Below are 568401 nucleotides of genomic sequence, written 5' to 3'. Positions count from 1 at the left end.
GCAGAGCTGCCCTCGCCTTTATCAGCGGCAGGGAGTTTTATTGCTGCAATTACGCGGCTGTTAATTGCACCAAGACCAATTCTAGTGACGGCGAGCAGCCCCCGGCGCAGGAGGACACCTTCACCCCCTTGTTTGCCGGGAGCTTCTCCCTTCTTCCCAACCCCGGCTGGCTCGGACCCCACCCCAGCAGGTCCCTTAACAAGGACACATCTCAGACACCTCCGAGGCCTCAGAGGTGACCCCGGGTGGGTTTGTACTTGGCTGTCCCGCTGTGGGTGGGACTTGAGCCCCGCTGCAAGGGACATCCCGAGCCGCCCCCTCCCGAGCACCCACAGCGATCGGCTTTCCCGGTGAGCCGGCTGAGATGGAAACAGATCCTTGTCCAGGGTCATTGGGAGTGAAAGGAAAACTCCACTGACTGCTCCTCGTGTCGGTGAGAGAGAAATAAACATTTCCCGGGCTGGAAGCTTTATCCTGCAATGCGCTCCCGTGTTCAGGGGTTGCAGGAATTCAGCAGGTCCTGGAGGCGGTGAGGGATTGGGAACAGCCCGTCCTGGGCGCTCTGCAGGTGCAGCAACCGCCTCTGCTGCTGAGAGGTCGGATTTTACACTGTGGCAATGACTTCATGGAAAAGCCAAGGGGATCCTCCCCACAGGCACCAAATCCAGGAGGATCAGTCGAGGGGGCAGGAGGGCAGAGAGCTGAGCACAAAGAGCCTGGCAGGCTTGGTTGGACTGCAGTGAGCATAAAAAATATCCCAAATAATCAACTTTTTTTATTAAAAATACTTCCTCATGGCCATGGATTGGGGCATCAGGATCATCCAGGAGATGTTCTGGGTCCCTGGGAGGGTGAAGGACAGATGTGGAGCACTTTGCTCACCATGATGGGCTAGTGTACCACCCCCAGGCATTGAGGGCTTTACCAATTTGGGAACTGTCTCAGCTCACTGCTGCCATCACCACCGTCCCAGGAGCTGCCTGAAACCACGAGAGTCTTTATTCTCCTTGGCTCTATTCAGAGGGAAATCCTGCATTTGGAAGCTGGGAAATTCGGGCAGCTCCAGGCAGATAAGCATGATTTCCATATGTTCAGTGAGATGTAATGAGATGGGATGATTAGACTTTATCACGCTGCAGTTCTGTACAGCTCTGATGCTGCACAGCCTCTGACAGGAGGGATGACTGTGCTGGTCCCTCACAGCCCTGGCACGTGGGGCAGGGGGTGATAAACCCATTTGAGCACCACTTGTGGTGCAGGAGCTGCTGGTTTGTTTTCCCTCTGCTCAGGGCTCCTGAACCGGGTGGCACTGCCTGGAACCTTTGCAGAGGGATGCAGGGAAGGGGAACAGGGATCTGCCTGAGTTGGTGGGCAAGTGCTGCTGCCTGTCCCTGAGCCAAAAGATTGAGCCTGCAAAGAGGGATGGATTTAAAAGCATCCTCAGGGAGGATGGAGCCAGGAGAGCAGCAGGGGGATGTGTCTGCACCCCTTGTCCTGCCACAGCAGACGGGCTCAGTGCTTGAGCAGGGCCAGGCTGGGCTTTGCTCCCAAAAACTGGCAGCAGGAGAGGAAGGACGAAGCATTCCCATCCACATCACCTCCATTGGGACAGCAGGGATGAGGGAAACACACACCAGGACCGTGTCAGGGACAATCCCCTCTGCATGTGACCACATGGGAATACACGAAAATGTGCTCAACCTCTGAGCTTTGAGCCTCCAAACCATGACAAAACCCTTCAGACAACTGCTTTATTCCCCCTTCCCAAGCTTTATGACACCAAGCTGGGGGAGTGTTGATCTACTGGAAGGCAGGAGGGCTCTTCAGAGGGACCTGGACAAGCTGGAGAGTTGGGCTGATTCCAGTGGGATGAGGTTCAACCAGGCCAGGTCCTGCACTGTGGCCACAACAACCCCCTGCAGCACCATGAGCTGGGACAGAGTGGGGGGACAGGACCAGGCAGGAAGGGACCTGGGGGCTCTGACTGACAGCAGCTGAACATGAGCCAGGGGGGCCCAGGTGGCCAAGAGGGCCAATGGATCCTGGCCTGGCTCAGGAACAGTGTGGCAGCAGGAGCAGGGAGGGGATTCTGCCCCTGTGAGGCCACCCCTGGAGTGCTGTGCCCAGCTCTGGCCCCTCAGCTCAGGAAGGACATGGAGGGGCTGGAGCAGGTCCAGAGAAGGGCAACGAGGCTGGGGAAGGGTCTGGAGCACAAGTGGTGTGAGGAGAGGCTGAGGGAGCTGGGGGGGCTCAGCCTGGACAGGAGGAGGCTCAGGGGAGACCTTCTCACTCTCTGCAACTCCCTGCCAGGAGGGGGGAGCCGGGGGGGGTCGGGCTCTGCTGCCAGGAACCAGCAGCAGGACAAGAGGGCAGAGCCTTGAGCTGCCCCAGGGCAGGTTTAGGTTGGCCATTGGGCAGAAGTTGTTTGCAGAGAGAGGGATCAGCCCTTGGAATGGGCTGCCCAGGGAGGGGGTGGAGTCCCCGTCCCTGGAGGGGTTTGAGCAGAGCCTGGATGTGGCATCAGTGCCATGGTCTGGGTGACAAGGTGGGGTTGGGTCACGGGTTGGACTCGATGACCTCGGAGGTCTTTTCCAACCCAGTTAATTCTAGGATTCAATGATTTAGCAGCTGAGCCTGTCTCTGCCACCAGCCAGTGTGTGCCAAAAATTCAGCTCTGCGTCACCACTTGGCACCGACTGACAGTGCCAGGACATCGTGCTCATCTTCAGGTGGTTTTGGGAGCCCCCAAAACAGCCTCTGTGTCTGTGGTACAGCCTCCAGTCTCTGTTGACACGCTATTTCTGCCCGCCACAAACAAACCCTTCCTGTTTGCAAATCAACAATATCAATGCTGGCTATTTTTTACCTTTTAATTAAGGTTTTATTTTGTTATTTATTTAACAAACACATCAGTGGGTAAAAGAGGCAGGTAATGACTCAGTGTGTAGTGCTCCAGTGCTTACGTGGATTGATTTTTCAAAAATAAGGCTTTTATACCACTTACTTGGTCTATTTAGCAGGACTGTGTGTGCACTGCCTAAATAATACTCCGTATATTGCTTTTTTTAAAGGGATGGAGCTTGCTTTCTAATAATGAAGTAATTTGCACGGGTAGATGTTCACATTTATTTTCAATTTGAAGGGGGTGGATGCATTTTCACCACCTTTCAAATACCATCACCCCACTAAGGCAGACTTTCAAATGAATTCAGAGCCAGACTCCTCGGGGATCAGTGTGGGGGAAAGTGTTTAAAAGCCTCCAGTGGAACAATTTTCCATTGGAAATGAGATTTCACTGTAGATAAATTTCCCAGGAGAATCCCTTGATTTCAACACCATTTTGGCCAGAGAAACAAACTGCAAACAAGCGCTCTGCCAAGGGGAAAACCTTCTTATGGGGCATCACGGAGAGGAAAAGGGAAATATTTCAGCTTTGGAGTTATTTTCCCTTTGAAATGACTTGCAGGGGTGCTAAGATGGAAAAGGCTGATGCACTGAGGGCATTCCTGGGGGGAGAGCCCAGCCCAGGGGGGATCCCAGCCCCATCCACCCTGGCTGCTGTGGGTGCTGGGACAGATGCAGGTGTGGCACCTGGATGCCAGTTGATGTTCTTTGGCCTCGTGTGGAGTGTTTGTCTTCAGCAGAGCTTGGTTTGGCACGGCAGCACCCACACCCCTGCCCCAACAGGAGGATGCTGGGCCCCTAAGCCAGGGGGGCAGGACCCCCTGGTGTCCCCCCCGGGTGTGCCAGGCTGGGGGTGGCCCCGTTTCAGGGTGGCAGCAGGCAGGGAGAGGCATTTCCAGCCTCCTGCCCCCTCCCCATCGCCAGCCGGCCAAGCAGAGCTATTTCAGGAGGATAAACAGGATGCCTCGCTCCGGGCTGGCCACCTCCATTCCTCCCTCCCACAGCCCTCCAGTAAACAGGCCAGCCCAGGAAAAGCCTCCCGGCACAACCCCAGAGCCCAGAGCGAGCCAAGCAACCTGGCCACAGCTCAGCCGAGCTTTGCCCAGCCCAAGCTTCCAGTGGTCTGGAAGCATCCAGGGAAAGCAGAGCGATCCCTAAGCACGGATCCACCTCGGCAGCGACTCCCTGGAGCCGCCCCGCAGCTGGGAACCGCTTGAACTTTCTGGTCACACCACCACGTCCTCCTCCTTCCTCCTCCTCCTCTTCCTCCCTCGGTCACACCCCGGCTGCTCGCTGTGCCCGGGGTCTGGGAATGACACCGGCCAGGCCTTTCCTTCAGCGGGATCGTGCCCAGGCAGCGCCGGAGAATCCTGCGAGGGCTGTTTCCGCCTGTTGCTCTTGGGAAAGGAGCTGCAGCAACAGCGGGAGGAAGGTGGAGCTTTTCCACCGCTTCCTCCAGCTCCGCAGCTCCGGCTGCTTCCTGCCTCGGTTCGGTGTGTCCAAGGAGACTTTGCTGGATCGGTGATCCTGGGGAGATGCCAGCCCCCATCCCGGCACAGCGGAGCCAAACAGCTCTTGGTCCTAAATCTGTGGCCGGGGAGGGTTTTAAGTCAACTTGAGTTCTTCCATCCCATTTTCCCCCAGGCTGGGGAGGGAGAGGGGCCCCGCGCCGGCTCCCACGGCTGCTTTTCCACCTTGGCACTGCAGGAGCAAGGTCAGGGCAGGAGGCCCGGGGTGTGGGCACAGGTAGGACAGAGCCCGGGTGTTGCAATGCCGGGAGTGGAGGATCCCGGTGCCAACACGGAGCCGGTTTTCCCGGCGGCAGCGCCCGCCGTGGGACCCGCCGTGGGACCCGCGGGTGTGCGGAGGGACACGCGGGGCTGTGCGGGTCCGGGGGAGAGGACACGACGCATCCCCCCCTTCCAACCTCCCCATCCCCCAGCGAGCAATTAGAGCGGCTAATTACCCGGCGGGGGGACCCCCGAGCCCCCCCCAGCGCCGGTGCCGGGGGCGGCGGGCGGGACGCGGGGCGGTGCGGGGGGAGTGGCCGGGGGGGCCGTGGGGCGCCGCGCTGCCGGGCCGCCCCGGGCGCTGCCTTCCTCCTCCTCCTCCTCCTCCTCCTCCTCCTCCCTCTTCCCTCTTCCCTCCTCCTCCTGCCGCTCCTCCCGCCGCCCGGCCCGGCCCGGCTCCGCTCGCCATGGGAGATGTGGTCTCCACGCACCTGGACGAGGGTCGCCGCCAGCACATCGCGGGTGAGCCCCGGCCGCGCCCCCGCTCCCCTTTTATCCCCGCCGCGCTCTCCCCATCCCTCCCTCAATCCCTTTGGGAACCCCCCCCGAACAATATTCCCGGGACCCCCCCTCCTGCTCGTCCCCTCTCTCTCTCTTCAAACTTCTTTATTTTCCCCGTTTCCGCGTGGTTTTGCCCGGGCACAGCCCGGGGGGCTCAGCGACAGTGCCCGAGGTACCCGCCGGGCTCCCAAGTGAAGGGCTGGGCTGTGCCGGGGGTGTTTGTGTTCGCTCTGGGGGCCATGTCTGTGCGCGAAGCCCCCCCGGGATGCGGGGAGGGAAGAGGGGAGCTCTTCGGGGGATGCTGGAAGCCGAATCCGGTCGGGAACATTGCTGTCAGCACGGCGACTGCTGGGGCTGGGTGGCAACTGAGTCTTCTCCGCCTTTACAGTGCTGGGAGATCCTTAGGGAAGCCCCCCCGCCAAAGGTTCTGGGGTGGAGGGAAGGACTGGTTGCCCTCAGCCTTCCCGGCACAGGCAGGACACAGCAGTGCCCCCGCCACGGCCGTGGGACGGGGCAGGGTGACAATGTGGTTATTGAGAGCCCGTCTGTCCCGGGGCGGCAGCGCCTCGCCCCTGGCACGGGATGTCTGGCCAGAGCCGCCTGGGAACCGCGGGACGTGGGATTAGGGCTCTGCACAGGCAGGGGTTGTTCGAAGCAACGGCTGGGGAGGGGGGGTCAGAGATGCTAATTGGGGCCTGCGGGGACTCGCTTGACCCCTGTAAGTGGGGTCACCCCTCCGTCGCGGAGCCGGGCTCCCCCGAGCCATCTCGCGTCACTGGCGGTGCGGGCGCTCGGCTCCCCGGAGCTCCCGAGCGGGCAGGACGTGACCTCCGAGCCATTTCATACTCCGGCTTTGCTTTCAGCTCCCCGGGCTAGAAAACCCCCTCATGTGCAGTGGGCGAAGCCACCCGCCCACCCCGCAGAGCCACACCTGAGGCGGGTGCCAGCACCGAGTGTGGCTCCGTGCTGGACCTTGTGCGTCTCGCCGGGAGCTCAAAGCCTCGGGAGCGCCGGTGTTTTGGAGGTGGCTCCACCGTATCATTGCTCTGTCTCGGCCATAAAGCCACGGGAGTGGCTCTGGAGTCCTTTTGTCCCCAAAGGCTGTGGGGGAAAAGCTGCTGCTGCTGCTGCTGCTGGAGCAGAGTGGCGGAGCTGCCGCGGGACTGGCACAGTGTCTCTCGGAGAGGAGCCCCTCGGCCCTGCCAGCCCCCGCCGTTCCTGGCAGGAATGCTTACGTGGTATGCGGCTCAGCAGGACGCCAGCAGGTTTTTGAGCTTTGAAGGAGAGCTTGGAACTCGCTCTGGGGTTTTCTCCTTGCATTAGTTAAAGCTCAAAACACGGCTTGTCCGTGAGGCTGCACCAGGCCAGGGCTGCCCACGGCAGCAACGTGTTTGGATCCAAAGCACATCCCGAGTTTCCCTTTAACTTGCCAGTTCTCTGTGCAGAGATAGCTCCCTGTGCGAGCCCTGCGATCCTAATCCTGAAGAATAACAAGGAAAAGCCCCGTCTGGGTTTTCTGTGCAGGAATCTGACTCTGCTGGGTCAGGAATTGGGTGTTTGCAAGGCCAGGCTGGATGGTTGAACCCTGGCGGGGACTGAGCTGTTGCTTCAGGGGGGGGGGGTTTCAGCCCATGGGCAGGGGGGCTGAAAAGTGGAAAAAGTGGGAAAAAGGTTTAATGGGAAAGAGATTTAATGGGAGAAAGATTGCTGTGGAATAGGATGCTGGAGATTGGGCTGGGACGTGTCCTGGGCCACGCTGCAGCCCTGAAGGTTTGGAGTGAGCAAGGGGGACACGCACCTGTACTGGGACACCTCCCTGGGAGAGACTGGAGCAAACTGGGTTCCTGGAGCACCTCTCAGCTCTCTGGGTGAAGAGCCCCTGGAGCTGGGAGGGGCCATAACCCAACAGGCAAGGCACGACTTGCTGTCAGGCATGCAAAGCAACGTGGCGGGGAAAACTCCGGGTTTTCCTGCCTAGATCAGCCTGTTCTCCACTGCTGCAGCTCCAGCTGGCGCCCAGGGAGCGATCCAACCCCTCTCCAAGCAACTTTTCCCAATTGCCCTCCCAACTTTGGGGACTTTGGATGTGCTGCCTGGGCTGCCATGGCCCCTGATTGCTGGAGGGAGCTCTCTGGGGTTGGTGGTGCTTCCCAAGGTTGGAGCCCCCGGAATTTCTGTGGAGAACCTGGGCCAGACCTTTCTCCCTGCTGGGAATGGAGCTCTGAGCACTGCAGCTGGATTAAAGGCAGGAGGGAGATGGGAAAAGCCCTCCCATCAGATCCAAGCTGGGAAGGTGCCATGCCCTGTCCCAGCCCCTGTGCTGGTGGCTGATGCCAATGTCTCCCAGGAGCCGTGGGCCACACGTGTGTCACTGGTGTGTTGGTGGCTCAGGACCAGGGTCTTTCCTCCCACTGCTGGGACTGGATCTCTCCAAGCAGGCGTGGAGGCAGCAGGGATGCTGCTCTGTGCCGGGGCTGTTGGGGCAGCTGGGTGTGATCTCCACCTGGATGGTTCTGGCAGAGCTGCCTGCAGCTCCTGCTTCCCGTTCTCCAAGGTCTCTCTATGACCAGTGTTTCCTTCTCCCTCCCTGCTTTGGATATCTTCCCAGCCTGAGTCGTCCAGTCTGTTTGTCAACACCCTTCAGCTGCCCTCCTCCTCCTCCTCCTCCTCTTCCTCCCAAATGGGGGCTGGGAGTCACTTCCAACCTGCTGTGTGGGCTGGAGCAGGGAATGGCTCTGCATCTGGGGACATCACCTGGCATGCACAGGGTGTCCTGCCAGGATTCCTGGGAAAGCTGAGATGTCACGGGGTGACCTGGATTCTTGCACAGTGTCCCCTCCTGTCCAGGGAAGAGACAGTGCTCCCTCCTCCCAGTACTCTCGGCATGAAACTGGATGAAGCTGGAATAATTCCATCCCTAGGGCATCCCAGCCCCACGGACCCCTTCTCCAGGGGGATGAGGTGAAGCAGGACTGGCAGGACCCGGGTGGCTCCGTCCTGGGCACCTGGTGGGTGTGAGAGCCCAGGGATGCAGCAGGAGCTGCCGGATGTCTCCGTGGCCAGAGGGATGTGGGGGTGGGTGGCAGCACAGGGAGGGTCCCTGGGAGCTCACACCTTGTTCTGGCATCTCCGGGGAGTCGCCAGCCCGTTAATTACAGAGTAAAGCAGCTGTTAATTTTTGGGGTGGGACTTCCACAGCCAGCAGCCCACGCGGTGGTGGCAGAGGTGACACTGAGCCTCGTCCCCGGGGCCGGACCTGCGGCATTTCCGCTCCAGCGAGCCTTGTCAGGCATCGGTGGCTGCACATCCCTGATCCCACCCAGGAGCACCCTCCTGCTGCCTGGGTGCTGCTGGGATGGGCCGCGGGATCAGATCCAGAGGTGCCCGGCAAATGCCAGGAGGTGCCGAGCTGTGGTGTGCCACAGGGATGGAGGCTGCTGGCAGCGGGGAGAGGTTTGCTGTGGCTTCCCTGAGCGTGCCACTCATTTCCCGGCCTTGGCCACAGCTCCAGCCGGCGTGGGAGGCGGAGGCTGCCGGCGCTGGGCTCTGGGGTGGGTCTGGAGGCTGAAACCTCGCCCTGCCCCCGGGGAGGTGGTGCAGGGAGGCTCCGAGGGATCGCGCCGGAGACCTGGAGTGGTTTCTCTTAACGAAATGTGTGTCTTCTTTCATGGTGAAATAAAGAACTCCCCTGGCATGTCAGGGCTCCCTGCCAGCGGGAGGGGCTGGTTCTGGCAAGCCGAGGCTTTACCTGCAGCCGTCGTGTCGGGGCACGGGGCTCTCTCAGAGCCAGCGTGTTGGGGCAAGGGGACATTGTTCTGGTGGCCTCCCCACGTGTGCAGGCAATAGGAGCCCTCCCTGCCCTGCCCGTGCTCAGCCCCGGGGGCAGAGCCTACCTTCCCTCTGGGAGGGCTTTCCCTGCCTCCCCCAGCGAGGGTTTATCCAGAGGCCTTGCCTCGGGCAAGCTGGGGCAGGCATGGAGGGTATCCCTGCTCTGCCTGGGACAGGAGGAGCAGAGCTGGCACTGCAGCTGAGAGCTCTTTTTGGGCTCCTGGCTCAGCCCAGGGAGAGAGAAGCACCCACAGACCAGGAGAACCCCACGGCAGTATCAGACACCCCTAAACCCACTGCAGGGACACAGGAAGGGAAGCACAACCAGGAGCTGGGATTTCCCAAGCCTTTACCTCCTTGCTTCCCTCAAATCACTGCAGAAGCTGGCTCAGCTCAGAGGGGCTCGGTACCTCTTGGCACAGCCCTTGCCAGCTCTGTCCCACCCTCCTTGGATGGGCAGGCTCCTGTGTCTCCAAGCTTTCCAGCAGGAAGAACAACTGGAGGGACCCAAGGATGCTGATCCACAGGCAGTTGCTGTGATGTGAAGAGAGGTGAGGACCAGCTCTCCACGACAAGGCTGAGCACCCTCTCTGCCCCTGCAGCACCCAGGTCTGACCCCACCACCCAGTTTGTAGGAGGTGTCACCTCACCCTGGGGCTGCAGCTCCTGGAACCCAGCTGGTGCCTGGCAGTGAGGTCCCCAGGCAGGAGCTGCGTCCCCTCCCCAGCCCCTGGCTGGCCCTGGAACCTTGTCCAGTGCCTGGATGTGCTGCACTGGCTCCATGGAGAGCCCAGTGCCGGGGGCCAGGAGGGGAGGAAGGGGCAGAGCAGAACTTCCTCCCAGTCTCTTGGACTGGAGAGGGAGGAAGGAGCAAAACTCCACCTTTTCCCCTTTTTCAAAGGGAAAGGGCAGCGACATTTGACACAGGTCCCAGCTCTGGCTGGTAGAGCACAGTGCCTTTCTCTGTGCCCTCCTGCCCTTCTCTGTGCCCTCCTGCCCTTCCCTGGCAGGGATCTGTCCCTGCCTGCAGCCTGGCTCCCAGCTCTGCTCTGGGGAACTCAGACCCTTCACTACAGGAGTCCTGGAATGGGACATTCCCCCACAGTAGGATGGATGGGATGCTCTGCCCTGGAGCTGGCAGGGGACCTAAGGCAGGATTTTCCCCCTCTCCTGCTATGCTGGTGGCTCCTGGGGCACAGGAGGCTTGTCCTGTCTTCCCCTCTTCCTCTCCCAGCTCTGCTCAGCCCCGTGGGGGGTTTCCCTGGATGAAGGGATGTGCCCAAAGCTGGGGTGACCTCGATGCCACCATGTGGGGCAGGAGAGCGAGGCTGCCAGCAACCAGGTACCCAGAGTGGTGGTGGCTGAGCCATGGGAAGCATCCTGAGTCCCTTCCTCTCATCCCAACACATGCAAGGCATCACCTGAGACCGGGACAGAGCCTTGCCTTGGACACATCCCTGCCTTGGGATCATCCCTGCCTTGCCTGGGAGCCTCTTTGCCAGCTGCTGCCCACCCTCCTGCAGCAAGGACAGGCTCTGTGCTGCCGGGCTCTGGCTGCCAGCCCCACAGCACAGGTGCCCACCATGCCAGAATGCCCATGGTTTACCAGGCTCTGCAGTGCCTCTGGAGCATCCTTGGCCCTGGGAGGCACTGATCCCTTGGCCACCCTCAGCTGGAGTATCACCCTCCATGGGGAGGAGGGAGCAGGGATTGGGGGAGTGTGGGGCAGAGGAACCAGGCACAGGACCCTCTCCAGGGTCAAGGGCTGCAGCAGAGCCCGGGACAGCCTCAGGGCTGTTTTGTTCAAATGCCTCTTGATGGCCTTTTTTTTTTGGATTGTACATAAAAGTCTTTGTTTGGGTCCCCTCCCGTGGGGCTGGATTGGGTTTCCCGCTGGCACCGTCCAGCTGGGCAGAGGGAGAGTGTGCCAGGTTCAGCTCCTCTCCCTGGGGCTGGGCCCGGGGGGACATGAGGGGACTGGCTTTTGCCCTCTGCCGAGCCAGAACCATTTGCTGGGACATCTTGGAGCAAGAATCACCCACCCCCGGCTGCCCCCAGCACGCGAGAGACCTGGAGATGTCCGAGTTTGCTCTGGCCCCTTTGCCGTGGGGACTCCCCCGCTGCCACAGCTCCCGGGGGCCGGGGGTGCCCGGAGGCTGCCGGTGCTGGTGCACACCCTGCCCGGTGTGGTGGGATTACGCCATTGCAATGCTGCCCGGCCGGTGCCGGTGGATGAGCCGGACCTTATCTGGGGAGGGGTGATGCCGGTCCCACCCTGCTGCGGGGAGAACCCGCTCCGGGGTGAGCACCCAACGCTTGGAAGCTCTTCCCCAGCCTGGTGGGACCTCGGGGGACAAGGGATATGTGGGGTGATGTGACTCCAGCCAGGATGAGGGTTTGGGGGGTGGTGTCCAGCTTGAGCCGAGCTGCTCCACGGGGATGTTTCATCTCCCCACAGATTCCCCCAGCCCGTGGGACATATCCTGACAGTCCTGTGAGTGCAGTCACCTCTGGGACATATCCTGACAGTCCTGTGAGTGCAGTCACCTCTGCTGGTGCTCTGGAACCCAATCCCTGTGCCCACCGGGCAGGTGGCACTCTGGGCTGGGCTGGATTTTCCTTGTCACCTGTTCCCCAAAGCTTTGGAGCATTACCCCCAAAGGCAAGGCTGCTCCAAGAGGAAGGGACAGGAGAGGGGGTCCTGCCTGGAGCAGGCAGGTGGGATGGGCAGCAGGGGATCTCCTCCTGCCCCCATCCCTCGGAGGCTGTTTGGGCAGGGAGGTTCAGGGCAGGCATCTGGCTCTGGGCTCAGTCCAGCCCTGACCAGCTTCTCGAGGCGTTCAAAGGCCCCGAACGCTGTTTGTTATTCACATGCACATTCCTCGCACGCAGCTCCGCAGCAGCCTTGTTCCCAGGAAGCAGCGGGACACCGGCATCCACGCCACGGGAAAACACCCGCCGGCACGTAGCCGACCACTAATCCCGCTCCTGCCGGGCTGGATGTGACCCGGAGCAGCGGGAGGGGCTGGAGCAGGGGGCTGAGTGCGGCTCGAGGGGGACGGGGGAGCAGGAGCTGTGGGTGAAGGTGTCTGGCGAGAGCACCTTCAGGGTTTTTGGGCTGTTCTGAGGCTGCGGAGCTGCTGCTGAATGCGCTGCTCCCTTCTCAGCCCCGTGGATGCCGCGATCGGCCCCAGACCCTCGCAGGTCCGTTTCGGCAAGTTGGATTGTCCCGGCTGGGAGAGGAGCGGGGTTGTGCAACCACCGCTCCTGGGCGAGGTGCTGGGAGGTGGGGTGGGCGCTCCACGGTGGGCACAGACCCCTGGGAGCATCCCTGGGATACTCCCGGGGACACACGGGATGGGGGAATGCCACAGGGCGCCGGCGAAGGGTGCACCTTGCAGGGAGCCGTGTCCCCGACGGGTGCCCCAGCCCTGAGCTGGCACTGAGGGCACTTCTGACTCATCCGGGGGCAGAGCCGTGTGTGGCAAAGGCAGGGCGAGAGAGGATGAACCGGTTCAGGCCTGGCCCCATCTGGTTTCTCCTCCGAGGCTCCGCTGCCTCATCCCTTCCTGCCGCTGAGCCCCGTCCTGCCCACCCTTCCCCACCGCGGCTGAGTCAGAGGGCGGGTGAGGGGCCGCTCCAGCCCGGGGGAGGCAGGATGTGCTCCCTTTCCACCCAGGCCGTGCTTCTGAGCTGATTTCTGGCTGAAAATATTCCCGCTGGATTTTGGAGTGCCGCTGGATCCCTGGTGCTGAGCTGTACCCGGGTGCAGGCATCAGAGCAGCCTCCACTCCCGGCTTGTCCCAGACAAGCTCAGTCTAAATCCTGACAGCAGCCTGGAGCAGGAACCCCCCGGGGTGGTTTTGGGGGGGTTTGTGTGAAAGGTGCGTTTTGGTGCAGAGGGGAAACTGTCCCCACCTTTTACTCTCCCTCTCCAGTTTGTTTTTTCCCTGTTCCAGCCTCTCCTGGTCTGCGTGAGAGGGGGAAATACAAAGCACTGCTGGGTCAGCCCCTGGGTTTTGCTGCCATCAGGAACAAGCCCTCCTGCAGCCCCTTTTTTACCCCGTGTCCCCCGGGTGTGGAGCTCGTGCCTGACTCCCCCCAGCCTTGGCATCTCCTCTGGAGCCAATGCTGGAAACCCCCCCCCCGGGGGATGCTCAGCTGGGCTGAGTCAGGACCACGAAGGAGTTTGTGTTTCTGGGTGGAAATGAGCTCACACTCAAATTCCCGAAACCCTGAACTGCCGGCTGGGGTTTAACCCTTTGTGTGCCCCCCTTGGCTCTGCACGGTGCTTGTGCCCCGCCCACAGTGGCATCTCTGTCACTGTCCCCTGTGCCGGCTGTCACTGCGCCGCTGGTGCTCTGCCTGCCCAGAGCCATCTGCTGTCACTCTGCCATTCCCAAACTCCTGCTGGGATGAGCCTGTGCTGCAGTGGGGTGAGGTGGGACCTGTGTGCACGGGTCCTCATGTCCAGGTGCTGTTGAGGGCTCGTGGGGTGCTGCTGGTTTGAGGTCTGGCTCAGCACCCCATCCCTGGTGTGCTGGGCACCCCATCCATGGCATCCTGTGCACCCCATCCATGCTGCGTGCCTGCTGGAGAATGCCCAGACACACTGTCTGCATAATGCCAGGATTTGGGGCACAGGAGGGTGGCCAAGGGACAATGGGCACACCCCTGAGTGTGCTTGGAGCAGGCAGCAGGGAGGGCTGGCTGGAGCAGCCCTGCTCAGAGGGATGACCTGGGACAACTGGTGGCATCAGCCTCCCTTGCAGTGGCCTTGTCCTTGGTGTGCCTTGACGGCAGAGCCACCTGGGCCACCACTGTCCCCTGGCAGTGTCACTGTGTGCCAGCCCATGGGTGTCCCTGTCAGTGCCAGCCCCATGGTGGATGTCCCTCTCAATGCCACCGTGGTGGTTGTCCCTGTCAGTGTCCCAGGTTCTGGGAGCCTGCAGTGCCCTCAGTAACCCACCCCTGCTCACTAATCATTTACTGGCCAAATCAGTGATTAACTCCTTCCCCTTGGCAAGCCTGGCCAGGCCAGCACACGCTGCCCACGGGTCCCCTGCCACAGGGATGTCCCACCATGCCACGGCCCCCCCAGCCCAGGGGTTGTGCTTCAATGAACTGTTTTGTCCTTCTTTGTTTTTCTTAATTTTTTCTGGACCAGAAGGAAAATTCCCTGCCTGGGGTGAGGCATCCCTGTGGCATCCACAGGGGCTTGGGCACCCTGCTCCCAGCTCCTTCTCCCACTTCACTCTGCTGGTGGAAGGTGTCCCTGCCCATGGCAGGGGGGTGGAAGGAGATGAGCTTTAAGCTCCCTTCCAACCCAAACCATCTTGTGATTCCATGATTTCATGATTCTACATCATCCCAGGGGGTTCTGGGGAGGGCTGGGATTCCAAAGACACCTCACCCCCTGGGCAGATGTAAAGGGCTGTGGGTGCCAAAGGGGATGTGGGCTGGAGGGAGGATGGAATGAGTGTTCCCACAGGGATTTGTCAGCTGCTGGCCTCCAGCCTGCCCTGGGTGTGAGCACACGTGTGTGGGTGTGCAGGGGGATGTGTGTGTTTGTTCATGTGTGTTCATGGGGGGGGTGCATGTTGGAGAAGAGAAGGTTGTGTGGAGACCTCACAGAATCTGAAGGGGCTACAAGGAAACCAGAGAGGGACTGTTCATCAGGAACTGGAGTGACAGGACAAGGGGGAGTGGCTTCAAAATGACAGAGGGAAAATTTAGGTTAGATATACGGAAGAAATTCTTGGCTGTGAGGATGGGGAGGCCCTGGCCCAGGTTGCCCAGAGAAACTGTGGCTGCCCCATCCCTGGAGGTGTCCAAGACCAGCTTGGACAGGGCTTGGAGCAACCTGGGCTAGTGGAAGGTGTCCCTGCCCATGGCAGGGGGTTGGAAGAAGATGAACTTTAAGGTCCCTTCCAACCCAAACCATCCTGTGGTTCTATGTGTGGGGCTGCTGATGGTGCTGGGGATGCTCCCAAGGGCAGGACACAGCCAGTCCAGGCTGCTGGACCAGTTTGCCGTGGCCTCTGGAATCCTGAGGGCGAGATCCACCTCCTGCCCTGGCTCAGAGGGACCAACATTGGGCCGGGGCTGCTCTGGCCGGGCCGTGACCTCTCAGCACCCAGGGCTGCCCATGCCCTTGGGCTTCCAGCTGCCCCAGGGCTGTGTCATGGCCATGGCACTGCCCTGGGCTCGGTGACAGCAGTGGTGGCACAACCGGTTGGGGGGGTGGCAGGAGCAGAGCCTCCTGTCCAGGCTGGTTTCACCCAGACAAGCCTCAGGGACTCATCTGGGACAAGGACAAACCTGTGCTGCTACCGTGTCCCTGTGTGGGGTGTCCTACAGGGCTGCCTGCCCTGCTGTGCCCCCTGGGTGATGCCAGGAGGGTGTGGGGGTCCCTGGGGATCCGGCAGGGAGCTGGTGTGGCATGGCTCTACTCTATCCTTGGTGCCAGCCTCCTGCCCAGCCCTGCACCCAGCCTACCTCGGGGTTTGCCTCTCTCTGCCCTCCCCAGCTCTGGAGCCCCTTTATCTCCGCCTGCAGCCACCACGTGCAGCTTAGTCATGGGGATGCTGTGGAGGCAGGAGGGGCTGGGGACAGAGGAGCTCTGTGACCAGAGGTGCTGGCACAGGGGATCCTGCTGAGCCAGGCCTCAGTTCTGTTGGCACCCCACAAAGCCCTGTTTTCTCCCTGCCTTTGCCAGGAGCCAGAGGGATGTGCTGGAGCCTGTGCCAGCCCAGCCTGTGCCAGCCCAGCCACCCCGGCTGCTCGGGGACCGGTGCCTCTGCACGGCTGGGTGTGACAGGGACGGGGTGGTGGCACTGGGAGGGGGTGTGTGGTGGAGCACAGCAGTCCCAGAGCAAACACCAGGATTGGGAAAGCGCCGGCAGTGGGTGGCTGGGGACACCCGTCCCTGGGAGGTCCCTGTGTGTGCTCCCTCTTGCCAAAGGACTTTGCTGTGGGTGTCTGAGCCTGCACCCAGGATGGAGGGTGGCTGGGTGGGAGGCAGCCAAGCCAAACCAAGCCCCTTCTCTCCATAGCCATGGTGGTGAGGGGACAGAGGACACGGTTGCCTGGACTGTCACCTGCCCCCAGACCCCTCCAGCTCTTGGTGGGATGTGCAGACAAAGCTGCTCATGGAGGGACAGCACTCATGGGTGGCTTTGGCTGTGGATCCTGGGGGGAAATGCTCTCTGTTATAGCCCCCAGTGCTCACTGTATGGCCAGAGGATGCTCCCCAGAGACCCCAGTACTGCTGGGAGGAAGGAGCCAGTGGGTGACTGAGCTGGTTCCCACATGGAACACGTCAGCCCCACACAGGGTGCTATGGATTTTGGGGTCAGGGCAACCACTGGCATCATCAGTGTGGGCTCCCCATCCCCTGCTCAAGCAAAGCCTGGCTGTACCACCACTAGCAGCCCACACCTTGCCAAGTCTGGTGTCACCTTGTCACGTGGGTGTCTGTCCCTCTTGCTTCCCCTGGGGTGGCCACCAGGGCTACTGGTCAGAGGCCATCAGTGGCCCAAATCACCCTCTCCACAACCTGCAGGGGTTTGCTGAGCCTGGAGGGGGTTTAGTCACCTCAAATATTTCACTGCAAGTCTTGTTTCAACCTCTGCAAATAATTGACTTTTGCTTTTCCGTTGACTCCGAACCTCCTAATTGGCCCCGCCGTTAATCAGGGAGGAATGAGTGACTAAGCCCGTCTCGCCTGCCCGGGGACCGGGGGCTTGCTTTTTCCCATGAACTGAAAGGAAACGAAACCTCAAAATGTCCTTTTCAATCTCAGCTGCCTGCATGGCTGCCCCGCTCCCCGGCCAAAATCACACAGCTCGGGAGCCGGGAATTCCAGCAGAGGTGCTGCAGGGACGCCAGCGCGGCCCGGCTGCGCCTTCCCGGGGGGAAAGGCCCAAAATCCGGGCTGAGGAACTCCTCTGGCGGGATGAGCCACCCTCTCATCCTTTGCTGTGAAGAACTGTGTTAAATTGAAAGCCATTTAAAGTGATTTTCAGCCCTGGCACAACCATGCCGCGCCGTAGTTGCTCCCATTGCCGGCAGCGCCGGCGTCTCCTCGGGGATGGGTTTATCTCCCCCCCGCCGATGTCCTCGGGCAGCGTTTTCCTCTGGAGCTGCTCATCCCAGAGGGATTTGCAGCACCCTGCAGCAAGCTGCTCCTTGTGCTGCCTTGGCTGCCAGCACGGCTCGGGGGCGGCTGCTGGCTGGAGATTTTGGCTGCTGCCAAGCTGTGCCGAGCCGGCTCGGGGGGCTGTTTTGTCTGGGTTCATGCCCCCAGCATCGTGCTGGCTCCGGCACTGGGATGCAGAGCCAGCATCCTTCCTCCCGTTGCCAGTGCTCTGGCAGGGCCTGAGCTGTCAGAAATACTTGGAGGAGACTCAAATTCTTCCTTTTTCGCAGGCTCTGGGGCAAAGTTGAGAGGGAAATTCAAAGTCGAGGCGCCCTGTGCCAAAGGCGGCTCTGGGGGAGGTTTTCCCGCAGCTCTGGGGGAGGTTTTCCCACAGCTCTGGGATGCCTCGTTCCAGGATTTTGGTGTGGGAGCCCCATGTGGGGTCTGGAGCTGGGGTGGGGAGGGTGCTGGGTGGGTCAGGGTGCCCGTGGGACAGGAGTGCTGGTAAAGGTTGGGGGGACAGCCCCACTCCTCTGCTGTGGCTGATGGCCCAGGAGGAACAAGGGGTTCCTGTGACTGCCCCCCTGGGGCTGGGAAGGCCCTGTCCCCGCTGCTGGGGGGTGGGTTTGCAGCATCTCCTGCTCTATGCATTGAGGGGTAGGAAGCTGCTGGGGAAGGGATGGAGGGGATCTCCTCCAGTGTGGGGTGCACGGGAGCACCTGGCAGCTCAGGCTCTCCCAGCACCTTGGTCTCATCCCAGTCCGAAGTTTGGGGTCCTGGTGGGGTGCCTGTCTCACCTGGGGGTGCCATGGAGAGTGGGGGGGGTGCCAGGCTGTCCTTTCCCCTCTGAGTCTTTGCAGTGTATCACCAGCTGCAGGGCCTGGATCCCAGCCTGGGATGGCCCTTCTGGGGGCACAGCAGGGTCGGGGGGCTGTGAGGGACGTTTGGGGATGGGGAATGGAGGGTTGCCCCAATCTCAGCAGGCCGAGCTGGTGGGAGCAGGGCCGGGAGCTGCACAAGGCACGGGAAGCCGGAATCAGCTTAATGTCAGGAATTTCCTGCCGGGGAGAGGAATCCATGAAATAATGTGAAAGGCCAAAAAAAGAGATCGTCCTGACCCCAAATCAGTGCCTGGGCTGGATGGGGAGGGCAGAAAGCAGCAGGTTCCTCTGTGCTGCCTGCACCAGAGTGTGCCCTGGCAGCAGGAGGGCGATGGGAGGTGGGTGGGGAGGGCACCTGAGGTGACCCAGGCGGGTTTGCAGCAAGGAGCCCCCCAAACCCAGCCCTTTGCCTGACATGTCTCTGCTCTCCCTTTGCAGAGAAGACAGGGAAGGTGCTGGGGGAGTTCTGCAGGTGCTACAAGGAGCAGTACGGGGTAGCTCTGTTCAACAGCGTCCGCTATGAGATCGAGGGCAACGGGGGCCCGCAGGCACAGCTGCTGCACCGCAAGGTAAGACGGGCTCTGATGTCCCCCCCAAAGCCCAGGCACGGCCCTGCTCCACCCTGCCAGGTGGAATGTAGCCCATGTCACTGGTCCAGCCCATCCCTGGGGAGTTGTGCAGCACGTGGGGTGGTTTCCTTTCCCACCCCGCGGAAGGAGCACAGGCAGCAAGCGAGGACAAGGCTGGCTCTGGGATGCAGCCCCGTCGATGTCTGTGTGCCTGGCAGGAGCTCAGGGACCCCCTGGTGCCCCGTGAGGCCCTCAGCAGATGTGCCAGGCTGTTTGTCTCCTGCTCCTGAGTGCGAGTGATGCTCCAGCCCGGGCAAATTCCCAGGGAGGAGTAGGAAACACCTGGCAGATGTCCCTGACCCTGTGGGGGAAGCGGAGCTGGCTCCAAGTCTCATCTCCAGCAGCCACGTGTCTCCTGCCTGGGCTAAAGGTCTCCCTTGGAGATGGAGCTTGTGGCTCTGGCACCCGTGGGGGGGAGATCCTGCCCTTTCCTCTCACCTCCAAAGGCAGATGCAAACGGAAAGGGGGTGCTCATCAGACAGGGCTTGGGATCCTCCGTGGAGCCACTGTCCCCTGGGTGCTCCTTGAAAGCAGGAGGAGATGTGATTGCACATGGAGAGAGGCTTCTGCTCTTGTCTGGGGCTTAAAGGGGGTGCTTTTGTTAGAAATCTCAAAAATACCTCGGTGAGATCACGCTCAAGCCCTGGGTGCTCACAGCAGTTGTGTCCCTGACCCACCTCCTCTGGGTGCTGGGTTTGTTAGGAAAAATAAAGGAGGGGAGGTTCCTGTGGAGGAACCAGGCACCCAGTGTCCTCAGCACCGTGTCCCTTGGCTTCCTTGGAATTCAGCAGATGCCTTTAGCTCCTACTCCCCGGGAGGTACCTCCATCCCCAGGTTGTTGCTTCGAGCAGCCCAGGAATGTCTGAGCAACAGCAGCAAGGTCGGGAGGTCAGGGACACCGTGCAAGGCTTGGAAAACACCCGTGTATAAATAGGACATTCCTCTTGCTCAGTGTCCTGTCTGCTGCCCCTCCCCTCCCAGGATCCCAGCAGTGCCACTGGGATGTCCCAGTGCTCCAGACACTGTAGGGACCAGTCTGTGGGGTGGCTCTGCGAGGAGCTGGGTGATCATCTCCTCCAGATGGACCCTCTGCTCCCCAGACGTGCCCAGAAAGTTGTGGATGTCTAGAGATGGAGGGTGGCATCCTGCCTGTCCTCAGGCAGGTCCAGCTGGGATGTGGCACTTGGGATTTTTAAATGTTAGTTATTTATTGGCCTTTTTTTGTGGTCTCTGTGGGGATGCAGTGCAATGAGACCTGATGGCCCTACTGGGCAGAGGGGGACAGCAGGGCTGTGATCATCTGAAACACCAGCAAGACTCAAGAGCAATGAGAATATGGAATAAATATCTCTGCCTCTGGTCTCTCCAACAACCCATGTGTCCCCATCCAGAGCCTCTGGAAAACCATCCCTGACACCCTCTGCTCCCATGGCAGCCCCAAAGCTGCCATTCCCCAGCCCCATGACAGGGATGTGGGCAGCCCAGGGGCTCCCTCCTTGCCCATCCCCACAATTTGGCACATACCTACCTGTCCCAAATACCTGCTGGAGTTGGGAGGTGCCACCTTGGTGCCTCCCTGGGGCGAGGAGGGTGTGTCAGGAGGGGATGGCTGTGCTGGGGCTCCCAGGGTGCTGCTGGCCCTGAGCTGAGGGTCCCCTGGAGCCATGGCAGGGCTCAGCCTGGGTTTTAGTCCACCAGCAGCTGCTCTACCTGGCTCAGTGTGCCCTGGGCAGTGGTTTCAGAGCCAGTTTGGGGGGGCTCATTCTCCTTGGATGTGCCACCCTGGGGAGACACTGATGGAGGCTCCCAGAGCTGGCAGCTCCTTTCTGTCCCCATCCTGCTGGTGGCCTTGGGACTCAGATTCTCCTGCCTCCTGCAGTCCCTCAGCCCTGCAGGGCTTAGTTTGGGCTTCTCCTCCCTCTTCCAAGGGCTTTGGAAAGCCCTAAGGAGCAGTGAGGTGCTGTCAGCCAAGCTGCTGTCAGACCTCCCCCAGCCCAAGGTGGGTGTGTGGTCGGGGGGGAGTGCAGGGCTTGGGGAAGGCAGTGAGTGAGGTTCCTGGGAACCAGGAGATGGGAAGCAGAGAGAAGAGTGGGAAAAGTTCCTCCAGGAGGGTCCAGGTTCTGTGTCATGGTCCCTCCTGATGGCCACCGTGGTGGATGGTGGGTGGCCACGGCAGCAGAGGCGGCCGCCAGACACTCGAGCCCTCACGAGAGCTCTCGGCTCTTGTTTATGTTCCTGGGATCATAAAAATTCCTGGGACAGATTCTTGGCTCCCCCAGGCAGGCTGTGTTTGGGATGGTGTCAACGCTGCGGCCTGGGGGCCAAGAGGGGCTGGAGACACAGGGAGGGGCTGCTCTGGGGGGGGGAGAGGGGAGGAGGGATGTCCTTGGCCTGTTCCTGTCATAGAATCGTACTGTGGAATGATGGAATGGTTTGGGTTGGAAGGGACCTTGAAGCTCATCCGGTTCCACCCCCTGCCATGGGCAGGGACACCTCCCATGAGACTTTCCACCATCCAGCCTGGCCTTGGACACTTCCACGGATCCAGGGGCAGCCACAGCTTCTCTGGGCAACCCGTACCAGGGCCTCCCCACCCTCCCAGAGAGGAATTCCTTCCCCATATCCCATCTAAATCTCTCCTCATTTAGAGCTGTTGCTGGTCCTCCATGATGTCCAGAACATCTAAACACCAGCTGATGCTGAGCCCTATGGGGTGGCTTCTTACTTTTCCTCTTTTCTGTCCCATCTGGAGACCCAGCAGAGCAGGGCTGGGTTCCTGCCATCTGCAGATGCCTCTGGCAGGACCTTCCTGCTGATGCCCACTCGCCAGCAGTGCCACAGACGGTCCCCACTGCCCCAAGCCATGGAAACTGCAGGAGCTGGGGCTGGGAATTGCTGCTGGAGGGCTCTTCTCCAACCTGCCACTCAGCCAGGGGAGCTCAGGTTGCTCAGCTGAGCTTGGTGTGTCCCCCAGGATGGAGATGGAGGGGCAGGGCTGTGACCAGAGCGTGGTGAACGCCACCACGTGTGACTCCAGTGGTGACATGAGCAGCCTCTCTGGGGTTTTCTGGTGACTCAAAGCTGTCACCCAGGCACACCTATTCAGGCACTCAAATTTTCGGTGCTGCAGGACATGATCCAGTGGTGAACTTGGAGACCCTCAGCACAGCCCTAGTGCAGCAACACCCACCCAACCACCACAAACGGACCTGGCTGAGCTCCCCGAGCCAGAGCTGCCCCTCACCGACCCCCCTGTGCCTCCCACCTCTCTGTCTGCTCCCCCAGGTCCCTCTGGAGGACCATGTCATCTACTCGGGCAACATCTTCCAGTACATCGAGGAGAACAAGAAGTGGCGGAACCGGTTCTGCGTCGTCCCGCACAACTACGGCCTGGTCCTCTACGAGAACAAACTGGTGAGGAGAACCCCCCCTTCTGCCCATCTCCAGTGGGGACAGCTCCTGAGGGGACCCCCAGACGTGGTGGGGTGGCCGTGGATGCTCCCCCTCATCCGTGACCACCTCCTCCTCCCGCCCAGGCCTACGAGCGGGAGCTGCCGCCCCGTGTGCTGGTCAACAGCGCCGGCTACAAGGTGCTCACCTCCGTGGAGCAGTACCTGGAGCTGGTGAACAACAGCCTGCCTGGTGAGCCCCCTGCACCCCCTGACGCTGCTGGGCACCCCCTGGGCACCTGTGGGAAGGAGGGGGGGGTTTGGGGTGCGTGATGCCTTCTGGAAAGGGTGGTGTTGGGATGTGGGCATCCCTGAGGACTTTCAGAAAAGGGTGGTTGTGGTGTGTAGGATCCTGGAAGACCTTCAGGAAGGGGTGGTTTTGGGGTGTAGCATCCCTGAGGACCTTCAGGAAAGGGTGGTTTTGAGGTGTAGCATCCCTGAGGACCTTCAGGAAAGGGTGGTTTTGGTGTGTAGATCCTGGAAGACCTTCAGGAAGGTGTAGTTTTGGGGTGTAGCATCCCTGGGAACCTTCTGTAAGGGGTCATTTTAGGGTGTAGAATCCCTGAGGGCCTCCTGGAAAAGGTGAGTTGGGGGTATAACATCCCTTGGGACCTTTGAAAAGGGAGGTTTTGGGGTGTAGCATCCCTGAGGATGTTTGGGAAGGGGTGAGGTAGTTTTTTGGGGTGTAACATCCCTGTAAACCTTCTAGAAGGGGTTGTTTTAGGGTGTAGAATCCCTTAGGACCTTCTGGAAAGGGTGGTTTTGGTGTGTAGGATCCTAGAAGACCTTCAGGAAGGTGCAGTTTTGGGATGTAGAACCCCTGAGGACCTTCTGTAAGGGGTCATTTTAGGGTGTAGAATCCCTGAGGGTCTTCTGGAAAAGGTGGGTTTGGGATGTAGCATCCTTGAGGACTTTCAGAAAAGGGTGATTGGGTGATTTTGGGGTGTAGCATCCGTGGGGACCTTTTGGAAAGGTTTGTTTTGGGGTGTAGCATCCCTGGAGACCTTCAGGAAGGGGTTGTTTTGGGGTGTAGAATCCCAGAGGACCTTCAGAAAGGGGTGGTTTTGGGGTGCAGCATCCTTGAAGACCTTCAGGAAGGGATCATTTTAGGGTGTAGAATCCCTGAGGGTCTTCTGGAAAAGGTGGTTTTGGGGTGTAGCATCCATAAGGACCTTCTGTAAAGGGCGGTTTTAGGGTGGAGCATCCTTGGGGACCTTTGGGAAGGAGTACTTTTGGGATGTGGGGGTGCAGGGAAGGAGAACAGCCCCATTCCCCCCAGTGGGATGTGAACACTCTGCCGCTCAGCTCCTGCCACAGCCACCAGGGAAAGAAGGAAAACAGGTCCGTGGCTCCATGAAAACCATGGAGATCTTAATGACTTTTAATTCCATTTCTCACTTTTCACTCCTAATATCCTTTTTGGAAGAGCAAGGCTCTTTTTCCACTTTTTTCTTTCTGTCACAATTCCCAGCAACGACGCTGTGGGAAGGAGATGGACACCCCCACCCCTATCCCGCCCCACCTCCTCCTCAGAGCGTCCTCCCCTCTCTGCAGGTGTGACACCCAAATCAGGGCACTCCCCCATCCTGAAGTGCCCCACGGATTTCCCCCTCATCCTCTGGCACCCCTATGCCAGGCACTACTATTTCTGTGTGATGACGGGCAAGGAGCAGGACAAGTGGCGAGCGGTGTTCCAGGACTGCGTCCGGCACTGCAACAACGGTGAGCGGGGCTGGGGGGTGTGATGACGGGCAAGGAGCAGGACAAGTGGCGAGCGGTGTTCCAGGACTGCGTCCGGCACTGCAACAACGGTGAGCGGGGCTGGGGGGGACACGGGGTGGGGACAGCATTGTCCCCCTGCTCTGGGTTGGCTGGCTAGGGTTGGGTTTTGGGGCCAAAGATGATGATTTGGAGGTCAAGAGGAGGAGTCGGGTGGGAGCTGCTGGGCAAGGAAATGCTCCGGGGAGGTCTTAGAGCATCTCACAGTGACTGAAGGGGCTCCAGGAGAGATGGAAAGGGCTGGGGGGAAAGGACAAGGGGATTGGTTTCCCACTGCCAGAGGGCAGGATTGGAAGGGATATTGGGTAGAAATTCTTCCCTGTGAGGGTGGGGAGGCCATGGCACAGGTTGCCCAGAGCAGCTGTGGCTGCCCCTGGATCCCTGGAAGTGTCCACGACCAGGTTGGCCGGGGCTTGGAGCAACCTGGGCTAGTGGAAGGTGTCCCTGCCCATGGCAGAGGGGTTGGAACAAGATGATCTTTAATGTTCTTTCCAACCCAAACCATTCCACGATTCTGTGGTTGAGCCCTTTATCTGCCCCTTGGAGCGTGGGCAGAGCAGGAACATCCAGCTGCTGGAGCATCCCTGTGCCCAGCTCCGTCCCCCTGCCCCTGGGGATACCTGCCCAGGGCTGCAAGCATTTGCAGAGCCAGCACAGAGGCTGACTCAAGAGCTGCCCTCATGCCTATTTTCCACCCTGAGGTAGAAAATACTTAGTAAGACAGTCATCAAACCCCAAATCCCAAACCCCACCGAGGGCAGCCAGGGCTGTGGGCAGAGGGGCGGGGGCTGCGTGGCCGGGGAGGAGGCAGGACCTGCCTCCCACGTCAGCAATACTCTGGCAGGAAAACACGATTTTCCTGCTTGGCTGTGGCCTGGGAGCTCCTGGGCTGAGCCCCAGGTCCTGGCCCTGCCTGGGATGGGGAGAAGTTTCCTGGGGAGGGAGGTGCCAGAGCTGAAACCTGCTCAAAATCGGGTCTTTTAGTGGGCAAAGAGCAATGCTGCCTATTTTGTAAGTGCTTTTTGCAGTCCTGGGAGCTCTGTATAGCCTGAATTTTGCCTTGATTTTGCCAGAGCTGCTGTTTAGGGAGCAGAGTAAAGGGGTGGGATCCGGTGCCTGGGTTTCAGTGGGAGTTTCCATCCTCCCATGATAGATTAAATCTCCTGAAATCTATTTTGCTTTTTTATTTTCTTGTGCTGGGAGTGTCCAGTCTCGTTGGGCTGAGTGTGCCCCCTCAGCCCACCCAGGACCTGGCTCCTTTGGGGGGGGTGGATGCAGTGACCCCTCCATCCCTCTTGGGATTGTGCCTGAGCATCATTTCTGGATGCAACTCAGCACCCCAGGACCCACAACACCAGGGCACTGTGAGCCAAACCAGCTCTGGGTAAAAGAGGAATTAATCTCCTGCTAACAAAACCCCAATTTATGATCTTTAACTCCCTCCCAGCACCCAAAGTGCTGCTGTGAGAGACAGGGGAGGTGTGAGCTCCTCCACCACCCCTGCTCCTTGCCAGAGCTGTGCCAATAAATCCTCTCCTCCCTCTCCTTCTCCTCAGCATGTGATGGAAAAACCTTCCTGGGGTGGGCAGTGGGCAGGGAGGGCTCAGTGCTGGGGAACTTCTGCATTCCTACAGCCCTGATTTCTCTGTGAGATTGTTCTTCCTGCCCCTCACTGCTCCTGAGCTCTGGGATACTGTTTCATATTCCATGAAAGCTCTTTTGTTGTTGTTGTTGAGCACTTTTCATTTTTTTTTATCCCTAAATTAGAGGCTCTGTTTCTGCCTCTGGTTGTGAGCCTTGTGGGAATTTTCACCTCCCCTTCTCAGGCTGTATTTCTGTAACACCAGCTCTGCTGGAAGGACTGGGGATGTGCAACACTGTTCCTCACACACACAGTGCCCAGCCTCGTGTCCCTGGAGCCCTTGGCTGCTCCAAAAGTGTCCCTTGCCCTGTTTGGTGTCACATGGGGCTGGGGCAGTGCCTACCCTGAGGGTCTTGCCCCTTGTTAAGGATGGTTTGAGTGGGAAGGGACCTTAAAGATCATCTTGTTTCCACCCCCTGCCACGGGCAGGGACATCTCCCACTAGCCCAGGTTGCTCCAACCTGGCCTTGGACACTTCCAGGGATGGGGCAGCCACAGCTTCTCTGGGCAACCTGTGCCAGGGCCTCCCCACCCTCACAGGGAACAATTTCATCCCAATATCCCACCTAACCTGTCCTCTGGCAGTGGGAAGCCATTCCCCCTTGTCCTGTCACTCCATGCCCTAAAACACATATTAATGAAGCAAACTCATTAAATTTGCCCCATGAAGTGGCACAGGGGCTTCTCTCAGCCCTGCTTGTCCCTGGACAGGGCACAGGGCTTGGGACAGACTCAGGGACGTCCCCAGGCTTGGCCTGGGGTGAGTGACTCTGGGGGGGGGGGGCAGATCCAGGAGGCTTTTTGTGGGGTGAATCCTGCCCCACTCTCTGCAGGATTTGGAGGATGATCTGTAGCAGCTCTGGCTGGGGACTGAAGCTCGTGCCAAGCTGTCCCAGCTGGGAGGGGATGCTGAGCTGCTGGGATCTATGGATGGAGGAGCTCAGCCTGGCTCTGGCTCCCCCTGAGCCCTGAGAAGGGACAGATTTGACTTTCTCAGTGTTTTTCCCCCCCGTATATTAAGCTGCCCCTTAGGAAAAGCTGCTTAGGCTTGGAGTTAATTGTAATCATCTTACAAAAGTCTGTGTGCAGTGGGAAAGATCCGCTCCCTGCCCCGGGCTGTCCCTCCTGGGAAGGGAAAGCCCATCCCTGGGTGTCCTGGGTGGTGCAGGGATGTGCTGTGACCCTCTGCTCTCATCACTGCAGGGATGCTCTCCCAGAGCCTCTGCTGGGGGACAGGTCACCCTGACAGGGCTCACATCCATCCTGCTTCCCTCCTGCCAGGGGTCTGGGCATGGGGAGGGCAGTTGGGTGCTGGGGGTTCATCCCAGGGGTGTTTCTCTGGCTGTGAGGCACCTCCACAGCCTGGGCAGGCTGGGACAAGGCAGGGACGTGTGTGGGACATGTGGGACAGCTCTTGGGCTGTCCTGCCTGCACACTGTCCCCATCTCTTCCTCCTCCTCCTCCACATGGGATGTGACCACGGGCTCCCAGCACCCTGCCCCTCCTCCTGATGGGTGCTGGGGGAGGGTGGGGGTGACGTCTGAGCCCCCTCGTGCTGGTGACCCCGTGAGCTGTGCTGCAGTGACTCACCTCGGGGTCAGCCCAGCTGCCTGGGGACGGGGCCCTGACTCATTCCTGATGCCTCTTGACCACTTTCCTCTTCCTCCTGAGCTGTTCTGCTCCCTTCAGGGCCCCCCCTTTACTCCAGTCCCCCCAGCTGCCCTGTCCGTGGTGCTGGGGGGCTCACTGGTCCCCAAGCAGTGTGAGGGGTCACTCAGCCCCCCATCCTGCTGACCCCCTGCTCCTGCTGTGCCTTTGGAGCTCACCGAGCCCCCAGGGTTTCATGTACCATTAGGGATCACTGAGCCCCCCATCCTGCCGAGCCCCTACTCCTGCTGTGCCTTCAGGGCTCACCAAGCCCTCGGGTCCTCACATCATTGGGGGTCCCTGTGCCCCAAGGTCCCCGGGCACCATTGGGGGTCACTGAGCCCCCCATCCTACCAAACCCCTGCTCCTGGGTGCCTCCCTGCCCTCAGTCTGGCTCTGGAGGGGTTAATCTGGACAGAATAGGAGACCTCCAACCACTGCTGCCCCCTCAGTCAGAGACAGTGTCCTGGGGACCCCCAGTCCTGGTGACATCCCCGAGCTCCTCGCACAGCTCCGAGGGCATGGGGGACTGCAGGGATGCCCTGCCAAGGTGTACTGGGGTGCTGCAAACTCCCTGGGGGTGCCAGGCTGCCCACTCATGCCCCCCCCTGCCCTCTCCAGGGATCTCTGAGGACTCCAGGGTGGAGGCTCCAGCCTTCACGGACGCCGTGCGCATGTACCGCCAGGCCAAGGAGCAGTTCGGCACCTGGGACATGCTGTGCGGCAACGAGACCCAGGTGAGCTCCTCTGTCCCACCCCGGGCTCTGGGGGCACGTGGGGGCCGAGCAGGGCCCCCAAAACCTCCTGCCTTGCAGGTCCTGAGCAACCTGGTGATGGAGGAGCTGCTGCCCGAGCTCAGGAGCACCATCGGCCCCCGGCTGAAGGGGAAGGCTCCGGAGCGCCAGCGGACCTGGATCCAGGTGTGGGGCTGGGATTGCTGGGGGAGGGTATCACCACTGCTGTCCCTGCCCCTGCCTGCAGTCCCAGCTTTGGGGGCTGCAGTGCTTCCTTCCTCCCCTCCCTGCCGGGCCCGCTGCCCACCAGCTTTCCTGCCCCCTCTCCCGGCCCCCTCCAAAGAATCCGTCCTTTCTCCACAGTGGCTTTTTAAAGCTGTGCCCCTGCCCAGCCCTGCCCAGCCCTGCCTGCTCTGCCTCGTCCCCGGGGCCAGGGAAGCAAACAGGAGGAAGCCCAGCCCCGGAGCAAAGCTTGTCCTGGCTATTTTTAGTGAGCCATTTTTAGAGCAGCGCAGGCTAAATCCAGCCCAGACCCTTGCGAAACACTGAGGGCTCTTCAAAACTGCCTGGTAAAACCTTAAAACCCGGCACATAATTACCACCAGGCTGGTAATGGGCCACTGGAGCAGCCTGAAAACACATAAACACTGCTTTCTCAGTAGCTGTGGTCTTAACTGCAAAGCTGGGAAGCCCAAGGGAGGGAGAAGGGGATGGCTCTGCTTCCTGCCAGCCCCAAAATCCCGGCATTTGGCTGCAAAGTGAGTGTGAGACTTCAGCGAGTGGCTCCATCCTGCACGTGGGGTTGGCTCCTGAGAGCCCAGGCAGGCTGAGCAGGCAGTGCACAGCTTTCCAATGGGCTCAGGGGCTCTCCTGCCTGGACCACCAGTATCCCTGGACCAACAGCATCTCCAGCCCTGCAGCATCCCTGGACATGGAGCAGCCCTGGGCCACCATCATCCCCAGCCCTGCAGCCCTCCAGACATGCAGCATCCCCAAATCTGCAGCATCCCTGGACATGCAGCCTCCCCAGACCCGCCTGGGGCAGGTTTTCTGCTCGAGGCTCAACTCTGTGCCCCTCCAGCACCACTTTGAAGCAGCTTCTGCACCACAGGAGCTTCATCTCACCCAGCTTGGGGGGGTCCATGCACGGCAACCTACTGCCAGGCTGCGAGGCAGAGTCCTGTCAGGGCAGGGGGAGAGGCTGGGCTGGTCCTGCAGGGGATGGCTGGGGGGGCAGCTGGAGGTGGAGGGGGCAGGCGGGTGACCAGCCCAGCTGTCCATGTCCCCCCAGATCTCAGATGCCGTGTACAGGATGGTCTATGAGCAGACCCAGGCCCAGTACGACGCTGCCAGGGCGCGGTGTGAGCAGGAGCGGCCCCGGCTGGAGAGCACCATCCGCACCGACATGGACCAGATCATCACCTCCAAGGAGCACCTGGCCAGCAAGATCCGAGGTGCAGCCCCGCAGGGATGTGCATGGATGTGTCCACGGCCAGCTCCTGGGGTGGCATTCCCCCTGTTCCACCAGGGTGTGGCTGTTCCCGGGTGCAGCTCTTGGAACCCTTGGGGAGGTGCCACCAGGCACAGTTTTGGGGTGCATGTCCTTCACTGGCGTTGTCCCAGGAGGTGGGGACAAGGTGGGAAGTCACCCCTTCAAGTATGGTAGGAATGGGTTCAGTACAGACCAGGGGCCCTCTCCAAGAAGGGTTGTCCTGCCAGTGGGAGCCTTCTGGGTCCTTCTCCATGGGGTGGGTTTAGGACCTGATGTGAGGAGCTGGCAGGGCAGAGAGGAGCCTCACCATGCTTCTCCCTGCTCCCTCCAGCCTTCGTGCTGCCCAAAGCAGAGGTCTGTGTGAGAAACCACGTCCAGCCCTACATCTCCTCCATCCTGGAGGCCCTGATGACCCCCACGAGCCAGGGCTTTGCCGAGGTGAGGGAGGTGTTCTTCAAGGAGGTGACGGACATGAACATGAACGTCGTCAACGAGGGTGGCCTGGAGAAGCTGGTGGAGGTGAGACCCGGCAGTGCTCCTTGCTGGCTGGTGGGCTCAGGGGTGACAGGGCCACTCCTGCTGCCCTCCCCAGTGTGGGCAGCGCTGGGGGACCCCAGGCTGGGAAAATACGGGGGAATTTTTTCCCGTGAGTACGTGGAGAGGCTGTCCCACCCTGCTGAGCCTGGCTTTGTCCCCAGTACATGGAGAAGCTGTCCCACCTGGCCTTCCACCCCGTGAAGATGCAGTCGTGCTATGAGAAGATGGACCAGCTGAAGCTGGAGGGTCTCCAGCAGCGATTCGATGTCTCCAGCACGTCTGTCTTCAAGCAGAGGGCCCAGATCCACATGAGACAGGTGGGATGGGGACTGGGCTCCTCCCGTGCCCCCCTGGGCTGGGCACAGAGGGCCGGGGAGCCCAGGCAGGGTTTGGCTGGGATGTCTGTCCTGTCTCAGGCACACAGCTAAGGGTGGATCAATCCTGAGGGTGGGCAGCTCCCAGGCTTGGGCATCACACCACAGCTGCCCCTCTGCCACTGAGCCCACCGGCACCAACAAGGCCAGGAGCCCAGTTCTGGGATCTGATCCAGCCAAACTGGAGTGGGGTGTAGGAAGATGAGCTTTGAGCACCCTCTTCCTCCAACACCCTTGGTCCTTGTGATGGAGGCTGTGGATGCCACGCTGGGCTGTCAGGGACCCTCCCAGAGTGAAGGATATTTGCCTGTTGGATATTAAAAATAAATTCTTCCCTGTGAGGGTGGGGAGGCCCTGGCACAGGTTGCCCAGAAAAGCTGTGGCTGCCCCATCCCTGGAAGCATCCAAGGCCAGGTTGGACAGGGCTTGGAGCAACCTGGGATAGTAGAGGGTGGTACAAGATAATCTTTAAGGTCCTTCCAACCCAAACCAGTCTGGGATTCTGTGATAAGGCTCATTTTGGGGTGTCACTGCCCCCAGAGCCCCCTGCCCATCCCTGTAGCTGGTCCCTTTGGTTCCCCCCCCACGCTGACCCCATTCCTCTGCTCCCAGCAAATGGATGATGCCGTGCACACCTTCGAGACGCTGCTGCACCAGGAGCTGGGGAAGCTGCAGGGCAAGGACGACCTGTGCAAGTCCATCCAGCGCATCCTCGAGAGGGTGCTCAAGGTGAGGCCTTTGGTGGCCTGCAGTGGCCTTGTCCCAGGGCCAGGGAAGATGCCAGGAGTGATGGTATCCGCTTCAACAAAAGTCTTCTGGGGAAATACTTCTCTATATTGAGGTTTTCATGGAGAGGGGGAAATCCCCTGGAGGAGCCAGGTCCCTGTCACTGTAAAAGCCACCCAGGGTTCAGATTGGCCCCCAAACCTTCCTTCAGGCAGCCACGGAGGAGTTGGCTTCTCCCCAGGCTCAGGCACCCTGGGAAGCAGCTGGGAAAGAGGGATGTGAGGGCAGAGGAGTCTGTTCACTCCTCTACAAATGGGGGGCGGGGAGGAGGCAAAACTTGGGGGTTTGTCCCTGAGCTCAGGGGGCTGCCAGCCCTCAGCCCTCTGTGCCCTGGGGCACCCTCTCACTCACCCTGCAGAAATTCGACTACGACAGCAGCACGGTGAGGAAGAAGTTCTTCAGGGAGGCCCTGCTGCAGATCACCATCCCCTTCCTGCTGAAGAAGCTGGCACCCACCTGCAAGGGGGTAAGAGGGCAAAGTCTGGGGTGTGGGGAGGGACCACCTCTCCCTGCAGAGGGGCTGGAGTGTCCCTCCCACCCGGGCTGAGCCGCCCGTTCTCCCGGCAGGAACTGGCCAAGTTTCAGGAGCTGATCTTTGAGGACTTTGCCAGCTTCATCCTGGTGGAGAACACCTACGAGGAGGTGGTGCTGCAGTCAGTCATGAAGGACATCATGCAAGGTAGGGTCCCTGGCACCTGTGTGAGGAGGGGTGACCCCGTGCTGGGGGCTGTGTGAGGAGGGGGTGACCCCCTCTGCAGGGTGCTGTACAAGAAGGGGGAGACCCCAAACAGGGTGCTGGAGGTTGGATGAAGAGGGGGTGACCCCCGTGCAGGGTGCTGGGTTCTGTACAAGGGGAGGTGACCTAGTGAAGGGTACTGGGAGCTCTATGAGGAGGGGGTGACCCTGTGCAGGGTGCTGGGGGCTGCACAAGGAGGGATGACCCTGTAGAGGGTGCAGGGGGCTCTGTGAGGAGGGGGTGACCCTATTCAGGGTGCTGGGGGCTGCACAAGAAGGGGTGACCCTGTTCAGGGTGCTGGGGGCTTACAAGAAGGGGTGACCCTGTACAGGGTCTCAGGGGCTGCACAAGGAGGGGTGACCCTGTGCAGGGTCCTGGGGGCTGCACAAGGAGGGGTGACCCTGTAGAGGGTGCTGGGGGCTCTGTGAGGAGAGGGTGACCCTGTTCAGGATGCTGGGGGCTGCACAAGGAAGGGTGACCCTGTTCAGGGTACTGGGGCTGCCCCAGCATCAGCTTTGAGCAGTGGGTGGGACGCTGAACCCCCTTGCCCAGCTCCAGACCCCACTCCCTGTCCCCACGGGGAGGACTGGCAGAGGTGCCCCAGGCTGGCGAGTGCCCGCAGCCCCCCTGACCCCGCTCTGCTCCCCCCCAGCCGTGAAGGAGGCGGCGGTGCAGCGCAAGCACAACCTGTACCGGGACAGCATGGTCCTACACAACAGCGACCCCAACCTGCACCTGCTGGGCGAGGGCATCCCCATCGACTGGGGCGAGGAGTACCCGGGGCAGCCCGAGCCCGAGCCGGCCGGGCAGGGCGACCGGCGCCGCAGGGCCAGGCAGGTGGTGTCGGTGATCCAGGACGACGAGGGGACCCTGCCCTACGAGATGGGCACCGAGCCGCGGGAGCTGCAGGATCCCGGAGTGCCACCCAGCTCCCCGGGTGGGGTGAAGGAGATCCGGGAGGCGCTGGCACAGGAGAGCCCCGGGGACGGTGCCGGGGAGGAGGAGGAGGAGGAGCAGCTGACGAACGGCACCGATGCCACGCGGGAGGGCGGCGCCGGCGAGGAGGGGGTGACAGGGTCTGTGCCGGGGGGTGTCACCCCCCGAGGTCCTGCCAGTGAAGGGGATGAGCTGCACCGCCCCACACCGGCATCGCCTGGAGCCGAGGCCCCGTCCGGGGCTGGGATGAGACGTGTTGCACCAGCGCCGCCTGTGCCCAGAGCTGAGGGCCCAGCAGGGGCTGGGGGGCAACGTGCCACACCAGCATCTCCTGTCCCTGGAGCTGAGATCCCGTCAGGGCCTGGGGAACAACGTCCTGCACCAGCATCTCCTGTGCCCGGAGCTGAGATCCCATCAGGGGCTGGGGAACAACATCCTGCACCAGCATCTCCTGTCCCCGGAGCAAAACGTCCTGCACCAGCATCCCCTGTCTCTGGAGCTGAGATCCCATCAGGGGCTGGGGAACAACGTCCTGCACCAGCATCCCCTGTCTCTGGAGCTGAGATCCCATCAGGGGCTGGGGAACAACGTCCTGCACCAGCATCTCCTGTGCCCGGAGCTGAGATCCCATCAGGGGCTGGGGAAAAACGTCCTGCACCAGCATCTCCTGTCCCTGGAGCTGATGTCCCATCAGGGGCTGTTGTGCCACAGGCCACACCAAGATCATCCTTGCTGGCATCACCTGTGCCCAGAGCCGATGTCCCCTCAGGGGCTGAGGTGCCACACGCCACACCAAGATCATCCGTGCTGGCATCACCTGGAGCCAACGTCCCAGCAGAGCCCAGCCTGCCCCACGCTGCACCAGCATCCCCCAAAGCCGATGTGCCAGCAGAGGTGCCCCACGTCACACCAGCATCGTCCCCTGCCCCCGGAGCCCAGAGTGCCGGGACAGAACGTCACCGGCCCAGCGACCAGGAGACGGGCGAGGATGTGACCCCTCCGGGCCCCCCGCAGCCCACGGGCACCACAGAGAGCGGTGAGGGGATGCAGACTGAGTTCTAGCCCAGCCCCCCCCGCTGTGGACTGGCCCCGGGGACGCTGGGGGTTGGGGAGGGGGAATAGGACCCCTGCCGGGGATGGAGAGCAGCGCCGCGGGAGAGGGAGGGGATGGGAACACCGAGACCTTACTGCCTTGCCGGGGGTCCCCGCTGCCGTGGGGGGCTGGCCACAGCCACCGGGTCGGACTAGGGGTGGCCCCAGCCCGGCACAGGGCACCCCCTGCACTCTGCTCTGTCCTTCTTCTGCCTTATTTCCTTTTCTACTGAAGAGATGCTTTACTGAAGAGATGCTTTATCTGCCCCCCAGCACAAGTGCCTGGGGCTGCTGGGGGGGGCTGGCACTCGCCCCACTTGGGGTGGGGGTGTGGGATACTCCTGGCTGCCCCGGGGTCATCCCCTGCCCCAATCCCAGGGGTTTCCCGGGAGCTTGCTCACCACCACCCCACCCGGCCGGCTCCGGGAGTGCCAGTGGGAGTGGGGGCTGCAGGGGATCGTGGAAAACGCGAGGACAAGCAGGGGCACGGCAGGGATACAGCCATGCTGGGGAGTGCTGCTGAGGGGGTGAGAGCTGGGGCAAGCACGGGCTCGTGGTACCCAAGCTGGGCTCACAGCATCCAGGCCAGGCTTATGGCACCCAGGCTGGGCTTGTGGTACCCGGGCTGGGTTCATGTTGTCCAGGCTGGGCTCACAGCACCCAAGCTGGGCTCACACACCCAGAGTGGGCTTGTGGTACCCAGGCTAGGCTCATGCACACAGGCTTGGCTCATGGCACCCAAGCTGGGCTCACAGGTCACCCTCACCCCGGGGTCTTCTAGCAGCTATTTAAGTTCAGAGTGACATCTCTGGGGGAAGGTGGCACTCGCGCCGTGTCCCCAGCCGTGCCTGGCAGGACTGGGCTGTCTCCAGGCTCAGCTTGCTGTGCAGTGGAGGGATCCCAGCCCTTGCCCTCTGGAGCTGCCCATTTCCGTGCTCGGATCGTTTCTCCAGCTCTCAGGCTTGGCGGGTTTTGGCACCTGCAGTGAGGGTCGAGCAAAGAGTTGTGGTTTGCTGACCCCCCCCAGCAGCCCTGCCCACTGTGGGGAGGGGGATGGGACGGCTGCAGCCCCCCCACAGGGATGCCAAAAGCCCTGGGGCTGGGGGGGGTCTGCAGGACTCGGGGAGGGGGGTGAGACACGTGCACGTGTGTGCACCGAGCAGGGCCCAGCACCCGACACTCACCTGTGCTTCAGGTGCCAGTTCCTGCCCCATGGGGGGGTGCCCAGCCTAACCCACTCGGGGAGGCCCCCCAAAAAAGTGCCTTGCTTTGGGAAACTTAAAATCTGTCTCTTCCAGGATATTTTATTAAGAAAGATATACAAATGTTTAAAGATATGCTTATAATAATTAATAAAACGGGAAAGCTTTATTTAAAGCCAGAGGAGGCTGTCCTTATTCCTGAACCTCCCTCCTGGGGAGTAGGGCTGGGGACCCCAATTCCTACTGTGACCAGGGGGTGTCACATCCTGAGAGCACCCAGCAGTGACACGAAGCAGGAGCAGAGTGACTGAGATGATTTTATTAAAAGGGGTGTCCTGAGGAAGCAGCAAGAGGCACCTGGAGCAGCACTGTCCCCCTGGCTTGGGGGCTGCTCCGACCCCATCCCTGAAGCACTGGCAGGAGGGGGGTGGGTGAGGGGCAGCAGGACCCCCCCAGCATCCCCAGAAGGCACTGTGTGAAGAGGGGCTTGGTGCAGGGCAGCTCTGGGGCAGGAGGACAGGGGGCCCTGTCCCCAGCGTGTCCCCTTCCTCAGCAAGTCACCGGACCATTCCCGTTCCAGCCAGGATGAACCTCCTCGAAAAGTGGGGAGGGGAAGGAAATGCCCAGCACCCCCTCGCTGTCACCTCCCGGCCAGAGGTCCCTGAGAGCCAGGGGACAGCCACCAGCGTGGCAGTGCTGGCCGTGGGGCTCCCTGTCCCCAGCACTGCCCCCTCACAGCGGGGCCAGCACCGAGAGCCCCACAGCAAGTCCCTGGGGCTCTGCGTCCCACCCGGCACAGGGGACAGGGACAGAGCCAGCAGAAGTGACAGCAGCTATTCCAGACAGAGCAGCAGGAGGTGGGGGCCCGTGTCCCACCGCCCCAGGGGGGTCTAACCCCGGCCGAGCAGGGGGTACACCACAAAATAGCCCAGCGTGGAGCCCACGATGGCCCCCAGGAAGATCCAGGCGTTGTAGGACATCACAGCCAGCATTACCAGGTAGCCCAGCACCACCTGCAGCACGTGGAACAGCGTCTGCCCGACGTGGTACCGGAACCACCTGTGGGACAAGATGGGAAACCCCATCACTGAGGGGCTGGGACAGCCCACGTCCCCCTCCTGGCCAGGATCCCGGAGCAGCCAGGCTTGGGGAGCAGGGAGAGGGATGGGGGCTGCAAACAGCACCACAGGGGGAAATCCTGTCCCAAAGGGGATTTTATTACGAAAAATAGGATGTTATAGGGGAGGACACTATTAAGAGGTTGGCAGTTAAGAGCAGCCTCAGGGATTAAACATGAGAGGAAAAACCCAGGGCTCCAAAGGAAGGAATCGCTGGGAATCTGCTGCTTGTGCCCATCCCTGAACCATGAAGACCCTCCTGCACCCGCAATGGCTCTTGGGGGAAAAAATGAGCTTTTAGACGGTCTCCCAGAGTGCCAGAAGGGACTGGGATGCCCCTGGAGCCACTTCCCCAGGCTGTACAAACAGCCCTTTCCTGGGGGAAAGCAGTTCCCTGGAACTCCTCAGCTGCCTCCTTAGAGCCCTTCTCCCCTCCTGCACTGGCCAAGGGGGGACAGACCCCTCCCTGAGCCCCCCACTGCCCACCAGAGGGTGCAAAGGGGGGTCTCTGAGGTACCTGCCCTGCGCAGGGTCGGTGTCCCCCTCCTGTGGCTCCGTCAGGGCCTCCTGGCTGAGGCTGCGGGGCAGTGCCAGCAGCGCCCGCCGCAGCAGCACGGCCTTGCCCATCTTCAGGGCCTCGTAGAGCACAGACAGCAGCAGGATCACCAGCACAGACAGCACCATCCCTGCAGCACAGGGCTCGTGTTGGCCAGGCTGGGCTCAAGGAACCCAGGCTGGGCTCACACACCCAGGCTGGGCTCACAACACTCAGGCTGGGCTCACACACTCAGGCTGGGCTCACACATCCAGGCTGGGCTCAAGGAACCCAGGCTGGGCTCACACACTCAGGCTGGGCTCACACATCCAGGCTGGGCTCACACACCCAGGCTGGGCTCACACATCCAGACTGGGCTCACACATCCAGGCTGGGCTCACACACTCAGGCTGGGCTCACACATCCAGGCTGGGCTCACAACATCCAGGCTGGGCTCACACACTCAGGCTGGGCTCACACACTCAGGCTGGGCTCACAACATCCAGGCTGGGCTCAAGGAACCCAGGCTGGGCTCACACACCCAGGCTGGGCTCACACACCCAGGCTGGGCTCACACATCCAGGCTGGGCTCATGGTACCCAGGCTGGGCTCGTGGAACTCAGGCTGGGTTTGTGGCACTGCAGGAGAGACACCCCAACACTGCCCATCACCAGGGAGGGGCTGTTGGGGCTGGGGGGGTGTCCCAACATGCTTGGGATCCATGGGATCCTTCCTTATCCACGGGATAAGGGGGAGCTGGGCAGCAGGTTTGAGAAGTGGTAGAAGATTTATTTAGCCCAATCCTCCCCCCTGAAATTCCTAGGGAGGATTTTTTGGAGGGGGTTGCTCTGAAAAAAATATACAACTTTGCCTCGACTCCACAAAAACGTGGGAGTTACAACACGATGCTGGGAGAATAATTTAATGAGGGAAAAAAAACAGCATAAAAGGAACTGGGAAGCTGAGACATCACTGAGTGACCTGGGAGGGTTGGCAGGCTGAGATGGGGTGCTTCCCACACTTCCCTGTTTCCTGCTCTTGGCATGGGAAGGTGCCCTCCAAGCCCCGGGAGGGATGGATGGATGGATGGATGGATGGATGGATGGGTGTCCCAGGGCCTACCTGTGGGGCTGTGGACATTCCAGAAGTCAAAGAGCAGCACTGCCGTGTCCGAGAAATAGAAGGTCATCTGGAAAAGAGACCAAGGAAAGGGCAGCACGAGGAACCCCTCGGGATCCACTCACCCACCAGCCCAGAGGGCTGAGCTGATGCTCATCTGGGGCTTTACCACATGGTGCAATCTTTTTTCCCCAGTTCCTGAAACAGGAAGAGGAACTTGCACTGACAATCCCAGTCACGCTGACTGGATTAAACTCTTCCCTTGACCTCCAGCAGGACAGGTCTCACCTCCAGCAGCAGCTCCTGTGCGTGTCTGGGCTGTGAGAAAAAGCCAGTTTAGCCCTGTGGCAAAGAGAGACCAGTTCAGGACTCCACCAGCCCAGAGTTGAGAAGGGAAGGTCTGTGGGGACAGGTAGAGGCTGGTGGACACCACCCACAGCCTGATGAGAAACCTCCCAGGACAGAGAAAGCTCTTGCATTGCTGGGACACCCAAAATCTCAATCCCCAGGGCACCCAGAGCCATTGTGACCAGCCAATAATGTGTCTCCCTGGCAGAGGAGCATTGTCTGTCTGTCCAAACTGGGGCTGCCAGGACCTACAAAGGCACCATCCCCCTCCTTCATCAGGCTGAAACAGGAGGAACAAGAACTGCTCTTGTGTAACAAACCCAGCTGCAGAGCTCACACCCAGCTGCCAAGTAATTGAATCACAGAATCAACAGGGTTGGAAAAGACCTCCGAGATCATCGAGTCCAACCCTTGACCAAACCCCACCCTGTCACCCAGACCATGGCACTGATGCCACATCCAGGCTCTGCTCAAACCCCTCCAGGGACGGGGACTCCACCCCCTCCCTGGGCAGCCCATTCCAAGGGCTGATCCCTCTCTCTGCAAACAACTTCTGCCCAATGGCCAACCTAAACCTGCCCTGGGGCAGCTCAAGGCTGTGCCCTCTTGTCCCACTGCTGGTTCCTGGCAGCAGAGCCCGACCCCCCCCGGCTCCCCCCTCCTGTCAGGGAGTTGCAGAGAGTGAGAAGGTCTCCCCTGAGCCTCCTCCTGTCCAGGCTGAGCCCCCCCAGCTCCCTCAGCCTCTCCTCACAGCACTTGTGCTCCAGACCCTTCCCCAGCCTCGCTGCCCTTCTCTGGACCTGCTCCAGCCCCTCCATGTCCTTCCTGAGCTGAGGGGCCACAACTGGGCACAGCACTCCAGGGGTGGCCTCCCCAGTGCCCAGCACAGGGGTAGAATCCCCTCCCTGCTCCTGCTGCCACACTGTTCCTGAGCCAGGCCAGGATCCACTGGCCTTCTGGGCCACCTGGGCACACTCTGGCTCACGTTCAGCTTCCTGTCAATAGGTAAAAGTCTTGCTCATTTCACCACAAAAAGTGGAATTTTGTTGGGATTTTTATCCTGCCGTTGGTGAATCTCTCTAGGAAGTGTTCCTGGAGCTCCTCTGCCACACTGATACGGCTCTGGCAGAGTGTCCCCACCGTTACTGACACCAGCAGATGTGACTGACTGGCCTGGCCTGAGCCAGAAATACCCTCCAATAACTGAGAGTCATTAGAGACCAGCTCTAATTACACCCTTCGGCCTCTCTCTACCCAGAGCACATTAGCACATGTAATTGGCTCACCCTTTTAAGCTTCCTTTTGGCCATGGATTAATGGTAATTAGCCTTTAAATGAAGCTATTTCTCCTTTACAGGTTTCACCCACAGCTCTGCAGAGTGGTGAAAGGAGGAGGTGACTGTTTTAGGGGCAAGGGAACAGAATCATAGAGTCATTAAGGTTGGAAAAGCCCTCCAAAATCATCGAGTCCAAACACCACTAAACCACATCCTCAAGTGCCATATCCATGTATTTTGAACATTTCCAGGGACGGTGATTCCACCACTTCCCTGGGCAGCCTGTTCCAAAGATCCAGGAGATCCCCTTCGCTGTGCCAGGTCTCCCAGCCTGGGCTGAGGCCACGTGCCTTTAGGTGCCCAGCATGGGCCAACAGCCCCTCAGCCCAGTGGGATTTCTCCGGAGATGGCACATGGCTGGGGGAGGTGTGGTGGGCAAAGGTCCGGGGGGCAAGTCCTAAAAATCCCTGCCCTGTTTCCAACAGGGAAGAGTCCTCACTGCCAGGGCGATGGGACAGGCCCAGGGATGCCGGATGGAGGGATGAGCTCCTGCCCTCACCCACCTGCCCACGCAGCAGGCACTGAGCAGTTGCCCGGGTGAGGCTGCACCCGGTCACTCCTCCGCACCTCGCAGGAATTTCACAAGGAAACACAGCTGCTGGAAAACACCCCGTGCTGCCTCTGCTCCTGTGCATTTAGTGGCTGAATCCACTGCAGTTTTGGGGTTATCCTGAGAGAAACCAGCGGTGCCTGCACGGAGCAGGGTCAGGCATCCCGACCTGCTGCTCCGGTCCGACCGGGACACCTGGTCCTGCCCATCGGGACAAACCTGCCTCCCTGCAGCACCCGACCCCCGCTGAGCAGCACATCATCCCAGCCAGGAATGCTGCAGCACCCTGCCGGGGTCTGGGGAGGGGTCCCCAAACTGGGATTCCCCTGGGGGATGGTGTCAGCCACCCTCTGGGCCTCGCAGGGATGATGCTGCCAGGAAATCGGGGGGATCTGGGAGCCTTAAACACCAAATAGAATCACTAAATAGTTTGGGTTGGAAGGGACTTTAAAGCTCATCCTCATCCAGGATTTCAAGGCCACGGGCAGGGACACCTTCCACTAGCCCAGGTTGCTCCAAGCCCCGTCCAGCCTGGCCTTGGACACTTCCAGGGATGGGGCACCTAAAATCCACATCCGAGCTGGGAGCACAAAGCAAAACTGCTGCAGGGGGAGGCAGCTCAGGGCCTGAGCTGTGCCTTGAGCTCCTGCTGCAAGAGCCTGGTGGTGCTCCCAGCACAGCCCTTCCCTGCGGTGGGAGAGCAGGACACGGGAGAGAGGGACACGGGAGAGAGGGACACGGGGGAGAGGGACACGGGGGAGAGGGACACGGGGGAGAGGGACACGGGGAGAGGGAGGGACACGGGGGAGGACACGGGGGAGGGGACACGGGAGGGAGAGAGAGGGACACGGGAGAGAGGGACACGGGGGAGAGGGACACGGGAGAGAGGGACACGGGGGAGAGGGACACGGGGGAGAGGGACACGGGGGAGAGGGACACGGGAGAGAGGGACACGGGGGAGAGGGACACACGAGAGAGAGACACGGGGGAGTGGGACACGGGGGAGTGGGACGCGGGAGAGAGGGGCACGGGAGAGAGGGACACGGGGGAGAGGGACACGGGGGAGAGGGACACGGGGGAGAGGGACACGGGGGAGCCTTCGGGTGAGAATGTGCTGGCATAGGGGTGCGAGGAGCAGACAGACAGACGGACTGACAGACTGACCGACATCCCCCCCCGTGCGCAGGCTGGTGCAGGGGCCGAGAGGGGACCGGGGCTCGGGGGAAACCGAGGCAGGCGGCGGTACCCGGAGGGGGGGACACACCGGCGATACCTCAGCCCGCAGGAAGGTTCCAGCGGGATTTAAGGCGCCCGCAGGGGGATTCGCGAGGTCTCCGGGGGGATTTACAGGGGGATTTACAGGGGGATTCACGGCACCATCCGCGCCCGGGGCGCGCACCCGCGGGCTCCCCTTGTCCCCCTCCCCGGGCTCACCTGCATGGCGGCGGTCGGGCCCCGGCCGTGCCAGCCGGGGCAGTCTCGGGGCTGTGTCGGGGCTGTGTCGGGGCAGTCTCGGGGCTGTGTCGGGGCAGTCTCGGGGCTGTCGCTGTCGCTGTCGCGGAGGGTGACGCGCGCGCGGGGTTCCCCGGGAGCTGTAGTGCCGCGGGAGCGCGCGTGGGGCGGGGCCGGGCCGGTCCCTCCCGCATCCCGGCGGGGCTCGGCATCCCCTGGGAAAGCGGGTCCTCGCCCCTCCGCCGTCCCCTCTCGCTTCCCCTTTCCTGCTGGCTCCGTTCCCAGCTCCCGATCCCAGCGCCCACGGGTTTTTCTGCTGGTTCCCCTTCCCCTCCTCCTTCCCCCTCCCGTCCTGCTGCCGCCCCGGGTTTGGACGGAAGGGATTTTAGGGCGGTTCACTCTCCCGGAGAGGAGAATTTTCCAGGGAAATCTCAAAGTTTCTAGTGCCTAAAGAGGCTCCAGGAGAGCCGGAGAGGGACCTGGGACAAGGGCGTGGAGGGACAGGACAAGGGGGAATGGCTTCCCACTGCCAGAGGGCAGGGAGAGATGGGATGTTGGGAAGGAATTCTGCCCTGAGAGGGTGGGGAGGCCCTGGCACAGGTTGCCCAGAAAAGCTGTGTCTGCCCATCCTCGGGAGTGTCCAAGGCCAGGTTGGACGGGGCTTGGAGCAACCTGGGCTAGTGGGAGGTGTCCCTGCCCAAGGCAGGGGGTGGGATGAGAGGGTCTTTAAAGTCCTTTCCAGCCCAAACCACTCTGGGTTTCTATGGCAGGAAAGACCAAAGGGAAGACCAAACTTTCCCTCCAGCTGTGGTTTTCTGGAGGGAACAGGGAGTGCTGAGCTGCCCCTGCCTCAGTTTCCCCAAGTGCCAGCAGGTGCTGATGCCCACAAAGGTACCCAGTGCCTGCCAGGGGATTTGTGTATCTATCCCAGTTTGGGAAGGAAATAGGAGCTTACAGGCAAAACACTGCTTTGGGTAGTGAGTGAATTTTTCCTTACAGGTGGAACCAGAGTTATTCAAGGTGTGTTTGCTGCTCAAAGTGAGAAAAAACACTGGATAAACCTACAAACATGCTACTTCTCTTTTAAATATTTCAAAAGTTTCCATGGAAAATAAACACATTCTTTGGCAGCCACAGCTCCTGTGGGTTTTGGCCTGCATGGCTGGTGAGATGGGGAGTGTGCATGTGCAAAAACACAGGGGAAAATGCTGCAAAAATGAGCAATTTGTGCAAAAAATATAATAATTAAAAAAAAAGTTGTGTTTTTTGGCGTGTTCTGCTGGTTGCCATTCTCTGCCCAGGATCTAACGTGTCCCTGGAGTTGGAATTGAATTTTCCTTTTGCAGTCTCCTGCACAAGGTCTGTCTGCAGCAACCAGAGAAGTGCCAGCCCCTTGGCACTGCCTGACCTCTGCCCACACCACAGGCAGTGCCCACCCCCCGGGCACAACCAGCTCCTCTTCCCCTTCCAGCTCCCTGTGGAAAGGGAGTCTCTCCATGGCAGGGAGAGGGGGTTTGGCTGCACCTCTGACTCTGTGTGCCCATGGCTGGCTGCGGGTGAAGGGGCAGTGCCAGGGGGTTCTTTCAGGGGTGGGAGCAGCTCCAGGGGGGAGAAAAGCCCCACGGGCAGGGCCAGAGGGGCTTTACAGGGCAGTGCCCCACACGACACCCAGCATGTTAGAAATCCACCCAGGGAGCAGAAATTCAATGCCAGAGTGGAAAATCCCTTTTCAAAGTGCTCAGACCCCTGGAAGTGGCCACCCCGTGTCCCCCTGGGCCAGCAAGGTGGTGACAGAGCAGGGAGTGCTCCTGCACCCCAAAAAAGATGCTACACCAGGGATGGAGGTAGTAAAGAGCAGCACAGCCACACACACGAGTGGGCATTGCTTAAATCACTCCCGAGGGACTGTGCCCCCCTAAAAGCTCCCTTTGCTGCTCTCCTTGAGCCCCAGTGCAGAGTCTGGCCTGGCTGCCACACTGCTCTGCTGGCACTGGCAGCAATGCCCAAGCTCACCTGGGCACAGGTGAGTCAGGGCATCGGAGCCTGGGCACTGATGGGTGCCGAGAAAACCAGGGGTGCAGCACAAAGCCAGCTGAGGGCTGGGGGGTCTGGGGGCTGTGTCCACAGAAATAGGGGTGCTGGGAATCCAACCACGGCTCAGGTGCCACTTGCAGAACCCTCTGCCCTCAGGGCTTGGCCTGGGCCACACAGCCCGGTGAGAGTGGGGTTGTTAGAGGGAAATGGTGCTGGGAATAACAAAAACGAGGTGATAAGGAGAGATGCTGCAGCACTGGGGGCAAAGGGCTGCAATTCCTGCTCCAGAGACACTACTGGGCAGCTCAGTGTTGCTCAACATCACTAAAACCCCTCTCTGGCCCTCCCTGGGAGTTCCAGACCCAAAACAGAGGCAAGATTTGGGGGGATGTGCATTTTTCACCCCTTTGCAGCCCCTGCTGTCTGGCTGGGCTGGAGCTGCTGGAGCAGCCACTGGCAGCACCACATGGACCTGGCTGGGCTCTCCCAGGTTGACTGGGCTTCTCAGGCAGGTCCTGGGGAAATGAGGCTCCAACTGTTTGTGCATTTGACCCTGGCAAAGAAAATTCCCTTTCCTGCCCCTCCTCCCAAGCTGGCTGTAGGTCTGCTCCTTGTCTTTCTTTTTTCTTTAGCAGACAGTTCCCAGTGCTTATAATTACATAAACCTCCCCCAAGCAGTCATTAAATCAGCACCTTCTCATATATAATATATACATATATAATATATATATATATATATAATTTATAGAGAAACGACTTCTGTAAACAGTATTCTTCTACTCCAGAAGGAAGTGTAGTCTGTGGCATAATGCAGCTACAAACATGGATCTCGGAGAGAACCTGCAGCTCCGGGGAGGGGGTGGGAGCCCCGTGCCACCCTCAGCCCCCACAGGATGGCTCTTGGGCGGGGAGGGAACCGGCTGGCTCGGTTTGGGTGGCACCAGTTTCAGCTGAAGCAAACTGGTCCGACTGTGAAACCAAACTGGTGCGAGGCGTCGCCGTTGTGAAACACCGCCAGGTCCCGCAGGGGCAGCAGCGACAGCTCCTCCGTGCTGAACTGGAAGATGGTGTCGGTGATGGAGGACTCGTTGTCCAGCTGAAAGGAGCACAAAGGGGCACCTGAGAGGCACAAAAATCCGCAAGGATCCCCTCAGAGCGCCTGCTGTCCCCTTGCTGGCTCCCGGTGGATGCAAAGTCTCCATCCTCAGCCCTTCCTGGCTTTTCCAGGGAGTGACCTCCCCCGCGCCCACCTCACCCCCTGCCACATCCCAGCCCGCTCCCCAAAGCCACGGCAGCTCCTTGGCCGCAGGGATGCTCTCCGTGCCCATCCCACCGGGTGAAGCCTCACCCACCAGCTCCATCCCAAACGTCGGGGGTGCAAACACACGCCGAGGGGCTCTGCGAATGTCGGGGGGCTCTCTTGCGGGCACAGCCGAGGTGTGCCAGGGCCGGGCTTACCAGGCAGCCCTGCAGGCTGGCCGCATAGCTCTGCTCCCGGGAGTCGGCCAGGAAGCGGATTTCCTTGGCGGGCTGGGGGTGGCCCCGCTCGGGGGCCGGTCTGCAGGAGTAGGACACCTTCTGGGTGGCCAGGCTGCTGTGCAGCCGCAGGAAACGGAGCTGCACCGGGCTGGCCCCCCTGTATTCCAGCTGCAGGGACAACGGGAGAGAAAAACGGGAAGCGGGGGAAGCTTGGAGCGGGCTGTGCTCCTCCCCGTCCCAAACCGGGCAGGATTCAGTGCCGAGGCACTGCTTTGGAGTTCCTTGCAGGAGGAGCTGTCACATCCCGCCGTGCACAGCCAGGGTGACCTGGGTGCTGCCCAGCACAGCGGGATGGGCATCAGGAGACCCCTGACCCCATGAGAGGGGCTCCATGTCCCCCCGGGCTGTTCCAGCTGGGCACTCACCAGGAAGCCCCCGGGCAGGGTGCTGAACCACTCAAAGGTGTCCTCGGAGGTGTAGGTGCTCAGCCAAGCCTTGATGGGGACCTGTGGGAAGCAGGGACCGTGCCATGCTGTCCCAGCAGGTGCCAGTGGCACTGCCAGGACAAGGAGCCAGCATACAACCCTGTCCCTGCAGCCTGGGCACATGCCGTGACCAGGATCCTCCCTCCAAACTTTTCCACCATGGCAGGGGTCACCATGGCAAGGGACTGGGCACACAGTCTCTCTCCAGCCCCACCAACCCTCACCCTCACCCACCCCAAGGGGTCACAGGGGGCTGAAGCTGCCCCCCCAAAGCCCCCATACCTGGTTGTGGACGGGGGCTATGCAGGTCTCCCCCCCTGCTGTGAAGTTGCAGAAGGCCACCAGTGCGTCCTGGGGGCTGCCCTGGTTGGGGTCAATGTAGTACTGCCCTGCAGGGAGGCAGAGGGGAGCTCCTGGCACCCGGGTTTTGGCACAGGGAGGGTGCCACACAATGCCACCCACCCCAGCTGGTGGCACATCCCTGGCTGCCACCTCCATCCAGCCTGGCCGCCAGCCCCTTTCTCCAGGGATGCCCATGAAACTCAACTGGCCTCATCCCCCAAATCCTTGTTCCCTCTTAATTGCAAAGAGCTGCCTGTCCCTGCACAGGCTCTGGAGAGCTGGACCGACCCAGAGCCCATGGTGGGCACCCCACATGCCCCCTGGTACCATCGGGCAGGCTGGGGTGTGCCAGCAGCAGCTCCTTGCAGGTGGTTGCTGGGTTGGTTTTGGTGCCATTGGGATGCTCAACAAGGGCTTGGAGCTCCTGGTTCAGGGTGTCCAGCAGAGCCCAGACTGCAGTGTAGTTCAGGTGGTTGGAGGAATAAATGAGGTGCTAAGAGAAAAAGGGGGGGGATATATCCAAGGTGATCTTAGCCCCCCTCTCTTATTTTGGCCAGGAGCATCCTCAGGGGCTGAGGGAAGGGATGGGACATGCAGGGGACAAGGACAGGCGTGGTGGGAGAGGGATTAACAACATCTGCTTGGTCCTTGTGCACAGGGGACCTCAGAAGCGGCAGGACATGGGACAGATGCCCTGTCAGCCCCTTCCCTCCCTGGGTGGCACCCACCCAAAGGGGATGGGGAGCCCCTCACCTGCAGCTCCTCCTGGGACAGCACCAGTGAGGGCCCGCTGGGACCGGGGGGGCCGGCCAGACCCTGGGGGACAGTGACAGTGCTGTGACATTGGCTGCTCCTCTGACACTCTGACACTGCCAGCAGGATGGCATGGCATGGCAGGACCTCGCTGCCAAATCTGGGGGAGCGAGGGCCCCAAATTTTGGTGACAGTGGCTCCACTTACCGGCATTCCCGGTGTGCCCCTGGGGCCTGGCAGTCCCGGGAAACCCCTCAGCCCCTGCCAAAGCACGAGGTGGAAGAGGGAAGGAAAGCAAGGGGTGGAGATGCTGCTGTGTTGAGCTGCACCCCGGGGTCCCCACGGGCACCCTGCACCCCAGGAGCAGGAAGGAGGGCAGGGTTCCCTGTGCCAGGGCTGATCCCGGCTCCAGCCACTCGCCACTACTTACTTTGGGTCCAGACAAGCCCTGGAAGGAAAGGACAAGGCCCAGCTAAGTGGGAGGGAGGTGGGATCGAAGGTCCATCCCAATGTAAACCCTGTGGGGCCAGGAGTGAACCCAAAACTGCCGGGAGGGTGAAGGACTCACCGGTGTCCCGGGAATTCCAGGGTGTCCCTGTGGGCCAGGGGGGCCAGTGTCACCCTGCAAAGACACCAGAGGTGGTCAGGGCACTGCAAGGGGCATCCTTCTAAAACCCCATCCCTTCCCCACAGATTTTGCATGGAAAAACGAGGAATTCACCCCAAACACTCATGTTAATCCCTGACATCCCTCTCCATCCTTCTCTCACCTGTTTTCCCTTGGGTCCCGGCCTCCCAGGGATGCCATGGGGTCCTGGCTTGCCCTAGGAGACGTGGCAGGATGTCACACAGGGTGACAAGAGACCAAAGGGAGGAAGGAAAAGAGGAAAAACCATCTCCCACCTTGAAGCCATCGTCCCCTTGCTGGCCCAGGTCACCCACACTGCCCTTCTCGCCCTAAAAGAGAGTCAGGGAGAGCTCTGGGGACAAAGAGAAGGGCAGAACACCCCCAGGACAGCAGCCTGGGTGGGGGGCTCTGCCCTGCAAGGTGGGTTTTGGGCCCCCTGCTGTGGTTACCCATCAGTGGTGAGCAGTGGAGGGTTTGCTGCCTGAACCTTGGCAGGAGGTACCAGCCTGGGGATATCTCCCAAAGCCAAACACCTCCTGGCCTCCAGCAAGTGGCTGGAAATGGGAAGCTCCCCGTTATGGGAATGCAAAATTTCCCAATGCTGGTTGCAAAATTTCTGCCAAAAGAACCCCCCAAACAAACCCCCAAACCCTCATCCTTTGGGTTCAGGATTGGCTGCACCCACACTGTTGGGAAGGCAGGCAGGGGGACGGATGATGCTCAGCTCCCAAAATGAAAGCCTGTTATTCCAGACTAAAATACCTTTCAGGAAAAGCTCAGAATTTCCCAGGAAACACCTTCAGGAGATAAAGAAATGTGCTGAAATGTGGTGGAGCAGGGGACAAACCCCAGCCCAGGCTGCCACAGCCTCCCCTCTGCCTGTGCCTCAGGCACTGCCCTTCAGCTCCTGCTGCTGCCACTGAGCTCCCAGGGAATTCCAGCTCTATTGATTCCCAGGGTTTCATTTGCCTGAAGGATGTGAGCAGCTCCCCAGCACCAGGGACTGCTTGTCACTCTTATTTATGGCTGTGGGGCTGAGGGATGGGATGGTGAGGACGTGCTTGGCTTCCTGAGCCAAGGGTGGATCCATCAGTTCCTCGGGAATGGCACAGAGGAGGTTTGTGCTGCATCAGCATCACTGCTGAGAGCAGGGGATTAAAAGACTGATTTAAAAGGCTGTTGCTGCTCTTGCAACTTCAGAAGGATGGAGAGGTTGGAAAAAGGCCTGGTTTGGGAGCAAATCTAAAGGTTCCATGTCCCATCACCAGGGGACATGACGGTCACCCCCAGAGAAGGATCTTGTAGCCATCAGGATTCCACAAGAGGGGAATAAATAAATGATGCCATCCAGCAAATGAAACACTACCCAGGGTTCCCACTGTGCCCAGGACATGTCACCCACCTTGTGGCCTTTGGGTCCAGGGTCTCCTTTCATGCCCTTCAGCCCTGGGATGCCCTGAGAGAGAAACGTGGGATGAGATGTGGGACCACATCACCCTGTGGCTGAGCTGCTCCCTGGCAAGGAGGGACCTCACCACAACCCAGGCTGCTGCCAGCATCTTAAGAATTTCAGGCATTTTTAGGAAATTTGAGGCATTTTTCTCATTTTTTAGAAACTTTGAGGCATTTTTCTCATCCTGTCTTTGATTTTTGCTTGCGGGAGGATCCCCCAGCAAACCCCGTTAAAAATGCAGTTCAGGTGCCTTGGCTTGCTGGGAACATCCCGGATTTCTTTGGTGGAGTTGCCAAAGTTGGGATTTTTTATTTTTAAACGGAGAAAAAAAGGATTTCTAGGAATTAAAAGAAATATTTGAGGGTTTTTCTGTTGTTGTTGTTGGCCAGTGCTGGTCACAGCTGGTCCCTCCAGCCATGGGAAGGTGGGCACAAGTGCTCAGCACTGCTTGGCATCAGAAACTGCCCTGCAAGGGAAGGATTTGGCCTCCAGAGCCACATATTGGAACTGATGGGATTTGCCTGACTGCACACACCCTGCTGGGAGGTTCATTTGGGAGGAGAAGACAAGAGGAGATGGATGAACCACCTAAAAACTCCCCCTGTTTTAAATGGGTCTGTAATGTGGGTGCCCACAGAGCTGGGTCACACAGTGGTGTCAAAGAGGGAGCAGCAGCACCCCAAACCCCCCATGCTGATACTCACATAGGGGCCCTGGGGGCCCTGGGGTCCTGGAAGCCCTTTGGCACCTGGGGAGCCCTGAAATGCAAAAGTGAAAGGCCCTGGCTGGTGTGCCCAGAGGTGTGGGGTGATGCTCCAGTGCCCCACGAGGGCTGGGGGTGTGGGAGACCCCCTCCCAGGGCTGGGAGGAACGGGGGACACAGAGCCCTCCAGCTGCATTTGTCCTCTTCTAATCCAGGGGCTCAGGTGGGAGCACCCCTGGCTTGGTAGCACCCCCAAAGTGCCAGGTTGCCAAGGCAGCTCTCACCCTGGGGGGGCAAAGCCAACCTACCTTGTGCCCCCGGGGACCCCGTGGGGGCTGGTGGCCCATCTTGCCTCGCTTGCCCTGGGAACAACAGATCAAAGACTCGGGAACAATTCCAAAATAATCCGGCCACCCCTGGGCCCTTGGGATCTGAACCCCCAGCAAACCAGGGCCCCTCTGGAAAACCTCCCCAAAAAGCTCCCTGCCTCCTGCCACCCTCCCCGGGGACAGCAGTGCCACTCACCCTCCTGCCAGCTTCTCCAGGGACCCCTTCCTGCCCTTCCTGCCCCACGTCGCCCTGGGGGAAGAAGAGATGGGAGATGGGAGCCTCCAGCAGCTCGGCCACTTCCCAGCCCAGGGGTGGGGAAGAGGAGCTGTGCCTGCATGGAAGTGGGGACAGAGCTCACCAGGCACTGGGGGAAGGACACCAAGGTCCCCTGTGCCCCCCCCAGGGGCACCTGAGCCACGGGGGAGGCAGCTCCAGGGGCTGAGCTGGGGAGATCTGCCAGCCCCTCACCCAAAAACCGGCCAAGGTAGCCCCAGGGCATCCTGTGTTTGCCAGGCAGGGACAAACAGGTCCCTGCAGGTTCCCTCTGGATTCTCTCCATGATCCACAACGGGATTGACCAGCTCAGGCTCAGCCACCCCCTGCCAGCCCCCCAGGAGGATTTTGGGGGTACCTTTTCTCCTTTGCGACCTTTCCATCCTTTAGGACCAGCTTGTCCTGGAGAGCCCTAAAATCCCAAAGGAGAAGGAAAGCCCTCTGTGAGGACACTGTGCCAGGGATGCCCCTCAGCCTCCCTGCCCACCAGCCAGCCCAGGAGGATGCTCCAAGCTGGAATCTTCCATCTGGCATTTTTGCAGGAGGAAGGTGGGCAGAATGGGGCTGTGGGGGGAGAGGCCACCCACGTGGGACCTCAGCACAGCCAGGAGATCCCAGCATCCCACTGTGCCAGGGAGCACCAGCACGGCTCCATCCCACTCCTCACCATTTGTCCTGGTTTCCCTGGCTTGCCTGGCTCCCCTTTTGCACCCACCAGGCCCTAAGAAAGAAAATAAAATCGAACTCAAATCCAAAGAATAAGTTCTAAGGTTATTCATGCGAATCCAGGGCAGGTTTGGGCACAGCTAGAGAGGTGAGAAAAGCTGGAGCAGGGAATGGGGCAGCAGAGGAGCCCACTCACCTCAGTGCCACTCAGCCCCGTGGCTCCAGCTTCGCCCGGGGGCCCAAGAGAACCCTGGGACCATTTGGGGACAAAACACAAGGCTGGCACCAGGGGAGGGCAGGGGGGACAGGGCACAGCCCCTGCCTCGCCCTGGGAGCTGGGCTGGGGTTGTTCTCCCCTCTCTGGTGCTGGAGCTGTGCCAGGGAATGTCCCCCCGTGGGAATGTCCCCGTGGCACAGGGAGGAGTTACCTGCCGGCCTGGCTTTCCCTTGGTGCCCGTCACTCCTCTGGCTCCTTCGTGCCCGGTGTATCCCCGGAGCCCGGGGGCACCTGCCAGCCCCTGAGCCCCTGCTGAGCCCTGGGGGGCACAGAAATGGGGGCACTGCTCACCCAAACCCTCCCGAGCAGGGTCTGAGCAGCTGCTTCTTGAGGAGCTTCAGCTACACCCGGCTTTGCAAACCCCCCTGGAGCTCATCCCACATCCCAGCCTCTCCCAGCAAAGCCAGCCCCCTGAGTTCAGGGAGTTCACTTCATTAATGTGTGGTTTAGGGCATAGAGTGACAGGACAAGGGGGAAGGGCTTCCCACTGCCAGAGGGCAGAGTTAGATGGGATATTGGGAGGGAATTCCTCCCTGTGAGGGTGGGGAGGCCCTGGCACAGGTTGCCCAGAGAAGCTGTGGCTGCCCCATCCCTGGAAGTGTCCAAGGCCAGGTTGGACAGGGCTTGGAGCAACCTGGGCTAGTGGGAGGTGTCCCTGCCCATGGTAGGGGGTGGGATGAGATGAGCTTTAAGGTCCCTTCCAACCCAAGTCAGTCTGGGATTCTGGGATTCCACGATAAGGGCACATCTTGCCTGGGCAGAGCAGCGCTGCAAGATGGGGAAAACTGGGATGCAAATGGGATTTATCCTTCAGCTGAGCTCAGGGCATTGATAACACACCTGTGGCTCTGTGTGTGTCACCACCATGAGCAGAACACCCATCCTGGGGCAGCACAAGTGTTCCTGGGCACTGGGAGGCTCCTGGAGCCCCCCAACCTTATGGACACTGGGAGATATGCTCCAGGGAAGGGGAAAAAAAGAGTCCTGGACCTGCCCCAGGCAGACTGACAGGCAAGTGTCACCTGCACAATGGCCACAGCACTTTGGCATGGTTTTAACTGCTGTGTTAAAATTCCTTTAGGGAGATTTGGCTCCAGGGAACCCAAGGAAACGTTGGCTCAGTTACAAAACCACTGCAGGGCTGGAGTCAGAAACCATGGCTGGCACTTGGGCTGGCAGAGACACGGCCCCAGTCCCAGGCTCTGCTGCTCCATCCCAAAATGCCACCAAACCTCTGTCCCAGGGAAGTTTGGCTGGTTCTCACCACTGGACCAGGTTTGCCACCATCTCCCTTCACTCCGTCATCTCCAGCGAGTCCCTGTGGGAGTGTTGGGGGTTTAGGACAAGCCCATCACCACCATGTCCTTCACCTCTCAGGGCACTTTGAGCATCCTCCCCCCTCACACCACGCTCAGCTGGCCAAGGAAGCAGCAGGCACATGTGGGAGGGAACAGATTCCATAGCAGGAATGGGTCTTCCATGAGGCACCCTGGGTGACAGACTGAAAGGGTCTTGTGTCTCCACCCCAAACATCAAAGCACCTCCTGGGAGCCCATGCCAAGGCTTAAAAACCCCTCCTAGCCCAGGCAGGGAAGGGACAATAAATCCTTTGGCTTTGGTTTGTATTGGAAATGGTGGAGCACTGGGAAAGCCTTTGGCAGCTCCCCAGCTCTACAGCATCCCAAACATCAGTACCTCTAATCCTGCAGCACCAGCAGGTCCATCCGTGCCTCGTGGTCCTGGATCTCCCTGGGGAAGAAAGGGAGATCTTGGAACAGCTCTATCCTTGGAAAACTCCTTCCCTGCCTTGCTGACTTTGGATCTCAGGCAACAAGGCAGGAGTGTCCCCTGGCAGGTCCCCCCAGCCCAGTCACCAGCCTGCCCAGGCCTGACCCAGCTCCTCCAGCCAGTCCCACCACACCCAGCCCCAGCAGAGCTTGGGAAAAGGCCAGGAAAGGGCATTTCACCCTGAGATGGAAGGTTGGAACCATCAATCCCACTGTACCTTCTCTCCCTCGGGACCGTCGAGCCCAGGAGGACCTCGGAGTCCTGTCCCACCCTGTTCAGGGCACAAAGAAGCCCCATTGATTGAGTCCTGTCCAGTGCCCCCAGTCACACACATCCCCCAACAGGTCCATGATGGAGGTGGGGGTATTCCCAGTGCTCCCAGTCACATACAGGCCCCTCCAGGTCCATGATGGAGGTGGGGGTATTCCCAGTGCTCCCAGTCACACACAGGTCCCTGATGGATTTGGAGCCCTTCCCAGTGCTCCCAGTAACACCCATGTCCCCACACCAGGTAGGTGATGGGTTGAAGGGGAGAAGGGCCATGATCTGACTTACAAACCATCCTCTGGCTCCAGCAGGTCCTGCAGCTCCAGTGACCCCGACCTGGCCCTGGGACACAGGGAGATGTTCTCAGCAGGGTCCCAGCCCGGCAGGGGCTGGAATTTGGCTGGAGGCAGCATTATCCCGGAATCCTGGACAGCCCCACGAGCCCAAACCATCCTTTTGTGCCAACATGATCCCATTTTGGGGTCATGCCCATGAGGCAAAACTCCCCAATTACGGAGATTTGCCAGTTCCTAGGATTTTGTGTGGCTCCTGGAGCCCAAGGTTTCCCACTGGGGATGAGCCCCCTCCAGGGCACCCAGCACCCCTCCTGTGGGGACACTGGGTGAGGCAGCCCAGCCCCCCTCTGTACTTGCCATCAAACCTTCTCGGCCCTTCTCTCCTTTCTGGCCTTTTCCTCCGATTTCCCCCGTGGCAGCTCCTGGACCAGCCACTCCAGGGAGGCCCCTGGGACCAGCATCACCCTGCTCAGGGATGGACACAGAGGGGTCACCACAAAGGTGGAAAAGGAACAGCAATGAAATGAGAGTCATCTCTGCGTGGAGACGATGTGTGTCACCCCCTTAGTGGGTGCCACGGGCAGCAGGTCACCCTGGGGTGCTCAGGAAAGGCATTTCCAGGGATCCTCAGCCATGGGGACACCCCTGTCCTGCTCTGTCCCCACTCTGGCACATGGATCAGCAGAGGGTGAGCAGGTTGTGGGTGTTCCCAGGTGCTGGAAGGAGGGACAGAGTTGGGGACACTCCTCACCTTCCGTCCCCGTGGTCCTGGCTCTCCTGGGTCTCCAACGTCACCGGTGTCACCCTGCCCACAGGGAAACACCTACATCAGATACAGTGGCTGATGTGGTCGTGCACATGAGATATGAAACCCTAATTAAGGAGATTTGACAATTCCTAGGGTTTTCTGCAGCTCCCAGAGCCCAAGGTTTTCCTCAGCACCCGACCTGTGGGGACACTGGGTGCCCGGTGGCTGAGGCAGCAAACCTTCTTGGCCCTTCTCTCTTTTGTGGCCCCATCCCAGGGCAGGCTAAAATCTGAGCTCTGACTTCCATGGCCTTCTCCACCCTCCCTGGCCAGGATTTTGGTGCTGGGTAAGGTGTGGCCTCACAGCTTTGCCTGGAGGTCACTCCAGTTGTGACCCACAGGAGCCCAAAACGTGAGGGCGAAATGCTGAGCACAACCAGCAGCACTTTGCCAGCACAGGGGCCCCAAAGCATCATCCCCCTCCTTCCATGGGAGCTTCCCAGCCTGCCTGTGGCAAAGCCATCCCATGAGGGGTTGCCCAGAACCAGAGCACTGGGTGGCACCTTTCCTGTCCCCATCAGCCTGGAGAAGAGGACACTGAGGGGACACCTCATCACAGTCCACAATTTCCTCTTGAGGAGAAGAGGGGCAGGCACTGATCTCTGCTCTGGGGGGACCAGGGACAGCACCCAGGGAATGGCTGGAGCTGTGCCAGGGCAGGGTCAGGTTGGATCTCAGGAAAAGGTTCTTCCCCCAGAGGGTGGTTGGCACTGACCAGGCTCCCCAGGGCAGTGGGCACAGCACCAAGGCTGCCAGAGCTCCAGGAGGGTTTGGACAACACTCTGAGGGCCAGGGTGGGATTGTTGGGGTGTCTGTGCAGGGCCAGGAGTTGGACTGGATGATCCTTATGGGTCTGTTCCAGCTCAGGATAGCCTGTGGTTATGTGATGCCCTGGCAGGGGACCCCAGCAGGGATCAGTGACCCCTGTGGGGACAGTCCCACACTTACCTCCTTCCCCTGCTTCCCAGGCCGCCCTGGAGGCCCCTCTGGTCCATCATCCCCTGGCTCCCCAGGGCTCCCTCTGACACCTGGAGCTCCTCGGGTTCCTGCCTCTCCCTGCACAGGATGAAGACAACCAGGATTATTCTTGGCTGCCTTTTCCAGCCAAGCCTGGCCCTGCCCTCCGTCATTTTGCACCACACTGGGAAAAACCCCAGTTTTCCTTGTTCCAGGTACCAAGCTTTGGAGGGGACCCCCCTCCCAGCCATTCCCAGAAACATCGATCTCCAGGCATGAGGAATCTGGGGGGGATTTCAAACAGCCCCCCATGGATTCAGGTGCATCAGCAGGGCCAGGGGAGCCCAGCACCACCCCAGTACCACCCCAGCATCACCCCCAGCACCTTGGGAACCCACCTGCTCGCCCTTGGGCCCAGGCTGACCCTCCATTCCCAGCAGTCCTGGTGGTCCCTGGGGAGGAAAGACACAGCCCAGCCCTGGCACAGCTCATTTACCCCTCACCAACACAGACCCAGCTTTAAACTTTGGGCTTAGCTGAGGATCAGCAGCCTCCTCCCATCACTTCCCACCCTTGGAGTAGGAAGGTAGGGGTTGGAGCAGCCCAGCGAGGGGAGGACACGGTTCTCCAGCTGATGTACCTGCTCACCATCCAGCCCACGGACACCAGCTTCCCCAGGGTCTCCCACATCGCCCTGGAGAGGACACAGACACCAGGAGAGCTGTGGAGGTCTCCACAAGGCTCTTCTCCCACCTTGCACCAGGGATGTAAAGCCCCATCCCACTGGGCAAAGCCAGGGGCCAAATTGGGAGGGGTGCCCTGGGGAGGTCAGCAGAACAAGCCCAAGGCTCTCCTGGGGCCAGCAAAGGGAACCAACCCCCTCCTCTGTCCTCACCTTCTCTCCTCTCATCCCTGAAGGCCCTTCGCGTCCATTTGGACCTTCCCGGCCCTGCAAACGAACAACCCACATCAGCAGCAATTTGCCCCAACTCAGGAGGCCTTTCCAGCTCCTGAGCTGGCTCTGGGATGCCCTGGCACACAGCACGTGCCCACGGGAAGAGAAGCCACACACCAGCTCCTCAAACCCCTTTCACCACCTTCCCTTTTCCTTCCCTTCCTGTGGGTGCTTTAGGGAGCTCCCCAAAAGTGCTGCACCAGCACAGTCCCTGAACCCCGTTGTGAGCCAGGGGTTGGGTTGGGTGTGGATGGGGAGCCCTGGTTGCACTCACCGGGTACCCAGGCGGGCCAGCAGCACCAGCTGCTCCAGGAGCCCCGGGTTCTCCAGCCAAGCCAGGCTTCCCGGGAATGCCATCCAGCCCCCGCATGCCAGGAACACCCTGCAAGGCCAAAAGGCCACTCAGGCAGCCTGAAAAGCAGCTCTGGCTGCAGCTCCAGGGAGGACAAAGCCGGCAGGAGCCCCGTGGCTGATGCAGTTGGGCCACCACAGGGTCTGCAAGGTACCACCTGCTCCAGGGGGGTCCTGGTGCCTCTCACCTTCATGGTCTGGGGTCCAACCAGGCCAAGGGCCGGGCCCTGCACTGTGGCCACAACAACCCCCTGCAGCACCATGAGCTGGGACAGAGTGGGGGGACAGGACCAGGCAGGAAGGGACCTGGGGGCTCTGACTGACAGCAGCTGAACAGGAGCCAGGGGGGCCCAGGTGGCCAAGAGGGCCAATGGATCCTGGCCTGGCTCAGGAACAGTGTGGCAGCAGGAGCAGGGAGGGGATTCTGCCCCTGTGCTGGGCACTGGGGAGGCCACCCCTGGAGTGCTGTGCCCAGTTGTGGCCCCTCAGCTCAGGAAGGACATGGAGGGGCTGGAGCAGGTCCAGAGAAGGGCAACCAGGCTGGGGAAGGGTGTGGAGCACAAGTGCTGTGAGGAGAGGCTGAGGGAGCTGGGGGGGCTCAGCCTGGACAGGAGGAGGCTCAGGGGAGACCTTCTCACTCTCTACAACTCCCTGCCAGGAGGGGGGAGCCCGGGGGGGTCGGGCTCTGCTGCCAGGAACCAGCAGCAGGACAAGAGGGCACAGCCTTGAGCTGCCCCAGGGCAGGTTTAGGTTGGCCATTGGGCAGAAGTTGTTTGCAGAGAGAGGGATCAGCCCTTGGAATGGGCTGCCCAGGGAGGGGGTGGAGTCCCCGTCCCTGGAGGGGTTTGAGCAGAGCCTGGATGTGGCATCAGTGCCATGGTCTGGGTGACAAGGTGGGGTTGGGTCAAAGTTGGACTCCATGATCTCAGAGGTCTTTTCCAACCCTGTTGATTCTGTGGTTCTGTGATTACTGTAGTTGTAGGAGGGCACTGCTGTCTCTGTGCCCAACTTGTCACCAGCCAGCCACCCACGCTGGGTTTGGGTTGTTCTCTGCCCCACAACCCGCCCAGAGATGAAAATGTTCCCACAGTGGGCACCCATCTTTCATCCCGTTGGACACCACCTCCTCCCAGGACAGCTCTCCACTTACAGGTAGCCCTGGGAGCCCTCGAGGACCTGGGTCACCAGTTCTGCCCTGAAACAAGAAGGATGCTCAGCAAGGGGGACTCAGATGTGACTCACATGGGACTCCCATGTGCTGGGACCACTCCAACGGTGTCCGTGCAGCACCAGGACAGGACCCAGCCAGCAAGGAATGGCAGCAGGTCCTGCCTGCTCCCAGAGAGGGGGCTGGGGTGGATCCATGCTGCTGACACACCCTCCAGGCAGCACATGGGATGTGCTGCAGGGTCACAGGGACCACACAGAGGACGTGGAGCAGCCCCACGGGGAGCATGGGGAGCCCTACCTGGGAGCCAGGAGCACCACGTGGACCAGGGGGACCTGGTAGGGCCTGGGGGACAAGAACATCATCAAAGAATATCTGAGCCCCTCTCCCCAGTTCAGCCCCTTGGTGCTGTGAGACTGGCAAAAATTTCCCACAGTAAAGAGTTCCCATTTTCCCCATTCCCAGCCTGGCACAGGTGACTTGCTGGGTGCTTCTCCAGGGGGCTGGAGCTGCCCAAAAGAGCAGCAAACTCACCTTGGCACCAGCTTTTCCTGGAAATCCTGGGGCACCTTGGGCTCCCCTTTCTCCCTGTTAGGAGGCAAGAAAGATTTCCTTTCCTCTGTGTGTTTTAATGCAATAACCTCTTAAAAAATCCCAACAAAACAAATAAAAACCCCAGCTCTTAGAACAATCCACAGCAGTTTGGGCAGATGGAGAACCCACCCAATGTGGGAGCCACCTCCAGCTGTTCTCCTGCCACAGATGGAGACTGGGGACACCACCCAGGCCCAGCCATTGGGTTCAACAGCCCAAAAATGCTTCCAAAGCCTGGATTCCCACCCCACTGCATCCCCCCAGTGCTTTGCTGGGTGTCCCAGCCCTACCTTGTCTCCCCTGCGCCCTGGCCTTCCACGGTCACCAGCAGGTCCTGGATAGCCCTGGGGAGAGCAGGGTGTTAGGAGGCATCCAGGGCCACCAGGCACCTCCATAGGTTTGGGAGAAGGTGGCTGGATGGTGAGTGTCCAGCTGGAGGCTGCTCCAGCCTCCCCCCAGTGCAGCCACCCCCTCCCCAGGCAGGTCTCTCCCTTACGTAGGTGCCCACAGGTCCTTGTGGCCCCTCCAAGCCAGGCTTCCCAGGCAGCCCCTGCCAGGCAAAACGAGGGAATTAGTGAACCCCCACTGCCAGGATGCAGTCAGGCATCCTCCCCTCCCTGGTGAGCCCATGGGACCTGGGCAGCCCTTGGTGTGAGCCCGTGGGTTCACTCTGGGTATCCCCCTGGCAGCCAAGAGCCTCTCAGGGCTGTTCACCCCCATGGCTGCTCCAACCAGCCCCCAACACACTCAGGGTCCCCCCAGAGCCCCAGATCTCACCTTTGGGCCCAGGGAACCCGGGTCTCCATCAGGTCCAGGCTTTCCTGGAGAGCCCTTTGGAATTATTCAGGGAGGAGATGTCAGTCAAAACGCTGAGAGGAGACAAACCCCCCCAGTGCTGTCCCCGTGCTCACGGTCAGGCGTCACCTGGTGCCAACAGGGACACTGGGGACAAACTCAGCCCCTGTGGCCCACCCTGGTGGCTCCTGCACAGCAGCCCCCCCCTGGCTGGCAGGGCTGTCACCAGGGAAGGTGACAATACTCCTCTCAAGGTCACTCCCAAGCCCAGCTGAGCACAAGCTCTCAGGGAGAAGCTCTTCCAGCTGCAGGAGCTGCTCTGGGTCTCCGTCCCAGATCATCAAATCATCATCACAGAATATCCCGAGCTGGAAGGGATCCACAAGCACCATCCAAGTCCAGCTCCTGGCCCTGCACAGACACCCCAACAATCCCACCCTGGCCCTCAGAGCGTTGTCCAAACCCTCCTGGAGCTCTGGCAGCCTTGGGGCTGTGCCCACTGCCCTGGGGAGCCTGGGCAGTGCCAACCACCCTCTCCCTGAACCTGCACCACCCAATTCCACTGGGATCTCCTCCCAGGACCCAGGACCAGCTGCTGTTTAGCCACCCAGGGCTGGAGGGTTTCCACGAGCTGCCAGGCTTGAGGGAGCTGCACAACCCCTGGAGGAGACTAATTCCTGGGGGGAAATGATTCTCCTTTTCCCTGGTCACAGCTTTCCTGCAACGGAGGCTTTTTAATGTCTTTGAACAGGAAGGTAAGATCAGGTCCTACAGGTGCCCTGAGCTGCTGCTGATTCCCAAGGGAAGTCCCATATCCCCCACCAGCAGAAAACACAGAATTCATGCAAGAGGAACATTTTTTTCCCTTACTATCGATCCAGGAGGTCCAAGGTGCCCACGGCCTCCTGGCAAACCAGCAAATCCCTGGAGGAAAGGGCAGCAGGTGAGCAGTGGAGGGAAGGCAGGAGCAGGAGGATGGAGAGACCCTGCCCTGGGTCTGAGCCCAACCCAAAGCACAGAAGGGCTTGGCCTGGTGAAGGCAGCACTGAGGCTTTGCCCTAAAATCCAGCTCCTGGATTCCCCCTGGAAGCCCCCCAGCTGTGTGTGGACACACACAACACCCCCACATGCACCCAGACATGCTGTGTGGTGCTCAGGGGGCCTCTCTGACCCGGGGTAAGCCAGTTTTCATCTTCTGCTTTGAGGCCAGTGCCAGATGTTTAATTTTTTTTATTATTTTTGAATTTCAGAGCAAAGATAAATAGGTGACATCCTGCAGGAGGGAAAATTTGCCACCAGCCTAGGTCTTGCTGCTGGATCTGCTCAGTGCCAGGGATGGGAAATCACAGTGCCCTGTTCCCAATCCTTCCCCCTTCAGCAGGATTCTCCAAGGAGCACCCCCTGGCTGGTATCACTCCAGCCAGCACCTGCCCCCCATTCCATGGACGTGCTTTTGGGGGACATTCCCAAGGGGAGAGAGCTGAGCAGGAGGGAGGAAGGACAGAAAGTAGCTCTACTCACCAGGGATCCCCTCCTGCCCGGGCTGCCCACGATCCCAGGGTGACCCTGCAGGACAGGGCAGGTGAGGATGAGGGTGGGGAGGCAGGAACAGCCTCTCCCAGTCCCACACCATGGCAAAGTCCAACATGGGGCCGAGGCCACGACCCACGTGGCCATGGGGATTGGGGGGTTGGGAAGTTCCACTTTGCTGGGCTCAGCTCCCCCTCTGGACCCAAGCCACCACCCCAACCCTCTCCCAGAGCCAAGTACAGAGTGTAGGATGGGAACCTGTGTACCAGGCTTTCCTTCTGCTCCTTCTGCTCCCGGGACACCCCGCGAGCCCTGCAAGGAGAGTCTCGTCTCAGGGGAGCAGAGCCTGGTGCCAGGGTGAGCCCACCAAGGGCTCCTCCAGCCCCAGAGCCTCCCTCCAGAGTTAAGAGGTGGAAAACCAGCAGTGCCACAGTCTGGTGTGTGTATTGAGCTCATCCCAAGCAGCTCCTGCAGCTCCTCCCTGCTCCATCCCCACCTTTGGAAATAACGCCAGTGTGGGAGGAAACCTGTTCCCGCCGGGAACACCTCGGCTGTGTTATTTTCCCCCTCCTGCCCCAGCTATTTCTTCCTGGCTCCTTCCCCAAACACGACTCTGACTAACACAGCTTTCTCAAAAAGTTGTTATTTCCTGGAATTTTCTGTGCTCAGCGTTGAGGGAGGTGGCGCTGGGGGGCAGGTGGTTTGTTAAAACACTTTGTGCAACGTGCAAAAGCCTGAGCTGCTCATCCCCAACTTATCCTGTGCAAATTCCCAAGCAGAGCCCGACCCTCCGATCTGGTCACATCCCAGGAAGCTGCTCTCCCTGCCAGCTCAGGAATGTGGGAGATCTCCTACTCACAGGCAGTCCAGGGACTCCGACCAGCCCACGCTGACCCACACGGCCCTGGAAAACATCAGGCATGACAAAAACATCCCTCTGGCAGAAGTAAAGCTGCATTTTCAGAGGCAAATCTGGTGCCTGGTGGTGGCTCAGCCCCAGCACATCCCAAGCCAAGCAAAGGGTCTCCAGGGTTGTTCCAACCTCCCACAACCAAAGGTGCTCCAAGATCCAGCCCCAAGTACCAACACCCCGTTAGTTACCCGGGCTCCCCGTGGTCCTGGGCTTCCCTTGGGGCCATCAGGTCCTTGGCTTCCCTAAAATCCACACAAATGGAAGCACAGGCATTGTAGGCACCTCTGCAGGTCTCCCCCCCCCAGCCACTCCACCCCGAGGGGGCTCATCCAGCCTCTGCCTTGGTGGCAAGTCAGTGGGATGGGGGTCAGGAGGCTGGGGACCCTCCCAGGGGGGCACTGGGACGGTGCTCCAGGTGCTGGATCCCTTGCAGGGCATCCCTGTTCTCCAGGCAAGGCTGGGGGCAGCCCGTGAGAAAGCAGGAGCAAACCCTGGGGCTCACCTTGGGTCCCTCGCTGCTGTTCAGCCCTGCTGGGCCTATCTGGCCTTCCTGCCCCTGCCAGGAGAGACAGGAGAGGAGTCAGCCAGGGCAAAGACAGCCTCTGGTCCTGCTGGCTCCCCCAGCCACCATCCTGCTGCTGGGGCAGGGTGAAAACACAGGCAGTGGGCTCAGAGGTGGCATCAAGGAGTGGCAATGGGAGCTGGGGCACCAGGCAAGCTCCGGGGTGGGAATGGGGACCTCCCCCGTTCTCCAGGTTGTAACACTGGGCAGAAAGAAAAAGCCCAATAGTTTGACTAGCACAGTGGAATAATTTTGTTTCCTGCTTATCCAATTTAAGGGGATTCAAGGGACTGATTGCCAAGTTCCTGCTCCATCCAAACCCAGCTCCAGACCGACACCATGTGCTGGCAGTGCTGCCTGGGTGGGTGGACAAGGCAGGGGATGAGTCCTGCTGAGTCTGCAGCTCTTGGAGAGGTGGGAGGATTCACTTCTCATCCTGGAGAGCAAATGTGAGAGCAGATCCAGGCAGGCATCATCCCAAAATCCCCACATGGGATGGGGGAGGGCATCACCCACAGGGGGATGCTGCAGACTGGAAAGATGGGTGGCAAAATATAATCCCCCTTCTCCTCCTCCTGAGAAGCTGGAAACCACTAGAGACAACCTGCCAGCCTGGCCTCACTTCCCAGGTAGGAATATTGATCTGGAGATGGGTTCATCCACCCTGACAGCTCCCTCAGAGCACAGACTGCAGGAAAAAGCATTCCAAAGGCCTTTTGGAGCTGCCAGCACAGGCTCCAGGAGGCAGAGCCTGGCAGGAGTCAAAGAGGAGCATCAAGTGAGCAACCTGTGAGCCTTCTGCTCCCAAAATAGCTGGGAAGGTGCTGACCTGGAGCGGGGACTCGGAGGGATCCCTGCAGAGCTGCTCGGGCAGAGGCAGCTCCAGAGGGCTGGGAATCCCCTGCCTAAAGCTGCCCTCACATCGCTGAACCCACCAGTGAATTTTGGGATGGGGGCCCAGCCAAAGGGGTCTGGAGCAGCCCTGTTTGGGTGCTGGGGGCACCTGCAGCCCCAAGGGTTCTGGGCAAAGCTGCCCGTGGCCGAGCAGGGGCTGGCAGTGCCTGAGCAGTGCCAGGGGGGTGATGCCATTGGAGGGGTCCCTCTGGAGGGACCCTGTAAACCTCCTGTGCCAGCAGCACTGCCACGCGTGGCACTGCCTCAGGGCTGCCCCCTGCCCCCTGTGTGGCACTGGGCACACACATCTCCCACCCCACAACGCCCCAGCCAGCCCTGGCACTCACGTCTGGGCCCTGCGGCCCCGCCGCCCCTCGGGGGCCGGGGAAGCCCTGCAAGCCCCCCTGGCCCCGGGTCCCCGGGGGGCCTTTTGCTCCTTGTGCTCCACGTGGACCCTCGGAAGAACAAAACACAGTGTCACAGCAGCAGGGACAGCCAGTGGCCCAGGGCTCCCAGCAGGAATTCCCCTGGAGAGCCCATCCCCTGGCTCTCCAAACCCAGCCTTGGGCACGGGGCTGCTCCGGGTGAGCACCCCACGACCCTCCCTCCACGAGCGTTCCCAGGGCACCAACAGTGGGGAAATGCAACGTTTTTAAACAGCCCAAGTGAGGCAGAGCAGGGCAGGATGGAGCAGAGGCAGCAGCGTGGTGGGATCAAGCACAGGATGAGCTGCCCAGCTCTCATGGTCCCTGTTGGGTCCCCTGGGTCTTCAGACATCCCACCAGCTGAGATACAGCACATCTGAAGAACCAAAGAGGAAGCAACTGGAGGTACCAGAAGCTTGGGAATGTGGTACCTTGTCTCCTTTGGCTCCCAGGTCTCCCTTGGCTCCACCTGGACCTCGGCAGCCCTGCAAGAGCAGCAGCAGTGGAGGGTGCACTGAGAAAACCCTGCTGTGCCCCTCCTTGCAACCAAAGCAAGCTGTGATCTGATTTTGGCAGCAAATAAAGGGAGTTTTGCCCCTTTTTCAACCAGGATTTTTCTCCTGATGGGCCTTTCAGAGCTGGGAGCAGGTACCTGCTCCTTGTGGCAGGGATGCTCCAGGGTTTTTGGGTTCGATCCCCCCCGAAGCAGCCCTTAGTGCACCCAGCAGTCCCCTGGCAGGCAGGACACCTGCAGCAGCTGGTGGTGCCATCCCTGATGCCAGCACAGTGCCTTGTCCTCATTGCTGTGCTCCTTATCCAGGCTAAAGCATTCCCTCTTCCCTTGTGCCTCCCCAGGTGATATCTTAGGTGGTGCCTGAAAGCTCCTCTTGTCAAGCAAGGTAAACCCGAGGGCAGCTCTGCCTTCCCAAACAGCTGCAGCTGCCACCTGTTTGAGCCCCAAGCTGGTGCTCTGGGCTGCTCTGAGCCAGCTCTGCTGCCTCCCAAGCAGGGATTTCATGGATGCCATCACTCACCCGCTCTCCTTGGGCACCTCTTGGACCTGGCAGGCCAATAAACCCCTTCAGAGCAAGACACAAAATGCAAGTGAAAAAAAACCCCAAAACACAAGGGGAGGTATCACTTTACTCATGGAGGAGACCTTCCCACAGCACAGGGATGATGATAAATGGGAGGCACCAGTTTAGCTGCTGATGCCGTGGTGGGATTTGCTCCCCACAGGTTCCAGAGGGTGCACAAACCCTCCTAGTAGGAGGATGAAGCCCTTGTTGGCCTCTAAAACACACCAATCACATCCCACATCCTTTTCACAAGCCCCAGTTTCCAGCTCTGTGAGTTGGGATCTCGGGACATGAGGAACAGGGACACTGTGGGCCAGGCAGGGGGAGGTCAGGCCACCTCAAAATCCTCATCCTTTGGAAAGGGCAGCTCAGCACCCAAACCCTTGGAAAAGGAGTGCACAAGGGAAGGGCTGGGCAGGGCTGGGCTGTCTCTGCTGATAAATCCATAGGGGAAAAAAGTTAAAAATCGAGGTCCCTGCGAGCAGCAGAGGCAGAGGAATGTTGGCAGTGGCAGAGGGATGTGGCTGTCACCTCCACCAGCCCTGGTGCCACAAACACTGGGGGAAGCTGGGGGAAACAGGGCATTCCCTGCAGGGTTTTGGGGGGCTGTGAGGGGGAGGATGAGAGCACCCCACATCCATGGACTTACCCCAGGGCCCTCCAGGCCTGGCTGTCCCCTCCCCCCAGGGGCACCATCTGCTCCCTGCAAGAAGAATCCTGGAATCACAGAATATCCTGAGCTGGAGGGACTCCCAAGGACTATCCAGTCCAACCCCTGGCCCTGCACAGACACCCCAACAATCCCACCCTGTCCCTCAGAGCCTTGTCCAAACCCTCCTGGAGCTCTGGCAGCCTTGGGGCTGTGCCCACTGCCCTGGGGAGCCTGGTCAGTGCCAACCACCCTCTGGGGGAAGAACCTTTTCCCAAAATCCAGCCTAACCCTGCCCTGACACGGCTCCAGCCGTTCCCTGGGTGCTGTCCCTGCTCACCAGAGAGAAGAAGGCTGACATCCCCCTGTGCCTCTGGGCAGGGAGCATCCAGTCCCACTACAACCCTGCCCAGGGTGAGCAGGGACCTCCAGATGGCACTTGGAAGCTCTGCTGGAAGTGTTGCCCCTCTCCCCTCCAAAAGCAGGAGCAGGGACCCCTCCCTCCATCCCCCAGGTCCCTCTGGGGAAAGCTCTCAAACCTGGGCTTCCCCCCCCCCAAGGTCAAAGGGGGCAGCAAGAAGCTCTTACGGTGTCTCCTTTGGGACCACTGGATCCCTCCATCCCAGCTGGACCCTGGGGAAGAGCAAAGGCAGCGGGATGTCTGGGAGAAGAGGGATGCTGCTCCCTGCCCTGCTCTGGGGACGAGACCCCAGCCCACAGGACCCCTGTCCAGCTCCCCCCAGGAGACCCTTCACCCCCTCTGCCCACACATCCTGCCCGTGGCACACAGCCCTTGCCACCCTCCCACCCCCGGGGGGCCGTGAGGACCCCCAGGATCAAGGGTTTCATGTCCATTTGCAAAGGACACGGGGGACAAACCCCAGCAGCTCCTTCATCCCTCAGCAGGAGCACGGGGAGGGGGGATCCCCCACGCCAGGATCACCCACTCACTCACCTGGGAGCCCCTGGGGCCGGGGGGGCCACGTCTGCCCTGCAGTCCCTGCGGTCCCTGAAAGGCAGTGAAGGATGTGGTAGAACCACAGCCCTGCAGGCACCAGGGTGGGAAACCTCTCCCGGGAATTCCCAGCTGCTGAGGAGCTCCAGCGCCAGCCAGCACAGCCGTGCCAAGGGGGACAGAAAGGATTCCCACCTGTGCCCCAGCCTCTCTGTGGGGTTTTGAGGGGTTTGGGATCACAGCCCAGCTGGAGGAGACCACCCTCAGAGCACCCTCCCATCCTGGGACACCCCGTCCCCCCGAGGTGCCCTCACCCCTGGGTGCACCCACCTTGGGGCCCCGCGGGCCGGGCAGGCCAGGAGGGCCCATGTCCCCCTGTGGAGAGAGCAGGGAAGGGATGGGGTGAGCACAGGGAGCGGGAAATCCCAAATGGCAAAGGGTGGGAGCTGGGGCAGACCCACCTGAGAGCCATTGATGCCTCTGCAGCCCACGGATCCCGGCTGGCCCTGCTCCCCCTGCGAGGACAGACCCTGCTCAGCCCTCTCACCACGCAGGAGGGGATGGCACGGGGACCCCCGGGCATCTCCCCTGGCAGCAGGGGCAGCCCTGGGCTCGTGGGGATACTGGGGGGCTTTACTGGGGTCCTTTTGTAATTCCTCCCCACGCTACCAGGGGGATTTTAATGAAGTTCATCGTTTTTAGATTAAAACTCAGCACAAGGGATGAGCTGGGCAGGACACGGTGGTCCCACCTGCCCATGGTGGTCTTGCCCAGTTCCACCACCTGTGCTTTGGCCACGGTTTGTACCCAAAATCTGTGACTTACCACAGGGCCAGCAGGGCCTGGGGGACCCACTGAGCCACCTTCTCCCTGGAACAGCAGAGAGGAGATGCCATTTTTGCTCTGATTCTCTCCTTCATCCCAAATTCCCCCTTTCCTTCACATCAAGTATCAGCTACCTGATGCCCCCGCAACCAGGCCCACTCCCTTCCTGTTGGAAGGTGCTTCCATTCACCACCAAACCACTTCAATTTGCCTTTGAAATCTTCTGCAAGCCCAGTCCTGGCTGGGATGCTCCCAAAGACACGGCTGGGAGCAGCATGGAAAACCCAGGCACTGCCAGCCTGGGATTCACCTCAGCTGAAGGTGGTCACCTCCAGTGAACCACTAAAATAAACCTACAATAAACCACTAAAAGAAACCTACAATAAACCACTAAAAGAAACCTACAATAAACCACTAAAAGAAACTCTGCAAAGGCTCATTTCACTTCACCCCCAGCCAGGGGAGAACAGGAGAACAGGCTGGGATTCAAACATCCTGGTGGGAGAGGACAGTCGGGAGGGGAGGCAAATCCCAAGGTCCTCCCTCCTCAGAGCCATCTTTCCAGTGGGATCACCAGGCTCCTGCACTTCTTTGGGGACAGAGAGGAACTAAAACCACTCACCTCTGGCCCTGCAGGGCCCTGGAAGCCCATCACACCCTTCAGACCCGACAGCCCCTGGGAGAGAAGCCAGGAGGGAGTGTCAGGGAAGTGCCCACCCTGAGGTGGCAGCTGCCTCTGTCCCATCCCTTGCAGGAGGGTCAGGAAAACACAGGGAACACGAGGGCTTTGCTTAAAGCCATGGGCTGGAGCCAGGGATGGAGCTTAGGGACATCACAGAGAGGTAAAGGGGGCAAATCAGGAAAGGGGATGGAGGGCAGGAGGAATCCTGGCACAGCAGGGAGCGAGACACCCTCTGTTCACTCACCTGGAGCCCAACAGGACCTGGCAGGCCATTTTCTCCCTTCACCCCCTGGAAAAGGCAAGAGCAGCCTGAGCAATGGAGGAGAGCATGACCTGGGGCTGCAGGGAAGGAGGAACCCCCTCCCTGCCCAACCCAGAGCACAGACAGACCCCCTCACCTTCACTCCCTTCTCTCCTTTCTCCCCAGCAGGCCCAGGGTCACCCAAGAAACCCTGGAAAGGGAAGAACAAGGATGTGTGAGCTCCAGCTGGACCATCAGGAGCTTAAGGACACAGTTGGTGGGGTTCAGGGGGATGGGGACCTCCCACATGCTATAAAAAGAGTCCCCACAGGAGCAAACCCTGGATGCTGGTCCCTCATCCTATGTCCCAAGCCACATCCCCCACAGCAGTGACACAGAGGTGTCCCAGCACCCACAGGGCTCTCCACGGGCAGGAGGGTACAAAGGATGGGCCAGAAAAGATATAGGATAACATGATAATATATCAAATTATAGAGATATGATCTCATACATAAGATATCACATATGATAAACCACGTGGGGTTGCTGTTTCAAAAAGAAGAAATCAGGTTTCCAAAGCCCTGGCATGATCAGACCTCAGAGGAGCCCAAAAATCTCCCTGGGGCAGCTCTAAAAATTTTACCTTTAAAAAGACTAAGTGGGAGGGAAAAGGGATTAAAAAATAAAATAAAAAAAAATAAAGGGTGACAAACCATTAGCATTCCCCTTTTTATGGACATTTTACATCCTGGCTGACAAATCCCCTGGAGAGGAGCTGCAGCAACGTGCACTGGCAGCTCCTGCTGCTGGTGTGGTACCAGTGAAACCAGTGATGAAAGCTCTGAGTGCTTGGCACGTGCTGGGGCTGGAGTTGGCACTGCACCGTGCCCACAGCACCACAAGAGCCCACTTACCTCCTCTCCCTTCTCTCCAGCCACCCCACGGTCACCCTGGAAGCCCTGCAGCCCCTGGGGAGAGGGAGGAAGGAGCAGAGCAGGCACTGAGGGGCTGCCCAGCACCTCCCACCCGTGTCCCACCCCCTCCTCAGTGCCCCAAACCCCTCAGCATTGTCCTCCAAAACCCCCCTGAGGAAGCTCCCAAGCCCTGGTGTGCTGTATTCCCCAGGGATTGGTGCCCAGGGTCTGGAAAAGGGCAGGGACCATCCCAGCCCCAAGGAACCAGCTCCCTGAACTGAATGTCATCCAGGCAGCCCACAACTGCTCTCATTTCTATCTCCACCTCCAAGTTTTGAGCCCTCAAGGGCTCAGACCCACTTGGGACAGCGGAAGGTGTCCCTGCCCATGGCAGGGGGGTGGAGGGAGATGATTTTTAAGGTCCTTTCCAACCCAAACCATTCCATGATTCCAAGTTCCAGCCCTCGTGCCTGCACCCACCCCAATCCAGGAGCTGCAGCACTCCAGTTATCCCAGCACCTGAATGCACATCTGGGATGTTCCACAGCCCTTTTTCCTGGGAAACATGAGCCTGAACCCTGATCCAGGACTGCCTGGATTGCGGGCTTAGGAGGAATATTCTAAAGGAGGTAAGAGAACACAAGGAGCAGCATCAGGAGTTTCTGGGCTCTCTGGCCCTGCCCTGCCCATCCTCACCTGCTCTCCTGGCAGCCCCCACGGCCCAGGTTTGCCATCCAGGCCAGGGGTGCCATCTGAGCCAGGGTAACCCACCCGTCCTGGCAAGCCCTGGAGCCCGGGTTCACCCTGGGGAGAAAAAAAGCCATGCACAGAAAGTTAAAATATCCACATTATTGTGATACCAACGAACGAAACCCTGAGCTCTGCCTGCCTCTGGATTTTGCAGCAATTCCTGGCCAGGACATGGGCAGGGCTGGCAGGGAAAAGCTTCAGGAATCCAGGTGCTGCAAGTGTCTGGCACATGGATCTGCCCAGGTTCTCCACCAAAACAGTGGGATAGTCCCAACCAGTGACTGTACAACATGGAAGTAAGAGAAGGTCAAGTGAAAACCTTCTGCATCAGCTTCTTGGTTCCAAGCCATGGCCATTCCTGATGCTTTCCCACGTGCAGGATCCTCTGGACTGGGCATCATCAGCTAAAGCTTAGGGGCAGCTTTTACTTTAGCCCTTAGCTCCCTGAAAATCCTGAATTCAGGCAAGTTAAAGAGCAGTCTGGACCCAAGAGAGGACATTTCCCTTCAACTTGCTGTGATTGTTTGGTTTTCTCAAAAATTCTGGGACATTTTTGTCAAGTCCAAAATCTGGGCTTGGTTTTAGTTTAAAAGTCAGAGTTTGAAGGAAGGGCAGAACGATGCAGCTGCCTCAGCTCCTGCTCAAGTGAAGAATCTGGTTGCAAAAACATCCAAGCTGTTTTGGGGAGATTTGTTTTTCCACCTCCCACCCTGAAGGGCCCCATCACCCCCTGTGCTCACGCCTGGCCACACAGCCCAAAACCCAGCACTGTCACCCCATCCCACTTCTAATCCAAACTTTAAGGAGTATTTATTGCTCTTTGAAGTTTTGCAAGAAGCCCAAGCACCCCTGGCTCTGCTGGGCTCCAGCAGATGGGCCAAATGTAAATCAGAGCAGGGACAAACCCAACCCAACCGTTCCCAAACTGGCCCCAAACCCGTTATGTTCTCCCTCACCCAGGGCTGATCCACGAGGGGCAGGGTCCCCAAAGATCCCAGGACATTCCCAAGCACACACTCAACCCCTCCAAACTGGGCTCTCCCCCCAGGAAGCCCCCCACCCCCCCAGCCCTCACCGTGTACCCCCGCTGGCCTTTCTCCCCCGGCTCTCCTGGGGCTCCACAGGGTCCCTGTGGACAAACAGGGATGGAATCAAGCACCGTGTCCCTCTATTCCCACCCTTCCTGCCCCGTGCCAAGGGCTGCCCAAGCCCCCAAAAGGGGAGGCAAAGCCCTGAGTTGGCCTTGGGAAGGGCAGAGAGGGAGGACTCACATCCCCCTGCCCACATTCATTGGGGCTGTGCGCAGGGCAGGTCTGGGGTTGGCACCAGATCCTGTTCCCTGGCTCCTGATGCCTCCCTGGTGCCTGATGGGGGACGAGGACAGAGGGTTTTGCCCTCAATTCCTTTGCCCCATGGCACTGCCCTGCTCACAGAGGGCTGGGATGTTGGGCATGGATGGGCCTGCAGACCCCCCAGCACAGGGTTGGCCCCACACCGACCCTACCCCAGCCCTCCTCTGCCTCTGGGAGGGATCCACATGGTCCCTACCCAAAACCAGGGGCAGGAACCTGATGCCCTGGGGCAAGGAAGCCAGCACTGCTCAGCTGGCACAGACAGAGGGGCTGGGGCTGCCAGCAAAACCCAGGGAGCTGGATATCAAACATGCCAGGGAGCTGGATATCAAACATGCCAGGGAGCTGGATATCAAACACCCCAGGGAGCTGGATATCAAACATCCCAGGGAACTGGATATTAAACATGCCAGGGAGCTGGATATCAAACACCCCAGGGAGCTGGATATCAAACATCCCAGGGAGCTGGATTTCAAACATCCCAGGGAACTGGATATCAAATATCCCCAGCATCCAGCAGGAAGCAGACAAGGAAACCATTGGGCTGCTTTGAAACCCAATGCCAAAGCCCTTAATTACAGCCCAGGGCTGTGCAAGTGCTTGGGGACATTGACCCTACAAGTGTCCCCAGCCCAGCCGGGGTGGCAGAGGGGCCAAGCAGCTCCCAGCCACTGAGATTTCTCACTTACAGGTGCTCCTGTTTTCCCTGGATGCCCTGGGGGTCCAGGGGCTCCGGGTTTTCTCTGGATTGAAAAGAAAACAAAAAAACATTGGTAAGACAGATCAAGGAAAACTCAGCAGCCAAGCCAAGGAAAAACCCCACCACAAAAAGTCACCAGTGATACTCACGGGCCAGCCTGCGTGCAGAAGTTGGTAAAATGATGATTGCTGAAAGGAAAATGGAGGGAAAAAGGGAATATGGGGGAAAAAAAGCAAAATGTTAACAAAAAAAATCCCAAATCCCTTTTTTTTGTTGCCTTTGAAGTCTTTTCCCTTGCCTTGGGAAGACACAGCAATGAACCACTCCTCTAATTCTCTTATTTATTTCATCCCATGTGCACACAAGTCACGGGAGAAGGTTTAATCTGAGGGTAACGTGTAGGAAATAAGGAATTACTGCCTTCATTAGGAAATTCAGACAGAGAGCCCACTTCTTCTGGGGTTTGGGGACATTCAGCTTCCCCGTGGATGCCCTGCAGCCTTGGGGCACCACAAATGTTTGGCAAGTGGGAAGGTCAGAAAGATGTTGGTGAGCACAGGTCATGTTTAGCCCAGGTTGGACCAAACCAGCTGTTCTGACACTGCAGTTTGCCCCAGGTGAGGAATCTCCTCCATCCTCGTGGAAAACCTAGAGGAGGTTTTCCCAGGTAGTTTTGTCGGGCAGGTTTGCCCCTCACTGCTCCCAGCAGCCAAATCTTTCCTGCACCTCCAATTCCTTAGGAGACCAGATGACCACAAAGAAGAAAAAAAGTCCCCCAAGAGCCCCAGGGTGGATTAATCCCATCCCAACCACAGCTGATCCCATCCTATCTCAAAGGCCCTAAAGCCTCACGGTGCAGCCTCCTCCTCTCTGGACACTTCCAAGCTGGTTTTCCCAAGTTTTGGGGCATGGCCAGGAAATTAAATGTCTCTCTCCAGTTACCAGCCATCCTCCTCCCTCCCAGCAGCACTCAGGAGGCAAAATCCCACCTTTCCTCCTCCTCCTCCTTCCCATGGTGAGCCCAGACCCGTGGTCCAGGCAGCTCCTCCAAATCCTGACTGGCACCAAAGGTTAGGAAAAGCCTCTCCTTGTCCATCACCCCAATCCCAGGCAGCAGGAGGGGCAGGGTCCCTACGTGCTTCCCAGCACCTGGAAACCCCCTCCTGCCCCCTGCTCCAAAGATCTTTCCTCCGACACCGGAGGAGAGAGAAGGGGAAAAGCCAAGAAACTCATTAAGCAAAATAAACACAGACCTTTCAACATATGGAAATATTTCCAAGCAATGAGCAGGGCTCTCAGGGACAGATGATGGATGGATGCATTTATCCAGCTCTAACACCACTCCAGGCATCCCTGCTCCTTTTAAGTTGATCCCAAATTGATTAGAGTGCAGTCCCTGCCAGGCCTCCATGCTCCTCCTGTCCAGCCACTTCTCATTTCCCTCAAAAGCTGCTCACATAAAAACTTTCTGGAGGAGGAGGAGGAGGTTGGAGCCCAGCCAATGCTTTTGCCTTGTCTCAGGAATCAGTGAACTCAGGTTCACTCAGGACAGGATATTATTTCATTAGGCTTCCAAAAAAAAAAATAAAAAATAATCCAACCTTTAGAAAGGGAGGGGGAAAAAAAAAACTCCCACGTGAGACGTGAACTCGGATTTCAGGAACGCCAGATGCCAAGGAGAGGGGAGAGAAATTAATTGGCTTCTGGAATGTCAGCAGGAAACAGTGAGTGCTTTGCTCGCTGCAGGATGGGGCAGGGGGAGCGCTGGGAAGGGAGAGGATGGAGGATGGGGATCCACAGATCCACGTGGGATCTGTGCTCCTGGAAAACTCCAGCCTGGGAACAGGGCCTGCAGCCTTGTAGGGAGCAGCTTTGGATACCCACCTTGTGTCACCCTCCCCAGTCCACCACCCCATGGCCACCCCATCCTGGGACACCCTCTACAGTCACCCCATGACCACCACCCTGTGATACACCCCACCCCATGTCACCCTCCCCAGCCCCTCCCTGACCCCCCCACCCTGTGTCACCCTCCCAGCCCCTCCCTGACCCCCCCACCCTGTGTCACCCTCCCCAGCCCCTCCCTGACCCCCCCACCCTGTGTCACCCTCCCCACCCCCCCACCCCACCATGACCCCCCACCCTGTGTCACCCTCCTTAACCTCTCCATGGCCACCCTACCCTATGTCACCCTTCCCACCCCACCCCATGACCCCCCCCCCTGTGTCACCCTCCCCATGGCAGCTGCTGGCCCCACAGAAGCAGCACATCCCTAAAATTCCCCTCCTTTTCACATGGAGCAATATTTTCCTTCACTCCGAGTTCCCCAGTCCCCATTTCCCAGCCTGTCCTCCTGCTGTTAAAGGGATTGGGATGGATAAAAAGAAAGGATTCTGGCACTGCAGATTAGGCTCCCCAATAACTCTGGAAGCTCCAGTTCTCCTTCCTCCTTCCCTGGGGGCCTTGGGAACTCCACTCCTACCAAAGTCAGTGCTGACAGAACAAACCAGGAGCAGTTCCTGCCCCTCCAGTTACACCAGGAATTCTTGGCAAACCCGAACTCCATCAATGCATTGTGAACAAAAACACAGGGCAGGGGTTTGGGGTGGAATCACAGCGGCCTTGAGCCGGTTTTCCTTAATTCCCATGAACAGCAAAGGGTTTTTTTCTACTGAAAAAGAGCAGGAGGGGTTGCTGAGCACCACAACAACCACAAATGCTCTGGGACAGTCCCCATGTCCCTCTCTTTTCCTGCACTATATCCCTGACTCGGAGAGGCAGCTCCTCTGACCTGCATTCCCGGAGCCTGATCCAACAACAGATCCCAGGACACCCCCTCTGGCTCCCAAACCACGACAGCAGCGCTGCCCCAAGCCCCCGCATTGTGCAGGGCTGCAGACAGACAGACAGACAGACAGACAGACAGACAGACAGACAGACAGACGGCTCCCCCGCCCCCGGCCTTTCCCCCCCGCGCTGTCTCAGCGGGGATTAGCAGAGCCCAGCCCGCGGCTTTGCGCTCCCGTTTCCTGCCGCCGGGCAAAGCGCCGCGGGGTCACTCGGCCACCGACACAATGGCCCTGCGGGGCTTTGCGGTGGCCCGGGTCACCCCCGCCAGACACTGCCTTCCCCTCCAGGTCGGCACCGGGCCAGCAGAGCCGGGAAAACGCCGGGAGAGCCCCCGGGCCGGGACCCGCAGCGCTCCAGCTCCCGCTTGCCGAGCTCCCTCCGGCATCCCCGCGGCCGCAGGAGCTGGGACAGCACCGAAATCACGGCAACAGCCACAGGCACGGACGGTTCTCCAGCAGAAGAATAAAGCCTGAGGTGTCTTTCCAAATACAGGCAGGGAAGAAAACAACAACAACAACAACAAAGGAATTCTGACTGAGCGGCGGCAGCTCCGCGGAGCGCTGTGAGCGTGCCCTGCCAGCAGGGATGGATGCTGCAAGCGTCCAACCTGGGAGGAAGGGATCACCCCGGCGGGGAGATGCTCTCCGGCACGGCAGGATTCCTCCAGCCGGCACCTCCGGCCCTCTCCCCCCATCCCTGTTCGTCCCTGCATGTTCTGTGAGCCCGCAGTGGGGTTTGGGAGCGTTGGCACCAGCGCAGCACCTGCTCTGGAGCGGCAGGAGGGCAGGACAATGTGCAGGTTCTCCAGTGTCTCCCAATGATCAGCTCTGCTGTGCTTCCCAGGAGGAATCTCATCTCCTGATCTCCTCTGCTTTGATCCAATCCAACACAAAACCACAAAAGGGCTTCTGCTGGGTGAATCCCAGCTCAGAGCCAGACCAGCACAGAGCCATCCTCCTCCTGCCTCGGGGTGTGCTGTGCTGGCAGAGCAGAGATCCCCCCCACTGCATCCTCTCCCCGGAATTCCAGGCATTTGCCCTGGAGCAGAGGATGCAATGATAGCTCTTCAGCAATGAATGAGCTGTAGAGAAGGCAAAAGTCCTGCCCAAGGTCACAGAAGAGTTCAGAGAGCTGGAGATGGAGCCTGAGCTCTCACCAGCCCATTGCTCTGCCCCTTGCACTGCCCTGCCACTGATACTGTTCTGCCAGGCTGCAGTTCCAGAGGGCCATTACAGGCACACAACACACAGAGCATTCCCACCCCAGGGAGCTCCAGCCCAGGTTGGAAAAGTGCCTGAGGCAGTTAGAAACCCAATGCCTTCAGCTCTTGCCCTGCCTGGATCAGGCCAGGCTCCACAGGGAGTTTGAAATGAAGCCTAATCCCAGTGTGCTGTCAGGAGCTGGGGATCCTAAGTGATGCTGCCTGGGTTGTTGCAGTGAGTTTTGGAGTCATCCCATGGAGTTCTGCATCCAACCATGCAGTGGCTGAGGCACTGCTGCCTCCCCACAGGTCCCATCCTGCTCCTGTGCTCCCCACAGGTCCCATCCTGCTCCTGTGGTCTCTACAGGTCCCATCCTGCTCCTGTGCTCTCTACAGGTCCCATCCTGCTCCTGTGCTCCCCACAGGTCCCATCCTGCTCCTGTGCTCCCCACAGGTCCCATCCTGTTCCTGTGCTCCCCACAGGTCCCATCCTGCTCCTGTGCTCCCCACAGCAGCAGGGATCAGGTGAGGAAATGTCTCAGCAAGAAGCTTGATGGGCACAAACCCTGGGGAGCAGCAGGATGCTGGGAGAGGTTGTGATTTGTAACACAGAGCAGGAGAAGGGCTGTTTTCTGCATGGCTTGGGTCTGCCTTGGGCCCTGTCCTGCAGAGAGAGGTAGGGCATGAACCATCCCAGGGAGGGGATGGATGAGTGTGGACCATGGGGAGCCAAGATTGCCTGGTCAGTCCCAGGGGACAGAGGGACAGCACTGCTGGGAACAGAGGACATGCTGATCCCACGGACAGCTGTCCATGGAGCTGCACCTCCTTCCTTGGCACCTTCCCTCTGCCCTCACCTCCCACCCAACACACAAGGAATCTCAAACTGGGGGATCCCTTGCTCCCAGCAGAGCAGAGGAAGCTGCTGGGGAGGTGTGAGTGGAGCTCCCTGAGCCCACCACGGCTGTAACTCACCGTGAAGGTCTGCCAGTCCTCCCTGGAGTTCCTCCAGAGGACGATGGTGGGCACACCAGGGATGCCCACAGGGCCTGGGTCACCTGGGGGGCCTGTCCTGCCCACAGCTCCAGGGTATCCCTGGGGAGACAAGGGACACCTTAGAAATACCTTGAAACCAGCCAGAGGTTTAACAGTCAGCACAGGTTCTGACCCGGGTCAGAGTGGGGCACGTTCTGGGCTTCAAACCAGCTCTTGGGATCTAAATAACCCCGGAAAGGGGGAAAGCAAAATGAGCTTTCCACACATGTTCCTGTGCCTGGGCCCATCTAAACCCCACCAGTACAGAAGCTGTTGGTGACAGACATTGGGTGGGGCAACGAGTTTGCCCCTCCACAGCTTGGGGAAGATGGGAAGTGCTGTGCAGAGGTGGGCAGGAGGCTGCTGGTGGGGACACTGGGGCACCACCCTCAATGCAGACCATCCCCAAGCATCTCCCAGTGCAGTAGGAGACCAGGCTGAGCCATGTGGCTGCTGCACAGAGGGTTTCTGGAGGAGGAAGGGCAGTCCTGGGTCTCACCAAGGCAGGGTTGGAGGACAGATGTCCCTCTGAGATGATTCCATGGATATAACAGGGGGCTTTTCATCCTTTCTCCGGGGGATCTGAGCTAAAGCTGCTCCATCTCCTGGCTCTGCTGCCTCTGCAGAGCCATTAAGTGGCTCAGAGGAGAGACAGTAGCTTGTCCTGAGCTCAGTCCTGAGCCTGGGCTTAAAGCACCCACTAAAACCAGTTCCTTCCTCTTCCAAATGCACAGGAAGGGCCACCACCCTGCAGCTTCAGAAGCTGCCACTGCTGTCTTGATGAAAAACACCCAAACCAACCCAAACCATGCATGATATTTGTCCTGGACCCTAAACCCCACACCCCACATTCCCCTAATTTTCTGGATACTCACTTTGTCTCCTTTGGGCCCCACCAGTCCCCGTCTGCCAGGACAGCCCTGAAAGGCAAAGGGGAAGAGCTGTGTCACCCCAAAGGGGGATCCCACAGGGACTGGGTGAGCAGTGCCACAGCTCCAGGGAAGCAGGAACTGAAATAGCTGGTTCAGAGCAAACCAGCAGCACCAAGTCACCAGGAAACACCCCAAAAACCAGCGGGGTTGAAAGTGTCCCCTGGTTTATGCCGCTCCTGCCCTGGCACCAGCAGCCAGCTCTGCTTGGGTGGCTGAGCAGCACAATCCTGAGGCACCCACTCCAGAAATGCTCTGCACCACATGGCCAGGGAGCAGGAGCACATCTCCTGACACCTGGTGAGGAAAGGCAGCGTGCTAGGAAAAAAAAAATCCCATAAAGTTGGATCAGGGCCATCACCCAAACAGTAGTTTGGACGAGGACACAAAGACCTGCTGCTGTAACTGGAGCTCTGAGCTGGCCCAGCTCGAGGCAAAAATGCACATTTTGGTCAAGAGAGGACCCCACTTGAGGGCTTATCAAAGCATGTCTGGGCAGAACAGCCAGGTGGGAGATCCTGGCTGTTCTGGAGAACAGGAATCCCCTTGGAAGACTTCGGCAGGGACTGCCAACCCACCGGGCTGTGGCACAGCACCCACCCCTCTGTGCTGCAGAGCTGAGCCTTTGACAGCTTCAGTTACAGCCCCCAGACTTGGTCTGAGCTTGCAGACAGCCTGGGCTGAGCCTGGAGCAAGGCTGGGAATCCACAGGGAATGAGTAACCCCCAGCACAGCCCTTGTGCCGACAGGATGGGCAGGAGCAGCTTTGGCACGAAGAGATGCTTCACCAAAGGGACTCTCATCACCTGAAGTGCCCAAATCTAAAGCCCAGTTCCCCTTTTATGGGCCCCCAGAGCCCACCTGTCCTCAGCCTGGGGAGCAGCAACCCAACATCAGGGAAGGTTGCCAGGCTTGGTTCATATTTTAGCCAAAATTATGGCTCATGCCTGGCATGTGCCACCACAGAGCTTCAGTCCTACACAGAATCCCACACTGGGGTGGCTGGGAAGGGACATTAAAGATCATTTAGTTCTACCCCTGCCATTGGCAGGGACACCTTCCACTAGACCAGGTTGCTCCAAGCTCCATCCAACCCGGCCTTGGACACTTCCAGGGATGGGGCAACCTGTTCCAAAATGGAAGAAATGAAAGAAGCAGGACAGAGGGACACAACAGGACAGAAAGATATGTCAGGACAGAGGGACACAACAGGCCAGAAGGACGTGTCAGGATGGAAGGACACATCAGCCCCTCCCCCTGTGGCCACAAGTGTCTTTGTCTCCTCAGCTTGGCCACGGTGACTGTGCAGAAGCTGCAGTGGCTCCAGGGCAAGGAGAGCCAGGCTTGGCTGTGCTGGGTTGGATTTCTTCTCCCTGATTTCCTCTCCCCTCTTCTCCCTGCCCCTGGTGCCTGGAGGGGGCAGGGACACCTGAGGTGCCAGGATGGCTCTCTGGGTGGCTGCAGGGTGTTGGAACCCGGGGTGCTCAGCAGCCTGACCCCCAGCAAACCAAATCCCAGGACCGTGGGACGACCCAGGTTGGGAGGACCCTCAGGAGATCATCTGGTCCAAGCTCTGTGGGGGAGGGAGCCCAGAGGAGATGGTGCAGCACCCTGTCCACTGTGTCCTGAACACCTCCAGCCACGGGGAGTCCACCCCGTCCCTGGGGAGGTTCTGAGACTGATTGTTCTCCCCAAAAGAATTCCTTCTTGCCCAGGTTGCTCCAAGCCCCATCCAACCTGGCCTTGGACACTTCCAGGGATGGGGCAGCCACAGCTTCTCTGGGCAACCTGTGCCAGGGCCTCCCCACCCTCACAGGGAAGAATTTCTTCCTAGTATCCCATCTAAACCCACTCTCTGTCAGTCTGAAGCCATTCCCCCTTGTCCTTTCTCTCCATGCCCTTGTAAAAACTCCCTCTCCATCTTCCTCCCTTACTCCTAATGCTGGGATAGAGCTGCTGGTACCTGTGTTTCCACCCAGGATACTCGGGATTGAGGGAAAAAAAAACCTCAACAAGCTTTCTACAGGCGAGAAAAGCAATTCCCCTCCTGGCTGGGTGTCCCCTGCCTGCTGACAGCAGGGCTGTCAAATGTTGTGACATTCCCTCTGCTCCTGGGATTTTTTTCATCCTTCAGCATCTGTTCCTTTTGCCACTTCCCTCTATTTTTGCAGGCAGTAGCTGCAGCAGCGAGGAGATGGTTTGGGGGGGAAGCTAACAATCCTAAATGGAACTGTTATCCCGTGAAGCCTGGCTCATGGATGAAGGATTTAGTGCTGGGTCCCTCGAACACAGCCATAAACCCAGCCATGGGTGGAGACCTGCCCTGCAGGACCCCCCTGAACCCCAGGGCAGCCACGAGACTTCCACGTGGGTGTCAGCCCCGGGGGGAGGAGAAGGTGCCCATGGTCACCCCTGGCAGTGGCACTGGGGGAAGGAAATACAATTTTCTAGAGGAATTATTAAGCAAATGGAACCAAATCACAGAATGATTTTGGCAGAAGGAACAAACATGGGAAAACAGGTAAAACACTTCTCAGCTACTTCTCAACGAAGACTCAGGACTTCTCTAAAGAATTATCTATTCTAAGTTTCTCTTTTTCTTTTTAATTCCCCTTTTTTCATCCCCTACAGTGGATGAATGAAGTGAAAAATAATTGAAACTTTTTTCAAGAGAAATTCAATGCTCTGCTTTGCACCAGCACCAATTTTGGGGTGTTGCAGTGGTAGAGAAGCAAAGGACAGTGATGCCAGCGGGAACTGGGGCTGGAAGAGATGGTCTGACCCCCTCTGAGACTCTCAGCTTGACTTTGGGCAGGACCAGGGTGAAATGAAAACCGACAACGTGGTTAATTTTAATGGCTTGAGATCATCTCTAGGGAGAAGGAATAAGGGAATCATCTCCTCTACAGTTCCTTCAGGGACATCAAAACACCTTTGCCAGGGCCACAGCCCCACACTGCCTGCACAGAGGGGGTTTCCCATCGTGGAGAAGATTCCTTTGCCCAGAGAAGGTGGGCAAAGCTTCTCCCCGTGAGCTGATGGCACCGCTGGCACCGCAGCTCAGCAGGCTGTGCCCACCACCCACCGTGCAGGGGGAAATGCTCCCCCCCCCCCCTCCCCTCCCTCAGCCATCACCACCAGCACTCACCGGCAGCCCTGGGGGTCCTGGCAGCCCTGGGGGTCCTGGTCTCACATGACCCTGCTGCCCACGTGCCACCACAGGGACGGAGTGTCCTGCGCGGGCAGCGCCGTCCCCGAGCCCCGGCACAGCGGGTCTGGCTGCTACCAGAGGAAGCTCTGCTGTCCTCACAGGACCTCTGGGCACGTGTCCTTTGGGAGCAGCCGCCTGACGTGCTGCCAGGACCTTGGGGAAGGTGTGGGGCAGCAGGTTGGGGATGGCATGGCCGGGTTTGCCAGGCGGGAGCTGCTGCCGAGTGCCCGCGTTCCCTGCCAGCTTCTCCGTGGTGATGTTCTCCTCCTGAAGGTCCTTCTTGGCTGCTCTGTGTGTCTTCATGGAGGCTCCTGGGTGGATAAAAGCCACATCATAACATGTAGTAATAATAATAATAATAACAGGTATCCCTAATAAAGGTTAAAAGAACCACCAGGTTCCCAGGAATCTCCACGGAGAAAGGGAGCAAACCTTGACCATGGACCCACGTGCTGCTCCTGCCCAGCCCTGGCCTGCCAGGGCCTGTGATTTTATTATAGGTGGAGTTGAGCAGCTCAAAGCCTTCATCCTCAATAGAAAGGCTGCCCTCCTCCTCCTCCTCAGCTGATGGCATCTCGTGAGCAGAGAGTGAAGCCAGGGCGCTCCCATCAGGCTGGAGGTTGAGGGTCTCCTGGGGGTCCTCCCACGTCCAAGGTGGCCCCAGGGTCAAATCTGAACTGGTGAGTCTGGAATCCTGGAAAGGAAGACAGAAAAAAAAAATGAAGTTTGAAGATTTCACTTGTTTTTCTCCCTTTCCTGCCCAACACATGGAGCGGGCGGTGAAGTCACCATCCCTGGGAGTGTTCAAGAAATCCCTGGAAATGGAATTTAGTGCTATGGTTTAGTTGACATGGTGGTGGTTGGCCAAAGGCTGGACTCAGTGATCCTGGAGGTGCTTTCCAACCTTAATGACTCTGTGATCCTTAATTTCCCACGTGCACAAACACCGCTGGGAGGGATAAGACAGGGCACGGCTTGTGAGCCCCAGGCAGGACCCCCCGAGCTCTGGGGCAGCTCATCCTCCCCAGGCAGGGCAGTTCAGGCCCTACAAACCCAAACTCCACAAGGGACATGAGCCAAGTGTCAGCCTGGGCCACCCCAACATGGAGCTCCTTCTCCCAGCCCCCCTGCAGGGATCCCCCACCCTGAGTGTCTCTGCAGGAGGGGCACTGAGAGAACAATCCCAGAACAGTTTGGGTAAAAGGCACCTTGAAGATCACATTGTTCCAACCACCCTTGCCATGGGCAGGGACACCTTCCACTAGCCCAGGTTGCTCCAAGCCCCGTCCAGCCTGGCCTTGGACACTTCCAGGGATCCAGGGGCAGCCACAGCTTCTCTGGGCAACCTGTGCCAGGGCCTCCCCACCCTCACAGGGAGGAATTCCTTCCCAACATCCCATCTAAAACTACTCTCTTTCAGTTTGATCCCATTCCCCTTGTCCTGTTACTCCATTCCCATATCCAAAGTCCCTCTCCAGCTCTCTTGGAGCCCCTTTAGGCACCAGAAGGGGCTCTGAGATCTCCTAATGACAGAAATCCAAGCTCGAGAGCAACTACTGAAACAACTGCAGCAAATGCACAGAGTGACACGAGGGATCAATCTGTCCCTTCAGCCTTTCAGTTTGCTGCTTCTGCATTTTCCAAGGCTCCTGGTGGTCTCAGGGGAACGGTGCAGGCAGATGGGAGGGGAGCTCAGAGCTCCCACCACACATCTTCCCAATCCATCAGCTCCCAGGCTCGGGAAGGAGTGACAGACACAAGCCCAAGTGGAGCCTCCCGGAGGCTGGCAGCTAATTAATTTAAGGCAGTGGCTTGCAAGGGGCTCATTCTGTCTTCAGCTGCCACATTAAATGGTCCCTGCAGGTCTCAAGGGGCTCCTTCAGCCCTAAAACCACCAGCAGAGCGCAGGGATGGAGAACTGCAGTGTTGGTAGAAATATCTACACTCAAGACTAAAGAACTGACTGTGAAAAGGGAGATTTGAAAATCCCACCGGTTTTACCCCCAGCCCCGGTGCCGGTGCCTCAGCCGGGGTTTGCACACTCACTGACCGTGGCTTGAGGGGTGGGTGGCTGTGAAGGTCCCTCAGCTCTGCTGGAGCAGCTGGCAGCGTTTCCATCAGCCCCACATGCCCACTACCCCCTCCTGGAGCTCGTTCCACGCTCCAGCTGAGCTCCAGAGGGCACCGACATCCCGGACAAGGCACCGGGAGGAGCGGGTGGGACCCAGCCCCGGCCGGGGGCTCCTCGGGGCCGGGGCCACGGAGCCGAGGAGGAACAGGCTGAGAGGAGTCACTAGAGGGAGATGCAGGCCCACACTTGCCTTGCAGGGCCGAGAAGGGGAGCAGAGTGGTACAAGGAGAGCGTTCCCATCGTCCTTCCCGTCTCCCGTCGGTTGAACCCATTCCCCGGCCCCGGTCCTGCTCCGCGCCACGGGCACAAGAGCTCGGGAGCACCAGGGTGGGTTTGCACGAAGAGTAAGTAGAAAAGCCACCAATTTCACTGCCAGAACTGGTCGTTCTTCAGGTGAGCACCCAGTGGTACTGCTGGGTCAGGGGAGCTGGCTCTGGCCAAGCCCCACTCGGGAGGACCAAAGGCAGCAGGAGCTGCTGGAGCTCTTCCTTTGCTGCCAGATGCCAAACCATCAGCTTGGAGGTTTCCAAACTCTTCCCCCATCCCAAACAGAGAGGAAAAGTGAAAATTTTAATTTTTCCAAGTTCAAAAATCAAGTTTGAAGAGTTTCCTTCACAAACAGCTGAAGTGCTTTGCTCTCTGTTACGAAAGATTCTGGGGGGAGGGTCCTGTCTTTGTTTGTTACATTTAATTTGTTGGTGATTTAGAAAAAGAAAAGAACAATCCTAAAGCATCAAAAGCAGTGTGGGCAGCAGGACAGGGGGGATTGTGCCCCTCTGCCCCTCAGGTGAGACCCCCCTGCAGAGCTGCTCCAGCCCTGGGGAACAGCACAGTGAGGACATGGAGCTGCTGGGGAGAGTCCAGAGGAGGCACCAGGATGATCAGAGGGCTGGAGCAGCTCTGCTGGGAGGAAAGGCTGGGAGAGCTGGGATTGTTCAGCCTGGAGAAGATTTTGGGGTCACCTAATTGTGGCCTTCCAGTGCCTGAAGGAGCTACAAGAAACATGGAGACTGTTTGCAGTGGCCTGGAGTGACAGGACAAGGGGGAATGGCTTCAAACTGCCAGAGGGCAGGGATAGATGGGATATTGGGAAGAAATTCTTCCCTGTGAGGGTGGGGAGGCCCTGGCACAGGTTGCCCAGAGAAGCTGTGGCTGCCCCTGGATCCCTGGAAGTGTCCAAGGCCAGGTTGGACGGGGCTTGGAGCAACCTGGGCTGGTGGAAGGTGTCCCTGCCCATGGCAGGGGGTGGAACTGGGTGATCTTTCAGGTCCCTTCCAACCCAAACCATTCCATGTTTCTATGATCTCCAGCCAGCTCCCTTCACCCATCAGATGCTCTCAGATACTCCCTTGGACACCCACAGTTCACTCTCCAGGTGGGCTCGTGACCCTCACAGCCCTCAGGAGCAAAGGAAGGTAAAGGTTGTGTTTCCTGACAGTGTCCAGGTAAAATCCAAGGAAATTGAGGAAAGCAAATGGCAAAAGCTCTGCACAGAGCCATGGGAGCAAAGAGCCTGGAGAGGACAGGCTGCCATGGAGCTGTTTTCATCCAGAGAAATGCTGGTGCAGAATGAACGAGCCTGCAGAGCTCGGAACAAATTAGCACATGTTGCCAATTAAATCACAGCGGTTTTGCTGCCTTCGAGGAGGAGGGAAATCAGGCTTCAAGTGGTGAGAGCAGGGAAGAGCCAGGACTGCTCCTCCTGCATGGGCAGCTGGACATGGAGCACAGAATCCAAGGATCACAAAAGAATTTAGGTTGGAGAAGCCTTCCAAAATCATTGAGTTCAGTTGTTAATCCAGCACTGCCAAGGCCACCAGTAAACCACGTCCCCAAGTGCCACATCTGCACAGCTTTTAAATCCCTCCAGGGGTGGGGACTCCACCACTGCCCTGGGCAGCTGTGCCACTGCCTGACCATCCTTTCCAGGAAGAAATTATCTCTGATGTCCAACCTGAGCCTCCCCTGGCACAGCTGGAGGCCGTTCCCTCTCCTCCTGTCCCTTGTTCCCTGGGAGCAGAGCCCGACCCCCCCCGGCTCCCCCCTCCTGTCAGGGGGTTGCAGAGCCAGAAGGTCCCCCCTGAGCCTCCTTTTCTCCAGGCTGAGCCCCCCCGGCTCCCTCAGCTGCTCCTGCTGCTCCAGCCCCTTCCCCAGCTCCGTTCCCTTCCCTGGACACGCTCCAGCCCCTCAATGTCTTTCTTGTAGAGAAGGGCCCAAAACTGACCCCAGGATTTGTGGTGTGGCCTCAGCAGTGCCCAGCACAGGAGGAATTTGTTGGAATAGGGGTTGATTGAAGCCATGTAGCCTCTTTATGGTTGGGCTCAATGACCTTAGAGGTCTTTTCCAACCTAAATGATTCCACTGTCCACCCAGGTGAGCCCCTGCATGGCCACACATGGCCCAGCCAGGCAGAGAGCAGCAGCACCCCGACTTAAATCACTTCCCAAATACACCAGAATCAATGGATATTCTATATGTTATATTCTATAACATATCAGCCAGACCTCAAACCCAGTCAGGAGCCACCTTGTCATTAACTTCAACTGACTTGGTTTGTGCTCCTGGTTCTGTTTAAGCAGGATGGCTGGAGCTGGTGGTGGGCAGTGAAGAGCTGTAACACACAGCCTCTAAAATAACACCTTTTAATTTATTTTTTTTTTAAACTAATAGAGTTTAAAAACCCTCCCGTAGCTTATTTTATAAAGTCCTTTTGGGCAAGAAATCAAATGGCTGCAGGAAAAGCACTCTGGCTAAAACTCAGCTCCATCATTTGGACCTCTTAAAACGGGTTCAGCTGGTAATGATGAGAACCACATTCTCCACAAGGTCACCTTCCCAGGAGGAGCCAAAGGAGGGACCTGCAGGCAGCTGGGGCTCCCCCTCAGCCCAGCCCAGCACTGGGCTCTGGCCCAAAACCCCTCAACAACTCAACAAAGCTCATGCTCGGCCAGATCCCACAGCTGCTCACCTCCCCAGCACCTGTGCCACGTCCAGAAGACATTTTTGGGAAGATTGAACCCCCAAATGGGACACACAACCCCAGCTGAACCAGGTGAGTGCCCACCAACCCCTGGGGTTGAGGGAGACCCACTGGGCTCCCACCTGGAGCTGCCTTCCAGCCAAGACCCTGCTAATAATCAACAGTCACAGAAACAGCAACACCCACCAGAGCCACAAAAGAGAGGATTTGGGCACTGGATCAGTGCTCTGGGGAAGGGGCAGAGGGCAGGAGCTGCTCAAGGCTTTGCTGCTGCAGGGATTCACCAGCTTCATGAAGGACAAGGACAGACAAGTCCAGGGCACAGCTACAGCAAGAGGAAAACCCCGCTGGGTGACCCCACACTCCCTCTCACACACACGGGAGGTCACACACATCCATCTCCAACAGGAGCACCAGGGCACCGTGCCCAGGTGTTCCCTGCCCCAGGGGGGCACAGTGCCCTGCCCTGGACCCCGTGTCCCACCATCCAGGAGGTGCTGGAGGGTTTTCAGGACCTGTTCTCCTCCTCCATGGAGACTGGTGTCCATGGGCTGCCATGGGAATGCCTGGAGCAAGCAAGCTCTTCAAATCAATGGGCTGTTACATGTTTGACTCTTATTTATTATTTTTTTAAATTATTATTTTGCTGTTAAAATGCTAAAAAAGGGATCATTTGTCTCAGGTAAAGGCACCCATTAAATCCATTAAAATACACTGGTGGGGGCATCTCTCCACACAGAAAACCAGAGGGGAGGTTTCCAAACACCTTCCCTCCACCCCACCACCCCCCAGCTTCACACTGTCCCCCCAGAAATGTCAGAACCTGCCTGAAGAGATGATAAACTGGGTCCCTGATGCCACCAAGCCCAGCAGGACATCCCCTGCCATCCCCCCCAGCCAGGCCTCCACCCCAGCCCAGCCTCCCTGAGCTGGAAGGAGGGTTTGTTCCAGGTTTGGAACACGGTCCATGCTTTCTCCATGGTCCTCCCTGGTGTGACCTGCTGCCAAGATCTTCCACAGTGCCCAAGGAGCACCTTAGGAGAGAACCTGGAAAGCCTCATTCCTCATTTATACCCCCCAGACAAGCTCCTAAGAAGGGCACAAATGCCAGCAGAGATGCAAAGCCACCCGGGTGACTGTCACCACAGGACAGCAGCTCCCCTGAGGGGAACACAGGGAATATTTGTTCTCTTAGCAGCAGGCCCTGGGGGGATAAAACCCACAGCCATTTATTTCTGAGTTGAAATAAAGAATTTATTTTTTCCTTTCAAAAACTGAATTGTGAAGTCGCACGGTTTCGATGACATATTTTTGTTGCTTTGGGAGGTTTTCTGAGTAAAAACAGTCTTGAAATGCAGCCCTAATGGTGAAAAAAAATAATCAAAGTACTCCAGCTTTCCACCTTGATCTGTATTTCTCCCTCCAACCTATTTTGCCAGTTTTGATCCAAAGTGCTCATTTCCTTCGAAGGTTTGGGAAGGGAAGGTTTGGGAAGGGAAGGTTTGGGAAGGTTTTGGAAGGTTTGGGAAGGGAAGGTTTGGGAAGGGAAGGTTTGGGAAGGGAAGGTTTGGGAAGGGAAGGTTTGGGAAGGGAAGGTTTGGGAAGGCAAGGCAAGGCAAGGCTTTGGGGTGACCTAACTGTGGCCTTCCAGTCCCTGAAGGAGCTACAAGAAACATGGAGACAGTTTGCAGTGGCCTGGAGGGACAGGACAAGGGGGAATGGCTTCCCACTGCCAGAGGACAGGTTAGATTGGATATTGGGAAGAAATTCTTCCCTGTGAGGGTGGAGAGGCCCTGGCACAGAGAAGCTGCTCAGAGAAGCTGTGGCTGCCCCATCCCCATCCCTGCAAGTGTCCAAGGCCAGGTTGAAGCAATCTGGTCCAGTGGAAGGTGTCCCTGCCCATGGCAGGGGGTGGAACTGGGTGATCTTTCAGGTCCCTTCCAACCCAAACCATTCCATGATTCCATGAAGCTGGTGCAGAACAGACCCCCAGGATGTGCCAGCCAGGAGATGCCAGTGGGAAGCTGGATCAAGCCCTGGCAGCTGCCACTAGCACAGCCTGGAATTCCTGCCCACTGCAGCCACGAGCTTTTTAATTCAGCTTCAGTGCTTGACATGGGAAAGGTCTCCCCTGGAAACTCCCATCTGGGGAAGCTCAGGGGAGATGAGTCCCTGAGCTAAAAGTTACTGGTCTCTGAGGCACAAGCTGAATTATATTGGTTCTGTGTAAACAGCACTAACAGCCAAAATCAATACCATCCAGGCTTGCTCCTTCAAACAGGCCAAATTTAGAGAGGAACCAGCTGAGAGGGACAAATTGGGAACAGCTCTGAAGTTGCCCAAAAGCGTGAGAGTTGAGGCTGAAGGCATGTGGGTTTGAACTCCCAGAAAATTCCAGCTGGGAAGTGGGGAATGAGCCCAAATTGAAAGCAGCCATTAGGGAACGATAAAACAGAATGAAAAAGGGGCTGGCACGTGATAAGCAATGCCATGATTTGCAGAAAATCAAGTTAAACAAGGAAAATGAAGGCAGGAGGAGGCTCTGCCCCAGCCAGGCCTTGGTGCATCCCCTCTGGGACCCTCTGCCACGTGGCAGGGACTGAACCAGCAGCAGCAACAGAGCTGGAGAATCCCCCCTTCTGTTCAGAAAGGCCAGATGACACAACCAAATGACAACAAACCACTTTCCATTCCAGAAGTGACAAGGAGGGGGGTTTTCTCAATCCTGCCCCCACGATCCAATCCAAAAAGCATTCAAATCACAGGCTCTCCCCACCACGAGCTCTGAGTTTTCAGTTTGGCTCAGGAAGCTGGGGAAGCTCCAGGGGACTGGGAAAAGGCTTTATGTTGTGCCAATATGAAAGAGGAAAATAAAAAAAAGAGGGGGAAAAAAAAAGGCAAACGGGAAGCCTTGAATAGTTACAGAGCTCTTCCCTCAAGCTGAGCCCAAGCAAAATAACAGAACAACCAACATGGGGCTCATTAATAAAGAAACCAGAGATAATGTAATTAATGCCATGGGTTTAGAAAGAGTTGCTGTGTAACTAACTTGGCTTCTTGCCTGAGGAGACCAAGAGTGTTTTATTGGCCAAGAGAACAGTGTTGGGGCAGTGATGCTGGACTTCTGCAGGGCTTTTCAGTTGATGCCACAACCCAAAAACTCAACTAAATAGCAAATGGGTTAAAACCCAGCCTGGAGCATCCCTGTCTCCAGGAGCCCAGACAGCCAGAGTCACATTCTGCCCTGGTGTTCAGCCAGGTCAGGCTGGGTAAAACCCAGTTCAGAGCTCAGTGTCTTCTCTGAGGAAGCACATTTTTGTGAGTAGGAGCCTCTTCCATCCACAGCCAAAGGTACAATATGATCCACAAGCTCAGGATCAGAGAAAGGCAATTATAAATTATTCCTTCCAGCACGTTGTAGCATCGGGCTCCTGGAAGAGGCTCCACCACAGGAGGACTGAAAATCAAGGCTGGACTGATTGAAAAAAGGAAAAATTGCCAGGAAATCCTGTGTCCAGCAGCAGATCAGGGCAGGCAGTTATACCTGTGGGTCTGCAGCAGGAGTGTGGGGAGGAGAAACCCCTCCTGGTGCTCAGCAGAGCCTCCCCCTGCTCTGCCCTTGCAGCCCTGAGGTGTCACTTGGCCCTTCTCCTGTTGTTTCAGGCCACAGGGGCAGGAGCCAATTCCTCAGTGCCAGAAATGTTTCCTCACAGGTTCCATATGTGGCACCCGGGTGCTGGACTGGGGAAGTGAATCCATTGTAAGATTGAAAAAACAGACAGACCAAAGAAATGATTCCCAGTACCTAAATGGGCTACGAGGAAGATGGAGAGGGGCTTTGGACAAAGGCACAAAGCGAAAGGACAAGGAAGAATGGTTTTTAAAACCAAAAGAAGAGAGATTTAGATTGGATATTAGGAAGGAATTTTTCCCTGGGAGGGTGGGGAGGCCCTGGCACAGGTTGCCCAGAGAAGCTGTGGCTGCCCCTGGATCCCTGGAAGTGTCCAAGGCCAGGTTGGACGGGGCTTGGAGCAACCTGGGCTGGTGGAAGGTAGCACCATCACAGGGAAGAATTTCTTCCCAACATCCAATCTAAATCTCTGCTCTTTTAGTTTAAAACCCTTATTCCTTGTCCTGTCACTTCATGCCTTTGTCCAAAGTCCCTCTCCAGCTCTCTTGGAGCCCCTTTAGCTACTGGAAAGGTACCTAAAGATACTGGAAGGTGCCCCTGCCCATGGCAGGGGGTTGGAATGAGATGGTCTTTATTTGGAGGTCCCTATATTTTGCCCTGTGTTTTGGAGGTCCCTGTGAGATGCCTCAGGAATGCCCTATTTCCCCAGGGGTGTATTCAGGGTTCCCTGGTGTCCTACCCAGGCACCCAAAATCCTAAACACCCCTGCAAGCTCCACATCCAGGGGCCACATTCAGGCTGCAAAGCCTCCCAAGGGCTCCCTGTGCTCCTGCCCAGCACAAAGGCAGCACAAAGGCCTCACCTCTGCAGAGCAAAAGCAGAGCAAACCCCATTTCTAAGTGGTCCTGAGCACAGAAGAGCCCTGCTGGGCTTGCACACAGGGGATGGGGGTGCCCTGAGCACAGAGACAGACCTGCAGCAGGACACGAGGTGCTGGTGGGACCACAGTGGTCTGGGAAGCTGCTCGAGTAGGAGCAGAGACGACACTGGCCAAGCCAAGCCAAGCCCTTCCTGCAACACTTCTGGCTTAGGACAAGTCACAAAAGCCAACAGGGGCACAAAAGCTGAGCCCAGGCAGAAGTTCAGAGGGTCAAAGGTTGAAGAGCAGCTGGAATTGCCACCGGAGGGTGTCTCGTGGTGAGGCTGGAGGGAAGAGCACTTCATTCCTTCCACGTGGTTTGGGGATTAAAAACCACTGTGGTGCACAGGAACACACTCCTTTCATTGCATTGATCTCACAGTGGGTTTGAGGGGCAACAAATGATCCACAGATCTTATCCTGCCTGAGAAACTGGTTTCAGAGCTCTGCAGGTGGCTGAGATATCTGAGCTCTCAGGACAACCATCTCAAGATAAGAGAGTGGGGGAGATGGTGCTGGGCTCCAGCTGTCAGTCACTTCCCCACACCCCGACAGGGATATTTGGTGTTAGCTCAGCTTATCCAAGGAACCAGCAGCCCCAGAGTTCCAGGGAAACAGAGGGGTGGAGGACTGACAGTTCCCACCTGAGGGCTGGTCTTTATTAGTTGGGATGACCAGGTACGAGCCTTTTGGGTATTTGAAAGATGAGCATCAGCTTCAGGCTGCTCTGATTTTAAAGGAAGGCTGGACCTGTTACTACCCAGCAGTTTTAGGACTGAATGAGACTGAACAAGTGATTCCAACACTAATTCTGCTCAATAACAAATCTGAAGATGAAAGAACAGGCACACTGTGACCAAACCGAGCGTTTCCACGGAGCCTTCACGGCAGCTTTAAATCGAGAAGGGATTTCCAAAGGAGTTTGAGCTGCCCAGATAATTAAACCTGTGAAGTTTTCTCCCTCTGGAAATCAGTGGAATTTAAGCTTTATTTGACTGTTTGCTGAATGGCTTTAGGATCCCAGATTAAATTGCTTTGGAAAAAGCCATTCAGTTTAGCTCAGCCCTCCTGCTCACCCTGAGCACAGTCAAAGAGAAGACAAAAGGCAGGAAAAGTCTCTCAACACCATCCATGTCCCAAAGATTGCTCAGAAATGGCAATTTACCCCTCAGAAAAAAATTCCCAACAGGAATAGGCTGCAATCCAGGCTGTGTCATGCTTTGTGTCATGTCACTCTTGCCTTCACCCACTTATATCTTCCTCCACCATCACCCTGAGTCTGCATAATTATTTAGCTCTAATTAGCAATTAAGGAATTCACTAATCTACCAATTTACTTCTAAAAGAACAAAGGCAGGGAGAGCACAACTACAAAGCAGAGCTGTGGCCCAGCCCTGCTCTGCTCTCCATTATTTCCAAACTGTAATGCATTAGTAGCACTTTTTTTTTTCCATTTAATAAATCCAAACGCCAAAGATTCCGAGGCATCTCTGGTCCTCATTAAAAGCTCGAAAAATAAACTTGTCCCAAATCCAGAATATCATTAGTTTTCCCCTGCAGGCCCACGAATTTCACCACTTTTCTCATTATTGGTGACATCTCACCAGGCGCAGGGAGAGCCCGCTGGCAAAGGAGCATTGGATGATGGGGATCAAATCCCAGTCAGGAGCCATCAGGACTGATTGCAGGGAGGCAGAGCCCACCTTTCTGAGTGGTTTTGCCACCTCAGCTCATGCCAAACGCAACCATCATCACCCCAAATCTGCAGCACATTCACCTGTGAGGTGTCAAGATCAAAGCCTGGGGCAGAGGGGATGAACCTGCCCTAAAAGTCACTTTTGCACCACACAAGAGGTTTGCACAAAGGAGTTATCGAGGTGTAACCAGACAGTTAAAGCCAGGAGTGAGAAGAGAAACCCTCCCCAAAGAGTTAATAGCGAGGGTGAGGGGAGTGAAGGACTCTGGGAGGGTGAGGGGAGTGAAGGAACCGAACTGCTCAGTCACACACACACACACAAAAATCTCAATTTCCATTTGCTGGCAGGTTTCCCCCTCAGGATGTCTGTTTGCATGAACTTGAACAACAAATCTTGGCTGGAAATCCCAAACAAAGCAGGAGCATCAGGGACTTGCAGCCAGCCTCACTCTGCTCACTCACTCATCCCCCCGGCACACGCGGGAGAGCTGGAACGCGCTCCAAGCTCCAGCTGGGGGAGAGCAGATGGGACAATCAACCCCCAACCCCAGTGCCATGACCACCAGAGCAGCCAAGGTGCCCTGCCCTGGCAGGGGGATGCTTTCTAAACCCCCAGAACCACAGCTGCCTCCTCCCACTGCAGAGTTCCAGCCCTTCCCACCTCTGGCATCACATCCCACACGTGGGCAGCAGCAGTGGATGTCCAACCTCTGCCTTCTCCTGCCACCCTGCTGACCTTCAGTGCCTTCCCTCCAAGCTAATCCCGCTGCACAAGGACTCCCAAACACCTCTGTGCAGGTGGTGACCTGATCCATCTCATCTCCACCTCCATCCCCATCCCTCTGGGGCTCACTGGAGCTCAGGAAGGTCACCTGAACACTCACCTTGGCCTCCACCAGCTCCAAGACACGCCAAGTTACATCCAAATCATTAAAGAGAAATATTGCAGTAAAGAAAATAACAACCAATAGCCAAGAAAATAGTGATTAGTAGCCTTGTTCGGGGAACTTTGGGGTTTACCTTGTTGCTCATAAGAGAAGCTCATGTCCCCAGGAGATGCTCTGGGGGTGGGACAGCAGAGGGACATGGAGAGGGGAGATGCAGGAGAGTCTTACCTGAGCAGAGGAATCCTGGATTTCATTGGTTTCCTTTAGCACCTGGAGAGATGGAGGGAGAAAGAGGGAAAATATCACTGCTCAAGGACCAGCACTGACTTAACCATGTGCTTATTGTTGGCCCCAGGATGGAACTGCCTCTGAGGGCACAGGAAGAATCCAGGGAATGCACACTGGGAGCCAATCCTTCAGAGGAACAGGAGGGAATAGCTTTGGATTAAACCCCTCAAGTGTTTGGGTGGGTTTTGCAGTTTCTCTTCATTTGGAAGCTCATCAGTCCTTGGGAAGGGCCAGCAAGGGGTGGGAACTGGTGGGATGTGGGGCAGAATTGTCCCACCTGCACTCAACGTACTGATGCTTCAAGTAAAACTTTCCCCTTGCTGGGTGAGACACCAGAGCCACCCAAAGCTCCAGGCCTCCAGAACTCGGGATGGGTGTCACCTGGGTGGGTGTCACCGCTCTCTCTTTGCTGCCAGGACATGTTAAAATGAGCCCATCACCTCCCAGGCTCAGAGGACACATCTTGGAGCTTTTAAATGAGAGATCTGTCCTTATCTCTTGGCTCTAAGGAGTGAGTTCAACTTATCCCAGAGCCACAGCCACGCCCTCCAAGGGCTGTCAGTGTGAGAAATGCATTTTGGGATGGCCAGGGGTTACCCCACTGTCCCTCAGAGCAGCAGAGAGCCAGTGTGACCTGCCCTGTGTCACACACTCAGCCTCCTCCGCATTTACTCCCTGGCAAAGCTACTCCTACTTAATCCCTCCTGATCAGGGCTTTCCCTGAAATCCTCCTCTTAAAATAATAAACACACAAACTGCTGCAGCCCGTGGTGGGAGTGGGGCAGACACCAAAGGGCTGTCCCGGGTGGGTGTCACCTGGGTGGGTGTCACTTGGGTGGGTGTCACTTGGGTGGGTGTCACCTGGATGGGTGTCACCTGGATGGGTGTCACTTGGGTGGGTGTCACCTGGGTGGGTGTCACCACTCTCTCTTTGCTGCCAGGATGTGCTGGCACCAGCACCCCAAAGGAAACCTTGGGCAGGCCCCAGAGAGGGCAGATGCCCCATCCCACACCCAGTTCCCTCCCCTGACACTGCCCTTTCCTGGCAGCTGTCCCAGCTCCTCACCAGACCACCAGAAGTGGGAGGTTTGTGCCAAATCCTGACATTCCACAGTTGCCTCTCCCCAGCCTTTTCCAGGCTCCTTTCTAATATCCCTGCCCTAAGAGATGAGGCATCTCCCTGGGCCAACTGCAGCTCTCGAGGAAAGCCTGGGTGTTTCATGTCTTTTGGGGGATTTATTGAGTCATTTGGGCTTTTTGGCACAGAAAAATGTCTTGATGATTTACTTAACACTGGAATAAAAGCAAAATCCCCCGAACTTCCACTTTCCAGCGATGCTGGCAAGAACAGAGGGACAACCTTTGGCAGGATGATGCACCAAAGGGTGTACAGTCCTGCTGGGAGCGAGCAAGAATTCCAAAGTGGTGTACAATTCCCCAGGACAGCTGTCACCCCCTCCCAAAAGCCCAGCTCCAGCTGCAGCATTACTCAACAGCTCCTCAAAGCTTCCCTGTGTTCCACACCGAGCACACACAGTCCCACACACCCACCCAGGCTTTCCTTGGCTCAGAAACCCGCCCCTTAACTCATCCTCCTTCGCACCAAACCCATCTGTGACTCGCAGGGGGGGTTTGGGTGGTGAAGGAACCACCCACCATCACCTCCTGGCATGGAGAGCTGAGCTCTGCCAGGCTGCACTAACACTTGGAGCGGGGTTAAACCAAAGAGGAGCCTGGCCCAGCGCTCCCAAAATTTGTCATCTGCCCTCAGCCACACCTCTGGCCAGGCTGTGGAGGGCTCCCAGGAGGAGGTGAGGTGGCTGAGGCTGAAGGAGCCCGTGCAGCTGGAGTTGTAGCTGTGGCAGTGCTCGGCGGCGGCTGAGGGGTCTCCCATCACGAAGGTCAGCTGCTGGAGAGCTCCCTGGGGAGGAAGGGACACACAAACCATCGTTTATCCTCCTGCTTCTTCCTCCAGAGGACAGAGAAAGGTCTGGAAGGGGCTGTGGGAGCAGGTTGTCTCCAGCTCCTATAGCCAGGGGATGGTTTGGGCAATCAACATTCCCTTTCCATCTTCAAGGGCTGGATGCAAAGATGCCCTTGGCAGGGACACCTTCCAAGACCAAGAACAGGTTGCTCCAAACCCCATCCAACCTGGCCTAGAACACTTCCAGGGATGGGCAACCTGTGCCAGGGCCTCCCCACCCTCCCAGGGAAGGATTTCTTCCCAATATCCCATCTAACCCTGCCCTGTGTGAAGCCACGGGACATGCTCCCAAACCAGATGTTCTGCACACACAGCAACACCTGTACGTGGTACAAGCCATGGCCAACAGGAGAGGATGGAAGTCAAACCCAGGGGTCCCCACTGCTGACCTGACTGCTGGCACTTGTGCTGCCCCGAGCCAAAAACAAGCCCCTGGCACAATTCCAAGCTCACCCTGCCCAAGCGTGAACACACACGGTGTGTTTTAGGAAGAGAAGGCAAAGGACCCCTTCGGAGGGAGATGGAGCAGACCATGCCCTCCCAGCCCTGCCAGACAGCCCTGCCCTCACTCACCTTAAAGGGGATCTCAAAGGACTCGATGAGGCCTCCAATGATGATGAGCCCCTCAGTGTTCACTCCCATCCCGAAATAGTTGGCCCAGCTCACTCTGTCCACCAGCCGACAGTCCACGTGCAATTCCAGCCTCTCCAGGGAGATGCTGAGGGCAACCTGGTGCCAGTGCCCATCGCCAAGGAAGGAAACTGGGAACCTGTGTGTTCCAGGGGGGAAAGGAAGGGACACAGCACAAAACTTTGGTCCCACAGCTTTTGCAGGATGAGGCTTCACCCTCATCAGCTCCGAGGGTCCCTCAGTGCAGACACAAAGGACAGCACTAGAATTGTCACAAGTAGCACCATCACTTGTCTTCCAGCACAGGAATGCTGTTTCCCAATGGATCTGGGGATTCCACAACCACATGAGGTGTCTGAGGAATTCTTGGTATCTCTGTCTTTCCCCGTTTGATTCATCCCCAGGTATTTCAACCTTTTTGTTCTTTGCTCTGCTTTCCAGATCTGCATCGTTTTGACAGAGTGGAGTTTGGCAGTGACAACCTGCACAGTCACAGCAACAGGTCTGAGGGACCTTCAGGGGCCATGGGACGTGATGGGCACTGCTCAAAGCCCACCAGAGCAGGAAACCTCAACTGTGGCCTTGGGAGGGGAAAAGGAAGCAGGAAAAGGCAGAATAACAACCCCCCGAGCTGGAACTTACTCGTAGTGTCTCCTCCTCGTGGTGACAAAGACCAGGGCGTAGGGGCTGATCCTGATCTGGAAGAGCACGTGGCTCCTGTGGCTGAGGATGGTCACCAGGCTGGTGTCCTCCTTCAGGGAGTACCTGAGCTTCATCAGCACGCTCAGCTCATCTGCAAACCTGGCAGGAACAGGGGACACGTGGCATCTGCTGTGCCACCAGGGGCTGACCCCTCGGGGCACAACAAACGAGTCACAGCACAAACGAACCCCAGGGAGAAGGAAAGATAAAAACAAACAAGAGCAAAAAAACCATCATTGCAGTGGTAAAGTCAGGCAGTCAAAAAGAAGCAGCCAGGCCAAAATTAGCACTGCCCATATAAACTCATAACCTTATATAACCATATCACCCATACATATTATATATATAAAACACCCATTCAACCACAGAACCTCAGCACACCCCTCTCAGGAGCAGTCTCAGCACACACTTATGTGGTTGGGCACAGTTTTCCATGGGAATCCACTGTGGGGATGGATGGGAACCCTGCTACAAGCAGCTTTTTATGCCTTCTCTCTTCATGTCCCACATCCTTGTCCTCAGCAGCCTTGTACCAAGCATGGCAAAGGTCCCACCTGGTCTGTGCCCCCACAGAGCTTGGCATCAAGCAATGCTGATGGATATGGCTGTGCTGCCTTTCTTGTCCTTTCCACTCAAGTGCTGGAGCAGAGAGGCCTCCCAGATGGGAACACCAAGGAAACACATCCCTGGAAGTGCTGAGCCAAGAGCTGTGCACCCCACCCAGAAAGATCAAAAAATCATGGAATGGTTTGGGTGGGAAGGGACCTTTAGGACCATCTCATTCCACCCCCTGCCACGGGCAGGGACACCTTCCATTAGACCAGGCTGCTCAGAGCTCCATCCAACATGGCCTTGGACACTTCCAGGGATGGAGCAGCCTGTTCCAAAACGTTCCTGAGATCACAGAGTGGATGTGTTATCTCCTTGTTATTATGGAATGGGGTCTGAAAGTAACTCCTCGAGCCAACAAGCACACACTGGACGATTTTTGGGCACCACCAGCCCAGCCCCACCCCCTGAAGGCACCTACCTGTCCCCAAAGGCCTCCCTGGTGGGGATGTTGAGGGTGGCATACTGCCCCACCTCCAGGATCCTGCAGTTGGCTTCATCATAGGCAAAGGAAATATTGCTGAGGTCCTGTGCGTAGAGAGTGATTTTGTCCAGCAAGTTCACTTCATCTGCTTTGGGGGAGAAGAAAGAGATGCTCAGTGGCTGAGAAACCTCCACTACAGGGCTCTGCTCTGCTCATTCTTCAACAAAAGAATAGATAACTCAAACAGACAAACCCCCCAGGAAGAAGAGTATACATTTGGAAAGATTAAAGTAATTCACAAATTCGTTAAACCCAGACCAAAAAGAGAACTTCAGAGGCAGCCAGGAGAGAATTTTGAAGCAGGACATGTGTTTCGAGGCCAGTGTCCCAAAAACATGAAGGGCCATTCCTTCCCCAGCAGTGGTGGGACCTTTGCAACCACACAGTTGGGATGCTCGGGGCTGGAAAGCAGAGCCTGGGACACAAATGTCCTAAATCACAAGTCCTGGCTCAGCTGGGCACAGAAAATCCTGCTCAGTCCTTTCCCAAACATCCTTGTGGGTGTTTGCCCAGTTTCAATAAAAATTGGACTAAGGAAAGGGATGAAGTTACTGTCCCTCCTCTGTCCTGACCAGAGCACAGGGACAGTCCTCTCTGCCCAAACGGGGTTCATCACTGTCAGAAGGTCAGGAGCTCCAGCAGGATCAATCCCTTTCCCAGAAGGGGAAGGGCCCACCTTCAGAACTCTGCTGGGAACAGCAGGATGGTTTGAACAGGGTGGGAGCTCCAGGCTGGGCTGTTTGGCAGCACCATCCCTTCAGCCTCAGGAGGAGCTTTTAACTCCCACAGTGAACACAGACTTTCCCTTTCCAAGTTCATCCTTGAACTAGAGAATCTTTCAACTACACAAACACCTGAGGAAAAATTTGTTTAAAGCCCTGAGGTTTCTCGTTCCTCTCCATTCGCAGACAGACTCTCAGACCTCTGGCTCTACCCAGACATGGTGTTTTACCTCCCAGACATCCACAACCAGGTCGCTCCAGTGTGGCAACAACCCTGTCACCTGCAAGGGATGGGGACAAGGGACAGACCCAGGGCAGCACTCCCTGGCCCAGCCTTGTAGGATCACTCCAGACCCACAGCCCCTTCACTGGGAGAGTCTGGACAATCCCACCTGATGATTTGTCAGTGGGAATTCTGCCAGCACCATCTGCACCAGCATCTGTTGCAGCTTGGGAGGCATCCAGCCCCTGCATTCACTCTAATTCCTGCTGTGCGTGAGGTGAGAGATTTATCTGAGGGCAGACAAACAGCCTGGGGTGTGCTGCACCCAGACAGGAGCCATCCACACCCAGAGAGGGAAAATAACCAGTCAATGGAGCAGAAACTGCTTTGATCCACTTCAGACACAAATGTATCAGCCCTGACATCACCTCCGTGGAAGACTGCGAGGGAAAGAGCCCTTGTGCTGGGAAGGAGGGGAGGGAACAGAGTCCTGCAGGAGATGCTGCTGTTTGTGAGGAGCTGGGAAATCACAGAATCATAGAATCAGACAGGTTGGAAAGGACTTCTGAGATCATCAAGTCCAACCCTTGACCCAACCCCACCTTGTCACCCAGACCATGGCACTGATGCCACATCCAGGCTCTGCTCAAACCCCTCCAGGGACGGGGACTCCCCCCCCTCCCTGGGCAGCCCATTCCAAGGGCTGATCCCTCTCTCTGCAAACAACTTCTGCCCAATGGCCAACCTAAACCTGCCCTGGGGCAGCTCAAGGCTCTGCCCTCTTGTCCTGCTGCTGGTTCCTGGCAGCAGAGCCCGACCCCCCCCGGCTCCCCCCTCCTGGCAGGGAGTTGCAGAGAGTGAGAAGGTCTCCCCTGAGCCTCCTCCTGTCCAGGCTGAGCCCCCCCAGCTCCCTCAGCCTCTCCTCACAGCACTTGTGCTCCACACCCTTCCCCAGCCTCGTTGCCCTTCTCTGGACCTGCTCCAGCCCCTCCATGTCCTTCCTGAGCTGAGGGGCCACAACTGGACACAGCACTCCAGGGGTGGTCTCCCCAGTGCCCAGGGCAGGGACAGAATCCCCTCCCTGCTCCTGCTGCCACACTGTTCCTGAGCCAGGCCAGGATCCATTGGCCATCTTGGCCACCTGGGCACACTCTGGCTCATGTTCAGCTTCCTGTCAATCCCTGGTGAAATCCCAGCTCCCCACATGGACACAGCATGGATGTGTTTCCAGGCCACCCTCAGCTCAGCAACACGAATGTGCAACATGTTTAGGCAGCAAAACCGCGGCAAAACTGGTACCAGGGCAGAGCCTGCGGGGCTGAGCCCCCCCGGGGCCCCCCAGTCTGTCAGCATTGCAAGGGATGTGCAGCACCGTGTGGGGAACGGATGAGACCAAGCCCAGATGACAGAGGGGACAAAATATCAGGAATGGTTGTCCCTTCTCAATCCCAAGTGTTTCTGGGAGGTGGTTTCCCAGCTGCTTTCCAGGACCTGCACGCTCCTTCTCCAGGGGCTGCAGCCACAACCAGGGATCAGCTTGGCTGGTGCTCAAAGGCAGGAAAATAAGTGTGGGTTCAGTGGCTCCTGTCAGGGAAGAGCAGCTGGGACTCAGCACTAGGAACAACACACTTACGTGGGAGTTTTCCCAGGCAAGGCCAAACCTTCCCGTGCCCTGTTGAAGCTCTGGTGGCAGGGAACAAGGACAAGGGGGGTGGTTTGGAACTAAAAGGAGATTCGGAGATAAGGAAGAAGTTCTTTGCAGTGAGGCTGCTAAACATTGGCACAGGTTGCCCAGAGAAGCTGGGGCTGCCCCATCCCTGCAAGTGTCCAAGGCCAGGCTGGAGCAATCTGGGCTAGTGGAAGGTGTCCCTGCCCGTGGCAGGGGGTGGGATGAGATGTTCCCTCTGGAATGGCCCACCAACTTGAGGCTGCTTCAAAAACTTAATAATCCATTCCTATTTATGCATACTGTAACACCACAGGTTATAAATCACTAATGTCAGGCATTCTCAGGAGGGCTTTGGAGATATGGTGGTGTGATATGAGAGGGCTTCTTAGCTCCAAATAGGAAGATAAATTCATATTTTTCTGTAAGCTTACAGTGCTGCCTTAATTGTTTTCCCGCTTCTTTTCCCCTCAAAGTTTTCCAATACACTGATAGTTCAGGTTGGCAGTGTGGCCACTAAAGTGGTGTGTGGGGTTTTAGTGGAGCAGGGACTCAGTTATTTCCAAAAGAACCCACAGAAAACAAGCATTTTGTTAAAGGTTTGGGTTTTTTATATGTTCAGTAGTATAAAGGGTGAACAAATATATTTGTTTAGATAAGAATTTAGGCTCAGTGCAGGCTTATATGGACTTATATATTTGTATTTCAGATGCTATTTAAATAATTTTATATTAAATCTAATCTTTACTTATAAATTTATCGTAGAAGCACAGAATATGCTGAGCTGGAAGGGACCCATCAGGATCCAGTCCTACTCCTGGCTCTACACAGGACACCCCAACCCAAACTGTAATAGGATTCCAGTTGCTGCAGCTCATTGCCCCAAACTCTCATTTTGGGGCAGAAATGAGGTTGTTTGACACTGGATTTAGTGTTTAAACAGCCTCAACACCAAAGCTTTTCCTCGCAGCTTCTCCCCAGCACTAACCCAGGGCCAGCTCTCCACCCTGACACAGCTGAATTTCTGGTTACTACAAGAACCTCACGGATTTGCTTTGAGTTTCAAAGCAGGTTTATTTTCTCTCCTTGCCTGGGAGCAGACACGCTGCTCCTCAAGGACAGGGATTACCTGGGAAGTGATTCTCAGGGCAGGGTCTGAGTCACCAGCAGTGAGAGAGCGGGGTCATAGCCTTCCTGGGAGCAGATTAATCCCAGGCAGGGGGAAGCTGAGGGTGCTGGGAGGGCAGTCCCTGCGGCAGCCAGTCAGGGGAAGGACAGACTGTCAGTCTGGTACCGTAATTCTGTGTTTCCTTTACAAAAAAATCACACTTTCTGCTGAGTTTTCAGCTTTCCCAGGGCTCAGGTGCCTTGTTCCACAGCCAGGCTTCCCCATCTCCTTCCAGTGGCCACTGGTGAGCAGCTCTGCTCCCAAACACTCCCTCTGCCACTGCTGAACCACCAGCACACTTCTGCCTCCTCCCTGGAGGTGACACTGTCCCCGACCCCCAGGGCAGGGGGTCACACCCCAGCTGGCTTTGCCTTGGGCTCCCCCTTGTCCATCCAACCACCCACAGAGCACACTCAGCACACCCAACTGACAATTTGCTATCCCAACTCAGCCCAAAAACATGAAGAATGGCTGTTTCCAGCCTGGAAAGGAGATTTCTGGAGTTCAACAGCGCTGCCAAATTCAACTGGCTCCTAAAAGCAGCACAGGAATCTTCCCAAGGCAGTCCAGTGCCAGGGAAACTTGTGCCAGGGCCAACCTCAGCAAGGACAAGCAGTGGCCAGCGGAGCCAGAGAGTAGGACATGGCATTCCAAGGTGAAGCTCATCCCAAAGCAAAGCTCCCCCACCCCCATCAGGGTGCCAAGTGTGTTCTGGGAGAAGTGTTCCCAAGGCTGGGGAGCAGAGCAGTCAGTGCCAGGGGGGACACCTGTGAGAGACACAACATGGAGCTGCAGAACGACCCCTCAGACACCTACTGAGGTGCTTGAGGTTGGGTCAGGAAGTCTCTGCTCAGAGAGCCCAGAAACCACACCCAGAGAAGAGCCAGGCTGACCTTGGGCTTTAGTGCAAATGCCCCAGCAATCCTAAACTCGGACCAGAGCAGCAAACCAGAGCTCAGCAAGAGAAGATGCACTGTCCCATTATCTCCATCCAAGAGACAGAGATGAGACAAGGCACAAAAGTGCCAGGAGATAAAGCACATCCACCCTAAATCCATGGTCCACCCGGGAGGCACAGCCAGAGGCAGGGCTGGAGGCAAAGGCTCTGCAGCTCAGCTCAGGAGAAGGCTGAAGGCACAGGGCTGAGCTTCAGTGGGGCTCCCAGGATGAGGGGCTGGGTGGGGGTCCTGGTGAGGCTGAGCAGGGTCATTAAGGCCCATCAGTGCTCTCAGGGATCAGCAGTGGTCCTCCACCATCCCATTCCACCCCATTCCTGGGGCTGCATTCCAGAGGAAGGTGTTCCTTGGGGGGCACCCCCAGTTGCAGCCCCATAAAAGTGACCATCCCTGCTTTCCTCTGGCTTGTTCACACATGTGAAGCTCATGCTCAGCTTTCCATCCTCCCCAGAGGAGGGAAATGAGGGAAAAGGGAATGACATAAACAATGGAAAACCCAGTTGGAGCCCTGGGAGAGGGTCTGTCAGGCTGAGTCATTTCCCCTGGATGCAGCACCACTGGTTGAGACCTCAAATAACAGGGCTGGACAACCCCAGGGGACAGCCCTGGTGTTTGCTGCCTGGGGCATGGAGCAGATGACCTAATGGGTCTTTCCTCCCTCTAATTCCTGAGTGCCTTGTGCCAGTGTCCTGCCAGGAGTCTGCTCAGGATCACAGCCCGTGCTCTTCAAACTCTGAACTGGAGAGGCTGCTCCATCCCAGCTGGAATCTCATCACGAAGGCTCTCTGCATTAAGGGATGGAAAAGCAGGGCTTTATCCTGGGACAGGGGTTTGCTGGCACCTCACACCACTGACACCACCACAGGCATTCAAAACCAGACTGATGCTCCTCCACTCCCCCCCTGGCATCTCCCATTCCACCATCCTTTGCCCCTTAAAGGACATTTTCAGCCTTGGAGGTTGTGCCTGACCCTCTCTGCACCCAGGGCACCCACGGTGGCAACTCCATGTTTGTTTGGACTCTGCATATTGGCTGGGCAAGGTCAAGGACACCCTCACACAGCACGTTGTGTTTGCAGGACATCAACCCCCCAGCAGCTCTTCCTTCTTCTCCTTCTATCCCACAATATCCAGAATCCCAGGGCAGCCACCCGTGTCCCCTCCTGTGCCACGTTTGCTCCCTGCTGTTCCCATTTCCCTCCTCTCCCCAATAATTCCTTTTTAAGGGCACCTCCAGAAGCCACACGAGGTGAGGTTTGAGCCAGAGCAGAGCTCCCAGTGCCGATTATGCAACAGGATTTCCACCTCGGCCTCCCTGCTCCGGAGAGCAGAGACAATTTGGGTTGGACCCAGCGAGTGGAAGGGGACAGAGCCAAAGCAGGAAGAAAAAGGCACATTTCTCACACAGAGGACCTTGTACCTATTAGAGGGAGAGAGTGAATGCAACCACCCACCCACAGAGGGGACAGAAAATTCCAGGGAAGCGAGACCTTTTCAGAAGAAAGGGCTTAAGCTGGACACGCTGTTTCCGCAGGAAAAACGGGAGCACAGGTTTCCCTGGAGCTCATTAGGCAGAGCTGCAGTTGTGCTGCCACTCCTTTGTGCCTGCCCAGCAGGGTGGGTGAGGCTTTTGGGGACAAAGCCCGGGGAGGAGGAAGGGCTGCTGGAAGGCGAGGATGACCCCGGGTAAGGATACAGGGAAAATAGGGCAAGTGGCAGGAAAAGAGTGTTTGGGAGGGGAGAAATGGGAGCAGGAAAGCAAAGAGTTTAAGGGCTGCTAAACCACAATGGGGGTGATGAAACCAGAGTGGCCACAGGAGTGGGGAAGGGGCACCTCAGCCTTCAGCTCCACCATCCTCATCTCTGCAAATCCCAACTGCCTGAGCCGGGAGCCAGCATAAAACCCTCACCCCATTAACTGGGAGAGAACGTTCACTGAGAGGCTGTTTCCTGCCCTTGTGAGGACACAGGAGGGGGGTGCAAATGTGGAGCAAATCAATATCCTGAAAGCTGAGAAAGGGGAGTCCAAAGACCCTTGTGAAGGAGCACTGGGAAGGGCTGGGAGGGGAGCTCACAAGGGTGGACTGCTCTGTAGGGTTTGGTGGCCTGGCTTGGTTTGGTTTGGGGCTGGGATTTTTTAATAAGAAATCAGAAAAGAAGCCATTTCTAAACTTCCCAAGACGTGTACTGAGAGATCACAGAACCATGAAATAGTTTTGGGTTGGAAGGGACCTTTAAAAGTCACCCAGTCCAACCTCACAGATCCCTCAGAGCTTCTCAACCATCTCCTTCCTGAGCAACCAGGAGAGTTAACCCACACCTCGAGCTCTTGGGCCTTAGGAAATGCTCTGGGGAGCTACAAGTCACTCCAGCCTTGCTCATCCCTCACCCCCAGGCCACACACACACGTGGGTGCATCTCCTATTCCCTCTTCTCCACACATCCCCCCCAGATCCTCCTTCCTCTGCTCTGGGCATTCACCTCCTGTCCCCTCCTGGACCACGGACAGCAAATGCTTTTGGGTTGAGCTCAAACCTTCACTCACTCAAGCCAAACATCGTGGCAGTGATGTTTTATCTATATTCAGGCATTAATGGGTTTAGCTGGAGGGATATTTTTAACTGGTTTTCATTGAAACCTGTGCAAGTCCCCACACAGCCACTCCTCAACCTGTTCAAGTCAGTCTTGCAGCAATTAATTATTGAGTTCCAGTGAATCAGCACAAACCAGATTTGGATTGCTCTGCAGTGTCTGACCAGTGGATTCATTTAAAAACAACTCAAAAGCATACCAGTAAAACTTGTGTGACTCTGAGTGGAGACAAGTCCCATAAACATTGGCCCTCAGTGTCAGTAACAAATAAGCTCCTCTTTGTTGTTCCATTGTCAAAGTAAATTAATAGCAAATTCTACAAATTATCACACTCCAGGGGCTTGTTTCCAGCACCAGCTTTCCAAGAGCCTCCCCCTCTGTGGTTTTGTTTTATAGAGTTGGAAGACACAAAAATAAATACACACAAAAGCCATGAAGGGCTGATCCTGGAAACCTCCTCTGGGTGGGAGGGACAGCCCACAGCACAGCTGGGCTTTGTGTCCCTGATTTTCCACATCCTCTTGTGCTGATCCCGGGATCATTTGGGTTGGAAAAGATCTCCAAGATCATCGAGTCCAAGCTGTGCCCAATGCTCACCTTGTCCCCCAGCCCAGAGCACTGAGTGCCACATCCAGTCCTTCCCTGGACACCTCCAGGGGTGGGGGACTCCACCACCTCCCTGGGCAGCCCATCCCAATGTTTAACAACCCTTTCCATGAGGAAATTCCTCCTGATGTCCAACCTGAACCTCTCCTGGCACAGCTTGAGGTTGTTTCCTCTCTTCCTGGAGAGCACACTCACGTTGGTGTGCACAACCCCCTTCCCCAAAACTTCCAAGAATTGTCTGGGTTTGACAGACTTGAAGGTCAGGACCACAGGGAGGTCCCTCCAGCCCCCATCCCTGGCTCCAGCAGGGGAGGAAAGGGCAGGAACAGAGTGAGTCTTTCCTGCTGTGTCCTCCCAGCTCCCTGCAGCTCAAGGATTTGCTGATCCAAAGGCAGTTCCACACTCACAGGGACTTGACCTCAAGTCTCTCCTGTCTTGGGGAGCACTGGAGGATATTCCTGCCCAGCTGCCCAAGAGATCCCTGGGCACACTGAGCTTTCATCCCCATCCTTTTGAGCTTTCAGGATGTTTTGTGGAGTCTTAAACCCCTCCCAAGGCAGGATGGGATGTGTTGGTAAAGCCTCAGGAACACGGTGAGGAGTAGGATAATGAGCTGTAGCCCCTCTGCAAGGCTCACCCATCACGGGAAGGGCAGGAGTTGGAAGGGTTTGATTTACCTCCAAACTCCCCTTTCTTCACCAAAAGGCAGGAGGATCAGCAAAACAAACACCAGAAGCAGCAAAACTGAAAAAGCAGAGGTGAGAGAGGCAGAAAGATCTCTGACAAGAGGAAATGCAGTCTCAGGGTTCTGGAACAAAGCCAGAGTTTGATGGGAAATAAGTATTTTTTAAGAATACCTTGGTCCCCTTCTTCTCCATTCCAAGTTGATCTTCACAAATGTTTCTCCAGCTTAACCTCCCATTGTCTCAGAGAAGTTATTTTAAAGTCTGGCAGAGGCTCAGTCTGAGCTATTATTTCAGCAATGTTGAAAGTGTCTTGAGTGAGAAGGGAAGCAGTGGGGTCAGTGTTATCTGCTGCCGCAGACACACACATCTGGGACAGATTACAGCCCCAGAAAATCCAAATAAATACATCCAGGGCGCCCATCCTGGGAATTCCTCTCATTTCAGCAAATGCAGACTCGATGCACCCCAAAACCAAACCATCCCTCCAAACTCCCCCCGCTCCTGCTCCTTCCACCAGTGATGAATTCATTTGGTTTAGTCTGACAGGGATTTTAAACTGCACATGGAACGAGGCTGGAAAACTGAGCCTTAAACCTGATATCACTGGCAACGTGCAAGGCGAGGCAGCTCGGAGCTGATCCACCCAGATGTTAGTCAGGGCTGAAAGGCAACCAGAGAGGGTCTGATCGTGTGCCAGCAGCCATCTGTCACCCCCAGAACAAGCTCAGGCTGGCTCAGGATCTCTGAGCCTCCTGTTTGCCAAGTTATCATCAAAGTCTCCCAAAACCTGCAGGAAAGAGGCAGCAGGGGAGCAGTGAAAGGTCCTTTGTGCCTTCGGTCCCAGGGGGGCTTGTTTTCAAACACTGGAGCTGCCCCTGAGGGTCAGATATTGCACCTGCAAGGGCAGCCCCACTCTGGGCACAGCTGGAGGGAACCAGAGCAAATCTGGTGTAGAAAGGAGGCTCAGGTGAAGTGCAACCTGTGCTCATGAACATCCCACACATCCCAGTGGGAGCAGGGCCTGTGCTGTCCCAGCTGCACTCACGGATCACAGACTGTGCTGACCTGGAAGGGACCCACAAGGATCATCCAGTTCAACCCTCAGCCCTGCACAGGGTCACCCCCTGTGCCCCAGAGGATCATCCAAACCCTCCTGGAGCTCTGGCAGCCTTGGGGCTGTGCCCACTGCCCTGGGGAGCCTGGGCAGTGCCAACCACCCTCTGGGGGAAGAACCTTTGCCTGAGATCCGACCTGACCCTGCCCTGACACAGCTCCAGCCATTCCCTGGGTGCTGTCCCTGGTCCCCCCAGAGCAGATCTCAGTCCCTGCCCCTCCTCTGCCCCTGCCCAGGAAGTTGGAACTGCCCTGAGCTCTGCCCTCAGTCTCCTCTTCTCCAGCTGAACACCCCAAGTGCCCTCAGTGTCCTCCCCCGGCTTCAAATCAAGGCCCTTCCCCATCTTCATTGTCTCCTTTGGACACTCTCTAATGGCTCAATATCTTCCTTATATTGCAGTGTCCCAAAGTGCCCCAATATTGCAGGTGAGGCCACCCCAGGGCAGAGCAGAGCATCCCCTCCCTCACCCAGTGATGATGGGCTTGATGCCCCCAAGGACAGGGTTGTCCCTCCTGCCAACTGTCCCCAGGGGAAATGACAACTGAACACACTTTATTTCCCTAAGATCCAAACAGATGCTGCCTCCCAGCCTGCTGTGCTCAGTCAGCTCTGCCATGGAGTGGCTCACCCTGGGAATTCAGGGGTTGCCCAGGTTTCCATCTCCATTTCTGCAGGATCTCCATATCTGCAGGGTAAACTAATTGTGCCAAACAGGGATTTATCACACCCGGATGATGAATCAGTGCTGCAGCTTGTAACTCCAGCAACCCCACGAGCCAGGCTTTGCACTGCCCAAATTTGGGCAATTTGGGCCCCTCACTTCAAGAAAGACCTTGAGGGGCTGGAGCGTGTCCAGGGAAGGGAACAGAGCTGGGGAAGGGGCTGGAGCAGCAGGAGAGGCTGAGGGAGCTGGGGGGGGCTCAGCCTGGAGAAAAGGAGGCTCAGGGGGGACCTTCTGGCTCTGCAACCCCCTGACAGGAGGGGGAAACTGGGGAGGGTCGGGCTCTGCTCCCAGGGAACAAGGGACAGGAGGAGAGGACACAGCCACAAGCTGCACCAAGGGAGGCTCAGGTTGGACATCGGGAGGAATTTCTTCCTGGAAAGAGTGGTCAGGCCTTGGAAGGAGCTGCCCAGGGAGGTGGTGGAGTCCCCACCCCTGGAGGTGTCCATGGAATGACAGGATGTGGCATCAGTGCTCTGGGCTGGGGGACAAGGTGGGCACCAGGCACAGGTTGGACTCAATGGTCTTGGAGGTCTTTTCCAACCAAACCTCTGTGATTCTAAACTGGTTGCTATTTTATTCCTTGCAGCCACAAAACCAGAGTGTGTTTTCCCTAATCTGGCTGATTTTCCCTCTCAGACTCTGCTGCCAGAGGACCTGACTGGCAGGAACCCTCAGCAGGGCCAGGGAGGCTCAGGGCAACCTCCAGAGGAGCCAGAGACATTCCAAAAGCATCTTCCCAAAGCTTTCTGTGCTCAGAGCTCTGCCTGCTCTGCTCCTGCCATCCAGCCCTGGCAATCACAACCCTCTCTCTCTCTGCTGGGTCTCAGTGTGTTCATGACAAACATGTTTTATCAACCTCCCTGCAGTGGCCCAGAAGACAAATAGCCTGGGGGAAGGCGAGGGAGTCAGACAGCTTCATTTTCCAAGCTTGATAAGAACCAATGACTTCACCCAGGCAGAAATCACACAACACACTGGGAAGGTCTGGCTCAGGTCACCCCCACCTCGCTGCCTGAGGAAACACCGTGTTATCACATCCAGGAGAAGCTGGAACATGGAAAAAAATCCTACCCAGAATTTACTGTGCCCTTGGCCTCGTGCCCTCCAGCCCCAGCACACGCAGAGCTGCCAAATTCCCCCTTTTGACTCGTACAGATCCACATTCAGGGGTGACAAGAGGCTGGAGAAGCAAACTGAAGGGATTTAACAAGGGATTTAACTTCGTGGGAGCTTGTGGCAGACTCCAGGTCCCAACTTTGCAGCGAGCAGGACTCCTGTGTCTGGAATGGTAGATCCTGCTGCAGCCAAAAACCCCTCTGGGAGCGGGGTGGGAGCTGCTTTCACATTTAAAGTTGTGTTTCTGCAGAGAAAACCTGAAAAACATCACCCTGGAGTAACCAGCGGTCCCAAAAGCAGAGGGCAAACATGAGAGCTGCATCCCCAAAGCTGGGTGAACACCAGTGCCCAGCCCTGAGCTGGCACTGAGCCTGAGGGCAAGAGGCAGGGGACACTCAGGGGACACGGGGCTGGATGTGCTCCTGTGCTCTGTGCCAAGCACAGAGGGCACAGAGCCAGTGCCCAGCCACGTCTGGGCTCCCAGGCACGGTCTGCTGCCTGCCAGGCTCCTCCAGCCTCCTGCCTGGCAGGGATGGCACTGGGAATGCTTCATGGGAGCTTGTGGGAGGCTCGAGGTTCCGGCTGCTGGCAGGGAAAGGACACTCCTGCCTGCTTTTCTCAAGAGCAGGGGGTCTGCTGCAGGAGAGTCCCTATGGCACAGCTGTCCCACCTCTGTCCAAACCCATCCTGACCCAGGGAAACCCTTCACTGTGCCATCATCCAGGGAAGCGAATTTTCCCTTTAAAGAATGGCTACGTGGTTGACTTTTGCTAAAATACAGCCCCTTCTGCTGCAATGAACCACCTTGGAGATCCTGGAATTCCCTGCAGAGCAACAGGGTCCTGTCCTGAGGGAGAGGAGACAGAGCTGCTCCCATGAACCTACATCTGCCCTGGGCTGGGGGAGCTGGACCTGCCCCAGCTGAGCTCTGCCAGCACCTACAAGTGCCCTGAGCAGCCCCTGTATGATTAAAGCCAAAATTAGTAGCAGTGAACTCCATCAGAGGGCAAGTTTTCCCCCGCAGGGGAGCAAAGTGGCCGGTGCCTCGCAGGGATCCTGCTCTGCTTCCTCCTTTTCCAGAGCTGCTGTTCCCAGCTCAGCGCTCAGGCTCTGCCCCGGTGTTAAAATTCCTGTGATCAGGGTCAATGCCCCGGAGGTTCTATCTGGCTTCCAGGCACCACCTGCCCTGGGGGATGGGCAGGAAAGGAGCAGGAATGAGAGGGAGGGAGAAGCACCGGAGCCTCTTGTGCCAACAGCAGCACAGCCCCGGGGCAGGAGCGGCAGCCCCGACCTTCCCCTCGTGCTGCCTTCAACGCAGCTCCCGAGAATAAAGCAAGAATTAAAAATGAGCGTTTCCCAGACTAACAAGCTGACATTTCACAGCCAAAAAGCGCTCGGATTTTCACCTCAGGCCAAACATGTGCACATTTGTGATTCATTCCGCCCTCGCGGCTGCCAATTCTCTGCACAAACTATTGAGTTGTTGCGGTTTCAACCCTCACTCGACTCCCAAGTGCTCCTCCAAGTTCGTCCTGCAGAGCTCCTCGCCTCCCACCTCTCCCCCTCCGCTGGTGTTTTTACACCCAAATTCTCTCTGGGTGCCTGGGAGCCTTCGAGTTCCACAAAAAGCTGCTCCGTGCCGGGAGCTGCTCCTTTTCCAGGTGGACCATGAGACCCCCCCAGCCAAAAGATCTCTCTTTCTAAAGCCTCATTTCACCATAATGCTGCAACCACAGCTCAGAAGGCTCCAGGTGAATAAACACAAACCAGGATTTTTTTTTTCACGTGGAGAGAAGTTGCCAAACCCCAAACTGTGCTGGAGGCACCACGTTCCCACTCCTCAGGAGGGACTGATCCTCTCGGAGCTCCCTCAGCAGATGTTCATCCCCCACGGCTCCCCCATGGCCCAGGGATGAGCTCTGGCTCGCTGGGACCAGATCCTGGGCTGAGGAGGCTCCACAGGTGGAAATCTTGGATGAGGATGGGCATGGATGCTCCACTGGGGCTGAAGGAGCCACCAGCAACTTCATTTATGGAGGAGGATCCAAGGAGGACACGCTCAGCACGTGGGCTTGGGTCACCCTCTGCAACGTTCAGCCTTTATGCAGAAGCTGGATGGGAACATCTCCAGCCCTGTTTTCTCCACAGGGTTCAAAATCCTCTTCCTCCTGCTGAAAACCCTCCTGCCCACTCCTGTATCTTCTCCTTCTAAGGCTGCACTGGAGCATCCAACCCTCCCAAAATCGTTTCCCAGCTCAAATCAAGTTTTCCTTTCTCTCCATACCTTTACTAACCCAGAGAATTTCCCAGAGTCTCTTATGCAGAAGAAACCCAGAGGGAAAATCTCTCTTTTCCCACCAAACCCCAGTTTTTAAGCCTTTATTATTCATCACAAGTAAAGCTGAGAAGGGCCAAGGTCAGACACGCTCACGGTGCCTCTGCACAGAGAACTGTGGGGTTGGGGAGAGCCCCAGAAACAGAGATGACAAGTCTTGGTTTAACAGCAGGGATGGCTCTGCCTTGCAAAAAAAAAAAATAAAAATATGTGTTCTTCCTTCCTCCTTCTGCCTTTGAGTGGGGGAAAACACATTTCAGTGCTGCAGCACTTCTCTGAACAGACACGACTGAGAAAACACTGCATTTGGGATGGGGGGGAACTCTCAGGGTTAAAGGGAATTGCTGGGAAGGAATCAGTGCCAAACAGAAAACTTTCCCAATACCTGAATAAAATAGAAAAAGAAAAAAAAAAAAAGGAAAATGAGTCATCAACCCAGAAAGGAAGGGTTTCACCTCTGCCTGCGGATGAGTTCCCTCTTTCTTGTTTTCTTGTATTCAGTGCAAGTTAACTTCAATTAACTGAAACACAGACAGCTGTTCAAAAACTCAATTTTATTTTTAAACCCCTGAGACTACAGGACATTTCCGCTCCCTGCAATAAAAGACCTTTTTATGCAAACCCCAGGAAGCCCAACTGTTTTAACGGCTTGGAATCTCACTCCCACTTCCTGATTTGAAGTGATTCACCTGAGCAGACCCCGATTCACAAGCTCTGCTCCATCCACCCCACACACCAAGTCACCAAGGGGAACCTCTCTACTGATAGCTCAGCTTCGGGCTCCACCAAGTCCATCAGAGCAGATTCCTGAGCTCACCCTCCCTCAGCTTCACTGTTCCCACCTTCCCTCAACTTCACTTTTCCTCTGCTGGAAGCAACCAACCTGAGGAACAGCCCCAGGTCTTCCTCTGTGCAGCCACAGCTGTTCGAGTGCCTCAGCACCACCTCTGAGAACCTCTGCAGCAAAGATTTGGCTGCATCTCTGCTCCACCTCACTTGCAAACCACCTCCAGCACAAGGTGAAGAGGACCACTGGAATTCCCACTTTATGGACACCCCTGCAGTGCCACGGGCTGGGGGCAGAGTGGGGGGACAGGGCCAGGCAGGAAGGACCTGGGGGCTCTGACTGACAGCAGCTGAACAGGAGCCAGAATGTGCCCAGGAGGCCAAGAGGGCCAATGGATCCTGGCCTGGCTCAGGATCAGGGTGGCAGCAGGAGCAGGGAGGGGATTCTGCCCCTGTGAGGCCACCCCTGGAGTGCTGTGTCCACTTCTGACCCCTCAGCTCAGGAAGGACATGGAGGGGCTGGAGCAGGTCCAGAGAAGGGCAACGAGGCTGGGGAAGGGTCTGGAGCACAAGTGGTGTGAGGAGAGGCTGAGGGAGCTGGGGGGGCTCAGCCTGGACAGGAGGAGGCTCAGGGGAGACCTTCTCACTCTCTGCAACTCCCTGCCAGGAGGGGGGAGCCAGGGGGGGGTCGGGCTCTGCTGCCAGGAACCAGCAGCAGGACAAGAGGGCAGAGCCTTGAGCTGCCCCAGGGCAGGTTTAGGTTGGCCATTGGGCAGAAGTTGTTTGCAGAGAGAGGGATCAGCCCTTGGAATGGGCTGCCCAGGGAGGGGGGGGAGTCCCCGTCCCTGGAGGGGTTTGAGCAGAGCCTGGATGTGGCATCAGTGCCATGGTCTGGGTGACAAGGTGGGGTTGGGTCACAGGTTGGACTCCATGATCTCAGAGGCCTTTTCCAACCCAGTGATTACTTTTAACTCACCCTGGTTCCCTGAAGTCAGCAGGGCATTCCACCACTGCCCCACCACTGGATAATGATTAAAAAGAGGAAGAAAAGCTAAATCCATGAACTAATTATCCAGACTGAGAGAGAAGGATTTCCTAAGCTAAAACAATGCATCACATTGTCCTCCAAAAGCGCCAGGAATGATTTTTTAAGCCATATCCTGGATCCAGTATCACGGTGGGAGAAATCCTTCTGGGGGAAGGTTTCAAGGTTTCTCTTTCCGAGACATTAAAACATTCCCAGCTTGTGTAAAACAATCCCTGCCACCTGGCTTTGCCTCTCAGTGCCAGTAAGAAGGAGAGTCACAACAAATGGCAGCTTAGGGGGGATTTTAGAGGGATCCTTCAAAGGGTCTGGGATTTTCAAGCTGCTGAGATGCCCATCCCTGGCAGCTGTGGAGGTCAAAGTCTTGGCCAATATGGACCAGCCTCTGAGGGAAAACTGGGAGCAGAGTGAGGAAGGTACCATAGAAACAGGATATCCTGAGCTGGAAGGATCACAAGGATCCAGCTCCTGGCCCTGCACAGACACCCCAACAATCCCACCCTGTCCCTCAGAGCATTGTCCAAATCCTCCTGGAGCTCTGGCAGCCTTGGGGCTGTGCCCACTGCCCTGGGGAGCCTGGGCAGTGCCAACCACCCTCTGGGGGAAGAACCTTTCCCTGAGATCCAACCTGACCCTGCCCTGGCACAGCTCCAGCCATTCCCTGGGTGCTGTCACTGGTCACAGAGGTAGGGAGGGAATGGGGGTGGTCAGGGCATTCTGCTGCCCCCCTGGACACTGGCACATCCCTCCAGCACTGTGTGGAGGAGCTGGGGTGGAGGACACCTCCAGGCACCCCTGAGGGACCAGCAAACCCCTGTGCCAGGGAGGGTCAGTGTCAACATCCAGCATCCACAGCTGACTTGGGAAAGGCACCCCCTGCTTCCCAACCCTGCTCTCCACCCTTTTCCTTCCCAGGCACGTGCCAGGGAAGCCCAGCTCTGCCCACCACAGATGTGCAGCACGAGCAGCCAAGGCATCCAAAACGGGGCCTTTGCAGCGAGCACGGCCCCAGGGGAGCAGAGGATTGAAGAATCTGGGAACCCACCAGACCTAAATCCCCAAAAACCTTCTGCACATCCCACTTGGGAGCTCCACAGACACGGACAACCCCCTGCTATGGCACAGCTCTCCCAGAAATACCCCAAATAAGGAGCAACCCTACAGAGCTCCCCCACTCTCCGTGTGCTGCAGACTCTGAGGGATGGCTGCTCCCCACACCTGCATCTCCTGAGGGCACAGAACATTGTTTTCCTGTCTAATTCCAGCAATTCCAGCTAGATTTATTCCTCAGCAGCCTGCAGCCTGCAGAGCTCTCACAGGGCTCCTCCAAACCCACCGGGGTGAGTTTGTTTTCCACTCATCAGATTAAATGTCCCCGAGATTGCTGCACAGCCTCTCCCGCTGGGCTGGAGCAGTGTTTCCAGCCTTTGCAGCACACTCCAGTGCTCCAGGAGCAGCAGGAATACATGAAGAAGTGATTTTCCTTCTTTTTTTTTTTTCCCCCTCTAGTTTGGAAGTGAAGCAAACAAAAAACCAATCAGGTAAAAAGCGGTTTTGGCTGGAAGTGCTGCACCATTCCCATCGAACCTCCAGCAAAATAAATACTCCAAGGAATCAGCTCAACCCTAAACACTTCATTATATTAGTTCACTATAAAATGTTATATTAATTCACTATAAAATCTGAAAAACTGATGGTCAAATCACAGATTTACAAAGCCATGGAGGTGTTCCCTCCCCGCCACAGCCCAGGGACCAGGACTCTGCCTTAAGGTCAAACACCTCTTCTCCTTAAAATATTTGATTCCTGTAGTTCAAGAGCTTGCCCAAACGTCATGTCATCACTGCCTTGAGGGACTGTGAGACAGAATATTCGCCTGCAGCTCCATGGGGGGATGGATTTGGTGCCTACAAGGGCTGGGATGTCACTGGAGAAGGGATTGGCCAGTGCTGGGCAGCTCCGTGGATGCCAATCCCTCCTGGAGAATCATGGAAACATTTAGGTTGGAAAAGACTTCTAAGATCATCAAGTTCAACCATTCCCCAGCACTGCCAAGGCCAGCACTGACCCATGTCCCCAAGTGCCACATCTACATGGCTTTTAAATCCCCCTGGGCATGGTGAGTCCACCACTGCCCTCGGCAGCTGTGCCAGTGCCTGACCACCCCTTCAGTGAGGAAATCTTTCCTAATATCCAACCTGAACCTCCCCTGCTGCAACCTGAGGCCATTCCCTCTTGTCCTACCAAGAGGGAGCCACAAGCAGTTCCTTTTCTGCAGGAAACGAGGGGAAGGAGACGGGATTTCCAGTCCTGATCGAGGTCTAGATGGTGTTTGACAGCAAACCCTCAATCATGCTAAAGAGAAACTCCAGCTGGGTCTGAGGAGCTACAGAGGAGGCTTTGCTCTGCTTGGCTGCAGAAGGAGCTACAAAGACAAGAAATTCAGGGCATCCCTGTATTTCACAACATCAACCACGAGCCAGAGGTGTCAGTGATGCCCTGATCACTGTGCTTCGAGCCTGCAGCTCTGGGGCTGCCTTTGATATGGCAACTGTTGATGTTCCAGGCTTCAGAAACAAGGCAACTTCTCTCCTACAAGCTTAACCCACTTTTAGGTTTGAGCTAAGCAGGAAAATCTCCTCATTTATCCAGTCAGAGCAACGCGCATCCCTTTATGCTGCGGGAAACATTGATCCCTGTCCCTTCCTATAGGGGCAGGCCTGGAAACCTGCAGTAAACATGGAATCATGGAATTATTCAGGTTGGAAAAGCCCTCTGAAGTCACAGGGTCCAACCATTCCCTCAGCACTGCCAAGGCCACCACTAACCCACGTCCCCAAGTGCCACTTCCACAGGGCTTTTAAATCCTTCCAGGGATGGGGAATCCACCACTGCCCTGGGCTGGAAAACCCTTTCCATGCAGAAATTTTCCTGAATATCCCATTTAAACCTCTCCTGATGTAACTTGAGGCCGTTTCCTCTCCTCCTGTCCCTTGTTCCCTGGGAGCAGAGCCCAATCCAACCCCGGCTCCTCCCTCCCGTCAGGCAGAGCTCTGAGCACAGGAAGCTTTGGGAAGATGCTCTTGGAATGTCTCTGGCTCCTCTGGAGGTTGCCCTGAGTCTCCCTGGCCCTGCTGAGGGTTCCTGCCTGTTAGGCCCTCTGGCAGCAGAGAGGGAAAATCAGCCAGATTAGGGAAAACACACTCTGGTTTTGTGGCTGCAAGGAATAAAATAGTAACCAGTTTAGAATCACAGAGGTTTGGTTGGAAAAGACCTCCAAGACCATCGAGTCCAACCTGTGCCTGGTGCCCACCTTGTCCCCCAGCCCAGAGCACTGATGCCACATCCTGTCATTCCATGGACACCTCCAGGGGTGGGGACTCCACCACCTCCCTGGGCAGCTCCTTCCAAGGCCTGACCACCCTTTCCAGGAAGAAATTATCCCTGATGTCCAACCTGAGCCTCCCTTGGTGCAGCTTGTGGCTGTGTCCTCTCCTCCTGTCCCTTGTTCCCTGGGAGCAGAGCCCGACCCCCCCCAGCTCCCCCCTCCTGTCAGGGGGTTGCAGAGCCAGAAGGTCCCCCCTGAGCCTCCTTTTCTCCAGGCTGAGCCCCCCCAGCTCCCTCAGCCTCTCCTGCTGCTCCAGGCCTGTTGTCCTTAACAGGAGTGGGTCATTCCTGGCTGGCTCCAGCCCCACCTGAGCAGGGACAAGGGGCTGAGGACAGTCCCACACTGGCTCTGCCTCTTTTATCAGCCCGTTTATCTCGGCTCCTTCCAGCCCTTACTCTGTTTCCAACCAGCATCCCCCTACCCTGAACCCCACAGGAATTCCACTAAAAGCCCGGGAGGAATATAAAAATGAAGCAAAAATACATTCAGGGAGATTAAAGCTGGGAAAAGGCAACTGTGGGCTGTGAAAAGGAGCAGGGTCCATGTTCTCACACCTTGCTGGGTGCAGAGAGCCCGGGGGAGGCTGAGCCTGGGGAAGGGGCACCCCAGGGCCAGGATGGTGCTGCTGCAGCCAGGATTGAGGGAAGGGGTTATCCCACCACTCAGGGAGCTCTGTGTGTGCCTTAAAACACCAGGAAGAACCCTCTAACACAAGTTTTCTTTAGGCTCAGGAAGTCATTCAGGAGGAACATCCCAACCATCACACTCACTATGCAGTTTTTACTCTGCAGAGCAGTCCTGGGCTGCACAAAAGGGCACCTCTGTTTTGGGGACAAGCCAAAGGAAGTTCTCTGGAGGGCATTTGATGTCCTCCAACATGGACAGTGTCCTGTGCACTGAACATCCAGGACCAGTCCAAGGTAAAAACCACAGAGCCCATTGAGAGTCTTGGACCTGCTGCTTTCAAGATCTGCTTTTGCAGACAAAGACTTAATGCTCCAGCTGCTGGACTCATTAACAGCCTGAACCTCCCCTTAATTAAACTTCCTGAGCCTCACAGCTACAGAGAAAAGCTTGGGAAACCTGATTGCTCATGGTCCAAGCACAAAAAGCTGAATGCAAAGGCTCAGAGGTGATTTTTAGTCAGCCTTTCAAAACTTCATTATTTTTTTCCCCTTTTTTTTTCAAGCCAGGAGTTTATTATCCCATCCAGAAAACCATCCAGCCCATCTCCAGGCTCAGGATTGTCCATCCACCACATCCCAGGCCTGATGGAAGCTTCCATTTAACCAGAACTTTAAGACCAGGTTGGTCTGGACAACCCACAGCAATGCCTGTCCTGGTTTCCACTCCTGCCCAGCCCTAAACCTGCTCTGATGGCAGCACCAACTCATGGTTGGCCCTGGAGATGCAAGACCAGGGCAACCACATCTGCAGTGAACCACCCTAGAGAGAAACACATCTCCTCCCTCCACAGGGACACCTCCAGAGAGAGGTTCTGGTGAGGAACAGCCCCGGGGAGACCCCCCCAGCTGGCAGGAATTGCTGAGATCCTGATCCAACCTTCCCAAAGCTCCCACCTGCCCCTTGTCCTTGGCCACGGGAAACATCTCAGGGACCTCCTGGCTCTCTGGATGGCTGAGACAGCCCCAAAACAACCCACAGAAGAGGGGGAACCTCTTTTCCCCTTCCCCCTGCACTGGGAGGAGAGGAGCACACCCTGGCCAGGGAATGAGACATCTGGGTGCCTTCGTGTTGGTCTGAAGCTCATCCCACGTGACATCACGGCTGCTGGAGGCCTCAGGAAGGGATTAACCAGAACTAGATGGTTTCCTCTTCAAATTGGCCCCTAAAAAGCGCTCCCGTTGAGCTCCTGGGCTGGAAGCCAGGAGTGCACAGGAACCAGGAGGAGATCCTGCCCACTCTTCCCAGGTTGGAGTCATCCCAGATCACTCCTTGCCCTGCGACGGCCGAACTTCCAACCCCCGAACCCTTTCCCTGGAGGAAACGTTCCCTGAGCAGTGGGAAAGGAGGAGGGATGCTGGGGTCACCCCTCTGGTTGGGGATCACTTTTAGAGGCAGGGTCTGCCCACCTGCAGCCACCACACCGGGGGCAATCACGTCCCACAGGGGCGAGGGTGGGACACTGGATCCTGGAGTCACCCCTGCAGCTCCAGCAGCACGTGCCTGCCAGATGCTCCAGGTTTTGGGAGGAGGGGAGGAGAAGTTCAGAGGTCAAGGTCACCAGTGATGCCTGGCTCTGTGCTTGGAGCAGGGGCCGTGCAGGGGGAGAGGGGGGTTGAGGAAATACCAGCCCGTGAGTGTAAAACCATCCCGGGTGGATTCCCGGTCACGTCCGCACGTGTTTGGCTCAGGAGAGGCAGGAAGCTGCAAGGCACGGGGGTCTTTGGGCTGGAAGGAAGGGCTGGGGGAAGGCAGAGCAGCCCCCCATGCTGGGACAGCCTGGGATTCTCCTTCCTGCATCACTTTAAAGCCTTGGAGAGCTGCAGCTGCCCAGCTCAGGATCAGCGTTCCCCCTTTCCTCCTTCCCTCCTCTGTGAGAACGAAATGCTGGGTGGGGAGTTGCAGTTCCCACACTGACAAGGCTTGGAGCTCCCTCCCTGCCCTGGGACCTCCTGGAGTGTGTCAGCCTTGTCTCCTTTGCCAGTCTGAGTATCAGTTGGCTCCTCTGTCCTTGACAGGGGAAAGCTGCAGCCTCTGACGTAAGCCCAGACACTCCTGCCCAAGGCTCGAGACCAAGTTAAACAAAACCAGACTGCACAAACCAGAAACAAGAGCCCAGACACAAAGGAACAGCTTTGGAAGTGCCCCTCCTGCTTCCACAAACAGTCACCCTGAGCTGCCATCTCCAGGTGGCCCTTTCATAGGCCTGGATCAGGATGGACCTTCTGCAGAAGTCTCTTCCGAGGTGAATTATCCTGTGACAATCTCTCTGACACACCTCCTGCACCTCCTGACACACCTCCTGCCAGTGCAGGGGATGTTGAACAGACCTGCAGTATCTCAACAGTCAGAAAATCTGATTTCTCAGCAGCCCAGCTCCTCCAGAGAGCAGTGAGGAACCACACCAGTAACACCAGTTAGTGCTCCTGGAGCACAGCCACGCCCTACCTGCCAAGAACCACGACCACCTTGTGTATTTTAGAGAGAAAAAATACAAAATCTAAATCATTAAACAACAAGAACCAAAAATATGACATCCAAGCCCTGCCTCCTATAAGCAAGTGTGCCTGGGACAAAGAGTGAGGCACAGCATTGCTGCTGCTTTCAGTTAATTTTGGGTCACTTTTGCTCAATCATTATTCAAAAAAAGGTAACAAACTGGTCACTGGGTGTGGGATCTGCTCCTTTTTATGCATTTTCAAGCCAGAAAAAACCCTCTCTGTGATCTGGCACAGGTTGCCCAGAGAAGCTGTGGCTGCCCCTGGATCCCTGGAAGTGTCCAAGGCCAGGTTGGACGGGGCTTGGAGCAACCTGGGCTAGTGGAAGGTGTCCCTGCCCGTGGCAGGGGGTGGGACTGGATGAGTTTTAAGGTCTCTTCCAACCAAACCAGTCTGGATTCTATGATTCTGTGGTCTGGTGTCCTACAGGGAATATGCCAAAGAAGATCTCCAGCTTAATCCCTACTTTAAGACCAACAGTTGTGGCTGAATTTGGAAAAACATCTTTCCCTTTAGGGAAAACACCTCATCTGGATTTTGAGTCTTCCCAGCCACTGAAACTCAAAAAATATCCATACAACCAACATCTGGGGGGGTAGAGCTCATGGGGGAGCCTCCAGGGAAAACCAGCAGAGCTGGGGAAGAAAATTAACAACACTTCCACTGCAGAAGGTGTGGGCTTCCCAAAAGTCCACTCGTTGGGAGGGGAAAAGCAGGAGCCAGGCATTCCTAAATGAGCTTATTAATATGGATTCAGAGAAGTGCCTCCCCTGAGCTCTGCTTCACAAGGAGCCACTAAAGAGGATTTTGCTCAAAGTGAGTTTAGAAGCTTAAAGGGCTTAACCTGTGAGAGGGGGGAGCAGCACAGGTGCTGCCAGGGGAGGGGAGGGGAGGGGAGGGGAGGTTTGGGAAGGGAAGGTTGGGAAGGGAAGGGAAGGTCTGGGAAGGGGGAAGGTTTGGGAAGGGAAGGGAAGGGAAGGGAAGGGAAGGGAAGGGAAGGTTTGGGAAGGGAAGGGAAGGGAAGGGAAGGTTTGGGAAGGAACGTTTTTGGGAAGGTTTGGGAATGGAAGGGAAGGGAGGGAAGGTTTGGGAAGGGAAGGGAAGGGAAGGGAAGGTTTGGGAAGGGAAGGTTTGGGAAGGGAAGGGAAGGGAAGGGAAGGGAAGCAAGCCCAGGAGTTGTTTAACAATCTGCTCACACAAAACTCGCTGCCAGAAAGCGAGCGCTGCCTTCCAAACCCCCGCGCATCGCTAATGACCTTTTAATGGCTCTCATTACAGAACATCTCACTCAGCCCCGCGACATCCCCCCCCTGCCAAAACAAAGCCCAGCATTTCCACAGGCAAACCCCAGCTGCTTAATTGATCCATTCAAGGACTTCAAAAAACCATTAATAACGCAGCTCTGTCAAAGGAAAGGTTTCACTCCCGGGCACAGATGCCTTTGTTGGATGGCAACTCGTTTAACCTGCCTCTTTAATCAAGCATTTCCCACTCCCAGAGGAAGCTGCCATGGAAAATGTGGCTTAGGAACAAAGGCTCAGCAGCAGGAAAGCAGGAAAAATAATAATAAAATGTATGTCTTTCACTCTGAACAGCCACAACCTGTCACATGTACTCGTAATGCTCAATATAAACACACTTTATTGATAATAGAGGGATAGAAATCATGGAATGACAGACTGGTTTGGGTTGGAAGGGGCCTTAAAGATCATCCAGCTCCACCCCCTGCCATGGGCAGGGACACCTTCCACCAGCCCAGGTTGCTCCAAGCCCCGTCCAACCTGGCCTTGGACACTCCCAGGGATCCAGGGGCAGCCACAGCTTCTCTGGGCAACCTGGGCCAGTGTTTTATCACCCTCCTAATAAAAAGCTTCTTCCCAGTATCCCATCTAACCCTGCCCTCTGGCAGTGGGAAGCCATTCCACTCGTCCTGTCCTTCCATTCCTTGTCCAAAGTCCCTCTCCAGCTCTCCTGGAGCCCCTGTGGGCACTGGAAGGGGCTCCAAGGTCTCCCCAAAGCCTTCCCTTCTCCAGGTGAACCCCCCCAGCTCTCCCATGCCCCCAGACACATCAGCTCTGAGTCCCACAGAGAGAATATCCCAATAAATTCTCCTTACTCCTCTCCGATTTTCACACCTGAGATTTCTTCCATCTCTTCTGATTTACACCTTCCAGGGACAAGTCCTGTCCCCCTCAGCTCCTGACCTGCAGCCCAGCAGTTTTCCACAGCTGGTGGGATCTGCTCCAAGCCCTCCACCTCCTGCAGTTCTCCCCTGGACTCCAGAGCTCCCTGCTCAAACTGCAGTGGCACAAACCTGGCAGTGCCAGGGCTGGGAGAGAGGGAATGCTGAAGTGTAAGACAGAGCAAGCTGGCAAAATATCAGCCCTTCTTTCAAACATCATGTCTAGCAGGCTAAAAAATGTAAAAAAAAAAAAACAAACCAGAAAGAGAGGAGCTGGTGGAACAGAACTGACTGCCTGGCTGTGTTTTGTCTTGCAGAGATCCCAGCTCAGATCCCAGCTCGGATCCCTGCAGGAGGAGGGAAGGTGTCTGCCTGGCATCCACCCCTGGAAACCACGGGCAGAGAAACAACCAAAAAACCCCAGGGCCAAAAATCGGGGAGTCACAGCCCTGCTCTGTGCCACAGCCACCCCATCCCACTGCTGCCCAGCTTGGTCCCAGCTGCAGAGGGACACTTGGAAGGGATGTTCCAGGTCCCAGGAATCGCCCACACGAGGTTGGCTGTTGCACTGACATTTATGGAGCCCCTCAAAGGGAAGAGCTCTGCTGGTCCTTGGCTCGTCCCCAGCCATGGGATCACAGAATCCCAGCATGGTTTGGGTTGGAAGGAACCCTAAACATGGTTTGGGTTGGAAGGAACCCTAAACATGGTTTTGATTGGAAGGAACCTTAAAGATCATCCCATTCCAACCCCATTCCATCCTCTCTCCAAGCCAGGCCTTTGGGTATCCAGCAACCAGACCTTTCCCCATCCCCAAAAAATGAAATAACCAGGGATGCTGGGCTTATCCCATCCAAACCATCCAGTGTGGAAGATCCCAGGCCCTTCCCTGCTTTCCCCCCACCCTCTCCAGGTTTTCCCTGCCAGCTCTGGGGAGGAGCATCAGCTGCATCCTCCTCCCTGCAGAGCAGCAGAAGGGATTATCCCTGCACATGGATGAGTTTGGGACTGAAGTGCTTTAAGATGCCTCTGCCATCTATTACCTCCCTCCTTCTCCTATTTCTCCAAGTGCCCATGGAAATATTTTATGCCTTATCTCAACGTCTCCACTTTAGGATACATCTGGGAGTGGGGAGGTGGATCTCTGGTAGTGCCAGTCAGGAGGGCAGGCAGCTTCCAACACATAAAAGTTAATCACCTTCCTACACTTTCCCCCCCCCCCCCCCCCTTTAAGAAAATAGAAACTGCTATTTGGATGATTTAAAAAGACCAAAAATAATTTTTAAAAAATGACTTCATTCAGACTGGTGAAAGCAACAAAAATCAAGTGCTTTTCCTTGGGCTAAATCTGTTTGAGCTGTGCCCAATTTCCCTGCAGCAGGTTCAGAAGGGCATGAACTGAGGTCCCATCCCTAGTGCTGGGTTCCCACTGCCAAACAGAGCTCTCAAGAGAACATAAATGCAGATTATGGGGCTCCTTAGAGAAGGAAAAAAGGCTACATGGACACAGAGATTCCCACCACCCTGGGAATGGGCTGATCCTCCATGGGAATGGGATTCAGCCTCACCCCATGACTCTGCTCTTGGCAGCAGCAGCTCCTGCCAACCCTTTTTATGGTGGCAGGAATGTTCCTGTGCCATTGAGGGAAAATGTCCAGGCTCTGGGAAAAGCACCCACAGGAACTCCCCAAAGTGGGGCCAGGAAGCTGTGGGAGCTACACGAGCTACAGGAGGTTTGGCCCTTCCCTACAGGGGATGTGTTGCCCACCCTCATCAAGGGGATGAGTTTAGATGGGATATTGGGAAGGAATTCTTCCCTGGGAGGGTGGGGAGGCCCTGGCACAGGTTGCCCAGAGAAGCTGTGGCTGCCCCTGGATCCCTGGAAGTGTCCAAGGCCAGGCTGGATGGGGCTTGGAGCAACCTGGGCCAGTGATGCAAGCAGGAATTCTTTTGGGGAGAACAATCAGTCTCAGAACCTCCCCAGGGACGGGGTGGACTCCCCGTGGCTGGAGGTGTTCAGGACACAGTGGACAGGGTGCTGCACCATCTCCTCTGGGCTCCCTCCCCCACAGAGCTTGGACCAGATGATCTCCTGAGGGTCCTCCCAACCTGGGTCGTCCCACGGTCCTGGGATTTGGTTTGCTGGGGGTCAGGCTGCTGAGCACCCCGGGTTCCAACACCCTGCAGCCACCCAGAGAGCCATCCTGGCACCTCAGGTGTCCCTGCCCCCTCCAGGCACCAGGGGCAGGGAGAAGAGGGGAGAGGAAATCAGGGAGAAGAAATCCAACCCAGCACAGCCAAGCCTGGCTCTCCTTGCCCTGGAGCCACTGCAGCTTCTGCACAGTCACCGTGGCCAAGCTGAGGAGACAAAGACACTTGTGGCCACAGGGGGAGGGGCTGATGTGTCCTTCCATCCTGACACGTCCTTCTGGCCTGTTGTGTCCCTCTGTCCTGACGTATCTTTCTGTCCTGTTGTGTCCCTCTGTCCCACTGCATCCCTTTGTCCCACTGCGTCCCTCCATCCTGGCATGTCCTTCCAGCCCGTTGTGTCCTTCCATCCTGACAAGTCCTTCTGGTCTGTTGTGTCCCTCTGTCCTGTTGTGTCCCTCTGTCCTGCTGTGTCCCTCCATCTTGACATGTCCCTCTGTCCTGCTGCATCCCTCCATCCCAGCCTGTCCCTCCCCCCTGCCACCCACCTCCCATCACCCCCCCAGCACCCACAGCCGGGTCCCAGGGCACCCTGGTCCCCAGCAGCAGCAGGATCAGCTGGCTGTGACCTGAGGTGCCCTTTAACCCCCGCAGGAATTCCCCTGCCGGGAGGGACCCGGGCAGAGGCAAAGCTCCACGTGGGCAATTAGTGCTGCACTAATTACCGTCATCGTGGGCAGAGACCCGCCGTCAAGGTTGATGTGCCCTAAACAGAAGCTGATTTTTGTCACTTTGTTGCTCTCCCGAGTTCTTGGAGCGGGGAAAGGCAGGGGAGGAGGGCGCTTAAGTCTTCAAGAGGTTTTTTTTTTTCTTAATTGACGACCAGAAGAGAGCAAAGCTTTTCAGCGTCACAGGTTGAACGAAGCCCGTGCACAATGAAGGAACAGTGGGGCAAGGAATCCCTCTGCCACCAGCTGGCAATCAGGAAGCACTTCCCTCTGCCAGAATCCCTGACTTATCCCAAAGGAAAGCAGAGCCCAGGGTAGCACCGGGTCCCACCCTGCTGCTCCACCCCACGGAGCAGCCCCAGGGCCAGGGATGCTGAGCTTCCCCCTGAGCTCTCCCACACTCAGAGTGATGGCAAGGAAGGGGACAGAGCCAGCCTGGCCAGCCTGGTTTGGCTAAAAATAGGGAGAAAAGCACAAAAAAAAATAAAAATCTTTCTATGGGAGGTAGGTTGGGTGAACATCCATCTGCTCTCTTTTTAGGGGAAGGAAATGAATTTTTAGGGGAAGGAATTTCTGTGTCTGCATCTGTCCCCCAACACGCTGCCAGGGCTGGCAGGCAGGAGCAGGGAGAGCCCCTTTGCCCCTTTGCCCACCTGCCTGGGCAAGAGCTGCAACAGCAGCAAACCCTCCCCATGCCAGAGCATCCCTGTGGAGGAGGGATCCTCCCTCCCTCCCTGTGGAGCCCAGCCCTGAGCCTGCACCCAGCCAGGGCCACCAGGGCTGAGCCCAGCACCCAAAAATCCATTGATATCCACCAAGGGCTCCCAACCTTTCCTTCCCAAACAAGCCCCAAACCAACCCCCTGAGGAGCAAATGACCCCATACACCACAGTGTCCAGGAATGGGCTCCTCTCCTCGGAGCTGAGCCATTCCCAGCTCCTGCCAGTGCTCCCATAGCCAGCACCCCTTGCCCACACAGGCAGTGCCACCCCCCTGGCCCTGCACTGACTGCAGGGCTGGGAGAGCCAAGATTCCTGGCATATATATATATATATGTATATTTATATATATCTCTCACACTCTGAACATACACAGCGAGCTCCAGCTTCCTCAGCCGAGGGTGGAACGACGTTACGTCAGCCCCCACGGCCAGGACCTCAACCAGGAGCAGATGGTGGCTCCTCCTGCAAGAAATTAGGAGCTTTTTGGGAGCCTGCCCAAGGAAGGGGGTGTGGGCAGCCACTCTGAGCTGCTTCTCCCACCAAACCCTCTGTCTGCCCCTGGAATCTTTCACCTTGCTGGAGGCAAACCTAAAACAAGCCTGGCTTAGCTTGGGCTTGAGTGCTGGGAGCTGGAGGGTCCTGTCAGTGCTTCAGCAAGGGCAGGCTCTGCTTTAGGTCTAAGAGCACATGCTCAGGGTGTCCATTTTTCCATGGGAATGATGCTTGTATCCGCTGGCTCAGCTCCTGGTAAGCTGATCTGATCACAAACCTGCAGCATGTGGCTTATCCATTATGCTTCTCCTCTAGAAAATCTCCCCCTAAGGAACAGCACTTACTCACCCTTGAAAACCTTTCCCAGAATTTAAATGGGATGATTCCCACCTACTAACACAGAAAAAAATAGAGTGGAAGCAGCACTAGCATCCTTTTGTGCTCCGTGGTGGCACAAAAGGGGATACGGGCTGGGAATGCTGGAGCTGCCTCAGGGCAGGATCCACACCTGGATCCAGAGGGAGAGGGAGGTTTTAGGAAATGAGGCCTGTGGAAAAGTTTAGAATTTTATAACTTGCTGAAAAAAAGGCATAAGACTTTATAACTTGGTCTAATCTGGAAGGGTCTTGCTGAAAAAAGTGTAAGATTTTACAACTCGGTCTAATCTGGAAGGGTCTCGTGGGGATGCTGCCAAAGTTCAGCTTCCAGAAATACCAATCCGTGCTGAAGACAAGGATCCTGGGAATGGCTGGGGATCCTGGGAATGGCTGGGGATCCTGGGAATGGCTGGGCAGTTTGGGCTGGAAGTTTTCAAATAATTCAGCATGGGACAGACGTGTAACAGAGAGACTGTTCAAGCCAAACAGCTCGAGTTTGGCAAAGTTAAGCAGCACAGCAGAAGGCAGCTGGACATGGCACCCTGGAGTGGTGCCAGCTCTGGGTATGAACCAGTCCCACCAGTGTCCCTGTTCCCCAGTGCCCCCGTTACCCAGTGTCCCCATGTCCCCATCCCTCATGGCTTTACCATAAGTGTCAGGTGTCTCCCATCACCTTGGGAAGGAAATGAAAATGTCCCCCTCGTGCCACTCCTGAAGGCAGTGTCACCTCAGGGGCAGGGCCTTCTCCTCCACAGGAAACTGGAGCCACTTCCAGGTTGGGTTCCCAAAGCACCCAAGCCAGAGGCACCCCCTGCCCCCAGTTCAGTGCAAGGGGGGAACAACCAAACAACCCCAAATTATCAAGTGTTTTCGTGCCTTTGTCTGAGGGAAAGCAGCAATGATTCCTGGACAAAAGGACTGGAGGATTCTAGGGTGGAAAAGGGCTCTTTTTCATCCAGCAGGTAACCCTGGAAATGGATTCTCAGGAAATTCAGGTTTCAGATAAAGGGGTTCTTCAAATGGAGTCGAAGAACAGCCCAGGTGGGCTCTTCCCTCCACCCTCTGGTGCACAAATCCTTGGAGAGGAGCCCACAGAGGACCCTGGGGATAAAAGCTGCACTGTCAAAATACCCTCGTGGGGTCTGTCTGGGGTTCTCACAACTCCTGAGAGCCCCAAAAGTTCAGTCCCTCCTGCTCTGCCCTCCCAGGGCAGGTCACAGATGCTCTGGGTGATGGGGGTAGAGGCAGCGACCCCTGCATTTGTGCCTCTTTAAATGCACAATTTAGGGTCTTGTCAGGGGGAAAAAATTAATAATCCCATATAACTGCCTACTTGAGGACTCCACGACCCTCCAGAGGGGAAGGTCACATGGAGGTGACATGAGGAATCCATTCCTGGTATTTCTGGAGTTTTAAGAACCATGACTTGAAACTGGTTAAGGTTATCATCCTTTTGTGAAGCTTTACATAGGCACAGACACAAACAAGATATATAAAAATATATATTTCTCTCTATATAAAAATACATATTTTTATATAATATATATCATATATACTGTATACAATATATATTTATACATATATATAATAGATATATATTTATATATATAATTTGTATATATTTATACATATAATAATCTAATACTATAATAGAATAGAATATATAGAATTATATAAAATATAATATATACTATAATATAAAATAATATATATATATAAATATATATATTTATTTATATGTAAGTATATAATTTATATATATAAGTATATATCAAACACATGCAACCAGACACCCACACACAGCACAAACACATCACAATTCACATCTGATTTTCCATGTTTGCAGGAGATTCAGTGTAATTTTACCAGGTCCATGTAAACATCCTCGACACAAGCACATGGATCCCAAACATCCCAGATTTGAGGGGCTTGGCTGCACAGCTCTGGCTCCCACATTTCAGAGCACCAGGCCTCCAGCAGGATCATTTCCTGAAAGACTATTTTCACCCACCCCCAAGCAAGAAGTGCCCATCTGCAGGAGCCAAGTGGTTCGTTTTCAGATGCGCCCCTTAATTAAGCAGATCCTAATTGGACGACTCTGAGCTTTAATTAACGGCAAATTGTTCGTGTGCTTTCATTTCTGGGTCCCGTTCCCAGGCAGGATTTTCCTGGGGTGGTTTGGGGAAGTTCTGTGTTTCGCAGGGCAGGGTTGCAATTTTTATTTATGGCACTTCAGGAGGGAAAAGCAGCTCCCAGAGCCACCGGACTGAGGAGTTTTCCCACTTTCTCCTCCTCCCCAAACGCAGCATCTCTGAGTGGGGGGGTGAGCTCAGCAAAGCCCTGCACACCCTCACGTTGTGCCCGCTGGTGTTGGCACGTCTGGGCACTGAGGGCTTAGAGGGGGATGCTCAGAGGCAGCCCCAGAACATCCCAAATCCAGCAAAGATCTGCCAATGCCACCTTTCCCTCCCCATCACGGACCCACAGCACTGCAGGGGCCTCACTCAGGAACTGTTGCAGCTCCCAGAATAAAAAGAACAAGAGGAGACCACAAAGATGCTCCAAGGGCTGGAGCCCCTCTGCTCTGGAGCCAGGCTGGGAGAGCTGGGAGTGCTCACCTGGAGAAGGGAAGGATCCAGGGAGACCTGAGAGCCCCTTCCAGTGCCCAAAGGGGCTCCAGGAGAGCTGGAGAGGGACTGGGGACAAGGGATGGAGGGACAGGACACAGGGAATGGCTTCCCACTGCCAGAGGGCAGGGTTAGATGGGATACTGGGAAGGAATTCTTGGCTGTGAGGGTGGTGAGGCCCTGGCACAGGTTACCCAGAGAAGCTGTGGCTGCCCCTGGATCCCTGGGAGTGTCCAAGGCCAGGTTGGACGGGGCTTGGAGCAACCTGGGCTGGTGGAAGGTGTCCCTGCCCATGGCAGGGGGTGGGACTGGATGGGCTTTAAGGTCCCTTTCAACCCAAACCATTCTGGGATCCTAGAAAATCACAAAAAAGAGGTGCAAGAATTGCTCCCTTGAAAATCAACCTCTCCACCATCCCCAGGCCGACCTGCTGCTCCAGGTAACGTGGGTTAGAGCTCAAGGGATAGATTTGATCCAGTGCAAGCACTGTTTCCTCAAAGAGCATAGCTGTGCTCCTGGGGAACAGTGCTCCCAGGGGACAGGACACCAGGCATCCCCATTCCCAGCACACTGGAGTCTCTTCCCACCCATTTCTGGCACCCTGAGCCCTCCTGAGCCCCTCAGGGAGTGTCCTTTTGGTGATGGCTACAAACACAACAAATGGCCTCAGCCCAGTTTCTCTCCCAGATGGATTAAACTCCTTCTTTTACAGCCCAAAGCCCCAGCTGGGCTCAGGTACTCAGACTCTGACCTCTCCCAAGGACCATCCATGCAAACCACCCTTCCACCTGGACTCCAGGGAGGGGATGGTGCCACCTCCATGACAGGGATGCTTCAGGAATACCGAGTGCTGGCTGCCCCAACCCAAGCAGAGAACCAAGAGGCATCAAGAAATATCCGTATCCTGCCTGAGCTGGAGTGAGGAAAGACAGGGATCCTTATTTCCTAATGAATCCATCTAAGAAATGGATCCTAATTTCCTCCCAACCCTAAAGTGTCACAGCTGCCAGAGGCCGTGTCCCCTTTGCGTGGAGTGAAGGGAATGTGGAACCTCAGCAAGGTCTCACCAGCTTTGAACATCAAGTCCCAGCTCCAGTGAGGAGCTGCTCTGCTCTGGCACTCCCTCCACACCTCAGTATTCCCCACTGGACTCGGGATCAGTGCACAAAGCCCCCAGCCAGCCCTGGGAGGGCCGCAGGTCCCTGCTCTGGCTCAGGAAGCCAATCCCAGCTCCGAGGTCAGGAAGGCCAGCCAAGCTCTGCAGTGGCTGCCCCTCGCTCCCCGTCGAGGTCCTCGAGGATATTTCTTGGATCTATGCTACACAAGCTTTCCTTGGAGCAGAACTGCTCCATCAGTAGGGATTGGCTGGAGAGCAGGAGCCTCAGCACCAAAGAAGTGTCTTGTTTTAGGCCAAAGCCTGAGAAACCCGAACTTTTGGAGGGCTCTGCCCCACGCACCAGTTGGATCTATGATAAAACCTGAAAACATTCCTGAGCTCAGGATCTTCCCCAGCCAGAGCAGCAGTGACCAAAGAGTAAATCCACACCCCTGGATGATGTTCAGTCAAATGTGAGGGTGGGGAGGCCCTGGCACAGGTTGCCCAGAGAAGCTGTGGCTGCCCCTGGATCCCTGGAAGTGTCCAAGGCCAGGTTGGACGGGGCTTGGAGCAACCTGGGCTGGTGGAAGGTGTCCCTGCCCATGGCAGGGGGCGAGACTGGATGAGCTTTAAGATCCCTTCCAATTCAAACCATTCCATGATTCCATGATTTTAGGCATCCAAGAAGCCACACACAAATCCCAGCAATCCCGGCACCCGCAGGGAGAGGGACCCAGCCCCGCTCCAGGGATGGCTGTGCCAGCGGGACCCTCGTGCCACAGTGACACCCCCAAAGACAGTCCTACCCTTCCTACCCCCCCAGCACCCCCAGTACCCCCCAGCAGCCCCTCGCACTGGGGGAAGCCTTTCTGCCCCCAGGGCAGATGTGGGGTGGAGACCAGGGAAACTCCCTTTTGGGGTGTCCGTCTGCAAACACCTCCCACCGCGACGGTGGCGAGGCTGGGGAGGGCGCTGCCACGGTGCGAGGGCTGGGCAGGACCTGGGCTGGGTCACGTTTACCCCACGGAATCTCAGGAAAGCCGGGAATCCCAGAGCACGGCCCGGATGCACCCCCAGCACCCCCATCCCCGGGAACCGCATCCCTGCAGAGCCGCGGCCACCGCCGAGGGGTCCCGGCCGCTCACCCCCCTCTCCCCGCTCCCGGTGCCCGGGCTCTCGGTGCATCCCAGCGGGGATGGGATGTCCCCCCGGCCCGGGACGCCCCCGCAGCTCCCCGGACTCCCCCATCCCGCCCCGCCGCCGCTCGTACCTGTGTCCAGCCCGGAGCCCGTCTCGGGGGGCTCCAGCCCCGCCGGGCACAGGGGCAGGGCACAGAGCAGCGCCAGCGCCAGCGCCCCGCCGAGCATCGTGCCCGGCCCCGGCCCCGCCGCATCCCCGCCCGGCTCCGCCGCCGCCGCCGGGGCAGGACGGCCCTGGCCCCCGCCCCCGCCCCCGCCCCGGCCCGCCCGCACCCCCCTCCTGCGGGGGGGACACGGGGGAACCCGGCCCACGACCCCCGGCACTCCGCCCCTGCCCCGCACGCAGCGCGGCACGGGGGGGACAGCCGGTCCTGCGCCCCCCGGAGCTCAGGGGTTAATGCCCCCCATCACCCACCCCCCGGAGTCAGATGGGCTTCCAAGGCCCCCCGGCGCTGCAGGGGTTAATGGCCCCCATCACCAAGCCCTAAAATCAGACGCGGTTCCACCTCCCCTCCCCCGGCGCTTCGGCAGTTAATGCCCCCCATCATCTCCCCCCCCAAAAGCAGACGCGTTTCCAAGGCCCCCCCGGCACTGCAGGGGTTAATGCCCCCCATCATCTCCCCCCCCAAAAGGAGACGTGCTTCCAGGGCCCCCCGGCGCTCAGGGGTTAATGTCCAGTATCATTCTCCTCACACCTCAAAAACAGACGTGCTTCCAACACCCCCTGGCACTCAGGGGTTAATGCCCCCCACCATCCCCCCATCATCCCCCCCACCCCAAAATCAGACGTGCTTCCAGCGCCCCCCGGGCGTTCAGAGCCTGGGGATGGGGCTACACAGACAGACAGACAGACAGACAGGCAGACACAGCCCCCACACACACACCGGATTGTGCGTCCCACGGGTGCTGCAGGGGTTGGTGACACCCCCCAGTCTGCCCTCTATAGCTAAAGGGGACATCCTGCACCCTCCCCAGGTAAAACTTGCTGTGAATGTTTCTCAGGGGGTCTCACCCCCCCCAAACTGTGCCCCAACCCTGCTCCTGCAGGGGGACAGGACACAGCAGCTTCCCACTGGGGCATTTCGGGGTGAGTGAGACGACCCCAGTTCTCCAGTGAGAGCTGTACTGGGTATAACCCCCCCTTTCTGCAGAGTCTGGGCCAGTTCACCCCCTTCCTGGGATTACTGGGGTACACCTGACCCAGCCCAGGTCCTGCCCAACCCTCACACCATGGCAGGGTCCCCCCCAGCCATGCCACCATGGCAGACTGGCACCCCTGAAGTGAGTTTCCCTGCTCTCCACCCCACACCTGCACTGTGCCCTGCAGTGCCCCACTGCAGCCCCCGCTCTGTGCCCCACACTCAGCTCTCCAGTGCCACCAGTATCACTCCTGAGGCCACACTGCCTCCCACGTGTGACAAACCCCAGTGCCACAAAGCCACAGATGCCCTGTGGGGATTTTGGCTCAGGCCCAAGGAAGAGCCAGGCTCACTCCCAACCCTCTCTGCACCATCACCCAGAGACCCCCAAAATATGGGAACCTTCAGCAAGGGGCAGCTGGACACCCCTGCCTTCGGGTGGGCATCCCTGGCAGAGAGCAGGAGATGCTCAGGTGCCCAGTGTGTCACCTGGGTGTCACTTTGATGACAGGCACTGGGAAATGAGGATTCTGTGAGATCCTCCCCTTAAATCCCGATTGCTGCTTAAGGCAGGAGCCAATTCAGGAGCAAAATGTGCTGCACTCACCCCTCTCTCCCCACTTCCAGGCCCTTCCCCTGTCACACACTGACTCAGCTTGTCAAGGAAATGAAGGTCAGAGACACTCCTGGAGTCTTTTGCTTTGCCATGGACTTTATTTGTCAAGAACATGTGACACGGGTTTGCCTTTCCTTTCTGAATCCCATTGATTCCCAAGCTGTGACCATCTGTCCCAGCAGCACATCCCCCATCCCATCCCTTGGCATCTCTGCTGTGGCACCTGGGGGCTCTGCCCTCAGCTCCGGGCACATCCCACCACCCCACTGCAGGAGGAGGTTGGTTGGGTGGATCACCTGCAGAACCAGGTCTTTTTTAGGATCACGGGTAAAATGCAGCCATTTAAATGCTCTCCAATCCTCGAGGAGGAAAAAAACCTTGCAAAATTCACAGAATTATTCTGCCACAGTCCTGTTGCTCAGCTCAGCATCCTTTTTTTGTACACACCATCATTTGCTGTATCCAGAAACACAACCACATCCACTCCCCTCCTCAGCCTTCTGTGAGAAAATTCGGGGTTACATCCCTGTGGGTATGTCAGACTTTTGTGCAGGAGTAGCTGGACAAGGACCTGCCTCCTCCTCCTCCTCCTCCTCCTCCTCCTCCTCTGTTTGTGCCATGCTGGGCAGAGAAAAGGCTGCCACAGAGAGAGAAATAATAAAAACAGACACAGACAAAGCCAGTGCTGGGATATTCTGTTTCAGAGCAATGACAGAAAGTGGAGATGAGGATAAAATGAATAAACTACGGTTATTGATACTGTTTGCTTTGAATTAACACAGCTCTGCTCCATCAGCATGTCCCAGGTGGGTGGAGGGGCTCTGTTCTGGTATTTCCATCCCCTCACTGGGGGTTGGTTTGCTCAGACCTTCCTTTTCAAACACCCTCAGCAGTTCCCTCACCCACCCCAGGACTTCAGCCCCACAAATACTTGAGACCCCTCAGGGTCACCACAGAGCTCCTCACCCCTGTCACCATCACCAGCACTTCTCTCACTGCTCCCTTGAATTGCCCTTCCCTTTGAATTCCCCCCAGTCAACCAACACATCTCCCAGGGAGATGCCCAATTCCCAGTGACAGCTCACTGGGATCCCACTACAAACCTGTGGATGCACCAGTGATCTGAAACACGGAGACACAAAGGAGGCAGAGCAACCCCAACCTTGTCCTTGCCGAGCGACCCTGGGCAATTCAGTCCCCTCCAAGTATCTCAGTTTATTCTTTTTTATCACATAAAAATGCAAAACTCGCCTCTTCTGCAAAAATATTTTGGAATGTGCCGAGGGACAGCGTTGAGTTGAGGCTCCTTATTGTGATCAGGCACTTTCTGCAAACGGTGTTTTCACAGCCCGGAAAATATCAGGTGATCTACTTAGAATTGATAAAGAGGGATGAGATACTCTGGGAGAAATAATTCATCACCTTGGAGGGCAGGCAGGAATCTGCAGGCACCGTCTGCAGACGTGGCTGGAATGGGAAATCAGCTCCAGGGAATACAAAAGGCCAAATTACCTGAGCACCTTGGACTCGGTGCCTCACCCTGAGTTTTCTGCATCCTAAGACAAATATTTCAGGGAACGACCCTCAAAGAGTGGCAAGATGAATCAGGCTTTTTCCCTTTATGTTCTTGTTTCCCTAGAAAGTAGGAAAAGCCTGAAAATGCTACCCCCTAATGGCACAACCGGGTGTGGGGTGCCGGCCTGGGAAACGCTGATCCGGATTTTATCCACAGGGCTGGGAGTGGAGATACAGGGAATGGAAACCCGGGGAATGGAAATACAGCAGTCTCTGCTGGCAAGATGTGCCCCTGGGGGGAAGAGAACTTGTGCAAACCCCCTGACAGCAGCGGTGCATGGAGTTATAGCAGGAATGGTGTAAAAACAGAGCCATTTTGTGGAATTCAGCTGAAATCAAACTGGAGCAAAACAAACCCGGGGGTCTCACATCCAGTGTCTGGGATGTGGGAGGTGCTTTGAGTGTGGCAGGGGGGATCCTGCCTGCTCCAGCTCCTTCAGGACTCAGGCAGTCCCTGGAGAAGTTGATGGTGCATTGATGCCTCAGACCAAAAGGATACAACTGAAATCAGGAGGGGGAAAGAAAAAAAAAAAAAAGAAATAAAAAATACTCTAAAAGCGCAGAAAGTCACCAAAAGGCTTTTAGGGTTTTAAAACATATATAGGGTTGTAAACTGGTTGTGGAGGTTCTCTGTGACACACATCTGGAGGAGAAAGGGGGTTCATCCAGTCCTCCAGGCAGGTTCCAGCTCCCCTCTGGTGGGTGTGGTGGAGCAAATCCGTGGGGGCCCCCTCTGAGGTGGGGGTGCACATTGATCCTGCTCCTCAAATCTTGTGCAAACCTTTGCAAACCTTCCCTTGGACACTGCTCAGAAACCTCCACTTCATCTTTCTTTGGGATATCTCAAAAGTAATGCTCTTAAAAGTAATAAAAATCCTACTCTTCTCCCCTCTGCTCCACTGTTGTCCTGCCCAGGAACCCCAAGCCCCGCACAGACCAGATCACAAGACAAGATCTTCTGCTCCAAACTCCACTAATCATGTCCTGTGTGACCCCTTTTCTTCCAAAGCTACAGCCTGACCTGGTCAGCAGGGATTTCAGGACCTTTTCCTTTCATTCCACACCGAATCTCAGGTGGCACCTTGGGTGGTCTCATCACAGAAACGATGCAACAAGAGAGAAGAAGAGTCAAACATTAAAACAGACCTTGTGCTCTGAAAAGTGCGAAAATGCAACGGTCCTGCTGCTATTCATTGTCCTGGAGAATTTTTGGAGAGTCCTTGGCATTGTCAGAAGTGTGACACCAGCAGAGCCTGAGGAAGGAGAAACACAGTGGATTTCTCCCCCGGTAGGGAATGAGGGTGGTTCTGCAGTTATCCAAAGGAATGAGAAGTTCCTTCCCTGTGTACCAAGAGCCCTCGGGTTTTTCTTCTCCTCAGTGCAAGTCTTGGGAGAAGGAACTTCAAGGTGAACTCCACAAGTATTATTATTGTTATTATTATTATTATTATTAATTCTTTTTTGTACAAGTGCTACAGCACGGCCTGGACACGTGACAGGCTCCTGACACCAATCCATGATTTTATGGCTACCTGAGGTAGCACCAAGAACATCTGCTGGGAGTGGGCTTAGGGTTCAATCAGGGTTAAAGCCAAAGGGAGCCACGTTTTTGCACACAGAACAGTTTGGGGTGGAAGGGATCTTTAAAGGCCATCCAGTCCAACCCTTTTGGGGTGAGCAGGGACATCTTCCCCTAGATCAGGCTGCTCAGAGCCCCATCCAACCTGACCTGGAATGTCTCCAGGGATGGGCAACCTGTGAGAGTGTTCTACAAGATAAAATCCCTCTGCCGAAAGCCTGGGAGGAATCAATCACTGCTGGGGTGATTAAGCTTAAATCCTACACTTTTGCTGCCTGTTGGACTCCAGGAACCTCCAACTGGATCCACACTGGGAAGGCAAATTTGCAAAGAGCTCCCTACTCAAACCGAGCCTCTGTGAAGCCTCTACGGAAACAAACCCCAAAAGTGGCCAATTCCTTGACAACATCCCAATTTGGGCAGAACTGAGCCCAGTTTCACACTGGCTGTCCCAGGCTGTCCCTCCACGGCTCTCCCCGCTCACCAGGCACACTGCACACACCAGCTGGGAATTTGTCAGGTTTTTGGTTTTTGTTTTGTTTTTTTTTTGCTAAGTTTTTATTTTTAATTCAAGGACTTTGCTTCATACAAAATGTTAATTGTAGAAACAACTGCAGAATTCAAAGTTTGGCTGATAAATATTAAAGTTTTTTGTTTTTTTTTTTTTTTTTTTTTTTTTTTTTTTTTGGTTCCCTCCTTTTTATTTTTTTGGGTAAAGCTCCGCTTGTGTTGCATGGTCGGAACTTCGCTCATTTTTAACACTGTTTTTTTGAAATATAAACTTTTTGCAACAAACCCCCAATTTATATCAAATATAATTAAAAATTAACAACTGATGAATACATTGTATCAAAAAAGTACGAAGATAAACATTTTTTTTTCCATGCACATACTTTTTTTTTTTTTTTCTCGTTTCCTTTTATATATATGTATATATGTATATATTTTACATGCAAACATTACTTAATTCAAAGTACAGCCACTACGAGACTGGTTCTGGATGCAGAAAACTGATCGGTGCAATTCAAGTTTGGCAACTCACTATGAGGAATCTCGGAAATATTATGGGTGCGTTGAAGAGACAGCAGAGAGGCTGCAAAAAAAGGTCAGGGGAGGGTTATGAACAGTTGTGGTCAGGCTTGGCTGTCACTGCCATCGACCCCTGCGAGGCGGGGGGAGGATTTAGACAACTTAAAATGCTTCTTCATGTTCTGCCTAAGAACTGGGGGTGACCCAAGGCTGTGTTTTAGTGCAGGGCTGGGGGTTTTGGGGGGTCTAAAACGGGAGAGGAAGGGGGAAAAGACAGAATTATTCCGTACAGAAAGACATCTCTTTTGCTTCCCATTTTTTTTTTTACAACGTTTGCATGCACGGGCAGAGAGATTGTGTTTCCCCTCCCCTTCAACCTCCTGGAGTAAAAGAGGAACGTTTTCTTTAAAACTTTTCGAACAAAGTGTTTGTGCCTTCGTTTAAGGGAGGAGAAAAAAAAAAAAATAAACGTATCAAACATTTGGTCACAATCACGCTGAAGCCTGAAACAGGAAAATCCAGCAGATAAAGCTACGGGATGGATGAAGGTCTTTCTGACTGTGGGTGGTTTGGATGTGTGTCCGAACGTGTCATCTTGTTGCATAGCCCTCCTTTTGGGAATCCCAGCCCGGCCCACGGGGAGCTCCGGCTGCCACACTGCCGTGATTGGAAGTGCACAGAAAAAATACAGAGACAGGGATACAGACAGGAGTTCTCCTTCAGCAGAATCCAGGGATGAGATCGGCCAGAGGTTGTTCTTAACGGAACAAAAGGAAAAAAAAAAAAAACAACACGGAAGGAAACGGAAAAAAACCCCAACAAACCAAAACCAGGTTGAATTTCCTCAACGGAAGAGCTACAGGAGATGTGAAGAACCACCCTACAGCAAACTGCTCCCTGCCTGAGGCTGAAAGGCTTTTGCTGAGAGCACGAGAGACCTCCTGAGCATTTTGGTAGCATCCAATACCTTCCAACCTCCCCAGTGCCAAACGGGATCACCGGGATCCAGCGGGATCTCTCCCCGTCCCAAGCAACCACTTCATCTGGAGAAGCTTCACAGTTCTGGGGCTTGGGAGATCCTCTGAAAAAATTCCTCTGTGCAACCCTCTCCTCCTTCCTAACAGGGTTTTTAGGGATGTGCTTGTCTGACACCTCCCACCCTTCTTCCTTCCACCTTTATTCCTGGTGTCCTCTGGCCACCCTGTGCCCCAAAGCAGCCCTACAACAGCTCAGCAGAGCCAGGGATGGGAGGTCCTGCCCAAGCTTTGCTTCCAGCCTCCCTCCCCGCCAGCACAGCGCGTTTGCCCCTTTGCCAGGCTCACAGTGCAGAAATCCACAGGGGCACAGAAGAAAGAAATCATCCAACGCAAGAGTCGTTGCAAGAACACAGAAATCTCATCCCTGAGAATCAGAGTTAGAGGTTTTGATTATTATTATTATTATTATTATTATTCTTTTGACCTTCTCTTAACAGGCAATAAAACCAAGGCTCACTCCAACTGCCCTCCACAAGGATGATGCCCCACGGAGCACGGCCAGAGCTCTCACAGTCCGGGTGAGACGCTGCTCCTCCTGCAAGAGCATCCCTGCAGATGCTGGACTCTTCCACCTGCATCCCTCCCTCAGAGCTAGTCAATGAGAAAAGGCCGGGTTTGTTTGCTGCAATCACTCCCCTCCCACCGATAAAACCAAACCAAATCAAATCAAATCAAATAATAATAATAAAGAAAAAGGCCAACAAAACCCAAACCAACCCCAAAGCGTGTTTGCCTTCCCCGCTGGAAGCTTCCAACCTGGCACTCGAGTGCACTGTGGGGGCGGTGGGAGCCCCGTGGACCCTCCAGGGCGAGGGGCTCTCCGGGCTCTGCCCTCCCTCCTGCCCCTCCTGCCCTCCCCACGCTCGCCCAAGGTCTGATGCATCGAAGCAAAGAGGTTGCATCGTCACTGTGAAAGATTTCAAAGGTTAGGCACTTAGTAGTGAACAACTGGAGCATTCGGTAGAAACGGTGGGACCTGGAATGACAATTGGACTAATTCTCTACATAAAGAGTAAATTTTTTTTTTCTCTTTTTTTTTTCTTTTTTTTTTTTTTTACTGTACAATTTACAAAAATGCACACAATGAAAAGTTAAAGTTCTATCTAATAGCTTGATATAAAACCAATAACATTTCTTCTTCTCACCCCTACGCTTTTTCCTCTTTTTTTTTGTTTTGGTTTTTTTTTTCCCTTTTTTTCCCTTCAGGATAATTTTTTTTTTTTTAAGTTGTGGGGGTTTTTTTGTGTTTTTTTTTTTTTGCTAAATCAAGCTTATATTGTAAACAAGACAAAACAGTGAGAGGCGTGTTGCAGAGAGGGGCGGAATGGAAAGTCTCAGCAGCAAGGAAAACAGTCCTTACAAAGTAGCTCTCTTGTGGCTTTGTGGTGTGTCAGTGTGAAGGACCCGATGCGGTGGGTGGGGTAAGAGGGACCCCCACGGCAGCGCTGTCACAGCAGGGTCCCGGCTGCCGGGGTCACCTCTGGGGTGGGGGTGGCACCAGCTCTGCCAAAAAGGAATTCCTGTGGCTGAACATCAAGTCCCAATGGACTGTCCTTTGTTCCGGGCTGTGTTCCTCCTCTCCCAGGGTACATCTCTCCCTTCGGAGCGGCCGACAAGGCCGAGCGCGGGTGTGATCCTTGTCCCCGTGTGTCCTTTGCGACCCCCGACTCCCACCCTGACCGGGGAGGGGAAAAAATGATGCTGATAAATTAACTGAGAAATGGCCCAACAAAAACTGTGCTGATCTCGGGAAGGACGGACAGTTGCTCTTCCACCACCGAAGGTGAGGATCCCTCTTCTCTCGGCTTCTCGCCTCTGTCGCCAATTTGGCATCTGGTGCGTGTCTGTGACTAGACAGGGCAGTGGGGAGGCGGGCCAGGGGGGACAGAGAGATGTGCTGCCTTCCCCCAAAAGGAGGGAGCCTTCTTCCTCCATTTGTCTAGTGCAAAAAAAAAAAAAAAAAAGAAAAAGAAAAAAGAAAAAAAATAAAAATAAATAAAGAACAAAGAGAGGAGAGAGGCTGCAGGAGCGTCTCCGGCCCCGGGGGCGCAGAGCAGTTCTCGTGGCAGGGGCTGCCCCGCCGGCCTTCCAGATGATAAAACTCATCATAATTAAACCCGCCCGCCGCGGAGGGCTCTGCCAGGCCGCTAGCACCAGTCGTCCTCGTCGGCTTCGTGGTAGTAGCTACGTCCTCTGGTGCCGGCGCCGGGGCCCGTGTTGAGCCCCAGCGTGTAGTGGTAGCCGTTGGGCACGCGGCGGATTTGGTGCGACTGGGAGGTCAGGGAGGAGACGTAGGAAGTCCTTGAGGAGCGCCCCGAGTTGGTGGCCACGGCCTCCTCGAAGGTGAGCGTGTCCTCGGGCGCGGCGCGCGAGGGGCTGTCGGCGTCGTCGCGGGGCCCCAGGTAGGGGTCGGAGCCGGTGCGGGCCACGGGCGGCGGGGGCGGTTGGTGCTCCCCGCGGAGCAGCGCGTTGTGCTCCGACAGACCGCGGCTCAGGCGTCCCGGGGAGAAGGTGGGGAGGCCGGGTTGGATACTGGTGAAGTGCACGGGCGAGGAGTTAGCGGTCTTGTAAGTGATGCTGGGGCGTGGGGTCAGTGGAGTCTGTGGGAGCTGCCTCCGACCCCGGCATGGGGTACTAGCACCAGATGTCGACAGCAAGGGGCTCCCATTAACTGAACCACTGCCCTACATAAAAATTGGAACAAAGCAAATCAAAAAATAAAAAAGGGGGAAACACCGGACAAACACAAAGGCAGGCAGGTGTAAAACAGAAGGAGAAGCAACAGAAGGGAGAGACAAGTCACAAGAGGGAAGAGAAGCAAAAAAGAGAGAGTTTAGACAAGCACGGTCAGGGGGAGGAGGTTCTCCAGAAATAATTCAACACGAGATGTAAAAGAGCTGGAGAGTTCAAAGTTCTGCGAGCGGTGAGTAAGGACAGGGAGGGGCAGAGCATCGGTAGGACGCAAACTGGGACACGGCTCCGACAGGAGGGGACACTGCCCGGGGGGAAGGACCCACAGCATACACAGGCTCCACATGCGCCTTACCTGGACTGGGCAGGAGCAGCTCAAAAACCCGCTTCGTTCGGGGCATTTTAGACAAAACCAAATCTGCTCTGGGGTGGATTTGTGCAGAACTGCACCCAAGGGTCGGGCTGGTCTAGCGGGAGGGGTCCCTGCTCGTGGCAGGGGGATGGAGCGAGATGAGCTTTAAGCTCCAACCCAAACCGTTTTGGGATTCTGGGATGCTGTTTCTGAGGTCAGAACTGGATGATGTGGGAGGAGGATCCGGGGGACTGGGTTTTTTTGTACATTGGAAATTACATGTATTTTGATTAAATAGCCATTTTCTGAAAAAATAATAACAAAAGGCTTTTTGGGCAGGCTTGAACTAACAATTTCCTTTAACAGAAATGTGTCACCTTCTCCTCTTCTATACTACACATTTGATTTTTGAGTGGTAGAACAGCCTGACAGCTTTCCTGGGTTACTAATAACGACACATGAGAGTGACCTAAGCTGCAGTAATTTAAAAAAATGCCACGAGTGAGAGGAACAGGCCCTTGTTTTGGCATTTGAGTTTACATTCTCCCAGGGCAGTACATGACCAGCCCTGTGAGAGTGTTTTAAAAATCCCTCAGCCTTTTGTGACCTAACATTTTGAGACCAGACCTTTAATTTTTAAAGAGCAGTTTTCCTTCCTATCAAACAATCGGGTTGTTGCTTGTCGGGCTGTCAATCAGGGCTTGTTCTGCTCTGCCTGGGTTTTTTCCCCATGTGGTTTTCCTGGCAAATCCAGCAGTGCTGGAGGCTGCCTGGAGAAAAGGAGGCTCAGGGGGAACCTTCTGGCTCTGCAACTCCCTGACAGGAGGGGGGAGTCGGGGGGGGGTGTCAGGCTCTGCTGCCAGGGAACAAGGGACAGCAGAAGGAACACCCTCAAGTCGTGCCAGGGGAGGTTCAGTTTGAACATCAAGAGGAATTTCCTCATGGAAAGGGTTGTTAAGCGCTGGAAGGGGCTGCCCAGGGAGGTTTGGAGTCCCCATCCCTGGAGGTGTCCAAGGAAGGACTGGATGTGGCATCAGTGCCCTGGGCTGGGGGACAAGGTGGGCATCGGCCACAGCTTGGACTTGATGGTCTGGGAGGGCTTTTCCAACCTTAATGTGATTCCACATTGTTTTGATAAGTACTGAGCTGCCTAAATTCTTTTTAAGGCATTTTCAAACTTTTTTTTAATCCAGGAAATGGTCTCGATAGTAAAAAAATGGCGAGGTCTTTGTTCAAAACGTCCAAGAAACCACTTCCTGCTGAAACATTCTGAACTTCCAAGACAAGAGCTGCCACTTGTGGGGTCCCCCAGGCTGCTGTGTTGTGTTAGCAAGGATGCCCTTGGCAGTGGGGCCTTGGGCACACGGTGTGACTCTTGGCGATGGTCCAGTGCAGGGCCAGGAGTAGGACTCGATGATATTTTGGGTCCTTTCCACCTCAGCACATTCTGTGATTCTGTCTCTGAGAAGCCTCGAGTCCCTCACTCTGTGTTCAAAAGCCATCACGTGACACTTCCATGCCTGTTTTAGGTGTGAAGCACCAAGCAGGACCCCAATGGAGACCCCAGTCCACCCCTGCCTGGCCTTCCCTCCCCGTTCCATCTCCGTTCATTTGAGCAAAACACGGAAAAGGTGCACAAACAAGCCCCTGGGAGACCTCAGGGCTGCTGTCCCACCCTGCCTCTCCTCACCTGTCTGTGTGGACCTTGCTCTGGGCCCCCGTTGGGGGAGGTGGGTCTGCTCTGCTCAGCAGACTTGGTCTGGGAGCGCTCCCGGCTGCCGTAGCGGTCGCAGGAGTAGAAGCGCTGCTTCTCGGAGGAGGAGGAGGAGTGCTGCTTCCTCTCCTGGGACCGCCCACGCTCCTTCTTGTCCTTGCCAGAAGACTCACCGGCCTGGGCTACTGAAAGAAGAACGTTGGTCAGGGGTCACCAGCGTGAGGGGCTCCTGGGTGTGTGCAGGGAGGTCCTTGAGTTCAGGCAGGACCCCCAGTCCCACCCGCCGGCCGGTGCAGGGAGGAGGACAAGTGGCCCCTCACTGTGTTGGTATTAAATTACACCGAGGAGCTTCGTGTTAGTAGAGGAGCTGGAAAGTTTGTCAGAGGCACAACGGTGGGGTGGGGGAGCCCAGCACAGCTTTCAGTTTGGAACAGTAAGATCCTGAGCTGGAAGAGATCCATAAAGATCGCCCCATCCAACTCTTGGCCCCGCACAGTTCACCCCAACAATCCCCCCCTGTCCCTGGGGAGCCTGGGCAGTGCCAACCACCCTCTGGGGGAAGAACCTTTTCCTGAGATCCAACCTGACCCTGCCCTGACGCAGCTCCAGCCATTCCCTGGGTCCTGTCCCTGCTCACAGGGAGAAGAGATCAGAGCTGCCCCTGCTGAGGAAGCTGCAGACCCCGGTGAGGTCTGACCTCAGGCACTGGTGCATCCCTGGGGGCTGCACCAGCTCCATCAACAGGACCCTGTTGTGCTGCTTTTGTCACCTCCTGTGGCCTTCACTGTGCGGGCATTAAACTATACTGAGGAGCTCCATGTGTGTCCTGCTGAGCCCGAAGCTGGAGGAAGGCAGGGAGTTCTGCAGACTGGATGGGCAAAAAAAGTGTCAAGTCCTTCCCACTAAATACACTTCTCCAGACTTCTAAAATCCATATAGGAGCTGCCAGGAGGAAGGTAACAGAAAATGCCCAACAAGGCAGCCGAACTGGTGACAAATGAACATTTCTCTTTGGGTTAATTGATGAAAAATGAACATTTCTCTTTGGGTTAATTGATGAAAAATGAACACTTCTCTTTGGGTTTGATCATCTTTCTGCCTTATTCCAGGGACAGAAGTCCCCACTGACACCAAGGGAAGTGGCAAAGCAACCAATCCCCTTTCCATAAATCCTGGCAATGCCCTCCTTAGGGTAACAGGGCACGCACAGGCTCCCAAAAAACCTCGGGAGACTACACTGAGAGTCACTAAGTGCTTCTTCATTACCAAACCCATTGGTTTCACTCCCTAAATTCCCGTGCAATGAGGCCCGTGGGATCACTCACAAAGCCAGGAGACACTCACCAGCCTGTCCATCGGCCAAGTGATGGGCGGCCCTGTCCAGGGACTTCTGCTTCTTCTCTTTCCTCCGGTGGCAGCGGTGGTGGTGGTGGTGGTGCCCCTGCTCCGGGGGCATCCTCTCCAGGGAGTACTCGTAGAGGTGCATGGCATGAGGGCGCTGCGGGGTCAGCGTGGACACGGAGCGTTTCATGGGACTCGTGTCCGGGATGGGCTGCAAGGCAGAGGGAGGCACACGGAGCAGGGTGAGGGCAGGGCTGCCCCTGCCCCACTGCCTGGCACCCACCGTGGGCAGGGTCAGCGAGAGAAAGGGGCGAGGAGAAAAATGGTTAATTGGATACGACAGGAACAGCAGGCAGGAGGACTCGCTGGATGGGGGATCGAGCGCTGAATCGAGGGGCAGGTGTGAGCTCAGATGGCTGAGATGGGCTTTACTTCAGCACAGTGCCAACCCACGGGTACCATGAGCCACAGGCAGCACTTCACAGCACACACAGCGGCACAGGGTCACCAGGAGGGCAGCGGGGACACGGGAGGGCAGCAGGGACACGGGGACAGCGCAGTAGCCAAGCGCCTCACAGAGAGAATCCTCCAAGACTAGTTTCACCCAAAGCTGCTTCAGGGCCTTTGTGGCCATCCCAAAGCATGAAAGCACTGCTGAGCATCACGTGGAGAGGGAGAAAGATCAGGGATAAGTGGGCAAGGGACAGGCCAAGCCACCGAGAAATTAATTCTGCCTCCCTGCAGGTAAGACAATCCCATCCAACATTTCAACCTCTCTTGTCCCACCATCACTCCTTGTGGCTGGGACAAGCAGGTTAGCATGCATGTCCTGCAATTCTACCGGGACAACTCCAGAAATGAATACTGGGGTTTGGCATTCCCGTTTTCCAATCATTTGTGGCCCAACATCTGGACACCGAGTGCAGTAACCTGCCTTCCATGGCACTGCTGGACCCCCTCCCTGTGCCAGGGCAGCTCCAGACTCTGCTCCCTTCCCTGTGGGTTCAAAGCCTTACAAAGATGCTCTGCAGAACCCAAGACAATTTGGCAGGACAGGTATTCCCACAGCCTTCCCCACTGCCCAGCCACCAGGTAGAAAGCTCAGAAAAAGAGGAGCATTCCCACGCCTCCTTCTCTGCTGGCTCTGGGTGGAGACAGTGCTTCATCCACCCTCTGGAGGCTTCCCTGGCTCTGAGGAGAGACCCCAGAGCACGGTGGTCCAGTCTGAGAGGGAAGGAGTTCAGGATGTTCTCTGCTTCCTCAGCCTCACACTTGTTTGAATTCACAGTCCAATAAGTGCCTCCAACAACACTCCTCGCAGAACATTTACTTTGCTCACTGTAACCTTTTCCAAAGAGCCCTGTATTATTTTTCCTGTCTGTTCTGTTTTGTTTGCTTACCCTGAAACTCAGCTCTCTGAATATCCTGTGATATTTACCCAGTGCCAAGCCAGTTGTTTCACAGCTCTGCTCCTTATTTTGAGTGGAAAGAGCCACCCTCCCTCCCATCACAGGCAGATTATCCTGGCTCTGAAGGTGCAATATGGGCAGTCACCCAAATTTTGGTGCTTCCCACTGAAGGGCAGTTGATTTTGTCACCTCTTGTGGCCTTCAGTGTGTGGGCATTAAATTATACTGAGGAGCTTCATGTTTGTCCTGCTGAACCTGAAGCTGGAGGAAGGCAGGGAGTTCTGTAAACTGGATGGTCTGATGGGCAAAAAAAGGGACAAGTGGAAGTCCCTCCCACTAAATACACTTCTCCAGATTTTCAAAATTCAAAATCCACACAGGAGCTGCCAGGAGGAAGGTACCAGAAAATTCCCAACAACAAAGCAGCCAAACTGATGACAAATGAAAATTTCTCTTTGGTTTGGTCCTGTTTCTGTGCTTCTGCCAGGGAATCTGGAATTCTGTGCTTATTCCAGGGACAGAAGTCCCCACTGACACCACGGGAAGTGGCAAAGCAACCAATCCCCTTTCCATAAATCCTGGCAATGCCCTTGTTAGAGTAACAGGGCACTCACAGGCTCCCAAAAAACCTCAGGAGGCTACACTGAGAGTCACTAATTGCTTCTTCATTACCAAACCCATTGGTTTCACTCCTTAAATTCCCGTGCAACGAGGCATATGGAATCAAACAAGAAGCAGAACAAACAAATAAAATAAACAAAACAAATAAAATAAATAAAACAACCAAATAACCCTTCCCCCCCAGCTACCAGAGCGTGCGACGTGCAACCGTGGATCGAGGGAACAGCAAAGTGGGAAGAGGGAGCGGCTGCATTGGGCTCCAGATGAGAAGGGGGGGGGGGGGGAAGTAGAGGGTTCAAAGGCAGGTTAATAATTTCTTAGCGTGAATTTAAGAGGATATACAACTTAGTGCAAACTACATACTGCCAGGTAACTCCCAGGCGACCGTGCTTTGCTCCTCTGCAAACAATTCGGACAAGATGAGAGACATTATTGGAAGCAGCCCCACAGTACAGCCATTGTCAGACATCACGGCAGATGGGCAGCAGACACCATGACGACCAGGGAGGGAGGGGATGGGGGCAGGACGGCAGACGGGGAGGTTGAAAACACGGGGAAGGTATAGTTTTTTTTAAAAAGTGGAACGTAAAAAAGACAGAGGAAGGGCGGGCGAACAGAAAGGGAGACAGCCAGAAACAGAAAGCGTCGCAAAGGAGAGTTAGAAAGAACTCAAAAGTTTGGGGAGGGGCAGAGCAGCACGTGAGAGGGAGGGGGGAGGGAGGAGACACACACAGAAAGTCCGTCAGTTATTCACCCAAAGCCACGACCAGTATTATTTACACGTGTACTGTTAAATGAGGTTAGATCTGCTCGGGGATTCCCGGCCTGATTCACAACCAGATGAGGCACTTCCACGAGGGGCAGCGACGCCCTGGGGGACACAAACCACACACTTCTGCCAGGGACACCCCCTTCTGCAAAAGCTGAGTGCCACGGAGAGGAGTTTGCCAAGGAAAGGCTCCCGCTGCTGGCCTTGCTGCTGCCAACCGCATCCCCCTGCACGGGAAGATGCTACCGGTGCTGCAGGATAAAGGATAACTTTGCTCTGGCAGGGAGGATGGGTTTGCTTTGGGGTCTGGTGCTTTTATTAAGCATGTTGAGGAGCGCTCCTGATAACGCAGCGAATCCCAGCTCACACAAAGGCTGCACCTTCTGAAGCCAGCTGGGAAATTCGCTGCTGAGGGGCAGCCTGTGCCAGCCCTGGCACGGTGGCACAAAGATTGCATGTGCTGGAGCTGCTGCCGTGTGTGCAGAGCACAAGCTTTGAGTTTTAGGGTGCAGCAGCTCTTTCATGCTGCATTCTTCCATATCTCTCCACAGAGAGCAATGGGAACAGCCCCCAAACCCAGGCTGCTCCCTCCTGATCAGGAATCAGGCCCTTGGAATGAGACAGGAGATGTTCTGACACACAGGAGGCAGGACAGTGGCTGGAGAGTGTTTGGGACAGTCAGCAATGAACATGTGGAATGGCCAGAAATGGTCTCTGACATCCTACACACACAAGCTGCTGTAAAAGCCAACTCTCTGATGAGATTTCTTTAGGAAAAGCTACCCAAGGGAAATCCTCAACACCATTTCACTGGCCAAACTCACAGTTTGAGTTGAGTATGAGCTGAGTATGGTGGGAAAAGGGAAAACCAGGAGGATGCTCAGTGTCCCAAAGCAGCATTCCAGGCACAGGCTCCCTGCTGGGAGCACAAAGATTCCATGGGCTGGAGCTGCTGCTGTGTGTGCAGAGCACAGGCTTTGAGTTTTAGGGTGCAGCAGCTCTTTCATGTTCTGCTTCCCACAGAGAGCAATGGGAACAGCCCCCAAACCCAGGCTGCTCCCTCCTGATCAGGAATCAGGCCCTTGGAATGAGACATGACATGAGTGGGGAGATGTTCTGACACACAGGAAGCAGGACAGTGGCTGGAGAGTGTTTGGGACAAACAGTCAGCAATGAACATGTGGAATGGCCAGAAATGGTCTCTGACATCCTACACACTAAGCAGTGTCCACGAATTACTGGAGAAGTAACTCTACGATGGGATTTCTTTAGGAAAAGCTCCCCAAGGGATCTCCTGGACACCATTTCACTGGACAAGAACAGTACAGCACGTGCTCAGTGTGGTGGGAAGAGGAAAAACCAGGAGGATGCTCAGTGTCCCAAAGCAGCATTCCAGGCACAGGCTCCCTACTGTTCTCTCCTATATTCATCTGAGACAGTCACAGCACATCTCCTGATGTTTTCAAGGCCAAGGCACGTGAGCATGTCCTGCTGGGCTGTCTGATGATGACCCACAGCTGGCAATGGGAAATACATGTCTTTCTCTGGCAAGTGGCATTGCCCCCAGTCAGTGAGGACACCCTTGGGTGGGCAGCCCTCAGCCCCAGCCACAGGGATCCCTCTGGGCTGCTTTTTGCTGCAACCAGGGGTGAGTAAAACCGGGGACAGCGCTGTGACTACACACCAATACCTGCTGGAATAAAGGTCTCCTGTCTCCAGATCAGCAAACACCTCCTAAAACAAACATCCACAAGCAACACAACAAGCAGAGAGAGCAGCCCCTGAGTTCCTGGCCCCCTCCAGCAGTGAGGACTCCCCCGCTCACCTTGGTTTCGGCAGCCAGGCGTGGCATGGAGGCCGCCCGGCCCTGGCTCTCCAGGCCTGGCTGGGGCTCTCCATTGGCAACTGTGGGGCTGATTTCCCTCATTTCTACCACCTGATGGAAACATGACATGTTTTCAGTAGCAAGAACATGAACATCAGCTTTGAAGCCATCACCTGAGCTTTGAAGCCGTCACCTGAGCATGCTTTGCTAGGCTGGATGTCGTCGTGAGGAGATGGTGGGATGGGACAGAGAGTAAATGAAGAGCTGTGGAGAAGGTTACTCTCTGTCTGCTGGGCTTTCTGCAGCAAGGACAGCACTGGGCCGGGCTCTTCCAGCAGCCACGAGCCCCAGGTGTGACCTCTGAAACCCCTCACCCGAGCTGGGACACTGATGGCACTGGGGCTGAGATAATGGGAAGGGATAACCTTAGGTAGCCTATTGCAGCAAGACAGAATTCCATGGAAAGGGTGTCCCCATCACAGCTATCAGGCTGTGGCAGTTGTTGGGATTTGGTCTTCCCTCATAAGCAAATTTGGGGTTGTAAGAGCAACACTTGCCTCACGGGGCAGCTCGACCATTTCATGCGTGTCACCCTCTCTTCACCTGGTTTCCTGAACATTTTCTAAAGTCCTACCACAGTTGTGGAATCTCCTGCCCCTCACCATGCCCTGCCCTCCCAGTGCTCACCCGTTCGATGGGGATCTCCTCGGAGTGGCCTCGCTCAAAAGCCGGGGTCCTGGTTTCATAAAACACGTCCTGGGTGCGCTGGGTCCCCCAGGAGCTGGACTCTTTGATCCCCCCCTCTGGGGCTGGGCTGCCAGGAGGAAAAGAGGGAAGGAAAAACAGTCACTCCTTCACAAAGATGATTTTGCTGAACTCGCAGTGTGGCAAACTTGGGAAACCAGAGCTGCTGGTGAAACTATGAGATCCCCTGGGTTTTTCCGGGATCACATCCTACAGAGCCTGAAGATCCCACGAGAACGAGGAAATCACAACAGCCATATTTTTATTTTTTTTTTTCAGTAACTGAGAAAAGCAATTTCTGTGACTTAATTCCTGATGAAGAAGAACGAAGAATTTTGGAGCTCAGGCCAGTTCTGTGAGCAGGACAAGCTGGACAGTGGTCAAACACCAAAACTAAAGGACATTCACTCAAGGTCCAGTGGCACCCACAGGTTTCACTGCTGAGCCACTGGTGGCTTCCAAAATGCCCCCATCAGGGTTGTTTGGGATGTTTAAACCTCAGATGTCTATCCCTAAAAATCCACAGCAGTTGTGTGACCCACACAAGTCACCTGGAGAGCAGAAAATGGAGAATTCCTTAGGGAATTCTGTTCCTAGAACTGTTTGGAAAGCTCTCTGGGGAGGGATTATTTTGCCCAAAGAGACACATTCTGTCGTGGCAAGTCTAAAGAAGCTCTTGCTGTTACCAGGTGCCCTGAGCTCCAGGGATGACCTTGTTCCCAAGGACCCCCCGGACTCCCAGGAACTCCTTGGTGGATTGGGGTTTGTTTGGTTGTTTTGCAACGATCCCAAATTCCCACGAGGAAACTCCCACTCACAACCACCCACAATGGAAAGCTCTGCCATGAAGATTCAAGGGAGGAAACACAAAGGTCTGGAGACCCCAGTGTCCCACCCCAGGCAGCAGTGGGAAGCAGAGACACAGGGAGGCATTTTGGAAGCCACCAACGGGAATCGTCCCCGCCACGGTTTGACAGGACTGGGGTGTTCCCACTTCCAGAGCCACTGAACCCAGTGCACACACCCAGTGAGGGCTTTGGGGGGGGTCAGGGGATACTCACAGAGCACCCCCGTTGTTGAGAGAGGCCGAGCTCTTCTGGCGCAGGAAAGCCTTGGCGTTGTTGAACGCTGTGGGCTGGGTCTGCTCCAGGGTGGCCTTCAAGGGGTGGAACAGGGACACTGGGCCAGGCTGCCAAGCACAAGGGAAGGGTGTCAGAGACACAGCTGGCGTGGGCTGAAGGGCTTTTAACAAAAGTCCACTTTGCCGGGCTGGGAGATGAGCCCAGCACAAAGCCCAGCCCAGCACAAAGCCCAGCCCGGCCCAACCCCGGCGGGGAGAGGCTCTGAAGGACCTGCTGCCCTCAGCTTTGTACAAGTCAAGTCGTTGCACTGCAATCCCCCATCCCTCTAAGTGTTCTCCCAGACTGGGATTTCCCTCAGGGATGGGATTTCCCTCAGGTTGTGAGACGGGCTCTGCTGCAGCCACCCACGAGCAGGACAGATCTCCGTGCCCTGCTGGAGCTCAGCTGGATGATCACCCTAAAAACAACAGCTGTTTGTCCTACTGGAAACCACTGGGGTTTCAGTCCAAAGCCATTTGTGTGGAAATATCACAGAATATTCAGAGTTGGAAGGGAACCCCAGGGATGACCGAGTCCAACTCTTAAATAAATGGTCCATGATCTTGGCATGACCAGCACCAAGTTTTAACCAACTGAGCTAAACTCAGGGTGGAAATACTTTCAAGAAATACTTCCAAGAAATGGCAAAAAAACTTAAAATCTATTAGAGCCAAAATGTTTTTGAATAATTCCCATTAGAGCCCAAAAAATTTTCAATAATTCCCATTTTCAAAAGTAACTCACAGCATTTTACAGTCAAACTACCCTCAGCTTTCACTAATTCTTTGATGCCCCCAAAGAAATCTTCTGGTGTTCCCCAGTCCCTGGGCCACTTCTGAAAATAGGATTTAGACTGTCAAACATCAGCTGCCATTTTTTGGAAAAAGTCTTTCTGCATCTCCCGGAAAAGGTGACTGGAACAATTTTTTTAAAATAGTTTTTCAGAGAGACTTTCAGGAGGGGTTTTGATTTTTGAGACAGCATTTCCCAACCCTGCCTGGAGAAGAATGCAGAGCTTCTGGATGAAACTTGCTGGTGAGAGCTGCTCAATGCTGGAAAAGGGGCTGCCCAAGAGGGAGGATGGAGTAAAACACCTTTTTGGTGGGTACCTGGCAGAGGCCTCCGGGGGGTTGGACTTGTTCCCTGCTGTTCTTATTCTGCTTGTAGAAGTCAAATATCATCAGTGCTGCGTAGACCTTCCCCACAGTCATTTCATCAGCTGCCAGAGGAGGGTGAGACATTGAAACATGAAAACATTCCAAGGATGAGAAGCGCAGGGTGAGTCAAAAAGCACAAAAAATAACAGCAAACGGGTACAAAAAACAAGGAGAGGGGAGAAGAAACATCAGAATAAGGAGGCAAAACAGACACAGAAAAGTAGGGGAAAGAAAATAATGATGAGGAAAAGGTTACAACAGACTTCTTCAGCTCTTTGCCTGTTGCTGCCTCTCCCATCTGAGATCAAACACAGAGATCACGCAGCAAAAACCAGGCAGGAAACCTCTGTGGCATTGTAAGCACTGCTGAGAGAACTGCTAAATTCATGCCAGATCCACAGCCAGCTTGTTATCAAGAAAAAAAAGCCTTATTCCTCTTTGTTTGAATTACAGTCAACCTGGGCATAAGGGGCTAAATAAACATTTAAAGAGCATTTCATTTTTCCAGATGTCTTTTTCCACCCTCAGAGAGCCAGAACCAGCCCTTCCCAACACAGCACTGGAGCACTCACCATGGAGCAGGGAGTTGGGGCAGTGGATACAGAGGGCAGGGAAAGACTAAAGCAGTCACTGCCCACTGATTGGCACCTCCTCAGCAACCTCATTTCTCTTAATTAACAGTGCCCTTATTGCTCTGCACTGCTCCTCATTAATCAGGAACCCAGAAGCCTTGGCTGGGCAAACTTTCCATTTTCTCAGCACATTCTCCCAGGGCATCATCAACCCAAGGGCCTTCAGTACCCAAAAGACCTCACTTCTGATTCCCTGAGTTCTCAGCAAACTGCAGTTTTCTTCTCCTGGTTTTCAGGAGCTCAGATGGGAGAAACTGCTCTCCCATCCTGCAAGGCACAGGCTGGAGGCTGACAAAGCCATGGAAAAGCCCTGGAAAAGGCCACACTCTTGGCCTTCTTGCCACTGTTTTGGGGTTCTTTTCCCCTGTGTACAGAAAATCTCCTGTAGCATCCTGAAGTCCACGCCTAGACGTGACCTCAGCTTCCCTGATCCCTTTGTGCCCATGGCATGGCAGCACAGAGGATGCCAAGAAGCTGATTCCACATGACTGTGTGCCCAGATGGGGCTTGGGACAGCTCAGGCAAGGAGGGGGAAACCTTTCCTGGGCTTCTTGAGTGGCTGGGCTGGATCCAGTGCTTGCTGCTGAACCACTTACGTTTGTGAGGAGGCACCAGCAAATCCAGAGTCTTCTGGGAGAGGTTGGGCCAAACCAGGGAGATCTCCTTTCTCAGCTCAGCATCACACTGGTGCTGTTTAACTCCACCTGCAGAGAGGGAGGGGAGAGGGAGAGGCACAGGAAGGAGAGTGAAAACCCTTGTCCTGGCAGCACATCCCAGCATTTGCATCCTCATCCTCCCATTCCTTGAGAAGGGGGAGCCAGCAGAGCTGCAGCAGATGTGGAGAAGGGAACTGGTGGCTCCCTCCATGAAAACAGTGTGTGAATCCAGCAGGACCATCATCACCTCAACCTGCTGACCCTCTGCTCTTACCTGGGGCTTAAACTTAAGCTCAGACTTGCTCCACCTGACTGCAGGTGCCTCCTGCTTTAGGGCACTGGGAAGCACCCCCAGGAAGCAGCAGCACCTCCCAGGTGGGATGCAAAGGAGGTGTTGCACATGAATCATGGAATGATTTGGGTCAGAAAGCACCTTAAAGATCCTCCAGTTCCTTGGGCAGGGACACCTTCCACTGAGCAATGCCATGAGGGGTGATAAACCCCCTCTGCCACCAACTCTACCCAAAATCTTTGGCAGTGAGACACTGCAGGTTGTTCTGTACCAGCAGCTCCATCTCAAGGTAAAACAGAGCTGAGCTGTTCAAAGGGGCACAGCGAGGCCTTAATGCAGCAGTGGGAAGTGATTAAAGGCTGGGTGAGCCAACAGGGCAGCTCCCAGCTGAATGCTCTGCACAGGAGCCAATTAACTAGTTCATCTGAATGACAGAGATTATTTTTCTAAGAGAAAAGTACTGGGAGGAGGCTCTGGGTACTCTGTTACACGGTGGTTTGAACTCCCACACAGCAGCTCATTAGGGAGGCTTTATTAAGGGCCTGTTAGTCCTACTAAAGACTCAATTAAATGTAGCACATGAAACCCATTCAAACGAGCTCATAACAACACAACAGGTCAAAACCTCACACCCCACAGCAGAGAGAAAGCAGAGAAAGAATCCAGTGCTACCAGCTGAGCTCTCTTCTCTGGTTCCTTCCAGGGTAGAGCCAAAAAAAAAGGGGGGGAAGGGGGGAGCCTTTTCCAGTTAAAAAGGCTGTTTGTGTTACCATTGAGTTACCAGGTAACTAGAAGCTGCAAATAACACAAACTCTCAGCATCCTCATCTAGACATTATCCCTGAAATAAGGTGCTGACCCTTAAAGTCCCAGGAAATCCTAAAGGCATCCTTAGGAACGAGTGTCTGATGCTCAGCATCACTCCCCGAGCTTCATTCCCTTAGGGAGCCCCAGTGACCTCCAGAGTTTGTCTCCTTCCAGCAGTGCCAACCCAAAGCATCCGAGTTCCAGCAACACGTGAGGGGGGTGATTAACACAGGGAGGTTGCAGTGCTGGCCTAAAACTGCTTAGGAAAGCACAAACCCCAACCCTGCCTTGCCCTGTGCTCATAGGAGCGTTGTTACCTCCTGTTAACTTTTAAATTAGGCATAAAAGTGCTGGGGCCAGGCATGCCTTGATTGTGACCCCAGCCAGGCTGATTAAATGCTGTAGTGACCCAGAGAAAAGGCCAGTGTGTTTTATTACATTACAAAGTTTAATTGGGAAGTCAAGTAAACGCCTGATTAAACACTTAAATAATTTTATCTCAAGGCAGAATGTGGTTCAGGGCACTTGGAGTCAGTGCCTGGCTGCCAGCAGAGAGCAATTGGGAAGGAAGGGCTGGTTTTCCCCCATGGTGGAATAGTTAAGGGGTGTGGAAATTCTCATTTCTGTTGAACAGCAATGAGCACACACCAGGATTCTTCTCCTTTGAGAGCTCTCCACTGGGATGGCCAAAGATCTCCAGGGATGTAGCCACCCTAAAGGCAGAGGGATGCTCAGGATCCCTCTGTCCCTGCCCCAAAGCTCCCTTGCCCTCGGGTGCTGGCAATAGGAAAAGAGGATTTCCACCAGGAGCAGAATTCCTGTGGTTTTGAGAGGACACCAAGCCAGCAGATGAGCTGGGGGCTGAGCCACGTGTGCTCTCAGCAAACTGTCTTCTCCTGGTTTTCCAGAGCTCAGATGATGAAAATTGCTCTCATCCTGAAAGCACAGGCTGGAGGCTGACAAAGCCATGGAAAAGCTCTGGAAGAGGCTACCCAGGGCACTGGGTTTGGTTGGGTTTTCTATGTACAAGAAATCTGCTGTACCATAATGAAGTCCAAGCCCAGATGTGGCTCCAGCTTCCCTGATCCCTGTGTGACCATGGCATGGCACAGAGGGTGCCAAGGAGCTGAACTGCCCTTGTTTCCTTTGCTGTGCCCTCCAGATGACTGTGCCATCCCCTCAGACATCCCCTTCTCCTCACCTGAGGCCAGTTTGATCTCCAGGGATGCCATGCAGCAGGGATGCTCAGGACCCCTCTGTGCCAGCCCCCAAGGCTCCCTTTGCCCTCAGGTGTTGGCAGATGCCAGGCTGGCAATAGGAAAACAGGATTTCCCCCCATGGTTTCAGGAGGACACCAAGCCAGCAGATGAGCTGGGGGCTGAGCCACGTGTGCTCTCAGCAAACTGGAATTGTCTTCTCCTGGTTTTCCAGAGCTCAGATGATGAAAATTGCTCTCATCCTGAAAGCACAGGCTGGAGGCTGACAAAGCCACAGAAAAGCTCTGGAAGAGGCTACCCAGGGCACTGGGTTTGGTTGGGTTTTTCTATGTACAAGAAATCTGCTGTACCATAATGAAGTCCAAGCCCAGATGTGGCTCCAGCTTCCCTGATCCCTGTGTGACCATGGCATGGCACAGAGGGTGCCAAGGAGCTGCACTGCCCTTGTTTCCTTTGCTGTGCCCTCCAGATGACTGTGCCATCCCCTCCCTCTCACCTGAGGCCAGTTTGATCTCCAGGGCAGTTCTGATCAGGGCCATCAGCGTGGATGTGAAGTGCACGGTCAGGTCCTCGGGGGAGATGGGCATGTTCATCCTCACCAGGCGCTGGGGAGGGAAACACTCGCCGTGAGGGTGGCTCAGGATTCCTCCCCCCACCCCGCCCTCCCCTCTGCCAGCCCTTCAAGCACCCAGACTGAGACATGGGGGAACATTTTGTGTGCTGAAATGCAGCTCCTGGATCTCAGCTCCTGTCCAGGAGCAGGGCTGAGACACCACAGTGGCTCCGGTGGTTAAACGAGGGGGTTGCCAGCACTGCACCGCCATCCTACAAGGAGTTCTGCCAAAAGCAGCCAGTTGGGATGCTCCTCTGAACCCATTTCCCAGCCTGCTGCCCTGCTCCTGACAGTCTCCAGTGATGCTGCAGCTCCAGACGTGTGGCTGGTACCCAAAGCAGCGATAAACCACAACTCCACCTCCTCCACCCTTTCCTACACCTAAATTTTGGTTTTACAACAGGAGAAACAGCAACAAATGGGAGCTGGCAGCGCTGAAGGAGGGAAGCTGAAGGAGAGTTTGCTTCTGCAGCTCCATCCTGAACGTGGCTGTGCCCCTTCCAGCTGTGCAGGCGGCCTGGCTGGGGAGTGGGACGTGAGGGAGGCACTTCCAGTGACAAGGAGGGCTTTGTCCAGGAGATGTGCAGTCCCTGAGTGGGCCCATGGTGGGACCACCTCGGAAACAAGGCTGCTGAGCCCTGTGATGTGGCTCAAGCACCTGGGGCAGCTTGGGACTGGCTGCTAGAAGGTGAAGGTGTCCACATCTTCCCACTGGAGACCCCTGGGTTCTGGCTCTTCCCTCCTTGCCCTGTGGGGCATCCTTGTCTCCTCCTTCCCTCCCAGTCAATGAGCTACACAGCCCCATCCAGACCTTCCCCATGGATTAACACGAGCAGAACTGTGATTGCCACCATGTTCTTTCAATCCAAACGTGGAACAGTCCCTCAGGATCAGCATCTTCCAAGATTTTCAGACCTGGCAGCTACTCCTTCCCCCATCATCATCCAGGGCCACCTCTGACAGGGCAAACTCATCATTCTGGTAAGCAAGGAATTGCTTTGGAAAGCTGGGGCTCCCCTGAACCCCTCTGGCAGCAGAACATGGACGTGCTGACAGGGGAAAAGACTCTCCAAGCCTTGCTGATAACCTGAGCCACACATTTAAAGGATGGGTTTCTTCCCCTGATGATTTATCAGCTCCTCAGCTCTCACCAGCTCTTTGGAAACGTCCTTGTCCAGAGCCATATCAGCCAAACCTGGAGCCATATCAGCCAAACCTCAGTGTTTCCACTCTCCAAGGGAATGTGGAGCCTGAGGAGGTCACTGGGGGTTGAGCTGCCTGAGCTGGAACCCCCAGGGGCAGCTTGGCCAGGGCCCCTTGCTGGGAGGGAACTTCATCCCCATCTGAGAGCTCCTTAAGCTGATTTTTTTTCTGATCTCTGTCTCTGCACAGAAACCCTGTCTGTGTTTCCCAGCAGCCCCAAGTGCTGTCAGAGAGCTGTCAGTGGGCTGCAGCCCCTCCCTTGGCTCTGGGCACAGGGCTGGCAGTGTTTTCCAGAGCTGCAGCTGCTGGTGCAGCCCCGCTCACCCTCCTGGCTGGCACAGGGAGAACGTGTGGCAGGAGCACCTCTGCTCGTGGGCACATTTTGGGTGAAGGGAAACAGGTTGTAGGTGAGAGCAGGGACCTGCTGGAGCCTCAGGTGAGGTGAGAGGCAGAGTGGTCCCTGTGAGCCCTGATTCTTGCTCCTGTGCTTCACCCAACCCAAACCAAGCCTTGCTCACCCTTTCCATCCCTGGTTTAGCCTCCCTGCTCGGAGCAATCTCTGACACAACCTCCCAGAGGTCTGACCTGAGCTGCCTCAGAATCACAGCCTGCTCTGGCTTGGAAGGGACCTTTAAAGTCATTTTATTCTCATGTCTGAGACGAACCTTAAAGGTCATCTTCTTCCAAGCCCCTGCCACAGGCAGGGACACCTTCCACTAGCCCAGGTTGCTCCAAGCCCTGTCCAACCTGGCCTTGGACACTTCCATTATTTATCTTTTCACACATCTCTCTCATTCCATGCTGGAGAGACAAGAGACCGGTGTAACAACCTCTGCCATCTCCTAAACTCTGAGACAAACCCTGGAATCTCCAGGATCTTCCTTCCAGCATGCCCAAGGTCATTTTCCATGTCTGTCCAGCCTCAGAGACAGGGAAATCAAAGCCAAGACTTCCCTCCCTTTATAATTCATGGACAGTATCAAATGCTGGCAACACCACAGGTTTGGGTTTCTGTTCACTCATGTCAATGAGACAGGATTTCAATTGAGATTTTTGCCCTCAGCACACAAAAAGTTGCAAAAAATCCATCAATGAGAGTCCACAGTTACCACTTGGAGAGTCCCACTGAGTCCCACTTCAGTGGGAGAGTTAAGGGATGGAGAGAGAGAGAGAGAGAGAAGATGCATGGAAGTGAAGAACAAGCAGATGAGAAATAATTCCCCACAGGAGAGCTCTATCCTCACAAAAACTAGCCCAAAAACTGGCACTGACACATCCCAGGTCCCCTCAGCTGATTTTCCAGCCTGAATTCCCAAAGGACATGGAGGCAGAACAGAGGGCACATCACACCCCTGCTGTACAAAGGCTTTTCCTCCTAAATTTTAACCAGGAGCATTTAGGGAAAGGTTTTCCAGGGCAAATTATTTCTACATGCTGAGCCAAACCCACGGAGAAATTCCAGGCAGAGGTGCCGTGAACAGGCACCTGGGAGAGGCTCTTCCCAAAAAGCACCTCCTTTCCCTCCTCTCCCTGCCATTCCCTCCACACACTTCCTGGTCTCCAGCAGCATTTTTTCCATCCCAAGTGTGCAAACTGGTCCAACTGGTCCACTCAGAGACCTTCTGGTCGCTGTGATTTCCAACCTGACAACCAGAACTGAGCAGAAAAAGTGGCTTTGTGCTGCTCCTCAGGCATCTCCCAGCCCCCCAGGCAGGGATGGGATGTCTCCCTCTCTCCATCAGGGTGGAAAACTGGGATCCATCTCCCCATCCTTCCCTGACAACCAGTCGAGGAGAACTCGCTCAAGGCCAGCTGCAAGTTGCACCTCCCAGGGCAGAGCAGCTGCTCATTTTTTATCCCCAAAAGAGCCCCTAAAATGAGCCAGAAGCGCCTAAAACCTGCTGCAGCCAAGCCCTCCGGGCCTCAGCCACAAAATCCTTCCCAAAACCAGGGAACTCCGCTTCCTTGGAAGCCTCTGAGTCGAGAAAATAACGTTGCTTAAATAAATATATGGCATTTCTGGGAGATGAAGGAGTTGGGGGAAAGGAGTTGATTCATCCTGGATTCAAAATAGCTTTGCCACCAGGATGGGTGGGAGGGGAGGGAGGAGGTTGGTGAGACCTGAGCCCAAACCCAAACCCCTCTGGGCACCCAGGGGTGCCAAGGAATCAGCCAGACACTGGCACAGCCCCCCCTGAGGAGGGACTGGATCCCTGAACATCCCTGACCATTCCCTGGGGTGTTTTCCTCATTCCAGAAATGCAGCTGAAAGGCTGAAACAAGATGATATCTTCATTTTTTTCCTCTATTATTACGAAACAACCCCATACATAAAAATATCTCCTTGTGCAGAGCAGAAAATTCCAATCCTTTCCAAACCACTTGCTAATTTTACCTGTATTTTAATTCCCTACAGGACCCATAAAGGAACTGGAATCCAACTGAAAAGTGGGGAAATTTCTCAAATATTTTGCTTGACCCAAAATTTTCTCTTTGGAAAATTCATCAAGAACTTTTGATTTTCATCCTTAACCAGCAGAGAAAAAATCCCAGTGTTGCTGATCCAGTAGGGACAACAAAAGGGTTAAAAAAACCCTGAACCAGATGTTTAGACTGTACTCAGTTTTTTTTTTAAAAATTAACTTCTCCTTCAGTTTTTGCTGTTTTTTCTGTTTGAAGTTGTGCTTCCAGGCTGTGTCTCGTGTTTTGGAATGGGATATAAAAATGTAATTTAAAAAGAAAAATTAAGAAAAAATTAAAAACAATACTAAAAAAAAAAATCCAAGATGAGACAACAACCAACCAAAAAATCCCAACAACAAAAATAACCAAAGGAAAACAAACCATAAAAAAAAACCAAAAACAAAACTAAAAAAATCCCACCCAAAAAAACCCCAAACCAACAAAAAAAAACAAAAAACAAAAAAAAAAAAAAAAAAAAAAAAAAAAAACCAAAAACACAAAAATGGGGGATCCTAAAGGGGTGGGTTTTTGGGAAGCAAAAAGGGGGCACCTTTTGGGGAAGCTGGGTCCTCTGGGGGGGTCCCAGGCTGATTTGGGGGGTCCTGCAGAGCAAGGGGGGAGTTCAGGGCTGATTTTGGGGGTCCTGTAGGGTCGGGGGGGGTCCAGCTGATTTTAGGGGTTCTGGCAGAGCAAGGAGGATTTTGGGGGTCCTGCAGAGCAAGGAGGGGGTTCGGGGCTGATTTTGGGGGGGTTGGGGGGTGTCTCAGGCTGATTAGGGGGTCTGGCAGAGCAAGGAGGATTTTGGGGGTCCCAGCTGATTTTGGGGGGTCAGGGCTGATTTTGGGGGTCCTGCAGAGCAAGGGGTGGTGCCAGCGGGGTCCCAGCCGATTTGGGGGGGTCAGGGCTGGTTTTGGGTGTCCCAGCTGATTTTGGGAGTCCCACAGAGCAATGAGGGGGTTTTGGAGGGGGTCCCACCGATTCTGGGGGTCCTGAAGAGCAACAGGGGGGTGTTCAGGGCTGATTTTGGGGGTGCTGCAGGGTCGAAAGGGGTCCGAGAGGGGGGTCCCGGGCTGATTTTGGGGAGTCTGACAGAGCAAGGGGGATTTTGGGGGAGAGGGGGAGTTAGGTCTGATTTTGGGGGAGAGGGGGAGTTAGGTCTGATTTTGGGGGTCCCAGCTCATTCTGGGGGTGATGCCGGGGGTGTGTCCCAGCCGATTTTGGGGGGTGAGGGCTGATTTGGGGGGTCCCGGCCGATTTCCTGCCCGGGCCGGGCAGGAGGAGCCGCGGGCAGCAGATGGAGTCCCCGCTCCGGTTTGGCGGCCGCGCGGGGGGAACCCTCCTCCAGCCCTCGGCTTTAATTAGCAGGATTTGGAATCCTGCCCCTGCCGAGCTCGTTAATTCTGCGGGAGAGGGCCCCAGAGGCGGGAGCTGGGATCTTGTCTCCGGAGCCTCCTAATTAGCTGTGAGCAGATAACGAGGGAACCGAGGAGCGGAGGCTCCGCTCGGGTTCCCGGCGCGGTCAGGAGGCTCCAGACATCCCCCCCCCCGGCTCCCGGGAGCGATTTAATTGCCAATAAACAAACACGTCGCTAACGAGGCACCAAAACCTTTGTGTCAACCGATACGATAAATGCCCCCCCCCTTTTTTTTTTTTTTTTTTTTTTTTTGCGGATCTTCTGCTCAGAAACTTCTCGGGCAATGTCCGAGTAGGAAATGCAGGGGAAATTCATCCCGGTGTCAAAAGCTGGGATAAAAAAAATCTCCTGCTGACACAGAAAGCAGCACTGAAGAGAAGTATCTGCACCCTAAATTCTGTTCACTGGCATATTTCTCCAACACCAGCAGGAAGAAGAGAACACTGAGCTAGGAATGCCTGGAAAAGTGGCTGGCACCCCGACGGATTTGAATTATTAAGAGCACCCCCATCAGCAGCTCCTGAGCAGCCTCTGGGACAAGAACTGCCCTGGGAACGATCCCCAGACGTGAATAAATTCGGGACAGTGAGAGAGCTGCTGTGGGAAATGAGGCTGAGTTTGGTGAATAAATTATTGGCTATGAATAATTCACCCCGACCTAGTTGTAATTATTCTGCTCCCATTTAACTCTTCCCTTGGCTTCAGAGAGGCTGCTCATGGGCTTCTTCCCTCCTGCTGCATCCTGGGGTGAGGAGCCAGTCCAGCTCTGAGATCTCCCCACAGAATCCCAGAATGGTTTGGGTTGGAAGGGACCTGAAAAATCATCCAATTCTACTTCCTGCCATGGGCAGGGACACCTTCCACCAGCCCAGGTTGCTCCAAGCCCCGTCCAACCTGGCCTTGGACACTTCCAGGGATCCAGGGGCAGCCACAGCTTCTCTGGGCAACCTGGGCCAGGACCTCACTGCCCTCACAACCAACAATTCCTTCCCAATATCCCATCTAACCCTGCCCTCTGGCAGTGGGAAGCCATTCCCCCTTGTCCTGTCTCTCCATCCCTTGTCCCCAGTCCCTCTCCAGCTCTCCTGGAGCCTTCTCTTCTCCAGGCTGAACAATCCCACCTCTCCCATCCTTTCCTCCCAGCAGAGCTGCTCCATCCCTCTGATCATCCTGGTGCCTCCTCTGGACTCTCTCCAGCAGCTCCATGTCCTTGCTGGGCTGTTCCCCAGGGCTGGAGCAGCTCTGCAGGGGGGTGCCTCTCACCTGAGGGGCAGAGGGGCACAATCCCCTCCTGCCCTGCTGCCCACGCTGGGGGATCAGACACGGAGCCTTGGCTGTGTCAGGAGGTGCCGAAGGGAAAAGCAGAGCCCTCCTAATCCCTGCAATGAATCACTCCTGAAACAGGGTGTGCAAAGCCACATTTGAGAACACCAAGAGAACCCCAAAACAAAGCCAAGAGCCCTGTTGGGCTGTGCCAGCACTGCCCTGCAGCCCCACCAGGGCTTCACCTGGAGCTGCACTTGGACAGAGGGGGAGATGTGTCTGCTGGCAGTGTCGTCCTCTCCTGGGAAGAAGAGGACCCTGAAGAGCAGAGGGGCAAGGGTTGGGTCATTCCCTCTCCTAGCACCACACCATTCCAAAGACTCTCACCCCAGGCTCTCAAAAAACCCATCCTCCAACCCCCCTCCTGGAAATACCTGTCTTGATGGCACTGCAGTGCCAGAGAGATTCCGTGGCCTCGTGGGCTTTTCAGTCTCCCAAAAGAGAAGGAAGAGGCTCTGTGGTGCCAAGGCTGGAGTCATTCCAGGTGACAGCAGAGCTGGCTGCCATCTGCCCTCCCTGCTACTCCTGAGGGCACACAAACCCCTGGAGCCTTCTCTCTGACAAGCTGAGTCTGTCTGAGAGGCCTCAAAGTCTCAAACATGAGTGTAAAAGGGGGGGAAAAACACCCTCATCTGAAAATGGGCAAATGAGCAAATCTCAAGGCACCAGAGTGAAGTCAGAGTAGGTTTCTTCCCTCTTTCCATCTGACTGGGTAGAAGAGACTTTTAAATTCATAGAATCACAGAATCCTTTAGGATGGAGAGCTCTAAGATCACTGAGTCCAACCCCTGACCCAGCACTGCCAAGCCACCCCTAAGCCATGTCCCCAAGTGCCACATCTACACCTGTAAGGTTTTGAAATCCCTCCAGGGATTGGGACTCCACTACTGACCAGGGCTGCTGTGCCAGTGCTTGACAAGCCTTTTGGTTAAGAAATTTTTCCTGATGTCCAACCTGAACCTCCCCTGGAACAACTTGAGGCTGTTTCCTCTCATCCCAACCCTTGTTAACTGGAAAAAAGACACCCCCCGTGGCTCCCCCCTCCTGTCAGGGGGTTGCAGAGCCAGAAGGTCCCCCCTGAGCCTCCTTTTCTCCAGGCTGAGCCCCCCCAGCTCCCTCAGCTGCTCCTGCTGCTCCAGCCCCTTCCCTAGACACGCTCCAGCCCCTCAGTGTCCTTCTTGTAGTGAGTGGCCAGGAACAGAACACAGCAAACTGAGTCCCTTCACCCTTTTCCCCCCACCCCAGTGCAGGATAGAGCTCTCCTGCTGCCCGAGAAGCACATCCAGAGCATCCCAGCCATGCACCTCCAGCAAGCAGCAAGCCAAGCCCACGGAACTGCAGCGGCTGGTCAGGCTGACCAAGGAGAACAGTTGAGAAAGGGGAGCCAGAAAACAGCAGAAAGGAAGGCCAGCAGCCAAGGAGGCTGCCAAGGGGGGAAAATCCAACCAAAACCACAGTGTGCACGGACTGAGAAGGCAACACGGACAAAGACAGGGAGGGAAAACACATAAAACCTTCAAAGAGCACTGGGAAAAGTAGATATGGAAGGAAAATGGGTGGGTACGTGGGGCAGAAGAGCTTTTGCTGGACAGGACAGTGAGGTTTTTATAAAACCTTTTTGGTTCAGAGGGAGAGAGGAAAACCAGGGCAGAGACAAAGCCCTGGCTGCTGGTGACACTGCTGTCCCTGGGCTGGCTCTGGGTGGAGGCTCTGACCCTGCACTGCCCTCCCCAAGCCTCCCTTGAGCTGTGGGAGGACGACAGGGGTGACACTGGTGGGGGACCTGGCAGGAGCAGGGCAGGGGATGCCACAGGCATGTTGTCCCAGGGCCTGATGCTCCAGCGTGGCTCCAGGGATGTGCTGCACGTGGAAGTGGAGCAGGGAAGGAGCAAAAACCAGCTCTGTGTCCCCATGAGGGTTTGGGTTTCTCATCAGCTGGAAGGAAGGGGGCAGCCCAAAGTGCAGCCTTACACCACGGGGAAAACTCTGGCCTGAAGTTTGTATTTCTGTAGTTCAGGGCTCTTTGGTAACGTGTAAAAGGAATGTGATCCTCTCCAAGCTCAGAGAAATGTGGTGTTCAGTCTGGGTTTGAGTTGTTTGAGCTGTGGAACCCACAGGCAAAAATTAAAGATGTCCTTAAAAAAGCCTTTTAAGAAGAATCCATTCCCATGTAGCCAAAGTTCTGTGGATTTGTTCTGTAAATCAGACAAATTAAATGAGATACAGGAAACTCAGAGGCTGGGGAAGGGTCTGTCTGCTCTGGTGCTTTCGAACAGGGACACCACACTGAAAACCAGCCCAAAACCTTATTTAAAATGCCTATTTTAACACATGATCTTTTTAGCCTCTTTTGTTTTTCTAATTTTACAAGATTTGAGGGGGGGGATAAGGAGAACTTTATGTTTCTGGTACCACAGAGCAGAGCTGGGTGCCCACCTGCAAACACCTCCTGCTGCTTTCAGCTCCATTCTAAGTCAGTGGAAACTCCCAGGGGCTGAATAATTGGATTTCTGTGGATAATTGGTGTCTCCAGACAGATGTTCATGTATCTACTCATCGATCTGAAGTAGCTGGAACCTGATCTAGTTGGGTTCCTTCAGCTGAGTTCAGTGGCCAGAAACAAATCAAAGGAAATAGAGAAAAGCCACAGCTGCCTCATTTTAAGGGTATGTTTAATTTTCCTTTCATTTTAAATCCCAGCACGCTGAGGGAGGATCTTTTAGGAAGCTGTGTCTGAATTCGTGCTGCTACATAAAGGCAGAGCCAGATTTGGGTTTAGCTTGAGCCTCTTTAAAAAAAAATCCCACTTTTATGTGGTCACAGTTCAAAAACACAGCACAGGAGGAGCTGTTGGGATTTGGATCCATTGAACCAACCACAGTGGGGTGCAGGGATTGGATTTGGTGGTGGTGGAATGATGGAAACAGTGAAAAAAAACCCTGTTGAGTTGGATGGATTCTCAATTCCACCAATGTGAGATGGTTATAATCAACCTCCCCCTCTGAAACTGGGAGGGTCAATGCTAAAAGCTTCCAAAGAATCACCCTAAAAATGCAAATTTCCAGCCACCCTGTGAGTTTTTGGGGAGGGCTGCACGGCCTGAGCTGGGTCTGCTCCATAACTTTGGCTCCAGGTGTCTCCCCCTTTCCACTGTGTTCCCGCCCAGGCAGTGTCTGACAGGCAGCACTTCGGGGAGAGAAAAGCATTTTTGTGGTCCAATTAAAAAAGTTTCTCCCCAACAGACAATAAGTTGGAGTGATTTCTTCATCTGACTGTCTGAAATGTTTGCTGTTACAGTAATTTCTTCCACGAGGGTGTTTAAGGAGCCCTTCTGGCGTTGTCTCTGTTTAATGGCTTGTTCACTCCTACAGCACTGCCTACTCTAATTACTCCAATCTAATTAAGAGGAGGAACAAACAACATACTACTGAAGGGCCAGAGAGACAAAAGAGCTGCAGGAAGATAAATGGGGATCTATTGGCGGGGTAATTTGCTCGTTAGCACCCTCCTTTCCCAAAATTAGCCTAAATGGAAGCAGAATGAGAGAGAAGAAACACTGAGAGAGAGAGAGCAGAGACGTACTTAGAAAGACAAACTGATGTGCCATAGTTTCGAAGACCAGAAAAAGGTTACAAAAATAATATATATATATATAAAATAATAATAATTATAATAAAAAGCAGAAGATCCAAAATCCAGTCTGCTTGGAAAAGCACCAGAAAAGTCCAGAAGAACAACACCAATGGCACAGAAAACCAGCAGCCACTTCAGCCACGGCACGAAAAGCTGGTGGTTTGGCAGGAGTTGGTGGGGAGGTTGGTCTACCTTATAGGCAACACGAGCAGGGCATTTCTTTCCAAGGCCTAGAGGTGGGGACATGTGTCTCAGCATCTCATACATGTCTGTGTAACTGATGCGACCGCTGGGAGCCACGGGGAGGGAGGCGACAGCAGGACACGGGAATCAAAGCAGACCGGGTGGAGGAGGAGGAAAAGGGGAGGAAAAAAAGGGGGAAGGGGGTGGGGGAAAAGGCGACACAGTGGAGCAAATGAAAAGGAGGAGAGAGAGAAGGGAAAGCAGACAAGAGAACAGAGATCTGGTTAATCAGATTTCTCAGGAGAACAGAAGCAAAACGAAGAGGAGGGTGAATAGGAAGGTTTTCTTCCGTTGCTGTTGTTTCAGCGCCCAACGCGTGCTCCTGGCGGCAGGGACAGCCCCCGGCAGAGCACGGGGGTCCCTCGGGGGAATGATTGATGGCTCTGCTCTGGGACAGGCGGTGGGGAGGGCTGGGGGTTGGCTGGAGGGCTGGGGGAGGCTCCCCCTTCTCGCCCCCCGCCCCAGGCAATCCAGAGGCTGGAGTTCACCATGCCAGGGAGGGCTGGCAGGCAGAGTTATGGGACAGGGAGAGAGACAGGGCTCCCAACACGCTCAGCTCTGGGATAAAAGGGGCAGCTTGCCTTCTGGGAACGAGGACTTGGGGTTTTTAGGGGAGCCAGTGGGTTAGGAGGGCAGCAAAAAGCCAATCCTGGTGTGTTTGCTCAGGGACAGACTGGGACGGCCACGCCCAGGGGGTGACCCTGCCAAGCCTGAGCCAGCCGGGATTTCTGCTCCAGCCTGAGCTCAGCTTTGGCAAACCCAGAGCCCAGCACTCAATTTTCAGGAGGGGGACCTATTTTTCTCCCTTACATTCGGTGGGGTCCCTCTCTCATCAAAATCCCTGCTGGCTGCTTCCACCCTCCTTCATCCTCTGCTCTCCATCACTGCAGGAAACTCCCTGTGCTTCTCCTGGGCTCATTTCTTGGCCATTGACAACTGGTTGTCTCCACCCCCAAGGGCAGCTGTCCTGTTCCCAGTCCCAGGAGCTGGGAATGGCAGAGATTTGGGAAAAGGCCCTTAGACCACCTCATTACTGAGGTCATCTACCTTCACCTTCCACCACACAGTGGTGGTGGAATAGAACCCTGCCCTGAAAACCAAGGGGCGCAGAAGCAGCAAGGAATTCTCCTCCTTCACCTTTTTCTAAGTGTTAAAATTGGGAACATGACTCTGACAATCTCATTTGCTTTTCCCAGCGAGCTGCCTGCTTATTATAATGTGCAAATCTGTGCTGCCTGTCAGCTGAGGAGACCCAAGGATACTGCAGCATATTATTAATTAAAGTTTAACCCCTGGAAAAGCAGGACTATCATCTCCTCTATCTCAGGAGGGCAACCAAGACCTAAGCAGCCCTATAAATCCCCTTTTCCAAGCAGGACAGCTGCAGAGGCAGAACCTGCAGACCAGCCCAGTGTCCTGACATGGGTCTCAATTCCTATATGAGGAGGAGGGGGTGGAAGAGAGAACCTACCCTGCCAAAAACATCTATTCCTGTCCTTGGTAACTGATGCAGTTAAAATACCACCCAGCTTTTATAGCCCAGAGCTCATTTAAAGGCTGCTGAGAGACACAAATTGTAACTGGAGCCAATGTCTTCCCCCTGGCTCCTCTCCTGCTCCTGGGCTGGGGCTGGGGGGTCTCCTGCCTCCTCTGCAAAGCTTGGGAGCTCTTAATCCCCAGGAAGGTGTGGAAAACACCTGGGCTGAAGTGGAAGAGAAAATCCCTGCTGGCTGCTTCCACCCTCCTTCGTCCTCTGCTCTCCATCACTGCAGGAAATCCCCTGTGCTTCTCCTTCTCCTGGGCTCATTTCTTGGCCAGACCTGTCCTTAATTCCCCCTCCTCAGCTCCCAGGCGTGGTACAGCTTCCCTGTGCCAGGAACAGGAGGTTTCCCTGGGTGTCCATCAGAGTTTGGGGACATAATTTAGCCCCCAAGGCAACCTGTGAGAAGCTCATCCCTCACCTCTCCCCAGCCCAGGTAACCACCCTGCTGTGCTGCCCAGTCAACCACTGTCCAGATCCAATGTCTTTTGGGCTCAGGAGAGGGAAGGTTGGTCACTCAGCTGGAGTGACAATGCTACAAAACCCAGACAAAGTGGAATTGCCACTCCTTGGGGTGCCATTTCTCTCCGGGGTGTGAAAATATATATATATATATAAAGTGCTGGGATGCTTTTCCCCAACACTTCCCCCCAGAGCCTTCAGGATGGGAGCTGGAGGGTTCACTGTCTCATAAAGCTGCCTGTCTCCAGCCAGCTGGGGTGTGGGAGTAGACAGGGAAGAGATGCATCGAGGACAAAGGAGGCAGTCAATCATTCCTTTTTTCAGGCAAGGGGTTAGTTATGGGACAGTTTCTTCTCTCTACTGCATTTGCACTCGGAGGGGGGGATAAAAGGAAACAAAACCAGGACTAAAGATGCCTCAGGGGGTCTCTGAAGTTCCAAACCTTGTATGCCACCCTATGAGGGCACTTCTTTCCTAAGCCCAGGGGTGGAGCAATTACACGTAACAAATTGTACATATCCTTATAATGAATCCGGCAACTGGAAGGGAAACGTCACAGGTTAGGACAGCAAAAACCAGGAGCAATCAGCTTTTCCCCGGGAAAACAGGAGGAGCTGGAAGGGCAGAACGTGCTGTAAAGGAAGGTTAGTCCAGCAAAAATTGGGCTTGTGAGGAAGGAGCAACTTTAACACAGAGAGAGAGAGAGAGAGAACTTCCAGCTGCTCATCAAACTTTATATCCTTGGATTTTCTTCTGTGCAAGGCTTTCCAACCACTTGGTTCCCTTTGCCACTAATGTTTTGGTTCCCTTTGTCACTAATGTTTTGGTTCCCTTTATCACTAGTGTTTTGGTTCCCTTTATTTAAAGTTTTAGTCCCCTGTGCCTGAGCATCTCCCTCCAGCCTCTCCTCGCCACCCCCCAGCCAACCCAGAGCCTGCAGCACCCAAAGAACCTCCTTCATGGGTTATTCCTGGGATTCAGAAGAGCTTGGGAAGCTTTCCCTTCCACTGTTCCCTCCCACACAACCCCAGCAGGGCTGTTCTCTGATTCAGGGGCACTGAGCAACTCGCTGCAAGCCCAGAAATTCTCCTCTCAAAGGTCGACTTGGCCGTTGGCACTGGGAAAATCCCAATATTGTTCCCAGCAGGTGGAATCAGACACCTCACAGTAGCTTTCTGGTCACTCTCATTAACTCCCAACAATATTTCCAGCTAATTTAACGGCAGGATGCGATTTCTTCACCTTTTGCAAGTAACCAAACCACAGGCAAAAAGAGCTGAGCCTCCCAATTACCTCTGAAGGAAAACTGAGATGATTTGGCTTCGCTCTGTTTATTTTGGTAATATAAAGAAGGCCGGAATATTTTGGAATATCTCCTTCAGTATTACAGCTTTTCTGGACGGGGAAAAATTAAGGTCTATTCAAAGCCTTCCCAAGCCACTCAAAACTATTAATTCAGGAACAGAGCAAATGGAACTGTGCAAGTCTTGGCTGGAGGCCTAAATGTGGTTATAAAAAGTATGTTGGCTTAACCGAGTCAAGAAGTTGAGTTGACTTTACCTCCAATTTTGGAACGATTTTGTAAAGTCAGGGTGTAGAAATGATGTCTGCCCCGCTCCCTGAGCTCTCTGAGAGCTCCTGCAAGGCTTGAAAACCAGCAGCTGTTTTGCGTTGGAAAGCACAAAATGAGGACAATCAGGGATTCTTTCTCAGGTCCGTGGAATCATGGAATGGTTTGGGGTGGAAGGGACCTTAAAGCCCATCTCAATCCACCCCCCCAACCTGCCACTATCCCAGCTTGCTCCAACCTGGCCTTGGACACTTCCAGGGCTGGGGCAGCCACAGCCTCTTGTTTAAATCTGATTTTGTTTATTTTCCTCGGTTTCCTTTTATCCCAGGAAGTCAAGAGAAAACTCCTTTGGCAGCTCCTGCACCTCCTCCTCCCCACTGAAGGTGCTTCCAGCAGCATCTCCCTCTTTGGGACAACTCCTGGCAATGGGATGGCCAGACCAGTATTCCCAGTATCTCTAAGGGGTGGGCACTGAGAAAGTATAAGAGAGATAAAGTGCTCACTTTATATACACTGAACAAATTAAAGCTCTTAAAAATCCAATTTTCTTTTGTTTTGTCCAGTTCATCCTTCAATCCTGTGTTTTCACTCCTTTCCTGATTAACTCCCAGCCCCCCCAAACCACCTTGGGTTCCCTTATTTCTCTCTCTCTCTCTGTTTTTCTTTGAGCCCGAGGCTTTTACCACCCCTAAATCCAACAGTTTCCCCATACTTACCCCTCCAGAGTGTGACACATCTGGAAAAACGGCTGCTAAATGCCTTTTAAAATTCCTTTTGAATGCTTTTCCCCAGAAAAGTTTACAGGAAGTTGGATTTTGTAACAAAACCAAAGGTGATACGAGAAATAGAGCTGTAAATACGCATTAAGTCTATGTTTAAAATATTATCTGTATAACAAAAATATAACAACACTTGTGCTTTTTAACCATGCAGCATCTTTCGTGGAAGGATCTTAATCCGTGGGAAGTGGACAAATACTGTAATTCCCTTTTTTTGGGGGGACAATCAAAGAGGAAACATTGAGAGAGGTGATAAGTGAGTGACCAATTCAGCCCAAATCACAGAATCCTCAAACCACAGAATGATATAAGTTGGAAAAAAACCCCTCTGAGATCAGAAAGATTGGGAAGATCTTAGATCAGAATGATGAAAAGATTAATTCTGGCCTTAAACTGCGAAGGGCTTTTAAATTGTGGGAATTTTAGTCCCACTTCTGAAAATGTCAGTGATTTCAGTGGAACTGTTCACACTCTGCCAGCATCAATAACGTCCCAGCAGAGCATTAAAGGGAGCAAGGTTAGAGAAAAGCAGAAAATTGGATGTTAATAAATGACATATTCTGCATTAACAGCTCGGCAAGTGAAAAGGTTTGGCCTCTGAGTGACTCACAAAATGTGAAGTCTCTGCTCGGAGTTAATAGAGCGAGAAATCTCTCTGTAAACTTCATATTTGTGCCTCTGATGGGTGGAAAGTTCCTGAACGCAGAAACATTAAAAAAAACCCCACATTGACCCTCATTTTTTCCCCTTGCAGGTGTGTTACTCCTCCCACAGACCTTCAGCTGAGCCAAGGCTATTTTTTAAGGAGCAAACAGGCACTCCCAAGTTTTCAGTCTCATTAAGAGACAGGATTGGATTTTAAAAAGGAGGGAAAAAAACCCCTATTTAGTGCCTGCCAAATACCCACAAAGGATTGTCTGTGTTCCAGAGCACGTGCTGGTGAAAACCTGCTTGGAGATGACAAGCTGTGAGTAAATGTGGAGGATATTCAGGCTGGGAGTAGGGATGGCTTTGAGGTGGTTAAAATCACCCACAGCTCAGAGAAAAGCAGGCATTTTGGGGTAGGTTTACATTTAAAGTTGCCCTAAATCATTTAAACTGAGGTTTTGAAGCAGTTTAATTGCATGCTAGCAGGGAGTTTGAGCTGCTGATTATACAAACACTTTTCTGCATCTGTCTCAGCTGAAGGGGGAAAAAAAAAAGAAGAGGGGAAAGATTGGAGGAGCTGGAGGAATTCAAAACAGAGAGGAGATTCATTGCAAAGTAGCTCATGGGGAGGCAAATGGAGAAAAATTAGTAGAGGTTTAAATTAAAAAAAAAAAAAGTCTCCAAACAGGCAAATTCTCCGGGTGCAGAATATCAAGAAAATTCCTGTGACCTGTGACAGAACATCTAGAAATGAGAATACCACAGTCCCCAGGGCTGATGGGCAGCAGCTCCTTGTGGGCAGTGCAGAAAAGCAATATATTAAACCAGTCTCGCTCTAGAAGCGGTCACAGGTCAGGGCCATTCCCTCAAATTTAAAAAATTCCTTAAAACCCTTTCTTTGTTAACTCCGGGATCCATCCCAAACCTGTGCCACGGGTGTGAAACTTTCCCTTTGAGTAAGGAAAGCAAAGAGAGAAAACCCACAAACTAAACCCTCCCCTGTGTGCAGGAACCATCCCCTCCTTGAACACACCCAAACATCAGGAACGTTTCCTCAGAGGCTCGTTGGGAACCCAAAATGCTTCCAACCTTTGCCTCGTTTCCTCCTGATTATTTCACATCTCGCGTTTCAACTGCGAGTCTAAAAGCTGAAATATCATTTAGAAGATCAAAGTTGCCTCGTAAGGTTCGATGTCATTAGAAGGGGGCTTCCAAGAGCAAAAACGTTGGGATTAATGAGAAAGGGCTGCTTTAAAAAAATCCCATGTTTTCAGCAGGAACAGCCTGCTGGGGAGTGGGTGGGCAGAGGGAGTGGGTGGGCAGAGGCAGGTGATGGAGTTGGAGCCTGCAGGACTTGACTCAGATGTGACACATCCTCTGCCGTGGCCTGAGGGATCTGCACAGGGTTTGGGAAACCATTAAGGTGGTTCTCAGCTAGAGAACCCCTGCACAAATGAGGGGTGACAGGGCAGAGCCTCCCCCAGCACCTCAGAGCACAGAGATCTGCGTGGTTTTATCTCCAAACTGGGGTGCAGAAACCAAAGGCAACGAATGAACAGCTTTTCTACTTGGTAATTTGGATTTCCCCTGGTAATTTTTGGCTGTGTGGGGAGGGGGGTGGGTTTTACTCTCGGCTTGGTTGGGTTGTGTCTGTTTGAAGGAAGCTCCCTTTTAACAACATCAGGTTTGTTCATCTCCGCTGCAGTTGGAGCTTTTACCACCAGTGTCACCTCGGGGTTGTTTTCCTTCTGGAGTTGTACTCCTTAAAAGAGGCTCTGTGTGTGCACAGGTACAATATTTACCCCCCAGTGTGTCCGTCTGTCCCCCAGCAGGGTCAGTGTGTACGTACCAGGCAGCGGGGTCGTACTCGGCCCACACCCGGACAAACTCATCCAGGTGGTGAGGGCCCAGGATGGAGGAGTCCCTGGTCAGGTATTCAAAGTTGTCCATGATCACAGCCACAAACAGGTTCAACATCTGCAGAGAGGGAGCAGGAATGCAGTCAGGGAAGGGGGAAGGAAAGGGAAAGGGAAAGGGTAAAGAGAAAAGAGAAAAGAGAAAGGGGAGAAGGGAGAAAAGAAAAGAGAAGGAGAGAAGGGAAGGAGAAGGAAAAGGGAGAAGGGAAGAAGAAGGGAAGAAGAAGTGAAGGGAGAAGGGAAGAAGGGAAAAAGAAGGGAAGGGGGAGGGGAAGAAGAAGGGAAGGGGGAAGGAAAGAAGAAGGGGAAGGGAAGAAGAAGGGAAGAAGAAGGGGAAGGGAAGAAGAAGGGATGAAGAAGGGAAAGGGGAAGGGAAGAAAATGAAAAGGGGAAAGGGAAGAAAATGGAAAGCGGAAAGGGAAGGAAATGGAAAGGGGAAGAGAAAAGGAAAGGGAAAAAGAGGTAAGGGGGAAAAGGAGAAAAAAAGGAAAGGGAAAAGGGAAGAAAAAAAGGAAAGAGAAGAAAAAGGAAAGGGTAGAAAAAATGAAAGGGGAAAGGGGAGAAAAAAGGAAAGGGGAGAAAAAAGGAAAGAGAAGAAAAAGGAAAAGCTGGAAGGGGAGCAGGCATGATTCCCTTAACTGGATGTGTACTTCCTTCAAGAAGCAGCCTGACTCCAGAGAATAAACTCTCCAAACAGAGCCCTGGGTCCTTGGGGTGCTGCTGCTGCTGTTCCTCCCCTGCACACACTGCAGGGCCCTTTGCCAAGGACTTTGGCTGCGGGTGCTTTTCCAGGTCCCAGTCCTGGTGCTGCCCTCCAGTGTGACCCACCCCAGAGCCCTGAGGGGTCAGCCCCTCTCCCTGCCCCTCTCCCTGCCCCTCCCTCACCCCACCCCAGCCCAGAGCAGCACAGGGGCTGCAGCAGCTGCTTCTCCAACCAGACGTGGGAACTCTTCCAGCACTTCCACATCAGGACCAGGCCAGAAGAAAACCCATTCTTCAGCCTAAATGTGCTATTTTAGACTCATAACAATTGAAACCTTCCAAGATCCCCAGAAAGCTGAGGAGCAGGACACACAGAGCACTCCTGTCCCTGATGGCCACTAACCCAGAGCCTGGCAAACACCTCTGGCATAGAAAGGTTCTGCTCTTATTAAAGCCAAGGGAAGAATCACGAGGATTTTTAACGGGAAAAGATCAAGCTGCAGCCAGCAGAGTGGGAAAGCAGGAGGGAAGAGATGCTCCTGGGCCAGATAAAAAGACCTGATGGGCACAAGGCTCCTTTCTGCCTCTCTCCTGTCTTCTGCAGGGAGGCTGAGCTGCTGCTGTCAGTGCCGTGCTGGGCAGGGAGGGCTGTGGCCAAGCAGCCTGTCAGCACAATTAAACTCAACGTGGGGCACAATTAAACTGAATATGGATGTCATTAAAAGAAAATCAGGCAGTGGAATTTGGGCTCTGTGCAGTTTAAAAGAATTCATATCCCTGTGTGATCTGGAGGGAGGAGGGGTCTTGGCCCCTGCTGGGATGCACCAGTACAGACGAGCTCAGTCTGTAATGAATCACCACATCAGCACCAAAGCTGATCAGACACTCCCCAGAGCTTTAGTCCATGTATTTTCACAGTCACAGAATGTGCTGAGTTGGAAGGGACCCACAAGGATCATCCAGTCCAATTCCTGGCCCTGCACAGACCTGTCCCCAAGGTCACACCCTGTGCCCCAGAGGATCATCCAAACCCTCCTGGAGCTCTGGCAGCCTTGGGGCTGTGCCCACTGCCCTGGGGAGCCTGGGCAGTGCCCAACCACCCTCTGGGGGAAGAACCTTTCCCTGAGATCCAACCTGAGCCTGCCCTGGCACAGCTCCAGCCATTCCCTGGGTGCTGTCCCTGGTCCCCCCAGAGCAGAGCTCAGTCCCTGCCCCTCCCCAGGGAGCTGGAACTGCCATGAGCTCTGCCCTCAGTCTCCTCTTCTCCAGCTGAACACCCCAAGTGCCCTCAGTGTCCTTCCATGGCTTCAAATCAAGGCCCTTCCCCATCTCTGTTGCCTCCTTTGGACACTCTCTAATGGCTCAATATCTTCCTTATTTTGTATATTCACCCCAAACTGCCCCAATATTGAGGGGAGGCCACCCCAGGGCAGAGCAGAGCAGGACAATCCCCTCCCTGGTGCCCCCCAGGACACGTTTGGCCCTCCTGGCTGCCAGGGCACTGCTGACTCAGGGCCAACTGGCCACTGACCACGACCCCCAGGGCCCTTTCCCAGCACTGCTTTCCAGCCTCTCATTCCCACTCTGTCAGTACATCCAGGGCTGCCCCATCCCAGGGGCAGAATGTGGCACTTGTTGAACTTCCTCTGGTGTTTTGAGAGCCCCAACGAGGCTCCTGCCCCTGCAGTGTGGGAATTCACTCCTGTGTGAGGCTCATCAGCTCCAGCATCATCAAACAGCTCTGGTGGCTTTGGGCAACCACGATGGTCCTTCGTGTCCCCCCTCCCTGGGTGTTTGTGCCCCTGTGCCACGGCCCAGACAAGCCCCAGCATCTTGGAGTCCCCATGCAGGGATGGGGATGCCCAAACCAGCTCTGAATAAGCTGCTCAAAGGCTGCAAGAACTCCAGCTGGATCAGCAGGGCTCACTCCTGTCCTGCAGGTACCTCCCACATGGCACAGTGTCCCCAGAGCATCCCGAGGCAGCAGAACTTCTCAGAGTTTGCCCCTTGATCCCAAATCCCTTCCCAGTGTTCCCAGCTCCAGCCATGGCTCAGTACAGTTCCCCCTTCCCTGCCTGGAGCTGTTTCTAGAGTTCCTGGACATTCTTAACTTCCAATTCATATTTTCACTATAAATTTCAATTGATGTTTTCCTCTGTCCCTTATATTCTTAGCTTTCAATTTATATTTTTCGTAATAGATTTCAATTGATATTTTTCAACATGGATTTCAATTTATCTTTTTTTTCCTCTCCCTCAAATTACAGGGGGGAAATTATGTCAAGCTGCACGTCCACACAGAGCCAGAAACACCATTGGAAACCAAATACATTATCCAATTTCCCCTCAATCTATGGCATAACATTGAGCAAACCATAGAAAAAAGTGCTCTCCTGGCAAGGCTGGGGCTCTGCAAAGCTTGTGGGGAACCACATGGTCAAGTGCTGAATGCATTTTAAGGAATGAGTTACAGCCCAATCCAGCTGCTTGGCTTCCCACTGCCTATTTTTGGAACTTCTGCTGCTCACAAGGGCTCTCACCTCTCCTGGTCCAGTTTCCAGGGGTTTTTCCAGGAGCTCTGACCCAGGGACAGAGCTGCTTTTGCACAGCTCCAGTTCTGCAGCTACATTTTGGCTGAGATGGCTGATGCAGCCAGGGAGGGCTCTGGGGGGATGTGATGTTTGTTGTTGTTGTTGTTGTTTTTTAAATAAAAAGCTTGAAAATAACACTGAGAACGTCTGATGTCGGGTTAGGGATTTGCACAAGGGAAAAAACCCTGGTTTTAAAACTCAAGAGTGCTGAAGGAATCACTGAGTGGAGCATTAACTTCGTGTAAGCTTTCAGGGCTCCGGGTTTTTTTAAACTCTTCAGAAGAAATAATCCCCGGGGTGTCAAAGGAGCAACAGCAGTGGCACAAAGGATGCCAGTAGGGGCCACTGAAGTTGGTGTGTCTACACCCAGCATCAAACTGCCCCGTGGAGCTCCTTCTCCTGGTGGAAGGGTTCTGAGGAGAGCAGGATTAGCTGCACAGAGCAGCCAATCTGCTGTTTGAGAGCAAACCTGTGGCAGCTCCAGACGCTGCTTTTGGGTTCATTTCAGAGCCTTCATCTCTTCCTGCTTGAAGCTTAATTGGGTCCCTGCCCCTGGTTTTCCATTCCTCTGCCCCAGTGGTGCTGGAGAGGGAACAAACCCCCAGGGGCAGAGGGATGTTTGTGGATGTGCCAGTGCTCAGGGAGGGCACTGGCACCTCTTAAAGCACCTCTTAAAGCACGGGCACGACCCGAGCGCTGAACACTTCCATGTCTAAAAGCTTTTCTGGCAGCAGCAAATGATTATTGCATTTCTTTGACCAACAAAACACAACACAGAGCATCAAATGAGTGTGATGCTCCCAGCAAGAGCTTCTGAACTGGTGTTGTCTCAGCCATTCTCACCCTGCCCTCCCCAGTCCCCTTCTTCAAAGGCCCGTGTTACAAATCAAGACAAAACCGATTAGTGCTTAATTCCAGATATTAGACCCCCCCTGTGAGAAGAAAGATAAATCCCTTCCCTTTAAACTAATGACTAAATGATCTCTTTGGGGATTAAAGGGATTTTATCACCAGGATGGTAAATGGGGTTTAGCAAAGCTGTCTGGTGGTGTTGGATAAATTATAATTAGGGAGGAGGAGGAGGTAAAGGGGTGGGGAGTGTTTGGGGGGATCCACCACAGCACCCCCACTTTGGGAGGGATCAGGACCGACTTACCAGGAAGGAGCAGAGGAAGATGAAGGACACAAAGTAGAAATAGGCAAAATCACTGCCACATTCCTTCTTGGTGAGGCCAGAGAGGGGGTCACAGGCTCTGTTGCTCAAGCAGGACAACATGATCTCGTGCCAGGCTTCCCCCGTGGCACTCCTGGGGATGGGAGGGCAGAAGTGAGTTTATCCACCCCCTTCCCCTTACAGACCCCAGGGGCAGCCACCTCACAGTGTTACTGTGCCTAATTAACTAACTTAATTAGGTGAAGGTTGTGTCCAGGTGGAGAGACTGTATTTACACTGGGAATTTGAATTACCAGCCTGCTGATGTGGAAAGAAAGGAGAATAACATTTCCTTCCATCACAGGGGGGTAAAAGAAGCCAGACAGGCTGAGGTAGGCTAAAAGCTTTATTGTTTTATGGAGAATAAAACCAGATTGATTTCAACATGTCCAGTGCAAATCTAAGTAAACAGAGTTTAGCTTATTCTCTTTTGAAGCAGCCAAACACTTCTGTCCTAGTGCTGGCTCTAAACCCAGTGGAGATGATGGGAAATGAAATCAGGCTTCTCCACTTGAGTCTCTTATTTTCTTTATCAGGCAGATAAATTCCAGCACGGTCTGGTTGGTCGTAGTGCCATGAATCTCTTTTTCATGCCAGTCTCCTGGGTGTTTTCATCATTTCCCTCCTCCCCCTCTAACTTCTGCTGCTGAGAAAAACAGCCAAAAGGAAAAGTTTTGGAGTCCCAGAGGGTTTGTCCTCAAAATAAACCACCCCCTGCAATGGCTTGGGTGTCAGGGGATCTCCACATCTCAGAGTAGTCTGGTTCCTTCCTCATCCCAGTCCTGCTGCCCCTCAGTCCCACTGTGGCCTGTGAAGGGACCACGAGGTCTGGCCACGAGACTGAGTAATTATCCAATTTTATTAAAATGCAGGGCTTTGAGCTGAGTGATTATTCTGAGCTAGAGAGGGCTAATTTCATTTCCATCTGGCTTCACAGAAACTATGGAAACCAAATCCCAGGCAAGAGATCCAGTTACAAGCTCCACATCATCTGCAGAGCTGGGGTTAACTGGGGGGGGTCTCCACAGGCCCCCCCAAACTGAGCTGGAGCAGGACCCAAACTTCAGTTTTGACAGGTTCTGAAAATGAAAATCTTCGGTGAAAAATTAATTGCTCGGGTTTTAATTCGAAAATGCTTCGTTTCCTTGCAGAATGAACCCAGAGGGAAACACTTGCACTCCGAAGCAGAGGCGGGGGGGTGGTGGATGAAGTGTTAAAATGACCAATTTAAGGGATTCTCACTTAAAAAAAAAAAAAAAAGAAAAAAAACAAGCTTCATGACAGGAAACCCATCAATCAGTTATACAGGGGGAGCTGTCCTATATTAAGCTCCTGCCTGAGCTGCCAGGGGGTGTCACAGCCCTGGGTGACACGTTGTGGAGATGATGATGTGTCAGCTCAGATCCCCCGAGGAGGAGGAAGCAGGAATGGCTGCTTTACTCAAATACCTTTCCCACAGGATGCCCAAGGCTCAGCAGCCAAACAGAGACTTTTTTCCCTGCTCACATGCAAGTCAGATGGTGTTTTATACCCTCCTCTTACCTGAACAGAAGCATCAGGGCTTGGAGGAAGGTCCGGAAGTTGTTGTGCCGATTAATGGAGGTTTCATCATCTAATGCAATGTTCCCAAATACCTGCCACGGCAAACAGAAGGGATTCAGGCCAAGCACATCCTCCCATGGATGTTGTCAGGAAAGGTGGATCAAGTGGAGTAGAGTAAAAAGGCAGGGAAATAATTCGTCCTGGTGTGAGGGATCTCAAAAGCTAAAATAATTTCTGTGCTGAAGAGGGAGATAAAAAAGTGTTGTGGAGGTCAAATGGGGGAAAACACCAGGTTACTGTGCTTTGTGTTCACACAGGACCTTTCCAACAGTGCAGCTCCATCCCAGGCCAGCAAAACTTCAGGATTTCTTCTCAGAAAAGTGCAGTGTCTTGATGTGTCCATAGCCAGGGGAAGGGACGTCTCTTCCCATGGGAGACAGGGATACCCACCCTGCTGCTGGAAAGGCAGTGGTACAGGCTCATCCCCACAGCTGATGTGTCTTCCCATTCTCTTTGTACACCCAGGGCCACATTCAACTTAAAACATGACAATAAGAGTACAAAAAGTGACCCTTTTTTCCACTTCTAATTTCCCTGACACAAGACAAGAAGAGCCTTTTGCCTCACCCTAAGCCAGCTGAGGAGGCAATAACCCAGCTGCTCCCTGAACAAACCCAGGCTGAGTGTGGGCAGAAGGAGAGCCAAATGTTTTACCTGCATGCCAATAATGGCATAGATGAAGAAGAGCATTGCAATGAGGAGACACACATAAGGCAAGGCCTGTGGGAAAGGAGAAGGTGGTGTTAATGACAGCAAAGGCACAGCACCCAGGAGTGTTTAATCCCTGGGCAGGACTGTGTTTTGTGGCATTTGTCCTTCAAGTGAAGGAGCTGGGAGGACAATGTGAACAGCTCTGTCAACAACCCCCCTGGAGCCGCAAATTCATCAATCCCAGAACAGCCAGGGCTTTCCAAAGGCTCTCTGTGTATCCTTGCAAGCAGGGAAAACACAACCCAAAGCTTCCCAGCAAGCACTGGAACTACCAGCAGGCCCTGGCACTTTCTATGCATAATTGTATGAATGTTAATTTTTAATGACCTTGCTGTAAATGTAGTCTGAGAAAAAAAACATATCCATCCCAGAAACGAGTTGCTGCTCTGAAACAGGCACAGATTGCAGGCCCAGGAGGACAAAAAGCTTCTGAGTTTTAGCAAGAAATCAGTGGAGGCTGCGATGTAATTATGTCACCCAAGCTGAGAGTGATAGCTGCTTTCCACTTGGGCTAAACAAATGGGTAATTAATGCTTCTTAATTGGTAGTAGCTGAAAAAAGGAGAAGTCTTGCCATAGGATTAGCCCATGTGGTGCTGGGGACAGGAGAGGGGTTATACAGCCATGGGGGGCCCAGTGGCTGTATAACCACTGTGGGAAACACAGAATTATAAAATATCCTGAGTCGGAAAGGACCCACCAGGTCCATCCAGTCCAACCCCTGGCCCTGCACAGACACCCCAACAATCCCACCCTGTCCCTCAGAGCATTGTCCAAACCCTCCTGGAGCTCTGGCAGCCTTGGGGCTGTGCCCACTGCCCTGGGGAGCCTGGGCAGTGCCAACCACCCTCTGGGGGAAGAACCTTTGCCTGAGATCCAACCTGACCCTGCCCTGGCACAGCTCCAGCCATTCCCTGGCTGCTGTCCCTGGTCCCCCCAGAGCAGAGCTCAGTCCCTACCCCTCCTCTGCCCCTCCCCAGGGAGCTGGAACTGCCATGAGCTCTGCCCTCAGTCTCCTCTTCTCCCGCTGAACACACCAAGTGCCCTCAGCCACTCCTCCTATGGCCCCTCCAGACCCTTCACCATCCTTGTGTCCCTCCCTTGGACACTTTCCAACAGCTTTAGATCTTTTTTTTACATTGTGTCCTCCCAAAACTGCCCCCAGCACTCGAGGTGAGGCTGCCCCAGCCCAGAGCACGGCAGGACAATCCCCTCCCTTGCCTGGCCGGTGCTGATGCCCCCCCTGATGCCCTTGATGTCCCCCAGAGGCAAAACCCGAAGGAACCCTGGGGCAAAGGGCTGATGTGGTTTCTGCTGGACACCTTTGCACAAGGATCAAAGACTGAGAACTCAGCTTTGGGGGGACAGACAGACAAAGAGCTGCCCAGGCAGTGCAGGAGTGTCCTGTCTCCGTTTCAGGGCAGTTCTCTGCACACACCCTTGGAAAGGGTCGGGGCTGTGCTGGAAAAGGCCAGGGCTGAGCCCCTCTGCCAAGATCCAGCCAAGGCCACACAGTCCAAGGACACCCTCCTGAGTGGGAACATCTGCCTGGCAGGGACTGGAGCTCTGCCCTTGTGTTAGAGCCCGGTATCAGTCTTTATTTCACGTTATATGTTCTCCTCTCTGCACTCCAGTACCTGAGCAAGCCCCATAACCAGAGTTAAAGCCCAAAACAATGCACAAATGGGCTGCAAAACAAAAATAAGCAGCTTTGGGGCGTGTGGGCTCTTATTTAGGTGTGGAAAAGTGTTGGCTCACAGCTAAGCACGGGCTGAGCAGTGCTCTGCTGTAAGGCAGTTGGTTTAGGGTCACTTGGAGCAGAAGTCACCCCTGGGCCACAACGTGCTGAGTCTTGCTGGGAGGGAAGAGAAACCAGGCCAAGCAACCGCCTGCACTTCAGAACAACACCTCATCTTTTTAAAATCCTCCACGTCATCAAAGGCCAGCCCTGCGTTCTGCAGCTCCCCAGTTTGTGTCACCAAACCCCAGTGGTTTGGGGTTTGCCTCTGCCACCTTCTACAATATCCTGGTGAAAGCAATTTGACCTCCCACTCGCTGCAGACAAATAACAGTCACCAGGGCACCACTTCCTTATGCAAATGCTTGAGCATCAGGGCTTTGCCACGGGGATTTTGGGGTGGTTTCAAGGGCAACCTGAGCTCTGTGCACCCGCTGGAATCTGCACCAGCAAGCTTTTGGACTCATCTCCCAAAATGCAGCGTTCAGGGGCTGGTCAGTGCTACCCAGTTTGCTTCCCTGCAGAATTAATATCCCTGTGATGGAATGGTGGTGCAGAGGGAATTCCCTTGGCAAGGGGAGCTGTTTGATCCCAGCGGAGGACGCTGTGGATGCACCAAGCGCGACCGAGTCCCCACGTCTCTCAAACTCACCTTAAAGGACTGCACGAATGTCCAGAGCAGGATTCGGATGGTGTAGCCCTGGCGGAGGAGTTTGATGAGTCTGGCTGCCCTGAAGAGCCTCAGGAAGCTGAGGTTGATGAAGTTGTCCTGCGGAAAGTAAAGGTTTTGTGTCCTTCAGAAATTAACGCGCTCGGAAACCACAGCCCGCGAAAAAAGAAATTAAAATTACCAGCTTCACGATCTAAGCAGCAAATCGGCCACCAGAAAACCTTCCAAAAGAAACATTCGTCAGTGCAGATCACTCCACATGCAGCAAGAATGAGAAAATCCCTCTCCACAAGAGCCCTCCCCTCTGCTACTGGGTCAGTGACAGAAAAGGCCCTTTCGCGCTGTCCATGGAGGTCTGATTTGCTTTGAGAAAGGCAGATTTTTCTCCCCCATAAAGACTCGGGGAGAGGGAATGGTGCCGTATTTTCATTTTGTAAGGAATGAGGTTGTTTGGACGTCTTGGTCAGCTCTGAACTGAACTTAAGCCAAGACAGGCGTGTACAGCCTGTAACGTAACAAAGAAAGGCACTGTCCAGTGAAGATTCAAACATCCTTGAAGGAATGAGGATGTTTGCCAACCTGCAGGTTTTAGATCTGTTTATACAGAGAGTAACTGGACAGGTTCATCAAAGAGAAAGGGCACCAGAAAGACTTGTTTGGGAGATGGATCAATGGCAGCGAGTCAACTGGGGAGGTTGAGCTTTCAACAGCAGGAGGATGCCTTAGGAACCTGCTGGTTTTTCCAATTGCCATTAAATGTGCCTTTGCAGGTGGATCAAAGAACTGCTGGAGACAGATTCAGATTTCCATTTGGTTTGGATGATTCTCCCCACCCCTCACTCCATCTTTTTTTTTTTTTCTTTCCTTCAGGGAAAAGAGGTTTCTTGCCCCAATGAGCTAATCTAGAGAGGGTTCTTTCCAAAAGAAAACATGCAAAAGCCAGATCCCTCTTGCCCTCCTATTTGAAGGAGATAAAAAAATATTGCCCCTTTCCATACTGATCCCAATTCACTTATTTGTGAATCTCTGTTCACAGCCACTTATTTTGACTGAGCGAGCTAAAGAGAGAAAGCATCCTACTTTAAACTAGCAAGCAGTGGAGCAGAAAATATAATCATAAGGAGCTCTTGTTGGTAAAGATGAGCAAAAATAGTATTTCCCTTGTATTATTGTTTTACCAGGTGACACCCAGTCACATTGAACTGACCCACGTTTCTTGCTCGTTTGGCTACAGAGCTCATGCTGAAATTGGGGGGCTTGTTGGATCTATTCATTTCTTTAAATGCCAGCTCAGTTTTTGGGCCATTAGCATTGCATTCCACCAATCCCATCAAAGAGTCCAAGAAATCAGTCTCAGGCATGCACTCGGTTTCTCTCAGGTTAAAAACACAAGCAGCTCAGAGTTAGGCACAGACCGTCAATCAGACTCAGTCCTCAAATAAAGAGAAAAGAGAAAAGCACAGGTATGTTCCATGAAAGAGCAGGACAACACAGAGCTCATTCCAGTCAGCAACAGAGCCAGCTCTGGCAGGCAAAGCACAAGCAGGATTCCCCTGGGTTGCTGGAGGGCGGGAGAACAGGCACTCGGGATGGAACGCTTGTCTCGGAGCATCAGCTCAGCTTTGTTTCACTCATGGCTTACCTTCCCTTCACCACATTCCAGCTGGACTCACCTTGGCACGTAAGGGCCCGTGGGGCAGAGCTGGCACTCAGCTGGATAAGGAGGTGCCATCACTAAGCTGGTCCCTGTCCCCCTGTTCCCCCTGCGGGGCTGATGAGCTCCACAGGGCAAGGCAGAGCTTTAACCCAGAGCCTGTTTGAACCAGGTCTTCCCAACAGTGGGAACTAGACCAGACCTCATGTGGCATTCACAGCACTTTCAGGCCTGGAAGGCTGACAGAGTTTAAACTTCAGAGCAATGCTCAAGCCAGACCTTTCCTGTGCTCCAGCCTTATGCTCTTCCGAGGAGCACACGGACAGTGTCTGCAGGATCCATCTCTCCCCTGACCCTGCTGTCCCTCCCTCTTCCCATGTTCCTGCAGCTTAACAGCAAGAATATTGTCTTGCTCAGACTTTGCTGTGGCCTCGTAATCAGAGCTGACAGGATGCTCAACATCTGCTTTGGGCTGGGCTGCCTGAGAGGTCGTGCTGAGCACAGGCTGTGCTTTACACATGGAAAACAGGGATAAATGGGAAAGGGGTTCAAAACGGTGTAGTTACGCCTGTAATGCCCCATTCCCTGGGATTTGGAGGGATAAACAGTCTGTACAATTTTTATTCCCCAGCCTCTAAGCCTCCCTCTTTGACTCCTGCAGTCCCTAAGGCGCAGGGGGATCCCTCACAACCCAGGCAAATCCCCCGTCCCCGACGCCGGGACGGTTTGAAGGACAGTTCTCTGCTGTGGGGAGGCCAAATTGCACACGCTGGGGATGGCTGGGAGGGCTCTGCGTGTGCCACCCCCAGCACACCACGGAGAAAACCCGTCCTTCGACACCTCAGCCCTCCAGGCAGGAGTTAAGAGTCACATGCAGCTGAAGGGGAAACTCCACAGTGCAATATTTCTCGGGTACAACAGTGCTTTGCATCGATTCTCCCCCCGCTCAGCCACCCCTGGGATGTGTCACATGATTATCCAGGTCATTCTTCCCGGGTTTTTTTGGTTGCTTTCCTGTTGCACAGATGCTCATGGTTGTTTGGTCCTCACAACAGGCACCAGAGCTTTGGGATGGTATGATCCACCTGGCAGCTCCAAAATTATGTTTGGGAAAAGCATTTCCCCCTGCCCTGGCCCTGTTTTCCTGAAAGAGGAAGGTCTGGTACTGAAGGTACCCAGTCACCAGCCAGGGCCTGGGCACTGCCACCACTTCTCACCACAGGAGCTCAGATGAGTGATAAATCCCCGAACAAACTGCAAAGCAGGAGGGAAACGGAGAACAGACATCATGGATAACGAACTGGCCTTGATTGCTGTCCCACCATGGGCAGCCTTATCTTTTACCCTTTGTTTTCATAGAATCACAAATTGGGTTGGGTTGGAAGGGACCTTAAAGCTCCTCTCCTTCCACCCCCTGCCATGGGCAGGGACACCTTCCACCAGCCCAGGTTGCTCCAAACCCCGTCCAACCTGGCCTTGGACACTTCCAGGGGCAGCCACGGCTTCTCTGGGCAACCTGTGCAAGGGCCTCCCCACCCTCACTGTAAAAAACTTCTTCCCAGTATCCCATCTAACCCCGCCCTCTGGCAGTGGGAAGCCATTCCCCCTTGTCCAGTCCCTCCATCCCTTGTCCCCAGTCCCTCTCCAGCTCTCCTGGAGCCCCTTTAGGTCCTGCAAGGGGCTCTCAGGTCTCCCTGGAGCCTTCTCTTCTCCATGTGAACCCCCCCCAGCTCTCCCAGCCTGGCTCTAGAGCAGAGGGGCTCCAGCCCTCAGAGCATCTTCTTGGCCTCCTCTGGGCTCCAGCAGCTCCACATCCTTCTTCTGTTGGGAGCCCCAGAGTTTTCCACAGAAAAGGACAGAAGCCATGAAGAGCAGGGTGTGCAGCCATCGCCTGGGGCTGTTCCTGCAGCACCCTCAGCAGCAGGATGATCTCCTGCCCAGCCCAGGAGCTGTGCCCACTGTCCCCAGGGATGCACAAAGAGCTGCTGGAAGAGGCATCTGACCAAGGCAAAAATGGGATCGCTCAGGAAGCTTTATAGCATTTCTCTTCATCTGGCATTGACAAGAATTAACTTATTCTGTTGAGGAACTACTGTTGAGGAAGTGGCCTTGTTCCCATTTAAATGTCCGTGGCGTTGCCAGAAGTGTTCCTGAACCTTGCACAGGGTCCTGGCTTCCTCTGAAGCTCAGGGAATCCATTGCTGATTTTAAGAGGATTTTTGAAGATTTTTGCCACACTCATCTATGCCTTAAGGACTCTGTCATTGCAGTTACATCATATCAGTCCTTCCATCCTGAGCCTGGAATGCTGGAAGAATGATTTTCTGTGGGTGATGCCGAGATCTCTCCTTGTTCCCTGCTTCACAGAATATCCTGAGTTGGAAGGACCCACAAGGCTCACCCAGTCCAGCTCCTGGCCCTGCACAGACACCCCAGCAATCCCACCCTGGCCCTCAGAGCGTTGTCCAAACCCTCCTGGAGCTCTGGCAGCCTTGGGGCTGTGCCCACTGCCCTGGGGAGCCTGGGCAGTGCCAACCACCCTCTGGGGGAAGAACCTTTTGCTGAGATCCAACCTGACCCTGCCCTGGCACAGCTCCAGCCATTCCCTGGGTGCTGTCCCTGCTCACGGAGAGCAGGGATTGGAGCTGCCCCTCTTGAAGAAGCTGCAGCCCCTGGTGAGCTCTGATTTCAGTCTCCTCCAGGCTTCCCTTGAACTTTGGAGCTCCTGCTGCACTCACTGCAGTGTCCCAGCAGCAGCAGTGGAAGGAAGAAAACATCTCAGGAGGACAATGTGGTTCTCCAAAGACCTCACTGGGATGCCAGGTGATGGAAGGAGCCTGGACTCGTCTCTATGAAACAGCAACTGCGATCCTAACAAACAGCAGGGTGAGCTTTAAAATCCTTCACCTGAACGTGGACCAAAATTTAGCCAAATGGAGATAAACTGGTTTTTTTCCAGTATATTTTCACAGCTGATGCCAGGGCACTTTTCTGTGCTGCCTGGGCCAGGGGTGCAGCAGACAACATCCCACTGCTGCCACACATCTGTAGCACTTCCAGCCACCACAGAAATTCCCTTCTTGGCTCACCCAGGGCAAATTTTCACTCACACATTGTCATTTTCTCCTTTGCTGCTTCCTAGGAAATCCCCCCTGTGACCCTCCCTGAACGGTCACGGAGCTTCTGTGCAGCCTGGCATGAAGATTCCCCCTGATTTGTGTCTTAACAGCAACTGTGCAGCAGGAAATGCAGATGTTACAGATCCAAGAGCTGTTGTCAGGTGGCCAAGCAAAGATTTTTGATAAGCTTATGGTCTCCTTTGTGTTATTAACCATAGCCAAGATAATTAAATATCGGGGAAAAATATATTTCGATTGCATTTTTCTTTATTCATTCTCTTTTGCTTAATTTTCAAAGAAAAAGGCCAGGATTTCCAAAGGCATCTTTGGAATCAGGCACTAAATTCCCAGTGGGATGTGGCTCCTGGTGCTTTTCAGCTTTGTTCATACCACGATTTATGCTTTAACTTGAGATGTTTGGTTTTGCAGCCCAGGGACTCTGTGTCCAAAATAATTCTATGGGCTGGTATCACAGGGAATTTTCCAAGTGGAGTAAAGATAATTTTTCCCATCATTTCAATCATTTCTCTTTTGATTTGAGGGCAGCAAGTCTGTCATCACTTCAGAATGTTTCTGCCTTATAATACTGGGGTTTTTTGGCAGAAAACATCTTGTTCAAAAGAAAACCAAACCCACTTTCCAAGAGCTGAATTTGGTGCCACCAGTTTTAAAGTGAAGCATTTCCCAGCCAGCCAATCTTCTCCTCTCCAGCCCATCCAGGAGCATCATTCCCTCCTAATCATCCCATCCCGTTTTCCATGGAAATAAGGCAAGTGGGAGTCTCCCCTTTAGCAAAGTGGGGGGGAACAGAGAGCAGAGCTATTGGTAACTGGGTTTGCCTCACGTCACCAATTAGCCCAGGGAAGGAGGTGCAGAAAGAAGCCAGTTTGGGGCAGTGCTGCAGTGAGGCTTTTTCACCAGTGCAATCGGAAATCTCATCAAAAAAAAACTCAAAAAAACCAAACCAAACAACTTATCAAATCAAAAGAAAAACGAGAGAAAATAAAAGCAGAGGCTTGAAAGAATTGTTTAAATTCAATGAAACCAACCGTGTCCTATATGTGATGTTTTCATGGATGGATATTGGCAAGAGTTATTTACAAATTTAGGGGTTTTTTTTTTGTTTTGAGCAGCAGGTGCACAACATACAGACGGAGACATGGTTTTCGCATTGTATGTTGATTGGATGGCGTGATTTCAGCAGGTAGATTAAGGAAAATAAAGAACAAAACAGGGAAACAAAAAGAGAAAATGAGTAATCAGGACAAGCAAAAAAGGAAACTCTGAAAAATTTCATTGAGGGAAAAGAAACTATCAGGTATCGGGGGAGGGGGGTGTTATTTTATGGGAATTCTATAAAGAAAAAATGCTTCAAACCAAAAACAGGTTCTGAGATCCTAAAGGTAACACACACAGTGCAGTAGTGATTTGCATTTCAGTTTGTAATGCAAATTGGGAGACAATTCACAAACACTTCTCAGGAGGTTTTTTTTTTTATATTTCCAGGCATAGAAATAGATGTCAGTTTGCCAAACTCCCACTCTGGATGTGTCCACAAGGACACCTTGTCCTTAAAGCCACCTATTTTCCCTCGATTACTGAGAGGGTCAAAAAACTGACATTCACTTTTTTTTTGCCTAAGGAAATAAAAAAAAAAATATATATATATATTCCACTACAATCACAAAGTAAATTACATATGGCATGATTACAAAATTGAAACAAAGCAATTCATCAACACATTTCTTTTCCTTTTGTCTTTACTTTTCCGTGGGTTAAAGGTACCGATGCAACAAGGCTGGTGGAAGCCAAGTCTCTCAAGAGGAGACAACCCCCCCGCCCCAGGTGAGCGGGTTTATTTACCTTGGAGAACATTTACGGCTGGAAAATACAGTCATGGGAAAAAATAATGGTGCTTTGTGAGCCTGATCTCGGGGTGACACCTAGAAAACCTAGAAAACCCCTGGATCTCCAAGGGAGCTGGAGGGCTCCTGGTGCAGGACAGATGGAGGCTGCCAGGGTCATGCTGTGGCTGCCACAGGGACCTCCCAGCTGGAGAACTCCCATGGGATGGGTGACAAGAGGGCTGGATGCACAAGGAGGGACTGACAGGGGCTGCCACCCAACTCTGCCCGTAGTGCCCATCAGCTGAGGGGGGGCTGGAGCTGAGGAGGTGGGATAGTTTTAGTCTAGGCCTTCCTGGAGACCAGCTTGTAACCAGGCAATTACCCTATATTCCCAGTATTCCATGCTATTCTTTACATAAGCAGAGGCATAAATAAGAAGGAGAGAGAAGGCTCTGCCGCCTTCTCTTCTGGAGGATCTGAAGGCACAGGTTCTCTGCTGTCAGTCCTGCTCGTGTGAGGGAGTGCGGCCTAGTGAGGCCTAGTGAGGCCTAGTGCGGCCTAGTGAGGCCTAGTGAGGCCTAGTGCGGCCTAGTGAGGCCTTGTAGGCCTTGGGAGGCGGAGGGTGCCAGCGGTCATTTGGTGCAATTCTGCTCTCTCAAGGAGAGTGGTAAGAGTTTCTTTTGCTAGTTTTTATTGATTGTGCATACCTGCTTCGGGTTTCTTCTGTGGTTTTGTCCGTCTTTTGTGGTTTTGTCCCTTTTCCCTTCCCCTTTTAGGGGGATTGTTTGGGGTTCTTTTTTGTGTGTACATAGTATGTGAATGTCTAAATGTGATATATGTAAATATATATATATTTTAATATAGTTCTGCTATTCTGGGTTTTTTCATAGTTTTTTCTCTCTCCTTCTTTGCCAGAGGCTTTTCACTGGATCTCAGGAACTTGGCGGGGAGCCAGCTCCAAACTCTAACAGGAGGGTAGATGGAGAAGAGGGAACACTGCTGGGGACACAGCTCGGGGTGGTGAGGAGTCAAGACCTGTTCTCCTCTCTGGTTATTCTCCACTCCACGATGGAGCTGCTGCACCCCTGGGCACACCCTGAGGAAGGTGAAGAAAGCATCAGCTGTGGCACTTTGTGCAGAGCAGATGCTCATCCCCAGCCTAAGTTACTGCTCTGCCTTACCTGGGAATATAAAGAGGTTGGGAATACAAAGAAAGGGTGGGCAGAGGCCATGGGATGAAAGGTTGGAGGCCACACACCAGGGCTGTGCTCTGGGAATGAGGCACCCACCGGCCCTCCCTTCAGTCCCTGCTGTCTGCAAAGACCATGTTCTCATCCCTACTTCAGGCTTTTCAGCCCTTTTATACATTTTTAATGTATTGTATTAAATTGTGTTTAGGTACAAACAAATTTAACTAATTGTTTAACAGATATTACAGAGATGGTTTAAAATGTAGCTCTGCCAGAATAAACCTTACATATATTTTTGCTGTCACTTTGCAGGCAGCAGAAAAGGGTCCTGGCGTTGCCAGGCAGGTGTGGGACCCCTTGGGTTACCCCTGCTGTGTTTTGGGTCAGAATACCCCTAACTGCAGCCTGTCATGGAGCCAACAACATGGCACAGCAGCAGAGTGCTGGATCCTTCTGCCTGTTTCTCCATCCTCAGGACTGGAAAGGGGAGAAGCATAAAATCACAGAACGGTTTATGTTAAAAGGGACCTTAAAGCTCATCTCGTTCCGCTCCTGCCATGGGAAGGGACACATCTCACACAGCCCATCCAGCCTGGCCTGGAGGCCAGGAAGGCTCGTGGTGGCAGTGGAGACCCTGGTACAGGAGCACCTCCACCCCGTGGCACTGGCTGAAGCAGCACAAACTGCTCCACGAGAGGCCTCCTGACAGCTGCCATTATTTTCTGCCACTGTTAATTCTGTCAGAAATGTGATTTTTGGAGCACCACTGGGGTAGCTAAGCAGTGGTGCAGAGACCTGTGCATCAGGGTCACCTTGAAGCAAACTAAGCCTCCTGAGCACGAGGCCTTTGACCCCTCAGCCCGTTGTGCCTGTCTGAGGGTGGGATGGATGTGGAAGGGGGTGCTGGTGGGGATGGCAGTGCTGCTGCACAGACATCAGGGGCTGCAGAAACCTCAGAGAGGAGCTGTGTGAGAGGAGTGTTGAAAAGCAAGTCTAGCAAGAAGGTGGGAGGGGGGAATGACCCCTGGGCACTCTCTGTCTGCAGGGAAAAAAAGCCTGTGGGAAGGAGACAGGATGGCTACACAGAATCAGAGAAGCTTTTAAGTTGGAAAAGATCTGTGAGATCATCAAGTCCCCAGCACTGCCAAGGCCACCTCTAAAACATGTCCCCAAGTGCCACACAGCTTTTAAATCCCTCCAGGGATAAGGACTCCACCACTGCCCTGGGCAGCCTGTGCCAGTACCTGGCCACTCTTCTCATGAAGAAATCGTTCCTAATATCCAACCTAAACCTCCCCTGGTGCAACTTGAGGCTGTTTCCTCTTGTCCTGTCAGGTGGTACTTGGGAGAAGGGACTGATCCCACCTGGCTGCTGCAGAAGGGGAATATTTAGAGAGAGCAGAGCTCCAACAGGTCTGCAGACACAGACAGAGGACCAAGAGATCAGGGGCTGGAGTGGTACTGGGCTTTTCTATTAAAGAGATGTTTGTGATCAGCTTCACAGTGCCAGGGGAAGGTGTCAACCTGCATAAGAAAGTCCTCTCTAATGTTTGACTTAAAGGATCTGGCTACTCATAAACCAAAAACCTCTTCTTTTCCACGTGGGAGGAGAATGGAAAGGCATATAGGTGTTTGGGAGCTTGACCCTATTGGAGTTAGACTGATTTTAGGGCTAATTCACACTCCAAATTGCTGCTGCCTTTGATGCTGGAAACCAGAGAAAGCCCTGTGGAGGGGAGGGGTGATGCCATCAAATCCAGTAATGCCTCACAGCCCAACCTGATCAGTCCACAGCCAACTTTCCAGATGCCAGACACCCTCCCTGAGGCCATCCCATGGGAGCTGGAGGGAGAGGCAGTGTCCTGTTAACTGAGCAGGGAATGGGCAACACCACTGGCTGCAAAACAGCTCCACAATGAGGGTTTTAAGAAGCAGCACATGGGCTTGGTGTTGTGAAGGAGACACCTTGCTGAAGGAGAAGACACCAATCTCAGAGAGAGCAGAGGCTCCTCACCCTGTGTGAGCTGCCTGTGCTACTTTCTCCCAGGAAATGTGGCCAAGGAAGGGTGGAGGAGAAGTGGCAGTGTCTGTTTTTGGCTCACTCATGAATCTTTGCATAAGTTTTCAAACCACAGCAAAAGTTTGGCAAGAAAACATCCCATGGCAGAGGGAGTGGAAGCATCCAGCACTCAGAGAGGTGGCACCCAGACCTTGGGTTTGTTTTGATTAGTTTAAACCTGGCTGCGCTGAAAAGAAAAGGTAATTCAAAGCCTAGGAGAGGATTCACCAGCTGGTAAATGAACACTTGTATGGGGAGTAAAACTTGGGGGTTTGTGTGGTTTTTGGTACAAAGGGTAGGTAAAAATGTGTTTTGTTAGGAGCAGTGATAGAGTCTTCACCACCATCTGTAAAGAAGCCTGGGGAGCACAGTTCTTAGCACACACAAAACAGGTCTATCAGCAAATCCCAGGAGACTGAGAGAAAAAAAGTTATGGTAAAGTTCAAATTCATCACATACAGATACAACATGCACTGGGACAGGAGAGGAGCAGTTTATAGATTGGATAATGTCAAGGTGTCATGGCTGGAGTCAGATATCTGCTGCCCTTCTGGAAAAATCCTTTAGAATTTAATAATTTAATGGCAAGTTGTGTGATCTACTGGGCTCATTAGCAGGGAGACAGCTGTCCCTGTAGGGCTGGCCAGAAATCCTATGGGAAAGTTGTTTGGTTATTAATTTTAATCTGTTTATTTAATTAATTGTTTCTTAATGACCCCACAGAGATTTGTGCACGTGACAGAAACACTCCCCCAACCCAGCCTGTGTGGGCTCTCCATTCCCATCACTTCTCACCCTCACCCTGCCCACGGCCGGGCAGGAGCCCCAGGGGACACGAGCGGGGTGTGTGCCCTGCAAAGCACCTCACACCATAACACAGCAGAGCCCTTTTGGGCTTTCCCCTCTATTAAATTCAACAGGATTTTTCCATTAATAGGCAAAAAATGGCCCGGGGACAGATTTGCTGAACGAGAAAGAGCTGCTTCCTGGCAGAGGCAGCGGCACTGTCGTTCTCATCAGAGCCTTTCACAAGAGCCTTTGGGGCAGGCAGCTGTGCTCAGCTCCCTGGAAAGAGCAGAGCTGATGGAAAAACAGGCTGCCAGGTCACCCAAGGACATCCCAAATCCCAGAGGCAGCTCCAGGGAATCAGGCTGGTAGGGAGAAGGTGCAATGTCTTTGACAGGGCCCAGCTTTGTTTATGAACGGAGCGAACGGGACTTACCGCGATCTCGGTTACTAAAATATCAGTAATACTTCCCAACACTGTGACAAAATCAAAGACATTCCAGGCATCTCGGAAATAATTCTGCCAAATGAAAACACAAGGGGAGGGATAGAGGGATCCAGGGGTTATTTTCTTCCCTTTTTTGTTTTTTTTCTTGCTTGTTTTTAAATGCGCGTCACGAAATACGAGCGGAGCGTTCTGTGGAGAGGGGAAGCAGGGGAAGGTGAAGGAGGAAGGCACGTACCAGCACACCAAAGGCAATGATCTTCAGCACACATTCCATTGAAAACATGGATGTAAACACAATATTCAGGCATTTCAGCATTTCTTCATATGCTTCTGGAGCATCATAGAACTAAAGCAGGACGGAAGAAAAGCTGTTACCAGAAGATCATGTACAGAATAAATCCTTTCCCAGCTGACTTGCCCGACTGCCAAACTCTTGCTTGTTTTAGTGTTGGATTTTGAGCTCACTTCAAGCAAGATTTGGGGTTACAAAAAGTTATTTATGTCCCTCCAGAAGGACACTCCTCCCTACATACTGTCCCAGCTGGAGATATCCCCAACACTGGAGCTGCTGGTGGACATCCCCCTGTAAGCACAACATGGGCCAGGTGGGAGGAAGAGCATTTTCAAAACCAGAGGACAAGTGCAGCACTGTGGGTCATTCCAGAGGACCCTAAGAATAAGGTGACCCCATGACTGTGAAGATACTCTAAGATAGGCAAGGGAGAGGAGGGGACATCATCCACAATGTGTCTCCACCCACATCTCCCTCCTGAGCACTGGGGATCACATCCCAGAGTTCTGAGCCTGTTGCAAAATTGAGCCATTTCATAGAATAACAATGGTTTGGGTTGGAAGGGACCTTAAAGTCCATCTCAGTCCACCCCCTGCCATGGGCAGGGACACCTCCCACTAGCCCAGGTTGCTCCAAGCCCTGTCCAACCTGGCCTTGGACACTTCCAGGGATGGGGCAGCCACAGCTTCTTGGAGAATTCCATCTCAACCCCTCATCACCTTCAAAGGGAAGAGTTTCTTCCCAATATCCCATCTAAATCTCTTCTCTTTCAGTTTGAATTTCCTTGGCATGACTGGATTTTGAGCAAGACGTGGCCCTGCTCTGCAGCAGGAAGCCCAGGCTGAGCTGGAGCTCAGGACCTGCAGAGCCCAGTTCCCACCCCACTGGAGGGGCTACGAGCCAAACCAACACCGTGCAGGGGAACATTCCCAGGATCCCATCACAGCTGAACCACCTCCCTTGGGAGACCAAAGGAATCCCACCAGGAATCTGAGGGGCGGTGGTTGCTCCTGATGATCCCCCCCAGCTCCCAGGTCAAGAGTCCAAATCCTCTCCCTCCAACACCACAGTCAGCCCCCAAAACCTGCCCAGGATTCAGTAAGATCCCACTGACCTTCATCATGAGGACGATGGTGTTGAGGGCGATCATGACCATGATAAAATACTCGAAGGGAGGGGACACCACGAATTTCCACATCTTGTACTGGAAGGATTGCTTGTTCTGGGGCATGTACCGGGTCAGGGGCTTGGCACTTATGGCAAAGTCTATGCAGGCCCTCTACAAAACAGAAGTGGGGTGAAAAATGATGGAAAAAGGGCTGGGAGTCTCCATCCCTCGGGATATGGTTGGGAGAGCGAGCAGAGAATTCAGAGGGGGGTATTTCTAAGTGACTGTTCCTGTAAAATCCAGCACAGAATCCCCAAATCATGATAAATGTTGCTGGAATATTAAACCCCCAACACCCCTGCAGTCCTAGGAGACCACCTTCCATCAGAGCCCAGCTCCTGGTAGGTCCCAATCCCTTCCCTAAGTGGTTTTAAATCCACGGGTTCACTTCAGAAAACACTGAATTCCTCCTGATGGATAATTGTAGAAACAAGGGGATGTTATCTAAAGTGAAGATGTTATCTGTGGGTTTAAAAAGTTATTGTGAAGCTCAGTTATGTTCTGGCACCTGCACAGCTCAGAACATTTCATGAAATGTAGACTGAGCCCAGTCAATGAATTAACCACCAAATAGCTCTGGGTGAACTCTCACAAACCCCCTTTGTTGTTTTTTTCTGTTCACATTATTAGGAATATAAAACTGCATTAAAAATTGGTTTCTACTGACAACAAGTTTTGATTCTGGAGGATTTTCTCTTAACTTTCCCATTTTCAAAGCCTTATATCACTGCAAAAATACTTTCTGGTCAGTTGAAAAATAACATGGGTGAAGCATCCCTAAATATTCTTGCTTTATTTTGGACTTTTTGGTCACATGGACAAATGAGGAACTAATTAATAATTGAATAAAAAAATCATCTCTTTTCATCAAAAAGCAGGGTCCAGTTTCAAAATCCATGAAAAGAGATGGTTCTTTGCACAACAGGTCGTTGAGGCTGTGGGACCCCAGACAAAGGATGTTGCAGATGCTGAAAATCTGCTTGGGTTCAGAAGGAAACCAGATACATCCAAGGAAGATACACAGATGCCACTGACTAAATTAAAAACATGTCCAACTCAGGACATTCCTGAGCTGAAAATGATGGTATTTGCTGGAGATTTCAAGAAAAGCCTCACAGGGTCTTGCCTTGGTCTTACACTCTTCTCAAGGCACCTACTTTTGGGGGAAATCATCTCAGCCAGGCCCAAAGCCAGCCTGGGGAGAGGAGCTTTCTCTGGGGAGCCAAAACAGTTGTAGTTTGGTTTCTAAAAGGCCACAGATTTGTCTCCTTTCACGCCCACATTCTTGAGCAAACATGGAAGGCAGGACTGGGTTGGGTTGGAAGGGACCTTAAAGCTCACCCAGTCCCACCCCCTGCCATGGGCAGGGACACCTTCCACCAGCCCAGGTTGCTCCAAGCCCCATCCAGCCTGGCCTTGGACACTTCCAGGGATGGGGCAGCCACAGCTTCTCTGGGCAACCTGTGCCAGAGCAGGTCCACGTTCTCTTTGCAGCAGAGGTGTGGCCCAAGGGGACACCTGACAGTGGTCACTCGGGGGCTTTCCCTGGCTTTGTTTCTGTGCAAAAGCTGACAGGCAGTTGTGTGTTTGGTCTCCACAGCACAAACCCTCAGATAACCACTGCTTTCCACCCCCCATGGCACAAGAAGGAGGAAGGAGGGGGCTTCCACTGCTGCTCTGAGCCCCCCGGGTGCCAACTGTGCATTCCGAAGACGGGGGTACCTCGTTTTTCTCGAGGCTGCACTCTGACATCACTTTATCTCCTTGCTCTTGGAAGGTGATGATGATTAAAGCCACAAAGATGTTCACAAAGAAAAAAGGGAAGACAACAAAATACACCACGTAAAAGATGGACATTTCCATCCTGTAGCCAGGGCTGGGACCCTGTTCCTCGTAGGTGGCGTCCACCGAGTGCTTCAACACGCTGCAATCAAGGGCAGAGAGAGGAGAAAAGTCACCAAAAATCACTGTGAAGCACCTCAAAGTCACTCACTGGCCTTCACTCAACGTGGAGGGTTGTCCACATATGCTCAGGTCAAACCCCTTCCCAACTATATGGTTGGGAAGGAGTTTTCCTTGAGGATATTTTTACAGGAAACCCTTCCTGGTTTCACCCCGTGAAAACCAAAGCAATCACTGTGAAGCACCTCATGGTCACTCACTGGCCTTCACTCAACGTGGAGGGTTGTCCACATATGCTCAGGTCAAACCCCTTCCCATCTTTATGGCTGGGAAGGTGTTTTCCTTGAGGATATTTTTGTAGGAAACCCTTCCTGGTGTCACCATTCTGCAGAATGATGATTTGCTAAGTACAGATCCACTGATCCCCCCTGGCCAAGGGCAGAGGATCCAGGGGGATCTGCCTTCCCTTCTCTGGTCAACAGGGGTGAAGGAAGAGTGGGCAAAGAGAGGTATTGATGATGTCTGAGGAAGGGAACACAGTGAGGGACTGGAAAAGGGAGACTGGTGCTGGTTTATTCTTTATTTCCACAGAATATGCTGAGTTGGAAGGGACCCACAGGGATATTTTATGAAATAGTTGAACGTGGAGGACAGGGAAACCCTGATCACTCCACGTGTCCCAGCAGCAAAGTGTGCCAAAATAAAGTCACATGCTGAGCAGTAAATATCATTTGGGGGCTGTCATACTCTCAGCACAGGTCACAATACTTTTCCCCCTTTATTTTCTTACATTTCCATGAGCAGCTTTACACCTGAGAAAGGTGGGCAAGTCCAAAAGCCTGAAGCAAGCACTGAAAACTGCCTGAGAGTCAGGAGAACAGCGAGAAAAACACAGATTCACCCAATGCTGATTCACCCAGTGACCACACAAAGGAAGGAAAAGCTTAGTTGAGAAAAGCCTCTTCTCATTTCCCATTTCCAAGCCCCTCAGAGCTGTGGGAAGGTGCCTTCACCCCCCCAGTCACTGCCCCTGCCAGCCCCGGGTACTCACGTGGGCCACCCTTCCCCCGTGGACACGGTGAAGAGCGTGAGCAGAGCCCAGAGCACGTTGTCATAGTGGAACTCGTATTTTTTCCATTCCCTGGGCTGTGCCTCCACCTCATTCTTTTCATAATCGAGGTACTGACCCCTAAGAAGAAGAGAGATTCAGAGCAAACGAGGGAATTAAACTAAACCAGCCGTTTCTTGGGAGTCACCGAGGAGCATCGAGAAGCCCCGGTGGGTGGCACAGGGATTAAAGACAAAGGGGCAGCCCCCCTAGGCTTGGGACAGAAGTCAAGGCCAATTTCTGAGCCATTTTCAGCCACAGGAACTGGATCTGAGGTCACAAAATAAAAGAAATTGTAATCAGGGCGTTCATCCATTCATTAGGCAAAGCCAGCAATTAACAACTGGTCCCCAAATCGTGTGACCCCACAGAAAACTGGGCTGCTGGATGGGGAAAGGGCTCTGGTTCCTGTTTCAGGGTTGGAACTAAACCCTAAAGGGGTCTTGTTTTAGGGGCCAAGGGACCTGGCATCTGGAGAGCTCCCCTCCAACCTACACTTCTGTGTAATTTCACTTTCTTTCTATAATATATTTACATCATTCCAAGGAAGTGACAGCCCCCGTGACTGCCAGGATCCCACCAGGGACATGCCCTGCATGCACAAGGCAGCAGGAGAGGGATGGGCAGAGCTGGATGGTGCTGAGGATGTGCTTTGGGTGCCAAGAAAAAAGGCAAATGAGGAAGATGCACACTGAGGTAACACACCTTGAGCCTGCTGAAAGGGCAAGACATGACAGGGCTTTTAAGAAGTTCAATCCCTTTTCTCACTAATTAGGAGCTCTTTGACTTCCTAAGCTTCTGATTATTTAGTCATTATGTTTTTCCAGTTCCTAGGAGTTCTGAGGATCAAGGCAACAGGCGGAAAGAGGAGTCACACTGTCAAAAACCCTCCAACCCCTCAAACCCCCTTGATTTAAAAAACACCCCTAGACCTCCCTGGGAAGGAAGGTGACTCCCCTGCATCCTTAAGCATTTGGGGAAGCACTTGCTGGATCAGAGCCAGGAATGACACAGCTTTTAAAGAAGGAAAAGGAGAATTCACCTCTAGGGTAACTGTGCTGGTGTTGCCCTCACTTGGAGGAGACTCTTCGTGCTCAGCAGCTGATTCAGCTCTGGGACAACCTGGGGAGCTGCTGCTGGAGGAGGAAAGTTGCTGCCCACCCTGGCCCTGCCCCCAGCTGTACCTGCAGTCCTTCTCCAGCTCCTTGGACTCGTCAGTGCAGTAGAAGAATCTGCCCTTGAAGAGCTGCACGGCAATGACGGCAAAAATGAACATGAAGAGCATGTAAACGATGAGGATGTTGAGGACGTTCTTCAGGGAGTTCACCACACAGTCAAAGACAGCCTGGGAGGGAGGAGAACGAGGTCAAGGGGTCGGGAGAGAGGAAAAGTGCATCCAACAGCTTGGCATCCATCTGAGACCACTTCATACACTCGTGGAATCACTGGCTTGGGTTGGAAGGGACCTTAAAGATCACCCAGTGCCACCCCCTGCCATGGGCAGGGACACCTTCCACTAGCCCAGGAGGCTCCAAACCCAACCTGGCCTTGAACCCTTCCAGGGACGGGGCAGCCACAGCTTCTCTGGGAATTCTATCACAGGGAAGAATTCCTTCCCAATATCCAACTAAATCTCATCACACAACCCAGGGGTGGGTTCATGGAACTTGCCCACCAAGGGTTTGACCAAACAATAACTCCAGCTTCCTTTAGCTCCTGCTTTCTTGGCAAGTTTGGCTGTGCCACTGAATTTTCTGGGCTTGCCCATAAAATTTATAAAGACAATCACAGCTTGTTGAGATCAGTATTTGTCCTAAACAAACATTCCCATGGCCAATTATGAAATGAAAATTGTACTTGTGTTTATTTTACTCACGTACTGGATAAGTAAAAACTACCTGAATAATAAGGAAAATATACCAGATACAAACCAAATGCTTTAAATAATATTTTTCTAAAGGACTATCTCTCGAAATTAAGTGTGACTAACCCAGTCAGCACAGGTCACTTCTGAACTCCCTGCAAAGAACTCAAACACATTTATTACTTGGTTATTAGTCCCTGCTGCACTGTTACAAGTAACCTGCAGTTTGATTTTAGTAGGAGAAGTTGGTCCTAATAATAGAAATGGAGTGGTCTTAGTGCCCAAGCTCAGGGTTTGTACAATACTGCTCCTGCTTCTAGGAATGGAAGGGAATAATTCCCAAAGTTACACTCCTGAAGCAACTCAGAAACCCTGAATTAAAACAGTGGGAATATCTCTGATCAGCCCGTTGATCCTGCTGATTGTTTCTCACAAGACCACATCCAGTAAAAAAAAAAAAAGAATTGAAATAATTTTGAAGACTTTTAATCCTAGAATTGTTTAGGTTGGAGAAGGTCTCTTAAGATCATCGAGCTTCAGCCCCTTGATGTCTTCACAGTGAGAGGCCCAAAATGGACCCAAGTTCACTTAAAAAACCAGATAAACACAACTTCTGCTTCACATAAAGATTTATGAGTATTTCTTTTGAAATTAGAAAACCACCCTGTTTGAAAATCAGACAGAAATCAACAAAAATCAAGTGTTCAGTGTCCTGCTGGAGGACTGAGCTACTGCTGACTATTTTGGTTTTTACCTCATAGCTTTACATTTTAAATTTCTAACCAAATGAAGACCTTTTTCTGCGTTGTCCAACATGAATGTTCCTTATCTTTTCAGAGACATTTAGTATGCATAAAATCAGAATTATTTCAGCCTGAATAGTGGGCAAGGATAAAAGGAAACCTATAGAACAGCTGACCCTCATTTTGATGTGAAATCAGGAACTGTCAGACAAAAGCACCCACTGCTCTTCCCCCACCTCTCACAGAATATTCAGCAGGTATTCAAGAGTTCCCAAACCTCAGAAATTATTGAATTTTGTTAACTCCTTCCTTTCTCTGCTTCCAGGGAGTGGCTGTATCTCAAAGGGTTGGTGAAATGGCATTGAATGAGTAACCACGGGTCACTACATTTATTTTAATTTGTAGCTTAGTGTTGTAGAGGTGAAAAGGTACAGCTCTAAAACCCTGCACTATGGATTATTTACCAGAGAGATGAACAGATTAAAACTCCTCACACAGCAATGACGTTTCTCTTTTGACAGCCCGTGGAAAATCTTGCAATATTCACGTTAAACTCTCCAGGGAAAGCCAAACATTCCAACCCCCATTTTCTCCTGTATCATTTCTAAGAGCATCCCACTTGTGAGCTGTAAATTAATTTACTTGAGGGTGGGGGGTTTTTTTATTTCTTTTCTTTTTTTAGGAGTTTTATTTTCGCGTGGGCCCACAACAATTCATAACATGGCCCACGATGTTTGCAACAGAAACAAAGCGTTTGACATTTGCTAAACATCTGCACAGCTATTTTTACCCATCTGGCAAAGGGATTAATTGCAACAAAATCAAAGGAGCAGAAATAACTTGGGTTGGGTCCATAGGCTTCTACTCAGATCACTCACAAAGCTCCAGAGAAGGAAAAATTGGGGGTTGTTTTCTAACCTTTAGCTTTGGCAGCCTCTTGATGGTTTTCAGAGGTCTGAGGACCCGCAGGACTCTCAGGGACTTGATGGTGTTGATGTCCTTGCCTTTGGTTCCTCTGCAAGGGAGAAAAGGCACAAGAACAACAATAATTTGGTCCTCAGGTCGCCAACCTGGATATTTGTAGGTTCCCAGTGTGGTTTTGGTGGTGGAACTGCTTTGCTTTGGGGTGTTTGTTACAGGTTTGGGGTCCGTCCTCACCGTGGCCGCAGATGAGCCCCACCTGAGCCGTGTCCTGGGCAGGACGTGGGCCTGGCACTGCTCCCCACAGGAGCCTCCTCTCCCTTCCCAGCTACTCACCGAGCATCCCCCAGGATCTGGGGCCCTTCCTGCCCCGACTCCACACCCAGGCAACAGTTCCTGCTCCAGCCCCAGGAGAAGGGACAAAGTCACACTCGGCTCTCCTTCCTCCCGAGGGAGTGAGGCAGGAGGAGGTTTCTCCGTGCACTTCTCCGGCAGGAACATTGTGCCTGGACAAGCAGTGACCAGAGGGAACAGGAGCCTTCCAGGTGAGGGACAGAGCCTCGTCCTTGAGTGTCTCTTGGAAGACATGCTACCAAACCCATGCAGGAACATGTAATATTGCAGCATATTACATGCCTGGAGCAGCGCTGGGGCAGCTTCCCTCTTAGGCATGCAAGGGGCTGTGAGTCACAGCCTGGGTTTGGTTCAAACTGAGTGCAAGGCTTGAGAAGGTTCCCCTTGTTAACATCAAGAGGTTTTTTAGGGGAAGGACAGAGTTCCTTTCCTCGTGCACTTCCGAAAATAAATAAATAAGAAAAGACACAGTGACACCTTCTTCCAACCCAACAGCAAAACAATGACATTCCCCTTCGGTTCATATGAAGTGAAAAATGGGATGAAAGTCTGTCACGGGGTTTTATTCATGAGTGTGGGTTTGGGTCTGAGACTGTACTGAGGTAACACAGGTGTGAATGAGGAACACGTGGAGCAGATGCTGGAACACCTATTCTATGCTCTCCCAGTTGGCTCCTTCTCCAAGAGGAAGGAAATAAAGGTACAAGTGACCCCACAAGAGACCCACAGGAGGTTTGTGCAGGGTCTGCAGAGCTTCCCCCACCCTCTGGCCCCCAGCCCTCCACACTGTGCTCAGGGAGAAGCACCCAGAGTGCAGGAAACCACCCCATTTCGTGGCTGACTGACCTTGCTCAGCCCTGCAAAGTGTCTTTTTACAATCAATCCACTGCCAGAAGGCTTAGAACTCACTGCTGACACTGGAACTCAATCCTAAACAGGACTGGAAACTACAACCCATCTCATCTCTCTCTTCTCTTCAATAACCAGGCCCTGCGGTTGTCCTGGAACACAATAAGATACAGGAATGTTTGGAGGGCTCTGGGTTGGATCCCAGTGATATCTACACTGAACACAAATTGCCTTTCCAAAGGATTTAATATAGGGGGAGAGGGTGAACAGGATGGAGAGGTGCCATCTCTCCCTCTCTCATCTTTCAGGGCTGCTTTAGGGCCATTCTGATCCATCCCAGGTGGATCCTGACTGCTGGCACAGCTGTAAATCCAGGTGATGGAGCTGATACTCAGGACTGATTTAATGCCACAAAATACCCATTAGATATTTAAAAGAAATAGTATTTGATTCTCTTTAGAAACCCTTTAATCTGTTCTAGATGAAGCAGGCACTGCCAACAGAGCTTTTCCTGGCTTTCTTGTCAGGTTTTGGCACAGCTGAAGGTCTGGCCCATGCTTGGCTTGGCATATTTGCTTTCAACTCCCCCAACTCCCAGCCAGTACCATCCCTGCTGTGGTCACTGTGTCACCACAGCTCACCTGGAGCTCACCTGCTCCAAGGGGGCTTTGTCTGAGCCCTGGCTGCAAAATCATTTGTTCATCCTCTCAAGGAGGACGTTCAGTGGCAGGAGGGAAGTAGAAAGGGAAATGGGTTGTAGGGAAGGAGATCCCAAAGGAGATCCCACCTGGCCTGGCCAGCCTGTTCCCAGGGCTGATGGTCCCCCCATCCCCGTGGCTGCCCCTGCTGCTCCCTCCACCCTCTCCCCTCTGGAAGGCCAAGCAAATCCCTTACACTGCTCCACATTTCCCAGGATTTCCCTCCCTGAGGGAGGTGGGAGCTGAGGAAAGCAGAGAAGAGTGAAAGTGAGACAGTTAAAGGCCGTGTTGGGGCAGGAGGAGGGAAAAAAAAGAGGTGGGATGCTCAGCCCAGAACTCTACTCATTCTCCATCATTGGTGGCCACGTTTCTGGTTTGCAGATTAACACACAGCCCAAAAAAACAAACCTCAGCACTGCTCTCCTGGGCTCACCCAGAACTCCAGAAGCTCCATGTGCTGTCTGCCAGTGCTCCCAGTTCCAGGAGACCTGGACACCTGCCCCACACTAATTAACAACTGCACTAATTAGGCCTCATGGAGGGCGAAGTTCCAGACCAGAACTCGGCTCTGGTCTCACAGGGTTGGCCCCACTCCTGAAGGAACAACTCCCGTGGACTCAACATTTGGAGGGAGGTCAAAATATTTGTAGGGAGGTCAGACAGACCTTCTGGGGGCTCGTGGCTCCGTGGGGCAGAGCAAATCCTTGCTCCTGCTTTTCCCTGGCCCGGGGGGTGTGTGGATGAGCACCCTGAGAGCTGGGAGGTGAAGGGCAGCCAGCTCCAGTCACACCCAATTCCTTCTGCCTCAGAGGAGGACACTCAGAAGGGCTGATTTCTCTCTCTCCATTCAGGCACTTAAGCAAATAAAGAGCGTGAGCCAATTAAATGTTAATGGGATTTCTGCTCTGAGCCATACAGAGAATCCTGAAAAACATCCTTATTTCTTGTCTCAGGAAGGTTCCTGCTCCAGGACAAAGCTTTTCCAATGTCCTGGTGCTCTGAACTGGAGGGATGCAAATTGCTTTTTAAATTAAAGGACACCCTGCAACTCTTTCAGCCTCTCAAATAAAAACCCTCAGGGTTGTTTTTGGTGTTTTTAAGAAGCCCCTCTACCAATACTGTTTTTTTTTTTTTCACTGCTTTAATACAAAGCCAGATGTCCAACAAAACAAAAGGTCCAGATGGAAACAAGATTCAGTCAAAAGGTGTATCCAAGCACACATTTGACCTGAATATTCCTCACAACAAAAATAAATTGCTGTGGAAGGGCAAGATCTCAGCTGACTGCAGAAGAACAACTACAAAATTCAGAAGAGCTGAATTTGGAAGAAGAGCTGTAGAGGGTCACAGGATAAAGGCAGACAGCAAACAGCAGCCTGGAGACTTAAAAAATAATAATAATAAAAGAATTCCATGAATAAAAAAAATTGCATTAGATCAATTTTAGTTGCATTAGGCCAGTTCTGGGTGTTGTTTTTTTTCCTGTGGCAGTTTGCTGCTCGTTTATTTAAAACATTAAAAACATTTTAAAAGAGCTTCGCGAAGCCTTTTTTTTTTTTTTTTCCCCTTCAATAAATCAAAAGAGCCTTTAAAAAATTGACGAGTCCTTTCAAATGGAAGCTCCCTGTTTCTGTTGCTGCTGCCAGCAGCTCTGATTTCACACCACATGGGCTTCTCAGAGTCGTGGCATCAAAAATTCAGGGCAGGGCGGAGCCGCCGCCGCCTGTGAGTGCCCCAAAGCCCCAAGGCAGAGGGTGAATTCCTCCACTGAGGAGGAAAGGAGGTCACTCTGCTCTGCCACAAATACAAAGCCTCCCTTTTCCTGCCTCTAAACTCTCTGCTTTCCTAGAGGGAAGAAAGAATGGAGCACCTGATTCCCTGGACCACATCAAAGCCCTTCCTTTGCATCCTTTCTGTGGCATCTCCGCTGGGGAGGAGCCCACCCAGCTCCTGCCCTGCTGGGATGGGGGTGGGAGATGACACAGCTCTGGCCCCAAAAGCAGACAGCAAAACTGCCACCTCCTTGCAGGGCATTAAATAGGACTTTTTGACCCCCTTCCTTTGGAAGTTGCCCCTTCCAGCCTCTCATAAAACTCTCCACCCTCTGTTCTTTTATCAAAGAAGATAAAAGCATCGCCCAGGCTGCCCTGAGTTGGTCCTGAAGCTTCCAGCACTGCTGTTTGCAGGTGAAATCCTCCAAAAGAGAATAAACCTGCTCCTTTACACCTAATTATTAAGATTTCCAGGAATTGCAACTCGCCCATCAACGCTGCACCCACTGAGTCACCCCCTCAAACCCTTCTGGCACAGAGATCTCTGCGTGTGCTTTGGTCAAGACTCCCTGGTCTGCTTGGCTTTCTGCCTCTGCCTAAAGAAAAGCGGGATGAATGAGGATTGTTAAGGGAGATTTCACTGGGTAATGGGGAAGAGAGGGACGGAGGAGTCGATGCAATGGGTGGAACATGAGTTGTTTCCACAGGGGTGACTGTTGGACAGGCAAAACAGTGCAGCAAGAGACAGGAATAACATATTACCCCATGAAACTCCTAGAGAGAGATTCCAGCGAGGAGAAGACAAAGAAAGAGCAGAGTCAATGACAAACAGCAACATCAGAGCCCCCCCTGCACACAGAGATCCCCCTGGCCCTGGCCCACACCCCCAAATAAAGGAGCCCCAGCCCTTCCCCTCGGGAGCAAAGAAACCTCCAAAGGTCCTGTGCAAATGGGTGGTTGGGACATGTTCATGTCCACAAAAAGAAAGGAATGTCTCCTTGAAATGCATTGCTGAAGGGCTACATTTAATTAATTCTTTATCAGCAGCGTCAGTGGTGTTGTTTCTGGCATCTCTCCGGGGACTGCTTCTAAAATTTATTTTAATTTTTTTTTAAAATTTATTTCCTTTAAAATATTTTAATTATTTTTTTTAAAATTATTTCCTTTAAAATATTTCAGTTTTTTTTAAAAAAATTTATTTCTTTTAAAATATTTGAATTAATCAGCCCTTCCACTCACATGAAAATAAACCTCCAAATGTCCCTTCCCCCTCCTCCCCTGCTCCTCAGCAGCTGTTTTTTTAACCAACCAGGTACATTTTACATCTGGAGCTGATGGGTTTGGACGACAAATTTTGCTTGTAAATTTGCTTTAAGCTCCTTTACTTCTATTTCCCTCAAGACTCAATCATGTCTGCGTTTGTGGCATGTTCATGTCCACAAAAATAAAGGAATTTCTCCTTGAAATGCATTGCTGAATGGCTACATTTAATTAATTCTTTATCAGCAGCGTCAGTGGTGTTGTTTCTGGCATCTCTCCGGGGACTCCTTCTAAAATTTATTTTAATTATTTTTTTAATTTATTTCCTTTAAAATATTTGAATTATTTTTTTAAAAAAAATATTTCCTTTAAAATATTTCAATTTTTTTTTTAAAAAATGTATTTCTTTTAAAATATTTGAATTAATCAGCCCTTCCACTCACATGAAAATAAACCTCCAAATGTCCCTTCCCCCCCTGGACACTCCGGGAGGTGCAGCCTCCACTCTTGGGCAAATGCTGGTTGATTTTCCAAAGAGCATCAGGACATTCTGTGCATCTCCACCACCTTTGTGCTGCTCCTCAGCAGCTGTTTCTACCCACCAGATACATTTTACACCTGGAGCTGATGGGTTTGGATGACAAATTTTGCTTGCAAAGTTTGCTTTAAGCTCCTTTATTTCTACTTCCCTAAAGGCTCAAACAAGTCTGTGTGTTTGTGACATGTTTCTCTGTAGGAAAAGAAGGGAATTTCTCTTGGAAATGCATTGCTAAATGGATAATTTTAATTAATTTATTATCAGCAGCATCAGTGTTGTTGTTTTAAGCATCTCTCTGGGGCCTTTTTTAAAAATTTAATTTTTTTTTTCTCAATTTTATTTATTTATTCCGAACTGCTTCTATGAATGTATTTATTTTTTAACTCCAGTTAAGCCCAGAACAGCTTCTAAAGAGGCAGAAAGCAGACCAGCAGCTGGTTGGAGAGGCTGAGCTGGGTTTGTTGAACCTTCCAGCAAGGGCTGATAACCATCTCATGTGCTTAAATAAACACAGGCTGTTGCAATATTCCAGCTGGGAGCCTTTCAGGGAGCTCTGTTATTCCCAGGTTTTTGGTGATGTGTCTGTTCAGCAGCTGGTTCAGACACCAGGGAGGTCAAGGACACGAATTAAATCCCACCTTGCACGAGGTGATTGTGTGTTCTGGCCACAATAAATAGATTTATTACACTGCTGGTGAGGGGCAGGGTTTGCTAGAAAAATCCAACCCAACAACAGAGATGATCCAGTTGATTCTCCAAGAGCTCATTTTCAGGATTATCAAAATTCAGGGTGTCCAGTTTAACCAAGCAAAGAGTTGGGGCAAGGACAGGACTCTCAAGTTTGCACCTGATTATTCTGTTATTATTTATAACTGGAACAGAGAGCAAATAATCCCCTGGGAGGGACTGAATTAAACCAGAAATACTTCAAATATTCTCTGAACTGGACATCAACACTCCCCTCCTACTGAAACGTGGATGTGGGGCAGAGGGTACAGAAATCATCAAAAGCACAGAAAAAAATTCCAATTTTTCCAGGTCTCCCATTAGGTTTGTCTCCCTTTAATCTGGGAGACAGTAACTAGGCAGGTTTTATGCATTCCCTGCCAAATTCTCACTCAGAAGGTAAAATAGAAGCAGCTTGGGGCACTATTATAAAGCACAGGCAGGGGATGTAAAAGTAATTTATTTAGAGGCTGATGAGGTGCTGTTAGATATTCATGGCCCAACATAGAAAACCTGAGCATGAAAAGACTCCGAAAGATTAAAAATTATTCATTTTAATCCTTAACTTGACCAAAAGAAAAGAAAAAACCTTGTTCAAAGGAAAGTCTTGCTCAAAGAGAAGAGATTTTCCAGGCAAACCCTGGTGTTTGTGCTCACAAAATGCTCCTTCTCCCGGTCTGCCCTGAACGTTTGAATTCCTGATGGGAAAGGGAAATTCTCACTGAACTGCAGACTTGGGGAATATTGTTTTGCAGATTAATACTTGTGACTGTGGTTATTTGCCTTTTCTATGTCTCTCCCATTCCAAGGAGCTCTGTGCTAACTTGCTAAATGCTTTTTTAGGAGGGTTTTGCTTAGTCTGGCCACGTCCAGCTCTAAAAGCTGTTCTATAATATACCCCACGTGCAGGGAAAAGAAGCCCCACATGTCTAGTCAAGCTTAAAAAGCAGCTTGGGTTTGGATGTTAAATTTTAGGTAAGACATTCACCAGCCCAGCAATTCCATCTCAAGTTTTGCTTAGGACAGAGCACTCAGCTCCTCGAAAAAACTGATTTTTAACGAATAGGGACAAAGTTTTTAAAGAGGAGAGGGCAACATCCCTTTGAAAAACTTCTGCTGGACATGACTTTCTCAAAAACTTAAATAATTCCTTAATAATATAATTTAAATAATTAATAATTCCGGAGGATCAGGCACAGAAAGCCCAGATCCCAATATCCCCAAGTGTCACCCCTCAAAAATCACACCAACAATGTCAAGCCCATCTCCTTCAGTCCATCCACTTCTTGGAGGTTTGTTTGTTTGGTTGGTTGGTTTTAATCCAGCATTTATGGAAAATAGAAAATAGATCTAAACCACAAATCCGAACGTGAAAGGAATTTTGACGCCTCAGAAAACGCAAAATTCCTGAGAAATATTCCAGGATACCCTTCCCAGAGAGGACCCAGGAAGCTTTTGTGCTGCAAAAGGGGACACGTTTTCCACCAGCAGAGCTGACAGGAGGAGCTTGGGGACGAAGCTTAAAAATGACTGTCAGTTTAAACTGGACACGACACACTCCCGTGGTTCCCTGACAAAGGGGAACGCTTTTCTCGTGAACAATTAAACCCTGCTAATTCTCATTAGCAAGTTAAACAATTGCCTCCCCCGCTCATCAGCGTGTTGACAAACAGGTGAGCGAGCTGAGAAACGCTCCTATAATTGCTCAAGGCTGATTTAGCAGAAGATTAAACTGCCCGAGTCCTGCGGGCTCTTTCCAGGTCATCTCCTATTGTTTCTCCGGGAAACATTTGCAAACAACTCTTTCCACGGCCCAGAAATACAGGTGGAAAATTTTCCTTTCATTGTCCAGCTCTGAACTCCCCCAGTTCTGAGGAACCTGCCTTGGTCTTCTTCTGAAAAAAGTGCTCAAAGGGAAAGCCAATCTTCATTTTGAAACGGCAATTCCTCTGTGCCCGGGGCTGAAAATCCTCCCTGATATTAAAGAAGCCCAGGGAATGTTATTTAATGTCATAAATCCCGAGCTGTGTTGGAGGGAGGGAGCAACGAGCCTTAAAAGTGAAACTGTGGAAATGCAAGTTCCCTGAATGAGAGAGGGGAAAAGAGCAGAGAAATGCCGAGGTCTGTGACCCAGAAACACCCACAGCTCCAGAAATAATGTTTTGCAGGGAGTTCACTGAGTTCTCAGCTGATTTCATTAACTCCTTTCTCACAGGAAGAGCAGTTCTTACAACAATTGCCCCGAGACACTGGACTGCCACAAACTGTTACAATATGTTCTTGAAAAGAAGTTGGCCAAACAGTCACAACAACGTTTGAAGGAGCAGTGAATGGACTCACCCTAAAGCTGGAGGATTTTCAAGAGGTTCAACAGCACCAGTTTAGTTGGGTTTACTTTTTTCTTCCCCCCTCCAGCTACGAGATGAAAAAGGGCAGAAACTGAGCATTTCACTGAGAAATGGGGCCACACGTGTTATGGATCAACTCTCTCTCTGTGCCAGGTCCTGCCTCCTCTGTGGTTATTCCCTAGAAACTGGGGTGTTAAGGGAATGTACTTACGAGAAGGCAAAGGCCACCAAGGCCCCACTGACCACAATGAAGTCCAGGATGTTCCACAGGTCACGGAAGTAGGAGCCAGGGTGGAGTAACAGCCCCAGGTCGATCATCTGGAGAGGAGACACAGGAAAAGGAAGAGTTTTAATAAAACTCTGTACCAAATCAACACTGCCAAGGTGCAGGGGAGTGTTCTTGAGCAAATGACCCTTCCCAAGGTGGAGATACTCGGCCAAGCTGCTCCTCTCCAAGAGGCACAAGAGCTCTGCCAAAAATGAAGCTCAAGAGTCAAGAAACCAGAACCAAAAGCTCAAGAAAAGAGTCTCCACTGCAACCCAGAGTTCTCTGCACAGACACCCATTAATCTGGGGGTTATTCTGCATCTCTTTTGCAGCTTGCTCTGACAGTAAAACCTACCCCAGGAATAAATCCGGACTTTATTAGGATTGGGCTTCCTGGAAAGTTGCTGCCCCACAGGCTCAGCAAAACCTGTCACCCTACTGAGTAAAGTCAAAAGAGAAATCCTCAATTTTTTGAGACGTGACAGAGCAGGAATCATGGCTGTTAACATTCCAAAAGGAGAAGGGAAGATTCAGCCACGTCTCAGTGAGGTCTGTCAGCTCCCGTGTCTTTAACCACACACCCCAGGCATTTCTCATCCTCTTACACAGCCACAGCTACTACAGAGATCTTTATTTTCCTCCATAAATTGTTAGATTAAAGAAACCAGGAGAGCCACTGCAGAAGGACATCTGGCTACTTCTGAGAGCTGTTCTCAAGTTAAAGCTTTCCAGCATTGCCACCTCTCCAGAGAGTTCTGTCCTGCTCCACCCCTTCTCCAGCATCCCAGAAGTAGATGAATGTCAATTTAAAACAGGAGGTGAATCTTTCTGCTCGGAGAAATTCTTACCTTGATCACCATCTCAAAGGTAAAGACACCTGTAAATATATAATCCAAGTATTTCAGAGCCTAAATGGGAGAGAGAAATGTGTGTTAGGAGGGGCCACACACTGAAATAACACATAAAGAGTAAAACAACATTATTATAGCAATGGTTTATTTGGGTAAATATGATCTGACAGGAGGTTTTAAAATAATTTAGGCATAAAATTTAAATCTGATTTTAAACAGTTACTTTAAACAGCAGGATTTCTCCCAGTCCTTGCCAGACTCCACCCAAGGGTGGCTTCAGTGCACCTGCATTTATGGCAGGTTTATCCAGGGAAAAAGGGTATTTCACATGGAAATATTGGAATATTCTTTCCTAGAGAGCTTGTTCACCAGCCCCTTTGTGGTAGCTTGGGTTTCTGTTCTCTAGCTGAGAACAGTATTATCAAAGTGAAATACCACATGAGCAAGTAGCAAAACATTATTCTAGCAATGGTTTATTTGCTTTGATGGGTAAAAATCATCTGACAGGAGGTTTTCAAATAGTTTAGGCACAAAATTTAAATCTGATTTTAAACAGCTGACTTAAACAGCAGCATTTCTCCCAGTCCTTGCCAGACTCCACCCAAGGGTGGCTTCAGTGCACCTGCATTTATGGCAGGTTTGTCAAGGGAAATTTCACATGGAAATACTTGAATATCCTTTCCTAGAGAGCTTGTTCACCAGCCCCTGGGTAGCAGCCTGGGTTTATCTTCTCTGGCTGATGACAATGTTATTGAAGACCTCAGGAGAGTAAAAAAGTGATAAAATCCTTCCTGAAAACCTGATTCTACACTTATTAAGGATGAGGAAGAGAGATTGCTCCTTCAGCTCGTTATTGATGTGGGGATTATGGATCTGTCTCTGGAAGAAGCTGATCCTGACCAGATTCAGGAGCAGGAGGCCAGGCCAGGCACCTCCTGCCCTGCTGAGCTCTGCTCTGGAGCAGTTCAGCTCCTCAGTCTGTTCAAGGGCTGGGTCAACACAAATTCCTTGGTACACGGCCTGGGAAGGCAACACCAGTGCCTGTAGGTCTCCTAGATTTGACCACAATTCCGTGGATGGGATGCACCTCTTTGGAGTATCACAGATCTGAACAGAGTGGCTGGACAGTAAATCAATACAGATACGACATCATAGAATCATCAAGGTTGGAAAAGAACTCCAAGATCATCAAGTGCAACCTTTGACCAAACCCCCCCATGCCAATAACCCACATTGCAAAGTGCCACATTTCCTTGCTTTTTGACCCTTTCCAGGGCTGGTGACCCCACCATTTCCCTGGACAGCCTGTCCCAGTGCTTGACCACTCTTTAAGTGACGAATTTTTTTTCCTAATATCCGACCCAAACCTCCCCTGGCACAACTGGAAGCCAGAAATATCCCGTGATATCCACACCCTACAACCATCTACACTGATGAGTCCAAAATTAGGCTTCACCTTGCAGTGTCTATACTTAATTTCAGAGCTCTCAACTCCCACTTGCCCATGTAACCACAGCCAGCTCTGTACCAAGGTCCTCATGGGAACGTGCTTGAAATAAGCCACCCAGCTGCTCCATGAACTCTCCTGGGCTGCATGTCCTTGTGTCAAAGGTGTCACACTCACATTTGTGACAGCACCATCTCCAAAAATCCAAACAAGTTTGGTTTGACACCCCCAGACAAGTAGATTTGCTACGAATTCTTGGAGATTTCTACCATGCCCCACCAAGATAAAAAACACATCTGGTTTGACTTCCTCAGACTCTGCTCTAGCAGGAGACCTTAGGACAATGCCCCATCCCTGGAAGTGTCCAAGGCCAGGTTGGATGGGCCTTGGAGCAATCTGGGATAGCGGAAGCTGGCCCTGCCCATGGCAGGGGGTGGGAGGGGATGAGTTTTAAGCTTTTCCCAGCCCAAACCATGCTGTGATTCTCTGATTCTGTGTCAGCCCTGGCTGGTGACCAGGGAAGCCTTTCCCACTGCTGAATTGTGTCCCAGCTTTTCAGGCTTCTCCACACAAGTCACATCAGTGATTTCCAAGTGCTGAAACTCGGATGTGGTTGAAACAGCAGAAAGGGACAGGAATTGTGAGTATTTTGTCCCAGAATATGCTGAGCTGGGAGGGACTCACAAGGATCATCCAGTCCAACTCCTGGCCCTGCATAGAACTATCCCCAGGAGTCCCACCCTGTGCCCCAGGGGATCATCCAAACCCTCCTGGAGCTCTGGCAGCCTTGGGGCTGTGCCCACTGCCCTGGGGAGCCTGGTCAGTGCCAACCACCCTCTGGGGGAAGAACCTTTTCCTGAGATCCAACCTGACCCTGCCCTGGCACAACTCCAGCCATTCCCTGGGTGCTGTCCCTGGTCCCCACAGTGCCCAACCACCCTCTGGGAGAAGAACCTTTTCTGGTGCTGGGAACGTGCCAATCCACGTGCAGGGAGAAGCAGGGCAAGGTTACTCTGGCCACACTGGCTGGTACTCACGTCATTCCTGGGTGACTCAGCTTGGACAGGGTCTTCTGCAGCCAGGGCAATGCTGCTGAGGGCGATGACTATCAGGATGACCATCTCGAAGTAGCGCAGGTTGACGATGTAGTGGAAGAGCCGCCGAATCCTGCGGGCAAAACAAGCACAGGGGAGGTTTGGCACGGTGGGATGAGAGGCTGGCACGAGGACAGGGTCCCTCAGGAGCATGATCTTTAGGATTTCTGCTACAGTAAGGGTAATAAAATAAAAAACCATGAGCAATGGGTTTAAATTCTGCTTTGCAACAAATCTGCGGGGTGAGATTGAAAGTAAGATTTAAACATCCCTGCAGCGCTCTCTGCAAGGCAATGACCATTTATCTCTGTATTTATCTATTTATCTCTCTCCCCATCTGTCAAAAGGGAGCTTCCAAGCCTTGAGACTCGATTCTCCAAATTCCTCAGGAACACCACCTTTAGGATTCCTGTTACAGCAATGGTAATACAATAAAAAACACGAGCAACGGGTTTAAATTCCAGTTTGCAACAGAGCTGTGGTGAGATTTCAAGTCAGATGTAAACATCCCTGCACAGCTCTCTGCAAAGCAATGACATCTATTTATCTCTCTGTTTATCTCCCTATTTATCTCCCTATCTATTTATCTCTGTATTTATCTCCCTATCTATTTATCTATTTATCTCCCTATTTCTCTCTCTCCATCTGTCAAAAGGCCATTGAGAGCTTTCAAGCCTTCAGACTTGATTCTACAAATTATGTTTCTCTCCTCCCCCACCCTTCTCCCTCTGAACCCCCAGGTTAACGTCCTGCCAGTTCAAAACAAGGTTTGAAATCCTTTTAATATCAACTAATCCCTTTAAAATTGAGACACAGGCACTTGGAGACTCAGCTGAAACTGCCTTTGTAGCTGAGTATTATTCCTTCCACTCTCTCCCTTGCCAAGTATCTCTGCCTTCACTTTAAGATACCCTTTCTAAGCTGCACAAATACTTTACAGTAATATATTTGATTACTTTACCCTAATCTTTTTATTCACAAATGGTGCCCAAGAAAAGTGACAAATGCTTCAATCTCTGAGCAATCCGAAACTATTCACAAATTTCAGCTAATGGCTCTATCTGACCACAGTTCACAAATCCTTAACTGCACACAGAGCTCTACATTTGCACGATATTTGTCAGATGAATAAAGGACTTGGGTTCTGCCTGGGAATCAAATCCTATATTTAACTCCCCAACAACTTTATCTGAGAACGTCTTTCAGTTGCTACATCCCATTTTCTCTAAGCAAATATCTGAAGAGTCAGAATTAAAGTCTGTTTTTTTCACATCTACTTACACATTCCTTCTCTTTGGATTGCTAATGGATTCAGAATGAAAAAGAGCTACAAATACCGGGGAAACAGATTTGATAGAAAATAACGTGAAGAAAAGTGCTTTTGTGGATCCCTGAACTCTGGTTATCAACCCAACAGAGGAAGATTATCATCTGCATGTAGATTATCATCTACACGAATCCACAGGAGGGAAAGGCACCATTTTCAATAACATTTGTAGCCGTAATTCTTGCATCAAACCCAATCCATCAAAGAAATAACAAGGCCCTATTTTTAGATCTTCATCATTCATGACCAGCAGTGGGGCTCGAGAAATCACTTTGCATCCACGGCTGCTCGGAGAGGCTGGTGCCTCTTGGAAAGTCATGCAGTTTATTTATGCTTCCCTGAACTGTTTTGCCCCCTGGCAGCACCCAGGCCATGCAGCCCCAGCAGGGCTCGGATGGGAGATGTCAGCGTTAGAGTGAAGTGTCAGCCCCCGGAAAGCAGAAGGACCTCTCTGGAGAACTTAACACCAGCCAAAACACCTCAGGGCATCCAGCTGGGGCTGCATCTCGCCCAGAGCAGGAATAACAAGTTGCTGACATTCCTAGAGTTTGGTCTCTGTCTTGTGATTCCCCCTTGGCCCTGTGTTGTAACACGTTTTCTCTCCCGGTGAACTTGGGTTCTTTCAGTGGTCTTTTAGTGCAGCTTTTGGGGGAGAAAACTGCAGGGCAGCTGAAACAACACAGCACATCCTGGACTGGGGGGCTCAGGAGGTCAAAACTGTAGGGTGAGGTGAGAGGAGATCGGCAGATATATGGTACAAAAAATTCTTGCTGCTTCTCTGTCTGCCCAGCCCACACCTCAGACCCTTCTGGGCTCGGGACCATCTCACTTCCCACTCAGCAGCGCTGCCTTAGCAGGCATTTTGCAGCTGAAGCTCATTTTTGGTGGTCACTCCACAACAAAAAGGCTTGAGCTACCAAATATTAGGGAAATACTATGTCCTTATCCAGCCAGACAAGCTTCATAATCCTAATTTGGCTCCCCAGGGCAGTGGGCACAGCCCCAAGGCTGCCAGAGCTCCAGGAGGGTTTGGACAACGCTCTGAGGGACACGGGGGGGTTGTTGGGGTGTCTGTGCAGGGGCAGGGGTTGGATTGATGATCCTGGTGGGTCCCTCCAGCTCAGGATATTGTGTGATTCTATGATTTTATTCAGCCTGCCCAGTGTCCAGGGGGCCAGACCATGGCTTCCACCACAGATGCTTCTCTGACGTCACATCTGAGCTCGTTTTGTCCCACTGACGGCACAGACAGCCGGGGTGCCATGGTCCTGAGGAGCAGCAGGTGCAGGAGAACTCATTCTTCTCTCAAATCAAGCTGCCAAAAAAAGGCCTGAGTTCTCCTTTGGTATCTGAGCATAAACCTCAGGGAGAAACTCCAGGCTCTACACCGAGTCTACCTGAGCCGGAGGGCAACAACCACCTCTGCTCCCCGGAGATCTCCGGCTTGGCAGAAGCTTCAAACGCCCTAAAAATGACTCACAGCCCTTCATGCTATGATTATTACAACCCCTGCTGCTCCCCCCCGGTCCTGCAGCCCCCCAGAGTGACACAGGCAGTGTTTACAGGCCCTGAGCACAAAGCTCCCCACGAGGCAGAGCCGCCCGGAGCGGAAGGAATGCCAAAATCCCAACAGATCCCACCAGCTGCACCCTCAGCCTGGGCAGAGGAAAAACAGGCATGTTCTCCCACAGGTTCAGAGTTTGCACTGATGTGAAGGTACCAGGATGGAAAGAACAGGAATTCCAGCTGAGGAACCTGCAAGAATTTGCTGTCAAAACCAACCTCCCCAACGTGCTACTCCTGATACCTTTTCCCAGTGATAGCCCAAATTCCCACCCTTTAGTGATTTAGGTGAACAAACTCCCCATCTGTGGATCAGCAGGGTGGTTTGGATCTGCCTAAAGCATCCTCTTTCCCCAGTTTATTTATATTTATTTTTATATTTCCTTTTTATATTTATTTTTATTTCTGTTTCTTTTCCCCTGGCAGTTTATTCCCCAGGAAAGCCCAGCTGAACGGCAGCATCCAGCCCACAGATTTGATATTATTTAATATCCAAATGTGTTTGACCGGCAGAGATGGAGATAAAAGTGATGTGATTGCTCTGAATAACCAGTTCCTGTCAGCCAAAAGCAGAGTTAGAAGGACTTACGGGTTTGTGGGGCTCAGGATGAACATGGAGCTGTAAGGCAGGATTGGTTTAGGCCCATTTTTCGTCAGGTCATCGACGTCTTTCTTCTCCTCTGTTTTGCTTTCAAACTCCACGTTGTTCACTGAGATGAGAATTTGAGGGGAGAGAAAGGAGAGAGTTAAAATTGCATCCCCAGTGTCCCCACAGGAGGCTCTTGCAACAGCTGGATATGCAAACAGCGCAGCTGGGAGAGCAAACAGCCTTTGGATATGTTGATTAAACGTGATGAACAATCATTTGATTATTATCCCTGCTACTTACACACAGTTCTGCCCCACAACTGCTGTGCTGATGAGCAGTGGATCACAAGCAGGCAGGAAATGAAGCTGCTCAGTGCAGACACACAAAGAAACCAGGCACTTATTTATCCAAGAGCTGCCAAAGTGGGGATGGAAAACCCTTTTCAAACAGCACAGATTATTAGGGGGAGAGGATCAGCGAGGGATCCTTGGGAAGAGAACAAAAGGCAGGATGGCTGAGCAGCCTCCTAATCTTGTGTCTTCTGCCCTAGATCAGGAGCAAGGTTGGCTTTGGAGGGGGCAGAAGTGCAAATTCATAGATGAGATTTAATAATTTTGGGGCTAAAATTGCTGAACTTCCCAGTATTAGGAAAAGAGACCTGGAAGGGGCTTCCTGCAGCCCCTGATCTGTGCCTGCCTCGTGCAGCTCAGTTTTGTCAGAGCTGTGTAAAGGTGTCGAGCTCCACCTCCCATCAGACTTTTAACTTCTCCAAGATTGTTCCAAACCTCACTCCCAGGGGTTGGAAACTTTTCAATTTTCATCCTAAATTGACTTGCAGTGGGTTTGTAGGATAATTTACTGAAGATCATTTCCAATATATGAACTGAAACATGTTTTATTCTGCAAATACTCTTCTTAGGCAGATATTGAGACTCATCCATTAACTGCCAGAACCTGGAGTCCACAACCTCAACTCCCTTAGAATGTGCCAGGTGCAGGGCTTTTATCACTTTTTATTTTATTCTGCAAGGAAATGACAGTTCCTTGTGTGTGAGTGACATGTTCAATAAACTCCTTATTGTATCTCCAACCAGATAGTGAGGAAATGGGCAGGACAGATAAACTGTGATTGGCAGGAAGTCAGCATTGCAATATAGTAAAATTATTATTTAAGAGGAAAAAAAAAGGAGAAAGAAGAAGGAAAAAAAAAAAAAGTCTTGTGGTTGACAACACAGGGAAAAAGCTCACAGAGACCCTGCTTTTGGCTGTGCCTCTTGGAAAGCAGAGTCCTGACAGCCTGAAGGAGTTCAGGACCTCTTGGAGTTCACACTGCAATTTTCCTTGGCATCCCTACCCTCAAGAGTTCTCCAGGTTGTTCCTGCTCTGCCAGGGATCAGCCCCAAGCTGGTGGCTGGGGGGCTTCAGGGCACATCATGGGCACAATGGTCTTGGGACCATCTGGAGAACTAAATCTGCACTGACAGACCCAAGGCAAAGAGCTGTGGAGCAGGACAGGCTCAGTCAGAGGGGATCTGCTCAGACTGAGGTGCAGAGGGTTGCAGAAAGCTCAGGACTGGCCCAGCCTGCAGGAACCCGGAGCAGCGGGACCACCAAGGGTGCTGTGGTGGCTGTGAGGCCACAGGGACCTGCTGCTCCACAGTGAGTGAGCCAAGAGGTGGGAATCCATCCTGAGGGCCTGAATGCAACACCATCACCTCCCCTGGCCTTTGCTGAGGGGCCTGTGGCTGCTCAGCCCCCAGGATGCCAGAGGAACCACAGCCCCTCCCTGCTGGAGTAGGAGGCAAGGGATAAAGCAGAAGAGCTGCTCCTGTTCTCACCTCAGGCTGGGGCTGCTTTGCTGCACCAGCTGCTGATTTTCCTGCCCAGCCCTCAGTTACTACATTTTTCTGGTTTTCCTGCTCCTTCATCTTTCTCTTTTTCAGAACCAGGATGTGCTCTGGGGGAGCCATCTCCAGGGAACCTCACGGGGTGTTTTCCAGGAACCCATTTTTGGGTACCCGCAGGCTGCATGAAATGTGGATCCTGTATCAACAGGTTCTCCTGTCTGCCTCTGTGAGGATGCTGGTGGCTAGGAGAGCCACCAGATGACGCAGGAACCTATTTTTGGGTACCTGCAGGCTGCATGAATTGTAGAATTGCTGGTGGCCAGGAGAGCCACCAGGTGACCCAGGAACCCTCCTTGAGTTCTGCAGGCTGCCTGAATCGTAGATCCTCTATCAACAGGTTCACCTGTCTGCCTTTTGTGAGGATGCTGGTGGCCAGGAGAGCCACCAGGTGATCCAGGAACCCAGTTTTGGGTACCTGCAGGCTGCCTGAATAGTAGTTCCTGTATCAACAGGTTCTCCTGTCTGCCTTTTGTGAGGATGCTGGTGGCCAGGAGAGCCCCCACCTGACCCAGTGTGTGCTGCCCCCTCCTCGACAAGTTGGCTCTTCCCTGGCAATTCCCTGGCAGAAGAAGCCTGGAGAGCAAGGCACTCACTTGGTATGACAGTGGTCTCCCCCGGGGGGGCCGTGATGGTGACGGGGATGTTCACAGTGGTGGTTTTGTCCAGGGGGGGTTGGATCATCCTCGTCACGTTCTTCTGGTTGTCGGCGTCCTCGGGCTGCTCGGGCACCTTCTGCAGGTACGTGCTGGGCAGGGTGTGCACGGGGACACTCACACTGCCACTGGCCTCCAGCTCAACCTGGTTCTCCCTGAGGCAGAGGAGCAGGGGTTGGTAAATGTGGTAAAGAAGGATTCAGAGAACATGTGAATGTAACCCTGCACCTCTGTGACACCTCTGGGTTGGGGTTAGGGTTGGGGTTTCACCTCTGAAACCTCTGGGTTAGGGTTAGGGTTGGGGTTAGGGTTTAACCTCTGAAACCTCTGGGTTGGATTTAGGGTTGGGGTTAGGGTTTCATCTCTCTGAAAACTGTGAGTTGAGGTTAGGGTTGGGGTTAGGGTTGGGGTTACGTTGGGGTTAGGGTTGGGTTTAGGGTTGGGGTTAGGGTTTCACCTCTGAAACATCTGGGTTAGAGTTAGGGTTGGGGTTTCACCTCTGAAACCTCTGGATTAGGGTTAGGGTTGGGGTTAGAGTTTCACCTCTGTGAAACCTCTGGCTTGGGGTTAGGGTTGGGGTTAGGGATGGGTTTAGGGTTTCTCCTCTGTGAAACCTCTGGGTTAGGGTTGGGGTTAGGGTTGGGGTTAGGGTTGGGTTTAGGGTTTCACCTCTGAAATCTCTGGGTTAGGGTTAGAGTTGGGGTTTCACCTCTGGGTTTCACAGACTCTTCTCCTCATGGAAACCCTTTGCAGAAAAGCCACAGCCTGCAGGACACAATTCACTGATAGCACAGGACGGGCCCTTTCCCCCTGAGACCTCCTGGGCCAACATCCAAGCACAACATTAAACTGGACTGTGCCCTGAGTGTCCCTTTATTCTGTTTAATGAGCCCCATAACTGAGGTTCACAAGGCCCAAGTGGCCCTGGCATGGAGCGGTGACATTAACTCCCCACATCAGCTGGCTGCTGAATGAGGGCTGACATCCTGCTTCCTAATGCTCTCCTGAGGCCTTATTTAAACGTGGTGGTTCTCCCTGGCACTCCTGAACTGCTCTGTAACGTTGCTGTCAGCAGCTAAAGAGCTCCTGCTTTCCTCTGCAGCAGCAGCTCCACTCCAGTGAGCTGGAAAGGGAGCCTGTGCACACGAGCAAACTAAACAGCACGCAAAGTGTTTTGAAATTCATCTGAAAGCAAGATAATATAGACAGGAAAATTATTATCTCAGTGCCACTCACAGCTCTCCACGGTGACATGAACTCTATTCTAAAGAATCCCAGTGCAATTTCTTTTCCATTGGACTAATAGAGCTGAAAAGGCAATCTATCCTTCTTTATTAACTACTCCAAATGCTCCACCAGTGCTATTTTTCTCACTTGACTTACATAAGAATTAAACCAAATGGGAGACATCGTTGTTCTCGATGGAAGGAGCCACGTGCTGGAACAACTGGTGGTGCAGCTGACAGGGCTCAGCATTAAAAAAAGGGAATTTTAAAAAACGTCCCTCAGAAAGTTCTTTCAGAGGCTGTAAAATTCTCTGCTCTGTGTTATGTCCTAGAGGGTCTGTGGGTATTTGCATCAAGGATGTTTCCTTCCTTAAAACCTGGTTCCTATGGACAGAGATCAGCTTTGGGAGTAAAATAGGACTGCAGGTTATGGTGGAGGGTGGGGTGAGCACAAGGACCACAGGGAATGCCATGGGAAGGGGAATAAGGAATTTTCTGAAATACATTTGAGGTTTTGTGGCCCCTGAGCCATCCAAGGGGTGAGTCTGTCCTGTCCAACCTGGCCTTGGACACTTCCAGGGATGGAGCAGCCACAGTTTCTCTGGGCAACCTGTGCCAGGGCCTCCCCGCCCTCACTGTGAAAAAATACCTTCCCAAAATCCTATCTAGCCCTGCCCTCTGGCAGTGGGAAGCCATTCCCCCTTGTCCTGTCACTCCAGGCCCTTGTCCCAAGTCCCTCTCCAGTTCTCTTGGAGCCCCTTCAGGTCCTGCAAGGGCTCTCAGGTCTCCCTGGAGCCTTCTCTTCTCCAGGTGAACCCCCCCAGCTCTCCCAGCCTGGCTCCAGAGGGGCTCCAGCCCTTGGAGCATCTTTGTGGCCTCCTCTGGACTTGCTCCAACAGGTCCATGTCCTTCCTATGTTGGAGGCCCCAGAGTTGGACACAGGGCTCCAGGTGGGATCAGAGTAGTTCCCAAGGCGTGTATCCAAACGAAATCCACTTACTTGGGCTGGTGGTTCCGGTGCTCCTTCTCTCCCGCCTCCGCCTCCTTCTCCCCGTTCTCCTTCTCCACCGACTCGTACGTGGACAGGGCCCTGTTCCTGAGCCTGTGCCGCCTGTGGGGCTCCTCTCCGTTCTCCCCCTTGGGCTCCCCATCCCTGTTGCCGGAGCGGGACCCTCCGCGGTGCCGGGAGCGCCGCTCGCCGCGGGCGCCGTTGGCGGTGCCGTTGCCGTCCTTGCCCTGGCGCTCGGTGGAGTGCCGGTGCGTGCGGTGCCTGCGGTGCTCCTTCTCCCCCGACTCCTCCACCGAGCCCCGCCGGTGGTGCCTCTTCCCCCCTTCCTGCCCCCTGTTCCGCTCGCTCTTCCCTTCCTTGCTCCCGCCTTCCACCTCCTTGCTGCGGCTCCGGTGCTGCCGGTGCCGCTCCTCCTTGTTGGCGGCCGCGGTCTCCGCGCTCTCCTCCTTGGGCGCGTCGCCCTTCTCCTGCTCCGCCTGTTTCTCCTTGTCCCGGTGCCGGTGGTGCTTCCGCGGAGCTTCTGCCCCGTCGGCAGAGCCGCCCTTGGGGTGCTCCTGCACCTCCTGCACGTCCCCGGGGCTCAGCTTGTTGATGTTGTTCCTGCCTTCGCTCCGGGGCTCCACCACCAGCGGCCGGTCCAGGTGGGTCTTCATGTCCGGCCTGATGTGCAGGGTGGTGGCGTAACGGACCCGCTCCTCGGGGTCCAGCTCGTTGTACAGGGCCTCGCAGCTGGCTCGGAAGTTGTGCATCCGGATCTGGCTGGTCCTCTGCTCCCAGACCGACTTGGATTTGGAGGAGTTCTGCTGCTTGCTGAGGGGAAGGGAGGAAGGCGAAAAGTGAGTGTCTGAATTTACGCCGATTCCCTGAACAACAACCCAAAAAATTAAAAAGAAAAAAAAAAAAGAGAGAATTTTCAGCTGAGATGGGGAATTAGAGGGTCGAACCAAAGGAATTGTAGGAATGGAGAGAGAATGGCTGGCGGAGAACACGAGCAGGGAAAGCCAGCGGGATCACCGGGGTTAGTTTGCCCACACACACGTAAGGCACCCTGGGACCAGCCCTCTGGAAAGGAGTCCTCCTCATTTCTAAAACGTGGAAGCATCAGGTAGAGTCTGAAGGACTAAAGTGTCAGCACACAAATCACACACCCCAGCCAGAGCTTTGAAACAGCCCACAAAGCTTCCCACAAGTAACAGCACCTTTTCCCCATCTGGAAACATCGGGATGAGCAAATTAGTGATGAGCAAGAGCGGTTAGATTGGCAGCAGGAGTGAGGAGAAGTCATTGAAGTCCAACCCTTGGCCCTGCACAGACACCCCAACAATCCCACCCTGTCCCTCAGAGCATTGTCCAAACCCTCCTGGAGCTCTGGCAGCCTTGGGGCTGTGCCCACTGCCCTGGGGAGCCTGGGCAGTGCCAACCACCCTCTGGGGGAAGAGCCTTTTGCTGAGATCCAACCTGACCCTGCCCTGACACAGCTCCAGCCATTCCCTGGGTGCTGTCCCTGCTCACAGGGAGCAGAGATTAGAGCTGCCCCTCAGGAGGAGCTGCAGACCCCGGTGAGATCTGACCTCTGTCTCCTCTTCTCCAGCTGAACCTCCAAGTCACCTCTTCTGCTCCTCTTATGACCCCTCCAAACCCTTCACCATCTCTGTAGGCCAAGATGGAGATGAGATGGGAACACCTTTATCCCTGGAGACACCTGTCCTCTCTGTCTCTGTTATGGTGATACCTCCACTGGCATTGCCTTAATCCTTGGAAAGTGCCCTTCTGCTGAGTGGAGCCTTCAGTTTATCTGCAACCACCCAGTCCTCATGTTCCATCCTGTGCTCCTTTTCCATGGGACCACACAGGGGTGGGACACAAAGCCCTCAGTCTCCCTGCAGTGGCTCCCCAAAGTAAAACCCACAGGAAATCCTCAGGCAGCTCCCAAGGACACAGCCTGTCCATCAGTGCCCATCCAAGCCAAGCCATAAAGAAAATCTCCTAAATCAGACCGGGTGGAAGGAGGAAGGTTGAAGATGCCGGGCAGAGGAGACACTCAGACCCTGCCAGCTCTGACACAAGATGTGTCACTCCAGGGGGGTTTTTTAGTTGTGTTTCAGCTACACCCAGAACATAAATCAGCCTCGAAATTACCTCTGAGGTGCTAAACATTCCACTGTACATCACTTCTGGCTGACAGAACCTGCAGAAAGCACATATTAACAAAGCCTATTTGGCTAAAATCCCTTCCTGAAAACAGTCACTGTCATTACAGGCTGGAATTTCCCAGCATCCAGAAATGAGCTGCATCCTTAACGTTGACACGAGGAGCGGAGGCGACTGCCAAAAAGGCTCCAGCACCCCACCACCCGCTGGCTTTGGCTGCTAACAAGTGAAGAGCAGGAGGTTCAGAAGCAATGGCTGCATCCTTTCCTTGTTCTACAGGGAAAGACACTTAAAAAAAACCAACCAAAAACAAAAAAAAAAAACAAGTAGGAAATATATGAAGCGCAGCAAAAAATCCAATCAGGAAAAAGCGGAGCTGCCAGCGGGCTCGTTATCGTGTCCAACCCGGGGAGGAACATCGGTGCCAGGGCACATCAGACCTGCTGGAGGGAAGGGGAGCGAAGCATCCGAGCAGGCAGGTCCCTCTGGGGACAGCCTTTGGGGCTCTCGGAGCCAAAACAGCAGCAGCTGGAGGGAAAGTGTCCATCTGCCCGTCCGGCTGTGTCTCGGTTCTCCCCGAGTTCCCACAGCAACGATTCCCGGGGGCAGCTCCCCCTCTCCCGGTGCTCTGCTCCGCTCGGCCACACGGAGCTCCGGGGCTCATTTATGGCACAGCAGGAATGTCACCTTTAAAACTAAGCACGGGCGTTTCGTTCCGTGCTCCTCGTGAGGATGCGGGGCAGATACACCAAAATAAGGGATGGAAAACCAGCAAACAGGGCAATAATTATTTCCTCTGCTCCCCCCATCACTTAATTCTGCGTGAGCAGGGACAGACACAACCCATCTACAGCACAAACGAGGCATGACTTGCCCAAACTGGTAAAAAAATGAGCCTTTGTGATAACAAATATTTATTCCACAAGGAAAAAAAAAACTATTTATGGAGCCAACTCCTTATGTGAAACCTTGTTTTCTTCTTAAAATCCTTCTGATCCATTAAAAGAATTGCCCTGTAAATACCTTCTGACTTGCAGACATAGTGCAAACATTGTTGTTAATTCTTTTGCTTTACAATTCCTTCCCATCCATATTTTCTGTCTATAGAATATTCCTAATTCTTTTAAGGGTACTGGCATTATATTCAGTTTTCAGATCCTCTAGGCTTGAACTGTTGTAGTAGATAATGCTGCTAATTCCAACTCCACTGGTTTTGCTGGGATTAAGAAGCCAACAAACAACTCCTGCCCGTGGCTGGAAAGAAAACCACACAATTCATGTAGAATCAAATAAAATTCATATTAATGAATCAGTGACTCATGTTGGTATAAGGAAAAAAAGGCAGCCAGTCACTGTGTGGATGGTTCAGGAAAGGAAAGCCTATTTTTAGTCATATTCTAATCTTAGGGTACTCCTGAATGATTAAAGATTTTGTTACCATAACCTTTCCAACCATTGCTTCAGTTCATGGCAATCCTTAAAATTTTGCTTTAGTAAATAATGAATGAAAGCTGACTAGGAGGAACATAATAATTTGATGTTAAAAATACCTCCACATTAGACTGTGGGTACGAGAGAGTGTGTTCTGAGTACACATGAAAGGGAATTTCTTGTTAAAATACAGCTCCAACCAAAAAACCACGCAACAAAACCTTCCCCCTAAAATCTTATTTTCTGTTCATAAACTTGGAGTTCATAAACTCTCCACATTTCCATTTTCCACTTGGAAAACACAAGGAAACCTTTCAGTCTGGGGCAGGCAGCACAAAGCAGAGTGTTCTGTCTCTCTTGCATTCGATAAACTGATTTTCTTTCAGGTGAACTCACCACCAGTGGTTAAATTTGCTTTGCCAGTGACCCCAGGAATTGCTGCTTGGATGCTCCAGCACCTTTTCTTCCCCCTGAGCTCCCCCAGGAGATGCTCTGAGCTCTCCCACTGAGCTGCTGCCTCACACACACACCTCGGTCCTGCAGAAAACACTGCCCAGGCCCTTCCAATTTTTATTCTCAGATTTAATTTTGGGTTTATATGAGAGAATTTTTGATATAGCAGTTTCTTGGAAAGAAAACATTTTCTTCCATAATATTTCTCCCCATATTAGCTAAAAACTCTAAATTATTACTGTGGTCAAAGCCTAGACTGCCTGTAAATCACACCCTTACCTTCAGAAACTCGCCGCTGGAATTTGAGATGCCTTTCAGGCTGTCACATATGCCAATTTTTTGATCAACAAAGTTCACTAAATGCCACGTTTTGATTTTTTTCCCCCCAACATTATCATTAGTCTGTTATTTCTACTCATTTTCCCTGTTCTTTCAGACAATTTGGAGAGCTGCAGACACAGGGGGTGCTGAGCCACAGGGAATTGGTCTCAGCAGGAGGAGGAGGCTGAGATGTCCGAGGGGGATAATGCTGAGCATCTCTGGGGGGCTTTGAGGAGCAGCTGAGCTCCTGTGGCCAATGTGGAGCCTGAAAGTTCCTAAAATCACAGACTGGGTTGGGTTGGAAAGGACCTTAAAATCATCCAGTTCCACCCCTGCCATGGGCAGGGACACCTTCCACCAGCCCAGGTGGCTCCAAGCCCCATCCAACCTGCCCTTGGACACTTCCAGGGATCCAGGGGCAGCCACAGCTTCTCTGGGCAACCTGGGCCAGGGCCTCACTGCCCTCACAGCCAAGAATTCCTTCCCAATATCCCATCTATCCCTGCCCTCTGGCAGTGGGAAGCCATTCCCTGTGTCCTGTCCCTCCATCCCTTGTCCCCAGTCCCTCTCCAGCTCTCCTGGAGCCCCTTCAGGTCCTGCAAGGCGCTCTCAGCTCTCCCTGGAGCCTTCCTTTCTCCAGGTGATTCCCCCCAGCTCTCCCAGCCTGGCTCCAGAGGGGCTCCAGCCCTCTGACCATCTTGGTGCCTCCTCTGGACTTGCTCCAACAGCTCCACATCCTTCTTACATCGGAGGCCCCAGAGCTGGACACAGAACTCCAGGTGGGATCTGCCCCGAGCAGTTTCCAACGTATCAAACCAAAATCCAGGAGAGATCCAACACTTTGCTGCCACTCCCCTGAGGTGTCTGTGGCCCCAGTTTCCCCCAAGCATTAAAATAATGACACGATGCTGCTGCTGCTGCTGCTTTGGGGTTTGGCCACAGCCGAGCCCCTGGGTTTTGTGCAGCTCTGAAGGGATGCAAAGCTCAGCCATGTTAAAGGAGCCAAAATTTCACTGCTTCCTGCTGGAGTTTTTCACAGCAGAATGATTTCACTCAGCCACAACTCACCACCCTCCCCGCTGTTCCCCGTTGCTCTAATAATAAGAATTTCCTAATTGTTTTCAGTAAAAGTGCATCCCATAAAAATCTGACCAGGATCCGAAGAAAATGCCAGAAAATATTTCTTCTGTCTCAAGTTATGTTGGTGTCCTCAGACACCAGATCCTTCTTCAGCCCTCGAGGTTTGTCTGGTATTTCAGTTATGATTTGTGATCACATAATTTCAGGCTCGGTAATAAATAACGGGGTGAGAGAGTTAAAAGCAAAATAAAAAAAAAAAAAAAAAAGCAGAGTTAAAAGCCACATTGCTATGGCTTGATTTAACAAAAAACACACTGAGGTTAAATATGTGGAGCCATTAAGTTCTCCTAAACCCCAGGAAAATTATATTTACTTTAAATTATTGCTTTCCTCTTAAGTGATGAAGCCCCACTCTCCATTCTGGCCGTGACACTTCAATATCCCAGAGCAAAGTCCCCCCATAAACTCCAGGCTTTTGATAAAAACCAAGACAAAACACACCAGGGAATGGAGTCACAGCCCCTTTTTTGGCACTAAGAGGATGTGGAAATAAAGCCCAGACAGTGAATATAAAGAAGCAAGAGATAAAGATCAAGAATAATTTGGGTTCTTGGCTGGCAAATGACAAATTCGTCCTGGGAGAGGATATTTAAGGGTTTTCATTTCTCTCTGTGTGAGATCAGCCTGTCCACACTCGGGATGGTGCAGCAGGGACGTGATGTGGTGGTTGGGGTGGGAAAGAAGGAACTGGGGTGGGAAAGGAAACTAAGTTTTATTCTGGAAAAAAAATTGGCAGGTTCAGCACTTTTGGAAAAAAAAATCATCCCCACCTTGTGAAACACTGGCTTTCCCTTTATTTACCATCCTAGAAACTGCCTTAAGAACATGGAATTTGTCCTGTCTGACACCTCAGGATCTTGTTAGAAATGAACAATCAACAACAGCAACACAAAGAAGACCTCAGGTGAGTGAATGCACCAGTTGGGATTTCATCACCCCTTGCAATGTAAGGATTCACATGAAAATTCAACACCCCACAACTCCTAAATTCCCCACTACTGGAAGAACCCAACCCAATTATTCCCTTGGCTGTGTGTCATTGCCTATGTACATTTAAATTAGCTGCCAGTTTGTATTTTAGATAAATGCTGATCTACTTAAAGAAATAGAGCATATCTCTATTTAATGACCTTCTCTCAGTGAATGAAAAATGTATTTTGTACTTCTTGCCTTGCCTGTATCACGAATTTGTTGTAGCACGAAAGGCTGGGATTAGCACAAGAAAATGACTCACCTTGGTTTTAATTTATTGGTTTTTTAACACACTAGCTCAGGGATTTTATCTCTAATTTCTCACCAATTTAGAATTATTTTTTTTTTAAATAATCAAAGAAAGAACATGGAGAAAACCCAGCTCAAAAGGTTTTGGAATAAGCTTTGTTCTCTCAGAGCAGATGAGCGTGGCTTTGTAAATCCTGGTTCTTAGTGATATTAAAGGCACAGGGTATTTTATACTGTTCAAGCAAAGGAACAGGGAATTTTTTGCAAAGTTTTAAAAGCTCTTTTTGATTAGTAGATTACTGTCCCAGAAATGAGAGCACTTATATCTGTTCAGTGTAATTACAGCAAAGCACTCACAGTGGGTAGAACCAGAGGGATATAAAAGCACCCTAAACCTGTCCCAACATTCACCCAGGGAACGGGAATCCACAGCACCTGCCTGGCTCTGGGAGGGGTTTCTCCAGTTTATCTATTTGCATTTAAAATCAACCCCCCCCATTTCTAACCAGGTGAGTAAATAAACCTTCAGCTGAGTAAATAAACCTTCAGATGCCTTCACATCTCAGGGGGGGCTCTGCTGATGCCCTGTGATCTCTGGGACTTCATACATTGCACACTCTGGTGAGGTTCAGAGATTTATTTCATCCAAACAAGGGGGTTTGCTGGGGAAATGCTCTTTATTTCTCATTTAGAAAAAAAAAAAAAAAGCGCCCTCTCAGCTCCTCCATCAAAAGCAGCCCTGGTTTGCATAGGAAATTACAAATTATGGCCCAGACGGTGCAGAGAGATGGGAGAGAGGATGAGAAACCTCAGTGACAGCTCTTTGCAGTACAAATTGATTCTGTTCAGAGAACAGATGTGAGTCATATCAGCAAAAGCAGCGTCTATTATCCTGTCTCTGTGGCTGGTGGGGAGTTGGGAACAGACCCAAACCTCCTTCCAAGGGGGTTTTAGTACCTGCAGTTTGATTTTGTCACTTTATAAATGGCAGCTCTGCCTCTGGAAGTTTGGAAAAGGGGCCAAATTCTTTATTCTTTATTCTTAATTGGGAAAATATTGACTCAGACCGGTTTGGTGCAACTTCTACTGGAGCAAATCCAAGTGTTGGGGAGAGGGCAAGTCGGCAGCACCTCCCCTCCATCACCACCTTCAAACATTCCCCCTCCTCCTGCCAGGGTGGGAGACAAGGGGAAATTTCCCTCCCCTTTCCAAAGGGAAGGACACCTCTCTCTGCACCTTCCTGCCTGTCCAGACTCCCAGCAGCCAGGAAATGCATTGGAAGAAATGAATCCAAACCTGCCTTGGTCTGGTTTAATCCCCTCATTTTTCACTGTCCCAGCCCTGTGACACATCAAACCTCAGCACAGACGTATCAAACCTACTTTTGTTAGTCACAAAAGCTCAGTCTTGGTCACACAGAAGCCAAACTCGCAAGTATTTTTAATACAAACACCCCCAAGACACCCAGGAAAAAAGGAAGATGTCAGGAAGCTGGTGGGAAAGCTCCTTTGCTTCACCGTACCTTGGTCCCCGCTGGGGTACAAACCCCACACGGGCTGGAATTGCACTTACTTGTCTCTCCAAAAGCATTAAAGAAGAAAGACAACCTCACAGGGTAAGAGATAACCCAAAGCAGAGACACTCCCACGGGTCGATGAGAAGCTCACGAGGAGTTTTGTTGGATTAGTCAGATGAGAATAATGATATTTTCTACAAACCTGCAGCGGCGTCAAAGCGCCCCCTGATTGACAGCACAGCCAGCAAGATTGGTTTGTTAGGAAGCACAGGGAGTGAATGGAAGGTTTCCACTGTGTTTGCTCGACCTCAGGTCCATGGGAGTTGCCAAGTGCCTCATTTTTATAAAATCTGTAGCTTTAATTTCCAGCTCAAGAAGGTCAGAGTTCACAACCAGCTTCCCAGGGATGTCTATACAGAGTTTTCCAATTTAGTTTCACTTGGACCCCATTTCCAGGAGTTTCTTTGGAAGTCCTCCTCCAGCTTGCACTCAAAGAGTGCACTTTGGTTCTCCTACTGAGCCTGAGGTGCAAACACTGGTGGAACATCAAAGCCATCAGCCCAGTGCACAATAAACACAGAGAACAGAAGTACAAGTGAGAACGAGACAAACCATCAAACGAGGGCAGATGAGAAAGGAGGGGGAAAGAGTTAAGGAAGGAATGATGGAAATAATTAAGGAGATGAGAGAAAAATGAAGGAAAGAAGGGGAGGAAGAGTCACAGTCAATGGATGAAACACTACAGAGTTGCTCACGATCAAATCACAAGCATCATATGACAATGTTCCAGTCCTTCCACTGGATGTTGGTCTGGAGGTTTTCCACAATGATGGGAATGATTCTTGGAAAAAAACAAGGAGGGACCGAAGGCACCAGGAGAAAGGGAAGGAGGGTGGTTTATAAATACAGAGGTAGAAATGATAAATAATCCATTTAGTGAATATTGTAACAGAGAGCAACTCACGGTGAATTTACGCTGGAGACTGACGAGCTGCGAGATACAGTACCTCGAGTTTGCTTTACAAAACTGCACATGCAAAAACAAAACAAACAAAGAAAACAAAAAGTGAGAAAAGAAAAAAGGGGGGAGAAAAAAAAAACCAAAACCAACCAACAACAGAAAAGAAGAAGAAGAAGAAGAAGAAGAGCAGAGAAACCGTAACAGACATCGGGGAGGAGGCTCGTACAGGCCGTGTCCGACGGGATGCAGACGTGCACCTCGGGAGGAGACCAGGCAAGCTTCACAAAGTGTGGGAGTCACAGACACACCACCCTCTGGGCGAGGGGAGACAACCAAAGAATCAAAAAACGGAACCAAAGTTGGGGGGGGGGGGGTAAAGAAATTAAAAGGTGAACCGAAAGCCAGAGGATGATGTGGGGCCGTGGTGCCTCCGTGTGCCATACTCACGGCGTGGAGTCCTCCGGGGAGTCATCGCCGGGGCCTCGGGGAGAGGCCTTGGTAGGACCAGGTGGGGACTGCTTTTACAGCTGTGCTGCAAAGAGTTCTTTCCAAGTGGGAGCAAGATGCTAATTCCTGCTCCAGCCCTGGGGCATCAGGAGGAAGCTTAACACGGAGAACATGGGCTGGGGAGAGGACCCGGGGCCACATCCCAGCTCCAAAATCCACCTGAGCTCCAGCAGGAAGCTTCTCCTCAGTCCCTGCCTCAGATGTGCTCTTCAGAGGCACCTACCTCTCTCCTGTGACGGGGACAGGGATGTGCCTGGGCTCAGACTGGCCAAATATGGGTCACTGGGTCTAAAAACCTCAGCTCTGCTGCGGCTTCATCAGGGCAAGCCCAGAATAGAAAGGAGCTTCTTTCAGTTCACAAGTTATTTTGTGGATTCTCCTCCATCCAGTGTTTATCTAAACATCATAAATGTGGGGGGTTCTAAACATGGAAATCACTGAATTACACAGAAAAAGAGTTTATTCTGCCTCTGGCAGGGAATCTACAGAAAAGCAGGATAGATCTTGAATGAGGCATTAATTTTTTCCTAGTTATAAAAGACAATTTTGATCAATCTACATCATTCAGAGAAACTGTCCCCAAGACTGAAAATGAAATCCCTTCACCTCCTGGGTTTGCCTTTCCAGCTGCAGCATTTTCTCTCCTGCTTCCATGAGAGTTTTAATCTGTTAACAATCAATACCAGCAAACCAGAAGGTCAATTAAAGTCTAATGTCCTTTGGATATCATATAAGCAGAGTTTTTAATATACATTCATTACAATTAATGGATTATTCTAAACAGAAATGTTGGCCCGGGTTATATATATATAACACAAAATCCAGAAGTTCAGAACCCTGGCATGAATATAAGAGAAATTATGAAAGGCATCATAAAAGTTTGGCTTGAAGCAAACAATCTGCTGAAACAGGTAAAATATGCTACCTAAGCTTCAGTATTTCTACATTTTTATTGTGCCAAATGAAATAGGAGTCAAAGTGGAGTTGGCATGCCCTGCTTGCTTGCCAAGAAAATGATTGTTTCCAGGTTGCTCAAGCTGGGGATCTTTTTACTCCTTGGCCGGAGGCTGAACCCCCAGGATGTCAGGGAAACCCTGCAGAGAACAAGCACTAATGGCCTCGAGCACAACTAAGACATTTCTCTGGCAAAACAGGTGGAAAAACTCAGGATGGAGGAGAATGGGCTGGGCTGCCCTCATTTGCCTGAAGTCAGCACCAAGTCTGGTGCAACACCTGTGGCAATTTTGGGTTGAACTGCTGAGAGGGATCTCCACATCCCTCAGCAGGAGGCTGGGATGATCCGGGGGGTTTATCCCAGCCTTGGTTGGGGCAGTGCAGGGTGAAGGCCACGCTCTCCTCCTGCCAAGTCTCCTTGTCACCCAGCCAGCCCCTGTTACACAAGCCCTGCAGCTCTCCAGGTTCACTCCTCTGCTGCCACTGCTGCTTTTTTGTAACCAGAAATTTGAGTGAATTCGTGCTGGGTGAAAAACCACAAAGCAAAGCCACCTCCTTCTCCAAAGCACAGTACTTGAGTTCCACTGGATGCTACTTACCACCCCCGAGGGACAGGGCACAGAGAGGGTCTCTGGGTGGAGCTCAGTCACTGGCACACCACCAGCAAGGACAAAAAGGTAAATCTAACAGGAGGAATCACAGGACCCCACACACCAACACACTCCAAGGGGGAAAAGAAAAGGGAAGAAAGCACGAGCCAGCAAGAGATAAAGAACAACTCTTCTAGTCTACACATCCCCCAGCACAGCAGGGACACGGGCTGGGTGTTCACACACGCTCCTTGCTGGGTCCTTGTTGGGCACCCACAGCCCAACAGAGGTGTGGGAACAGACCACAGTGTTCCCAAGACAGGGGGGAAAATATGAAGCCTCTGAGATGGAAAATGTCCTGGAGGAACAGAGCAATTCCCCCTCCCTCCCCTCCGCCCCCAGACCGGTACAAAAGGGACAGGCAGCTCTGAGAAGTCACAGGGAAGGGTTGGGCCACCTCTCTTTGCTCTTGGAGCTTCTCTCCTGGCTTTTCTAACTTGCTGTGGGGCTGCAATTAAAGTGTCAACTGCTCTGAACAACTCTGTGAGGGACCAGCAGAAACCAGTCAGAGCCTGGAGATGAAGAGCTCGTTGGAGGCTGGCAGGTTGTCCTGGGAAGCACAGATAACTCGGGAAAATGGCACCAGGTAATTCCACAGCAGTTGGTTTTGGTGCCCACATCCATGAGGTCTCTCTCACTGTCCACCACATTTCCTCCACCACATCTGGGAAGTTCTCCTCCCATCCAAAACTCACCCCCTCCATACCTGTGATTGAATAATTTCCCCGGGTCTGGCTACAACTGTAACCGTGTTTTTAATTCCATGTGGAATTAAAAAAAACAAACCCGAACCAAAGTCACAGAATGCAAAAGGTTTCACTCGGTGTGACTTCACACAACTACCTACAGACTCCTACAAATTTAGGATTGCTAAAAAAACTTGCTATTTTAAGACTTTTCCCAAGAAAAGGTGAAGAGAGGCCACTGGAAAATCCAGTGGCTCTGGGTGCCAGGGAAGCCACAGCTCGTGTCCCTCTGGCTGGTCTGGCTGGGCCAGGGGTGCTCATCTCAGCCCCTTTTGTACGTGCCATTGGTGCATCTCTGGCTGGCATAGAAAAGGTGGAGGAGGAACCCAAACACAGGGAATTAAGGCATCAGGTTGATCAAAAACAGGGAATAAAAGGTATGTTTGCACTGGGGGCTCTGCGAGCCTGATGGCTCTTCCTTCCACTTTCCAGTGGCACCACAAAGTTCTTTGCCTTCTAATCATCCCCTTTTCCCCCCTCCTCCATTCTGACCACCCAGGAGCTGCACCAATGGTTTGCTTCAAAGACCCCTTGGTCTGTACAGTGGCTCAGTTCCAGAGGCTGAGGGGTCTCAATGTTGTAGGACACAGAGGGGCTTCAACACAACGCTGGGCAAACTGAACGACCCCAAAAACTCACCTCCAGAAACAACAAAGCAAGGAAAACGCTAAACAGAAAACACAGACAAAAAAAAAAAATCACAGAAATAAGAATGGAACAATGGGCTCAAATTAAACACATATTTTCAAGCAAACGTTGCAACAATGACAAAAGCAACGTGTACCACCTAAAGGTTTTAAACCTGGAAAGCCACAAAATTAAAGGGGCCCTTCGGGGTAGAGTTCACCGGGTGAAGAGACAAACTGTGGTCAGGCAAATCCATCACCCTGTGGTGGAGCAGGAGGCAAACCATAGGAATCCTGGAATGAAGGAGCTACAAACAAGTGCAGAGTGTTGTAAGGGAGCCCTGTGAGGCAGATGTGAGACTGATGATGCCTCGACACCACTGCAGTGATGAGCATGTTATTAAAAGAGATCCCCAGGACATCCATCAGTCACAAAACAATCCGTGGCTCACACAGCAGTGGGAAGGTGAAGGTGCCTCTTCAGACCCTCCAAGCTGACACACTAAATAAGCAACCAGGTTTTCATGCTTAGGAAAGGATGTTTTGCAGCCAACGCAAGAGAGTGAAGATTTTTTGGAGGTCAGTTGTGAAAGGAGGCTGGAATGGCAGAGGAGAGAAGAGGGCACAGCCTTGAGCTGCCCCAGGGCAGGGTTAGGTTGGCCATTGGGCAGAAGTTGTTTGCAGAGAGAGGGATCAGCCCTTGGAATGGGCTGCCCAGGGAGGGGGTGGAGTCCCCGTCCCTGGAGGGGTTTGAGCAGAGCCTGGATGTGGCATCAGTGCCATGGTCTGGGTGACAAGGTGGGGTTGGGTCACAGGTTGGACTCCATGATCTCAGAGGTCTTTTCCAACCTGGTCGATTCTGGGATTCTGTGTAATTGGTGCAGGGAAACTGCAGGCACGGGAAAACCAGAAGTGGAAGAGCAGACAGAGAATCACAGGATATTGGGAGTCTGAAGGACCCACAGGGACCAGCAGGTCCAGCTGAAACTGGGATCAAAGCCACGAGCTGGGTGTAGTGATAGCACTGAGCTGATCTCAGGGTCACCACAGAGGGTGGAAAGGCCTGGAAGGAGCTTCTGGGGAGATCCACACCCTCAGTCCTTGATGCAGGACTGACAAGGGAAAGGAATCAAACAGCCAGCACAGCACCTCAGCACTGAACCAGCACAACAGCCAGGAGGACTCTTCCCCAGGCTCAGCCCAGGGACAGCTTTGTCACCTCTGTGGGAGGTGGACAAGCACACCAGGGACATGAACATCGTGACTGAGGGAATGCAAGTCACGGTGCCCTCTGCTAACAAACACCACTTTGACTCATGCAGGTGGAGAAAATGCTGATTTTTTTCAGAACATCCATCCATGCTACAGATGCCTGCCATGGATGAATTCGTTTTCATCTGAAAAGAAAATCAAATTGTAGAACTAAGAAATGATTCCTCAGGAGAAAATAAAAATACAAACTGATTGGGTGGAGCCACCTTGGCAGGAGGCCTTTGGGAGCTCAATCCCAGTTTTCCCAGTCCTTGTTCACCACCCACTTGGTTCTACAGGTGTTTGTTTCTCACTTCTTTGTGCCCAAGCTCTGCTTTTGTGGTGCTATTTCCATACACCAAAAATCCCATTTTCAAGCAGTTTTTCACTCTTGGCATGTCCAGCTCTGGATCTGATCCCACAAGACTTGCCATGGACACGGGATCTGCTCCATCTTCAGGATCACTGAGCAGTTTAAGAGCATAAAAAGTGAAGTGATGGGGTAATTTGTGTCACCACTGGACACAGATATCCAAGGGAAAGGTGCTTCAAACCTGAAAGCTCCCTTTGGAGTCCACAGTGGATGAATTTATGTATAAAACAAATTGCTTTGACATGGATTCATTAGATGTCTTATGGACCAAGAGCCAGCAGTCCATCCAGGCACTTCTTTCTGTCTCACAAATCTTCTCCCTTGCCTTTTCCTCTACGTCATCATCCATTTGAGCGTCACCTTATTGAACTTAATGCCATTTTTTTGTCCAAATTAAAGCCCTGTGAGATTTGAGAGAGGCCCTGGGAGCATCTCACTGGTCCTACAGCAGAGCCAAGAGGAAATCCCAGGATGAGGGTAAGGAGGTGTGGGAATGATTGACTTTCAACTGTGCTCACTGAATGCTCCCACAAATGTGGGGTCTGGGCAGATCCAACTTGAGGCAAAATAAGCAGAAATCCATATTTTTGTCTTCACTTTGAATTGCTGTCACAAAACTGGCCCTGTGCTACTGAAAACCAGGTGAAAAAATCATGGAATAAAGTGATTCTAAGCAATTTAAAAGTGTGGTGTGAGACCTTCACTCCATTAAAGTGGGTTGGTTTTTTCTGCTGATTTCTAAGAAATCTTCACATTGATTAAGGAAGAAGAAAATATTCATCATCACCTCACATTTTAAAATAAGAGGACCAAGAAATTAATCAAAGAACAAGAGCAACTGTCCTCATTTGGCTTCTCTTCAAGACTGGACAGGAAAGCATTGTAAGGAACAGATTATATTTAAAACCAACAAACAGACACAGCATAAAGAGGAGCTGATTAAAGCAGAAATGGCAAATTAAAATGGCAAGAAGAATAAAATAGCCAAATTAATAATAATCTTTCCCTTCACATATAACAGACTGGCTCCATTTGGCCCATTGTCTTTGATGAAGTGGATTAAACTCCCAATAACGAGGGTCTCAAGAGCTTTGCACTGAAAGAACAAGGAGGGATCCGGGTGCATTCCAGAGATTTGGCAACAAAATCGAACAGGAAATTTCTATTTTAACTCCTGAGCTTCCCCAGCCCTTGGAGGTCTCCCCTATAAAAAGGGTCTGGAAAACATCAGCAGCTCTCAGTAAAAATATAAAAGTCAAATATCTTGGTGCTGGTTGCCCTGATGTTAAAATTCCAGAAGAGTTCAGTGAGCTTTTCAGAAGAACATGTTTTTCAGTAAATCCTTGCGAGGTGTCACAGAATGGAATCCCAGGATGGTTTGGGTTGGAAGGGAACTTAAACCTCATCCAGTTCCACCCCCTGCCCTGGGCAGGGACATCTTCCACTAGCCCAGGTTGCTCCAAGCCCTGTCCAACCTGGCCTTGGACACTTGCAGGTTGGCACATCCCAAGCACAGGCAGAACTGACCTCACCAACACCTGGACAAGTATTCCCACCTACAGATCATCATATCTTCACTTCAGTTAGATCAGGATCCGTGGAAAGGTGGTGCCCAAAGCAATATTTTCCAGGGATTCTGGAGTCACAGAACTCGTGCAGATGTTCTCATCCATAAAATGCAAATTGTTGTTTCCGTCTACAAACCAGTGACTGTTCACATACGTGGTTTTATTCACCTCAGAACTCTTTCAAATGGCAAAGAAAAAAGAGCTTTCAAGCATATTTCTCAGGCTGATATCGAAGAGGAGGCTTTTACATTTAAATTCTCATACATTGTGAAAGAATAGTTAATACATTCCGTGCTCACATTCCTCTGGTCATTAAAAACCCAAAGTGCCACATTAACACTTCACCTGGTGAAATCTATCCTAGGACAGCTTAAAAAAAAAAAAAAAGAGATCCTTCTAAAATACAGTTATGTAGAGCAAGGCAAAAGATGAGGCATTACAAAAGAAACCCCACCAAATGAAAGAAACCCTTAATTAAATTCACGGTTAAGTGATCAGCACTGAATATTCAGCCAACCTAAAGCCCTGCCAGGAACAGAGATGGTCTAGAAGTGCTCACAGAGTACCATGGGATGCTCCAGTGGAACAGACACACAGTGACACAGAAAAACAGACCCCAGGTGGTTCCAGTTCCCAAAGAAGCAAGGAGTGCTTACGCTGCTATGGAAATGTTGGCTGCAGACATGGGGCTCACTTCGGCCACTTCCTTGGCCTTCTGCAGGGCCAGCTTCTGGTTGGTGGCTTCCTCCATCTCCTCCTCGTCCTGGGGGGGGAAATCAAGAGAAATCAGAGCACACAACAAGCCCCAGAGCTCCCCAAGGCATGGCTGGTGTGGGACTGTCACTGCTGTGCTGGGGGAGCGGGGGGAACTCACAACACGGGGCAGGTTTTTGTATCTCCCTGCAAGGACCCCCGGGCAGGGTCTTGGTGTGAGCTGAGAGGAGAAATGAGAGGTTTGGTCGAGTTCTCTGTGCATTTTCACCAGGAGCACGTGTCCCTCACAGAGCTTTGGTGCCTCTCTGGGGTCTCCTCTCACCCCTGAGCACTGGGCAAAGAGAGCAGGGAGAGCCCTGAGCTGACTGGGAGAGAGGGGGATGAGGAGCATGGCCTGAGACACAGGAACGTTTGTCAGACTCCTGAGAGCACAGTCTGGGCTGGATATTGGATGTCAGGAAACACTCTCCAGGCAGAGCTGGGAGCTGGAGCCACTCCTGCAGCTCCACAGAGGGAAAGACAAGCTGGGACAGACAAACTCAGCCACACCAGGGATGTGGATTTTGACCACGAGTGGGACATTTCTGGGGTGCTCTGAGCCCTCTTCACCCCAGCCCTGTGTGTGTAAAACCACCCTGAAGCCACGTCCTGCTGAAAGGCAGGAGAGAGGCTCCTAAATCCTCCCTGACTTCTTGCCAGTGGGTGACTTTTCTGAAAGAATAAAGCCAATAAAACCCAATGGGTTTGACCGGTCCCAGCAGTTTTCGCCCAGATATTTCCACTCAGATGAATCACTGAGGACTCAGAGGGTGAAAACAAAAAGGCACAGTATTAAATATGGTCTGTAGACTCAGGCATAGAGCAAAAGAGGGTTCTGTCCGTGATTTCTGCACACCATGAGGATTTTAAAGCTCTGCTGGCACAGCAAGGGCCTGCAGAGTGTAATTGGGATTTATTTCCTCCTACCCAACACGAGAAGCACCACTCAGGTTCAAACCACAGGACCTCAAACAATGAGATGAGGGCAAAAAACAAAGTGCCTGGTTCATCATCAGTGGTCCTGCAGGGTGAACAGCCCTGAGACTTTCCAGCCAGCCAAATTAATATTAAAATCATGTCAGGAAGAGCACAGGAGCTCTGATGGCAACGTCAGCATCACACACAGCCAGGGAATAACCACATGTCACAGGCTCTTCTGTCAAACTTTATGAAAGGCCACAGGTCTCTCCCTCTCTGCCCTTCAACAGCAATGCTGTGAGGGAGTTAATCTTCAGATAACAAGAGCAGGCAGCAAGACATCCAGCTTTGAAATGGGAAATCAGAGATTTATCCACCCCCAATTCCGTCTGCATCAACAGCCCCTTGCTCTGACTTTGGTGTTGTTTCAACTGGGCTCATTTTGAAACTGTTTTCTCCTTTAGAAGTAAAACAGAAAAGGTGGAAAATTAAGGGGAAAAAAATTATTAGCATATAAGATTTTTCTCTTTTTTTTTTTTCCTTTTTCAAATGTTAGCAAATACAACAAGGCAATTCTTAGTGCAGTGAATGAAGGACTTGAGCCAGGCCATGAAAAAAGGACCTGCTGAGCAATTACACAAGGTCAATATTTCTCAGGTGCCAAATTGCAGTACATTTATCACTGGTTTGGAGGCTGGTTGGAGAGCCAGGGGGGTTCATGGTTTAACCCTGGCCAGCAGCTGCTCACTCACACCCACCCTGGTGGGATGGGGGAGAAAGTCAGAGGAGTATAAGTAATGAAATTCATGGATTGAGATAAAGACAATTTAATAGGGAGAGTAAAAGCCATGAAGACAAGCAAAGAAAGGAATTAAATCCCATTTCCCATCGCAGGCAGCCCTGTGATCACATCCCTGAGCCCTGCCCAGGACATCAGGGCTCCATCACATGCAACAGTGACTGGGAAGGACAAACTCCAGCCCTCCAAAGATCCCTCCTTTCCTCCTTCTCCCCCAGCTTTATGTGCTGAGCATAAACCCATATATTCTGGAACATCCCATGGGTCAGCTGGATCAGTTTTGTCCTCCCAAATCCTTGTGCACCCCCAACCTCCCCCCCTGGGCTCTGTAAATGCTGCTCAGCACTAATAAAACATCCCTGGGTCCGACACCATTTCCAGCCCAAATCCAAATCCCAGCCATCAGCTACTGTGATAAAAATTAACTCTACCCCATCCTAGCCCATCACAAACCTGCAGAATATAAGATTTTTTAATGAGTAAAACCCCAATTAAAAGGCTTTTAAGGATTTCCTTTTGCCCCCCAGGCATGTTCAAGTTGTTTCCTCTCTTGAGGAATCTCCGACAGCCTTAAAATCAAAGGCTCTTTTTTTCTTTCTTTCCACCAAGAGCACCAGGTGCAGTTTTTAAAATGGCTTTAAAATGTGTAGCTTCTGCTCTATCCCCCCTGGTGCCTCAGGAATTCTGCTGGAATCCACATTGTGAGGAACCAGCAAAAAATACCCATTGTGTTGTTGTAAATTCAGCCATCCCTAACTCAGAACGAGCCCACTCTTTAGCAGATATTTAATGATATTATTTAATAATAATACTATTTAGAGTATTTAAAAGATTAATATTTATTTAGCAGACTATTTAATAATATTTCTGTAGCTCCTCCCATAGAGAAATTGCAGATCACTCCAAAAATTAATTAATTTTTTGCCTGATATTTGACCTGAGAGGTCTCACTGGAGCTCTGATGGCAACGTCCATCCATCCATCCATCCACCCATCCATCCATCCATCCATCCATCCATCCACCCATCCCACCTCCAGCACCAGCCCAGCCTGTCACCCTCATCCCACATAAAGTGCACATAAAGGTCTTCCCTGTAAGGACATCCCTCTTTTATGATTCCTTTCTGTTTTCTAGAGCCCTAAATCTTAATTTAAACCAGTTTACCACAGGGCAAACCCCATTTTTGGAGCTAATCACGATGATAGAGATCATTAACACTGCCTGTTCTTTAATAAGTTCACCAATTAAAGCCCTCACTGTTGGGGGGGAGGAGGAGGAGGAGGAGGAGGAGGATCCATGGATGTTCAGCTCTTGGTTTGGCTGCTCCAGGATATTATTTCTGGGAATTTCTCAACACTTTCATACACTTTTATGTCAAATTCACACATCCCTCCTACTCCCCCATTCCATGGTTTTATCCTGGTTTCTCAGGGATCACTGAGATCAAAAATAACCACTTTGTGCTTTTAAGATGTTTAGGAAAATAAAGGGTCAGTTTTGGTGGCTTTACACTCAAGTTTGATGAGGATGAAGGAACTGCTTTACCTCAATCCATGAATTTATCTCAGTCCATAAGTGACAAAATTAATGGACTGAGATAAAGACACTTCAATAGGGAAAGTACAAGCCATGAAGACAAGCAAAGAAAGGAATTAAAGGTGGGATGGTCAGGGGAGAGAAGATTTTAAAAGCAAATTCGGGGGGCAATTGTAGATTCCATCTCAATAAGTGAACAGGGAGAAAAAACTGCCAATATTTGGGGAAAAATAGAGGGTAGAGAACCCAGAGGCATTTAGAAGAGTTCCCAGAAATCACTAGAAATTGGGTTGGCAGAGTTTGAGTCAGTGGGAAGGGAAGAAAAGGGCAGCACAGAAGAGGAGGGGAGAGAGCAGGTTCTTTATAGATTGAAAACAAAGGTGATTCTTTTTTATCCCCTCCTTTTTATGAGTCATTCCTAAGCTCTGGTGAGTTTTGTAACACGCACTGGATGACCAAGCTTAAGTTAAATATAGTTCCAATTCCAAGAATTCCTTTACAGGTCACAAGGCCCAGGTAAGAAATGGTCACAATGCCACGCTAAATAAATCCCCATTATCATCCCAAAGTGGAAATCTCGGCTGAAATGTTCAGTCCTGAGGCTGGAAAGCTTTGTGTCTTCCCAAAACAGAGGCAGTTGCCAACTGCTCCTGGTTTGCCCACATTATGTGCAGCACTGATCTCCATTTACAGCATAAATGTCAAAAAAGTCCCCCGAGACCAACAGACTCCTGAGTAACTTAATTGTATCTCTGGGCCATTTTTTGCTTTTGCATGATCATATTTACTTAGCAGGAAATCCCTCATTCTCCAGGTATGTGTATAATTGAATTACTTTTCTCTTTTTCCTCTTCTTTTGCAAACCCTGGTGATTATTTATTTTTTTTTTTTAGGATCGTAAATAAAATTAAGCAAAAAAAAAAAAAAAGAGAGTTTCTCAAGAAGCTTTCTGCTTTGGCCATGCTGCTGAATCCATCAATATTTAATTATACTTTATAAACATCAACAAAGTCAGGTTTTTAAGTGGCCCTGTCAGCTGCTGAAATATTCACAAGAAAGCACTTAAAGGATTAAGAAAGAAGCAGGATGAGCTTCATTATCCAAGAATTGTGCCAGGCCTGCTCCTCTCTCTTAGCACATGCAAGGGATTCCCATAAATCTGGGAGGATCTGTGCCTCCAGGCTGGAGATTTCTGGGAGTGTTAGAAAGAATAGAAACAGCTGAGCTGCTAAAAAAGGGAAAAAATTCCCAGGAAAAATAAACCAAAGAGCCATTAAATGCAGGCCTGAGCTGATTGGGAGAGAGGGGGATGAGGAGCATGGCCTGAGACACAGGAACGTTTGTCAGACTCCTGAGAGCACAGTCTGGGCTGGATATTGGATGTCAGGAAACACTCTCCAGGCAGAGCTGGGAGCTGGAGCCACTCCTGCAGCTCCACAGAGGGAAAGACAAGCTGGGACAGACAAACTCAGCCACACCAGGGATGTGGATTCTGACTGGGGGGTGGGAAACACTGAGAAATCTGTGTGTGCCTGAGGTGTATCCATAGAACCATGGAGGCTGGAAAACACTCCAGGATCATCAAGTCAACCCAGCACTGCCAGATCCACCACTAATCCATGTCCAGAGAAGGGCAACGAGGCTGGGGAAGGGTGTGGAGCACAAGTGCTGTGAGGAGAGGCTGAGGGAGCTGGGGGGGCTCAGCCTGGACAGGAGGAGGCTCAGGGGAGACCTTCTCACTCTCTGCAACTCCCTGTCAGGAGGGGGGAGCCGGGGGGGGTCGGGCTCTGCTGCCAGGAACCAGCAGCAGGACAAGAGGGCAGAGCCTTGAGCTGCCCCAGGGCAGGTTTAGGTTGGCCATTGGGCAGAAGTTGTTTGCAGAGAGAGGGATCAGCCCTTGGAATGGGCTGCCCAGGGAGGGGGGGGAGTCCCCGTCCCTGGAGGGGTTTGAGCAGAGCCTGGATGTGGCATCAGTGCCATGGTCTGGGTGACAAGGTGGGGTTGGGTCACAGGTTGGACTCCATGATCTCGGAGGTCTTTTCCAGCCTGGTCGATTCTGTGATTGATTCAGCACCACATCCACACCTTTTTGAACACTTCCATTGAATCATAGAATGGTTGGGGTTGGAAAGGACCTTAAAGGGACCTTAAAGACCATCTCATTCCACACCCTGCCCTGGGCAGGGACACCTTCCACTATCCCTGGTTGCTCCAACCTGGCCTTGGACACTTCCAGGGATGGGGAATGAACTCCTGCACCTTCCTACAACTCCAACAAGAGAAAACATCCTTGCCCACTGCAGCAGCACATGGTTGATGACCTTCTTCTACTGCAAAGAACAGAGAAATCCTGTAAAACACAAGCCCTGAGGTGCTTGTGGTGCTGCTTTTGCCCCTGTGACTGATGCCAAGGGCAGTGTTACCAAACAAGGTATGATTCTTTAAGAAAGAGTCTCTGCAGCAGTGGGAGATGTTGGGAAATTCCTTTACCAACAGTGTGTGGTCCCTCTCTCTGTGGTTGATGCTTGGGTTTGTACCACACAGGTACAATGCCAGAGATCAGGGTGGCCTTGGGGTAGCTCCCTAAATCCATGACCGGTAAGTCTTGTGCCAGCTACTATTTTCATTATTTACTTATATTAGTGATTAATATGTCCTGGGAGGTGTCTTAGTTTTGAGAACATCGATGGAGTGTTGGAGCAAAGAATGATTAAAGAAGTGCAGCATGACCTGAGCACATATTCGAGATACTCCCATGGAAAGGAGATCCATCAGAAGATCCAGGAGCATAAAAGGGAATTTTGGGGAATGGGATGTACCCAAATGACCACCAAAGCCCCTGGAAAGACCCCTATTGGTATCCAAAAAAGTTCACTGAAATAATTAGCATATATTCAGGTATTAATGAAATATAATTAACATGCAATATAAATGTGATGAGTATGTATTACTACCATGGATATAACCTGGGCTGGGGGGTTACTGCTCGTGAAAGCTTTGAGGAATAATCCCCCTGCATCCAGCACTGCAATAGAGTATTTTTGGCTTTCTAACCCCAAAAAAAAAGCTGGTTGCAGAGTTTATTTCCCAGGTTTCAGCGGCAGCAGCAGCACAGCAATGGGGGTTCATGGTTTTATCAGTGAGAACAAACTGGAAATGTGCAAAATGTGCAAAAAAACTCCCTCATGCTGCTCATAAACATGTCTGAGTGTGGTACAATGGCAAACCCAAAGTATGTAATAATACAAATGTCAGGGGCAGTGCACTTGAAATGCTTCTTGTGCAATCCTGAGGCTGCCAGTTTTTCTCCATAGGGAATGCTCCAATAGAAATCTTCTCCACAGGGGATACTCCAATATAAATCTGTATATATATAGATATATATCTATACCCAAAATTCCGCATACACTGAAGTTCCATCAGTGTCATTTCCATCTCTTGCCAGGACCTGGCTCTTTGCCTGTGCTCAGGTTGGTGCCTCAGGTTTCTCTTACCCTGGTGAGGGGCAGGAAGGTTTAACACCTTCACTGGGTGTTCCAAACACCTTCTGCAAGTTCCAGGGGGTTGACTGGAAAATTTTAATTCTTTAATCCACCCCAAACCTCAGCAAGGGAAGAAACACGAGAGACCGCAAAGGCAGCGACACAACCCCTGCCTTTGTTGCTCATCCTGAGCTTCAGCTCAGCCCAAACCTGGGAATTGCTTCTCCTCTGCTCTTGGAAACAGCAGAAGTGCCTGAGCACCTCCCCACAGCAGTGAGGTGAGCAATGACCACTGCCCACTCTGTGATAAAACAAAGGAGAGGGCACGAAATATTCACTGCAACGAGCCTGGAATGAAACAAAACCCCAAGAAGAATAAACCTCCTGGTCCTGCTCTGCTGGGAAAGCTGGTGAACAGAGATAAGGCATGAGCAGGCTCATTATCAGGTGTAATTTGGGGTCAACAGCTGCTCTCTGAGTTGGAAGAAAGAGGAATCTCATCCCTACCTTGGTCAGCTCCTGGGCGTTTGCCAGGTTGTCCACAGCGATGGCCAGGAAGACGTTCAGGAGGGTGTCTTTTGGGAGGCAGATAAGGAAAAACTCCTCACCCAGCAGGCACAGCCAACCCTCCCCCTTCTGCTGCCACCACCCTTCTTTTCCCATTTATGGATTATGGATTATGGATTGACCCCCTGCACCAGTGCTGTGCCATCATTCCCAATCCACCCCCTCTGCCTGGAGCTCTGCAGCCCAGGAGGTGCTGGGCATCCACTTATCTCCTCCCTGGTGGGGACACACACAGGGGCTGAGCAGGGGGGCTTTACAACCCCTAGAGACATCACAGCCCCTGGTTTTCCACTCTGGAAACCCCCCCCTCCACTCCTGCCCCCACACCCCTTCATTTCCCCCCCATTGTTTAAAAGGACAATCAGTGGAGCTGCAGGAAATCGGTCACTTTAAAGCCAATATTTGCAGAGTAAGTACCCAAAGCTACACAAAGGCATTGGATAGCAGGGAAGATGAAGCTCAGCCACTGCTGGATAACAGTGTTGGGAAAAAAAAAAACATCCTGGCTTGTCCTGCTGAAGTCCATCTGACCAGGAGAGCATCCTGGCCATCCTCCACCCTGACCAGGAGAGCATCCTGGCCATCCTCCACCCTGACCAGGAGAGCATCCTGGCCATCCTCCACCCTGACCTGGCCATCCTCCATCCTCAGTGCTCCCCCCCAGCTCCAGGAGAGCCCGGGAGCAGCACCCCCAGCCCCAGATAATGAGCTCTGCAGGGAAACAGCCTGTCAGTCCAGCCCACATTGCACCCAGCCCAGCTAAACAAGGGCAGTGCCCACGCCTGGCTGGTCCCTCTGCACAGCCCTGCATTAGATCACCGGGACAGAACGTTGGCCTCTGATTATTTATTCATGTTGTATTTTCATTTTTCCACTTTAATGATTTCAGCTAGGGGTTGTTTTATTGTATTCATTCTGGCTCTGTGTCTGCAAAACGGCCCCGAAACGACTGTAAATCAGGAAACTTTGCCTGGGAAAGGAGGGCAAGCAAAGCAAAACCAAGTTGAAATGACTCTCCCAAGGAGAAAATATATTTTTCTCTTGCACATTACCTGGTGACAGGAGAGCCACTCACTCCAGAGCTGTGGAAAGTTGTGTTTGCTCCTCCTAATGGGAATGGACATGAGGATGGAGTTGATCTCAGGAGTATGGACCCTCTGGAGACCCAAAATGCTTTAGCAGCCAAGTGTTGCCTCTGTGTTTGCACTGCAGGGTCCCCACCAGAGCCCAACGTGGGGCTGGGACCAGCTGCAGGTCCCCCAGGAAAAGACTTCAGGAAACTAATCCAGGGATTTGTAGGGGGCTCCAGGAGAGCTGGAGAAGGACTTTGGACAAGGGATGGAGGGACAGGACAAGGGGGAATGGCTTCAAATTGACAGAGGGCAGGGTTAGATGGGATATTGGGAATAAATTGTTCCCTGTGAGGGTGGGGAGGCCCTGGCACAGGTTGCCCAGAGAAGCTGTGGCTTCCCCTGGATCCCTGGAAGTGTCCAAGGCTGGGTTGGAGGGGGCTTGGAGCAACCTGGGCTGGTGGAAGGTGTCCCTGCCCGTGGCAGGGGGTGGGATAAGATGAGCTTTAATCCCAGCCCTAAGCAGTGTGGGATTTTCTGTCAGGTTGAAGTGTCCCCTGCTCTGTCCCAGCTCAGGGCAATGCTGAGTGAGGGCAGGACAGGGGGTGAGGATGGTGAGCTGGGGGAGCCCCAGATCCCTCCTGTGAGGGGAGGAGAGGCGAGGGATGAGCTCCCAGAGTGTCGTCAACCTGCAAGGAGATTTTGGGAAACCTTGGTCTCAGTGCCCCTCCTTGCTTCCCACTCCTCAGGAGACCTCCTGGAGGAGGCAGCTGAGGTTTCTCTGCAGGCAGAGGAGCCAGGAGCAGGGCAAGGCTGATGCACCACCTGCAGTGGTCTCTCCCAAACAAGGCTGTGCCCAGAACCCCTCATGCCCCAGCAGGCTCCACTCTGGCTCGGGCACTGTTGGCTGCAGAGCTCTGGTCCCACATGGCCATGGCACCAGGGGACTTCCCAAGGCAGCCAGGGACCAAAGCTGGCCCAAACAATGATCTCAAAGCCTCTTTGCTTTCCCTCTCAAGAGCTTTTACCGAACCTAATTCAGCCAAGACTCCAGACCCAGGCATTCCCATCTCTAATTCCCGTTGGGATGAGCGTCTCCAGAGCCTGATGTCCATCAAACCTGGAGCCTGTGCCTGTGACAGTGGGAAGCAGGAGTTGTATTAATCCCTTAGGATGCATCTGCATCCTCCCTGACTCTCAAACCCCCCCAGGGGATGGGATGCAGAGCCCTGGGGTCTCTCCAGCCAGGAACCACGTCATCCCTCAGTTTTCCTCCATCTCATGGAACATGGGATGGAAGTTTTTACCATTTGGAGACGAATCCTCTGGGACAGAGAGAGGTTTGAAATGTGATGCCCATCAACTGCTCCTTCCCTCATTCCAGGAGGGCAGGGAGTGCTGTGGGTGGGAGCACCTCGATCCCAGAGAGCCCAGGAAAAGATGATCACTATTTCATTAAAAAATATATTACTTTCCCCATTTCCTTTGAACTCAGGGCTGGTTTGCAGGTGGAAGGACAGAGGCTGCAGACAGGGGGGCTGAGGCACCCCTGGGGTGCTGGTCTGTGCTGGGTGTTTGGGTTTCTTCCTCTGGGGTGCTTCCAACCTGCTGGAAACACTTCCAGCCCTCCTACTCTGGGAATAAATGTCTCAGCAATAAAACTGTCTTCCTACCCCTGCCTCCCACACACACATGCTCAGAGTGTCTCGTGTAACAGAAGCAACCACTGGAAATATAATTAATTTCTTTTTATCAGATCAGGTTGTTTTGATCCGTTTCCAAGCAGACACAGTCTGGCAGACTTGGGTGTTTCTGCCCCCAGAAAAAGGTCCTCCAGTCCTTTCTGCAGAGCTCTGGGATTCCCAAATATCACCCAAACTCCAGGCTCTGGCTCAGGGCTGGTGGCTGAGCCTGTGCCAGGATGGATCTCCTGCCCAGCAGTTGAGGGCCAGGGGAAGGGCAGCACCTCCAGGCAGTTCCTGCTTTGCTTCTCAGGCTCCTCTGCAGGTTGGTTTTTTTTTTCTCCCCCTCAACAGATGCCTCCATTTATCAATTAACTGGACAACAATGAATACAGGCATGGTGTCATTTCCTAGCAAATGGGCCAAATCCTGCTGTTCCTCCAATCACACCACTTCCATTAAGCTGGTTCCACACAGACTCTCTGGAACTGGAAACATAAAGTGAGACGCTTCTGACTTAGAAAAACAAACTGTCAGGATCTTTTCCTTGCCATGGTCCCTCGAAAAAGGAAATGGAGCCAAAGGAAGAATCCCAAGGTGCAGTGAGAAGCAGCAGAAATCAGCACCAACCCACCTTTCTTCTGCATGGAAAAGAACAATCCTGATGCCCTGAACAGCTCGGGGAGGAGAAAAGAGCCCCTCGTGGTTAAAAAGAGCAGGTTTGGCAAAATGACCCAAAATCACCAGTTCCAGTTCTCTAAGGAGATTTGATCCATTCTGCCCAAACTCTTAAAAATGGCAAAGTTCACAAAGTGAAAATAAACCCTCTCCCAGCAGAGGAACCAAAGTGCCTTTTGCTGGTCAGGCCCCAGAAGGGTCTGGGCTGATTTCAGTAGTGATATAAGAAAATAAAACCATAAAGTCCTGCTTAAGAAATTCAGTTGTATGGGGAGGGATGGAAAAGCCACACTTGACATATTGCACTAAAAAAAGGTACATTTTTAAAGCTTTTTGGAGGGAGTTCTGCAAGGCAGAGTGGACAGATCTTTATGAAGTCCCAAGTTAGAGCAATGAAGTCACACTAATCTAATCTAATAATTAATTTAGGGTGAATTAATCATCTCTGATGATCCTTCCAGCTCAGGATATCATATGATTCTGTGTTTCTAGCCTAGAATTAAGCTGATCAAGAACTCAGACTGCTCTTTGTAGTATGTTCTCATGGTGTTCCCTGGGCTGTGGGGTCTCCTTGGGAAGTGACCCCAAGGCTGAGACACTTCCACCCTCTGCACTCCCCTGTCCTTAACTCTGCAGCATCCCTGCCATTAATGACTGTTTTACCTCCTGCAGCCATGCAGGGCTCTCCTTTCCTGGCAAACTGAACTTTATTTTCAGACGTTCCTGGTTGTGTTTGGACAGTTAATGCTGACCTGAGTCCCTGGTAAGTCCCTCAGGGATAAATGAGTGCCTGCTGCTCACTCCCAGCACCACAGACGATGCTGCTGAACAGCAGGGTTAGACCTGACCTTCCCCAAATGCTGATGAAACATCAGCACAGGCTTTAGTGGAATCACTGCTGCAATCCCCATGGAAAACACCCACGGGAGAGCTTTAACCCCTCAGCCTTCCCCACACACCCCAAGCCCGGTTCTCCCCTCCTGCCCACGGTGCTCAAAGGTCTGTGTGGGGCAGAAAGGCTCTTACAAACTCTCTGGGAAAGCTGCTGATACTCCCAGACTAAGTTTGGGTCTCTAATTCTCCAACAGGGATGTAAATCCCCACGGGAATTAATGGGTTTGTCTGAGGTTTATAGCTCTGATCACCTGAAGTATCACAGAATCCCAGAATGGCTTGGGTTGGAAGGGACCCTAAAGATCCTCTCATTCCACCCCCTGCCATGGGCAGGGACACCTTCCACCAGACCAGGTTGCTCCAAGCTGAACTTGGACACTTGCAGGAATGGGGCAGCCACAGCTTCTCTTTAGGGAAGTTGGAAAACTTGAAAAGTTGGTGGAAGAAGCCTTCCAGGAAATTACAGAAGGTTTTCTGGGCATTGTTACTGTTTATCAGCCAGGTTTTCCCTCCTTCTGTGCTCGGAGGAACTCACCTGCAGCAAACTCCTCCCTCCCTGCAGGACTCACGGAGAACTAAAGAATCCAAACTCGATCCACCCTCCTTGCTAAACACCCCAGCAATGCCCCAGGGAGCTGTGCCACCATCCTGTGCCTGTGGGCAAAGGGGACAGCAGAGGCACTGGAGATACCTCAGGGAAAAAGCCAGGAAAGCCACTGCCTGGATCACCTCAGAAGGGAAAGCCAGGAGGAGATCTGAGGGGAATGTGGACAAGGTTTCACCTCCCCGCTGTCGCAGCAAGCAAAGGCAAATACTGAGCTCGTGGCAGTGGCAGCAGGTGAGCCAGGTCCTTATGGCCTGCCCTTGAACACCCCCTGCTCTCTCCCTTTTAATGAAAACTAAAGGACAAGGGAGAAGGCCCCTCTGAATTAAAGGTGAGGAAGGGAATTAATACCCCGTTCCTGCAAAATGCTGGCTCGGAGCTGCTCGCAGGGTAAAAGTCTCTCTCTCAGCTGTGCTGTCAAGCCTGATTATGGCTTAATCTCATTTTCAAATGCCAAGCCCGGAGGATTTAGAGCTCTCCCTCCCTGCCAGCTCTCCACTGACCCAGTTTTCCAAAGGCTGTGTTTCTGGAAGGGGCTGGGAGGTGGATGTCTGAGCGTGGCTGCCCAGCCAGGCGGGCACCGCGGCCGCTGCGGCTCCGACAGCGCCGGATAATGGGATAAATCCCGCAGGGACACTCTGGTGTGACAAGCACAGCTCTGCCTGTCTGCTCTGCTCTTCCCCATCGCTGTTCCTCGTGCTAATGGGGGGATCTCAGACAGAGGAAAGGGCTGGAGACACCCTATCTCTTGTCATCTCGCCCTCCAGCTGAAGCAGCCTCCGTGACAGCTCCCTGTCTGTAGCCCAAGTGTTGCCCCCACGACCCCTCCCTCTCTCCCAGGTACCCAGCCAGCCCAAACAACACCAGGAAAAGATGAGCTCTGGGATTGTAACCAGCAAGAAGGTTCTCCCTGCTGGGCAGGCCCCCAAGCAGAGCAGCAAGGCTCAGTTATTACCCCTGTTTCAGAGAACAAACAAACCAGCTGGGTGCTTTGTCTCTGCAACAGTTTCTAAAGTCCCACTTTTGAGGCTGCTCTGTTTGACTCCAGCTTGAGGCTGCAGGCAGCAAACATCACACCAAGGATCCTGAACCTGCTTAATGGCAGCAATTCCACAGAGCAATTCCATCAGCAGGGGCAGAGCCACCACGGCCCCTCTGCTCCGGCTTCTCCTCGTCACACCCAGATGTGACATCAGGGAATTGCCTCAGTGCTGTATAAAATAGATCCTCCCTTCCCAAATCCCATCTCCATGTCACAGTGTTCTTGCCTGCTTAGTCTTGTCAGGACATATCAGACATCAAAGTGCTGCTGGTTCCCCACAGACACCCTGGGACATTCTGGGGGAGGCACAAGCCCCCAGTTTCTTCTCGCCCTCAAGAGATTTTCATCTTGAAGCAGAAGAAAACAGACACTTCATGTGCCAAGTCCTGGACCACGACTGAATGCTCCCAGAGCCTGAAACCCAAGATGTAGAATTAAATTTTAAGCACTAAGTGGAGACAGGATAATTTCCAGCATTTGGAACAGCACAGCTGGTTAAGCTGCCCTGGAGACAAAGGCACCAAGAGAATGGAACCTCATCTACCCACCAACCCAATTTCAGCTCTTCCTTCCCCTGACCAACCACAAACCATCTGTGAAGATGTCTGAGGTACAGAGGTCCTGCTCTGACCTGACTTCAGTTATTTTTCCCACCTCATAACAGGACATCCTCAAGGAAAACACAGACTAACTCGTAATAGGACATCCTCAAGGTAAAATATAAAGTAACTCATATAGGACATTCTCAAGGAAAACATAAACTGGACTCACAATAGGACATTCTCCAGGTAAAACGTAACAATTAAAATGAAATTTCATGAAATTAAATCAAATCAAAATTTCTAACGTTGCCATAAGAAGAGCGACACCAACCTGGATAACTCACCTACACGCCTTAGCCCGGGGGCTGGAAGGAGAAAAAGCAATAATTCCGTTTTAAAAAGTGCAAAAGGGTGAGAATTGAAACAAAATAAGGTGCCTCTGGCAGCCCAGGAAGGGCACCCGTGGAAGGATACAGTTCCCAAACAGCGTCAGGACGATGAAGTAGATGGAGGAGAACATCCCCGAGCGGACCCCGCCCTGCGACTCGATCCCGTGGTACATCACAGCATTCCAGTCCTCCCCCGTCAGGATCTGCAGGGGTTGGAGAGAGGAGAACAGGGGGTGACTTAAAGGAAGGACAGAGTGGTCAGGGGGAGCCAGGCAGAGTGATGCCATCTGGGAATGCTCCCCAGGGGAAAGGGGTGAGCACACGGGGGGCATCAGGCCCGGCGAGGGAGGGGATTGTCCTGCTCTGCTCTGGGCTGGGGGCAGTTTGGGCACCACGGCACAAAAAACCATCTAAAGCTGTTCAGAGTGTCCAAAAGAGGGATGCAAAGATGGTGAAGGTGCAACCCTTCTGGGGTCTGCAACTTCCTCCAATCCCTGCTCCCTGCTGCAAAAACAAACCCAGTAGAATAAGGCAAACCTCTCTCTCTCTGGAGAAGAGATGAAGAAAAGAATCAAACCTCAAAGGGTGGAGATCAATCACCTCTCTCAGTGCAGCACAGGAGGCTCCTGGATGTTGGAGCAGCAAAGTCTCCTGGAATTTCAGTTTTACCATTCCAGGAATGATGAAGACAAGATGGAGCCAAACTTTTCTCCAAGGTGCACATGGACAGGCAAGGGGGGATGGATACAAGCAGAATCAAGGGAATTTTCAGCTGGATAATCCTGAATTCCAGGGCTTTGTAAAGTGGGGAAGCAGAGGGGCAGCTCTGATCCCCGTGAGCAGGGACAGGACCCAAGGGAACGGCTGGAGCCGTGTCAGGGCAGGGTTAGGCTGGATTTTGGGAAAAGGTTCTTCCCCCAGAGGGTGGTTGGCACTGACCAGGCTCCCCAGGGCAGTGGGCACAGCCCCAAGGCTGCCAGAGCTCCAGGAGGGTTTGGACAACGCTCTGAGGGCCAGGGTGGGATTGTTGGGGTGTCTGTGCAGGGCCAGGGGTTGGACTGCATAATCCTGCCCCTCTGGGCTCCCTGCCTGCTGCCCAGCTCTGCCCAAGGGCTCTCCCCCAGGCAGAAGCAGCAAAAGCCACATTCCACACATCACTCCCGGCACAATTCCTCCCCTCTCTCCATTTTCAAGTCATGCAGAGACACCGGGGTTCAACAGCACCGTTCCTGGCACTTCCCACAATCCTAAGAAAACTCTTGAGCTCTAATGCCCTGAGTGGGAGCTCTGTCAGCTCCAGCTCCACTCATCCCCTTCCTACAGAAGGGTTTGCTTTGCTCAGCTCCCCCCACCCCACACACACTGTACCCACGGAGTGACAGGAGCAGCTTTGTCACCTCTCCCACCCCTGCCCTGCTCCTCGAGGCTGCAGAGAGCCCTGCTCAGCTGGGACAGGCATGGGCACCACTCCCACTGCCAGGCACTGGGCACCACCACCACTGCAGGGCTGGCACAATACAGGTTCTTCTCCACTTTTCCCAAGTTTGACCCAGATGGCCACAAAGCACAAAAAAAAAACCCCAACCCCTAAGGAGAAGCAACAACCACTGTATGAGAGAGGACAGATGAGGGAAGTTGGAGGGGCCTGTGCTCCTCCTGTGTCCTTGTGCAGGGACAGGAGGAGCCACAGCCCAGCCCTGCAGAGCTGAACATTGACCTGGGACTAACTAACAAATACATGAAAAATAGGAAAATTAATCAGAACACATGAAAACACCTCAGTCTCAAGCAAGCCTTGATGCTAATTTTGTACCAGTCTCACTTGCTCATCACTGAGTGTGACATTCCTGCCAGTCCTGCTCAGCACTGACTGAGGCACAGCAACATTTTGGGCAGAGCAGCCCTTCCCTTGCCTGCCGGGGCACAGCCAAACAACAGCTACTTTTAGCACATTCAAGCAATCCCGTGGGATGTGAAGCTCAAATTCCTAAATAGGAAGTTGTCTTTGTGTTTAGTAGGGGAAAAAAAAGGGAAATGAAAAGGCCAGAACACGGTGTGTGTTGTGATCCAGTCCCGTGTGCACGTGGAGGGGGAGGTTTTAGAAAGGAATCCAAAGCCCAAACATTGACCCAAAATTTGTAGTTCAGAGGAGGAGGAGGATGGAGCAATCCCTCCCAAGAGCAGGCATTATCAAAATGCCTCTGGGATATTATTATTATTATTATTGTCATTATTGTTATTGTTATTATTATTATTATTGTCATAATTATTATTATTATATTTTAACAAATAAATAATAATATTATATTTATTATATGATTACTAATGCTATTGTTATAATATAATAATATATAATTGACATAATAAATATTATTATTATAATATATAATATGGAATTGTATATTATATAATAACTATTAATATAGTAATATAATTCTATGTAACCTAATATAATTATCATTATAATAATCAATATAAAAATAACATTATTGATTTGTTATCATATCATATAATAATATATAATTAATGCAATGGTTATTAATAATATATATTGCACCTAATATATATTATATAATAATTATTAATATATTATGTGTGGTATATAATTATAATAATCAAGTAATGTAAAATTATATTATTGTTACTGCTATTATTATTATTATTATTATTATTATTATTATTATTATTATTATTATTATCATCCAAATGCCTGTGGGAGGCTGCACTCAGTTAATCCAGTGCTGATGGGTTTTGCTGGTTTTAATTCACAGCTCTGACATTCTGGACGAATGTCCTAAACCCAACAGCATTTTCCTTCACCCCCAGGGTATTTATCTCAAGGAAATATTTCAGCTAAATATTCTCATGGACAACCGTATTCCCAAAGCAAAATCCCATCAACATTCCCGAGCCTGACTGGGGCTCAGTTCCTGCTCGCTGGCAATACCTTTTTGTACCTTGAAGCCCTTTCTTGGGTGAGCACTCAAATCCTGGGCAAATATTAATTTGCAGGATCCTGGAGGTCAGGGCAGAACCTGCTCCCAGCTGGGGGAGAAGCAACAGCCACGGGAAGAGCTCACAGGGCACGTTTGCTTTTGGATTCTTTGTGTTAATCCAAAAATTGTCATCAATCCCCCCCCTTTTTTTGCCCTTTTTGGGTCCTGACACTGAAATACAAAATACCTGAGTTAAACCTCGCTGAGCTGTGTGAAAGTTGGGCTCAGGGGTGAAGCCTCAGCTCGAGCCCACCCCAGGAATTTGGGTGGGATGAGGGTTCCACAGGCCTGGGAGGGTCACCTGCACACAGAGCAGCAGCCCCAGCTTTTACTGAAACACCCAAAGTGATTGTTTTTTAAAAACAATTGTTGTTTTTTTTTTTTTAAATTGTTTGTTTTTTTTAATACAAAAATTATATTTAAAAAATGCAAAAATTGTATTTAAAAAATGCAAAATTAAATACAAAAATCGTATTTAAAAAAGATACGAAGAAAACAGCTGCAAAATGAAGCTTTTCAATCCCAGCATCTCCCAGAGCTGTGAGTCCCTCCTGCCTTCTCCCAAACTCGCCCCAGGCCGGTGCCTCTCTCGTGGAAGGCAATTCTCACCCAGCATTAACTTCTCTGGAGTTATTACTGGGCCAAATGCTGCATTATTTCCCTGCTGCCTGCAGCTCCCTCAGGCCTCTCTGCTCATTAAATTATGGCAAAAGTGCAGCAGGTCAAGCACTGGCTCATTCCAGGATCCACGAGCCAGAGCTGCCATCCCAGGGCTGGGAGGCAACAGCCTGGGCACACACAGACTTTAAGAACAGCACAGAAATACCTATTTTATCAATTTTTTTTTTTCTTCCTAGCAAAAAATCTTTTGTTCTACTTTTCTTTAATTCCACAGCGTCGATTTTTAATTTGATTTTTTTAATGATGTGTTGATCGAGCAGCGAAGCAAAACACGTGAAAAGGAAGGACTTCTTTCCTAAATCCCACAGATTTTTGAGGACCTCTTTGCCTTCCATAAGCAAGAGGAGATGCCCAGGAATTCCTCTTCTAACCCTGCCCCAGGCCAAGGTGTGGCTTTACCTGGAACACGGTGAGGATGGCGGCGGGGAAGGTGTCGAAATTCGTGGTCGGAGTTTCGTCTTGGAAATTGAACCTGGAGAGAAAGGGGAAATCAAAAGCCGAGCAGTGAGGGCCAAGCAGCTCCCAGGCATCTCCTAATCCCCTGGAACGCTCCAGAAACCCAGTCAGGGAGCAGCATTTGTTCCACCTGGCAAGAACAGCCCAGGCAAGCACAGCAGGGAACACGGTGTCTCTGAGAAGGTGCTCAACAGGACCATTAGCAGGAACTCAATCTCATTCCCAGAGAAAATTCGGATGCTTTGAAATTCATTTGCAGCCACAATTAAAATGAACAATCCAAATCTCAAATGATTTTTGCCGAGCAACCCATTCCAAGAAGTTTTCGTCCTCCGGTGCGAAAGCCCAAATTGAAATTACCCTCTTAGTAGATAATTTCTTTTTAATATTTTAAAGATATAATAGCAATTGACTGAGGGGGGAAAAAAAAAAAAAAGACCAAATAAAACCGTGTTATTTCATTTCAGAATCGATGCTGGGGTTTAAATGATAATGCTGTGATATTTCGTGCTGCAAAATTCCCCACAAGTGGCATTTCTAATGAGAACAATCAGATTCAACAGCACCACGTTTTCCAGCAGAAAAATATTCCAAGTGAATAAATACATTGTCACCGTGGATATTGGGGAAAGGATTTGCCTTTCCCTTAATAAAAAGTGATGCCTTCCCCAGGCCTGTTTCTTTATGGGGGTATGTGGGGACTGTGGGATGACAAAAGGGGCTTTGAATTAGGGTTGTTCTTTCTTAGGGAAGAGTTCAGCTCCAGGTAAGACACTGGAACAGGAACTATTTTCCTATAAACTTCTCAGCAGCCCAGGAAGACTGAGAGTGCAGCAGGATGTGACCCTTCCAGCCCTGCAGCCCCAGGATGAATAATTAGACTTACTGTCCTCCAAAGAGCTGCATCCCCAGCAGAGCAAAGACCACGATGAACAGGAACAGCAGGAAAAGCAAACTGATGATGGACTTCATGGAGTTCAGCAAGGAGACCACCAGATTCCTCAGGGAATTCCAGTACCTGTGTTGGAGATCAGAGCAGCCAAGAGAGAACGTGAGTGGGGGAAGAGCCTTTGGTGAGAAACTAATATGAATTATCTCCCGAGCGATAGGACGAGAGGAAATGGCCCCAAGTGGCCCAGGGGAGGTTTAGGTTGGATATTAAGGCAACATTCCTTCCTGGAAAGGGTGGTGAGGCATTGGAACAGCTGCCCAGGGCAGTGGTGGAGTGCCCATCCCTGCAGGGGTTTAAAAGCCCTGTGGATGTGGCTCTTGGGGACGTGGGCCAGTGGTGGCCTTGGCAGTGCTGGCCAACAGCTGGGCTTGATGATCTTGAAGGTCTTTTCCAACCTGACTCTATGATTTTCTTATTATAAAACAGGGGAAGAATGACAAGGAATATCAGCCTCTTTAAGCTCCCTTCTGCTGCTGGAAAACACGGCTCATGGAGTGGAAAATCTCTTGGAGCATCCTGAGGGCAGAGGTGGTCACTTGGTGTGTGTGCACCCACACTGAGTTGTGTGCAGTGAATGTCTGGATTAGTTCCTCCTCTACCCCCTTTCCTGGGATAGATTTTGACCTCTTGGCATCTTCTCATCCAGCACAGCAGCCAGATGAGAACTAAAATGCCCCGAATCAGCAGGGGTGTCAAAAGTCTATCGACATCATGAAGGTGACACTGAAGGTGGGAACAGTGAATCCAGCTCTCCACAACACACAAATCAGGAATAAACACCTCATTCCCACCAGGACATCTCTGTGGTGTGTCCTTTCAACCCATCCAACACCAGTATCAACCAGTGGATTTAAATTCCCACATGTTTAAACGTTCCTGTAGGAGTTTCACACCCCCTTCAGTGCCCAGCCATGCCTTTGGGGTGGGGAAATTCAGGTGTCCAGGACAGAGCCTTGGAGAGAACAAATCCAGGATGATAATTCCAACGTGGCAAGAGGGAATTCAGGCTCAGCCTGAATCCTGACTGACACATCCAAGTCACATCTGGCCAGATACAGAAGATGGGTTGGTTTTGCCTCCCCTGTGCCCGGAGGCAGCTCCTGGCACAGCCACAGGCAGGAATGTGGGGTGATGGCAGTGCTGGGAAGGGTCTCGCAAACAGCTCTTTCCTGGCTTTAGTGCCCTGCTGAGAACAGGCAGGGAGGGTTGTATCAGGAAAACTAATGAGTCAGGAAATGCAGAAAGAGCTGGGCAGCTCTTTGATGAGCTCCTTTTGGACCCAGATTCTTGTGGAACAACAGGGTCGGAACAGGCAGCGGGAAAGGAGTGATTTGGAGCCATTTCACGTGTCCTCTGCTCAAAGTTGGGAGTCTGAGGCCATGGGGGAGGAATTTTCCCCTCTTTTTCTCCATTGGCTTCTCTCATTTCCACTGCCTGGTACTGGGAGCTGCCCTGCAGAGCTGAATGCCTGCCCTGAGCGTCCTCCTGCTGCAGTTTGGGGATGGCTCCACACCCTGAGCTCATTCCTGCAGTGTGGCTGTGGCTCCCCAGCAGAAGGAAGCCCCTGGATTTGTCAGACCTGCTGATAAGGAGAGAAGCTAAGAGCTGGAGTCACCATCCCCTTTCCTTTGTCTTTGCTTTCCCCCTCTTCCTTCCCCCAGGTGTAGCTGGGAGGACTGAACCACCCCCTGTTCCTCTGTGCTGGGGGTGATGCAACCACGTCCATCCCAGGAGAAGTAGGATCTTACACTCCCATTCCAAGAAAATTTACTTCCATAATACAGTGACAGAGGTTTCAGGATAAACTCTGGTCTCTCAGGAGAATATCTCCAGTGGAAATGTTGCAACCAAACCTGCCCGGGGTCAGTCCCAAAGCAAAAGGGGTTGGGCTGCTCTCCTTGGAGAGGGAGGGTTTGCTGCTCCCACAGCTCTCCCAAGCTGGACACAACAGTTTCAGACCAAACCTGCCTCATCCAAGGGCTTCACACCTCACAGGGAGCACAACTGGACCCAAAATCCATAGCAGCTGGAGGCTCTGCCTTGTCCTGGAATAGCTCAGCAGCAAACCCTGACCCAGAGGACCAGGATATTCTGAGGAGCTGCAGTGCCAGTCCCTGTTCAGCTCTGCCAGGGCAAAGACAAGCACATGAAGCTGGTTTGCCCTTGTCCTCTCTGCTGAATTTTAGCCCCTCTCAATCTGTATCCCCTCCTGGTGGATCCTGCTGGCACCTTTCAGGCCGGCTGGAATTTCATTTTTTAACTCTTGCTGTCCATGGTCACTGTGATTTAAGACTGGGATTGAAAAGGTCTCATCCCATTGATAATTCAAAGCAGGATGTGCTGTCCATGGTCCCACTGATTTGGGATGTGGGAATCAAAAGGTCTCATCCCACTGATTATCCAAAGCAGGATCTGCTGTCCATGTTACACTGATTTGGGACATGGGAATGAAAAGGTCTCATCCCACTGATTATCCAAAGCAGTAGGATTGAGTTTAGCTCAGTTGGTTCAAACTTGGTTCTAAGAACACCAAGGTCAGGTTCAATCCCCTGTTTGGGCCATTCACTTAAGAGCTGGACTCAATGATCCTTGGGGGTCCCTTCCAAATGAGAATATTCTGGGATTCTGGGACTGCAATTGGCTTCTGCTGAACGTGGAGGGAAAACAAACCAGAGCAGGGAGTTGCAGAGAGAAATTCCTATGGAAAAGATGGAAAAAGGAGACAGGAAACTCCTGAGGGTCAGGGTGTTCTCACAGCAAAGGCTGCAATGAGAGAGTGTGGGCAGAATCTCTGCCTGGTGGCAGCACTTTGGTGGCTCTCATGAGTCATGAGAGGACTGAGCTGTGCAGCTCCAACCCCGGGATAATGCGGGATCATCCCGTGGGAGCCGCAGGGACGTGGCTGCTGGTCACACAACGAGCACATTCCTGTCGTGTCAGGTGACAATTCCACATAATCGGGTCAAGGGAACATCAGGATCAGGGGGGTGACAATGTCACTGATGTCCTGAGAAAGGGGGAGCCCCGGGCTTGGTTTGTTAAGTTAAATCTCTTCTCCCAAGGAACGAGCGATAGGACAAGAGGGAACAGCCTCAAACTGGGCCAGGGGAGGGTTAGGGTGGATATCAGGGAAAATTTCTTTGCTGAAAGGCTTGTCCAGGCCTGGCACAGCTGCCCAGGGCAGTGGGGGAGTCACCATCCCTGCAGGGACTTAAAAGCTGTGTGGATGTGGCCCTTGGGGACAGGGGTTAGTGGTGGCCTTGGCAGTGCTGGGGGAACAGTTGAATTCAATGCTCTTGAGGGTCTTAAAGGTCTTTTTCAACCTGAACACTTCTTGTGATTCATCCCTTGATCCTGCTGGCTAAAAGGAATAGTCAAAACTCACAAAAAAAATAAGATTTTACCTTCCAAAAATGGCCAGAATTTTGAAAAAGCACAACACACAATCAGACACAGCAAATCTCAGTAGCTGGGGATAAAATTATCTGCTGATGATTCATGGCTCTGAATTTCCTACAAAACCAGGAGCTTCCCATGCATAAGATTAGTGCAAAGGTAAACTACAGTGACACTTTTGGTGCAGGTACCCACCTATTTCACCAGACAGTCACAGAACTTAATGTTTCCACCCCCTTTTTCCCGGAGTACAACAGCTGACACTGCATCACACACAAATCTGGGATCTGCACAATCCCTAACAGGTACAAACCAGCAAACCCCCCAGAGCCAACAAAACCTGGGCCCTCAAACAGCTGCCAAAGCACCTGGTGACTTCCAGTGATTGGTTTGTTCCAATGCCATCACCTGGGCCTTATTGATTTCAGGCAGTTGTGCACGAGGGGTGTTTTTGGCAGGAGTTCTTATTCCTCCTCCTGTTACTCCAAGCCAAGGAGAGTTAAGGGAGTGATGGAAAGAAGGGAGAGCAGAGGAGGCAACGGTGGAAAAAAAATAAGGTGGAAAACAACAGCAGGGGCACCTAAATGTGTCATCAATTTGCACACCAGGGCTTGGAAAGCCTGCAGAAATGGCTCTAGATGGGTTTCTAAATGGCACAGGAGCTGTTTGCTGATGCCAGAGCACATTAATGTGAGGCAGGAGCACGAAAACAAGGGAAAAGCTGTGGCAACACCACTCCAGTGAAAATTCAACCTCCCAGACGTGCCCAGAGCAGACACAGCACAGGCAGCAGCAAAACTCTGCCTATTTGTGTCAACACAGGGGCTCAGGCACCAGGATTTAGCAGCCAGCAATACCCAGGGTATTTGGTTTTCCAGTTCCCAAATCCTTCAGGAGCAGCAGATAAGGACAGTGAGCAGCTGATGGGACTTAGAAAGTCAATAAGGAATTTGTTTCTTTTACCACAAGAGCTAAGGGGTAACATAACGAGGTTTTTGTTTTAAACAAGCTTAGAAACAAAGCAAAAAAAAGGATATTTTCCTGCAGCCCATCATTACACTGTGGAACCCTCTGCCCAAGGGCAGAAAAGCCTGTGCACGAGGCTGAGGGGGAAAAAAAGGGCTGTTAAAAATCTTTGTGGATGCAAATACAGGCTCAGGAACTCCCAAAATTTCCAGCTGCCAGAAACCCCCACTGCCCAGCTGAGGAAAAGGGCAATTCTGCATCTGCAGTTCTCTTCTGCTCCTGCTCCATCCCTAATGGGATGTCAGGACAGACAGGGTTTTTGTGCCAGCAAAAACAGGGGTTTGGGGCATTGTTTTGGGGTTTTTTTTTCCCTCCAGCTTCTGGTTATTTATTTATTTATTTATTGTTTATAAATATATGACAATAAATAAAAATATCAACCAAACCACTCCTCCTTGCTGTGGGGTTGGTAATCCAGATTTCACGTGGTGCTAGAAGGCTGCTGTGAGAGTGAAAAGGGAGCTGGACTTACTTTGTTACTTTGAAAATCCTCAGCAGTCGAAGTGCCCTCAATACACTGATGCCAAATGAGGTTCCTGGTTTCACTGCAGCCCAAATAACTTCAAATATACTTCCCACGATGACCTGCAAGAAGAAGGTTGGGTTTTTAACATACATAAGGCAAAACTTCTCCTTATTTCTCCGTTGTGAGGCTGAGGAAAGCCCAGGAATCAGAGCCCAGGTTGTGATGGTTTTCTTAGGAAAACTTCAGGAAAATCGTAAATTGGCCAAGAGCACTGGAAATCCCTAATTTTACCACTGGAAATCCTTATCCCAACTTTCTGCAGCCCAGACTGAAAAAGGGCAATACCCAGCAGCAGAACACATTGGGATCTCCTATACAGAGTCAGGAACTTGTTGCTTTTTCTCCAGCAATCAAACTGCCTTAAAAAAACCTTTTTGGAATGACACTGTTCTTTATTATTGTATTTTTTTAACACTGGCTCAACTGGAAATGCCAACCCTTTGTTTTCCCCCCACACACAGTGGGTCTGTGCAGAGATGCAGGGGGGCACTGCCCCGTCCTTCCCTGCCCATCAGAAGGACCAAAAACCTCCACCTGCAGCAGAGCCGTGAAGCTCTGGGTGAGATCCACCAGAAACTTCTGGCAGCTGAGAGTGTTTAGGAGGGCAATTAAAGCAATTGCTGTTGTGAGACCCGGCAAAGCCTCCAGCACACGCATCCAACCAGCTGCCTCGGGGGATTGACAAAGTCGTCCCAAATCGAGGTGGATTTTTTTAAGTCCCGGTTTGTTTTGGCTGGGGGGGTTTAAGGACGGCAGGGAATTAACCCGGAGCGATGGAAACAAAACCTTCTGAGATATCCTTCATTACCAAAAGGACAAAGCAGCAATGGGTTAAGCACAGCTGGAAAGGGCAATTATCTCCACGCAGGTTGCTGCACAGTTAATAAGATAAAACAGGCATTTCGCTGCCGATTGCTGTTATTGCTCCCATTAACCCGGCCTTTCAGAGCTCCCACTGCCCCTGGTCCCCGGGTGGGCAAAACACACCATAAACACGCTCAGCAGAACCCAGCAAGCAGCTGGTTTGTGCCGGGGGAGGGAATGTTAACAGGGAGCCAGGGCTGGGGCTGATACCTGCAAGAAACGCTGTGCCCCGAGCTTCAAAAAAATTCAGGTACGCGGCAGTTGCTCATCCCTTTTGTCCCACCCGAAAAAGAAGGAGCTAAAACTTCTCTCCCACCGTCTCTCACTCTTGGGAATCCCTTGTGAATCAGCAAAACCCTTCCCTTGGACCTTCCACGTGTTACCCTGATAATTAATTATCTCGGCATCCCAGCAGGGCCTCCTGGGAGCCCGTTTCACAGGAGACCCCTCTGGACTGGAACTCCCAAGGCTGATGTTGCTCTGATTTGTTGTTTCGCTTTTTGCATTTGAATGGTTTCGTCTCGATGGTTTGTCAGACTAAACTGGCTACAGAGCTGGGGGGGGGGGGTGAAGCCGCCGAATTAATTCTGGGGGCTGGAAGGTGGGTGAGGAGGAAGAAACAGAGCCAGCAGTAGGATCCCTGTGGATTCTCCGAAGGAGGAAGAATTAAAAACAGATCAACAGCTTGAACCTCCTGGGAAACACTCACAAAGCTCGTTGCCAGCGCTGCACAAACACAGAGAGACACTGGGGGGTTTATCTTTGGCTGAGTGCAAGCTCCTAAATCACCTGTCCCTGACTGGCAGGTGCAAGGGCTGGATGTGGAAGGAGCATCCCGGACACAGGGATCCAAGGAAACTCACAGCCAGCTTGGAGCTCACCTAAGCCATTGGTGAAAGACATCAACCTGTTACCAGGGAATTTAAACAAGGCAGTGATATGAGAAATAAAAATATGGGTTTTATATTGCGAGAAATAAAAATACTTATATATATATATATAGGCATATCGTGAAGTTGTGAGATATCCAAGTTCCACGGACTGAACTTGGGTATCAGGGTCCTTTTCAGCCTGATAAGGGCAATGCAAAAGTTCTTAAAAATTAAAGTCTTTTGGGGCCATGTTGTACCCGAGGTTCCTTTTCTCTTTTGGCTAAGAACAAGGGAAGATCTGTCATTTTTGACAGAGGACGCCTCGCAGCCAATCGGAAGGAAGGAAAAGCCTCTTTTTCAGAGAAAACAAACTTTTTTAGGCAAAAGTGAATATATTAAACTTATCTGGAAAAGGGTGGGATATTGTGAAACTATAAAATGTGTGGAATTTAAACCCAAAGGGTCTTTTTCCCTGGAAATTCGATGAGAGGAAGACCCGGCGCGCTGAATAAATTCTTCCTTGTTTCTTTGTTCCCTGAGTTTGTGCCGTCTTTCTACGTTTAAAAGAGGGATTTTTCCCACACAGGTGATCCCCGGGGTGGGGGCTTTCATCTCAAAGTCAGTTCACTCTGAGCTTTCTAGCCAAGAAGAGAGTGAGTTGGCTCTACTTGTAGCCTTGGGCTGAGGAGAGGTCACTAACTGAAGGTGAGAATTCCTCCTCCCTCGTGGGGATTTTGCTCCGTGGGGGAGGAGAGTCACTCCCAGCATTCTGGCAGACAAACAGAACCAGCAGACTGAATCTTAGAGAGCAGGGCTGGATGACGTGCACAGCGACCTGCACTGTTGTCCCCTTGCCCCTGGCTGTGTCGAGAGCCTCATATCTGCTTTGGTACAGAAACCTCCCAGCCCCAATCCTGCTCTGCCCACGCCGAAGATAAGAGGAGCCAAGTTATCCTCTGTGAGGACTGATTACAGCCTAATAGCTTTTAATGAATAAATTACCATCCACACGCCGTGGTCTTTGTTAGATGGAGCCAAAAGCAGCCCCACTATTCACACTTCAGAGCTGTAGTTTGAGCCTGGACTGTGCCCAGTTCTGGGCCCCTCAGCTCAGGAAGGACATTGAGGTCCTGGAGCAGGTCCAGAGAAGGGCAACAAGGCTGGGGAAGGGACTGGAGCACAAGTGCTGGGAGGAGAGGCTGAGGGAGCTGGGGGGGCTCAGCCTGGACAGGAGGAGGCTCAGGGGAGACCTTCTCACTCTCTGCAACTCCCTGCCAGGAGGGGGGAGCCGGGGGGGGTTGGTCTCTTTTCCCAGGCAACTCTCAGCAAGACAAGAGAGCTGGGTCTTCAGCTGGGCCAGGGCAGGTTTAGGTTGGATATTAGAAAGAATTTCTTTGCAGAGAGGGTGCTCAGCCATTGGAATGGGCTGCCCAGGGAAGGGGTGGATTCTCCATCCCTGGAGGTTTTTAAGATGAGACTGGATGTGGCATCAGTGCCATGGGCTGGGAACCACAGCGGGGCTGGATCAAGGGTTGGACTTGATGATCTCAGAGGTCCCTCCCAACCCAGCTGATTCTGTGATTCTATGATTCTATGATTCTGGATGTGAGTTATTGCCTTCCTGTCACAAATCCCAGGTTTACTCTTCTCCTTTTGGGCACTGCAAAGAGCTGCCTGTGCATCTGGAGGGTTCAAGGGCTGACAGAGGAGATGAGCAGGAAGATGTGTGGATTTTTTGTCTTTTTTTTGTCTTTCAATCACCTCATTTAAATGGGAGGGATAATCTCCTGGCAGTCAGAGCATTGGAACACCCGGAGTTTGCCGAGGAAATGAAACCCCTGGCTGTCACTTTGCCTCATAAAGGGATGATTAAGGAGGGGAAGCTTAATGTGTTTAACTGCAGTTAATTTATGCAACCATTGCTCCCTGCAGAAGAAACACTCCCAGAACCATTTCCCATGGATTGCCACACCCACCCTGGAATGCCCAACCTGCTGGATGACAGGAGAGCCACACAGGGACTTTTTTCAAGGACATGGAGTGCCAGGACAAGAGGGAATGGTTTCATGCTTAGACTAGATGAGGGAAGGAATTCTTCCCTGTGAGGGTGGGGAGGCCCTGGCACAGGTTGCCCAGAGAAACTGTGGCTGCCCCATCCCTGGGAGTGTCCAAGGCCAGGTTGGACAGGGCTTGGAGCAACCTGGGCTAGTGGAAGGGATGATTTTGAGTTCCCTTCCAACCCAAAGTCTTCTGTGATTCATCTTACTCACCCCAAAGTCAAAGCAGTTGAATGAAGAGTGGAAGTAGTTCCTTGGCCCCAGTCCATACATCTTCAAAGACATCTCAGTAAGGAACAGCCCCAGGAAAACAAACTCTGCGAAATCTGGAAACAGGGAACAAGAGATTAAATTAGTCCATGAGACCTCGGTGGGCAGATCCCTTCATGTGGGGAACAATGGTATTTTTGCACAACCCAGAGTGACTCCTGGCAGAAGAAAATCCCTCTGCAATGGCAAACAAGACCCTGAGGAGAGTTTCCCATCATTATTTCTGTGTGTCCATGAGCTGTGAGCAGCCTTCAGGAGCTGTGCTGTGGGATGGTGGCATGAGCATTAAATAATATGCTCACTGTTTTTATAAAGGAATTTCAAAGGAAACCTCTGGATCTACTCTTTCTAAAGGTCTAATTTAATTGCACAGATAATGTTTTGCAGTGATGTGTTTGGGCCTTCTGTACTCACAAGAGATGGACACTTTTGGGTGTGGGGTGTTGAGTTTCTGTAACATCCTCTGCTGATAAAAATACCTTCCTACCCAACAGAACTGCTGACTCTGAGGGCTCATATTCAGAGGTGTTGTGTCTACTGTTACCACATTTATTTTTATTATGCCTTTATAGCCCTATAACTGTGGAAGAACAAGTTCTGTTTCCTTTGGCTTCACATATCGCAGGCAAATAAGCTGTGAAGCTTTTGAGGGGAAAATTTATCACCCATGATGAAACAAAGGGCTGGAGACTTCAATTTCTAGCTGAAGTTTTCAGGGCTTGAAGCTACAGAACATACCACCTTTGGCGTTTTAAGTTTGGATCTGGAAGCCAATTAGCAGCAGCAAGAGTAAAACATTAAAAACAAACAAAAAAAAAGGCACAAAAAACACCTCCAGTACCAAAACCAACCCAATAGAATAAGGCAAACCTCTCTCTCTCTGGAGAAGAGATGAAGAAAAGAATCAAACCTCAAAGGGTGGAGATCAATCACCTCTCTCAGTGCAGCACAGGAGGCTCCTGGATGTTGGAGCAGCAAAGTCTCCTGGAATTTCAGTTTTACCATTCCAGGAATGATAAAGACAAGATGGAGCCAAACTTTTCTCCAAGGTGCACATGGACAGGCAAGGGGGGATGGATACAAGCAGAATCAAGGGAATTTTCAGCTGGATAATCCTGAATTCCAGGGCTTTGTAAAGTGGGGAAGCAGAGGGGCTGCTCTGCTCCCTGTGAGCAGGGACAGCACCCAGGGAATGGCTGGAGCTGTGCCAGGGCAGGGTCAGGTTGGATCTCAGGAAAAGGTTCTTCCCCCAGAGGGTGGTTGGCACTGCCCAGGCTCCCCAGGGCAGTGGGCACAGCCCCAAGGCTGCCAGAGCTCCAGGAGGGTTTGGACAAGGCTCTGAGGGACAGGGTGGGATTGTTGGGGTGTCTGTGCAGGGCTGAGGGGTTGGACTGGATGGTCCTTGTGGATCCCACCAAAGGTATTCCATGATTTTGTTATTCCATGATTTTATCATTCCATGACTTCCTGCAACATGTGGCTTCAGCTGATGAGTGTGAGGAGGGAATGAGGGTCCTTCCAAAGTGCCTGGATTTCCCTCCACCCTCACCCTCCACGTTCAAGTGGAGTGAGCACAGTTGGCCCAGGGCCCGTTTTGCACTGCTGGGTGTCTTTGGACATTGCTTGGAAAATACAGCTTTAATTAGCAACCAATAAAAAGGGGGGTTAAATCTTAAATGACAGACAGTCCTGGAATATCATGGGCATAAAGTGAACTGAAATGCAGGAAGCTTTAGTGACATGAGAAAGGTTTTATTAACACCTCAGTGAGGAGCCTGCAAGGACACTTCTGCCAACATTTGCACAAGGGGAGGAAATACCAGGAGAGGATTAATTGTACTGTGTCACCTCCTGTCCTTGAAAGCAGGAGCAATGTCATTAAAGGAGAATATAAGGGCAGAGTGTTCACATTGGAGGAATAAGATGACAAAGTAGGAGATCTGCAAAGTTCTCAGCCTTTTTCCTGCCAAGAGGCAGCTCCTTCCTCTGGATCTCATGGTCACATGGAGGAGCAGCACAGCTCCATCTCACTTGGAGCTTGGAACCTGCCAGGAGAAGCCTGGTCACCCCTGCACCAACTTGTCTCTCCTTTCTGACATCAGCTGCAACAACTCAGTGAGAAAACAGTTGTTTCTAATACAAGGGATCCCAGAGTAGGGAATTATCCATAATTATGCTGGCAATCCATCCAAATATCCATCTCTCTGCTCAGTGAGACCCCTCCTGCAGAGCAGCCTCCAGCCCTGGGGAACAACATCCGGAGGAGCTGTTGGAGCAAATCCAGAGGGGGCCATGGAGATGCTCCAAGGGCTGAAGCCCCTCTGGAGCCAGGCTGGGAGAGCTGGGGGGGTTCACCTGGAGAAGAGAAGGCTCCAGGGAGAGCTGAGAGCCCCTGGCAGGGCCTGAAGGGGCTCCAGGAGAGCTGGAGAGGGACTTTGGTTTCACACTCAGCAGAGCTCAGCAAGCCCAGTGGTGTCATTGGAATGACTTCCATGGGAAGTCTCCCTGTCCCGAGGATTGGTGTCAAACCAATGCTTTGAAGTCAGTGTTTAATTAGCTGATAAAAAATCACAGGGAGAGGTTGTAGATCCTACAGAAAGCACAGCACAGCCTCCACCTGTGTCATGGCTCAGTCTGGCAGGACATTTTCACCCTCTTTGTCCACCAAACTCACCTTTCAGAGTTACATGTCAGGGCCACCCCATTTTCTTCCACAGAGTAACAAAAATCCTTGTAAGTGTTTTTTAAGTGTAATTCTCACCAGCAGATCCCAGTGCACTTTGCCAAGACAATTATCACCATTTCAAAAGGATAAAAGAAACAAGGATTAATGGTCAGTCACCCATCCAGCAGAAGGGTGAATAAAACCAGGTATCAGCAAGTGTAATGTTCCATCATCAGACTGACACACCCTGCAAACACACGTCCAAAACCAGAATATCAGAGGAGAAAAGAGCTGGGAAATGGCCTTTCTAAGCAAAACAGATCCAAGAAATCTTTGGCTATGTTAAAAAGAAATAAAATAAAGACAAGGGGAAATGTTTAAAACTCAGAGCATCTCAAAAGGCAATTTCCTTCTGCTGCTCTTGAAAGAGCCCCACTCGTCCTTTCACAGCTGATGGATCCCATCAGGATCAGAGCTCAGAACTGGCAGCAGGAGCTGCATCTCAGCAGGTACCAGATGCTACAAATCACAGCCCAGTGAGGACAAGGGATGAAGGCAAGGAAAACACAGACCCAGAGAACTCCTCAGGCAGAAGGGACTGACTCTGAATCAGCTGCTGCAGCAGAAGGATCAGACACACAGTTCCTTCTGAGATGGCCCTGCCTATGTAATTGAAAAAGCAATTTTGTTGTTTGGACCTCCTGGTATTCAGACCCCACATGTAATCCAATCTGCCTTAAGCAGAAGCATTTTGTGATGTGATTTAAGGAGGAAAAGTTTGATACAAACAGTCTAATTTAATTTCAGATTTGTGCTATTGGCAAAGGCCAACACACATTACATCCCATCACCCCACGTGTTTGAATTTGACAGTTCCCAGCTCCTTTTTGTCAGTCACCCAGGGATTAATTCCATTTCTGCCCCATCTCCAAGTCCAATGTCTTTAGAAGCAAGTGCTGAGCCTGACACTTTGGTTTCCTCTCCTCATCCTCCTCACACATTAAACCAACCAGGAGAACCTCAAAGCACAACTTCCCCCTCTTTGACCAAGCAGATGTGAAATGCTCAGCAGACATAAACAAATATGCTTCAGAAAGCCTTTTCCTTGCAAATTCTCTGTTTGGATACCCAGAGGGAGCTGGTCACCTACTTCAAAGGCAACCACAGCACCAAAAAAGGCCCAGTTGCCCCAAACACATAGTTTTGGCAAGGCAAGCTGTTCTCAGGCCATAATGGTTAAAAAAGTGTTTGCAAATATTGTGTTCATCAGAAAAGACACATTCTGGGGTTTGGTTTTAGACTGACATAAATTAAGGAGCCAGTTAAGGATCCCTGCAGTTTTATTTGGAGAAAAAAGCAGAGTTGCTTCATGAAGGGAATCAAAAAAGGCCTAATTGGCCCTAAACACGTGGTTCAGCCTTACATGGCAAAGGAAGGTGTTCTCAGACCATAATGGCTAAAAAAGTGGTTTTGAATATTGTGTTTATCAGAAAAGACACACTCTGGGGTTTTTTTTAGACAGACACAAATTAGGGAGCCAATCAGGAATACCTGCAGTATTAGTTGGAGAAAAAAAGGAGAGTTGCTTCATGAAGAGCATCAAAAAAGACCTAATTGGTTCAGTCTTGTGTAGAAAGGGAAGGCATTCCCAGGCCATAATAGTTAAAAAAGTGTTTTCAAATATTGTGTTCATCAGAAAAGACACACTCTGGGTTTTGGTTTTAGACTGACATAAATTAAGGAGCCACTTAAGGATCCCTGCAGCATTAGCTGGAGAAGAAAGGAGTTGCTTCATGAAGGGAATCAAAAAAGGCCTAATTGGCCTCAAAGACATGGTTCAATCTTGTGTAGCAAGGGAAGATGTTCCCAGGCCATAAGGGCTAAAAAACTGGTTTCAAATATTGTGTTCATCAGAAAAGATGCACTCTGGGGTTTTTTTTTAGACAGACACAAATTAGGGAGCCAATCAGGAATACCTGCAGTATTAGTTGGAGAAGAAAAGGAGCATTGCTTCATGAAGGGCATCAAAAAAGGCCTAATTGGCCCTAAACATGTGGTTCAGCCTTACATGGCAAGGGAAGGTGTTCTCAGGCCATAATGGTTAAAAAAGTGTTTTCAAATATTGTGTTCATCAGAAAAGACACATTCTGGGTTTTGGTTTTAGACTGACATAAATTAAGGAGCCACTTAAGGATCCCTGCAGTTTTATTTGGGGAAAAAAAGCAGAGTTGCTTCATGAAGGGAATCAAAAAAGACCTAATTGGCCCAAACACATGGTTCAATCTTGTGTAGCAAGGGAAGACATTCCCAGGCCATAATGGCTAAAAAACTGTTTTCAAATATTGTGTTCATCAGAAAAGAGACACTCTGGATGATAATCATGGGTGGCTGCATGAAAAATATACTTTTATAGGGAGCTGCAGCTTATTTAACCCAAGGTCCCTGTTTCAGTGAGCAGTGTCCATGTGCAGCATGGCAGAATTCCTATTTGGCACTGGAGTCCTTTCCATCCAGAGAAGGAAAATCTCTGATCGAATTTGGGGATAATTACAGGGCATAAAGTATGTCCTGTTATCCATCACAGCACAAGAATTCAAAGAATTTCTCATCAGCTCTTTCAGGCAGACCAAAGAAATCCCAAGCCTCTCTCTGAAGCTCCTGCAGCTCTTTTTCCAAAGCAGTTGTAGTGATGTGGAATATCAAGCAGGGAAAACTAATCAGAACAATTCAAAACAGAAAAGTTAAAAGAAAAGACCAAGGGAAAAATGAATCAATGCAAGACCCGGAGGCTTTTACCAACCGTTCTTTAAGTAAAATTAATTTGTAATGTAATTAAACTTTTCCCCAGAGGGACAGGTATAATTGAATTAGAGGTGCCTGGGTAGAGTTTCAGGATTTAGAGGATCCTCCCAGACTTTACCATGCTCCTCTCCCACTGCTGCCCTTCACAAAAAGCCTCCTCAGTTCATTTCTAAGCACCTTCCACGAAACAACACAATTAGAATTTATTTCTCTCTTGCTCTCCCCCAGACCAGCCAAGTCCTGCTCCTCTGCAGTGAAGTTTTCTCCTCATGGATTAACTTTCAAGCCATTTTTAAACTCTGCCACTCTTACAGTTAAAGGATTTTGCCGAGTATTTCCAGGGGCTGTTTAAAATCCCCTGGTTTTGTGCTACCTTGTTCTGCTGATATCTAATGATCTGAGCACAAATCTTGGGCACAACAGGGTTTTCAAGAACTCCTCGAGGGCTAAACCCCAGCTGGGCTCCCTCAAAATGTGTGTGTGATGCAGAGTTATTCCAGCAGGAGAGAGAGGAGCCAGCTCCAGCATTGCAGTAACAAAACAACCAGCCCAGTCCCACACATCTGAAGGCCTAAAATATTCCCTGAATTCAATATTGAAGGTGAGATGGGCAGGAAAGGTGATGCTGTGAAAACTTTCCCTCAGGAAACTGGATAGAAAGCTGTAGGTCATCACTGACACAAAGACAGGCTTGAATGCAGAACCACAGCTCGTCATCCTGAAATTTGGGAGGGTTTGGAGGCACAGGACACTTGTAATTTAAGAGGTTTGACTTAGAGGCCATTTCAGCAGACAATTCTCAGAAGTTCTTAGGTCTAAAATTACATTACAATAGGTTTCTTCCCCCAGTTTCCATTACATTATGGATAAGACAGACCAGGGACAATCTCCCCCAGAATGAACCCACAGTGTCTCTGCTTCATCTTGGAGAAAACTTATCTTAAAAAACAAAACAAAACCCAAACCAAACAAGCAAAAAAAAAAACCAAACAAAAAAACCCCACAGCGAACAAAAATTATCTGATGTGTGTCAGAATTTCCAGGAGGGCCATTCATGGGGAGATTTAAATAAGATGTTAAGAAAAGATTGTTTAATCAGAGGGTGGGGAGGCCCTGGCACAGGTTGCCCAGAGAAGCTGGGGCTGCCCCTGGATCCCTGGAAGTGTCCAAGGCCAGGTTGGAGCATCCTGGGCTAGAGGAAGGTGTCCCTGCCCATGGCAGGGAGTGGAACTGGATGATCTTTAAGTTCCTTTCCAACCCAAACCATTCTTTGATCTCTGGCCTCTATTCTCTCTGTCACAGTGACTAATCCTGTACCTATTTAATACTTAAACCCGTACAAGAACATCCACAAACCCTCTGCTTCCTTGGATATTGTGGTTTTGTCTGTGACCCCCCTCTGTGCTGCCCCTCCCCAATTCCAGTGGTGGTCCCATCACTGTTTCTCTGCAGCCACTGATATTTCTATTAGTGAATTTAAGGGATTGATTTGGGAAACACCTCTCCAGACCTTTCCAGGTCTTACAAGGAAATCCCCTCACAGTGGTGCAAAGACAAGCCACAGGAAGCACCTCTGGCTGGGGGGATGCTGAGAACTTAACTCCCGAGAAATCCCAAGTTTCTTTGGGGATTCTCTGACTCTTCCATTCAATAAAAGGCCATGGGATCCCTCACTCTCAGCTCAGTGATACTCCAACACCAAGAAATTAAAGTTTGCTGCCCAAGTGTTTCTGGAACTAATTGGCATTGCAGAGCTCCCAAAAAAGGCACACACCCCAGTCCCTGATTCCAGGCACGACACTATTTCAGCCTTCCCTGCTTTTGTAGCTTGGAAGCCTCATTTGTGGCCTCTGTCCCAGATAAGTTTCCCACCTGGAGGTGCCTCTTTAATTCTAATGGACAGAAAGCTCCTTTCCAGCTCTCCCAGGAACATGGAGGAGAATTTGCTGGCTCATGGATCCCTTTGTGTTCTCTGAGAAAAGTCACTGCATGAGGTGCTCCCAAAACTGAGTCCTGGAAATCCGAAGCCTTTCTTTTTGGAGTTGAAAGACTTCAAGTGTGTGTGGGGGTTTTTCTAGACATTTAGGCCTAATTCAAGAGGAAATCCTAATCCTCAAACTTCTAATTACTCTGCCAATCTGGCTTATTAATTCCTCTGTTAAATTTAGGTAATGAATAAGCAAGACTGACTTTTCTGTATAGTCTGTCTCTCTTTTCAGTCTAAATCTTGCCAAAAAATAAAAAAGCCAAACCCAGATTTGAAAGAAGTTCCTGTCCTTCTTATGCATCTCTCATTATATCTCCATTTACCTGATGATATTAAATATTTCAACAAATATTAATAAGGACATTTTTGATGTCAGAGCAGTTGGTATTCTTGACCTTTTAGGTCTATTAAAAAAAAAACTTCAAAAGTTTGCTTCTTTGTAATAAGGTAAGACCCAAGGATCTGAGGCAGGAAATATTTAAGTCTCTAATTTAGATAGAAATCAAGGAAAATTAGGCAGATAAGTATCTTTAAAGATCTAAGCTGAAATGATTAGACTTTTTGAAATATTTGAGATTTTTTTCCTGGTCTTCTGTTCTCTTGTTTCATCAGTTTTACTTCACAAATTCTGCTCTGGTCTCATCTCAATATCAAGTGTTGAACACAAGGATTTGTTCCTGGCCTTTTTACAGAGGCAGAAGTGACCAAACAAATGGCTCTGACTTCCAGAAACAAACTCCCATCCCTTCCCTTCAGAAGGGAGAATTCTCAGTGTCCCACTTTCAGGGTCACCACGTTCTCTCCTGAGGAATTTCTACAAGTTTGACAGGAATTTTTAGGTTTTAATTTTAGGGTTTAAGTTTTCTAGGAATCCTACCCTACAACCTTCATCAAAATACACAAAAAAGGTCCATCCTCCACCTTCCATATTTATTTAAATCAGGTTTTGTGAGCCAGGCTGTGACCCCAGGGAAGCACTGGGAGGTGTGAGGGCTGTGAAGGCAGAAAGCCTCCATTTATTATTCATCACGAGACAAAGCCAGATGCGATTTTCAAAACACAAAAAAAATCACCTTTCAGAAGCACTTCTAAACTCTCTGAGCTGAACTGGCAGGTGACCACAGGTGAAAATAAAAGCTGCAGCACAAATACAGTATCATTTTCTCTCTGGTGTCGTTTCCATCAGGTATTTTCACAGAGGGCACCGTGACATCCCTCCCCCTAATCACACCCCATCGGTGAGGAGGGCACACAACAAAAAGGGATCTTCTGTAAAGTTGTAACCTTTTAAAGACCATGCCAGTCATCACTGAACCGTGGGGAATTAGTGTGGGGTTCTAAGAGCACAGACAGAGGTTTTTGTCTCACGTGGTGCTGTCCCAGGGACACCAGAGCTGGCAGAGCTTTGTGCCCCCAGCAGGAACCACCCCTGGAACAGATCAAAGTGGCAGCAATTTGCAGTTCTCTGGGCAGACACAGGTTGGGCAGAGCAACCTGCCTTTCCCCAGGGGAAAAAAACCTCCCCCTCCTTTCTGTCTGACACAGAACAAATCCTTCCTTCTTCCTGCAGGATTTACATCTGGTTGAATCTGAAGTTTGAAATAACCTTTGGGATATTGTTCCCATCTCAAACCAACACCCTGCCCTGGGGCATCTCCTCTGAATTGTGTGATTGAATGACTGGAAATATGATTTGAGAGAGAATTGGGATTGTTCAGCCTGGAGAAGCTTTGGGGTGACCTATTTGTGGCTTTCCAGGACCTCAAGGGATCCTAAAGAAAGATGGAGAGAGACAATTTGCAAGGGCCTGGAGTGACAGGACAAGGGGGAATGGCTTCCCACTGCCAGAGGGCAGGGTCAGATGGGATATTGGGAAGGAATTCTTCCCTGGGAGGGTGGGGAGGCCCTAGTACAGGTTGCCCAGAGAAGCTGTGGCTGCCCCTGGATCCCTGGAAGTGTCCAAGGCCAGGTTGGACGGGGCTTGGAGCAACCTGGGCTGGTGGAAGGTGTCCCTGCCCATGAGTTGGAATGAGATGATCTTTAAGATCCCTTCCAACCCAAATAATTCCATGATTCTGTGACTTATGAATTACTAGAACCACTGACTAAAGCATTTCTGAGCCTGTGCTGAGGTGACCCTTGGGAAGCTGAACCCCAGAGCTCCCGAGTGACCACAAATTTCCTCAGGGGAAAGGTGGAGTTTCCAGTACTCACAGAGGGCAGTGGTGAGCTTCTCCGGCTGGTCATAGTGCACCATGGCCACACAGAGGGTGTTGAGGGCCACCACACACAGGACAATCCAGTAGAAGCTCTGAGCCTTCACCATGCGCCGGATGAAGAACCGGAACATCTTCTCTTTCCTCCTGAAGTAGGACGAGCTCTCGTTCTTCCCGCTCTTCAAACTGGCGCGGGCAAAGGGAGACCCTGGGACAGAGAGAAGAGTCACCACACCCCACCCTGGCAGGCAAAAGGCTGGAGGACATCTCCTGGGCACACAGAGCCTCTGCCAAGCACCGGGAACACGGCTGAGCAGAAAGCTGGGCACGCTGGCCACGGGCTGAGCGAGGGCATCTGGCTTGGGATGGTGCCATGAGGGATGAAGGCTGGGGTTTTAAAACTTCATGAGTCAATGAATCAGTGCCCAGCTCCGCCATCTAAAGAAACTGGGCTTCCAAACCTTTGGAACAATCCCGATTGCCCCAGTAAAACTCATCCCTCGGGCTGGAAGGACAGGAAGCACCAGGCCCGGTGGTGGTTCTGCCCGTGGTGTGGAGCACGTCCTCGTGGAGCTGGGACCTGGCAGCAGGAAAGCTGGTCCCTATTTCTCCTGCTCCAAGGACCAGCCCTTACTGCTGAATGGAATGAAGTCTCCTTATTTCATTCTCCAACTGCTTGTATTTCCTGAGCAGAGGCCTCGATCTACCTCCCTGCATCAGATTTTGGGTGCAGCTACTCATTTGTACCAATTCTGCCTAAACCAGATGTATTTCCACTCTGGTTTGAAACCCTGGAAAGAGCCAAACAACAGGAAGCTGATGGAAGAAATTCTTTCTGCTGTTCAAATGAAGGATGAAAGGGCAACCTCTGGCCAGTGCTGAGCAGGAGAAATCAGCACAGGTTAGGAGTAAACACATGGAGCCATTGGGGTTCCTCTGCAACTGCCACAGATGCTGTTGCAAGCAGGGAAAATCATGATTGTTGCTGTCCACTAGTTGTGTCACGCTCTGCTGGCCCTCAGGACCTTTTTTCAAGCTGATTTGTGGCAGGATAACACACTATTACCCTTCCCCATCGTGGGATGGAGCATCCCTGCAGGAAGGGCTGAGCAGGACACATGGGCCTGCCTTGGACCAAGCAGATGATTTACATGGAGATGGCTGAGTTACAGGAACAAAGTGTTCTGGCTGCAGCAGCCAAATCTTGGGGTGTGAGCACCTACATTTCAGCACTTGGAAGGGGCAGGAATCTCACCCTGTTTCGTGCTGCAATAACATCAAACACAACACCCATAGAAAGGATGAAGCATCCAGATGTGACAGCAGCAGGTTCTCCAAGCCTCACAGCTCCACAGGAGCATGATGTCTCCCCAGTGGAACGTGAGCTCTCCACTCCATGGCCCATTTCTGGCCACCCACCAATACACAGAGCTGGCCTTGGCCGGGCTCTGAACAAAGTCCTTGCAGAAAAGCTTGGTTTGCTGTTCTGTTAGTTTGCTAATCCTGCCTTTGGCAGTTTAAAAAATAAATCACAGTGCTCCTCCATTGCTCTAAGACAAAAAAAAGAGCTCCAGTTTAGGATTTTGGCTGCACTGTTTAGCAGGTAAAGAGCTCTCAGATATTCATGCCACTCTGTACTCCCAGATTTGCAAGGGAATAGTCTCATCTCCTCCACTGATCTTTCAGAGGAGAAAACCAGTTTGTATTTAAGCTGATCTAACATAGAAAATATCCACTTCTCTGGGCTTTGCTGTCTGGGAATCCAGACAAGTGTCCTGTGTCTGGGACAGCGTGGAGGGTGGGAAGGCAGAGAGAGCAGCTGCACACTTATTAGTGTGGAATGAGAGGCTGAGAGTTGGGAGAAGAGAAAAGAACAAATGCTAAGAACAGCTCCAGAGAACACATTGGGAAGTGTTCAGCACTACAGAGCTTTATAATGCAGTTATGAGGCTCCTTGAGGTGCTTGTGTTGGAATTCAAGAGCCAACGGGCAGCGAGAGCCCTGTCAAAGCCTCTCCCCCTGGTCTGCACCTTCCCCTGGCACTCAAGAATGATGCTGCTGGTTCTTCCACCCTCCTTCTGCTCCCACCAGAAGACATCACAGAAAACCAGCCAAAAAACCCCTTTGCTCAAAAAAACATATTCTTCATGCATAATTGCCCACGTGCTGTGATTGTTTGTGTTCTGCAGAGCCTCAGCCTCTTCGGGAGCCCGCGAAGGAGCTGCTTCATCCATCTCTCCTTCTCTGTCTCGTTCCATGAATCAAAATCAAAACCACTTTTCCCAAGTGGGTGAAGCACTGCTGTTATTTTCCCTGCCATATGCTCCTGAGACAGTTCCCAGCTCTGCAGCAGATTATTCACGAGCCCAGATGCTCCGTCATCCGTTGCCACCTGAAATGCCTGAATTCCAAGATCTGTTGGCGTGGCATGGGTGCCCAGAGCCTGGAGGGACTTGGATGGGAATGCAAAGAGCTCGTAATTATTGCAACCACGGACAACTGTTCCAAAAATGACCCTTCCTTGTTATCCATGCAGGGATCCTGGGGGAAAAAAAAATAACCGAACCAACCCAAAAATGCACACGGGTGCTGCATTTTTGCCCTCTTTCAGCAACGAGCCTCTCGCAGGAGTGTCAGCAGTTTAGGCACAAAACCTGCAGCCTGGGGGACCGTGGGTGATGGTGTCAGGAACATGCCAAGCAACATTCAATTCCTGCAACCAGGTCTTGGTTTAAAGGGGAAAAAAAAAATCCCAGCAGCAGCTCTAATCCCTTAAAATCTTAATGCCAACTTTCCAAAGGGCAGTCGAGGCACTCGTGCTTTCAGAACTCTGCAGACACAGACTCTGAAATGAACTGTTTGTGCCGCTGCTCTTGTGCTCCCAGGATTTGCTGCTTGGTGGGAAATGGGCTGCCAGGATATTTCTTTGGAAGATAATGAGAACATCTGCTGCTCCAGCAGCAAAACCATGTCCAGACTCAAACAACAGGGCCAGGGAGAAGCAAAATACCCAAGTGCAGAGCAGGCAGGAGATGTGCCCCCAGCCGGGGAGGAGCAGCCCATGGCTGAGAGGTGTCTCTGCTGGTGTCCAAACAGCTCCCTGAGCTGGGAGCTGTGGGCTCAGAGCCTGCCAAGCCCTGCCAGCCCCAGACCTGCCTCCTGCCTCTCCACCTGCCTGTGTCTCAGGAGGGAATCAGCTCTGGGAACTGCAGGACAGGCAGCACCCCCATAGCCTGGCCACGTCCTGGTCTGCAGAGCTGAAGACTCCACATGCCCCACAGGGCAGGATGCACTGGAGGTGTGGGGGTGACTGGGTGCACACTGGTGTGTATCTCCACATCTGGCTTGAAAAATGTAGAGAATTGCTTCAAGATCTTCTCCTAAGGCAAAAATGAGGGAACTGGGGCCACTGCCCAGGGTTTCCCAGTAATAACTCACACAGCAAGGGCTGCAAACCCACCCCTGTGCGTCGGTGGCAGATGGGACTGTGTCCAGTTCCTCCAACAAAGAGCCTTAGCAGCGTCCTTGGACAGATTTGGGGTTCATTAGCATGAACAAGCGTGCTCCAAGCAGAATCCCGGGATGGGTGGCACAGCAGGGATTCTCCCAGCGCCGGGCAGGGCTCTTGGAAAGGTGCAGCATGCAAGAGCTGAGCCAGGCAGCGCAGGGCAGAGGGTGAAGCCACGGAGCCCTTTGCTTTGGGAAGTCGAGGGGACTTCTCCTTCTTGAAACCACAGCTTCTGGAGCAAAGGAGCCTCTCAGAGGAAAGATGGCATGGACAGGTTTGGGTGGAGATCTGAACCTGGGGCAGTGCGAAGCCGGTACTCACCAACGGAGCAAATGTCTGTGAAATGGTCCTCACCTTCTTCTGCATGAATCAGGTCGTTTTTGCTCTTCTTTATTGCGGCTCTTTTCAACACTGTGTGCAAATTAAAGAGAAAATGCCCCGTGAGGATGCAGAGTGGATTCTCTCTCCCCCTCCCTTCGCTCTCCAGGGCCAGCATTTCCTTCCCAATGCCAGCTTAGAGCTCTCACACAAGGGCAAGCCGGAGCAAACCGGACAACCTACAACCTTGCAGGGCCCAGTGCTTCGGTGTCGGGGTCCTTTAGCTGTTTGACCTTCCAGATCTTGAAGGTCTGCCAGGAACGGGGCTGGGCGCTCCCGCTGCCCCCAGCAGATGCAGGAGGGTGGGGGAGTCACTGCAGCTGCTGGAGCTTTTAGCACAGCAGAAAGGCTGGCCAGGGTCACTGGATCTTTGTGAGCCCCAGTGGGTGAGGAGATGAGTGCTTCCATCCATTAAAGCCATTAATGCTGTTTACAGTGGGCACCATTAAGGAGTCAGCATTCACGGGCTCCGTTTAAGCACCGAGCAGTGCCTGGAGGAGCAGAAACGCTCCGAGAGAAGCAACTGCCACAAATCAGGGAGCAGCCTCTTAATAGCACCCAGTGTACAATCCCTGCCCTCTGGGGCTGCTGTAATTCTTTGAAGACACGCTTCTCCCAACAGCATCTTTTGTGGGGAGGGCAGACATCCCTACAGTGTTTTATTCCGACAGGGAAAGAGGCCGGCAGCCTAAAAGGCTCGGAGAGCTCTGCACTGTCCAGCCAGTGCACGAGGGGTGAGGCAGGAACAGTGAGGATGCCGGTCCCATGACCACCTACCTGCAGAACCTCGAGAACTGGCAGAAAAAGATACGTTGATACAGTTTGGTAACAGGTTCAAGACATACAGTAACTAAGCACCATTTTCTAGCAGCAGTAAGACACCCCACGGTGTGGTGATACAGACTGGTCAGAAGGCACACACAGCAAACCCACACACTCTGAGCCACTGGAGTCTCCTAGAGAAGATCCCCTCACTCTTCACACGGATTTCCCTGACACGGAAATGGATGTGCTGCTTCCTGCACGGCCAAGGCAAGGGTTGGTTCTTTGGTTGCTCAAACACCCAGAGCATCACCTGGGTTCGGAGAGGCTCGAGGAGAAGAGGATGCTCTGAGCCTGTGATCTGGATCCAGGGGTTTTTTTTGGCAAATAACCACTTTTGCACCTTTCTTCCCCACCCAGCTCTAGGCTGAATCCTCAGTCCCAGCAATACCAGCTTTTGGGTCCTCCAGGCTCCATCTGTCCCAGTACACTCCAGCATATCCAGGCCATTCCCAGCACTGGAATGTAACCTGGGAGTAAAATTTTACAACACTCCGTGGCATGAATTGAGCAGCTTCTTTATCTTCTCCCCCAGATAACTCCTACTTGTGTTTAGCAGTGTGCCATCTCTAGAGGCACCCTGGATGCAACAGCCCTCTGTTTTGGAGACTGAGAGGATTTACCAGCATAGACATGGGCTGCTCCACACCAGTTGCTTCAAGGCTGGGAATGTTGCCGGGCTCCTTTAGTTTAGCGGGATAGAAGGAGCCTTAATGTCCCTGGGTCTTGACTTGTCCCCACCTCTAGTTTGCTCACACCACTCAGCTTTCCGGGCTACTCTTCCAGACGCTCAGGGCTAAGAGCTGCACCCACGTGCTGGACGAACTCCCCCAGCGCACACGACCCACACACACACACGAAGACTGGCCAGGCACACCTCGAACCCTGACCTCCTGCAGCCCCAGCTCTTCCGTCCATCCCCGAGTCCTCCCCAGGTGCAGGTCACCAGGCTGGCCAAGGCGGACCAGCAGCCGGGCGCCCGCCGCCCCGAAGGAGCCGGAGCACAGGGTGCAAAACCACCCGGGAGACACCCCCGGTGACCTGGGCACGGGGGGCTGTGGGGTGAGGCTGCCCCGCTGTGCCGCCTGAGCCCCTGGTGATTTGCAATCCACTCACTGTTGTAGCTGCTGCCGCTGCTAGTCTCTGCCGGTGCCGTGCCTTGGTGGATCGGCCCTTCCGAGGCGGCCCTCCCTGACAGTGAATGGGAGGAGAAAAAAAAAGAGGAGGGAAGAGGGAGGGGGAGGGGAAAGGAGGAGGAGACATGGGAGGACGAAAGATGGTCAGAAAAGGGAGAGGGAAGAATCTTTAACTGAACTTTGACTGGCTGGCGCGTTCCTACGAGCTCATCGCTCTCGGAGGCACAGGGAGGGCAGGTCCTGTGGCCTCGCTCGGCTCGGTCCCTCCAGCCTGGGTCGCACGTTGGAAGGTAGGATCACCACACCCTGTTATGTCTTACTGCTTACAGCTAACAGGGGTCTTAGTCTCTTTGTCAAATCCGTTTGGAAAACCTCGGTTTGGAGCCCTGCCTTCTCCTGGTCAGCGCGTTCCTCCTCTGGCATCCGCTCTGCAGCCTAACCCCCGCCACGGCCTGGGGGTGGGACACGGCCAGCCCCGCTTGGACAGGCTGACGGGTGTCCCTGTGGTCCCACAGGCAGCGTAGGGACCGACCCCAAGGGCAGATCCCCACCCCAGGGCGGTGTCACATGACTGCTCATCATCCACCTGCAACCTCGAAAGCACCCGATACGGGCGAAGGGACTCTGCAGCCCCATCTCTGCCAAGGGCATGCAAGAGTGTGTTCCTCACACCCTCCTGGGCACAGTGGAAGGCCGTGGCACTGTCCAGCAGCTGAACCTCTCACGTATCACAGGAGGAAAACGGCACAGCAAAGGGACCTACCGTCCAGAGGAGATTTCTCTTCTGCGTTCTTGTCTTCCTCCGCCAGCATGACCTCCTCTGGAAAAGATAAAACAGCGAGGTTCAACCTCAGGTTTATCACATCCCTGCTCTAAAACCAGCTGCCACCTGCCTTACCCCCTTGTATCACCCAGTTACACCCAGCCTGGGGAGGAGAGGATGGCTCAGAACACTGTGCCCCTCTTGCTCAGGGGAAGGATGTCAGACAAACCACTGGGAGATGTAGCTCTTCCTGCATGATATTCCTCTTCACAACCACCCACCCAGTCCAGTTTCTCCACCCAACTATCATCCACAAGGGACTTCTGGGTGCCAAGAACCTTCCTTCAGACCCAAGAAAGCCACAGGGTGGTCCCTCATGTCCTGTCACATGGGAGACACCGTTTGAGAAGTGAGAGATGCTCCACACCCGTTGCTGCTCTTCTGTCTCCATCAGCAGGACCAGGACTCAGCCCAAGGGTAACAGATCTCTTGTGGCACAGGGTGAGACAAGCAGGGCCAGCTGCTGCATGTCAGCAGTGCCACATCTCAGGAGACACAGTGTCACCAGAAAGCCACCACGTCAAATCTTTGTCCAGTTAAAACCCACAAGGTCCCGGGGGGAGCTCTGCTCAGCACAGTTCAGGCTGTGCAGTGCAGGAACACCATCCCTGCTTTCCACTCATGTGTGATCTCCAAAATACAACTTTAGACTTCCCTAAAGTAAAAAAAAAAAATCATAAAACACTGTAAAAACCAACCTCCCAAAAGTGAATGATTTTTATCTGAGTGAAAGACAACCAAGTTTCCTGAGGTTTCCCGGTGCAAATGTCATCACCCAAGGCAGTTTGCGGAACACACCGCGCTGTGCCAGCACTGGAGAAACACTCAGAACCACAGACTTTAACTTGCTGCTGGAAAAATTACGTGAGGATTTTCTAAAGGACAACCCAAAGCAAACAAAACATCGAGTTGGAAGCTGGTGATCTGTACACTTCCTTCTATTATTATAAATGACAAAATCCTCCACGTGCTTGGCACGGATATGATTTGACTGAAATATCTGATGCCGTGTTCCCACAAAATTTTGCTTTAAAGTCCAGTTAAGCCGGTCTAGATTGAAGGGTAACTAAAAAAAATATAGAGAATAAACACAAACAAACCACAGGCCAAACATCAAAGTGTGTAGCTGAGAGCTGTCTAGAAGAATACTAGAGGGATCAGCCTTATATAAGCCTATATAAGCCACACAAGCCTTATATAATCTCTTTATTAATCATCTGGGAGAGAGAGTGAATGATACATTAATAAGACAGTAAATTGAGAAGCCTGAAAAATAATATCCAAGGACTGAGGGAGGCTGGAAAGGCAAGAAGAAATAAGAAAGTGCAAACTAGTGCATGAGAGACATGGAGGAAAGAAGAGCTGAGAGAGGGTTAAAAATGTCAGGTGAGCTAAAAACTGCACTTTAAAAGGTATAAAATCCTTCCAAAATCCCACAAGACAAATCAGGTGCTTTTTGAGGCTTCTTAGGATGGGTCAAAAAAGTAAAATGGGCTTTTGTAGACAGTTCAAGAGACTTCTGTGTCAAACCAGCACCTCTTCAAAAGTCTGGCCCAGGGAAAAGCTGTACCCATGGTTGGGGCTAAAAATGTTGGAAGGAAATAAAAAGCAATTACCAGTGAGTATGACTGTCCTAAACCATGAGGAAGGGATGGCTTGGACATGGACACCCCTTCCCAAGGGCTGCTGGTGTCAGTGGATCCTCACCCACAAAGGACAGGTTCCTAAGAGATAACTGCAAACCAGCTGGGCCTCTGCCCCAAACTCAGGGCCCCGAGTTGGTGCCCAAACACATCTCCATCCATGGACACATCTCCATCCATGGACACATCTCCATCCATGGAAACATCTCCATCCATGGAAACATCTCCATCCATGGAAACATCTCCATCCATGGAAACATCTCCATCCATGGACACATCTCCATCCATGCACACATCTCCATCCATGGACACATCTCCATCCATGGACACATCTCCATCCCAAACTCATCTCCCTACACAGACACATCTCCATCCATGGACACATCATCCATGGAAACATCTCCATCCATAAACACATCTCCTCCCATGGGCACATCATCCATGGGCACATCTCCATCCATGGACACATCATCCATGGACACATCTCCATCCGTGGGCACATCATCCATGGACACATCTCCATCCATGGACACATCTCCATCCATGGACACATCATCCACGGATGCATCTCCATCCATGGACACATCTCCATCCCAAACTTATCTCCCTACACAGACACATCTCCATTCATGGACACATCTCCCATGAACACATCATCCATAGACACATCTCCATCCATGGACACATCTCCATCCATGGACACATCATCCATGGACACATCTCCATCCATGGACACATCATCCATGGACACATCTCCATCCATGGACACATCTCCAGCACATGGGCTCAGTTTTACTGTTCCCTTTACAACCCCAGGTTCCACCAATGAAACTCCCTCAATCCCAGCTCTCCACCCCCATTGCTCCCCAGTTCTGTCCTTTCACAATCACTCCTGTGTGCCTTGAATCCTCTGGGAATCCCAAGGAACACATCCACCCTGGAAGGACTTCTCATGGGTTTTGGGGCCTGCTAAAAAGCCAGCTCAGCAGGACACTCAACACTTCCAGGAGGGGGTTTAACCACACAGAGGATCAGAAGCTGATTTGCCTTTAGTCATCACCAAGCCTGGAAGAGGATAATTGGAATGCCCAAAAAACCTCCCAGACCAGTGACTCTACATTAGAAGAAATATTCCACAAAGAGATGTTGTCAGATCAGCCACTTGGAGCCTCCAGACAAAGGTTTCACCAGGATATCAGAGCGAGAGGTGTCTCAGCAGTGACAGAGCTGCTGGTCATTAAGTACTGGAAGGACTGGAAATAAAGACAAACCTGGCACTGAGGAACTGGAAGGTGAACAATACAGGCAGAGCAGCAGAGAAATGTGGTGCCCCTTTGGCATGGGGAGAGAGGACATTGTGGGCTCAGATAACTCAGTTCAACAGGCAACAGAAGTTGGGGGGAAAAAAGGAAGAAAAACTGACTTTAACTGTCAGACTTGGTAAAGAGAAAAAAAATGAATAAATATACAGCCCTTAGAAGAAGCTGCCACACTCTCATGGGGAAATCTAATTTGTCTTTCTGGCAATTATCCTTCTTTGCCATCTCACACACGTGTCTCGTTGGTGTAGGTGGCTTTTCCCACCTGGATCAAAGGACTTGTTGCTCTGTTTCTTCTCAAGAAACCTGAAAATTCATAAAGCTTTGTCATGTCAAGGGGCAGCACTGAAGTTACAGTGGGCTGGGAGAGAGAGGTGAAACCATTCCCACAGCCTGTTACTCCAGGAGAAGGGAAACCCTCGGAGTCAGTGCTGGGGGAAAGAGCTGGAAAGAATTAAAATGCAAAAGACACACGACTTGATTAGCCCTGAACTGAAAGACTTCTGAGCAGAGCGTTTTCAAACTGATGCATGTCCTTGCAAGATAAGAGAAACATCTTCAAAAGACTATTTGTGGGCTTATAAACTCTTTAGTCTGTGCACAGAACTTCTGGTTGGAAATGCAGCGTGACAGCCTAATGGATGTTACAGGTTTGGGGAGTTTATTGGAGAAAGTGGTGGCAAAATCATTTGCATGGATTACATGGCTTGGCTTCACCTCTGTTTAATTCCTCTGAAAGGCACAAGTGCCTTTAAACTGAAGGAAGGTAGATTTAGATGAGATATTGGGATGAATTTTCCCTTGTGAGGGTGGGGAGGCCCCAGCACAGGTTGCCCAGAGAAGCTGTGGCTGCCCCAGCCCTGGAAGTGTCCAAGGTTGGATGGAGCTTCCGACCCAAACCAGTCTGTGATTCTGTGATAATATAATTCAAATTACAGAGTAGGTTGTGAGAAACATTAAAGACACTTCAGAGAGGTCAATAAATTATAAACATGATGTTAAATTAAAATCCTTGTTGGCCAACAGGAGGTAGTGTAGAGATGGAGTGATTTTAGTCACTCACATACTTGGTCTTAAACCAGTTACAGCCCTTGGGGTAAAAACTTGAGTACTACCAAGGCCAAGGAAAATGCCTTTCCAGCTCCAGCAACTCAGAATATGTCAAATATTACAGAGCAGAAACAATCTAAGTATTGAGATGCCATTTGATAAACCACTGGAATGCAGCTTTTCACTCTTCCCACCTTACATCAAAAATAAACGAGAAAAAACAAGCAACCAAAATGCTCAGGAAGGTTCTTATAAGTATTAGAAGCCTGGTGAACCTTCCATGGGAAGAGAAGGGATGGAGCTGATTGGTTCTGTGTGCTCCGGAGCAGAGAAAATAAGAGGACACAAGGTAGAGGGAAATTAAAGAAAGAAAAGTAATTAAAAGAAGCACAAAGTGCACTCCTGAGCTCTTCCTCTCACTGCAGAAAGGATTTAAACTGAGGGCAGGACACAGTTTGGTGGCTTGGTTTATTTTTTCAAATCAAACCAGCTGTTAACATGTGGAACTCTTTGCTACAAGAGTCAAGGATGGGAAGGATTTAAAACCCATTAGATATTCACACGAATAATAAGAAAACCCTCCAGAGTTCCCTCAGAGCAGAACACCAGGACTTTTGCTCTTTCCTTTATTGCATCTCCCTGCCTGGGGCTGGGCCAGGAGATTTCTGTCCTTCCTCCACCACAGTCCTGGACAAGGAAGAACAAAGATCCAGTCTGAAAATTCCAGATCATTTCCCAGCTGAAATCCCGGCCTTCAGAGCAGAGCTGGGAAATCCCTGTCAACGGCACAGTCCCAAATTTCAGAGCCTGAATTCTAAACACTCCACTCCCTGTTCTGCTTTGCCTTCACACTGCATTTGGTATTCAAAGATTTTATTAACACTGCTAAGCTGATTTTAATTACTGTTATTATTCAGCTGTACTAGGAAGCTTTTTTATATTCCTATTGTATTTTCAACAATGCCTTTACACAGTATTTTTATTATTCCCTGATTCAGCTCTTTTGCACACACTTCCCTGTTCTACAAAACCTTCTGGATCTTGTGTTATTAAACTACATCAAAAGATGTGCATTTTACAGCAGTTTTACTCCGTGTTGGTGTGGCATTTATTCAGCCCTGGCAACACAGAAATAGAAGAGCCAACCATTCCCACGGGGATGCAAAGCTGGAGCAGGGATTGATTGTACATTTTATAACTTTTCCAGCTCAACTTTAACTCAAGTCCAGCCGATGATATCTGCATGATGATCCCTGCGTGGCTCTTCTTGGCAAAACAGGCACCTAAATGAAAGCTTTGTCCCTGTAAGGGAGTTGTCCTCTTTATTTTAAAGATGGCAAACCAGGATTCAGAGACCAAAAATCACAGGAGCCTTGAAGTAAGATGGCATTAAACCAAGAACCACAGTGCACTCTGCTCCAGCCACTGCACAGACCACTCATTAATTTGAATTTGAGGTCGCTGAAAACAATGAGGAGACAAATGATAAATGGAAAGGGAAGTGAACGATTCTTTTTCTGATTCCTGCAGAATCCCGGAATGAGGAGTGGCTGCCTGGCTGGGGGCAGTTGCTGCTGAACAGTCCCAGGGAATAGAAGCCTGACAATAATAAAACTGGTACTCAATTGTCACTTTGTGCAGGAAATAATGGGCTTGAGCCACCACACAAACAGCGGCTACTTCGTCCTCTTTTACATTTGAAAGCCTCAGTTTTCCCCTCTGGCCGGGTTGTCAGAGCTCATGCCCAGATCTGCAGAGAAACCTCGGCAAACCAGAGGGCTGGGAATCACCAACCCTGGGAAGTTCAACAAGGGAAGTGCCGGATTCTGCCCCTGGGATGGGGCAGCCCTGGATATATGGACAGAGTGGGAATGAGAGGCTGGAAAGCAGTGCTGGGAAAGGGCCCTGGGGGTCGTGGTCAGTGGCCAGTTGGCCCTGAGTCAGCAGTGCCCTGGCAGCCAGGAGGGCCAAACGTGTCCTGGGGGGCACCAGGGAGGGGATTGTCCTGCTCTGCTCTGCCCTGGGGCAGCCTCACCTGGAATGTTGGGGCAGTTTGGGGTGAATATACAAAATAAGGAAGATATTGAGCCATTAGAGAGTGTCCAAAGGAGGGAACGAGGGTGGGAAGAGCCTTGATTTGAAACTGTGGGAGGACACTGAGGGCACTTGGGGTGTTCAGCTGGAGAAGAGGAGACTGAGGGGAGAGCTCAGGGCAGTTCCAGCTGCCTGGGGAGGGGCAGAGGAGGGGCAGGGACTGAGCTCTGCTCTGGGGGGACCAGGGACAGCAGCCAGGGAATGGCTGGAGCTGTGTCAGGGCAGGGTCAGGTTGGATCTGAGGAAAAGGTTCTTCCCCCAGAGGGTGGTTGGGCACTGCCCAGGCTCCCCAGGGCAGTGGGCACAGCCCCAAGGCTGCCAGAGCTCCAGGAGGGTTTGGATGCTCCTCTGGGGCACAGGGTGTGACCCTTGGGGATGGGTCTGTGCAGGGCCAGGAGTTGGACTGGATGATCCTTGTGGGTCCCTCCCAGCTCAGCAGATTCTGTGATTCTGTGATCACTGCCCTCAGGAAGGTACCAGGACCCACAGCAGGGCAGAGCCCCATTCCCTGGGCACAACGAGCCCCTCAGAGGAGGAAGAAGAAGCAAAGCAGCAGGAGCCAGGTGAAAATGCTCTTCATCCAGGCTGTGCACATAAAACAGAGGCTGTAACTGCAAACAAGGGCCATCTAGAACAGCCCCAGGATGCTCTGGTTTGTCCCTGGCTCATGCAGCTGATGCTGCAGTGAGTTGCTGTGGCCACACAAGCACATTTTAGCCCAGCAGGCCCCTGGCATCAGCAGGATGAGTGATGGCATGGCCAGGAGTGATGGCATGGTTTGAACACGGTGCCAGCCCATGTTTTCTGAGCTCTGCCAGGTCTATCAGCTGATGTCAGGTGAGTCACTGTGTAACTCTGGCCCTCAGCCTTCCCGTTTGTAAAGGGCAAGGAAGGAGCTGGTCTGTCCACAGAGGCACCTCACAGCCTGTTTGAGAAACCACCACTTCTTTTTCTCTCCATCATTGTCTCAAAAGGGGTTTTCACTTTACTCAGGTGTTTCAGCTTCTCAGCAAAGCAAGCAAGGAGGAAATTACCCCCCAATTTCCTTGATGCTGCATGAAAGAATTGCACAGTGGTTATATGAGGACTTGTATGAGTAGCCTATATGATCAATATAAGCTACTGTATAATGCAGAAAGATTATTGGCAATCAAAGGAAAAGCAAAGCAGGCTATTTTTTGTTAAATGGGTATGTCTGGGTCCTTGTTAAAGTTGCTCAGGGCTTGCAATAAAGTGCAATGTTCAGATATAATGGTTATGAAGCAGTGTTAATATGTGCTGGGGGGAGTTTCATGCAAGTGAGCTCCGTAGCTCATAAAAATGACACTGGGGTGTATTTTACCATCCCAGCAAGAAAGGCTTGTAAAGCAGCTGTGCTGGAAAGTAAATAAAATAGAAATGACTCAGAGAGAGAAACAGTTTCCCCACCGTGGAGACTTTGGGCTCTGTATCACTTTTTATATTATGCTGTATTAAGACAATTGCTTTGATCTCAGCAATAAAGGAAGTTGGCTCAGCTCCTTTAGTCTTGCTTAACCAAACCGAGATCTTCTGCAACAACTTTAGTGGGAGTGCTCAGAAATAACTGAAATTATCTTCTGCAATAACTGTAGTGGGAGCGCTCAGAAAGAATCCCCCCAAAAAACCAAGCACAGCCTTGTGTTCCCTCCATGGCCAACCACACCCAGGACTGCTTCTGGGGCTTTGTCCTCTCTCACCACCAGACTCTACTGGCCACAAGAGCGAGGTGAGGAGATCTCTGGCCTTACCTGCTTTGAAGATCCACTCCAGGTACCCGTTGAGCTCCCGCTCGATCTGCTGCTGCCGGCGGAGCTTCAGGAAAGCTCGGCGGTTCTCCACCCGCTCCCGTTCCTTGGCAAATTCACTGCGGAGAGGCAAGAGAGAGGAAAGCACCTGTCACCAGCGGTCATGGAAAACACACAGCCCTCCTTCAGCCTCTCAGGTTGTGTTCATGAAGCTTCTGAAGTCGACAGCAGTGAGTGGAAACCACAGCAAGCGACACCCGACAAAGTACGACTTGACTGGAGCTAAACCGAGTTTGTTTCTCTGCCTCTCTCATCCTGAAAGAACCTGAAAGATTGTTTCTCTGCCTCTCACATCATGAAAGAACCTGCAAACTGCCCTGTGCACACGTTTCTTGTGCCCCGTGGCCACACCACAGCCATTGCAAGGAGATCCTGGTGCACAGCCAGTCACGCAACACCAATTATTTTCCTCAGCGCTAAAATCCGTCTCTCTCAGCAGCAGAATTTCCCCTGGAAGCACAAGATTAAGTCACAGAGATATCAGCACTCCTGTGAAGAGATCTGCTCTTCCATGACAGCCTTTCATTTTTCCCAGGCTTAAGATGTCTGTGAGAAACAGGAGCTGCGAGTGAGGCTGGGTGTTCTGGGGTTGAGGTGAAGCAGCTCAGATTCTCTATGTTGAGGGTAAAAATGATCCTGCTATTTGCTAAAATCACATGGAAAGCAAGTATCTGGTATCAAATTATTCGCACAGGGCTGTACAGGGAATTCAGAAAGGAAGGTTCATCCAACCATTGCAATAATCATGTCCAAGTACATCCTGCTGCCCAGCTTGAAATGATGCTGAGACAAAAGCACAGCCACCAGCCAAGACAACTCACTCTGGGGCTTTCCCCAAGCTAATTCCTGTCACCTCTGGGAAGTTTCTGATGCCTCAAGTGAAGATGTACGTGCCATTTATAGAGCTCTGAGCCAGCCTCTGCAGCCCCTCCCTTTGGGCACACACTGGAGTGACTCTCACAGAGGCTTCACCTCTCTGGGTAAAATGGGATCAGGATTCTGTCCCTCAGGTACTCCAGAACCTCACTCATTCGGTGATGATGTCGTCAGTTAACTGTTAATTGTTGTAAACTTGTAGTTAGCCACAGATTTTGACCAAAATCTCATGTAATCAACACACAAATGTTCTCAGAAGCCAGCAAGGAGCAGGAGATGGGAGGAAGGACTGGGGAAAAAGGAACTCCAAATGCCAGACACAGCTTTACATTCCCAGTCTACACTTTGTCCTCCAGAGGTGACACTTTTGCTTCGTTTGGCAGCACTGTCTGACCCGGGAGAGGGGACTGGGAGGAGAACTTGGCTCAGCACCGACCACACGGCAGAGCCACCGATGGGAGAGCTGCCATCAGCTGAGCCCTTGTCTCGATGTTGGCAGCACATCCCAGTCTCCTGACTCCCCTTTCCTGTCCCCCACCTGACAGGACAGCCCATGACCCCATCCTTGGAACAGAGGAAGTGAAAACACGGCTCTGAACCGGCAGCTCCTCCTTGGCATTCAGCACATCCCTGCCAGGCCGTTCGGGACCCTGCACGTGTCAGTCTGGGCACTCTTCTCCACCTCCCTTTCTGATGTTCTCATTTCTGGTTCAGTGCCTGCTGGTTGGGGCCATGGACCTTCTCTGAGTGTTGATTTCCCCCTGGAGCAGCAGGAAGGAGATCAGACAGCACGAGGTGACAACATGCATTTGAATTTCCAGGCGTGGAGGGGCCACGTTCAATGTGTTACAGGCTCACGTCACCACAAACTTCCCAGAGGAGGAGGCAACACCTGGTAGGAAGTTTCCTGGAGGACCCCCATGGGCAGGAAGGACAGCAGATGAGCCATGGCACTGCTCCCTCACCCCTCAGGAGCAGGGAAAGAAGAGCTTCCCTCGCAAAGCTTTTCATCCTCTGCCAGCTCCGATCCTGCCTAAGGAAAGTAAAACTCCCCAGGACTCGTCCCTTTAATCACAACTTTATGTTTCAGAATCACAGAATATCCTGAGTTGGAAGGGACCCACAAGGATCATTGAGTCCAACCCTCAAGTGAATGGCCTGTACCTTAAATGTGTGGGAAGGTGAGGGAGGAACTGGGAGAAGCTGAAAACCTTCAGCAGTTTCTGTACAGACACACACATGTCTCACAAGCCACCAGTGGGGAACTGCCCCCTCCTGCTCCCTGGAACTGGCAGGTTTGGCAGAATCACAGAATTATTTTGGTTGGAAGGGACCTTAAGGATCATCTTGTTCCACCCCCTGCCATGGACAGGGAGACTTTCCATGATCCCACGTTTTTTCGAGCCCCGTCCAACCTGGCCTTGGACATTTCCAGGGATCCAAGGGCAGCCACAGCTTCTCTGGGCAACCTGTGCCAGGGCCTCCCCACCCTCCCAGGGAAGAATTCCTTCCCAATATCCCATCTAACCTGCCCTCTGGCAGTGGGAAGGCATTCCCTCTTGTCCTGTCACTCCAGCATTTGTAAATAGTCTCTCTCCATCTTTCTTTTAGGCTCCCTTCAGGTCCTGGAAGGCCACAATTGGGTCACCCCAAATCTTCCCTTCTCCAGGCTGAACAATCCCAACTCTCCCAGCCTTTCCTCCCAGCAGAGCTGCTCCAGCCCTCTGATCCTCTTGGTGCCTCCTCTGGACTCTCTCCAGCAGCTCCATGTCCTCTCTGTGCTGTTCCCCAGGGCTGGAGCAGCTCTGCAGGGGGGTCTCACCTGAGGGGCAGAGGGGCAGAATCCCCCCTGCCCTGCTGCCCACGCTGGGGGATCAGCCCAGGGCATGGAGGGTTCTGGGCTGGGCCATGTCCAGCCTGTCCCCCCCCAGCCCCTCCAAGTCCTTCTCCCAGGGCTGCTCCATCTGCTCATCCCCAGCCTGGATTGATCCAGGGGCTGCCCCAACCTGGTGCAGCACCTTGGGCTTGGCCTTGTTAAACCCCATGAGATTCCCATGGGCCACTGCTGGAGCTTGTCCAGGTCTTTGTCCTGGCATTGGAGCTTCTCCAGGCATTGCTGTGGAAGCTGGGAAGGTAATTTCCAGGAGAAGACAATACCCTGAGTCCCTGCTCACTGAATTCCTTCTGAGGGTACAGAGCTGTAGCAAAATCATCCAAGTTGAAGACTGGAGGGTCTTGATGTAGGGTCTTCCTGGCAAAAGGATGCATCACTTCTTCCTTCTCCTGTCTCCAGGAGATGGGAGAGAAGTTTGATGAAGCCAGAACTTGTTAAAAAACAGTTTTCTATATGAAATGTATTAATAAAAATGTGTGTCTCTTCCCCTACATTCATCACCATTCAGGAGCTGAAATAGTCCTTCTTTGCTCCCAGATTTTCCATTTGAGAGCTCTTCAACAAAATTCCAGAGCACATTCAAAGGAAGGGGAGAGGAGGGGGAGGGGAATTATATCAAAATGCCATATTTAATCTGAAAATATTTCAACTGAAGTTTTCCTGCCAGCTGAAAATGAAAACACAGAAAGTCCCCTGGGAATGTTTGGGAGCAGTAAATAAGTTCCCTCTTCTATTCAGCATAATTCCTATTTATGTCACTGACTTGTAAAAATCTCCCAAACCACCAGAAAGGAAACCTGAGCAGAAATATGCAGGAATTTCTTCATAGCTGGTCTCCCATCCTCTGGCCAACCCTGGAATGTGTTTATTGTGAGGGTGGGGAGGCCCTGGCACAGGTTGCCCAGAGAAGCTGTGGCTGCCCCATCCCTGCAAGTGTCCAAGGCCAGGTTGGAGCAACCTGGGCTAGTGGAAGGTGTCCCTGCCCATGAACAAGATGAGCTTTAAAGTCCCTTCCAACCCAAACCATTCCATGATTTTATGGTTCACCCACTCTCATCCCTGGCTCTCATCACCCAAAAAGCCCCCAAAGCCCTCGAATTGTTCATCTTCCAGCGTGTCCAGCTGGGCACGAAGAGCTGAAAGGTCAGTGCTCCTGCCCAGCACAGCAGCACGAGGTGCTGGGGGGTGACTGTGCTGCCTTCCAGCTCCTCTGTGACAGTGTCTGCCACGGAACAAACAGGATCCAAAGGCAGGACATCCATCCTGGAAACCACAGGGCAGCCAGCGGAGCTCAGTGTGTCACATTTGTCTTCTCGAGAGGGGTCGGTGCTTAATGTCACCGGGAAATGGATGGTTGCTGCTTATCACAGTGGTGGGTGGAGGAGGAAAATAAATCTCAGTGTAAATATGCACTGAAAGAGCCACTTCAGGGCAATTCAAGAGCCCCCCAAGCCACAGAAGAGGTACAGTCAGCTCTCAAGTAACCACCGGGGTCAGTGAACATTATGAGCTAATGAAATTCTTACAAGTCCTTTATCCACGATGGTCTCAAAACAAAAATATTGTCACAGCAACCAAAGAGGGATTAAAAAAATAAACAAACGCCAATTTTCATCCCTAGAGTCTCTGATTAACCTCCCTACACGACAGCAGAGAGCTGGGATGGAGCATCTCCTGGTCTTGGCTTTGGTGGCACAGGCGTCAGCAGCTTCCTGCGAGTCGAATCACATCATTAAACCTCTGCCAGTCGGGTTTTCCGCTTCGAAAGCAGACAAACTGCTTCCCGCTGCCGGGGAAGAGGCCGGGAGAGATGATACAGCATCGCTGTCACCGCTCCCGCTAATCGTGCTGGTGATTAGCGACTCGGAGTAACGACACAGGTAATTAGCTCCTCGTTCCCAATAATCACACGGTCTTGCGAGCTCATGAAATCTCAGGTCTTTAAAGGGGAGAAGAGCCTTCAGCCGCTGAATCTGAAGCGTTCGGAGTGAACAGAAAGCTGCACGGATCTTGGAAGGGCTCTGCCAGTGACTCCTGGAAAGCAGCTGTCAAGAAGTTTTAGAATTTTAAGTCTTAAAAATAAATTGAGGGGGGGAAAAAAATCGGTTTTAGATCTCAGGTCTTCGCCAACAGCTCCTGGAAAGCAGCTGTGGAGAACTTTCCGAATTTTAAGTCTTTAAAGTATAAATAAGGCAATCAGTTTTAGGGTTGGCTTCGTCTCCAGTCCAAGCACATCAAAGGAAGGCACGAAGCTGAGCCCGGGCGACATGTGACATCCTGGGACACGGCCCTGCCTGGAGAAATCCAGCCCCGGGGAGTGGAGAGGAGCCGGGACGGGAGCCAGATCCTGCAAGTGGGTGAGCTGCTGGCACGGGGAGCAGCCAGCACTGCAGATGTTCCACTGAATTACTCAGGGGCCAAACCCAACTCTCCAGGTGGAGACACAAAATTTGGCCCGGCCGGGAGGCCTGGGCTGTGAGCTTGGCTGTGGGACGTGGAGCGGCGCCCGAGGATGGATCCGAGAGCTGGCAGCAGCCTGCTGAGCAACCCCCACAGCCCCAGGAACAGGGAGGGACGGGCTGGAGGCAGAGGATGGAAAACAGAGGGTGGAAAACAGCAGCTTCTCCAGCATCGCACACGTGCTGCAAGAGGAGCAGCGGCACAAAATCCTGGCTTGTGCTGCCGGGGCTGGCTGGGTGGGGAGAGGGGAAGGCTTAAAAATTCCTCTCTGCTTCAGTCCTCCCCTTTTACAGCAAAGAAAGAACCTCCCGACACACTTAGTGCCCATTATCCCCTATTTTCCGCTAAGCTTTCGGCAGGAGCAACACCGAGGTAGGAATTTCCCTGCGAGGCTGCAGAGGGACTGCGGAGATAAGAAGAGGCACTTGTAGCACCCCAGACACGAACAGGCTGGATGATAAGAGCGGGGAGATGAATGCGGTGCTGTCTGCATCTGCCGCTGAAAGCACATCTCTTGTGCTCCTGGCAGATACAACCACCTGCTCAGGGGCTTAGGATCGCTCAGAAGATCCTGCAGAGCCCCTCAGGGGAAGTGCTCAGCGCGGGGATCACACACCTCCAGATATCCTGAGAGCATCCACAGGCAAGCAGAGACATTTTAAGGGTGGAAGCTCATTTCCTACCATTTATTCTGGTTAATCAGCTGTGAGAAAGAAATAGAGAAAGAGCCTTAAGTTCATTTTTCCTCTCCCTCCCGGGTTTGTTTTTGATGCTGGAATTTGCCACCTTGTCCTAATCCAGCCGAATTCCAGCTGTTTGGGTGAAGCCAGTTACACTAATGTGGTAGGAAGATTCCTGCTCAGCAAACCCTCCCCATGCTCCTGCTGTCCTGTAGGTCCTGCAATACCTGTGGGATTGAGTTTTCTACCTCACACAGTCCTGAAAAGCCCCTTGGGGGGCTCATTCCACTGGGATCTCACCCAGTGAATATTCCTAACATTTCCCTCACTAACACATCAGCATCCAGCAGATTCTTCCTCCAGGAGATGAATTTGCTCTGTAGGTTTGTGTTTGGTGTTTGGTGTTCCTGGAGAACATTAAACCCTTTATAAGGGGAAGCCTCTGCAGGATGCAACAAGAAAACCCAACACCTTTCTGACTGTGACTGTTTCTGGAACCAAGGACACAAAGCCTTGGCTGTGCTAAACGTTTATTTTACCTTCTGCAAAGCTGTTCTTTGAAAGGCAGGGCCAGTGAGGGAGTCCAGCAGAAAGAGAGGGAGAGAGCCCATGGAGAGGGTGCAGGAGGGAGATGGGAGTGGGAAGAGAGAAAAGCAGGAGCTCAGTGTCCTGGATGAGGATGCAGGAAGAGCCCGAGGACCTGCTGAGCATCTGCTCCCCTCCTGGGGGTGATGAGGGGGCAAAGCTTGGGGGGCTGAGCAGGGACAGGGAACACCAACTTCCCTCAATTCCTGAAGCATTTTGCTTCAACAAGCTGCACTCCATCATCACCAGGGGCTCTCTGGACTCTTTCAGAGGTGAAAGGGCAAAACTCAGCCCACAACACAGCTCTGAGAGCCTGGCAGGGCTGGCAGGGAGGCAGCAACAGGAGAACAAAAACCCTGCAGGGACGATGTCCTGCAGGCCAGCCACCTCAGAGGTACCAACCTTCAGAGTTTCTCACTAAAACTCCTGAAGGAGAGGAGGAAAAACAGCCCCAGCAGGGGCTGGAATATTCACAGCAGCACACAGGGGGTGAGGGACAGGGGGAAGGGGTGGGGAGAGGAGGGAGACCATCATTCCCTGCAGTGCACAAACCTGGGAGGATGCTGGGGAGTTAGAAATACACTGTAGAGCTCAGAAACATGGCTTAGGAAAGAAAAATATGAACACATCCAGGAGTAAATAGACAAACAGGGCATTTTCCAGCTGCCTGGACATGAGCCATCGTGGCCCAAAGCTGGGATGATGCAAATCCACGAGGACATGGCTCAGCTGTGTCCAGAACTGGCACCTGGCACCCAGAAGGGCTGGAAAATAAATGAGAGGAGATCAGCCAGGCCACTGATTTCTTCCCCACAGCATCAGGTGTCTTCACCACAGTAAAGGAGCAGGAGGAGCTCAGGAGGAGCTGAGGTGTGGCTGTTCTCACCCCCAGCCCAAACCCTCAAATGCAGAGAAACCCGCAGGCAGAACTCAAAATCATTTGCTGCCTCTGACTTAGTGATCTGAAAACATGAATAGGAATGAAAAAAGGGTATTTTTAAATCACTGGTTTTAAATACCTCTCAAAATCAGGGCCAGGGCACCACTGAACACAGACAAAGCACATTGATTTGTGATGGGGTTTAACCCACGTGGGACACAAAGAAAAAGCAGGAAAATGCACCTCATTTGGGCAAGAAAAAGTTCTGAGGGAGGTGAAAGGAAGCCCATCTCAGGGGCACAGGGAGAGCACCCAAAACTGCTGGAATGAGGTGAAACCAAACAGCTGATTCACCTGAAAGCTGTAATTTCTTCAGGATTTCTTTGTGCTGGTGACATTTGGTGCCTGTAAGATGTTGTTTTCCTGCCCATAAAGGCAGTTTGCTGAGAAGTCAGAGTTTTGAACCTTGCTATTAAACAAGGAAAGCCCAGAGAAGGACAGAGATTTCTTAGTGCTGAGATGACAGAGCTCTGTGGCTCATCATCCACCCCAGGCTGTCTCATCTGCTGCACAAAATCCCAAAGAAATATGTTCTGTGTTTCTGTCCCACCTGGAATTACAGCCAGCCAAGATCCCACTGGGCATGATCATGTCCAGACTGAGCCCAAACACACAGAGCCAGCTGGCTGAGCTGCTGAACCCATCCTAATATCCTGCTCAGGAGTAAGGACTGGCTCAATCAATCCTGCACAGACAGAGCAGCTTCTGCTTCCTCCTCGTTGCTCTAAAGAGGTGGAACACACAGCTCTCCTCAGCCAGCTGAGGGAGGATGAAAGCATCACCCAGACATTGATCTCAGCACCAAGCCAGGCTTCACAGCCACTTTTATCACTCAGCACAGCAAGAAGATGCTTCAAATGCAAGCCAGATATGGGATATGTCTTGTATTTCTAGAAAGAGAAGAGGAACAGCACAGAGGTGAAGCCTGCAATTCATCTTCCTCCCTTCTTTTGTCTTTAAGTTCTGGCTTGTGCCCATTTTACTTTGATTGCCCCTAATCTGATTTGAAAAGCTGCCAGTGCCACAGCAGCAAGGAGGCAGCAGCAAAGTGAGAAAAAGGAGCTCAAAAGCACCATTTATCTCCCAGCATCGTCCTGTTACAATTGCTGGCTCTGTTCAGAAAGTTTCCGCCCCCGAGACAAAGCAGAAGCCCCAGGAAATTCAAATTTAGGTCTCCTGTGTACCATTCCTATATTGCAGGCTTTAATTTCCATTGTGGTTTAGCAGAAGGGCAAAAAAAAAAGAAAAAAAGTCCAGCACTCCTGTACCAACCAAACCCACAAAAGGAGCAAAGGACCCACATTTAACAGGACATTTAACTCGGTGAGACGGAGCTCACGTGGAAAGTCACTGCTCCCCACATCTCCTGCAAGACAAACACCTCCTTCTCCCACATTTCATGTTGGCAACAATGGCTTTGTTAGGAAGGGTGATGAGCAAGAAAAAAGGAAAAAAATGGAGAGGTTTTTTCTTCTGTCTTTCCCCTTGTTTTAAAGCGTGGCCTTGGAAAAGGCTAAAAGCTAGGAGAAAACAAGCAGGATCTCATCTCTTTCCATGATGCAGCTCTTCTGCTGCAAATAATTAACACCAGGCAAAGTCAGATCGCAGCAGGTAACTGGGACTGGGAACAAATTTGCAGGGAAATGAATGATTGTCCCTGTAATGAGGGGAAGGAGGACAGAAGAACACTTTGCCGTTATGACAAATTAATCAGGCTCGTTCTTCCCCGGCCTCTGCACGGCCTGCAGGCTGGAGTTTTATGATCTCAATCTGGCAAAAATCCTCGGGGTGGGAAAACCTGTCATGGAACTGAGCAAGTCACTGAGGCAGTGAGGGCAGGATGGGGCTGTGCTCCCCCCACAAAAGCCTCAGGGACACAAGGGACAGCTCTGAGAGCCAGGGATCTGGGAGAGTGTTTAATGGGACTGTGCCCAGAGAGCATCCACGCTGCAGATTGCTCCAAACAGGCTGCAGCAGGGGTTAAATTAATTAAAGAATGAAAGCCCTTTTTCCCTGCCCCTTGTTCCCCTGCAGGGTGCCAGCACAGCCTGTGGCTCTGTCCCTTGCCAGGCTCCTGCTGTCACAAAGATGCTGCATCCATTCAACCTCTCTGCCTGCAGTTCTTACCCCAGGTGGGCTCAGAAGACACGAGGCAGGTGTTGCACATCCCAGGACAGAGCAATACCTGAGCAGGGAACCCCCCCCCAGGCCCTGTGGTGCCTCTCCACACCTGGTTCTTGCAGCTGAGTAAACCTCAGGAACAATCATTACTCTTCACTGGCTGGGCTGGGAATACCTCAGGCTTCACCATAAATATTTGAGGACATGACAAGCAGCATTTTTCACAGTGCAGAGACACAGACTCTCCATATCCAAATGCATCATTCCCAGGCTGTGCATTCCCTGTGTCTCCAGCCTGGGTGCTCCCCACTGCTGTGGGAAGCAGTGCCAGGAAGCACTTAGCCTTGAAAGAACTTCAATCATCTTCCTCACAGCATCCCATGATAACGTTTATCCTCTTTGTGTGGTGGAATCCAAAGCATCAAACCAAACAAATGTGAGGTACAGGATCCTCGTATTAATGCCCCGCTCGACACCCAAGCAGCAGAAAACTCCAAAATCCCAGAAGTTTTTGGGAGAAAGGTGCTGGTTGGGCTGAGAGGAGGCTGAGGGCTGGGAGGGGAACAGCAGCAGGATGAGGAAAACAGCACTGGAAGCTGCTGCTGAGGAAGGGAGCAGCGGGAAGCCAAGGTGTGTGTGGGGTGGGTGCCCATCCCGGGGTGGCAGGAGCTGCCCGAGCGGGAAACCAGGACAGAGTCAGGGAACGACGAGTGTCGGGCAGCACTTCTCAAACACCAGGGGTGGTGTTTTTCCCTCCTCACAGCAAACTGTGCAGAGTTCCATAAAAAATTCATCAGGGTCATCACGGGGCATTTTCTGGTCAGAATCAAAGCCACATCCCCCGACATCCCAAAGGCCAACGAGCCTGGGTTTCAGGAACACAGGGAGGCATCCGGGGTCAGTGGCTCCTGGCATGACTTGCACTCAGAGCATGCCCGTGGTGCCACCAGAGGCAGCCAATCTTTTCCCATGGAAAGGCTGCATTCCCTGTGATTGCTCTATTCCCTTTATTGCTACCTGGGTCACAAATAATCTGATAAGAATAAACACGAAAAGATGTTTCAGGAAAAATGTGTTATGGATACAAACCCCTCAAGATTTTCACTGCTGCTGAACTGGGCACCTGGCAAAATGTAACCTCAGTTTCTGGGAGTGCCCCAGCTTTCTGGAACAGGGATAGCATGGATTGTCATGGTTAAAACAGAGAAATAAAGTTAAGGGCAGCTTTTTAGTGTGACCAAAACCTGGTTCATCCTTTAGGGTGGGTGGGTGGATGGTTAGGCAGAGCTTCAACCAAGTGTCTAATCTCCTAATTTCACCTAATTTGTAATTATTTGGTTTTTATCGTTTCTCTTTTCCTTTTTTCCTTTGTGTGTCTGGGGTTGGGGAGGGGTCAGGCTCAGGCAGTCACCCCAAGATGCTTCCCAGCACATGGATGGTTCACAAGGAGAAGCAAACAAGCCTTCTGAGTGTTAATAATGTCAAAAGGGAAAAATCTCTGCTCCTGCCTCTGCTCTCCTGGCCCTGCACGGTCCTGAGCTCTCACATCAGCTCTGGCACACACTGAAAGCTCCCCCAGAAGAAAATAATCTGTATTTTTCTGCTCTATTGGTTCCTGCAGGACTGTTGGGTTTTATCAGCTCACGGAGGAATGAAGCACCAGAGAAGGAAAACAGAAAGTGGGGGGAATATAAAGGAGGAACTGAGAGGAAAATCCCTCTCCAGGGACACCAAGCCACTGCTCCACAGCACGTGGGATGCTGTGGCCTGCTGGGAAGCCCCAAATCTCCCCTAAACAACCAACCAAGGGCAGCTGCTGGATTTTAGGAGCTCGACTGCACCTCACTTGTGCCCCTCTGAGCACTGCAGCGCTCCAGGAAAACCCTCAGTTCCTCCAGGAAAACAACCCAGCCTGTATTTGCTTGTGATGGGCGACCTGGCAAAGGGGATCTGCTCCCAGTTTGCCCAGTCAGAGCCCACCTCTGGCACTGGGCTGAGCAGGCACAGCCCAGCACCCACTGCAGCTTCTGAAAGGACATGGACAGCCCAACACCCCCCTTGTGCCACCAGAAATGAGGTGTTTGCAACAACCCCCCGTTTCCTTGGAGCACTGGGAAGTCTGGATATTCAGGCTGGATATTCCCTCACCCAGGGAGGGGAGAGGAGCAGAAAGCAGAGCCGTTCTGGGAGGGTGTTAATTATTAACCAAGAACAAGAGCACTGGCAGGGTTTGATGAGCTCACACGAGGAGGACACGCTGTACAGCACCAGGGGCCCGTGGAAGCTGAATTATGGACTCAACATGCTTTTAATTACAGCTTTAGCCAGGTACTCAGGGTTCTGGCACAGCAACTGAGGCCTGAGATTGGGGGTTATTTTTATGATATGTTTTCACCAGCACTTCCCCATCTCCCTGTCACTTCCCTGCCTTTGCTTTGATTACAGGACCACAGAATCACGGAATCACTGAGGCTGGAAAAGAGCTTTAAGATCACTGAGTTCAACTGTCAACCAGCACCACCCCCATGGTCACCACTGAACCACGGCCTCAAGTGTCACATCCACAGATTTTTTTCACCCTCCCAGGGGTGCTGACTCCACCACTTCCATGGGCAGCCTGTTCCAAGACTTTCCAACCTTTTCCATGAAAACATTTTTCCTAATATCTGATCTAAACCTCCCAGGTACAACTTGAGGCCATTTGCTCTCGCCCTGCCCTATAATTCCAGAAGAATCAGCAGAGGAGAGAGGTTGTTTGCTCTTTATTTCAAAACGAGTATCATCTCTTCTTTGACATTTTGTGAGCAGATGACACCGGGGATCTCAACCAAGTCCATCTCCCTCCACTGCTCAAACAAAGAAAACCAGGAGCTCAGCCCAGTTATTTGAGGTTTCTGTTGGCTGTTGACATGGGTTCACAAATAACCACAGAAATTTTCTTTCAGATTTATGGCAAAGCTCTCTACAGCCCAGTGTTAGTAGGAAGCTCGATAACTTCTTCTCATTTCAGATTTAGGCCAGGTTGGACAGGGCTTGGAGCAACCTGGGCTAGTGAAAGGTGTCCTGCCCATGGCAGGGGGTGGAAGGAAATGAGCTTTAAGGTCCCTTCCAAGCCAAACAGTTTTGTGATTCTGGGATTAATTAAATTGCCATAATCTGTGATGGCAATTGCACATCTGCTTCAGAAAGCTGTAGCTTCCTCTTTGCCCACTGAGGAACAAATATACAGGGGAAAACAGCTCAGAAATAACAACAGTGGAAAACAGGAGCTGGACTCAATGGTCCCTGTGGGTCCCTTCCAGCTCGGGGTGTTTTATGATTCCAACAGGGTTTCAGTGCAAGGGGACAGTAATGAAGATCACACAGGAGCTTAGGGAAGTGGGGAGCTGACCTCAGCTTTGCAGTTGTTTCCTGGGGGTGTCACATCCCCTCGTTCTCCCTGCTGTTCCCTCTCTGGAATATGTGGAAGAGGAGAGCAGAGTATTCCCCCAGGATCCAGCACAGTGACATTAAAGGCTGAGGTGCACAGATCATGAAAATAAGAAGCAGCTGAGTTCACCCTGTTCATGGGCTATTTGTAGAATCCCTAACCCCAGATCAACTTGGGTTTATTGCAACAGGAATGTGGGGCATTGCCAAGAGTCTCTGCTGCTGACACTTCCACTGGGATGTGGATGGTTCCATGGCCTGGAGTGAAACTGGACCCCGTGGAAGTCAACAGGCCAATGACCCTTTCTCTGTGCAGAAATCTCTGTAAAGAAAAACCTCCAGCAGAAATTCATCTTTTATGGTGCTGTCTGGGGCTTTTGGCTACAGAATATGGAGCCACAGGACACACATTAACAGGGGATAATTGGTTAGAGTGGGAAAATACACAAGAAAAAATAGATTAAAAATGAGGATCACTGAAAGATAAAAAGGAAAAGGTGTTGTTTGTCATGCACTAGAACTGTCTCTGCAGTATCAAAGTGGCTGATCTTCTCAGGCACAGGGTGTGACTCTTGAGGATGGTCCCATGCAGGAGGGAGGAGTTGGACTGGATGATCCTTGGGGGTTCCTTCCAACTGAGCACATTCTGGGATTCTGTCACACAGTGACAACAGTCTCTGTCTTCAGAGGGTCCTTCCATCCTCCTGGTGCCTTTTCATCACCATTTCATTCAGATATAGAATCACAGCATGGTTTGGGTTGGAAGGGACATTAAAGATCATCTCATCCCACCCCCTGCCATGGTCAGGGACACCTTCCACCAGCCCAGGTTGCTCCAAGCCCCGTCCAACCTGGCCTTGGACACTTCCAGGGATGGGGCAGTCACAGCTTCTCTGGGCAACCTGTGCCAGGGCCTCCCCACCCTCCCAGGGAAGGGTTTTTTGTACCCAATTTCCTTCCCTGCCCAGTAGCTCCAGGCCCACCAGGAGCCTGCTGAGCCCTGTGCTCACACCTGAGCTGGGATGTTTATTCCCTTCAGCCTCTCCCCAGGAATTATTCCAGGCAAGGCCATCAAACCCTCTGCCAAAAACAGAAATTAAAAGCTTCCCTCCATGAAGGAGAAATTCCCCCCATCACCACTAACAAAGGCAGAGCTGGTGCCCAGAGCTGCATTTTTAAGAGAAGATTCCTATTTATCTAATATTCATATTTTGCCCTGAGCAACAAGAGGCTTTCAGGAGAGTCAGACACCAAACACATTTGAATCCAGCAGGAAGGAACAGGAGCCTGCAGGCTCCTGCTTTTGTTTTAAATCCCATGGATCATCCCAGTCACCGTGGGCTGACCCCAGTGTGACAGAGGGAAGAGGAGGTACCTAAAGAACTGGTGTGGGTGCTCCCTTTCAATCATAAATCAGACAAGAAATCTCCTTCTCAAAACAAAAGGATGTTCCATGAATGGCTTTGATCAGTTATTGATCAGGACAATTATTCCTGGATGTAGCAACAGCAAAGAGCAGGACACACCCACAGACCTTCAACACAACTGCAGTGCTGCCTCCCTGCTCCTGCCACAGCTTTGAGGATGAAAATAATTACAAAATAACACAATTTTGCATTAATATGTTCTTTGGAAAAGACTTTTCCTTCTCTGGTAGCTTTAAAAAGGAAGAGTAAAGGTGGAGCACTGAAAGGCTTTTACCACACAGCAGCAACAACTCTTTTTTCTTCTCCTGCTGCCAAGAGCCAGAAAAAAAATCTACATCTTTATACATCTGTAGAGTCTCAATCACCTGCTTGATCTGAGAAGAAATGCTGTGTAAAATGAGAGCCTGCAAACCACTGAGATGAGCTGGGTTGTTAATTCCAGATCAAATTTCCCCACATGCTGGGGATGTTCCAGCTCAGCTGCAGACTTGGCAGCTCCATTCCTGCAATGGTCCAAACCCAAAACTCAGATGCAACAACACCAAAACCTTGGCTGAGCCCTGGGGTTTGAACATCAGGACACCAGGGGGTCCCCAAAATCCAGACATTGGTTAAACAGGGAGAGATTTAACAAACAAAACCAAAAAACCACAAAACATCAACACCAAAAAACCAAATGCCCAAAAAACACCTGGGATCTTTTAACTGCCCTTAGTTTGAGCTTCCCCTTCCCCTGTGCTGCAGTTACACCAAGTGCATTATCCACACTTCCATGTCCAGTTCCAGCATTATCCTGGCACAGGGGGTTCCTGGGGGGGGTTCAGGGTGACACAGGAGTGTTGGCTGCACAGGCCCAGGTCAGTGGAATTCCAGGGAGTCCACTTAACACTTGGGTCTGGATTCAGAATCATCTCAATTAGTGATTATTCACCAGCTCCTCCCCACCCTAAGGCTCTACAGTCTTACAGAAATATCCCACTGCAAGCAGGGTAGGAGAAGTGGGAAGAGGGACAGTGCACAGTGGGATGTAGCACCCAGCTCTCCCGATGACATCTTCCCACTAAAGCCAACACATCTTCCCTTTTCACACCCAGGTGGGGACGAACAAGTCATTGGTGTCCTTCTTACCCCGATAAGACGCCCAGCACCAAGTTGAGCATGAAGAAAGAGCCAATGATGATGAGAGGGATGAAGTAAAGCCAATTCCAGGTATTTCCTGCAGCGTCGTTTGTCTGGAAACAAAGAGAAAGGGAGAGACAAAACCAAATATTAATTCACCTCAGAAACAAAACACCACACAGAACCTGCAGGGCAGAGGGCAGGAAAGAGTCCCCTTGGATTTCCTGGGCTCATCCACCGCTGGTGGTTGGTTCTGGTGTGTTCACCAGCTCAAATGCCAGCAAAAGAACTGAGGAACCAAGTGATTGTCCCACCACCCACAACAGGGTTTGTCATCAGCTCCCGGGAGAAGATTCATCTGATGCCTCTGGACATGACCTGGATGAGGGGATCGAGTGCCCCCTGAATCAGTTGGCAGATGACACCAGGGTGGGTGGGATGTGGGTGTGCTGGAGGGTAGGAGGGCTCTGCAGAGGGATCTGGACAGGCTGGATCCATGGCTGAGGCCATCGGGGTGAGGGTCAACAGGGCCAAGTGCTGGGTCCTGCCCCTGGGTCACAACAACAACATGGGATGCTCCAGGCTGGGGCAGGGTGGTTGGAAAGTTGGAAAAGGCCCTGGGGGTGCTGGTGAGAGCCACTGAACATGAGCCCAGGTGTGCCCAGGTGGGCAAGAGCCCAATTGCCCCTCGGCTGTGCCAGCAATAGTGTGGGCACAGGACCAGGGCAGTGCCCGTCCCACTGGTGAGGGCACTGCTGGGGCACCTCCAATCCTGGGTTCAGTTTTGAGTCCCTCAGAACAAGAAAGACATTGAGGGCTCCTTCCAGGGAAGGGAACGGAGCTGGGGAAGGGGCTGGAGCAGCAGGAGCAGCTGAGGGAGCTGGGGGGGCTCAGCCTGGAGAGGAGGAGGCTCAGGGGGGACCTTCTGGCTCTGCAACCCCCTGACAGGAGAGGGGAGCCGGGGGGGGTCAGGGTCTGCTCCCCAATAACAGACAAAAAACCAAGAGCAAATGGCCTCAAGCTGCCCCAGGGGAGGTTTAGGTTGGACATCAGGAGGAATTTCTTCCTGGAAATGCTTGTCCAGCCCTGGCCCAGCTGCCCAGGGCAGCGGTGGAGTCATCATCCCTGAAGGGATTTAAAACATGCCCCAGGTAGCTGTGACCCTTGGGGACAGGGTTTAGTGGTGGCCTGGGCAGTGCTGGGGGATGGTGGGACTCCAGGACCTTAAAGGCCTTTTCCACCCTAAGTGATTCCACGGTTCTGTGAGTTCCACAGCTTCGGGCTGACCCCACAGAGGGGCCAAGAGGCATTTTTAGGTGACCTGACCCTGGGCAGGCTTTTCCAGCAGCCTCTTCTCTCCCCACCTCAACCCTTCCCATCAGCATCCCGTTTCCAGGTGAACTGAGGAGGCACCGGGAGGGAACCACGGCCCTCCCTTCCTCGGGGCTGCAATTAAGGCCAGGGTGGCACCGTGCCCAGAATGGGCACACACAGACAAGGAGTCTGCAAGAAAACCAGGCGTCTTCCCAGGGATTGCAGCTCCACAGCTGCTCACTCAGCACTTTCCTGTCGCCAAACTCCATCCTCGCTCCCTGAGTAAGCACCGGGGAGGAGGGAGGGGAGGGGAGGGGAGGGGAGGGGTTTTAGGGTGTGACAAAGTTCCCGCATTCATCGACCACCAGGGAGCTCTTCAGGGAACTGCTGAGAAGGAAAATGCCACGTGGGCATTTAGAGAGCGCTCAGGAAAATGCAAATTCCTCTCTTGTGAGTGAAGAATGCGGCAATTGGAGGATCTGGTGTAAAGGAAGGGAATAAAAGACAAGCAAAAAGGAAAGGAAAGGCCAAAAAAAGGGAAAAGGGAAGTGAAAACCCAAAAGGGAAGGGGAAAAGGAAAGTAAAGGGGGAAAGGGAAAAAAGGGGGAAGGGAAAAAAGAGGGAAAGGGAAAAAAGGGGGGAAAGGGAAAAAAGGGGGAAAGGGGATAAAAAGAAAAAAGGGGAAAAGGATATAAGGGGGGGGGGAGGGATAAAAAGGAAAGACCCAAAGAAAGGAAAAGGAAAAGGAAAAGGAAAAAGGAAAATAAAAACCCAAAGGAAAAAGTAAAAAGGAAAGTAAAAACCCAAAAGGAAAAAGAAAAAGGTAAGTAAAGGGGGAAAGGGAAAAAAGGGGGGGGGAAAGGGATAAAAAGGAAAGACCCAAAGAAAGGAAAAGGAAAAGCAAAAAGGAAAATAAAAACTCAAAGCAAAAATAAAAAAGGAAAGTAAAAACTCAGAAGGAAAAAAGAAAAAGAAAAGGGAAAAAGGGGGGGGGAAAGGAAAAAGAAGGGGGGAAAAGGAAAGACCGAAAGAAAGGAAAAGGAAAACGAAAGTAAAAAGCCAAAAGGAAAAGGAAAAAGGAAACTAAAGGGGGAAAAGGGGGAAAGAAACAAAAAAAGGGGGAAAAAAGAAAAAAGGAGAAAAAGAGGGAAAAAAGGAAAAACAAGGGGAAAAAAAGAGGAAAAAAAGGAAAGAACCAAAGAAAGTAAAAGTAAAAAGGAAAGTAAAAACCTAAAAGGAAGAGGAAAAAGGAAAGGAAAAGGGAAAAAAGGGGAAAAGGAAAAAAGGGGGGGAAAGGAAAGGAAAAGAAAAAAAAAAGAAAAAAGGGGATAGAAAGGAAAGACACAAAGAAAGTAAAAGGAAAAGCAAAAATGAAAATAAAACCCCAAAAGGAAAAGGAAAAAGGAAAGGTGGAAAGGGAAAACAAGGAAAAAAAGGGGAAAAGAAAAAAAAAGGGAAAAAAAGGGAAAAAGGGGGGGAAGGAAAGACCCAAAGAAAGGAAAAGGAAAAGGAAAGTAAAAACCAAAAAGGAAAAAGGAAAACAGAAAGAAAAGGGGGAAAGGGGAAAAAAGGGGGGAAAAAAAAGAAAAAAGAAAAAAGGTGAAGAAAAGAAAAAAAAGGGAAAAAAAGAAAGATACAAAGAAAGTAAAAGTAAAAAGGAAAGTAAAAACCCAAAAGGAAAAAGGAAATAAATGGAGAAAAGGAAAAAAAAGAAAAACAGGGAAAATGAAGAAAATAAAAAAAGGGGAAGGGGGGGAAGGAAGAAAAGAGGGAAAAAGGAAAGTAAAGACACAAAGAATGCAGGGGAAATAGGAGTACAAACACAGGGAAAATGGGAGTAGAAATGCAGGAAAAATGGGAGTAGAAACACAGGAAAAATGGGAGTAGGAACATAGGAAAAATGGGAGTAGGAACACAGGGGAAAAGGGAGTAGGAACACAGGGGAAAAGGGAGTAGGAACCCAGGGAAAATGGGAGTAGGAACCCAGGGAAAGCTCTGAGCAGCTCGATCTCCCATTATGGTTGTGGAAGCCTTTTGCAATCCCTGTCTTCCTCTGTCTTTTGAGGTGAGTCCCAGAATACCCTGAGTTGGAAGGGACCCCCAAGGATCATCGAGTCCTGCTCTATCCCACCCCAGCAGTGCCAATTCTTCATTCCCTGTTTTGTTTTTCCATTCCTCTCTCTCTGTTTCCAGCTCTTTCCTTTCCCTGTTTTCCTGCACTGCATCTCCACAGGTGGCTTTGGAGGAAACAAGGACACTCATCCTCATCCTGCTTCCCACAGGAGGGAAGAAAGAGCCAACAATGAGGAGAGGGATGAAGTAAATTCCAGGGATTTCCTGCACAGAGAAAAAGGGGAAGTGGGGAAGTGCCTGGGACTGCTGTCCTGGGATTACCAGAGCAAAGCCAGGTTTTATATTTGGAGGCTGTTTTTCAGTTCCCATCCTGTCAATGGTTGGAGCAAGTGGAACCCACTCAGTGAGGACTCAGTGATCCTGGTGGGTCCCTTCCAGGATATTCCATGGTTCTCTGAGGCCTGGAATTGCTGTCAGCCACACAAGGGGGTGCAGAGCCAGCCCGTGAGGAGGAGCTGGAGGAAGGAACAGATGGGAGAAGGGAAACCACATAAACATGCACAGGGAGTGCAGCAGGTCCATCACTGCCAAAGGATCCTTTATCATTTATTTATTTATTCACTTGAAGCCCAAACTTGGCGACAGATCCACAATTCCGTGCTGCCATCAAAGCCCCTAAAAATGAAATGTGCTAAAATACAGCTAATTAACCAGCCTTCCCTGAGCCTCTGCTGGGTTCCCTCGTGCTCAGGGCAGGGCAGGGACTTGCTGTGCTTGCTCTGCCTCGCTCACAAGTATCCAGGACAAGCCAGACTTTGGAGACCATGACAAACACCAGGCAACAGTGTCACCAAAAACCTCTCCTGAGACAGCAGAGCCTTCATGGATATGAAACATCTTTCCCAGTGCTCCCAAATGTGCTTGATCCCAATGACAGTGTAGAGCACATAGTATATGCTACTGTGAGATGCTTTCATGACTCAAACCTGCTTCCTGCCAGGAAAAGCAAACTCCTCTCCCCAGGGAAAGCCCTCAGAGGCCACAGAGCCTGCCCTGAGCCCTCCACCCACAGAGCCTGCAGGGTTTGGGCTGTGGCCCAGCTCCAGGCTGCCTCATTAAGCAGGACAAGCCAAGAGACCAAATCAATTTTTGTGTTCCAGCTCCAACATTTCGCTGGTGGGAGGCCTGGCTGGCTCTCAGGGTCACCTGAGCCTGACCACAGGTCTGACCAGAGAGGGAGGCAGGAGAAATGAAACATTGGACATGATATGCCAGAGTTACATCCATGAGGGCTCTTTCACTGCTCCTGAGCCATCTGGGTAGAAAGAGCAGTAGGGCCTTCCCCAGCACCCTCTGAGCAGTGCCCACACCAAGCCTGGCTCCAGGAGCACCCCAGGCATGGGGATTGAGAGATCAGTGTCCCTTAAACCTGACAGCACAGTTCTCCCAAAGCAAGGTGCTGCAGAGGGAACCTGAGGCATCTGAGGGACACTTTTGGGGTCACAGTGGAGACCCAGAGGTCTGTACCTGAGGCATTTAAAGCCCATACAAGCTCTTGGGCCCCTGGTGTGCTCTTCCCAACAAGCCCAGCTGCCATGGCTCCCTCTGCCCAACCTCTGCTCAGCTCCCAGCTGCTTCCACCCCCTGCCCTGGTGCTTGGATCAAGGTGCACCCACCATGCTAAACCTGACCTAAATCCCTAAAAACACCCTTCCAGCCTCTTCCATGGCACTCTGCTCCATTACCCACCCTGCAGCCTGATGCCTGTGCTCAGCAGGAGTGCCCAGGTCACAGCTGGATGCCAAAGGACAACCTGTACCTGTTGGCTTCAAGCACCTGAGGGCTCTGTCCTGGCTCTGCTGCAGCCCCCAGAAGATTGCTGGCACCCCCAGCAGTGCCAGCACAGCCACCCCTCGAGGTGCAGACCCCAGTGGGTGAACAGGGTCATTTATCCCAAGTGGAGAAGCTGAAAGGCTTCTGTCCTGCAGGGAGATGAGTGCCCTGAGCTCCTGACACAGCCAAGGGAACAGGGGGTGCTCCAGCAAAGCACAAGTGCCACCACCAAGCCTTTTGTGACTTCTCCAACACCAGGATTGCTCCTCACTTTCGTCTCTCACCCCCAGAGCTGTGGGGCCACTGCTCCCTGTGCTGACAAGATGGCAGCTGTGTCTAATTATTAATTCATTTCAAGATATGTTTGGAAACAATCCACTTGAAAGCAGCTGCTTGCGCTGTGCTGCAGAGACCAGGGATGCTCTGCTGGCACCTTTCACCTTCCTCTCTGCAGCCCTGGCCCTTGCCCACGTGCCTGGATGCCCCAAGATGAGCATCCCCATCCCTGGAAGTGTCCAAGGCCAGGTTGGATGGGGCTTGGAGCAACCCTGGGCTAGTGGAAGGTGTCCCTGCCCATGGCAGGAGTGGGATGGGATGAGCTTTAAGGCCCCTTCCAACCCAAACCATCCCATGATTCTTGTGTTGCTGGAGCTTCTTGCTGCTGCAGGACCAGAGCTCCTCTGCCAGCGCCAAAATGCCTTTGTGGGAGCTTTTCCTTTCACTTTGGAGCTTCCAGTGAGACCTTAAGGGCAGCATTTACAAAAAAGTGAAGTCACAGACCATCCCACCATGAGGCAGCACCAACCTGAGTGACAAATCCCACAGGATCCAGGCTGGTCCTGCAGGCAGATCCCCAGCTGGGCTTCCCTGGCTGTGCAAAGATGCTGCTTTGGGCTCTCAGGAACCCTTTGAGACCCAGAGTTACTCCATTTTATTACCAACAGAGCAACAAAACAACTCCCTGTGCCTCTGAACAGGGAGCCATTCTGCTGCTTTCACCTGCTTTTTCTTTCAGCCACTTTTAAAAGGAGTAGATATTTCCCCAGGTCTCCCAATAAGAAATTCTGCCACCACTTTACATTGTCCTTTAATGTGCAAGACTAACAATTAAGGGGCTAAACATAAATGTTTGCAGAGTGGGGATCAATAAAGCAGAGATATAATTTGACAGATACAGCCAAAGCTGAAACACCACAGACCATTATCTCCTTACTATGTTTTTAATCAAAATGTATGGTACACCTAGAGTTTACTCACTTGAATCTAATCAAAGGCAGAGCCTGACTTATTTGGGGCAATTAAAGGGTAATATTCCTTTAGATAAGTGCTTTTGCATCGAGGGAAACTCTCAGCTGCCTTCAAGAGATGAACTCTCTTTACCCTCCCTCTGATTTTTCACAACTCACTCCTCGCTATTTCTGTTAATTAGAGACACTATTTATGGTTGATTTATTTCTATTCTTATGTTTAGGTGAGCACAGAAATTACCAAGAATAAAATCCAAACTATCCAAAGCCTGTACAAGGAGCACAGGGCAAGCCCTGCCTCACCCAGCATATTTTCACTGGGCACTAAATAACCCCTGCTGGGCTCTTCATCAGAGACACACAGACCTTGCACGAGGAGGGTTAAGGGCAGAACACCCAAATTTGCTGAGAAAAGCCACTCCAAGTTCAATCTGTGGGGTCAGTGATGACCTGCCCTGGTCACAAAGTATTCCCACCCTCCAATGACATTGAAACCAGTCAATTCTCCGGGATGCTGCACAGTCCCCATCGCTGTAATATCCCAAAGTGTCACTTTGGAAAGGTCAAAGTGCTTTCACAGATGGAGAATGAGGCTCCCAGGCTTCATATGAACTTCAGACAGCAGGTTTAGATGGGATATTAGGAAGGAATCCTTCCCTGGGAGGGTGGGGAGGCCCTGGCACAGGTTGCCCAGAGAAGCTGTGGCTGCCCCTGGATCCCTGGAAGTGTCCAAGGCCAGGTTGGATTTGGGGTTGGAGCAAACTGGGCTGGTGGAAGGTGTCCCTGCCCATGACAGGGGGTTGAACTGCATGAACTCTAAGGTCCCTCCCAGTCCAAATCAGTCTGGGATTCTTGAACTCAACTGAAAACAGGAGAGAAAACCAATATTTTTTTTAAAGTTTTACATCTTTTAAGTCTTATGTAGCCTTTTTCACCCAGAAGCACCACCAAGGTGGTGAGGTGAGGAGGTTTCTGTTGTTGTCCCCAGCTTTACAGAAGGGGAAATGGGGTCACAGCCTCCATCAGAGCAGCAAGAGAATTGCCATCTCTCAAGTCCTGGCTCGATGTGCTGGTTCACACAAAATATCAGAATCTGCAAAAAAAAAAAAAAAGCCTTTTCTTTTTCTTTCCAGTTCCAGTTTAAACAGAGCCTTGGCCCAGAGTCAGCCCAGTGACTTTGGTCCCTGACTGTGAGAGGTCCCAGTCCATTTGCAGAGAGCCCCTGGTGCTCAGCTCTGAGGTGACACAGCAGCCACTGACCTTTGGGAGCCAAATCCAGCTGGCAGAGGCCCATTTCCCATGGATTCCCAGGGGTTGGACCATCCCAGGGAGGGAGGTGACAGAGCCCCAGCCTCGTGTGCTCGTGTGTGGGAGGGATAGAACCAGAATGGGCTCATGACATTGGTGGTCACTCCAAACTGGGTCCAGTGAGATGGGGCTGGATTGAGGTTCAGGTGCCCACCTGGAGCATCCTTCCCTCTGGGATCAGTGGGATCAGGGTGCTCAGAGCAGGTGTGTAAAGGGGCTGAGTTACAATGGAAGAGCCCCAACCCAACAGTCTGCCTCCACCCCCTGCCCTGGTGCTTGGATCAGGATGCCCCCACCATGCTAAGCCTGACCTAAACCCCTAAAAACACCCTTCCAGCCTCTTCCATGGCACTCTGCTCCATTACCCACCCTGCAGCCTGATGCCTGTGCTCAGCAGGAGTGCCCAGGTCACAGCTGGATGCCAAAGGACAACCTGTACCTGTTGGCTTCAAGCACCTGAGGGCTCTGTCCTGGCTCTGCTGCAGCCCCCAGAAGATTGCTGGCACCCCCAGCAGTGCCAGCACAGCCACAGGGGAATTTAGAGCCAGGTTAAAACACCCTTTCTTGTGGTTTTATCTGCTTATGAATCCTTTGAGGAAAACTCCCTAGCTGGAGCTTTCCATGTCTGGTCATGGGATGGACAAACTCCCTGGGAGCCTTGAGGTCCATGCAAGGTCCAGGTGACAATTTGAGACTGGAGATGTCCTGCTCTGCCCCTGGAGCAGGTTCTAACTGTGCCTCCCGTGCCTTTTGGCTGGTCCCAGGTGGGTTTTGGACACCAGCAAAGATCTCATGGCAGAGGAGGGGTTTGCTGGGGGCCCCTTGGGATGGGGTACCGGTTGTCTTGAGGGTCAGCAGTTGTAGGAAGAGCCTGCAGAGAGCCCAGTGGCCTCTGCACATCAAACCCTGGCCTAAGTCCTGGCTTTGCACCTGCTCAGGCTGAACTCTCTGGGAAGAAGGACTCCAGACTCCCAGCACATTTCCACTCCAACCATTATTCCTGAGAAGCTCCTCTCTCCTCCCAGAAGGGCTTTGAGCTGTTCCACTCTTCCCTTCAGCCCACACACACCTGAGATATCCCAGCCCTTTAGGACTCAAATTTTCCCCCTTTTATTTCCAGTGACAGGAGTCAGAAAGTCCCAGAGAGGAGTAGAAAGGAGCTAAAATTCTCTGGAGCACACAAATCCAAAGCTGGGCTTTCAGAGGAAAACATCCAAATGCATAAAAAACCATCCCAAATACCAGAAGACTCTCGGTAAAATCCTTGAAACTGGCAGCATTTTAATTTTGCTACAATGCCACTGGCTGTGTATGAGCAGCTTTAACTACCACCACGACATGCAGTAATAATGTTAATTCAGCCAAGTTTCAATAGAAGCAAATCCTTCCCTTTGTTTCTCCCCTTACAGAGCTGGGGAGAATGAAAAAAGCAAAAGTGCTGATGTTTTATGCCTCCATCCAATAAATCAATAGTAAATATGCTAACAGGGCTTCTTGATAAAAAATTCATTCTCTCCCCAGCCCATGTGGATTCACTCAGCTGCTTTATTCATGAGTGTGCCTGCCTGGCACTGGCAAAGCTCTTTCCCTGGCAAAAATAACAGGCTGGCCAAGGGACTCTACCTGGTTTTTAATGGTTTGGGGCTTTCTTTTGTATTTTCTCCTCCCCTATCTTTTATTTTTAAACAGCTGTGGACTTGAATAATGAATGTAAACTCGGTGTTGGGAACGATGTAATGCACGTTAACAATAAGGAAGGTCAGAACTGGGGTGGAGGTGCCCAAGGGGAAGAATTACCCCAGAAAACACCTGAGCAGCCCCTCTCTGAACCCCACAGTTATGGCATTGGAGCTGCCTGGAAGATAAGGAAGGTTTCAGTCCAGGTTGGAGTTGTCTGGAAGATAAGGAAGGTTTTAAGTCCAGGCTGGATGGAACTCTGAGCGACCTGGTCTAGTGGAAGGTGTCCCTGCCCATCTCAGGGAGCTGGAGTGAGGTGATCTTTCAGATCCCTTTAAACCCAAACCATTCCCAGATTCCATGAAGATGCATTTTACACATTTGAGCCCCTTCTGCAAGGTCACACAGTTAATGGCACAGTGACCAAGCAAAGCTGCAACTTTGCACCCAACCCGTCCCATGGGTTACCTGCACCCCAAAGCCTTTTGTTGGGTTTAAATTCCTTATCTGGGACAACAGACCAAGGCACTGCCTTGCTAATGGTCACAGGTGACCCAGCAGTGCCAGGGGGGCACCCACACCAAGCCAGACTCACTTACCCCAATGTCCTCAAATGTCTAACAAAGGTTAAACCTTCCCTGCCTTTCTTCAACACTCACCACAAACCTAAAAGCCACAGAGGTAGAACCAAGAGATTTCACCTCAGTGTGACTCAAGTCAAGATGCTCCAGGGGCAGCCAATTCATCCCAAAACCCAAGATATTCCCTGATTCACTGGTGCCTCGCAGTCTTCAGGTTTCTCTTCTCTGAGCACACAGAGTTTCTCAGTTTCTTTTCTCTGAGACTTGTGTTTTCTGAGAGCAGGGACAAAGCACTGCCAGCTGCCCACACAAGGTGAGCTCAGAGGCTCTTGGGGGTGGGTTGTGCTGTTGGAGGAAGGGTTGCACCTTGAAAAACAGGGTCTGCTGCTAAATTTTCAATTCTTGGCCAGCAAGAGTGTTTCCCACGTCGTTCCTTGCCTGGGAAAACTCATCTGGAAGTCAAGTTGCACTGAGAATAAATTCAGTGCTCTCCTAATGTGCTTTTCTTATAACACAAAGCCAACCAACAGGGCTTCAGGGACCTGCTGTCCTTCACTGAGTCCCAGAATCAACCAGGTTGGAAAAGACCTCTGAGATCATCGAGTCCAACCTGTGACCCAACCCCACCTTGTCACCCAGACCATGGCACTGATGCCACATCCAGGCTCTGCTCAAACCCCTCCAGGGACAGGGACTCCCCCCCCTCCCTGGGCAGCCCATTCCAAGGGCTGATCCCTCTCTCTGCAAACAACTTCTGCCCAATGGCCAACCTAAACCTGCCCTGGGGCAGCTCAAGGCTCTGCCCTCTTGTCCTGTTGCTGGTTCCTGGCAGCAGAGCCCGACCCCCCCAGGTCCCCCCTCCTGGCAGGGAGTTGCAGAGAGTGAGAAGGTCTCCCCTGAGCCTCCTCCTGTCCAGGCTGAGCCCCCCCAGCTCCCTCAGCCTCTCCTCACAGCACTTGTGCTCCACACCCTTCCCCAGCCTCGTTGCCCTTCTCTGGACCTGCTCCAGCCCCTCCATGTCCTTCCTGAGCTGAGGGGCCACAACTGGGCACAGCACTCCAGGGGTGGCCTCCCCAGTGCCCAGCACAGGGGCAGAATCCCCTCCCTGCTCCTGCTGCCACACTGTTCCTGAGCCAGGCCAGGATCCATTGGCCCTCTTGCCCCCCTGGGCACACTCTGGCTCATGTTCAGCTGCTGTCAGTCAGAGCCCCCAGGTCCCTTCCTGCCTGGTCCTGTCCCCCCACTCTGTCCCAGCCCGTGGGGCTGCAGGGGGTTGTTGTGGTCACAGTGCAGGGCCTGGCACTTGGCCTGGTTGAACCTCATCCCATTGGATTCAGCCCATGGGTCCAGCCTGTCCAGGTCCCTCTGCAGAGCCCTCCTGCCTTCCAGCAGATCAACACACACCCCCAATTCTGTGTCACCTACAAATTTACTGATGGGACTCAATCCCCTCATCCAGATCCTCCATAAAGACATTAAACAGGACTGGGCCCAACACTGAGCCCTGGGGACACCACGAGTGACCAGCTGGTGAAGAGCCAAAGGTGTCCCTAAATATTCCCCCTTCTGTACATTTATAACACAGACACACACATTCAGAGCTCTGCTCACTCTGGTTGCTCGTGGATCATGTGCTTTTCAGACCAAAGCAGAGTTTTGCTGGTCTAGTGAGTAGGTGCAGGATAAACTTTTCCTCCCACTCAGCAGTCGCTGGGGCTGCAGCCCCTCAGTCAGCAGCACAGGGCCAGTCACATGGAGCCATTCCCAGAACACTCCAACAACCCAGGACTCCACTGTTTTCTGACTCTGAACAGAGGGAATTTTGGGCCCATGCCCAAAATCATTACATTTAGTGACAGTCCTAAGAATAATGCACAGGCTTCCTCATCATCTGAAATGCAGACCTGGATCCTGCCTGATTCTTCTTTCTTCTTTTCCCTCAAAACTTCACCAGCAAAAGCTTGCCAAGGAGTATTCAAAGCAGAAAACTGGTTTAATTAATTAAAATCTCAATTCCATCATATAAAATCCTAACAACAGGCTCTTACCCACCTGCATTCTGCAGCAGAGGGTGAGGATTGAGCAGAGTATTGATCTATTTAGGTTTGGCCACCTTCTCATTCTGTCTTCTATTGAAACTATTCCTCCAGCAGTACAGTTTCTCCTCTTAATTGTAAGTTTAATTATAAGCATAAGTTTTTATAAGTTAATTGTAAGCAGTAAATATCCTTGTAGGTACATCTCCAGCTCACAGAATGAGCTCAGAGCTCGGTCCCACAGACTCTGGAGCACAGCAAAGCCCCCCAGGTCCAACAGCCCTTTTTCAAAGCAAACCCCACTCAGAACAAGAGTCCAAAGCTGTTTTATCCCCGACCATTTTCCTACTTCAGACAAAACAGAACAAAAACCAGTTGGTCACGAACCTCTTGGCTCCATCTAAAGAGGTTTCACAAGGTTTTCTGAAGACATTTTAAATGGAAAAGGACTGTCTGTGACAGGAAAGAAAAAAAAAAAGATCAGAAAAAAGACTTTTCCTAATCACAAGCCTTGCCAGGTTGTTCCAAATTTAAATGAAAACTGCTGTGAAATTCCAAATTTAAGTGTGAAAATATTTATTACAGCGTAAATTCATCAAGTCTGTAGAAAATAAAGAGACCAGCTCAGAGCTGCTCTGCTCTGTATTCCAAGAGGCTTCGCTGGGAGGGAATAACCTGGGAACTGGTTTGTTGTGATGAATTGCTTTCCACAGTTATGGGGCAATTTTCCTCCTGCAAGGGATTTGCAGAGCATTTGCTGGATTTTAGAATCATAGAATAGTTTAGGTTGAAAGAATTTGAAGGATCATCTCCTTCCCAACCTCCCTGCCATGGGCAGGGACACCTTCCACTAGCCCAGGTTGCTCCAAGCCCTGTCCAACCTGGCCTTGGACACTTCCAGGGGCACACAGGACACGAGAAAGAATAAAAATGTTGCAGGAAAAAAAACCCATGGATTAAAAATTTCCTATTTGAAAGTCTCTGTAGTGCCAGGAATTTTATCAGTTGGAGGGAAAACAACTTGAAGGTTGTCTGAGAGGTGGTGGCTGCCCCATCCCTGGAACATTCCAGGCCAGGTTGGACAGAGCTTGGAGCAACCTGGGAGAGTGGAAGGTGTCCCAGGGTGGAATGAGATGATCTTCACCAGTGTGTGGTTCTGTAAAAAGAAACAGGAGGGCTGGAATGTCCCCAGTGCTGACCCTGGGGGCTGACAAAGGAGGATGGTGGCACCTTCTGCCCACGAGCAGCTTCAACTCACACCTCGTTGTGGCACACACCAGGCTGCCCACGGTGACCTGCACCCCAGAGACTGTTCTCTCTCTCCTCTGCTGCTGCCACGGCACAAACCCAGCCCTGACAATGCCCATCTGTAGAGTTCCCTCAGCCCAGCACCCCCAGAGCTGCCCTGGATCCCCCCACCCACCCCAGCCCACCCACATCATCCCCCTCCCAGCCTTTGTCCCTCCCCTGTGCCCAGGGCATGTGGGCTGTAGATAAAGAGCAAAAACCTTCTCCCAGAGCCCCCCCAGCACCAGCCCCTTCTGTCAGAGCACCAAACCACAGGGATTTGGGGCTGCTGCAGGAACTGCAAAGCAAACAAGGCCTCCCTTTTTGGTTTTCTTAGGAAGCCCCTGTCACTGCCTCCCCTCCAGCCCCACGTGCAGCAGCCAGGGAAGGAGCAGGATGGCTTGTTCCTGAAAGCACAGCTGCCTTTTCCATCCTGGGTGGGCAAGCAATTGTGGGGCTTGTGGAGGGCTGCTTGTAGCCTCAGTGCTAGGAGGGAATTCCTTCAGCTGGAGTTCTCACTCCCTGACAAGCCCTGGTGATTGTGCTGCTGTTTGGAGAGATTCCAGCCCTTTTCAGGGAGCAATTGCTCTGCTGAAGGGGCTCTTGAAGTTTGTATGATAGATGTCACTCTCCTGCTGTATATCTTAAATGTCTCCTGTTAAACCTGGAGGTGGCCACCCCACAGTCAGTTTGAATATATCTTCCCTGGGACATCAAATAAAACCCAGAAGGTTCAGGGAGGCACTTCAACTCTTTCCACATCTGCTCGAGTGCTTTTCTGAGCAGGGTAATTTGCTCAGCCAGGGCTGAACAGGCTCAGTCCTGTTTGCCTCAGAGAGAATGTCCACGTGGGCACAGGGTCAGACAGTCTGTGTTTGCAGACAGATGGAGGCCCAGGCATGGTCAGAGACCTCCATCACACCCCTCTTGGCATCTAAATATTTCAAAGCCATTTTAGCCTGAGGCACGTTCCACATTTCCTATTACAATGCCTGTGGACTTCTGCAAAACCTTCCAGCTGAGGAGTTATGCAAAGCCTGCCACGCAGCAACACTGCATCCCTGAAAGACCTGGGAATTCAGCCCTTTGGCAAACAGGCCCTCCAGCCCTCCAAAATCCAGGAGGAGAGCATGAATAATGGATATCAGCCAAGGCAGAGTTTCGACTGGGGTAGGATTGTTGTCCTGATCAGCTCACACAGGATCCATCAGTTGGACAGATCCCTCCAGTCTCCACGTGCTTTTCCCTCACAGGGGCCAACAGAGCAGCTCAGCTGGGCAGGAGGAGCTTGTGCTGCTTGTTCAGTGTCTATGAGGGATTTTCCAGCTGAACTACAAATCTGTCGATGAAAACACCGATTTTACTGCTGGATTATAAATGTCTGAGCAGCTCTCATTAGTAGCAGGTATGACACTCCAGAGCCAGGTGTGAGGCTTCTCCCTGGGGAAACGGGAGCTGAGAAATCCAGCCCAGCAGGACAGATTGGACACGGAGCTCCAGGGAGGGTTCTGAGACATGGAAAGTTTGGATATTTTCACAGCACTGGGTTTCTGCCTGACAGCTCCCCGTGGGTGGTAGGGGAGGCTGTTTATTCAAGAACTTCTGGAACTTGAGAGGGGCTGAGAATTTGATGCCTGTCACACACAAGTGATAACCCAAATGAATGGACTTTGACCTAAATAGACTCATTTTTCTACGTAATAACAACCCTCCCTTCCACTTCAGGAAAGTTCGTGTCCTAACAACATAATGGGAAGGAGGAAGCTTCAAACCAGCAGGAAACATGGGTGGAATCCACACCTCTATAACCACCTGGAAAAAGGTCTACACACCAACAATTCAGGACCTAGTGAGTTACATCAAATCTCTACTTAATAATTATTTCTTTTTGCCAGCTTTAATGTAATTGTTTCAATAATTGCTTCAACATAGTGCACTGCCCTATCTTATACTACGCTACTAGTAGTTTTAGCTTTTATATTTTGTAGTAAATAATTCTGATTAAGATCTTTTGTCTGATCATTTGTAAGAATAAATGATTCATTTTGTATAAATATTCTCATTTTGCCAATCATTACAACGTGCAGGACAGAAGTAGTTCAATCACATCTCTGTAATTCCTTAAATTTAAACCATTGACACAATCCAAGGCTAAGGTTGGATTCAGCCACACCTAAGCTCCTGGCTGAGAAGGAGTTTAGGAAGCAAGGGAGTCCTTTTTGCACCTCGTGGCTCAATGGCTTTTTAAATAAATTTTATCTAAACCTTCCACTCTCACCCACAACACCAACCCTGCACTCAAAGCTGCTCCGGGCTCTCAGTGCCTTTCCTGGAGGTGATTGGTGATACTGAAATGCAAGAAATCAACATTTAACCCCTCAGCAGAAGCAAGAGACTTAGAATTATCCTTCCTGTGCCCAGAGAAGATGCCTGGTTCTTATTAACAAATAAAAATCCCCCTGACTCAACAGGGAGTGCCGTGAACACCGAACACACCAGGGGATTTTCTCTGCTTTAAGAAGCTGCAGGGAGAGAGAGGAAGCACAGTTCCAGCACAGGAGCTCAGCTCCCCTCTCCATCCCAGCAGCAGCGGGTGACACATGCTGGGCTGGCCCTGTCACCCAGCACCTGCTGCCAGGCAGCTCCCCGGGGCACCCAGAGCATTTCCAGGAGCAAATGCACAGTGACAAGAGGAGCTCAGCACTGCCGAGCATCAGGTCCCCAAGGGCAACCTCTCCCTAAATCAGGGCGTGGGGAATGTTACACTGGCAGCCTGGCCCAGCTGGGCACAGATGTTGGGGGCTCTTGGCTCTGAGAAGCTGAGAAATCACAACAGGTCCTTTGCTGTGGGCAAGACCACGGGGGCACGTTTCTCCCCAGCCCTGTGGGCACTGCTGGCTGCATCTGAACTCCCCCAGAGGGGACAGAGCCCCCGGCTCCATCTTCATAGGAAAGATCTGAAGCTGCTGGAGAGTGTCCAAAGGAGGGACACAGAGATGGGGAAGGGCCTGGAGTGGCTGAAGGCACTTGTGTTGTTCAGCTGGAGAGGAGGAGACTGAGGGGAGACTCACTGGGAGCTGCAAATTCCTCACAGGGACAGAGGAGGGGCAGCTCTGAGCTCTGCTCCCTTTGAGCAGGGACAGGACCCAGGGAAGGGCTGGAGCTGTGTCAGGGCAGGGTTAGGCTGGATTTTGGGAAAAGGTTCTTCCCCCAGAGGGTGGTTGGCACTGCCCAGGCTCCCCAGGGCAGTGGGCACAGCACCAAGGCTGCCAGAGCTCCAGAAGGGTTTGGACAACGCTCTGAGGGCCAGGGTGGGATTGTTGGGGTGTCTGTGCAGGGCCAGGGGTTGGACTGGGTGACCCTTGGAGGTCCTTTCCTACTCAGGGTATCCTGTGATTCTTTACTACACAACATTTATTAAAAGGAGCAATGTTATCAAGGCCTCTTATGGAAAGGACATTTTTAAAGCAATCACAGAAGCAAAACAGCACAGAAAATGTAATTCCTCTCCCATATTTGTGGAGAGTTATAAGTTTCACAGTGACTAGAAGGGAGTATTTTTCTTTCCTTGCCCTTTCTGGGGTTTACTCCATATCTGGGCAGGAGTTGGACCCAATATCCTTGTGGGTCCCTTCCAGCTCAGGGAATTCTGTGATTCTGTGATCTCCAACGGGGAGAAGCAACAGGATCTCCAACAGGAAGAACCTCTTTGAAGACCCTGCTCAACCTTGAGGCCACCAGCTGTGTCCTAGAGAGCATCTCAGCTCAGGCAACACTACCAGAAAGCCCAAGGGAAAAGCAGAGCACCCTCGTTCCTGTGCTGCCCTTGCCAAGTGTGGCATCAGCCCCTGGTCTGCTTTGCCAGCACTGATCAGTGCCAGCCCTGGCTCCTGACACCCCACATTCACCTTGGGCACCACAGAGAAGGCAGTGACAAGGAACCACTGCAGGAATGTGTCTGTGTGATTCAGAGTGGCAAAACAAAAGCTTTCCTTGTGCTCATTTTCCCTGTTAAATCAGAACAAGGAGAGCTGATACACACACAGAGACTGAACCCACCCTAAACCCCCTCAGCCACCAAGACTGCTGTGCCAGCCCCAGGGCACACAAATAAACTGCAAACAAAACATTTATCCCCATCCATCTCACTTTCTAGCAATTATGGGCTCGTGCTTTAGTGGACTGGCTTCAGGTGGTTTCTAACAGGGGGCAGGAAGCAGCACTTTAGGTGTTTTAGGAGAGAAGAGCCATTTCAATGCCACCCTCAGAGTCCCACAGGCTCTGCTGCTCCGTTTACTGCTGCCCCCAAGCAGGTGTGACAGTCACACATCAGGAAAGCCAAGTGCACAACCCCTCAGGAAACCACCATCAGGAGCAAAAAGACATTTAAGGCACCTTGAAGCAGGTTTCAGAGGTACTTGAAAGTGTGGAGGCTCCTAAGCCCAGGAGGAATCCCACAAGCAGACAAGGAGCAAAGAGGAACCTTAACCCAAGTCTCTGAGGTGAGAGGATGCTGCTTTATGTTATTTATTTCCCTTCTGCTTTCTGTTGCACATCCAACCTGCACCTTTGCACAACCTCCCTGCAGGGTTTTGCTCAAGAAACCACCTCACAGTCCAGGTAACCAGTGCCAGTCACATCCCAGTTCCTCCTGAGGAGCAGCACCTTGGATTCCTCAACTCTCAGCTGTGGCTGATGAAAATTGAGTGTCAGTGGTTTGATCTTCATAAATAAATCTTTCTCTGCCACAGGTTGCCCAGAGAAGCTGTGGCTGCCCCAGCCCTGGAAGTGGCCAAGGCCAGGTTGGATGGGGCTTGGAGCACCCTGATATAGTTGAAGGTGTCCCTGCCCATGGCAGGGGGTGGGACTGGATGATCTTTAAGGTCCCTTTCCAAGTCAGAAAAGTCTGTGATTCTATGGAATACCCCCAGAAAGACATGTGTGAGCTCTGGTACAAACAGGTCCTCTCCTGCCCCTACGAACCCCAACACAGCCACCATCTCACCCACAAAACCATCTCTGTCTTGGGCTGGAAATGGAACAATCATATCCCAGCCTTTCCTTCCTTTATCTTTGTAGGAATAAAGAAATTCAAAGACACAAAGGGGAATGAAAAATACCAAGTGAATCATAAACTGTTATAATTCAGTGAGGGTAAAGTTCTAGCTGGCGTCCAATTTAAGGTAGACTTATATTTTGTTTGAACTGTTCATTCCTACTTACAGACATATTAGGTTAGGTCCAGTCCATGGTCTTGAAATACCCACTGGACACTAATATTTGTCAGTAGAAAACAGAAGAAACATGAAAAATCTCTTGCCATTAATATCAAAAGCCAGTGAGTGCACACTCTGACATTTCTCCTTTCCTGCAAGGAGCCCCTACTTTGCAAAGCAAATTCCACCCCGTAGCTTTGAACTCCTGTGGAGAAAAGATAAAAGGTGAAACCCCTGCTCTTTGAAAGTCAACACCAACATTTCTGCCAAGCTGAGACGAATCAGGTTTGCCTCCTGGTTTTCTGAGGGAGGACTGGGAGCACAAACACCCTCCTCAGCTCCTTGGGAGCTCAGAGCACCTCCACGTCAAAGGCAGGGCTGCACCTCATGGAGATCAAAAGGTGTAAGGATCAAACTTGTGCAGGGACCACAGCAAGGAGCTCCAACATCTTCCCAAACCACTGAGCAGACCGTGGAAAGCACTCCAAGCTCACCACAGCCACAGGTCTACACCAGGGTCTACCTACTCAGGGTATCCTGTGATTCTTTGCTACACAACATTTATTAAAAGGAGCAAAGTTATCAAGGCATCTCACGGAAAGGACATTTTTAAAGCAACCACAGAAGCAAAACAGCACAGAAAATGTGATTCCTCTCCCATATATGTGGAGAGTTATAAGTTTCACAGTGACTAGGAGGGAGTACCTCAGTAAGGCCACCAGCTGTCCCCTCTCCACTGACAGGCTTTGTAATTAATGCATCCACTTAGCATAGTAAAATAATTATCTTAATTGGAGAATCTGTGGTCAGGCACAAAGCTTGTCGGGCTTTTCTCACTTTGCAAACAGGAGAGTGTTTCACCATGGACAATAGTGGTCTTGCATGGTCCAAACTGAGAATTACTGCACAGGAAAGGGAACAAGGAGTTGTACTATTGCCTCTTGAAAAGGTTTCACAGCCCCAGATAGACCATATTAGCAATAGATGAATCACTGTCATTCACAAACACTGAGAGGTAAACGAGATGACCTGAAATCCCACTGTTTCATTTGAAAACCAGATCTGGAGGAAGATCTGGACACAGAGCACAGGGCATCACAACTTCTCTTGCCCAGCAGCTACATCATTTCCTCCCACCTCTTTGTCCCCAGTACTCAGCCTCTGGTTTTTTATACCCAGATTCTACCCCTTAGTTTGCCAAGAGCTTGGAATCCATCACTGGGAACGTCCTCCCTCAGCATCCTCCAGCTCCAGCAGCCACAGGTTACAGAGTGCAGAGAGCCGTGCTCAAAGCATGCTGAGAAACACTTGGCATATTGAAACACTTTGTGGGAAATGGGGAATAAATTTAATAGTCCCAGGAGACAGTCTGATCACCAGGTACCACTTATTTCACCCTCAAAGTGTCCCCCAGCACCCACAGCACACCAGGGTGGGGATGGGGCACCAACCATGGCAGGGGCTTCTGAGAAATAAAAATACAATTTTTTTATATAGGCACATCGTGAAGTTGTGAGATATCCAAGTTCCAAAAATTGGACTTGAGTATCGGCCAGATAAGGGAGATACAAAAGTTCCTAAAAATTAAAATCTTTTGGGGCCTATTTTGTACACAGGGGCTCTTTTCTCTCTTTGGGCTAAGAACAAGGGAAGACCCATCATCTTTGACAGCGGACACCTCGCAGCCAACCGGAAGAAAGGGAGAGCCTCTTTTTCAGAGAAAAGAAACCTTTTTTGGCAAAAAATGAATATATCAAACTAATCTGGAAAAGGGTGGGATTTTGTGAAACTATAAAATGTAAAAGATTTAAACCCAAAAGGTCTTTTTCCCCGGGAAAAAACCCGGTGAGAGGAAGACCCGGCGCGCTGAATAAATGCTTCCTTGTTTCTTTGTTCCTTGAGTTTCTGCCGTCTTTCTACATTTAAAAGAGGGATTTTTCCCACAGGCTGGTCCACACTGTGGGGAGACACAACTCCTGTCCCTGGACCTGCCTGGGACCAGCCTAATCCCTGCTGCAGAGATCAGGTTTGCCACTCTAGGACGTGTGGTACTCCAGTAGCATTGCAGCCCACAGGTGGTCCCTAAATTTTTCCCTAATTTCATGATCCAGAAGATGCTCAGCCTGTACTTGAGGGATCTCTGCTCTGTGTGCACTGGATTAGACTGAAGTGCTGCTCAGAACACTGAGCTGTGACACTGAGTCCTCCCACACTGAGGAAAACAGTTTAGTTTCTCTACTTCAGATCACACTGAAGCCCTGAATTGCAGGAGGTAAATGCACTCCACTTGCTGGAGAAAAGGTTCCTCCCCATCACCACTTTTCCTAAATCACCTGTTGCTCCTTGACTGTGAGCACAAACAGGCCACAGCTCCCAGAAATGTCTTGTTTGGAGGAATTGTTCCAGTGCTTTTGTGCTGCTGATGCAGGAAGGCCTTTTCTGGGCTTATTATTAAAGCATTTCCCCCAACCTGCTGATTCAGCCTTTTTTGCTTCAAGCATAAATCACCCTCCAGACAAAGTCTTGCTGGAAAGCTTTCATTGGCCCCAATTAAAAGGAAATTCTCTGTAAGAACAAAGAGTGGATCAGCAAGGAGAAAATGGGCTGAGATTTGTCAACTTGCTTTCTGCTTGCCCTCCTAATTCCTCAATTTATCACAGGAGAAGAACATGGATATTTGCAAGGTAGATTGTTCAGTGCAAAGCCTGTGCTAAAGTCTCTCTAGAACTGTAGGAAGGCTGTCTCTGGACCACACAGAAAGTCACCTCAATCCTTTGGAAATGACTAAATAACCCTTTCCAATAAAGTGCTTGCTCTGGACAGACCTGAGCCCAGACCATCCCACCCAAGGCCAAGCTCCCATTTTCCTGAGCATCACTTGGCACCAAACTCTTCAGTCTGCCTGATGCCACCACAAACCAGCTTTTTCAGTCCCAAATCTGCTTTCAGGACAGAGCAGGTGAAATAGTTCGATTAATGCTGAATTTAAAAGGCACGTTTCACCCTGTGACTGATCCCTGCCATCACCACTAAAAATCCTGACTCTTCTGAACATCCCCCAATCGATGGAGCAGCAGGAAGAAGGGAGCAATAACAAAGCCCTGGTGATGCAAAGCAATCAATCAAATGGAGTTTTTCAGAAGGAAATGAACGGCCCATTAAGGAGGAAGTTGTAACCTCACCATTCCTGTGCTGGGTCTGAGCCCCAGACTGCCTGGCATCACAGGGGTTTCAGCCCTGAGGAACGGCCCCCAGGCAGGGCTGTCTGCTCTCACAGCAGGAAGGGAGGGCGTTGGCACAAGGAGGGTGACAAATCTGCCCCAACAGAACCCGTGTGGCCCGTGGGCACAGCAGGGAATGGGGGAAGGAAGGGCCCTGCTGAGCCTGAGGAACAGCAGCTCTCACACAGTCATGGAATGGTTTGGGTTGGAAGGAACTTTAAAGCTCACCTTGTTCCACTAGGGACACCTTCCACCAGCCCAGGTTGCTCCGAGCCCCGTCCAACCTGGCCTTGGACACTTCCAGAGATCCAGGGGCAGCCACAGCTTCTCTGGGCAACCTGGGCCAGGGCCTCCCCACCCTCACAGAATTCCTTCCCTATATCTAACCTGAACATCCCCTCTTTCAGTTTGTACCCTCTCCCCCTTGTCCTTTCACTCCAGTTCCTGATGAAGAGTCCTTCTCTGGCTTCCCTGAAGGCCCCTTCAGATCCTGGAAGGTGCTGTGAGGTCTCCACACAACCTTCTCCTCTCCAGGCTGAACAGCCCCAACTTTCCCAGCCTGTCTCCATAGGGGAGGTTCTCTCTCCCCTTATCAACATTGTGGCCTCCTCTGGACTTGCTCCAACACTTCCATGTCCTTCTTATGTTGGAGGCACCAGACCTGCACAATTTTCCCTGCTTTCTACTTAGTTACTGGAAGAAAAAGCACCAGCCTTTTTAATTCCTAAAGCATCATCACAGTTCACATGGACCACATCTTGCCTCTCGTGGTCCCACAGCCTTTTGCAAATCTTAATTAAGCAAAACATGAAAAGTAGGTCCACAGCACAGCTCTGATGAGTCTCCTGCACCAGGGGAACACTGCTCTCCCCGAGGACCCCAAGGGCTGGGGCTGGCAGGGAAAGGAGCTCCACCACCACTGCAAAATCTTCCTGAGGAAAAAACATTCTCCTCAGCAGTGGAGATCCCAGATGGGGAATCAAAGCTCCCTGAACAAGGGACACTCACCCACTGTCTGACCCTGAACATCTGGTTGCTCCCTGTCCTCCCAAACCAAGGAGAAGGACCCTGACACACATTCACTCACTCCACCATTCGAGCTCTGGATGCAAGAGGCAACACCTTCCAGCTTCTTCCCATATCAACCCAGGATGGGACCAGTAAGGACCAGGCTGATTGAGGCAGCACCAGTGTGCAGGTGCTGAACTGTCTGGTGCTGGATGGATGGATTGAATCCACAGAGGAGTGGCTGGGTCAGGAGAAGGCCCTTGTAAGACCCCCCTGCAGAGCTGCCTCCAGCTCTGGGGTCCCCAACACAAGAAAGATGTGGATCTGCTATGGGGGGTCCAGAGGAAGCCACAGAGATGCTCCAAGGGCTTCAGCCAGGCTGGGAGAGCTGGAGAGCTGGAGCCTTCTCTTCTCACCTGGAGAAAGGAAGGCTCCAGGGAGACCTGAGAGCTCCTTCCAGGGCCTAAAGGGGCTCCAGGAGAGCTGGAGAGGGACTGGGGACAAGGAATAGAGGGACAGGACACAGGGAATGGCTTCCCACTGCCAGAGGGCAGGGATAGATGGGATATTGGGAAGGACTTGTTGGCTGTGAGGGCAGTGAGGCCCTGGTACAGGTTGCCCAGAGAAGCTGTGGCTGCCCCTGGATCCCTGGAAGTGTCCAAGGCCAGGTTGGACAGGGCTTGGAGCAACCAGGGCTAGTGGAAGGTGTCCCTGCTCATGGCAGGGGTGGACCTGGACCCTCCCAGGCTTAAAGCTTCAAACTCAAGGCAGTGTGTGATCCTGTGATTCTGTGACCAGCTGCATTTCTGTTACTCCTGCAGTCTGAGAGCTGCACCCACCACGAGCCCCCACAGAGGGTTTTCAGCCACTGCAGCCCGTGGTTTGGGCTTTTGTCTCCTTTTTAAATCTGGTGAACTCAGAGTAGGCACAGAAGACACCAAAACAAAAGCCAAGTGGCCAGAAAACTGCCCGTGACTGAAGCTGTGAAGGGATTGAGGGCTCAGCAGGGTGATCTTCTCCACCCACAGATTCCCTCAGCAGAAGCACAAGCAGGTCCTCAGCAAGCAGGGCAGCCCAGGGAGGGGGTGACCCAGCACTCAGGGCCAAGGGACAGGGGGCAGAGGTGGCTCCTGGCATCATTTACATGAGCTGAGGGGCCTTGTGGCACAACAACCCCCCACCCAACAAGCAGAACGTCCAGAGACCCTCAGACCTGACAGAGAAGTGAACCCACCACGCATCAAAACCTAACCTGGGGTCTCAGACGTGATGTACAACAAACACTCAACAGCAGCTCCTCCAGGAACCTGTTCCCAGTGAGATTAATGGGTGTCTGGGATGATACTGTAAGAGTTCCAAAGCAAGCCCCAAAATCAATACCCCAATAGTAGGCTCTGGGTTTTGCACGTGGTACAAGAGGCAGTTTGGGAGAAGATGATCTAATACACCACATATTGATTAATCAATTCAGGCAGGATGCTAATGGGCTTTTCTTACAACACTTGGCACTGGAAGGAAGGAGCAGGAATGCTGAATGAGAGTGGGGGAAACTGGTGGTGTGCGGAAGTTTCAGGGAGAGGGGGGGCATGGGGAGAGGGGAAATGGGCCCTTCTAGAGATCACTCTAAGTGGTCTGAGACTGGAAATAAATGGAGTAGCTGAGCAACGAGTGGAGAAGGTAATAAATCAGGTGTATTGGCTTCAAACTCAGCAGAATTGTACCTTGCAATTTACTGTGGTTGATGAAAATCCTTTCCTTTTGCTACAAAAACCCTCTCAGGAAGGGCTGTGAAAGAGCCCAGCGTGGGTCTGGAGGCTGTAATGAAGCAGAGTGAACACACTGCCATCCTCCTGCCACTGGAATGGGTGAAGGGCATTAGCAATGCCCACTTTAGTTATTTTCCTACATAAAATACCAGCTCAAACAAGAGCATTGCACTGCCTGAAAGGCAGCAGAGTCAGTCAGTCGTTGCTAACTGGGTGAGATTGTCCTGCTCTGGGAAACTGGAAAGAGGAAAACTTGAGCAACCAAAAGGTTTTGACAAAAACTGTCCAAGGAGGCACAGCCAGCAGAGACCCCTGTGAGGAAATTCAGCCTGGTCTTCACAGCCAACAGGGTCATGCCAGGTGCGAAGGTGAGTGGTAGGGCTTCGTGAAATTGTGTTGGAGTTGCCCAAACTAGTCCTGGCTCTCGGTGCTGGGGTCCAGCTGATGCTGCTCACTGATGGAAATTAAAAGTTTGATCACAAAGGCTACACCCAAGAGAGGAAGAGATTTTCTCAAGAGAGCAAAGCCCCAAGTACAAAATATTAAGGAGTGACTAGTTTTGCCACCCAGTATTGTGCAATTTGGTAACTGATTTACTACAGGACATTGTGAGAACTTGCTCCTGCTCACCCACCCATCCCACAGCAGCACCTTGGAGTGCCACAGCAATTCCTACACTTGGCAACACCCCACTGACACAAGACATGTTGCAGGAAAGCAAATCACAGAATCACAGAGTCAGTTGGGTTGGAAAAGGCCTCTGAGATCATGGAGTCCAACCCTTGACCCAACCCCACCTTGTCACCCAGACCATGGCACTGATGCCACATCCAGGCTCTGCTCAAACCCCTCCAGGGACGGGGACTCCACCCCCTCCCTGGGCAGCCCATTCCAAGGGCTGATCCCTCTCTCTGCAAACAACTTCTGCCCAATGGCCAACCTAAACCTGCCCTGGGGCAGCTCCAGGCTCTGCCCTCTTGTCCTGCTGCTGGTTCCTGGCAGCAGAGCCCGACCCCCCCCCGGCTCCCCCCTCCTGGCAGGGAGTTGCAGAGAGTGAGAAGGTCTCCCCTGAGCCTCCTCCTGTCCAGGCTGAGCCCCCCCAGCTCCCTCAGCCTCTCCTCACAGCACTTGTGCTCCACACCCTTCCTCAGCCTCATTGCCCTTCTTTGGACATGACCTCAAACCCCCACAGGCTGTGGTGGTGGTTCAAAGGCTCTCACAGCACCTGCAGAGCAACCCCCAGGAAAACAGGAACAATCCTCTTAAAACGCAGGGTGATGTGCTACGAGAAAATACACAAATTTAATCCCTTTTTCCTTCCAGAACAACCTTTCCCAGACTGCCCCAAGGCAGAGCAGCATCCCAGGAGCCCTCCAGCCCCCGCAGCAGACTCACATTGTAGAGGATGTCTGTCCATCCCTCCATGGTGATGCACTGGAAGACGGTGAGCACAGCGAAGAGGATGTTGTCGAAGTTGGTGATGCCGTAGTTGGGCCCCTGCCAGTACTCCCTGCAGGTGGTCCCGCTCTCACACTGCCTGGCAGGGGGCTCCTCTCCACAGGGGAAATCTCCCACCTCATCACCTGCAGAGAGGGGAGAAAAGTTACCACCTGAAGCCACGGAAGCAGCTGGACCCTCCCTGCGGCACTGCAGGGACATCAGGCACATCTTGGGTTTCCACTATAAAGTCATCATGCCCATGTAATCATTTCTCTGCTGCTGTGGTATAAGAGATGGTTTAGGGTGCAGCAGAGTGCCCATAATTTATAGTTTGCCCCACCTCATGTCATGGAATCATGGAAATGACCTCTGTGATCCTCATGTCCAACTGTCACCACAGCACCAGCACCACGTTCACCACAAACCACGTCCCCAGGTGCCACATCCACAGGATTTTGAACACTTCCAGGGATGGTCACTCCACCACTTCCCTGTTCCAATGCCTGACCACCCTTCCAGGGAAGAAATTTTCCCTAATCTCCACATGGTGCAACTTGAGGCCGTTTCCTCTCATCCTGGCACTTGTCACCTGGCAGAAAAGGCTCCCAAACTGCTAAGAATTCCCAGTTTATGACAGCTGACCACATTTAAGAGGTCTGCAAACAGTGTAGGAGCAGCTGTACATGAGAAACACCACAAAAAAACCCAAAAGTGTGGTAAAAAAACAAGGGCTTGGGGAGAGCACATAATTCAAATGTCCTCCTACAGCACAGCCAAGGGTTAATATTGACACTACAACATTAAAGCTAAAGGGGAGGTTCTGGATCAAGAAAGATCTGGTTGTGGAGAGCCCCAGAACTGTCCAGGTACAGATGTTAGACCCTTTTTCTCATAAGAGAGTTCCACCACAGCAGCCTGAAAGGTGGACTGAGGGCTCCAGCCCCTCTGTAAGCTCCCCATTTTTGCTCCATGTGGCAAGGAAAGCATCCAGTTGATGATGCTTCTCTGCCGGGTTTCATTTCACACCCAGAGAAGGCAAAGGTGGGTGAATCTGTCAGTGAAGGACCACCAGGGATGGCCAGGAGGGTGCTCAGCACCTTCCAGGGTGAGGCCTGAAGGGTTCCAGCCCTCCAGAGCAGGCTGGAAAATTAAAGTGCTGAGTTTTCAGAGTAACCAAACATGCTAAGTAATATTCCTATTTACAGAGATGCAATTTGGGGAAGCATTAAAGGGTTTTTAAAGTGACACATTATGGTAATGGAGCAGCAAACTGCACAAAATCCAATTCACCAGGGGGGAAACAAGAGCAGCACTAACGAGAATTAGGAATAATCATTCCACAGAGCAGAGGCTGCAGGAGGAAAACAAGGTTGTCACTGTGGACCAGGATAAGAGTGTGTATATATATATATATAAATATATATATTTATATGTGACACACTTTCCTGTTGACTCAACACCTTGATGCAGGGCAAAGCTCCAGCTCCCATATGGGTCACCACAGGCTTTCACGAGGGTTTAGTGAGAGAAGGCTGCAAAAAGAAAATGCCAAATCTGGCTTGTGCAGATCGTTTGTGAGGGTGCATTAAAAGGGGATCCAGTTTCATCTCGGTTTGGCTTCTTGCTGCCAGGTAATGCTGTGAAAATTCAGTTCACAGAGGGTTGGGTGGGGGTTTTTCTTTTTTAAAAAAGGGAAGAGGACTGGCCCTGTGGCTGGACAAGGCAGAGAAAAGGGGAATCTCAAGGAAAAATGGGAAATAAATGCAATGCCCTTCTCTTTTGGAGCAGCTTCAGGGCACTTGGGCTGGGTCAGCTGCTTAAAAACGATCCTGTGTCAGCAAAACAGGACAGAATGGAGGATGCAGGGAGAGAGAAACAAGTCAGGTATCCACTGGAACATGCTCTGCCATCACAGAATCTTTCAGTTGGAAGGGGCTCACAAGGATCATCGAGTCCAGCTCTGAAGGGATCCCAACCAGGGATCAAACCCACAACCTGGGTGTTGTCAGCACCGTGCTCTGACCCGCTGAGCTAACACTGATTTTCACCCATTTTCATTCCAATAAAGCTGTATTTCCACACCGCAGAGCTCAAATTGCCCCATTTTGGTCCCCACCATCCCTCCTCGCTGCTGTTCATTCCTGACCCGCCCGGGGCTGCGGGCGCAGCAGGGTTAGAGCAGCACTCGTTGCTGACACCTCCACTTGGTTCCCCTCGTGATGCGCTGAGGTGACACTTGGTACCTCTCATGCGGCTCCCAATTCCAGGAAAAATCCCGGGAGCTCGCTCACTTTGGGGATTTGGAACAGACACAAGCACCAGCGACTCCTCCTCCTCCTCCTCCTCCTCCTCGCATTTCCTCCCCTCTGGCAGAGCCGTCTCTTTAATGAGCTTCCTATTTCCACTCTCCGGCCCGCTCGGAGCCCGCGGCTCGTTAATGCACCTCTTTGGAGATGCTGATGAGGTTTTAAAAGGCTCCGCTGATGGGTTGTGGCCGCTCTGCCGCTCCAGGGACGGCAGCGCCAGGAAACGTCCCCGCATCTCCCTCCCAGAAACACCATTTCCCGCCCAGCAGCTGGGATGGATCCCCGTAATTCACCCAACCACATCAAGCAGCCCTTCGGGACAGAGGTGCTCGATGCCCTTCAGGACAGGGGGGTGCACAGACACCTTCCCCACCCCCGGGGAGGGGGTTCAGGGAAGCTGATTCGTGTCCTCCCACCGAGGTGCCGGGTGATGGGATGCAGGGATGGAATGGAATATGCTGAGATGGAAGGGACCCACAGGGATCATCCAGTCCAACTTACAGGGCAACCCAACAACCCCTGAGAGCGTTGTCCAAACCCTCCTGGAGCTCTGGCAGCCTTGGGGCTGTGCCCACTGCCCTGGGGAGCCTGGGCAGTGCCAACCAGCCTCTGGGGGAAGAACCTTTTCCTGAGATCCAACCTGAGCCTGCCCTGGCACAGCTCCAGCCATTCCCTGGGTGCTGTCCCTGGTCCCCCCAGAGCAGAGCTCAGTCCCTGCCCCTCCTCTGCCCCTCCCCAGGGAGCTGGAACTGCCCTGAGCTCTCCCCTCAGTCTCCTCTTCTCCAGCTGAACACCCCAAGTGCCCTCAGTGTCCTCCCTCGGCTTCAAATCAAGGCCCTTCCCCATCCTCGTTGCCTCCAGTTTACAGAGAGCTTTGCACGAGCAGGGGAAATTCTTCCTCATGTTCCTATGGAATGTTTTCCTGACATCCCACAGGAGTAGAAGCTCATCCAAAGCTCTGTGTGAACCACGTGTGTTCCACTGTTTCCATGTTGCTGTTAGAAAGCTCTGTGAGGGTGCCCAGAGACTTGGCAGGGATGTTGTTTTATTATCATCTGAATGCCTGTAAATAAATTAATATTAAGACCTACTAGTGAAAATCACCGAAAATACAGGATTGTGTTTTAAAGACAGACGATTTTACCTTAAAATGCAATGGTTTGACAACAAGAACAATATTTTCTTCTGGGCACAGCCCAGTTTCTCAGAGAAGCTGTGGCTGCCCCATCCCTGGAAGTGTCCAAGGCCAGGTTGGACAGGGCTTGGAGCAACCTGGGCTGGTGGAAGGTGTCCCTGCCCATGGCAGGGGTGGAACTGGATGAGCTTTAAGGTCCCTTCCAACCCAAACCATTCCATGATTTGAGCTGGCAGCTGGTCCCAGCCAAGGGACTCTGGGAATCATTCTTCTCCTCCTCCATCTCCTGGGGTTTCTCACTCCATCACAGGCAGACACATCATTTGCTCTTCAGTGCCCAATGTCCCTTGTCCTTCTCTGAAAGTTATTTTTATCCTTTCTCCATCAAAGGACTTCTTACCTTCCACCTATTCTTTTATTTTTCATTTGCTCCCAGTCTTTCCAATCTTTTACTATTTCCCACCAAAGTTTTCTCATACCCATGCAAATTCCCCAGAAACCTTCCAAGGAAATTTAACATTCACTGAGTTAAACCCAATGAGAATGTGAACAGACAGCACTAAATAAGAAAAAATAATTTAAAAAATAATTTAAAAATAATAAAAATATTGTCAAATAATAAAATAATAAAATTTAAAAATTAAACTAATAAAACAATAAAAATAATAAAATTAAAATTAAATTTTATAATAAAATAATAAAATTTAAAAATAAAAATAATAAAATAATACAATTAATAAAATGAAAATAAAAATTATCATAAAATAATAAAATTAAAAATAAAAATAATAAAATAATAAAATAATAAAATAATAAAATAATAAAATAATAAAATAATAAAATAAAAATTAAAATTTATAATAAAATAATAAAATTTAAAATAAAAATAATAAAATAATAAAAATAATAAAATGAAAATAAAATTTATAATAAAATAAATAATTTTAAAAACCCCGCTTTTATAATAAAATAAATAATAAAAAACCCTCCACTTTTCAACAAGCTGAAACAACAGGAATTTGGTTCTGTATCTCTACTGTGAAAAAATTCTTCCATGAGAGGAGGCCCTAAGCACCTTTTTCTGATTTTTGTGTAGACTGAGAGCAGCCCAGGGGGGCTGTGGGGGTGTAACAGAGAGGAGAATCTGTCCTAATGAATGTAGGATGAGCACAAAATCCTGTTAACTCTTGGAGTTGGTGTTAAAGAGGGAGAAAACGCCGAGAAAACGCAGCGAACGTGGGAAAGGGTGAAGGAAAAGCAACATAAGAGCGGGATAGGAAGATCCTGAGGAGATGAAGGAAACCAGGAGCACCCTGATGCCACACTGAGAGGGGAGGGAAGCTCCAGGCTCACCTGTCTCGTTGGAGAAGCAGGTTTTGTGGAACTTGCCCATGTAAAACTCCAGCCCGATGATGGCAAACATCACGATGGCGAAGAAGAGGAGCAGCCCGATCTGCAGCAGGGGCACCATGGCCTTCATGATGGACTTGAGCACAACCTGCAGGCCTGGGGGGACAAGGAGAACATGTCAGGGAGGGAAGGGAAAAAAAACAAGGGCTTGGGGGGGGGGAAGGCAGGAGAGAGGGAAAATTTAGGATTGGCAGTGCCACCAATGCTGCTCTTCCCAGGGGGTCATAAAAATGATGCCACTGCCACGACGAGCTCAAGAGCAGGAGAGACAACCAGGAGTTATCTTTTTGTGGTGTCTTTTCTTCAGGTGACAGATTCAAAGGGTTCTTAAGCATGAGAGACCCAAAAAGGGTTTTTCCTGAGCCGGACACTGAGCCTGGAGCTGAGCCAGGTCCTCGGGGCAGGTCCTGCAGCAGCAGAGCTGGGCATGGCTCTGGTTCCCCTGTCCCAAGGGGTGCTGGGCTGACCAGGAGCTGCCTCTCCCTCCACAGCACACAGAACAGCCACCATGCTGCTCCTGGAGGAACAATCCCTGTCTCCAGGGCTGTCCATCCAAAGCTTTTGCATCAGCACTGAAACTCATTTTCAATTAAAACCAGGGGAGATAAGGGAGAGGCTGGAGAGATAATGGCAAAAAGATGCCCACAACAAAAAACCTGCAGTGATAAGCAGCAGCTGCCTTGGTGGCCTGTCCTAAGAGGAGGAGAAAGAAGGATCATCCTTGTCTTGGCACCTTGGACAGCACTGCTGAGGTCAATATGGGGACATGCAGGAAAAAAAGGGATGAAGGTCTGTTGGATGGGAAAAATACTGCAGGGGTAGAAGGAAAGTGTAAATGTGGTTGTGTGTGATTGCACCTCAGGTTTGTACATCTGCTACAAGGGGGGGGAAAGCCACAGTTTTCACAGCATCCCTAAAAACCTGAGAGCAAATATTGTGGGAAAATATTGTGCTGGGTCAGGACACGTCACCACGGGGGAGAACAAGTCCTGCTGGGGGCACAGCTCTGAGGGGCCACCTCGCTCCTCTGTCACCCTTAGACTGTCATTACCACACCTTGCACAGGCAAGAAGTCCATGAAAGAACAGTCAGCAGCATCTTCTTAGAGATCCTGTTAACAAATGTCACCCTGCCCAAGCCTAGCCAAGGACCCCTCCTGGGTGGGAATTCAGCCTGAATTCCTGCCCACAAAAAATGCTGATGGCAGGAAATTTTGGTGCATGATTACAAAGCATCAGCTCTTGCTGGGTGTCCAGAGCACCAAAGTGTCAGCCCTGAAGCAGCCAGGGAGGTGGCAGAGCTGGTGACCCAGGAGGAGATGGGACTGACTGGCTGCCAAGGGGTTAATGCAGACAAGATCAGAGCATCCCCCAGAGCTGCAGTTCCCTTTCCCCAGCTCTTGCTGGAGGGTCAAACCTCTCTGTTCCTCCTTCAGAAATGAAACCCACTCCTGACTGTAGCAGGCAGAGGGGACAGGGACAAATAAAAAGGCAGGAAGGCACAGTGTGAGGACTGGGACGGATTCAGGGCATCAGCAAGGCAGGATGCAGCTCCTCAATGGAGCATTCACCCTTCAGTTAACACAGAAAATATAGGAAGTTGCCTATTGAGTAGAAAAAGCCAAGTCCCACCTGCTCTTTCCCTTCATTTTTCCCTCCCCTTATTTAAAGGAAAATATCCCCAGCACAGGATCTGATCAAAACATCAGAACACCCAAGCTCGGGGCTGGGAGCCTGAAAGCTGCAGAATTTGGGTCTCAGGTCTTCATATCCCACAGAATTAATTCACCCCCAAAGGCAAAGGGGTCCCAGGAGCGATCCCTGCCCCTCACCTGCAAATTTGGGAGGGCAGAGCTGAAACTCAGAGCTGGCTGAGCACAGAGTGGGGTGAGAGGAAATCCGCGCCTGGCAAGGGCAGGAGCCACAGCCAGCCAAGACAGAGGGGGAGAAAATATTGCTCAGAAAAGCATGTAACAGCCCAAAAACCCCAGAATCCCTGAGGCTGTGAGGTGACATTGTCCTGACACTCACTCGGGATTCCCGACACCAGTTTCAGGGGTCGCAGCACTCGCACAGCTCGCAGCGTCCTCAGGTCAAAATCAGTGCCAGCAGTCGCCAGAATCCTGAAAAAAACAGGGAGAGAGGGCAAAAATTGAGATTCAAATGGAAATTCCTCCTTCCAAAGCACGGATTAGTGTCATGTAAAACCAGCTAATAGTCGAGATGCTTTAAACTTTATACCTGTGGTCACGTTGCAAATGGTGTGCACCGAACCCCATTAACTCACACCCTCCTCCAGGGCTGCCGAGCCTTGCTCAGACCATGAAAAAATCCCCAATCTCTGCCTGCTTATGTGGCCATTGACACATCATCTGGTCTCTAAAGAGCTGTGATACAGGAAAACACTGCACCTTTCCCAGAAGGAGACGGAGAGAGGGAAATGAACCCCTCAGTTACACCAGAAATCAGCTGCCAGAGCTTCTCCAGGTAATAAGTTCAGAAATCTCTCAAGTACTGATGCCTGGTGTTTCCCCAATACCTGAAGCAGTTTCTGGTCGTACAGTTTACTCTCTGTGTGCAAAATTAACCTTTGTTCAGAGCATCTTCTTTGAGGAGAATATCCCGAGAGGAGGGTGCGAGTCTGATACACTGATATGAAATACAGTGTGTGAACTCTGAGATGAAATCCTGACATGAACTCTGATATGATATCCTGATATGAACTCTGATAGGAAATACAGTCCCCAAACCAGAATGACTCTTCAAAAGGAAATGTCTTCACCATTTGAGGGTGTAGCAAAGGAAGAAATATTGTCCACAAGCCACAATGATGGAAGCTCCTTAAGCAAAGACTCTAAAAGAGACACTGCCCCACCAGCAAAGCCACATTCACTGCTTACTGCAGCACTTCCTATGGTGCTTCAGCAAAAATATTCTTAAATTAAGGCAGCACTCCCCTAAAGCTTGGACTTGATGATCTTACAGGTCTTTTCCAATTTAAACAATTCTCTAAGACAAGCAAACAATGCAGGTAATAAAGAGCAAACCCTCCCACCAGCTCCCCACCCTCTGCACCATTTACAGCCCTCAGGAGCAATTGCCTTTATTTTGCTGTCTCTGCCCCCAGGTTGTTTTGCCAAGGTGGAAGTGGGTGAGCAGCCAGTCCACCAGTGGGGTCTGCAAGCCCCCAACCACCTGGGATCAAATGCCACCCCTGTGTGCCCACCTCTGCTGAAGGTGCTGCCCGTGGGCACCCATCCCTGACCATCACCAGGTGCTTGGTCAGCCCTTCCCTGAGAGTCCCAACAGCAACAGGGACTCACAAACCCGGCTGAAAAGTGGGATTCCAGCACTGCCAGATGCCGTGGGAAGGGCTGGAAGGAGGTGCCAGGCTCAGGCAGTGAATCCCAAGGATATTACCCTCCTGTACTGGGGCACAGAGATGCTCAGAGCACCCACAGGGTGCACCCAGGATTCATCTGCTCCTGCCCAGGAGCCCTTTTTCCTGGTTCCTTGATAACAGGCTGCTGAACATTCAGCAGTGATCAGCCACCATAAAAAAAAAAATCACAAGAAAAAGCAGAATTTTTTCAAAATAAGATGGGTAATTCTGCTCTGTGCTCTACAGGATGTCTGCAAACTCAGAGGAGGGGGATGTGGCTGTGTAGGGAGATCAAATCCCCGTCCTTGACTTACTGACTGACTTAGCCCTGCTGCCAAACAAGGGCCAGGGAAGAGCAGGATCAGCATTGCTGGGCGGAAAGGGCCAGACTCCCTCAGCAGGAGGTGCTGGAGATCAGGAAAAAAACACGCTGAGATGTTGGATGGCAAGAGGCAAAAGCCATCCAGGACCTGAGGAGTCGAGTATCTATTCCATAGGACACCTGTTCCCACATTTTCACGACCTTAAAATTCCCATTACATCAGCTCCATGGATGCAGTTTGAGCACAAGCAACAGGAGATAATTTAAACTAAGAACCATCCCATGCAGAGACTTCTAATTCCATCTTCTGCACCCATGCCAGTGATTTCATTCCTCTTCTCCCTCCCCTCCATCCTCACAGTTTAATTGCTCACTTACAAACCTGTGCAGTGTGGGAACACCACTGCAAGTCAAGGGACAATCTTCAACATCCACCTTGGATGTTGCTCCAAACGGCACAATCAGTCCCCAGAGAGCCAAGATGGATTTGTGCTGTCACCAGGCAGAGCCCTGCTTTGTGGTACAAGCTGAGAGAAGGGGGACTTGATACAATTATTGGTTTGTTTTAAATTCAAAGAGAAACCGGGAGGGAACGGGAGACACCAGCAATTACCCCCTTGTGCCAGTAAATCTTCCAATGGTTTGAATCTTCATTGCAGAGTTTTCTTCCTAACAGGCTTGATGTTAAAACACCCTGCCCAAACTATGGGAATACTCACACCCCCTTCCCTAGTCAATAAACCCTAAAGAGTCATTAATTCCCACATCAGTGGCACTGGCAGCCCCCAGCCAACCTACACAGGGCACCCCATAGCCCAGCATGCCCCAGGGCTGCAGAGCTGGCCCAGGGACTGTGGCACACCTCAGGCACATCACCCAAACCAGCCACGAGCACAGAGCTGGGCTGGCACTGCTCCCTCTGCCCAGGGCTCAGTCACTCCGGGAAAGCAAAACAGCCCTGGTCAGATTTTGCCTGGAGAAGGAAAAGAAAGATAGAGCTGGGTACTAAACAAGGTCACTTCTGGTGCATAATCACAGAATCACAGACTGGTTTGGGTTGGAAGGGACCTTAAAGTCCATCTTGTTCCAGCTGTCAGTGAATGAATAGGGCAGGGACGCCTTCCACTAGCCCAGGTTGCTCCAAGCCCCTTCCAACCTGGCCTTGGACACTTCCAGGGATCCAGGGGCAGCCACAGCTTCTCTGGGCAACCTGTGCCAGGGCCTCCCCACCCTCACAGCCAACAATTCCTTCCCAATATCCCACCTAACCCTGCCCTCTGGCAGTGGGAAGCCATTCCCCCTTGTCCTGTCCCTCCATCCCTTGTCCAAAGTCCCTCTCCAGCTCTCCTGGAGCCCCTTTAGGCCCTGCAAGGGGCTCTCAGGTTTCCCTGGATCCTTCTCTCCTCCAGGTGAACCCCCCCAGCTCTCCCAGCCTGGCTCCAGAGCAGAGGGGCTCCAGCCCTTGGAGCATCTCCATGGCCTCCTCTGGATTCCCTCCAACAGAAACAGGAGATGAAGGGGCTGAGGAGGCAGCTCTGGCTCTGAACATCCACATCTGAGCCCTGCAGGTGACTGAGGGAGGTGCTGAGGGAGCCCAGGGGGGTACCCAGCGTGTTCCTGCCCGAGCTGCCAGGGCAGGGCTGGGTGCTGCAGCCTTGTCCCACCCCGGCCTCACCCCCCCGGCTCTGGGGCTCCACACAGGCCACCCCAGCACTGGAACTGGGGCAGGGAAGGCCTTGAGGCCTCTAAAAGTGTCGCAGCGTCAGCACCCACCCCAGGAGCCCTTGGGCTCTTACAAAGGACCCACCAGCAGCAGCTGGGGCACAACAAAGGGGCTCAGAAGCTGTGCCAGGACAGAGATGGTGCCTTTTCTCCCTACAAAATCAAAGCTAATTTACTGCTGCTCACCAGTCCAGTCCCTTAAACCGCTCCCAGACATGCCTGGAAAAGTGTCCCAGTGAGGGAAAGACCTTAATTAACTTCATGGCATTTGCCAAAGTGCCACCTTTCTGTTTTGCTTTTTCCCCCCTGCTCCAGCTGAAAGCTGCCAGCAGCCACTGAGAGTTAGGTCAGAACAAGAGGGAAATTATCATTAAAAATAAGAGAAATAGGGAGATCAAAGGAGCCAGCTGACAAGGCACATCCCAACAATCCTGCTCAAGCTTCCCTGGCTGAGCAGCCAAGAGCTGAGAACAAAGCAGAGGTGATGGGTGAGACAGTGCTGGGAGAGGAAATCAGCTGGAGAAGGTTAAAAAAAAAATGCTAAACCAGAAGATTTTAGGTGATAACCTCACAAAGAATAAATGGCTTGATCTGCAGCCCTCTCTGTCTCTTAATGGGTTGTACAGAAACACTGAGATTTGATATGATGCCTTCAATACTTCAAGTCTAAGTGCAACAAAACCTCATTAAATAAGCTCCTCCGTGTAATTTGCCTTTTTGCTGAGCTCAGCACCAAAGGGTGGCTCAGCACCAAACCTTTCCTGCTCATGTGCTGCTGGGGAGGACCTGGGCACAACCCTGCCAGCCCTGAGTGCTCAGCACCTCGTTCCTCTGTCACCATAACTTGGTTAATTGCTGCTTTTTAAATTCATCACTTGGTTAAATGCTGTTTGCTCTGCCTCTCCTCCACTAACAAGCTCTGACTGACACCCCTTCCCAGGGACAGATGTGTGATAAATGCTTGATAACTTCGATTCCAGCAAAGCCTAGAATAAATTATAAAAGCAGCTGATTCCTTTGGGTGTGAAAGAAAGCAAAGAACGAAGGGAAAGTTCCTTCCCTGAATGTTCTGGTAACATAAATAATTAGCACTCCATTCCTTTCAATACCTGGGAGCTCAGGGTTGCTGTGCACTGGTTCAGCTGTTGGATAAATACCAGGAAAGGAATCTTCTTATTGAAGCCCTGACGGAAGAAAATGCCTTGGAACTCCTTCAGGTTTAGCCCCAGAGCTCTAAATCCAGAGGACTGGAGCGGGGAAAGGCCAACCCTGCTCCCTCAGGATCATCCCCACCTTGCCCTCCTCCTGCCTTAGTGGCCTTTCAGTGGATTCATTTCAGATGAGCAGGTGCCAGAGGTGCTTTGCATCCCCCCCACGGAGGGAAGGGGCAGAGGAACAGACACCCAGGAGGTGCCCTGAGAGCCAGCCAAAACCAGAGGATCAAAAATACAGGTTTTGGGTGCCTTTCACCACTTAGAGGAGCAACCCAGCAACCAGACAGGCCATGCCCAGCACACTGATCTGCAGGGGATGGAGCACATTGTCCTCTCAGTCTCCTGCCATCCCTGGCTGTAAATCACCCCCGAGGGATGGGATGGGATGGGATGTGCGGGGGAGAACAGGAGCTGCTCCCAAGCCCAGCAGCTTCAGTGTGTGTGCTCCTGCACAGATAACACCCAGAGACAGCAGAGAGATGAATCACTCACAGCCATTAACACTTCCCAGGGGATCTCACCACTGGAGCCAGGGCAGCTTCTGCTACAGGAGGAATCACTGGCAAATAAATTGCAGGCATTTTTAATGTAACTTTGCCGTTTTTTATTAACTCTAGTCCTAGAAAGTCAGTAGAAACGGTGATTTTATCAGACACCTTACCCCAAACACCAGTTCTTAAGAACCAAGTCAATCCCTTCAGCAGGATTAGGAGAAAGACTAAATACTCTGCAGACAGCTTCCCTCAAAAAAGGATAAAACCAGCAGCTGGCTTATGAAAAGAAATAGCAACTGTCACTTCCTACCCACAGATTCAACCCCACCTAACTCAGGCACTTTGGCAGCATCATCCCCAAAATATCTGACAGAGAGAAAACTCCAGTAAATCCCCCCTCATTCCCAGAGCCTGGCTTTGAGCACAGGTTGGATAACAAGCCCCAGAGACCCCCAGGAAATGGAATCCAATGGGGAAAACAAACAAAATAAATATCTTAATGAGTACTGGATGAGTAGTTTAAAGATATTTCCCCCATCTAAGGGTGTGCTGACTGACACCTCTGTGACTGTTGCCCACCTTCTCCTTCCCAGTGTCTCTTCCACTGCTCAGGGGCTGGAGAAGGCACTGAAAAAAGAAATATTAGTTCCTCCTGGCACTGATCTCTACCAGGACATCAACAGCAAACAGGCAGCACCGTGGAGAAGGAGATGCCCCATCCTGACTTGGAGCACAGGCTGCTCATTTATAACAAGCCCCAGAGACCCCCAGGAAACAGAACCCAGTGGGGAAAACAAATAAAATAAATCTCTTCATGAAGATTTGCTGACTAGTTTAAAGATATTTCCCCCACCTCTAGGCAGTCCTTGGGCTGACTGACACTTCTATCCATGACTGCTGCCCACCTTCTCCTTCCCAGTGTCTCCTCCACTGCCCAGGGGCTGGAGAAGGCACTGAAAAAAGAAATATTAGGTCCTCCTGGCACTGACCTCTACCAGGGCATCAACAGCAAACAGGCAGCACCGTGGAGAAGATGCCACAGTCTCTGGCAACTCGTGTCACCAGGGCATCACTGCCCTCATTCCCTCACACTGCCAACAGATAACGAGGGTTTGGCAGCAGATGAAGCCAAGGACAGATCTCAGGGAGAAGCCACAGCAGCTGCACACCCTGGAAGCTGCAGGAGGCTGCAGGGAGGGTTGGCAGTGGTGGGGGGTGTGCTGAGAGCCACCTCAGCTGCAGTGACACCAAAGTGACCCCAGTGTGGGCACTCAGGGCAGGCAGGATCAGTCCCACACTGGAGATGTGCCCTGGCTGGGTTCCTCACCCGGAGCCTGGGGGCAGGACAGAGGAGGCATCCAGCCCAGGGGGGGTGTGAAGCAGCTGCTCTGCTCAGCTGGCTCCCACTGGCACTGTGGGGACAGGACTGGCAGTGCCACGGCCCCGGATCCGCCGGCAAACAGCGACTGGAGCGGTTGGAAAGGTGCCCCTTTCCACTCACTTTGATTTCATGGTGTCTGAGCTTTATCTTGGCTACCAAAGGCACAGAGTGGACACCAGGCCCGAGCTGATAAGTGGATCTGACGTGCTAATTGCACCGTTTAATTGATGGCATGAGCGGGTTCAGCTGCTGGCTCTGTCACTGCACCAGCTGCCCATGGTCCCTCCCACAGACAGGGATTTGTGAGGGGATCTACTTTCCCCAGGAATCTCATTCAACTTCAATCACATCTATGATTTTCTTCCTTACTTCTAATGGTTCCTCTTAAAATTCATCCTTGATTATGAACTTACACAATGATTTCCATTTTATTTTGTTACATTTTCCCCCCTCTTTGAAAATCACTTCAGTACTTTCATCACTCTCTGTGTCTCCTTTGGGTGACTAATACCAAGCCTAAGCATTCAGCAGAGCCCTGCATGTTGCACCTAAACCTGCCCCTAACCTTCAAAGCTCATCAACAGCTCAATGTACCAGATCCCACCCCTTTCCTTAACACCTGCTCAGAGCAACTCAGGCTGATCCCTGTGCTCAGACAAACGTGTTGATTCCAAAACTGACTTGTTTCCATCAAAACAGCCTCACTGTGGGGACAGAAAACCCACTCTTTAGCTGTAACATGAAGGCAAAATAAAATACACCAAGGAAATGACAATATTCAACATTACAGGGATCCAGAGGCACAAAGAGAGAGAAGAAAAGAGAAAAGAGAGGGAAGGGAAGGGAGAAAACTTAGAGGGAATCTCATCAATCCATATAAATATGCACTGGAAAATAATAAACAGGCCCTGGCACAGGTTGCCCAGAGAAGCTGTGGCTGCCCCATCCCTGCAAGTGTCCAAGACCAGGTTGGATGGGGCTTGGAGCAACCTGGGCTGGTGGAAGGTGTCCCTGCCCATGGCAGGGGGTGGAACAAGATGAATTTTGAGGTACCTTCTAGTCCAAACCCTTCTGGGATTCTGGGATTCTAGGAAATATCTCCAAGAGGTGCCAAGAGGATGGTGCCAGGCTCTTTTCAGTGGTGCCCAGTGACAGGATAAGAGGAATGGCCATAAACTAACAAGTTGCACCTCAACATGAGGAAGGACTTCTTTCCATGGAGGTGGCAGAGCACTGGAACAGCTGCCCAGGGAGGGCCTGGAGTGTTGCCCTCTGGAGACATCCCAAACCCACCTGGATGTGTTTCTGTGCCACCTGCTCTGGGTGACCCTGCCTGGGCAGGGGGTTGGACTGGATGATCTCCAGAGGTTCCTTCCAACCCTAAGAATTCTGTGATTCCTTGGTCTCACACCAAATGGGAGCATTTCTGAGCCTTTTTTCCCCCAGCATTAAATTTGCCCCCAGCCTCCAGCACGCAGAGCTGCCCAGACACGAACACAAACTGCCTCCTCCTCTTTGCATGGCACAGTCCTGGGAGGAGACACAGCAAAAGGAGAGCAGAGTCCCCTCCCCAAACCACCTGCAACCTACTTTTCTGCCTGTAATTCCTGAGCCAGGCTCCAGGGAGAAGACAGGGAGAGGAGCATCTGGAGACAAACCCTCCTTTGCAGCAGCCAGTTTGTGACACTCCAACACACCAAGGGAGGTTCTGCAGAGTGCAGGGAGCTGAGCCCTGGCTCCTGCCCAGAGTGAAGGAAGATATTCTGATTAGGAGGCAATTGCTCAAATAAGCCCTTGTTGCTGCTAAGCAGGAGAAACGTGGACACACCACACTGCAGAGCAGGAAAGGAGGCTCATCTGCAATCAGCACTGACAGCTGGCAGGAAAATGCACACTTCCAAAAACCATTCCAGGGAGCTCACGCTGGGAAAACTGAGCACAGAGGAGTTAAACCCATCCTGCACTTCGTTGTGGCTGCAAAGTAGGTCATACCTGGAACCTCACTCCATCAGCATCACAGGGGAGATGCTGCTTCTGCCCCTGCAAATGGGCATCCTGGAATGTGGCTCCAGAGGATGCTGAGGGCAGGAGTTGGGAGCACAAAGCACTTCCCAGGTGATATCTGGTGTCACCCACCCCACCCCATGGTCAAGCTGTGGAAGGGTTTAGCTCAGTAACCAAGACTTTTAAAGAGGAGGGAAGAATTTCAGGGTCAGCAAAACACTTTGGGTATTTTGGTTTCAGGGGAGAGCGACGAACCATCACTTGGGATTGTTTCATTTGTCAAGGTCTAAAACTGACTAGTCTCAACTTTAAATATGTTTTCCTTTTTACTGAAAGCAATTCATGTCGAGCCTGCAAAGAGTTTGGACTTAATTTAAAGCCACCATTTTCCTGAAAACTCCAAACTCCCAAACCCCCTGTGCATGAAAAGCATCACCCAGAGTAACCACGACACTGCACTGAGGTGCCAGGAAACCTGGAGGGGCAGGGCTCTGCTCTCTACCAGCTAGCACCACAAAACTGGGCAAAAGGCACGGGACAGCTGGTAGGGAGATGGGGGATGTGTCTTCCTGCCAGGTGGGCTAGCAGGGCAGCAGGAGACAAGAGGTCTGAGTCACTGGAAGCACATCCCAAGCCTCTTTCCCTGCAGTAGCCACCAAGGAGAGCCTCCTTGCCAGGCTGCCCCGGGAGCCGTGACGAAGGTTGTGTTATTTGGAAGCAGAACATCACTCTCTGCATTTGGCCTGGCCCCAGAAGTGGCTGTTCATGAGCTGAGCAGAAAATGCCCTCACTATCACCTTGTATCAGGGTTTAAAAAGCAGAACAAACCGGTTCAGGGTAAGAGCTCAGCCCTCCCCACTGGGGGCCTGAACTGGGGCTGCTGGAGCTGCTGGGAAGGGGTGGAGGGAAGGAGGACAAATAGCTGGGAAGGAGGGAAAGGAGACCTCTTCTTGGGTTACAGGGCAGGGTTAGGTTGGATCTCAGCAAAAGGTTCTTCCCCCAGAGGGTGGTTGGCACTGACCAGGCTCCCCAGGGCAGTGGGCACAGCCCCAAGGCTGCCAGAGCTCCAGGAGGGTTTGGACAATGCTCTGAGGGACAGGGTGGGATTGTTGGGGTGTCTGTGCAGGGCCAGGAGCTGGACTCATGATCATTGTGGGTCCCTTCCAGCTCAAAGTGTTCTGTGACACTCTTCTCTGAGCCTCTACACTGCAGACTGTTCTTTCCCACCAAGCCACCACCTGAACACTCACTGGCTTCTGGAATCACACAATCACAGAATGTGCTGAGTTGGAAGGGACCCACAAGGATAATTGAGTCCAACCCTCAGCCCTGCACAGGCCCATCCCCAGGGGTCACCCCCTGTGCCCCAGAGGATCATCCAAACTCTCCTGGAGCTCTGGCAGCCTTGGTGCTGTGCCCACTGCCCTGGGGAGCCTGGTCAGTGCCCAACCACCCTCTGGGGGAAGAACCTTTTGCTGAGATCTGACCTGACCCTGCCCTGGCACAGCTCCAGCCATTCCCTGGGTTTCTGTCACTGATCCTGGAGTTCTGAGAGGGATGCCCTCCCAGTCCATCCTTTCCACCCTGCCCCTGCATCACCAAACCCTGTAAGAGCCAGAGGTGGGCAGATAACGAGCGAAGATAAACATGCAAAAAATGACAGCCAAGAACATTCATAAAATAAATGGGAAAGGCGGAAAGTGGAGGGTGAGATAGTTCATGCTGCCACATTTGGTGTTCACTCCCCAGCACTCAGCCAGTGAAGCCTCACTGGCACAGCCAGAGGGATGAGAGCTGGCAAAAATGGACCATCAGCACCACCCACACCTGGCTGTGCTTGTGCACTCGACCACTTAGAGACCCAAACCCACCCAGGAACTCAACCAAGCCACCCCAGGCAGAGCTCTGCCACAATGACAAGGGTTCCTGGGCTTTTCTTCCCACAATACCACAAAATATTAACAACCAAGGGGTTCCTGCTGCCATCACCACACCACTGCACCCCTTCTGCCTGCACTCAGGGTGTTCATCCTGTGACACCCAAGGAGTGACACTCAGGTCGTGCTGCCTTGATGCTGTGGAGGAACAGCATCCAGATTGTACAATCCCAAACACCAGTGCAACATCAGGTGGGGTTTGTGGGTGTCCAAGAACCTGCCACTCCTTTGGCACCTCCCTGCAGTGACCAGAGGGAGCAGCCACAGTCCCTCCATGCAGGACAAGACCCTCCCTCCTCTGCCTGCTCCATCAGCTGGGATGGTGTGCCAGGGAAAGGCAGCCTCCTGCCATCCACATGCCTGGCACTCTCTGATTTCATGGTCTGGGCACTGTGCTCGTGCCTTCCAGTGCAAGTTCCTCACCAGCAGAGCACTGAACTCACACAACTCCTTAAGCTGTGGATGAAAATCCACCCCGAGCTCCAGAGGGGCCGGGGCACAAACAGGATGTTTGTTATTCCCCAGGTGTTTGTTGAGTGGCTCCAGCTGCTTCTCAGGGCCAGGGGCTCCAAGCAACTCCTTCCTTACTCCCTGAGGAGCTCCCTCACCCACACCCCCCCCTCCATGTCTTCCCAGACAGCAGCTGGAATCAGGGGAGACGACGTCGGAGTTGGGTCCCACAGGGCAGGAAAATTGCACCCCCTCCATTTGTGGCCACGTCCCTGCAGGAAATTCCTCTGCAGCCCAATTTCTGGAGAAAGGCAAAGCCTGGGGTGCCATCAGGTGCCTCTGCAAGCGGGCACAGAGCTGTGTGTGCTCCCTTGGAGCCTGGGAGTTGGTTCCTGGATGTGCCTCAGACCCTCACACAGAGCTCAGGGGGCTCTGGGGGAGCTTTTGCTTGGGAATGCTCTGAGCAAGCAGAGGTTTGTGTGTCCCTCACACCCCTCCTGCCCAAACCTGCTGCCCCAAAGGACCCAAACCCCAACATTTTCCCACCTGCAGCAGGTGCCCCTTGCTCAGAGGTGCATTATTGCCACTGTCCACACAAATAGGCAGCCCCAGAATCAACAAGGCTGGACTAAAAACCATGAGATCATTGAAAAAATAATATCAGGACTACTTGCATTATGATCTCTGAGCTTTTTTAGACAGCTGGGATTAGATTTTCAAACTTCATTCTACAAGCCACAAAAAATACACTTTTAAAAGAAGCTGAAACTCTCCTCTGCTCACAAGGATTAATGTAAGGCATCAGATGTCATAACAGGACTTGCAATATAATATTTCTTTTTTAATACACACCTCATTGTCCCTAAAAAGATATAATTATTTATAATGATTCCTCCTGCTTGGTTGTTTTGGGGTTTTTTTGGCCAGAACTATCACACTAAACGTGCAATGTTGTTCTAAGGAAAACACAGTTTGCCAAGACATCTAAAATATTGTGTATTCCCTCCATCTGCTTCTGCTAAATAAACCCAGGGCCTTATCTAATATAATGAGGAGATGTTGGCAATAATTGCACAGCCATCTGTACCGTGCTTTAAACCTGTTGCAAGCTGGGCTGTGGACATGAAAAAGTCAGAATTTATTCCTTCAGTGTTGAAAACAGAAATTGTAACTTCCCCCCTCCTGTTTTTTTAGGATGATTTAGCCATAACAGCCCCTGTGCTTGGTGCTTTGGGAACAGTATTTCGTGGATGTGACAAATAAATCCCCTTTTTTCCCTGTTTTGTACAGATAAAGGCCAGGTTGTGCAGCTGAAAAGGTTCAGGGCAGTCCCAGGGGGGTTGTGCCTCCAGGAGCTGTGTCCACACAGACCTTCCAGCCCCGACTGCTGCCCACCACAAGCCCTGCTGAGGATGAACATCCCGGGGGAGACTTCCCAGAGCAGTTAATGTGCAATGAAAAAGTCTCTTCTGGTTGCTCTCAGCCTCTGGAACCACGACACGGGAGCTCCCAGCACCCAGACAAGCTGGGCAGTTCCCAGAACCACGGAACACCCCGAGCTGGGAGGGACCCACGAGGGTCAAGTCCAACTTCTATCCCTGCACAATCCCACCCTGTGCCTGAGAACATTGTCCAGACCTCCCCTGAGCTCCTCCCCTCGTCATTCCCCCTCAAACTGAGCCCATTCCAACTCAGCAGTTCAGATGTTTATTTTTTAATTTTTTTAACCCTCGTTCCTGCCCTGTTTGAGGGGAGCTGTCCCAGTCAAACAGAGTTTGGTGATCCTTGTGGCTCCTTCCCCACTCAGATAATCTGTGACCCTGTGATTCCTTGGAAAGCTGGGGAAAGAGGGATCCAGCTGCAGCTTGCAGGAGCACAGGCTGCCAGATGTGCAGCAAGAGGAGGAGGTTGGACCCGATTTCCCCCCTGCAGGACGTGCCAAAGTGCCTGTGAGACAGGAGCAGCTCTCTGCTGCTTCTCAAGGAGCCCAAAACCACCCAAGTCTTGGATAAACAGAACTGGAGGAACAGCAGCTGGTTGCCAGTGGAATCTGAGGAACTTTGCTCACCCAAGTGCCCGTGGGGCCAGGACCAAGACAGTCAGGGAACACAGCCCAGCTCCCCTGTGCTCCAAGGAGTGACTGCAAGGATCACACCACCACAGCACCACATGCCCATGATCACACTCTCTGGGCATTGCTGTGCTTTTTTCCTCCTCCACTCCACTCCTTCCCCACATCACCCACCCCTCATCACCCCCCACAGCAGGATATTCCCCTTCCCAAAGCCAACAGGAGCACACAGATCCTTCCTCCTCAGCAACCACAGAATGGTTCAGGCTGGGAGGGACCACAGGTCATCAAACAACACCTGAAGGAGGGGAAATTGAGGATGGACATCAGGAAGGAATCCTTCCCTGGGAGGGTGGGGAGGCCCTGGCAAGATGCAGCTGCCCCATCCCTGGAAGTGTCCAAGGCCAGGTTGGAGCAACCTGGGCTAGTAGAAGGTGTCCCTGCCCATGGCAGGGGGTGGGACAAGATGAGCTTTAAGGTCCCTTCCAATCTGTAACATTCTGTGATCCAGTCTGACCTCCCTGCTCTAGCAGTCACTCAGGATGGGTCCAGATGGGTTTGGAACATCTCAAGGGAAGGAGACTCCAAACCTCTCTGGACAGGCTATTCCAGGGAAGGAAATGGGCAATGCCAGGGGGCAGCACAGGCAGGTGGGCACTCAGAGATCAGAGCAATGTCACTGGCACAGGGAAGTGACATCTTTATAACAGGACAGGGGAATATGATCCAATTAATTGGCAGCTCTGATAATGGAACTCTCTCTCTCCACTGGGTCTTTGAGAATCCTGGAATTGCTGCAGATAAAGGTCTGGCAGCATTTTCATCCTAAACTCCACGTTTCTGGCTCTATAACCCAGCCATTGAAAACCCCACACGGTGTGGGCAGGGAGCTGCCACCCCAGGGCCCAGCACAGCAGCAAATGTTGGTGCTCCCCAAATTTCCAGAGCAGTCCCTTCAGGCCCAGAGGGCAGTTACAGAGCAGAGATGGAAGGTGCAGTTTTCCAGGCTCCACTTGCATCAGGGATGGATTTCAGAGCTTCATTTCCCCTCCCTGCCCAGGCAGAGAGGTTTGTCCATGTGCTGCAGGCACCTGGAGCACCCCCAGGCAGCAGCACCCAGCACAAACCACTCTGGCTGTTGGTGCTGCTGATTTGCTGCAGAGAGTTTTCCTCATAACACAAAGACCTGAATTAGGGAGCAGGAGAGGGAGATCTGGGGGGGAATTTCTTAGACAGCTGCAGGAGAGAAGCATCCCATGGTCCACAGCAGCTTCCTGACAAGGCAGCACAGGAGAATATCACGCTGAAGGCTTTGGGATGTGGGCCAAGAGCATCAGCTGCTCCTCGTTGATGCAGCCTATTGCTGTGAAATGGTCCAGAAAACCCCCCCAGCTCTTCAGCAGCAGAGTTAAGTGTTTTGTTAGGAGCTAAATCATCCCAGACTTGCTTCTACAGCCAGAGGAGGAGAGCACAAGCAGAGAAAAATAAACCCAAAGCAGTGCTGCCGATCTCTGGTGTCCTAAATACGTGTCTGGTTCAGCAAGGTGGGTTTAAGACCCAATGGGTTTAATCAGACAAATCACTGTTTCACTCCAGGCTGCTGTTTTCTCTTTATAATACACCTCTCCTGCTTAAGCTGTGATTTATAGGAAGGAGATGCTTCACATTTGACTGGGTTTAAAACTTAAGGGGCTCTTAGTACCAGCTCTAGTCTCTGCCCACTCAGCTCCTCTCCTGGCCATGACATTCCCCTCCATCAAACCCCCCAACTTCACTGAATCCCAGAATCAACCAGGTTGGAAAAGACCTCTGAGATCATGGAGTCCAACCCTTGACCCAACCCCACCTTGTCACCCAGACCATGGCACTGATGCCACATCCAGGCTCTGCTCAAACCCCTCCAGGGACGGGGACTCCCCCCCCTCCCTGGGCAGCCCATTCCAAGGGCTGATCCCTCTCTCTGCAAACAACTTCTGCCCAATGGCCAACCTAAACCTGCCCTGGGGCAGCTCAAGGCTCTGCTCTCTTGTCCTGCTGCTGGTTCCTGGCAGCAGAGCCCGACCCCCCCCGGCTCCCCCCTCCTGGCAGGGAGTTGCAGAGAGTGAGAAGGTCTCCCCTGAGCCTCCTCCTGTCCAGGCTGAGCCCCCCCAGCTCCCTCAGCCTCTCCTCACAGCACTTGTGCTCCAGACCCTTCCCCAGCCTCGTTGCCCTTCTCTGGACCTGCTCCAGCCCCTCCATGTCCTTCCTGAGCTGAGGGGCCAGAGCTGGGCACAGCACTCCAGGGGTGACCTCACAGGGGCAGAATCCCCTCCCTGCTCCTGCTGCCACACTGTTCCTGTGTTCCTGGTACCCGACACTCGCTGCTCTCCGAGCAGAACAAAAGCCCCAGAAAAGCACCTCGGGAGCCGCAGCCGCCCGTGCCGGGCAGGGCGGGACCTCGGGGCGCTTTTCCAGCCTCTCGCCCCGGCGTTACTCGGGAGTTCCCCCGGAGCAGCCCCGGGTCTGGCCGGCGTTAAACTCAGAGCAGGGAAGGAGGGGAGGCCCCGGGTGCTTCCCGGAGTAAGCGGTTGTGACATTTGCTTAGTCATCGCCTTCCCCCAGCCCGCGATCCTGAGCTGCTCCTTCCTCCCGTAGCCCTGGAAACAGCGGGATGAGGCGGCTCCAGGTGTGGATGAGGCAGCTCCAGGTGTGGATGAGGCAGCTCCAGGTGTGGATGTGGCAGCTCCAGGTGTGGATGTGGCAGCTCCAGGTGTGGATGTGGCAGCTCCAGGTGTGGACGTGGCAGCTCCAGGCGGCACTGGAGGCGCTGGGCTTTGCTGGTGCCCCTCGGTCCATCCTCCCACAGCACAGAGGGGATGGTTTCATGTGGTAGTTCCTGCATCCAGCCTCAGGCAGGGCCTGGGATGCTGAGAGAGGGCTGGGGATGAACTGCTGTCAAAAAAACAGTGACACTTTCCAGGTAGGAATAAATTTATCAACAATTAAACTTTGCTACGTTATGAATGATTTGAAATTTGGATTCTTGAGCTTGATACTGGACAGGGAAGAGGACAAGGGACTTCTTCCTTGAATTATACAGCAGTATCATTAGGACAGTATTTCAAACCTAGTATTAGAGAAATTAATAATTTGTGAATGGGACTTTAAGAATATTGTAACTAAATAGTACTTTATAGTAGTTTCAGTTCAGAAAACCGAAATTCGGTTCAGAATTGTCTTTCTTTTGTGTTTGAAATCGTTCCATTAAAGCCCTAAATGGGGAGACACCAGCAAAGAGAAGCACCAAAAAAAAATCAAGCCCTCCTTTCATCAGTGCCCCAGCTCGTTTTGGGGCCTTCAGCAGCTCGTTCTGCTTCGTTCCTGCTCCCACTGTGCTTTCCCCAGCGTCCTCGGGGCAGTCCATAGCCCAGGTCAGACACTTCTACAGCTCTCCAGTGCCCACCAGGAGGGCACTGCCATCAGTTCTGAGAGTTCTGAGCACCACCCAGCTCAGAGAAAGAGCGGAATAAAGCACAAAACAAAAATACTGCCCTGGGTAACTCTGACATTAAGAGCTGCCCTGGCAAAATGCAGGGTTTGGGTTGGAAGGGACCTCAAAGATCATCTGGTTCCACCCCCTGCCACGGGCAGGGACACCTTCCACAAGCCCAGGTTGCTCCAAGTCCCATCCAACCTGGGCTGGGACACTTGCAGGGATCCAGGGGCAGCCACAGCTTCTCTGGGCAACCTGTGCCAGGGCCTCCCCACCCTCACAGGGAACAATTTCTTCCCTACATCTAACCTAAATTTCCGCTCTTTCATAAAATAGTTTGAGTTGGAAGGGACCTTAAAACTCATCTCACCCTCCTGCCATGGGCAGGGACAACTTCCACTAGACCAGGTTGCTCAGATTAAGTGGCATCTCCGTGGAAAAAACTCCAGCAAACCAAGAAGTGTTGCTAGTTCTTAGAAAAAGCACTCAGCACAGAAGGGTTTTGTGCTGGACAAAGCCTTTTTTCCCCCACCAAAAAATATTTGTTTTCAGGGAATCATCCATTTCAGTTTTCCAGTGGGAAATAACAAAACATTTTGGTTTCGTTTTGCCTTCAAATACGACTTGAGATTTTATTTTTATTTGGTTGCTTTTAACTGCCAGTGCTGTTGGAAAGCTGGCTGAAAGCAGGCATTTCTACTTAAAATCAGGTTGAAACCTCCCAGAGGGAAACTCTGCCTTTTGAATCAAAACCTTTTGGAAGCAGGATTTTTAATCTTATTTGGGAAAATGCGGATTTCTGGGTGGCCATCCTTCAAACCTGGAGGGAGGAAACCCTCCCCCTGAGTCAGCTCATCCCCCTTTCCCACTGGGATACAGGGTGGGATCCAGGCATTTGAGATGGAAACAGTTTGGCTGCATTTCCACCTTCAGAGCTATGAGGACCCAGAAGAGCTGGGGGACATCAGGTCCTCCTGTGTCCACAGCCACCATTCCCAGCTCCACTCTCCTGGCACAGGGAATCCCACTCACCCTTCAGCTGCCACAGCTCAGATGACTGATGGCACTTTGAGATTTATGCCACTGTGCTGCTTGTCACAGCAACCTCCAACAGATCACATTTTTGGCAGGCAGGGAAACTCCCTCAGTTCTTTGCAGCTGATGGAGAAGCTCTGGATTTATGTTGGCTCTTCCCTTTTGTTGTCACATTCCCCGGGAGCCTGGCAAGGGAAGCTCAGCCAGACACAACCCCAGGCTGCTGAGAGGTTCGAGGTGGGGGTTGTACCATCAGATCCTGGAGGAGACTGAGGGGAGAGCTCAGGGCAGTTCCAGCTCCCTGGGGAGGGGCAGAGGAGGGGCAGGGACTGAGCTCTGCTCTGGGGGGACCAGGGACAGCATCCAGGGAATGGCTGGAGCTGTGCCAGGGCAGGCTCAGGTTGGATCTCAGGGAAAGGTTCTTCCCCCAGAGGGTGGTTGGGCACTGCCCAGGCTCCCCAGGGCAGTGGGCACAGCCCCAAGGCTGCCAGAGCTCCAGGAGGGTTTGGATGATCCTCTGGGGCACAGGGGGTGACCCTTGGGGCTGGGCCTGTGCAGGGCTGAGGGTTGGACTCAATTATCCTTTTGGATCCCTTCCAACTCAGCACATTCTGTGATTCTGGGACTTCAGATTCACTTCAAATACATTTATGAAACCAGGGACGAGGTGGGCAGTGAATCAGTGTTGGGGCCAAGCAGGATCCACCTCAGAAGGAGCAAACCTGGCAAGACACATCCTTGTCCTGGAGGTTCTGGGGCTGTGCAGGACACAGACCTGCAGCAAAGTTCCCAGCAAATGAGGAAAGCCAGGCTGTGGGAGGGGAAAAGGAGGGGAGCAGAGAGGAGACTGGAGGGTGCCAAGCAACATCAATTATGTGGTTTTGCCAAGAGCACAGGATGGAGCTGGAGTGATAAAGTTTACATTTCACAGATGACAAAATTTACAGGCCGGGGGAGAGTCAGGATTTGCCATTTATCTCAGACGCCGCTTTTCTTCACCAAAAAAATGAGCATTTTAGCCTGGAAGTTCCCCAAATGCACTATGGAGTTGCTGGGGTGGAACCATCAGGATTTCAGGGACATGGCTACACCCCTTCCCTTCTGCACCCTGCTTTAGAAAGGACAGCAGGGCTCTGTTTGGGTAGGTCTGCTCACTGCTGGGGGTGCTTTCTCCCTGTGCTTTGAGGGTGGATGTACAGACACCCAAGTCTGATCTCATCCCCTGCAGCTCTTGCAAAGCCCAGCTCAGCCCTGGTTCAGCCCCTGCTCCCACTGCAGGTGTCTCATGTCAGTGCTGTCCCAGCATGTCCCACACGGCCCCATCACCCTTCCAGTGCAGATGGAACCTGGACATTGCTGTCACCTTTACCTGAACCCCCCAACTCATCCTCACATCCTGCTTTTCCAGCTTAAACCACATCAAATGGACCTGCCAGGATTGATGTCTCCCCAGCATCTCTGGGATTCTGAGAGCAAGTTCTGGCAGAGACCAAACTGATGAACCCAAAATGATGGGAAAGCTCATTTTGGGAGAGCACCAAATTCATCACACCAATGACTGACCCAGAGCAAGACTTTTAACTCCCTTCCACAGAGGTGAGAGGCTGGAGCTGCACACACAGCTGCATCAACCTCTGGAGTCACAGATAATTCAGTTAAACTTAGTTTAAACAAGAGCTAAACTTACACCATTTCCCTTTCCCTGACCCAGTTGCAGGAGGGAAGACTTTATTCCCCTTTCCATTTTCCTCTCACCACTGTTTTCTCCCCTTGTTACACAGATGAGGCAGCAGAATTGTAATGCCTTTTGTGTTCTGTGAGGGATCTCAGCAAATGGTACCACTCTGACCTTTTCAGCTCTGTAATTCCAGCAGCTCTCCAGACCCTCTTCCTTGCCCAGGGAGAGAAGGATCAGGGGGGAGCTGGGAAGAGCACTTTGTTCAGGGCTTTTCTGGTGGCAGAGGACCAAGGAGCTGCTTCCCAGAGCATCAACCCCCTGTAGGGATGAGCCAAGGGGCAGAGGGTGGGATGCAGGAGGATGACACCAGTCCCTGCCACACATCCCTTACCAGGTGAGGAAGAGGAGGCCACAGTGCCCCAGGAGGGTCCCAGGGATAGAGTTTTGTGTTTTAAAAGCCTGAGGAAGAAAGCAATGGAAAACCCCTCTGTCCCCACGAGGGGAGAGGGCTGTCAGCTCTTCCCACAGCTCAGAGAACAGATTCCCTTGGTCTCCCAGCCGGGAAATGGAGATGCAGTGAAGTCTTGAGCCTTAAAAAGCACCACTGAGACCAGCCAAGACCCAAAGCCCACCCTGAGCTGTTTTCTGAAGTCTGAATCAGGTGCTGTCCCCTGGCTGGGGTGGGGACAGGGACCTTTTCCCTCTTTGCTCCTCTAACCCAGGGCTTTGCCTCCTGCCTGTGCTCCCTCCCCACCCGAGCAGGGACCTGCCACCCCATCGCTGTGCCTCAGCAGGGACAGAGGGGACAGCCCACAGAGCTCTGGCAGCAGGGACACCCAGGAGCCTGGCTGGGGGATCCCTCCCAGCCCAAATCAGAGCAGCCCCTCCCGTGCTCCCGCTCCACCGCCCAATTCCCGTCGGATGGGATCACCTCAAAACACCACCTCACTCACAGGCTGCTGCTTCTCCCTTTGAGCTGCTTCGACAGCACAAAGGGGTTCTCCCCCTGCTCCTTCCTCTTCCACAATCATCCTCTTCCCCCCAGGTTTAACCTGAAATCCCCCCCAACAAACCCTCCCTGCTGTGGGGAGGGAACGGGAACGGCTCCGGCTGCCGCGGGCGAGCCAGAACCTGGTAAATTTTAATCCTTGCTGTTGTTGTACAGAAGAACAAGGATTGAGATAAAAGGCTCACCAGCCCAGCCATAATTATATTAGAAAGGTAATTATCTCTTCTTCCACCTGACTTTGTGCTTTCTTAACATAATGAAGTTTCCAGCTCGTGTTTGCGGCGACAGGACCCGCCACCACCGACTGGCTGGGAAACAGGAAAGTTAATTGTCTGCTCAGAGGGGAGGCTGTGGAGGAGAACAAAGGAACAGGGAAGCCCTGGGAGGAGAGGAAAACAGAGCTGTTGGCTGCTGCTGCTGCCCGTGTCCCAGCACAGAGCTGGTCCTGAGGCACCCCCGGGCTCTCAGCACCCCAAACCACAGCACCCCAAACCACTCTCTCAAGTGCACTTTTGTTTCAGGGCAGCTGCCCCGTGGATCCTGGTCTTCCAGGCTGTTTCCCAAACGCCAGAAAGGCTGAAGGGATGGTAAAATAAAAAGGCAGTTTTACTTTCTGATCTTGCTGAATAATGCAGGAAGGAGAGGGCCATCCCAGCAGAGAAACCTGGAGTGGCTTGGGTGGAAGGGACATTAAAGGTCATCTAATTCCAACCACCCTGCCATGGGCAGAGACACCTTCCACTAGCCCAGGTTGCTCCAAGCTCCATCCAACCTGGCCTTGGACAATTCCAGGGATCCAGGGGCAACCACAGCTTCTCTGGGCAACCTGTGCCAGGGCCTCCCCACCCTCACAGGGAAGAATTCCTTCCCAATATCGCACCTATCCCTGCCCTCTGGCAGTGGGAAGCCATTCCCCCTTGTCCTGTCTCTCCATCCCTAGTCCCCAGTCCCTCTCCAGCTCTCCTGGAGCCCCTTTAGGCATTGGGAGGGGCTCTCAGGTCTCCCAAAGCCCTTGTTCCCACCTCAATGAAGGACTGTCTTCCATCACAACATCCAACCTGTCAGTGGGGTGCAAGGGCAGCAAATCCTCCTCCTCAGCTCAGCCTGTGTTCCCCTGCAGCCCAGACAACCAACTCACCCACAGGTTTTCATCTCCTCCCTGGGCTGGGGAGATCAGTTCCAACTACACCTCCAAAATTCAAGCCGCCTCGTGCCACCCTTGCCAGTCAACAACCCCCTCCCACCCTCACCCCGTGGGTTTTAGGGCTCTGAGAAGATCAGGAGGCTCTGAGAAGATCAGGCCCAAGCACTTGTGGCACTGACCCCTCTCATGTGTCACCCAGCTCGCTCTGAAACACGAGCAACCTTTAACTTGCTTTTACTTATTTATTTCAACAGGAAAGAAGAGAGGGAAAAACATCCCTGGCCAGCCTGTGCCAGTGATTAGGGGCAGGAAATATTTGGCAGGAGAAGCTTTTTAAATCAGCTTTTTACTCTGGCCTTCTCCTCTCCCCCTGCCTAAAAGAAAGGACTGCAGGTTGTGCTGCTGTGGGAGCCTCAGGGGTTGGATGGGCTGAGCCTCCACTGGCCCCACATTCCCACCAGGCAGGAGAACACATGGAGAGCAAGGCAGCACCTTGACCAAGAGAAATTCTGTCCCAAGGGATCTTTTTTGACAAATACTGGTTCAATTAAAGCCTTTCACACTGCCAAGAATCATATCCCGTTCTTCAGCATCAAATCTTGCCCACGTGTCTGCAGCTTATGAAAACAAGAAGCCACGGGATTATAAGAAAGGCTCATTTAATAGGTTTTCTAGAGATTTGGTTATCAAGAACATTAGTAACAAGAAGATCCCCAGATCATGAGCATCAGTAATTTCTCCAGGTTCCATCTTTGCTTCCTGATGCATCTCCCGTGGATCACCCAGGGAAGCCAGAGCCCCATTTGTATCACTAGCAAAACTCTCATCATATTCTTGCAGGTCCAACCCTTTAATGGCTTTTTTCATCTTCTTCCCTAGAGCTTTTGGCTGACCTGGAGCTTTTCACCCCTCCACCACGGGCCAGCCTGCTGCTTAAATCCTCCAGCTCCTCCTCATGCCCCAGGTCACCAGTGCCAGCTCTTGAGCTCCTCACACCTTCCCCACAGGCTCTGCACACCCCCAGCCTGACACTGGGTGTGCCATGACCCCCAAAAAACACTCCTGAGCACAAAAACAGCCATCCCAAAGCACACACACCTGCCCACACCCCACGTCTCCATGGAACAGAAGCCTTCATTCCACACACCAAGGTATTCCCAGCTTGCTCCACATCAGGTATCTCCTTTTCATCTTTTAATCCTGAAATCATAACCTGCCATTCCTACAGTGCTCTGACATCTGGGATAAATAAACTGAGCCTAACATCTATTTCTTACTGAGATCAGCCCCTGATAACCACCTGTGATAACCCCTGATAACCTGTGGTGATCACCACTGACAAAAAAATATCAGTAACTAAAGACAGTATAAAACTCCAAATATAGAATTATAATCCTCCAAATGTAGAATTATAGAATCACAGAATCATTCAGGTTGGAAAAGACCTCTAAGATTGAGTCAAGTTGCTGGCAGAAGGTGAGAGCTGTGCCATCCCTGGGCACCATGTGTTGATATCTCCCAGGTCCAGTGTCCCAATTCCATGGGGCTGGAGTCACCCCCTCTCTCAATCCAGTGAGAATTGGAGAGACCAGCCCTCCACTGACTCCTCCTGGCCTCAAGGGATCTCATTTTTCCCCTAGAATGGATCCAGAAATAAACAATAATTGTGCTACCAAAAGTTTGAGGAGCCTCAGACACAAGAACCAAGAGCCATCACTCTGCACCAGGGCTGCTCAGGGTTACAGGGTTACAGGGACTGTCACTCCCTGTCCACAGGGTTCATTTCAACCAGCCCTAAAGATCCTCAAAACTGACCAAATTCAAGTTAATCCTTTAGGGTCCCTCTATAAACACCCCCCGAAGGCCACACAGTGAGAAGAGGAGCACCCAGAAAAGGGGATGGTGTGAAGGATCATGGAAAGGGTCCGACTGAGGTGACATCCATGCCTGGCATTCCCACCAGGAGCCATCTGCTGGCCTCCCCCCTCCAGGCTGGGAGTGCCAATATCCCTCATAAATTTTATTTCCCCAGTTGGAGCAGTTCCCTTCACTCCAAAGCTTCCAGCTCCACACAGAAACGGCATTTAAGGAGGAGCTGCTGATGCCTGTTGATATTGCACCTCCAAGCAGCACGTGGCAAAAAGGGCTCTGGGTTTGGAGCCCTGAAGGACTCAAGTTTCCCTCCCCACAGAGGCTCTTTCCTGGCCAGCATGAGGAGGTTGTGAGCACGGAAAGGTGACCCCATGTGCCAGTGTGGAGGTCAGGAGGAGACATGAAGCCAGCTGGGAAGAGGCAGATGGGTGTTCCAGCTCTCCTAGTCAACCACAGGCATTTCTAGGATTGCCCCAGAGATGCCATTTCTTTGCTTCATCTGGGAGAACCCCTTAAGAAATTGCATTTTTCTCCCCTCCAATCTCCAGGCCATGTTGTTCCTCCTGCTGCACCATCCCCAAACACAGCCCAGCCTCACATCCCACCACCCTGAGCCCCTCCAAACCCACCTGCCAAAGCCAGGAGACCACTTGCAGACCCAGGGGGTGAAAGGCTTTCAAGACATGCCCTCAAACCCTGCACATCAAGGCATCACCATCACACAGCTCCCCAGCAGCAGCTTGGCAAAGAGCTGCCCCGATCTCAGGGAGCTTTTCATCTTTAAAAGGCGTGAAGGAGAACAAAAGGCAGCGATCGGCACCCGGCACACGCGGCTGGAACGGGGCTGGGGGAACTGCAGCTCCTGGGCTTGCAGGCCAGCACAGCACCCCTAGAATCCCTCTGAAACCCGTTATCCCTGAAAGTCAGAGAATCCCAGAATCAACCGGGTTGGGAAAGACCTCTGAGATCATGGAGTCCAACCTGTGACCCAACCCCACCTTGTCACCCAGACCATGGCACTGATGCCACATCCAGGCTCTGCTCAAACCCCTCCAGGGACGGGGACTCCCCCCCCTCCCTGGGCAGCCCATTCCAAGGGCTGATCCCTCTCTCTGCAAACAACTTCTGCCCAATGGCCAACCTAAACCTGCCCTGGGGCAGCTCCAGGCTGTGCCCTCTTGTCCTGCTGCTGGTTCCTGGCAGCAGAGCCCGACCCCCCCCGGCTCCCCCCTCCTGGCAGGGAGTTACAGAGAGTGAGAAGGTCTCCCCTGAGCCTCCTCCTGTCCAGGCTGAGCCCCCCCAGCTCCCTCAGCCTCTCCTCACAGCACTTGTGCTCCACACCCTTCCCCAGCCTCGTTGCCCTTCTCTGGACCTGCTCCAGCCCCTCCATGTCCTTCCTGAGCTGAGGGGCCAGAGCTGGGCACAGTAAGTTGTAGGTTTTGGGAGCAGCTGGATTCACGGGCAGCACCTGGGGCTGATCTGTAAAGACACTCCCCGGGCTGAGGGACACAGAGGGGTTACAGAGCATGAAGGGATGGTCTGGAAAACATTCCACAGGCTGGTGGGATGTGCTCTGAGTAGGGGGAGCCCCAGCCACCCTTGGGGGTGCAAGTGCACAACCACCCTCCCCAGCACCTCTCCCTGGTGGCAGAAACCACTGCAGGGAGGGCTGGTGACAGCACAGGGCCCTGTGACAGGCTGCTCACCCACCCCAAAGTGCAGGGGATGAGGTTGTGCTGCCCTGAGAGGAGCAGAGAAGATGCTAAAATTGTCTGCACCCACCTCAGCCATTTGTGAGCACTGACAAGTCACAGATTGATTCTTTAGCAGGGTTAAAGAAGAAGAATATTTCTGCTGAATATTCAGGCAGCAGGGTGGGTCTGGCTGCCAAGAGATCCTGCCAAAAGCAAAACCCCTGCCCAGCTCTGCCCACTCAGAGACAGGTGATGGCTCAGCACAGAGCTTTCTTGCACCTAAAAAATACAGATATCTGTGTGTCCAGCTCGGGGGGCCCAGCACAGGAAAGACTTGGAGCTGCTGGTTTAAGGTTCTATTTAGATCATTCAGCTCTGGATAACTGATGGCAGGAAAAGAGCCTTTGTGTGACTTCCACACTTCGAGACAGGAACAAGGAGGGCTCCAGGGCCAGAAGCAGCTTTGGGCCAAAGTCCCCCAGAGAGACCCTTTGGGTGGAGCTGAATGTGGGGGAGGGTTGGGGACAACTCCCTCTGAGGTCCCTCTCCTGCTCTGGGCCTCAGTTTCCCTTTTCTTTTGGTCCTGCCAGCAACAACCATCAGCATGGTCAGATGGGTTGGTGACGGTGGGAAGGACGTGGAGCTGTTGGAGCAAATCCAGAGGAGGCCACAAAGATGCTCCAGGGGCTGGAGTCCCTCTGGAGCCAGGCTGGGAGAGCTGGGGGGTTCACCTGGAGAAGAGAAGGATCCAGGGAGAGCTGAGAGCCCCTTCCAGGGCCTGAAGGGGCTCCAGGAGAGCTGGAGAGGGACTGGGGACAAGGGATGGAGGGACAGGACACAGGGAACGGCTTCCCACTGCCAGAGGGCAGGGATAGATGGGATATTGGGAAGAAATCCTTCTCTGTGAGGGTGGTGAGGCCCTGGCACAGGTTGCCCAGAGAAGCTGTGGCTGCCCCTGGATCCCTGGAAGTGTCCAAGGCCAGGTTGAATGGGCTTGGAGCAACCTGGGCTAGTGGAAGGTGTCCCTGTCCGGGGTGAGGGGTTGTAACAAGATGATCTTTAAGGTCCTTTCCAACCCAAACCATTCCATGCCATATATCCAATCTGCACAGTCCCTGGTAGCATCTTTGGGGGTCTGCAGCATTTCTGAGGTGAGTGGATTTCAATAAAAACCATCATAAAGAGACAGGGCCTCTCTTTCCCCCTCCATCCCAACAGCACATCAGAAGGAGCAGAACATTTATTTTTAAACCCTAGAGCTCAGCTGGTGAAGAGCACCATCCTCTTCCACTGAGGGGCAAAACAAATTAATTGATACAGGTCAAACCAGAGCAAGACTCTCAATTATTCTCCAGTAATTACCCTCATGAAAATTTAAACACACAGAAGCCAGCTTAGTAAGGTTTAGCCTCAACATTTGCAACACTAACTCGTCTTCTACAGCTGCCCAAGAGAAATTTAAGAGGCAATTACCAACATCCAGACCCTCAGACAGGTCTCCTGCATACAAAAGGTCATTTGGGGCACACAAAAATATGTTTCCAGCACATCCACGTGCACATTCCCAGCCTGTGTGTGACTACAACCATCATTTGAGGAAAATAAAACCTCTCTATGATATGTTACAGCAGCTTCCATCCACACACAGAATATCCCTTACAAAAGCACTGGTGTGCATCCTAAATAACACAAGATTCCCATTCAACACCCTCTGAGGATGAGAAATGCGATTTTCATTCTCATTCTAAACACTGGGAATGGAAGAAAGCTGAGCAAACTCCTTCTGGAAAACACTTTCTCAAAGGAAAATGCACGTGGAGTGAAACCAGAAGTGCTGGTTCATTTGGGCTGAATACAGTAAATAGGCTCAGCCAGGAAAAATGAGGAGCTGAAGGAGTAATCAAACATTTCCTTTCTGTGTTTGCTAAATTAGGTGGCTCAAAATGGTCTTTTAACTTTGGTAATTCTCCACAAGTCAGCAGAAACCAGCTTTAAAATTTATATATCAAAACAGTGGAAAGGAGCAACGTCTGATTTTCACACCTTGGGAGAAAAAATAATGAGCAACTACCTGGGTTCACCAAGCACCTTGCAGCTGATTTTCCTCAGTTTGTGCAACAGAAATGGAAAATATTAGACCAAGGATTAGAATTCAGGATCAGAGGGATGCCTGGAAGCCCCCGGAGTGCTCAGGCCAGGCCTGTGCCAGCCCAGCAGGGTGAGCTGCCACAGGGACAGGGCTCCAGGCAGGGATACCCTGGATCAGGAGCTGGTCTGACCTCAGGGGGCAGAGCTTCCCCACAGCAACAGGGCCAGTCTGCAAAGTCTCTCCTGCCTCACCAGGTGCTTTGTGACCAACACTTCTCTTCACCTCTCCCAGTCCCAGCCCTCCCACCCCACAGGCAGGGTCTGTCCCGGTGGTTCTGCTCTTCCCAAGGATAAGCAGAGCTGGGAAGGCTCAGAGAAAAGGAAAGGGAGTCTCAGGAGTTACCAGCCACACCCCATCCATCCCTTTTCACTTGTTCTTCATGGACCAGGTTCCTCCCACCTGTTGTGTGGCTGCAGCTCATCGGGAGCTGATGCTTTAACAGGAGAAATGTGTATTCAGGGCAAGCTTCAGCTGGCTTGGGTGGTGTTTTTGGAGCACCATTCCCTACAGAAGTACATCCCTAATAACCTCCCAAGGAGGTTCAGCTGTGTTTGCTGGCCCTCAGGTCAGATATTTTGGTGCCAGAGGGAAAAATGTGATTGGAAAGAGGAAGGTTAAATTCAGAACCACACCAGAGAAGAGCAAAGCACTAATTTCACTCCTCCTCTCCCAGGATCTCCAGGTGTGCACAGGGGGCCCCGCTGCCTATCCCAGTGAGTAGATCTGGGCTTACTTCTGCCAAAACAGGGTCTTTGTTGTAGGACATGAGAGCAGAGAAGTGGTTCTCCATCTGCCCTCTTGAAACTGCTTCTCTCTGTGCAGATGAACTTGGGCTGGGTGGGCAGATGGCCAAGGTCAGGTGGGATGTCACCAAGGGACCCTCCCCAGTAGCCTCAACAGCTGCTCAGGTCACTGCTGTGGAGTAGAAGAGCTGCTCCACCAGGAGGGCCTCAAAACCCTGCAGCCTGAGGATTAGAGCACTTCTTAAACCTGCAACACGTCCCAAAACCAAGCAGAGCTTCCCTCTGAAGTTTGCTCTCCTGAACCCAAAAGCTCGAAGGTGACGCTGCCAGAAGCTCCTGGGTAAGTTGTGCCTGTCCCCTGGAGCTGTTCCCTGTGTCACCAACCCCCCTAAACCCTCAGGGAGGTTATCAAAGGGAGCAGCTCCAGTCCCACCCCTCCAGCAGGACACCTCTGCTCCTGTCTGCTTAAAATTAGGTCAGGAAGGGCCTTAAAACAAGACAAGACGTTCTTATTTTGTTCCACCAAGGCACAAACCCCTCAGCTGCCCATTCTGGTTGCCCAAAGCAGAACTTACACCTCAACTTCAACCTGGTCCCAAAATGGGGAGAGGTTGTTCTGCTCCAGTGTTCATTCCACCCTGGAGACAGTCAGAAGGTGCATCCTGCAGACACATCCTGCAGAACCCACAATGCTGCCCAGTTCCCCCTGGCCTTGGTCAGACTCGATGATCTTGGAGAACCTTTCCAACCTTAATGATTCCATGAAACAAGTCCCAAATGCTCTCTGCCTCCGTGGGGGGCTGGGGGAGCACCTCTTTGGGGTGCAAAGTTACCAGGAAAGAGGATGAGCTTCGAGCAATTCTTATTTGATGTCTCCATTTTTGTCTAAAATACAAAACCTGAGCTTGGTTCACCTCCTGAGCTGAAAGCAGGAATGTCCAGGGCTGGAGCTGAGCAGTGGGGAAGGTGTTTTGGGAGGAGTAGTCTGCTGGTAGAACAAATGAGAAAGCTGCAAGAAAACACACCTGGAATATTTTTTTTTCCTTAAAGCAACCACGAAATGGTGAATGAATTCCTGAAAGCTGCTCTGTGTTCCCAGAGGGCCTTGTAGGAAATATCACCTCTCACAGCAGCCCTGCTGCTCCTGTTTCTGTCAGGAATTCAGGAGTTCTTCTCTAACATGGCAAATACACGAGTTTGATGTTTTAATTGTGACCTTAACAGACTCCTGACCTCCAGTACAGGCACTTAGGGGAGTATAAAACACACCCTGGGGAATTATGGATGTGCCAGAGGGAACTGGGCTGTCCAAGGGCAGCAGCGTCCTTATCCAGGACAGCAAAGCCAGGTCACCTCCTGGGTGACAGCACCGACTGCACCTCACACAGGCAGAGCTTCCAACAGGCAGGAAACCTCCAGGATGTGGCATTCCAACCCCTGGGACGTGCCTTTCCAACCCCTGGGATGTGTCTTTCCAATCCCTGGGATGTGCCTGTCATGGGACATGCCTTTCAAACCTCTGGGATGAGCCTTTCATGGGATGTGCCTTAGAAACCCCCAGCATGGGACTTTCCAACCCCTGGGATGTGTCTTTCCAACTTCTGGGCTGTGCTTTTCCAGCTCCTGGGAAATGCCTTTGAAACCCCTGGGAAGTGCCTTTGAAATCCCTGGGATATGCCTTTGAAACCCCTGGAATGTGTCTTTCCAATCCCTGGGCTGTGCCTTTCATGGGATGTGCCTTTCAGACTTCTGGGATGTGTCTTTCCAACCCCTGGGATGTGCCTTTCCAAGCCCTGGGATGTGCCTTTCCCAGGACACCCAGTCCAGAACCAGCACTCCCAGTCTGGACGTGCCCCCTGCCATGAGGTGGGAAGGTGCATCGGTGCTGTGCTGATGCTCATCTCATTTCCCTGTGATCCCAGTGCTCCCAGCGATCCCAGTGCAGCTGTCTGGGCACTGGTGTGCAGCTGGACACTTGGGATGTGCTGAAGAGCTGCAGCTGTTGTCCAGGGTAGAGATTCCAAGCGGCATCCAGGATTGTCTTTGCATGTGGGAGCAGTCACAGGGGTCAGTGGGAATTTCAGTGCTGGCTAAATTCCCTTCCTGTCTTTGATCCTTCATTCCTGGGAGGGTTTTTGATGCTGGACTGACCCATGAACACCTTGGCACAGTTACAGGCATCTGGAACCCTGCTCTGACTGGGGGCTGAGCTGGGAATTCCCAGGAGGAGCTGCACAGCCCGAGGGTGACCCCAGTGCCCTCCTGCCCCGTCCTCACTGCCAGAGCTGGGGCAGCCTGGCTGAGCCTGGCACAGGGGCAGGGCCAGCCAGGCTGTCACCTACCTCTGGGAGCAGCTCAAACCACCTCAGTGCCCAGCTCCCTGTGCAGGGAACAAAGTCCCCTGTGCATGTCAACGAGTCAGAGAATGTGAAGGGCTTGGGGTGGACCTTAAAAATCATCCAGTGCCACCCCTGCCATGGGCAGGGACACCTTCCACTAGAACAGGTTGCTCCAACCTGGCCTTGGACACTTGCAGGAATGGGGCAGCCACAGCTTCTCTGGGCAACCTGTGCCAGGGCCTCCACACCCTCCCAGGGAAGGATTCCTTCCCGATCTCCAGGTTAAATTTCCCCTCTTTCAGAGTTTATTTGGTGACCTCCAGTGGCCCCTCTGCAGCTCTCCAGAGCCCAACACGAGGGCACTGCCTCAGGTCCCAGGGCTCTGAGCACCTCCCAGGTCAGAGAAAAAGCAGAATAAAACACAAAAGAAATCCTGCCCTGTGTAACTCTGACATCGAGAGCTGCCCTGGCACGATGCAAATAGAATCCCAGACTGGTTTGGGTTGGAAGAGACCTGAAAGCTCATCCAGTCCCACTCCTGCCATGGGCAGGGACACCTTCCACTAGCCCAGGTTGCTCCAAGCCCTGTCTAACCTGGACACTTCCAGGGATGTGTGGCCTGGAATGGGCATTTCTGCCCTGAGCTGCTCCAGGGGTTTGGCACAGGAGGGATGTGTTGAACAACTGGAGCCCTCTGGCAGCTTCAGGAAGAGAGGCAGGTTGTGCTGAGCTCAGCAGGCTGAGGAGGGGGGGGCTGGGAGGTTTGCTGGGGGTATAAACACTCCTCTGGCTCCAATTTAGTTGAATTATGTCACAAAGAGTAGGAAAAACCTTACAACGAACTGCACCAGGACATTCATTTCCAAGGTTGCCCAGAGCACCAGAAAGGAAAATATTGATTGGAACTGGCTGCACATTTTCTGGAAGAACAGTTTTCTGACAGAAAACGACAATCTGATCATATCAAAACTTTCTGCTGGGAGAGTTCAGGCTTGTAAAAACTTCATTTAGGAAAACAGGCACAATCTGTCTTATTGGGTTCAACATGTTTGGTTTTATTTTGAAAACATGTTTACTTTCATTTTATTGAGATTGACGCCACAAATACATCCTAAAATCACAATTAAAATCTTTTTATCCCCACCTAAACAAGCCATTTTCCTTGGAAAATTCATATTTAAGGTTTCCAAAGGTGGATTTTGACAGTGCCAAATAGTTTTGGCACGGTGGAAACTCCAGGTTCTGCCTTGACTTCGAACTGGTGAGTAGTTTTTCCCAAAGGAGGTGAATAGGATGAACTAATCCTGTAGAATATATTTGTAATACTTGTTTTAATTCTTAAACTGACACCAACTGTAATCACACCTCTCGATGAGGTGAGCGTAGCTTGGATGGGCTTTTCTTGGAACCTTATCTCACTGGGGAGTCTTGTGGGTTTTTAGTTTGTTGGGAGAGGTTTTTTAAGTTATTTGCTATAAATCAAGGCAAGATCCTGGTCCAGAAGACTGGAAAAATCCTTCCATCTCCAGCAGAGCCAGCTGGGATGCAGAGTGTGACCTGTCCCTGAGGATGGGTGGCACATGTCCCCTGTTTTTTCTGAGCTGGAACACCATGGGAGCACTGGGGGCTCAATCTTCTAGATCTTACCAAAACTAGAGCAAAAAACTGCAGTGTTAAACCAACCAAAATGAGGAAAAAAACTGAGGAGCAGAGTCACAACAGCATTTATATATCTAACGAACTAATTTCAGAGCAAACCAGGAGCCAAACCTTTCATGGATCCAGCTGGGGATATTATTTCCCTGCTCCTCTCCATTCTTTTCCCTGTTTTTCATTCTCCTTTTCCTCTCTCCTGTCATCACACAGTTTATTTCATTCACCAGCACCTCATTCCCTCTGGTACTCTGCAGGCATTCACTTCATTTCCATTTTTCAGACATTAAAAGCACCTCTTTGGAATTGTGGTGCCTTCAGCACGTGAAATCGGCCTCAGCTGCACTTAAAAACCACCAGGCTGATCTCGTTACACGCCTGTTCCTCAGCCAGCACTGAGGGAGAGGGGGAACCAGCTGCCTTTCAAACCCCCCCTGCCTTTCCAACCCCCCTGCGTTAACCACGCTCCACATCCAAACGCTGACTGCAGAGGACCCAGCACTGGGTCCTGCTGGTTTATGTTGGAAAGGACCTTAAAAACCACCTCATTCCACTCCCCTGCCATGGGCAGGGACACCCCCCACTAGCCCAGGCGGCTTCAAGCCTTGCTGCTCCTGCTGTGTCCCTGCTGCTCTCCACATTCCGGAGGTGGACAGGAGGATGGACCCGGCACTGAATTTTTCTAGGAGTGCATTTTAAAAGTGGCCATTGTGTGATTGATACAAAATTATATAATCACAGAACATGCTGAGCTGGAAGGGACCCACAAGGACCATCCAGTCCAACCCCTGGCCCTGCACAGACACCCCAACAATCCCACCCTGTCCCTCAGAGCCTTGTCCAAACCCTCCTGGAGCTCTGGCAGCCCTGGGGCCGTGCCCACTGCCCTGGGGAGCCTGGGCAGTGCCCAACCACCCTCTGGGGGAAGAACCTTTTGCTGAGATCCAACCTGAGCCTGCCCTGACACAGCTCCAGCCATTCCCTGGGTGCTGTCCCTGCTCACAGGGAGCAGAGATTGGAGCTGCCCCTCGGGAGGAGCTGCAGACCCTGATGGGGTCTGACCTCAGTGTCCTCCGGCTGCTCCGGCTGAACAGGCCAAATGACCTCAACCACCCTTCACATGGGCCCTCCAGACCTTTGACCATTCCTGTGTCCCTCCTGTGGACACTCTCCAACAGCTTTAGATCTTCCTTACAAAGATGGAGCTGGGGGCACCCAGAGCAGAGGGGGTGGGGGTGCCCCCCTACCTTGACCAGGTGAAGCAGAGCCACAGCCTTGTTTCCTTGGAAGAGACGTGGCCTTCCCTCCATTCCTGGGAGGGTGGGGAGGCCCTGGCACAGGTTGCCCAGAGAAGCCGTGGCTGCCCCATCCCTGGAAGTGTCCAAGGCCAGGTTGGACGGGCTTGGAGCAACCTGGGCTAGTGGAAGGTGTCCCTGCCCGTGGCAGGGCTGGAATGAGATGATTTTTGAGGTCCTTTCCAACACAAACAGATCCGTGATTTCCATTTAAAGAGGGGGAGCTTTTTACCAAGATTTTCTCTAACGATTTCCTCCTAAGAGGGAATAGGATCCTGCAGCTGAGGGCAGTGACTTCTCATGCCAACCTGCCCCATGAGCCAAGCCAGGTCTGCAGCACTTTGCACAACTCAGGCAGCCCACCTTGCACAACAAACACACCCACCACCACCTTGATAAACTCATGCCATAGATCCACCTAAATCCCACAGAGCTGTGCCAGGGCTGGCTCCCCCCCCACTCCTCAGAGCTCACACACAGAGCACCATCAGCACTTTGTAACCTGGGCAGTGTGAGCAGCCCCACCTCAAACCCCCAGGGCCCTCCTGGCTTTGTTCCCCAGTGCTGAGTGTGAATTCCACACCCAGAGTGAGTAAGACCCGACTTAGCAGGGCTGCAGGGAGGCATCCAGCACCTGTGTTATCCATACAGCCACTGGGATTGCTCAGCACTGTGTGAGCACTCACACTCACAAGCTGCACAGCCCCTTTGGGCCTCACTTATCCCAGCAGTTTTCCAGATCGATTAGGATTCGGGGCCTTTTTTTAGTCTTTTTTCCTAAAGCAGAAAAGCACCCAACCAAAAAAAAAACAAAAAAAAACAACCCTCAGAATCATGAGAGTGAGAACCATCAGTGGTGATTAGCAAAGAGCAGAACAACAAATGAAGTCCCAAAACACACGAGCTGGGAACAATATAGAGGAGCTCTTTGAAAAGAAAGCTTTTCATCAGGCTCAGCGTGGCACTGAGCCATCCCTCTGATCCATCCTCTGATCCAGCCTTCCCCTTGTCTGACACTCAAAACACCCCGTGGAAGGTTTATTTCCACCAACAACCAACAAACTTTTATCATTAAAATAAAGCAGGGTAATCTGAGGTTGATATGGGCTGGGTGGAGAGCAGAAGGTGGTGCCAGGGCCTCAGGGGCAGCTCCACATGCCCCCTGTGCCCATCCAAGCACATGGTTGTGGTTTCACCAACAGCTCCCTCAGCTCTTCCCATCACTGCTGGTGGACCAGGGTCAGCTCCTCTCTCCCAGCCAGGCAAACAACCTGGAGAGGCACTCACTGCCTTGTCCAGGGTCACTTAAAGCCACTGGCAACTTGGGAGAAAGAGCCCAGGGACACTTGGTGCCTTTCCATGTGTTTTTCCCACTGGATCAGAGTGTCCCAGTCACTCCCAGCCCACGCTGCAACACTTGTGTCCCCCTGGGCTCCCTCTGCCCCCCCAGGAGGGACCTGGGAGAGGAGCTCAGCTCTGCAAAGCACTTAAACACGTGCCCAGAGCTGAGCTTGTGCTCAAGGGCTTAACAAGGAGGGACTGAAGGACTCGTTCCAGTGCAAGAGCTTCCCAGAAGGAGGAGATGGAGGTCAACGCCACGTGTAACCACTGCAGAGCCCGTGAGCTCTCACACACCCTAAAAACCATCAGGGCCTGCTCAGCTCCCGTGTCCCTTCCCTTCCTGGGCACGTGGGTGAAGTTCTGGGCAGGGCAGAGCTCCCGGGCTGCAGCCAGAGCCTTCAAACCAGGCGAAGACCAAAATCCCCCGGGGCTGGATCCCGCACCCATCTCCAAGCTCCCTCTGCTGTTCCCAAGCGCGTGTTACATTCCCTGGATCCTCTGGTCCTCACCCGCAGTGAGACCACAGCAGAAAAGAGGTCCTGCTCCCACCAGAAGGTGCTTCCACCTCGGTGGGTCCATCAGCAGAACCAGAGGCAGCAGGACCAGAGGCAGCTGCAGCAGGAGCAGGGACAGAGCAGCAAGTGCCTTTGGAGGCTTCATCTGGGATGGAGGTGATGGAAGGGGAGGAAGCAGAAAGTCTTGGGGTGAAGCAAAGGGAGGAGGAGGAGGAAATCCCCCTGCTGCAAAGGGGCAGGATGTTCTGCTGGAAAGCAGGGAAAGCATCCCTGTTAAATAAATGTCCCAGTCAGGGTTTCTCTGTCTCTGTTTCCCCCGAGGTGCTGTTGATGCCTCTCTCACTTCAGCAGGAATGCTGCCATGCCCCTCTCACTTTAGCAGGAATGCTGCCATGCCCAGGGCATCTCTCAGGGTTGCCATGAGCTCTGATTCTCCTCCTGCAGAGCCTTGATCTCAAACCTGTCTCAAAGCCCAGCACAGGAGGGTGACCCCAGTGCTGTGGGTGCCCCCCACAACGGGCAGTGCTCCCAGCCTGCCCCTGCCCTGCACACCACAGAGCACAGCCCCACTCAGCTTCCTCCTGGCCACGGGGGAAGACCCCCACACACCCCAGCAGGGCAGCAGAGTCCAGCCTGACCAATACCAGGAGCAGCACTAACCCTCCAAGGTGTGTTGAAGCCAGAACTCGGCAGAAAATGAGTTGTAGCAGAATAGTCTCAATTCCTCAGCTCCTGTGGTTTTCCAGACTGTTTGGAGATGATTTTTGGTGATCCTTGTGGGTCCCTTCCAACCATGATTCTGTGATTTCATGCAAACCAGGGTGGAGCAGCTCTGCCATGAGGAAAAGCTGAGGGAATTGGGATTGTTCAGCCTGGAGAAGATTTGGGGTGACCTGATTGTGGCCTTCCAGTGCCTCAAAAGAGCTGACAAAAAAGATGGAGAGAGACTATTTCCAAGGGCCTGGAGTGACAGGACAAGGAGGAATGGTTTCCCACTGCCAGAGGGCAGGGATAGATGGGATATTGGGAAGGAATTGTTCTCTGGGAGGATGGGGTGGCCCTGGCACAGGTTGTCCAGAGAAGCTGTGGCTGCTCCTGGATCCCTGGAAGTGTCCAAGGCCAGGTTGGAGGGGGCTTGGAGCAACCTGGGCTAGTGGGAGGTGTCCCTGCCCATGGCAGGGGATAGAACTGGATGATTTCATGTTCCCTTCCAACCTAAACCATTCCCTGATCCCATGAACCTCCACCCAAGTGCCCCTGACTGTCCCTGAGCAGTTCCCAGCCCCACAAATTCCCATCTGTTTTTTAGAGGAAACAAAAGGGCCGCAGCTCGTGGAGCTCCAAGACAAACAGATCTTTCCTTGGATCATTTGTGTCCTGAGTGGGTTGCAACTGCCTCTCCTGTGTGAAGTGGCACAAATGCCACAGGTTCCTATTCTTGAGGAGCCTGAAGCCAGCCTGGCTTCCCCCGGCTCCCCAGGCTGCACCAGCACCGCCCCAGCTGGGAAATGATTCATCTCCATCTCCATCTCTGGAGGATTTTTCTGGGAGCTGCTGCAGATCCACCTTGGGATGACAGAGCAAAACCAGCAGAAAACCAATCTTGTCACTTCTATTTTTTTACGCTCCCCCCCCCCCAAAAAGCCACGATTTGAGGACTGAGGTGTCACAGTCACAGCTCAGGACGAGCTGGTTCCTTACGCAGAGAGGGGTTTTTTTTAAACCTGTTCTCAGCTGACAACGCCCGTGGATTTATTGGAGGAATTTATGAGCCAGGGAGGAAAGCCACCAAAAAAGGAGGAAGCAGAATCAGTTCCAAATCTTGGGACAAGAAACATGTTTCAGTGGGATTGAAAGGCGTTAAAGTCAGTAAGCCAGAGAGAAATAAATACATATACCCTCTAATCCCTAAATACTCTGTCTGGAAGACACTGAGCACTGTGCTGGAAACTAAAAGCAATAACTCCTAAAGGGCAACCAGACCCTGTTCCCAGACAGATAAGAAATAGGGATGACAAAAAGAAAGCAGCATGACAAGTTTAACAAATACAAAACCATGTGTCACGGCTTTTAGGAGGGGAAAAAATTGGAAAACCAGTTTTTCTTGACTGGAGCTTTATTGAAAATGGACCCAAAGGGGGGAGGCTGCTCTGCCAGTACCCCAGTGATGCTGATTCCACCTCCACTGCTCAGCAACATGCCCACTACTTTCTAATTCCAAGAGGCATAATTCCAGTTCATCATTTTTTATATGTGTATGTATATATATAAATGTATATGTATATATATATATATCTCACAGACACACCATTTTTTACATCAGCCCCTCATATTCATCTCCTGGGGAAAAAAACCAGGAGGTTTCTTATTTCCCTTTCTCTCTTCAGCACAAGAGGAAGCTCAGCTAGACCTGAGCTTTGCCAGAGATGCCGAGCTCCTCACAGGCAGCTCTTCGTCTGCAGGAGCCTCCTCCTCCCTAAAACCCATTTAGAAAGTCCTAAAAAAGAATCATTTGCTAAAGAAAAAGGAAATTTGAGGTCGCAGCAAGAGAGCCACGATCATCAGAAAGGCAGAGAAGGGCCAGGGCAGCTGGAGGATGGTGGGGAAATCCATGGACTGAGCAAATGTGACCAAACACATTTTATCAAGGAAACCACAGCAGATTGGCTTTGATAATCCAAACCATTTTCTCCAACCCAGAGAACAGAGCACTGATGGGAGAAGCTGGCAGGAGGCAGAGTGGGGGCCAAGTAAAAAATAAGAACCAGAACACCTGGCTGCAGGAATGACCTAAAACATCCCAAAATAATCAGCTCCTCCACATAGTTCGTTTACCCCTTTCAGCAGGAATGAAGGAAAATGAATTGGTGTTTAACCAGCAGCTTGGAGGCTTTAATGCAGAAATATTTCCAAGCTGGGAAGAGGAATGGGGAGGGTGTAGCTCTAAATTTCAGCCAAGTTCTCAGGGGCTGGATGAACAGAGCAGTAAAAATAAAATAAATTCAAAAAAAAAAAAAGGTTGAACTTGGAACATCAAATCCAGAGAATTTATGGGAACTCATTTAAGGTGCAGCTCAGTTTTGGTTCCAGCAGTGGGAAGAGCAGGGAGGTTATTTTTGCTTCTGGCTTAACCTTCATGATGAAAAATACCCCGTGGGGTCAGAGCAGGGTTGGAGGTGAGGAGGGAGGTCAGGGCTGAGCAGAGGCTCTGCTGGACTCACTCAGCCCTGCTCAGGGGGTCAGATGCTCCAAACCTCACAGACAAAGGGATCAGGACTGGGAGGGACAGACAGACGGACAAGCAGAGCAACAGTTCATCCCTCAGCGTCCTGCTGGTCCCACAGGATTTACACCCAGCGTCGTGCAAAGCTCAAATTCATTTTGGAAACACTTCCAGCAGTTCCCCAAACCCATCAGTCCTTCAACCACTTTATCTGCCTTCAGCAGAAGGAAACTGCCCACAGCTACCTCTGCAAAAGTGTTCTTTAAGTGAGCCCTCAGCTTCTCCTCTCTCCTAGGAAACAACCTGTGGAAGAGTCCTCCAGTATCCACCACCAAGTCCTGCAGGATCCATCACCCTCATCCTCACCTGGAGAGAACCAGCTGGAACACAAACACTGAAACCACAGGTGAGGCTGCAAACCCAGACAGAGGGAGAGGAAAGACCCGGGGGCAATTCATAGGCAGGAATTCACTTCTTGAGCAGATCCAGCTCCATCAGGCATGAAAGTTTAGGATGCTCTCGGGGGAGGGAAGATTCTTGTCTCAAGGCAAACTGGCCTACTCACTCTATTTATAGAGGAGAGGCAGCTCAGCAGAGCCCACTTGGATGCTCTGCACGTTATGCAAGTGCTCCAGAGCCAGGCTGGTCCAGCAGCTCCACGGGAGGGGGTGGCTCCAGGGGGCAGGAGGTGCCCCATGCAGGGCAGGAGTCCCCATCCAGCACGGGGGTGGCACATCCAACCCCCCAGTGCAGCCACCACGCTCGGAAAGACTCGAGCACAACATCCCTCTTCTCTCCACTGGCATAAACTGGGCCTGGAAAAGCAACACAGTGCAGAAAACTGGGAGCTCCAGCTTTCCCTAAACCCCTCAGCTGGGAAGCATGTGGAACTGCAAGCAAAAAAAAGGCAGAAAAATGGGATTATTTGAAAACTGTGTTGAAGGCACCCAGAGACTGAGCAGGATGAAATGGAACCAGCAATTAGCTCATCTCTTCACTGTTCCTCATAAAACCAACCTTCCAATGGTTACTAGAGACAGGGAGACCAGGTTTTAGTCCTTGCTGAAGGCCAAGGCTGAAGAGGCCCTGGTTGGGATCTGGGGCTGCTCCAAAGGGAAAAGGTGGTCTGGGTTTTGAGGAGCTGCCTCAGACCAACATTCCATGTCCTCAGAGTAAACCCACAGGCAGGCTGGGGAATGCAATGGGATGTAGAGGACACTTGGGAATTGTCCATGTACAAATCCCTGGAGGGGTTTGAGCAGAGCCTGGATGTGGCATCAGTGTCATGGTTTGGGTGACAAGGTGGGGTTGGGTCACAGGTTGGACTCGAGGGTCTCAGAGGGCTTTTCCAACCTCACTGATTCTGTGAAAAGTGTGAGGCTGCTGCAGGGGCCCAGCTGGAACACGGATGCCTTTGCCCCAGCTTTGGGAGTGGAGATTCCAAAGAAACAAAAGCACAAGCCCTGGGTGTGGGAAGGGGCACAGATGGCTGAGACTGACACTGCAGGGAGGAATGAGGATCTCAGCAGGTTCCTGAGGTATCACCTTTGTCTGACTGAGAGCAGAGCCTGTGTCAAGGCAAAAGTCAGGGAAAGCTCTAATGCATCAGGGAAAGGCTGGAAAGAAAATGAGGAGCCTTGTCTGCAAACACAGAGGTCACAGGTCAAATTTGGCTATTTGGCAGTCCATCACCTCCCTCACAGCAACACAGTGAGTGTGGCACCAGTCCTCACAGGGGGTGGCACCAAGGGACACCCAGCCAATATTTAGGGTTCCCCGAAGTTCTGAAGGCTTTTCATTCCTGTTAGATGTAAAAGAGAGGGACCCACCAAGCCCAGCTTTACCAGGCCAGACAAGTGGTTTCTGCACACCAGCTCTGTCCTGGCACATCCCTGGCAGCCCACAGCCACGGCTTTGGGGGTGAGCATCTGCCAGGAAGCCTGTGCCAATAATTAGGCTGTTCCTCAGCCTCCCCTGCGTGGGATCCACCACACGAACCGGCTTCTGGCCAAGGCAACTCAGTTTGTGACTCTTCCCACCTTGAACTCCCTCAGATCACTTCCTGCCTGCTCTCAGGGGCTTTATTCACCATCATTTGCTACGTGGGGCATGAGCTCACCATCACAAAAACCCTCCTGATTTCCTTCTACCTGTGACAACCCCCATGAACCTCAGGGCTCCACCAGCCAGGAGCTCAGGAAAGCTTCAGCTCCAAAAGCAGAGCATTCCTTGCTCTCCATGTCCCATCTAATGCCACCCAGGAGAGAAAAACATCCTTCAGTGCCTTTTCTGTGACTGCACATGCACAGAGGGTACCGTGGTTATCCAGGAGCACTCTGTGTGCCCCAAAGGCTCCAGGACCAACGTCTGAGGTTACTGAGCAGCATCTCTTGGGAACACAGGTCATATTCAGGTCCTGTTCCCTTCCAGAAAACTCAATTATTCACCTAATGGGCAATTTGCTGCCATCTGGACACTCAGAGCTTGACCCTGCCCGATGCCAGACGTCCCCATGAAGTCAGTGCTTGGCACCAACAGGGTGCTGCCACTGCCTGGCACTGCTGGAGAAGGGGCTGCTGAGGAGCAGGACAGTGCAAACCAAACAGGCAGCAGAGCTTTGGGGTGGGTATTCCCAGTCTGCTCATCCTCCTCTCTCCAAGAGGAATATGGACTGGGATACAGGGATGGGGCAGAGCAGAGTGTGGGAGGGCAGCCTGTGCTCTGCTCCCTTCTCTCCAGGGTTAGTACCACTCCTAACGTTCATGGGCAGCCAGGTTGTGCTGCTAAAGGTCATTTTTCAATCCCTCAGGCTGAGCAGAGCCCAAAGATTCGGCCCTGAGTGGCTCTCTGGGAGAGTCAGTCCTTGGCACTCCCACAGGGTTCTCACCAGCACTAGAACACCTGAAGGTTGTTCCAGCAAATCTGCTTCCACATCAAGTGTTTGTCACCGAGGATATCAAGGGAAGGAGATGGCTGTGGAGGCACCACTGGCAACAAACCCTGCCCTCCTTTGCCTGCTTGAGTGAAACAACACACAGGTACCCCCAGAACGCCAGGCAGTGGAAGGACTGTAGGGAAATTAATTTCCAAATTTGAGAACACTGGACTTAAAAAAACATTAATCCTAATGGTGCTTCATTGGGCCTGAGAACGACACAACCCCTGCTCTCCTCAGGTCTTCTGTAATTTCTGCCCCCACTCTTTGGGGGCCTTTGACAAGCCTGCAGGATTTATCTTTTTCTCATACCAGGGAGTGTTTCTCTGTGTTTCAGGAGGAGAAAACACCAAAAACTCTCTCTGGGCAAAGATGCCTCTTTTAGGCAGGAGAGCTTCCCTGAGTGAAACAAGCTCTGATCTGAGGAGATCCTGGAGACCACAATTCTACCTGAAGGTCTTCTACCCTTACACACCTGGAATATCAGGTGATCAGCATTCCCTGCAGAGAATGAGGATTCTGAATCCAAGCTCTCTGCCCAGGCCCAGCACCCAAAGACAGCAGCTCTGCTCTACTAAAGGAGCACAAACCATGATTTTATTAGAGAAGCAAAGTCCCGCTGAGCTCGTTCCCTTCCAGGAGCTGAGCAGCGACAACACCCAGACAGGGGTGAGCTGCCACAGAGAGGCACAAAAGTCATGGAGGATGAAACATCCTGCTTTTTGACTCCAGGGGGGAGCTGAGGACTTGGCAAAGGACAGGGATGAGTGTGTGTTCATGCAGGCTGGGCTGACTGAGCCCAGAGCCCGCGAGCGTGGGGAGGAGCGAGTACGTCTGAGCGAACAAGTGGGCTGGAGACGTTCGTGCCACGGCAGCAGAGCTCAGCATTCCCAGCAGCTCCCTGCTCAGCCCTCAGCCCAAATTCAAGGCTCATCGTCAAGTTGAGAATTGCAAAGAGGACCCACAATCACACTCAATCAGAAAAAAAAAAAAAAAAGGAGGGGAAAAAAAAGGAAAAAAAAAAAAAAAAAAAAAAAGGAAAGAAAAAGAAGCAATCAGACATGGGAAGGGAGGACCAGGGAACAGGAAGCCAAACACAGAACTATTTCCAGGAGGAATAACAGCCATATGGAAAAAGTTACCAAGATGATGAATTCTACCTTCAATATGTTCAAGAAAGAAACTGCATCAGACCCAGTCTGGGGGTGGCCAGATCTTTCAAGAGGGGAGAGAAAAAAAAAAAAAAAAGCTGCCACCCCAGCTTGAACTTGAACATTTGGTGTTTCATTTGCATCTTGGAATGAGGCAACTGTTATCATTCAAACTTTGCATTCTCCTCTTGGATCTCTGCCTTCCCGGGTCACATTTGTGGCTCTCACATAACCAGGAATCCCCCCGCTACAATATGCTGCTTCTGGCTCGGCCCTAAAACCAAATTCCAGAGCAGCTGACATGGAAATTTCCCATCAAACAACTATTAAAGTTTTACCTCAGGCTGTAAAAACTGGTTTATGTGCTCTGCATAAGCAATGCAAATCTGCCCTGGTCTCACGTGCTCCGTGGCTCTGTGCCATGGAGCTGCTCACTGCTGTCTCCTCAGATTCCAGAAGCCAGGATGGAGAAGTGGAGAGGTGGTAACAAAGCCCCAACCCTACAAGTCTGCAGCTCTCTGCATATGGTGGAGCTTTGCTGGCTGCACCATTAACTGCAAAAATCCACCTGAACAAGCTAAAGCCATTTCCAGTGATTCATTAACGTAGCTTTGTGATCTCCATCTCAGCCAGGATTCTCCCTCTACAGCCACATCCAGTTTTACTGCCCCTCTGGAAGGGCTGGGGGAAAGTAAAGCATGAAGCAAACCCCATGGAGGGTTTGCACAGACACAGCAGGGCAGAAAAACCCAAAACCACATCACCAGTAAGTCCTGGTCTCACATGCTCTGTACCACGGAGCTGCTCACTGCCTCAGATTCCAGAATCCAGGCTGGAGAACTGTAGGGGTGGTAGCAAAGCCCCAACCCTACAAGTCTGCAGCTCTCTGCATATGGTGGAGCTTTGCTGGCTGCACCATTAACTGCAAAAATGCACCTGAACAAGCCTTTTTCCAATGGTTAGTCAATGTGATCTCCATCTCACCCAAATCTCTCTGCCACATCCAGTTTTATTGCCCCAGTTGAAGGGCTAGGGGAAAGCAAAGCATGAAGAGCCATGGAGGGTTTGCACAGAGTCACATCAGGGCAGAGAAAGCCAAACCCACCCCACCAATATGCCCTGGGCTCATGTGCTCTGTGCCATGAGCTGCTCACTGCTGTCTCCTCGGATTCCAGAAGCCAGGCCGGAGAAGTGAAGGGGTGGTAACAAAGCCCCAGCCCTACAAGTCTGCAGCTCAAACTGCAAAAATCCACCTGAACAAGCCTTTTTCCAATGGTTAATCAACGTGGCTTTGTGATCTCCACCTCACCCAGGGCTCTCCCTCTACAGCCACATCCAGTTTTCTTACCCCACTTGAAGGGCTGGGGGAAAGCAAAGCACGAAGAGCCATGGAGGGTTTGCACAGAGACACAGCAGGGCAGAGAAACCCAAAATCACACCAGCTGCCCACACACTCTAATTTCTCTCTCCTCAATGCTCAGAGGTGCCCCCTGAGGCAGTTCCACTGTGTGGAACTGCCCTGTGGAGACTGCTCTCTGATCCCTAATCTTCTAGTGCAGGTACATCACTGAAGTGCCTAAAGTTTCCTGGGATGAATCCAGCCTTTTCTCCAATTAATGGCAATTTCTTTTTCTACTTTGCATCCCAACTTCATCTTGTTTCTCTCTTTCCATGCAAATCACCACCCACTTGCCTCCAAGGGTGGACAGCCTTTGCCAATACAAGTACCCAGCAGAGAATTTAAGCTAGAAAGTATTAACCATCAGTGGTTTTTTTCCATCACCATCACGCTCAAAATGCTCTCCTATTCAAGCTACAAGTGGGCTGATGTAGATCTTCTGCAGATGTCTGTGTTCAAGGGGAAAAAAAAACCAACAGCAGCGAAATCCTCTTTTGGCTAATAAACAGCAAGTAATTGCAGTTTGTGTCTCTGCTGCCAAAGGAACTGTGGTATTGATGGCATTGCCTGAGAGGGGCTGATTTGTGGCAGCACTTGTATCATTAGCTTTTTAATCCCCTGCTAAACCTGACCTGCAGCTTAACCAAACCTCCCCTGCTCTGTTTTGTCCACCTGACGCCCAGACAATGGTTGTTGTTCTCTCCCATTCCTCTATCACACAACACAGTGAGCTCAAGCTTATTTTTCCTAATGCCTATCACCACACAACACAAAAATTAGGGACAATTAGACATTTTCCAGCCCAGCAATATTCCCAGCAGCGTTCCAAACAGCGTATGAAATGTGAGGGAAATTATTTTGCCCGAGATGCAGAAGTGACTCTGCAGTAATAAGGAACCCAAAGAGATTTTGCCACCAGCAAGGTTAAACAATTGCTTCTTCCTTTCTCCTCTGTAAAGCAAGTGGCTGATTAACTTGGAAGCAAGGTAAACAATAAACAGTGATTTGTGCATGGGGGTGATGATTCAGCCAAAGCAGCAGATCAGCATTTGAGTAACAGGCTCCAAACATGGGTTTTATTTTCCCAGTGGTGATTCTCCAGTGAGCAATGGGACAAGCTGGCTTATACAGCCAGCAGGCAACAGCATGGTCCCAGTGTCGAGAGCTCACCATGCCACCAACCCAAAGGACAGATGTGAAAGCTTTAAAAAAGGAAAAAAAAAAAAAAATCAGCCCCCCCAGGGGATCACACATTTTAGGCCCCAGTTTTCCCATCCAGGCAGCAGCAAACACAGAGCAGCTGGGACGTTTCAACCAGCATGGCCTAGGAGAACACGCCGTGTCAAAAAAGATCTCCTGGAAAAGTGCAAATGTATCAGGACACCTGCAAAACAGCTGCTTTTTGCCTGCACAGCCAAGCTCTGAAAAATGTAACTGGGTAAGGCGAGAAAAACACGCCGGGGAAAGTTTTCCTCCGAAGCCATAAAACCCTGAGCCACCGGGGAGAAGGAGGAAACGAGGAAGGGAAGAGTTTGCGCTTCTGTTTTGTGCCTCGTATTTTTGTTTTGCCTCATCACGGCCCTGATTGGATCATGTCTGTTACTTGGATAAAGAGAAGATGGAAATGCTTTCTGTTGCATCAACAAAAAGCGGCACGAAAGAGAACTGCAAAGGCAGCACGCCAGCTCGGGGTAGCTCTGGGTCACCGCCGTTCTGCAGCGCTCGACAAAACTGCAGGGACTTGCAAAGAGACAGATTTTGACCTCCCCGGGTCCGTGGTGGGGGTGATCTGTACTTGAAGCACTTGCAAGCCCATCAGATTCCTCTCCAACCCAATTATCCGCACGGGGACGGGGAAAGGCACAACAGACACGAGCAATGTGCCTCCGGCCCCGGGGGGTTGTTGCTGAGAGGCCGCGGGTTGGAGCAGGATGTCACTGAGCCCATGTGAGGGTGAGTCTGGGAAATGCATCTCCACTGGGTGTTCCATACCTGGTTCTGAGGAACAGTGTGGCAGCAGGAGCAGGGAGGGGATTCTGCCCCTGTGCTGGGCACTGGGGAGGTCACCCCTGAGTGCTGTGCCCAGCTCTGGCCCCTCAGCTCAGGAAGGACATGGAGGGGCTGGAGCAGGTCCAGAGAAGGGCAACGAGGCTGGGGAAGGGTGTGGAGCACAAGTGCTGTGAGGAGAGGCTGAGGGAGCTGGGGGGGCTCAGCCTGGACAGGAGGAGGCTCAGGGGAGACCTTCTCACTCTCTGCAACTCCCTGCCAGGAGGGGGGAGCCAGGGGGGGTCGGGCTCTGCTGCCAGGAACCAGCAGCAGGACAAGAGGGCAGAGCCTTGAGCTGCCCCAGGGCAGGTTTAGGTTGGCCATTGGGCAGAAGTTGTTTGCAGAGAGAGGGATCAGCCCTTGGAATGGGCTGCCCAGGGAGGGGGGGGAGTCCCCGTCCCTGGAGGGGTTTGAGCAGAGCCTGGATGTGGCATCAGTGCCATGGTCTGGGTGACAAGGTGGGGTTGGGTCAAGGGTTGGACTCGATGATCTCAGAGGTCTTTTCCAACCTGGTTGATTCTGGGATTCAGCAGCACAGCCTGGCACACCCACCTGCCCTGTTTAAATTCACCTGGCAGGTGTGTCCCAAAAATACCTGCCAGGTTCACTGTGGGAGCAGCACCCAAGTGGTTAACTCAGCTAAGAAATACATCCACCCTACTTAAGCAAAGCAGAGCAGCAAGGGGGCCCCGTGGTGTTGACAACTCTAACAGCAAATTAAGAAGCTAAAATAAAATGCACCATCAAGCAAGCAGCTGGAGTGAGGCCAGAAATCTGAAATAGATGTAAAGAAAACTGGATTGAGAAATCAGCTCCAAGCAGGCTCATTGAGCTCAATTACTAGAAATTAGAAAAGGAAATGGAAAAATTTATATTGTAAGGACAGAATGCATTATGTGGCATCAATGATGGCTGCTCTGTTTATTGTCTCTCCCCTAATCATGTTTTTATAGCGTGGGATTTGCAATCCCAGATCGGGATGCTATCGATCCAGGAGGACAGCCTGCCACTTCCAGGCAGGAATTCGCAGCTTACATTTGCAACATCCACCTAGAAGTGCAATTCAGTGGCTGGGGTCTGTGCTGTGACCCCGCTGACACTGCCATGTGCTCACACCTCACAGCTCACTCACAAGGCTGAGGGAGCCAGGCAGTTTTTCAGGAGTTCCAGTCGGGTTTCTTCCTGCACATTTTGAGTTTGGAAACTCTGCTCTGCAGCAAAGAACACTACGAGAGAGGAGTCATTTATTTAAAAAGCAGAGAATACCAAACAACTCACGTGCAGCCATGCAAGTCACAGATCTCAGAATATTCTGAGTTGGGAGGGACCCACAAGGATCATCAAGTCCAACTCTTCAGCAAATGGCCCAAAGAAAACAACAGCAAAAAACAGGAAGTTTAAGCCACTGTGGTCATAAGAGCAGGGAGAAGCTGAGTATCAATGTCCACACTGAGGAGGTTTGGGGTCACATTTTCCAGAGGCATTCAGACCTGCCAGCACAGCTCACAGCAGCAGCATCTCCCTGCCCATGGGGCCAGCTCAGGGCTTTCCTTTCTCAGGACCTCTCTGCCCATCTCCTCCCTCCTCCTCTGAACCTCTGGACAGAGCAAAATCTCTTACTCTTTCAGCAGGAGTGACCTGCAGTGATGATTTCCCCTCTCGAGCTTCAGAGGAGGGGAAGGGGGGAGGCACAGGCTTGGTTTTCCATCCCTACCTTCCTTTTGTAAGCAAAACAAGTTACAGCACCCAGCAAGTAAAAAATACAGAAAATTACTTTAAAGTCACGGGAAGAGGCCCAAAATATAAGCTCGGGGTGCTGGGCATCACCTGAGAGTATTTTAGAGAAGGAACCCTCTTTGGCTGCAGCAGTGGAACCCAGAATGGTCACAGAGTCACAGACTGCTTGGGGTTGGAAGGGACCTTGAAGATCATCTCATTCCACCCCCTGCCATGGGCAGGGACACCTCCCACTATCCCAAGTTGCTCCAAGCCCCATCCAACCTGGCCTGGGACACTCCCAGGGATGGGGCAGCCACAGCTTCTCTGGGAATTCCATCCCAGCCCCTCCCCACCTTCACAGGGAAGAATTTCTTCCTAATATCTTATCTAAACACACTCTCAGTTTGAAGCCATTCCCCTGTCATGCCACTAATCAGAGAAAAAAACCCATGTTCTCTCATAGCAAGTTGCTGGCAGCACTTTGGGTTTGGTTGATGAGATGCAGAAACATGTGGACAAAGGAAAGAAAAGCCCCCTCTGCCCACACACCACCAGACTCACTCATGCAGCTGAGCAGAGACTGGAGCAGCCAAACCTTGTTCAATCTCCTTTTGTGATACAGGGACCTGTCTCTCCAGATGTGTCAGAGAGGTTGGGAATATCCCTGAAGTCTCTGTGTTTCCAGCCCAAGGTAGCACTGCCAGGTGTCCCCCCCATCCCACACACTGTGCCCTCACCTGCCATAGATCTCCCAGGCTTTATTCCCTAAGTTCATCCCACTGGACGTTCCAAAGTTGCATCTCCTGTCTGGGGAGCCAGGAACTGAAAAAGGTTGGAAGCAGCTGCCTTGACCTGGTAAGGGCCATGGGTCCAGGTAAAACCACTTGGTATGGTTCAAATTCTTGTAAATTTGGGAGAATTTGTCCTCAATTCCTCAAATCTTCTGCCTAAAAAACTCCTTGGCAGAGCCTTGGCTTTGTAACTGCTCAGTCTCAGTTTCCCTTCATCCCTCCTGCTGCAGCTCCACCTCCACCCCTTGCATCCTTATTCTTATTATCCTTATCCTCCCATCTTTATTACTTGTCCTCAGAGGTGGTTGGGAAATAAATTCATCCATTCAAGAGAAAGTGTTCCCCCTGAAATGGAGCAGGACCAGGGAGGGTCTCCAGAAGGAGGGAAGCTCAGACTTGCAATCCCCCTCCCATATCACAGGGCATGACAGAGCTCAAAACCAGGTAACCCAGGGACCACCTGCTGCCCCCTGAGCAGGACACCAGCCCTGCCCTCACTTTGTCTGGCTAGAACTTCCACTCAGCTTTCCCCTGGTGGGAATGGAGATGGACTGGGAGCTGGAGGAACCGTTCTCTCTCCAGCTCACTGTTTAAGTGCACTTAATTCCTTCAAAATGTTTTCAGTTATTAGATTTCAGGAAAGGGAAAAAAAAAAAACAACACGTGCAGCTACACAAGCAAAAGTAAAGAGATGATCCCTGGGTTTGCTTTAAAGGGCTTATGGGTATGTGCATCTAGTTTAATTCTTCAAAACAAGGGGTCATGTTCTTCCACCAAAAATCTTCTCTTTCTCCAAACTGCACTTGCAGGCCCCCAGTGTGCTCAGCAGCTCTCTAAAAAGCCAACAAAATAACTCAGTCCTCCGAGGATGCTCCACCTCACATTTGGCATTTAAAGTGAGTTCTCTGGTATTGACATTCCCTGCATTCCCTATCCCTAAGGAAGGGCAAGGCCAAAAATACCACCTGGATGGTTCCGTGCCGTGCGGGCCCCCACGCAGCACAGCCCTGCCAGCACGTCCCCACAGCTCAGGGGCTGCCACAGCGTGTGCCCAGCCCAGAGCTGCTGGTGCCAGTCCAGCCCAGCCCGGCAGGGACCACAACCACCATCTGACACTGCTTGGGGCCCGGCAGGGAGCAGTGGGATGGATCCAGGTCGTGGTGGGCAGGTGTCCATGTGTCTCAGACCCACTGCCTGCCAGGAGAAGGCTGGGTGGGAGCCAGGCACGAGCAGGATGGGGTCCTCTGAGGTCTCTGCTGGCAGGGAGGCTCACGGGCACCTGCCCCGTGCTCCAAGTCTGGCACCTGGTGCTGAGCAAGGCACAGCTTTGGGGGACACGGTGCCATCCACCCCTGGAGTGCTGTGCCCAGCTCTGGCCCCTCAGCTCAGGAAGGACATGGAGGGGCTGGAGCAGGTCCAGAGAAGGGCAACGAGGCTGGGGAAGGGTCTGGAGCACAAGTGGTGTGAGGAGAGGCTGAGGGAGCTGGGGGGGCTCAGCCTGGACAGGAGGAGGCTCAGGGGAGACCTTCTCACTCTCTGCAACTCCCTGCCAGGAGGGGGGAGCCGGGGGGGGTCGGGCTCTGCTGCCAGGAACCAGCAGCAGGACAAGAGGGCAGAGCCTGAGCTGCCCCAGGGCAGGTTTAGGTTGGCCATTGGGCAGAAGTTGTTTGCAGAGAGAGGGATCAGCCCTTGGAATGGGCTGCCCAGGGAGGGGGGGGAGTCCCCGTCCCTGGAGGGGTTTGAGCAGAGCCTGGATGTGGCATCAGTGCCACATCAGTGTCTGGGTGACAAGGTGGGGTTGGGTCACAGGTTGGACTTGATGATCTCAGAGTCTCTCAGTCTTTTCCAACCCAGTTGATCTGTGATCCCTTTTCCCTGCTCACCAGGCCCATAAGACACCCAAAGTGCACAGCACAGAGCTCCAAACCATCCCAGCTCCCTTCCCACAAGTGGCTCAGGGAGGTGGTGAAGGGCTCTCAAGCAGTTGGGGCTTGCACAGCTCTTTTTCTTTAGCAAAGGGAAGTGGATTTGTTGTTTTTTTTTTCCTGGGAAGACCATGGAAAAGAAAGCAAGAAGGTGGCATAGACCTGAGGCACCAGGGAAGGCATCAGGGTTCATGAGGAACAGGAGAGGAGCTGTCAAGGAGAAGGGGGCGATGAAGACACCAGCGAGGCAGACCCTGCAGGCAAGCAGGGGTGGGTGTGGAGATGCTGGGGAAGCTGCTGAAGGGGTGGAGTGATGTAAAAAAATGAAGCAAGAAGGGATTCTGGGTGTAAAAGTAGAGACTTGGTAAAGCAGCCCTGGTTTTCAGAAGGGAAAGGGGGGTAAATGCCCTTAGACAATCAAGTTGTGGCACAAAATCACAGAATATTCTGAGTTGGAAGGGCCCCACAAGGATCACCAAGTCCAGCTCTTAAGCAAATAGTCCACGTTGGGACAGAACCTGCAGCCTTGGCATGGTCAGCACCATGCTCTAACCAACTGAGCTGATCTCAGGGTCATAAAACAACCTCAGCCTGCCCAGGCCAGACTGATTTGAGAACACCAGAGGAGGAGGAGGAGAACTTCAGACGGAGAGAGCAACAAGCCCAGAGGAGGCACAGCCAGGTCTGTCTGGCAAACCCGGAGCGGTTCTGCACGAGGACCACAGTCCCCCGAGGCACCCAGACAATGTGGGGCACTGGGATTTTGTCCATCCCCAGGCAGAAATCCTGCCCAGTTTGACCAGCTCCTCAGGGAGGAACTGGAGCTGTGCTGCTGCAGGAGCCCAGGATCCAGCATCGCTCCGAGTGGGCGGCGCAGCCTCAGCCTTCATGAATGAAAATTTAAAAAAAAAAAAATAGGAAAAGAAAGAGGCAATACAAGAAAGAATCACACCACCCACCAGCAGGTGGGCTATAAATACCCTGGCAGGGGGTGTCTGCTGAGGAACTGGAGGTATTGACTTCATGGAGCCGCCTTCATTACCATGCAGAGCACTTTGCTGGGGCTTTGCTGAGTGAACAGCACCAGCCTGCTCTGCCATGGCCATGCAGCCCCACCAGGAGCTGCAAAACTATGAACAAGCCCAATTCCTCTCCCTGGAGAACAGGCAAACTGTTGCATTTATACTGCAGTGGCACCTGCAGGCATCCTAGAATCCACTAAGCTGGAAAAGACCTCTGAGGTCATGGAGTCCAACCTGTGACCCAACCCCACCTTGTCACCCAGACCATGGCACTGATGCCACATCCAGGCTCTGCTCAAACCCCTCCAGGGACGGGGACTCCACCCCCTCCCTGGGCAGCCCATTCCAAGGGCTGATCCCTCTCTCTGCAAACAACTTCTGCCCAATGGCCAACCTAAACCTGCCCTGGGGCAGCTCAAGGCTGTGCCCTCTTGTCCTGCTGCTGGTTCCTGGCAGCAGAGCCCGACCCCCCCCGGCTCCCCCCTCCTGGCAGGGAGTTGCAGAGAGTGAGAAGGTCTCCCCTGAGCCTCCTCCTGTCCAGGCTAAAGTCCCTGGAGAAACTTTGCAGCTCTATAAGGAATCTTAGAAGCTCTTCTGCTTGTTAAGATCCCAGACAAAAACACACCACCCAAAATCCTTCCCCAGGAATTCAGGATCTAAGCTGGTCTGAAGAAGGTTGGTGCAGGTAATGCTGACCTTCACTTCAGAACGTGCTGAGCTTTGCAACAGCTAGAGCAGGGCAAGATTAAAATATTTGGCAGGCTCCAGCTGAGATCACCTACCTGATGTGCTCACCAGGCAAAGAGAAAAGAGGAATCCCAGCAGAACCCTTCACAGAAGCAATTTAGGGTAGAAAGCCATTGCTCTGTGGCTGAATCAGAGCTGGTCAGGGCCCAAACCTAGTCTGAGCTGCACATAAATCACAAGACCAGCTCATTTCTGGGCCACCACACTGTATAACAGACCCCAAGGCCTTATTTCCTGTAAGTCCCCCCAAAAATCTCCTCTAATGAGGATTGCTGCGACGTTCATTTAGGAAAACAAAAATATATGAAATCACATGATAGCACAAAGAGACCTGTCTGCTTAGAAACACATTTGGGTTTACTGTTGCAGAGAAAGAACATTGTTACCTGGAGAACGAGCCAGAGGAAGAGCTGGAATGATGGGAGCTGCTGGCAGTGGGAGGGGAGGGACAGGCTGGATGGCTCACAGGAGGCAAAACAGTCTGAGGCACAGGCAGAACCTGCTTGTGAGGGCCCCTGGAGCCACTTTTTCCAATATTCTTAGACAATAAAAGAACCTTGTGGGCTCTGCCATGTGCAGCAAGTCTCGGCTTTGCCCTGCAGCAGCCAAGCAAAGAGAGCAGGGAAACAAGGGGCAGCTCCCAGGAGGGTGTGGGGATGCTCAGCAGCCTCACCTCCAGCCTGCAGGTGCCCCAGAAGGAATTCTCTGGCACAGAAGGTAAAACAACCTCGAGTCATGAAGCAGAACAAGGTGGGTCACAGAGAGAGACTGGGCACAACCACAAGCGAAGTGGACCACAGAGACCAGGACTAGCCAGGCCCAGACTCATACCTGGAGCCACCAGGGAGCTTTTCTCACCATCTGGCTCCATGAGAAGAGCTGGGCAGGGAGCCCCACGGATATTCCTCAGTGCTCTGCAGTTATTTCACAGTGTTACACAACTCACAAGAACCTTACAGGTTTATATGCTCAGCACAGCCAAATTTTAGCAAGTCCCCGGGCTGCTTTAAGGAGAAACAATTAAACAGCTCTAAAGCTACCTGTAGGAACATCCCCTTTGCATTATCCTCAAGTTTTAACTCACGGTGTTAAGATGCTCACAGACTTTGGCTGACTGTTGAGAGGCAGGTTGGGATTTAGCCCCGAGCAAAACACACCTTTCCATCCCTGCTCAATCCCCCAACCTCCCACAAAGGCAGGCTCACACTCCCCTCTTCCCAGTGCATGTGCTGGGGAAGAGAAAGGAAGCACTTTAGCCCAGCAACAGTGGTGCCAAGTGCCAAGCCCAGGTTGCTGCTGCTCCCCCCCAGCCCGTGGAAGTGCCCGAGCAAACACGCTGCTCCTCCAAACCTGCCCTCCCCCAAAAGAGAGTTTAACAGGGAAAACTTACTGAAAAGAGATGGACACAACATTTCCCAGCATTAACCTGATGGGCTTATCCTCTCACTGGAGTTGTAAGGCTGGAGATCTTTATTCCTGTTAGTTTGTTTATCTGTTTATTCCACCTTTTTTACCAAGAATGTTACACCAGCCAGAGCCTCTGTACACAGATACAATAATAATAATAATAATAATAATAAGCTTTTGGTGCTTGTGGTGGTGGGGTTTGTGCAGTTATACCCTGGATTAATTCCCACACTAGCTCTCCATGTGTCTCACGCCAGGGAAAGGTCACAGTTTATGGTTTAACCCAGCCCTGGCTGATTCAGGCAGTGACAAAGGGCTGATTTGCCAGTGCCCAACACCCCGGGGTCTGAACCAGAGAGCAGAACACAAGAGCTCTGTGTTGCTCTGGGATTCACATCCCCACGGACCAGGCACAAAAAGGGACAAACACAACTGACCAGTTATCAAGAGCAACCTTTTGATGATGCCAAATTCCCAGCAGAGCACCTCAGCCTCACTTTTCCAGCATAAACCATTGCCTGAAGAGCAACAAGGTGGAGAATGAGTTTCCTCTTAGAGACCAAAACAAATCAACCTTCCCCTATACTCACAGCCTGGCCCAACTTGAACTGCCTTTCTAGATCCTCTTTCTCTCACCAAAAAAAGAAAAGAAGGGGGGAAAAAAATTGCTTACCAAGATGATTAAATAAAATGTTAGCTATCCCAGCTACCCACTGGCTCTGGCTTTGACGTCAGTGCTGAATGCATTAACTATATTTGTCTCTCAAGATCTAAAAATATCTAAGGCATTAAAAAAAAAAAATAGGGCAGTTCTGGGAGAACTGTAGGTCCTTAAGAGGCACAAAGGCCCTCCAAGCCTTGGTGGGGTTCACTGTGCCCCAGCAATGCCCAGGTTGCTGCACAGCCCTTAGGACTGGGATGGCACAGAGGAGCTGCTGCTGCTGGACAGGCAAAGGGGAGGAAATGGGAAGCTGCTGCATGTCTGCTCTCCAGACTGTTGAATTCCCAAGGATGCCCAAGGTGTTTGGAGCATTTTCCCTCCTACTCAGCTTCCCCAACTGATGAACAAGGTAGCTGGTGTGTTGGAATGAATAATCCATGTTTTTAGGGGTAACTAGAGGAAAGAAAATTCTCTTTAACCGATGTAACAGAACTTTGTGTTGAGTTTGGGAGCCGACCTTGCTCTTTTCCAGTCCCATCCAATGTTTTTTGCCTCCCAGCAAAGGGTGCTGTGGACACCATAGGTGCCACTTCCAAAGGAGAGCAGCCAGAGCAGAACAAACACTGGAGTAAAACCTAAAGAAGATTTAACTCCTGTTCTTTGTCAGAGGGAGCACCTGTGGAGTTAAACAGCCTTCACCTCCTCTCCACAGCCTGCTCAGAGCCAGGCTGCTACTGAAATAAAGAATTCCTACAGGGTGGTAAATGTCTGAGCAGGGAAATGAGCTGCACAGAGTCTGGGCTGGTGGGAGTTGCTCCAGGGTGGACACAGGAGAAGAAAGAAAAAAGGGCCAGAAAACTTTGGCTACAAGACAAAACCAAGAGGGAATAAACGTGGGTTTGGTTTAAAATTATGGAAAGCAAACTATGTGGACAACTCTCACTGATCATGTTTGTGCAGGCCCTGATCCAACAAAGCCTGTAAGCACGGATTTAACCACAGGAATAAATCCTGCTGGCTTAAGTGTGTTACTGATGTTTCACTGATTAGGGATGGAGTCAAGCTTTGAACTTGTGACAGACCTGATGTGGAGCACAGTGAATTATGATAAAGAGGCACTTGGGTTACCTCAAGTCCCCTCCTGTTGCTGCTTCTGTGGCACCTGAAGAGGAAGGTTTGCCCTGCTAATGTTTTACAACAGGTTTACTTCTTCCTCTGCCAGAATTTGCATGGGAAAAACAATGGCAGGAAACCAAAATCAGAGGATTTGATGCCTGCACTTACAGGGACCATTACAATTGTGTTGCTGGATGCTAAAAGAACACACAGACACGGTGATGCTGCAAACTCTCACAGGCAAGGTCCTGGTATCATCTCTCAAGCTCGGAGTGGGGCTCAGGATGTGCTTGAAAACTGTTAGCTATAAATCCACACCCCTGCAGTCCTCCCACAGGTACAACTTGCCAGCAGAAACGGCTTGGGAAGGTGTCTGGACCTGGTCTCCCAGACAGTTGCATCCCATTCTCTCCTCCTTGTGACACTGTCATTATATCCCTGCAAAGTGATTGTAAAATTATATCTGTCTGATTTGATGGCAGATTGAGTTTCATTTCCATGGAAAGATTAGACCCTATGCATGCAATTTAGGTCAATAATTCCAGATAACATGAATGCCAGCCTGCAGTCTGGGGTCTTTTTTTAATAGGGTTAATTGACTCCCAATAATTCACAGCCAGGCTTGGTGAGGAGCAGCTGATCTGATCCTGTGGGGAAAACTTCTTCCCCAGTGGGGCTGGAAAAGATGCAGGGATTTGGGGAGTTTTCCCCTCCTTGGAGCCACTGATGACTCCCCAGGTTGAGTGCCAGGGGTTTGTGCACCGACAGCCAGAGGGTCTGGGCACAGGGAGGAGGAGATCACGTGTTATTAACCACACACCTGATAAGGACACAAAGCAGAGCCAAGTCAGAATCAATTTGCTGGCTCTGTGGGCTCACACACAGTCTGTGCAGTGAGAACCACAGCACCCACCCCAGGCCTGGTGTGGGTCTGTCCCCAGGGGAGCCCCCACTGCTTCCAACGAGGTGCAAACACAGACAAAACCCAACCGGGGTGTCCTGGTGGGACAAAGGGGCCCTCCCACAGGACAGTTTCTCCAACACATCAGAGACAAACGAGCAGAAACAACATCACAGGTCTGAAGTTCCACATTAATGGCTGTGAGAGTGGGGAGACACCAGCACAGGTTGCCCAGAGAAGCTGTGGCTGCCCCATCCCTGCAAGTGTCCAAGGCCAGGTTGGACGGGGCTTGGAGCAACCTGGGCTAGTGGAAGGTGTCCCTGTCCATGGCAGGGGGTGGCACTGGATGAGCTTTAAGGTCCCTTCCCATCCAAACCAGTCTGTGATTCCATAACTCCGCAGTAACAGAGACCAGACACAACCGGGTTAAAATCACAGCAGCCACGGCACGGAGATCAAAATTATTTCCACAAAAACATGGGGGATTCGAGGTAACAAACCACCTAAAGCTTTAAGGGAAGGGTAGAGGGATGATGGATATTTAATATTACCAGCTGGAATCTTTAACTTTGTACCAGCAGCTGCCACCTACGAACTGCTGAACCCCCCAACCTGAGCCCTGCTAGAGCCGTGCTCACCTCCCCCCCCAAAACTGCAGCTCCTTCCCCTCCCTCTGACACTTCTCCTTCTCCACTGGGTGAGATGAACATCTGTCCAGCCTGGTGAGGGTTAGGGAAGGAATTCCTCACTAGGAAAGGTTCATAAACAAAGCAGTCCTGCGGTAACAATACAGCCATTGTGTGAAAACTTAATTGGATCAGCAATACATCAAATATGCCAACACAGGGACAGACCTGCAAAAGGACTGTTTAATCTCAGCCCTAGGTCAGGGTTTAAATGACTGCCTTGCAACAGAGGCTGCTTCTAATTGCACTGAGAAGTTAAAATATGCTGGAAATAAAAGCTGTTGGGAACTGTCTCTTGTTCTTAAAGCAAAAAGTAATTTTTTTAGGGATTTAAACAATCCAGGCAAATATCAACTGTAACCTTCTTTAAAATAATGCGTTTTAGTGAAGAAAGGGGTTTTTTGAAAACAAAACCAATATTTACTTAATGCCAGCCTCTTTGCAATCAGATTAAACCGGTGAGTACAGGAATAAATCCACCAAACCAGATCACTCACCCCAACCTCCCAGCACAATAGTGGGGGACACTGAACCAAAGCACAACATTAAAAGTTTTATATTTTCAAAACAACTGTGAGCTAGTCGATTTTTCTTGGAAATGTCTGTGAGCCAACATATCCAGGAAAGCCTCAGAGGCTGCACTGGTGCTTAACTGGAGAGTAAAACTTCTCTCCTCAGTTCCCCCTTGACATGAGCAGCCCCTGTGGAACTCAATTTACAGCTTTACAGCAACCCAACCTCACTTTGAAGCATAATAGAGTCTCCTCATCAAAGCAACTAATTTTAGGGAAGGGGAGCAAACTGCTAAAAAAAAAAAAATGTTTCTGGGTGCCTTGATTGTAATTAGGAAAAATTAAAACTAAAGAGGAGCTGACACTGACAAGGTGATAATGTACTGTAGCTTGAGTTCTACACCTACTATACATAATATACTCTATATTTACTATATAATAGATATTAGAATATTGGTATCTAGGTAGTAGATACTACAATAGTACCTACTATTGGCAACCCCAAGGCTGCCAGAGCTCAAGGAGTGTTTGGACAACGCTCCCAGGGATATGTTGGGGTTGTTGGGGTGTCCTGTGCAGGGCCAGGAGTTGGACTGGATGATCCCTGTGGGTTCCTTCCCACTCAGGGTATCCTTTACTTCTACACTACACAGTATTTATTAAAAGGAGCAAAAGTTATCAAGGCACCTCACGCAGAGGATATTTTTTAAGTGACCCCAGGGGCAAAGCAGCACAGAAAATGTGATTCCTCTCCCATATGTGTGGAGGATTAGAAGTTTCACAGTGACTAGAAGGGAGTATTTTCCTTTCTTTGCTCTTGCTGTGGTTTGCTCCATATCTGGGCAGGAAATCCATTTTGATGCAGTCCCAGCAAAATGGCAGCTTCCCCTGGGAGGAACCACTCACAGCTACAAATACCAGAGCAGTGACATTTCCCATCAAACTGCTCCTCCAAGGGCTGGCAACGGGAATAATGAGGAACCTCCTGCATGGATCGTGCTCAGGGCAGACACTGCTCCCAGGCCCATCCATGCAGAACAGGCACAGCTCCCTGAAGGCTTGGGCAAATCTGGAATCATCAGGATGGATACTCAAGGGGCAGAGATAAGGTGTAAACGTGACCTCTGCACGGGGAAATACATCTTTATAGCCAGGATTAAATGTCTTCTTTGTCCCAGAGCATCATAAAGTGCCATCAGGAGCTCAGTCCACGGGCTCACACACCACAAAGCCACCCCACAGCCACCAAAGCTTTTGTCAGTCCATGTTTCATGTCCTGTACCAACATCAGTTTGTGCCTCTCTCCTCCCCATTCAGAAACACCAGATTATTCTCCATATGCTGGAGGGGTGTCAGCAAGACTCCAGGGCACAGATTCCTGATCCAGGTTTGTTAAACCTTCCAAAGGTCAGGCTTTTGGAAGCCTGAAGGTACACTTATTTTGGGGCAGGGTTGGGCACTGCTGAGCCTGCAGTGCTCCAAGTGCCTGATGCTGCTGTGAGCAGACAGACAGACCCCTCCATCCCTGCTGCTCTCTGCCCCCACACACACCCTGTCCCAGAGGGGATGGTATCATCACTCCACAGTTTCCCCTCTGTTGTGGCTCTTTGTTATTTAACCCTCTTAAAAGCCTTGTCCAGGCTCATTCCTGAGCTCTGGCTCAGAGCAAACCCCACCTGGGCATGGCAAGGTCCCACTGGGAACCCCCCTGCAGAGCCCACAGTCCATCAGGGCTGGATCATCCCACCCAAGGCCCCCATTCCTGCCCAAACACTGCCCTGTGCTCGCCCATCCCCTCCTGCCCAGGGAGCCTTTGCCCAGCACGTTCCTCTAAAGATGTTCAGGACACAAAATCCTGAAGTCCAGCAACACGGTCCAGACACAACCAACACTGGAAAAAGAAGAGCAGGAGCACAGGCTGGGTGCAGAGGGGAAAGCGAGGTGGGAAATGCTGGGATTTTAGGTCGAACCAGGGAGAGCCGGAGTCGCTGAGGATTCTGTCCCACGTGGGGTGTTGTGTGCGTTGTGTGATGCTTGCATCACCAGCCCCTCTCTGCACCCTTCTATAGCGTGTCCCTGCATCCTCAGGGCGAGGAGAGTGATCCAGTTCCTCCAGGAACAGCACTTCCCTCTCTGGATAAGCCCCCCGACACACACCCCACACCTGACCCCCTCCTTCCCCCGGTCCATGGCTGTTACAGGATCGTTCCCGCTCCCCTCTTCCCAGCACCTCCCTCCTCCCAGCCAGGAGAGCGCTCATCCTCCCTCTTCCATCTCCCTCAATTATTCATGGATGTCAGCAGTGGTGCAGAAGCACAGCCAGGGAAGGAACCCGGAGCAGAGACCCTTTGGGGAGCTGTCGCCCCTTTCCCGGCTGCGCAGCCGCTGCCGATCCCCGGGGCCGGGCTCCATCCTCTGTAATGAGCTGCGGCTCCAGCACAGCCCTCGATCCCCAGCCCCAGGCACAGCCCCCGGGGAGAGGAGACAGCACGAGAGCTGCTCTAATGGTGCAGCAGCACAGGCAGGGATCAAAAACCCCCGCCGAACACGGCGAGAGGAGAGATGTGCTGGCACATAAAACAGAAATGCTATCACACATCAATATTGATGTTTGCCTGCTCCCACGGACCCAGACCAGGGATAATTACATGCAATTTTTATGCTGCCTCTGACATACTTCAGTCTCTGAACATCAAAGCGCTGGTAGGTAACGCTACAAGTTGCCAGGAGTATCGTGGATCAAAATGGAGCTCGTGGAGAAGCCGTGGGGGGTGAGGTGGGTAATTGCAGCAGCTTTTCAAGGCTGAGGATTCTGCCTGTGGTGACAAGGGGAATAAAGCAGGGGATCACAGGCCGGGCCCAATTATTTGCCATGTACAACCCCAAAGCTCTTGTTGGAGCCTGGAAGGGCTGGGTGACCTGGCTGGGAGCCTGGTGGGGTGTCAGAAAATCCATGCACAGCTCCAGAGCCAGGGAGAGAATCCCAGAATCAACCAGGTTGGAAAAGACCTCTGAGATCATCAAGTCCAACTTTTGACTCAACCCCACCTTGTCACCCAGACCGTGGCCCTGATGCCACATCCAGTCTGTCCTTAAACCCCTCCAGGGACGGGGACACCTCCAGAACCACCCCCTCAGTGCCGGGGGGCGGGAGCAGACACCTGAGCTGGCACGGAGGGGTTAACAGCGGGATGAGCTGGAGGCAGAGCCCTTCTCAGCCTCCCACCCCCAGCTCAGAGCCAGCCCTGCTGCGGCTCCTCTGGGGAGCCCCGCTGAGAGCTTTTATGGGGCTGCCATCTTTCCACCCTGGAGAGAGCCACCCCCTCACCTCCAGCCGTAAATGCCTCTTAGATCAGAGCCTGGGAAGCATTTTCCACAGCCTTGGGAGGCCAAAGTAGACTTTCCTTGTCAATGCAGCCAACAAACAAGCCCTTGCTTCCTTCAGGCTGTGAGAGCATCTTCACCTGTGGCTGCCTAAAAACAGGGATCACACGGGACCCCCCCGTCCTGCTCACGCAGCTGATTCTGCCACACGGCAGCTTTCCAGGGAGAACCGAGGGATGGAATCAGACACAGCTTTGACTGAGTGCCTCCTCCAGCTGCTTTTGCTGGCCTCTCTCTTCAGGACGAGGCAAATTCACAACCAGCAGCATCCAAACGTCTCCATCCCGGAGCCGGAGCCGCATCCGTAGTTGCAGCACGTGGCGAACGCGAACGCCCCATTTAACGTTGTGCCGTGACTGACAGCTTCAATGAAAGGCAGTTCGGTGCTCGGGAAATCAGCATAAACGATCGGTTGCTAATCTCGTTCTCCCAGTAACTCTGGGAAGGCAAAAATAGAGCAGGCAGAACAAACTGGGGGCTGCAGACGGAGGTGGGGCCGGGAGCGGGGGTATGTTTTGCTCCTCTTCCCGAGAGCTCACACAGCGATTGCCACTGATTAAAAACCCACTTTTTTTTTTTTTTTTTTTTTTACAAAAGGCACGGTTTGCTGTGCCACCGGTGTTGTACAATAGTGGGGGCTGTCTCCAGCTGGATCAGCCACTTTTTGTGCCTCTCCACAGTCTCTAAGCTCCTACACCCCCAGCACATCCCTGCCCACACAGGGAAGGTAACACAACCTTTATCCCACCCTAAGAGACAGCAGCACTCAGGAGCCACAGCTCTGGAAATACTTGGACCAGAAACTTTGCAGGATGGGAACAGTTGGGTGAGATGAGGGGATGACACAGATTTTCTACCTCTAAATAAGCACAAAGCCATGAGATCCTCAGCTCAACACAAACACCAAGAGGACACCTTTGCATTCACTGGGCAGAGCTGGACAAACGTGGATGGTTTGGGTTGGAAAGCACCTTAAAGCCCTTCTCATTCCACCCCTTGCCATGGGCAGGGACACATTCCACTAGACCAGGCTCTGGTCATTAATTATTCAAGCTAAAGATTAGTTATTGTCCTAATTTAGCCCCAAAGAGCACAGGGAGGATGGCAGGGACCCAACCAAGAGCTGCCCAGAGCCCCAGTTCCCTCCCTGTTCCCAGGGCCTGCTCTGATCCAGGCTGACAATCCCCACTTTACAACGTCCACAAGGCCTTTTTTTTTTGACTTTGACTTTTCCATCTCTTCTGTTCTCCTCCAAGTCTAACCCTGGTCCTGTCACCATGGTATCTGAGCTCCCAGTGGCAAACTATTAATCTTTACAGCATGAGGAGGGACAATTTTGACATCAATATATGACTTGTAATAGCTGCTGTCTTCATGATGGCACCTTTTTAGTACTTCTTTTCATTTCTGTACTTTTTTATGAGGCTATTTTCTTTATTAGGGCATTTTTATAGCTTGTGCAACACCTTAAGTGCCTCCAAGAAGGTACTTTATAAATAAAATTTTAATAAGATTAAGGATTTAACTCCAAGAAAAAGCACACTTTGCCAAGTTGTGAATTGCATGGTCCCTGTTACATGTCCTTCTTGTTTGTGCAGGTCCTCATAAGGCCCACAGGTTATTAATTTTTGTGTCTGTACTTCTGGCAAAGCAGTTGGAGGCTCGGCAGATCTCCATATTTCAGGTAGATAACTAACAGGACTTCTGGAGATGTAATATTTCTTATTTTCTGTGTGATTCAGAGATCAGTTCCAAGACTATAACACTTTATATCAATCTCTTAAAGGCTTTTTAAAGTTTTAATGGTACCTGAGCCGCCAATTATCTGCAGCCAACAGGACAGAGAAGAAATACAGCCCATCAGGCCAGAGAGGATATATAAAAATGCTGCCTCTGTGGCAATTTTATTTTCATTTGCACCAGACAAACAGGAAAATTAGGGCTGGATGACCCCAGATCACTGAGTTACCACTGAAAATGCAGCTCTGGTGGACAGCAAGAAGTACAAGACACAGATGTGAGTTTGGTTTTGGGTTCTCTGACGTGCACTAGAAATTACAGAGGATAACCCTCCAGGTAATCCAGGCAATATTTTGCTCTGCAGCCTGAGATTTTATTATGTTTAGTCCCATTTTATTTAGAGCCTGAAGAGGGACCATGAAGTCTCAGATAGGAGCAGTAAAAGGAGATGATGCTCCAGCCCAACCTTTTGCAAGTCAGCATCTGACCTGAGTTAAAATCATTCAGGCACAATAGGGAGAAAAAAAAAGTCCTTCAGATTTTTATCTATTTGAAGAGAGCAGCCTGGCTGAAGTAAAACTAGTTCTGTGAGGAAATACTGCTCTGGTTTGGTTTAACCCAGCAGAGAAAGTCTTTAGGAAGGTCTCAAATGCAGCCACCCTGCTCTGAAGGCAGGACTGGCACTTCTGCTGCCCTGCCTGGATCCCAGAGCACGGGACATTCATGGCCCCCCTTAAGGAAAAGAGCAGAGCCCTCCCTTGTTCTCTTTCCAAAGGTTTATCTACCAAACAGTCACATGAGAGGAAGAGGAGGGGCAGGGACTGAGCTCTGCTCTGGGGGGACCAGGGACAGCATCCAGGGAATGGCTGGAGCTGTGTCAGGGCAGGGTCAGGTTGGATCTCAGCAAAAGGTTCTGCCCCCAGAGGGTGGTTGGGCACTGCCCAGGCTCCCCAGGGCAGTGGGCACAGCCCCAAGGCTGCCAGAGCTGCAGGAGGGTTTGGATGATCCTCTGGGGCACAGGGGGTGACCCTTGGGGATGGGCCTGTGCAGGGCTGAGGGTTGGACTTGCTGATCCTTGTGGGTCCCTTCCAGCTCAGCACAGTCTGTGATCTGTGTCACTATGAGAATACAACAGGCACCTTCAAAGTGATGCAACAGCACTGGAGCAGCAGCTTGAAGTTCCAACCTGGCCAACAGCACATCAGGAGACACCACAGCAGCCCCAGCAAACCCAACCTGGCCCACACCCACCACACCTCATCCAGGCAGTTTTCCATACAAACAACACACACCTTGCCCCAAGAAACCTCCATTCTCAAGAGTCACAACAGTCAAAGACCTCGACCAAGCACATGCTGTTGCCTGTTTTTCACAGAGAGGAGGAATCCAAACATCTTCAGCCCCAAAGGTGATGCCAGGCCCCAAATTTCAGCCTTTTGTGCCTGAGCCTCAGCCAGCACCAACCTCTCTCTCTGGCACCAGGGAAGAGGCTGCTCATCTTCTGCCTTTTTCAGCGTTCCCCTCACCTGCTCCCAGGATTAAATGAGTGTTTGAGCCACCTGGCCCCAGGTTATCACTCACCTGTTGCTGGGCCAAAGGTGCCTTCAAACAAAACATCTCCTGCTAAACTCAGTGATTTTTCTCCCCGTCAGTGCTCCCCACACTCTCAAGAAGTTACCTAATGGATGGGATCTTCCACCAGGACCCCTGGGGAGATGGGCAGGTGCTACATTGACCAAATAAATTCTTCCTGGAAACCATTTTTGCATTTGGAGTCTGCTTGTTGAGCTGAAAGGAGCACCACAGGGGCCAGGATTTCAGGACAAATACACCCCTTGGGTTTCCCAGGAGGCCCCACACCAGGACAGCAGCATCCCATGGCTGGTGGCTCCCTGGGAGCAGCTCAGTGCCTGAACAGAGGCAGCACATTTCTTTCTCCAAAAATACTTTTAGCTCCTTCACACTGGTCTGCCGTGAAGTCCTCCTTCAGCCCTGAATCCAAAAGTCCTCCAGAACCTAGAGATAAAGTTTCTTTGCTTTTCAGAACCCCCTTTCCAAGCCCCATGAAACCAGACATCAGCACATCACAAGCCAGGACCTTTGGCACATGGAGCCTGTTTGAAGTGTCAGCCCAGAACTGCTCATCAGCAATTCCATCATCGACCCACAGGGCACTAATCAGGGCTATTCACCAAAGAAAAACAATTTCTTCCTGATCCCTCCAGGTAATTATATTTTGCCCTGCAGCCTGAGATTTTATTATGTTTAGTCCCATTTTATTTAGAGCCTGAAGAGAGACCATGAAGTCTCAGATAGGAGCGATAAAAGGAGATGATGCTCCAGCCCAGCCTTTTGCAAGTCAGCATCTGACCTGAGTTAAAATCATTCAGGCACAATAGGGAGAAAAAAAAGTCCTTCAGATTTTTATCTATTTGAAGAGAGCAGCAGTGCTGGCTGAATCATGAACTCTGGGGAATACGAATGCCTCCCGAAGGAAAGAGGCCTTTCTTGTCAATGCTCTTTAAAAAGAAAAGAATGTTTCATGTGGGTGTGTGCTGTTGTTTTTTTCCACCGTAGAGCAAGTGTCCCATCTTATTTCTCAAATGGTCTTTTCTTTGTTGATGCCTCATCTATTAATAATCCTTGACTGGAAGGGGAAAAGCAAAAGCAAGCTTCTGTCAGACATACAAGCTGTTAGTCTGAGATGGACGAAAATAAACCGAAGCAGCACAATTAGCTGCACCACAGGTCACTTGTCTGTAGTTGCTTCCTGGCTGTAACTGAGACCTTTACTGAACTTTCCTTGTGAAACATGGAGTTGGACACTGCTCTGGATCCATAAGTGTCCTGGAGACTTGCAGTTCATTTAGGAGGTTTCCTGAACTGTCCAACACCACCTGCTACATCAATATCTTCTACTTGGGTACAGGAAAACATTTTTATTCTTAAAAATAGAGTTCATGGAATCCTAGAATGGTTTGGGTTGGAAGAGACCTTAAGGATTATCTAATTCCACCCCCTGAAATGGGCAGGGACACCTTCCACTAGCCCAGGTTGCTCCAAGCCCCCTCCAGCCTGGCCTTGGACACTTCCAGGGATGGGGCAGCCACAGTTCCTCTGGGTCCCACCACCCTCATCATGCCTGTACTCCTCATAGAACATCCAGGACATCCAGGGAGCTGCTCTGGGTTCTAGTGCCTCCTAGAGGTGTGCTGTGGTTTCTCCATAAAATCCATGGGCTCTGAGCCCTTCAGGAACAGTGGTGAGTTTATCCCAATCCCTTCTGCAATCCCAGGCAGGATTACCTCCCCCCTTCCACAAAAGCCAAAGCTGGCCAAGGAGCTGAGTGTTGATCACACGTGGTTGGACCTGAGCCCATGGTTTGATGATGCTCCACCCTCAGTCACCCCAGCTGTGGGAGGTGGGGGCAACACCCTCAGAGGGGGCCTGGCATGAGCTTAAATTTCCAACTCACTGAGCAAAAGCCTTCTTTGTTCTCACAGGTCTTCTCTGAGCTGCGGCCCTTTGGGAAGGGCTGGAATTTGCTGGAAGGCTCAGCCCAGAGCTTGGGTGGTGGGTCTGTTGAAATGCCACGGGTGAGCTCAGCGGTGCCTGGGAGGGGTGTGAAGTGGAGCAGGGAAGGAGCCAAGTCCCTGCGTCACATCGCGGGAGACTCGACGGTGCCACCGCATTTCCTGCGAAGGCACAGATGCCGTGTGAGCCCACAGCAGAGCTGCTCCCCTGCTCCCCTGCTCCCCTGCTCCCCTGCTCCCCTGCTCCCCTGCTCCCCTGCTCCCCTGCCTGTCACACTGCAACCACACTCCCAGGCACTCTCAGCACGGCAGCCCTTAAGCCAGGCTTTAGCCCTGGGACAATGAGAAAGACCTGAGCTGAGGGTCCAACAATCCCCAGGGCAGAGGGAGGTGGCTCTCGAGATGTTTTCGCTTCACAAGGTCTCAGCTGCACTGCCAGCTCCATGAGGCACTGCAGGGCCCCTGGTCCCCAGGGATTTGGGATTGCCCATCCTCTTTTTGCTGCTCAGAGCAAAACCATGCTGATAATATGACTCTTTGCCATGAGCTCTGCTGCAATATTCCCAATCTTCCTTCCCCCCCCCCCCACCTGCAGGGAAGTTATTAAATCATTAAAATGACTGCACTTTTCAGGTCCTTTCAGAGGTCACAGTCTGGTGTGCTGGGCTGGGGGGTTCCATTTTCTCCCCAGGTCTATTTGCCTTCCTTCTGCACCAAACACACCGACATGGGTTGGAGAGCCTCAGGAAAGACTTTGAGTTGTCTGGCAGGATCAAACTCTGCACATAGAGAAAGGGAGAGGCCACCCCTGTCACAGCAACTGTGCAGGGGTGAAGGCAAGTTTGGAACCCTGTTTTCTTTGGAGAAAGCTAAAGAAAACGTCTCCATTCCCAAATAGCACCCAGTCAAAGCTTCACAACCCTCTGCAGCCCTTGGAGCAGCAAACAGTGGGACTGAGCCTTCTTCTCTGAGGTGAGAGAGATGGACAGGTTCCTTTGGGATCTCCGTGACTGACAGTTTCTGTGGAGATGGATGAGCTGTAGCCCTGAGAGCCAAAATAAGGGAAGATGTTCAGCCCCAAGAGCAGCAGGAAAGTGATCCCCATCATCCCCCATGCACACAGGGAGACATTCATCACCTTCCCTCTCCAGCATCCAAAAATTTTGGGCCACCTTGGAGAAAAACACAGGTGGATCTACTCCCAAAGGCCTCCTGGGTGGAGTGGGGATGGGAACTGCAACATCTCCTTCATGGAGGGAAAAGGGTGTGAATTACTCACCTGGAGTCAGCACAGACCCAGCCAGCCTGAACATCCCCACACAGCCCCTTTTCCCACTGCTTCCAACACCCTTCTCTCACACATTTTCCTCCCACTGGATTTCAGCCTTCCTTCCCCGAGCCCGAGCTGGCGGTCCCTGAGCTTTCTGCACCAGGGAACGGGGAGGAAGAACACCAGAAAGCACATTTCCATGTGGCTCCCAGCTCAGGGCATCGAACAGCAGCCATAAACAATCACAATATCATTTCAGGAGATAATGGCAGTGATTGCCAAAGCCAGCGTGAAACACGTCCTACCCAGGGCCATCTCACTCGAGTGGCTCAAACCCTCGGCCCCTTGCCAAGATGTAGAGCCCAGGCTGCAGAACATCAGCAGAGGCTGCCTTATCTGCAGGGAAATAAAGCCAGACCTGCTGAAAACAGTTGAGTGGAATATCACCATAGAAACTAGGCAAGGAAACGGGTGAGGTGTCTCTGCCCAGCTCCTTTCAACGAGACAGCAACCGGAGAGACCGACCACTCTGGGCCGGGGTGGGGTGGGAGAGGAGGATTCCTGGAGCAGTGCCAGCCCTGGGAGCAGATGTGTGAGGTGGGGAGATCCCCCACCCGCCCCCTGGGTTTAATTTTTAGCCACAGTCAGGTTCCTCCCCAGCCACCCACCCCCTCTGCTGTGGGGCTGCCCCACCCTGCACATCCCAGGGTCACCCACCAGGGTCCCAGAGCATGGAACAGGGACAAAACCAGCCCATGGCCTTTCCACCTGCATGTGAGACTGAGGGGAGACTCATTGGGGTCTTCAGCTCATGAGGGGTAGCAAAGGGGCAAGAACTGAGCTCTGCTCTGTGGGACCAGGGGCAGGACCCCAGGGAATGGCTGGAGCTGTGCCAGGGCAGGGTCAGGTTGGATCTCAGGGAAAGGCTCTTCCCCCAGAGGGTGGTTGGCACTGCCCAGGCTCCCCAAGGCAGTGGGCACAGCCCCAAGGCTGCCAGAGCTCCAGGAGGGTTTGGACAACGCTCTGAGGGACAGGGTGGGATTGTTGGGGTGTCTGTGCAGGGCCAGGGGTTGGACTGGATGATCCTCATGGGTCTCTTCTAACACCGCATGACTATGACTCTCTGATTTGAAGAGTAGAGGAAGTGAATAGCCTGGGAGCAGAGCACAGAGCCCTGAACATTCTACCTACAGCACAACTGAAATCCATCCCCCATCTGGAGACAATCCTGTGCACAACAAGGCCTTTTCTGGAGAGAGAGGTGACTGAGAGAATCCATCTTCAACTGCAGCCTGGACCAAATGCCTTGGAGAACAGGCAGGAAATCCCAGAGTGTCTCACATTCCCCTCCTCCCCTCCCTCTTCCAGGCTTGCAGGTGCCATGAACACAACCATGGCTTGAGTGCAGCCCCAGCAATGCCAAACTGTCTTGGGACATCACACGTGCAGGTCCTCAGGCTTGAAAACATCTCGGGACTGAGACCCCAGGTTGTGTCACAGTGTCACAGAATCCTGGAATCATGGAACGACCTGGGTTGGAAAGTGCCATAAAGATCATCTTATTCCAACCCCAGGCCATGGGCAGGGACACCTCTCACCAGCCCAGGTTGCTCCAAGCCCTGTCCAACCTGGCCTGGGACACTTCCAGGGATGGGGCAGCCACAGCTTCTCTGGGCAACCTGTGCCAGGGCCTCCCCACCCTCACAGCCAAGAATTTCTTCCCAATATCCCATCTAACCCTGCCCTCTGACAGTTTGAAGTCATTCCCTGTGTCCTGTCACTCCAGGCCCTTGTAAGTTGTCTCTCTCCATTTTTCTCGGTGGCTCCTTCAGGCACTGGAAGGCCACAATTAGGTCACCCCAAAGCCTTCTTTTTTCAAATCTAAAATAAATAAACCCAATTTTCTCAGCCTTTCCTCTTAGGAGAGGTGCTGCATCCCTTTAATCAGCTTTGTGGCCTCCTCTGGGCTCATGAGAAGTCCTGTGGTCCTCCAAGTACAAACATGATGCTTCCCCTCATGTGGGGTTTCTTTATTGTTACTATTTTCAGTAGTTACCTGCAATTTCTGCTCCTGTTTCGTAAGTAAGAAAAGGCACCACTGATTCATTGCCCTGTTGTTTCTTATTTTTTGCGTGTCTCATGTCCCCATTTAGTCATCTCTTTATATTAAGTGACCCTGGATTTTCCATTAATATGGTTTCAGTGCTGCTGTTTTTCATCTTGACAAGTTTAATTCCTATTCCATATACTCCATTAGATACACGGATCAGAGAGCAGCTCAGGAAAGGGTCTTTTGCTCATATATTGACACACTTGTTTTTTATCCCCCTGCAATTCTAACAGGTTTATTACTATTTTCACTGCTGCCAGGCTCTGAGTAGATTTTCCACTCCCTTTCCACAGTGTCACCCGGATCTACCTCTCCCCCTTTCCCAACAGTTCCCACCCTCAGGGTTCAGTTTTAACACCAGAAGCTCAAATTATCCCTCCCATGCCCTGAGCTGCCTTTCCATGGCTGTCAGCCCTGATTTCCACCTGCCACCACCCTGCCCATCCCATGGCTCGGTCCCTGCCTCCCGAAATCCTTCAGTCTTGACTAATGCCCCTAATTACAGGAGACTTTGACCTTTGCATCTTCACAACCCACTTTTCTGGCCCATTAACAAACACATTATCCAGCAGTGCTGGAACAGATGCTGCCAGTGTTTCCTGCTGGAGGAGATGCAACAATTGCAGCCTTACACACGAGCTTAATTCCTTCTGAATCCCATTCCCAAAATACAGATGTGTGGCTGCTGTACTGGAGAAAGGAGCTCTATTGTCTGGCAAACCAGAGATTAATGACTGATCCACATGTGGAAATTGAGCCTTTAATTGGTTTCACATCCAATTCCTGTTTGTGTAGGACCTACTGTAATGCAGTCCTGGATCATTTGTTGAGCTCTTTGCAAAGGGAGATAAATAAGTTAGTAGAGTGAAATGGTACTTAATAATTTCTTAAGTTAAAATGTTTGGGATGTGATGATTGGAAGGTGAGACCACCCGTGATCAAATCCTGCTGCTGCTGAAGAACTGTGACAAGATATTCACTTAAATAAGAAGCACTTCTCAGATGCTTTGAATTTAGGAACACTGGAAGAAATCACTTCATGTCAATGATGTTGGTGTGTGCAGGGAGAGGGGGATGGCACAGGTTGCCCAGAGAAGCTGTGGTTGCCCCTGAATCCCTGGAAGTGTCCAAGGCCAGGTTGGACAGGGCTTGGAGCAACCTGGGCTAGTGGAAGGTGTCCCTGCCCATGGCAGGGGGTGGAATGAGATGGTCTTTAAGGTCCCTTCCAACCCAAACCATCTATAATTCTATATACTAAAAATCTTAAACCCATACTTTTTCACATTAAAAGCTCTAGAAATGGGTCCTCTTGGGAAGATCCAGCTTGAAGGGAAAGAAACACTTGGTCATGAAGGGGGTACACAACTGATGAACCTTCCACTGAATAAACAATTCTAACAAGATTTTCGTTTCTTCCTCCTAAGTTAGATAAAACCTGTTGTGGTCTGTGCTGAGATGAGGAGTGAAACTGGCTAGACAAGCACCAGGAGATAAAAGACCCTGAGAAATAAGGGTCTGAACACATCAAACCTCCCAGCTCAAAGCAACAACAACGATGTAAATGTATGCAGGAACACACCTGAGGGCAGGAGAAATCCCAGGCAGAGAGAGAAGTGTTTGGAGAAGCAGGGACAGCCCTGCTGCTCCCCTCCTGCCTCAGGGCTTCCAGGACTGGCCCACAGGTGGACCAGGGTCATCTCAGGCAAAGTGTTTTATGGAGGAGTGTCCAAACAGGCTGGGAGACAATCCTGTCTCTGCACACTCGGAGCCCAGAAAAGCCCAGACCAAAGGAGAGGAGCCCATGGCGCTCGGGGCCGTGACTGGCAGGTGAATTCCATCCAGGAATTTGCTTGGAAAACTCTGTGATCATTCTTCACTCAGCTCCAGCTCCTTTTCTCTCTCCAGGAGAGGCAGAGAGGACACTTGCTTGAGAGAGAAGGTGGTTATTGAGTGGTTTTTTGCCCCAAAGGTTGTTCTTCCCCTTGCCCACCCAAACCCTACTTTACGAGCCCAAGGCTGGTCAAAGAGCACTGAACCTCCAAAGCATTTTGTGAAGAATGAAATGAAGAGAAGGTACCTCCTTAGGACTTCCTCGAAATCCAAAAAAACCTGGGGGAAACTTCCATGCCCCAACCCCCATCACCCATAGAGAGGCTGAAGATGAGGAGGGAAAACCAAAACAGAAGGAAATCTTCGAGGAACTGTTCAGCAATTCACCTCTCCTTGGAGGAACAGGAGGCTCTGATGGCATAACCTTTTTCTAAACCGCTTAGGCTTGAGATAATCAGGGCAGGGTTGAGGGTTTTTTAAATGTTTTCCCAATGAAAACAGAGGAAATAAAAGGCTTTGGTCCCTACGGGGCAAGAGCCACCTGTGCTTCCATCTCCAGGGAATTTTGCTTGGAATTTTGCATCTTTCTGACTCTTGTCTGCCTTGGGTTTGTCCCTTCCTTGGCTGCTGCCCTTCCTGCTGGCCCGTGTTTGAAGGCTGCTCGACCTTCTCTTTGTTGCACAAAAGCTCCTGTAACGCTCCACGTTTTCCAGGAAAACGCTGGTGGGAGATTTATAACCTTTCAGCATTTCTTTTTTCTGTTTCCTTCCGAGGTCTGAACCGTTCCAGGGGACCCTTCAGATGTTTTAAACTCAATTTAACAGCCAAGACCTGCCACCAGCCGTGTCCAAATGCTACACTGTTTTTTTTTTCCATGTATTTCTTCTGGCATTAGACCCCAGAAGTTGCAAAACAGTCCAAGTAAACAGATAAATTATTCTTTTTCACATACTAGACCTTTTTTCCCCCCAGAAATCCCTTTGAGGCCTTGGTGCAAGGGACCCATCAGACACATTATCTTCATTTCTTTATTCTCCTCTATTTCCTTTGTTCTGTTTCCCTGTCAGGTTTAAGTATTTCCCAATCCAGCAGCAGGTCCCTTCTAAATTAAGAGGAAAGCATTCCACAGGAGACTGGCAATGGAAAATCCTAATTGCTGACACTTCAGGGTGGGAAAAATCATATCTCTGAGTGCAGAAACAACAGGAAAAATAATTATTGCCACAAGGGAACATCTATATTTGATGATCCAAATGAACTGGAGAAAAGAATTTTATAGAATCACAGATTGGTCTGGGTTGGAAGGGAACATAAAGATCATCTCATTCCAACCCCCTGCCATGGGCAGGGACACCTTCCACCACACCAGTGAAGGATCATTTGCAAGACAAGGCACTTTCCTTGGGAAAAGGCATCTGAGAGAAGCCGTGTTAGGTCAACCAAACATTTCATTTGACCAGAATGTAGAAGATTTATGATGTCTGAGTCATTTAATTAATTTTTATTTACAGTTTAGATCAGTCCTGTTTCAAAGCATAAAGTCAAAAGAATCCCTTCAAGTACATAAAAGCAATATATTTCAGGGCGTCCAAAATGAAACACTTCACATTTTCTTCCTTCCCCATTTTTGGCTTGAAACATCCATCCTCCAGCAAATGTATTAACAGATTAAAAAAGAAATCTCATGTTTTCTTCATGGAATTACTTTTTTCCCCTGGGTGTGCTCGTAACAGTCTCTTTGGCCTTTGTTCAGTACAAGGGGTGAACATTGATTGCGCTGGAACAAACTGGGAACAGCTCCTACAGACACGTCAGAAACAGTTTGGAAAATGAGGATGGAGAAGATCTGGTGTGTCCCAGCCCTTGAATCGTGGTCCAACCACATCTAAGAGACTTTTTGCCTCTCCTTAGTAGGAGCCCAGGAGACCAACACCCTCACGGCAACCTCTTGTCAACCTCAGCGAGCACCCAACCCTATAAACTCACAAAACCAGCTCATTTCCTACTAAATATTCCTGAAGTTGGCAAAGACAATGTTTTCTTTCTCCAGGCAGGCCCTGCCTTTACAAGACATTGAGCTGAGAAGCTCAGCAGACAGCCCTGCCCACCCACTGTTATCCAGCACTTCCCATCAGCAGAGGTCCCGTTGTCTTCACTCGTGTCATCTCCAGCCACCAGGACCATGTGAACCATCCATCTGACCAAGGCAATTTTAAGATCCAGTTTCCATCCCTTCCCTTCCAGCCTGTCTGGATGAACCTCCTCCAGAGCTCCAGGACAGAGGGAATCACCTCGGGCCCAACCATCCTGAGCCCTTCAGAGCACATCCTGCCCATCTCTGCATCCCTCCCTGCCCCACACGCCAAGTTACCTTCTGTCAACATTTCACTCACCAGGATTTTTCTGAGGGTTTGTTTTACAGCCTTTTATGCACAAAGAGGCAGAAAGTACCACTCAGGCTGCAAGAAGAACTGCTCCCAGCCTAAAACCTGGATGAAGAAGCTTGTGGAGCTCATTTAGAACAATCTCGGGGAGATCTCTGACTTTCTTTGAAGAGTCATCCAGAGTAAACTGGAATGCAGAAAAACCAAGCTCTTGGGGTTCTACCCTCACCCAGGTGGGTGAGAAGTTTCTCTTGATGCCCATGACTGCCACCATGGAACAAGACCAGAATGACAGCTGGTATTCCTGCCTGACCAGGACAGCATTTAAGACTCAAGAAAATACCATCATTCAGGAAGAGAACATGAATCAACCAACTGTGCAAGAAACAGTCACTTCCAAATGTAAAATCTCCACAAGAACACCACTGGTATTTGTCATTGTCATCAATCCATTTTAAAAATGCTTCTTTGTGTCCCCCTTTTTTCTTTTTTTTTTTTTTTTTGCCTTTTGACAAGCTGGGAGGGGACCAGCAAACTCATTCATGGAACAGCAGCAATGCTTCCTGCTGGGTTTGAGACCCCCAGAGAACATCAAGGTTCAAATACACCCTGACAGCAAAGAAATAAAGTTGTTTTCCATGAGAAACTGCTTTCTTGACTTAACCTGCCAGATTTCCAGATTTCCATAACAAGAAGCTCCCAGTGACAGTGCCAAGTTTTTCCAAGAGCCAGGAATTCTTCATCCAGCCTGCAACGGGTCATTTTTCTCATCATTCATTCAGATACTCACTGATTTGATGTAAAACCAAACTGTGCAGGTGAGACATCCTGGATTTAACAGTAATGATCCCAAATTTGTACAGGAAATGATCCCAGGATGTTTTCCAGGCTGTGACAGTCACTTCATGGAGCACACGAATGCAACCCCCGGGATGGATGGCAGGGAGCTATTCCACAACGTGCAGTGGGGCTTTGAGGATCCAGCCAGGAAAACCAGGAGGAAAACACATGAAATGCAAAACACATGAAATTAAGGGTGCAAGGAAGGCTTAGGGAGGCAGATGCCAAGATGTGTCACTGCCAGGATGGCAGGACTATAAAAATCCACTTCAGCTCCAAGTGCTGTGTGGGCTCAGTGACCCTGCTGGGCTGGGGCCTCACTTTTGGATCTGCGCTGGGAAGATCTGCAGTGAACTTCACACCAAGCACCAGAGGAGGAGGAATTCAGCATTCTCTGTACCCCCTCCCCTCCCTGGTCCTACAAAAGCAGGCAGCTGCCTAAATCAAACATCAAGATGACTGCATTTATGTTGTTAATGGCTTTATTACTATTCTACTTCCTCCCTCCTCCATCTCCTCTCCTGGAGATGGGGAACAGTTTTGTTCCTCCCTCATCTTTCAGGAGATATTCAGTAATCATCTGTCTTCCAGCAGCTGCAAGCTCCTTGGTATGAAAGGGAGCTGGAAGAAGACCATCTCCATCAGACCTCCCAAAGGCTTGCTGAGGGACACCCTTATGGAGCCATTTGGACTTGGTACAAAGGATTTCAGTCCAGGGATAAACCTGCATCTCTTAGCCCATTATAGGAAAGTTTCTACTAAATATCATTAGCAGTGCAGCACTATGGGCCCCCAAGATGATCAGAGGGATGGAGCATCTCTCCTGTGGGGAAAGGTTGGGAGAGTTGGGGTTGTTCAGCCTGGAAAAGGCTCTGGGGTGACCTGATTGCAGCCTCCCAGTACCTGACAGGAGCTTAAAGATACAAGAAGGGAAACTGTTTAGAGGGGTCTGGAGGGACAGGACAAGGGGGAATGGCTTCAAACTGCCAGAGGGCAGGGTTAGATGAGATATTGGGATGAACTCCTTCCCTGTGAGGGTGGGGAGGCCCTGGCACAGGTTGCCCAGAGAAGCTGTGGTTGTCCCATCCCCGGAAGTGTCCAAGGCCAGGTTGGAGCAACCTGGGCTAGTGGGAGGTGTCCCTGCCTGTGGCAGGGGGTAGAAGGAAATGACCTTTAAGGCCCCTCCCAGCCCAGGCCATTCTGTGAGTCTGTGATTATTTGGGCTGGTGCTGTGAACAGAAAAGTGATCTCTGCCCTCCAGAGCAAGAGGGTTTATAAGACACCAACTCCAACCTTAACTCATGACGTAATGACCTTCCATTTTTACAGCTGGGGAAAGGGAGGCAGTTTGGCCCCAGGTCAGCTGTGATAATGGAGGAGTTCTTGCCCTGCAGCACCTCATTCATCCCATTCCGGCAGGCACTTAATCATCATTTAATCCAAGGATCCTCATTCATCCTGGGCTCTCACAGCCCTGCAGGGAGCCTTTCTCCGTGTCATCCCAGATATTTAAAGCTGGCAAGGATAGCTCAGGGGATGGCAGCGATTGCCTGCACCAAGTTCCTTGACCCTTCACTTTGAAGAGCTCCCTTGCACCAGATAGAAAATAGAAGAGTCTTAAATGGCCCTTACGAGGATGAAATGGCCCAACAGCAGCACATCCATCGACTTGGATCATCATCTTGCTTGTGATCCTAAGCCTGAGAGAGAGGAGTTCAACCCTTTCCGAAAAGTTCTCTTAGAAGAACTAAGACAGGCTCACAGCCTCCAGACATTCATGCAGAGACAGACACAGAGAGATTATATTTAAATTTTTAAACAGCTCTGGTTGATTGGGTCAGGCCCTGTTTAATGACACAGACTGATGGTCATTCAGGTTGGGGTTGATTTGTCTTGCAGCTTCTGGCACCAACTAGTCATTATAAAATGAGGTAATTATGGGGCAGATCCATTAGAACACAAAGAGATTCAGGTCTCTCCAAATACCTTCTCCATCCCTCCACTTCCTTAGAGGCCCTAAGGATGGGATGGGATAAAGAGAACTTGTCTGCATGACCTTCTGCTCACAAGCTTTCTGTTTCAAATGATAGGAAGGTGTAAAAAGCCCCGTGATGGAATTCAGATTTATAAAGAATAGATTGAATAGTACCATAAAAATTAATGAATTGAAAATATAACAGTGCAAGCCACAAAAGAAGAAAAGGGGAATAATCTAATTGTTAGCTGTAAGACAGAGGGATCATCCTAAAAATTGTGGAGATATATTCGTGTTGCTAAGGCTCCTTTCAGACACTGGAGTCAGCCCCTCATCTATAACCAAGAGAGCAATTTTAGAATTCAGCAAGATCAATCACAAAACACTGGTGGAGAGGGAGAAGAAAAGCCTTTCCTGGAAGAGAGTTGATCGAAAATTCCAGTTGCACAGGAAATAACTGGGGTTATATTTTCCATCATTGTGCCCCAGGCACTGAGAAACAGAAGCAAACCTGGCACACAAGAGGTACATCAGCCTATACCCAGGGTTTGGAGTGTTTCCTCTCCTTTCTTCAGCTCAAATCCTCCCATGAGATGTTCCTGGAAGCACCTTTTCACAGCCAGAAGAACGGGGTGGAACATATTTGCAACAAAAGACGACCACAACAATCTGTTATTTGCTCCAGGAGAAGGAGCTGCACAAGTGGGAGCCTGTTCAGAGACCTAAAAAGCAGCTGTGGCTTTTCCAAACCACACTGATGGCCAGGACAAAGTCACCCAGAGATGTGCTCCAGCCACGCTCTTGGGCTCCAACAGTTCTCCAAAACCAATTAAAAGCCTAAAAACTCATCAGGGCCTGCAGTCCTGGTATATTTTTGGTTCAGACCAGCTTGAAGGGGACAGTTTGAAGGACTTTGGGGCGTGAGGGACTAGAAAGCCTTATCCAGAGGTACAAAGGATTAGGTTATGGGACAGTAATTACTTGGCATTAAAGGGCATTAATTTGAAGTTACCAGGGTTCAAGATATTTCATTACTCATCCTGCCCCCCATTTGCAAGGATACCATTTCAAAGCGATGGATTCAAATTTTCCCGAGCGGTGCTGGAATGGGACAGAGAATATACTTGCTATGTTTGATGAGCATAAAGAGATGCATAAATTTGGAGGGGAATCAAAGTCATTACAAAGAGAGCAAACATTTCAGCTGTCAATCTGGGAGTCTTTATGGCTGAGGGAATAATTCTGCAGGGTACAAGAGCCCTGCAGACCCGCCCAATAACCAGCTATGTTGTCTTCCCAACTCCAATCCTTGGAATGTATGAAGGGAACAGCCTTGCCCTGGCTGGTATCAGTCTGTGACAATGGGGAAGGACAATGGGGAAGGCCAAGGTGAGCACAATGAGCCATGGGACAGGAGGGACCATCTCTTTGCACTGTAGAAACCCAATGTTTGTTCTGTTTTCACCACTTGAACCAACTGTGGGACCCCTGAGCAGCCATTGGGATCTCTGCCAACAACTGCACCAGCCAAACCAGTCCCAAGCTGGGAATTCTGGACTGCAAAAGATTTTGGGGCTGATGTGAAACCCACTGAGGTCAGCAATGAGAGTGTTTGGGGTCTGCCACCTCCAGCGAGCTGCTAAACACTGAACCTCTGCCCTTCCCACTGGCCAAAGGAGAAGCTCTTTCCCAAGATTTGTGTGACACCTGAAAAAGCAGCTACACAGGGGGTTGGAAGGGGGGTCACCAGTGGATCATCACAGAAACTGCAGGGAGGGTGGATGTGCTGGAAAACACCTCCTTTTTGGAGATGGGAAAGAGGAGGATCCCTGGGAGCTCCCTCACCTTCCCGTGTCTCTCATCTTCGTGCAGAACTGGACACCCCAAAGTCCTGGGAGCTGTGGGTGCAGCACAGAGCCCGAACCATCACAGCCTCAGAAGGGCTGAGTGAGGGAAAGGGAGAATAAAATATCTGTGTAGATTTGCACCAGAACTAAATTCATCTCCCAGTCACACAGGTCCACCCGGGTCATCCAGGGTTTGCATCTCCCCTTTGGAGAAAGAAGCATCCAAGTATTAACAGAGAACAACCCCAGTTTGCAGCATCACATGGCTGAGAATGTGTTGCCTCTCCAAAAAAAAAAAAAAAAAAAGTCTCAAAAACAGCATTAGACTTGCTATTAAAACAATGTAGAGAACATGATCCCACCTCGGCAAGAATAGAAAAAGAGGAGCTATTTATTCCTAACGATTTCATTCCAAGAAAACGAGTTTGAATACACACTTAACATTTCAGGCAGCTTTGCCTGTGCCTGCTAAGCACTTCAGCCTGAAACAAATATAAACCTAATTTCATTTTATATATACCAACAAAATGCAAATTACAAGAGCAATAGTCTGGAGTCTTCATCCTTTATCTCATCTGTATCCCAGTCTCCCCACTTGAATGTCTGCTCATGGATTTGCTTTTTTTTTTCTTTCCAGCCAAATAATTTATGCCACGTTGTGTTGCCTCCCTGCAATATAAATAATGTTCACTTAACAGTGAATGCATTAGAGAACCACGTTTCTATTGAGTTGTCATTTCCAGAAATATTCTTCTTTTTGGGTAGAAATTTTCCATTCTCGGTCTGGGCCAAAAAACGCTTTTTCTCCCCACTTATTTCTATCTTTTTCTGTGTATGTCGCCCTTATTTTTAATTTTAAAGTAACAGCAATATCTCCCAGGAAGAAATGCAGTGAAAGCACAGACTTCTTCCCCACCTGTAACTGGGGCTTAATTTGGAGACTGTTTCTAACCCACCTGGCAAACAGTTGAAATTTTGTGAGTGGGGCAGAAGCTTTAAGGTGCATCTTTCACTGTGACCAGTGCAAAGTGCCAGGAGTGGCACAGGGAGGAGGAGGGCAAGAGGAACAGCCCACAAAACTTCCAACTTCCAGCTTTCCATGCTGGGAAAGCAAAGCGCTGCTGAAGACCAGCATCTCAGGCAGGACTGCAGAGAGCAGGGAGGGGGCAATGCCAGCCCAGCCCGTCTCCTCTCGCAGGTGCCACTTTGGTCCTGTTGAGACAAAAAAGGCCACAGTGGCCTTTGAGTCCAGTTCTGACCCAAATGGACCCTGGGAGGCCTTTTTTTAGGCAGTTCAGAGCTCCTGGCCAGGGGTGTAACCCCAGAGTTGAAAGAGGGAGACGGAAAGAGGGAGAAGGTCTTCCCTTACCCTACTGCCTTTTGTCCTTGTTGAGTATTTGGACAATTCTCGCTTTGGACAACTGAAATAAAACCAGTTTCACAAAGAGGGAAGAGGTTTTATTCCAAGTTTTCATACCAGTCCTTCCTTTTTCCCTCCACAACTCAAACTCAACATGAACACCAACTGGCTTTTGTCAGCTTAAACAGACACGAGAAATCCTCCCCATCACACAAAGACATGCTCTGCTTGTGATTGTTCCCTCCCTTGCTCCTCCTGGAAGGAGTGCAGGATCTAGGCCAGCAGCTTCATCCACTTTCCAAGCCCTAAAAATAAACAGCGTTCGTTCCTTGCCCCTTTCGCTTCGCAAGATCTCAGATGTTAAATATTCAAAAAAGCCACATATAGAAATGTGATTCATCTTAATTATTCTTGGAGGTTTTCCTCCTAAAGCACATATATACCAAGGAAAGACATAATACCACCAAGTTTCTTTCCTCCACAGGAGCAACTTTAACCAGCCCTTTTCCCTGACAGATGGCAAACAGGGCTAAATGATGGGATGGGTGGTGGAAGGTTTAGATGAGCATTCAGTGCAAGTTGCATAAACTGTCACCTTCAAGCTAAAATGTCCACTAAGATGTTCTTCCCCACCATCACCTACGTGGTTTCTCCTTCCTGTGTGTGTCTGTGCGTCGTGAGATGAGAAGTACATGAAGTTACCAACAGACTTAAAGGCAAGCACTCCCACCTCTTTTTGTTGTTTATAGTTTTCTACTTTTAGGTGAGGTTTTTCTAGGTTTTCGGTTTTCAGTTTCTAGGTGTCTGAGTGGTGAATTGGCAGAGCCCCCTCCTAAACCAAGAAGGAATGTAAGAAGTGTAAGAATGTAAGAAAACTCCAATGACTTCATGAGAAGCCCTAGAAAGCTTTAATTTTGGATTGGTGCCCTGAAACCCAACCAGGAATGAGCCCATCCAGGAGAAACGAGCCTCTCATCGTTCCCAAGCCCAGGCTTTGAAAGTACTAAGTGAAAATTCACAATTACTTTTGTCTTTCATATTCCTACACCTCCCTTTGCCCTGGAAAATAAGAACCATCAAAGTGTCTCTCACAGGGGTGCTGTGAAGCTGAGTTAATGTTTGTGTGGAGCTCTCGGACTGTGGCAATGAGGTCCATAAAAAAGAGAAACCTGGAAGGAAATGAAGATTCCACCGTCAGCCCACGGCTCGAACAGGACTGTAAATAAGACTCGGGGCTGTGCACTGAACAATAACAGTGGCAAATGAGATTAACACCATCCCTTCTGCCACCTCAGACAGAGCTGGTGCCCAGTGGAGAAGCGTGGGGGTGATCAAAGAGCAGCTCAGTGCAGACCTGTTGCCAGGCAGGGGGATGCCAATGTTACCACATCTCCAGCCGAGCAGAAAACGGTTTTGGGGCACCAAGTCTGCTTTGCAACAGGACAAGGATGTCCCAGATGCCTGGTGGGATGGCCCTGCTCCAAGGATTGTCCCCACTGAGCATTTCTGTGCTCCCAGGAATGTCATCTCCTCCCCATCATGCACAGGATGAGGCAGAACACAAACCTTCCTCCCTGCCCTGCTGCACCTCACAGGAGCAAAGCCCTGGGAGCAAAGGGAGCTGTGACACGACCCATCATGGATCCACCATGGAAAGGCTGTAAAAGGCTCCAGGGACAGCTGTGCTAGAGAGGTGAAGTCAATATTTGACAGAAGGAGGAGACCACCTGTGCCCTGGGAGCACAGCAGGTCCCATCCCAACCGGGCACCTGAGCTGATGTTCTGTCTCTCCATCGTGGGCCTCTCCACTGGTGAGCACAAGCAGGGGCTTTCCATCAGGGGTGGGCAGGGCAGGGTGACTCCAAGCAGCCCAGCTCCTCAGGAGACGGAGACCCAGAGAATTCCCCCTGTGCTTGGCACTCCAAGGGCTGTGTCTGGTTCTGGGACCCTCAAGGTGTGAAAGACATGGAGGGGCTGGAGCGTGTGCAGGGAAGGGAACGGAGCTGGGGAAGGATCTGCAAGGTAAGTCCTATGAGGAGCAGCTGAGGGAGCTGGGGGGGCTCAGCCTGGAGAAAAGGAGGCTCAGGGGGGACCTTCTGGCTCTGCAACCCCCTGACAGGAGGGGGGAGCCGGGGGGGGTCGGGCTCTGCTGCCAGGGAACAAGGGACAGGAGGAGAGGGAACGGCCTCCAGCTGTGCCAGGGGAGGGTCAGGTTGGACATCAGGAGGAATTTCCTCATGGAAAGGGTTGTTAAGCACTGGAAGGGGCTGCCCAGGGAGGTGGTGGAGTCCCCACCCCTGGAGGTGTCCAAGGAAGGACTGGACGTGGCACTCAGTGCTCTGGGCTGGGGGACAAGGTGGGGATCAGTCAAAGGTTGGGGGACAAGGTCAGGATCAGTCAAAGGTTGGACTCAGTCTTGGAAGGCTTTTCCAACGTAAATGATCCTCTGATATATCAAAACAACTCCAGTGATCACAACTTTTGGGTGCAACCTTAAAATTACCCTGAGCAGGTTCAAGTCCAGCTTCTGCAGGCTGGGCCATCACTCCACACCAGCAAGCACAGAGCAACCAGGGGGACTCATCAGCAGAGAAGACATTTCACCCAAAGACTGTGCCTCTGAGGATGCTCTGACTCTCAGCTGGTCCCCATCTGCCAAGGAACTGAGGAGCTCAGCAGCATGAGAGATATTTTTTGCTGGATAGTTTTTACTGAATCCCCACACACACATTCCCCCCAGATTTCAGTCAACCACAACACTTCAGTAACTCAAGCCAACTTTGCCTAAACCTTTCCTTGAAGAAAGGGAACATGGGGAACGTTTCGGATGCCAACATTATTAAATTGAAACCTTTAGAGTCTGGGGTTTTTTCTACTTGGAAGGATGTCAGAGCTTAATTTCCCAAATAAAATTGAAGTTAAAAAATTGAAGTTGAGAACATTAAAAGCTCAGAACCGTCTTAATTCAGATTAGACAAAAATGTTACTCCTCATTTTACCCAATTGTCTTGCCTTTTTAATCTACTTTTCATCTGAAACTCAATTCTTTTCAGTGCTTCTACACGGCATGAAACAACTTCCTTGATTTTTAAACACTGTGAGCAAGCTGAAAGAAGAGTTATTTGCACAAGCAAGGCAGTTGTGCCACATACATTTCCATACCTATCAAGACAGCTAAATTTAACTAGCTAATGATGTGGGGAGAAGGGGGGAAACTGTAAGAAGGGCTGCACCTGGCAACAACCAACCATCCCTCCTTGCTTTGGGAGCAGCACTGGTAGCTCTGAACAGTCCCTTCATCCTTTCATTCACCTGCTGGAACAGGATGTCAGATCTCAGCTGGTACATTTTGTCCCCATCTTAAATCTACGTTTAAAAGACTACAGTAAGTCAAAAAAAAAAAAATAAAAAAAAAGAAAGAAAAAAAAAAAAAGACAAAAAAAAAAAGAAAGAAAAAAAAAAAAGAGAGAAAGCTGAGAGGTTTAATTACTTTTATCCCTATCTGAGAGGCGCTTTCAAGTATAGCCAGGGTTCCTGGAATTGCAGTCCCAGTGCCAGGGAGAAAATGAACAGCAAGAGACAGGCTAAAAAAATCCCCGGCTCCCGGATATTTGCCTGAAACACAGCTCGTTTCCAAGAATGCTGCACTGGGAAGTCTGGCTGGGGCTGGGCTCCAGCAACGCCCTTCCCATTGCTCTGCCCCAAGGTTACCCCTCACACTGAGCTCGGGGATTTGGGGATCCTCCTCACACACACACACACACACAAACACTCACACAGGCCTGGCTCGGGCCAGCTGAGGTGGGAAGTGGCCAGAGGTGGGTTTTGTGCTGCTGAACGTGCGTTAATCCAAGCACAGGGAAGAGGATCCGTGTCCGGCACGGGCTCAGCTCATCCCCCTAACGCCCGGAGACACCTCCAGGTGCAAAAGGCAAAGGCTGAGCGTTCCCGTGGTGATTTCCATGGAGTCACCTTCCCAGGAGCTGCAGCGGCCAAGGTGTGCCAAACCCCGGGCTGCACGAGGAGAGGGGTGCTGGTGCCAAGGGAGAGGAGGGAGCCCAGGAGCTCATAGGCCACCCTATACTTCAGCCCTGGGTTGTTAAGGATAACCTGCTGGTGAAGCCCTCGCCCAGGAGGCAGCTCCACTGGAGGTTTTGTGCCTGTTGCCCTCCCTCAGGGCCATGGCTTGGGCAGGGGATGGTTCCTTTCAGCTGCATCTTGTAAATCCTTCAGTCAAGGCACACAGAGCAAAAACTGTCCTTCTGTGCTCTGACCTGGGGTGGCCTCACCTGGAATGTTGGGGCAGTTTAGGGCACCACAAGGTAAGGAAGATATTGAGCCATTAGAGAGTGTCCAAAGGAGGCAAAAAGGATGGGGAAGGGCCTTGATTTGAAGCCATGTGAGGACACTGAGGGCACTTGGGGTGTTCAGCTGGAGAAGAGGAGACTGAGGGCAGAGCTCATGGCAGTTCCAGCTCCCTGGGGAGGGGCAGAGGAGGGGCAGGGACTGAGCTCTGCTCTGGGGGGACCAGGGACAGCACCCAGGGAATGGCTGGAGCTGTGCCAGGGCAGGGTCAGGTTGGATCTCAGCAAAAGTTCTTCCCTTAGAGGGTGGTTGGCACTGACCAGGCTCCCCAGGGCAGTGGGCACAGCCCCAAGGCTGCCAGAGCTCCAGGAGGGTTTGGATGATCCTCTTGGGGCTGGGCCTGTGCAGGGCTGAGGGTTGGACTGGATGGTCCTTGTGGGTCCCTTCAGCATATTCTGTGATTTCTGCCAGTATTTTAAAGATTCGTGGTTTTGGTTTTGCTCAAGCCCCTCTTTTTTAAAGCAAAAGCAGACCCAGGTATGACCCATGGTTCCTAGTGGTGATGAGCACTCAGAACAGTCACAAATTTCTTATGGACAAGGGGCAGAACTCAACACTTGCAGGCTTTCCCTGCACCTCCCAGACACCCCTACACTGCCTGGCACTTGGATGTATCACCACAGGGTTCTGCCTCGTGGCTGAGTCCCTCAGGCCACTTGCCTGCAGCTGAGCTGCCCACACAGCATTTGGAAACACCGGCACGAGGCAGCTGCACTTCACACAGCTCTTCCCTCTCTACAACCATTCCTGCAAAAAGAGAGCCAGGAGTCTCAAAGTACAGTGGAAAGTACCCAGCAGAGACACACCAAGGCCTTGTCTCTGCCCTGGGGGAGTTGTTCTGTCCCTCTCCTGTGCTTTCCTCACCCCAAGGCACTGTGGGCACTGCAGGCTGCTTCCCCACCCCACCTCAATCCATCCATCCTTTCTGATGCCATGAGGCTTCTGGTAGAGCTTTCCCAGCACATTCACTGCTATCCCAGCTCCAGTCATGCTTCCTACACCAGCAGCAGGGCCAAAGCAATGCCACCACTGCCAGATCTGAGCTACAAGGGGAGGCAAGTGGCTCTGTGCCCCCCAGCACAGCCCAGAGCAGTGTGGGCACCCATCAGATCACGCCCCATGGAAGGGGCTGTGGGCGATATCCCCTCAGCCCCACCATCAAACAAGGTCCTGAGCAGCCTCACAACAAGGTGGGTCACCTTTCCATGCCATTCCCACTGCTGCACCACTCCTGCAAGGACACCAAGCCTCTCTGTCACTGTCTTCTTCCCATGGATAAGGATCCTCTTTCACAAAAGTTTAACAGTTTAACAGTCATGGACAGAAAGTTCTTCCTCTTGATCCTCTGCTATCCCTAACCCTGGAGTTGGGATTGCAGACTGGAGCTGAGATAGCAGTGAACATACTGGGAAAGCTCTACCTGAAGGCTCATGGCATTAGGATGGATGGATGGACTGAGGGGGGAATGGGAAGTGCCCACAGTGCCCTGGGGTGAGGAAAGCACAGGAGAGGCACAGAGCAGCTCCTCCAGGGCAGAGACAAGGCCTTGGTGTGTCTCTACTGGGCATTTTCCATCATAATTTTGGCTCTCTTTTTGCAGGAATGTTTGTAGAGAGGGAAGAGATGTGTGAAGTGCATTTGCCCCACGATAAGCTCGTGGACACACTGCAATGCCAGCAGCCAGAAGTGCCAACCAGCTGAGGTGGCAGAACCTGCTGTGCAGCCAGAGCTGGGTGAGGGAGGCCTGAAAGAGCTCCCAGAGCTGCCAGTGGTGCTGGGGGAATTTTAGGCAAGGAGCACAACATCATCCATACCAAGGCAAGGGAATTACTCCCTCCTAAAGCCCTTGGAAGTGGGTTTACACCATGGTGTGTCACACCACTCATCCCTGAACAGTGAACTCAGTGTCTGCAGCGCCGAGAACATCAAAGCTCAGGCTTGGTCCCTACAAATGACTGGGAGGATCAAGTGGAGGAAATGGCTGCAGCTCCAAGGCCCCTGTTTTGCAAAGTCACTTTGCTTGATCCCATCCATATTTCAGCACGTCCCCAACTGAGCCCCATTAATGTAATTGATTTTTAATGGCATTCTCAAAGAAACCATGTGAAGATTTTAGCAGGCTATTAGATGGAAATTAAGCCTCACCCAAAGCTTCCCCCCCAAGGAAAAAAGTTGTCAAAAGATCCAGGGGAGCAATTCCCTTCCTGCATGGAAGGGCAAGGAGGTAATACAGTGACCTGGGGAAAAGGGGCACTAATTCCCCATTTTCCACCCCACACACTGCTCCCACTCTTCTGGAGACCAGAGGTTACACTGGAAGGTCTTTCCACACAAGGAAGACCAGAGGGCAGCCCTGGAAGGATCAGAAGCAGAAGAACTGTTTGATGAGCTGGGGGATCTTCCAGGTTTCAATAAGAAAGATAAAATGCAAGTCCTGATTGATTTTCTTTTTAACTGTGGGCACTGGAGGCATCAGGTGGAACCCAAAGAGCTGAGCCTGGCCCGTGGTTACCATCAGTGGCTTCAGCAGAGCTGCTCTCCTGGGGAGGCTTGTGCTGCCTCAAACCATCACAGGGGAAAGAGGCACCAGGAAAACACTTCCAGCTTCTCCCTTCCATTCATTCCCTGCACGCAACAGCTTTTCAAAACCTACCCGTGTTCCCAGCAGTTCAAAGCCAGGACATCATCCTGAGGCCCGACCTCACCATGGAGCTCATCCCTCTTCCTCCTTTCAGTCCCTTCTGCCCCAGCAAAGGTGGAGCCCCTGGTTTTTATACCCCGGCAAGGCCGGGGCGATACCTGTGGACATTTTGACTTGTGGACATTTTGACTTGTGGACATTTTGACTCAGAGCCTGTCACCTCCCCCAAAGGTCCCCTCCCTGCCGGGGTTCAGCTCTGACAGACACCCACAGTGGCAGCTTCCCCGTGTGTGGCACGGAGCAGCTTTGGCACCTTCCCCGTGGAACACGAACACGGGCTCCGTGCAAGAGTCTCCCACTCACTGTGAGTGAGCAGCTGCATTTCTAGAAGGATTATTCCTCTACCATCTATTTCATCTGATTCAGATTCTCCTCCTGCTTCGTTTCAACGTTTTTAAAGACTTATTTTTGCTTCTTTTGAGACATTTTAAACTCGTTTTTTTCAATGCTGTCAGCCAGCCTTCACTAGTACGTTACAGTCGGGTACCAGCATCACCTTCTTGTTTGAAGAGGTAGAAATGTGGACACAAAGGAGAAAAGCAATGGCCTAAAATCCTTTATTATCCAATTATATGGGTAGAAATTAAAAACAGGACCCCCAAAAATCCCACTCCATTGCTCAGTGTGCTGGACAAGAGAACCAGAACTGTATTATCCTGGTTCTGTCCTGGAGCAATAACTTCCATCATAGTCTCGTGTTCTTCCCTACCTTCCAATTAAAGCAAGAAAATTGGATCATGCTGAGCTCCCCTTGTCCTCTTCACCTCTTGTCAAAGTCAGGGGTTACCATAATTTTGTACCTGTCATAATTAGCTTTAATGTTGTAACCTGGGAGTGAAAAAAATACAGTGTTCTTTTAATAATAGATTTAGGGAAGCACGGAGTGATCTTGCCTTTTCCACAACTGGTAGCCAAGTTGAGCATTTCCAACTCCTCTTATATTGTACCCAACTAATTTAAGTATTTTATTGATTATTAAAGGAAAATAAATTTAAACAAGCTCAGGATTCCCCCAGCCAGTCCAGGCCAGGAGATAAGTTTGACCACAGAACTTCAGGAATCTGTAGTGTTTCTGCCCAGGCTGAGATTTGGCATCAGAAGACAAGAAAGGTAAAATTCTTCATTTCAGCACATTTTTGAGGGTAGGGATAATCTGAACAGATCTGTGATGAGGTTATAGATGCTGGCAGCTAAATATACAGCATCACTCACTTGGATATGAGCTTCTGAAAAGAATGGGATTAAAAAGACACTTGAGGAGTTTGCTGCACTCCAATCTCTGTCCTGCAGCCACGGCAGCCAGGGTGCAATGGTCCATGTCTTAACCAAGCCAAGACTTCCTCTCCTCTTTTCTCTTTTCTACTTCTGATGACCATCAAGAGAGGTGTTACCCCTTCTCCCCCCAGCCATCACTGCCTGTTTCTTCACAGGGCACAAATAACTTGCTGCAACTTCCCAGAGCTTTTGGCTCCCATCCCTCCCCCAGCGCTGGAGGCCAGGAAAGCAGCAGAGATTTGTCTTTGGCATTGGGAGGGAGGTTTGTTAATCCTCCTGCCCGGCAGGAGAGCTTTCATGCCTGACTTCTGGCAGCTGGACGTGCTTTCAGGTCTGACTAAAGCCTCACTGAGGACAGGGCCACCCTCTGATAAGATAATTTCACCTACCAGAGCCTTCTTCCTTGTTCCAAATCCTGCAAAGGGTGGAGACCACGGCTGAGGAGGGGCCTTGCCCTCCCAAAGCAAGGCCAAGGTGATGTTCCACCTGCTCTGACGGTGCCAGACCTCACTTCTCCACAAAACTAGGACTCCTTTATCCATGATATCAGAAACTACCTTGTATTCACTTTAAATGAGCGACAATTTTCAAACCCAAACCTTTTCCTGAAGCTTAGGCTTGCAGGTTTTCAGGGCACACTTAGCACTGGAGTACTGAAGTTTCTCTCCAGGCTGTAGCAGAGCTTGCAGGAAGATGTTTGATCTTTAAATCAGACATTAAGCAATGAAATGCCACCACCCCTATCGATATTGTCTCATGTACAAACCCACAAAGCTGAGCTCTGACACCTCCTGCTGCGTTCCACGGGTCAGGCTGTAACAGGCTGGATTCCTGCTCCGGAGTCGTGGCTCCAGCATGATCCAGGACAAATTACAAGATAAAGAAAAGGACAATTATGAAACAGCCTGGTCACATTTCCACCCAGCTTATTGCAGGGAGCACCAGGAAAAGGGCCTAATCGTCCTCCTTCAAAAACCCATTTCCTCTCTGGTGCATCTGTAGATGATCTCAAGGCTCCTTTGGACTCAAGACCCAAACCAGACCATTTCAGCTGAAGCAAATCCTTGTGGTGATTTCCATGAGTTAATTACATTTCCATTAGCAAAGAAGTTCTAAAACTTCAATTTCTTCACTGATGCTTTTTGAATCCTGCCAAAATAGATTGGGAAACACGATTTCCTCTCTGCTTTTCTCTATCTATCTCGCCCTTATGAGACCTTGCTCTTAATTTTAACTCTCTCAGCCTTTTCACTTCTCCTTAAATGGACATTTCTTCAACCCTTTAATCATTTTCACAGCCTTTGTCCTAAGCTCCCAAACTTTATTTAAGGAGGCTGCTTCAGGACATTTGAGGTGGGGAACTAAGCCAAAAGACAGTTCCATTTTTCCCTCTTCTTTTTAATTGGAAAATAAGCTGAGAGCTCCAATTTCAGTTCTTTTAAGTCTTCTTTGAACCAGAAGCAAGCTACATCCAACTGAGTATTTCTGATTGTCAGTTTACTTTGAGAGTTCTTCAGCACAGGGACATTTTGTAGCTGAAAAAGTCTCAGTATCCTCCAAACATTTCTGTCCTTCCCTTCTGTACTTTTACATCATCCCATGGACAATCAACAGTCCTCCTAAAGCCTTAGTTTGACTCTGGAAGCTTCTTCTTTTGCAGATCCTTACGGGGAATTTTTACACATGTGATGAGGCAAAGGAGGGTGAGCCAACTTTAACCTCTCTCTAGAAAAATCCACAAGGAAAAAACCTTCAGCAAAGAGATTTATGGCCCAGGTGTGACACACTGAGAGCCCTCTCCTCCTTCAAGAACCCCAAGTGCAATTTCTACCCCCAGTTGCTGCTCCTGATCCTTTCCGTGCTTAAATCTTCCACAGTCCCACATGAACTGACTTGAACTGAGCCAACACTAAACCCATTATTGTCTAAAACCTTGGGTTTAACTCAGGAGTGACCTGAACTTCTCGCTCCAGAGGGATGCTTTTAAAATCCACGGCTGATCACGAGAACCACCCACACACACACACCCCCATCCCTGAGCCAGCTCCTGAAACCAAGGCAGCTCCAGCTCTGACACAACAGGAATATCCACCCCAAAAGCCTGACCTGTTTCCTGAATGCTCCACCCTGAGAAAAGGAGTTTGTTTCCTTTATTAATCAAAAAAAACATTTCAGGTGATTATTTCCCTGGCCATCAACATCCAGGAAAACGGAGGAGGGAGGAGACACTTTTTGTGTCAACCACCAACTTAATTCATGGTGATCATGCCAGGGAGGAAAGGTCTCTGGTGAGTTTTTGAAGAGCACTGTTTGGGTGGCCAAGCTCCTTTGTGGGGATCAGGGAACTTTCCAAACCTTCTAAGCTCAAATAGGTTTGCTGTGTGCCACATGTAGGAAGCAGGACTTCCTCAGCCTGAGCTTCCAGGCTTCCCCAGGGAGGAAAAGTGGCCTTTCCATGCAGTCAGAGGTCCATCCAATGGAGTCATCCTGCAGCACTGACCTCACTGACAATGGATCCCTTCCCTCCACCCCAATCCAGTCAGATCCCTCAGCCCAGAGAAGATCCAAGACAGCTGAAGTTAAGCAAAGAATCTGACTTTGGTATGGAAAGCATCTCCAGGTACCCTCAAATGCCAGGTACTGATCCCAGAGCTTGGCTTATCTAGAGAGAGAGCTGGAGTCCCAAATCCCCCTGTGTTAGCTCCCAGCACTGAAGCCTTGCCCTGGCTTCATTGAAGCCTTGCCCTGGCCACAACATCCCACACACCTTGTTCAGCAAGAACAAAATGGAAAATCAGTTTCCCAAATCCACCAAGTTTTCCTGATCTTTACAGAGAAAGTCAATGGTCCCGGAGCACCCAAACTTTTGGGGTGAGATGTAGATCCAAGGATGTGTGTGCAAACATGACACTGATGGCACTCAGGATTAGATAACAACTAAAACCAGGCTGTTTTTCTAAATCTTCATTCTTTTCAACAGTCACAGGCAGGTTCTTCTCATCCCAGATGAGCAGGCACTTTGCCATCAAAAGCTGGGCCCTTGGGAACTGGGACACAGCAGCAGCAACAACATTTGAGAAACAGGAGTCTGAGATAACCTGCACACTCCTCCTCGTCTAATTATGGGACAGCACTCAACACCACACACAGGATTTGGGTATTTTGGGCTTGGGGATTTTTTTTTTTTTTTTTGCTTGTTGTTTAACTAGGAAGCATTAAAAAAAAAAAAAAAAAGTAGAGCACTTCATGGCTGCAATTTTATTTGCTGTTTTGGTTTTGCGCTGCCAGTATTCACACCCAGCTCCAATAGCAGCTTGCCACCTCTAGAGAAGAGTGAGCAGCCAAGCAGATGCCCACTCGACATGATTCCCAGGGCAGGATCACACGTTAGGAGCAGATCACAAGGGCCAGAGCCCTCTTCCCACCTGCAGTCCCCACGGCTGCCTTTGCAATCAGTACAGCTGGTTCCCTACAAGAGCCAATATTTCCCTGCCACCAACCTCCCTTTGAGAGCCATAAAAAGCTAAAAATACTGTCTGGACTCTGGACTAATGGCCCTGCCTGGCTTTGATGACGCCCTGGCTGCGATGAGATGAGAAAGCACCTCTCCTTTTCACTTGGGATGGTCACTTCTGCTTTAAAGGGAGATCTGAGCGCCCACGAATATTGTCCGACAGTCCCCTCTTTGTGAGCAAAAAGCTTCAGAGAAGCACAAACAGGCACAAAATATGGAAAGCACCATAAGATAAAAACCCAAATAATTTTGTTTCCTCTCCCTTTGGGAAAGGCTCTTTGTTCCTGCCTCAACTTTCTGGCTTCCCATTGTGCAGCTCCATCATTTCTCAGCTCACATACCAGGTATTCAATACCTTGCAGTCACTTCTAATAAAGCAAGGGAGAAGCACATCAATCTCATTATCTGTCTGCCCTTGAGAAGTACTGTGACCTGAAACGTTCACCAGAGCAGAGCCACATTCCAAGGATAACTCCTGCCAGGGAAGGGCTGTCCCCACCCTTGTGAGGGGACTGTGACCATCTGCAGCATCCTCCAAGCACAGCCCTGAGTCCTCCTCTGCCCAGGAAAGTCTCCTTCTAATTTAGCAGCAGCCACACAATTACACCCCCACCTGCTTGACTCCACCTGCCTCTACCCACCCGAATCTGTGCAGAAAAGCCACTCTCAAGTGACAAAAAAGAAAAGACAGGAGCCCTAATTAACACCCCAACAGGCCCAGCATGGCCTGGGTGCCCCTTGGCTAAGAGAAACAAGCCCAGAGGGAAAACATGTTCCAGTCTCAAAGGATCTGCAGCCCCACTGGGCAAACCTGTCTGTGGCAGTGCAAAAAGGAAACAGGGACATTGGCCAGATGGGTTTGGAGGCCCCAATTCCTTCCTCTTTGCCCAGAGTCTGAAGGAAACTGCTTCTCCAGCTCCTCAAGAGCCCAAACAGCCAAGGGACAGAAGACAGAAGAACTTGCTGTTCAAACTGAGACTTCACACACCCTCTTCCCTTCCAGTTATAAACTTTTTCTGCTTCAAAAAAAGAAAACTTGGTTACTTGCCCTCCTGCCTCCCTGCCCTCCCACACCAGCCAGATCACCAGCTGACATTCAGGAAGACAGGTAAATTCCCTTTGTCTTGTCCAGTTTTATCTGATTTAATTTCAGAAGGGACCCTTGGCTTTTCTGAGCCAGAAAGTCTCCATCCATCACTGGAGCATAAAAGAAATTGAAAACAAGGATCAGCTCCATTAAAATCCATAAATGCTTTGCTCTTAGCGTGACTCATGCACAGCACCAACAGCAATCACCTCAGTCCATCACCACCCATACTGCACAACCATGCAGAGATTTACTCCTTTTCCTGGTGATAATTAAGCAAGAGGAAGCTTATCCCTTCTTAAAGTATCCCTTTTCCCAACTCCTGTTGCTGCTCAGCTTTGCTTTCTAGCACAGAGGTGCCAAAAGTTGCACGTCAGGAAAGCAGAGAGAAACCTGCACTTCCCAACCCCTTTATCCCCCACATCTGTAGCTCTAGAGCTTATAAACAAAGCAAGGAATACAGCCTAAAGTGATGGTGCAGGGCATCCAAGGGGGTTGTTTCATTGGAATTTCATTTTTTAATTAGCATGTTCTATGGTTTTTTGCGGGTGAAATAAGGAATCACAGAATCCTGGAATGGTTTGGGTTGGAAGGACCTTAGAGCTCATCTTGTTCCAACCTCCCTGCCATGGGCAGGGACACCTCCCACTGGCCCAGGTTGCTCCAACCTGGCCTTGGACACTTCCAGGGATGGGGCAGCCACAGCTTCTCTGGGCAAGCTGTGCCAGGGCCTCCCCACCCTCACAGCCAAAAATTCCTTCCCAATATCCCATCTAAACCTACTCTCTTTCAGATTGAGGTTATTCCCTCTTGTCCTGTCATTACATACTAGATATTTTAGTTTAAGGGCTTCTTAATGCACAGGAACACGTACATGGAAATAAAAAAACCCTGCAGCCTAAGCATCTGTGTACATTTGGCAGCTTGAAAAATCCCAGCCCTTAATCAGTCATTTATTTCTCCAATAATTCCACAGTCACACCTCCCCCCACACCCTGTCTGGGAGGTCCATCCACCTCAGATGGGAATATCAGAGGTCCACAACCCGCTGCACAGAGCAGGCTGGGTGGTTCCTCTGCCTCCCACTTTGACAGCCATCACTGCAACCCAGGCTGCTGCTCCTCATCCACTGCACCAGGAATAGCAGCTCCCACTGCCCACATAGCAGGATGATCCTGGTAACCAGCAGAGCGAACATCGAGGCTGAACAGGTCTCTGTTATCATAGAATCATAGAATCATAGAATCATAGAATCATAGAATCAGCTGGGTTGGAAGGGACCTCTGAGATCATCAAGTCCAACCCTTGATCCAACCCCGCTGTGGTTCCCAGCCCATGGCACTGATGCCACATCCAGTCTCTTCTTAAAAACCTCCAGGGATGGAGAATCCACCACTGCCCTGGGCAGCCCATTCCAATGGCTGAGCACCCTCTCTGGAAAGAAATTCTTTCTAAACCTCCCCTGGCACAGCTGAAGACCCAGCCCTCTTGTCTTGCTGATGGTTGCCTGGGAAAAGAGACCAACCCCCCCTGGCTCCCCCCTCCTGTCAGGGAGTTGCAGAGAGTGAGGAGGTCTCCCCTGAGCCTCCTCTTCTCCAGGCTGAGCCCCCCCAGCTCCCTCAGCCTCTCCTCCCAGCACTTGTGCTCCAGTCCCTTCCCCAGCCTTGTTGCTCTCCTCTGGACCTGCTCCAGCCCCTCCATGTCCTTCCTGAGCTGAGGGGCCCAGAACTGGACACAGCACTGGGTTACCAAACGAGTTACCTTCCAAATCATCAGCGTCACCAGGAGCTGGGAGCACATTGCTCAGACAATCAGGATAATTCCAGCTTTTTTGCAATTTGTTCCAGACAGGCTGAGACACCCGTAAGAGCACTGACACTCTGGGCTCATCGTTTGGCAGCTCCGGGCCTGGCACACGCTGTCTCTGCCAGTCCCACCCAGAGATCCAGGCAGCTGATCCAACTGGCTCAAGGAGCCACCAGGACTCTTCGAGAGTGTTTAATCCAGGCTGATTGGAAGCCAAAAGGAATTAATTCTGCTCAGAAAGGACGGGGCAGGATCCTTTCAAGCGCTGCAGTTTTAGCAACTCCCGGCGTTGGACAAACACCAGACACGGTTGTGGGCACTCCAAGGGGATGTGATGGAACTGGGAAAGGACCAGAGCAAAGGAGCACGGAAAACTCAGGTCAAGGGAGGTTGGGCAGCATAAACCTCTGACTGGAGAAATGCTGGAGTTTATTAAAACCATAAACATGCAGGAAGTTGAATGATTATTATTCAAACTCTACTGTACAAAATCTAGAAGGCACCAAAGGAAACCTCAGGTAGCTGGTGCTGAAGAAAAAAAAGGGATAAGCAGCACCTTTGTTGTGATATGTAATTAAACCATAGGACCCATTACCCACCATACAATGAAAGCAAAAGTATAAACAAGCTCCAAAATACAACCAAGGAGAACAGACCCCTTGGACCACACAGGTTAAAAGCCCTTTTAAAAGATCCTTTTTTTCCACCTCAAAAATCCCTAGACATCTGAATTTTGGGAACCAGAAAGCTCAGGATCATTTTAGCCATGCCTTGGTCCTCAGCAGTCAGCCTGTGACACCAGCTCCAGCTGGAGAGGATGTTTGTAGGTAAACCCTGCACAGCAGTTCTTTGGGTTGTTGTATCCCAGGCCCAGGAGAAAACTTGCCATGAACTCCAAGAGGAACAGGCCTGGACCCTCCAGGCCCCCTGTCCAGGTTCACATCTCCATCCAGTGCCACCTGAGGAGTTTGGGGATAGGACAACTTTGTTCCAAAGATGACTGTGGATTTCTGAGGATTCCAACCCAAAACACGTTCCAGTGACAGAGTTAAAAAATCCCTTTGCCTCTACCTTGGAAAAAGTGCATTAAGATCATACAGTCCCAGGCCAGCTGAGAAACTGCAATTTGGGGTGATTTAGAGCTGCTAATGGGTGATGTCATCACTGGAGTGAACCCAATCCCCTAAAAATGTGCAAATGAAGTGAGCAGGAGCTATAAAATACATGTATTTCTCTCCTCAGCAGCAACAGGCACATCCCAGCAGGGCAGCTTTCCTGGGTGCTCGTCTACAGCCCGAGGAGTCCACCAGAAATCACTAAAAAAAGGACAAAGAGACCAAAATCTTTTCAAGAAGCAGCAATCTATTCTTCTCCCAGGCCTTTGCTAACAGCAAGTCAGCAGGATTCCTTGGAAGCAAAGGAGAAATAGGCCCCACTGTGGAAAGAAACCGAGGGAGGGTTTTCTGGAATGACAACCAAGGCATTTTGGGCCACTGTCTGTTAGACTCGGGTTTAGCTCAGTGGGATATTGATCCTGGCTGCATAAAACACAGCCCTGCTGTATTTTCTGATTAACAGCTTCTGCTGCCTGGTTTTTGACAAACAAAATCTCCATCGTTGCAGGGAGATGAAAAAATACATTTATCGATAATTCCAGGGTGCAGGCAAAAAAAAAAAAAAAAGGGGGGGGTGGTTGGAAAAAACAGGTGGGAAGGATTTCTGCATGATCACTGTAGTATTTACATAAGGGTAAGTTCAATCAATGCAGAGCCTTCCCCCACAGCCTCCTCCAAAACACACCCAGACTCTGCCCTTTTTCCTATGGAAACAGATAACGAGAGCAAAGCTGCTATTTGCTTTTGTGGGGTTTAGCTAAAAGCTGAAAATGAGATCAGATTTTCTGACATTCAGCATTTACCTCAATAAAAACGGGCACTCAACAGGATTAGCAGGTACACAGCTCTGTGTGTGGTGTCATGAAACACGTTTTCATGATCTTTCATGCTTACACAGAAATAAAATTTAAAAAAATAAGGGAGAGAGAGAGAAATCAAAATCCCTCTGTGATATTGAAGATTAATGTGAAACTGAGCTTGGGAATGAACACTGATCACTGCCTGGGAAACATGAAGTAACATTTCCAAGTAGAAACCTTGCACATATGGCAAAGGAAAGCTTTTGATAGAGTAGTAAAATGGTATTTCAAAAACTGATGTCCTACCTATCTATATTTATAAGAACACATTAAGTACTGGCTTAGCATTGTCCTCTTTTATTATTCCCTAATAAATTACACCCCGATCATTTTTTGAAACGCACGGATCTGAGTCTCCTTTCCACAGAAGTGAAAATTAAGTTCCCACTCATGTCACCACCTCTCAGTCCCTCCCTGGAGAACCAGCTGGGTTTGGCAGCAGCAAATGTTCTTCCTCAACAACCTGCCTTCAGTCTCGAGGCAGAACCGAGGAGGTTTGTCTCAAATGAGACAAAAGGGGATGTTTCTCTCGAATAAACAACCTTGCTCTGGCTTCTCCAAGCCCCTAAATCAAAGCCCCAAGCTCAGGCAGGCAGTGGGGGGATGAAAAGGTTTCTGGGCAGTGAAGGAAGCCCAAGGAAGAGGAACTCCTGCTTTCCAGCACAGCCCCATGGCAACACAGCAGCGAGCTAAGAACACAATAAGGATCTAGGAAAAACACCACAGGCTACAGAGAAAACACTAATTCAGTCCCCTGTGTGAGGCTGCAGGTTTTGCAGTGCTGTTTCTCTACTGTAGGTCCCTCCAGCTCGTTCCTGGGCTGGAAATGCAGCCCCACACTCAGGAAGGAATCCAACCCAGCACACGAGGAACGCCGGGATTTTCGGGAGCCTTCCCCCAAGCACCACAAATGTTACATCCAGCCCTTGAACGAGAGGATTAGAGGTCTGGGGAGACGATTCTTGGGCTTAATGCTGCTGAGCTGAGCCTTTGCCACTCCTGCACTGCCCGCCTGGTGGGAAGCCCCCGTACGAGGCGGCTTCCCCGGAGCCCGGTCGGTGTCACCATTGGAAACCAGCAGCTCTGACGTGGCCGGGACTGTGCTGGAGAGGAACACGCCTGTTTGCAGAGGGAACAGGGCTCCTCGGTCCAGCTGCCTCATCGAGCTGATAGTCCTCAATTATGCTCCCAGATCAAACAGAGCTGCAAACAGCTCCCCCAACAAACCCAGCTCCGCTCAGACACCGGCGCTCGGCGACTCACGGCCCGCGGCGATTCCACGAGCGACTCTCCAGCCGCTCTTGTAAAACTTTGAGCGTCTCACTTGTAAAGAAACCAAACATCTCTTGATTCCTGGCATGTGTTTATGAGAAAATAAAAAAGCCCTGTCTAAACAGTATGGCTGGAGTTCAGAAAAGCTTTTCTGTAGAGCCTGAGCTTTGAGCACAGAAGCGCTGGAGTCAGCTGAATCCAAAGGTGTACTTGAATGCTTTGTTGAAGGATAAATTCAAACACATTCCAAAGTGCCTTCCAGAATCAGGGCCTTGATTTTAATTTTTTATTTTTTTTTTAGCTCACAAAAGGGCGTAGAACTGACTAGGAATCAGCACATGCCATGGGTGTGAATAGTTGTAGCATCTGTGCTAATTCTCTTCTCATCCTGGTACCCCCCGTGCTCCTGAGTACATAAATCTGATTCTCCTCGTGACTCCACTGAAGTTCCCATTGATTAAATCCCCAACCCAGCAGCAGGAGAATCAAACCCCACATATTTATTCTCTTCCTCTCAATGCATAAAGGATTCCCTTTGGCCTCTCAGTTGCTGGATCACATGGTGCCTGAATGCAAAGAGAATTCCAGTGATAATGTGGCTAATGAATACATTTGTATATGTGTGCAGGCATTTCCCTGCTCTCCACCACTAACCAGAAAATACAGACACATTCACACACAGGAGCAGAGAAGGTGTGGGAAAGGAAGGATTTGGGGAGCATGTTAATACCAGGCTGGGGGAAAACTGACTGAAATCCTTCCAAGCTGAAGGCTGCAAGCTCAGGACCTCAGGGAACATTTCCTTTGGAGCTTTAAAGCCCAATTTGTAGACTACAAGTGATACTTAATATTTGTGTTTCCATTATACCCTCCAGTCATATAAATAAATATACATTACAACAGTTTCTAATGTAAAATATTGTGAGCATTTCCAAGAAAGAAACCAGCGACATCATTTCAAACCACTGCACAAAATACACAGGTGACATTTGCCTTAATAAGACATTTTGAATTCTTTTCAAGCATCTTTGAATTCTGTTCAGAAAAGTTATTCGGTAGCAGAACAAATGCACTCCTGCAAAAACTTTGCTGATTTCGGAGTTGTAATAGCTTAAAAATGGGATGCTTTTAATTTGTTAGCACGTTCCATGTTGACTTTTAAAGTCATCCTGTAATGCTAAATAGATTGGTTTAAATCAGGCTCAAGTACCAGTGGCAAACAGAACCTGCAAAGCCAGGGAAATGTTAGGAAGACTCTGGATAAGATACACACCAGAATACCTACAAATAAATATCCTTAAGGAAAACCACTTTTTAGTTGGTTCCAACACTCTAAAAGTGACTCGTTCAGCACAACAAATCCTACAGTCAGAAATGTAGGGATATAATATTTCCCTCAAATCAATCCCACTCCAACCCAGAGGTAAAAACCAACACAAATCAGAGTGAGAGGCCCCCTTAAAGCCGGGGTGAGAAGTCACCTACCCTGTGAGGACCACGACGAAATCCATCACGTTCCAGCCGTTCCGCAGGTAAGAGCCTTTGTGAAAAACAAACCCCAGAGCGATGATTTTTATCCCAGCCTCGAAACAAAATATTCCAATAAAGTAGGGCTCAGTGTCGTCCTGAAAGAGAACAAAAATCAGGGGGATCAAGTCACATGAACAGCTCCAGGCACCAGCTTCACACCCTTTTCCGCTCCCCGAGATGAAACTTTCCTGGAGCACAAAGAGGAATTTCATTATTATTTCTCTGGAAGTAATTTTTTTTATTTTAAATTGGGAATTCTATTTGCCTTCCTTCTGATTTTTTCCGCCCCGTTCTTTCCACGCAATCGTCCAGCAGGAATTTCGAAGCTGAAATTTTGCACTAAGGGCATATTTAAACTTGCTATCGCATATTCCAGTGTTTATTGACATGGAAAAAGAAGTGCTTCACCATTCATCCAGGAACTCGAAACAAGAGGGTATCTTGGGGATTAACAGTCAGCACAGAAAGCTTGTGAACACTGACAGGAAATTATTTATTTATCATTTATTCATCGGTTCCTCCTTCACTCTTTCTCCTCCATTTTCTCAGTTTCCACAGCCACAGTCTCATTTGTTTTCCTTTCACTGTGTGTCTGATTAAGGGAGAAAACCCCATTCCCTCTCAGCAGGAACAATAAGATTTGTGCCTCAGATCTATGGGGCAGATTTTGGGATCTCAACTTCATGTCTTACCTACATTTCTCCTACAGAGAAATTAAACTTAGTCTCCCCACTTTTACTAAACCATTTATTTCATCTATTTTATATATTTATTTCAGTCATTATTTATTTTAAATTTATTAATTATATATTTATATTAAAATATGTTTCTACAGCTTATATATTATATATTTGCACTTATTACTTATGTTATATATTTATTTCACCTAAACCATTTATTTCAGCAACTCCACCTCCCATTCCCCTGTGGCCTGGCAAGGTGACAGTCACCTGCAGATCACAAACACTGAATGGCCACAGATGTCTCAATATTATTATATTATATTGTACATTATTGTATTATACATTATTATATTATATTATACATTATTATATTATATTGTATTTATTATATTATATATTATAAATACAATCTATACGATTTATACCATTTATAATATATATATTATATATATAAAATATATATATTTATAATATATATCTTATATATTATATATATATTATATTTATATTTCTTTATTATAGATTATTTAGTATTAAATTATTGACAGGAGTTTCAATACAAATTCAGTGCCAAATGAAAACATATACATTTGGAAGTCAAAGATGGAGGCAAAAAATGGGAACAAAGAGGTAAAAGCAAAGGAGATTGATTTCAAGCCCATGTTAATTGGCTTTGGCACCTGTAACCAATTTCCAAATGTGCCTCAGATCCCTGTTTTCAACCGAAGTCAATGGAAGTAAAGCAGCCCTTCCCAAAGAGAAGCAAACTTCCAAATTAAGAGATTAGAAATCTTTTTTTTTTTCCAGTGGCATTTCTGACCATCAGAGCCATGGGGCTGAGCTGCTCTTTGATGGACAGTTGCTTCCATTTTGCAATTCTGCTAATGACAAAAGGGGATTGTTTGTTCTCTTCTACGGAAGGAGCAGGAATGTCACGGCTCGTGGGCCCAGGAGGAAGGAGCAGGTTTGACACAGGGATGTGTTTGACCAGCTCCTGCTCAGCTCTGACCCAGACCCGCGCTTTGGGCACAGCACTTGAGTGAAAAATCAGGTTTTTCACTCCTAAATTTGGGCCTGTTCAGCCTCAAGAAGAGAAGACTGAGAGGAGACCTCCCAGATATCCATCAGGGGCTGCAGGGAGGGGGCAGAGGATGGACCAGGCTCTGCTCGGGGGGCCCAGCGGTGGCACAGGAGGAACGGGCAGGAACTGATGCCCAGGAAGTTCCACCCGGACATGAGGAAGAACCTCTTTGCTGGGCAGTGACTGAACAGAGACCAGAGAGGGGGTGGAGTCTCCTCACTGAGGATGTTCCAGAACCTGGATGCAATCCTGTGCCGTGGGATGGCCCTGCTGGAGCAGGGAGGTGGCACCAGTTGGGACACTGTGGGCCCCTCCACCTGACCTGGTCTGTGACTGTGTAACACAACAGCACATCCCCCCACAGGGGCTTGGCTGGAGGCACATCCCAACTCAGCAAGCCCACCAGAGAGCACTAATCACTGGAGATGCCTCCAAGCTGCTGGAAAATACTCCCTCTGGACAGGCTTTTCCATCAGGGGCCGAATTAAGGTTTTATTCCTACAAATCAACACCCTACACCCCTACACACCTCAGAGGGCCCAGCTCTTCCACACACTTCATCCTTCACCCTGTATTATCTCCATTCCCTCCACCTTTCCTGCCTCAGCAACCCCCCTCCCACTCTCCTGTGGCCTGGCAAGGTGACAGTCACCTGCAGGTCACACACAGGCACTGACTGGCCAGACAGAAAAACACAGCAGGGCAAAGTTGAGCTCTCATTGTAGGCCTTTGGCTGAAATGGAGAGGAGAAAATAAAAACCCACACCCAAAACTAACTTCTCTTCCACTCAAGGAGATGTTTCCACAAGCAGCAGCACCTCCAAGCCCTCTGTGCCTCCACAGAGCCTCCCCAGTGCTGCTCAGAGGACACAAACCAGCACTGACAGACCTCCAGCTGCCCATCCCAGCGCTGTTTACCCACAGAGAAACAGCGACAAAGGCCATCAGACCTTTTATAACCTTCAACAGAAATCCTACAATAAGCATCTTCTTCCAGCAGTTGCTCCACAGCAAGAGCTGGAGGGATCCCAGGGATCAACCCAGACAGAAAAGAGGGAATAAGGAAGAGGGAGTCACAAATCATCCTATGTGGTTTCAGAAGTTGCCTTACTGCTCCTCTACTTTCCCTCATGCACAGAGGGACTGCTCTTCAACCCCACAACACCTCCTAGTTCAACAGCTATGGATAATCCCTGGAAACAAAGGCCTCCCAGCCCATCCCATATTTCCATCCCACAACTACAAGCGTGCCTCTAAAAATAACTCTTCTAACACACCCAAAAAAAGCTACCTTTACCCACATCCACTCCTCCACATTACTCCCTCACTTCCTTGAAGCCTCATATCTACTCTGCTCCCAGTCTTTGCTCAATCTAGGTCAGGTGCCTTGTGATTACAGCTCCCAGCTTTAAAGAGCCAGCCTTCAGGTACTCCAGGGTTTGATAGGATATGCTCTTCCCAAAGTTAGGACTGCACAAAGCGCTTAGGAAGCGAGTCAAAGAAGTTCTGAGCTTTCAGGGAAGCAGGAGGGCTCACAGATGGATTTGGGTATTTATTACGAAGCAAACCAGTCAGGTTGGCAGTGAGCAGCTGGGGAAATAAGAAGGGATGGAAAGAGGGTCTTTTCTAAAGCCTGCCTAAATTTACACTGACTCAACCTAAGAATCAGGGCAGTCACAACGAGATGTGCCCCTTTGGGTAGAGGTCCAAAAAAGGATTCACAGGACTGTGTGTGACGGAAGGAGGGCAAGGACACGGGTGAGATGCCCTGGGCAGCACTGGAATGGCACTGCCGTGTGCTCAGCATCCCTGCTGCCAGCACGGCCTGCAGCCCCCTCCAGACAGGAGGCTGTGCCCTGCTTGGGTTCAAGAGCAGGAGAGCAGGTGATAATGAGTGTCAGTGTGTGAGCGGGGAAGGAGGGCGGAGAATTTGGGCAGCAGCCAGAGCTGTGCCAGCAAGTTGTTTGCTGTGGACACAGCAAAGCTTGAGACTGGGCCAAACACACATTTAATCAATATGTTTCAGATCAGAAACAACTTCTGAGTCTGGAAAGTCATTACTATTCCTAGTCCACGTCCTAGTGTCTTTCCTTGGCCTTCGGATGTGACAGCCTTGATGGGTTTGGGTGTGAAGGCTTTTGTTCATGCAAAGGTTAATATGAACAGCTCACATATGGCTGCAGGAAGTGCCTGTGGATGGGATAAAGCATTAAATCCATTAGGAAATTGCAAGAGCTGTCATGGTGAATATTTGAGAAAAGTCATATCTGTCCTCACATCAAAACCAGCCCAAGCCCTGCAGGGAACATCCTACAGCCCCCCTGGTGTCTTCAAACAGGGGCTGCCCCAGAGCAGGGCAGAAAAGAGATTTCCTGTCCTGCAGGTTCTGAAATCACCTGTCAGACTGGGCCAAATCTAAAATCACCTGAAGCTTCTCATGGAAAACTGAGCCATTGGGAAGGAAGCAGGGAGGGAAGGAGTGTCTCAGCCTGCACAGCCAAGAGCATCGTGAGCATCCACCAGCGAGGCCATTCAGGGCTGGGAGGGGAAGTTCACAGTCTCACATTTGGAGCTCTCAGCACCAGGCTCTGGGCCACTCAGTACAACTCCCTCAGCATCTTTTAGCTTGGCAGCATTCCAGTGTGTACAAACAATGCAATATTTATTGGGGCACAGGGAGCCTGACTCTACAACCACTGGCTGAGGCACTCACTGAGATGGGCAGGATCAAATCTGCAGCATCTCTGTCCACTGGACAACTGCTGATGTGAATTAAACCCTTCCAGCAACCAAAGCACGTGAGAGCTCCAGCTCAGAGCGGGCGAGAACCTCGGGGGTAGGTCAGTCTGCTGCTGCTGGGAGAACGAGCTGATTTCTCTTGTCTGAAGATGAAACCAATACTCCAGTTCACTACTAAATTCTCTGACCACCAAACTGGTGTTTTTCGGAGCTTTTGTCCAAAATTTCCACCCCAGAGCCAAGTGCTGCTTTTCTGTGCTACAAACCACATGCAGGAAATGGAGAGAGAAAAATTCCTCCTAACTCAGCCATTCCAAGTCCTGAAATATTGGAGGTACTGAGGCATCACTTGTGCTTCATTAGCCCTGTTTGTCAAAGTAAGAGGAGCACAGAAAACAGCCAAGTGAGATTGCACTGCAGGTTCATCTCTTGGGTCTCAGGGGAGATAAATAGAAGAAAATGTTGATTAGAAGACAAAAATCATTAAAATGTTTGTATGGGCTCCTCCCTCTTCTCCTCAGCTTTAACAAACAGACAGTCTTAAGATTTTTGTCTTTGTATCTGTGGAATAAAGTACCCAGGCAGCTCTGGTTTTACTTCAACAGCTCTGCCTACATCTCCAGTCATCAAAGGCTCGTGATGTGCGTCTCACGTCCTCAACATCTGATTAACTCTTCAGTGATGAGCCCTCACTCCAATTTGAATATTTCAATGAACAGGGAGATGGAAATATATATCCATCAATCATTAACCAAGAAAAGGCCAGTTCCATTCCTGCCAAAGACAGCCCAAAAGCACCTGCTGTTCTGCAGAGGCATAGAATTTGGCTCAACAAACCTGTAAATGTATGGGAATGTTCACCCACTCTGGTTTAACATGGATTTGTAACATTTTCAATGAAGCAACTTCCAGTTTGTGGAAGCAGCAGGAACGCTCTAAAGCAGCTTCACTTTGAAACCAGAAGACACTTTTTCTTACTCACAATGCTTAATCTTTCCAGCATATGTTGAAAATAAAAGATATTTCATGACTTGTAAAGACTCTCAGTGTTATTCCACACTAAACCCCTTTATACTTCAGTTATGAATGTGCTGTAGCTAAAATGTTTTAAGAATACCTGGATCAAAGGCAATGGTACACAACAGGGATGAAAATCAGGAGTTAATTCTTCCTTCCTCACCAAGGCAGAGTCAACAAGGCAGAGACTGCATTTAATACACACAGTTATCTTACAATATCTGGTGGTAATACCAGTGCCCCCTTTGGAATGATTTGAGCAGGAACTGAAGGTGTTTGTGCCATAAAATGGAATCAATACAGTGGGGAAAAGGACAATAAAATGCCTGTGGAATCCCCTTATAAATCTGGGGACATAGAGAAACATAAAACCAACTTGTTAACCACACCTGCTGCTGCTTAAAACATCACCAAAGGGTAACCAGACCAAAACAGCCACAAAACTGTTTCTCCCTTCACTAGTCCATATGTTCATAACCATGGAAAGCGTTTTCCAGCTCGGTCACTACCCTGGGCCTAAACTTGTGCTTTGCTCACAGCCCCAGGCTGGCCTTGCTGACCCCTCCTAAAGCACACAGAGAATGTTAAATGGCAGAGAGATCAACAGAAATGCATGTATTTATCTTATCCTCCTCACTTGTTAAGCAGAAATAATTCAGGGACAATAAGCAAACCCCGTGGAGGTGAACAGGCAGCAGGAGCAGCTCCATTTCCAATTTAGGACCAAGTAGGTGACCCTGATGCTCCTTTTGGATCCATCACTAACACACTTTTCCTGCTTCTGAAGGATGAGATTGTGAGAGTTGCCCACCCTTGGAAACTGCAGCAACCAGTGTACAGGGCCTCTAGTTTTTGGCAGCAAGCCTAATATTATTTTTGTTTGCATAACATCATATCTACATGGCAAACACATATGGATCCATATTTATTCATCCATATTTATTCAGCCTTTGAACATGCACCAGGATTAATGCATTTGGGCATGCAAGACTTTCCAGATCATTAAGAGTAGGAGAAAAATCAACCCAAGTGTTACACATTTTTCCTACATGATAAATGGAAGAACTGTTTTGAAGCTATTCTTCTATTTTCTTTTGAAATAAGGTAATTGGGCTCATTACCATAAAGCCTGCAGGGAAATTATTTTCCTCTGTAAGTTGGTTTCATTTTTTTTGGAAGGGAAATGCAATCATCTAAACCCAAAGTTTGCTCTGTAGGATCCTTCATATGCACAGTAGCAGGAAGAGACTCTTGAACCTGAAAGGTTACTCTGTTCTACCACTCCCTGGGAAAATATCACAGAAGTTTATTTGATTCCAGAGATAATTCTAAGCATTTATCAGTCCTTTCTTGTCTTGGTTTAGAGACAACCTGAGTTTGTAGCTCTTCTGATGAGAACAGAAGCTCCATCTCCTCTCCTGCAGCTGGGCAGGGCTGGCTGGAGTGATGAAGCATTTGTGCAGATGGGATCGGGGGGGAGAGTTCTTCTTGTTGGCACTGAGCGATTTTTTTTGTGATTGGCAGATCAATGCCTGTTTGTTTACGTGTGGATCTTTAAAATAGATGCCAGCACTCCCAGCACTGGGGGGCTGAGTGTTTTCTGCATCAGAGCAGAACAAAAACTGCACATAAATAAATGCAACTCACCAATCTCTCCGACATCGGCGTCTTGTCTCCATCCGGCAAGTGTTGTTCCAGAGCCAGCACGATACAATTGGCTATGATTGTAGCTAAAATCATGTATTCAAATGGAGTGAGGACCAAAAAGTTAAAGAAGAGACTGGACAACAGAAGGAGAAACTCGTCCAAATCCCATTTCTACCCCCAAAGTCACATTAATTGAGCATTCTAAGATTTCTCGTATTTTTGAAGGCATTCAGTCTCCCTGACTTCCTCAGTTCTTTCTGGGTTGTGTTTGGAAGAAAAGTAGGCAATTGGCTCTCTTCTTTGAGAGTCAGAGTTTTACAGAGAGTCAGAGCTGCTCAAGGAATTTGGGAGCAAGAAAGCAAAAGGTCCAAAGGAAACAAAAACCTATTAATAATCATTGGTTTAAAATGAGATTGATAAACTGAACTGCCTCAGAATAGATTATACAGCTGAGCACCATCTGCTGAATTGTCCTTCAGAAACATTTCCCTTCAACACATGGTGCAAATAAAGTGATGGGCTGGAAAAGTTTGTCTACACAGGTCCAAAACGTGAATTACTACTGGATTGCAATTCTCCCAGTGAGAATAAAATCACCAGCGCCCTTTCGGGATGTAGGAGAGAAGCAATCCCAGGGGAAGGATCCCGACCCGGCACCGGGTCCCTCCTTTTGCTGTTGTCTCCAGCCCCGAGCTGTGCCGAGCCCCAGCTCTCCCAGGGCAGAGCTGCACCACGGAGGGCAGAGGGGCCTGAGGGTGGGAGATGGATCCGCTCAGCACCACAGGGAGAGGCTCAGCACCATGAGGAGAAACTCAGCACCACGGGGAGAGACTCAACACCACGAGGAGAGAGGATCAGCACCACGGGGAGAGATCAGTCCAACACAGCGGGGAGCTCTGCTCAGCACCAAGGACTATGTGTTCGGCACCACGGAGAGCTCAGCTCAGCACCGTGGAGAGCTCAGCTCAGGACGGCGGGGAGCTCAGCTCAGCACCAGGTTCAGCACTGTGGAGAGCTCGGCGTGGTACCAAGGACAGCACCAGTTGGCACCCTGGAGAGCTCGGCTCAGCACCGCGGTCAGCTCAGCTCAGCACTGTGGAGAGCTCTGTTCAACATCGCAGGGAGCTCAGCTCAGCACCACGGGGAACTCGGTTCTAAACCGCAGAGAGCTCGGCTCAGCACCGCGGAGAGCTCAGCTCAGCACCACACAGAGCTGGGTTCAGCGTCACAGAGAGCTCGGTTCAACACCTTGGAGAACTCAGCTCTACACCCCTCAATCTCGGCTCAGCACCGCGGAGAGCTCGGCTCTACACCCTACAGAGCTCGGCTCAGCACCGCGGAGAGCTCGGCTCTACACCCCTCAAAGCTCGGCTCAGCACCCCTCAAAGCTCGGCTCAGCACCGCGGAGAGCTCGGCTCAGCACCGCGGAGAGCTCGGCTCTACACCCCTCAAAGCTCGGCTCAGCACCCCTCAAAGCTCGGCTCAGCACCGCGGACAGCTCAGCTCAGCACCGCGGAGAGCTCGGCTCTACACCCCTCAAAGCTCGGCTCTACACCCCGCAAAGCTCGGCTCAGCACCGCGGACAGCGCCCGGCCCCGCCCGCCCAGCGGCCCCGCGGGGAAGGGCCGGTGGCTCTGCCGGTCCCGGTGGCTCCTCCGGTCCCGGTGGCTCCGCCGATCCCACCGGCTCCGCAGAGCCGTGGATCCCGTCCCCACACCCCCGGGAAAGACGCAGCCGAGTGGCCCAAGAGGCAGGGCAGGGACAGACTGCGCCCGGCCTCGCGGGCAGGGCGATGCTCTGCCTGCCACCGGGGCTTTGGGGCTTGTTTATCCACGCTGGAATGCAGGGAAGGAGAAATGGATCGGGAAGCACAGCAATCCCTGGGATTGTATAACATGGACAGAAAGATCAATACGTGTGTGTGTTCAGAGAGAAGGGAAGTGCGTTCGCTCCACGGGTGTATTTTTCCTGTGAGCCCCTCAGGAAGTGAAAACTGGGGAAGCCTAAAGAGGAGCTGGCCTCTGTGGCAACTGAAAGTGTTGCTAGGAGGCTGGGAGGAGGCCTGGCTGCCGTTAGCTGGGGATTAACAGGGGTGTGATATCAGATGAAAAGAAAGCAGCCGGCTCCCTTGAGACCCCCAGTGCGATGCACTCCTGTACACACACACACACATCAGCTACTCCCTGGTGGCCTCAAACACTCTGCTCCCCTTTGCTCATGGCTTACAACCAGCATTCCCAGCAAAGCCCCCTCCTGAGGATCATCACTCGGCCTGGGAGCTGGGGCTCGGACAGGAAGCATCTGCCCCTTTCACCACACAGCAGACGATCCCTCTCCCCACTTACTGCCTCCCTCTGCCTCAAGGCTTTGCTAATATTTTTTTTTTTAGTACAGCCTAAGCTTAGACTACGCACCTCATCGGAGTGCCATGATTCATGTTGATTCTAATGGATTCAGGTTTAGGGGATGTGCTAAACCTGAGCTGCAATGATTGTATTCCTGGGATTCGCCAGGTACCTGGGCTATCAATGTCCCTACTATCAATGCAGCTTTAATGCTAAGGTGTCACCATTTTTATCCCTTCTGCTGTTCAGAGTGAGACAGAAGAGTTGGAAGGCTCCAAGATGGAAATAAGAATCAGGATTCATCGGCATGAACCTCACAGAACCCTTTGCAGTTGGCTTAAATTGTAGGGAATGTAAATCTACATGTCCACCTCACACCTAAAGACACACTGGCATGCACGTATGTCTGACACAGAGCCCTGGCATAAGGCACCCCCAAAACACCCTCTGCTGTGCCCACAGGAGGAGCTCCCCGTGATCCCCATGGACACGGCCGTGCGTTATGTCGGGCACAGGGATCCGTGGCACACACACCCACCGCACACCCTGGCTCACACATGCACGTCTGCATTAGCCCCAGACACTCATCCTGCGCTGCCCAGAGGGGTCTCTTCCCCTCAGCCTCCCTCTCCCCCTCCCCACCTTCCCCCCCGTGCCCACACAGCCTCCCTGAAAGGATATGGCCATTCTGTTATTCGCTTGGCGTATTTCCGTATAACATTATCTTCACTGAAGATGAAGAGGGATCTGTTGACTGTGAAGCAGTTCTGTTTGACAGGGATGGGGTTGTAGAGAGCCATAGTCCTGGCCCTCTGAGCCATCGACTGCTTATACATCCTTTGGCCGGCTTGGGGGCCACCTTGCCGGCTGCTCCCTCTTCCAGCCCCGGCCGGCCCTCCACCTCCATAGCGGGTCGGCAGATCATCCCCAAACCGAGCCATCCTCGCGGTGCACGGAGCCGGGCGCTACAATCCAAACTGGCAGCCGAGGCGAGAGGAAGACGCATCACAGCGCGCAGCACTTCTCCCTCCGGGGGCTTCAGTCGCGGGATCGGGATTGATCGCAGTAAAAATATATTGATGTATTATAAAAAAAATAAAATTAAAATAAAATAAAATAAAAATAAAAATCCCTTTCCCTTCCTCCACCCCCTGCGCTTCCCCCGCCGCGGTGGCTGCCCGGGGGTAGGAGGAAGGCGCCGGGGCTCCGCTCACCTCCCCGCACAGGTGCCGTCTCTCCGGCCCGACCTCATGGCCGGGGCGGCGGGGGGGGCGGCCGCGGCGGTCGCGGTGCCTCGGCTGGGCTGGGAAGGGGCTCTGCGCTGCTGCCGTGCCCGCCGCGGGAGCGCTCGCCGTGCCCAGCCCAGCCCAGCCCGGCACGGCTCCGGCACGGCCCGGCCCCGCCGCATGTGATGCCCGGAGCCAATGGGGCCGCCGCGGCTCCGCCCGCCCCAGTCACCGGCACCGGGGGGCGGGAGGAGGGAGGATGGAGCCCGGCCCGGCCCGGCAGCCACCGCCCACCCCGGTAAAAACGGCGGAGCCGCGGCTCCTCCCCGGGGGAAGGAGGGATGGACCCCTCCCGTGCCCCTGCGCAGCGCTCCGCGGGCGCGCAGAGCCCCGGCCGGGGGTGCTGCCGGCCGGGAAGGGGGTGCTGCCGGCTGGAAAAGGGCGGGGGGCACAGGCGAGGCGGCCCCCGCGCCTGCGCGCCCTGCCCAGATGTGCCCTGCCCAGATGTGCCCTGCCCAGATGTACCCTGCCCAGATGTGCCCTGCCCAGATGTGCCCTGCCCTGCCCAGCTGCCGCGCCCAGGGGTGCCCCCACGGCGCAGCACCCCCAGCACCCCCGTCCGTGCGATCAGAAGCCCCCGGGAAGGCTCAGCCGGGGGGGACAGTGCGGGGGGTGCGGGGCAAGCGGGGGGCTCGGTCCGCAGCCCCCGGGGCAGGGAGGGATGCGGGGGGCCGGGGGTGCAGCCCCCGCAGCAGCGCCCGGGGACAAAGCGGTGCGGGGATGCGCCGGATTGAAACAGAGCTGCGCCCTTCTGGACAACTTACTTTGTTTCTCCTTGGTTTGAATGACTCCTGCAGAGCGCTGGATACCTTTAATCCTGTATTTATGGACGAAATCCTTTAATCCTGTTTATTCCAACACCCTCTGTTGCTTCCCTCCACCACGAGTCAGAGAGAGAACTCCTCCTCGTTCCTGGAGCGCCGCACGGCAACAGCCACTGCAGTGGCTGGGGAGGAAATGCTTTAGCATTTCGGCTAAATTTGGGATACAAACTATTAACTTTTTAGAAGGGACCCTCCGGAGAAGTCAGGGCTGTCAACAGGGGGGCATTTTCGCTTCCCCCACAGCAAGGAAACCCTGGACTCTGCTGCTAATGTGTTTTTTGCCTTAGTCATCCAAGCTGTCTCAGTTCAAAACCAACCCACCGACCAGGCGAGCCTGTAGCAATAACATCTGCCGGCTTCGGGAGACAGGGACAGGGCTGGCAGCATCCACAAGTGACACAAATAAGGTCTGGCAAGAGGCAAAGGGTGACTCTCTGGAAGAAACTGGCTTGTTACCCGAGGGGGTTTCGGTGTCTGGAGGGCTCTCTCTCCGCAGCAGAGCCACAGACACACTCAGAGGCAGCAGCGGCTGCCGAGGGGAGCCGGGAGCGGCTCTAACTCACCGAGACACGGCAGAAAAGAAAGAGGGAAGAAGGTGCAGCCTCGAAACATCCTCTACCTCGAGGGTCAGACACAGAGGGAGCCACCAGGCCCCCCCCCGACAGGGACACGGGCACCCGGGTTGTGCCAGCCCAGGGGAGCAGGGCAGCAAGAAGCAGCTCCAATCCGTGGTTTGCCTTCCCGTGTGCTTGCTGGGAAGGCAATAAAATAAGACTTTTTCTCCACCCCCGTTTTTATTAATTTGCTGGTTAAACTGAGTGCTGGAGGCTTTGGGGAAAACTTTGCACAGAGACAGACGCTGAAGTGTTTCGGCATCCCCGTTACACTCAAACAGACCCCGGGCACGCGTTAAAATGAGTGTTTCCTCCTGTAGCTCTTCACCCCCGAGCTCTGCTGAGCTGATCCACACAAATGGGTCTTCAGGGAAAGTTTCCTTATTTTGTAGAGGTGCAGGGAGCTCACAGGATGAACAGGGCAGGAGAAAGTTTTCCCTAAAAACATTTTCATTTTCATCCTCACTGTATTTCTTTCTGTGGTGCATTTATCTCTCACATGAAAATCAAGTTTCCCTCAGCTGATTTATTCAGTTGTCTACATTTTTCACTTCTCTGCTTCTGGCCACTAAATCTAATATATTCTGTGGCCTTTTTCACTGGGAAAATCTGACTATTTTTCTCAGTAAACATTAGAAGAGGAAATGCCATTTTCAGTAATCCCCCACCCTCTTCTGAGGGAAATCAGCATCTGGAAAAAAAAAGAAATACGTTATTTTCCATCAAGATCAAGATACGAGATCAGTGGGGTGGGTGAATGACACAACAGCTCTGAAAAGTGAACAAAAAAATAAAAGTGTTGTATTTTGCATCAGGTCTTATTGAGAATCAGGGAAAATTCTGACCTCCACATCCCCTTCTCTCCTCCTACAGCCACCAAACCATCTCATTTCTCCCAGGAACAGTCTCCCCACCACAGCACTGCAGTGAAGTCAGAGCCAGGGTGGTGGGGGTGTTTGTGACGAGGAGAAGATGATCCCAGCCTGCCGTGGGGATGTTCTATGAAACCACAGTTTGCCCTTCCCTCAATCTGCGTGCTCAGAGCTTTTTTTTTTTTTTTTTTGTGGGGGGGGAAGGGGTGTTTTTTTGTTGTTTTTTTTTTCCCCCACACCATAAGGAAGATCACACAGATCTTAAGCACTGAAAGCCTTAAAGAAGAAAAAGAGATTGCAATTGCAAGGATTATTCAGCTTTGAGAGGGGAAGCATCAGGATTTAGTTGGGCTTTTTAAGATTATGAGAAAAGCAGGGGAGTTAAGAGAAAGCAAAAAATTTACAGAGCTGAAACAGGTCAGACATCCATAATCTCCCATTACAGGAGGGCAAAGAGCATCCCCTGGCAAATTCTAAAAATGGATTCAGTCATGAGTAACTCCTCCTCATAAACCCCAAAGACAGAGGTGAACAAATCACTCTGCTCTCCAGCACTGGCTGATTCTGCTTCAACAAGGAGCCTTCCTCTGCCCTGAGCAGCTTTGCCAGGCAACCAAGCATCTCCCTGGACTTTCACCTCCATCCCAAGCCTGGGACAGGTGACTGGGCTTAATGGAGCAGCACTTCCATCTGGCAAGGCAGAGACAAGGCAGAGAAAATGGTACAATATTGCAGGTCTGATCCTGTCAGATGGTTGGGACACTTGGAGCATGGCAAGCACCCATGGGACTGTTTATTTGCCCTGGCACAGCAGATCCCAGAGACTCCTGGGACAGCCCAGATCCATCTCTGAGGGTGTTTCTGGTTAAATTACAAAGAGGACTTTCAGCTTACTCTGTTCCAGAGGCAGGAGCACAGGTCTCCTGTGTGAGGGACAGTGGCTAAAATTTAGGAACACAACCCCAACATCCCCTCAGTTGTCATCCCCCTCTGAGCAGGTCAGAAACGGCAGCAGAAAAGCAGATTTTTTTCCTTTAAGAGAGAAACCCCATCATGCCCTGACTCACCTGGGTCCTGCCCTACACTTGGAGCAGCTCAGAGGGAAGGCCAAGGTTTCTTTGTGTCCAGGTGAGCTCAGGGGTCAGAGAACCGTAGACAGAGTATTATTTGGTCTCAGAATTTGCAAAAGTGAGGAACAGAGCAGCCACTTCAATCCCATCTTGGAAGCTCTGGACCCAGGTTATTGCCAAGCAGAGCGGCTCCCAAGAGCACATTTCCCTTAAAAAATAAACAAACAACACAGACTGCACATCTCCTTCCAGCCCTCAGGAAGGTCCAGAGCTTCAGGCCAAGAAAAGCAGCTTACTGAGGCGTTCCTGACCACTGATTCCTGCTCTCCTCACTCCCATGCACCCATTTTGCACCAGCTGTGCTGGAGGAAAATCCTGCTGAGATGCAGGTAGAGAAAATTTTTTAAAGACTGTGCTCGAGTCTGCCGGAGGATGCAGAAAGGCATCATGCAAAAGCCAGAGAGGGGAGGGCAGGGAGAAAGATGCTCTGATAAATTTAGAAAGGATAAAAAGATAAAAGAGTGAACAAAGGGAAAAGAGGCCCCTCGAAGATACAGCTCCTCTTATGTAGGTGTCATGGTCATGGTGTTGTCTGTAATATCTGTAACACAGTGGCCCAAACCCCTGGAGTCAGAGACCCTCAGCTGGTCCACAAATGTGGAAAAGGAAAGAGCCTTCACTGGGAGCTCATCAGCTCTGGGAGCACTGATGGCAAAGCCTGGCTGGCACAGCAATTGCTGGCACAGCAATTCCATCCCTGCATGGACCTCCAAGCTAAACCCACCCCAACCCCAGAGCAGCACCCAGCTCTGCCAGCCCAGGACACAGCAGGTCGAGTGCACTGTGTGCAAGGCTTGGTCTGAATGGTCAGAATTGAGGAGAGGGAACCTGAGGCACCTGCAGCCTCTGACACTGAGGTGCTTCCAGCCATGCAGGGCAGGGAGGGAGAGCAGGGACTCAGTCCCAGCTCAGCACCTTCTGCAGGTCATCTCTCCACCCCGAGTGAACCCCTGGAGACCAGGAGTGGTTGTACTAGTTCTGCTTCTCTTGAACTCAGTTCCTTTGTGGATGGACCACAAATGAAGCCCAGCAGCCATTCCTTGGTGTGGAAGGAGTCACGTGAACTCAGTCTGGCATCTTTGCTTCGGGTCCCAGGTCGCTCAATAACCAGCTCAGTTCTCCAGCGAGCAGGACCTGAACAACACCACAGTTAGAAAATTCACAGCAGTGGGTAACTGGGGAATCACAGGACACAGTGAAGGCTGGCCAGTGTTGAAGACAGAGAAGAACCTTCTCTGTGGTGCCCAGTGTCCCCAGTGCTACTGCAGGACATCCCAGCTCCAGCGCCATCGGAGCAGTGTTAGTTCTGTGGGAAAACAACCTGCTTGCACACAGCCAGTGCTTGAGGCAGTGAACTCGTGACCACTGTGCTGTGATCACAGAATCACTGAATGGTCTGTGATTCCTAAGGATCATCCAGTTCCAACCCCCTGCCATGGGCAGGGACACCTTCCACTAGCCCAGGTTGCTCCAAGCCCTGTCCAACCTGGTCTTGAACTCTTCCAGGGCTGGGGCAGCCACAGCTTCTCTGGGCAACCTGGGCCAGTGCAGATTTTATCCATCCAGATTATGGATAAAAAGGACTTAAAAGAATATCAGGCTTCACAATTTTATTATCCTTGGCATTTCTAAGATCACTTCTGCACCACTGGTCTTCAAGGCTGACCAGCCAGCAGGGAAAGACAAGTTCACATCTTCTCTTCCATTCCTTTGAATCTCAGTTCAGCTGAGGACTTGATCACCAGGGATGGGGATTTGGGGAGCCTTAGCCTGTCTTTCACATATCTCTGAATGATTAGACATCTAATCCTCCTTAAGATTCAGGTCTGTCCTCACCTTAGTCTCTTCTGAACATCTGCCTAAGATGCTTCTCAACATCAAGATGTCAAAACACGTTTTCAAATCCAACTTCATCCAAACCCGAGCCATGTACGGGCTCAGCTCCACTTGAGCATCACTCTGGAAATCCAAGAGGGAGAAGCTTCATAAAAACTGACAGAGCACCAGGACTCCGCTGGTCCATCTCGGGAGCAAAGGACAGTCAGAGAAGTTTGGGAATGTCATCAGTCACTTGCCCAAAGGTTAAGGCAGGTTGAAGACAGTTCCCTTTCCACATAACCCCAGCCTTGTCTGTATTTTCCCCCACAGATCTCTGCTGTACATTATGCAAAGCTCCCAGTGCATCAGGGGCATGTCAAATCCCCCTGCAAAAGGAGTCACACTCTGCCTGGATTATTTTCAGCATGACTATTGAATACAGATTGACTGAAAACCAAGAGCTTGTTGTCTTCCCAGTGATGGGCAAGAGAAACTATTCAGGCACAAAGAGAAAACACAGAGAAATGAACACCCAGGGAAATGGCTCCATGTTCACACCTGACATGTTTTGGGCTGAGATTCCCAAAGTCCTCAAGCTGGTTTGGAAGAATTTAAAATCCTCCAGGTTTTGAAGAACTTGGGGACTGAAGAACAATATGACACAAGGAGAGCAACCCACTGCCAAGCCTTCTGCTTCCTCAGTTGTAGGATGGCTGTTGCTGTGAAACTAAGGAAGAAAATGGACACCTGCAGCTCTCGTGGGTGTTTCTGCACCCAACATCTGCCAAAATGTGGCAGAGAACAACATGGAGCAATGACAATATCAAACCTGCTGTGGCTGCAGTAACAGTAAGAGAGAGTTCACCTTCCTCCTTGAGCACAGAATGGTGAATGATGAAGGAAATGCTCTGGAAATGCTGGTGCAGCTCGAGGCAGGTGAGAGGCCCCACCTTCCACATCACCACCTCTGCAGAAAAACATCCCAGGGAGTTGTTCTTTGGGGTATCTTTGGATCCATTCACCAGCACATCCCAAGTCTTCCCAGTTTCAAGATGGTTTGAGTCCTTTTAAAGCAGGAAAAGGAACAGGGTTTAGTGCCACTTGGTCAGATGACAGAAAACAAGGAGGAGTTTCCCATTATGGCACAAAATGATGCGTGCAAAAATGGGGGCTGATTTACCTTAAAAATTGGGCATTTAACTCATTTTTACTGAAGATATATTTTCGCTCATTTTTACTCATTTTTATTGCAGATACATTCACTGGGGTGTCACATACAGGCACAACACAAAGCCAGTGCAGTGGTAACTTCTCCCCCTTCCCCAAACGTTGCAGATGCAGGAGTTACTGTGGCCAACAGGGTGTTGTTTGTGCCAGTCTGAGCACTATTGTTTGCTGGAAAAATGATGAACCAAAACCGGGAGATTTGGGAGCCCCCAGGGCTTCGTTACCAAAGGGTACACAGACACACCCCAGGCCTTTAAAGCACCATATTTCCCCCATCTTGAAAGAGGAATCAAGATGTCCTTTGCTTATCTTTTCCCTCTTTCAGTCATCTCCACGAGCCTGCGTTTCTCTCTCCTCCTCTGCAAAGTGTTCAGATCAGCAGAGCTCCAAACCCCCTCGGGACCTCCAATCCACCTCAGAGACAGATCTCCGAGGCAGACTGAAGGTCTGATGAAGTGCTCAATGAGCTACAGTTAATGGGTCCCGTGTCTAGGACCGGATCGGGAGCCACGCAGAGAGCAGGAATAATAGGAATTAAAAAAAGCAATGCCCACCCCACAGCCTCCCAAGATCTGAAAGGTTAATGCACACGGAAAGGGAGAAACACAATACAAAAGCTCCGGAGCTACAGATTAACTTTCACTCCTCAGAACCCATTATTGTTATTATTAAGGAAGGTATTGAAAGGCAGGAATAGGAGCTGGATGCCCTACTTCCACTGCCTTGCGCTGGGACTTGGGGTTTGCTTTTGTTTTACGCCTTTCAGTGTCTTCCCCGCTCGTTTTGTTTTTCCAAACCTGCAGTGAAATGCAAATGCCAACGACTTCGATGGGCAGCCTGAAAGCTGAACAATATTGACGGGCGGGGAATCCCCCAGGCTGGAGGGAGGGTGGTGCGTTACAAAGCAGCTCCCCCTTCCCAAAAATGCTGTGGCCGGGCAGAGGGAGGTGGAGGGCACCCAACACCTAAGCCAGGAGAGTTATAACCCTTCATCCATCAGGCAACCAACCCGTTTAGCTTGGGTGCTCCTTGTTTATTCAGCTAATGGCGAAAGTTACGTCCACATTCTAGGCTAAATTAAGTATTCAGCTATTTTACAGGCACAGTAAGTCGGTCAGCCTTAGCCTCAGTAATTAGGGCTTACTGTTTAATTAATCTCTTGTGGTCACAGCAATCTCTATCACACTCTCTCTGTTGGCTTACATGGCAAAGGGAAGAGAGGCTGAGGAACAGGAGGAGTTAATCCTTTAAGCATCTCACTTATCCCCAGTGCACAGCCGCTAAACGGAAGGGGGAAGGGGGAGCTGCTCTCTCTCAGCGGTGGGAGAAGGTCGGGATTACAAGTCAGCAAAACCTCTGGGGCTGTGATGAGCTCATTGCCCAGGAGACCCCTCACACCTACAGGCGGGGGACAAGGCACAGCTCGGGGACTCGCTGTCTGCACCTGGGAAGGAGGGACCTGCCCCACCTTTGGCTGGAGGAGTGATGAGCTCTCAGGGATGTGATTCCCCTTGTCACGGCCCTACAGCCCCCCAGACTGTCTTCTGCAGCCCCGGGGTCGATGCCCAGGGACCACGACCTGTGAGCCCGGCAGTGCCATGAGCCAGGGGCAGCAGCAGCCCAGGCAGGGGCCACGTTTCCACTCGCTGCAGAGGGGAGAGTCTAAAGGACTCAGAGCTCCCCTGAAAATAGAATCACAGGATCGCTGAGTCTGGAAAATACCTCTGGGATCGTCGAGTCCAACCATTTACACAACACTGCCAAACCCCCCGTGTCCCCAAAGTGCCACATCCACAGGTGTTTTAAATCCCGCCGGGGATGGTGACTCCACCACTGCCCTGGGCAGCCTGTTCCAGCGCTTGACAACCCTTTGGGAGAAGCAATTTTCCCTAATATTCAATCTAAACCTCCTCCGGAGCAACGAGGCCATTTCCTCTTGTCTTACCAAGGTATCAGAGGGGAGCAGAGCGCAACCAAAGAGAAATGTGGGAAAGCCTGAAAATCAACCCCCAGGGTCCCGGGGCAGGGGTAAAACAGTCAGTGGAGCAAGATTACTGCATTAAAGTGGTAAATAAGCAATCTGAGGACCTTCTGTGGTGTTGGGTCATCGGTTGGACTCGATGATCTCAGAGGTTTGGTTTTTTTACAACGTAGATGATTCTATGATTCTTCAGGTTACAGAGCACAGAGGGGCTAAGAGGGTGCTAATTAGTGACAATCCCAAATACAAAAGCAGGGGATCAACGGCATTTTAAGGTGCTTTTTCCTTCGGTGAGAAGTTACAGCTGCTCAGAGCTGGCTCAGCATGTCAAGGAAAAGAGGCTGGAAACCCAAGGAGTCCAGTGGAGGGCCAGGAGCACAGTCTGCCCTGAGATGGTGGCCGAGGGACAGAAACACGAAGAGGGTTTGGGCTCCTCGGACTGCCCGGAACTGCTGGGAGAGGGTGGGAAGGAAAACCATCCCCTCCCTCCTCCGGCTCTCCCCGGTGGGTCCCACCCGCGAGCCCCTTGCGAGGGGTAAAAAACCCATCGCCGCCAAACCCCAGCGAGCAGCTGAATCCCTCTGCAGCCCCTCTGCAGCCCCTCTGCAGCCCCCCACAGAAGTACCAGCGGCCGTGGGAGCGGCGGGAGCGGGGGGAGCCCAGGGCGGAGCGGGCGGAGGGGGCGGCAGGAGCCGGGCGGGTCTGGAGCCTCTCGCCGCATCCTCGGGAGTTTTCTGGGGCTCCAGCGCCCTCTGCTCCGGCACGGACAGAAGTGAAGCTCCGCTCACCCCAGGCGGGGCAGTGGGGCAGGGGCTGGGGGTGCCACCGGGAGCGGGAGCTGCTTCCCAGGCTCTGAGCGCGAGTGTCACCCCGGTTGTCACCTCCTGGCGCTCAGCAGGGCGGCCTCATCAGTTCAGTAGGATTCTGTCTTAGACTCTGAAAGCCGCACGATTTGCAAGGGCGATTGCCGGGGGAGGTGTGTCCCCCCCCGGCACGGGGTCATCGGCTCTCCTGGGCACCAGGAGCATCTCTGCAGTCAGATGGTTCCATCAGGACGCAGCCTCAGGGGTGGTGCTGGACTGGAGGCAGCTACCAGTGCCGTGTGACGGCTCCTCCACCCTCAGCACGGCCACTCGCGGCTCCTTCAGGTGTTTATACGGATAACTGGTCTCTTCTTGCCCATCCCCAGCAGCCCTGGGAACAGGCAGGAGCAGAGCACCCAGCGCCCGGCTCGAGCTCTCCCTCCTGGGATGATGCTCGGGGGGAATCAGAGCCCTGCCAGGGCTCCCATCCCTGCAGAGGGGTCCAGCATCCCCACCACGGCCTGGGAGATCCTCCTCCTCCTCCTCCCCTGGGTCGGGGACTGTGAGAAGCTGCTCCACACGACCGAGGGATGTTCCCGGAGCACTGAGCCGTTCCCGCAGCTCCTCCCCACACAGACCAGTCCGGCTCAGCACAGGGAAGCTGCTCACATTCCTTCAGAACAAGCTACAGCTGAGCCTCCCAAAGCAGCAAATCAGCCCTGCTCTGTTCCCTCTTGGAAGAGGAGGGGGTGACTGTCCCATGGTGGGTCCTTTCAGTCACTCCTAGGGATGAAGGGAGGATTTTCATCCAACGTTCTGGTTTCCAGCCGCCTGAGTCTGTATGAGGGCTGCAAAGGAGTGTGGTGCTGATGCTTCGCGGCGCTCAGCCAAGGGCGCAGCGCCGACGCGCAGGGCAGGGGGACTCCGGGCGGGCACGCTGGCTAAGAAGCGGGATACGAGTACGACGGAAATAAGTGTGGCTGAGAGAAACTAGACACTTCTAAAACCTCTAAGAAAAGAGTTTAACCCTTTTGGAAGGAGCTCTGGAATGCACATGGATGAAGCCTCTGACTCAGGGACACCCAAGCATCTCCACCCCAAGCTGCACAAAGCCCTGCCCAGCTGCTCCCCAACCTCGGGGTCACCTCAAGTCTTTTAGGGCTCCAAATTTCCACCAGACAATTCTCCTACACCTCTAAACACCCACCTGTGGTCATGCCTGAAAACCCCCCAAGCCAGCAAGTGTCACGGATCAGGGACTTCCCTGCTCATGGGATGCACTCTGATGGGAGATCCTAAAGCTCTTATCCCTGGGATGCTGCAAAACAGAGGCACCACCACCTCCTCTGACCCAGGAAGTCTTCTGAGAAGACCAACCTCAAAGAATAAACATGATAGAACCAGTTCAGAATCCAAGAGCCATGTCCTGCTGGGTAGTCAGTAGAAAAGCTGCATATTTCCCCTCGATTTCCTTTGGGAATCTTTGTTAGGCACTCCTCTTTTCCCTCATACCTGGAAGGTGCTCAGTGTGGGCTCCCAGAGTTCAAATAACAGCAACAAAACTGAAGAAACCAACAAAAAAATCAAATTTCACTATATACATGGATATATAGATGTATTAAAACTGTAGATACCTAAATATAAATGGATATTGATGTGTTTATGGTGCAGCACTGGATTCTGTCAGACCAGGACTTGTGTGGTTCCACCTCAGAAAACTAAATAAACCAACAAAAAAATCAAATGTCCTCATGCACATGGACATAGAGGTACATTTAAAACTGTAGATACCTCAATATCAATTTATACTGACATGTTTGTGGTGCAGCACTGGATTGTGTCAGGCCAGGACTTGTGTGGTTCCACCTCAGTTCTGATGCAGGGACGGAGCGTTTCCATCCACGGTGGGGCTCTTTGCAGGAGGGACATTCCAAAATCCCAACTTATTTAGAAACAGCTTGTATAAAACTATCTGGCAGGTGCCAGGCAGGCACTGGGCATCAGCAGAGCCCTCAGGCAGTGCCATTCCAGGTGGCATCAGGGGCCAGCAGGTCATCCCTGCCCAGCACGTGCTAAAACCCCTCTGCAATCACTCAGCGCCGGGACACGGGGAGGTGGCACCTCAGGAACATGGCTCTGCTGATTTATGATGCACTCAGGACTCTCCAAAGACATTATTTATCTGCATTACTGAGAGGACTTAATTATTCCTCCTCACATCAGAGGCGCTGAGAGCTTCTGTTACGCAGAAAAATCATTTTAATCAGCAAACAGAGCCCACGCCACGACCGAACAGCCACTGCAAGGGAAGTCAGGGGGCTCAGGAGCTGGTGTTTCAAACAGCTGCCTGTGCCTGAACTGCACAGCCCGACCCACAAATGAGGGAAACTGCCCAAATGCAGCAAAGCTGAGCAAGCTTTTTGGTGGGCTGTGCTGCAGAAGAGGCCCAGCAATGCCAGAAAATGGGAAATTAGAGGAAGAAGCTGCAGCTCACAATTTCACGTCCCAAGAACTGGCAAGAACGGGGGTTAAAACAATAAATAAAGTAAAGCAAAGCAGATTTAGGACCAGGAGGCCCATTTTCTTGTCTGAGCTTTGGCAGCAAGTGGAGTCTAGTGGTCAGAAGAGGGGCCTTGAAGATATCTGGCAGCTTTTCACAAGCACTGAACCCATTGCCAGCTTCTGGAAAACAAGCACACTGGAAATGTCTCCAAAGCATTTCCATCTTCAAAAATTACTTTAAGGTAAAGTCTCAAGAAGTGTTTATAGCCCTGTGGGATTCTCATAAGCACCTCAGCAAGAGGCACCCAGCTCCTGAGGAACTCAGCACTCAGTACAACACGTTTTTCATCTCCAAGAGCAGCTGAAGGTGTGGTGGGGAACAGCTGCTGATGGTGGTGTGGTGCCCAAAGGGGCAGGGACACCAAAGACACGGTGATGGGCACCACCCAACCTGCACAGGGACCTTGTTTCCAGACTGGGGCAGTCCAAAGATGATGTCCCGTCACCAAAAACACGACACAGAGCCCAGAGGTGACAACAGCCTCACCTGCTGATGGTTTCTTGGTTTCTTCCTCCCCCAAGACTCATTTGGAGCTCCAAGTTTTTCTCCTCCTGACACCACTTTTTTTGCAAGGTAAGAATGGATGCGAGTAAAAAAAACCCGTGGGAATCCAAAGAGAGGTCACCTGTATTTTAAAAGCTCAATTCAAGCCCATGGTTGAGTTATTCCTAGTGAGACAACGCTCCTGTGCCACCCCTTGCTCTGCTGCGAACAGAGAAATGGGCTGTGGTCTCAAAATAACAGAATATTATGATCTGAACCAAAAAAATCCAAACCATCAGCCTCTCTCTCCTTGGCGGTTATCCCACCTCATTCTGCTGCAGGAATTGGACCTTTCATGGGGAGAGGAACCAGCAAAATTCGGGGACAACTGGTACAGCAGGCCCAGCTGGGGAGGGCGGGGGGGAGAGGTGAGGCCGTCCAGCACGGGCAGCCTGCCTTTCATGCCCAGCTGTTTGGTGTTTTCTTTGAGCTCTAAGAAGGCCTGTGTGTTCATCAGATCAAATGCTCCTTCAGCCAACTAATCCAGGACCTTCAGGTGCAGCCAGGACTTCTCTCCCCGGGTCGCTTCCCTTCCACGAGGGCGGGAGCGCAGCGGGATCGTCCCCCGCCCGCCCCGGGGAGATGCAGCTGCCCACGTTCCTGTCCAGTGATGGTGTTTGCTATTCCAGCTCCTCCTCGGAGAAATACGGGTGTCCAGCCAGGATTTTCAATGCTGGCAGCTCTGCAAGTTAAACACAGTAATTACAGCTCTCAGGCCTTCAGGGGAGGGACTCGTTTCCCTGCCAGTGAACGGGGCCTTCAGCGTCCACTTGACGTCGTCTCCTGGGACGTGAAAATTAGAAGGATCATCACTTGGGTGGAATAGAAATGGGAATTAATGCCAGTGAGGGTGGTCAGCTCAGCTCCCAGCACTGTCACCACCCTGCTTCCCCGAGGGTCACTTGTCCAGTGAGGGTTGAAGGCCAAGACCACCAGGACCAGGAGTCAGTGGACCACCAGAAGGGCTTGGGGTGCAGGAGAGGGAGTTCTTTCCACTTTAGAGCAACAAGGACAGAGTTAAGAGCAACAGGACCTGCTGTGGGAGCAGGAATTGCCTTGTTGGGTGTCTGAGCTGAGCAAGGTTGGTGGTACCTCCTGCATGGGCAGCAAGGTCCTGGCAGTGTCCTCAGAACACCCCTGACAAGTCACCACTTGGTGACTGGAGCCGAGTGGGAACAAATCCCACAAAGTGCACATCCTCGTGCTCCCAAAGCTGCCAGGGTCCCCACCTGCTCCCAAAGAGCCCCTTAGGAGTGGGTCTGGAGGGGTCACAGCCCAGATGAGCCCTACTGAACCACCCTGGTGGGCACAGCAGGGACAGGTCTGCCAGCCCTTCCTGGGGAGGGAGAGGGGGCACGGTGTTGAACAGGCAGCCAGAGCCACACAGCTTGGTACTTCCACCCAAAACCCACCCAGAGGAACAGTTCACCTGGTAGAAAAAGTGGTTCTCAAAAGCAAGGAGGCACCTCAATAAAGCCTGGCTTTCTGCTGGGATACCAACAGCACCAGGGGGCATGAACAGAGGGAAGTCCCAAGCAAAACAGGTCATATCAACCTTCTCTGTGACTGATTCACACTCTGGATGCCCCTCACACATGTGGGATTCACTGGTGTTCAAAGACTAGAAGGACAGGAACAAAACCAGTTAATAAATGTGATGCTGCCAAAAGGTGAGAACAAATTCCAGAGGTATAAATTGAAATGAAGCAGTTTTTTTTCACTCCAGAACAGCAGCTCCTTTGTCCACCTGCCCTTTGTTACCAGATCTCTGTTCATTTTGTATGTAACCAAGACAAAAACACCAAAACCTCCAAAACAACAACAGCAACAACAACAAACAAAAACAAAATAAAAACAAAAAACAAACAAAACAAAAAACAAAACAAAACCCCCAAAAAAACCAAAAAAAGACAAACAAAAACCCACAAAACAAACAACCAAAAACAAAACAAAAAAAACCAAAACACACCAAAAAACCAAAGAATCCCAAAACCACAAAAAAAAATCAACAAAAAAACCAAAAAATACCCAAACCTCACAAAAAAAAAAAACCAAACCAAAAACCACCAGAAAAACTCACAAAAAAAAACCCCTCCAAAAATACCCAACCCCCCCAAAAAAAGCCAAGACCCCAAAAAAACCAAGAAATCCCCCCCCCAACAAAAAAAACCCTGAAAAATCAGTATTTTAATTAGAAGTTGGTTGCTTTAGTCCTAAAACTTCTGATAGAACAGAGTTTCTGAGCAGCCCAGTTCAGTATTTAGAATATTTCTCTTCAGTGGGTCTTTGCTGTTCCTATTTCAGACAGTTTATTAAGGGATTAATTCTTGGGAACAGCTGCATTTTCCACTTCACCGGGAGCTAAACACGTCAGGCCCGCTGTGCAAGTGGCCTGAGAGCAAAGGAGCTCAGTGTTTTCTAAGTGAAGTGTTGTTCCCTGCCTTGGGACCCTACAAACCTTCTCCCTGCTCAGGAGGGGATCATCTCCCTGCATGGAGCTGCAAACAAACACACACAGGAGTTCGGGGGCTGGGACTGACCCTAAATATTATGGGATCAAAAAATCCCACACTGGTTTGGGTTGGAAGGGGCTTTAAAGCTCATCCAGTGCCACCTCCTGCCAGGGGCAGGGACACCTTCCACCAGCCCAGGTTGCTCCAAGCCCTGTCCAACCTGGCCTTGGGCACTTCCAGGGCTGGGGCAGCCACAGCTTCTCTGGGAATTCCATCCCAGCCCCTCACCACCCTCCCAGGGAAGAGCTTTTTTTCTGATATCCAACCTAAACCTCCTCTCTTTCAGTCTGAAGCCAGAGCTGGAGGATCATTTGGCTGCATCCTCATTTATTCTCTCATTATTTACCGAGGGAACAGCCCCAAACAGCCTTTCCTGGTGCTGTCAGTGACCTGCAGGACCCAGCCCGTGGGAGGCTGCAAATCCAGCAAGTGTTTGGCATCTCTGATCTTGGGGGGCCCTTTTTCGTGGGATGGGAATAACAAGAGCTCCTCAATTAAGTCCTGGGTACTGATTTCATTTTCATCCTATTAACTGCTCTGCCCTACATGTGTTTGCTGTGCTCTGTAGGATTCCCTTTCCCCCCACCCTGTGTACATACAAATGGCAAAGATAAAACAGCTTCATTAGTCCTCACCACTCTTCAAGCATGGGTTTCTTTATGGTTTTTACCTTTCAAGTGCTCATAAAAGAGCCTCCTTGACAGCTCCCAGACCTGCACCTCTCCAGCAGAGCAAAGATGCACGAACTGACATCAAGAGCTCTGCTACTTTTGAAGCAGGAGGTGGAAAAAAGCCTCTGCACAGCCCAGAAAGAAACCCAACCTGGGGGTACCCTCAGCTGGGGAGGGAGGGGGAGCTGGAGGGCTCAGAACAGCAAAACCCCCCAAGAAAATGGCATTTATAGGTCATTTTGGTTTTTTTAAACAGTAGGAACAGGTTGGCCTTAAACACTGAGCCCCAGCAGGGCCTGAGCAGCACCAGCTCAGGTCACCCTGGGTGGGAGCTGCTTTTCCTGCTAAGAGGAAATCAAAGTTTTTTGTATCTCCCCCTGCAAAAACTAGAAGGGGAGAAAAGGGGGAGAAAGGGGAGAAAACCTCAACAGGGAGAGGAGTGAGACAAATATCAAATTAGAGAATGAAAATACATAAAAAATTGGAAAAGAGTAGAAAAGACAACAGATTGAGCAGAAAAACAGGGTTTTCCACGATGCTGAAAACCAAAGGCACCAAAAGATTTGAGAGTTTACAGTGCATTGCAGAGGTTGTTTGCATCAGTGACCACCCACTTCATGGACTTACACAAACACGGGGGCTTTGACCCAAAGAATTCATAATCAAAATGAAAACTTCCAACCAGAAAGGAAAACAATCAGAAGGAAAATGTATTTAGACAAGTGGCCAAGGGAGGTTTGTAAGCATTTGGGGAAAAATAAAATGACACCAGCAAACAAACCCACAACTGTTTTCAGCTCTTCACTGTAGTTTTTTAGGACATCAAGAAGGGGACTGAAAGAACTAGAGGTGGTTACAAAGCTCAGGGAAGGTGTTCCCTGAAGAAACACAGTGGGATTTTTGGGGGGTGTGGAGTTGGATTGTCCTGGTGGGTCCCTTCCAGCTCAGGATATTCTGTGATCCCATAAAACTGTAGCTGGCAGAGAGATGGGGAGGAAAAACCCAGCACAAGCCCAGACAGGTCGGTCAGGGCTTTAAAGCACCTCCCAAACCTCCACGTGCTTGAGCTTCCTTCGATTTTGAGCTGAAATCCCAGGAATTTTCAGCAACTCAGCCATGGGTAAATATTTCATCCAAATCCAGGAACTGGCCTGAAATGCAGCTGGGGAAGGGAGAGAGACACTTGTTGGTCTCAGTACCAAGGGCAACTATTTAGAAGAATAATGAATAATGTGAAGGGTGAATTTACTTTACCTAGCAGGAACATCTGCTGGCTCTCAAACACGTGGTTGATCTCCAGACTCCTGCTAAAGCTTCACATTTGGGTTGTTTTTCCAAAGCAGAGCTGAGTTAGGTCATTTACCTCGTTCCAGGCACTACTTTGATGTTTACACTGATTTAGGAATTAGCTGGAAGATGGTTGTATGTGCCAAGGGAAGGGGCAGCAAGGACTGACAGCACAAGGGGTGCCCGAGCTCTGTTTCACTGTCCAGATTTTCCTTTCTCTGTTTTGCTTCAGGAAATAAGGCTCAGTAACATCAAAACAGCATCTCCTCAGGTCCAGCCCTCGGCTGGCAAAGCCATCCTGGCTGCCACACTCCCTGGTGCTGCGTGAGGATCTGAGCTCTGCAGGGCTGCACACCAGGCAACACTTGTTTCAACTGAATTAGCCAGAAAGGTCTGGAATGGTTAATTGGAATTATTTAGCCATAATGTTTTGCCCTTCTCCTCCTCTCCATGGCATAATGTTTCCTAAATTGAATTCCTTTAACAGAATCCAATATGCAGCGAAACTGTTGTGCTGGGGAAACGGAACATTTGGGGTCTGGCTGATGAACCCCCCCCGTGGGGCTCCCAGGGCCCCCTTTTCTGTCCCCATCCCCTGCCCAGCGCCAGCAGGAACCAGGCACTGCAGAGTGAGATTCCTCCTGCCCAGGGCCATGGGATGTGACAATCCTGGGATCACGCAGGGCTGCAGGGAGGGCTCAGCACCAGGAGCTCCCTTGGGCAGCTGCATCTCCCTTCCCGTGCCAGGCCAGGGAAATCTGTGCTGACAGAATCCCACAACATTCTGAGCTGGAAGGGACCCTCAAGGATCAACCCCTGGCCCTGCACAGACACCCCAACAATCCCACCCTGGCCCTCAGAGCGTTGTCCAAACCTTCCTGGAGCTCTGGCAGCCTTGGGGCTGTGCCCACTGCCCTGGGGAGCCTGGGCAGTGCCAACCACCCTCTGGGGGAGGAACCTTTTCCTAATATCCAACCTAAACCTCCCCTGAGGCTTAACCAAACCACACAGCCCCTGTCTGGCTTTTCTGTGCAAGCAGCTTGTGAAGAATTATCGCAAATAACTGGAAAAAAATTATTTTGCTGAGGTCAGCAGAGCTGGAGATTGAGGCACCACCCAAACCAAGGTGGATTTTTACCCTCAGGGGAGGTTTCCACACATAGTCAGGGCAAACACAGAGGCAGCAAACAGCACCTTCCTGCAGAAGCAGAGGGTCAGGAAAGAGCTTTCCAGGCCACAGAGCTGCAGTGCCAGGGAGGAGCAGGGACTGTCACCTCCCAGGTGTGTGGGCACCACCCTCACCCGAAGTGAGGTGCATCTGTCTGCATAAAGTTAAACCTTTGCACAGAGAAACCCTTCAGAGCATCTCCTCCTGAGCCAGGAATCACTGTATTTGGGGACATGACTCGTCTGTCCCAGCAGACACTGCACTGCTGGTGGGAGTCCTGCTCTGAGGGAGCTGAGCTGGAGGGTCTGTGTGTCCTGGAGATCACTGAGCATCACAGATCCACCTTCACCTCAGTTCAGAGCACAGCCAGCCTGTGGGTGTAACACCACCTTCACCAGCAGATCCGCTGCACAGAGAGACAAGGACGGAAGGTTTCCAGGTCACTTGGTGTTATTTTCCCTCCCCTTCACAATAATACTTTCATAGCCAAAAAAAAAAATTTAAAATATCTGTCTGTTGAAACAATTGAGGATGTTTTCCAGGGTAGTTTTACAGAAGCAACTCGGTCCTCTTACAAATCAATATTATACCAGGCCCTGTCTTTAGCTCCCCAGGTTTGCCCCCAAATCCCTGGTTTTCTAGTCCATTTGTGGAATGGAAAAGGCAAGCAGGGGGTCCCCTCCCACAGCCACATCCAGGATCCAACAAAGCAGCCCCTCACTAGTTCTTGCTGCCTTGGGGCGAGGTTTTCAAAGCCAGGAGCCCAAAGGGACCCACTGGGAAGTTTTATTCCCGTTTTACTGATGGGAAACAGAGTCAAAGAGATCTTTCAGCTTCTGAGATGATGTGCTGGGTAGAGGGGTGGGTGGGAGGATCCATCAGGCTACTTGGAACTACCTAAGAACACTCAGAACATCCAGAGCCTTCCTGGGGGGTACTGAGGGGCAAGGGGGGGGGAATTGCTTGTCCACCACCCACCCCAACCAGCCCTGGGGCAGAGCAGGGCAGGTGTAGGTCTCACAGCTGAGCAGCTCAACCACATTTGAGCCCAAGAGGAGGAATTACAGCCCAGTGGAAGGCAGGGAATGTGCAGCAGCACAAAAGTTGCCTGGATTCTGGTTTGCCTCCCCTTTAAATCCAACAGTTTGGCCCTTTCCTACTCCAGGCCCTGCTGGTGCTGAGCATCTCATCTCTGCCCACTGAGTCATCAGCTCCTGCTCTTTCTCCACCCCAAGGCATCCTGGGGGTTCCTGACTCGACCCAGAAGAGCTCCAGGGATTTGCCCCGTGGCAGAAGAGCAGCTCCTGCAGCAGGGGGGAGAGCACAGACACCAGGAGAACAAAACACTTCTGTGCCACCAAAGTTCCTGAACTTCTTCCAGCTCGAGCCTGTGTCAAAGGGATATTCACAATATAAATGAGAATCTTCTCCCCAGCCCCTTTTTACTCATTTGTACAGTCACTTTGCTAATGGTGAGGGCCATGTTTGCTGCTCACAAACTCCCTGGCAATTTATTCCAGCTATTTTCCCCCAACAGCTGCACAACTAGAGAGAAATTCTCTTCCCAGCAGAGGCAGAAGAAAAGGATATTTGTCATATTATGTCTGGGTAAAGCTTATCTGCTTATTTGCTGCTTGGAATTATATTTACAGAGCACAACAAAGGCAAAGCCAAATGCACTAATTGCTGCTGCTCAGGTGGAATATTTTCTGCTCACCCTGAGCTCTGCATCAGTGGGGCTTTATCCTTTATCCAGCATGAGTGAGCCACACAGAAGGTTTTTATTATTCACCCATCACTGCTATTTCATTGCCACTACACTTTCTGAAAGAAGGAAGAAAACCCTCAATGATTCCTTGCATGTCGTTCTGCTTTTCAAACAAGGATTGCTGATTTTTTTTTTGAGCTTATTACACATCACAGACAAATAAATCACCATTTAAATCAACCCCATTCTGAAAACACAGATGGAGGCTCCTTCAGAAGGGGAGCTCTCCATCACCAGGTGTTTTAGATCCTCAGCACAGTGGGCTCCAGACACCCACATTCCCAGGATCCCAAGGGATTAGCACAGTGCAGAAGCAACCCTCCAGCAGAGAAGAATTCCAGCCCAAAAATCTTAATGTTTTCTACCTTATCAACACCACAGAAACCTCATCTTACCTCTGCTCCAGCTTATTTGGTTACAGAGCACCCCCTCACCCCTGTGTTCATACAGCAGAGGCCAAAACAGGCACCAGCACCCAACTCCCAGCCCTGGGGTTTAAAGGAGTGCCTGGAAAGGCAGCTGGAAAAGAGGTAAATTGGTCTGTAAAGAGGGTCAGCTGGTGACACTCAACCTGTTCCCCCTTTCCTTGGGGAAGGGAAAAGCATCCCAACTGCAAAATGCAGCTGGAGTGCTGTGCCCAGCTCTGGCCCCTCAGCTCAGGAAGGACATGGAGGGGCTGGAGCAGGTCCAGAGAAGGGCAACCAGGCTGGGGAAGGGTGTGGAGCACAAGTGCTGTGAGGAGAGGCTGAGGGAGCTGGGGGGGCTCAGCCTGGACAGGAGGAGGCTCAGGGGAGACCTTCTCACTCTCTGCAACTCCCTGCCAGGAGGGGGGAGCCCGGGGGGGGTCGGGCTCTGCTGCCAGGAACCAGCAGCAGGACAAGAGGGCACAGCCTTGAGCTGCCCCAGGGCAGGTTTAGGTTGGCCATTGGGCAGAAGTTGTTTGCAGAGAGAGGGATCAGCCCTTGGAATGGGCTGCCCAGGGAGGGGGGGGAGTCCCCGTCCCTGGAGGGGTTTGAGCAGAGCCTGGATGTGGCATCAGTGCCATGGTCTGGGTGACAAGGTGGGGTTGGGTCACAGGTTGGACTCCATGATCTCAGGGGTCTTTTCCAACCTGGTTGATTTTGTGATTCTGTGATTCTGTGATCTCTGATCCCCCCAGAGCTCCCTGCCCTGCTCCCCAGCCACCTCCTTAAAATGAGCTCAGCCCAAAGGCACTCGGCTCTGCCCGGGCTTGGAGGTGTTTTATGGCCTTTGAAACCCCCCTCAGTGGGGAATGGGGCTCGTGGGATCCCTGTGTCCAACACTGCCTATTCCTGCCAAGGATTAAAGGCCTCTGCAGCCAGGAAAGTTGGCAAATGGATCCCTCTTAAACAGCCAGGCCTTTCCCTAATGTAATCTCTTGTCATTCCTGTTAGATAGCAGAGCTCCAAGGATTTAAACAAAGCCTTGGCTCCCTGTGCCCATGCCCTGCTCCCACCAGGTCAGGTCAGCTGGGGAACTTCATGGAATGAGGAATTTAATCCTCCCCTGTGTCTTCTGTCCAGTGTCACCAGCAAGGTGGGACCCCCAGTAGGTGCTTAGGGCAGCCATGAGGTGCTGAGTCCTCTTTGATGACTCTCACATTGGTTAAACAGAATTTCAAAGGCAGAGTCGAGCAGGAAAACTCTGGAGCTGAGCTTGTCCAACCTCCCCCTCCCAATGGAGACACACCTCTGCTCACAGGCTCACAGGCAGCAATATTTGCTTTTTCTAGTATTAGAAATAATACCTGGAGAGGGGGAATAGGGCTGACCCCGACCTCCCCTGGCATCAGCACCTCTCCCCTCTCCTGCCTCATCACTCCCATCCTATCTGCAGCCTTTAAACTTAAACCTCAGCCTGGTGTGATCTCACAGCCAGGACATGGAGGCCTTTCCCAGTGATAGCAGTGGCTTTTCATCCTGCCCATAGCACTGAAAAGGAAATTAAAAGGGTGATAAGGAAGCTCCTTCGGCAGCGAGGGAATATTCTGTGCTAGAGGAGAGATAAACTAATATTTCTTCCAGCTCTGGTGAAGGCTCAGGAATGAGACATGGGCTGAAATTCCACATTTATAGAGATTTGATAACTCTTACCTGGGCTGCAGGATAACCATCACCCTCACTCCCATTTCCCTGGGGAGGGAGGTCAGTGCTGAGGGACAAAGGGAGAGATGGAGTCTATAAAGAGAAGCCAGATAAGCTCCAGTATTTCAGGATAATTGAGTGGCTTTGCTGGCCCAGGTCAGCTCAGGGCGATGGATGCTGCCTTTTGAGTGCCTTTCTAAGCTGCCTTTGGGTGCTTTTCTCTCACCCCCATGTCCAGCAGCCCCCAGAGAGGTGAGCCAGCTCAGCTCCTCCGCTCCATGGCCTGCTCAGTGTGCAAAGGGTTTGCAGGGGGAAGTGCCCTGTGATCCCAGCTGGATCTGACCCATCCACATCCCATCCACTGGCCCTGGAGCAGGTGACCCTCTTGGGGCAGGTGACAGGTCCCTGGGTGATGCTCTAGTGGGGCCGATACCCACCAGGAGTGGGGTGTGTGGGAGCTGGGCCTGAAGGAGCCCCTGAGCCCCTACAATGCCCCCAAATTACTGGTTGCCCCCCCTGGAGTAAATTACCCCATCCCCCCCTGCACCCTGAGCTGGGGGAGGGGGCAGGCCCCCCCAAAAAGGGCCATCACACCCCATCCCACAGCTCGGTGCAGACACACTGTGCCACCCCACCTTGGCCTGACTTTCACTGGGGGCATCTGGTGGGAAAAAAGAAGGGGAGCAGGGATGTTCCATGTCTGGCAGGAGAGTGGCATCTCCTCTAGCCCTGTAAAACCAGGGGGTTTGCCCTGGTGCCCCCCTCCCAGCCATGTGGGTGAGGGTGGGATGCTGTGGGATGCACCCCCAGCCCCACACCCCACCTGAGCTCAGACCCACCGCCAGCATCCAGCTGCAGTCCCACTCTCCAGGATGTCTGGCTGACCATGGAGACATCCCAAAGCGTGCCAAAATCCCTGGGAAAAGGCCAATGAACGACTGAAAGTCTCTCTGCATCTTCAGCAGTGCCGAGGGGAGAAAAGGAGAAGCAATCCCCCCGTGCTGGTCACTGCCACGAGCAAACGAGTCCTGGCTGCTCCAGAACAAAGCCTGGAGCTGTAATGCTGTCACTGCACTTAAGGGAGAGAAATATCTCTCTCAAACAAAAGCAAAGTCGGGGCTGCAGCCACCTGGGGCAGCCGGGGGCTGTGCCCTCCTTGGTAGGGAGCCCTCAGGCAGGGAAGGAGCAGCTCAGCCTCGGGGTAAAATACTCCCATTAAAATTGGAGCAGCTTTAGGATGAAGTGGCTCAACAACCCACGGCCACCAGTCAAAAGGGGTCAGCAGAGTGGCTGGAGTGGTTTTGCCCACCTCCCCCGACCCCAGAGCCCTCAGATCCACATCAGGGGGGAGCAGGAGGCAGCAGTGGCCCTTTAGCCCCCCCACCCCCGCAGCAGCCGCTGAGCTGGAGCCCCCCAGCACTGCAGAAATGCCTGTTAAAGGAGACCCCCCCTTCCCAGCTCACCCTTCCCTGGGGAAATGTGCTGGGGATGTGCTGGGGCATTAACTGTGGATGTTCAGCTTGCAGTTATCTGCACAGAAAAGCAAAGGCATCACCCAAAGGTGCTGGGGGTTACCTGGGACTGTGTTTGACACCCAGGACCCCCCTCAGGCCACCCCCCCACGTGCCACCCAAAACACCCAGGGGAACAACTGATTTCAGGGAAGTTACACTCAGAGAGCAGATTTCTCTGGGGGGTTTTCCACTTCTCCCCTTCAATTAAAGCCCTTTATTCTCCTTGGAATGTTTCATGACATGACACTGAACTGAGTTATCACAATTAGCCCGCAGCCCAACAGTCCCGACGTGTGAGGGCACGGGGGTGCCCCCGAGGGTCCCGGTGTCCCCGGCAGCTCTGGGTGTTCTGAACGGAAACCTTCGCCATTCCAGAGGCAAAAATCCATCATTTCTCATCAAACAAGCCCAGCCCACGGACCCCACAGTTTATTGACCACCTCGAGCTGCCTGACTTGTGAGTGAGGAGGATGAGGGCACCCCCGGGGCTCTGCCAGGCGGGGGAGAGGTGGGGGAGTGGGTGAGGCAGAGCCCTCCCCGCTCTCCCCCGTCCCTGCTGGCATCAGGCCGGGCTTTTCCTCCCCTTTATGAATATTTTTATGAGCTATTGACTGGCAGTGACTCAGAGTGGCTGGTTTTCCTGGTGCTGGGTGATGGGGAGGGCACACGCTGGCTCTGCTTAGTCACGGCAGCCCCACCCACAGCTGGCACCCCTGGGGGGACACCCATGGTGACACCAAACAGAAATTAAACCCTCCAAGGCCACCTTTGAAGTGTTGGTGAGCCAGGCATTGCTTTATTCTGGCCAGAGGCAGGCAGAGAACCGTTCCAGCCACGTGTCCCTCTCAGGTCTTCTCATGCATTTACACATTTACGCAAACAAAGAAATTCAAATGTTCATTGGCTCCAAGTTACACAGTTCTCTTAATTAATTAGTGTTGTATCATTTACTGGCTAATTTGGTCCTCATTCTTTGGTTCTCTTATCATTCTCCCTTAGAGAGTCTCCATCTCATGTCTTTATTAATCCTCTCTGTATCTTCTGGTGAGTCCAACACGTCGCTGAAAGACCATAAATTTGAGATGTCCAATCTTCATCTCCCTCAGGCTTTGTTTGTTGAAGCTCATCAGAGCCAGTCCAGAGAAACTCGAAGCTTTGGTGGTTTAAAGATCAAACTGACAAGTGTGTGAAAAGAAATCCAGCCACTGGCTGCCGTTAATTAAAAATTCAGGGAAGTTATATCACTTCCAGTACATGGAATTTACAGCCTTTCCAACCAGGACCTGCACCCACAGCACCCCCAAACCCAGCAGAGCCTTGTGCTCCATCTCCATCACCTCTTCCTATGATGGGAAACATCCCCAGGGTTTGTTCACAGGTAAATTCTCCCCCTCACCCCTTCACTTGGTATTTTTGATTTAATTTTATTTAATTTCCCCCAGCAGGGGGATGAAGAGGCATCTTGGGTCCCCCAAAACTTGTGCCAAGCTCAGCCCAGCACTACCCACCCAGCGACTGGAATCCAGGCTCCCAAACTTTAAGACCAAAGGATTATAAATCTTAAAAAATTTTATTTTTTTTTTAATTTTATAAATTTAAAAAACTACCTCAAAATCCCCCAGAATAAGAAGCAAACACAGTCAGGTTGCTTTTCTTTGCAGGAAGGGGTTTTTTTTTTGTGTTCTTTCTTCATTTTCAAGCTCATGGAGGTGCCACCCCCCACCCTGGTCCATCCCCCCAGGAGACAAAAGAAAAAAAAAAAAAGCCAAACTCCTTTTAAAGCACTTTTTTTTTCTTTTTTTTTATTGATTTCATTGAAAACAGAACAAGAAAATGATCAGAGCCAAAAGGCTGCTCCTTTAAAACTGTCAAAAACATGAACAGAAAAAAAATAATAATAATAAACATGATGGCATTATGAATGTTCTAGAAGAGATGAACAAAAAAAAAACAAACTTGTTACTGCACTAATTACAGTATTTAAAGATATATGCAAAAAAAAAAAAAATTAAGATAATGACCTGCCCAGCCACCACACAAAAGGTGATGGCAAATTTATTCACACTACAATACTAACAATTTAAAAAAAGTTTTGTTTTTTTTTTCCTGCATTTTTATACTAAAATCACTTTGTTCTTTTTATACAATTGATAAGTTTATATTCACGTGGTGAGCAAAAATCACACCAGAATCAGCACCGTTTTGTTTTGTGGTTTCTTTTTGTTGTCATTTTGGTTTTTTTGGTGTTTTTTTTTTCTTTTTTTTTTTTTTTTTGCGTTTTTTTTTTTTTTTTTTCTTAATTATTATTATTTTTTAATTCGCTTTAGTCTTTTAATGCTTGTCCCCAATGTTTCAATAATGGTAAAAAATAAAACAGTCCATTGAAACTTCAGAGCGTGTGACTTAAAAACCAATTGAAGGTGCCCAGGGTTGGGCAAAGTGATGGGAACAGACGAGCTGGTGGCATCTGGGATCTTCTCACCGTGACATGGCCCGTCTGCTCTTCACCCCAGCCAGTCAAGGCTCTCTATAATATATATATCATCCATATTTATCTTTTAAAAAAAGGAAAAAAAACGGCGTTTCCTTAAGGAATTAGTGTCTTGTAAAATCCTCTTCAACCTTCTCTCTCTCTCTCTCTAAAAACCATTGATGGGACAGGGTGGAAATCCTTCGTGGAGGAACCCAGCACTGAGACAGGAACACAGCCAAGGGTCGTGGGCAGAGCTGGTTTGTAACGGAGAAGGCCCAGGAGGGAGCGGGGTGGGCTCTGCAGAGAGCCAGGGGTCGGAAGGAGCGTGGCTTCCTTCTCATCAGATGAGAGAAAAGCCGTGGGATTTGGGAAGGAAGGAGGGAATTTGTTAGAAAGGCCCCGTCGCTCCTCGGCAAAGGCCCCACCACGACGTCCTGCGAGATGGGGAGGGGGTGTGGGGGGGGAGGGATTGTTAATTAGAACAAAAAAAAAAAAAAAAACCAACCAAAAAACCAACCAAACCAACAAAAACCAACCAGCAGAACCTGCCCCGGGGCTGTGCCCAGCAAACCCAGAGCCAGCACCTCCCGCTCCCAGAAGCAGAGTCCCAGCAAGTGTTCCCAGTCCGTGACACGGGAGCCGGAGGTGACTCGGGGGGAGGATCCACCAGGGAGTCGAGGACGGGCGGCTCTCCTTGGCTCTGACGACACAGGGGGGCAGCTCCTGTGGAATGAACTGCTCCAGCCACCCCTCCACACACCACTGGGAAAACCAGCAGCTTTCCAGGACAACATCATGGAGGCGGGATTTGCTTTTCCTTATCCCTCGAGTAACAGTCGGTGGCACAGCCCTAAAAGCGTCTCGAACCCTTGGCTTTCCTTGAGCAGGTTTGGTTTCTTTTTTTTTTCTTTTTTTTTTTCCTTTTTTTGTTTGTTTGTTTCGTTTTCTTTTTTTTTTCTCCTTTTTTTTGTTTCTTTTTTTTTTCCCCCTCTCTTTTAAATGGAAATTCGGACAGTATGTGAATCTAATAGGGTTAAAAGCAGTCAGTCTCTGGGGAAGCAGAGCCTCAAAAGGGGCCGGCTGCCGTGGCAGAGCTGGTGTCGGGGAGCCCGTTCTCCTGCGTGTCCTGGGCCGAGGTGCTCGCCTGCCGCTGGGCCAGCGCTGAGCTCGAGTGTTTGCACTTGGGTGAACCGCACTGACAGCTGAAGAATTTGCCTTTGATGTCCCAGAACCTGTCCCCGTAGTCAAAGCTGCAAGAGAGACACGGAGATGGGGTCAGTGCACAGCAGCAGGAGGAGCAAAGAGGGGCCGAGATCAGCACGGCACAATCTGAGGATCACAGACCGGTCTGGGCTGGAAGGGACCTTAAAGATCATCTCATTCCACCCCCTTCTGTCTCATTCCACCCCACCTTCCACTAGCCCAGGTTGCTCCAAGCCCTGTCCAACCTGGCCTTGGACACTTCCAGGGATGGGGCAGCCACAGCTTCTCTGGGCCTCCCCACCCTCTCAGGGAAGGATTTCTCCCTCTATCTAACCTACATTTCCTCTCTTTTGTAGAATGGTTTGGGTGGGAAGGGACCTTAAAGCTCATCCTGTTCTAACTCCCTTGCAAAGGGCACAGACACCTTTCCCTAGAGCAGGTTGCATCTCCGTGGCAATAACTCCAGCAGACCAAGAAGTGTTGCTAGTTCTGGGCAACCTATGCCAGGGCCTCACCACCCTCATCTACTATCTACTCTGGCACTGGGAAGCCATTTCCCCTTGTCCTGTCCCTCCATCTCTTGTCCCAAGTCCCTCTCCAGCTCTCCTGGAGCCCCTTTAGGCACCAGAAGGGGCTCTCAGGTCTCCCTGAATCCTTCTCTCCTCCAGGTGAACCCTCCCAGCTCTCCCAGCCTGGCTCCAGAGCAAAGGGGCTCCAGCCCTTGGAGCATGTCCATGGCCTCCTCTGGACTTGCTCCAGCAGCTCCACGTCCTCCTGCTGTTGTTCCCCAGAGCTGGAGGCAGCTCTCCAGTTGGGATCACTGGAATCCCCCCCCTCCCCTGCTGCCCACGCTGTGGGATCAGCCCAGCACATGGGGAGGTCTCAGGGCTACAAGTGGACACGTCCAAGTCACGTCGAGCCTGGGGCTGTGCAAACCTCCAGGGGATGGATCCACCTGTGGGATCCCTGAGGGTGCTGGAGGAAAGGGATGGGGTGAACCAGCTCAGGGGCAGCAGAGCCCTCACCCCTCCACCCAGTGCCCTTCCCCAGGGTGGCAGGCAGGCCCTGGCAGCACCTACCCAATCTCCTCTCCAGCCTCTATGTGCCTGGTGCTGAAGAAGGCGATCCTGGGGAAGCGAAGGTCCTGGTGGGACATGAACACCCGCACCGGGATGAGGTTGGGCTCGCAGAGGTGGTTGATGAAGCGGCTGATGTTGCCATAGAAACGGGCATCTATGCAGTACACCTCTCCATCCTGCAGGAGAAACGTGGCACCTTGCATTAGAGGAGGTGAAATTTGGGATCGTCGCTGCTCTTTGATAAATGAAAACAAACGATCTTCCCCTGGAGAACTTCAAGAGGAACAACCACAGCAGGACACCCAGTGTGGGTTTAAAGGGACTGAAAACACACACACACACACACACACACACTTTTATATGCAACAGTACCCTGACAACACAGTTTTCTGCACAGCACTCTACCCCCACAAGCTCAAAGACCTGTCACAATGCCCGTGACACTGCCTGGCACACCAGTTCTCCCAGCCCTGCCCTGCCCAAGCACCAGTTTGGCACAGTGGGATTGATGCTCAATGCAGACACTCTGTCACCAGCCACTGGATGGAGGAACAGGCATCTGTTCTGTCCTCTAACTGAACATGACAGCCAGGAAACACAAAGCCAGAGCCTCAAGAAAACACAGGGGTTTGCAGATAAGAGTGAAAGTGAGAACACAGAAATTCCCTTTCTAGCGAGCCCGGAGAGCAGTAATACTTTGTTTTCCTTAAAAATAAAAGAACCCCCCTCAGGGCTTTTTTTTTTATTCCAGCGGAGAATGACTGTGCAAAGCAGAGACTTTAATTACAGAAGGTAATTTCAGTTGCAAAGAGGCCAAAAGCAAAAGGATCCATTAGTGGTGCTCCAAGTCCCTTTTGGGAAGGCACCTTGGGCTCGTTGATGGCTGAGCTGTGCCAGGTCACACCACCAGGAGCTCATCACAGCAACAGGGGAGACATCACCCCCCATGGGCCTGTATCACACACAGTGTCACCAGCTCCAATTGCATAAATAAATAAATCCCAGCACTCCCTCTGTTTCATCCATGGAAATGCCACAGGGGGTGAGGACATCACCCACTGCCACATCCAGGGATGGGACTGCAGCACCTGGAACAGGGAATGATCAACTTGCACGTGGCTGTGAGTGACAGCTCAAGAAACAGGGACAACAGAAATGGCCACCCAACCAGCCTTTCATGACAGCACAAGTCCACTCAGGCCATTCCTTCAAACCCCAGGACCCCAAGGCCCTTCCAGGGTTGGTATTCACACCCTTAGTAATCCCCCATCACTCCAGAGGCCACAGGACCTGCTGGCTCTGCCCTGACCTCCTCTGCCTGGCCCAGTGGGTGGTTTTTAACCATCCCTCAATGACTTGGTGCCTGGTTTTCTACAGACCACCTTGGTCCCCCCCGGCTTCCCTGAAGGCTTCCCAAGAGCCAGCACAGGTTCTCCCTCAAGGCAGAGAGCCAGGCCTAACCCAAAGGCAAGGCAAGGCCCAGGTGGGCTCATAAATGCACAAACCAGGCTGAAGTCCCTGCTGCTTTTCAACTTCTTAATTACAGTTTGACCCCACTGTTTGCAGACCAACCACCAGACTCTTTATTTATCTCTTTTCAGCTGCTGAATGTGTGTCACTTTAAAAAAAAAAGGGCAAAAAAATAAAGTAAAGCTCTCTGCCACAAGCTGGTGACAGAAACAAGACACAGAGTGTTTGACAGGCTTCCTTGGAAGCCACCCCGCTCCTCTGAGACCCCAGCTCACCCTTCTCCTCTTCTTCTTTCCCAAGGGAAGTCTGAAGTTTTAGATTGTACTTTTGAAAGCAATACTTCTGTTCCAAGAGCAGAGCAGAGAGGGAGAAAAAGCAGCAGGACGAGCTTCAAGCCCTTGCCAAGGTATCTGATGGATCCCTTTATGAGTGAGTGAACAGGGTTTATTGGGGTTTTTTTCAGTCTTTCAGCACATCATTTAATGAAGAGCTCACGGAGCTGGCAACCAACACAGGTGCCAGCCTGCACATACACACAGGGGTTCCAAAAACTCAACAACCAACCTCAGGCTGCTCAGAGGGGCTTGTCAGAAGATCATCTTGCATCAGAAGTGGTGTGGGCAGCAGGTGCCACCGTGGTCAGTGCTGCTGGGCTCTGCTGCCACCTTAACCAGCCCTAAGTCTGACCTCAACTACTGTTCCAAGTCTTACCTCAACTCTATTTTGCCTGTTAACTGTTTTGAGTGGTTCACTGCTCTCTGCAGACTTTCAGAACATGCTGTACAAGATGGAGGGAAATATTCTCTTTGCTCTTTTGGAGAGGCAAGACCTTGGGATTGTCTCGCTGGACACCTTCAGACACAGTACCTTGTTGTCAAGGTCGAAGAGGTAGGAGTCCTCCTCACGGACGTCTGCCTCGGAGTCGGAGATCAGCTCCCCCACGTACCTGCAGACAGAGCAGGGGCACAAATGAGATCACAGAATCACAGAATCAACCAGGTTGGAAAAGACCTCTGAGATCATGGAGTCCAACCCTTGACCCAACCCCACCTTGTCACCCAGACCATGGCACTGATGCCACATCCAGGCTCTGCTCAAACCCCTCCAGGGACGGGGACTCCCCCCCCTCCCTGGGCAGCCCATTCCAAGGGCTGATCCCTCTCTCTGCAAACAACTTCTGCCCAATGGCCAACCTAAACCTGCCCTGGGGCAGCTCAAGGCTCTGCCCTCTTGTCCTGCTGCTGGTTCCTGGCAGCAGAGCCCGACCCCCCCCGGCTCCCCCCTCCTGGCAGGGAGTTGCAGAGAGTGAGAAGGTCTCCCCTGAGCCTCCTCCTCTCCAGGCTGAGCCCCCCCAGCTCCCTCAGCCTCTCCTCACAGCACTTGTGCTCCACACCCTTCCCCAGCCTGGTTGCCCTTCTCTGGACCTGCTCCAGCCCCTCCATGTCCTTCCTGAGCTGAGGGCCCAGAGCTGGGCACAGCACTCCAGGGGTGGCCTCCCCAGTGCCCAGCACAGGGGCAGAATCCCCTCCCTGCTCCTGCTGCCACACTGTTCCTGAGCCAGGCCAGGATCCATTGGCCTTCTTGGCCACCTGGGCACCCCTGGCTCATGTTCAGCTGCTGTCAATCAGCACTCCCAGGTCCCTTCCTGCCTGGCCCTGTCCCCCCCACTCTGTCTCCAGCCTCTAAATGCTCAAGCTTGGGTTTAAACACCTCTTTCTGGGAAGAGGGAAAGAAAGGGGTCCAGCCCAGCCACAGATGGCAACCACAGCCTCAGCAGTGCTGGTCAGCCCTGAGCTACCCGGGCAAACAGAGCTCTGCCAACTTAAACCTGGCTCCAGACTCCAGCTTTTCAGGGCAACACTTTCAATATTAAAAATGGAGTCTTACTTCCAACAGAATTTATATTTTTCCTGATAACTATGTTTCCATTTGCAAATCTCTTTGTTGGCCAAGATCAACACATTAACCCAATTCTCCTCATGTTCCTGGTCAGACTCAGGCTCTCCCATAACCCCTGCAGTGCTTGTGCTGTTCACATCCCAAAGCAAAAGGTTTGTGTCTGCCCTTCCTGTTATTTCCAGACTATCTTGACCAATTACAAAGGCTTCGTACCTTAAAAAGGTTTGTTTTAAAAAAGTCTTAGGTCTAACCTAACCTGACAGGATCCCTGGAAGGATTTTGGCTTCTTTCTCAGTCCCTCTTGAACCAGAATAAATCCAAGCTGTGATCCCAGCTACAACCACCTTGCTGTAAAACCAGGTATGAGGCAGTAACAAGCAGGTCCTCCAAGGAGCTTGAAGCAGAAGCTGCTTAGGCTGGGTTTGCTGAGAAGGATTAAATACCCCCCTCAGAGAGGTGCTGGGTGTGGTGCAAACCCTCTTGTTGCAGGGGTCACCACATCTGTCTCCATTTTAAACAGTTTTGGACTGTCATGGTTCAACCCTTCCTGTCCTGACCTGCTTGTGATCAAAGTAAGAGACACAGAGGAGATGACAAAGAAGCAACAGCACAGCAGGTTTACAAGTGTCCAAGGCCAGGTTGGACAGGGTTTGGAGCAACCTGGTCTAGAGGAAGGTGTCCTGCCCATGGCAGGGGGTGGAACCAGATGATCTCTAAGGTCCCTTCCAACCCAAATCAGTCTGGGATTCCATGATTTTGGCATGTAAGTCTTCCCAGCCTGCAATAAAACACTAATTAATTATAAGCAAAGGATTCACACTAGGAATAAATATTATCTAATATAAAGATAAATATAAACATTCTTTGCAGCATCAACAGAATTCCAGGTCCAGCAGCCACTCTCACACTCCTCTGCAGCTCTGAGGCACATTCCAAGTGTTAACCAAGCATCTCCAATCCCCCTGTGGCTCAAGGCAGCATTTAACTCTGAGCTGGGGAGGAGCAGAGCCACGAAACACGAACCTGGAGAGGACCCACAGGCTCTGTGATGAGGGATCATTTGGCTGCAGTTCCCAAGCCTGAGTGATGTGGCCAAGCTGCTCTGCCAGAGCAGAGGCTGCAGCCACACATGAGCCTCCTGGTTGCCCTCCCTGCATCCTGTTATTTATAAAGCACTCCTGTAAGGCTGCAGCATTACTGGAAATCACAAGCTCCTTGGTGACCTGAAGCAGAGGAAGGTGATGGCCAGAGAGGGAGGAAAATGGCTGTGGCCTGGCCCAGCAGCAGCTGAGAAGAGCTGAATAATGCTGGCCAGAGAGGCTCCCTGCCCGGGGACAGCCACGGCAGGTTTAGAATTCCATGAAATAAAATACCACAATCTAATTAAAAATTGTTGGTTTGATGCTCCATTAAAGACTATTCCTGTGACTCATTTCCTTTCCAAGACTGTTTACAGATACAAATGGTTCCCTGATTTTCCAGGTCCAAAGTCAGGGAAGGATGTGCAAGAGGTACCCAAAAAAGAGCAGGAGCAGCAGCCCCTTTATTTAAGAACTCCTGTGGTCAAGCCAGAGTCTTTCTTCCCAGCAAGATGTTCAGCACAGTGATGGCAAATAACTCCATCCCAGAGCTTTACACGGGCATTCATCACCACTCAATCAGGTTGATTGAGGACTCGACTTAGGCTGGAATTGATGATCTTGGAGGTCTTTTCCAACCTTAACATTCTGTGATCAGAGCACACTCCAGGGAAAAATCAAGAGCAATAAGAATTCAGTCCACAGGCTCCAGTGTTTTCCATGGGATGTGGGAGACAGGACACCTGGGGCTTCTCTGGCTGAAGGTGTGGCTAAAATACCTGGTTTGATGCAGATCTTCCTAAGCATCACTGTAAAAGAAATTAAATATCCAAAACCCACTCAATGGATGCGAAAGGAACAGACCAGATCCTCACAAACCTCTGGTTTCTGCATCCCACTAATTTCCAGGCTCTCCAACAAAAGCCAGCTCCAGCTGGGCCATTTCCAGAACGAGCAGTTCCACCACCTACCAACTAAGGATGAACAGAACAGATCCAACACAACCCACAGCAACATCAGCAACAGGGTGAGCAACAGCAGCTTCTGAGCAGCAACAAATCTGGAGGCCAGGGAGAAACCTGCACACAAACACCCCCCTGAGCATCTGCAGAGCCTCCCATCTCCACGGGAGCCCAGCAGGGCTGGGAGGTGACACTGCCTCGTGTCCCTCACTGAGCTGCTGCTTCCAGGATGCACTGAAGGGTCCCCAGGCTGGTACAGAATCACAGAATCATCCAGGTTGGGAGAGACCTTTGAGATCATTGAGTCCAACTATCAGTCCAGCACTACCACAATCACCCCTAAACCATGTCCCCAGGTGCCCCATCCAGACACCTTTGGAACACTTCCAGAGCTGGTGACTCCACCACCTCCCTGGGCAACTTCTTCTAAAACCTGACCACTCTTTCCACAAAAAATCTTTACTAATATCTGACCTGAACCTCCCCTGGTGCAAGTTGAGCCTATTTCCCCATGTCCTTTCACTTGAGACATGGCAGAAGAGCCCGACCCCCCCCAGCTCCCCCCTCCTGTCAGGGGGTTGCAGAGCCAGAAGGTCCCTCCTGAGCCTCCTTTTCTCCAGGCTGAGCCCCCCCAGCTCCCTCAGCTGCTCCTGCTGCTCCAGCCCCTTCCCCAGCTCCGTTCCCTTCCCTGGACACGCTCCAGCCCCTCCATGTCTATTTTGTCATGAGGGGTCCAGAACTGGGCACAGCCCTCGAGGTGCCTCAGCGGTGCCAGCACAGGGACGGGCACTGCCCTGGGCCTGCTGGGCACATTATTCTTGATATGGGTGAAGATGCCACTGGCCTTCTTGGCCACCTGAGCACACCTGGGCTCATGTCACCAGTTGACCAGCAACTCCAGGGCCTTTTTCAGCTTTCCAGCCTGAAGCATTCCATGGGGTTGTTGTGACCCAAGGGCAGGACCCGGCACTCGGCCTTGTTGATCCTCAGCCCACTGGCCTCAGCCCATGGATCCAGCCTGTCCAGATCCCTCTGCAGAGCATTCCTGCCCTCCAGCAGATCAGCACTGCCACCCTGCTAGATGTCATCTGTGGACCTGCTGAGGGTGCACTCGATCCACTTGTCCAGATCTCATCAATGAAGATGATAAACAGGGCCAGCCCCATTCCTGAGCCCTGGGGAACCCCACTGGTGACTGGTCCCAGCTGGATTTAGCTCCGTTCCCCTCTCTGGGCCCAGCCACCAGCCAGCTGTTCACCCAGTGACCAGTTCCCTTGTCCAGGCCATGAGCAGCCAGTTTCTCCAGGAGATGCTGTGGGAGACAGTGCCAAAGACTTTAGTCTAGACAGGCACACCCACAGCCTTTCCCTCATCTACTGAGCTGTCACTTTGTCACAGAAGGAGATCAGATTGGCCAAGCAGGACCTGCCTTTCACAATCCCATGTTGGTTGGGATCTGGAGCTGCTGGGGGGTCTGGGGAGCCCTGGAGATGATGATGGGAGGACCAGGCCACCGTGCTGGCAGTGCCTGGCTCCCAGCTGCCAAACTGCTCTGAGCTCTGCTCAGTGCTCCCAGAGGGACAGTGTGCAAGCAGGAAAGGGAAAGCATTTTGGGAATGATTACAGAGAAAAGTTGAAAGGTATCTGAAGTACAGAGCAGGCTGAAAAACAGCACGTGTGTAAGGAAGGCACTTACACACAGAAACAGTCAGGACCGACCCTAAAAGTGTGGTGAGAACTATCCAGATCTGCCCCCCATCCATGAAAAGTAACAGAGTAAAGGTCACCCTTACACCAACACAATTATCCTCCCAAAGCAGAGTAACAACCACTGCACAAAGTAACTCAGGGCTCTAATCCAGATGTTTAACACAAAACACTCTTCCAGAAGAGCCAATCCACGTGCAGGCACAGTCCCCAAGCACTGCTGGCACCGGGGCTGCTTTGCCAGAGAGGAGGAAAAGCAGAAATCACGTTTACAGGTTTTTGTTCATAAAGAATCACAGGAAGGACGTCAGTGCAGCTGGATTGAGGAGAAGAGGACTTTGACTTGGTGAATGAGCAAATAGAGTTGGTGAGTGACAAAATAATGTGAGAGTGATGGAGTCAAGGAGGAATGCACCTGGGCAAGACATAAATTAGCTCAGCTATTAGTATGCAGCTCATTTAGATAATGAAGACAGTGCCTACCACTGACAGAGTGTCAGCAGCTCCTGGCAAGGGTGGGGGGCAGAGCCAGGCTGTGGTATCTGCACCCCCTCAGCTCCATGTGCTCCACAGTGCACTGCCTGTGCTCATCACACCCCTGGGCTGCCTGTTCACTGCCTCTTCCTCCTGAGTGCTGCCATTCCAGCAGGATTTGCTAAAGTCAGGGCCTTTTTTCTTTGGGAGCAGTTCACTCACAGGCACTGGCTTGTCTCAGGGCACTGAACCAGGGCACTGGGACCTTTGGTGCTTGTGGAAAGCCCTGCATGAAGTCAGACCTGAGACGCTCCCCACAAACAGCAGGTTTTGGTCTTATCTCTAAAAAAACATTTTAGCATCTGGTAGCTCCTAACATGGAAGAAATACTTGGCCCATTCACTGCAGATTTATCTTTTCCTTTATTTTTTCTTCTAAATACTGCAATAATCTTCCTCAGTACCCCACCCCAATACCAAAAAGCATCAATAACTAGTTCTTAAAACCCCCAGCACCTACTTCCATGATGGGCACAAGCCCAGCCTTACTGAGAAGGTCTTAACTCACTGTGGTATTGCAATGAAGAAAACACTTCCCAAAATATTTAATAAAGTACATTTACCACTTTAAAGCCTAAAACTGCAGGGTCTGATGGCAGGTTTTTCAGTTGACGTAAATCTGAACATTTTTGGTTTTAATTACTTTATTGAATCAGGGTCGAAACATGTGCTTCAGTGTTTTGCTGAATCAGACTAAAGCCAGAGCTGTGACACTGGAAAACCTCTGGAGAAGGCAGGATTGAAACATAAAAAGATCCCACATAAAAAAATAGTTCCAAACTGCCCTGGACATCCACAGTGACACCTGAGTTGACCATATTTGCAGCACAATCCAAGTGTGTTTTTCCCCCATCACTTGTGTTTCTGAGGGGTCAGAGCTGAGCACAGATTTTAAAGATGGAGAGGGATGGGAAAAGTTCCACCCTATGAGGAAAAGGACAAAGGGAGCAGGAAGTGGAGTCAGAACCCTCTGACTGAGGGCAGGCAGCTTGGCTTCATACCAGTTTGATTTGTGTGAAAACCTCTCCTTACAGAGGAGAGAACCATCCTGGCCCTCGGGAAGGGATGGGTTTGGGAAGGGATGGGTTTGGGAAGGGATGGGTTGGGGAAGGGATGGGTTTGGGAAGGGATGGGTTTGGGAAGGGATGGGTTTGGGAAGGGATGGGTTGGGGAAGGGATGGGTTGGGGAAGGGATTGGTTTGGGAAGGATGAGTTTGGGAAGGGATGAGTTTGGGAAGGGATGGCTTTGGGAAGGGATGGCTTTGCTGAGCCAGTGGAATCTGAACAACTCACTCGCACACGAAGGTTCCCAGCGGAATGTCCTGCATCGTTCGCACTCCCCAGCCCATCTTCTGTGTCCGATAAAGCTGCAATCGAGTCCTGGAAGAGAGGAAACGAAGCCACACTGAGGCAGCACCACAGAGACAGACTGAATTTTCATCCAGATGAGCAAAAAACCAGCACCCTTCAGCACCACACACTCACAGAGGGTTTTAATATTCACCCTCCGCTGGCATCGTGTGGATGCTCCACTCCCATCGCTGCTCCGAGCTGTGGGAAGATGCTGGGATGGGGCCAGCCAGTCCCTTGTCCCTTCCCAGGTGCACAGTGGGGAAGAGGGGACAGGGCTGGATGCTCTGTGTGGTTACACCTTGATGATTTACACGTAGGAAATCAGAATCCCACCAACAGCATTGCTTTCCACCTCCCACAGGGAAGGGGGAAGGGGACTTCAGGCAGCGGAGCTGTGCAGGGAGAGTGAGGGGGAAGGCAGGGAGCTTACAGGGACTTCAGAACACCTTGTGCTCTGACCCCTCTGCCCTCTGCTGAGGCCAGTGCATTTAGCCATTCCATCATATCCAGCTGCCCTGGCTGAAAGACAAGGAAGAAATGCTGCAACTTGAAACTTCTTGGTGTAATAGCTGCTCTGTGGAATTTTACTGATGGAGTTTATAGGCAGAGAAACAATCCTGTAAGTCATTCTGCCTCGTGCTCAGCCAGAACTTGAGTTAAGTGCAGGATGAACGGTCTCCAGGGCTGGGGAAGGTTTGCTCTGTCCCTGAGGGAACAGAACCCGCTCTCAGCAACGCTGTTATCGGAATAAAGTGAAATCTGATGCTCACCTTAAGTTCACCCTGTTGCTTTTTCCAGCACTTCTCTTTCCCCCACCCATTCCCTCCTGCACTGTCAGCTCAACCCAAGGGCTGAATTTTCTCCTATTCGGCCAGAGCTCCTGGAGCCTTCACCAGGGCAAACCATCACAGAATATCACAGATATGGCAAGTTGGAAGGGACTCACAAGGATCACTGAGTCCAACCCTCAGTCCTGCACAGGCTCCTCCCCAGCAGTCACACCCTGTGCCCCAGAGGATCAGCCAAACCCTCCTGGAGCTCTGGCAGCCTTGGGGCTGTGCCCACTGCCCTGGGGAGCCTGGGCAGTGCCCAACCACCCTCTGGGGGAAGAACCTTTTGCTGAGATCCAACCTGACCCTGCCCTGGCACAGCTCCAGCCATTCCCTGGGTCCTGTCCCTGGTCCCCCCAGAGCAGAGCTCAGTCCCTGCCCCTGCTCTGCCCCTCCCCAGGAAGCTGGAACTGCCCTGAGCTCTCCCCTCAGTCTCCTCTTCTCCAGTTGAACACCCCAAGTGCCCTCAGTGTCCTCCCACGGCTTCAAATCAAGGCCCTTCCCCATCCTCGTTGCCTCCTTTGGACACTCTCTAATGGCTTCAGATCTTTGTGGTCCCCCAAACTGCTCCAACATTCCAGGGGAGGCCACCCCAGGTCAGAGCAGAGCAGGACAATCCCCTCCCTCACCCAGCCAGTGATGCTCCTCAGGGGAGTGACTGCTCCCAGAGGAACTCAGTATAACACTGGGTTTGGGGAAGCTGCCCCATGTTTTGCCTCGTCCCTCAGAGCAGAGCAGAGCCCAGCTCAGGTTGAGGCTCTGCTGTGGGGCAGCAGCAGGACCATGGCTCTGATCCCGGCCTGCCAGCTGAGCTGGGCCGGGCTGCCAGCTGGATACGTGTGCGCTGCCGAGCGGAGATGATTTGGAGCACATCTGATCAAGGCAGCACTGAAAGTGGAGCAGCAGCACCCCTGTGGCAGCTGCAGCCCCACGGCAGGAGCCTTCCCTGCTGCCTCCCCAGGGACTGTGAGCAGGCTCTGCCCAGCTCCTGACCCAATCTCCCCGCAGAGCTGCTCTCCCCGACTCACGGTTGGGTTTCCAACCCTTCCCAACTTTCAGAAAAACCCCTCAGCAAGGCAAAAAAAAAATGCAAAAGCAAGAGCTCTAGCTGTGCAGCTCCTAAATAAACACCCACAGAGGCACTGGAGCTCAGGAGCTTGGCAGGGAAAACCAGAGAGAGGCAAAGTTCTGTGGAAACACATCGAGCTTTTCCCTCACTTATTTTTAACGTCGCAAAATGTCATTGAAACTACAAAGCTTGCAAAAAGAGTGCTGTCAGCACTACAAGAAAATTGCAAAAGTCTTTTTTTTTTTCTTTCAGTGGGATTCCTTTGAACTTAGTGCAGTGGCAAACTCCTCCAAAGCAGAGGTTCAAACCAAAACAGGCACTAAAATCCCAGTGGTCTAACCTGCAGCACCAAGGCCAACAGGTATTCAGGTATCCAAGTCAGGGGCAGTCATGCCAATAACTTGGGAATTTTAAGCAGCCAAGTTTAGGCACACTGGCCTGTATTTCTAATCTAGAATGGTGACTTACAAGATCCTCTAAATTAACGGCTCTGCAGTTCTGTTGCTCTCATGTTCCTCTCAGCTCTCCACCTGAGCCATCACACCTGGGCTGTTCATGCAAACCCACAAACCAATTCCATGTTTTATGGTCAGGCTGATGAAAGAATGCCACAGTTCCCACCTGATGGTGACACTGGCATGGTGCAAACATTAATTGAGATATTAATTGAGCTCATCAAGCCACTGCTGCTTCATTCCCACTGTCAGCACACGGGAACACCACTGTGTGGTGGCTCCTGCCCCAACTTCAGCCTCACCTCAGCAAGTGCTGGCTTTTGGGGGTTTATGGGTGAGCTGAGACTAGAGAGCCAGAAAGCTCATGAGTTTGGTGTTGGCCCTGCTGAGACAAGCTGGGTTTGGATCCTCCTTCTCACCTGAGCCCGTTCTGCACCACCCTGTTCCTGCAGGTTCTCCAGCAGGAGCACGCGTGGTTACACTCGAAGATCAGGGGGGGCTCAGCCATGTTGAACTCGGGCAGGAGTCGGCCATCCTGAGGGAGAGAGGCAGCCAAGACTGGGTTAGTTAATCCTGGGACCCCTCCAAACCAGAAAAACAAGAGCAGAAATACCCTGAGTATAAAAACAGGTCAGAGAACCCCCAGGTAGGGTCACGTCCCCAAAACCACCACCAGACCTGAGCTTCTGCAGTGGTTTTGCTCTTCCCTGTCACCCACAGGGTGACAAACAGCAAGAGACCATCTAGATTTTTGCTGCCTGGTATCACCCTGTGCACCACCCAAAAAATATCTCACAGTGCTGTGCAGAAAACTGGTGTGCACATCATCATTATTATCACTTTGCAGTGCTGGAGGGGAGAAGTGGATGCTTAGTCTGTCTCTGGAATAAAGCCTAAAATTCCAGAGTCCAAGGCCAGTACACCCAAGTTCCGCGAACCACGTTATCTTCCCAAACAACACCCCCCAAAAAAGTTACAATTCAATTCTTTACCAACATACAGGATTAAGGAAGCGATAGATGCGATTTATCATTTTTAACAAATTTGGCTTTTAAGCCTTGAAAGATGTAATCACCTCTTAACATGTAGATAAAATGGCTACAAAGCAAAGAACCAACATTTTCCCCCCCAGGAGAAACCTGCAGAGATTCACAGAATTTCTGATCTGAGCAGCACCTGCCCAAATATGAACCTCAAAACCTCCCGGGAGGGTTGAACACATTTACCCAAACCAAACCTGGCTTCTGGCAATGTGGCAGTGATATCATCTTCACTTTGCCTTTATCCAGAAGGATCACAAGAAATAAAAGCAGGCCAAAAAAAAAAGCATTTCTCTCTACTCCCCTCCCCTTGTTTACATATTCCAGCACTCCCCATGTTGCTCTGAAATGGAAGCTGATTTCACGCCTGGATTATTAAATGCTCCCCATCACATGGGTGTAATTAATGGCTCAGTTGGCATGAGAGTAACACAAATAAATAACACAGCAAAAGCTGCCCTGAGCACACATTTTGTGTTATCACATAGGTCTCAGAGCTGAGACTACACTTTAAGCATTTTAAGTCAAGAAGAAACAGAATCCCAGAATCCCAGAATGGTTTGGTTGGGAAAGGATCTTAAAGCTCATCTCATTCCAACCCCTGGCCGTGGGCAGGGACACCTTCCACTAGTCCCATCCAACCTGGTCTTGAGTTGTGCAAGGAGGTGTCCTAAAGGCACCATTATAAACCCAGAATTGGGCAAAGCTCAGCTCTCAGCCCCAAGTTTGAGCCAGGAGGAGGGGCTGTGCTCACCTTGTCATACCAGCAGCGCATGCTGAGCTGGCCACACATGCAGTTACTGGAGGAGCAGTCGTCTATGCAGACACAATACTGCAAGAGAAGCAAAGGGTTAACTCCATACCACTCCCACAGCTGAAACAGCAGCTTCTGTCACTGGGTCAGGGAGGAAACCACAAGTCATGGCCTTCTCAGCCAGAAAGACAAGCAGCTTCATCATCCAGAGGCATTTTGACTCCATTATTTATTCTGTGAGCAGTGAGCACCAAAGGACTCCGGGAACAGGGAAGGATCTCATCCTGAGCCAGCTCCATGGCTCAGGAGAGGATGTCCCCCTGTCACCAACCCTCCTCCATGCCCTATGAGCTGTTCTCCACACTTGAGGACAAGGAGAGCTCCAAGGAGGGACCAGAGCTGGGAGATGATGCACCACAACATGCTGTCTCAGTCCTCCCCTGCTGCTTCCCGCTTCCCACACGGGCTCTCCAGCTGGCTGCTTCCCCAGCACTCCCCAAGCCAACACAGTCCCACCACCAGCTGCTGCACAACAGGGACTGGGCTTGGGAAGTTCACTTCAGCCACCTCAGGGCTGTGCCCAGAGAGGGATCACCCTCATCCCACCTCTGCTTCCACCACCCAGCCCTTCCAGGACTTCAGTGTCACAGCAAAGGCCTTGGCCTGGATGCTGCAGGCAGTGGGCAGGCAGCATGAGGGACTCTCCCAACAAATCCCTGACTCTCCAGACTCAGAACAGAGGACAAGGATAAACAGGAGCCACATCAGCCAATGGCCAGTGCCACAGCACACAGCTGAACACAGAGCTTGGCTTAAGCCTCCAAACTGAAGAAAATCAGAATCCCATCTCCTAAATCAAGAGCTGGAGGTGAGGAATACAGGCTTAGCTGGAATTTGATGGCAGTATCAGGACTAGACACTCCCATTTTAAGTTCCAAACCCACTTGGAGGAGCTGTACCTCTGAATGCACACACCAGAGCAGGGGGACACACAATCCCTCACCTGTAAATGAGTGATGTTCCTGTCAATGTCCATCGGGGAGGTGACACAGTTCTGGGAAACGTATTTGTAGTTGCTGGGACAGGGCTCGCTGTCCACAGAATTGACACAGGGAATCGGGATGCGCTCGTAACCCCGGGCAATGTCCCTGCCAGGGGGAGAGAGAGTTGTCACCCAAGGAAAGCCCTCCCGAACAAGGGGCCATTCAAATGCCATCCTGGGGCAGAATTACTGATTTTGATCACTGAGCACTCCAAGCCTAAAAGCAACCCAGACCAGAACGGGGTTCATGTTTTCCCACAGCCTTACAGACTGTTCTTTGTGCTTGTGAAAATTTCCACTCAGAGGACGAATTTACAAACTATGGTCTGAATCAGCTTAGTTCTTGCTAAGTTCAAACTGACCTTCACACCAGTTCAAAAAGCTAATCCTGCACTTGTAGTCCTTTCTTAAACCAGAGCCCCGGCCTGTCCCCGTGCAAGGGCTCAATTTCATGACCCAAAATCAAAGCCAGCCCTATTCTCACCTGCTCACCACCTTCTCTATCTGGGCAGGCTTCTCAGTGGATGATTCTTTGAGAGTCTTGTTCATCTGTAGGGCCACCCAGACCTGAGAGTTAAGGCTGGAGCACTGGAGCGGAGTCTCACCCTCCTTGTTCTTTAAAGTGACATCCGAGCCACGGGAGAGAAAGAGACTGCAAAACAGCAAGGAAGGATCAGGATTCCCCAAGGGAAACCATGCAAGGGGAAAACAAGCTGAATCACATCCTCCAGCCAGCCCTTAGGGGACAAGGAAGAGTCTGTAGTAGTGAATAATCACCTGAGTGTTCTGTATTAAGCATGGTTCAGGGGATCCTTCTACGCGAAGGCGCTGGCAGAAGCCACAGACTGGAGCTCTGGGCACTCATGAGAGCTCTGGGCCAACCTCGCCCTGCTTCAGGCATGACAGGTACCCTGCTGGTACCAGCCTAACTTCAGCCAGGCTTGAAACTCTCTCTGGCAGGGAAAGATATGGGGTGGGAAGAGCAGGCTGGAAATGGAAGAGTCCCACAGGAAACTGGTGTTGGACTCGGCCCTTGTTTATACTCACCAGCCTCTGGGGAGTACACATGATGGCTTTATTCAGAGCAGGGATGAAGCAAAGGAAAAGCCCTGTTACCATATCATGCCAGGCTAGTTGTGGGGGAAAAAAAAGCTTTAATCGAGGAAGTCTGACACCTTCCTGCTGGGAAGCCCATGCTGAGCACAGCCCCTCTGCCCAACACTCCAGGAACACTCCACGTTTTCCAACCAGCTCTGGTAGCCGCCGTACCTGGACCCATCTCCCCTGGGAGCAGGGGAGAAACAAGCCACCCATCCCAATCCTGGTCTGTGCTTAAACGCCAAGGGCACTTCAGAGGCTCTCCTGAGCTGGCCAGAAGGCCCCCAGGCAGGCAGGAGCAGGCAGGGGCAGGGAGGGCTGTACTTACACCACGCACTCGTAGCGGTTCTCTCGGGCTGCGATGTGCAGGGGCGAGTCCCCGTGGATGTTCACGGCGTGTAGGTCACACTTAGCTGCCAGCAGGATCTCTGCTATGTCCACACAGCCAGAAAAAGCAGCCCAGTGCAAACAAATGTTTTCCTCCTGGAGGGGAAAGAGCACAGAGCAGAGGCTGTTTAGTGTTTTAGAACCCCACGGCTTTGGGACGTCACCTTCCTTAGCTCTACACCTGCAGCCTTCAACATGGGCTTGCAGCCTCCATCCCCACACTGCTCCTCCTGGCTGGGAATGCCAGGGTGGACAGGGAAACCTCCATGTAGCCAAGGAGGGAGTTCTCACTCCATCTGCCTCCACACACCGAGGACGGGGAGGCTGCACACGCAGCGATCCGTCACCTTCCTCACACACACAGGCAACTCGTCTGTCTCTGAGCCACAAACCAATCTGGATCAATCCATGAGAGGTGCCAGACACGAACAAACATGCTAGAAAAGGCTGGAAGCTGAGCTTCCCCAGCCCAGACAGACAGGAAAGCCAGCGTGTCTCCCAGGGCTACAAAATTAAAGAGAAAAAGAGCACGCAGGGTACGTGGAGGTGCTGGAAAGAGAAGCACAAGCCACAGGGAAAGCAATCAATCTGACTCCAGGCATCTCTTAAATACTGTATGTACTCATCTCTCACTAGCAGCACTAGAAATAGCTGAACACTCATCTTTGGGAGGGAGATATTTTAAGCAATGATACTCTGTTTTCTGTTACAGTGCAATTTGCAGCACACGTCGATCCCATCCCCATGACAAGCTCTAAAGACATGGATTACAACAGTGCAATCATAGTAATGATCCCCTCACTTTTCTCCTTTTTTTTTCTTTTTAGAGCAAAAACAAAGCATATGTTTTAGTCATTACCACTTTACTTAAGATCTTGCCTTAAATGGGGAGGTATTGGCTGTACAAGGGAGTGGGGAGAGCGTTTTCTACACGGCTCCTGCCTCCCGTTATGGCACCATCTAGAAAAAAACCCTGATCACAAAACATACCAAACTACAGAAAAAAATTAATCCTGGGGGTTGCACCCACAGGCTGCTGGTCAGACATGTTACAGACCTCTGGACTCGCTGCGCTGCCCATGCCTAACAGCAGCATCATCCCAGTCCAAGAGCATTCCTCCCAGAGAATGATGCTTTCCAGCAGAAGTGAAATTGCTCCTTAATGACTGTCCATCAGGAGACACCACCTGCAGGGACAGGATGGATATATGATACAAACAGCTGCTAAGAGCTTGATTTTCTTTCAAGTAACTTGTTGACTGGGTCGATTTGATGTTCCTCATGAATGTGTGATCTTGGAGCTGGTAGCAAAAGGCTCCTGTGACAGATCAAATGAGTCAGTTTTGCTCAGAGTCAGCAGTGATGAAACAGCCCAAAAAGCCACCTCTCACCTTGACTTCTGCTTTTAGGAACAGGATTGGATGTGGACCTGCCTGGGAATTCGCTCAGTGTGCTGGTTTTGGCTTGAGTATGGGTTCTTTTCTTCCCAGTGGCTTTAATGGGGCTGTGTTTGGGCTCTGTGCTGACAAAGGGGGGTGATGTTGGGGGTTTTTGAATGGTTTGTTCCTTGCTGAGCAGCACCTGCACAGAGCCTGTGCTGCCCCTGGGCCATGCTGGGGAGGGGTCTGTGTGGTCTGGGGGAGGCTGGGATGAGACACAGCCAGGACAGTTGAACCAAACGGACCAAAGTGACATTCCAGACCACATGCCATCCTGCTCAGTGTATAGAATGAGGGAAGAAGAAGGAATTGGGACAGTCTGAGTGATGGTTTATCTTCTCACAGTCACCTTTACACATGACAGGGCCCTGCTCTTGTTGGGAGGGATGAACAACTACCTACTGTCCATGGGACACAGGTAATGAATTCCCTGTTTTGCTTTGCTTGTGTGTGGGGGGTTAGATCTTCCCTTTCCCTATTAAACTGTCGTTATCTCAACTCATGAGTTTTCTACCTTTTCCCCTTCCAATTCTCTCCCCAGACCTGCTGGTGGGGGAGTGAAGGAGTGGCTGTGAGGGGATTGGTGACTGGCTGTGATTAAAATCTTAGAATCATAGAAACACAGAATGGTCGGGGTTGGAAGGGACCTCAAAGGTCACCTTATTCCACCTCCCTGCCGTGGGCAGGGACACCTTCCACTAGCCCAGGTTGCTCCAAGCCCTGTCCAACCTGGCCTTGAACACTTCCAGGGATGGGGCAAGACAGGACATTAAAGCTACCAAGGAAACTGAGCCCTTCAGAATGGGACAGCACCTCCTCAGGAACATTTGGAGCCTTTCTGAGCCCCCTGAGACAAATGTGCCAACAGCTTCCCCTGCCAGCACCCAAGACACAAAAATGAGGCATTTAGGGAGAGAAATAACAACGTATCTACTCATAGCCCTTGGGGGAAAAAAGCACTGGGAGCAGTGGACAAGGAAATACAGTGCCAGGAGACATGTTAGAGCATGAGCTGATGGCAGGGCAGGCATTTCACTGGAACAGCTATGTGCAGAAAGCAGGGAGGCCAGTGACCCTGCCTTAATCTAACTATCTCTCATCTACAGGCCAGAGCCGGGAGCAGCTCCTCACAACCCAGGTCACACCCAATTGTGCCTTAAAGGCACCTCTGGGGTTTCAATACCCTTAGAGACCAAAAAAAAAAAAAAGACAAACAGAGTAGTAAGAAAAAAAAAAAAAAAAAGAGGAGCTGTGCTGATACAATGAGTCTTCTGAGGAAACCTGGGAAGAAGGGAGACTATCTCCTTTGTATCTTCGCTATTTACTTGGAAATCCCTGGGAAACCAGCTGGCACAGCCTCACACTGGGCCCAGGAGCCCCCATGCACTCAAGCACCGAGTACACCCCACGGGAGCAGGATTTATGGAGGTGGAGAGCAGGCCAAGAGCCAGCTCCAGCACACTGAGAACACTGCACATGCTCTGCAATGTTCCAGCACACCATAACACAGACACAAGCTCTGTCCACATCAGTGCCTTCGTGCCTGTGATGCCTTGGAAAAGCCAGGCTGGTGATATTTGCTGGAAGATTGTCTGCCCAGTCCACCCAGAAAACACACGTATGAGCGTATGCCCCTCAAAAACACACAGGTGGCCCCTAAAAAGTGCCCAATGCTCACTGGCCTGTGACCAACGTGGAGCTGGCACGTCTGGACTCCAGGGAATCTGCCCTGGTTCAGCAGCCAAGTGGCATCAAGGTGGACCCAGGTGGGTTGAGAAGTAGCAAGGCTCAGAGTTGACTACAGCCTGAGAGTTCAACACAGCATCCTCACAGGCTGTGACAGAAGAGCTGTATCTAAAGGACGTCTTGGCAGCGTGCAAACTTCTTCCCAGAAGATGGTGGGAAATTCTCCCCCCAGACACTGTTCTCTCAGTGCCTGTGTCAGGGCACCACTGCACCTCCCTGCACTGAGCCCAGGATCTGCCCCCTTGGGTGTGTTTGGTGTGTAAACAGAGCGCGTGGGTAATTTCTGGAGCAGGTTCCAGCAGATCCTTACGGTGTCACGGATGTTGATGTCCGAGCCCTTCGCCAGCAGCAGCGTCACCAGCTCGATGTGCTTGTACTCCGTGGCCCAGATCATGGGTGTCCAGCCTACATCATCCCGGGGGGGGAGGACAGGGTGAGGCACACAACAGGCACCACAGGCTCCTGTTGCCTTCCCAAGGAGCCACAGACCCCTTCCCTGTCTCGTCACACTCCTTTGGTCCAAACTGCTGCAGGTCCCTCGGGGTCCCTCCCATGAGTGGAACCAACACAGCTCAGCCAGTGGAGTTGGTTCCAGCTCAGCTTGCTGGCAGTGGATCGCCAGGTGGTTCACAACCACAGAACAAGCACTCAGGACAATCCCTTTCCAGCTTTTTCCAGCTCTGCATGACACCATGGGTGTTCATGACAACCAGGGAATGTCAAACACAGAGCATAGGACGCCAAAAGCCCCCAGCCCTCTGCCAGGAGGGGAGAGAGCAGGAGCCAGAGCCAGCACTAAGCAGAGCTCAGCAGCGTCACACAAAGCTGATTGTCCAAAAGGTACAACAAACATCCAGCTCGTGTCAATGGGCTTATAAAAACGCCCTGAGAAGCCTGAGGGACCTGCCTTTCCACCAGAATGGGGAACCCCAGGGCAGCACTGGCTGACCCCATGGAAATGCATAAACTCCATGATGGCAAGTGCCAGCCCTGACCCATCCCACAGCATGTCCAGGATCCAAAAACCTACCCTCCACTAGGAAAAGAACAGTAACACCCTTGAGCAACAGGCTTCCACAGCAAATTCAGGGTCAAGAGAAACTGCAAACCAAAGCAGCTGGAAGTAAAGTTTCCATGAGGGCAGTGGAGGGGAAGAGGCCCACGGAATTGTCACCCTAGAATGATTTTGAGGTGTCCCCCAGCGCGTGGGTGACCACTGCCGAGACAGCACAGTGCTGAGTTGAGTCCCTGGCCCGGGAAAAGCAGCTCCTGCCCCCCAGCAATGCCTCACCTGGCAGTTGACATCCATCTTCCCTTTGGAGGGCAGGTACTGAACGGCGTCTTAGTGCCACTTCTTGGCTGCCCTGTGCAGACACGTGGAGCCCTCTGCATCCTGGAAACACAACCAAAGAACAAACACTCAGGGACATCCCTTCCCAGCGTTTTCCAGCTCTGCATGACACCAGTGATTCTCAGGAAAACTGGGAGAACTTCCCAGATGGAAAATAGGACTCTAAAAGCCCCCTGCCAGGAGGGAAGAGAGCAGGACCCAGAGCCAGCACTCAGCAGAGCTCAGGAGCTTCACACAAACCGCAGAGGTGCAGAGAAAGCGGCTGAGAGTGCAAAGAGATGCTTTTGCAAAGCCTAGGGAATGTAACAGCCCCAAACCCTGGCATGGATGCTCCCCTTCCCTGACAGACCCGTTCCCACTCCTTTCCACGTGCTTGAGAGCCAAATCGAGGCAGAAAATCCTTACAATTTTTTGCACTTTACATCAGAAAAGTAGCCTTGTCTCAACTGGAAATGCTCCACTTACTGCTGTGTTTTAGCAGCTCAAGGCCTTACCCCAGCACCTGGCAGCAGGGCAAAGGGGTGTCCTGCACAGGGTGGGGAGGCTCTGGAGAGACCAAGTTCCCAGAGCCATCTGCCCAGACAGGAGACAAAAAACAACTCTGAAAGTTGAAAGGAAAAATGCCTTTGGGAGCTGGGAATGCATGGTCTTGCGGAGATGAACAGTCTGTGAGTCATGACGGAGATGCGCCCACCCTCACACCAAAGACCTCACTGAGTGGAGCCTGATTTTTATCAGGCCTTTATGTCCCAAGAGCTTAGCACATAACAAGGCCAAGAGAGCAGGAATTAAGGAGGAGGAAGTGAAAGACTGAAAACCAAATGACTCCTTCTAGTTTACTGCCTGGAAGCAACACTGTAGTTGGATTTTTGGGAAGGAGCGGAGTGGACTCTGTGGTGCAGGGTGGGAATATCTCAGGTCAGGGATGGCACCATGTGGGCTTCCGGGGATGCAGGAGCTTCTAACAAAAAAACCCCCCATAAGTGCCTGTATAATAATGCCACAGCTTTCCCTTGGATTGGCAAGAGCCAAGTGCAGCTCCTCAGCCCCGTGGAGAGCAGTAGATTTTAAAAGTTTCTTCAGGTTTTGAGTGGGGTTTTAACATCCGGTTTACTGGATCAAACGTTAACTGCATCACTCTGCTCTGGGGTCGGATAAGCCCCCACCCAGCCCTGCCCTCCCCTCAGCACCCCCTCCACTGCAGTGCCAGGGCTGGGTGGGCTCTGCAAACACCAGGAAAGAGCTGGATTTCTCATTGAAATGGCTGGAGCCGACTCCAAACTGCAATGTTGCGGCTCTCAAACAGATGAGTAATTTGGTGCAAGAAACTAATTAACATAATAAACTAGTCTAGACTTCAGACGTGATCTCAGGCTTCTAATGTGCTTCTGCAAGCTCAGGATTCTTTTCCTCCCCTCTACCTTTCGAATCACAAACTCCCATCTTTTCCACAGGAGTACAGCAAGTGAGAGATGCTGGGACTGCTCTGAGACGCTTGGGACAGTGGCCAGCAGAAACCCACACGTGCCTGGCCTGCCCTTTTCCCTTTCCCAGCTCAGGACCAGGCTCTCAAGGATCCATTTGGGGTGGGCAGCACTTGATGCTTTGTGCAATCCTGCCAGTTCCTTCACAAAACCAGGTCGTGTCAAGAAGTTCACACGTGGAAGGTTCCCGTGCTCCAAAGAGATTCTGATTTATGGGACTAAAAAAAAAAAAATCGGATATTTTCCAAGATTGCAATGCAACCAGAGCATGCTAAAGGCAAACAGACAGCTGCATTTTATTGTATTGGTTTAAATTAAAGGGTAGAGCTTGAAGAGGGGGTTCAATTTTGCCACAGCAGCGGGACTGCAAGAAACCACACATCAGTCGTTTGGAAAGGAAAGCTTCCGCTGTCGTTTTTGCTGGCTTGGCAAGCACCTTATTAACAGCCCCATTGAAAATATCACCCAAAAATCCGCATTGTTAGACTCTATAGAGAAGGAAACTCTGAAATCAAACTCCAAAATCACTGCAATGGATTTGGGACACTAAGATTTAGTGGCCTCATAGGAAATCAAATACCCCTGACATTTGGTGCCACAAACCAACAGAGCAAGTGGCAGCACTTGCCCCAGCCAACTCATGGCCAGGACTCTGCTGGAGTAAAATGAGAATGTGACACCCCCATCCCTTGCCCCAAGACAAACCAGCCCATTCCCCTGTGGCCTGTGCACCGCAACCCAAAACTTCAAACCTAGCCAGAAGGACGGGTTGGACAGAGGGTGCTTCGGGAGAAAAAGGTAAGGAATAAACTACCTTAGGATCCACGAGTGCTCCAGCCTTGATCAGGTATTTCACAGTTTCCAGGTGGTTGTTTTCTGCTGCTTCCATCAGAAGGGTCCACTGGTCCTCGGAGCAGGTGTCTATGTTGGCACCAGCCTGTTGGGAAGCCAAGGCAAAGGATAATTAGAGTCATTGCGGGTTAGAGAGAGAGGATGTGGGAGTAGAGATTCAGCAGCAAGATTGTTCCTGAAATTTAGCCGAATTAAGCATGTGAAAAAAATTAAAAAAAAAAAAAAAAAGAAGCAACACAAGCAGGAAAGAAGGCAGTGCAACTACACGTGCTTTGGAGAGCAGCACACAATGCCTGCCCTCTCTCCTGCTTTCCACAGCCACACGAGATGTAAGGAAACCAACAGCTGGTAGTAAATAACTCCTGTATTAATGGATTTTGTACGCCTACGCTCTAGATATTGCTTGTGCACAGTTTGGAAAAATCAGCTTCCTCCTTTTCCCAGCAGCTTTGTTTTCCCTGGTGCATCACTTAGAGTGAAACAAACTGCTCCTCCCAATGTCACAAGCAGTAAGGAACAACTTGCTGATTGCAACAGAAGCAGGAGCTGTAAAAAATATCCCTGTGATTGGATAACTCTGCCTTTAGAAGGCAACAGTACAATTTCCACAGAGGTCTCTGAGCATATGTTCAGCTCAACATGGGGTGCCGTCAACCAAAACCGCACGCTTTCCCAAAACACTGTGTCCCCTGATCTTGCCTGCTTTAACTCTTGGGCTGAGCTCAGGAACCACCAAAGACTTAAACCCAAAGGATCTCAGACACACACAGCTCTTGGCAGGCCATGTACGTGTGTGTGTCTGTGTGTGTGTGTCTGTGTGTGTGTCTGGGTGTGGTGGCTGTGTGTGTGTGTCTGTGTGTGTGTGTGGTGTTCTGGTGTGTCTGGTGTTGTGTGTGGGTGTATGTGGTGTCGGTGGGTTGTGTGGGTGTCCGGTGTGTGGTGTCGTGTGTGTGTCGTGGTTGTGTCTGTGTGTGTGTGTCGGGGGGTGTGTGTGTGTGTCTTGTGGTCTGTGTGTGGGTGTGTGTGTCGGTGTGTGTGTGTCTGTGGGGTGCGTCTGTGTGTGTGGTGTCTGTGTGTCTTGTGTGTGTGTCTGTGTGTCTGTGTCTGGGGGTGTGTCTGTGTGTCGGTGTGTGTGTGTGTGTCTGGTGTGGTCTGTGTGTGTTTTTCTGTGTGTGGGGCTGTGTGGGGTGGTGTGTGTGTGTGGGTGTGTGTCCTGTGTGTGTGTTGTCTTTGTGTGTGGTCTGTGTGTGTCTGTGTGGTGTGGTCTGTGTCTTGTGTGTGCTCTGTCTGGTGTGTGTGTGTATGTGGTGTGTGTGTGTCTTCTCTCTCGCTCTGTCCTGGTGTGTCTGTGTGTATGTGTGTGGTTGTGTGTGTGTGTATGTGGTGTGTATGTGGTGTGTGTTGTGGTGTTGTGTTGTGTGTGTGTTTGTGGTGTGCTTGTATGTGTGGTGTGGTCTGTGTTGTGTGTGTCTGTACGTTGTGTGTGTGTGTGTCTGTGTGTGTGTGTCTGTGTCTGTGTGTCTGTGTCTGTGTGTCTGTGTCTGTGTGTGTGTGTCTGTGTGTGTGTGTGTGTGTGTGTCTGTGTGTCTGTGTGTGTGTGTGTGTGTGTCTGTGTGTGTCTGTGTGTGTCTGTGTGTGTCTGTGTGTGTGTGTCTGTGTGTGTGTGTCTGTGTGTGTGTGTCTGTGTGTGTGTGTGTGTGTGTCTGTGTGTGTGTGTGTGTGTCTGTGTGTGTGTGTGTGTGCGTGTGTGTGTGTCTGTGTCTGTGTCTGTGTGTCTGTGTCTGTGTGTCTGTGTCTGTGTGTGTGTCTGTGTGTGTGTCTGTGTGTGTGTGTGTCTGTGTGTGTGAACCTCAGACCTGTTCACAGCAGCAACACCCTGACTCAGCTTCACCTGGCACAAGGAGCTGGCCCCGTTGCTTCCAGGTGCCTCCCACTGAATTCCTTTGTTTTGCCTCCTCTTACACAGCTACAGCCATTCAAACCAGAGCAGAGAAGAGGCATTTCAAGTTTAATGAGCTGGGGCCATTCCCAGCCAAATCCTGCACTGCTGCAGGGAAGAGACAAGAAGATGAAGCCCTCTGGAAAGAACCCAACCCTACTGATAATTAAACTGTTTCTAATATCTCACAAATTTTGCTCCTTTTACTCATTCTGTTGTCTTCCTGTGCAGTAGTTTCAGTGAGTGAGAGCAGCCAGGCAGGCCCACAGCTGCCTTCAAAGAGAACTCAAGAGCTCTGACTCCAGGTGCTGAAATGCACCATCCCAGCAGCCCATTTCCAAAGACTGTTAAGGTTTCCCAATCCCACAGGATAAACAAAACATACTTCCAGTCACTCCAGACCATTTATGCCAGCACAAAAAAGAAATGCTATAACTTTTTGAATCCTTCTTTTTCTTCTTTACATCATTTTGGAGCAGGTTCAACAACAGCACCCCTATGGCTTTGACCATCTTCCCTTAATTAGAATCCAAATCTCAGCCCATAAACCAAACTTCCATCTTTCCTTCTCTCCTTTCCACTCGTGGGATATTTATACTGTGGAGGAAAATCCTGCTGGAGTTATTCAAGTTTTGATGGAAGGGAAGAGAAGGATCTATTTGCTTCCAGGCTCCAGAGCCTCAGTGCCCTCACCACAAAGAGCAACCTGGCAGCAGCCTGGAGATCTCCTGCAGTCTGACAGCAGCCAGGCTGAGCTGGCACATCTGGCAGTGCAGGCAGGCTGAACTGGCACATCTGGCAGTGCACTGCTCTGGCTGTGCCCAGGCACAGATTCCCACCTGCTTCCCAGTGCCCTGCACCAAAGCTTCAATGCTCCTTGCCTGGAGAACAGCCTGGAAGAACAGCTCCAGTGGTGACCTCCACACCTCCACCTCAGCAAACCCTGGGACTGAGGAGGTTTTTTACAGCAGGGATGTTTCAGTCCAAGTGTGTTCCAGCCACGTGGGGCAGGAGACCAAAAACCACAGCAAATTGTTTGTAGAGAAGAATGTAAGTGGAGACAGACCTGAATCAGCATATGGCAGATGTCCACATGGCCAGACTCAGCAGCAGCATGGAGAGGGGTTCTCTTACTCTGATGCTCCATTTTAAAATTAGGGTCAATTCCATCCACTGAAAAACACAGCAGAGACATTTTCAACCACAATTCAGAGATTAAAGTGTAACAGGAGAATCACATCTCAGCTAAAAAGGCTTTTAAAGGCTGAGTTCCCAGCCCATCCTCAGCCCTCCTCACATCTCACTGCACATTTAAGTCAGGAAGCTCTCAGGGCAGTCCCAGGGACATTTGACGTGCAACAACCTTGTGAGAGGAAGAGGAGGGGCAGGCCTTGAGCTCTGCTCTGGGGGGACCAGGGACAGCACCCAGGGAATGGCTGGAGCTGTGTCAGGGCAGGGTCAGGTTGGATCTCAGGAAAAGGTTCTTTCCCCAGAGGGTGGTTGGGCACTGACCAGGCTCCCCAGGGCAGTGGGCACAGCCCCAAGGCTGACAGGGCTCAAGAAGCATTTGGACAACACTCTGGGGCACATGGGGTGACTCTTGGGGATGGGCCTGTGCAGGGTCAGGAGTTGGACTCAATGATCCTTGTGGGTCCCTTCCAACTCAGCACATTCTGTGACTCTGTGAACCCTCATACCAAGAGCTTCAGAAACACCCTGGAACTCAAGAGCTTTAAGGCATTACAATATCTACAGAGGCCATGTCCCTCAGACTCTCAATTCATCTCAAAACCAACACTAATCAGGGATAAAAAGGAAAGAAAAAAACAGAAGTTGCAAAGAAAGAGTTGGTGCTACCTGGACTTTTTGCCTCACTGCTATTAACTGCAATTAATATTAGTGATTGTTGTTGCATCCCTGCAAACACAGGGCTACAACATGGATGGAACTTCTCCAACTAACACAAGCTTGGGATCTGGCCAGAGATCCTCACAGCTGTGCAAAGACTGAGAGATGATGCTGACAGGCAGACAAAGATGTCTGGGCATGATAACATGTTGCATATGATGAGGCCATAGTTAAATATCAATGAATAACATTTTTGTCCTATTGAAGAAAGGAACAATGGAGCAAACACTTGCTAGACAAAAAAAAAAAGGAAAAGAAGAAACTGATAAATGACAAGAACAGGAAGTGTCCAAAAATGTACAGCAAAGTAAGGGAGTGGAAAGGAAATGATCCTGAGGAAACATTGTGTCCTTCAAAGGGGGAGACTCCTCAGGGATATTTGTCGGTAAAAACAAAGTTAGCAGCTCAAAGTCATCTGGTGACAGACAACTATGAACCCCCAAAACAACCCCATGTACTGCAGGCTCTTCTTTTTTGCTCTCCTGCTCATGGGTCTCAGCTTAAGCTGACTACCCTCTTTTTTCCTCTCCACTGGATGCAAATATCCATCTAATATCCCACTGCATGGAGAGGAGAAGTTGTGATGGACTGGAAAAATCACAGGTAGGTGATTCTGGGGGCACAACCAGCTTCTCTGGATAAAACAGTGCTCAAATACAGACACAAGTTGGGAACAGTGCCCATTTCAGAGAGAGACGAAGCCGTTTCCAATGACACGTCACTTGCAGAAGTGGATTTCTCCTCCAGCTCCACTCCCAGGGGGCAGAGGGGAAGGTGACGTGGGAACTGGACATTGGCAGCTGCCTGGCAGGAGCTGGGAGTGCTGCCAGCCAGGCCCTGTCCTGGGAAGGAGGCACCTACCCAACATCAGCAGGACCTTTTGCAGCTCCCCTTGCCTGGCAGAGAAGTACAACTGCTTCGGGTGGAACCGTAACTTCTTGGGTCTGTGGGAGGGGGGAAAAGAGGAGGAGTTAACACTCAGTGAGGAGCACAGCAGGCATGTCACCCCCCCACTGCCACCCCATGTGCACGACAGTCTGTCCTACGGTGTCCTGGGCTGATCCCCCAGCGGGGGCAGCAGGACGGGGGGATTCTGCCCCTCTGCCCCCTCAGGTGAAACTCCCCTGCAGAGCTGCTCCAGCCCTGGGGAACAACATCAGGAGGACATGGAACTGTTGGAGCAACTCCAGAGGAGGCCACGGAGATGTTCCAGGGGCTGGAGCCCCTCTGCTCTGGGGCCAGGCTGGGAGAGCTGGGGGGGTTCACCTGGAGGAGAGAAGGCTCCAGGGAGACCTGAGAGCTCCTTCCAGTGCCTAAAGGGGCTCCAGGAGAGCTGGAGAGGGACTTGGGACAAGGGGTGGAGGGACTGGACACAGAGAATGGCTTCCCACTGCCAGAGGGCAGGTTAGATGGGATATTGGGAAGGAATTGTTCCCTGTGAGGGTGGGGAGGCCCTGGCACAGGTTGCCCAGAGAAGCTGTGGCTGCCCCATCCCTGGAAGTGTCCAAGGCCAGGTTGGATGGGGCTTGGAGCAACCTGGGCTAGTGGAAGGTGTCCCTGCCCATGGCTGGAGGTGGGACTGGATGGTCTTTATGGTCCTTCCAACCCAAACCAGCCTGTGATTCCATGATACAGCTCCAGAGCACCAGCAAAACAGAAGAACAAGTCTCCAGAATGAGGTCTCAGAACTTCCAGCTCCGACCCCAGCAGCCTTGTTCCAGTGAGGGCCAGATCAACAACAAATTCTGGGTCTCACTGCTGTGAACAGGAACTTCCAGCAGTTACAGATGCCAGGGAAAAACTAAATCCTCCACAGAAATCAATAAGATCTTTGGAGCTGTAACAGTTCTCCCAAATCTGTTGGGGGTGACAAATGAGTGAACAAAAGAAGCTCTGAGTGGGACCAAAGTCCAGAGAAGCTAAATCCCATTTTCTCTAGTTAAGCAACTTTCTTGGGAAATGGAGAGACCCAGTGGGTTTTTTCTTACTTTTCAGAGTCCAGGGCAATCAGAGCACTTTCCAGAGTTTCTTTAACTGGTCCCTGCGTCAGGCTAGTAGTAGGTTTAGCAAAAACCGAAGACCCAGCCATATCAAACCCCTCAGCAGCTGAACTTTCTGGCTTGTCTTCCTCTGACAACCGTGTCCCAGTGCCACTGGAGAGGTAAAATGAGAGACAGCCAAAGCACAACCATTAAAAATACACTACAGTGTGGATCTCATGCCAAAGAAGGAAAGCAAATGCATTTTAAATACTTTTAATACTACACTTTAGCTAAGTGTAACTGGAATCCAAACACAAACCAATATATTTTACAGTCTTTTCAGTAAGAACTTGCCCAAAAAGGAACTGCACTGCCCAGTGATTGCATTTTGATGGACTCTGTTCTACAGGAAAACCAGGAACATGGGGTAAGTCAAAAAAGCCACCTGAACAAGACCAGATGGGATGGGAAGTCAGAGCGCTGTTCAACACAAGGTTGGCTTGATTTGTGTTTTCCTCTTTGTTTTCCCCCACTCTTTACACTTGTGTGAGTCAGGAGCTACAGAGCTACAGCCAGGTGCTGCAGGAACGTCCCTGTCACTGAGCACACCTGGCAACATCAACTAGTTCCACTACTATTTCACTCCTTAAGAATGAAATTATCCCATAAGAGGAAGGAAAGTTTAAATCCTGAACACCCCCATCTCCGATGCCTCTGCCCCAGCTCACCCTGTGGTTGGTGTGATCTTCTCCAACACAGTGAGCGGCACAAAACACACTCTAACCCAAACCCTATCCCTAACCCTAACCCTGATCCTATCCCTAACCCAAACCCTATCCCTAACCCTAACCCTGATCCTATCCCTAACCCAAACCCTATCCCTAACCCTAACCTTGATCCTATCCCTAACCCAAACCCTATCCCTAACCCTAACCTTGACCCTAACCCTAACCCAAACCCTATCCCTAACCCTGACCCTATCCCTAACCCTAACCCAAACCCTAACCCTGACCCTATCCCTAACTCTAATCCTAACCCTGACCCTATCCCCAACCCTATCCCTATCCCTGACCCTATCCCTAACCCTGCAGCTGAGCTTGGCTTGTGTCCTAGTTAGAACAGCTGGGCCCAGTTCACCACTGGATGGGTGTACCCCAAAACTGTGTATTCTACAGCCTTCCATGCCATTGCCCAGAAACTGGTATCAATAGACTATTTGCACCCTCTGCCCAGAGCAGCCCTGACTCCTCAGGCTGTAAACTGGGTGTTAAGAGGCCTGTGAGATAGGAGGGTGCCTCCCTCTTTTGTGGAACTCCCTGCCCTGGGGGAAGCACTGAGCATTCCTGCCTGAACTGGAGAATATATAATCTTGGAGTCTTGGAACTTTTGGAACCACTCGTGGGATCCAGAGGAAGACTGCAGATCACCATTCTCAACCAAACTGCAGACCATGGCTCTCGACTGGACTGCAACCACCACTCTTCAACCAGACTGCAACAGCACTCTCACCAACAGGTTTTCCCCTCTCCTTTTCCTTTGGACTCAGGGGGCCCAACGAACACCACTCTGTTCATGCCCCAGGGTGCTGGGTTATACATTTGGGTTTTGTGGGTTAAGACCAATTGTTTGTCTGTATAATCGTACTTACTGTATTATTTCATTAAATTGTTATTCTGACTTTTGAGTTGAGTTCATTTGCCCTGCTGGTTTACCTTTAAACCATCACATTTTGTGAGAGCAGGACCAGGAAGCCCTCTGCTCATCAGGAGGAGCACAAGAACTCAAATGGAAAGCCTGGTCTGGCACGAGGTTTGAGATGCCCCAGCTCACCTCCCCGTCGTGGTGTCGGCCCTTCCCTCCACAGCCGCCGGTTTCTGCTGCTCGTAGGTCAGGGACACCGTGGAGGTCGTGTCAGCCTTTGCTATTGTCACCTCCTTGGCCTTGGAGGCCTCTTCCCCACAGTGTGGGCAGTAGCTCGTGTCGTTGACCTGGGAGGCACAGCTCTTGTGGAAGCGGTGGGAGATGCTGCTCTCCGGCTGACACTCCATGAAAGTGCCCTGCAAGAACCACAGAGAAGGGGTTCACACCTCGCCCGGTGCAGCCCTCAGCCCTGCCACATGCTCCACTCACCACCACTCCTGCCCCTGAAAACGTCCAGTACAGTAAGCAAGCACTGCCACTTCTTGAGAAGAGAACAAAACCAAGGTGAAGAGGGAAAAAACTCACTCGGTTAGGGACTGCAAAGCAAGGTTTTTGAATCGGGAAAGAGAACCGAGAAGTCCCAATTTCCAGCTCTTTCCTCAAACGCTTGAAGTTGTCGCTTCTGTTTCTAGAAGTGCCAGTGCACTGTAAGGACGCCCCCAAAAACTGCAAAAGGAAACTTCAGACCTGTGTGCTGAGCCAGCATTAAAACCACCCAACAAAGCTGCACACAAAAGGATCTACAGGAATCTCATTAAATCGGTCCTTGACCCCAGTGTAACCTAAATTATGCAGCTTCTCTGCCTGGACCAGCCCCATCTGCTGTTTAACCCCAATAAGGTGACTGACTGCTCATGCAACAAACTGGGCAACTTCTCTTCAAATTATTTTCCCTTTCCAACAATGTCCTTCCAACTGACCTGCAGGGACCCCAGAATTCCCTGCCCTGAGGTATCAGTGCTACCTGAAGCCCTGCTGGGCTCTGGGTTAGTGATGGATGGCACAGACACTCCCAGGTTCACCTCTGGGGGCCAGAACATGGCACTGAGAGATGTACAAGTGTGCAAGGAAAGGCCAGTTAAACCCACTCTTCTCCTGAACTCACAGTCCTCCCAAGCAACCTAATTAACTCTATTTCAGGTTTGCAAAATGCCTTTAAGGGTTTTAAGGATTTCATCTTTTCAATGATCTTTGACTCAGCAGGAAAACCCAGGATGGCTCCATTTGCTACAATAATGCTTGACACTACTGCAGCATCTTCCCTTGAGTCATCCTGAAAAACACCAGCATCAGACAATTAAGGCTCATCATCACCCTGTGAGACCTCAATTGGTGCTTTTCAGCTTTACCAACAGGGAAACAAGGACACTGACCACTGAAGGACCAGACCAAGGCCATTAGAAGCCTCGGTGTCAGAGGTGGAAGAAGCAGCAGGAGATCATAGAAACACAGACTGGTTTGGGTCGGAAGGGACCTTAAAGATCATCCCATTCCAACACCCCTGCATGGGCAGGGACACCTTCCACTAGCCCAGGTTGCTCCAAGCCCCGTCCAACCTGGCCTTGGACACTTCCAGGGATGGGGCAGCCACAGCTTCTCTGGGCAACCTGTGCCAGGGCCTCCCCACCCTCACAGGGAAGGTTGTTCCCTAATATTTAATCTATCTTCCTAATATCTAATCTAACCTAATTGAGATCTCAAACACTGCCTTGGTCCAGTGCCATCACTCAGGTTCCCCACCTAAACCAGGGAGGGGGACACAGAGGGCTCACAGATTCTTTTCCAAACCAAGCTAATACATTTTTTTGGTGTGACTGATCTGTACAGAGAACAAAAAAAAACCAACCAAACCCTTGTTCCAAAGAAATTCCTAAGGCAAGACTTCCACCATGTGAAAACCCTTTTTGTGACACCCCTTGGGGTCTCCAGGACGATAAAGGCGACGATTTCAGCTACCCTCACACACATTCCTACTGCAAACACCTCCTGATGTGCTGTGGAACGAGGTGGAGCTGATGCCAGGGAGTCAGTAAAGCCCTTTAGGTACCATCTCCACCTTCAGCTTCCAGGCTACTGCGACAGGCACCCCCTTCCCTAGATTGAGAGCACGGACTTACTGCAGTGCAAAAGTATCCACAGCCAGGGCAACACTGGTGTTTCACCATCCTCCCTCTATGGTCCTCACACAGCACCAAAAGCTGGACTTTGTTAGACGGGCGCATCAGTTCATACTTAACCACACTGTTTGTGCATCGGCCCAGCTGGAACGGGAGAAATCAAAGGAAATGAAATTACTGGAGACCAAAACACTCTCTGTGCTTGTGCCGAGGAAGATCTTGCACGCTGCCCTGAGGAGCCCTGGCTTTTCCACAGTGATTCAGCCGTGTGCCAGGCAGCATTAGCAGTGCAGCAGGAAGCTGGGAGAGCTGCTCTCACAGGAAGGGATGCATCATTCACTAACTAACATGCAAGTGGACCCCGAGTCGCTCGTTGCTTGCAAGGAAAAAAAAAAAAAAATCATCACTGGAAATAGGCAAGAGCCAAGCAGCAGCAGAAGGGGCAGTCCCAGGGGCCTGACTCACACAACACACACTCCCCTCTTGCCAGGAAGAGCGTGTGTGAGTGACCAAGAGAACGAGACCATTCGCACTAAATCTTGTTACTGTTCAAGAGTATAAGTCACAGGAAGATAAAGGGAAAAATAATTGCTCCTCGTTGCCAGCGAAGTTTATCGTCTGTACTGGTTCCAGCACTGGCCCCTGCCCAGACCACAGGGATGAAGAGCCAGGCTTGCATGAGAGCTCAGCTAAAGTCACATTTGCAGCACGTTTTCCAAAGGGTTTCACCGATGTAGAGCTCTGGGCTCAAAAATCAGAGAATCACAGAAAGGTGTGGATTGGAAGGCACCTTAAAGATCATCTCATCCCACTCCCTGCCATGGGCAGGGACACCTTCCACCAGCCCAGGTTGCTCCAACCTGGCCTTGGACACTTCCAGGGATGGGGCAGCCACAGCTTCTCTGGGCAACCTGTGCCAGGGCCTCCCCACTCTCACAGGGAAGGATTTCTTCCCAATATCTGATCTATACCTGCCCTCCTTCAGCTTAAAGCCATTCCCCTTGTCCTGTCACTCCAACCTTCTCATGCCCCACCTGTTCTGTTAATGGCAGGAGGTTCCACAACTGGGCTTCCCTCTTCCCAACCAGCATTCCCTGCTCTGCTGCATCAGAGGGATCAGCACTTCCTTCTGCTGCCCCACTCCTACAGACACCACTGTCACATCCCAGGTGCCACCTGCCAGCACGACCTGATGCTGTTTGGGTTCTGTTTCAAGTCCCTCTGGATAATGATCTTGCTCTCCCCACGTGCCTGGTAAAGGACACTTATAAACTAGGAATATAAAGGGTAAAGGTTGCTCCAAGGAAAGGTCCCCAGGAGGGAAGGGGCACAGTTACTGTGTGTTGTCACCACAGGCAGAGTCAGGCAGGGACTCAGTGCCTGCTCATCTCCCACAGACTGTCCCTCTGCTCCAGCTCAGCTTTGATTTGCTGCTTTTTTCTCAACAAAACTAGACTTTCTCTATGATTTTTTTAAGCTCCACTTTTCCTGTAGAAGCAACACTCCTGTGGGAAAAGAGAATGGATTTTAAGCCAGACTCATCATTCACCCCTGGCATGTCCAAATCAACTTTGCCAAACTCCAGCTGCAAAGTCTCCCTGTGGCTGTGGCACCTTGGCTGGACTGATCCCTGTCACCACCCCAGTCCAGGGGCTGCAGGGGTGGCACGAGGAGACCATTGATCCCTTACTGAGGAGGAATTTTACTGAGCTGAGGGAATTTGATTAACATGTGAAAAGCTGCACTATCTGTGTGAGGAAGACCCTGCACTGTTATGTCACACTAGATGATTTGTTAGGAACCCTAAAAGAAGTTTGACGTGATTAATTGCTGTTTTCCAACCATTAGAGAGTGCAGCAGGGTGCTCATAACTATTTATAACACTCTCCAAGGACATGACAGTCTGGAGAAGCCACTATTCACACAGATAATATTCTTATAACATCTATGAGTCATTTATCCCATTATGAAAAAGAATCCAACATAAAGCAAGGCCTTTGCTATTCCTCCCTCTGATTTATCCAGGGACAGAACTGTCAACCCACCGTAGACACGAGCAGGAACTCTTTCATATCCCTTGTGTTTATTTAGGAACCCTGGGGTCCCTCCTCTCTCTGACAAGTCTCCCAGGGCATTCTCTCTGGAATGAGTCAATTTTGCCACTCTTTGGGAATTCCTCTCTCTAGAGGTACCAGCATGAACTAAGACAAGAAGAGCTGGGCTGCAAATCTGATTATCCATCTCTCCCTCCATCCACCCTTCTCCAAGGATCCTGGAGGAGAACTAGGGATATTCTCACTCCTTGCCCTATTACCAGTGAGTATCAGCGTGTTGCAGTGAGACTGCAGCTTGGCTGAAGCCAAAAAGAAATCCAACTGTCTCCCAGTAAAAGGAGGATCCACTGAGTGCATTCCTGTCCTGCAATCTCACTTCCCAGACTCCGGAATGGAGTCATTTGGCCACTTAATTCCACACTTCTGGAACCAGCAGAGCCCAACAAGCTCAGCTGTGACCAATGAAAAGGCATCGAGTGCAGTTGTTGTCTGTCAGTCAGACCTGGTGCTGCACAGAGCTGCCAGAACATCGAATCAAAGAATGATTTGGGTTGGAAGGGACATTAAAGATCATCCAGTTCCACCCCCTGCCATGGGCAGGGACACCTTCCACTGAACCAGGTTGCTCCAACCTGGCCTTGGACACTTGCAGGGATGGGGCAGCCACAGCTTCTCTGGGCAACCTGTGCCAGGGCCTGCCCACCCTCACAGGGAAGGAGTTCTTCCCAATATCCCATCTAACCCTGCCATCTAGCAGTGGGAAGCCATTCCCACTTGTCCTGTTGCTCCATGCTCTTGTAAAAAGTCCCTCTCCGTCTTTCCTGTGGGATCCCTTCAGGTACTGGAAGGCCACAATTAGGACATGGGAAGCTTTGGAACAGAAGCCTCTTAGGGGAGGAGGAGAGAGGAAGGCTGGGGCAGCAGAGCACATGCCAAGTTCCCGAAACTCAAGACCTGCCCATGGAAAGGTTTGCATCAGCTCCTTTGTAGTCAAGGAAAACCAGCTCCAAGCTTCCCCTGATTGGATTTTCTCCCTTGGATGCATGTGAATGTATTTTAGCCTACTTGGCCTCTCAATCAACAAGATCCAGCCACACAGGCTGGGACAAGCAGAGAGACCCACCCAGAGCCTCTCCCACTGCAGACACAGCACCTCCTCCCTTCCCTGTGGCTTCACCCCAGCAGTGGGACACACACAGAGTGCTGGAGCCCTCACTGAGCAAGTGAGATGTTCACCCTGCCATTCCCACACCAGTGGGTCCCAGTCCAGCAGGCACAGAGCCCCTGCACGACCCAACACGTGTTCCTGGCACAGCTTTTCATCCTCTATGTCTTTGTCCTCAGCAGAAAAGGCTGTGAGAAGCTAAAAGACAGGCTCCTACCTCGTTGTTCACGCTCTCCGTGGCCATGCACTGGTTGTTGGCTAACGTGGTGATCTCTCTGCTTTTGGGGGTTTCCATTCGACAGCTACAGAGGGGAACTTCCTGGAGACCATCTACTTCCATTGCCTCAGGACCATTGGAAAGACCTGGAGCACAGGAGACCAGTAAATCAACTCAGATTCTCTCCCAGGAGAAAGGATGCAGTCCATCAACACCACCCGTGTGCCCTGTGACATCTTCCCATTCCATGTCCTGAAATGCTCTCAGGGCATTACCCAAATCCTGTGAAAAAAGGACTCTGTGCTTTTCCAAGTCCAGCCACTCTGCAGCTGACTGTGCTGAAATCAAGACTAGTAAGTTAAGAACAGTTTACTCTGAGCAAACCTCAAGGAGGCAAAGTGAGGACGAGGCACAGTTTTTTATCAGCCTGTGTCTTCTCCCCACCTGCCCCACAAAACTGTGCGCTGGCACCAGAAGATTTGCAGGAAACCTCCCAGAGCTGGAAATTTGAATAATCACTGGAGTGATAAATAGTGAAGATCAGGAAAGCACAAACTTCTATTTGCAGAGGTCTATTACACAGATGGGAAAACAAAATTCCTGGGACTATTTGGCCTCAGTCAACTAAGAATTATTTATTTTGGAAAGCGAACAAACCAGGGAAAAGAAAGCAGCAAGATGCTCCAATGTTCTTGCCTTTTCCTCATATCTTTCTCTCAGATGCTGAACACTTACAAACCTATGAAAAGGTGGATAATGGCTTTTGAGGGGGGACTCTGCCAGGTAGGGGGACACAGTGGGAATGTTCTTGTGGCTCCTCTAGATCCAAATCAATCACTGGGTTAGCCATGACTGCTAAACACTGGGCTAGTGACAGGAGGCTGATTCTAGTCCTACAATCCTGGTCCAATCCTACACTGAAACACCTCTTTGCAATGTTTGCAGTACAGAAGCAAACCCTTTGAGCTGGTTCAGCCTGGAGCATCCCAAGCTTTCCCTACCCACTGCTGCGGGATCGACTCACAGCAAGAAGGAATTGTGCTGCTGCTTTTCAAGCTTTTGAAAGGAGAGTTATTTTGCTGCAAAGTTTTAAAGATTAACTTCATTCCTGGTGAAGATTCCTCTTTAATTCCCCTAGCAATGACAATGTTCTCCCCCACACAGCCCCCTGCCCATGGCTCTGACCCCATCAGCAGAACACAAGACCCTTTCATGTCATCAGGAATTTCCTTCAGCCAACAGGTTGCAAGCCCGAGCCCAGCAAAAGGATATTTCAAGACATACAAGCACAGGGAAAGTCCTCTCAGTTTTCATGTAAAATCCTGTCAAGATCTGAAAGGTTTAAGAGCCTTTTCTAGGAGCACAAATCACAAAGCTCATTCCTTGCCTTCCGAGCTGTCACTTCCCTAATCTGTTTGACATCCAGAGGCTCTGGTGAAAGCATCCCTCATCCATCCTGACCCTCTCTTGGTGGGGAACTCTTTGATGTGCCTCTATCAAAGGAGCCAGACAACCTTTGGGAGAGTGATGGGCACAGACGGGCGGATCCGGCCCAGGCGGGAGGTGCCGGAGCCGAGGGAAGTTCAGCACTGGGAACAGCAGCTGGGGCTGAGCACCCAGGGCCCAGCACCATCCCTCCTCTTCCCAGGGCTGAACAAGTGATTCCTGGGGGCACAACAACCCTGATTTGGGGGGATGCTGGATCAGCACATGCAGGGAATGGAGGGGAGCTGCCCAGTGGGGCAGGGGGGCTGGGCCAGCACCTCACAGCCCTTGATGGGTGTATTCCTGAGCCAGCCCCACTGGAACTGGGACCCCACCCACATCCTCAGCCTCATCCCTATCCTCAGACACCTTCCCTATCCTGACCCTCATCCCCACTCCAGCTCCATGCCTATCCTCATCCCCATCCCAACAAAATCCCCATCCTAGCCTCATTCCTCTCCCAGCCCCATCCCTATTATCATCCCCATTCCTATCCCACTCCCAGCCCTATCATTCTAAGCCCCACCCCAGCCCCAGCCCTATTCCAGACCTATCCCTTGTCTCATCCTCATCCCAGCCCCATTCCCACCACTATCATCATCCTCATCCCCATCCCAGCCACGTCCCTATTATCATTCCCATCCCAGGCCCATCCCCATCCTCATCCCTAGTCCCATCACTATCCTCATCTTCCTCCTCAGCCTAGCCCCAGCCCCATACCTATGGTCATCCCTTCCCCTACCCTCATCCCCAGACCAGTCCAAACCCTATCCCTATCCTCATCCTCAACCCAGCCCCAGCCCAATCCCAATTCCTATCCCAGCCCCATCTCTATCATTATCCTCATCCTCATCCCAGCCTCAGTTCAATCCCCATTCCTATCCCAGCCCCATCTCTATCATTATCCTCCTCCCATCCCAATCCCACCCCATTCCCATCGCACTCCGTGGCCACCAGGGGGCAGCCGGGGCCCCGCACGGAACAAAGGCCCGGCCCCAAACCCAAAGCCAGACTCGGCCCCAAACCCAGACCCGGCCCCAAACCCAGACCTGGCCCCAAACCCAGACCTGACTCCAGACCTGGCCCCAGACCCAGACTTGGTCCCAAACCCAGCCCCAGCCCCAAACCCAAACCCAGCCCCAGAGCAAAACTCAGACCTGGCTCCAAGCCCAGACTTGGCCCCAAATCAAGACCCAGTGCCAAACCCAGATCCAGCCCCAAACCCAGCCCCAGCCCCAAACTCAGACCAGGGCCTGGCCCCAAACTCAGCCCCAGCCCCAAACCCATCCACAAACCCAGACCCAGTCCCAACCCCAACCTTGGCCCCAGCACTCACCCCCCGCCGGCGAGGACAGGATGCCCTTCACCCGCAGGTCCAGGGAATCCAGGGACACCTCCATGTACTCCATGCTGTTCTCCTGGCCTGGGCCCTCCCTGCCCAGCGATGGTTTATAGGCTTCGGCACCTGGATGGGAACAGGGGCATTCACACAAACCCCACAAGCACCACCCACCCCACAGGGTGCCAGGCCATGGCTGGGACCAGGCTCTGTGCAGGCTCCTCAGGAATGATGGAAACACAACATCTGGGCACACCTGGCACGGCTGGTTCCCTTCCCCAGCTGGTCAGACAGAGCTCCCACCTCCACTCAGGCAGGAAACAACCAGAGAAAACATGAGACAGGTTCTGCCTCCACAAGGCACCTCTGCCTGCTGCTACCACGGCACAAGGAAGGGATGAACAGGGCCCAGAGCATCCTCCTGCCTCCAAACTGCTGCACAGGGCTCAGGGACAACATTCCAGCCAGGCAGAGCCAACCATCCCCTCGTGCACCTCAGGAAGAGGACGAGACGGGTGACATTCAGCTTAATGGGAGGGGAAACACATAAAAAGCCAAGTTCTGGCTCTAAGTGAACAAAACTGCTGCTGGGAAGAGATTGTGTGGGGATCCCTCACTGGGAAGAGATTGAGTGGGGATCCCTCACTGGGAAGAGATTGTGTGGAAATCCCTCTCTGGGATTGTGTGGAAACCCCACAGAGCCTGAATGGGGATTGTCAATCACTTCACACCCCCTTGGCTCGACTTTCTCCCTCAATTTGCTTCTCCCACTGCAGCTTGGCCAAGAGAGTTTGGTTACCCTGGAAGAGCAGCTGCCACTTCTACTAAAGGGGCAGAAAACCAGACTGCATCTGAAATGCAGGATTAGGTGTTTGCTGTGAAAGGGTGCAATGGCCTCTCCTTCATCCTGGGAGGAAGAGGAGCAAGCCAGATGACTGACAGACCCCAGGCACAGACCAGAGGCTGAAATATGGTCAAGTAACTCAGAATTAGCCACAAACTTGCTGATGCAAAAATGGCCTGGTTGCACTGAATTAGCAAGAGTGGAGGAATAAACCCTTGGGTGGCAATGGATGTGTGACACCTTAGTAACGAGGCACAGCTGCACTTCAGAGACTCTCCACTGTATTTCACCCACGTCGTTACCTTTCCTGAAGGACATCACAACCAGCCTGCACTCCTGGCTCTCCCCAGCCCACAGAGGCCACTGAAACCTTCTTCTGAGTGCTGGGTAACTCAGGACAAACAAGAGAGACCACCTGAGCACTTGAGATGGGCCAGAGGCAGCTCAGATGCAGCTCATTAAAACACTGTGGTGCTTTCAGAACAAGCAAAGCCAACCTGCACATTTCATTCAGCTGCACAAACATTCATACAAAAGCAATGGAACACAACTGGTGGTTCTTTCTTTTCCTTCTGCATCTAAACACACTCCCCAAGCTCATGGGACAGGACTCCACATGGACATGAGGCACAGAATCATAGAATCACAGACTGGTTTGGGTTGGAAAGGATCTTAAAGATCGCCCAGTTCCACCCCCTGCCATGGGTTCCACTAACCCAGGTTATTCCAAGCCCCATCCAAGCTGGCCTTGAACACTTCCAGGGATGGGGCAGCCACAGCTTCTCTGGGCAACCTGTGCCAGGGCCTAAGATTCCTCCTAAGGTCCCATCAAACCCTGCCCTCTGTCAGTTTAAAGTCATTCCACCTTTCCCTGTCACTATCTATATAAAAGGTCCATCTTCCTCCTTTTTATAAGCCTTTTCTGGATACTTTAAAACAAAGGGAGTTGAAGAACAAACCAATATTCCTCCAGCATGCCAAGGACAAAGCCACCTCACGTGTTAAAGTGGCACCAGCAGTGACTGCCACTTCACACCCTGGGTTATCACACAGCCCAGCCTGGGGAAGGAAGAGACTCACAGGCCTCAGGTCCTTCCCCCTCCACCTGGAAGGTAGATTTGGGTGCAGCTGAAGGAACAAAACACGATTAGTTACCTAAAACACTGGCTTGTTTCTTTTTATTCCTCCGTCTCCTCTTGCGGGTGGGTTTCAGCCATGGACTGTCCGTCTTCCCTTTCCTCTTCAGCAGCTTCTTCTTGACACTGGACTCCGAGCTCTGAAGAACCAGAGAGGCCACGTGCACGTCAGGCATGTCGGCACCAGCGTCCCTGCAGCTCCTTGGGCCCGTGAGGAAGAGCCTTTGTGCAGCCTGAGCGGCGCAGAAAGGCCTCTAAGGACCAGGGCTTTGAAACCAAGGGGTGCTGAGATGCCTTTATAGCACCGAAAAGGAAACCCAGGCACACGTGGGGGTGTATTTCCTGTCATTTCTGTACTGCAGGCAGCACTTTCTCTTCCATGGAGGCCCTCAGGCCAGCTGAGCACCTCTGTGCAGCACCACGAGGGTGCAGGCACACACACGCTCCCAGCTTCCCAAAAAATGGTGGAATCATAGAATCACACCATATCTTGAGTTGGAAGGGACCCACAAGGACCATCCAGTCCAACTCCTGGCCCTGCACAGACACCCCAACAATCCCCCCCTGTCCCTCAGAGCCTTGTCCAAACCCTCCTGGAGCTCTGGCAGCCTTGGGGCTGTGCCCACTGCCCTGGGGAGCCTGGTCAGTGCCCAACCACCCTCTGGGGGAAGAACCTTTCCCTGAGATCCAACCTGAGCCTGCCCTGACACAGCTCCAGCCATTCCCTGGGTGCTGTCCCTGCTCACAGAGAGTAGAGATTGGAGCTGCCCCTCGGGAGGAGCTGCAGACCCTGGTGAGGTCTGACCTCAGTGTCCTCCAGGTGAACAAACCCAGTGCCCTCAGCCACTCTTTGTATGGCCCCTCCACCTGGGAGTGTTGCCCAAACGCTCCTTGAGCTCTGGCAGTGGGGTTTTCAAACGAAAATGTTCACATTTCTCCCCAGCTGTGTTAGAAAATGGCAACAAGGAACCCGCCTTGCACCTGAAGAGCCTGGCAGGGCTGGAGGGACCCAGGGGAACTGAGCTCTACAGACCATCCCCCTCCCTGAGCCAGGCACAGGGTGGCACAGACTAATCATGCAGCAAATACTCAGCCACACGTACGAATCTAAACAGAGTTTGGGTTTTGCCTTAAAAAAATACAGTTGTCTGGGGTGGGGTTTCAAAGTCAACATCAGAATGGGGAATGAGGCACCACGACCCTGTCAGGCAGCCTTCAAGGCATCCACCACACAATTCATGTTCAAACCGAAATTCTCTGCTCCTGATGCTCATCCAACTCCCATCAAAGCCTAGGAAAAACCTCCTGCTAGCACTAAGAGCAGCTGGATCAGGCCCTACCTCCACAGGCAGCTGCACCACGGGTTGTTCCCACAGTGAGGGAAGAGAAATGCTGCCCCATAACCGTCCCAAGTGAGGGCTCACCACGTGGCTTTACCCCAGTTGCATCACACAGCTTGTGGGGGAGAGGTTTGTGCTTGAGCCAGTCCCTGCCTGGGGAACTGACTGACTCACCAGAGCACAAACCACCACCCAGGATGGGAGATATGACCTGGGAGGTTGGACTGAGCACAAACTCAACCCTTGGTTTGGTCTAAAGCTACAGACTGGCCTCAGCTACCCAGAGAAAGGGGCAGCTGCACAGCCCCTGCTCCTCGCTCCTCTCTGGCTCCTGGAGTGTCAGAGCACGAGGAACAAGACCCTAAAGAGCTTCCACAACTCATTTGGTGTATTTTGTAATTATGGTTCTACCTTCAGCTCAAAACATCAAGAAAATGAAGCCAAGAATTTTCTCAAGGTGAGTGAAGAGTTGGGGTGCCTTAAATGCTGGCTCCTCAACTTGAGAGGCTGTGGAGAGGGAGTAAAGTTCTTAAGTAAAGGAGAGGGGTGGGGGACAGAGACAAACAATGAACAGCAATTTAAATTAAAAAATCATCAGGTTCTCTTCACCAGCTATCTAAAAAAAAAAAAAAAAACAGAAATCCCCAGCAGCAGCTGAAGGTCTTGACCTCGTGTTACACAAGCAACCTCCCAGGGAGAGCATCTGTCTGTCTGTCTGTCTGTGTGCTACTTGTAAGTCTCCCTGGTAAGAGCTGCTCATCTGGAGTGAGGTGGATGTCAGAACAGTGTGAATTTAGGCTGTGGGCTGGGCCAATGGCTTTGGGAGCAACTCCACCTGAGCTCCAAAAAGCCCCGCAGAGCTTCAGGTTGGTAAGGAAGCATTGCTGGCTCCTACCACTCGCCAACTGTGCATCTGAAGAATTCAAGCACCCTTAAATGCCTTAAATGCTTCCACCAACATTCAAATGATTAAAAGCAGTCAACACTTTGTTGAAAACAACAAAAGCTCATTAGTTAGCATCAGAAGGCAATTAAATGTACCACAGATCAGGGTTAAGCACCTTGTGGAAAACAATACTGTGTGTGTGGGTGGTTTCAGAGAGTGAGTTTTGTCAAGGAGCCGTGAAACTGCACCGCTTTGCTCTCTCTCTTTCTGGCAGCAGTGCAAAGGGGAAATTATTATCAACAGGCCACAGGCTGAAAGACACATTAAGCAGCCCAGCTTACCAAGTCAGACTCGTCTCCATCCTCCTCCTCCTCCCCAGACTCTACAGACTCTTGTTCCTCCTCAGACTCGCCATCATCGATCTGCAACCACCATTTGCCCAAGAGCAGAACAGGTCAGTCAGGTCGGGTCTCTCAAAGTAGGGCATCCCCTCACCATCCTGCTGTGCCCAGGATCCATCAGAGCATCCCCCACCATCCTGCTGTGCCCAGGATCCATCAGGGCATCCCCTCACCATCCTGCTGTGCCCAGGATCCATCAGAGCATCCCCCACCATCCTGCTGTGCCCAGGATCCATCAGAGCACCCCCCACCATCCTGCTGTGCCCAGGATCCATCAGGGCATCCCCCCCCATCCTGATGTGCCCCCCAGCCAGCAGGGCATCCCCCACCATCCTGCTGTGCCCAGGATCCATCAGAGCACCCCCCACCATCCTGCTGTGCCCAGGATCCATCAGAGCATCCCCCCCCATCCTACTGTGCCCTCCATCCATCAGAGAATCTCTCCACCATCCTGCTGTGCCCCCGACCTATCAGAGCATCCCTCCACCATCCTGCTGTGCCCAGGATCCATCAGAGCATCCCTCACCATCCTGCTGTGCCCCCCACCCAGCAGAGCATCCCTCCACCATCCTGCTGTGCCCAGGATCCATCAGAGCATCCCCCACCATCCTACTGTGCCCAGGATTCATCAGAGCATCCCCCACCATCCTGCTGTGCCCAGGATCCATCAGAGCATCCCCCACCATCCTGCTGTGCCCCCCACCCAGCCCCAGCCTGCACATGCACCAACAAAGACAGGAGCTCCAAGGCTGGAGCTCAGCATGTTCCAGTCACATCATGGAATATCCATGGGGATGGTACAGGGAGGAAAAAGAAAATCGACTCCAGAATAAAGTTTTCCAACCAAGTTGTAACTTCCTTCCTAATCCAAACCAGCCTCATGTCTATACTGTGTATAGATTTGGGGAAATCACTACAAAGATTCTGGGGAAAAAAATCAACTAAGTCAATTTTAATGCTTTGCCAGCCTGTTACCAGCAAGGTTAAGGAGATATCTCTTCTCAGTGAATCCCAGAACTAAATATGGTGGGGGTTCTGCAGCGTGGATCACACACCTGTGCAGGGCTGAAACTGGGGGAGACCCTCACAGTGCAGTGGGAAGCAGGAAATGGTCACCCAAGAGCCTCAGTGCCACTGCTGAGCTTTCTGTCATAGTGCAGGTGAAGAAAGCCCTAGAAATGGCCTCAATTGAAGCCCCTCCTACCCCAGGTGTCCCAGCAGTGTCCCATCCTGCTCCTCAGGTGCTCAGGGCATGGGAATTACCTTTCTGGCGTTGTCTGCATCGGATGCACTGTCTTTACAGGTCCTGTTCTCATCCACAGGGAACACGGCTGCCTGCTCTGCTCCATGATCATCCTCCTCCTCCAACTCATCAGAGTCCTCCTCTTCAGAGTCCACCTCTATGCTTTCCCCGTTCACATGAGGGCTGGCATCACCCAGGTCCTTGTCACTCTGAAAGTTGTGACACGTGAGCCACAAGGACAATGTCAATTCCTGGGAGAGAGCAGCTGGATCCAGCCCAGACCTGCTCTGTGCTGGGAGCTCCAGAGCTGCCAGGGGAAAGCTGGCTCTGTGTCCCTCCAAAGCCCAGCCTGGGAGCCTGCCATGTGTCACCTAAGCCTGCTGGATCTGAGGACTGAGGGGCCATGAGGAGTCATTCCAGACTCACGTGGCTGGAATGGCCCCCCATTAGGGGGAGGAGGGCCTGATTCAAACACTGGGGGCAGCTCCACCAAGGGGCAGAAAGGTTTCCAGAGAAAGGAAAGGAAAATTATATCACATCAGGATTTTCATACTGCTCCATGAAGGCCCAGTACTGTTCTTGCTGAATTCAAAGGCCAAAATTTCAGGGCAGGGGTTGCAGCAAAAGCAGATTTTGATCAGGAGTGAGTCGGTGTCTAAACCCTTTGTAAGTAACCAAGTGTTTTGCTGTGCAGCCTCAGGCAGCAACAGGAGACCTTGAGGACACTGAAACAAAAAGGTTACCACCTGGGGCACACTTGGAATCTCTCCAGTTCCCCAGGATTCATGGGACATTCACCAGAAAAAGTTTGTTTAAGGGCTGGTACCTGAACAGCCACTCTCAAAATGCCATTTCCAAAGCAGGCAGGAAGCTGCTGCCAGAGGGAAGATGTAGACTCGGAAGGGAAGATGATCCCAACAAGCCACCACATCCCTGCACCTCTGCATGGGGTTGGTGTGCCAAGACAAGGGACGTGTGTGTGACAACAAACGTGTGCAGGGGGCCCAGCGCTGCCCTTACCTTGGCACCTGCAGAGGAATGAGTTATGCTCTTAAACATCTCAATCATTGTTCTCTGTTTTAACACTTTGGTCTTTTTCTTGGGAACCAGGCTATAGGTTCCCATTCTCCGCTTTTTCTTCCGAGATACTGCAGCAGCTGGAAAAGAGGAGCAAAAGAGACCCAAAGGTTGCTCAGGAATGAAAAGAAAAAGGGATAGAGAGTAGGGATTGTACTGGAGAGGGATCTGGATTGACAGGACAAGGGAGAATGGCTTCAAACTGCCAGAGGGCAGGGTTAGATGGGATATTGGGAAGGAATTCTTTATTCAGAGGGTGGGGAGGCCCTGGTACAGGTTGCCCAGAGAAGCTGTGGCTGCCCCATCCCTGGAAGTGTCCAAGGTTGGACAGGGCTTGGAGCAACCTGGGACAGTGGAAGGTGTCCCTGACCATGGCAGGGGGTGGAACTGGATGAGCTTTAATGTCCCTTCCAACCCAGACCAGTCTGGGTTTCTATGAAATCCCACTTGAGGGCACGATCTGAGGAAAAGGCTTCCCACTCCAACTGCTTTATTTACAAGTCAACCAAAAGATGACACACACATATGTGCAAACACACAAACAGCTTCCTGCCAGTGCTGCAAACCCACCCAAACTCTGAGTATCCTCTCCACACTCCTTCTGGCCCCTCCACCACCACACACAGCATCAAATCCCTAAATTAGCCTGTGTTTGGCAGTGCTGCTGATGTCGTAGGAGGCTGAATCGAATCCAACTTGCTCAAATAGATACTGCAAGGCCAATAATACCAACTGACAATGAAAGCAATGGGACAAGAACTGAAGAACACACAGGGAAAAGGTACCTTAAATAAAGAGCTGTTTGCCATTTAACCTCATTTCACACCTACTATGGAAATTTGTTTGATTCCTTTCACTACTTTGATTGGGTCTTAATTTCTTAGGTCTCCCTCTCTGGCCTTCTAATCAAATCAGACACCGCATCTCCCTGCCTGATGATGTCTTTGGTGAATATACAGCAGAAGGATGTTTTGGTGCAGGTTCTTTTAAGAACAGCCAGATTCAGCACCAGCATTAGTGTTTGCAGTTGCACGGCCTGTTCCTTGAAAGCATTTCTGCATCTGCCACCATGATGAAATTTCACCAAAAAATCCACAAAGAGACCTCTCAAAAACATCCTGTTAGCCCAATTAATTTTATTTATAAGGCTGCAGTTCTTGGTAAGCAGTTGTGGCGACATTCAAAGTCCTTCAGAATTGATAGAAACTTCTTCAGAATATCACCCAGGAAATAGGGATCAAAGTGACTTCTCTAACAAAAGCTTTTTTAACAGAGGTGCCTGACAGAGCTCAGCTGTCCAGGAGGGACCTGTGCCCCAGGAGGACACAGGGTGGTGCAGGAAGGACTGCAGGGGAAGTGCTCCCTTCACTTGGGCTTCACTTGGGAGGGGATTTCAACAGGGCACTAAAAGAATATCCCCTGTCCAACACCCAAGGGGAGCAGCAGGGATTCTGGGGACACAAGTGACACCTTTGCAGGGCACTTGCAGAGAGTGAGTAGATGAGACAACTCTGACTGACAAGGTCAGTGGCAGCGACAGGAAAGGGGACCCTGAGTGGGAAAAGGTGCTAACAGAGGTTTTGGTCCTTGTTAACCTCCTCATCTCCCCCCACACACACGTAAGGCTGGGGAGGTGGGAGCTGCTGAGGATTCCAACTCTCTCCTTTTTACCTGTCTGCGACTTCGTGGTGGCCACATAGCTCTGGTTCTGAGGTAGTGACTGGTGAAGGCCCGGGAGAGAGGGCAACGACAACGGCTTCACAAAGTCCAGCATGTTCTCAAACTCCTTCTCCTTGGGTTCTTTTTGATCTCTGCTGTCTCTCCCATCTTTGGGGTCTTTACTTGCGTGCTGGAAAACCAAATGCAGTTTAATTGAGCCTCTGCATTAAATAAGCAATTAAAAAAAATTAGAATATTGATTTAATTCCTTTCTCTCAAGCGCCATTTGAAGGAGGGAGCACACACTCACAGCAGAAGCACACAGCCCCTCCTCCAGCACTTCAGGGTACTCTGCCTAAACACTCCCAGCCTGCTTGAAGTGACTCCCTCACTGGCTGAAGGCTGTGCAGGTGACAAGGCTCAGACACTGCTCACACGGGCCTTTGGTTGGCTCTGGAGGAGACAAACCAATGCAACACATGCACCTATTCCCTGGAACGTGCCCTGTCACCCCAGGCATGCACAGGAACAGCCCTGCAGAGCTGTTTTGGAAGAGCAGGCAGGACCAGGAAGGAGCCTTCCTTTAGGACAGCATTTGGCACCATCAGGCCTCAGCACCTCCAGCCCAGCCCACAACAAAACACGGGCAAAGAAGCCCTTTGCTTGTCATTGCAGGTCCTTCTCCAGAGACCTGTCCAAGCTCCCTTTAAACCAGGCACTCCCACTCCAGCTGCTGCCATCCCAAATCCTAGGCAGGATACAAACTCCTACTGTACACCAAGGGAATTCTGTAGTTGTTCCTGAAGCCCCTTCCAGGCACCGAGGCAGCTCCAGTTTGAGTTTGTGCTCAGTGCAAAGTCTCCTCCTGCACCTTTGGTCATGAAAGGATTGCTCCCACAGCTCCACAGAGAATCATTTAGGTTGGAAAAGACCCTTAAGACCACCAAGTGCAACCATTAACCCAGCACTGTGAAGTCCACCACTAAACCACATCCCCAAGTGTCAATTCTCAGCTTTTGATGGTTCTTCAATGCTTTTTCCTCTAATTTAGGAAAAAAATCCGCTTCCTGAAAGACCGTGTAACTCCATTTTATGTACCCTAAAAGCCTCAGACAGAGATGCCCAGACTGTATTTGTTTTTCCCTTCTCCACCTGTATTTATTCTTTAAACAGCCGTGGCTTGGTTATAATGGTGTTTTTATTCCTGTGCCTTTTGCACCGAGCGTGGCAAAGGCAAGTCAAGGTCAGTGCAAGGCCTCCTGGTCCAGTTCAGTGAAACACTTTTCTATCACAGCCAAACCATCAGGTACCTGCTGAGAAAGGACAAGAAATGCAGGCACATGAAACAAAGTGACTTTGTGCCTCCCTCTCAGGGCACTGCAGCCACGGGGTGAACAGTGAGCGGGGCAAAAGCTGCCCCTGCTGGGACATTTTACACTGGGTTTGCCCTCAGATTTACTCCACAGGTGATCCAGCTGCATCCATGCAGGAGGCAGGTTTGGAAGAGCTGCTCCAGCAAACCAAGAGCACGGGAAAGGCTGAGAGAATTGGGATTGTTCAGCCTGGAGAAGAGAAGCTTGGGGGTGACCTGACTGTGGCCTTCCAGTGCCTGAAGGGAGCCAAGAAGGATGGAGAGGGACTGTTTATAAGGACCTGGAGCACCAGGACAAGGGGGAATGGCTTCACACTGACACACAGGAGGTTTAGATTAGGTATTAGGAAGAAATCCTTCCCTGTGAGGGTGGGGAGGCCCTGGCACAGGTTGCCCAGAGAAGCTGTGGCTGCCCCATCCCTGCAAGTGTCCAAGGCCAGGTTGGAGTAACCTGGGCTGGTGGGAGGTGTCCCTGCCCATGGCAGGGGGGTGGAACAAGAGGAGCTTTAAGGTCCCTTCCAACCCACACCACCCTGTGTTTCTATGATTCTAGGATTTTAATGCTGTTCCACTTGCAGGAAAAAACTTCTTATGAGACTCGTGAAGCACCAGCTGAGACACCAGAACTGAAAGAGGAATCCAGGCGAGGGCAAGGACGGAATAAAAAGCAGGAAGCAACAAAAACCCTCTGTCAAGCCCAGGTTCAGACAGACACCCTCAGACACTGCTTTCAAGTAATGTGACCTTGTGCACAAACGAGGAAGAGGCTGATTCTCCTAATTATGGCTCTGCCACGTGCCCAGTGCTGGCAGAGCAGGGCTGGGCCAGGGACAGCAAAGCTGTAATGATGATCAGAAATGACCCACATAAAAAGGCCATCAAAGGGCCAATGATTCCTGCATCAAGCCCATAACTTATGGCTGAATTGCCACAGCTTTACTAAAAGGGCATCTAGTCTTGGATTAACGGGTTTCAAAGAAGGCAAATCTACCACATCCTTTGATATGTTGTTCCAACGCTTAATTGCTCTCCCTGCCAAATAATTAAATGCATTCTGCTTTTTCAACTAAATTAAAAAGCCCTGTCTCATCAGAAACTGTCACTCCCAGAAGATGCTTATGGACTATGACCAACTTTTTTTTTTTAAACTTTTTCTTCAATAAGTTTAATAGAATGAGCAAATTAAGTGCCCACAGGATCATTTTCTGGACATTGGATCACTCCTGAGACTGCTCCCAGTTCTTCTACCCCTTAAAAAATGGATGTCAGGAGTGCTGGGCACAGCATGCCAAGAATAGTCTCAACAATACTATTTATACCTCTTGAAAGTCCTTAGTTTATAGATTTAAAGGTTAACAGTAATTTTTGGCTACAGGATTATTCTGAGAATTCCCAAGTCCCCTGGAACATCCAATGCTTTCCATTTTTATCTTAAAAAATGAGCCTGGGAGAGGCACTTCCGACACAGAGCTGCCTGCAACAAGTGTACACAAGGCCTGCATTTTGTGTCCTTTATGTGCAGGTTCTTGCAATTGGTCTCTGATAAAAGGTGTTGTTATTCCCAAACATGAGGAATTCACATTCAAAACATGCCAGACCGTTTGGAAAAATATAATCCAGTTCCTAAATTAAAAAGTAGTGTGTTATTAGCTCGTGGTTCTTCTCTGCCCCTGTAATTACAGCACGGAAATAAATTTAAAATCTTCAATACATGGCAACTGCTAAATGTGACTTTTTCATGGTAATTCTGGTAAAACAGGTGAGTTTTTTTTTTTTAAATCAAATTAGGTCTTGTGAGATCTGGTTTATCACTTGGAGGCATATGCAGCCATGGTAAAGAACAAGAATTCCCACAAGGAGGTGAGCAGATCTCTCAGGGGATCTGATGGCATGGGAGATGAGCAGGCATATCTCTCTCATAGATAGATAGATGATAGATAGACAGACAGATATATAGATGATAGATAGATAGATAGATAGATAGATAGATAGATAGATAGATAGATAGATAGATAGATAGAGGTAAAAATAAAATATTACATCTAAGGACTGCAATAAAAAGGATCAGCCCAGATTTGTAAGCACTTACAGCCAGTTTTCTCACCATCTTTCCTCATTCTCAGCCACATAAAACAGTTACATCTTTGCTGTTCTTATTAAATTTTACACCTTCAAAAGTGGATTTAGTGGATGAAAGTTCATTCTTTTCCCATTTCTGATGTCCCTGAATTCTGCCCTTCACTCGAGGCTGCAGCTACAGCCCGTCCTGGTCTCCTGCACTGAGCTCTTCTGCTCTGCTCTATCCACTCCAAATTTAAATGTTCCCAGAAGAGAGGCTTTGCTAGGGCAGCACTCTGCTCTTCCTGGGAATTTCTGCTTCCTTATAATCCCAGTCGAGCACTCCTGGGCCCCTCCTTGCACAGACAGCTCTGCTTCCTTCCCTGCCCAGGTACACCCAGCTCCTCTCGGGGAGGTGAGGGAGCAGCTTCCAAGAAAAGCAGCAAAGGAAAAGCCAGACTGTGCCTTTGGGAGGGGGTCAGTGGGTGCCAGGCTATGTGGGCACGACACCCTCCCACCTAAGCAAAGCAGAAACAAGGAATGACAGTGATCCATTTAAACCCAAAGCTCTCAGCCCCACCTGTGACCCCCAGACCATCAGAGGACTCCTTCAAAATGCTGCTCAGCCCCTTGAGCTCCAGCGACTTTCCTGCCAGGGAAACTGTCCAAGGAAAGCCTCAGGTGTGGGTTTTTCCTGCCTCCAAGCCCTGCCACCTTGTGCCCCAGCCCAGGGCTGGCAGGACCCAGCTCTGAGCCACCTCTGTGGGGTGCAGAGCCACTGGCACAGCCCGGCCATCCACGCCTGAGGAAACGGCCTCAAGGTCCAACAGGGGAGGTTCAGACTTGGACATGGGGAAAAACTTTTTCTCAGAAAGGGTTGGAAAGCATTGGAATGGGCTGCCCAGGGAAGTGATGGAGTCATCATTCCTGGAAGAGTTCAAACAACATGTGGGTGTGGCACTTAAGGACATGGTGGTGGACTTGATGATCTTAAAGGTCTTTTCCAACTGTAACAATTCCATGCTCCTGCCACATGCCACCTTCTTCCAGTTTCATGATGGACAGGCTCCTCCTGCCCTCCCTGTTCCTAGCACAAGGCCCAGGTATCCACAAAACTTCTCAGTGTCCAACCAAGCAAACTCCCTTTTCCCAGCACAGGACACTTGTGCTGGCAAAGCACAAAAAGCGGGTTGCAAGCAGCAGGTGCTGCAACAATTTCTACTCAGCATCCACTCATCCAGTGTGCTGTGACAGATCCTAACACATTCCTGCTTCCTTTCCTGGAGATCCAGAGTCCTAAAGGTGGAAAATGTCAGACCAGCAAAGCTGGGCCTGCACCAAGAGAACCATGTTGGGCAAGTGAACCACAGCTTTGGATGAGCTCTTGGACATGGACTGATCTGCTAAGGCCACTAGTGAGGGAACACAACCTTTGAGTTTTATAACTGATTTTTAACTGAGTAATTGGATGAAGTTCATCCTCCTTCACTTCCACCAGCAAACATTCAAGAGACCAGCGGTGCTTTCATCCAACACCTCCATGGGCCCACTGAAAACAACCAAATCACGGGTGAACAGCACCATTCCTGACCCTAAACAAGCTCCACTGGTGTTCAAAACAGCCGTGGTTGCCTTCTTTCTTCTCCAATTATATTTACCAATCAAGCACAGAGGAGGACAGAGAGGACAATTCCACATAAAGAAAACTCCAAGACATGGTTTGAGCTCCCTGTGCTCACATGTTGTACTAACCCTCACATATGTGGGCCACTGGAGGCCAAGAAAGGAGCAAAAAATGAGATAGAAAAAGAAATTGCATCACAGCATCTTCATTTCTTGCAGCTTTTCATGTGGTATCAGCTCATCCTAAGCAAAAGGCTGCAATGTCTCTACTTCATCTTGGGCATTGCAAGGAAAAGTGAAGAAGCTGGACAGCTACTTCAACATTTCTAACAATGCTTGTGTCAGCAAACAGCAAAAATGGACCAGCACCATTGGGAGAAATAGTCAAGAAAACAGCTTAGATTAGGGCAAGAACACAATACTTTATCTGTTTACAGGAATTAAACTCAAGTGCTTTCTACACTTCAGTGGGATCGACCACATTTCTGTTACTGGCACAGAAGTCCCTTAGAGCAGCAGGGGGAAGTTACTAAAAATGGCAAAAGATAGAATATCCTCAGGTTTTGGGGTTTTTTTCCCCTGAAAGCAAAAATGCAGAACAAACACTCGTAATTAACCCCCGTGTCCGTTTGACAGACCACACACTGCATTCTCCCCCCAGCCCAGCAATTAAGGAAGGGGTTTTTCCATGAGCAAATCCAGCAAGCTGGAAGGGGAAAACCAGAGCAGAATCCATCCTAGTGCTGGTGGAAGGACACAGGCAGAGGTCCTGCTGGTCCTGCCTGGAGCAGGGCAGCTCTGGAGAGCTCTGCAGAAGGACTGACACCCTCGATGCCTCAAACCACCCCAGGCTTAGATGGACTTGCTTTCTTATTTTCTTTTCTTTTAAGGACTTTCATCTCTGGCATAAAACAAGCAGGAAACCAAAGCCAAGTGGCCAGGAGGACTAAACTAAGCAGCACTGCCACGGGGCAGCACAGCAGCTGTCAGGGAGCTGCTCTGTCCCCTCCATCCACCGGGCACGGGGGGACAGGATTTGTACCAAGGTGCTGCCTTTGAAGAGCACGAAGCAGCAGCTCCCAGGGGGATCTGCCTCTAACAGCTGGTGAATGGTATTTAAGCAAGAAATATCAGTCTGCTATAAAAAATTGATCACAGGCAGATGACAGTGCCCGTAGGAGCTGCAGTGGTGCTGCTCCCCCTTTGCTGTGCTGCTGAAGGATTCTGTTTTTACTGCTGAATTTCAGAATCCCGAGCAAGCCTTACCTTGGAACAACAGACAGAAACCTGCAAGGCTTTGGTCTTAATCTAGATCAGACAAGGCTGATCCATCCTTTATCTGCTGATCAACATGTGCCCATCAGAGGAGGGATTCTGTTTTGACTTCATTACAGTTACATTGATTTGAGTGCAGTCACTTCTCTGCATAAAATCACGGTGGTTTAGGCTGCCAGGCAGGCTGAGCTTAAGTGTGGATGTTCCTACAAACCTGCATTTAATGGATTTCTGAAGTGTAGATGTTCCTACAAACCTGCATTTAATGGGTTTCTGAAGTGTAGATGTCCCTACAAACCTGCATTTAATGGGTTTCTGAACCACAGTATTCAGAGGTGTGGGCTCTCATGCCTGTGCCCTCCTGGATGGAGCAGCTCCAGGGGAAGGGACTGTCACAAACCAGTCAAAATGAAACAGGGGAGCTCAGACCAGATGTGACAACGAGGCTCCTGACAGAAATAGATCTGCTGGGGGTTAGGACAGTTATTTCTGTGGGCTGTGGTTGGCACTGGGGCAGCACCTTCAGCACAACCAGTTAAATGCAAAATTTAATGTACTGCACAGCACACCTTCACCTCCCTCCTCCCTCTGCAGGAACCCCTCTGTGTGAGCAGTAAAATGGCACCCTGTGGCCTTGTCACTCCTGAACATTTCCCATCAGGGAAGATGTTGAAGGGTCTGGAGGAGCCCTACAAGTTGTGGCTGAGGGCACTGGGTTTGTTCACCTGGAGGACACTGAGGTCAGACCTCACCAGGGTCTGCAGCTCCTCCCGAGGGGCAGCTCCATCTCTGCTCTGTGACCAGTGACAGGACCCAGGGAATGGCTGGAGCTGTGTCAGGGCAGGCTCAGGTTGGATCTCAGGAAAAGGTTCTTCCCCCAGTGGTTGGCACTGACCAGGCTCCCCAGGGCAGTGGGCACAGCCCCAAGGCTGCCAGAGCTCCAGGAGGGTTTGGACAATGCTCTGAGGGTCAGGGTGGGATTGTTGGGGTGTCTGTGCAGGGCCAGGGGTTGGACTGGATGGTCCTTGTGGGCCCTTCCAGCTCAGGATAGTCTGATATTTAACTGTGGCCAAGCTCTCACACATGAACTTCACACTTTCAGTCTGCCCATGAACACCCAGATACCCTCTGGAGAGATTCCTTGCTGGACCTTCTGGGTTCATCCAAGCTGGCAGAGCCCTTGCCATCAGCCAAGAGCTCTGTTTCACTGCACCCTGTGCTTTTTATTTACTCCCCCCCAAGGAAACAACATTCCCATCCTCATCCCCATTAGGCCCTGCACTTTTATCTTAAATTCTCTGCATATTGGAGGGTCTGAGCTTGCTGAGCAACCCCAGACACCTGCAGTCCTCCAGTTGCCACCTGCCTGGCCCCAGGAGATGGAACACAAGGTGTTCTTAGGTTAGAGCTCCCACAGAGCTGGGCACTGACATGGAATATCCAGCCCTGTGTGCACACAGAGAGCAGGCATTACCAGCTCTGGGATCAGATACTCAGTGGCAATGCTGCTTGAAGGTATAGTTTGATGAATATTGGTAGAAACACCAGCATAAGCAAAGCATCTCCTACATTAAGTTCCTCCTCCCTGCCCGGGGTTTGTCTTCCCCAGGTTAAACTGGGCTCACAGTGTGAATCAGGCCAAAATGCTCATTTAACAGATTTTTGCACTATTCCTTCTGACAGTTCAGTTCCCCCATCCCAGTCCCCTGCACAGCATAAAAAATACCACCACAAACACACACCTCAAACTCCTGCCTCGTGGTCACCGAGCCGTGGAAACAGAACTCGGGGTTCCCCATTGAGCCACCTGCTCCTCCTGTCACCAAAGACAAATCTGGGATGCTTTCAGTACCTTTATCAGCCTTTATGCCTCATGTTTTAATGATGTTAAGCTCAGAAATTGGAGTTTCCAAGCAGGAGATGCCTTCTCCAAGCACGGGACACACACACACACACCCACACACACATACACAGAGAGAGTTGCCTTTCAGTCTGGCCTGGAAACTTTCAGGTTCTTAAGGGGATTGTAAATGGATTAGGAATGAAAGAAAGATTCTTCTGAAAGGTACAACACTTCTGTTACTGCTCTACTCAAAAGTGGAGCAGAAATGATGCTGCCAACAACTCTTCTGAGGTCTCTGTTCAAAAACCACCTTAACATGCGACAACATCAATTAAAAGTGTCACCTGTTTCAGATTCAGCTTCGATCCCAATTCAGGAAGCAACTCCTAAACAGAGAAAAAGCTGGTTAAACTGGTGAGAAAATTCTTTTCTTCCTTTCAGAGACCAATTCACACGTGCAGGAAAAGGCTACCAAGGTCCCCTGGCAGCTACTGGATTACAGAAAACAATTCTTTGGCCCCAGTGGGTTTCTGCAGGAGCCAGGGGGAACAAATGCTTACACTTTGCAGGCAACAAAATACCTTCCTCCCTTCCTTCTCCCAGGCAACACAGCTCTGTAAGAACAGTCCTACCAAGAAAACAACAATGCTCTAAGAAATATTAGCAAAGAAAACCACTGTGTCCTGTAACATCAGCTTCTGGGTGATTTCCACAATTTATTTCCTGGGATACAGCACCTGATTTCATGGTGTTTTTTGAAGGGGAAAAGGTGTGAACATGGAAAAAGCTCCTGCACTGCTGGGCCGAGGAGCCTCTTCTGAGCAGCTCAACAAAGAAATAATCAGGGCAGAAAAATGACAACGAGCAAGGACTCTGCTCCTTCAAAGAAAATAGCATGTAAATTCTAAAGACAATGGGGGAAAATTAGGTAGCAATTATCAGGAAGGCTGAACACAACAGATGTTTTATTGTCTTGCAGTACTGAGATCAAATCTTGGGTTCATGTTCAACTGCAGAGGCTTGAGCAGAGAACATGGGAACAGCCTCTTCTCACCACCCTTCCTGGGAATGTTGCTTCTCTCCCTATTTTAAGCCCAAGACAAATGGCCAGAGGAGCTGAGGACTGGCTGTGTACTTTCCAGAGCAGCCCAACAAGTACAGACTTTGGTTTTTTAAGCCACTCTTATGGTGTGGGCAAATAAGGATCACCAGCACCGTCCCTGAGAGTGGTGTCCCAGCTCTCCAAGTGCTCCCAAACTCCACACACCACTTCCTAGAGACAGACCTTAAAGCCCAAGGGTTGAATATAAATATTCTTCTGATGTATCATAAAATATGAATGAGGAAAACACTCCCTCCTAACGCAGCAGAGACTAGACTTTTAAAAGGGAATTGCCCCTTTCAACCGCTCGGCCCCATGGGATCACTCCCTGTGGAATTCCACGAGGGTCTGAGGGTTTTCCCGGCCTACTTTCAGTGCACAACAGGCTGCTGGGGGAATGCTGAGAGGGAATTTGGGCTGCAAAGCCTTCTTTGGGTAAGAGACAGCCTGATGGGAGGTGTTCATCCGGCTGCACTGGGGCACCTGGGCTCCCCCTGCCCAAAACACAGTGGGGCTCACAGAGCAGAGAACTCCAAAGCAACCAGGGCAAGACAGAGGGGAAATGAGAGTTTGGGAGACTGGTTGGGAAATCATGGCAGGCAGGCAGGAGCAGTTCCTGCCCTGCTATCAAGGTTGGGTGCCCTCAGGTTTGTTATCTTGCTGTGCTCTTTGGACTCCCACCTGCTCCCGGAGGCACAGGTGCCACCGGCACCTTTCCCCATCTGAGGCTGGCAAGGTGCCACCCCTCCCTTTTCCTTTTTCCTCTCTCTTGCCCTGCTCCAGATCACAGCAACCCACAGCTCTGAGCCCTTCACATCTCAGTGCTGCTGTGCTGCCACACGTGGGGGACACGTGAGGATCACTCTGGGTTTGCTGGATCGTGTCAGTGACCCGTCACACCCACCCCTGAGAAGCTGCAGCAGCTTCCACGCCTTCCTGGGAGTCACTCCCATTGCCAAGCAGGGTTGGCAATCCCTTCCCTGATCTAAAAGGCTGGTCTCCCTCCACCATCAGCACAGCAAGAGGATCCAGTTCTCTGCAGTTAAATATAAAGCAGCACAGGGATGAAGACCAACTGCTTGGAGTGGAGACTTGCCTGCTCCAGGATCTATTCCCTATCCCTTGCAAAGAACCAAAAAACTAACTAAAAGACCCAAACTTGTCTCATGGCAAAGGAAGGCCCATTTCTTCCCCCCACTGTAACATGAACACACCAAATGACATCTCCTTTTGCCTCCTAACAAAAAAGGCAGAGCTCTGTTTTGTGAAGTGGTGGTAAATCCAACCCGAGGATTCTGGAGTGAACATTTCCTCACAAGCTGCATTTCTGCAGGCAACAGAGAGGGAAAACATCATCTGGCTTAGCCCATAATGATTCCTACAGCAATGCAATCAAGCTGCCTAACAGATCAGCCTCTTGACAGCCTCCAAGCTTAGGAGAAGCCTCAAGTTTACATGCTATGCTTAATTTCCTTTGGGTCGACCTTAGAAGAAATCTAATTTGTTTCACAGGCAGCTCTGGATGTCAGCAGACAACAAGCAACAGAGCCATGAGGGAGAGGCCATTTAGTGTCCCACATAGATCTGTTGGAGAAGGCAATCGATCAATTATATATTTAGAAACACATTGGGGACGGGAGCTGATGGTGGCAATGTGACTATATTTTGGTCTCTCTGTCTGTCTGTGGGAAGAGAACAATAAAAATAAATATATTAATAATATATATATTTTTAAAAAAAAATGAAAAAATAAATCCATTCAGTGGGCCACCTCTGAATTACACATTCCCATGCAGGCAGGATTCCCTCACACACCCAGGGAAAGCCAAGAGCAACCCGAGGCAGTGCTGGGCAGATACATTACCAGGCTGGGGGTGGGTTTAGGCATTGTCTTCCGTGCTCTGTGGACCTTGACTTCAGCATTAGCAGCAGGGCCTTTTTTAGCATCCATGTCCTTACTGCCCTCCCCGAGCTTGCTTGGCATCGTGGCTTGGAGCTGGGAAAAGGGGCCCACAGTCCTGCCCTTGCCTGCTCCTCCAGGCAGGGTTTTTGCAGCATGGCCGGTGAGGGAAGCAAAGGTGCTGGTAGTCCTTAGGGGCTGCTCCTGTGCCATCTGCTTGGTCAGGATATACCCATTGCTCCCTGTGACAGAAGTCTGTGTGAAGTCATTTGCTTTCAGGTGGTTTTGCTTCCCAGTCTCTCCGTCCCGCTCCGAAATGCCGTTCTCTGCTATCCTATTTAATTTAGTCCCAGAGTCCTGCTGGCTCACTTTCGTGTTGTCCTGAGTGTTTTTGGCTGGGTTTGGGTGCCCTCCAGCCTCGCTGTGCTCACAGGAACCGTTGGTTTCACCGTCTACTGCCATTTTTGGTTCCCCCACTTGCTTCTCCGTAGCGCTTTCATCTGCAGCCATGGCATTAAACCCTGGAGGAAGAGGGAGGAGAGGGAGGGAGAGAGGAGAAAAGGGTCACAAGTGGTATCAAAGCTCCAAAGGGAAGATACAGCTACTTACAGTGGCTAACGAGGAGCAACCCTCTCCTCCAGAAACTGCTCGACACGTATCACAGAACCACAGAATCGGTAAGGCAGGAAAAGACCTCCAGGATCATCCAACCTCACACCAAACATCACCACGTCAACTAAACCACAGTCCTCTTATGCTGCTCACTCACCCACCCACCCAGCTCACCTGGATGCCCACGGGGTGACATTTGGGGTGGGTGGCTCAGGTGACAGCAGTGCACTCATCCTCACTGGCCTCAGCTGCAGACGTGGCCATTTATTCCCAACCATGGCAAACATTCCCTTTGCCTTTCCCCGTCACTCCATTTACTGGACTGTGTGCCAACACCTCTCCTGGCAAACAAAACGCTGCCCAGTCTTGCACCTGGATCTCTGGCAAAGCCCTTCCCAAGGCCAGGCTGACCCAGGAGAGCTGTGCTGGGAGGGCTGTGTTTGTGGCACAGACATGGTAGAGCTGTATGGGTGAGTTTTTGTGGCACTGACACAGCTCAGCAGCCAAACCTACATCTTCTGCTACAGGAGACATCACAAGGAACAACTCCCTGGCAATCCCAGCTCTCCCTGGGATGTTGTCTACTGGAGTCTGGCTCTTTACCTGGGACAAAGCAGGACAGAATTCATGGTGTCATTTCAGAGGTAACAGCCAGAGCACACACATGGGTGAAGCATGTTAAATGCAATTCTAGGCTAAAATAATTATATGATTCAAATGCAGCGAGATTTTTGCAGCCTAAGAGTTAACACACAGCTAAAACATCAATACCCATGTGAAACCTTTCCAAACATTTCCCTGCTCCCCCATCAGTGAATTTTTCCCATCAGAGATTTCAGACCCAAGCTGAAAAAAATCTGAGTATGAATTCCATGTACTTGCAGGGGAGTTTGTGACATGACCAACCAGCAGCTCCCCAGGAAACCAGGAGTGGTAACAATTCACTGGCATGATCAGTAAAACGATTCCATCAACCTGCTGTTAGGGATTCCTTGGCTTGCTTTCCTTCCAGAGGCCAGAATTATGAGGAGCAACACAAGAACCAGGGAGAGCTGTGTCTGAGTGGGCTGTCAGGGCAGGGGGGACTGAGTCACAACCAGCTCCCATCAAAGCAGTTCTCACCTACAGTATCAGAAGAGCCTGGAGTCACACTGGAGGACAACTCTGCAAGCCAGACCAGCTCCCTGGGTATCAGCATCTCATTTCCCACTGCTCTTGAAGCCCAAACACTCAAGGAAAACAACATTATGAATCACAGAACCATTAAGGTTGGAAAAGACTTCCAAGATAATCGAGTCCAACCTTTGACCAGCCCCCACCCAGAGCACTGAGTGCCACGTCCTTGGACACCTCCAGGGCTGGGGACTCCACCACCTCCCTGGGCAGCCCCTGCCAAGGCCTGACCACTCTTTCAGCAAAGAAATTCCTCCTGATGTCCAACCTGGCCCTCCCTGGCACAGCTGGAGGCCGTTCCCTCTCCTCCTGTCCCTTGTTCCCTGGCAGCAGAGCCCGACCCCCCCCGGCTCCCCCCTCCTGTCAGGGAGTTGCAGAGCCAGAAGGTCCCCCCTGAGCCTCCTTTTCTCCAGGTTGAGCCCCCCCAGCTGCTCCTCATATGACTTACAAATGCCTCTTCTGACCTGGCACAAACCCCATGCCAGCAGTGACTGAGGGCTCTCCAAGCAGGAGACACCAAAACACCCGGTTTGGTAATGGGAAACCAGGAGTTGCTGCCCCAGCCCTCACCTCCACCTGCTGCCTCTCACACCACCCAGACCCTTCTGAGGACAAAAAGAGGCACAAGGGGTTGGTTTTGGCAGGAACAACTCTGGGAGAAGATAAAGTGCTACTTCATTCACCACTTTATTTAACTCTTTGAAAAGCTTTGGGCAGAGGGAGCCACAACTGTGCCCTTATTCTTTCAACCCTTGCTTCTCTTTCTGCATTTGGTGCCTTTAAAAGACCATGTTGTGGCCATTTAAGCAACTATTGCAGCAAAGTCAGTGCCAGGGGAAAAAAAAAAACAACAAAACAACAAAAAATGAGCTCCCTAACCACAGCTGGAGGTCAAATTTAGGCACCTGGCTGAATGAAGCCTTCAATATTTGTTGATTTAAATACTGTGCTCTCCCACCAGAGCAGTCAAATAACTTCAGTGGCTGACTATTAGATAAACTGAATAAGCAGAGGGCAAGAATTGCTCTACCTGCCACAAAGGCAACCAAAACAAGGTAAATTGGAGCACTGCCCTGGGGAAAGAAAGCATCACAGAATTTATCAAAAATCCATGGAGCTAAAATTAAAATCCCACATACAGTTTCCTACACACACACACTCTTATTTAGTGTGTAAAATGTGGTCTGATTTGACTGTGGAAGTGGCATCAATCCCCTATAAACAGGCACCAGCCTTCCAAATCCCTATGACCAGAGATTTGACAAAGCAAAGATATGGAATTTCACATTCCCTGAAGTTGCACAGAACTGGAGAATTTGAGGGCAGCTGTCATGGGTGTGGTTTGGATTTAACAGGGTTTGGCACCCGCTCTCCCTGTCATTGTTCAGGGCAAAGCCAGATCCTACAGCCCAGCTCCAGCCCTGGACACCAGCACTGCCACCACTGCCTGGAGGGGATTGTCCTGCTCTGCTCTGACCTGGGGCAGCCTCACCTGGAATGTTGGGGCAGTTTGGGGGGACACAATGGAAGGAAGAGCTGAAGCCATTAGAGAGTGTCCAAAGGAGGCAACGAGGATGGGGAAGGGCCTTGATTTGAAGCCGTGTGAGGACACTGAGGGCACTTGGGGTGTTCAACTGGAGAAGAGGAGACTGAGGGCAGAGCTCAGGGCAGTTCCAGCTCCCTGGGGAGGGGCAGAGGAGGGGCAGGGACTGAGCTCTGCTCTGGGGGGGACCAGGGACAGCACCCAGGGAATGGTCTGGAGCTGTGCCAGGGCAGGCTCAGGTTGGATCTCAGCAAAAGGTTCTTCCCCCAGAGGGTGGTTGGGCACTGCCCAGGCTCCCCAGGGCAGTGGGCACAGCCCCAAGGCTGCCAGAGCTCCAGGAGGGTTTGGATGATCCTCTGGGGCACATGGGGTGACCCTTGGGGATGAGCCTGTGCAGGGCCAGGAATTGGAGGGGATCCTTGTGGGTCCCCTCCAACTCAGCACAGTCTGGGATTCTGTGACAAGTGGGATGCAGCAAGAGGTGCCAGGATTTGGTGCCTAAAGGACACACATCCACAAGAGAAAAGCTGTTATTGGAACTGCCATCAACACTCCTTGGCTGGAAGAGTCAGCAGAGGCCAAGGACTGAATGGGAACAGAGACCACATCCCCCTCCAGCCTCCACCAAGTCTGAGACACCACTGGCAGAACCCTCCCTTTGTCTGGGGAAAGAGCACCTCCATTCTCCCACAGCACTAAAACAAACCCATGGCTAGGTTGGAATAGCATTGTTTCCCAGAAACCAGGCTCCTGCAAGAAGCAGCACAGCCTCCTCATCCCAGGGCCTGACCTGAGCACTGAATTAAAGAGCTCCCCGTGAAGAACCAGGTCATGCCAGGAGCTGCATCGCTTAATACGATGGGATAACTCTGGTTTTCCCAGCCAAAACACCTGGTCTGGTACCAGGAAAACAGGAGTTGCCATCCCAGGCTAAGGTACTGCCCCAGTGCCTCTCACTGGGAGCTCCATGTGCTGCATCCTCGGGTGACAGGACACGTCTGTGGGTGTGAGCATGTCCAGCAAGGCTCGGGTACAGCAAGTGCACAGGTACAAGCACTGCTGAATAGGCACAATTCCATATTTACACCCTTGCTGGACTCTGGCTCACAGACAGCAATGGGAACAGGAACCAGAGCCAGCAGGAACCTCACAAGAAGAATACTGAATACAACAGCCCTAAGAAGCTCTTCAGCAGCACCAGACACCTAAAGAAACACTTTTTCCTGATGTGACCTTTTAATCTCCCCTTTTTCATTCTCAAAGAAAAAGTTTCAACTGAAAACCTGCTAAAATCTTCATTTCAAACACACCTCGTGGCTGTGAGTTCTCTTGAAAATGCTGTTCAGCAGCTTCTTTGTCCTTGTGCAAGTGAATTATAAAACTAAAGCTGGTATTTCTCTAAAACTTTACAGCTTGACAGCATTCATCCGTTCTAAGTAGGCCAAAACAAGGTTTTCTCCACATTCAGTTTTCTCTCCAACTCGCTCACTGCTCTTTAATCTACAACCATCCTTCCCTTAATCAAAAAGAAATGAAAGTAGAAGGTTCTAGCCCATGTCCCTGAAGTGTAAACTCCTTTACTAGAACCACTCCAGTTTTTTCAGAGCTCTTTATGCATCCCCTACGCCATTTGCTGCAGGAAAAGCTTCTCCCATGGACCTCAACCCTGCCTGGATCCCCATCCAAGCATTTGGGATTAGTTAAAATCCAGGAACATGTAGAAAGGGTAACATGCCCAGAGATTTATTTTCTGTTCTGGTGCCCATTCTCTGATGTCTGAAGTTGCCACCAAGTTGACACAAACTTCTGTAAAAACATATCCTTTAGTAACACATCTTAGTAACAGAGGGGATTTCAGACTCAGGAAGTTGGGCAGATCCATTATCCCTGTGAGTCCACGTGGCAAGGAATAATCAGTAATACATTTTAATCCCTTCTCTGAATTCACAACTCCCTGAGAGCACTGCAGAGAGCTCCCAGCCCTCCCCAGGCTCAAGCAGAAGGGTCAGGCTTAAGTTTTCTTCTCCATGTCACAGTCATTCAAAATTGAATTAAAATTCCCATGCAGAGAACAGAATCTGATTAAAATAGGGGAGAAGATAAGACAGGGTGAGACCACCCCACCTGATTTTAGGTGGCTAAAAGGCATCTCAGCCCCCAGGGTGTCCCTAAAGCCACCACTGCAGCCAAAGGAGAGAAGCCAACAGTTCAAAAGCAGCACAGGCTGACTTTAGACATCTTTGGATAAACCAATCCCTGCCTGAGCTGTGTCTAACCTGCCTGCTACCATGTCTAAGCAGAAATGAGCTGGACTACTTCAGAATTAGAATGATAACCTCAAAAATCCCCCCTAAATTAGGCAAGATTAATCCCAGCTCTGCTCTCCCAGCCCAGACACCGGTTCCCCTCCGCTGTCTTTGCTTGGATTTCCAGGCCTCCCAGCAGAGCCAGACCTGGCTCCAGCCCTGCCCTGGAGCTTGCCAGAGCTTGGTCCAGCCTGCCAAAGCCTGTCCTTGGGCAGAGCCTGTCTAACAGATGTGCTACTGTCCCCACAGCCATCCCAGCCACAGCCAAAGGGGCCGAATCGCCTCTGCGGGGACCCGAGGGGACAAACACCCACCAGAGCTTCCCATCTGCAGGAGGCCAGGTATCAACTCAAAACTCTCTATTACTTTGACAATGCTCTGGAAAAAAAAAATGAAGACTTAAAAAGATTTTTAAAATTCAGATTTTGCTGCTCAGCGAGACAAAATAGGAAAAACACACAAGTTTTAGGAGCCCTCACACTCCAGGCCAAACTGCAATTCCCACTTGGTCTGAGGGGAAAAAAGGATGAAAAAGAAAAAGAAAGAAAGGGAAAAAATCATCTTACAAGTGAATGATCTGGAAGTTTTACTAAACATCTTGCTGCTGAGACTGGTAGAGGCAAGACACCCCATTGCCCATGGATTTTCCATGCATTTCCAGAGCCCCCAGCACAGGGCCCAAGGCAGAGCCACGAGGCTTCAGCTGCTGCAAGAGAAACATCTAAGCTAAGACAGAGATTAAATGAACTCAGCTTAAAGGAACTAAGCAAAGACAGAGCTTAAAGGGAAAGGCCAGGCTTTGGAAGTGCAGCACAAGAACTGCACACTATTATATTTATATACACACATTTCACAGATGTTTTACCTTAAGCACTTTATCACAGATCATCTTTAAAACACCACAGATACCACAGTCTTTTATTCAATACCCAACTGTCCTGCTGGATAAACTTCTAAAAGTGAGAAATGCACCTGTTTGTAACCCCTGTGTTACAGCAGTTCCCTCCCCTCTTCCTGCCCAAAGTCATAAAAAAGAAAACTGCAAAGCAGAGAGAACCTGCCTCCAGAGGGATGAAGAGGTGGGGGCTGAAACCACACAGACAAGAGAGAAGTGGTGGCTGAGGCTCTGTATCCACTGGAAAGGAAAGCACCCCCTCCATCACTGGAGGTTGGAGGGGCCCTGAGCAACCTGACCCAGTGAGGTCCCTGGGAGGGTGGGGAGGCCCTGGCACAGGTTGCCCAGAGAAGCTGTGGCTGCCCCTGGATCCGTGGAAGTGTCCAAGGCCAGGTTGGACGGGGCTTGGAGCAACCCTGGGACAGTGGAAGGTGTCCCTGCCCATGGCAGGGGTGGAACTGAATGAGCTTTAATATCCCTTTCAACCCAAACCAGTCTGGGATTCTGTGATGCTACGACTGAAGCCAAGAAGTGAAACATTTTGAAGCCAAGAAATGCAGAGGAATACATTTTCAGGCAAAGTTCCTCCCAGGGATGAGGTACTGATGGTTTCTTCTTTCCCAACCCTTTTAAATTCCTGAAGATGGGTGATGTCCATCCAAGAGCCTGCCCTGTATTTCCAAACCACAGGTGTCACTTCTCCCAGGGCCCTGGAGCACTGTCACCCTGCAGTGGGGTCACACCAAGAGTCAAAACAGGAAGAGAAAAGTAAAAAAAAAAAGAAAAAGGAAGAACCAGCTGCTTCTGTGAGTGCTCAATATTGGGATTACACAGGCTGGGTTAACGGGATTTGGCACCTGGCTGCTGGGGACTCACAGAATCACAGACTAGTTGGAAGGGACCTCTGGAGAGCATCCAGTCCAACCCCCTGCCCAGGCAGGGTCACCTGGAGCAGGTGACACAGGAACACATCCAGGTGGGTTTGGGATGTCTCCAGAGAGGGAGACTCCATGACCTCCTTGGGCAGCTCTTCCAGGGCTCTGCCACCCTCCATGGAAAGAAGTTCTTCCTCATGTCCAGGTAAAACTTCTTGTGTTTTAGTTTGTGGCCATTGCTCCTCGTCCTGTCACTGGACACTGCTGAAGGGTCTGGCACCGTCCTCTGGGCACCTCTTGGAGATACTTGATAGACTCACAGACTGGTTTGGGTTGGAAGGGACCTTAAAGATCATCTCATTCCAACCCCCTGCTATGGGCAGGGACACCTTCCACTGTCCCAGGTTGCTCCAAGCCCTGTCCAACCTGGCCTTGGACACTCCCAGGGATGGGGCAGCCACAGCTTCTCTGGGCAACCTGTGCCAGGGTCTATTTATTATTTTCCAGTGCATATTTATATGGATTGATGAGATCTCCTCTCAGTCTTCTCCTCTCCACACTAACCAGGCCCAGCTCCCTCAGTTTATCCTCCTCAGAGAGATGCTCCAGACCCCTCATCATCTCTGTGGCCTCTGTTGGGCCCTCTCCAATAGCTCCTTGTCTTTCTTGAACTGTGGAGACCAGAACTGGACACAACACTCCAGATGGGGCTTCACTAGGGCCAAGCAGAGGGGCAGGATCACCTCCCTCAACCTGCAGGCCCCACACTTTCCAATGTCCCCAGGACTGCCCCTCCTGGTCCCAAGGACACACTTTTAACATTAACAGTTCAACAGTTAAACTGGCTCAACAACTTAATGACTTAGAACATGTTAACAAGCTCCATGAAATTCATCCCTCCCTTTGCCACGGGATCAGGGCTGTGGTGTCACAGCTGTGCCACAGGGATGCTCCTGCTCTGTCAGGCTCCAATTGCATTTCCTCTCTCTGCCACGGGCACATCCCTCCTGGAGCCAGGGTCCCAAACTCAGGGAGTGCCTGGGAGCACAGCTGGATGAACATCTGAAATACCTGAAGCATCCCTTTGCTCTGCCTGCTCTCCTGCTGTCAGTCCCAGCAGGGGATCCCAGTGCCAAGCACATGGAGGGGAGGAGATCACTCCTGCCCTCCTTTAAAGCTGCCATCCCAGCACTGGGAATGCAGAGGCTGCAGCTGCTTAGTGGAAGCAGCACTTCCAGCACTCACAGGCAGCTTCCTACCTGCAATAAGAGGGAGAAAAACTAAAAAAAAGGGGAGGAAAAAGGCTTCTCTGGGAATTTAAACCCCTGACACTCTCTCAAAGCAGTCTGGAGTTTATCTGAGAGCAGTGACTGTGCAGGTCTCACCCAGCACTGTTGCAGAGCAGCTGCCTCAAGTGAAGGCTCAGAAATGCTGGGGCTAATTGAGAACTTCATTCCCAACTCCCATTCCTGCTTTTGGGCCACTGCTTTAGTGGAACTTTCCATCCCTGGGGTTGGGGAATCAGGAAAGGAGGGATTTGCCTCAAAAGGTCAAGGGAGACACAGCACAGAGTTCAGAGTGATGTACATGAGGAGAACTGAAATCACTTGAAACTCTTGCAAAGAAACCACTTTTTAATAGTTTCACTCTGAGTCAGGCTAAAGACAATATGGCCTAATAAAAGCTTTTTTCCACTCATCTTCCATCTCCCTGCCCCCTTCCTTGCCCTGTCAAAGGGAAAGATGGACCTAAACTCACATCCACATGTAAAACTGAACTGGAACATTTCCCATGGACAACAAAACAGCCTCATGCACAGCTTTTTTCTATCTGTGTTGAGCAATTTTACACACAAAGGGACTCCGAGCCCAGTGAGTGACTTCCACTGGGCTTTGCACAGGGTGGGACTCACCCCCAGGCCCAGAAATGGAAGTGCTGGAACACCCAAAGAGTTGTTCCTACAGATAGATTTACATTTAGAGTTCATTTCTCTTTATCAGGACAAAGGCAGAAGAGGACAGCCCAGCTGGGAAGCACAGAGCATTTCTGCAACACCTCCTGCTTGAGGAACAGGGAATAAAACACCACCACTGCCCACCCAAGGGCCCCCACCCCAGGCTGCTCCCTGAGAGCACCCACCCAGCCCTGTCCCAAGCACCAACAACTCCTCAACTCCTCCCCAGCTCCTGAGCTGTCCCAAGTGACAGGCTGGCAGGCTGAGGATCACCAAGAAAGGGGAGCACTGCCTCAAACCAGCAGATTGATCAGGGCCAGGTTGGACAGGGCTTGGAGCAACCTGGGCTAGTGGAAGGTGTCCCTCCCCATGGCAGGGAGGTGGAAGAACTGGATGGTCTTTAAGATCCTTTCCAACACAAGCTGATCAGAGGGATGGAGCACCTCTCCTGTGAGGAAAGGCTGAGGGAATTGGGTTTGCTCAGCCTGGAGAAAAGGTGGTTTTGGGGTGACCTAATTGAGGTCTTCCAGTGCCTGAAGGGAACCCACAAGATGGAGAGAGACTTTGGACAAGGCCTGGAATGACAGGACAAGAGGGAATGGCTTCCCACTGCCAGAGGGCAGGGTTAGGTGGTATATTGGGAAGAAATTCTTCCCTGTGAGGGTGGGGAGGCCCTGGCACAGGTTGCCCAGAGAAGCTGTGGCTGCCCCATCCCTGGAAGTGTCCAAGGCCAGGTTGGACAGGGCTTGGAGCAACCTGGGCTAGTGGGAGGTGTCCCTGCCCATGGCAGGGATGGAACAGGATGAACTTTAAGGTCCCTCATAACCCAAACCAGTCTATGATTCTGGGATTACAAACTGGGGCAGCTCAGCCCTGCAACAGGATCCTCATGGAGATCTCCAACATGATGATGTTCCTCAGTGCTGGAGCCAGACAGTGGTCACAGGCACTGCTGCAGGGGTGCTGATGGGCCTGGCCTGGGGGACAGACCCCCAAATCTCAGTCAAGGCTTCAAGTCACCTGAATTTCCTGTCTCATCTTGGACACAGGGGAAGCACAAGTTTGTAGGTAGAGGTGTAACTGGTAAAAGGCCATTCAGGAAGGCAGCAATGGAGCTACCACAGTTCCAATGGGGAGCTGGCCCTGCCCTCAGCATCAGCACCCTTCTGAGCCCAGGGAGAGTGAAAAGAGAGAAAAACACAGCAATTCACACTAAGCCTTTAGCCCAACAGCACCTTTAGTCAGCCTTTGGATCTGCAAGTTCAAGCCTCTGGAAGTTTTAGATCCCGGGTTCAATATTGACAAGTTACCTGCCAAGGGGATTTTCCCAAAGGGAACACAATCCACAGCAGGTTCAGCTGTGTGCTGAAGGTCTTGGCTCCCATCAAACACACCATCAGTTTGCTGCAGCAACTCAGCCTAAACCACTCCATGGCACTGATGAAGGTATTAAACAGCACTGGTCACATCCTCCTTGCTAAAGGAAAATTACTTTTAAGTTTGTTAAAACAAATTTAAAGAGAGAAAGTTGAGACTTCAGGGTGCTTTTCCAGTCGACACACCCCAGTTCCATACATTGCTGCCTGTCCTTGAGCCAGGAAATTGGGCTCAAAGAAACAATTTCATGGCATCTCACGAGTGTGTTGGAATGATTTCACGTTCACGCCACAGTCAGAAATGCAAACTCTCTGCCAACACTAAACACTGTTATTAAGAGGCTTTGGGGACGTTAATTAATGTTGTGTTGATGACGATCCTCCAACAATCCCAGCTGGGGAAGGAAGGGCAGTGAGGGACAGTGGGCACAGCACAGTGACCACACACCCCATTGTCTGTGTGCTTGGGAAGGGGAGGATACAGCTGAACATTCCAGAAGAATGGACACTATGCAGATCACATTTTAGGACTCTTCTTCTTACAGAACCGGACAATGAGCTGGAGTGGTTGGAATTTGAGCACCTTGTGAAGCCTGGAGACTGTTCCTGCACAGGGAGGGTTCTCAGCTCCCTCCTGACACGCAGCATTTGCTCTAAGTCACAACCAGTCAAGACATCCAAGGCACAGAAATGTCTCTTCCCACCCTCTTTCTGGATTTTTTTACCTCCACCTTGACACTTACCTTAAGATCAACCAAGAGCTGAACAAACAAGATTTATAGTCCTGAGCCAAGCAAGGCAAGGGATCAAATTGAGAGGCTCCCTCAGAGCAACACGACCTCCCACTGACACCTCAGATTTCAGCCCTGCTCTGCCCAGACCTGAGGTCCCTACCCCACCAGCTCTGGCAGCAGGACTCATGTGCTCCCAGTTAACATCCAAGCACCTGACACAGCATTCAGTATTTTGCCTGTTCTGAGCTTTACTCTCTAACTGGAGCAGCTTGACAAAACATTATGCTGGACAGAGGAGAAAGAAAAAGCAACGCTGTACTCACACACAACTGAATTAAGTCCAAAATTTTGTTTCTAGATAAGATTTTGATGGGGCCAGTTCAGTGCTTTCCTAATGCTCTGTTATGGAAAGGAGAACAAAAACACACCAAATCCCTGCAGAGCTAAGAGAAGTAACTAGTCAAGGAATAATAAAGACAGGAGGGAGTTGGAGGAAAGATAAAGAGTGGTGGGTTTTTTTCCCCTAATCCTACTGACACATTTATTAAGCCCTTAGCTTTGCGTGCATGTAACTCACAGATTTTGTAACTTTTATGTTACTTTTATGTAACTTTCCCGCAGGAAAGGCTTTGTCAAGTGAACGCGTGCTGCATCCTGCACAGTCAAAGCAGCAGAGCCCACACAGGAGCCTGGAAGTGTCTCCCGACACCCCGAGGTGTGGGGTGTCCAACCCCACCAGCCATCCTGCAGAACATCAGGGCCTGCTCTGCAGCAAGAGAGGAACCCCCAGGAAAACAGAGAGTGAACTTTCCTAGAGGGAGGAAAAGGCCATCGTGGGGAGGGATCAGAGTTCAGCTAAAACCAGTCAGGCAGAGGAAGCTCAAAGCGACTCCTTCGGCCTCACAGCCACACCAGAGCAGAAGCGAAAATGAGATCCCATTCTGCAGGGGAGTGGTGGGGGATGGACTGAAAAGCAAATCTGCCTCTTCTGGGGAAGAGTTCTGCTGAGAACAGTCCCACGAGAAGGGAGCCACTGTTTGTGGGAGCACAGCTGAGGCGCTGGGGGGACAGAACACATCTCCAAGCCCCCGGTTTTGTTCCCATCACGTGCTGACCTCACAAGCAAGGTCTGGCCCTCACCCAAGGCAGGTGCTCACCTTCCTCTTTGTTGTTGGTGATGTCTTTCAGCAGCTCAGTCTTCATGCAGGCGTCTTTCCTTGGCTCTCCCTTACTCAGCAATGCTCGCTAAGGAGGGGGAGACAAAACAGAAACATCAGGGTTTAGCTCCATGGTCATCCACACACATTGCATTGCATTGAAAAGAAGAGACAATCATGGACACTTCCTGTTTACATCACGGGCAAACCTCCCTCTGCAAAATAAGGCCGCCAGGAAGCTGCCACCAAGGCACAGGTCACAGATAAAACACGGCAGGGCTGGCCCCGGCTGACAGCCCGAGGAGCTGAGACACTCTGAGCTCTGCCCGGGGCTCAGACCTCCCAGCTCTGGGCTTGGATGAGCCAGACGGATTCTGTGAGTGCAACGTGCCCGGGAATCCAGCTGAGTCAGTGCGCAGGAAAGGCATCTCCAGGAGGTGACTTTTACTCCCCCAAAACTTCTTAGGCTTTGGGTGGGGGAGGCAGATCTATCAGCCTTCTCTTTATACCTCATTTATCAACGTTTCCAGCCCGTGAGCTTTTGGTTGTTTTTTTTTTGTAGTTCATTCAAATGTACACACAAAATGCAAACCATCAGCCAGCTCCAGCTAACTCCTCATTCACAACACCCATGTTTATTAAAGTTAATCAGCTCTATTTTTAATTCCATAGAAAGTAATTTTTCTTTTTTCCTCCCCCTTTTTTTTTATTTTTACGTAAAAAAGGGAACACCTGCTCATCTCCTCTGCCTTTCACACGCCCGGAGTCACGTTGTTAGATCAGGTTTGCAGCCTTAATACCTTCGTTTTTTTAGTGTCGAAGTGGCGAGACTGAAAAAAAAAGCCACCAGAACAAAACAGCAGGAAAAAAGGTATTTGCAAAAAAAAAAAAAAAAAAAATAAAATGAAATAGAAGGGGTCTTTGCCACAGCCCTGTGTTTAAGGAGACAGGCTGGTCTGGAGGCAAAGATGGTGCCTGCCCTGCAGAGCTGCCACGTGACGAGGTCGGGTGAAGGGTTCAGCACACGCTGCCGGCGCGGCGGCACAAGAATAAACCCAGGTCAAGCCAACTGTTGTAGGGCCGGCACAGAGAGCAGATGGTGCCTCAGCCATGCAAATCACAAGGTTTAAAGCACACTGAGTGATAAAGGAAGAAAAACAACCTGCCCATCTCCCACAAAGCGAGCGAGAGAGATAAGGTGCACGCGATGTACCAGCTCCCAAACCCGGTGTACCAGCTTCCAAAAGCTGGTGTACCAGCTCCCAAACCATTCCCAGCACCAGCTCTCCCGTCACCATGTGGGATTCTGTCCAGAGAGGACAGAGGAGATGGGCTTTGGTGCTGCTTTGCTGTCACCAGCCACCCTGACAGGTTTGTTTCCATGTGAACTCAGCAGCAATGTCAGCAGCCCCCCAGCCCCACAAGGGGCTCATCCAGCCCCACATCCCTGCAGGATGCTCCCAAATGCCTCCATCTGCAAAGCAACACTCACTAAGGGAAAGGAGGGAGCACCAGGCTGGGCACGAATTCCTGGGAAAGCCTCCATCACCTGCCAGGCCTGGAGCTGAGGGCACTTCCAGGATTGCTCCCATAACACGGAGGATGGAGGTTGTGGGGGCTGCCTGTCCCCAGCCTGCCCTGAGCACAAGCAAACAGCAAACCTGGCCATATCTCAATGCTCTCAGCACCAGGGAACATGTGCTCCCAGCACAGCACCTTCAGATTTTCAGCCACAACCCAAAAAACAAGCTGTGAGCATCTGGAACCTCAGCTGAGCCCACCAATAGCCTGTAGCAGAACCTACCTCCAGCAGACACTGGCCAACAGCTGCCATCGAGAAATGATCATAAAACACAGCCCAAAGCCTGAACATAGAGCACCTTCTTTATTTATTTGTTTGCTAAGCCAATAATACATATCCTCGCTGCAAACATGAGCTTGTAAACCCTACCTCTCCTCTAGCCAGACCTCTTGTAAACTGGGAATAACTTCATTTTGCTCATGGAACACCCTGCAGCAAGACTAGTGCAAAGAGAGCTCAGAGTGCCCAAGGGCACCCCGGGCAGGGGCACCCAGGCCCTCGCCACAGGCACCAACAGCAAATAAAGAGCCTCAGTCTGTCTAACAGGAAGCAGTTTGTTTTCCCAACCTTTGTTGCAATAAGGAAAGGTCTTGATATTCCTGCTGTTACACTGACTCATACGAGAAGCCCCAGGACTTCCAGTGGGCCATTCTGAGCCATTTGATTCTAAGTTTTTCTTTATTTTCTAAGCACTATCCTCAGCCCACAAATCACCCACACTCTCCCTTCCACAGAGGCGTTGCTGCTGCTCGCCCACGACGCCTGAAGAAAAGCCACTGCAGGAAACCCTGGAGTCAATCAGACCTCCATCACCCTCCCTCCTCGCTGCAGTCACCAGGAATTCAGGGCTGCCCGGGTCCTGCCCAGCTCTCAAAGCAGAACTTCCATCCCCAAGAGAGAAACCACCATTTTTTTGCTATGAGAGCACAAAAGCTGGGTGCCAAGGCAAGGCTGACTGAGGTGGCACCTCACGGGCTCTCCTGTCTCACAGACACATCCCTCGCCACCAACAGCAGTGTCACAACTTCCCAACAAAAACTCAGCATCGAGGCAGAAAATAAAGTAATAATTAATAAATAAATAAATAAATAAAGAGTCAACTGTGAATTTTGAAGCATTTTGATCAAAGGGAAGCTACAGGAAACCCCTGCAAAGCCCTCGAAGCCTCTTCCCCCCAGGCCAGAGCTCTCCCCTCCATCAGCACCCAACCCCGAGGGGCACCCACGGGGCACCCACCCATTCATTCCCAGCAGCCCCACGGCTCCACCCAGCCAACTTAGCACCAACTCCACCGCAAAGTGTCAATACCTCCATTTTTTTGGGGGGTGTGGGTGTGGGTGTGTGTGTTGGTTTTTTTTGCCCTCCCCTCCCTTAAATCCAGAGCAAACTTCCCTTTCTGCTCACCCTCCCCATGCCCCATCCGTCCGCTCCCGATTGGCAGGGAAATCCTATACCCACCCTCCCCGCCGAGAAATGTCTGCTCTTGCAGCAGTCCCAACAAAGCCAACTGCCAAGCACACGCTGCTTCACAATAAAAGTCTCACTCGCTCCATTTATTTTTTTCCTCCTTTCCCCCTTTCCCGCAGCCGGCTGCCTCCATTCCCTCGCCGACCCCAGTGATTATTAACCATCCGTGGCTGGAGAACCTCCACAAAGGGTACACACCACCAGCCATGAAGCATAATTGCCCCCCCCTCTCCCCTCAACCCTTTTAATTTTAGGTTTCAAGGGGCAGCAAAAATTAGTGCATCTGAAGAAAGACTGATTGGGTCTTTGAAAGGGCTTTAAAAGCCATGAGGAGCCAAGCAGAGGAGCTACTGCTGGTTTAGTTTTTCGCTCTCTGCCTCTGTTTACAAGAAAACAGGCTTCCTCTCCTCCATGAGGTCTTGGGAGGGGATGGAAGACAGGTCAGACCGGCCAAGGGAAGGCTCTGCAGCATTTCCAAACAGATGATGACTAGAAGCTACAGTGGTGCCTTTAAAACAAAAAAAAAAAAAAGAGCCCACCAAAAAAAAAAAAAGGAAAAAATAAAAAAGGAAAAGAAAGACGAGCAAAAGAACAAAGCTGGGAAACACAGAAAGAGCTTTCTCAGCCTCCTCCTTGGCATTTTCATCAGCCATCCGGGTGCCCTTCACAAAGGTCCAAACAGGCTTTATAGGCAAAGACAACACATGCACAGCAAAACTCCAACATATTGCAGCTTACCCAGCCCAGGGGACCAGAGTTACATCATGAGCCCGAGCTGTGTCCTCTCCCAGCAGCCCGGGCAGGAGCTCAGGCTGAGGTGCCAAGATGTCTACCTTCACCAGGGTCTTTTTTTTTTTTTTTTATGTCTTAAAAGTCAACGGTCTGGGAACCCGAGGCTTCGCAGAGCGTTACGTGAGCGGAGCTGAGCAGCTACAGCAGGTCGAGCTGGAAGAGGGCTGGGAGCAGGACACCCCTCAAACTGCCCCTTCCCATCCAGGGCAGTGGGGTGCACCAACACCTCTGCCCCCAGAGCCGGGGGGATGGACAGCACTGATCCTGCCCATCCTCCAGCAGGGAGGTGACACCAACCCCTCCAAGGTGACACCACGGGGCCCTGCTCCCCACACACAGTCAGGACACGGCCCCAGGGAAAGCTCCCACCAGCCCAGACTGCAGCACAGCAGAAGCAAAGCTCTCAACAAATGATGCAACCCCAGCAGCAGATTCTTATTCACTCATTTTTTCCCTCCTTCTCCTGGAAAACAAAAAAGTAAAAATAACGCAACCCGAACCAGCCTGCTCACAATAACCTTTGCCTTAAAGAGAAGACAAACATTTTGTAGTTAATTATACAGGAAATAATGATGAAGAGAAGGCTTGTAGAAAGAGAGTGTTTCCTTTGTAGGCACAGGGAGGCTGCTCATTTTGGGTCTGGGCGCTGCTCAGGTCCTGCTGTGCATGGGCAAGGCCTGGGATGAGGGCTCGTGGGGACGCTGACCACGGGCCTGTCATTAGAACCAACAGCAGCATTTGATCTGGAGAAGGAAGGAAGCACAACCACCAGCACACCCGGCCTACAAAGCAGTCACCAGCCTCAAAGCTCCTTTTTTTTTTCCAGGTAAAGGCCACACTTCCTTATAAGCCCCATGCAATCATGTGAACATGGAATTTTATCTGCAGCTCACAACAAGCACTGCCCTCAGCCTGAAGTTTGTCCCCAACTCAAATTCTTTGCAGTTCTTTTGTCTCCTGGATTCCTTTCACCCGGACTCTTTCCCATAGAAAAGAAACATTTCCTTCTCAACCCCCATGTCCTCTCTCCCATTGCAGCCACACGCACGTCAACTCCCAAAAAGGGGGGACTCGTAGAAAGAGGCACAAGTCCCTGCATGCAACAGCTGGGAACACGGAGACACGTGCATGAAACACAACAGGACTTAAAGTGATTTCTCTTAAGACAAGGCGTTCCACGAGGGCGTGCAGGCTTCAGGCAAGGGGGGTCTGCAGAGCCCGTGCCCTCCTGGAAAGGGGAGATCAATTTACACTTCCTCACTGCTTCCAGGCCGGGAAGCGCCGTTCCCATCCAGCTGCATCCCAGTAGAGTTAAAGCCAGTGCAACTTGTATGTGCAGGCAAGTGTAAATCCAGAGCAGACAAAGGCATCCCCTCCTTCCACGGGCTGAGGGGAGCAAGGAGTCCAGCTGCTCCTGCCTTCTCCTGGCACCCGGGAGGGGAGGGAAGAAAACCCTAAAATGGAGACCAAGATTCATCACTATCTCCAGCAAAAGCAAACCAGCCACTTCAGAAACAGCCAGTCCCCAGGAAGGCCGAGCCAGGACAAAACCATAGCACCAAGAGGAGCCTGGAGCAAGCAGATTCCAGCAGATTCCAGTGATGGGAAGCTGGAAAGCAGCTCACCCCCATGGAAGGGGCTCAGCTACCTCTTCAGCCTCCACGCTCCTCTTCCTCCCACCCTCAAATCACCACAGCCAGCGGCGCAGCTCCTTCTCCCCCTGCCCATCCCGATGGCGCCCCAAGGAAGGGCACATGGGGCAGCAGAGGAGGGAAAGCCCCCCATGGGCTTCCCATGGGACCACGAGGACCTGGCTCAGCTGCCCACACCACCTCCACCTGGGTCACCTCCAGCCATGGAGCGGCCCCGGCGCCTGCGAGCCGGGAAAGCGGGCAGGGAGAAAGGGGGGGAAAAAAGAGACAAAATAATAATAAAAATAATCATCATCACAAAACTTGCACCCTCGGGCCTGTCCCTCTAATAACTACAGCAAAACCTCACCAAGGCCTTACTCTCCTGGAGGGCGAGAAAGCGACACAGCGCTGCCCAGCACCCGAAGTCCTGGAGGTGGGAGATCCTCACACCCTCTCCTCCATGGCCTACGGGCTTCGTCCCCGGCGTGGGGCCTGGTTTTTCTGCTCTGTCATTAAGAGTGGAGCCTGGTCTTTTCCTTCAATCCCAAGAATTGCACGGAATTAGATCATCTTTCTGGCTCGCCTCCCCCTACAGGCAGCTCCCGAGCATGCTCAGCGCGGCCGCGCTGCCATTTCATAACCGCATTGTTTACGGACACACGGACCTGCCATCTTTTGACAGGGACACAGGGCCCCTGTCCCTCCCCAGCGCCCCCAGCCCCCGCCACAAACACCCCCCTGGGGGAAGGCACGCTGCGAAAGCATGGAGAGCAGCAGCCTGGAGGGGTTATCGTGGTGGGTTTGCTGTTTTCTGGTTGGCTTTTGTTTCTTTTTTTCCTTCCCCCCCCTTGATTTAGGTCAAAATCCACCTGCTTTGGAGCCCCCCGTGGGGGGCTGGGGGGCTGTGGGGAGGAGAGGTCTCGCAGAGCTCGATGCAAAAAGCCAGCCATGATTTTTTAGCTTCTTCGAATCACAACTGTGCTTCGATGTCACCTAAAAATATAATACCCAGCGCAGTCTGCCATCCTCTGCCGAGCCTTCCTCTGTGAGAAAAAGGGTTGGAAATATGGTATTTCCCTTAAATAAACAAGTTGGCTTAGTCCCAGCACATAGAGTTTTCTCCTTTAAATGCAAACCAGAGTATTTTTGCAGGCACACAGGAAAATGAGGAGAGGAGGAGGGGAAATGTTCCTCATTTAACACCAAGAACTCCATGAAAAGCCTTGCAAGGTTGCTCGGAGCCCCGCTCTGTTCCAGCCCTCTCCCCGTCTGTGTTGATCATACTTTACAGGTGAAAGCAGCTCTGACTTATGACAGAGAGAAAATGCCAGAAGAGCTGGAGGTTTCCTCATCCTTGGAACAAGGACAAGTTGTGAAAAGCTTCCTTTGCAAGAGGCACTGTGCTGCTCCAGCACAGTATGGCAGCGTTGCAGGGAGGACACTTGCACGTCAGATCTTCTTAACCCCCACTGCCTCGACCCTTGTCCGTGTCCTTCCCCCTCCTGATGGGGACTGAAGGAAAAGGATAAATAAATTACCTGGTTTGGGGGAAGCAAGCTGTTGAGTTGGGAGTCCAGAATATTTTTGAAAAGCTTGCTCTACACATTTTTTCCCCTCTATTTTTAATTTGCTTTCAGGACATTTTCCAATTAGCTTGTACAGTTTGAGAGCTTCGCTCCTGCTGCTTTCCTGACTACTGTAAATCCTGGCAGGCAGTGCTGCCCACTGCCCATCCTCCTCCTCTGCCTCCCTCTAGCACCAAGATCATCCTACAGCAAAGCCAGACAGGCATCCCCCAACCCAAGAGACCAAAGAGCTCCCACAGACACAGGGAGGGATGGATCCCTCCAGAAACAAGGCAACGTGAGGGTCTGCAAAGAGAAGTTGGTGTCAAAACTCTAAATTCAGAGGAGTACAAAAATAACTGGCTGAAAACGCTGGTTAAGGATCATAAATTCAGGATTCATTTCCAAGCCTCTGACATTCCATGTCACTGCAGGAACATATGGTCCTCCAAGGCTCCCAAGCAGGGAGCACACGCCATCAGTGCCCCGAGCCTTCCGAGTGACCCAAACACACGGTCACTCTCCCGCTGCGGCCATTCCTCGACCGCTCCCGGCCCCAGGAGCGGGAAGGTGAGAAGGAAAAGCTTCAGGGAAAAGCAGCAAAAAGGAAAACAAAAGAGGAGCAGCAAGAGTCAAAGCCAGCCCTCCCCCAGACCAGCTGGCCAGGAAAGCGAAGCTCCTTAAAACTCCTTGTTTACCTGAATAAAGCAACTCCCTGACAGCGCAGGAGATGAACGCTCTTTCCTTAGGAGATGGCACCGCATGGGAGAGGCCAGGGAGCCTGGCAGAAGGAGCCTTGGGATGACCACTGCCACCCAAGCCCCCAGGTCATGGAGCTGCCCCTGCTCCCCTGCCCAGGGCTGGTTTCACAGGGGCTGAGCAGCAGCAATATGCCCCCTGTGAGCCACAGAGCCCAGCTCTGCCCCAACACGCTCTTGGACGAGGGGAAGAGCTCATGGAAAACACTGAAAAGTGCGTTAAACACATGGAACAGCCCGAACCCAAGACCTGAAGGCCCCACGTCGGGCTCTTAACCCTCGCCGAGAAGCAGCGCCAAGCCCAGACCTCGGCTGCTCTCCTCCCTCCAAAGTAGGTCAGGCTTTTCTGCAGCTCTGCAGACGCTTTCAAAGGGCCCCGGCTGGCAGGGACGGAGCGCTGGGCGCTGTCAGCTGCTGTCACACCGGTGTCACCATGTCACCACCTCACAGGAGCACACCTCGCACACCTCAGCGCATTTTTGGTTGTCTCCTCAGCCTTCATCCAGCCCAAAGCCCATTTTCTCTCTCAGGCAGCAGGTCAAGGCCTCTGCTCTTCACTGTTAAAAAGAAATCTCATTTCTCTCCTCGTGGCTTCTGAGGCCCTCTCCTTTCGCTCACATCTTCTAGATGATGAACAATGAGTGCATTTATAGTCCAGTGGAGACACGATAGATATTTAGATTAGGTGTCACAGATTGTCCTGTAAGCTCCCTGATCTTTTCAATGCCATCTTCACATCTTGCTCCTCGATTGAAAATTCAATATTGTGTCTGCAGGGCAGCTTCAGGGGTCTGTCTCCCTGGAGCACAGCAAGTTCAGGACTGTTTTGTAGGGGTGCCCAGGCTCCCCACGGCTCTGGGACCTTCGGTGTCCATCCCAAATCCCACCGAGGCCTGTGGCAGCCAACTGAGCTGTCTGCACATAACACAAATCACAGCAAAAAAAAAAATAGAAAATAAAATCCCACGGCAGGGCCAGGGCCCTGAATTTTAGGCAACTTTTAAAATATGTTGCAGACTTGGGCCTCCTGCCATGAAATCAACCACGGATGTTTCATTTTAACCAGCTGGTCCCTTGGATTTCATTGCTACAATGTAAAAAAAAAAAAAAAAGGAAAAGAAGAGAGGGGAGGAAGTCACCCCAAAATCAAAAGGCTTGTTTCTTCCTGGTGAAATATTGTTGCCTCTTGTCTCCAGCTGAGAAAATGAGCCCTAAGCAGAAGCTGTCAAAGGAGACCTAGTGAGGAGGTGCCATGTGGCCACAGGCCCTCTCCTCCCCTCTGGAAGTTCTGTCTTCAGTCAGCTCAGACACCCCAGGCTTTGCTCCTTTTGCTTACAAGAGCTACAAGAGCAGGGAGGGCTCCTGGGAGAATTTTCCAGAAACTTCACCCTTAAAAAACTTCTAAAAGCACAAACCAACCCTAAAAATACACGAAAACCCCCAACCCCACACGGGCCTCCCCACCCTAGAACACAAATCAAAGACCACCCCCGGACGCGAGGAAACAAAGCCCGAGCTTTCCCGGAGCGATGTCGGATGCTGAAGGACCCAGGAGCCCACGACACAGCACCTGGAATATCCATCCCAGCGGGAAGGAGCCCGGCCGGTCCCCGCGCGCCCGCCTACCCTCCCGCGCACGGGGCAGCGAAAGAGAGGGGCATCGAAGCAAATAAATAAATAACTAAGCCCAGCCATGATCCCCCAAACTCTGTTCCTCCTCTCCAAGGCCTCTCCTTCCCCAGCAGGAGACAAGCCTGTCTGCCAGGGCTGGCGGGGCCGCGCCGGGCGCGGGAGGCTGTCGGACCCTGCGGTACCTGCGGGCAGCTGTTGTCTTCTTCTGGTGAAGACTCCAAGAGTTGCATATTCCAGATCCTCATGAGCAGTGATTCAGTTTCTGCTCATGTGATAAAGCTCCCTCTACAGAGTGAGCATGCCCAGAAGAGCCCATTTCACTGCTCCCTCCAAGCTGCAGCCATTTCACACAGAACCTGCCGGCTCCAGGGCGTCCATTGGAGCGCGATTATCCCGGGCATCCCGGGGACGCACCGGCAACGCAGATCATCTGTCAACTTTCTGACAGGGTGCCAGGCCTCAAAACTGATCACTTGCCTGAAAAAAAGAGAAAGCTCTTTAAACCATAGGGCGAGGTGTGCCTGTCTCGTGGCCTTCAAGAGTAGCACTTGTGCGTGGGAAAAGGAGAGGAAGGAGGGATGGAGAGGGATTCTCCGTGGCTTGGGGGTGCTCCCGTGCTGATTTTGTTGTGCTTAACAAAGCCCTCAACCTCAGAGCACTGGGATGAAGGCACATGGGTTAAACTGATGCAGTGAGCAGTGTCCAACTGCAAGTGCATTCAAGATCAGAACTGCTGAGCCAAAGGAGAGCTAATTTTCACTTTGGGGATTAATGAGACAACTTGACCTGGTACAACTGACCTTAAAAGGGTATCATAAACAGAGCTGTTGAAAAGCGCTGTGGGAGAACGAGGGGACACCCTCATGGATCCATCCTCATCCTCACCCTAAAGAAGGGATAGTGCACTACGAGGTGCAGGAGCTCTGAGCTCAGCCTATGCCAAACCCTACGATACAGCTGGCCCAGTCAGCAAGATAAAAGAAGAAACTCTAGCTTCAAAATAAAAGTAGTTTGTCTCTGTTCCACTTAACAATTAAGCATAAACTCTTGGCAATCTTCATATCTGCTCAAGCTCCCAGCAAAACTGCCAGAGGAGCTCACAGGAACATCTGCGAGCAGAGATCGGCTGGAAGGGATTCAAGCAAGGCTGGCATTTATCGGAGGCAGGAGCAGGAGGCTGCTGGAGCTGGAGAACCTCCCCCCGAGGAGGGGGAGGGCGGCCACAACTCCAGAGAAGAGGCCAGGAGGAAGAGGAAACTCAGAAATGGCCTGTGGCACCACCCGTGTGCTCTTGGCCAAAGGGAAAACATTTTCTCCAAGAGAAGAGCACAGAGGATCGTCCTCTTTAAGAGCCAGAGTTCTCTGTAAGAGTAGAAATCCAAATGAAGACGAGCAGAGTGTGATGTGTCACGGTGAGCTGGGGAGGGCAGGGAGCAGCCTGCACTGTAGAGAGGGAAAAGGCCATCCAAATCCACAGGGAGGTTTTGAGGAGCCCAAGGAGGATGTTTGCCCTGCCCCAGCACCCAAGGCAGGCAGGTGAGTCCAGGCCCTCAGCCATGGCCTGCTCTGCCATCCCCTCCTCCCTGCAGAGCACACAGTACCAAGTCCTGCCAGGCTGGAAACATCCACAAGCCAGGTTTTCTCCAGCCCAAGCAGCTATTTCACCACCCTGGCCAGGCACATTTGCAAAGCTGCAATAATTAAGGCAGCAAAGAGCTGCTACGGATCTGCCTCAGCTACAGGGATGTTGTTTCTCTCTCCACACTCTGGAGAAGCTTCACTGCTAAACAGTTAAAACACACAAGGCTAAATCGAGATGACTGAGTTTCATAGGGAAGGAGTATCTGAGGTGACAGTACAACGCAAGGATTGCTCTCTCACCCACTGGGTTTTTGTTTGATGTGAATCTTAAGTTTTAATATACACAAAATGAGATTCTCCTGGCCTTTCTCTCAGTCGCTGAGAGGTGGAGAGGTAACTCATTTAAGATAAATTCAAAAATCCCCAAACAAAAGCAACAACCCCCGACTACGCAGACAGGAGTTGTGTTATCCACCGCATCAAAAGATTACTGGAGTTCAAACCAAAGATGGCTTTAAAACAGTCGACGTGCTGCCCTTCCTTGCAGCACGAAATTACCAAGCTTTCATTAAAACCCCAGAAATAGAAACAAAGATATTAACAAAGGCAGTGTCAACGATCCACCACAGCCAACATTCCCTTCCAGAGATAAAATAATGATGGAGAACGGCCGCAGCCTCCCCGCACAGGCAGAGGGGTGACAGTCCCCACTGCATCTCCACAGCAGACACGTTTTCACTGCTGAGGTTAAAGACACACCGAGAGCAGATGCTACAAAAGATGCTTTGCACATCTCATGGCCGTCCTCGAAAGCACTAAACACTGTTTAGAAACAACAAGTACAAGGCAAAGCGGGGTATTGCAGATGCTTCAACGACCAACTGGAGCAAAGCGATCGAACGGCGTCGTAGCAGCAGCTCTGCTCAGTGCCCAGCCACGGGGGATGGCCGGGGGTTCATCAGTAAGACCTTAAATTTACATCATCCCAAAGGAGAAAGAAGCTTCCAGAGCACAGGCACTCCTGTGGCTGAGCTGTCAAAGCAGTGCCTCCTGCCCAGGACTCCAGGGCCCCCATCTACCCTCCTTTGCAGGGGCCAGGCGGTCACAGACCCATCTCCAGACTGGTTTTGCTAATGACTTAGGATGAGAACAAGCCCATGCCCCACGAAGCTGTGCCCTTTATTTAACCACAGTGCTCTCCAGCAGTTTTCCCACCACACCGGTAGGAGCCAGCCCGACACCCCCTTTCCAAACATTCCTACCAGCGACCACAGATCACAAGGTATTTTCACTCCGGTATTTTCACTCCGTGGCTCTCAGGCCTCCATGCTCTGATTGAAGGCTCAAACATCCCTTTCAGAAATCCCACATTTTCAGGAAGAAAAGCAGCAGCACAACAATCTCCCTTCACAAAGGACACCGGGTTCCTCAGGGCTTTTGCTTAATGACACCATTATGTCCGGCATTTTCACAGCTCCCTTGCAGAGGAAGCACAAGTGGGAGGCAAGGGGAAGATTTTTGTTTCTACAGGAAGAACAATATTTAGTTCTGCAAAATATAGAGGGTTTTCCTTATTTCCATCAGGTTCCTCTTCTTCCAGACCCTCCAGTTGACAAGTCTGATGCTCCCCTTCAAGATTCTTCAGAAGCGATCCCAAAAGCACAACAAACTGAAGGGACTCTGGATATAAGATGAGCATTTCTGTTGCAATCTTGACTTGTTTCTGTACCATTATAAACCACTTCCCAGCTCTACCACAAGCTGTTCAAATGCTCCCTTCCCTCCTCAGCCATTACATGCATTTCTTAACCAGAATGTCCCAGGACACACTGGGTGTCTTCAGCATCCTCCAAGGGAGTCCCAGTGTCCACCTCCAGGCTCAGATAACAGCCTTGAAAGAGCAGGCAGTCATTAATGCACAATTCTGGAATCACAGCTTTCCCTACCTTTCAAAACCCGCTTTTTCCCCCCAAAGTTCTCGAGCTCTTTCTCCCCCCTTTTCCTCAGCACAGTTGAAAACTGTTTTCACTTAATAGGAAATGTGAAATGTTCCCTGGGATGCTGCATTGAGTACATCACACACAACAAGAAGGAAAAAAAAAAAGGAAGGAAAAAAGAAAAGGAAAGGAAAAAATGATCCTATTGGACAGCAATGGAGATGTGAGCTCTCTGGGAGATGTTGCTATGTTTTGATAAGAATATGCATTGAGTATTTCATTTACAGGGCAATCCTAGAACTTTATTTAGCAGCATATTGGCCAGACAGCTGCAATTTAGAACATACTGTATTCCTAACAGTTCCCAATTATAAATTCCTTCAGCTTTAACTTATAGTAACCACAGCTCCTTCTATTTTGGAAACCTAAAACCACCATTTCTCCCCTTCACTCAGCCATCACATATCAAGAGCTTCTACCGCACAAACACTGCCTCGCTGGAGAAGAGTCCTAAATCCAGCATCCCAGGTGGGATCATCACTCCCACCACACTCACTGCTCCACAGGCAGATGTGTTACTGTTCAGTCTGGGGGCTCAGCCCCGTGTCAGTGCAGAGCCAACCCTGCTCAGTGCCCTGCCAGCAGCGCCGGCTGGGAAAATGGCTGCGCGCATTCCAGCTCCCTCCTGCCGCAACGGGAGCTGGAGCGCGGCTGTGGAGCCTGCCAAGGAGCCTCACGTGCTCAATCTGCCCCCGTTCTTTGACCTCACACCTATTTTTTTTTTAAGGATTAAGGCACTGACGTGAAAATAAGCAAGTTCTTCACCAGCATCGGTGCTTCCCGATGCCTTTGTATCTCTCCCCGGATCAGGAGCTCCTACGGAATATCGCCGTTGAGGGCTCCACAAGAAATCCTGCTGACTTTATCAAATTTCTGCAAGGAACAGAAGGAGCTGGTGAACCCTTTAAAAGCAAAGCTCCTGCCTCCATGCAAGTCTCATGGTTAAGAGGAGCGGAGAAATGGAGCATGATGTGTGTACGGAATTGGCTCCACAGAAGCTGCTTCTCAGCAACTGCCATAAGGTGGCAGTGGGTCTTTAAGGCTCCCTTACACCTTCACACAGCACAATAGGAAATTAGCACACCAGTGGGTTTCCAGCATCTGAAACTGTTTAAGTCCCATTTCCTCATCAAGGGAGCCAGACCATGCTTGAAAACTTGGGGCTGAGATCACCTCAACCGCCAGAGTCACGCCAGGAGAAAAAGCCACCGGGACAAACTCTGAAAAGCCATAAACACAGCCCCCACCTCAGCCAAAGAAAATCCAACCCTTTCCCCTCTCGGTGTACAGTCACAATGCTGTTTGTTTTACATAAATGCTTTCCTTTGTGCCTTCATCCAGCCATAAACAACCCAGCGACCATTAAAGAGCAGGAGAAGTTCTGTCTGCCCAGCAAGCTGGGCGCCAGCAGGATTTTATGCAGGCACCGTAAAAGCAAGCCCAGTAAGCAAACTGGTGACCAGCTCAGCACAGGGCTGATGTAGCAAACAGGCTCAGAAAGCACCAAGGAAGCGTTGGGTGCACAAGAAAGATGGAACCAGGCAATAAATAGGCAAGTTACTTTAGGTAATGAAGTGACTCTTCATGCAGAATGACCATCACCTGGGACACAGCAACAAAATCAAATCTTTGCCAGTCGCCCTCTGAATTACACTGTGAAAAGTGGCCAGAGTTGCCCTGAAGGAAGAGTTGATCTACCTTAAAAGGCAGACCACGATCACAGAGATTTCTGTTCAGTAAGTCAAACACTACAACGCTGTAACACCCAAGTATTCCCAGTGCCCTGAGCAGAGCAAACCCCTCGCCTTACCTTCACCTCCAGCCAGGCCGAAACACGAGTGGGCCCCCCATAACACGCCTCCCATGCGTGAGGAGACAGGTCTGAGGCTCGTGGCCGACGTCCCCCCTGCTCCACACCAAGCCAGAGCTTCCCTACACCTCGCTAACACAAACACCCAGAGCCAATGTAAATGTTTTATTGGCACTTCCCCACGCAGCGAGCTTGTACAACAACTGGAGTCAATCGGCTCATGCAGCACATACCTGCTGGTGCTTACACATTCCTTGTAAAAACCTGGCAACTACGGATGAAATCCAAGAGCCCAACCGAGCACGACTCACAGAGTCCCCTGCCTGCCCCCAAGCCCACTCGCCAACACGTTAAACCCCCTGCAAGAAGCACAGAAAACCTCGCAGCCAAAGGAACAAACAAACATATTCCCTCCTCTCCCTCGCCAGTGTGGAGGACCTGATGTGGCAAGGTTTGTTTGCCACCACTGGAATGCAAAATAAGGCTGGAAAAGGGAGTTTGAGTTTGACATTCTTTCGCCCTCCCACCATCCCAGCCGGATCCTGGTTTGAACTGCGGGGCAGGTCCGAGCCCTGCGAGGCTCCCCATCAATAACAATTAGCGCCCGAGACGACGGAGCCGGGATCACATGGCTCCACCATGGAGGCACAGCCCTGGCTGCAGCCCCTGCCTGCTGTCACCTCATGTCACCAGCCTGACATTGCACAGGTCCCTTCTCCGCACGGGCCTGCCAGCCAGCAAAGGTCAGTATTCCAAACCCCTCCCCGCGGATCCGCAGGAAGCGTTTGAAGCCATCTCGTGTCAGTGGTTTAACTGCGCTGCTTTTGAATCGATTCCAACAGTTGTTGCTCCATCCGGTCTCCTCGCTCCCCCAGCCTGGGGGCACGGCAAGGAACCGACTGGATTTGCCCTACCTCCATCCCGGCTGCGGGGAGCTGCGGGTCCCTCCAGGTCCTGACTCCAGGCCTATCCCTGCTCCAGCCACAAATCCATCTCACTCCATGGGTGCAGCCTCCACCCCGGAGCATGCTCAGTGCGGGCTGATCTTCAGCCATTTCAGAGCTTTAATGAAATGTAAGCATAAGGAAGTGTCATTAGCAAAAAAAAAAAAAAAAAAAAAAAAAAAAAAAAAAGAAATGGTGCAGGATTCATCCCAATCCGGCCAACCTTCCTCTTCCCATCCTCTGTCAAGGAGGTGAAGCTCTCGCTGCGGGGATCGCAGGCGTTTTTAGGCTGCAAGCATCTCGTTTTAGAACAAAAGCAAGGAAAATCCTGTCTCAGGCAAGCCTAGTGCAAAAGGAGCATTTCCCAGTGACACCCAAACCAGGTGATTTGTCACTCTGGGCCTTCCACAAATTGCAATATTTTCATAAAATGTCATTAATGTTAGGGTTTTTTTCCCCCCAACGGGCTTCAACTGATTCTTTTAGCTGGCAATGCAAATAGTGCTTCCCAGCCATCTTAAAGCTAAACCTACCCCAGTCTACCCTGATCTCCTTGAAGGTTATTTTGACTCTATTTGCAAGGAAGTTAAACAGTAGGACAAAAGAGGGGGAGAGACTGCAGTGCAACACACTTCATGCTATGTTTTCCTAAGGACCTGAATTTTAAGAGAGGTTTGTTTTCCACTTGTCACCTCTGAAATTCCACCATCATTACCTTGTCTCCTCAGTGCAGTAGGACTGTTTCATGGAAGAATTAAGAGAGGTTGTTTTTTTTTTTTAAATCCTTTCCAGCTTTCCAAACAAAAGATGCAAAGACACACAACAGCCCTGTAAACTGTGAGTGATCTGCGCACGGAGCTTGACTTAAAAACTTGTGTTTCCCAAAATATCCTTTGCATGTTCCCTACTGATCCCTCCCAGCTCTCTGAACTGCTCCAGAAAACAAAGGTAATTGGTGCAGAAGTTCAGCTTTGCCAGGGCAAAAATTGGTTATTTAATCCCAACAAAGTTGGAATGTATATAGTATGTATCCTGTTCCTCATGCTGGGCCCAGGCCAAAAGCAGCTCTGGATATTGAAATCCATAAATTGTGTGTGCTCTGCCGGGCGACGTTTGCTTCCCGTGCCCCCCTCTGCCCCCCACGTGCAGTGTCTGCCCCAGTGCTGGAGTTTGAAAAATAACTAAAAAATAAAACAAGTTACTTTATCAACACAACATTTTGGAAAAGGGAGAAAAAAAAAAAAAAATCAGGGTGGCAGATGAACCCCAACCCAGCTTCTTTCCTGACCCAAACTCCCAAGGGAGCCACAGCAACGCCATGAGCCTTCCTGTGCGGCGCCACGAGCCAAGTCAAAGTCAAGATTTTCCTCAGGCCCCAGCACATCTGTGCCAGATGCACCACGCAAACAACTCATGACGCTGCTCTCTCATCCCTTCCCTGATAAATCCAGCCCAGTCCTCAACACCAAGCCACAGCTTTTTAGCAAATTATTTGGGAGCGTGTTCGCAGCTGCCTCCGGAGCTCCAGGCAGCCAAGCGCTGGCGAGCCGCGTTCTACTCAAACATTTTTAGAGCACAAAACATTTGGTAAAGTGACCCAGGATAAACCATATTAATTCAGCACAGGGCTCCCCTCAGACCTCTCTTGCTGCTGAAGGTTGTCACTGAAGGGGCCGTTTGGCCCCGGGCTGCCCCTTCCCGGGGACCTTCATCAGGAGCGATTCCCTCCACGCCACGCTGGGCAATCCCAGACACCGCCCGGTGCTTTCATTAAGCACAGATTGATAAACCCCGCCAACAATTTTCTATTCCCATCCTCTCCCTCGCCTTTAAATTGGAGGTAGTTTAAAAATAATATCCAGACCATAAAATCCCGAGGCATGTCTGCTGAGTCGAGCGGTGTTTGCATCTCGCACAGCCCGAGCATGTCAAATTTGTTTCCTTGGAAACAAAGACCAATTTGCAAGCATTGCTTTCTTCCTTTTCTTTATTTTATGTAAGGAAGACATCCATACCTGCAGCTCTTGCTGATACAAAGGAATTAAAGCAGATTCACTTACCAACAGGGTTCATAGGAGAATTATTAATGTATTTCACTAATGAACCATTGGTTTGCTGCACTGAGGGAAAACCACGGTTCATCACTGTTTAAAGATCCTGTTTGCCCTCGACGGATACACACTCGAGGCATGGCATTTATATTGTTTCCTTGGGGACAGGTAGAAAAAAAAACAGCAAAGCCAGAGTGATTTGCTTACCCTGGGCTACACACAGTGGCTCCAGTGGAGGAGTAGTTTAAGAGGGAAATCCTGTCCTGCTCCCACCACATCCCTCCAAAGGACACGGCAGCACAGCTCAAACACACCTGCTTCCAACACAGGCTGAAGAGTCAACACAAGCCTAATAAAATAGGAAGCGATAACCTCTTGTAGATCTGTTTTGCCAGTTTTAAGCCAAACTTTTCCCCACCGAGGCACGCAGTAGGGAGGTGGGAAGGCAGCCTTTCTGTGCTGCCATAACTCTTCTCCCAGACCTGCTCCCATCACATCCTCCCTCTGAAGGCAGTAAATCCTGTGGGGATGACACACGACCTCTCTGTGTGGGCAAGAAAGAGGAGGGAGGGCAGCAGTGTCAGAGCTGAGTTATCCATAGGCTCATTTGCAAAGGGAATCAGGTGCCTCCACCCTCCAGAGCCTCCGTCAGGAATTATGAGAGCTCAGCACTTCTCACAAATCCGTCAGATACGGCATAAAATGGACACGCAGGAGAACCGCAAATAAAATTATGGCTCCTCAAACATTCCTACCCAGGGCTGACTCAGCACAGGGGTCATTCCCAGCATTTTCCCAGGCTGAGGCCAGGTTGCAATCCCCCCCAGAGAAGGGTCTCCAAGGGAGACCTGTTCCTGTTTGGATCACTGGATTAGAAAAACCCTAAGGCAACAGGAGCAAGAAAAACCTTCCTCCTGCACATGAAGGACAAAGCCTCACGATTCCCTGCCCCTGGAGAATCCCAGAGCCATTGCTGGAGCCAGTGGCCAACACTAAACCCTGGATGCTTCACACCTCAAAGTCAGGCCTTGGACTCCAACACCCCAGGTATTCCAAAGGGGTTCTGAGCCTGCCAATGCCACTCTCCTGACAGAGCAACCTTGCTCTCCTCTTCAACGTGCTCACAGCAGGATCAAGGTAATCTGTAAACAAAAAGCACAAAAAAACCCCAAACCCTGCAGAAGTCCAGCAGAACTGCCACAGGGTCTCACCTTTGAGCTTAAAAAATTCATCTCTTTTCAGCACACTGACTTTTCCAACAGTGGCTGAAGAGCACTCAACACCTCTAGCCCAGAGATCCATTCCTGCTGCTCTTAAGGAATCCTGGAAGCAAATCCCCCAGGCTACCAACAACAGGCACCCTTTACCAGGTATTCTAATTACTTAATTTTATTCTAACCAGTGCCACAGCCTTAAGGAGTTTTGGAGGCTGCTGAATGAATTCTGTGGAAAGACCAAGGAAAATCATCAAATTCTTCCTGATCAAAAGCAGAGCATATACTGAAAAAAAGCATCTAAACATCACCAGGTAAAAAAGAACAAGGTAGATGCATAGGGATTTGCTTAAAGGTACTGCAACAATAATTTGGATTTATAAAGAAATTTATAATAAGAGGTGGGAATAGTAGGCAATATTAATGTATCTACTTTTGGGAAAATCAAGGCTTGGATAATTAACTGCCAAAAATTTCTGGAGTGTTCCTTCACAAATGTAGAGCATCATGATGCAGGAGACATGGATGTGAAGTCATGCATTGCTGCTGATTTACTGAGTCACCTCAGGCCAGCAAGGAATGTCTTGGGACAGCCCATCCAGGATGAGCTGAATTCGAATTTCAGTGAATTTTGAGCACTTCAAGCTCCCCTGA

At 51.7% G+C, this 568401-nt stretch overlaps 5 protein-coding genes across 23 annotated transcripts; 1 reads left to right on the top strand and 4 right to left on the bottom strand.

The window, feature by feature from the left end:
* The first annotated feature begins 5038 nt into the window (after nucleotides 1-5038).
* NIBAN2 (niban apoptosis regulator 2) lies at nucleotides 5039-35258 on the top strand. Of its 2 annotated transcripts, none has more exons than XM_039383735.1 (15): nucleotides 5039-5156; nucleotides 18483-18613; nucleotides 21959-22087; nucleotides 22210-22315; nucleotides 23677-23772; nucleotides 23862-23933; nucleotides 27812-27927; nucleotides 28006-28110; nucleotides 29216-29378; nucleotides 29748-29935; nucleotides 30115-30270; nucleotides 30940-31056; nucleotides 31472-31579; nucleotides 31681-31792; nucleotides 32502-35258. In XM_039383735.1, the coding sequence occupies exons 1-15, from the start codon at nucleotides 5102-5104 to the stop codon at nucleotides 33845-33847; spliced, it is 3000 nt and encodes a 999-aa protein (XP_039239669.1). In that variant the 5' UTR covers nucleotides 5039-5101; the 3' UTR covers nucleotides 33848-35258. The 2 variants fall into 2 exon arrangements, with proteins under 2 accessions (XP_039239669.1, XP_039239670.1); XM_039383736.1 differs by lacking the exon at nucleotides 23862-23933 and having other exon boundaries at nucleotides 23677-23844; nucleotides 32502-33218; nucleotides 33375-35258.
* A 625-nt stretch (nucleotides 35259-35883) lies between these two features.
* SLC31A2 (solute carrier family 31 member 2) lies at nucleotides 35884-41597 on the bottom strand. The gene is made up of 4 exons (XM_027740978.2): nucleotides 41521-41597; nucleotides 37855-37921; nucleotides 36715-36883; nucleotides 35884-36138 (listed from the first exon to the last, which is right to left on the bottom strand). Exons 1-4 carry the CDS (start codon nucleotides 41524-41526, stop codon nucleotides 35970-35972), a joined length of 411 nt encoding a protein of 136 aa, XP_027596779.1. The 5' UTR covers nucleotides 41527-41597; the 3' UTR covers nucleotides 35884-35969.
* A 2672-nt stretch (nucleotides 41598-44269) lies between these two features.
* LOC113998335 (collagen alpha-1(I) chain-like) lies at nucleotides 44270-131625 on the bottom strand. Its single transcript, XM_027740984.2, has 69 exons — nucleotides 131529-131625; nucleotides 97515-97665; nucleotides 96425-96583; nucleotides 95726-95921; nucleotides 94946-95089; nucleotides 93109-93150; nucleotides 81069-81330; nucleotides 80574-80947; nucleotides 77372-77416; nucleotides 76437-76556; nucleotides 71560-71598; nucleotides 71400-71453; nucleotides 70434-70487; nucleotides 69305-69412; nucleotides 68609-68662; nucleotides 67852-67905; nucleotides 67698-67742; nucleotides 67394-67447; nucleotides 66772-66816; nucleotides 66408-66461; nucleotides 66277-66321; nucleotides 65947-66000; nucleotides 65580-65624; nucleotides 64992-65045; nucleotides 64298-64342; nucleotides 63695-63748; nucleotides 63186-63293; nucleotides 61885-61938; nucleotides 61571-61624; nucleotides 61329-61373; nucleotides 60728-60781; nucleotides 60461-60505; nucleotides 59810-59863; nucleotides 58922-58975; nucleotides 58641-58694; nucleotides 58435-58488; nucleotides 58085-58138; nucleotides 57851-57895; nucleotides 57533-57577; nucleotides 56306-56413; nucleotides 55972-56025; nucleotides 55717-55770; nucleotides 55475-55528; nucleotides 55068-55175; nucleotides 54064-54117; nucleotides 53670-53777; nucleotides 53305-53358; nucleotides 52967-53020; nucleotides 52657-52710; nucleotides 52226-52279; nucleotides 51113-51220; nucleotides 50881-50934; nucleotides 50686-50739; nucleotides 50377-50430; nucleotides 49941-49994; nucleotides 49724-49777; nucleotides 49417-49470; nucleotides 48662-48715; nucleotides 47535-47588; nucleotides 47402-47455; nucleotides 47200-47253; nucleotides 47062-47079; nucleotides 46839-46892; nucleotides 46632-46694; nucleotides 46206-46371; nucleotides 45819-45925; nucleotides 45477-45557; nucleotides 45031-45219; nucleotides 44270-44668 (listed from the first exon to the last, which is right to left on the bottom strand). Exons 1-69 carry the CDS (start codon nucleotides 131623-131625, stop codon nucleotides 44519-44521), a joined length of 5400 nt encoding a protein of 1799 aa, XP_027596785.2. The 3' UTR covers nucleotides 44270-44518.
* Nucleotides 131626-140421: 8796 nt separating this feature from the next.
* Nucleotides 140422-449813, bottom strand: CACNA1B (calcium voltage-gated channel subunit alpha1 B). 18 transcript variants are annotated; one of them, XM_039383718.1, is made up of 52 exons: nucleotides 449652-449813; nucleotides 449119-449473; nucleotides 446093-446198; nucleotides 438881-439020; nucleotides 340002-340093; nucleotides 337915-338067; nucleotides 333076-333263; nucleotides 307123-307226; nucleotides 291526-291641; nucleotides 283591-283647; nucleotides 282808-282882; nucleotides 280813-280902; nucleotides 276982-277191; nucleotides 267257-267369; nucleotides 263197-263309; nucleotides 258237-258368; nucleotides 257294-257366; nucleotides 253303-253420; nucleotides 246257-246324; nucleotides 238917-239023; nucleotides 231589-231651; nucleotides 222383-223201; nucleotides 220097-220311; nucleotides 217597-217717; nucleotides 214061-214190; nucleotides 211574-211633; nucleotides 210670-210776; nucleotides 206349-206360; nucleotides 201911-202007; nucleotides 199570-199730; nucleotides 198329-198466; nucleotides 197098-197299; nucleotides 195322-195486; nucleotides 194151-194261; nucleotides 193904-193987; nucleotides 188635-188640; nucleotides 182795-182911; nucleotides 180349-180414; nucleotides 179635-179726; nucleotides 178036-178186; nucleotides 173521-173648; nucleotides 166622-166718; nucleotides 156276-156384; nucleotides 153405-153512; nucleotides 152129-152238; nucleotides 150960-151087; nucleotides 149842-149968; nucleotides 149155-149265; nucleotides 146924-146959; nucleotides 144534-144741; nucleotides 143166-143374; nucleotides 140422-141116 (listed from the first exon to the last, which is right to left on the bottom strand). In XM_039383718.1, exons 2-52 carry the CDS (start codon nucleotides 449376-449378, stop codon nucleotides 140580-140582), a joined length of 7140 nt encoding a protein of 2379 aa, XP_039239652.1. In that variant the 5' UTR covers nucleotides 449379-449473; nucleotides 449652-449813; the 3' UTR covers nucleotides 140422-140579. The 18 variants fall into 18 exon arrangements, with proteins under 18 accessions (XP_039239652.1, XP_039239653.1, XP_039239657.1 ...); XM_039383719.1 differs by having other exon boundaries at nucleotides 143166-143371; nucleotides 449119-449813; XM_039383723.1 differs by having other exon boundaries at nucleotides 280846-280902; nucleotides 449119-449813.
* A 25102-nt stretch (nucleotides 449814-474915) lies between these two features.
* EHMT1 (euchromatic histone lysine methyltransferase 1) lies at nucleotides 474916-548808 on the bottom strand. The gene is given in 26 exon segments (XM_027740961.2): nucleotides 474916-476847; nucleotides 477880-478055; nucleotides 480217-480295; nucleotides 486823-486909; nucleotides 489656-489771; nucleotides 491031-491108; nucleotides 492034-492178; nucleotides 492557-492724; nucleotides 493499-493653; nucleotides 497053-497157; nucleotides 498034-498135; nucleotides 500392-500514; nucleotides 503435-503541; nucleotides 505138-505220; nucleotides 506265-506429; nucleotides 508089-508315; nucleotides 510077-510220; nucleotides 513513-513658; nucleotides 516334-516462; nucleotides 518336-518456; nucleotides 520884-520964; nucleotides 522207-522395; nucleotides 523207-523343; nucleotides 524935-525112; nucleotides 536060-536616; nucleotides 548721-548808. Coding segments are annotated over 26 exon segments (3828 nt in total). The 5' UTR covers nucleotides 548767-548808; the 3' UTR covers nucleotides 474916-476663.
* Nucleotides 548809-568401: the final 19593 nt, after the last annotated feature.

This window comes from Pipra filicauda, unplaced genomic scaffold (genome assembly GCF_003945595.2).
Source record: "Pipra filicauda isolate LSUMZ 115617 unplaced genomic scaffold, ASM394559v2 scaffold321_size1097455_pilon, whole genome shotgun sequence".
In the NCBI taxonomy this organism is placed as follows: domain Eukaryota; kingdom Metazoa; phylum Chordata; class Aves; order Passeriformes; family Pipridae; genus Pipra; species Pipra filicauda.
Note: the sequence above shows the minus strand (reverse complement) of the source record. Positions and strands in the feature narration are given on the sequence as shown.

What these genes read in the sequence shown, in the direction of transcription:
- LOC113998335 (XM_027740984.2), bottom strand. Translation starts at nt 131,625, where the DNA reads ATGCTCGGCGGGGCGCTGGCGCTGGCGCTGCTCTGTGCCCTGCCCCTG. An exon ending in CCTTTGAGATCCCCTTTAAG is followed by an intron (nt 95,090 to 95,725) that starts GTGAGTGAGGGC and finishes CTTCCTCCCCAG; the next exon opens with GGAGCTCTCCAGCAGCTGAC. An exon ending in GGGGCACACCGGGAATGCCG is followed by an intron (nt 46,695 to 46,838) that starts GTAAGTGGAGCC and finishes ACTGTCCCCCAG; the next exon opens with GGTCTGGCCGGCCCCCCCGG.
- SLC31A2 (XM_027740978.2), bottom strand. An exon ending in GAATGTCCACAGCCCCACAG is followed by an intron (nt 36,884 to 37,854) that starts GTAGGCCCTGGG and finishes CCTGTGCTGCAG; the next exon opens with GGATGGTGCTGTCTGTGCTG. An exon ending in ACCGACCCTGCGCAGGGCAG is followed by an intron (nt 36,139 to 36,714) that starts GTACCTCAGAGA and finishes CTTGTCCCACAG; the next exon opens with GTGGTTCCGGTACCACGTCG.
- CACNA1B (XM_039383718.1), bottom strand. Translation starts at nt 449,378, where the DNA reads ATGGCTCGGTTTGGGGATGATCTGCCGACCCGCTATGGAGGTGGAGGG. An exon ending in ATGCAGCTCTTTGGAGGACA is followed by an intron (nt 257,367 to 258,236) that starts GTAAGTCTAATT and finishes CTTTCTCTCCAG; the next exon opens with GTTCAATTTCCAAGACGAAA. An exon ending in CACCGGAACCACCAGCCCAA is followed by an intron (nt 220,312 to 222,382) that starts GTAAGTGGATTT and finishes CCTCTGCCTCAG; the next exon opens with GGAGAACCAGGTTGAGCTGG.
- NIBAN2 (XM_039383735.1), top strand. Translation starts at nt 5,102, where the DNA reads ATGGGAGATGTGGTCTCCACGCACCTGGACGAGGGTCGCCGCCAGCAC. An exon ending in TCGCCGCCAGCACATCGCGG is followed by an intron (nt 5,157 to 18,482) that starts GTGAGCCCCGGC and finishes CTCCCTTTGCAG; the next exon opens with AGAAGACAGGGAAGGTGCTG. An exon ending in TCCTCGAGAGGGTGCTCAAG is followed by an intron (nt 31,057 to 31,471) that starts GTGAGGCCTTTG and finishes CTCACCCTGCAG; the next exon opens with AAATTCGACTACGACAGCAG.